We start from the raw sequence: 576,716 nt of genomic DNA, 5'->3' as shown, positions 1-576,716 counted from the left end.
GCATAGATTTCCACTGGTCTAATGTCCATTCCTTGTGTTCTTTAGCCCAAACAAGTCTCTTCTGCTTGTTGCCTGTCCTTAGCAGTGGTTTCCTAGCAGCTATTTTACCATGAAGGCCTGCTGCACAAAGTCTTCTCTTAACAGTTGTTGTAGAGATGTGTCTGCTGCTAGAACTCTGTGTGGCATTGACCTGGTCTCTAATTTGAGCTGCTGTTAAACTGCGATTTCTGAGGCTGGTGACTCGGATAAACTTATCCTCAGAAGCAGAGGTGACTCTTGGTCTTCCTTTCCTGGGGCGGTCCTCATGTGAGCCAGTTTCTTTGTAGCGCTTGATAGTTTTTGCAACTGCATTTGGGGACACTTTCAAAGTTTGCCCAATTTTTCGGACTGACTGACCTTCATTTCTTAAAGTAATGACGGCCACTCATTTTTCTTTACTTAGCTGCTTTTTTCTTGCCATAATACAAATTCTAACAGTCTATTCAGTAGGACTCTCAGCTGTGTATCCACCTGACTTCTGCACAACACAACTGATGGTCTCAACCCCATTTATAAGGCAAGAAATCCCACTTATTAAACCTGACAGGGCACACCTGTGAAGTGAAAACCATTTCCGGTGACTACCTCTTGATGCTCATCAAGAGAATGCCAAGAGTGTGCAAAGCAGTCATCAAAGCAATGGTGGCTACTTTGAAGAATCTAGAATATAAGACATATTTCAATTGTTTCCCACTTTTTTGTTAAGTATATAATTCCACATTGTTAATTCATAGTTTTGATGCCTTCAGTGTGAATGTACAATTTTCATAGTCATGAAAATACAGAAAAATCTTTAAATGAGAAGGTGTGTCCAAACTTTTGGTCTGTACTGTAAGTATTGTGCCAGGGCCTTGAGCAAGTGGGGGGGCGCTGGCACTGGCATCGCACCAGTCACGGGTCCCATAGCACGCCGGGGTGCCCCACGTTGAGTGGGCCCCCCCACCTGCTCAGGACCCTGGCACTTGCCCGGGTGCCCCGGGTGCTGACGCGAGCCCTCCTGCCACACACAGGCAATCCCCGCATGGTATTTTTGGATTCTAACAGCAGCGAAACATGCGGGGTGGGCACTTAAGTATGTCAGTTGAACACCCGCAATACTCGGTGCATACCCGATGCAAACTAGTGAGCATTTGCGCTCAACACTAGGCGCCATATTGTCATAATTTTTTTTTACTTTTCTTTTAAAAAAACAATCCTAATCCCAACCCTAACCCCAAACGTAAACCTAACACAACCTTAACGTCAGTCGTAACCCAAACACAACCCTAACCCCAAACGGAACCCTAACACAACCCTAACCCCAAACGGAACCCTAACACAACCCTAACCACAAACGGAACCCTAACACAACCATAACCCCAACCTTAACACAACCTTAACACCAACCATAACCCTACCTCCAACCCAAACACAACCTTAACCCTCACACATTCATAACACAATCATAACCCTAACACAACCCTAACCCTAACCCAATCCTAACCCCAACCCTAACTTCAAAGAATGAAAACAATTTTTTTTTTTATAGAATTTTTATTTGACTATTGGGGTAACAAAGGGGGGGTTGACTAACCAATCATTGACTTTTGATTACTGTGATATCACAAATCACTGTGATATCAAAGTGATCAGCAGGAACCAATAGAAAAAATGATCTGCTGTAGCTGGGTACCGGCCAGCAGATCTCGGCGGGTGCACTGCGCATGCACCTGTTATTTTTTTTTACAGGAAGATGACGCAAGGGCCGGGGGATGGAGAAGGAGTAACCGGGTGGGTTCGGGGGCATCATTTCTCTCTCCTCTGGAATGTATATCATGTCAGAAGAGAGAGAAATGATTGTAACAGCAGTTATTCATTGAATAGCGGCGATCACGTGATCAGGGACCGGAAAAATCAGCCTGATCATGTTCTCCAGGGTCTCAGCTACCCCCGGTAGCTGAGACCACGGAGAATTTCCAACACTGAGGGGTGCTATAGCTTTATTCCTCAGCTACGTGAGGAATGCAGATGGTGGGGGCTGGTGATTTTGCAATATTTATAACAGCAGCTTGTCAGGAGGTAAGAGGGAGAGGGAGGTGAGCAGCTAACTGCTGTATAGAACTCAATGGGCTGCATGTCAAGGTGAGTCGACTTTTAAGCCACAATGCTCCTTTGGGAAATATGAAAATTGCCTATTCAGAGAGGAAGAGGACTAGAACTCTAGTGCCAACTATAGGAAGTAGCAATCCTAAAAGTCAATATCGACTCTCTAACAAGCCTTGTCACATGACTTAGGATAAAAACCAGAACCAGAAAGTCAATTTTCAGACACTGTCTATCTGTGTTTCGGGGTACTGCCTCTCGTCAGTGCAAAGTGTGAGATCTGGTTTGGCTGAGTGAGAGGCGGCTCACCGGGATCCAAGGGGTAATGTTTCTCCTTGCGGAGAGTGACATGTTAAGCATGTCAAGGTGAGGAGACTTTTACGCCACAATGCTCCTCTGGGAAATATGAAAATTTGTCTTTTCAGAGAGGTAGAGGACTAGAACTCTAGTGCCACCTATAGGAAGTAGTAATCTTAAAAGTCAATAATAACTTTCTAACAAGCCTTGTCACAAAGTGAACTTAATCAGAGGCAGTCTAGTGGTCATCACAAAGGAGCATGCACTGTGGTTTGAGGGGCTGCTGACACTCAGGCCAGGGCTTCAGCTGGAAGAGTAAAGAATCTTGTAGTAAGTCTGTCAATGATTCTCAATTTTGCTGATATAACGTCGCTTAACAATAACACTCTTCTCTCAATTTCTGACGAACCTCGTTAAAACTTATTCGTTATTTACAGATGATAACAGAACAGTCCTGGCATTGAAGTAAACTTTTTTCTGTGCTGCACTAAAAATTACATCCAAGAATGTACATAGAAATCATGATGCCCCATAGCAAATGTCCCAAATGGGCCCCCCTCTCAACTCCATCTTCTTATCTTCTTTCCCCAAAACTTTTTTGGGGCAAGGTAACAGTGAATAGGCACAGTCATAGAAAGACATACCTCACAAATTTTAAAGACGGGGGGGGGGGGGGGCGGGACACATATTGCTGCATGAACTCAGTAATTGTTCTCCTACGGAATTCTCTTAGTGTTCTCATCCACTACAATTCCCCTTCCATGGCTCCCAAAGAGTATGATGCCCACCCAAAATGCCCCCCTCCCAAGCATAGTATGATAACCCCACAATGAATTCCCACACATTATCCTCCACACACACAGTATGATGACCCCACAGTGCCCCCAACCTAGTATAATGCTGTCACAATTCCCCCTACACAGTATTATGCTCCCACAGTTCCCATCATAACTATGATGCAGCAACAGTGCCCCCAACACGTTATGATGTCTCCACAGTGACCAACAGCATAATATAATGCCATCCACGGCCTCCAAATGTAGTTTAATACCCACCAAAACTCTCAATACAGTATGATACCATTAAAGTGCCCCCACACAGTATGATGTCCATATAGTCCCTCCACACAGTATGATTCCCCTTCTGCATTGAAATTCAGAAGTATAGGCTGAATGGGTGGAACATGGAGTTAACAGCTTCCAGTTCCACAACTGAATTAAACTGTATTTGTATTCTGAGGGTGCATATATCGCTGAAATTGAGACGTCAGGTGTGGGACAATGGCACCCAAGACCCCCAACTCAGGCTCCATATCTGCCACTATTAGTAGTATGCCACTGATTTCATTTTTGTTTCTATAGTGTAACAGGCAGGCCAGAAGGCCTGTATAGGATGTACACAACCAGAAGGCCAAACTTATTGTTCACAGATACTGAGGTCTCTGATATAGAGAGTCATACTAAGAAACAACGTGTGAGACAGAGAAGTCGGGGAGGGGGTAAAGGAAGGACCAGTGATAAGCAAATGACACTTGGAGGACGTTTTTTTACAGCAGACTTATTCACTAAGGAACCACTCTATCCTCTTAATACCCACAATTCCACCGACCCACACAGGTCATAAATCTCTCTTCTAAGGTTGGAAGTGAAACAGAGATGTGCGTTCTTGGTAAAGACCCTTTTTTTGTTCCACAGTGTGAGTGATGTGAGGATTCACAAGTCTGCAGTCACATTGAAAGACTGCAGGCTTGCAGCCAGGGGCATAATAAACAGGCCTGAAGATGTAGGTGACTAGCCCAGGGGATGGGGATGACTCGGTACCCGGGCCTTGAGCCTGGCCTTTAGGGATGTCACGGTGGTCGGCTCCCGGGCCCGTACTCTGGGGTCGCTCCTTAAAAGGGTAGATATTTTTTTTTTTTAAGTTTATGAAAGAGTTCGTGACGCCACCTGTGGCTTCTGGTGAGAATCACCAGCGCTGCGTAGTCCACTAAGGTCTCAGGGCAGTATATGAAGGGGGATGCAGGACAGGCGAGACCCAGCCGGGTAAGAGCAAGAACAGGGACAGACACGATAGTCACTTCAGTACCTTTTACTGGTGGAAATTCAGGCACGTTCCGGAGCACTGTAGGGTGAAGGGTGCATATCAGGATCCTCCCCAATGAGCGGGTTTTGGGCCTCCTGTTTCTTGCCTCTGCGTAGTAAGTTTCTGACCTGCCTGGAGCTAGGCCTAACTTTGTCTCTGTCCTGCGCTGGCTGACCTTGTGGTAGGGCCTTTTCTTGGAGTACACGCACCTTAGCTGCGGGCCTATGTGTCTCCTGGCTCTGTTACGTATCAGCACTTTAGCGAACCTGGGATTTGTAGTTCTCGAGGGATTCCGGTTATACCTTACTGGGTCATAGAGATCCCGGTAAGCTTCGGACCCGGTGTCCGGTAACCGATTTGGGGTGAGTTAGTTAAGCTCCTCTGTCCCCTATGTACTAACTCTCCACTCGCCTTCGGCCTACTCGGGCCCTCACTAGGCTACTCACACTAACGGCAGCTTGCCGCGCTTCACCGATCTTATGGCGCCGGCACACCTAAAGCTCACCTCTCTGAGCTACATGGAGTCTTGGTCTGGATAAGCTCCACTGCAGGATAGCAATTGCAGGAGCTGGAACAGGCTTTTGTCCTCTGAGGTAACTCCTCTCAGGCTGTACTGGACTCACTGCTAAACCAGAATAGACTAACTGCTGCCTGGCTCCACCTCCCCTATTTATCTATCCCTAACGGGCTCCCTCTGGTGGTCTGAGGTGGAAGGTGGAGATGTGTGAATGGTTATGGGGGCCTCTCATGGAGGAATCCTTCAATACACCCTTCTAGGAACTGTGATACCAAGCGCAGCTGGGCGTCACATTCCCCCCTAGTTAAACTCAGCACTCCCGGGCTGAAGTACATTTTATATAACAATATGAAACATAAGCAATACAAGAACAATCTTCCCTTTATGGGATGCACAAATCTTAAACGTTACATAACAAAACATAAACAGATACAAAGTGTCCTCAGAATCCAAGTCTCCTTTGGTGAGGTTCCCAGCAAGGATGTCCATCTCACAAGGTAGAGTACTTTGGTTGTTTTGAGGGACCTGTCCTAAACCCTCTACGTAGGCCCTGGAGTGGCTGCAGGGCATGAAGATCCCGAGTTGGACCTCTAATAGAGCCACTCCCGACAGGTTTTTCTTCTGATGTCACCTAAAAGGGGCACTCCAGGGAGTGAAATTATATACAAAAGCAGTTTTTGGGCTGCACATAGTCCTCAGCCATGCAGTTCTTTATGTAAATAATAGAATTAATGAGGTGAAGCACAAATTGATGAAAACATGCATGAAAATACACAATTAATTCAATACATTTCAATTTAATATAACGTACCCCAGGGGTAACTATCTACATGTTCAGAAATTTTTACCATCTACTGCGTGTACCTAGCAGGGGGTTTACCTCTCGTGCTACGTATTGATCTGCGTATTACGATGGTTGGTGGGGTGTCAGTGTCTGTATTCTCAGTTACTCTACCAGTTCTACGTGTAACCATGTTGTAAAACTGCCTTAACCTCTCTCTTGGGCTGGCAAGTCTACCATTGGCTGGGCCCCCGTGCTCTGCTCCTACCGGGGATCCTTCATCCGGGGATACTTCTTGAGCTGGCTCTTCTGCAGCACTTACAGGTTCAACTTGCTGTGGAGGGTTTTCTGGCTGTTCATAGAATTGGAGTACTGGAATAATTACTGCACCTCCTATTTGAGGCCAATCCGCTGGGAAGTCTCCTAGGTCAGTGTGAATCACTGTTTCTTTAGGTTCTTCCAGGGCTGTGAGAGGCACTTTTTCTTGGGGTTTCAGTAAGTCTGGACACAATTTTAGGTGATCCCTGGACACTGTTGTAGATGTTTTCCCTCCATCTCAACTGATTATGCAGGTCTTCTTATTGTCAAACCTTGACGGTAACACAGTGTATGGTTCTTTTTCCCACTGATCGTCGAGTTTGTGGTTGCGTCTTTTCCTTTTTAATACTGTTTCACCAGGTGTGAAAGGTTCTGCGGGTGCGTTTTTGTTGTATTGAGCTTCCTGCTTTTCTCTCACCCGTGTAAGACTGTCCTTGACACAAGCTTGTACTCTTCTGTACTGCTCTTGTCTTGTGGTGTCCCAGTCCTCAGTGGTGATATCAGCTTCAGGCTCAACAACACCAAGTTCCAAATCCATGGGCAGCTTTCCTGGCCTTGCCTGCATGAGATATGCCGGAGTGCAATTGGTGGAACTCACTGGTATATGATTGTACAGATCCACTAGGTCAGGTAGTAGGTCTGGCCACTGGTTTCTCTCCTCAAGTGGTATAGTCTTCAGCAGGTCGATGATGATGTTATTCATCTTTTCGCAGAGACCATTGGTTTGTGGGTGGTACGGTGTAGTTCTGATCTTTTTACACCCGTAGAGATGGCAGAACTCCTTGAACAACTCAGCCTCAAAGGCCAGGCCTTGGTCCGTCAGCACCTGCTCAGGGTAACCATGGGGTCTACAGAAATACGCTTGGAACGTCTTTGCTGCTGTCTCTGCCGTCAGGTCTTTAACGGGGGCGACCACCAGGAAACGTGAGTAGTGATTCACCATGGTCAGAGCATAGGAGTACCCTGACCTGCTGGGGGACAGCTTGACATGGTCCAGGGCCACGATCTCCAGGGGCCGAGTCGTCATGATAGGTTGCAGGGGTGCCTTCTGGCTGCTGAAGTCTTTTCTTCTTAGGGCACAGGGTCCACAGTCCCGGCACCACCTCTCAATGGAGCTGCGCATTCCTACCCAGTAGAATCGACATTTCAGCAGGGTCTCTAGCTTTTTCCAGCCAAAGTGCCCCGCCTGATCGTGGTAAGCTTCTAATACCATCTGGATGTCTGTCTTAGGGACCACTATCTGCCATACCATCTCATGGGTTTTTGGATTGGCGTACCTCCGGCACAGCTTCTCACGGTAGATAAACAGCCGGCTTCTCTCGTTCCACAGCTGCTTCGCTTGGAGAGACGCTTCTTTCTCCAGGGAGGCACCTTCTAGGGTTATCAGCTGTTTGAGGCGGCTGACAACCGGGTCACTGTCATGGGTCTCTTTCCAGCTGTGGTGAGGCAGGGGGTTTAACGTCTTTCTACGCTGCCTCCTTGAGACTCGTTGCTCGTGGATCATCCCCTTCCAGGGTGAAAGGCAGGTAGCTCTATCTTTTCCAGGTCATCCACTTCCTCTTCTGTGTCTGACTGGTGAGGCATCCTAGACAGGGCATCGGCGTTGGCTTTCTTGCGGCCCGCCCGGTATTTGATTGTAAATTGGTAGTTTGACAGCCGAGCCATCCATCGTTGTTCCAGTGCCCCCAACTTAGCTGTTCCAAGATGGGTCAAGGGGTTGTTATCAGTAAAGGCAGTGAACTTGCTGGAGGCCAGATAGTGCTTGAACCTTTCCGTGATGGCCCAGACCAAGGCCAGGAACTCCAACTTAAAACTGCTATAGTTCTCTGGGTTCCTCTCAGTCGGGTGGAGCTTCCTGCTTGCGTATGCGATCACTTTCTCTTGCCCATTCTGCTTCTGACTTAAGACAGCGCCCAGCCCTTCGTAGCTGGCATCTGTATACAGCAGGAAAGGTTGGCTGTAGTCAGGGTAGGCTAGGATCTCATCACTTGTCAGGATCTCCTTCATCTCCTGAAACGACTCTGCTTGCTCCTTACCCCAATGGAATGAGGCGTTCTTGCCTTTGGGGGACTGCCCTACCAGGAGGTCTTGCAGAGGAGCTGCTTTCTTGGTGTAGTCTTTCACAAACCTCCGGTAGTATCCTACTAGTCCCAAGAACTGACGCACCTCCTTGAAGTTTTTCAGCTGCGGCCACTTCTGGATGGCTGTGACTTTCTCCGGGTCTGGTGCTACCCCTTCCGGACTGACAATGTGCCCCAGGTACTGTACCTTTCTCTTGAACAGGTGGCACTTTGAGGGCTTCAACTTCATCCCGTACCGGGACAGTGACTCAAATACCTCTGCCAGGTGTTTCAAGTGGTCCTCGTACGTTCTGGAGTACACTATTACATCGTCCAGGTAAAGTTACACAGTCTCGAAGTTGCGGTGTCCCAGGCAGCACTCCATCAATCTCTGGAACGTTCCGGGGGCATTGCAGAGTCCAAACGGCATACTGTTGAACTCGCAGAGTCCCATCGGGGTGGTGAAGGCCGTCTTCTTCCGATCCTCCTCAGCCACAGCTACTTGCCAGTACCCACTAGTGAGGTCAAGGGTGGAAAAGTAATTTGCAGACTTTAAGGCAGCTAGGGACTCCTCTATGCGTGGCAAAGGGTATGCATCTTTATGTGTAATGCGATTTACTTGACGGTAATCTACACACATCCTCATGCTCCCATCCTTCTTCCTCACTAGCACTAGGGGAGCTGCCCAGGGACTACAACTATCCCTTATTACTCCCGCCTTCCTCATGTCATGCAGCATTTCTTTTGCCTTCTGGTAGTGTGCTGGTGGTATAGGCCTATAACGTTCTTTGATTGGGGAATGGTTGCCTGTGGGGATATGATGTTGAACCCCCTTAACCCTCCAGGGGACATCCTCAGGGATATCGGCTAGCAGGATCTTCCCTCCTTCCTCGGGCTCCGTCCGCAGCTGCAGAGCACTCAGCACGGTGGTCAGGGTTCTGCTCAACTGACGCACCTCAGAGCGCAGACTGTCCAGTTCTTTAGGGGACGTTGCTGGAACCTTAGCTTCAGCAGCCACTGGGGAAAAGGTGGGTGTAGCAGGCACTGGGGTAGCCCCACCCTGGTAACATTGGATGGTATTTGTTACCAGGGGCTGCAGTCCTTTTATAGCCATGTCCTTAAGATTATCAAAGGTGGCATCTGGATGATCCAGGGACCACCAACGCACAGTCCTGCTCTCCTCTGGAGACCTCAGTCCCCAGACAAACTGTTCCTTCAGCATCTTGTTCTCATTCTCAATGCTGGTTGGACTAACCTGGTTCAGAGCCTGCAGGGCCCCTTGAAGACGCCAGGCGTAGTCCCGAACATTGTCCTCCGGTTGTTGGGAGCAGCTGTAGAACCTCATCCGGAGGTCTGCCTCAGTAAGGTCCTCAAAGACAGTCTGTAGTTTTTGAAATATTGCGGACACTGACTCCTGGTCTGCGGCCGACCAAGTTTCCACTTCCCGTTCCGCAGCACCGGTCAGTTGTCCTAATACAACAGCGGCTCTTTGTTTACCGGTCATAGAGTACATGTCCAAGATACCACATATCTTCCGTTTGAATCCAGACAGGGTATCTGGTTTGCCGCTGTACTGGGGGAGCCACTTTGCTCCAGGAATGTACGGTAAAGTCATAGGAATGACAGGTGTTACAGGCGCTGCTGGTGGAGAGGCGGCCTCGGCCTGCTCATCCTCAGGCGCGGGTTGAACTTCAGGGACGTTGGCCGGCATGTTGGCGTTCTGCTGTTGCTCGTCGGACATCTTGGCGCCCCCTTAGTTAACCGTGGCTACCTTCTGGTTTTACTTCCGGTATGCCGCAGCTCCGCAGGTGACGGTCGTCTTCAGGACCTTGCGTCGCTTGCGTCCTACGTCAGCGCGTTCAGCGACGCTCCTTACAGGACCTGGTGCTTGTTGGTTTGATGTCGAGGCGTGGGGCGTGTCCGAGGCTTCGCGCTCTTTTGCAGGTACGCCCCTAATTTTCCCGCGGTTACGCCCTTCTTCTCGCTCAACGGCCCAACAATGGCGGCAACCTTCACCACAACTTTAGGTACACAGTTTAGAATAAAGGCACACAGGGCCCGGTGGCAACGGACACAACACTCCGTCGTTGCAGCGGGCACGTGGTCCTGTTCGTGACGCTAAATTGGAGATGACTAGCCCAGGGGATGGGGATGAATCGGTACCCGGGCCTTGAGCCTGGCCTTTAGGGATGTTGCGGTGGTCGGCTCCTGGGCCCGTATTTTGGGGTCGCTCCTTAAAAGGGTAGATATTTGGCTTTTTTAAGTTTATGAAAGAGTTCGTGACGCCACCTGTGGCTTCTGGTGAGAATCACCAGCGCTGCGTAGTCCATTGAGGCCGGTGATAAGGCAGCTGGGTGGTATAGCTCCCCACAGGTGGAGCTAGGCCTCAGGGCAGTGTATGAAGGGGGATGCAGGACAGGCGAGACCCAGCCGGGTAAGAGCAAGAACAGGGACAGACACGATAGTCACTTCAGTACCTTTTACTGGTGGAAATTCAGGCATGTCCCGGAGCACTGTAGGGTGAAGGGTGCATATCAGGATCCTCCCCAATGAGCGGGTTTTGGGCCTCCTGTTTCTTGCCTCTGCGTAGTAAGTTTCTGACCTGCCTGGAGCTAGGCCTAACTTTGTCTCTGTCCTGCGCTGGCTGACCTTGTGGTAGGGCCTTTTCTTGGAGTACACGCACCTTAGCTGCGGGCCTATGTGTCTCCTGGCTCTGTTACGTATCAGCACTTTAGCGATCCTGGGACTTGTAGTTCTCCAGGGATTCCGGTTATACCTTACTGGGTCATAGAGATCCTGGTAAGCTTTGGACCCGGTGTCCGGTAACCGATTCGGGGTGAGCTAGTTAAGCTCCTCTGTTCCCTATGTACTAACTCTCCACTCGCCTTCGGCCTATTCGGGCCCTCACTAGGCTACTCACACTAACGGCAGCTTGCCGCACTTCACCGATCTTATGGCGCCGTCACACCTAAAGCTCACCTCTCTGAGCTACACGGAGTCTTGGTCTGGATAAGCTCCACTGCAGGATAGCAATTGCAGGAGCTGGAACAGGCTTTCGTCCTCTGAGGTAACTCCTCTCAGGCTGTACTGGACTCACTGCTAAACCAGAATAGACTAACTGCTGGATGGCTCCACCTTCCCTATTTATCTATCCCTAACGGGCTCCCTCTGGTGGTCTGAGGTGGAAGGTGGAGATGTGTGAATGGTTATGGGGGCCTCTTGTGGAGGAATCCTTCAATACACCCTTCTAGGATCTGTGATACCAAGCGCAGCTGGGCGTCACATTGGTGCGCCCGCTGACGCCAGCATATATTTCAGCTGGATGTACGTCTGAGAACTATAGTGTTTCATTTCCTTCAAATGTCAGCGGATAGTTCACACTGACACTGATGCACCCTAAGCCTACAGCTTGAATTTCTTTGGAACTTCATTGGGGCTGCTTATCCACCATCTGGACTATCCTGCGTTGCAACGTTTCATCAATTTTTCTCTGCCGTCCACGTCCAGGGAGATTAGTTACAGTGCCATGGATGGTAAACTTCTTGATTATGTTGCGCACTGAGGACAAAGGTATATCAAGATCTCTGGAGATGGACTTGTAGCCTTGAGATTGTTAATATTTTTCAACAATTTTGGTTCTCATGACCTCAGACAGTTCTCTTCTCTTTCTGTTCTCCATGCTTAGTGCGGCACACACAATGCAGAGATTGAGTCAATTTCCCCTTTTTATCTGGTTTCAGGTGTGATTTTCATAATGCCCACACCTGTTACTTGCCACAGGATAGTTTGAACGAGTTTCAAATGCTTGAAACAAAATTGTTTACCCACAATTTTGTAAAGGTGTCAACAATTTTGTCCGGTTTTTTGAGGTTTTGTGTGAAAGTCTAATTTGCCTTTTTTTCTCTGTTTTTTTTTTTATTGTTCCAATACACACAAAGCAACTAAACATATGTATAACAAAACATGTGTAATTGCAATCATTTTCTGGGAGAAATACTTCATTTTCTGAAACAATTTCAAGAGTGCCAACACTTTTGGCCATGACTGTAGGTCAAAAATCAAAGGCAGGTCGTACTTGTTCTTAATAGTGATTTTGTTAAGACCTCGATAGTCTATACAGGGGCGTAAGGAACCATCCTTCTTATTCACAAAGAAGAAGCTGGCACCGACAGGAGAAGAGGACTTACAGATGAATCCATGGCCGGCTCGTTAACGGGAAGCATAATATGGTGCAAAGCATAATAAGCTAGGTGCTAGCAAGCTAGGAACCATCGTTTGGGCAAGGAGTGGTGTGAGGAACTGCCTAATATAAAACCTGCTGGCACGAGATAGGCCAGGGGACCTAATCTCTGCAAGACAAAGCAGGGTTAAATTACTGCAGAGACCAGCCATGCCCCCTAAGGCCAAATGGAAGCAACATGGGGCGTAACTAGGGACGTCACCAAATCCGAACTCAGATGAATGGTGGCTAGACAACTCCGTGATCCATGGAGGGACCAGGAAGGTAGACCAGGTGATACTCCGGGACTGACCTCGGGTGGATGGCAGCTGACCCCTAAGGGAAAGGGGGCATATTGGCATGGCTGTTAGACATGCAGGTGGGCATGGCTGGTAGACAGGCAGGCGGGCACGGCTGGTAGACAGGCAGGCGGGCACGGCTGATACACAGGCTGGTGGGCACGGCTGATAGACAGGCTGGTAAATGGCGATATGTGCACTGGGAGCTGAGAAGTGACAAGAGTGTTTAGACAACAAACTTCCAACATTGCACAGGTTGGAGGTGCCTTAAGTAGCTAATGTCCTCCGGCCATTGGCTGGGGGCACTTTAAGAGGCAGGGAGCGCGTGCGTGCCCTAAGCACAGTGCCCGGGGATCTGCGCGCAGTGTGTGTACCTCAGTCAGAGTTGGTGTGGAGGGAGGACGGAGGAGTGGGACACCCTGGCCAGGGCTCACAGCAGTTAGGGAGTTGGTGTCTCTGCTGGGGAAGAGGGGCAGGAGGCAGAGACATGCTACACAGACGAGTGCAGCAAGAGGTAAAACCCAGCGGACCAATCTGACGCAAGGAGAAGCTGCGTGGTAACCAAGGTGAGTTGGGCAGCGCTGAGGAGGCATGTGAGTTGTCGCCGTGACACTCATTATCCCGTTCAACAAAGATTTACTGAAGTTCTTTAATATTTATTGTACATTTATTGTACATTTGATTTTCTTGTATATCTTTGTCACATAAGAACTCATAAATCATAGAGACTGATATAGTGGATATAAAATATTTATACAACTCTGTTAAAATGCCAGGCATTTGTCATGTAAAACATCATACCACGAAAAATCATTTTAGAACCATTTCCACTCTTATGTGACCTATAATCTGTACAATTCAATTGAAAAACAAACAAATCTTTTTCGGTGGAAAAGGAAAAGTAGGGAACTAAAATAATGTGGTTGCATAAACATGTACAATATAACACCGTTAAACTAATACTTTGCTGAAGTTCCCTTTGAACATTCAGTCGTTTTGGGTAGGATTCTATTAGCATGGCACATCTAGAATTTGCAATATTTGCCCACTCTTCCTTGCAAGCCCTCTAAATCTGTCAGATTGCAAAGGCATATCCTGAGAACAGCCCTCTTCAGGTCACCCACAAATTCTTAATTGGATTCATTCAGGTCTGGGCTTTGGATGGGCCATTCCAAAACTTTGATCTTCCACTGGCGAAGCCATTCTTTTGCTGATTTGAAGGTATGCTTAAGGTTGCTGTTGTGTTGAAAGGTGAAATTTCTCTTCATTTTTAGCTTTTTAGTAGAGACCTGAAGGTTTTAATGCAAAATTGACTAATGTTTAGAACTGGTAATAATTCCATAATAATAATTGGTCTCATCAGTCCATAACACATTTTCCCACATGTTTTTGGCAGGCTTAATGTAGGTTTTAGCAAAACACAGCCGGGCTTGGATCTTTTTCTTTGAATAAAGAAGAATTTGGATGCTTTTCTTTGAAGAAAAGGCTTAAGTCATGCACTCTACCCTAAGGGCCAGACATATGAAGAATACAGGAGATTGTTGATGCATGAAGTAAACAAACGATACTTGCCAGGAATTTCTGCAGCTCCTTTAATGTTGCTATACACCAATTAGCAGCCTTCCAGACCAATTTTCTTCTTGTCTTTTTATCAATTTTTGGAAGGACGTCTAGTTCTACTTATTGTTACTGTTGTATCAAATTTAAGTTGACTGTTTGATGACTGTCTTCACAGTGTTCCATGGTATAACTAATGCCTTGGAAAAAATTTTATTCACCTGACCAGTGATGAGCGAGTGACGTGCCCCCTGGGGCTGTGGAGTACTCGGCGCCGAGCCGGTCGGTTCTATTAGGATAGTCACAGTGGCGTGACCTGGTCTGTGGCCCCGGACGGTTAATAACAGAAGGTAATAAAGTTTTGGGGATAAAGTTTCGTGATGCCACCCGTGGTATGCGGCTATAGGTGGCCGCCGCTGCTGTTCAGATCCACTGGGGCCGTTGGTGACACAGCAGAGATTGTTCAGCTCTCCACGGGTAGAGCAAGGCCCCAGGGCAGTTAAAGAGGTAGTTGTGTTGTTGGTGTAGTGCAAGGCAGGTGACGCAGCAATTAAGTCAAGGACACAGCGAGGTGCAGTCTTCAAGTTTTTACTCACAGTTCTTATGATGTTCCAGGTTACAACTGCCAGCAGGTTATTACAGCCCACCGAGTCCTGTGTCCTCCGGGGAAGTGATCCAGCCAATTCTCAGATAACTTGGGTGCACTTGATCAGGACCCCCTTCTTGTGTACCTTTCCCAGGTTGTCTCTCTCTGCGCTGGCTCTCGCCCTCCTGCCCTGCGCCTCACACACAGTGTCCCGAGCCAGTGGCCGCGGGCCTTGTTAGGCGACGTCCTCTCGGTCCCCTTGGTTCTATATGGCCACCTTTTCAGTGAATGTGTGTGGTTTTGGCTACGTCACTTATAGATAACGCAGCCTCCGGTTTGCTATCTGAGTCTTGCAGTCCTCCACTAGCCTGGGGCTGGTCCTCCACTGCGACCTGATCCCTTCTCCCGACTACGGTCGGCGTGAATTCAGGCACACGGGTGGACTCCGCACTTCCCGTGCCCCTAAGATCGCTTCTCTGTCTCTGGAGCCCTTCTCTGACTCCCTCGCTCCTCTCGTTCTCTCTCCTACTGGGCCCCTCTGACTGGACCCTCACTCTGTCTGAACCCTACTCCTCAACAGTCCTCACTCAATGGGCCCTCACTCTGTCTGGACCCTACTCCTCAAGGGTCCTCACTTACTGGGCCCCTCTAGATGTTTCTACCTGTCTTTTTATACTGTCTGTCATGTGACCCACGTCACTAACTGTCACTCTACGTGGTCCCCTCTACCTTCAGTCCTTCCTTGTTGTGTCGGCCCCTAAACTACTTCCTCCACCCACCTCCTCTACCTAGTTCCCTCCTCCAGACAGGGACAGGGACTGTACTCTCCCTCAGAAGCAATCTTGCCCTTCCCTACTGGAGTGATGTGGTGTTGGATGTGGGTGTGTGGGTCCCGGGTAGTGCTCCCTCCTTACCCGAGAGTGGGGTACCACACCTCTGGCTGAGATGCAGTACCTCTGTGGCGACTGGACCCGCAGGGGCGCCACATGAGCACTAACATGCTAGGGGTGCTCGTTGCTCGAATTGAGAACGTCGGATTGCTTGGGCGCTCGACTCGAGTAACAAGTATAATAGAAATCAATTGGAAACGCAAGCATTTTTCCGGAAGACCCTCCCAGGAGGTATGGAGGAGAGTAAAATCGCTGAAATAGATGGAAAAAGTGCTTAAATGGAATGGGAACAGTATGAGGAAGATGCCTGGATGCATTTCTAACTCCCAGGTCACTGCTGGGAACAATGTTGTCAGAGTATTACGCCACTTTTATGGACTGTCAATAAAACATACCATACAGAAGATAAAATGGATTTTACAGGAAAAAATGTTAGGAAACATTCTTTCCAGTATAATGACTTGTATATAAGGCAAATTAAAAAAGAGAGGAAAAAAAGCATCCTCCAGCCCTTAGACTATGTTCACAAATAGTGTTTTCAATGGTGGAAACCGCTGCAAAACCGCTGAAAGAATTGACATGCTCCTTCTTTCAAAAATGCAGCAGTTTTCCATTTAAGTGAGGAAAAAATGGAATCATGTGCATGAGATTTCTGAAATTCTTCCCATTTGTAAGGAGTGGGACTCCTAGACTGGGAAGCCTATGCACTAAGTGCAATGCCTATAAAAAATTGAGAGGAGGGATTGCAATACACCCTGGAATACACGTAGAGGATGGCCTCATAAAACATTTTTTCCCCATTTGGATGGAGTGGGACTCCTAGACTGGTAGCATATGCACTACAAGCAAGGGCTTCCAAGTATTAGAAGGAGGAACTCTAATACACCCTGGAACACAGGTAGAGCAGTGTCTCAGAAAACATTTACATTTAGAAGGAGTGGGACTTCTGTGGTCAACAACAAGGAGTCCTAGTTTTAAGGACACTTCTCAGGATACAACTGGCATAACAAGGACTTTCAGGCATCCGACTCCGATTTTGCTCCAGCTAAGGTGGGCGTTTGCTCCGACTGTGACGGCTCAAGACATCAGGCAGCCCTGAGGCTTCAAATAAATTGAAACAGGGTTTTCAAAACATTTTTTTAATCTCCTTAGAGGCCTATGTCATGAATCATGTGGGGAAACTCCAATCCAACCTGGGGAAAGAACATCGCAAGTCCTTTGTCCATTTATTCATACAAGGGGTGCATTTGGGCCTTTCTCCCATTGTATGAATGCGTCTTTATTTTTATTTTACACGGAGTTGAGGCAAATCTGAGGCTCACAGGCCACAGTCACTGCTCCCTCCATGCTTAAGTTGATTCCGTGGGTTTTCAGTGCATAATAACTGATAGGCGCATCCGCCTGTCAACTGAAAACGCTAACAGGCTGACTCTTATCAAAATGAACAAGGCCTGGATTGGTCCAGACCTCTCAACCCCTTGGGATGACAGAAGCGGTACATAAAGCCAATTTAAATATTCCTTTTTTTCATGTGTATTCCTATGCACCCCTTCACACCCCAAAAATGGTATATGGTTCATGGTTTATTATTTTTATTGTCCTCCTCCTCCCACACCTTATCACAGGGTTATCATGCGACCATTGCTCCAAATGTTTTGAGGGCCCTCAGTCATAAATGTTGGAGGGCCATACTGCGGCCCTCAGTCATACATTTTGGAAGGATATCAGGTGGCACTCACTTATAATTTTAGTCGACACAGACTTGAGCCAAATCAGAGTCTCACAGGCCGTATTCACTGCTCCCTCCATGCTTAAGTTGATTCCATGGATTTTTAGTGCCACCAGGGGCACTAAATAATTGATACTAATAATAATTGATAGGAGCATTGATAAAATTGATAAAATTGATAGGAGAATTGATAAAAATAATAATTGATAGGAGCATCTGCCTGTCAACTGAAAATGATGACAGGCTGACTGTTCTCAAAATGAACAAGGCCTGGATTGGCCCAGACTTCTCAACCCCAGTGGAAGACAGCAGCAAAACATAAAGCAAAAAGAGTATACTGTTTATGGTTTATTATTTTCTTTGTCCCCCTCCTCCTCCTACATCATATCAACAGGGTCAATATGTGGCCCTCACTCCAAATTTTTGAGGGCCATCAGGTGACCATCAGTCATAAATTTTAGAGGGCCATCAGGCAGCCCTCACTCATAATTTTTTGAAGGCCGGCAGGTGGCCCTCACGCAAAAATTTTGGAGGATCATCAGGCGGCCCTCATGCTAAATTCATTTTCAGGGCTACAAATATAATTTTCAAAAATAATACCATACAGTATGCAGGTGGGAGTACAACAAACATGGAGAGACCTAGCTTCCTGTCCCACTTTGCGTAGGGGTGCGGGACACCACTCTTGAAGCCAGAACATTGCGAAGAGGTGGTCGGTTGGATGGCAGATAATGCTTCCAGTCTGTTTCCCAGCACCACCCAGTCTTCCACACGGCTCAGTTTCAATAGCCAAGAGTCTGGACCACATAATCCTCACCCTGATCCTCTTTCCTTCCACCATGGCGAGTCTGAGGAGACATTCCCATTTATTGAATCTGAAGGCTGAACTGTTATAGCCACAACATACTGACTCATTCAGATCATTCCGTAATACTAGCCACAAAAGGCAAGCGGCAAGAGCAGCTTTGGGTGGATCCTATCCTATATCGGAGAAGCCTCACCTGCCATGATCGGGACTCACATTCCCTGCCCGCAGGGCCTGCGGTGACGCACAGTCAGCTCCCGACCATGTGACCGGAATGCGGAAGCTCCAGTGACAGGTGGAGGCGAGCAGTGTACTGAGTGAGAACCAGCCTCTCCACACTTAGGCGCACACTGGGGTTACATAGTTACATAGTTTATAAGGCCGAAAAAAGACAAGTGTCCATCCAGTTCAGCCTATTTCTTGTGCACTGCAGCTATACCGCAGCGTTGATCCAGGGGAAGGCAAAAAAAAAACATGCGGTATAGGCCAATTTACATCATTGAGAAAAAATTCACTTCCCGACTCCAATCTGGCAGTCAGATTAAATCCCTGGATTAATTAACTATCACTAAGCATAAGATGTAATTTTATTGTTCTCAAGAAAGGCGTCCAGGCCTCTCTTGAACTCATTAAGTGAGTTGGACATCACCACTTCCTCTCCCAGAGAGTTCCAGAGTCTCACGGCTCTGACCGTAAAGAATCTCCTTCTATACTGGTGCAGGAACCTCCTTTCCTCCAGACGCATAGTGTGCCCCCTCGTTTTTGTCACCATCCTTGGTATAAACAGGTCATGGGAGAGATCTCTGTACTGCCCCCTGATGTATTTATACATGTTTATGAGGTCTCTCCTAAGCCTTCTCTTTTCCAACGTAAATAGGCCTAATTTTGACAACCTCTCTGGGTATTCTAGTCCCTCCATTCCCTTTATTACCTTAGTCGCCCTCCTTTGTACCCTCTCTAGCTCCAATATGTCTTTCCTGAGCACCGAAGCCCAGAACTGTGCACAATATTGTAAGTGCGGCCTTACCAGCGCTTTATACAGAGGAAGAACAGTGTTCTCATCATATGCCCCTATTCCTCTTCTGATGCATGCCATGACTCTATTTGCCTTCGCAGCTGCTGCCTGACACTGAGCACTCCAATTTAATTTGCTGTTAACCAAGACGCCCAGGTCCTTCTCCATGTCAGATTTCCCCAACGGTTTCCCATTTAATATGTATGGGTGACTGCTGTTTTTCTTTCCCATGTGCATGACCTTACATTTATCGGCATTGGACCCCATGCACAGGGGTGCACAACCGCATTGGGTGAGTAGCCAATTGGCCCAAGTTTTTTTAAAATTCATTTTTCACATAGTGCGCTCTTGTTCTTTTTGTTTTACATTTATTGAATCTAGCCTCTTGCCCTGCATGTTTCATGAGGGACATGAGGAGATTGTGTGTAGAGATGCCCAAATATTTGAGCAACCACGGTCAGAAGAAGGTATCGGTGGGGAACGGCAATTAGTGTCTCAAGAGATAGATAATGATGAGACACAGTTGCCACCAAGTGATGTTGTTAGGTCAACAAGTTAGGAGGACCAGAGTGGGGATGTGGAAGACTAGGTGGTGAAAGATGAAGTCACTGACCCAACCTGGGAAGATGCCATTCAGAGTAAGCACAGCAGCACAGAGTGGGAGGAATCTGCAGCACTGCAATAGGCAGGAAGAGACAGGGGGGGTGGCCAGAAGGAGAAGGCAGGCAACTGTTCCCCAGAGCACTCACATGCAGCAAGTTCCCAAGCCAAGGGTTAGGTGTTCTTTAGTCTGGCGATTTTTTAAAGACGATAAACGATGGATTATTTGCAATCTGTGCAGTACTAGGATCAGCAGGAGCTTGACCACTACCAGCCTGGCCAATACCAGCATGCTCAGGCACATGTCATCAAAACACCCATCTAGGTGGGCCAAACGTCTGGGTCTACAATCAGTGTCTGCGGGTTACACCACTGCCTCTTCCTCTGTGCTATGTGCTAGCCAATCCCCTGTCCAGGACACTGGTGCAGATGCCTCCCGCCATGCAACTGTTGTTGCACATTCGAAAGCACCATCAGCAACCACATCCAATTCCTTGTCCCTGCACAGCGATCAGCTGTTCCTACCCCAGGCCTTGGAATGCAAAAGAAAATATCCAGCCACCCATCCACTGCCCAAACACTAAATGGGCACATTGTCAGACTGCTTGCCCTGGAAATGTTGCTATTTAGGCTTGTGGAAACTGAGGCTTTCCGCATACTCATGGAGGCGGCCTTCCTCCAGTACTCGGTCCCCAGCTGCCAATTTTTTCCTAGTGTGCCATTCGCACCTTGCACCAGCACGTGTCCCATAACATCATCCAGTTTGAAGTTATCTCTCATGCATACTACTAGTTGTTTTTTTAACAAGTATCTTTGGCTACCAAATCTGGAGTTATAGTTACTAGTGATGAGCGAGCACTAAAATGCTCGGGTACTCGTTGGTCGGGTTGAGCAAATTGAAATGCTTGAGTGCTCGATCCGAGCAATGAGCCCAATGTAAGTCTATGGGAAACTCGAGCATTTTTCTGGCGGCACCCCCCGGCGGTCTTCAGAGGGCCTAAAAATTGCCCAAATCGATGGGAACAGTGCTCAAATGACATGGGAACAGCATGGGGAAGACCCCTGGAAGCATCTCTGACTCCCTGGTCAATGCTGTCAACAATGTTCTCAGAGTATTACGCCACTTTTACGGACTCACAATAAAACATACAAAAACTAAACCAAAATAGATTTTCCTGGGAAAAATGTTAAGGAATATCCTTTCCAGGGTAATGACTTGAATATAAGGCAAAATAAATAACCAAAAACAAAAATGCTTCTCCACATCTTGGGCTATATTCACACGTAGCATTTTTGCATTTATGCATTGCTTTCAACAGTGAAAAATACATTCACCAGTAAATGTCATTTTAACATTTTACAACATTATCTGGCCATGTGGTGTGTGAGATATGATCAGACACATCCTGTTTCATTTATGAAGGAGGGACTCTGAAAGTCACAAACACTATTTTTACTGTTCTTAAAGGGCCAGCAGTCGGCTCTCACTATTGTTAGAGGGATATCAGCCGGCTATTCTTTGTTGTTCTCATTATTAACGAGTGGGTCTCCTATACTGTTATTGCATAAGCAGTGACTGCAAAGGCTGTCAAAAATGTGGACGCACCCCAACACCCCTTTGAAGAGACATAGAGGAGGGCCTCAGTAAAAAATAATGTTCCCATTATAAAGGAGTGGGTCTCCTATTGTGGTAATGCCCATGCAGTGACTGCAAGCGCTGTCAAAATTTAGGAAAAACCCCAATACCAATTTAAAGACACATAGAGCTTGGCCATAGTAACGACATGCTTCCATTTGAAAGGAGAGGGTCTGCTATTCAGTTATAGGGTATGCAGTGAGTACAACGGCTGCCAAAATTTAGGAAAAACTCGACTAACAATTTAAAGACACATAGAGTTGGGCCACAGTAACGACATGTTCCCATTAGAAAGGAGAGGGTCTGCTATAAAGTTATAGGGTATGCAGTGAGTCCAACGGTTGCCGACATTTAGGAAAAACTCTACTAACAATTTGAAGACACATAGAGCTGGGCCACAGTAATGACATGTTCCTCTTAGAAAGGAGAGAGTCTGCTATACAGTTATAGGGTATGCAGTGTGTCCAATGGCTGCCAACATTTAGGAAAAACTCTACTAACAATTTAAAGACACATAGAGCTGGGCCACAGTAACGACATGTTCCTCTCAGAAAGGAGAGGGTCTGCTATACAGTTATAGGGTATGCAGTGAGTCCAACGGCTGCCAAAATTTAGGAAAAACCCCACTAACAATTTAAAGACACATAGAGCTGGGCCACAGTAACGACATGTTCCCATTAGAAAGGAGAGGGTCTGCTATTCAGTTATAGGGTATGCAGTGAGTCCAACAGCTGCCAAAATTTAGGAAAAACCCCACTAACAATTTAAAGGCACATAGAGCTGGGCCACAGTAACGACATGTTCCCATTAGAAAGGAGAGGGTCTGCTATTCAGTTATAGGGTATGCAGTGAGTACAACGGCTGCCAAAATTTAGGAAAAACTCCACTAACAATTTAAAGACACATAGACTTGGGCCACAGTAAAGACATGTTCCCATTAGAAAGGAGAGGATCTGCTATACAGTTATAGGGTATGCAGTGAATCCAACGGCTGCCAACATTTAGGAAAAACTCTACTAACAATTTAAAGACACATAGAGCTGGGCCACAGTAACGACATGTTCCTCTTAGAAAGGAGAGGGTCTGCTATACAGTTATAGGGTATGCAGTGTGTCCAATGGCTGCCAAAATTTAGGAAAATCCCTACTAGCAATTTAAAGACACATAGAGCTGGGCCACAGTAACAACATGTTTCCATTAGAAAGGAGAGGGTCTGCTATACAGTTATAGGGTATGCAGTGTATGGAACCGCTGCCAAAAATTTGGAGAAACTCCAATGACCATTGCAAGAGACGTAGAGGTCGGAGGGCCTCTTGAAAAAATGTTCCTATTATTAGGAAGTGGGTCACCCATACTCTTTTCCTCTGCAGTGAATGCAACAGCTGCCAAAAATTTGGAGGCATTCCAATGTCCCTTGCAGGAGACTTAGAGGTCGGAGGGCCTCCTGAAAACAATGTTCTCATTATTAGGAAGTGAGTGTCCCATACTGTTTGCCTATGCACTGAATGCAACGTCTGTCAAAAATTTGGAGGCATGCCAATGTCCCTTGCAAGAGACGTAGATATGGTGATAGGGTAGATATGGTGGTGATATGGTGGTGGAGGATGAGGATGAGGAGAAGGAGGAGGACAAGATCAAATAGACAAAATCAGGAAGCGTATACCCATGTCTGGGTGTGAAGACAGAGGTGCATGGAAATAGAGTTAGACCTCCCAAAAAAGACACTGTATTTGAGTTTATGTTACACTGCTATCATTCGGTGGTGTTGAGAAGTCTGGCCCCATTCAGCCCTTGTTCATTTTTATAAGAGTCAGCCTGTCAGCATTTTCAGTTGACAGGTGGATGCGCCTATTGGTTATAATTCCACCAGTGGCACTAAAAACCAGCTTTGACAAAACGCTAACGGCAGGGCAGGCCAGGACCTCCAAGGCGTAGAGAGCCAGTTCATGCCACGTGTCCAGCTTGGATACCCAATAATTATAAGGCTCAGAGGAATCACGGAGGACGTTGGTACGGTCGGCAAGGTACTCCCTCATCATGTTCCGAAACTTTGCACTCCTTGTGAGAGTACCTCAGGGTTTGTGCGATGGGAGGGTCTGAGAAAACTCTCCCAGAACTTTGACAGTGTTCCCCTGCCTCTGCTGGATTGCATTTGTGGCTCTCTTGCCTGTACTCCTTGTTTGTCCAACGAACTGTGACCTCTGCCACCAGCGTTTTCAGATAATTCCGCAACAAGGGCCTTCTCGTACTACCCCATTTTATTAGTCCTGTCCTGCGCAGGAATAAGAGACAGAAAGTTCTCCTTGTAGCATGGATCTAGAAGTGTCACCAACCAGTAATGACTGTGTAACATCCCTGGCGGTGTGCTTGCATAGCACCACCTCCCACTATGCAAGACCGCAATCTTACCCATCAGTCCAGCCTACAAACCTTGCTCCAGTTCATGCTGTGTGCATGTCTCTTGCCTGATTGTTTAGGGTGGCGGCCCGGTTACTTCCTGATTCTTATAGCTGCTGTGGGTGCGCTCCTAATGCGTCCCCAGCCTATTGCTGTGAGTCACTGGATATTTAAACCCCCTCCACCCAGAAGGAGGGGCCTGAGCATCACCTTCACTCAGTTAGTCTTTGCTACTGAATTGCCAGGTCCTGTCCTGTTTCTAGTCTGTTTCCGCCTCTCTGGGGGCTATATACCCAGGCCTGTTACCTGTGACTTCTAGTCTGTTTCCACCACTCTGGGGGCTGCATACCCAGGCTCGTTCTTGTATCTCATTGCAGTAGAAGTTCCTGTCTGAGCTGTATCCTAGCCTGTTACCTGTTTGTCTCTATGTACGTACCTTCCCTTTTCCTGCAGCATCTGAACCTGCACCTAACTCCAACTCGTTGTCTCTGTACTTCTGTTTGTGAGTTTTGTGTCCACTCGCTACTTCATTGGAAGTACATTGTGTGTATCTGGTTCTGCTTGTCCCTTTTCCCTTCCTCCGTATCTTCCTCCTGTGTTCTAGCCATCTTCCTGTATTTTTCAGTCTGTTCCATGTGAACAGAGCCCTGTCCTCTCTGCCTGCGGTTTCGCTCCGCTCTGACTTGCCCACCGCTCCGGCGGCTTCCCTCTGCTCTGCCTTACCCACCGCTCTGGCGGTTTCTCTCTGCTCTGACTTTCCCACCACTCCGACGGCTTCCCTCTGCTCTGCCTTACCCACCGCTCAAGCGGTTTCTCTCTGCTCTGACTTGCCCACCACTCCGGCGGCTTTCCTCTGCTCTGCCTTACCCACCGCTCCGGCGGCTTCTCTCTGCTCTGACTTGCCCACCACTCCGGCGGCTTCTCTCTGCTCTGCCTTGCTCACCACACCAGCGGTTTCTCTCTGCTCTGACTTTCCCACCGCTCCGGCGGCTTCTCTCTGCTCTGCCTTGCCCACCGCTCCGGTGGCTTCTCTCTGCTCTGCCTTGTCCACCGCTCCGGTGGCTTCTCTTTGCTCTGCCTTGCCCACCGCTCCGGCGGTTCCCCTCTGCTCTGCCTTGTCCACTGCACCTACGGTTTCTCTCTGCTCTGCCTTGTCCACCGCTCCGACGCTTCCGCTCTGCTCTGCCTTGCCCACCGCACCTGCGGTTTTTCGCTCCGCTCTGCTTGCTCACAGAACCAGCAGTTCCTCTCTGCTTGTCTACCGCATCTGCGGCTCTGTACCTGTCTCCCAGTCTGTACTGGACCCTATCCAGCCTGTGCTCCAACCTGCTAGTACCTCCCTGTCTGCACTCCAGCCGTGCTTGCCAGTATCTCCCTGTCTGCATACCAGCCGGGCTTGCCAGTGCCCACCTGTCTGCATACCAGCCGTGCTTGCCAGTGCCCACCTGTCTGCATACCAGCCGTACTTGCCAGTACCCACCTGTCTGCATACCAGCCGTACTTGCCAATACCCACCTGCCTGTATGCCAGTCTAACCTGCCTGTTCCTGCATTCCCTGGTGTGCAAAAAAGAAGCAAGACAAAAATATATCTCATACCCTACCATAATTATATATAAATGTAAAGCAAAATTGCATATGAAATATAGGGTACTTAGTGAACTATTTTTGATCAAAAAAAGTATACAAGCCGTCCCACCAGCGGCAAGGTGACCCTAAATTGGGACGGTACCTATACTGCCTATGACCTCAGTTCACATTGTCTGGTTTTTTGACTTGTTTGCATTCTGTGCAATTTAAGGGTGTGGCATGCCCTTTGTTGAGCTGATTGGTATATATGTAGCTTACCACGGGCCTAGGTGGTCTGGAGTTGGGACCCGGTCCTATTTGTCTACCCTTTTATATGCATTACTTCAACTTTGATATACAGTAAGGTTTTTAATATAGGCAGTATAGGTACCGTCCCAATTTAGGGTCACCTTGCCGCTGGTGGGACGGCTTGTATACTTTTTTTGATCAAAAATAGTTCACTAAGTACCCTATATTTATTATGCAATTTTGCTTTACATTTATATATAATTATGGTAGGGTATGAGATATATTTTTGTCTTGCTTCTTTTTTGCTAGTGTGAACATGCCTCTGTTTCTTGTATGTCTGCCATCTTAGACCTCAGTTCACATTGTCTGGTTTTTTGACTTGTTTGCATTCTGTGCAATTTAAGGGTGTGGCATGCCCTTTGTTGAGCTGATTGGTATATATGTAGCTTACCACGGGCCTAGGTGGTCTGGAGTTGGGACCCGGTCCTATTTGTCTACCCTTTTATATGCATTACTTCAACTTTGATATACAGTAAGGTTTTTAATATAGGCAGTATAGGTACCGTCCCAATTTAGGGTCACCTTGCCGCTGGTGGGACGGCTTGTATACTTTTTTTGATCAAAAATAGTTCACTAAGTACCCTATATTTATTATGCAATTTTGCTTTACATTTATATATAATTATGGTAGGGTATGAGATATATTTTTGTCTTGCTTCTTTTTTGCTAGTGTGAACATGCCTCTGTTTCTTGTATGTCTGCCATCTTAGACCTCAGTTCACATTGTCTGATTCCCTGGTGTGGGTCAACAACTGTGACCGGGGTCTGACCTGGAGTCGCACCTGGTCCCTCTGCTCGTCCTCCCTGGTCCACGGAGTCGACTGGCCGCCGTGCGACCTTGGTCGGATCGGGTTGATACTTAGTTACGCCCCTCCAGGCACTCCTCGGTTCATGGTACAGTGGGATCACTAATCACGCTCACTCCAGTCAGTCCGGGTGTGAGCGTAACAGACTGTCACTCAAAATTTGGACAACGCGAGGGTCATTGGAAAGGTAGCGTAACAGAAACTCAGCTATGTGTGCCAGACTGCTAACAGGCAAGACTTCTGTGTCCTCACCAAGAGGACGACTGACCATGCTCTCCTCATCATCCTCCTCCCTGTCCTCAGCCCTTCCACACTGAACAGACGGTATGACAGTTGTGCAAGTAGTACCATCTATAGTGCATGAAACTAGCTCCTGTTCTTCCTCCTCCTCTTCCCAATTCCCAATCGCATATTGGGATGAGATGAGGCTGGGCTGTGTGGAATCACCCTGCATGGTTCCTTGCTCCATCTCATCGTGCTCCGCCTGCAATGCATCCTTTTTAATTGTGAGCAAAGAGCGTTTCAGAAGACAGAGAAGCGGGATGGTGACGCTAATTATGGCATCATCGCCGCTCACCATCTTGGTGGAGTCCTCAAAGTTTTGGAGGATGGTACAGATGTCTGACATCCATGTCCACTCCTGAGGTCTTATGTGTGGAGTATAAATGAAAAAATCACCGCACAGCTGTTGATGAGTGGTGCTCGAGTAGGGGCCGAACCCGTAACATATAAGAATAACCTCGGCACTCAATGGATATGCAAAGAAGGTAATTTTATTATGCAGTCCACACAAAAAAATAAACGTTTCGGTCACAATTGACCTTCATCAGTATTGCTGCAAAATAAGTAGATGCAGTCAGAAAATAATAAAATGAAAACAAAATAATACATTCAAGGATTATAACATAAAGTATAAATGCAACTCAATGGGATCTGGGAAGGAAAGTGGAATAAGGGTGGAGGAGGATGTAGGGTAGAGGAGGATGTAGTTAATAGAGGCGGAAGAAAACATACCAAGAGGAAGGAGAAGGTGTATGTGGCTGGATGGTCCAGAAGAAAGGTTTCTGGAGTTACCTGTGTAAAAGTATATGCAGAGGTAAGGCGCCAGGTATAATGGAGACACACAGTCTAAAAGACATAGTAAAAATACCTGAGTAGTAGTAGAAGTAGTAGTGAATGAGGAGAACTGTATAACGCGGTATCCCCCGTTCGTATGATATGGACAAAAGGTAACAAGGCTTCCTGGAAGCGTATAAATTTAAAGAGGTGAGACGCTTGCTGAAGAGCAGTGTATGTCCAGGGAGAGACAGTACTATACCTGGGTGAAGAGGGCAGAGCTACGCGGTATCCCCCGCTAGTAGAAGGCACAGGTAAGAGGTGTGGAGGGTCCCTATTTATATATGTAGTGAGAGGAACGAGGCGCTGCAGAGCGCGCTAGAGCGGAAGAGGAAGTGACGTCACCGGTTGTGACGCGTGCGGTCCAGAGGCTTGCGTTCCACCAACAGGAAGTGACCGGCCGAGAGAATCAGGAGATCTGGGCAAGCGCAGTAGTCAAGGAGGCATGGATTTCACCAGGATAACTCGCTCGCAGACCCAACGCCCCTGGTGGTAAATATATCATCTAAAACCTTGAACGGTGCCCAAACCTCCCTATTACAGAAAGGACTTTCCTTTTGCCCCTCTTATCGCCCGAATACCTTCAAACTGGAGATGGAACTTCAACGGTTCTATCGCTCACTTAGATTGAAGGTTCATTTTGCCCAAACAACCGGTCCTGTAGCCACTGATCACGTGTCAGTATCTTCCTCAGAACCCCAGGTAGCCATTACTTCCAAAAGCCTAGGCCTCTATACTCGCAGCCCATATAGACCACCTCAAGGCTCACATGCCCTCGAAACATTCATTGGTTTCGTTGACAGTGCATTTCAGGACCTTCGGTCCAAAGCTGACAGAGGCAAGTTACACTACGAATCCAATTTATCATCTCTTGACCAACAGGCCCTTAACAGCCTGAGACAGGACAAAAACATCATTATCAAACCCGCTGATAAAGGGGGTGCCATAGTGGTGATGGACAGTACACAATACATCGCTGAAATCGAACGACAACTTAACGACTCCACCACGTATCGCCGTCTATCTCATGACCCCACCTTTCAATTCAGCAAATTGATCAAGACTGTTACTGACCGATTTGCTGGAGCCGGTGTTATTGACACTAAAACATGCGAATTCCTCACTAAAACACACCCTGTGACACCGGTCTTCTACATACTACCGAAAATTCACAAAAGCTTAATAAATCCTCCGGGCCGACCGATCGTAGCCTCCACGGACTCTCTTCTCTCTCCTCTGGCCATTTTCCTGGAGAAAATCTTGACTCCTCTTACTCAGAGAAGTCCGGCTTTTCTACTGGATACAGGAGCCTTCCTGACGACACTGGGTAATTTGGGACAAGTGCCCCCAGAAGCTTTATTAGTCACATTTGACGTCCGAAATTTATATACATCTATACCTCACGACACCGGTATAGCCACAGTCAAGACTCTCATGACCGAGTCTTCTATAGATCCTTCCATCATAGACCTCTCCATCGAGTTACTCACACTCGTCCTCACCAAGAACTATTTCTTATTTCAGGACACCTACTACCTTCAGATTAAGGGCACTGCTATGGGCTCCAATGTGGCCCCCCCATATGCGAACTGCTACATGGCCAACTTTGAGAATTGCATGGTGTACACAAACCAATTATTCCAGTCATACTCCATCGTATGGAAAAGATTCATTGATGACATTTTTTGCATCTGGGCCGGTCCATTGGAGTCCCTTGAGTTATTTCACAATTTCCTGAACAGTGCATGGCCTGATTTGGGCTTCACCATGACACATGACAAATTTCAGATTAGCTTTTTAGACACCTTGGTACTTAAGGACACTGAGGGGCGCCTTAGCACAGATCTTTTTCGCAAATCGACGGACCGGAATGGTCTACTACATTTTACTAGCAATCATCCCAAACCTATGAAAACATCTATCCCCAGATCCCAGTTTAAAAGGGTCGAACGTATTGTCTCAGATCCAGACACAAGAAATCTTCGACTACAAGAGATGCAATCCAAATTTAGAGAACGGGGTTACCCCTCTTCCACTCTCCAACTCGGAACAGGGAATTCCAGCAACAATACGGCTTCGGGCTCCAAGGAACGCATCCCTTTTGTTCATACATTTCATCCTTATGCCTATCTGATTCACAAAACCATAAAAAAACATTGGCACTTACTACAAGAAGCACACCCTACCATATTGTCATTTAAACAACCTTTTATGCCCTGTTTCAAAAGAGCTCCCAACATCAAAGATGCACTGGTACATGCTGATATTGGCAGCAACAAAACAGGCCAGACACAACGCTTTCTCTGCAATCCTAAATCAGGCACATTCCCATGCCTTCATTGCCATCAATGCAATAATGTGCTTAAAGGCAGTTCCGTTTTTCATCCCCAGTCAGGCAAGAGATACACTATCAAAAATTACTTCACATGTGACAGTTCGTTTGTGGTTTACCTCATTAAATGTCCGTGTGGCATGATTTACATTGGAGAAACCACACAACCTATAAAAGATCGTATTTCTAAACACAAATCGACAATCAGATGTAGAAATATGTTACTACCGATCCCGCACCATTTCATTACAGTAGGACATAATATATCACAACTTAGATTCCAAATCCTGGAACAGGTACCACCATTACGCAGAGGTGGTAATCGGATCTTACGTCTCAAACAAAGGGAAGCATTCTGGATCCACGAGTTGGATTCCAGGACCCCCAAAGGTCTGAACAGGGAATATGACTTATCTGCTTTCATCTAATAGGATACATAGTACCCTGCTCTATATCGTGATTTTATGCTCAGCCACGCTGTTTTCTGTAATGTAACTAGTTACTCTGATTTATATTGTCATTCAATGTATCTCTTTAACATGACTATATTTCTATAGTATATGATGCACAATGCTCGGTTTACATGTACTCATTCGTTGTTTCTTTTCTCCCTAGAAAGCCCTGCCTTCCATTCCTGCTCTCCCCTCCAGTCCCCTCCTCCGTTTCCTTGACTACTGCGCTTGCCCAGATCTCCTGATTCTCTCGGCCGGTCACTTCCTGTTGGTGGAACGCAAGCCTCTGGACCGCACGCGTCACATCCGGTGACGTCACTTCCTCTTCCGCTCTAGCGCGCTCTGCAGCGCCTCGTTCCTCTCACTACATATATAAATAGGGACCCTCCACACCTCTTACCTGTGCCTTCTACTAGCGGGGGATACCGCGTAGCTCTGCCCTCTTCACCCAGGTATAGTACTGTCTCTCCCTGGACATACACTGCTCTTCAGCAAGCGTCTCACCTCTTTAAATTTATACGCTTCCAGGAAGCCTTGTTACCTTTTGTCCATATCATACGAACGGGGGATACCGCGTTATACAGTTCTCCTCATTCACTACTACTTCTACTACTACTCAGGTATTTTTACTATGTCTTTTAGACAGTGTGTCTCCATTATACCTGGCGCCTTACCTCTGCATATACTTTTACACAGGTAACTCCAGAAACCTTTCTTCTGGACCATCCAGCCACATACACCTTCTCCTTCCTCTTGGTATGTTTTCTTCCGCCTCTATTAACTACATCCTCCTCTACCCTACATCCTCCTCCACCCTTATTCCACTTTCCTTCCCAGATCCCATTGAGTTGCATTTATACTTTATGTTATAATCCTTGAATGTATTATTTTGTTTTCATTTTATTATTTTCTGACTGCATCTACTTATTTTGCAGCAATACTGATGAAGGTCAATTGTGACCGAAACGTTTATTTTTTTGTGTGGACTGCATAATAAAATTACCTTCTTTGCATATCCATTGAGTGCCGAGGTTATTCTTATATTTATGTGTGGAGTATGACCTGAATACTGATGGCCTTGTTGATGGTGGTAGTCAACATCTTCCCTCTTCTGCTCACAAATCCTTCCCAACATCTGCAATGTAGAGTTCCAACGAGTGGGGACATCGCACACCAGTCGGTGAGCTGGAAGCTGAAAATGCTGCTGAAGCACGGCAAAAGGTGGAAGTGTAGCTGACTTTCTAAAATGGGCACACACATGGTGTACTTTGACAAGCAGATCCGGCAGATCCGGGTAGGTTTTGAGAAACCGCTGAACCACGAGGTTAAGCACATGGGCCAGGCATGGTACGTGTGTGTGCTCACCTTGCTTCAGAGCCGCAACCAGGTTCCGGCCATTGTCACACACGATCATGCCTGGCTGTAGGGTCAGCAGTGTCAACCACAGATCTGCCTGCTCTTTCAGATCTGTCCACAACTCTACAGAGTTGTGTGGTTTGTCACCTAAGCCTATTAGCTTCAGCACAGCCTGTTGCCGCTTGGCTGAGGTAGTGCTGCAGTGCTTCCAGCTTGTGACTGATGTGGTCATTTCGATGATGGAGGCTGAAGAGGAGGAGGTGCAGGAGCAGTAGAATGTGGGGGCAACACTGATTGACCGAGGGCCCGCAATCCTCGGAGTCAGGAAGACATGTTTCGTCCCAAGGTCTGACTGGGTCCCGGCTTCCACTACATTAACCCAGTGTGCCATCAGTGAGATGTATCATCCCTGCCCACAAGCACTTGTCCACGTGTCCGTGGTTAGGTTGACTTTCCCAGTAACTGCATTGTTGAGGGCACGGCTAATGTTGTGGGACACTTGCTCGTGTAATGCGAGTACCGAGGGATGGCCGCCGCCATCAGGTTGTGAAAAGCTTCCGTCTCCACAAGCCTAAAAGGCAACATTTCAAGCGCAAGCATTCGCGAAATGTGTGAATTTAGTAGTATGGCCTGTGGGGCGTTGGCTGTGTATTTGCACTTGCGTTCCAAGGACTGGGGTAGGGACAATTGAACGCTGCACTCGAACAAGGACGTAGACGTGCTTGCTGATGGTGCTAGTTGAGAGTGTGCAACGACAGGTGCAGGGCGGGGGGAATCTTCGCATGCGCCATGGACAGGGGATTGGCGTGCACGCACAACAGCAGAAGAAGCAGTGGTGTCACCTGCAGACACTGTTTCTGGACCCTGGGCTTCGGCCCACTTAGTCGGGTGCTTTACTGCCATGTGCCTGATCATGTTGGTGGTAGTCAGGTTGCTAGTTTTGCTACCCCTGCTGATACTGGCCTGGCAGGTGGTGCAAATGGCCTTTTTGGGATTATCTCCAGAGTCTTTAAAAATCAACCAGACTCAGGAAGACCTAACAGTTGTACTGGCAACTTCCGTCGTGTTAGCGTTACTGGGAACACTTTTTTGTATCTGTGGCCACAACACTGCTTCTTCCTGCCTGTTGTGGTGCTACGCCTCCCTCCCCCTGTGTGCTGCTGTCCTCGCTCTGCATGTCCCCCTGCCAGGTTGGGTCAGTTACTATATCATCCACCACCTCGTCTTCCACTTCCGCACCCTGGTCCTCCTCCTGACTTTCTGGCAATTGTGTCTCATCATCATCATCCACCTCTTGCGACAGTAATTGCACTTTCCCATCGTCGCCTTCATGTGACCTTGGCTGCTCAAATATTTGGGCATCGCTAAACGCGTTCTCCTCTTGACTCGATTGAAGCTGGCCTGGCGAGAGGCCTGAATCTACAAATGGAAAAGTGAACAGCTCTTCTGAGTGTCCGAGTGTGGTATCAGTTGTCTCCGGGCACTCAGCATGGTGGGAGGAAGGAGTATCAGGGTTAGGAATATGTGGTCTAGACTCATGGCTACTGAGACTTGACCATGTGGAAGACAGGGTGGTGTTGGTGGTGGCAAGCTGACTGGAAGCATTATCTGCTATCCAACTAACAACCTATTGACAGTGCTCTGGGTTCAATAGTGCTGTGCTGCGGTCCCATAGTAATTGGGACAGGAAGGTCGAGCGACAAGGTGTGGGTGTTTGTTGTGGCACAATTTCAGCTTGCCCACGGCCACGTCCTCGGCCTCTGCATGCACCATCACGTCCACTTCCACGTCCCTTGCCATGCACCTTGCCTATTTTAAATAGAGGACAATATTTTCCACGTTCACGAGAAATGGCTGCTTTTGGAACGCAGTTATATGTGATATGTCTGACAGAGAACCACAGTTTTAAATAGCAGGCCTGTAGTTTACTAATACTATTTTTAACAGAGACCTAGTGTGAATAGCTTGACCGACACACTGCAATGAAATAGAAGGCAGAAATGGCTAATTTTGGAACGCTGTTATATGTGATACACCAGACAGACAATCATGGTTTTAAATAGCAGGGTTGTAATTTACTAATACTATTCTTCATAGAGACCTAGTATGAATTGCTTGACCCACACACTGCAAGGAAGTGGAAGGCAGAAATGGCTGATCTTGGAACATTGTTATATGTGATACGTCTGACAGACAACCACAGTTTTAAATAGCAGGCCTGTAGTTTACTAATACTATTCTTCACAGAGATCTAGTGTGAATAGCTTGACCGAGAGGAGCATTGCGGCTTTAAAAGTCTCCACACCTGACGTGCTTAACACGTCACTCTCCACAAGGAGAAATATTACCCCTAGATACCGGTCTGACACCTCTCATCCGGCCAAACCAGAACTCACACTTTGTAGTGACAAGGGCCAGTACCCCGAAACAGTGTCTGCAAATTGAGTTTCTGGTATTGGCTTTTATCCTAAGTCATGTGATAAGGCTCGTTAAAGGGTCACTATTGACTTTAGGATTGCTACTTCCTGTAGGTGGCACTAGAGTTCTAGTCCTCTTCCTCTCTGAAGAGACAATTTGCAAATTTCCCAGGGGAGCATTGCGGCTTTAAAAGTCTCCTCACCTGACGTGCTTAACATATCACTCTCCACAAGGAGAAATATTACCCCTAGATACCGGTCTGACGCCTTTCATCCAGCCAAACCAGAACTCACACTTTGCACTGACGCGGAGCAAGTACCCTGAAACACAGTGTCTGCAAATTGAGTTTTTGGTATTAGCTTTTATCCTAAGTCATGTGATAAGGCTCGTTAAAGGGTCACTATTGACTTTAGGATTGCTACTTCCTGTAGGTGGCACTAGAGTTCTAGTCCTCTTCCTTTCTGAAGAGACAATTTGCATAGCTTGACCTACACACTGCAACAAAATGGAAGGCAGAAATGGCTGATTTTGGAACGCTGTTTTATGTGATACGTCTGACAGAAAACCATGGTTTTAAATAGCAGGCCTGTAGTTTACTAATATTATTCTTCACAGAGACCTAGTGTGAATAGCTTGACCGACACACTGCAATGAAATGGAAAAGGTGGCCAATATTTTCCACGTTCAGTTCAAATTTCTGGATTTTTATCGCTGTAATATGGAAAAGATCTGGCTGTATTCTGATGCTAACAAGCAAATAGAGCAGAAAAATGTTGTACTCTGGATTGCTTTTTAAGCAAATAATCAGGATTAAGATAAAAAAAAAATTGCCCTGGCCCTTGATATCTGGGGCTGTGTCTACAAATATTTGCCACAGCAGGATCACTCAGAAATTGAACATGCAATGGACCCTCTTGTGCTGTATCATACACTGCAGTCTGTCACATACCCTGCCTGCCTTGGTTTTTAAGCAAATAACCAGGATTAAGATAAAAAAAAATTGCCCTGGCCCCTGATATATGGGGCTATGTCTACAAATATCTGTAAGAACAGCAGCAGCAGGAATGTGCTATGGACCCTCTTGCACTATATGCACTGCAGTTTGCCACATACACTGCCTGCCTGCCTAACTCCTGCTATCACCACTGAATATATGCAGCTGGATTAGTCCTCACAAGGACTGTTAGTTCAAATGGATATATAGATATGCTGTGGAATACTTTTACTAACTATAAACAAGCAAATCTCTCCTTGACTCAGCAGCAGCTCTCCCTATTCTAGACTGTGACAAACATAGCGGCGCCAGATCTTGTATAGACCTGATAACACTGTGCGGCCAGCCAATCACTGTAATGCCCACAACCAACATGGCTATGGCATTACTTTGCGTGACAAGCAATCCCTGCATGTTCATTGGCTCTCTAAAGAGCGTCAAAATGCAGGGAGGGGACTCGATTTCCCGCCCAAGCAACCCGGAAATACTCGCCGAGCGCCTAGCTTGTCGAGCACCGTGATGCTCGGGCGAGTACCGAGCAGTGGCGAGCATGTTCGCTCATCACTAATAGTTACATCTGCATTTGTTGACTCAGGTTCCGCCTTAGATCTCATTGACAGTGAGTTTGCTATTGAGTATGGGTATACAGCAGGGGTCTCAAACACGCGGCCCGCGGGCCGCATGCGGCCCCTGAGGCTGCTTTATGCGGCCCGCAGGCACAGACCCCTTGACGATCCCGACCTGGTCCAGGAGGAGCCGCCGACAGCAGCGCTGAATTGCCGCACAGAGACTGTTTCCCAGCACTGCATTTCCAATGCCAGCCGCCGGCCAATCAGAGGCCAGCAGCTGATATCTGCGTGTCGGCGCAGCGAGTATGACGTCATTGCCATATGCAGATGTCAGCTGCTGGCCTCTGATTGGCCGGCGGCTGACATTGAAAATGCTGTGCTGGGAGACAGTCTCTGTGCGGCAATGCAGCGCTGCTGTCGGCGGCTCCTCCTGGACCAGGTCGGGATCGTCAAGGGGTCGGACTCTGTGGTGCCTGCGGGCCACATCTGCAGGAAGGCCGCCGAGGGAACGGAGGACAGGTGAGAATCATCTTTTTTTTTTTCTATTTTATGTGTGTGAAGAACAGCACAGGGGGCACAGAGCCACAACATGGGGACCGGGATGGGGCACATAGCCACAACATGGGGACCGGGATGGGGCACATAGCCACAGGATGGGGACCTGGATGGGGCACATTAGTACAAGATGGGGACTTGGATGGGGAACATTACTACAAGATGTTTTCCATTATTACTATATGATGCTAATTGTAAGACAATATTACTGTATGTGGCCATTTGGGGGAAATAAAATTGTAAAAAAAATAAAAAATAAAATAAAGCATGAAAAAATATTGGGCACTAAAAATGCTGTTTTATATGTAAACTAAAGTAAACACAAAAAAGTGCACGTTTATTATCACCACATCCATAACGACCCAAGCCATAAAAAAATAAACACTGCAAAAATGTTCAAAAGGTGTATACAAAAAAAATGGTATCACTAAAAATGTCACATTGAACAAAGAATGCGGCCCCCCAAATTCAAATTTTTTCCATGTGCGGCCCATATACCCAGCCGAGTTTGAGACCCCTGGTATACAGTGTCAACTCTCGGTCATCCTATTCAAGTGTCCACAATTGATAATTCTCCCCTTCAGTCATGTTACTTCTAAGGTTGAGAATGTGTGCATGACAGTGGGAGTGCTATACAAAGAATCTATGTCTTTCATGGTCTTTCCTTCATTACCAGCTAAAGTTGTGTTTAGTATGCCCTGGTTACTGAAACACAAACCTTCCATCAATTGGGAGAGTTGCGAGGTTAAGTCTTGGGGGAATTTTTGTTTTTCCAATTGTTTGTCTAAATCCCTGGCATCCATAATAATAATAATAATAATTTTTATTTTTATAGCGCCAACATATTCCGCAGCACCTTAAAATTTTAGGGGGGACTTATACAAACAATACAGAATAAGCATTTCTCAAATCAAAAGGAGTGAGGGCCCTGCTCGCAAGCTTACAGTCTATGAGGAAATGGGGGAGACACAAAAGGTAAAGTGTACATATATTGTATAATGCAGCCTTGATATACTAAATAGGATAAATAATAATACATGGACTGGTTGCCAGCCAGTATGTGTACAGTCCAGACCGAGGCTATTAAGTACATGGATGGTATGAACCCGAAATTGAAGAAGATTTTAATATGGGGGAAAACTGGGACAGACAGATAGTGTGTTTAGGCGATACGCCAGTCTAAAGGAATGGGTTTTTAGGGTCCGCTTGAAACTGTGGGTATTGGGAATTAATCAAACTGTCCTGGGTAATGCAGTCCAAAGAATTGGCGCAGCACCCGAGAAATCTTGGAGACGGGAGTGGGAAGTTCGGATTATGGAGGATTTTAGTTTTAAGTCATTGGCAGAACGGAGGGCACGTGTAGGGTGGTAGACTGAGACAAGGGAGGAGATGTAGGGGGGTACGGAAGCATGGAGCGCTTTGTGGGTAAGCATGATAAGTTTAAATTGAACTCTATATTGGATGGGTAACCAATGCAATGACTGGCACAGGGAAGAGGCATCGGTGTAGCGGTTGGCGAGGAATATGATCCTTGCTGCTGCGTTAAGGACGGATTGAAGAGGGGAGAGTTTAGTAAGAGGGAGACCGATTAGTAGAGAGGTGCAATAGCCGAGACGAGAATGAGATCTATGAGATCTCTTCTTCCAGATTTTATTCAAGATTTTGAGGATGCTTTTTCTGAGACTGAAAGTGAAGTTCTTCCCCCGCATAGGTCATATGATTGTGTTATTGAATTTATCCCAGGGACCTAATTGCCGGAGAGAGATGCCTTGAAAGAGTACATTCAAAAGAGTCTCTGAAAGGTTCATATAAGGCCTTCCACCTCACCAGTCGCTGTGGGTTTTTTCTTTGTTAAGAAAAAAGATGGAAGTTTGCGTCCTTGTTTGGATTTTAGAGAGATTAATAAGATTACAGTACGCAAACTATACCCATTACCTCTTATTCCTGATCTGTTTAATCAACTAGGGGGGTCAAGTGGTTTTCTAAACTGGATCTGACAGGGGCATATAACCTTACAAGTGTTCGCCAAGGTGATGAGGGGAAAACTGACTTACCATCCTTGCTGGAAGCCCTTATACACCTAGCACTAGAATAGATCTCTGCATCCATGAGCGAGCTCAGGAACAAGCTTCAGCTTCCTCTTGTGCAGATGACCACCCAGACTGGCTCCAAACTTCCAGTTCCCTTTGCTACTGCAACTCACACCACTAGTCTCTGAGTCAATGCAGGTTGAGTGGCCGACACTTTCTGTACAGGAATGACAGCAGAGGTACAGTGAGTACATTTGTATGTGACGCGCCCCTGGGCCTGTGTCGTGCTGCGTTGCGCACGCGGGAGCTTACCCGGAGCCGGATCTTTTGAGGGTTGTAGTCTCGTGGCGGTGATCCGGTCCGTGCCCAGGGAGTCAGACTAAGTGGCGCTGTATCAGCGGTAGATGTTGGACGACTACGCCACCCGTTGAGTACAGCTAAGGAGCTGCTGCTGCAGGGCAGACCGCTGAGGCCGGTGGTAGGATTGTGCAGCGTGATAGTACAACCCCCAACGGGAGGGGTATGGCCTCAGGGCAGCCGACGTGGATGATGGGGGTAGCAGGAATCACTCAGAGACGATGCGGTGTGATTCAGGGTCTTTACTGGTGACAAAGGTAGACCCTCCCGGAGTACTGGCTAGCGATTGGGGCCTGGTCAGTCCTTGAGCAGATGGGATCTCCCCTGGCCAGGCGGAGTTGTAGGCCTCCCAAACTGACTGTACTCTTCTGGCTACCTTGCTAGAGGCGGGTATAAGTAGCCCACGTCCCTGAGTGTACCGTGTGGTGCTCACCCGTATGGCCGGTGACTCGGGGCCTTCTAGTAGCTTCCGCTCCATGATGGCGGTGCTGGTCCCATGCGTGTGACCGTGCCTTCGGGTTTCTTGGCCAGAGGACCTGAAATCCCCTGCTTGACGGATTCTGCTGCTGGGTAGGAGTTAGTCCCCACAGCCTCGGACTCCGGGTCCGGTAAGAAATCTTCTCAGTCAGGGCGAGCTCTGCAGCTGCCAGCCCCTGACTCCTTGTAACACTGCTCCCACAGAGCTCCTGTTGTTTCTTCCTATGCTGCTTCTCTTCTCTACTTCTGGCATGGCTCAGGAGCTGGGCCCAGCCGGAGCCACAGCTCCCTGTCAGCCCTCCTGGCTGCACTCTCCCTCTGAACTCTCTAACCCTGTCTCAGCCCCAGGTTTATATAGGGGAAGTTCTTCCCCTCCCAGGACTGGGCAGGAGGTGTGGCATGCATAGGATTCCTGACCAAGAGACCTCCCACCTGCTCTCAGACATAACATTGCTGTTACCGTGGAAACCAGACCCCTGGGGTGCCACATATGTACTTTGGAGGCAAGGGACATTTTGTTCTCCAGTGCCCTGTGAGACCGGGAAACTCCAGCACCTATGGTTGGCTGGAGGGACGTCCCTAGGTGAGAGTAATTGCTCTCCAAAGCTATTATTTGGGGCAGGGCCATAACTACTGCAGTCGCAGAGATCGAGACCGCGACCGGGCTTGTGCGGGTGAGTGGCCCACCGACCCCAGCGCAAACTTCAACTGTATTTGGGTCCTCGGATGCACATTCAGCTGAAGTGTATTGCAGCACAGAGACCCGCGGGGTCTGTGGGCTGTAATACAAGCTGCCGGCCAATCAGAGGCCAGCAGCTGACATCGGCGTGCATGTGACTGGGGGCGCATGGCTGTGACGTCAGGCGCTCCCGTCGCTTTCACACTGAAGCAGCTGCCAGCTTCAGAAGAGGACGCCATGTGGCGAGGGAGCAGAGGGTAGGTGAGTAGGATCATCTTTTTTTCTATGCATTAAAGAACAGCGGCAGAATTGGGTACATATATACCAGGATGGGAGACATATACTGTATACCAGTATAAGGGACATATGTACCAGGATGGGGCACTTGATAAGGGACATATATACCAGGATTGGGGATATATATACCAGGATGGGGCCAGGATAAGGGAGATATATACCATGATGGGGGACATATATACTAGGATGGGCTCATGATGGGGGACGTATATACCAGGAAGGAGTCCAAGATGGAGGACATTACTACATAATGGGGGAAGGGGTGCAACTCTTATGTCATAGTTTGTAAAGCCGAATAAAGTTCGACCTGTTAGTTCTGTAATTGCTAAAGTTGATCCAGAGGAGGGCAAAAACCCCAAATGATTTGGCCAATCTTCACCTGAGGAAAAATTCCCTCCCGACTCTGAAACCAGCAGTCAGAATAAATCCCTGTATCAACCTACTATTTTATTTTATTTTTAAGTATATGCTGAAATCTGCCTGGTATCTAGAAATGCATCCAGTCCCCGCTTGAACTGGTGTAGTGAATCCGACATTACCGTCTCCTCACTCAGTGAATTCCATATTCTCACTGCTCTTACCGTAAAGAACCCCTTCCTATGCTGGTGCTGAAACCTTTTCTCTTCCAGTCTTAGTGAGTGTCCTCTTGTTACCGTAATATCCCTCCTTTTGAACAAATCCCGGGCAAGATCTCTATACTGTCCCCTAACATATTTGTACACATTTATTATGTCCCCCCTCAACCTTCTCTTTTCCAGGCTGAATAGTTCTAGTTTTGCCAACCTCTCTGGGTATTGCAGTCCCTCCATTCCCTTTATTAATTTTGTTGCCCTCCTTTGTACCTTTTCAAGCTCATTTATATCCTTTCTATATATTGGGGCCCATAACTGAGCACAGTATTCCAAGTGTGGTCTGACCAGTGCTTTGTACAGTGGAAGAACAATGTTCTCATCTTTTGCAGCTATACCTCTTCTGATACATCCCATTACCCTGTTTGCCCTTACAGCAGCGGCCTGACTTTGGGCACTCCAATTTAGTTTGCTATCAATCAAGATGCCCAAGTCCTTCTCCATCTCAGAATTCCCCAATGATTTCCCATTCAGTGAGTACTGGTGACTTCCATTTTTCCTTCCCATATGTATGACCTTACATTTCTCCTCGTTAAACCTCATTTGCCATTTAATGCTCCACCTACCCAGCTTATCCAAATCCCTCTGTAGGTCTGCACTGTCCTCTTTTGTATTAATTGTTTTACATAACTTTGTGTCATCTGCAAATATTGATATTTTACTATTTATCCCGTTCACTTTTCGCTCCCTTTTTGAATATTGGCACTACATTCGCCTGTCGCCAATCAAGTGGTACAGACCCAGTCTCAACAGAGTCCTTAAATATAAGATATAACGGTCTGTCTATCACATGACTTAGTTCCCTTAGTACCCGTGGGTGTATGCCATCAGGTCCTGGTGATTTGTTTATTTTAATGTTACTGAGGCGTTTCTGTACCCCAGCTTGGGTTAGATTTGTCATACTTAGTGGAGGATTAAGTTTGTCACTTCTCATTTCTCCTGTTAGTTCGATTTCCTTTGTGAAAGTTGTCGAAAAAAAATTATTTAATAGATTAGCTTTATCCTCATCTTTCTCTATGATTTTGCCTTCCTCACTTTTTATCGGTCCAATATTATCCGATTTAATCCTTTTACTATTTATATACGTAAAGAACAGTTTGGGATTTGATCTACTTTCCCTAGCAATACGTCTCTCTGTTTCCTCCTTCACTATTTTTATTTGTTTTTTACAGGTTCTCGTTTTTTCCTTGTAACACATTAGTGCCTCCTTACTGTTTTCCTGTTTTAATCTCTTGAATGCCTCTTTTTTGCTATTTAACGCCCCTTTTACGTTCTTGTTCAACCATATTGGTTTCCTCTTATTTCTAGCCCTTTTATTCCCATACGGTATATACCTCTCGCACTGAGTATTCAGAATTCTTTTGAAGGTTTCCCATTTACTATTCGTATTCCTTTGATTAAGAACTTTGTCCCAGTCAATAAGTTGAAGGCTTTCTTTCAGCTGATCAAACTTCGCCCTCCTAAAGTTTAATGTTTTTGTTGTTCCCTCATTGATAACCCTACTGAAGGGCATTTTGAAGTCGATAATATTATGGTCGCTATTACCTAGGTGCCACCCTATCTGTACCTCAGTTATTCTATCAGGCCTATTAGTCAATATTAAGTCCAACACGGCCTTCCCTCTCGTTGGTTCCTGCACTAGTTGGGAGAGATAATTATCCTTAATATTTGTCAAGAACCTTTTTCCTTTCTGAGATCTACAGGTTTCTGTTTCCCAGTCAATATCCGGGTAGTTGAAATCCCCCATTACAATCACTTCATTATGTTTTGCTACTTTGTCTATTTGTCCTAATAGCAGATTCTCATTCTCCTCTGTTATATTTGGTGGCTTATAGCAGACCCCCAGTAATATTTTATTATTATTTTTAGTTCCCTCTATCTCTACCCACATGGACTCGTCGACCCCCTCTTTTCCCTCTCCCTCTCCCTCTCCCTCTCCTATATCTTCCCTTAGTCTGGGTTTTAGACATGACTTTACATATAAGCAGACTCCTCCGCCTTTCCCCTGTTTCCGGTCCCTTCTAAATAAACTATAATCTAATAAATTTACCGCCCAGTCGTAGCTATCGTCTAGCCAAGTCTCTGTTATACCTACGATGTCATACCTCTCCTCCGATATAAGCACCTGCAGCTCATCCGCCTTATTGGTCAGGCTTCTTGCGTTGGTCAGCATGCAAGATAAAACTTTGGGGTTATTTAGCATCCTATTCTTCTCTAACGATCTAACTGTACTATCCCCACCCCCCTCTCCACCCTCATTATATTCACTTCTCCCCTTCCCCCTTGCTTGCCTCACATCCCACCTATTTCCTTGGTTTCCCCCCCCCCCCCCGTCTCTAGTTTAAAAACTCCTCCAAGTCCTTATAGGATTTGGAATGCTACAAGGGCCAATACATCTGACCAACATGCAGAGGGTGGGGATGGGGGCCCAGGTCCAAATTATGCACAGGGGCCTATTGCACTCATTACGCCACTGGTTTGAGGTTACTTTGACTTGACAAGAGAGGTCCCTTTCCGCTGCTGCCAATTTGGATTCTGGCTTCGCTGGCAGCTTCATTCATCTGGATCTTTTCTGTCAACTTCAGCTCCCTACACAACAGCTGGATCATCCACTAACTGTTGCCTTCATTGACGGACAACTCCTAGCAAAACCTCTTTGATTCATCACGCTGCAAGTCACGATGTGGATTAGAGTTCTGCATACTGAGAGAATTTCCTTCTGCATGCTACCCACATCTGTGAATTCTGTTCTCCTGGGTCTTCCATGGCTGTGTCTACACGCGTCAGTTATTGGCTAGTCCTCCTATCAGGTACTTCATTGGAGACTGCACTGTGCTTCGAACAGCCTATTCAAGGTCTTGTCCAAGACTCCGCCTCCTGTGCCTTCGAACCTTGCTTTGCTGCCCATTCATTATCGTGCCTTTGCAGACGTCTTGTGTGAAATGAAGGCTGAGGTTCTGCCTTCCCACAGACCTTATGACTGTCTTGTCGATCTTCTTCCTGTCACTTCCCCACCCCGAAGGGGGTGTATCTCCTATCTCTACCTGAGGCTCGAGCCATGCCTGAATAAATTCTAAAGAATTTAGCCAAGGGATTCATCCTTAAGCCAGCTTCTTCGTGACTAAGAAGGATAGTTTCCTACGTCCCCGTATAGACTATCAAGGTCTTAACAAAATCACTATAAAGAACAAGTACCCCCTTCCTTTGATTTCTGAGGTATTTGACAGAATCCGTGGAGCGAAGATCTTCTCTAAATTGGATCTCCGAAGGGCTTACAATTTGATTCATATCCGTGAGGGCAATAAATGGAAAATGGCCTTTAATACCTGTGATGTTCAGTACTAGTTTCTCATTATGCCCTTCGGGCTGTGTAATGCACCCGCTGTGTTTCAGGAGTTTGTTAATGACATCTTACGGGATCTCCTCTATGTTTCCATGGTTGTGTATATGGACGATATCCTGATTTTCTCCCCTGATCTTCCTTCACAGAGAAAACATGTCCGTTAAGTTCTACAATGTCTCCGGGAGAACAATTGAACAAATGTGTCTTTGAAAAAACCTCCTTGCCTTTCCTTGGCTACATTGTCTCAATCCAAGGTCTCAAAATGGATCCAGAGAAGGTTCCTGCCTTTCTATCCTGGTAACATCCTTAAGATTTGCAAGCCATCCAGCACTTCTTGGGTTTCACCAACTTCTACAGGCAATTTATCCCCAACTTCGCATCCCTTATGGCACCTATCTCTGCCTTACCCAGGAAGGGGGCCAATGCCAGAGACTGGCCTGAGTCGGCAGTGTCGGCCTTCCAGCATTTGAAAGAGACCATTGAAAATGCTCCGGTGCTGCATCAACCCAATCCCAATAAGCAGTTTCTCCTGGAGCTAGATGCTTCCTCCATCGGTGCTAGGGCAGTACTCCTGCAAAGAACTTCTTCTGGGAAGTTTATTTCTTATGTTTTTTTCTCCAAACTATTTTCGCAAAATTATACTATTGGGGATTATGAGTAGTGTTGAGCCACCCCCGTAGTGTTCGAGTTCGGTTCGGTTCGTCGAACACCCGTGTGTTCGCCGAACTGTTCGTCAAACTGTTCGTCGAACACCTTCGAACACCGTTAAAACCAATGGCAGGCAAACAAAAACACATAGAAACACATAGAAAACACCTTCAAAGGTGTCCAAAAGCTGACAAACTGCTCAGAAGACATAACTAACACATGGAAAAGTGACAAGTACATATAGTCATGCGAAAATAAAAGAGGTGGAGGAGTAAAAGGAGGGGGAGACACAGATATAGGCATGTCATGCCCTTCTAAAATCCAAAAAGTGAGAAGCCGACACGGCCAGTCCGCTCCTGCCCGTGCCACCTCCGTGTCGCCGGGTTTGTGCCAAAGCCGCGGTGAACCCTGACGGCCAGCCCCCCTCTCCCAATACTGGTGCCTGTCCGCTCGTGGGTCGAGCGAGCCCCCCTGTGGTGGAGGCAGCTCTAAGCTTTTTAATTTAAATTGTCTCTCTAATTTGAATGAATACACTTTAAATCCATTTACAAGGATCTATTGGAGGGCAAGTCTCATGCCAGCAGCCACGGTAATTCCAGCTCCAGTAGCGTCCGCTAAAGCTGCTGCAGTTAAAAAGCTTTTATAAGGATCGAGCTCGGCTGTCCACCGCAAGGCATCCTACTGCCAGTCCCAGCCCCTATGCCTTGGGGTGCCTCCTGATGCTCTTCACTAAGTATCCCATGGTCCCGAAGCATTTCCTTTGAAAAAATTAAGTGTCTAAACTACAGGTGGTGTAGCTTGCTTAACAGCCGGGATAATCCGCTGACTAGCAGACACTGCTACTAGGCACAAAGTATTTCCTGGGCTAGATGCAGTTAAAAATGTGTAATTAGATACTCTCGTTGGATGCTGAGAAAGCATTCCATAGAGTCTCCTGGCACGCCATATATGATTCTCTTAAAAAGCTTGGGGTAGGGGTCTAGGGGACCCTTTTATAGCCAAAATCACGGCCCTGTATCGCAATACGTCACCTAGGCTGAAGATAAATGGAACTGTAGCACCCTGAGGGCTCGGTTGCTACAGACGTATTGCACCTCACCCAGAGGTGTGATATCTCACTCTCAGGTAAGGATGGAGTGTGGATCAGGACCCGACACCTGCATGCATTACACCACATTGCCGTGGGGCAGGGCGACCAATATGCCCCTGAGATGGGCACGACAGTCCCTGTCCCTGGCTGGAGTGGGGGGAGGGAACACTGAGGAAGGGGAACCCTGTAGTGCAGGAGCAGGGAGGAAGCAGTTCCTGGGTGCATTGAGAAGGGAGTATAAAAGGTGGGCACCATCTTAGTTCAGTGCAGAGAAGTCTGAGCAGAAGTGGCAGGGAGCAGGGGCTCTGCATGAGCTCTGCTCCGGAGGCGGGCCTAGTAACAGAGGCCCAGGCCTGGAAGAGGGAGAAGGAAGGAAGAGGAGCGGAGAAGGCTCCAGGAACGAGGAATGAAGGGATCCCAGGGGTGCGGACGGGCGAGTCGCCACCGCACGCCCGAATCCACCTGCGTGGAGGGGTCAGGCCAAAGGGGGAGACCGGTCCCCGAACTAGTGGAGGCAGGAAACGACCCTCAGCTAGAAACCGGAGGCTCTGACATTTTATGTGGCGCAGCCCCTCGCTACACCCGCTAGGAAGGCACCACATAGGGTCAGGGAAACTGGCGCCAAGTTTACCAAGAGGAGGCCCGAGGCAGCCGGACAGAAGTGTTGGTAAGAAAGGCCAGACAAAGGACACACAAAGGGGGTCCTGTGAAGTGCTCCAAAGTTATCTGGGAGTTGTCTGAGCCCCTCACCTGGTGAGCACAGTACGACGTGGGCAGCCGTTACCTGCAGACGTGGTCTGGATAATAAGAACTGTGAGTAAAGGCCCTGGACTGCATCACTGACTCCGTGTTGTTACTGCTGCTGCCCTGCACCATCACCCCCATCCTCCGCATACACTGCCCTGAGGCTATACTCCTCCCGTGGGGAGTTATGCTACGCTCTGCTGCACCCACAACACCAGCCTCAGCGGTCTGCCCTGTAGCGGCGGTTCACTCTGACCGCAATCCACGGGTGGCGTAGTCGGACATTTAAACATCAAAACCACATAAATAGTTCCGCCACTGGTTTGACCGCCCTGAGCCACGGAACCGGGTCGCCGCCACGAAGACTACAACCACCAGCATCCACCAAAAAGGGTCCGGCTCCGGGTGTCCCAAGGCCCAGGGGGTGCGTCAGAACATTTTCATCACCTTTCACAATCACCAATGGGACAAGGCAGGGATGTCCTCTGTCCCCTCTCTTATACATCCTAGTGACGGAGCACCTGCTCTCATCAATTCGCCATAACCCCAATATTAGGTGGATTGAGGTGGGAGGCACCGAGTACAAGTGCTCTCTATTTGCTGATGATGTCCTAGTATATATCACTCAATCACATATATCCATCCCTGCTGTTATGGCTGAAATAGATCACTTTGTTACATGGTAAAATTTTAAAATCAATGCAGCGAAGTCTGAGGCCCTCGATGTCTCCCTCCCCAAATCCATATAGGATTCCATCCAGTCCAACTTTCCCTTTGCCTGGCCCTCACAGGGTATCAAATACTTAGGAATTCCTATTCATAGAGACCTCTCCCATCTATGTTATCTTAATTTTGGGGCCTTTATTGAACAATTCCATACAGACCACGGTTGGCAAGTTAGAACTGTAAGATTCACTACGTGAACCACTGGTGTTTTGTGGAAAAGCACATGTACACTGCGTTCCAAATTATTATGCAAAAAGTGTTTAGGAGTGATAAGGGAAGAATTTGTTTGTTTGTCAGTTAAACTCATTGATGGTGATGTGTGTCAGGGCTCTTTATATCACTGTAAGCAATTGCAGACACCTGTGCTAATTAGTTTGGCAGGTGTGTCCAATGAAAGGCAAGACTACTTAAGAAGGCTCTCTCACATTATTAAGCAGCCTACATTTTCTGCCAAAATGGGAAAGAAAAAGGATGTGTCGGCTGCTGAGAAGCAACAAATTGTGGAGTGTTTAGGTCAAGGCATGACTACAATCAACATTGTGCGATGATCAGGATGAAGTGTCTTGGCAATCAAGAAGTATGTAGCTGATTCACAGTACACACGTGTGCGTGCTGATAAGGGCAAATTGAGGACTCTTTCCTACAGGCAATTACGTCAGGTTGAAAGAGCAGCGGCAAAAAAGCCTTGTCATAGCAGCAGACAAGTTTTTGAAGCTGCTTGTGCCTCCAACGTCCCCCGAACAACAAAATGCAGGGTCCTTCAGAGGTTTGCAGCTGTGCATACGCCATCCTGTCGACCTCCTCTATCCACTTCACACAAGCAGAAACGGCTCCAGTGGGCCAAACATTACATGAAGACTGATTTCAAAACTGTTTTGTTCACGGATGAGTGCCGTGCAGCGCTCGATGGTCCAGATGGATGGAGTGGAGGATGGCTGGTTGATGGACACCCCACGCAAACACGGCTACAGCGCCAACAAGGAGGAGGTGGAGTAATGTTTTGGGCTGGAATCATGGGGAGAGAGATTGTCGGCCCCTTTAGGATCCCTGAAGGCGCTAAAGATGAACTCCATAATGTATGTGGATTTTCTCAAACAGCACTTCCTGCCATGGTTCAAGAAGAAGAACCGTGTATTTCACAGCAAGATCATTTTTCTGCATGATAATGCACCATCTCATGCTGCACATAAAACATCTGCATCTCTGGCTGATATGGGCATAAAAGGGGACAAACTTATGGTGTGACCCCCATGCTCCCCTGACCTCTACCCCATTCAGAACCTTTGGAGCATCATTAAAAGGAGTGTCTATGATGGCGGGAGGCAGTTCACATCTAATCAACAGCTCTGGGAGGGTATTCTGTCCTCATGCAAAACAATTGAAGCAGAAACCATCCAAAACCTGACAAATTCAATGGACGAGAGAGTTCAGAAGCTCCTTTCGAACAAGGGGTCCTATGTGAAAATGTAACATCACCTAGAATAAAGTTTTGAGTTGAAAACTGTTTGATTTCAGTTTCTAACAACCTGCTAATGCTTATAATTTCAAAAATGACCATTTTTTTGGTCTTTATTAAAATGAAAAGGTTGATCGAAAAGTTTGGGGGATCTAAGAGTGTGGCAACCCAGTAGTCATGATTACTTCGAATTCTAACAATATGAGGGTCATGCTGCAGGTAGTGCAGCAAGAAGGCACTTATGTGTCTTGCGCATCTCGGAGCCCCAAAATTATTTTCCGGGCTAGATGCAGCTAAAAATTATTTTTAATTTTAAATCTGGTGGAGCTTATTATAGATGGCCTAATAGGATCAGTGCTGCACACTGCTACAAAGCCCAAATTATTTTCCAGTCAAGATACAGATAAACATGATTAGTAATTTGAAAGCTTAAAACGGTTGGTAGGGTGATTTTAACCAATCATCAAGCTTTTACTCTCCCCAGGATGACACAGGGGTAGAAAAGTCGTTTCGGATCCATGATTTGTTCATCTTTATGAACGTGAGTCTGTCTACATTATCAGTGGAGAGCCGCGTGCGCTTATCTGTCAGCACACCACCAGCAGCGCTGAACACACGTTCAGACAGAACGCTGGCTGCGGGGCATGACAAGATCTCCAAGGCGTAAGTGGCTAGCTCCGGCCATTTATCCAGATTGGAAGCCCAAAAAGAGCAAGGGTCCAGTGACACAGTCGTGGCTTCAATGTTTACTTGGAGATACTCCTGTACCATCGTCTCTAGGCGTTGACTATGTGTCAGACTTCTTGTCTCCTGTGGCCTTGCAAAGGATGGGCTAAAAAAGTGGTGAAATGATTCCGCAAAATTGATGTTACCAGCAGATACTGTGGTTCTGTTACGGTTTGAGTGCTGAACACTTGACGGTCCCACGGTTGGCAAGTTGGAACTGTGAGATTCACTACGTGCACCACTGGTGTTTTGTGGAAAAGCACATGTAAGATTCTGCAACAGTCTCTGCTGATACTCCTGCATGCGTGCATCCCTTTCTATGGCAGGAATAATTTCGGCAAATTTACTTTTGTACCGGGGATCTAACAGTGTGGCAACCCAGTAGTCAGGATTATTTCTAATTCTCACAATTTGAGGGTCATGTTGCAGGTAGTGCAGCAAGAAGGCACTCATGTGTGTTGCGCATCCAGGAGCACCAAGTCCCTGTTGTGTTGGTGGCGAGGTAACAATCATGCTTCCTTCCTCTGTCCTCTCCCCCCAACCTCGCACAACAGAAATGTGATCAAGGTCTCCCTCATCTGATGAGTCTTCCATCAGTTCGTCCTCCACTTCTTCCTGGGCTCCTGCACCTTCCTCACTAGTTTGGCTGCTACCATGCGCCCTGGTAAAACCATCTCCCCCACCCTCACATGCCTGCCGCCTTGGTGCTGCCGACCGTCTGGACCTTGCAGATGTTAGCCCTTCCGCATACAACTCCTCCTCCTCTACTTCCTCCACCTCCTCTTGTGCCACCACCTGACTCCGAATTCTGTTTAACATGTGCTCCAGCATGTAAATCACCGGAATAGTCATGCTGATAATGGCATCATCAGCACTAAACATCTTCGTCGCCATTTCAAAACTGTGCAGAAGGGTGCATAGGTCCCTGATCTGAGACCACTCCTCCAGCGTGATTTGCCCCACCTCTGGATCTCGTTGGCCCAGGCTATACGTCAGAACGTATTGCACCAGGGCTTGTCGGTGCTGCCACAGTCGCTGCAACATGTGCAGAGTTGAATTCCACCGGGTAGGCACATCGCATTTTAGCCGGTGAAGTGGCAGGCCCAACGACTTCTGTAGAGATGTAAGTCGCTGAGCTGCGGGATGCGAACGGCGGAAGTGAGCACACAGCGACCGTGCCCTCTGCAGAAGGCCATCTAGTCTGGGATAGTGGGCTAAAAATTGCTGGACAACCAGGTTCAACACGTGAGCCATACAAGGCACGTGTGTGACATTGCCCCGGCGAAGGGCCGCACCCAGGTTTGCAGCATTGTCGCACACGGCCTTCCCTGGTTTCAGGTCCAGTGGAGACAGCCATTCATGAAATTGGTTCTCCAGAGCTGACCACAACTCCTCAGCTGTGTGACTCACATTTCCCAGACATTTCAAAGTAAAAACCGCCTGATGACGTTGAGCCCTACTGCCAGCATAGTAAGGAGGTGTGCAGGATCCCTTCTGCGCAGTTAGAAAGCTTGTGGCATGACCAGACAGGCTTTGGGTGCAGGTGGAAGACCGAGAGGAGGTTGAGGAGGCAGAAGCAGTGGAGGAACTTTGACATAAAGAGGATTGACGCACAACTCGTGGGGACGGCAAGACTTGGACAGCAGCCCCTTGTCCTGCTGTCACCATAGTTACCCAGTGCCCAGTCAGCGACATGTAACGCCCCTGTCCATGCCTACTCGTCCAAGTGTCTGTGGTGAAATGCACCCTGTCACACACAGAGTTTCTCAAAGAAGCGGTGATGTTGTGTGCGACATGCTGGTGGAGCGCAGGCACACCTTTCTTTGAGAAGTAGTGCCGACTGGGCATCTGGTACTGGGGCACTGCGACGGACATAAGGTCTCGAAAATCCTCTGTGTCCACCAGGCGGAAAGGCAGCATTTCTGTAGCCAAGAGCTTGCAGATGGTGAAATTCAACCTCTTAGCTTTCTCATGGCTAGGAGGAAATGGTCTTTTACTTGTCCACATCTGAGGGACCGAGGGCTGGCTATTGTGCTTAGACGGGGTTGATAAGGGTGTCCCCGGCAAACTGCCGGTCTGTGAGGAAGATGCAGGCGGACATGTTAGGTTGCCTTGATCCAAAGGTGGTGCTATCGATGTCGGACAGCGCTCAACACCAGCTGGTGTTACCACCTCCAAAGAAAATGATGACCTGCCAATCACGCTGGCTGTTGCGGGTAAAGAGGTGGCAGGTCTGCGCCCCAAAACAGGTGTGACTGCTGTCCCCCCAGTCACAGAGGATGAAGAGGCCGCGGATGCACAAGATATGGCAGACGGTGGTTGGCCCGGCCGGCTAGGCCGCATTGTAGCACACTGAGCTTCCCACTGCAACTTATGCTTCATGTCCATGTGCCGGTTCATGCATGAAGTACTCAAACTATGTATTTTTTGGCCTCTACTTAGCTTTTGCTGACAAATGTTACAGATAACACGAGTTGGGTCATCTTTATCGATCTGAAAAAATGCCCAGGCTATGCAAGGCTTAGCACCCATGCGACCTGAAGAGCCACCACGACTTGTGGTGAGAGGCAGAGTTGTGTTTGAGGATGCAGTTGTTGACGTGCTTCCAGTACTACGTCTCTGTCCAGGAAGGCGCAACCTGACCTCGTCGTCACTAGCATCTTCCTCCACCTCCTCTGCTGACCTCATCTCTTGGCTGACTGTGGGTTGACAGTAAGTGGGATCTCCAACCTCATCATCATCACCCTGTGTGTTATCACACCCGTCGTCCTCAGAGCCAACCTGTTCCTGCCCTGACAAAAAACTAAAGTTGTCGCTCCAATCAGGTATTTGAGTCTTATCATCGTCTTCCTCATTGTCTCCACCAACAGGAGTTACAGTTTGGGAATGAGGGTCTACATTATGGTCAGAACCTTCTGCGTCTGGTCCTGGATCCGACTCATAAAGATTCTGGGCATCAGTGCAGATCATTTCCTCGTCTGGATTCACAGAAGCGCTGGAGTCGACCTCTGATTCCCAGGCTATAGTATGAGTAAACAGCTCTGCAGACTCAACCATCTGTTCTACCTCATACTCAGATGGGCAGCTGGAGATTTGGGAGCTGTGAGGAAGCAAGTGCGATTTGGGTGACACCTTTGAGGACTGGAGTATTTGTGATGTTGAAGTTGATGTGGAGGAGAGCCCACTTAAAGGAGCACTTGATATCCGTTGAAGCACCTGCTGTTTTTGTGCCTCATCTGGAATTTGTAGCGATTGGCGTGGCCGTAAGAAAGGGATCTTATCACATTGTCCGCTAAAAGAAGTAGACATTTTAGTTTGGCTGGAAGATGGTCTTTCTTCTGCAGATGTTACTGTTGCTTTAACACCTACCCCACGGACACAACCTTTTTTCCCCTTCCCAACACGCCTATTCCCCTTTCCACCAGCAGCAGGCCTTTTTCCACTCATTTTGGTGGTTAACTAATTCACAACTCTGGAGTTGTTTGCACAAAAAAACAATGGATGGTAACCGAGCAGAGCTGAGTGGCCAAACTGTGGTATTAGGCCAAAACTATTGGCTGGGTTAGATGCAGAAAAAAATTATATTCAATTTGCAACCTGATGGAGGTCAGTATAGATGGACTAATACAACAAGTCCCACACACAGCTAGAAGCCCAATATTTTTTCAGAGGTAGATGCGGAAAAAAATATATTCAGTTTGCAACCTGATGGAGGTCAGTATAGATGGACTAATACAACAAGTCCCACACACAGCTAGAAGCCCAATATTTTTTCAGAGGTAGATGCAGAAAAAAATATATTCAGTTTGCAACCTGATGGAGGTCTGTATAGATGGATTAATAGAACAAGTCCCACACACAGCTAGAAGCCCAATATTTTTTCAGAGGTAGATGCAGAAAAAAATATATTCAGTTTGCAACCTGATGGAGGTCAGTATAGATGGACTAATACAACAAGTCCCACACACAGCTAGAAGCCCAATATTTTTTCAGAGGTAGATGCAGAAAAAAATTATATTCAGTTTGCAACCTGATGGAGGTCTGTATAGATGGATTAATAGAACAAGACCCACACACAGCTAGAAGCCCAATATTTTTTCAGAGGTAGATGCAGAAAAAAAATATATTCAGTTTGCAACCTGATGGAGGTCAGTATAGATGGACTAATACAACAAGTCCCACACACAGCTAGAAGCCCAAATATTTTTTCAGAGGTACTGTAGATGCAGATAAAAATTATTTTTGATTTGCAACCTGATGGAGGTCAGTATAGATGGACTAATAGAGAAAGTCCGACACACTACTAGAAGGCCAAATATTTTTTCAGAGCTAGATGCAGAAAAAAATTATATTCAGTTTGCAACCTGATGGAGGTCAGTATAGATGGATTAATAGAACAAGACCCACACACAGCTAGAAGCCCAATATTTTTTCAGAGGTAGATGCACAAAAAAATATATTCAATTTGCAACCTGATGGAGGTCAGTATAGATGGACTAACAGAGAAAGTCCCACACACTACTAGAAGGCCAAATATTTTTTCAGAGCTAGATGCAGAAAAAAATTATATTCAGTTTGCAACCTGATGGAGGTCTGTATAGATGGATTAATAGAACAAGACCCACACACAGCTAGAAGCCCAATATTTTTTCAGAGGTAGATGCAGAAAAAAATATATTCAGTTTGCAACCTGATGGAGGTCAGTATAGATGGACTAATACAACAAGTCCCACACACAGCTAGAAGCCCAATATTTTTTCAGAGGTAGATGCAGAAAAAAATATATTCAGTTTGCAACCTGATGGAGGTCAGTATAGGTGGACTAATAGAACAAGTCCCACACACTGCTAGAAGGCCAAATATTTTTTCAGAGCTAGATGCAGAAAAAAATTAGATTCAGTTTGCAACCTGATGGAGGTCAGTATAGATGGACTAATAGAATGATGCTATGCCCAAAAGATTTTACTTCACTAGGTGCAGTAAAAAAATTGGTATTCTATACACATGTGGTATATCTTGCAACACAGATAGGCTACTCCACTGACTAACACACTCTGCAATAGGCCAAAAAGGATTAGCTTTGCTAGATTCAGCCAAATGCTGTGAAAAAAACTTGCACAGCACTGGCACAGACCTGCCTGGCAAAAACTGATAGGAACTGATGTAACCTAGTCCTGAAAAGGACTCCAATTACAATTAGTCTTTACTCCCACAACCTATCTATTTAAGAGCACAGACCTGCCTGATAAAAGTCGTAGGAAATGCTGTAACCTAGTCCTTAAAAGGACTGCAATCACAACTATTCCCTACTCCCAAGCTATCTGTATATTTGTGCGAAAATTGGCTTGAAATTAACAAGGTATAGCGCACACAGCAACAGTGTTGCCGTCTAACACGCAGCTGCAGCAGTGAGAAAATGGTGGCGACGGGGAAAATGGCTTGGTCTTATAGGGCAAGGACATGTGACATACGCTGCCAATGACACATGCCCTTGCTTGTGTGAAAAAAAGCACTTCGCTCCGTGTGTGCGCTGCTGATAGGCTGACAGATTGCACCTCCCCACTGTAAATGCGGGAAAGAGAAAAAAAAATGGAGATCTTCATTGTTCCTGCAGAGATCCATCCCCTGCCCCTCCCCCCACCCCGCTGTACACTCAAACTGCGTATTAACATTAATTTTCATCATTACTGAGAAAAAATCCAGTTATGATTTTGGTGCACGAACAGTTATCGAACATAACCTCGAACAGCCGAATTTTTCTCAAATTGTTCGTGTTCGCCGAACGGCTCGAACACCGCCCAAAACAGCTCGAATTTGAGATTGGCGAACAGTTCGAGTAGAACAACGCTCATCTCTAATTATGAGCTTCTGGCTATCAAGATAGCGCTTGAGGAATGGAGACATCTACTGGAGGGTACCAGCTCTCCAGTAATAGTATACAGGGACCATAAAAGTCTGACCTTCCTGCAGTCCACCCAGCAGTTGAATCCTCATCAAGCCGGTTGAGCACTCTTCTTCACTCGTTTTAACTTCGAATTACACTTCCATCTGGCAGAGAAGAATGTCAAAGCAGATGCTCTGTCTCAATTCTTTGATATGACCACTTCCCTGGAAGAGTTTCAGCATATCAGTGACCCAGCTAGGATTATTGAAGCAGCCTCTGTCTATTTTAAAGACATTCCTCTGGGCAAAACCTTTGTTCCCACTGCTAGAAGGAGGAGATTTCTGTTCTGGTCATATCAGCAAATGTAAGTCCTCTGAGCAGATTACTCTCTGCTTCTGGTGGCCCTCGCTGGTCAAGGATGTCAAGGACATGGAACCGCTTGTTCACAGTGCGCGAGAAACAAGTCTTCCAAGGATAAGCCTGGTAGTTTCCTCCAGCGTCTGCCGGTTCCTTCTACTTCCTGGCAACATATTGCTATGGACTTCATCATGAACCTGCCTCTCTCTGAAGGTTACGACACCATCTGGTGGATCAGTTCTCTAAGATGGCTCTCTTCATACAACTAGCCGTTTTTCCTTTTGCTCCTAAGCTCGCCACGTATTTCTTGCAGCATGTATTTCGTCTCCACGGTCTTCCTCTCCACAGAAGCACAAGTGTAGAGATGAAGGGCGGCACTCCATATCTGAATGAAATGTTATTTATATAGTAAAACATTACAACATGCATGCGGGGGGAGCGGGTAACCTACAGGACAACAACCGTTTCGCGTATAAACGATGCTTCAACGGGTCCAGGACCTATTCCTGAGGGTCCCTCAGACATCTTTGAGGTTAAGGACATCCTGGATACAAAAAAAGGTTTGGGTAAGGACCTACCATGATGTGTAGAGGAAGGGTTTTGGACCTGAGGAGAAATCCTGGGAACCTGCAGAGAATATCTGTGCCCCTTTCATAGTGGAGAGGTTTCTCTGTCAGACTGACCAAGAAAAGGGGGCATAAGGGAGGGGGTAGTGTCATGGCAGTAACTCGCATGCATCCTCAGCGTTGCCCTACTCACCATGCAGCTTCTCCTCGTGTCAGGCCGTCCCGCTGAGTTTCCTTCTTGCAGCACTCCTCAGCACTGCAGCATCTGCATGTGGTTTCCATTTAGGTTTTGGGAGGCGTCACTGGTCTCTGCAGGAATTTAACCCTGCTTTGTCCTGCAGAGATTAGGGTCTATATTAGGCAGCTCCTCCCACCACTACTTGCCTTAAAGTTGGTCTCTAGCCTGCTAGCACCCGTTTATGCATATCTCCGTTTTCTGTCTCTATCGACCCGGCCTGTTTACATGCTCAGTTTGACTTTTTCATCCATGACTCCGGCTTTGTATTGTGAACCCATGCTGCCTGCCCGACCTCGGACCGTCTGACTACGCTTCTGTCTTACCGAACTGAACCTCGTACCCGCTACTTATACCCTCTGGTCAGCAGCTGCAGTCCCAGGAACTGCATGCAGTGGTATTTGGTGTCTACCGGCAGCCCAGTCGATCCTTACCATCAGAGGCCATAGTGAAGACCCGATAGACACTTAGTCATGCCCCCACTGTGTAAGCCAATCTCGTGGCGCAGTGGGTCTACTCCACACCCAACAGTGTTACATGCACATAATACATGACACAGTACACATTAAACATGACACATATTACACATATATAATACATTACGCGTTATAAATGACACATATATTACACATAAATAATACATGACACTATATATATATTACACATAATAAATTAGCCATATATTATACAAATATTATACTTGACACACTATACACAGCATATATGTATTACACACAATACATGACACAGATATGTACCACACATTGTACATAACACAGATATATCACACATAACTGGACAAATATATATATTACACATGCACATATATTACACTTACCTGTGTAGCAGTCTTTCATGTATGGTGCTTCAGGGGAGCAGTAAGTAGAGAGGCTGAGTATTACATGGCAGCCTATTAAGGTTAGCAGTCCTGTGCATGTGCCCCTCATATCACGCCCCCTCTGCAGCATGACAGCCAGCCAGTGTTCGACTGGGGTGCAAAGGGCCAACCAGTAACCAACTCCAGGGCCCATGTTATAAGTAGTGACTGGGATCTAAGGGGTAATGTTTCTCCTTGTGAAGAGTGACAAGCCAGGCCTGGATGTTAGAGTGAGTGACTAGTGCGCAAGTGAACAAGTAGTGACTAGGACACTAGCAAAATACAAAATTAGATAAGAATCAGTCACGATTAGCTAAAGATGACACATTTCCTTTTTATTTTAGGCAAAAAAATGTATATTTTCATCTTTTACATTTTAAAAATTACAAAAAGGAAAATGGGCCGATGCAAAAGTTGGGACATCCGGCATGGTTAGTACCTAAAACCAAAAGAAATGAACTGGAGTCAAGTTGGTATGCATTCAAAATAGAAGCATGTTCAGACTGGCTGAGAAACAGACAAAAACCAAAACAGAAACAAAATGAACGAAAGAAATACCCTGCTGTAAATAAATAAGAAAAAGCAACAGTGTATATAAATAACATTGGGTACTTAGTAAACACCGTTTTGATCAAAAAAAGAAGCCGTCCCACCAACGTCAAGGTGTACTCACCTCGGTCTCTTAACCTCTAATATTAAAACCTTACCCTGCGTCATAGTGACATCCTGTGTGTTACACGCACGCCGCCTAAGTTCAGATAGGGGCGAGACCGGTTATATGAATTCATTGGAATCCTGGGGGAACCGTTACTCAGAGTGACCATAGGCTGCATCTTCTCGCAGGTACACAATAGATTCAGTTGCTGACCAGACACATCTGACAAGAGTCTTCATAATCTGTAGAACAGTAACATTTAATGACGCACGGCCAGTGAAGTGCAAATGTCTCTTGAGCAACAGGCTCCAGTAATAACAGTACAGTCTTCTTTGCAGCACAGCAGTACACAGTCTATTATCCGGTAGCACAGTACAGCACAGTTTTAATGCATACACAACCACAGGCTTTTCCTTCACAAGGACTCAACTCAATAGTACACAGCATTCTTTATCCTGCATGGAGATGAAGGGGAAGAGGGTTTGATGAGGGAGATGATCCCTATGACAGGATTCATTCCAGTCCTTATCTTCCTGACTGACAATACTCCACGCTGTTAGCTCTGGGAGTCTAACTGACCTTTGTTTAGCTTCCCTCCTGACCTGAATTCTGTTCCCTTGCCTTCTGTGATATACAGATCATAAGCCACCTTTCTCTTCGGCTCCAGCCAGACAGTAAGCAACTTCCCCACAATCCCCCTGGGGCTCTGCTAAAACACTCCCCTTCTCCTGTGACTGTGTTAACCTCTCAAGTTGCTGGATGCTTCTGGAGCACAACACTTCCTGTCTCCTGTGCTTGTGTTTTAAAGCAACAGCACTACTTCTGCGTGTCACACTCTGCAACAGCACTACTTCTGCATGTCACACTCTTCCCTCCTTTTTGAATGTCGTCCTCGACATTCGTCTTAATTGGTCAATCTGACCAATTCTGAGACAGTGGTGAAAGTTGGATAACTTTATATACAAATTGGCATTGTGAAATTGGTATAACGTTCATAAGCACTGATAACAACATAATCTTATGACCTTTTTCTTGTAGGATGCCTGTAAGAAATAAACAATTAACACAATTAAAACAATCAGCATTTCTTCAGCTGGAGCTGTTCGTACGTCTTCAACCAGCTCTCTCTCTCTATGCTTTAACAGTTCTTTGTTTCTACAAAGTCTTTTAAGGAAAATCAAAGCATGAAAACAAGTCTTTCCACCAGGTAACATCTTCCATACTGCCTCTCGGTGGTGAATACCACTCAAGTGGGCTTACCTGGTCCGCAAGCAGAGATACCTGTTTCCAGTCGACAGTCCTTGGCACTTGACTCGGTTCACCAAGTGTCTCATAAGTTAGTATCACGGGCCTCCTCACTTCTCAAGTCGACAACCTCCTGGTGGGTTGTTAATCAGAGACCACGGGTTCTTCAGTCACAGAAGTTTCTTCTGCCGCACTCATTTCCCGTGCTTCCACAGATGCTCTTGAAGCTGCCTCTGTAAGTTCCTGTACTTATCCTGAGTCACTTGTTTCCACACGGTCTGGTAATTCCGCTCCTCCTGAGTGTCGATCGGTCTCTTCAGGGACCGGTGCTCGATCATCAGATCTGAATTGGACTTCATCTGTACTCCTTGGTACGAGCTCTGGAGCCTCAGGACTTAGTTCACTTTCCTGAGGATGGTACATCCCTCTCCTTGCCGGTCCAAGAAATACAACGGTGTGTTCTTCTCCATCGGAACTTTCAAGGTCACTACCAACCTCCCGAGCTTCAGTCTGTGGTGGTCCCTTAGTCGATCTCGTACGATGTCGGTCTACTTCTGGGAAGTCTTGTTGTGGGGGGAGATAATCAAGGGTAGTAGTAAATTCCCATGGACTATTCTAGTTTTCTGGTTTTCTTGTCTTCCGTTTCCAATCTGATTTCATACACTGGGCTATCATCAGCTTTCCTTCTTATAACCACATACACCTTGTCTTCCCAGTACGAACGAAGTTTTCCTGGACCACCTTTCTCACGTACGTTCTTGACCAGCACCCGGCTTCCCAGTGCCAATTATGCTCCATAACATTTTCGATCATAGTACTCCTTACTCTTGATCTGTCCTTGCGTAACCACTTTGGACGCTATGTTGTATGCCTCTGCCATCCGTTCCTTCCATTTCCGAACGTACTCTGGATACGTTCTGTAAGTCTCTGACACCGGAGTATCCAACATGATGTCAATTGGCAGTCTTGTCGATCGTCCATACAATAGTGAGTAACCCATTGCATCGCTCTTTGTACAGTTATAGGCATGTACCACTTTTGACAGAGAACTCTTCCAGTCTTTCTTCTCATCAGCTGTTAAAGTGCACAACATCGACAATAATGTCCGGTTAAAACGTTCCACTTGTCCATTACCCTCTGGGTGATAGGGCGCTGTGTGGGATCTCTGAATTCTACAATACTTTCCTAGCTTGGCAAAGAGCTGGTTTTCAAATTCTCTTCCTTGGTCATGGTGTAACCTTGTAGGGAACCAAAACCTCAAAGCAAAATCATTGAAGATCTTCTCTGCCGCTGTTTGACCCGATTTATTGGTGGTGGCATGTGCTTGAGCAAATCGAGTGAAATGGTCCATCACCACCAAGATGTATTCATAAACACCATTGCACATCTCGCGATGTAGAAAGTCTATTGAGACCATCTCAAACGGATACGTAGTTTGGATGTTAACCATGGGTGCCCGGGTTGATGTGTTGGGACGTTTATCTTTCAGACACCACACTCCCTTGTCACGTGCCTCTCAATATCTCCCTGCATGTACGGCCAGAATAAGCAATCATGGATCAAGTTTGTTGTTCTTTCCACTCCCAGGTGGTGTCCCATGTTTTCATGGAGTTCTTTGAAGACCAACTTACGGAATACTCTGGGTAGTACCAACTGCCGGTTTTGTCCTCCTTTACGATACAGGATACCGTCTTCACTGAGGTAGAGCTTCGTCCATTCTTTAATTAAAACAGATACTGCTGGTGACTCATTGTCTGTCTCCCGTTTACTTGGAAACCGATTTTGGTCCACATAATGTAGTGTTCTATTAATTAGCTGATCTTCCCATTGTGCTCTATGGATTTTCCATTTTGGTAGTTGTTGAATAAACAGGGGATGATCTTGTTCTCTCGCTTTTATGGTGATTTCCACCGTCAACGGACACCACAATGGTGTGTCTTCCTCCTGATAAGCTTGTACTGCTTGGGTAGTGCTCTCAATTGCTTCCAGACTGACTTACTCTGAGCATTCTTGCATGAACTCCTCAGGCTCTAGTGGCATTCTTGACAATCTGTCAGCATCCGCATTGCATTTTCCTGGCCTGTACTTGATGCTGAAATTGAAGTCAGCTAGTTCAGCGACCCATCTCTGACCCATTGCATTCAATTTGGATGTAGTAAGGACATAGGTCAAAGGGTTGTTGTCAGTGTATACCTCAAACTCTTTGCTGTAGTAGAGATAATCTCTAAATCGTTCACAGATAGCCAATTTCAATGCCAGGAACTCTAATTTTCTGGAATGTAGATGGTAATTCTTCTCGGCAACTCTCAACATTCTAGAACCGTAACCAATGACTCTCATTTTTCCATCTTGATGCTGATACAGGGCAGCTCCCAGTAAAACTTGAGAAGCGTCACAATGAAGAACAAATGGTAAATTGAAATCAGGATATCCCAAGATGGGTGGTTTTACCACATAGTCTACTAGTTCTTCCAATACCTCCTGGTGGTCTGCTGTCCAGAGAATGGGCTGTTGGGACGAAACAGCGTTGTTTCTTTTAAGCCTGGTCCTATCCGTGTTATTTTTTTTCTTCTTGGGTGTTGTTGTCTCTGTCGTCCCCCCCAAGAGGAGGTATAGTGTGGTGGCAATCCTGGAGAAGTTCCGAACGTAAGTACGATAGTAGGAAAAGAATCCTAATATCTGCCTCAACTCCCCAACGGTAGAGGGCCGCTTGTCTTTTAAGGCCAGTACCGGAGCGATTTCTGCTGGGTCCATGGTATATCCTTCTCCGGACACAATTTTCTCTAGAAATCAGACTTTTCTTTTGAACAGTTCACACTTCTTTGGGGGCAACATAACTCCATGTTGTTGATACCGTTGTAATACGGTCTCACGTGTTCAACATGCTTCCGGAAGGTTTTGCTGTGTACCACATTGTCATCCAAGTACGGCTGGCAGATATCGTCCTTCAATCCTTCTAAAAATGTCTCCATGCTCCTCTGGAATTCTGCTGGAGCTTAACTGAGCCCAAACGGTATGCGGATCCGCTCATATAATCCCCACAGCGTGATGAATGCTGTCAAGGGTCTACTGGACCCTTCGACAAATCCTTGGTGGTATGCCTTACCTTGATCGAGGACAGAGAACCAGGTACTTCCTGATAGGCTATCCAGCATATCTTGGAACTTTGGTATCGGGTGTCGATCAGGTACTGACTTTCAGTTTAGTTCCCGGTAATCACAAGAGAGTCTTAAGGTACCGTTCTTCTTCCTAACACAGACAAAAGGAGAGGAATAAGACGACTTCGACTTTTGGACCCAACCTCTGTTGATGAGATCTTGTAAATATTTTTTCACTTCACGGTGTAATGGTTTCGGCACAGACATTGTAACTTCTGGTTACTGGGGTCGTGTCTTTCAAATTGATTTTCAATTGCAACGACAGGATACAGCCTATATCAGAGTCATCTTTAGAAAATGCATGACACTCTTCTCTAAGCATCTGTTTTGCTATCGCTATATCTTCGGCACACAAGTGTTTCAGGGATACTGGGGGATCCCAGGACCCTGAAGTGGGTCATGCAATTTCCTCCCCTGGGCAACTCCTGTTCCTTGGTGGGGAGACTGAATTCACGGTAGACCCCTGGGCGGGTCTCACATTGACTGGATATGACGCGCCCCCTGGGCCGTGGGGTACTCGGTGCCGGGCTGGTCGTTGCTAGGGGAGATGTCACAGTGGCGGTGACCCGGTTCGTGACTCAATCAAAAGGGGTTTATATTTACAGGGGGATTTATAGTTCTTTATATAAAGTTCGTGACGCCACCTGTGGTATGCGGCTATGTGGAGCCGCCGCTGCAGTGCAGATCCTCTGAAGCTGTTGTTGACTCAGCAGAGTTGGTTTAGCTCTCCACAGGTAGAGCTTAGCTCCAGGGCAGTGTAGATGTTGTAAATGTTGCTGGGCGTTGTAGTGCAGTGTAGTGCAGGGGGTGATGGCGCAGCAGTAATTCACATTGGGGTGCAGTCTTCCGAGTTTACTCACAGTTGTTAAGTTCCTCAGGTTGCACTGTACAGGTTACAGCCTCCCACGTCGTGCTGCGTTCACCAGGCAGAGGTTCAGCAATCCCTCAGGTAATTCTAGTGCACTTAACGGCACCCCTTTCTGTGTGCCTTCCTCAGTCGTCTTCCTGCGCTGGCTCTCACTCTCCTGCCCTGTGCCTCACAATCAGTGTCCCAATCCGGTAGCCTCAGGTCTTGTCGGGCGAACTGCAGTCCCCTGGACCCTCTGTGGCCACCTTTTCGGCGATGTAATTGTGGCTGTGGCCTCCGGTTTCTAGCTGAGCCTTGTATTTCGCCACTAGTTTAGGGGCCGGTCCCCTCTGCGGCTTGATCCTTCCACACCTGGTAGATTCGGGCATACGGGTGGCCCCCAGCACTGCCCGTACCCCTAGGATCCCCTCGTTCCTCTTGGAGCCTTCCTTCCTGCTCCTCTCTCTTCTCTCTCCCCTTCTCCTGGGCCTCTCACTAGGCCCGCCTCCTGAGCAGAGCTCCTGCAGAGCCTCTGCTCCACACACTCTCCTCCTCCGACTGGTTTGTCTTTCCAAGATGGTTCCCTCTTTTATACAACTCCTTCACAAGTGCTCCCTTTATCTACTTCCTCCACCCACACCCACTACATGGTTCAACCCTCACTTGGTTCCCCTCCACTCCAGCTAGGGACCAGGGACTGTGCTCTCCCTTAGGAGCAATCTCGCCCTGCCCTACTGAAGTGGATGTGTTGGATGCAGGTGTTAGGGTCCCGAACAGCACTCTATCCTTACCTGAGAGTGGGATACCACACCTCTGGGTGAGATGCAGTACCTCTGTGGCGACTGAACCCTCAGGGACACCACAGATATACCGTTTTAACGGTTTCAATGTGACCTAACACAGTCTTTGGATCCAGTCTAATTTCGTGTTTCGTAGTATTGATCACCGGTACTGTCACTCGAGCAAACCCATCAGTAAGAATCGTAAGCACAGTCTCACCTTGAACTAGGCCTTCTGGAAGTTCTGAGGAGTCTTTTGTCACGAACAGTCTTTTCTGGACTTTTCTTCCCGGTTCTACCCGGACTCCACAGCTTACCCCCACCATTTGGCTTGCAGGGATGATGGTTGGGCGCCAGCCTACCTTGACTTCTTTTAGGTCCATTGTATTCTGTGATTTCTTTACTCTATGAATCACATTTTCCGCCAAAGGCGTTGGGTATGGCAAGTGATGTGGAAATTGCATACACCACTAGCATCCCTGACTTGTGTTTCGTGATGACCTTACTGATTACATTATAATTCAGGATAGGATACTCTGCCATGTTCTGATCACTGGTCACGAGAAAAGGTACCAAAAGCTCAATGGTTTTGCTGTTCTTCGTGGCCATCAGTTAGAAAGTCACTTCCATCCAGCCTATGAAAGGGATTTCGGTCTGGTTGACAGCTTTGCCGTGGAGTTCCACTGGTCCTAAGAGTTCTTTTAGCGACCGAAGGCAGGTATGTGGCAGGTAGCGTCTTCTCCATTCTTCATTTAAAAGGCTCGCTTGGGCTCCTGTGTCCCACAGTGCTTTTACCAGGAGTCCATCTAGCTGGTACTGTACAAAGCACCTTTCACCAATTAGGCTGGTGAGGCTATCTTTACTGACTGAGGAATCCTTCTCCCAGGAGTTCATCATTTGACCTCCGCACTGGGCATTAAGTAACTGATGCCCCTGTCTCTCTGGCAGCTGTTGTAGATGGGAACACACTTGGGGATAGTACTAACGCAGTCGTTTTACCTCATGAGCCATTCTGGGGTTTGGTGAGATTTGGATTTGCTTCTTGGGCCTCCTCCATGTCATGGTTACCAGTCGCCCTGCACTGCCAACCTCCTGTCTTTTAACCCAAACAACCGTGACCATTGGCATAATGTCCTTCGTCACTACATCTTAGACATTGGACACATACCATACTCTGATACTTCACAAGCCGGGTATCTTCTGTTCTGGAACCCACTCCTGGGTCTGATGGATACAGGTTCTGGCCTGGAATGAATCAACTTTTTCACCTCAATCAACTCGGCTCGCAGTTCTCCTATTACTTCCTCCTAGTCAGCGCTGGCGGTCTTCTCTTTTATTGGTGATTTAAGGTTCCCTCTCGGAGGTGGCACTGGAGGGTCTCCATGATGATCTTCGGACTGGCCACCGGGGGTCTCCAACTTCAGCTGACTCATTTTATTGATTTTAGGAGCAGAGCCTTTCTTTAACTTCTGTTCACTCTCTGACTCCAAACTAGCGGCCTCATTCATTTTTTCAATTAGGACTTCGTCCAAAATGCCAGGATCTTCTAGGTACTGTTTCAGCTGCAACTTGATGTCTTTGCTGATTAACCCCGTTCCCAGTGATCTCAAGAATTTCTTCTGGACTAGTCCAGCATCAAACTTCTCTTCCGCTTCTACATCTCTGGATGCAAACAACAGTCTATCCTTCAGGTCAATTGCTCTGAACAAGAAACTTTGGGGTGATTCATTATTTTTCTGTGAGAGGTTAATGAGTCGGTGGAACAATTCTGAAGTACTCTTTTCTTTATAGTGCCCTTTTAAAATCATCTTCAGCTGTTGCAAGGTCAATTGACTCTTCATTTCTAGCAGAGGTTCAGTCCTAGGCTGATCGCTTTCACCACCACCTCAATGATCTCATCTGGCTGGTAGCCTTTCTGTAAGCCTGCATCGATCTGGTGCAACAAGTTCATATAAGACAGTTTCTCTTTCTGTTCACACTCTCCAATCTGACCCAGGATCTTGAATTTTTTCCTTATGGTGATTTGTGGTGCTAGAGAGCACTGTCTCCTTGATTTATCTAACCGGAGCAGGTTAAAGCTCCTGTCTGAGTCTATCACCCGTTCAGAGGTTTTGGTCGATTCCTGCAGGGCTGTTGTTAGGGCTTTGAATTGTTCTTTCAATTCCTGTATGTATGTCAATGTCTGCGGACGGAGATTCTCGCTTTTGGTAATTGGTGCCGCCCCTCCATCCTCCAACTTCAACCTGGTTAGAAATTGTGCTAGTTCCTGGAGGAATGTCTCCATGATGTCTTCAGCTTCTTTCTCCATCTATTTTTACATTAATGGCAGCTAACAGTTGCCTGCGGTTGTGTGCTTTGGAAATCTGTTCTTTTGACATCTTTATATGTTCTGCTACCGTTCTCAATTCTTCACAGGTAACTGAAGAAGCAGCTCATTAATTCTGTCCATTTGTATTTCCACATCCATTGCTGCTAGTGAGTTTTCTTTAGGGCTGGTCCCCTTTAACTGGTGTAGCAGAGTTGAATTGAGGTGCTGTGCTGCTGTGTTGTTCCAGACACTTTTCCTTTTCTCCCTCTACACTCTAATTCCCTCTCAGGATTCCCCGTACGGGCCACCAATGTTACACGCACGTCCTGGGGGAACCTTTACTCAGGGTGACCATAGGCTGCAGCTTCTCTCAGGCACACAATAGATTCAGTTGCTGACCAGACACATCTGACAAGAGTCTTCATAAACAGTAGAACAGTAACATTTAATGAGGCACGGCCAATGCAATGCAAATGTCTCTTTGAGCAACAGGCTCTAGTAATAACAGTACAGTCTCCTTTGCAGCACAACAGTACACAGTCTATTATCTGGTAGCACAGTACAGCACAGTTTTAATGCATACACAACCACAGGCTTTTCCTTCACAAGGACTCAATAGTACACAGCATTGTTTATCCTGCATGGAGATGGAGGGGTAGGGGGTTTGATGAGGGAGATGATCCTTATGACAGGATTCCTTCCAGTCCTTATCTTCCTGGCCGAAAAACCAAGCAATGTGAACTGAGGTCTAAGATGGTACACATGCAAGAAATAGGAGCATGTTCACACTAGCAAAAAGATGCAAAACCTACAAAAGACAAGAAATATATCTCATACCCTACCATAATTATATATAAATGTAAAGCAAAGTTGCATATGAAATATAGGGTACTTAGTGAACTATTTTTGATCAAAAAAAGTATGTGTACCATCTTAGACCTCAGTTCACATTGCTTGGTTTTTTGTCTTGTTTGCATTCTGTGCAAATTAGGGGTGTGGCATGCCCCTTGTTGAGCTGGTTAGTATATATGTAGCTTACCACGGGCTTAGGTGGTCTGATATTGGGACCCAGTTCTATTTGTCTACCATTTTACATGCATTACTTCAACTTTCATATACAGTAAGGTTTTTTATATAGACAGTGTAGGACCGTCCCAATTTAGGGTCACCTTGTCGCTGGTGGGACGGCTTGTATACTTTTTTTGATCAAAAATAGTTCACTAAGTACCCTATATTTCATATGCAACTTTGCTTTACATATATATATAATGATGGTAGGGTATGAGATATATTTTTTGTCTTTTGTAGGTTTCGCATCTTTTTGCTAGTGTGAACATGCTCCTATTTCTTGCATGTGTACCATCTTAGATCTCAGTTCACATTGCTTGGTTTTTTGTCTTGTTTGCATTCTGTGCAAATTAGGGGTGTGGCATGCCCCTTGTTGAGCTGGTTAGTATATATGTAGCTTACCACGGGCTTAGGTGGTCTGATATTGGGACCCGGTTCTATTTGTCTACCCTTTTATATGCATTACTTCAACTTTGATATACAGTAAGGTTTTTAATATAGACAGTGTAGGACCGTCCCAATTTAGGGTCAACTTGTCGCTGGTGGGACGGCTTGTATACTTTTTTTGATCAAAAATAGTTCACTAAGTACCCTATATTTCATATGCAACTTTGCTTTACATTTACAGTGCTGGCCAAAAGTATTGGCACCCCTGCAATTCTGTCAGATAATACTCAGTTTCTTCCTGAAAATGATTGCAATCACAAATTCTTTGGTCTTATTATCTTCATTTAATTTGCTTGCAAGGAAAAAACACAAAAGAGAATGAAGCAAAAATCAAATCATTGATCATTTCACACAAAACTCCAACAATGGGCCGGACAAAAGTATTGGCACCCTCAGCCTAATACTTGGTTGCACAACCTTTAGCCAAAATAACTGCCAACAACCGCTTCAGGTAACCATCAATGAGTTTCTTACAATGCTCTGCTGGAATTGTAGACCATTCTTCTTTGGCAAACTGCTCCAGGTCCCTGATATTTGAAGGGTGCCTTCTCCAAACTGCCATTTTGAAATCTCTCCACAGGTGTTCTATGGGATTTAGGTCTGGACTCATTGCTGGCCACCTTAGAAGTCTCCAGTGCTTTCTCTCAAACCATTTTATAGTGCTTTTGGAAGTGTGTTTTGGGTCATTGTCCTGCTGGAAGACCCATGACCTCTGAGGGAGACCCAGCTTTCTCACACTGGGCCCTACATTATGCTGCAAAATTTGTTGGTAGTCTTCAGACTTCATAATGCCATGCACACGGTCAAGCAGTCCAGTGCCAGAGGCAGCAAAGCAACCCCAAAACATCAGGGAACCTCCGCCATGTTTGACTGCAGGGACCGTGTTCTTTTCTTTGAATGCCTCTTTTTTTTTCCTGTACACTCTATGTTGATGCTTTTTCCCAAAAGCTCTACTTTTGTCTCATCTGACCAGAGAACATTCTTCCAAAACGTTTTAGGCTTTCTCAGGTAAGTTTTGGCAAACTCCATCCTGGCTTTTTTATGTCTCGAGGTAAGAAGTGGGGTCTTCCTGGGTATCCTACCATACAGTTCCTTTTCATTCAGACGTCGATGGATAGTACAGGTTGACACTGTTGTACCCTCGGACTGCAGGGCAGGTTGAACTTGTTTGGATGTTAGTCGAGGTTCTGTATCCACCATCCGCACAATCTTGCGTTGAAATCTCTCGTCAATTTTTCTTTTCCGTCCACATCTAGGGAGGTTAGCCACAGTGCCATGGGCTTTAAACTTCTTGATGACACTGCACACGGAAGACACAGGAACATTCAGGTCTTTGGAGATGGACTTGTAGCCTTGAGATTGCTCATGCTTCCTCACAATTTGGTTTCTCAAGTCCTCAGACAGTTCTTTGGTCTTCTTTCTTTTCTCCATGCTCAATGTGGTACACACAAGGACACAGGACAGAGGTTGAGTCAACTTTAATCCATGTTAACTGGCTGCAAGTGTGATTTAGTTATTGCCAACACCTGTTAGGTGCCACAGGTAAGTTACAGGTGCTGTTAATTACACGAATTAGAGAAGCATCACATGATTTTTCAAAGGGTGCCAATACTTTTGTCCACCCCCTTTTTTAGGTTTGGTGTGGAATTATATCCAATTTGGCTTTAGGACAATTCTTTTTGTGCTTTTTTAATTGAAGACAAATTAAATGAAGAGAATAATACCAAAGAATTTGTGATTGCAATCATTTTCAGGAAGAAACTGAGTATTATCTGACAGAATTGCAGGGGTGCCAATACTTTTGGCCAGCACTGTATATATAATAATGGTAGGGTATGAGATATATTTCTTGTCTTTTGTAGGTTTTGCATCTTCCTGGCCGACTATACTCCACACTGTTAGCTAAGGGAGTCTAACTGACCTTTGTTTAGCTTCCCTCCTGACCTGAATTCTGTTCCCTTAACTTCTGTGATATAAAGATCATAAGCCACCTTTCTCTTTGGCCCAGCCAGACAGTAAACAACTTCCCCACAATCCCCCTGGGGCTCTGCTAAAACACTCCCCTTCCCCTGTGACTGTGTTAACCCCTCTACTTACTGGATGCTTCTGGAGCACAAAACTTCCTGTCTCCTGTGCTTGTGTTACTTCTAATAGTAGCTGGATGCTTTTAAAGCAACAGTACTACTTCTGCATGTCACACTCTGCAACAGCACTACTTCTGCATGTCACATGTGGGAATAAGTTCTGAGAGGAGTTGGGTTCCAAACATGGACACACAGCTAGCGAGATGCTTTTAAGGCCGGCATCACACTACCGTATAACACGGCCGAGTGCTATGTGATAAAACATCGCATAAAACTCGGCTCAGTGTTATACAATGGGGCTGCTCAGATCAGCGATTATTTTCTCATGCCGATTCGCAAGAGAGAACAATCGCAGCAAGCTGCAATTTGCAGCAAGACTCGAAAAAACAGAAACAGACAAAAACCAAAACAGAAACAAAATAAATAAAATAAATAACCTGTTGTAAATAAATAAGTAAAAGCAATAGTGCATATAAATAACATTGGGTACTTAGTAGTTAGTAAACACCGTTTTACCACATCTTTTGTGGTAGTTGTGGATGAGGTTCTTTATTTTCTCAGATGGTAAAGCTGCCCATTCTTCTTGGCAAAAAGCCTCCAGTTCCTGTAAATTCCTTGGCTGTCTAGCATGAACTGCATGCTTGAGATCTCCCCAGAGTGGCTCAATGATATTGAGGTCAGGAGACTGAGATGGCCACTCCAGAACCTTCACTTTGTTCTGCTGTAGCCAATGACAGGTTGACTTGGTCTTGTGTTTTGGATCATTGTCATGTTGGAACGTCCAAGTACATCCCATGTGCAGCTTCTGGGCTGATGAGTGTAAATTTGCCTCCAGTATTTGCTGATAACGTGCTGCATTCATCTTTCCTTCTACTTTCACCAAGTTTCCTGTGCCTTTGTAGCTCACACATCCCCAAAACATCAGCGATCCCCATGCTTTACTATAGGAATGGTGTTCCTTTCATCATAGGCCTTGTTGACATCTCTCCAAATGTAATGTTTATGGTTGTGGAAAAAAAGTTAAATTTTGGTCTCATCACTCCAAATGACCTTGTTCCAGAAGTCTTGAGGCTTGTCTCTGTGCTGTTTGGCGTATTGTAGGCAAGATACTTTGTGGCATTTGCACACTAATGACTTTCTTCTGGCGACTTGACCATGCAGCCCATTTTTCTTTAAGTGCCTCCTTATTGTGCACCTTGAAACAGCCACACCTCGAGTTTTCACAGAGTCCTTAATTTCAGCAGATGTTATTTGTGGGATTTTCTTTGCATCCCGTACAATTTTCATGGCAGTTGTGGCCGAAATTTTTGTTGGTCTACCTGACCGTGGTTTGGTTTTTACAGTGCCCCTGATTTTCCATTTGTTAATCACAGTTTTAACGCTGCTGATTGGCATTATCAATTCCTTGGATATTTTTTTGTATCCCTTTCCTGTGTTATACAGTTCAACTACCTTTTCCCATAGATCATAGTAACATAGCTTTTACGGTTGAAGGAAGACTAAGTCCATCTAGTTCAACCCATAGCCTAACTTGTTGATCCAGAGGAAGGCAAAAAAAAATCCATGTGGCAAACACTAAGCTCCACATTGGGGAAAAAAACTCCTTCCTGACTCCACATGCGGCAATCAGACTAGTTCCCTTGATCAACGCTCTATCAAGGAATCTAGTATATATAACCTGTAATATTATACTTTTCAAGAAAGGCATCCATGCCCTTCTTAAATTTTAGTAGTGAATCACTCATTATAACTAGAGATGAGCGTTGTTCTACTCGAACTGTTCGCCAATCTCAAATTCGAGCTGTTTTGGGCGGTTGTCGAGCCGTTCGGCGAACACGAACAATTTGAGAAAAATTCGGCTGTTCGAGGTTATGTTCGATAACTAATCGTGCACCAAAATCATAACTGGATTTTTTCTCAGTAATGATGAAAATTAATGTTAATACGCAGTTTGAGTGTACAGCGGGGTGGGGGGAGGGGCAGGGGATGGATCTCTGCAGGAACAATGAAGATCTCCATTTTTTTTCCTCTTTCCCGCATTTACAGTGGGGAGGTGCAATCTGTCAGCCTATCAGCAGCGCACACACGGAGCGAAGTGCTTTTTTTCACACAAGCAAGGGCATGTGTCATTGGCAGTGTATGTCACATTTCCTTGCCCTATAAGACCAAGCCATTTTCCCCATCGCCACCATTTTCTCACTGCTGCAGCTGCGTGTTAGACGGCACCGCTGTTGCTGTGTGCGCTATACCTTGTTAATTTCAAGCCAATTTTCGCACAAATCTACAGATAGCTTGGGAGTAGGGAATAGTTGTGATTGCAGTCCTTTTAAGGACTAGGTTACAGCATTTCCTACGACTTTTATCAGGCAGGTCTGTGCTCTTAAATAGATAGATTGTGGGAGTAAAGACTAATTGTAATTGGAGTCCTTTTCAGGACTAGGTTACATTAGTTCCTATCAGTTTTTGCCAGGCAGGTCTGTGCCAGTGCTGTGCAAGTTTTTTTCACAGCATTTGGCTGAATCTAGCAAAGCTAATCCTTTTTGGCCTATTGCAGAGTGTGTTAGTCAGTGGAGTAGCCTATCTGTGTTGAAAGATATACCACCTGTGTATAGAATACCAATTTTTTTACTGCACCTAGTGAAGTAAAATCTTTTGGGCATAGCATCATTCTATTAGTCCATCTATACTGACCTCCATCAGGTTGCAAATTGAATATAATTTTTTTCTGCATCTAGCTCTGAAAAAATATTGGGCTTCTAGCTGTGTGTGGGACTTGTTGTATTAGTCCATCTATACTGACCTCCATCAGGTTGCAAACTGCATATATTTTTTTCTTCATCTACCTCTGAAAAAATATTGGGCTTCTAGCTGTGTGTGGGACTTGTTCTATTAATCCATCTATACAGACCTCCATCAGGTTGCAAACTGAATATATTTTTTTCTGCATCTACCTCTGAAAAAATATTGGGCTTCTAGCTGTGTGTGGGACTTGTTCTATTAATCCATCTATACAGACCTCCATCAGGTTGCAAACTGAATATATTTTTTTCTGCATCTACCTCTGAAAAAATATTGGGCTTCTAGCTGTGTGTGGGACTTGTTCTATTAATCCATCTATACAGACCTCCATCAGGTTGCAAACTGAATATATTTTTTTCTGCATCTACCTCTGAAAAAATATTGGGCTTCTAGCTGTGTGTGGGACTTGTTGTATTAGTCCATCTATACTGACCTCCATCAGGTTGCAAACTGAATATATTTTTTTCTGCATCTACCTCTGAAAAAATATTGGGCTTCTAGCTGTGTGTGGGACTTGTTCTATTAATCCATCTATACAGACCTCCATCAGGTTGCAAACTGAATATATTTTTTTCTGCATCTACCTCTGAAAAATATTGGGCTTCTAGCTGTGTGTGGGACTTGTTCTATTAATCCATCTATACAGACCTCCATCAGGTTGCAAACTGAATATATTTTTTTCTGCATCTACCTCTGAAAAAATATTGGGCTTCTAGCTGTGTGTGGGACTTGTTCTATTAATCCATCTATACAGACCTCCATCAGGTTGCAAACTGAATATATTTTTTTCTGCATCTACCTCTGAAAAAATATTGGGCTTCTAGCTGTGTGTGGGACTTGTTCTATTAATCCATCTATACAGACCTCCATCAGGTTGCAAACTGAATATATTTTTTTCTGCATCTACCTCTGAAAAAATATTGGGCTTCTAGCTGTGTGTGGGACTTGTTCTATTAATCCATCTATACAGACCTCCATCAGGTTGCAAACTGAATATATTTTTTTCTGCATCTACCTCTGAAAAAATATTGGGCTTCTAGCTGTGTGTGGGACTTGTTCTATTAATCCATCTATACAGACCTCCATCAGGTTGCAAACTGAATATATTTTTTTCTGCATCTACCTCTGAAAAAATATTGGGCTTCTAGCTGTGTGTGGGACTTGTTGTATTAGTCCATCTATACAGACCTCCATCAGGTTGCAAACTGAATATATTTTTTTCTGCATCTAGCTCTGAAAAAATATTTGGCCTTCTAGCAGTGTGTGGGACTTTCTCTATTAGTCCATCTATACTGACCTCCATCAGGTTGCAAATTGAATATAATTTTTTTCTGCATCTAACCCAGCCAATAGTTTTGGCCTAATACCACAGTTTGGCCACTCAGCTCTGCTCGGTTCCCATCCATTGTTTTTTTGTGCAAACAACTCCAGAGTTGTTAATTAGTTAACCACCAGAATGAGTGGAAAAAGGCCTGCTGCTGGTGGAAAGGGGAATAGGCGTGTTGGGAAGGGGAAAAAAGGTTGTGTCAGTGGGGTAGGTGTTAAAGCAACAGTAACATCTGCAGAAGAAAGACCATCTTCCAGCCAAACTAAAATGTCTACTTCTTTTAGCGGACAATGTGATAAGATCCCTTTCTTACGGCCACGCCAATCGCTACAAATTCCAGATGAGGCACAAAAACAGCAGGTGCTTCAACGGATATCAAGTGCTCCTTTAAGTGGGCTCTCCTCCACATCAACTTCAACATCACAAATACTCCAGTCCTCAAAGGTGTCACCCCAATCGCACTTGCTTCCTCACAGCTCCCAAATCTCCAGCTGCCCGTCTGAGTATGAGGTAGAACAGATGGTTGAGTCTGCAGAGCTGTTTACTCATACTATAGCCTGGGAATCAGAGGTCGACTCCAGCGCTTCTGTGAATCCAGACGAGGAAATGATCTGCACTGATGCCCAGAATCTTTATGAGTCGGATCCAGGACCAGACGCAGAAGGTTCTGACCATAATGTAGACCCTCATTCCCAAACTGTAACTCCTGTTGGTGGAGACAATGAGGAAGACGATGATAAGACTCAAATACCTGATTGGAGCGACAACTTTAGTTTTTTGTCAGGGCAGGAACAGGTTGGCTCTGAGGACGACGGGTGTGATAACGCACAGGGTGATGATGATGAGGTTGGAGATCCCACTTACTGTCAACCCACAGTCAGCCAAGAGATGAGGTCAGCAGAGGAGGTGGAGGAAGATGCTAGTGACGACGAGGTCAGGTTGCGCCTTCCTGGACAGAGATGTAGTACTAGAAGCACCTCAACAACTGCATCCTCAAACACAACTCTGCCTCTCACCACAAGTCATGGTGGCTCTTCAGGTCGCATGGGTGCTAAGCCTTGCATAGCCTGGGCATTTTTTCAGATCGATAAAGATGACCCAACTCGTGTTATCTGTAACATTTGTCAGCAAAAGCTAAGTAGAGGCCAAAAAATACATAGTTTGAGTACTTCATGCATGAACCGGCACATGGACATGAAGCATAAGTTGCAGTGGGAAGCTCAGTGTGCTACAATGCGGCCTAGCCGGCCGGGCCAACCACCGTCTGCCATATCTTGTGCATCCGCGGCCTCTTCATCCTCTGTGACTGGGGGGACAGCAGTCACACCTGTTTTGGGGCGCAGACCTGCCACCTCTTTACCCGCAACAGCCAGCGTGATTGGCAGGTCATCATTTTCTTTGGAGGTGGTAACACCAGCTGGTGTTGAGCGCTGTCCGACATCGATAGCACCACCTTTGGATCAAGGCAACCTAACATGTCCGCCTGCATCTTCCTCACAGACCGGCAGTTTGCCGGGGACACCCTTATCAACCCCGTCTAAGCACAATAGCCAGCCCTCGGTCCCTCAGATGTGGACAAGTAAAAGACCATTTCCTCCTAGCCATGAGAAAGCTAAGAGGTTGAATTTCACCATCTGCAAGCTCTTGGCTACAGAAATGCTGCCTTTCCGCCTGGTGGACACAGAGGATTTTCGAGACCTTATGTCCGTCGCAGTGCCCCAGTACCAGATGCCCAGTCGGCACTACTTCTCAAAGAAAGGTGTGCCTGCGCTCCACCAGCATGTCGCACACAACATCACCGCTTCTTTGAGAAACTCTGTGTGTGACAGGGTGCATTTCACCACAGACACTTGGACGAGTAGGCATGGACAGGGGCGTTACATGTCGCTGACTGGGCACTGGGTAACTATGGTGACAGCAGGACAAGGGGCTGCTGTCCAAGTCTTGCCGTCCCCACGAGTTGTGCGTCAATCCTCTTTATGTCAAAGTTCCTCCACTGCTTCTGCCTCCTCAACCTCCTCTCGGTCTTCCACCTGCACCCAAAGCCTGTCTGGTCATGCCCAAAGCTTTCTAACTGCACAGAAGGGATCCTGCACACCTCCTTACTATGCTGGCAGTAGGGCTCAACGTCATCAGGCGGTTTTTACATTGAAATGTCTGGGAAATGTGAGTCACACAGCTGAGGAGTTGTGGTCAGCTCTGGAGAACCAATTTCATGAATGGTTGTCTCCACTGGACCTGAAACCAGGGAAGGCCGTGTCCGACAATGCTGCAAACCTGGGTGCGGCCCTTCGCCGGGGCAATGTCACACACGTGCCTTGTATGGCTCACGTGTTGAACCTGGTTGTCCAGCAATTTTTAGCCCACTATCCCAGACGAGATGGCCTTCTGCAGAGGGCACGGTCGCTGTGTGCTCACTTTCGCCGCTCGCATCCCGCAGCTCAGCGACTTACATCTCTACAGAAGTCGTTGGGCCTGCCACTTCACCGGCTAAAATGCGATGTGCCTACCCGGTGGAATTCAACTCTGCACATGTTGCAGCGACTGTGGCAGCACCGACAAGCCCTGGTGCAATACGTTCTGACGTATAGCCTGGGCCAACGAGATCCAGAGGTGGGGCAAATCACGCTGGAGGAGTGGTCTCAGATCAGGGACCTATGCACCCTTCTGCACAGTTTTGAAATGGCGACGAAGATGTTTAGTGCTGACGATGCCATTATCAGCATGACTATTCCGGTGATTTACATGCTGGAGCACATGTTAAACAGAATTCGGAGTCAGGTGGTGGCACAAGAGGAGGTGGAGGAAGTAGAGGAGGAGGAGTTGTATGCGGAAGGGCTAACATCTACAAGGTCCAGACGGTCGGCAGCACCAAGGCGGCAGGCATGTGAGGGTGGGGGAGATGGTTTTACCAGGGCGCATGGTAGCAGCCAAACTAGTGAGGAAGGTGCAGGAGCCCAGGAAGAAGTGGAGGACGAACTGATGGAAGACTCATCAGATGAGGGAGACCTTGATCACATTTCTGTTGTGCGAGGTTGGGGGGAGAGGACAGAGGAAGGAAGCATGATTGTTACCTCGCCACCAACACAACAGGGACTTGGTGCTCCTGGATGCGCAACACACATGAGTGCCTTCTTGCTGCACTACCTGCAACATGACCCTCGAATTGTGAGAATTAGAAATAATCCTGACTACTGGGTTGCCACACTGTTAGATCCCCGGTACAAAAGTAAATTTGCAGAAATTATTCCTGCCACAGAAAGGGATGCACGCATGCAGGAGTATCAGCAGAGACTGTTGCAGAATCTTACATGTGCTTTTCCACAAAATACCAGTGGTGCACGTTGTGAATCTCACAGTTCCAACTTGCCAACCGTGGGACCGTCAAGTGTTCAGCACTCAAACCGTAACAGAACCACAGTATCTGCTGGTAACATCAATTTTGCGGAATCATTTCACCACTTTTTTAGCCCATCCTTTGCAAGGCCACAGGAGACAAGAAGTCTGACACATAGTCAACGCCTAGAGACGATGGTACAGGAGTATCTCCAAGTAAACATTGAAGCCACGACTGTGTCACTGGACCCTTGCTCTTTTTGGGCTTCCAATCTGGATAAATGGCCGGAGCTAGCCACTTACACCTTGGAGATCTTGTCATGCCCCGCAGCCAGCGTTCTGTCTGAACGTGTGTTCAGCGCTGCTGGTGGTGTGCTGACAGATAAGCGCACGCGGCTCTCCACTGATAATGTAGACAGACTCACGTTCATAAAGATGAACAAATCATGGATCCGAAACGACTTTTCTACCCCTGTGTCATCCTGGGGAGAGTAAAAGCTTGATGATTGGTTAAAATCACCCTACCAACCGTTTTAAGCTTTCAAATTACTAATCATGTTTATCTGTATCTTGGCTGGAAAATAATTTGGGCTTTGTAGCAGTGTGCAGCACTGATTCTATTAGGCCATCTATAATAAGCTCCACCAGATTTAAAATTACTAATCATGTTTATCTGTATCTTGACTGGAAAATAATTTGGGCTTTGTAGCAGTGTGCAGCATTGATCCTATTAGGCCATCTATACTAAAGTTTCACCAGATTTAAAATTAATAATAATTTTTAGCTGCATCTAGCCCGGAAAATAATTTTGGGGCTCCGAGATGCGCAAGACACATAAGTGCCTTCTTGCTGCACTACCTGCAGCATGACCCTCATATTGTCAGAATTCGAAGTAATCATGACTACTGGGTTGCCACACTCTTAGATCCCCCAAACTTTTCGATCAACCTTTTCATTTTAATAAAGACCAAAAAAATGGTCATTTTTGAAATTATAAGCATTAGCAGGTTGTTAGAAACTGAAATCAAACAGTTTTCAACTCAAAACTTTATTCTAGGTGATGTTACATTTTCACATAGGACCCCTTGTTCGAAAGGAGCTTCTGAACTCTCTCGTCCATTGAATTTGTCAGGTTTTGGATGGTTTCTGCTTCAATTGTTTTGCATGAGGACAGAATACCCTCCCAGAGCTGTTGCTTAGATGTGAACTGCCTCCCGCCATCATAGACACTCCTTTTAATGATGCTCCAAAGGTTCTGAATGGGGTAGAGGTCAGGGGAGCATGGGGGTCACACCATAAGTTTGTCCCCTTTTATGCCCATATCAGCCAGAGATGCAGATGTTTTATGTGCAGCATGAGATGGTGCATTATCATGCAGAAAAATGATCTTGCTGTGAAATACACGGTTCTTCTTCTTGAACCATGGCAGGAAGTGCTGTTTGAGAAAATCCACATACATTATGGAGTTCATCTTTAGCGCCTTCAGGGATCCTAAAGGGGCCGACAATCTCTCTCCCCATGATTCCAGCCCAAAACATTACTCCACCTCCTCCTTGTTGGCGCTGTAGCCGTGTTTGCGTGAGGTGTCCATCAACCAGCCATCCTCCACTCCATCCATCTGGACCATCGAGCGCTGCACGGCACTCATCCGTGAACAAAACAGTTTTGAAATCAGTCTTCATGTAATGTTTGGCCCACTGGAGCCGTTTCTGCTTGTGTGAAGTGGATAGAGGAGGTCAACAGGATGGCGTATGCACAGCTGCAAACCTCTGAAGGACCCGGCATCTTGTTGTTCGGGGGACGTTGGAGGCACAAGCAGCTTCAAAAACTTGTCTGCTGCTATGACAAGGCTTTTTTGCCGCTGCTCTTTCAACCTGACGTAATTGCCTGTAGGAAAGAGTCCTCAATTTGCCCTTATCAGCACGCACACGTGTGTACTGTGAATCAGCTACATTCTTCTTGATTGCCAAGACACTTCATCCTGATCATCGCACAATGTTGATTGTAGTCATGCCTTGACCTAAACACTCCACAATTTGTTGCTTCTCAGCAGCCGACACATCCTTTTTCTTTCCCATTTTGGCAGAAAATGTAGGCTGCTTAATAATGTGAGACAGCCTTCTTAAGTAGTCTTGCCTTTCATTGGACACACCTGCCAAACTAATTAGCACAGGTGTCTGCAATTGCTTACAGTGATATAAAGAGCCCTGACACACATCACCATCAATGAGTTTAACTGACAAACAAACAAATTCTTCCCTTATCACTCCTAAACACTTTTTGCATAATAATTTGGAACACAGTGTACATGTGCTTTTCCACAAAACACCAGTGGTTCACGTAGTGAATCTTACAGTTCTAACTTGCCAACCGTGGTCTGTATGGAGTTGTTCAATAAAGGGCCCAAAATTAAGATAACATAGATGGGAGAGGTCTCTATGAATAGGAATTCCTAAGTATTTGATACCCTGTGAGGGCCAGGCAAAGGGAAAGTTGGACTGGATGGAATCCTATATGGATTTGGGGAGGGAGACATCGAGGGCCTCAGACTTCGCTGCATTGATTTTAAAATTTGACCATGTAACAAAGTGATCTATTTCAGCCATAACAGCATGGATGGATATATGTGATTGAGTGATATATACTAGGACATCATCAGCAAATAGAGAGCACTTGTACTCGGTGCCTCCCACCTCAATCCACCTAATATTGGGGTTATGGCGAATTGATGAGAGCAGGTGCTCCGTCACTAGGATGTATAAGAGAGGGGACAGAGAACATCCCTGCCTTGTCCCATTGGTGATTGTGAAAGGTGATGAAAATGTTCTGACGCGCCCCCTGGGCCTTGGAACACCCGGAGCCGGACCCTTTTTGGTGGATGCTGGTGGTTGTAGTCTCCGTGGCGGCAACCCGGTTCCGTGGCTCAGGGCGGTCAAACCAGTGGCGGAACTATTTATGTGGTTTTGATGTTTAAATGTCCGACTACGCCACCCGTGGATTGCGGTCAGAGTGAACCGCCGCTCCAGGGCAGACCGCTGAGGCTGGTGTTGTGGGTGCAGCAGAGCGTAGCATAACTCCCCACGGGAGGAGTATAGCCTCAGGGCAGTGTATGCGGAGGATGGGGGTGATGGTGCAGGGCAGCAGCAGTAATGACACGGAGTCAGTGATGCAGTCCAGGGCCTTTACTCACAGTTCTTATTATCCAGACCACGTCTGCAGGTAACGGCTGCCCACGTCGTACTGTGCTCACCAGGTGAGGGGCTCAGACAACTCCCAGATAACTTTGGAGTGCTTCACAGGACCCCCTTTGTGTGTCCTTTGTCTGGCCTTTCTTACCAACCCTTCTGTCCGGCTGCCTCGGGCCTCCTCTTGGTAAACTTGGCGCCAGTTTCCCTGACCCTATGTGGTGCCTTCCTAGCGGGTGTAGTGAGGGGCTGCGCCACATAAAATGTCACAGCCTCCTGTTTCTAGCTGAGGGTCGTTTCCTGCCTCCACTAGTTTCGGGGACCAGTCTCCCCCTTTGGCCTGACCCCTCCATGCAGGTGGATTCGGGTGTGCGGTGGCGACTCGCACCCCTGAGATCCCTTCGTTCCTCGTTCCTGGAGCCTTCTCCGCTCCTCTTCCTTCCTTCTCCCTCTTCCAGGCCTGGGCCTCTGTTACTAGGCCCACCTCCGGAGCAGAGCTCATGCAGAGCCCCTGCTCCCTGCCACTTCTGCTCAGACTTCTCTGCACTGAACTAAGATGGTGCCCACCTTTTATACTCCCTTCTCAATGCACCCAGGAACTGCTTCCTCCCTGCTCCTGCACTACAGGGTTCCCGTTCCTCAGTGTTCCCTCCCCCCACTCCAGCCAGGGACAGGGACTGTCGTGCCCATCTCAGGGGCATATTGGTCGCCCTGCCCCACGGCAATGTGGTGTAATGCATGCAGGTGTCGGGTCCTGATCCACACTACATCCTTACCTGAGAGTGAGATATCACACCTCTGGGTGAGGTGCAATACCTCTGTAGCAACCGAGCCCTCAGGGTGCTACAGTTCCATTTATCTTCAGCCTAGGTGACGTATTGCGATACAGGGCCGTGATTTTGGCTATAAAAGGGTCCCCTAGACCCCTACCCCAAGCTTTTTAAGAAAATCATATATGGCGTGCCAGGAGACTCTATGGAATGCTTTCTCAGCATCCAACGAGAGTATCTAATTACAAATTTTTAACTGCATCTAGCCCAGGAAATACTTTGTGCCTAGTAGCAGTGTCTGCTAGTCAGCGGATTATCCTGTAGTTTGGACACTTCATTTTTTCAAAGGAAATGCTTCGGGACCACGGGATACTCAGTGAAGAGCATCAGGAGGCACCCCAAGGCATAGGGGCTCGGACTGGCAGTAGGATGCCTTGCGGTGGACAGCCGAGCTCGATCCTTATAAAAGCTTTTTAACTGCAGCAGCTTTAGTGGACGCTACTGGAGCTGGAATTACGCGGCTGTTGGCATGAGACTTGCCCTCCAATAGATCCTTGTAAATGGATTTAAAGTGTATTTATTCAAATTAGAGAGACAATTTAAATTAAAAAGCTTAGAGCTGCCTCCACCACAGGGGGGCTCGCTCGACCCACCAGCGGACAGGCACCAGTATTGGGAGAGGGGGGCTGGCCGTCAGGGTTCACCGCGGCTCTGGCACAAACCCGGCGACACGGAGGTGGCACGGGCAGGAGCGGACTGAACGTGTCGGCTTCTCACTTTTTGGATTTTAGAAGGGCATGACATGCCTATATCTGTGTCTCCCCCTCCTTTTACTCCTCCACCTCTTTTCTTTTCGCATGACTATATGTACTTGTCACTTTTCCATGTGTTAGTTGTGTCTTCTGAGCAGTTTGTCAGCTTTTGGACACCTTTGAAGGTGTTTTCTATGTGTTTCTATGTGTTTTTGTTTGCCTGCCATTGGTTTTAACGGTGTTCGAAGGTGTTCGACGAACAGTTCGACGAACAGTTCGGCGAACACACGGGTGTTCGACGAACCGAACCGAACTCGAACACTACGGGGGTGGCTCAACACTAATTACAACATCATGCGGCAGAGCGTTCCATAGTCTCACTGCTCTTACAGTAAAGAATCCCCGTCTGTGATTATGATTAAACCTTCTTTCCTCCAGAAGTAGAAGATGCCTCCTTGTCCCCGTCTCTGGCCTCAGAGTAAAAAGATCAGTAGAAAGGTCTTTGTACTGTCCCCTCATATACTTGTACATAGTAATAAGATCACCCCTAAGCCTTCTTTTTTCCACACTAAATAACCCCGAGTGTAATAACCTGTCTTGATATTGCAGACCCCCCAGTCCTCTAATAACCTTGGTCGCTCTTCTCTGCACCCTCTCTAGTTTAGCTATGTCTTTCTTATACACCGGAGACCAAAACTGTACACAGTATTCTAAGTGTGGTCGCACTAACGATTTGTATAGAGGTAAAATTATGCTCTCCTCATGAGTATCTATGCCTCTTTTAATGCATCCCATTATTTTATTTGCCTTTGCAGCAGCTGCCTGACACTGGCCACTAAACGAGAGCTTGTCGTCCACCAATACACCCAGGTCTTTTTCAGTTACAGTTTTGCCCAGTGTTTTACAATTAAGCATATAATTATACATTTTATTTCCTCTTCCCAAGTGCATTACCTTACATTTATCCCCATTAAAGCTCATTTGCCATTTATCAGCCCAAGCTTCTAGTTTACATAGATCCTCCTGTAATATAAAATTGTCCTCCTCTGTATTGATTACCCTGCAGAGTTTAGTGTCATCTGCAAATATTGAAATATTACTCTGTATGCCCCCTACAAGGTCATTAATAAATATGTTAAAAAGAAGGGGGCCCAATACTGACCCCTGTGGTACCCCACTGTTAACTGAGACCCAGTCTGAGTGTTTTCCATTAATAACCACCCTTTGTTTCCTATCACTGAGCCAATTCTTAACCCACATACATATATTTTCCCCTATCCCCATTGTTCTCATTTTATGTATCAACCTTTTGTGTGGAACCGTATCAAAAGCTTTTGAATAGTCCATATACACAACATCCACTGCATTTCCTTGGTCCAGTCCAGAACTTGCCTCCTCATAAAAACTGATCAGATTAGTTTGACAGGAACGGTCCCTCGTAAACCCATGTTGATATTGGGTCATGAGGTTATTCTTCTTCAGATACTCTATTATAGCATCTCTTAGGAAACCCTCCAGGATTTTACCCACAGTAGAGGTTAAGCTTACTGGCTTATAATTTCCAAGTTCAGTTTTTGTCCCCTTTTTGAATATTGGCACCACATTTGCTATACGCCAGTCGTGTGGTACAGACCCTGTTATTATGGAATCTTTAAAGATTAAAAATAATGGTCTATCTATGATGTAACTTAATTGCTGCAGTACTCGCGGGTGTATCCCATCCGGGCCCGGGGATTTGTCAACTTTAGTGGTTTTTAGACGCCGCCGTACTTCCTGCTGGGTTAAGCAAGTGACATTGCCCGTTAACAATTCTTTGGATTTCCCCATGACTCACAATCCAGAAACGCCAGTGGCTGGATTAAAGATGCAAGAGTCTGTCTGGATCCCAGAAACTCACGCAGCTTTTATGCATACACACTGATTACAACAAACAGGTCACAGGTGAGGATGTTACATTTAGTAGCCATTCAAACCCATTTGTGTCAAATTCTGTGCATGTTATCAGGCCAATATCTCCAGGGTATGTGAACTTTTGATCAGGACACAATAGTTTGACAATAAATGGCTTCAACCAACCAATAACCATGAGTGGAGAAAAAGTTTTCTTGCTATCATTCATATTCTCTGAAACAAGGCCAAGAAAGGAAAAATTCTGCCGGGGTATGTAAACTTTTGAGCACAACTGTATTTAAGTGACCGATTGAGTAATAAAACTCAGATCTGCCCCGATGCTCAATATATCAGATGTGGTTCTTTCGTACAGGTATTTGAATTTTATAATTTATTTTGGAACAGGCACAACGTCTCAGAACGTCTCACATTATGTTGCGTTGACAAAACCTGGCGCAACAAACAGGCACCCGCTAATGCAAAAGACTGCTGACCCAACCAATTTGCTGGACCCCAGACAGTCAGATAACTCGGGACATCAGCAACAATTAGTAAGAAGCTTTATTCTTCTCATGTACAGCACCATTGGTGCTATATAAATAAATAATAATAATAATTATTCTTACACTACCTGAATTTATTCCTCTGTTTTGGTGGTTCCAATGTGCGTTGGGTGAGTATTCGTAGATCATTTGATCTGTTCATGATGAGACCTTGTGTACTGGTTTTAACTTCTGTGTTGTATGTTGTATGGGGAGTGTGGATTTTATATTTCACTGGTTATCTGTACGTGGGGTTGGATTGTAGTGATTAGTTGATTGCATCTGGTGGAGCAGATGTTGGTGATTGCTGGCAGCAGTTTCTTGTATTGCTAAAGAAACCAATATGGTTTCAGCTCCTAGACGTAGGGGCTGATGGTTTTTTGTCTGATTATACATATATAAGTCAGGCAAGGAGTGACAGAGCAGAAAGCCAATGTGTGTGTGGTAAAAGTCCCCACTGGTTTGGCTCTCTAGTCCTGTATGTCTGTTTTTAAAGAAACAGAAGGTGGGTAGTAATCTGTTCAGTAAGGAACAGATTGAGCATGGTAGGACTGCTTTTGAATTTATAAAAGGAAAAAAGATTGTGCAGAAAATGTATAGGTTTGCTCAGTGTCTGGTTGTCCACTGTGTTATGGATCCGGGTGGTGGAACCTCTGTGCTGCGGTGCAAGGAGGGACCCAGAGGGGCGTAACTAAGTATCAACTCGGACCGACCTAGGTCGTACGGCGGCTATCGACTCCGTGACCAGGGAGGGACCGAGCAGAGGGACCAGGTGCTACTCTGGGGACGACCTTGTAAGAGAGCAGGTGACTCCCACGGGTCAGATGGCTGGGACTGACCGATACTGCAGATGAGCACAGCAGGCAGGCTGAAGAGAGATCCGGGTAGATGAACTGGCAGTGACAGCTGGCGACAGGCGGGAGCCTCTAGGTAGGCTGTCAGGTGGTCACGGCAAGTGACGGAAGGAGCCTCCAGGTAGACTGAAAGGTGGTCATGGCAAGTGACAGGCTGGAGCCTCTAGGTAGGCTGTCAGGTGGTCACAGCAAGTGACAGGCGGGAGCCTCTAGGTAGGCTGTCAGGTGCTCACCGCAAATGACGGTCAGGAGCCTCCAGGTAGGCAGACAGGTGGTCACGGCAAGTGACGGGCAGGAGCCTCCAGGTAGGCAGACAGGTGGTCACGGCAAGTGACGGGCAGGAGCCTCCAGGTAGGCTGACAGGTAACAGGCAGGTGTTTGCAGGTAAGCAGGTGGGCAAAGCCCATAGACAGACTGGCGGACTGAACGGAAGACAGACTGTCGGGCTGGAGAGTAGTCAGGCTGGCGGACTGGACTGATAGTAATAGGAGCACGGATAGAAAATGGGAAATTTTCAAAACAGTCCTACATAGTCACTGTAGAAGGTACATACCTTATGGGAATAAAAGGGCTAGGAATAGGAGGAAGCCAATGTGGCTAAATAAGGAAGTCAAGAGGGCAATGAAAAACAAAAAAAGGGCTTTCGGTAAACTTAAACAAGAAGGCAGCGAGGAAGCGCTAATAACTTATAGGGAAAAAAACAAAATCTGTAAGAAACAAATAAGAATAGCAAAAGAGGAGACAGAGAGACTAATTGCCAAAGAAAGTAAAACGAATCCCAAACTGTTCTTTAACTATATAAACAGTAAAAGGATTAAAACTGATGGAGTTGGCCCATTGAAAAATAACCTGGGTAAAATCATAGAGGGCAATGAGGGTAAAGCAAACCTACTCAATAGCTTCTTCTCCACTGTTTTCACAAAAGAAAACAATTTATCGGAGGAAATGCAAAGTGATAAAGTAAACCCTCCGCTAAATATCACCCACCTAACCCAGGAGGAAGTTCAGAAACGCCTAAATAATATCAAAATAGACAAGTCACCAGGCCCAGATGGCATACACCCCCGGGTACTAAAAGAATTAAGTAATGTGATAGACAGACCGCTGTATCTTATATTCAAGCACTCTTTATGGACAGGGACTGCCCCACTAGACTGGCGCCAAGCAAATGTGGTACCAATATTCAAAAAGGGGTCTAAAAGTGACCCTGGGAACTATAGACCAGTCAGCTTAACGTCTGTTGTGGGTAAATTGTTTGAAGGATTTCTTAGAGATGTTATTGTAGAATATCTTAATGATAATAACTGTCTAACTCCATATCAACATGGATTCATGAGAGATCGCTCCTGCCAAACAAACCTGATTGCCTTCTACGAGGAGGTGAGCTCACAGCTGGACCGGGGAGAGTCAGTGGATGTTGTATACCTTGACTTCTCCAAAGCGTTTGATACCGTGCCACACAAAAGGTTGGTATATAAAATGAGAATGCTTGGTCTGGGGGATAATGTGTGTAAGTGGGTAAACAGCTGGCTGAGTGATAGAAAGCAGAGGGTGGTTATCAATGGAGTAAGCTCAGGGTGTGTCAGGGTTACTAGCGGGGTGCCTCAAGGGTCTGTCTTGGGCCCTATATTATTTAATATATTTATTAATGATCTAGTGGAAGGGTTGCATAGTAAAATAGCAATATTTGCAGATGATACTAAACTTTGTAAAGTAGTTAACACAGATGAGGATAGGGCACAGCTACAGGAGGATTTAGATAAATTGGGGAGTTGGGCCAAAAAATGGCAAATGGGGTTCAATGCCGATAAATGTAAGGTCATGCACATGGGAAAGAAAAACAGCAGTCACCCATACATATTAAATGGGAAACCGTTGGGGAAATCTGACATGGAGAAGGACCTGGGCATCTTGGTTAATAGCAAATTAAATTGGAGTGCCCAGTGTCAGGCAGCAGCTGCGAAGGCAAATAGAGTCATGGCATGCATCAGAAGAGGAATAGGGGCATATGATGAGAACATTGTTCTTCCTCTGTATAAAGCGCTGGTAAGGCCGCACTTAGAATATTGTGCACAGTTCTGGGCTCCGGTGCTCAGGAAAGACATATTGGAGCTAGAGAGGGTACAAAGGAGGGCGACTAAGGTAATAAAGGGAATGGAGGGACTAGAATACCCAGAGAGGTTGTCAAAATTAGGCCTATTTACGTTGGAAAAGAGAAGGCTTAGGGGAGACCTCATAAACATGTATAAATACATCAGGGGGCAGTACAGAGATCTCTCCCATGACCTGTTTATACCAAGGATGGTGACAAAGACGAGGGGGCACACTATGCGTCTGGAGGAAAGGAGGTTCCTGCACCAGCATAGAAGGGGATTCTTTACAGTCAGAGCCGTGAGACTCTGGAACTCTCTGGGAGAGGAAGTGGTGATGTCCAACTCACTTAATGAGTTCAAGAGAGGCCTGGACGCCTTTCTTGAGAACAATAAAATTACATCTTATGCTTAGTGATAGTTAATTAATCCAGATTGGTGTCGGGAAGTGAATTTTTTCCTCAATGATGTCAATTGGCCTATACCGCATGTTTTTTTTTTGTTTGTTTTGTTTTGTTTTTTTTTGCGTTCCCCTGGATCAACGCTGCGGAATAGCTGCAGTGCACAAGAAATAGGCTGAACTGGATGGACGCTTGTCTTTTTTCGGCCTTATAAACTATGTAACTATATGTAATAGTCAGGCTGGCGGGCAGGACTAGTAGTCATGCTAGCAGCGGGACCTGAGGGCTGAAGCAGAGGAAAGTACACTGTGCATCAACTATTGCTCAGGCACCTCCATATTGGAGGAGGTGCTTTAAATATGGGAGGACCTCCGGCAATTGGCCGGGGACTCCTTAGGGGGGCGCGCGCGGCCCCTTTAAGAGGGAGGGAGCGCGTGCGTGCCCTAAGCACAGTGCCCGGGAAGCTGCGCGCACCGGCAGAAGCAGGAAGAGGAGCGCTGGAGGACGCTCGGCGGGGAGCGCGGCGGTGAGAGGGACTGCATCTCTGCCTGGCAGGGAGCAGAGACGCCGATGCTACACACTGGGTGGCAGATTTGATGAAGGTTTCTGGAAAGTATTGAAGGAACAATAAGGTTGTTTAGAAGATGCTGGCTTACTAGACCAAGCTGAGATATGGTGGAAAAAATCTGTAACTAGAGGCGAGTTGGAGGAAGAAAAACATGATGATAAGTTTTTGTATGTTAAAGTATGTAACAAACATGCCATTCATTCCCCTGCTGCTCCCAGTTTGACTCCACACCCGTACATTGTCCCTAAAGGATGGACATGTTGTGTATGTAGGAATCAGAATCCAGATTGGGTGGAGACCTGTTGTGTATGTGGTGTCCCCTGTTGGCACATAGGAGCCATTAAACCTCCTACTCCTAAAACAGGATTGTACCCTTTTTGTTAATTCCCCACAATCCTTTTGAATAGTGAGCCCCCCTTGGCCAATGCCCCAAGTGCTACACCCTCTTAAGTCTCGGCCAGGCCCCCAATGAATATTATACCTGCACTGGATGGGAATAATGTCCCTTCTGGCCCTGCCCTCCACCACCTCCCCTGACACAACCCAAATGGAAGCAGCAGTTATACGTCAGCCTTTTGCTGCCATGAAAGACTCACTCAGACAATTACTTAGTCAGGGTGTGCAGCTCACCCCACACTGCTGCTAGCCCACAGCCCTCACCCAGACTGCTATCACCAGACTATGTAGAGCCCCAGGAGGGTGTGTGGCGTCCCTGTGAAATGCTGGCCATGATGCGTAGAATGCCAGACCCTGAAATGTTTCCCATGCCATTTGTTAGAGAAAGTAGAGAAAATTAGAAAGGCTTTCTCCTGTTAGAAAAATATTATACCTGGCTCTTGCAAAGATGGCAGGACTTAGTATATGAGAACACGTCAAGTTCACACCCATTTACTGTCTAGTGCCTCTGTTGAAGATTTAAAATCCCGTGATTAAAGAGCCACTAATAGTGTCATGCCCGAAGTACCTGTCTATGTCCCCAGCCATGATACTCCAAGTAGCCAAGGGTGTGGAAGCAACAAATGCCCTGAATAACAAGGTACAAACCTGATAACCCACCTCCTTCCCTCTTCTCTAGCAAGGAGGGGGAGATTCAGTGTCTCACTAAGTCTGCTAACATTTCTTTAACTTTCTCTCTCACTGTTTACATCTCTCATGATGTTACTGCCATTCTTTCTCAGTACTGCTTGACATGTCAGACTTTAATGTGCCCTCCTCATGCCTGATAACATCACCATTCACATTGCACTACTCTGAATCCAGCCACGTTGTTACCTCTGGAGGGGGGAGAGGGGTGGTAGTGGTAATGTGGGTGATCTGCTAGTTAAGCCACAAGAGAAACATAACTGTGTACAAATAATGTCCCATGGGGGGTTTCAGTCATGTTACCGATGTCCCACTGGATAATCCAGACTATGAGCTCTTTGTGGATGGATCGTGGTATGGCGTGGATGGCCAGTTCTACACTGGATACTATAAAAGCAGAGCAGCTGCCCCCACACATGTCTACCCAGGAAGCTGAACTTCGTGCCCTAGAAGACACCTGCACACATGCTAAAGATCAGACTGCCACGATTTATACAGAAGGCCGCTATTCTTTAATGACTATGGGCCTATATAGAGAGCTGGATCTTTCCTCGAAACGGAAAGTAAGCATTTCAAGAATGATAAATCCATCCAACGCCTGATGGAGGACCTATCTTTACCCGAGAAAGTTGCCATGGTGAAAGTCAAAGGCCATGCAAAGGATGACTCCACTACAGTTAAAGGCAACCACCTGCCCGACCATACTGCAAACTCTGCAGCTTACCAACAAAGAGACAACCCTGTTGGGGTGGCAGCTGCACAGGTGGCCTCAGCCGCAGACCCACCGGTGACCTACGACCTTCTCCAGAAGCTACAACAGCAAGCTAGTGTTGAAGAATTCGCCAGATGACAAGAGAAGGGAGATGACAAGAGAAGGACTGTGGCACATGGGGGTCAAAGGTTGCCTTCCCCAAGTTCAGTATTCCATGTATGACTATTAATAACCTATAACTGGCCATCATTTACCGCCCCCCAGGACCAGCCACCACCTTCTTTGACCACTTCACCACCTGGCTGCTTCATTTCCTTTCCGCTGACATCCCCACTATCATCATGGGTGACTTCAACATCCCCATTGACACTTCCCACTCACCTGTCTCCAAGCTTCTATCCCTCACTTCCTCCTTCAGCCTTGCTCAATGGTCTTCTGCCCCCACTCACAAAGATGGCCACACACTGGACCTCATCTTCACCCACCTCTGTTCCCTATCTAACCTCTCTAGCTCACCTCTCCCTCTTTCTGACCACAACCTACTCACATTCTCTTCCCTCTCCTCTCCAGGTGCACAAGCACCACTCCACAAACTTGCACACCCTCGCAGAAATCTCAAACACCTTGACCTACACTCACTCTCTGAATCCCTTCTCCCTTTCACAGGCATAAGTTCATTACATGATGCAGATGCTGCTGCCACTTTATATAACACCACAACAACTGCAGCTCTCAATTCGGTCGCCCCCCTCACACATACCACAGCTCGCCCACTCAACAGACAACGGAAATAGAAAAGGTCCCACTCCAATGAGCATTTCATCGCATTCAAAAAGTCCCTCACTACTTTCAAGTCCACACTTACTGCAGCAAACCAAGCATACTTTTCATCTCTCATATCCTCCCTGTCTCACAGCCCTAAACAGCTATTCAACACTTTCAATTCTCTCCTCAGTCCCCCTGTGACTCCTCCCTCTTCTCTGATCTCAGCCGAAGACTTTGCCTCATTCTTCAAGCAGAAGATTGACACCATCAGACAAAGCTTTTGCCTAAAGTCCCCACAGCCCCTCCTCACATCTACTCAACCCTCCTCCTCCAAAATCAGTTTCTCCACCATTACGGACGATCAACTTTCCTCTTTACTCTCCAAATCACACCTCACGACCTGGGAACTTGACCCAATCCCGTCCTACTTCATCCCTAACCCCACCACAGTCTTCATCCCAACCCTAACCCACCTTTTCAACCTGTCACTAACAACTGGTGTCTTCCCCTCATGCATCAAACATGCCTTGATCACACCCATCCTCAAAAAGCCATCAATTGACCCATCCTCTTTGTCTAGCTATCGCCCCATATCACTTCTCCCTTACGCCTCAAAACTACTGGAACAACACGTCCATTCTGAACTGTCCTCCCACCTCTCCTCCTGCTCCCTCTTTGACCGCTTATAATCTGGCTTCCGACCGCACCACTCCACTGAAACTGCCCTGACTAAAGTCACCAACGACCTACTAACTGCCAAATCCAAGCGACACTACTCTGTCCTCCTCCTCCTGGACCTGTTATCTCCCTTTGACACAGTGGACCATTCCCTTTTACTACAGACTCTCTCATCTCTTGGCATCAAAGACTTGGCCCTATCTTGCATCTTTTCATATTTAACAGACAGGACATTCAGTGTCTCCAACTCACACATCACCTCATCATCTCGCCCCCTATCTGTCGGTGTCCCCCAAGGTTCAGTCCAAGGACCCCTGCTCTTCTTCATCTACACCTTTGGTCTGGGACAGCTCATAGAGTCCCATGGATTTCAGTATGACCTCTATGCTGATGACACACAGATCTACCTCTCTGGACCCGATATCTCCTCCCTACTAACCAGAATCCAACAATGTCTGTCTGCTATTTCATCCTTATTCTCTGACAGATTTCTAAAACTTAACATGGATAAAACTGAATTCATCATCTTTCCACCGTCTCACTCAACCACCCCAACAGACCTATCCTTCAAAGTCAATGGCTGCCCACTCTCCCCAGTCCCGCAAGCTTGCAGCCTCGGGGTAACCCTGGACTCTAATCTCTCCTTCAAACCACATATCCAAGTCCTTTCCAATTCCTGCCAACTCCAACTGAAAAATATTTCCCGGATCCGCACATTCCTCAACCACGAATCTGCAACAACACTAGTGCACGCCCTCATCATCTCTCGCCTTGACTACGGTAACCTCCTGCTCTGTGGCCTCCCTTCTAACACTCTCACACCCCTCCAATCTATCCTAAACTCTGCTGCCCTACTAATCCACCTGTCCCCCCGCTATTCCCCGGCCTCTCCTCTCTGTTAATCCCTTCACTGGCTCCTCATTGCCCAGAGACTCCAGTGCAAAACCCTAACCATGGCATACAAAGCCATCCACAACCTGTCTCCTCCATATATCTGTGACCCAGTCTCCCGATACTTACGCAACCTCCGATCCTCACAAGATCTCCTTCTCTACTACCCTCTTATCTCCTCTTCCCACAATCGTATACAAGATTTCTCTCGCGCATCCCCCCTACTCTCGAACTCTCTACCCCAACACATCAGACTCTCGTCTACCGTGGAAACCTTCAAAAGGAACCTGAAGACCCACCTCTTCCGACAAGCCTACAACCTGCAGTAACCCTCGCTCCACCATACCACTGCACGACCAGCACTACCCACACCTACTGTATCCTCGCCCATCCCCTGTAGATTGTGAGCCCTCGCAGGCAGGGTTCTCACTCCTCCTGTACCAGTCGCCGACTTGTATTGTTCAAAATTTATTGTAATTGTTTGTGCTATGTATATCCCTTTCGCATGTAAAGTGGCATGGAATAAATGGTGCTATAATAATAAATAATAATAATAATATAAGTGACCGATTGTATAATAAAACTCAAATCTGCATTAATGCTCAATGTATCAGACGTGGTTTTTCCGTGCACGTATTTGAACAGGCACAACGTCTCAGAACGTCTCACATTATGTGGCAACGACACCTCCACTGTTCCTGTTAACTGCCATTTCTTAATGACATTTCGAACTGAGGAGAGGGCAACTAGGAACCGCTTTGCTGTCTTCTTATAGCCTTCTCCTGCTTTGTGGGCCACCACAATTTTCATTTTCAGAGTCCTAGGCAGCTGCTTAGAAGAATCCATGGCTGCTGTTTTTTAGCACAATGTCAGAGGAGGCTGGGTTTTTATATAGCTGTGAAATCTGCATCATCTGGCCTTTCCTAACGGTAATAGTTAACAAGCCATAACCTTAACAGGCTAATTAAGGTCTGAAATCTAGGTCAAAGTTATATGAGCACACAAATCTTCAAGGGTGCCAACACTTTTGCATTGGCCCATTTTACTTTTTGTAATTTTTAAAATGTAAAAAATGACAATATTTTTTTTTGCCTAAAATGCATAGGAAATGTGTCATCTTTAACTTTAGCTCTTTTAGAGATCATTTCATCTTCAACTTTCTTAACTTAACAGTAAGTTTGACCAGGGGTGCCCAAACTTTTACATGCCCCTGTAGATAGATAGATAGATAGATAGATAGATAGACAGAAAGAAAGATATCTGCCCCCTAGGGCAGCATGAAATAGTGACAGGTGATCTCATTGTAGTCAACTGAGTTTTGCTTTGAAATGCTGTACAAACACAATGTGAGGCGACTTTCACATGGCAGTTTTAAGGTCATTATTTTGTATTAGTATTTTTAAACCAAAACCAAGAATGGAACATAAAATGGAAAGATTTGTACCTCTGTGTTTGGGACCCACTCCAGAGGGGAGAGCCCAACAAATACTGATTCTTTTAGCCAGGTCTTTCTTAAACAGTCTTGTCTCTGAGATGCTGCAGCATTTGACAGTAACACATAGCTCACTGCAGTGAGGTATCGTGTCCTATTTCAGTCTGCTGATGGTTAGAGAAGCTGGGAACTTCTGACAGGTTCCTTTTAAAGAGTTTAGAAAGCCCATTTTTAAATAACACATTAGGACATTCTGAATTAATAAGATAGTGGTTTCCCGTTCAGGACGTCTTCTATCTACCATGGCAGAGAGCAAATATCAGACTTTTTTGCTTTGGAGGTCCCAGAACATCCATACATTACATGGACAGCACATTGATTTCAATGTGAAGTGTGTTATGCTTTATTCCCTACAAATTACAGGTGATCAATGGGAGTCCGAGCAGTGGGAAATCCTGCAATCAATTTAGTGTCAGGGTACCCTTGTAACAAAAAGGGATTTCCAAAGAAGATATTATCTTTAACCACTTAAGGACAGAGACATTTTTTACCTTAAAATTTCTTGTATTTGCATTCATGCCACCAAATTTTTGAGGCTTTAAAGTTTATTAAGTTTTTGTTTTCCTTGGGATTAATCATATTTTAGGCAATATTTCTGAAAAAAAATCCATTTAAGAAAAGTATAAAGTTTGGCCATAGTTTTTTCCTTTTTTTCATGCTGTTGAACACTAAAAATAATAGAGGAATTAGAGGACATAACTTTATTCTACAAGTCAAAACAAGCATGGTGGTTTATAGTTAGTATTCGTTTTTCATAACTTTCATGGAAATAAATTGATTTAATTAAAAAAAGTATTTTTTTCTTTTTGCCTTATGGTATTATTTTATGTAAAGTTTTTAGTCAACTTAGAGGGACTTTACTTCTATTTGTTTTTAAACACAGTGAACAGTTGGATGTCTTTATGATGGTACATGAATACCTGTGCATGTAGCAGACTTTCTGACTAGACAGCCCTGGGGGCCGTTATTAGGCCAAGGGCTATCCTGATTGTCCACTGAACCCTGGTTGCTGGGGATTACAGGTACAAAGGGAGCCCTGTCTGCACCACAGTCAGCACGGATTCCAGTGTGGAGGGGGTTAAAGCCAGGGCTGAAATGTTCTCCCATCCTGGCTATTAATGCAGTAGTGTGGCTGTCAATCACAGTGACAGTCCTTCTCCTTATGTATGGGTACTGCTGTTGCCATTTTAACAAAAAGGATTTAGGCTGTGTGCCCACTATGCATTTTTTAAGCGTTTTTGCAATGGCAATTCCGCTGCAGAAATGCTTAAAAAACGCTTGGTAGAAAGTCTGCCATGTTCCCCAATGATAATCCGCATGTGCTGTGCACATGCTGCGGAAATTTCCGCTGCGGATTATCATTGCAGAAAAATATGCAGCACTACCAATTATTTTGCGGAAGCGCTGCGTTTTCACTGCCATTGACTTGCATTGGAACGCATGTAATCCGCATCACTGCATCTGTACATGCGGAATCCATGCGTTTCAATGTGTGGATGGTACCCGGGTTTGAAGAAGACGAGACTCTCCTCCGGACCCGGGTACCATAGAACCTGTAAAAAAAAGAATAAAATAAAAAATAAATATTATACTTACCTTCTGATGGCCCCCGGTGTGCTTGTCTCTGCTTGCCGGCAGCTCGCGGTAGACTAAAGGACCTGCGCTGACGTCATTTAGTCATGTGACGGGTCACGAGACCGCTGACACCAGCAGGTCCTTAAATCTACCGTGAGCTGCCGGCAAGCAGAGATAAAGACTCTGGGGGCCATCAGAAGGTAAGTATACATTTATTTTTTATTTTTTACCATTCTTTCGGTCACACTATACAGGGTGGTCCAAAAGTAGGAGGACAGAAAGTGTAATAAGGTTATGAAGGGGGAGATTTATCAAACACTAAATTGAGGCTGCCTGTCTGGATCATCCTCCAATAAACCATGAATTAGACGTGGAGGATAAGCTTTCCACCCAATAGATTTCAGGATTCGCATGATAGAAGCTCGTGAAATTCCCAATTCCAAAGAGGTTCTTCTGGTGGACTTTTTTGGACTCTGAACAAATGTTTCAGGAATAAGTTGTTTATTATCTTCTGTACAGACTGTTTTGGGTCGACCAGTTTTTGGAGCATTAAGGATTGAGCCAGTGGAATTGAATTTGTCACGAATGCGGTAAATGGTTTGTCTCTTTGGGGCTTGAGTACCAAATGTTTCAACCCAATTTGCTCTAACGGTTTCAGCATTTTGAGATTTCCAATACTCTGTTAAAATCCATTTTCTTTGATCTGTATTTAAATTATTTGCCATTATGTGTTATCTGAATTATCTGAAAATAAAACAGATTTGGGGGAGATCTATCTGTGAAAACTAGATCTGTGAAACTGGCTCAGTTGCCCTTAGCAACCAATCAGATTCCACCTTTAATTTTCGAAAGAGTCTGTGAGGAATGAAAAGTGGAATCTGATTGGTTGCTAAGGGCAACTGAGACAGTTTCACTTTACACCATGTTTGATAAATCTCCCCTTTCATAACCTTATTACACTTTCTGTCCACCTACTTTTGGACCACCCTGTATAAATCCATGACGATTGCATGGATTTATATAGTGTGACCAAGTTGTCAAGCACTTTCCAAGTGATGCTAAAATCGCTTGTCAACCCGCATGCGGAAATGCATGTGAAGAACGCTTCACTTCCGCTTGTCCCTGGCAGGAAAAACGCATGTACAATCCGCATGTGTTTTTTCTGCCAGGGAGATGCAGAAACGCTCTGCATCGTGGGCACATAGCCTTAAATTGAAATTTTTAATGGACAACTGACAATGACATAAAATTAATTAAAATAATATAAAAACAAGGGCACACACTCAGGGAATATATTGATATCTAGAAGGGAGTAATTTAATCAGACCAGTTGATTGAGTCTGTGTGCTGAGCTAGAATGGACTATGCACACTTATGCAAGACCCATATACGATAGGTTAGTGTATGAGACTAGAGGGTATAAGATGCAAATGCAAGGGTAATAACCTCATAATAGGCCAGAATATATATAGTGCTAGTGCGTATACGTGTAGAATCTAATGCATAGCAGATTTGCATAATAGGATATACTGACAGTACTATCAAGCATATGTGGCGCCCCTGAGGGTTCGACCGCCACAGGGATGCTGCACTTCTCTAATGGAGTGTAGTGTTCCTCCTCTGAGGTAAGAACAGTGTGATGGTCAGGACCCCAACTCCACATCCAACACCACACTTCTCCCACCAGAGGGGGCTAGAAGGCACCAGGTGCTGCCCCTACTGGAATCGGGAGACTGGGGAACCAAGAGATAGGGGAACCAATTAGTGGGTGAGGGTGGAGGATTCACATTTTAGTGACACCTTAAATTTTATATTTAATCCACAGCCATTTTGGTTTTTGGTCTTTGATCGTTATTTCATCGTGACCTCCCTCTCTGAGCGTGGATCCTGTGTGGACCTGCAGAGGATGGAGGCACGGCCCTCGGACCCTGGCCTTGGGTCGAGAGGCAGGTTGCAGATAAGGAATGTCTCAACCCGGTCAAGGGCCATGACCAAGAAGGCCCGGAGCTTAGGAGTGTAGTCCACCGCAAATGGATCCTGGGGAGGATGCAGACGGAGCGGTACATGCCACCTGTCCTCGCCTATCTGATCTATTCAGAGGGATTACGGCTGCAAGAGGGGTACCGGCCCCCGACACCTGACCTTGCTACTCTATGTACTGGTCAGGGAAGCCCCGTAGGCCCTGAGGATCCCACCGGGTAACGGAAGGAGCGGAGCTGCCATCCGTACCCTTTTTCTGAGAGAAGTTCAGAGGGAGACCCGGCCTATCTACACACACACAGACAGGAAAGGACTCGGTCTGAAGTCTAAGAACACTCTGGTGCGGGGTCCTGATTGAACGCTGGACTTGCTCGGAGGTTGTCGGACTCCCCTCGTCTCTGGTGACCGCAGAACTCCGCGAGGAGCAGGGAGACGCCTTCCTACTGCCATCTCCATCGTGAGTAAACATCCTGGAAGTTAACCCCTATGGCCTCCGGACTCTTTATTCTGCATTACACCGCACTACGCAGCACCAGACATCCTATACTACAACCCCTCCATCCTGTCCCTCTGCCCTGAGGCCCTGCTCCGCCTGTGGGGAGTAGTAACAACGACGGCTGCAATAACACCATGCCTCAGCGGACTGCAGCAGCGCTGGTGGCCTTCACCAGGTGCCACAGGTGGCGTAGTCGAGATCAGCCACTCAACCAGGATAAGCCCGTACCATCCTTTTTAATGTGACGGCCCTGGGCACGGAGCAGGTCAGGGCCACGGCTGCACCCCATCTACAACACTAGGACCCGGCTCCGAGTCCCCATCTCCCAGGGTAGGGCTTCGAGGCGTCACACATATACAGTTGAAACCAGAAGTTTACATACACAATACAAAAAGATACATATGCAAGTTTTTCTCAATATCTGACATGAAATCAGAATGAACCTTTCCCCTTTTAGGTCAGTTAGGATTAACATAATTTTTAATATTTGCCAAATGCCAGAGAGAGATATAAAATGTTTTAAGGCATTTTTATTACTTACTGCAAAGTCAAAAGTTTACATACATTTCATTAGTATTTGGTACCATTGCCCTTAAACTGAATGACTTGGGTGAAATGTTTGGGATATTCTTCCACAAGCTTATCACAATAGTTGGTCGGAATTTGGGCCCATTCCTCCTGACAAAACTGGTGTAATTGATCCAGGTTTGTAGGTCGCCTTGTTCGCACCTGCCTTTTCAGCTTTGCCCAGAAATTTTTAATAGGATTGAGATCAGGGCTTTGTGATGGCCACTCCAAAACATTGACTTTGCTATCCTTCAGCCACATTGTTACCATTTTGGCAGTATGCTTCCGGTCATTGTCCATTTGGAAGACTCATTTCCACCCAAGCTTTAACTTCCTGGCTGATGTCTTGAGATGTTGCTTCAGTATTGCCACATAATCTTTTTTTCTCATGATGCCATCTATTTTTTGAAGTGCACCAGTCCCTCCTGCAGCGAAACAACCCCACAACATGATGCTGCCACCCCCCGTGTTTCACAGTTGGGATGGTGTTCTTAGGCTTCCAAGCTTCTCCCTTTTTCCTCCAAACGTAATGATGGTCATTATGCCCAAAAAGTAAAATTTTAGTTTCATCAGACCACAGGACATGTCTTCAAAAATTAAGGTCTTTGTTCCTGTGTGCATTTCCAAACATTAATCTGGCTTTTTTATGTTTCTTTTGGAGTAATGGCTTCTTCCTGGCAGAGAGGCCTTTCTGCCCATGTTGATACAGTAGTCGTTTCATTGTGGATATTGAGACAATCTTATCAGCTTCTATCATCATCTTCACAGGGTCTTTTGCTTTTGTCCTTGGGTTGATATGCACATGTCGGACCAAAGCACGTTCATCTCTGGTACACAGAACCCGTCTCCTTTCTGAGCGGTATGATGGCTGGACATTCCCATCTTGTTTGTACTTGTGTATAATTGTTTGTACAGATGAACGAGGCATCTTCATGTATCTTGAAATTGTACCCAAGGATGAGCCAGACTTGTGCAAGTCCACAATTCTCTTCCTGATATTGTGGCTGATTTGTTTAGACTTTCCCATGATGCTACACAAAGAAGCAGTGTGTTTCAGGTGTGCATTAAAATACATCCACAGGTGTGTCTCTAATTAACTCAGAAGTTGCCAAAAAACCTATCAGAAGCTTCCAAACACATGACATCATCATATGGGCAGTCCAGAATTGTTTAAAGGCATAGTAATCGTAGTGTGTGTAAACTTTTGAGAAACTCCTCATGACCACCAAACAGAAATCAATAGACAATCCAAAGGTGCGATTTATTTCCACCTTTAACTGTCAATGGAATTTGATGAAAAATACTCTGGCTAAGCATTGGCCTATTTTACTTACTGACCCGGCCCTGAGGAAGGAGATCCCGGAGGTTCCACTGATGACGGCGAGACGCAGTAAGAACCTCCGGGATCATCTAATTAAAAGCCACTATGTGGCCAAAGCCAAAAACTATTTTGGGACTAACAAGCAGAGATGGGGATGCTTTCCCTGTGGTGACTGCCTTGCCTGTACAAAGGGTAATATAAGTAGAGCTACCACTTTTGATACAGCAGATGGGACTCGGACCTTCGCGATCACCAGCTACATATCCTGTAGCACATCCTATGTGATTTACTATGGGATATGCCCATGTGAGAAAATTTACGTAGGACTTACATCCAGGGAGCTACGTATTCGGACCCGTGAGCATGTTAGGGATATTGTTCCGGCAAGGGAGGTGGAGGACTTAATGACTATGAAGACCATTCCAAACACTTTAAAATTTACCACAACTCTGACCCTCATGGTTTTAAAATAAGGGGGATTGATCAAATCCACTGTGGAATTAGGGGCGGTGACATTAAAAAAGCACTAGCCCAACTTGAACTCAAGTGGATTGTTAATTTGGGAACTATGTCACCATCCGGTCTAAATGAGAAACTTAGCTTCTCACCTTTCCTGTAATCTCTACGGTTTTTAATTTCATCTTTGTTTTTATGTGTTTGGTTTGTTGTGTTTTTAATTTTTCCTTCTCATGCCTCTAAATTCCAGTAAGAACGACCTGTCATTATTATTTGAAATTATTGACATACTGGAAGCATATATAAATCCAACCAGCGCTGGACTTATCACTACTTGGGACACCCATGCATTTAATAGCCTTAATAAGGAATAACAGAGAATGGAAGCGTTGCTGTGACATCAATGGACATTCTTTTTTGGAGATGCATTTACCCACATGTATGATGTTATACTGCTATGTTATGTGTTATTGTAAATCTACTAATGTATGTCCATCTATCATTGGGGTTGTGTAATACACTTTAATGAGAATGCTTCCTTATTCTCTGTTCCTTTCCCCCTTTTTCACTTATGATTTATTATTTGGGGTTCTATTTACCCTTCTTCTTTTACACACATATGCAGGGGATTATATTTACGACCGTCTGTCTTGTGGGTCTAGGAGTGACTAGGTATTCCATTCCTTCCTGTCCGCGCTTGTGGATATAAATGGGGCTCCGAAAAAATGGCGCCGGCACGCGCATGCGCTCTGCGACAGTCTGTCCAGTGTCGGGTTAAGGCCTCCGTCATTTCCGGCACGTCACAAATGACGTCAAACTGGGATTTCCCTAGTGCGTGCCGGAAAGGAGCACCGGACCCCACACTTCCGGACTTTCTGTGCAGCGCTGACATGCGGCGCAATTATTGGCGTGTACCGGATGGGGCCGCATATAAATATGATGAGTCATTTATCTTCACATTACACACTCCCCTTGAGAAAGCACAGGGTGTGCGAAACGCGCGTCGGGGCGTTATCGGTGGCACAAGACAGAACCTATCCATACTCTTGATGAGTAAGCATAATGATTTAGGTTAGCTGCTTGCAACTATGCTAGCACTTTTCTGTTACTCTCTTCATACTAGTCTGAATTATTTGTGATCCATGGACACTTGTGGACACTATTCTAGTTACAAATTGCACCATATGGCTTGCTCCACTATTTAGTATGGGAGATTTTACTGTTACCATCTACTGTTATTCAGAATATTGATGCTCATTCTGTCTCTGTGCGCCTGATAATCTTTTTGTCTCATCCTTTCCCTCATGACAATATTTTTAAAAAAAATTCTATGTGATTATCTGTTTATGATCTTTTAATCACTATTTGTTGTTAATAAAATTGGTATTTTTTATTCGCAAGTGGTATTTGGAAAATTTCTTTTCCAAGCATAGGTGTTATGATAGGTGATCCACTGCATTTTGTTGTCCATTTTGACTAAGATGGGGAGATATGATATATTCTTTCTCTAGCCAGTATGCATTACTTATGCTTTTGGAGTAGCGTTTTGTATTTAAACTTTTGACTGTGCAGTAAGTAATAAAAATGCGTTAAAACATTCTCTATCTCTCATTATTCTTGCATTTGGGAAATATTAAAAATTATGGTAATCCTAATTGACCTAAAACGGGAAACGTTTATTATGATTTCATGTCAGATATTGAGAAAAACATGCATATGTGTCTTTTTATATAGTGTATGTAAACTATTGGTTTCAACTGTATATATTCAGGTGCATCTCACTAAATTAGAATATCATCAAAAAGTTAATTTATTTCAGTTCTTCAATGCAAAAAGTGAAACTCATATATTATATAGAATTATTACAAACAGAGTGATCTATTTCAAGTGTTTATTTCTGTTAATGTTGATGATTATGGCTTACAGCCAATGAAAACACAAAAGTCATTATCTCAGTAAATTAGAATACTTTATAACACCAGCTTGAAAAATGTTTTTAAAATCCGAAATGTTGGCCTACTGAAATGTATGTTCAGTAAATGCACTCAATACTTGGTCGGGACTCCTTTGGCATCAATTACTGCATCAATGCTACGTGGCATGGAGGTGATCAGCCTGTGGCACTGCTGAGGTGTTATGGAAGCCCAGGTTGCTTTAATAGCAGCCTTCAGCTTGTCTGCATTGTTGGTTCTGGTGTCTCTCATCTTCCTCTTGACAATATCCCATAGATTCTCTATGGAGTTAAGGTCAGGCGAGTTTGCTAGCAAATCAAGCACAGTGATACTGTTGTTTTTAAACCAGGTATTGGTACTTTTGGCAGTGTGGACAGGTGCCAAGTCCTGCTGGAGAATGAAATTTCCATCTCCAGAAAGCTTGTCGGCAGAGGGAAGCATGAAGTGCTCTAAAATTTCCTGGTAGACGGCTACTCTGACTTTAGTCTTGATAAAACACAGTGGACCTATACCAGCAGATGACATGGCTCCCCAAACATCACCGATTGTGGAAACTTCACACTAGACCTCAAGCAGCTTGGATTGTGTGCCTCTCCACTCTTCCTCCAGACTCTGGGATCTTGATTTCCAAATGAAATGCAAAATTTACTTTGCATTTACTCAGTGTCAGTGACTGCCTTCTGGACATCTGTCAAGTCAGCAATCTTCCCCATGATTGTGGAGCCTACTGAAACAGACTAAGGGACCTTTTTAAATGCATAGGAAACCTTTGCAGGTGTTTTTTGTTACTTATTCTAATTTACTGATTTAATGACTTTCGTGTTTTCACTGGCTGTAAGCCAAAATCATCAACATTAACAGAAATAAACACTTGAAATAAATCACTTTGTTTGTAATGACTTTATATAATATATGAGTTTCACTTTTTGTATTGAAGAACTGAAATAAATTAACTTTTTGATGATATTCTAATTTAGTGAGATGCACCTATATATATATATATATATATATATATATATAGATAGATATATATATAGATATATACAGTATATATATGTATATATACAGCCCCAATTCCAAAATAATTGGGACGCGGTGTAAAATGTGAAGATAACAAGAATGCAATGATTTGGAAATCTCTTATAGCAATATTTTATTCACAAAAGAACATGAGATCAGAAGTTCAAATTAACTAATTTTAAAATTGTTGGTTGCAACACATCTCAAAAAATTGTGCCCAGGCCATGTCTACACTTGTGTAGCATCCCCTCTTTTTTTCACAACAGTCCGTAAATGTCCTGGAAGTGAGGAGACATTTGCTGGAGTTTTGGGAGAGGAATGTTGTTCCATTCCTGTCTCATGTAGGATTCTAGATGCTCAGCAATCCTCGGTCTTTGCTGGATTTTTTTTTTTTATAATGCGCCAAATGTTTTCTATTAGTGAAAAGTATGGATTATAGGTGGCCAGTTCATCCCCCAAACTCTTCTTCTGTGAAGCCATGCTATTATGATGGATACAGTATGTGGTTTTATTTTTATTTTGATGAAATATGAAAGGTCTTCACTGAAATAGACATTGTCTGGATGGGAGCATATGTTGTTCTAAATTCTCTATATAATTCTCAGCATTGACAGTGCCTTTCAAGATGAGTAAACTGCCCATGCGATAGGCAATAATGCAACCACATACCATCAGAGATACAGGCTTTTGAACTGATAACAAGCTGGATGGTCCCTTTTCTCTTGGGTCCACAGGACACAGCGTCTGTGATTTCCATACAGAATTTTACATTTTGATTCATCTGACCAGAGGACAGTTTTTAATTTTGCCTTAAAGAAATCGACAGCTTTTCTGGATTGTGTTGATATATGGTTTCTTCTTTGCATAATAGAGCTTCCATTTGTGGATTGCATGGCAAATTTGTTCACAGACAATGATTTCTGGATGTATTCCTGAGCCCATGCAGTGATTTGCATGACTGAATCATGCCTGTTTTTAATGGAGTGCCACCTGATGGCCTACAGATCATGAGAATCAAAAATTAATCGCTGGCCTTCTCCCTTATGCACATGAATTTCTACAGAATCTCAGAATTTTTTGACAATTTTATGCCCTGTATATCGTAGGATATTCAAAGTGTTTGCAATTTTACGCTGAGGAACATTTTTCTGTCATTGTTCTACAATTATTAGACACAGTTCACAGATTGGTGAACCTCTGACCATCTTTGCTTCTGAGAGACTCTGCCTTTCTAACATGTTCTGTTTATACAGTCATGTGACCAAGTTGAAAATGTTTTCATTAGTACCCCTTCGTTTCCAGCCTTTTGTAAACTTAGTCCCAACTTTTTGAGATGTGTTGCTGCCATCAATTTCTAAATGGGTTCATTTTTCTAATGAAACTGAAAAATGTCTAACTTTCAGCTTTTGTTTTATGTTCTGTTGCTTGTATATTGATGAATGTGGTATATATTTATTTATGTGCATTATTAATTTCTGCAATATTTTTTATAAAGTTTATTCATTGATTGTATATACATGGGTGTGCTGTTTAGTTGCTGGTAATATAGACTCCTTAACATTGAAATTGCAACACCAAGAAGGAAAAGTCATGGATATACATTGGAGATCAAAGGATAGACGTGCTAATGACATGCAAATGATGAAAAAAAAGAAAACAAAATGTTAAAAACATATTGATTTATTAAATATTAAGTTTGAGTGCAATGTGCAGAAATACACACACTTGCATGCCTTGGCATGCTGTCACCAAAATTATTAATGTTCTGCCACGCTGAACATTTGGGCATGCAAGTCATCAAGATCCGCTGCTGGCAGCTCTCTTGTAATTGTTGATTAAGACATCCCAGATGTGCTCGATGGGAGACAAGTTTGGAGTCGCTGTGGGTCAGGCTGATCACAGTAGCAAGAGCCACATGTATTGAAATACGGCTCCTGACATACTTCGGAGAAATGGCCGTACCACTGGTTCCATGATTGATTTATTCTGTACTGAAAGTGAAATTTGCCGACAAATACAAAGCCTAAGGCGTCAAACAGTGTCTACACAAACCATCAGAAAGTGTTTGCATGACATTGGGCTATGAGTGAGACATCCAGCTCCAAGTGTTCCATTCAATTCCACTCACAACAGATATCACTGTGCAGAGCAAGGTGGCAATGGAAGTCAAAATGGAGGTCTATCCTCTTAAGTGATGAGTACTGCTTTTGTATTGGATGCAATGACAGCCAGAGATTGGTCTGGAGACCACATGGGCAACGCCATGAAGTGGCATTCACAAGGGAATGTCTAGCCAGTCCAACTCCAGGGATTATGGGGTGGCATAATGTACAGCAGCTGGACCCCTCTAGTCCTCATTCCAGATACATTAACAGCTCAACATTAAATTGATTTGGTTGTGGAACCAGTGGTAGAGCCATTTCTCCAGTGTCCCAGGAGCGTTTTTACAACACGACAAAGCCAGGTTGCATGTTTCTCAAGAAGCTAGTGTGGTCTAAAAGTTCTACCATGGCTTGCAGCTTCTCCAGACTTGTCTCCTATCGAGCACATTTGAGATGTCATTGGTTAGCAATTGTGATAGGAGTTGCCAGTATCGGATCTTGATGATTTGTGTGCTCAAGTGCATTCAGTGTGGCAGAACATTCCTTACTGATAACATGCCAAGGCATTTAAATGTGTGTATTTCTCCGTTTGGCGCTCATACTTGATACTGAATAAATCAAGATGTTTTGAAAATTTACATTTCTTCATCATTTGCATAACATTACCCTGTCTATCGATCCTGTGATCTCCATAATTCAATGACTTTTTATTTTTGGTGTTGCAATTTCAATGTTGAGGAATGATATTAAAGTGTATATTAAAGCTAGAGGAGGACACTTTGAGATTTTATTATTGAGTGGAGTTTTTGAGTCAGTTTGAACAAAGAAATTTTAAGGTCATGAATAATTTAAACCATAACCTGTGACTCCCTCCACAATGATGGCACCCCTCAATAGCTACCTGGTGTCCCCACCACTTGGTCTCCTGCTTAGGGGTTGTCTATTAGCTAGTTCAGCCTCCTAACCTTCCACAGGCAATAAATATACAGAAAAGGTGGGTGACTTAGCTATGGAAATCAGCAGTCAGACACCCCTCTTCACACACAGCACTGATAATGGAAACACTGTCTAGTATTGAGCACAAGTCAATGTGGATTTCATAGGACCAGAGAGCATATTGGAAGATCAGCACATCTTAATTGAAGGATATCAGTTGAATAACTTATAATTTAAACACATTTAAGGACAAGTCTCTTGAACTGGACAAGGTAATTTAAGGATTGTCCTTACTGGGTTTTAAAATGGGTACATCCTGAAGTCCAACCTGATCTTCTAAAGGTTTATTCATTTGTTTGATGCAATGACCTAAATGGCAAACCAGAATTGTCTACTCTACCAGTAATGGGAACTGTAGCTTAGGATAGTCCTATCCATTAATTCCATAGGATGTATGAATCTTTGCAGTACTCTCTCACTCCACAAGTACCACAATATCAGAAAAAAAGGAGGAGGAGAAAAATTTAGCTAATTCCAATCTGTCCTACTAAAGATGTTTAGGGACAAACAAGCCAAACAAGTGCCCGATGCCCCAGCAATGTGCAGAAATCATGGAATAAATAAGGAGAGCATGAGATCATAAAAGAGAAAAACTCAAATATTTGACTAATGAGGTGCTCTGTGTATGTATCAGTTGGGCTTGTATGATGAATGTGTTTCCATGATAAGGTATATATATATATATATATATATATATATATATATATATATATGTACAGTGTGTCCATGTTTACAGGAGAACAATAGTAAAATGAATCCTCTGCATCGCGCTTCCAATATCTCCATGTGGAATTCAAGACACAAAGAAATCTCTCATCAATGGCAAATTGTAGATAAGACGGTGGCTGTGTGCAGCTCCTCTGCCCTGTACAGTGTGTGTTGTGTCATGTCATAGGCACAGGACTATGCAGCACACTGCAGCTCCCAGCATGGCTAGGGGTTCACCTAGGTCAGCACTGCCTGTGACCGTGATGGCTAGATTTTGTGGTGTATAGTAAATGAGGACTGGTAGTAACAGCACTTCACTGAGGTGGGGGATGCCAGGCAGGGGGCATTGTAGTGAGGGCTGTAGTTCTATACAGGGGTGGCTGGGCATTGTAGTTATCTCCATCTAGCCCCTTGTTCTTCTATGTGCACTTTCTATCCCTCCTTCTTCCCACCTCATTCCCTCTCCCCTTCCTTCCAGTTCTGTCTTCCCCTTCTCCCTCCATCCTCAGTTCCCCCTCCTTGTCATTTCTTTCATTCCGGATTCCTTCTTCCCTCTCTCCTGTTGCCTATCTCCTTCCCTGCAGTCTCCCAGGCTCCTGATCACACTCTCTTTCCTGCTCTCCTGCCACAGTCCTTCTCTTCTCTTTTTCACTGTCTAAATTCTCCTCTTCCATCTGTCTCATCTCCCCTTTTCTCCATCTTCATCAGTCACTGCACAGTGCAGAGGTCTCTCATTATTCCTTGCTGTCTACCTGAGTTCTACCGCATGCCGTCTCTTCATGAGTCTCTCTGTCATCTCTTCCTCTGACAGCTCTCCATTCAACTCTCTCGTAATAGAGCATTACCTAGCTGTCTCTGACTGATATTCTCTCTCTGCTGTCTCCTCATGTGACATCCCCTCATTCTGCTGTCTCTTCATGTGACATGCTGTCACTCTGCCGGCTGTCTCTCCATAAGACATCCCCTCATTCTGTTGCCTGACATTCGTTCAGTACGTGGCAGACCCTCTCAATGTGACAGCCACTGTGTGCCCGCATGCAGCTCACCTGTGACACTCGGCCAGTGACAGTGCCTGCACTGTGTGTTGGTGATCATCCACTGGTGACATTCTCTCGGTGACAGTCACTCCGTATGCTGCCCCTTCGAGTCGTGTCTGCCCCCGGGTGTCCCCTCGCCCGCAGAGATGCCTTTTCACCCGGTAACGGCGGCGTTAATGTACAGGGGGGTCTACACTATCCCCGAATTACTGCGAGAGCACTCACCCACTCAGCTCCCCGAAGACGAGATAGAGGGTAAGTACTGCGGACTGCGGGGGGCGATGAGTAGTTGGGGGCAGCGATCCTCTGTGCAGGTGAATTGACCCAAAAGGGAGGGGGAGGCTTCAACAGGTGAGGTGGGGTGTGATACTGGGGGGAGTCACCTAAAGGTGAAGAGGACACATGTGTATAAGAGTGAAGCCTGGACTAGGGACTAGGAATTGTGCTCATGTATATAGTCACTAACTGTATTTATATATATATATATATACTGTGCTCATGTATATAGTCACTAACTGTATTTATATATATATATATATATATATATATATACTGTGCTCATGTATATAGTCACTAACTGTATTTATATATATATATATATATATATACTGTGCTCATGTATATAGTCACTTGCTGTATATATATATATATATATATATATACTGTGCTCACGTATATAGTCACTAACTGTATTTATATATATATATAAATATATACACTGTGCTCATGTATATAGTCACTTACTGTATGTATATGTATATATACTGTGCTCATGTATATAGTCACTTACTATATGTATATATACTGTGCTCACGTATATAGTCACTAACTGTATTTATATATATATAAATATATATATATATACACTGTGCTCATGTATATAGTCACTTACTAAATGTATATATATAAATATATATATACACTGTGCTCATGTATTTAGTCGCTTACTGTATGTATATATACTGTGCTCATGTATGTAGTCACATACTATATGTGTGTGTATATATATACTGTGCTCATGTATTTAGTCACTTACTATATGTATATATATGCTGTGCTCATGCATTTAGCCACTTACTATATGTATACTCTATATCTATACTGTGCTCATGTATGTAGTCACATACTATATATATACTGTGCTCATGTATGTAGTCATTTACTATATGTATGTTATGTATATACTGTGCTCAGGTATGTAGCTACTTACTGTGTGTATATATACATACTGTGCTTATGTATATAGTCACTTACTATATGTGTGTGTGTATATATATATATATATATATATATATACAGTGTATGTAGTCACTTACTATATGTGTGTATATATCCTGTGCGTATGTAGTCACTTACTGTATGTATATACATATATATTTATATCCCGTGCTCATGTATATAGTCACTTACTGTATGTATATATAATGTGCTTGTGTATGTAGTCACTTACTATATGTGTATATATATACTGTGCGTATGTAGTCACGTAATATATGTATATATATACACTGTGCTCATGTACGTAGTCACTTACTATATATATATACTGTGGTCATGTATATAGTCACTTACTATATATATATATATATATATATATATATATATACATATATAATGTGCTCATGTATGTATCCGTATACGTGTATGTATATATACATATAATGTGCTTATGTATATATACATATAATGTGCTTATGTATATAGTCACTTACTATATGTATATAAATACTGTGCCCATGACAGTAGTCACTTACTGTATGTGGATATATATATATATATATATATATATGTAGTGCTCATGTATGTAGTCACTTACTATTTAGTTACAGTATATATGTTTATGTCTTACATATATATACATATATAAGACTCTGTTTGAAAAAGGCTTGTGCTTAAGCCGAAACGCGTAACATGATTGTTTTCTGAAGAGCATAGAATAAAAATCTACAAATTCTGCAAACTTACAAGTGAGTGCAGGTCATCTTATATGTTATTTGAAACAGGATGCCAACCCTAGACACGAGCACCGCAGACTTTGAGTGCCAACTGAAATTGATGCTTATTATATACATACATATACATATATATTCCATAAACTGTACATGTTCCTATGAGCACATGGATTGCAGAGATTAATCTTCCCCCCTTGTTCACTAGGTGATCCCTGGGATGTCAACATCAGGAGTATGCCAATATCAGTGGGGTTGGGGTTTCCTCAGTCTGTAAAATTGATGATGGTTGTAATAAGGCAGACAGAATATCTGGAATGCATAGAGGCAGTTTCCTTCTGTCTTTCCTGGATTTCATTCATTGACTTGTCCAGTGAGGGTGATGATGTATTGAGTGAATGGTAATTGGAGTAAATCAGGTGTCATAGTGTGCTGTTAGCAGGGCCGGTTGCCAGTACGGTCTGTGAGCATGCCATAAAAGAAGACTGGCCGCAGATAGGAATAGCTATGTCTATACTGAGTATGTGAGGGGTACAATCACCAACTCACTGTGCTCTTTAGTTTATACTGTTTTCTGGTGCCATTTGGGGCTTGCAGTTTTTTATTTACTACAACCTGCTTAATTAATTACTTAAAAAAAGTATTCTCTCAACCTTCCCATTTCCTAAAGATAATGGTTACACTCAGTTTCTCTGAATATGTACTTTTAGATTTTATTATGGTCTGCAAAAGGACATATCAAAAGACTGGCACAGATTATTGGCATCTTATTCACTGAAAAGTAGCTTACTGGGGTACTGTGATAAGGTCATCTATGAGTCCCTGACATTTACAGTCTGTACGCCTCCATTTTCATTTATTAATTGATTTCACTTTTTATTTTCATTAACAATTTCATGTTATTAGTAGTCAAATTATATGTAAGTTGAGCTTTTGAAATTGATTAATCAGAAGAGTCCATATTTGTCCCTTCTTCATTTGACCTTTCCCTATGCAGCAAATGAATGTGTGCACACATGAGCCTTTTCCATCAATTGCACATCACCATATTGACATTGTAACTAAAGATGTGAGCACAGGAAAAGCTGAACAATCCTATACAGGTTCGATCTAAGGGCCTAATAGGTTTGTAGATGGTATAATTGTCTTGTATACCTGGCAATTGGAGAAATACTAGCAAAATCTGCAATGGTAACTGGCAGCTGAAGGTCTCACCCCCTGTGTAAAAAAAATTAATTAAAAAAGCCTATGTATCTTTTAATCTCTGAAACCATATTTGTCACCTTGGCAAAAAAAACTATTAAGAATTGCAGAATATGTTCTCCTTTTGAAAGGATATGAGTTTGTATATATTCAACATATTGATCTTTTTTATGTATTTATTATGCATCCAGTGTGCAGTGAACATATTCCATTGTTATTGACTGTCAATATTGGATTGATAAAATGAAGTCTAGGAGCCACACAGTAAATTCTGCACTATTTACATTCTGTTTAGAAGAAACTCTGGTAACTTTCATGGCCCTTCTGACATTGTATTTAGATCTTGATGATGGGGTTGGGTTGATGGATTTATGACACTTGAGTGCAAGAGGTTCTTATCTGAAATGCACCAAGGAGCATTGGAGACAGGGAAAATCATTGAGATGACTCATAATTTAAGTGCTAAAAGATGCATTGCCACAATTTCTAAAGTTTCTCTTTTCTAATTTGGATTTATGACACTTTACAATGTTACTTGCTTTAATATTTAGATCATGCGCTATTCAGACAGCATCTCATTTATTTGTGTCCTTCCGATACAATGTCTGAGTGCAACGTGAGTATTACTGCAGTAGTGGATCCTCAGAGTATAGTCGGGGATGGCAGGAAGAATTTCTTTGGTTGACTTCTACTAATCTTTAGTTTGTCATGTGCACTGAAAATATTCCGGTGCCAGTTCAGTCACTATGATGAATTGTAGATGAAGATGGCTGTGTTGTGTGGATAAATAATTTATATAACATGTATTCCTTCAAAATATTGTTTAGCACTTCATAATGATAACATATATTTCAAAATTGGAATTAAAAGCGTAAAGGTCCTCTTTGTCCTATGACTTCAGAGAGAGCGAAGAACTTATAAATCTTCAGATGTAGACCTTCAAAACCCTCTTGATATTTACATCTGTTTTAGCATGAAAAAGCTGAATGACAACATGGCTGAAAATATCATTTACCACAGAATCCAAATCACAGTCTGTAATGAATATTAAAAAAATAAGTGATGTTCTTTCCTCTCTACTGAATTGGAACAGGCACTGTATCTGGGTCACAGCAGTATATCCCCGAATATGATTTTGAGGCAAAGGTAATAAATTGTATCATGACCACTAGGTAACAAACTTATCACAGAGTAAACAGGTCAGGGGCGGACATATCATTGGTGCAACCGCACAGGGGCCCAAGAGGTAAGGGGGCCCACTTCCATCTCCAAAGTAGGTGGAATTGTGCTTTATGATTAACTATTGAACTGCCAAGATCCCATGTACTGTTCTTGTACAGGAGTCCTCTTCTGTCTGTGTTCACCAGTGAACAAAGCACTTAGCTAAAGTCATGACCAAAAGTGATGGCACCGTTGATATTGTTCCAGAAAAGGAAGTATTTCTCCCAGAAAATTATTGTAATTGCACATGTTTTGCTATACACATGTTCATTTCCTTTGTGTGTATTGGAGCAACACAAAAAAAATTTAAAAAAGCAAACTGGACATCATTTCACACAAAACCTCAAAAATGGGCCAGACAAAATTGTTGGCAACTTTCCAAAATTGTTGGTAAACAACTTTGTTTCAAGCATGTGATGCACGTTCAAACTCACTTGTGGCAAATAACTGGTGTGGGCAATATGGAAATCACACCTGAAACCAGATAAAAAGGGGAGAAGTTGACTCAATCGTTGCATTGTGTGTCTGTATGGTACACTAAATATGGAGAACAGAAAGAGGAGAAGGGATTTGTCTGAGGACTTGAGAACCAAAATTGATGAAAAATATCAACAATCTCAACATCTCCAGATATCTTGATGTTCCTTTGTCCTCGGTGCACAACATAATCAAGAAGTTTACAACCCATGGCACTGTAGTTAATCTCCCAGGATGTGGACGGCAGAGAAAAATTGATGAAAGGTTGCAATGCAGAATAGTCTGATTGGTGGATAAGCAGCCACAATCAAGTTCCAAAGAGATTCAAGCTGTCCTGCAGACTCGGTGTGCATCAGTGTCAGAGCAAACTATCTGTTGACATTTGAATGAAATGAAAAGCTATGGCAGGAGACCCAGGAGGACCCCACTGTTGACATACAGACATAAAAAAGGTAGACTGCAGTTTGCCAAAATGTACGTGAGTAAGCCAAAATCCTTCTGGGAAAGCTTATTGTGGACCAAGATAGACTTTTTTGGTAAAGCACATTTTTCTAATGTTTACTGAAAATGGAATTGTCACAACTCTGCAGTCAGATATCCCGAGACCAGGGACTCCTTCGCTGTTCTTAACGCTAAGGGCGCCCTAGCTGGCCCTGTTCCCTGGATTACTTCTGAAGGTGAAGACGCCGGGGCCACGTACCTTGTCTGAGCTCCTCAATCCACCCTCAGTCTGTTCCCTCCACCCACCCAGCGAAGAGGTGAGTAGTAGTGTATCGTAATACACAAAGCAGACTAACAAGTTAATACAAACAGGAATAAAGGAAAATACCAATCATACAAATATATGCACACAAACAACAGAGAATAACACAGGGGAGTGGAGGATGGTGAAAAACCAAAGTAGGAGAAGGAGAGGAATAACACACAACTAAAACCATGCAACTGTCTTAGCTAAATCCACCAAACTCCTTCTCAAACAACAGCAAACCACCAAACTCCTAACCATGCAGCACTGAAGCTAGCTCTGGCAATGACTGCTAGCCAGAGTCCAGTATATATAGGAGAGGGGAGTGGCTAACAATGAACAGCTATGAGTGTTAAGGCAGGTAAGCTTCTAGGAGCTCACAGTTAAATAGATTAACCCCTTCACTGTTGAAAGAAACCTGCACCGTTTAACATGAAGGTAAAGTGCAGGAGTAGGAGGAATCAGATGCTGCGGTCATCTGGCTTCTTTCTGTCGCGGTAAACCCGTGACAGGAATGAGACACCGAAAGAAAAGAACCCAGTACCTACAGTCAATTATGGTGGAGGTTCAAATATGTTTTGGGGTTGTTTTGCTGCCTCTGCCACTTGGTGCCTTGACTGTGTGCATGGCATCATGAAATCTGAAGATTACCAAAGGATTTTGGGTCGCAATGTAGTGACCAGTGTCAGAAAGCTGGGTTTGCATCCTAGGTCATGGGCCTTCCAAACAGGACAATAACCCCAAACATACTTCAAGTCAAGAAGCACCCAGAAATGGATGGAAGCAAAGTGCTCAAAGTGAAGGGGCCAGCAATGAGTCCAGATCTAAATCCCACAGATCACCTGTGGAAAGATCTTAAAATTGCTGTTGAGAGAAGGCATCCTTCAAATATGAGAGACCTGGAGCAGTTTGCAAAAGGAGAGTGGTCCAAAATTCCAGTTGAGTGTTGTAAGAAGCTTATTGATGGTTTTAGGAAGCGATTGATTGCAGTTATTTATTCCAAATTGTGTGCAACCAAATATTAAATTGAGGGTGCCAACAATTTTGTCTGGCCCGTTTTTGGGGTTTTTGTGTGAAATTATGTCCAATTTGCCTTTTTTTCTCAGTTTTTTTTGTGTTGTTCCAATACACCCAAAGGAAATAAACATCTCTATAACAAAATATGTGTAACTGCAATAACTTTCTGTGATAAATAGGTAATTTTCTAGAACAATTTCAAGGGTGCCAACACTTTCGGCCATGACTGTATATAAGGTCCTATAGTAAAAACTCAAATTTAGCACTTTTACTTTTGTTTTACTTTAGCCCCCTCTGTACTGAAATAGGATCGTTTGACTTTTTTCTGACCCTCAATATCTTAGAAAGTGAAGGGAAGTTACACCCTCATTTTTTTTACCAGCTTCATAGTACTGTGGATTAGGGGAATAAGTGTAACCCACGCCGATCCCACTGTCAGTGGCCTGATGGCAAGTATATGGTCATGCTACATAGTATGCACATCTTTCCTAGAACCATACCCCAAGATGACTGTTAAAGGGGTTATCCATGATTTATTTTTCTATACTTTGTATCTAAAAGCTAACAGACAGGTAGTTGCTGTTGTACCCAGTGACAGCTCAGGGCGGTCACCTTCAGCTCTTGCTGGCGATTTCTCTGCTCCATTGTCTACAGAGCAGCTCTTCTTCTTATGGGCTGCTCTGTCAATGGGACATGTCTGCGGACATTATGCTGATTGGCAGCTGGTTTCCTGCAGTGAGGCAGCGGGGAGCCGGCTGTTAATCAGCATGACAGCAGTCAAGCCCCATCAACAGAGCAGAGCGGAAAAGAAGCCGCTGCTCTGTAGACATGTCGTAAGTGGAAGCATCTGAATCGCCGGCAGGAGCGCTCTGTGACCTCTCTGTGCCGGCAGAGATTAGTGCCGGGCACAACAGGCAGGTAACCTGCCTGTTAGTTCTTAGGCACATTGTAAAGAAAAAAAAGTCCCAGATAACTTTTTTTAAATATGACTATACCAGTTTCTGTCTCCATTATGGCAAACATAAGGAGAACATGCAAACTATATGTTGCACCAGTGAGCCACAATGATGCCCAGTGCATTGGGTAGCCAAAGTTGAAAAGAAATAGCTACAGTTTAGTAACCAGTTTCACTAGTCTGGGGCATGAGAACAATCCTTTGTCCAAGCACATTCATCTAATCAAAATGTAGTAGATTTTAATATCAAATTAACACTTAAGCTGCATTATTCAGCTTTCATGTTCTACAATATCAGACCAGTTGCTTAATATCGCCAGTATTAGTGTGACCTACTTTAGCCTAGCTCAGTCTTCATAGGCTATAGATAACACAACCAACCAATTAGTGATAATGCAGCCACCTACTGTTTGCAACACAGCAAAAAGTGAGAAATCATTTAGACTACGCAGAAGCATTTATGCCAACAATAAAAAAAAATGTATACTATGGCTTTCATATAGATATAAACCACAGGTCATTTTGATCCTAACAAAAAAAAAAAGTTTATTAAATATTAGAATCAAAATATAAAGAAATTCTAAAGTACCAGATGTGTTGGAAGTACATTTCAGCTGGCAGCACATATACCCATATATGACTGGGACCTGCTACTTATACAGTGCTAGACTCCTTGGTTGAAATTCACATCTACAAATCTGAGCTGGGAGCCATCTGCATGCAGCATCTATTGATCACAGTGCGGATGAAATACACAATATTGTGGCAACAACTGTAAATGACTTGTCAATTACTGGCCCTTTGTATAAGCCGCCTATAATAGACTTCAGCTGTAACTAGGTTTAATGTCCCATTGCAAATATAATTGAAATCCTTAAAAATAACAATTGGTATCAAATTAACTAAAATATGCATGTTCTCAGTACAGTGGTTACACATTATAAAAATGATCTGACAAAATGTAATTTGGGAGTATGAAGCCAAGAATAATAGTAATGGAGTAATCTGCATTCTACACCAATGGTGTCCTCATTGTTAGCGACACAATGACCACTCAAACACTCTACTGTCTACTCTATAAGTAGTAAATAAAAGAGGCAGATTACGCTTTGTGTGCGATGTGCAGGCGAACCTTACAAGCCAACAGGACTGTATTGTGAACTTTTCACAGAGAATAAAATTGGGATAAAGTGACAGGACTAAATGCTGCCTAGTGAAGATTAGTGACATACAGCAAAAGCACATGAGCAAACTGATCTACTCCACTACAGTAAATTGCCGCATGGTTAGTGTAGCACCCTGAGGATTCGGCTGCTACAGGGGTATTGCACCTCAACCCAGAGGTGTGATATTCCACTCCCGGGTAAGGAAGGAGTGTGGAACTGAGCTCAGATAGACTGCATGCACTACATACATCCCATTCCAGAGGAGCAGGCCGACGGCACTCCCACTTAGAAATGTGCAGGTGCGACCGAGCCTGTTCCTGGCTGGAGTGGGAGGGGGGAGGAACATCCCATGTAGTGTAGGGGCAGATAGGGGGAGCAGTCTGGGTAGTGGTAGGAGCTCATTGGGTGCTGGTCACCTGAGCTCACACATAGAGGGATATATAAGGAGGGCACCAACTAGGATCAGGGTCAGACGCAGAGAGTAAGTCAGATGCAGAGGACAAGCCTGCAGAAAGAAACAACAGCCCTGGAGAGAGAGTGGAGTAAAGAAGGAGACCCAGAGGGGGACAAAGAAGGGACCCAAGAACCCAAATAAGAACACCGGGTGAGGAGTCAGCAGAAGGGTACCGGAACCCAAGCTGGTGGGGGTAAAGACATTCCCCAGCCAGAGACCGGAGACCGTGGGCAGAGTCTGTCACGGTCACCCACTACATTCACCCTGAAGGCACACCACATGGAGGGTCAGGGAACCTGAGGCCAAAGGTTGCCCAACAGAAGGCCCGAGGGAGCTGGATTTAGGTGAATCACTGGTGGGGACGGCTGAAGGAAGGACAGAGGGAGAGCTCAGGGCCACGCTCCGGACTTGTTTGGGGGTTGGCCGGATCCAGGACCTGGTGGACGCAGCACGGCTCGGGAGGTCACTTGGAGCTAGAGTGACCAGGAACATCTGCAGTAAGTAAAGACCCTTAACTGCACTACCCGAGTCTGTCATCATTACCGGCTGCACCGCACCACCACAACCCCCATCCTCTGCGCCTGTCCCCTCTGAGGCTATACCCCTCCCGTTGGGGGTTATCCCACCAAGCTGCGCATCCACCATCAGCCTCAGCGGACCCTGCTGCAGCGGCGGCCACAGTGACCGCATCACAACGGGTGGCGTAGTCGACACAACGAACTTTAATAACATCAGTAAAGACTGCCACATAACCCTGAGCTTGACGCCCTGGGCACGGGACCGGGTCACAGCCGCTCGGAGACTACAACCCCCCCATCTGATCCGGTGCCGGGTATTCCCCTCAAAACGGAATATGTCCCAGGGGGCGCGTCAACTTTGGCGTAGTCGGCAGGATTACGTGCCCGCAACACCCGGGTACTGCGTGCCTGAAGAAAAGTGCAAGTTTACCTCAGAAAGAAGACTCCTGCCGGTTCCGGAGGGTCCACGCCATCGGACTCCATCACCAGTCGTTTCCCGCCGATTGTCCGCCATTTCCAGCTTGTTCCCGCCATCTGCAGAGTTTCCCGCCACTGGGCGACGCTTCCCGCCAAAACCGCAGATTTCCCGCCTTGGAAGAGCAGCGGACGCCATTATGGGCGTGCCAAAGGAGGGCGAGAGGCCACCTCCCATCGTGGGCCGGGACAGAAAATGGCGCCAAAAGTGGAAACCGCCCCCACCAACAGAGACTGTGATGCTGGAGGTGTCTGTCAGCGTGAAAGAACTACCCCTGGAGCTGACAGTCACCGAGTTGCCCCGGGACCGCCCTCGAAGTGGGAGGAGACGAAAGAAAAGAGCAAAGATGGGTGTCGCTTGGAGCAGTCTAGAACGAGCGCACCCGGAGGCGAGGTGTCCAGAGCAAGAGCACCCGGAGTCGAGGAGAGGAAGAGTAGACCCGGGAATGGAGCGGCAGCAGAGCAGCACCGGCCCGCTGGCCAGGAGCCTGCAGAAGGAAGAAGGAGGAGAGCAGAGCAGCACCGGCCCGCTGGCCAGGAGCCTGCCGGAAGCAGAGCAGAGCAGCACCGACCCGATGGTCAGGAGCCTGCTAGAGTCAACAACCCCGCTAGGCTTAGCGGAGATCCTGGCGCAGCTTCCCCGAGATCGGGAGTGCGCGCGGAGTGCCCTGGAGGGCCTCGCGGGAAGGATGGCCCGAGTGCAGAGGGAGATCCTGGCGGAGTGGGGCCGGGAGATGGCCCAGCAAGCTGGAATCCGTCCACGGAACCCGCTCCCTTGGAAGAAGACACCGACTACCTCTGCGGATGACGCGGGAGGACCCAAGGCCGGAGACGGCGCAGAAGAGGGAGCGAGACGCATGGCAGCAGGTAAGGGGGATGCCTATACCCCATACCGGAAGACCACCCACCTGCCCCAGCTCCCCGTCGCAGAGCCCGAAAGTCCCCCTGCCGTACCCGAGACCGCCATGACACCGCCACCGACTAGGCCCCGACCGGAAGCCGCCGTCGCGACCCCAGTGACGTCACGCGTCGTGACCCGGAGCGTGGCGCAGGAAGAAGAGCCTCCGGCCTGGTCACAGGGCCTAGCGTTTCCGGGCGCCGCATCCAAAGCAGAGCCATCTACCTCCGCGGAGCCTCCGGCCTGGTCGCAAGGCCAGGTAACCCAGGGCGCCGCCGTCCTAACGGTGCCCTTCACCTTCCAGGTGCCCCAGGCCTGGCCGCAAGGCCTGGGCAACCCGGGCGCCATCACCACCGCGCCCGCGCCCGCAATACCAAGGGTGCCACACCTGGGGGAGGACCTCTTCGGCCAGCTCACATGGCCGGACGGGCGGCCCTTCATCTGGCCCGAAGGGTACCCTGAGCTAGAGCGGCAGCAAAGACTAGGGCCCTTGTGTGAGCCCCTGATCCCGGCTCCAAAGCCCGTGACTCGGGTCTCGCCTCCACTCGAGGAAGCCCAGTTCGTGTGGGACCCCACGGGAGAAGATTTGATGGGGTTCACCGGAGAGACTCGGGCAGCTGCAGCAGAGCGTACCGAGTGTTGCCGTCAACAGCTGGCAGAGTTCAAGAGAGAGCGGGAGGAGAGGCGGGCCAGAGAGCAATGGGCCCGGACCCGCAGCGCGGAGCAAAAGAGCCGGACCAGAAGGGACCCCCGTGCAGCAGATCGTCCCCGTACCATCGGGACGGTAATAAAGTTTAATGCGCAGCATGGGTGGGGCTTCATAAAGGACCAGAACACCATGGGTGACGTCTTCGTTACCCGACGGGATGTCGAGTCTCACCTGCCAGAGGGTCACAAAGGCCGTGACCTCTACGTCGGTGACGAGGTAACGTTCACCCGGCACAAGTGTGCCAAGGGACCTTACGCCCTCCACGTGCATCGCCTGACAGAGGAGGAGTTGCGGTGTAGGGAGGAAGAGCCAGAAGACCCGGACGGGTTCAAGGCTAGGAGGTACTACGATTAAGAACAGTAGTAAAGAAAAACTGTATATAGTTACCCGTCGGGGTACACAAGAAACCGTGGCTGCTTTAACGTTTAGTCCCCGTTGGGACCAGTGAACAGTTTAACCCGTGTGTCCCTTACCCAAACCAGGCTGAGGACTGTGAGCAGCCATCCCTTTCCCTTACCTGGCCGGGGACTGAGAACGGCCAAAACTTCCCTGTACATAGTTGCGCTTCCTAAGGCGCCCCCTACTGGTTTTATAAGGAACTGCTTTTCAAAAGACTGTCGCACTTTACCTGGTCACGAGTTGCACGGTGACCAGAGGAGGAAGAAAGAAAGGGACGACGAGAATGTTATGATGATGTTTATATGAAAAAGTTTATATATATATAATATTTTATATGTTTTATATGTTTATAAAAATTTGTATGTTTGGTGTTTTTGTCTTTGCAGCCCGAGGACGTGCTGTGATTTACCAGGGGGGAATGTAGCACCCTGAGGATTCGGCTGCTACAGGGGTATTGCACCTCAACCCAGAGGTGTGATATTCCACTCCCGGGTAAGGAAGGAGTGTGGAACTGAGCTCAGATAGACTGCATGCACTACATACATCCCATTCCAGAGGAGCAGGCCGACGGCACTCCCACTTAGAAATGTGCAGGTGCGACCGAGCCTGTTCCTGGCTGGAGTGGGAGGGGGGAGGAACATCCCATGTAGTGTAGGGGCAGATAGGGGGAGCAGTCTGGGTAGTGGTAGGAGCTCATTGGGTGCTGGTCACCTGAGCTCACACATAGAGGGATATATAAGGAGGGCACCAACTAGGATCAGGGTCAGACGCAGAGAGTAAGTCAGATGCAGAGGACAAGCCTGCAGAAAGAAACAACAGCCCTGGAGAGAGAGTGGAGTAAAGAAGGAGACCCAGAGGGGGACAAAGAAGGGACCCAAGAACCCAAATAAGAACACCGGGTGAGGAGTCAGCAGAAGGGTACCGGAACCCAAGCTGGTGGGGGTAAAGACATTCCCCAGCCAGAGACCGGAGACCGTGGGCAGAGTCTGTCACGGTCACCCACTACATTCACCCTGAAGGCACACCACATGGAGGGTCAGGGAACCTGAGGCCAAAGGTTGCCCAACAGAAGGCCCGAGGGAGCTGGATTTAGGTGAATCACTGGTGGGGACGGCTGAAGGAAGGACAGAGGGAGAGCTCAGGGCCACGCTCCGGACTTGTTTGGGGGTTGGCCGGATCCAGGACCTGGTGGACGCAGCACGGCTCGGGAGGTCACTTGGAGCTAGAGTGACCAGGAACATCTGCAGTAAGTAAAGACCCTTAACTGCACTACCCGAGTCTGTCATCATTACCGGCTGCACCGCACCACCACAACCCCCATCCTCTGCGCCTGTCCCCTCTGAGGCTATACCCCTCCCGTTGGGGGTTATCCCACCAAGCTGCGCATCCACCATCAGCCTCAGCGGACCCTGCTGCAGCGGCGGCCACAGTGACCGCATCACAACGGGTGGCGTAGTCGACACAACGAACTTTAATAACATCAGTAAAGACTGCCACATAACCCTGAGCTTGACGCCCTGGGCACGGGACCGGGTCACAGCCGCTCGGAGACTACAACCCCCCCATCTGATCCGGTGCCGGGTATTCCCCTCAAAACGGAATATGTCCCAGGGGGCGCGTCAGTTAGACTAAGTTGGGGTCTTCAAGGTCCTAAATTTCAGAATGTGAATACCTACTTAACAAACATCGTGACACATTGTTTTTAGTTTACTGACTCATCCACCAAAATTCCCTTCTCTGCTGCAAGCATTTGAGGAGTACAAACAATCCCAGAGATCTCATTGCATATTATGGCTATTTTCTGAAATCGAATGATTCCCATAGCCATGTTTAGATGAAGATTTAATTCCTAGTTTCTGGTGGCCGGGAGTACAGATGACCATTAGCATTTTATTTTCAGTGGAACATGCACTATGTGGACAAAATGATTATGACACACCTCTTAAAGGGAATCTGTAACAAGGTTTTTGCTATATAATCTAAGAAGACCATGAGGTAGGGCCTGAGACACTGATTTAGTGATATGTCACTTATTAGGCTAGTTGCTGCAGTTTCAATACTATCAGTGCTTTATCAGCAGGAGATTATCACTGCCGGACTAGCTGCCCTTATGCCTCCTGGTCCATCCACACCCCCAGCACTGATTAGCAGCTGACTGTCAATATACAATTTACATAGAAAGCTGATAATCAGCAGTGCAGGCTGGGTTAGCTTTCTGAGCACTACTACATCTACAGCAGGGAAAACTCTGATTGTATCACAACTGCTGCATCCAGTAAACTAAGTGATACATCCCTGGAATCAGGGCCTCTTTCTTTACGTTATGCTGCTCTCAGATGAGGTAGCAAAAAACTGGTGGCAGATTCCCTTTAATCATTGCATTTAGGATTTTAATTAAGTCCCATTGGCAAAAATTCAGCAGTCTTCCTTTACAAACATTTGTGAAACAATGGGTTGTCCTAAAGATATCATTGAATTAAAGTGTGGTCCTGTAATAGGAGCCACCATTGTAACATGAAGTCTCTTAAATATTTTTCTCTCCTAAATATTGTTTGATGAACTGTTAGTGGGGATATTAAAAATGGAAGCGTTTAGGAACCGCAGCAACTTGGCTACAAAGTGGCGACCATGTAAAGATACAGAGCAAGGTCACCGAGTGCTGACTTTCATAGTGCATAAAAGTTGCCAACGATCCGCTGACTCAATAAGTACAGTGTTACAAAATTCCTATGGCATTAACATCAACCTGAGCTTCATAGCATGGATCTCCATGGCCGAACATCTGCATGCAAGCCTTACATCACCATGCACAATGCTAAGTGTCTGATGGAGTGGTGTAAAGGATGCTGTTGCTGGACTCTGGAGCAATGGAAACATGTTCTGGATGAGCCTTGGTTTGGTGGATATTACTTTTTTTCAGGGATTGTTTAGGGCCCAAAGTTCCAATGAGGGGAAATCTTAATGTTTCAGTATACCAAGATATTTTGGACAAATACATGCCAACATACAGTAGAGCCTTGACCTCAAATCCATCGAATCTGTATGTTATAAGCTAGAACTGAGATTGTAAGTCAGGACCTTTCATTTGACATCAGTGTTCACCTCCTAAACGCTCTTTTGGATGAATAGGCAAAAAAAAAAACACAGAAACACGCCAAAATCTTGTACAAAACCTAGAGAAGAGAGGAAGCTATTTTAGCTGCAAAGAGGGGACAAACTCCATATTAATACAAATGGATTAAAAATAGGATGTCATAAAAACTCCTGTAGGTATAATGTGCACCTGTCCCAATGCTTTTGTCCATATCGTGCATATTATCCCAAATTAGCTTACTTTATTGAATATTATCTTCCCAATCTTAAGTTGTTTTCTGATATGCTCTGTGTTCCACATAGTGCCATTCCAACTTAATTTTGCTGAAAGCGGCCGCACTTTAGATTAATCTGTTTTGCTGACGGAACCATACATGTGTCAGTTCATGCTGACTATTACATGAAAGAAAGATCTTTACTCCACAGAAATATCTTTCACGAAATAATCGCTTGTGTATCAGATAAAAATTTCATACATACCTGGCGGTTTTTCAAATACTTAATGTCTGCCATTGATCATCTAAAATGATTATTATTTAGTAAACTTCACCCAACAGCGTTTGTTTTAGTTGAGATTGTCGATTTTCATCCAACCTTTTTTTTCCTCATACAGTCATGGCCGAAAGTGTTGGCACCGTTGATATTGTTCCCTAAAATGAAGTATTTCTCCCAGAATATTATTGCAATTACACATATTTTGTTATACACATGTTTATTTCTTTTGTGTGTATTGGAACAACACAAAAAAACTGAAAAAAGGCAAAAAACACAAAAATGGGCCAGACAAAATTGTTGCCACTTTTCCAAAATTGTGGGTAAACAACTTTGTATGAAGCATGTGATACTCATTCAAACTCACCTGTGGCAAGTAACTTGTATGGGCAATATGAAAATCACACCTGAAACCAGATAAAAGCTGGAGACGTTTACTCAATCGTTGCATTGTGTGTCTGTGTGCCACACTAAATATGGAAAACAGAAAAAGGAGAAGAGAACTGTCTGATGACTTGAGATTCAAAATTGTTGAACAATATCAACAATCTTAAGGTTACAAGTCCATCTCCAGAGATCTTGATGTTCCTTTGTCCTCAGTGCACAACATAATCAAGAAGTTTAAAAAAAGCTAGACTGCAGTTTGCCAAAATGTACTTGTGAAGACCCGAGGTCTTCCGTGGGCATAACAGTACTCAGACAACACAGAGCGAGGGTAAAACAGTGTGGCAATACTTTATTGAACCACAAAGCTGACAATAAACACATAGAACAGTCCCAGCAAATACCCAAGATGGTACAACATTACACAGTCTCACCCTTCCGCTCCGCCTGCCTGAGATAGAACAGCTGTGACTTTGGGACTTCCAGGGCCAACTACCTCAGCCAGTTGCCCCCCCCCCCCCCCGCTTCTGGCAGGCCCCCACAGAGAGAAGGTAGGAAGCTTAGGAAGCTAGCAGTCCATTGAGGTACAAGGCCAGGAGACCCGATGGTCCCACCCTGGCCTCTCCAAGAGTTTCCATGGGGCCAGATGACCGGCTGGTCCCAATCTGGCTTCTCTGAATGTCTCCATGAGTTCCAGGCGACCGGTGGATCCCCTGGCAACCCCAAACAACATATCCATGGGGCCAGATGACTTCATTGACCCAACCTGGTCTCCTCAAATGTATCCATGGTCTCTCTAGACTAGAATCATGCAGAATCCAAATCTGTGTCTCTTTGGGTAAAGCCATTATACCAAGCTGATGGTGTGAAGAGAATATGATCTTGCTTCTCCACGTAAAGTCTCTTTCAATCTCTGTCCCAAGTCTGACTACTACAGAAGCATATCTCCTTTTTAACTGCACATCCACAGGTCAAGGGGGGAAAGGGCAGCCTCCTGTCTCATTGTTTGAGCATCTAATGAATTAGCTTAGTTTGTCTTCCTCTCTTGTGAGTCAATAAACCATAGGGTCCACAAACGTTAATCAACATAATTAGCAAACATTCATTGTTCCAGAATCAAAAAGGATACAACAATCAGGGTTATACAAATACTGGTCTGTTTTATTGACCAGGCACATAAATATACAAAGATAGTGTACTTCTCTTGGATTATCAAATCTAAATGTCTGGCTTATTAAGATTATAGGCTGTATCGTCACATTGCTCCCCGAATTTTAATTAGCCATTCATGATAGGATCCCAATCATCTTTCTCCACTTATTGGAGACAGTCCATCAGTATGTCTTTAAGCACAGACACAAATGTAAGCGGTCTCACCTTCATGAGTTCAAAACTTTGCATCATCCAGTTTCTTCAGAGTGTATTCCATGTCTTCCTTGCGAATAAACTCAACATGTAATTGAAGAAAACAGACTGGTTTCCATTGTATCCACACACGCTGTCCTCTGCATCCTGTGGTTCCTGAATTAAATCCGATAGAGTGTCAGTGGCCTGGTATTCAATCCGTTGAAGCTGGCACAGCTCCCGTAGTTGCTGTCTCTTGTTACTGCTGTATATCCTCTCCGGGCATCCTCCCAAGGCCAAGCTGGTGGGGTTGGACATGGTAGCATCCGAAACCCGCTGTGTATGCCTTACCTATGGAACGCTGGGTCTGTCTTCATGCCTCCCTGGTTGTGGAGCCCTTTGGATGGTGTGTGCTAACACCAGTCCCCTTGCAGCTCCCCAAGATCCTGTGGGCTGAGTAGTATCCCACTGTTGCCACCAAAATGTGAAGACCTGCGGACTTCCGTAGGCGTAACGCTTCTCAGACAACACAGGATGAGGGTAAAACAGCATGGCAATTCTTTATTCAATCAATAAAGGATTGGCAAACATTCATTGTTCCAGAATCAAAGAGGAGACAACAATCAGGGTTGTACAAATACTGGTCTGTATTGACCAAGCACATAAATACACAAAGATAATAGGGTATTTCTCTTGGATTGACAAATCTAAATGTTTGGCTTATTAAGATTATAGGCTGTATCGTCACAGTACTTGATTAAGCCAAAATACTTCTGGGAAAGCATCTTGTAGATAGATGAGACCAAGACAGAGCTTTTTGGTAAAGCACATCATTCTATTGTTTACCGAAAATGGAATGAGGCCTAAAAATAAAAGAACAAAATACATACAGTCAAATATGGTGGAGGTTCAAATTTGTTTTGGCGTTGTTTTGCTGCCTCTGGCATTGGGTGCCTTGACTGAGTACAAGTCATCATGAAATTTGAACATTACCAAAGGATTTTGGGTTGCAATGTAGAGCCCAGTGTCAGAAAACTGGGTTTGCATCCTAGGTCATGGGTCTTCCAGCAGGACAAACAAAGCACTGGAGAGTTCTGAAGTGGCCAGCAATGAGTCTGGATCTAAATCCCATTGAACACCTATGGAGAGATGTTAAAATTGCTTTTGGGAAAAGGCACCCTTCAAATATTAGAGACCTGGAGCAGTTTGCAAAAGGAAAGTGGTCCAAAATTCCAGTTGAGAGTTGTAAGAAGCTTGTTGGGGTTTTGTGTGAAATGATGTTCAATTTACTTTTTTTCCTCTGTTTTTTTGTGTTGTTCCAATACACAGAAAGGAAATAAACGTGTATAACAAAACGTGTAATTTCATTCATTTTCTGGGAGAAATACTTCATTTTCTGGAACAATTTCAAGGGTGCCAACACTTTCGGCCATGACTTTATGTGGAAAACGGTCTGTGCTTTTTTCAATGTGGTGAACCTATTCATAGTCCTTGTATCAGTTTTTATATTCTTTGCTGCATCTTCATTAAAAAATATCTTAGCTTTTCCTACCGAATAAAATACGGACAGCAAATAGATGACATCCATGGGATATTGGTTTTTATTTTTCATCAGGCCATTGGCATTGCCTTGGCGAGATTGATCTGTTTCATGGATCAGATCAAAGTAGGATGTGACTCTGTTTTTTTCAAGGACAGTAGGCAAAAAATAAATAAAAATAAAATATGTGAAAAAGCACATTAAATGTAGTGGATCCATAATCGGTAAAAATAACGGATATTGCAAGTCCCAAGAAAAGTGATATTTGAAACCACCCTTAGTCTAATGTGTACGGGTCACATTTAGTTTTGCTTCCTCTTTTGATGTTCGTACTCTGTGACCCAGCAGGAAGACTGAGATATTACGTACTAAGATGTAGAACTAAGAACGTCAGCGATCTGCAGGTATAAAATAACGCACACTTTTACTGAGTGAAATGTCCTAAAATTGAAGCGTACATAGGGCAAATATTGGTTTTATTACAGATACTATTTGAAGAGATAAATTCCTTTTCAGACTTGCTTGTCTTCAAATAATACATTAAGTACATCGTGCTCTCAGGCGTTTGTTAGCTTCTACCATTCCTTGAAAATTCTGCATCAGTTTCTTTTTTTACAAAAATTATTTAAGTAGTATTTTTGTAGGTTATATGAATAGTATGTGAAATGAGAAATGTTTAATACAGCCCTCTGGGTCATGCTGTGTAAAGTACAGGCGGATGGGTGATATAAATGAGATGTCTTATTCAGCTTTCTTCCTGTTTCTTACTATGTAATATTCTCTTAGTGAGTTATGATTTGCCCTTTAGCCATAATCCTGCCTCTGATTCCAGTTATGCACTGTATTTAATGTGCACCATTAGGTATTTTAATACATGTTTCTTCCTTGTCCTCTTTTAAATTAACTTTGCTTTCCTTGACTTGCACAATGTCATTTCCAATAATAGTATAATGTTATTAATCTATCTTCATCATTGTCTACAATTTATATATAATGGGCTAGGTTATCCCATGGTCTAATGCTGCTAGAGTTAAGTGTTAAGTATTTTATAAAATATCATCTGGTATCGTTAGAATTAATGGTTTAATACATTCTTGTGAAAGTACTGGATCATATCATGTATATAACTTTTAAGTGTTTGTTGCACCATATTTTGGTTAGAGCAATATGGTGCTAACAAGACTGAGAGGTTTTGCCTGTTCCTGAACTAGCCTATAGGGTGTAGACCTGTTTAGAGAAGACTTACACCAATTCCGTACTCTGTTGATATTGTATATTGAGATATTTCTGCTGTCATCGTGTAAAATTAATATGACAAGATCAAAAATAACAATTCAATAATTCAATTCACGGCCATTTATTACCTAGAAGATTCCATAGAAGCCAGTAATGTGGCCTAACAGAGATATAACATAGGACATTTTTGGTGTTCCATCTTATCTCAACCTCACACCCATCTAGGTATGAAATATATCTTCACAAGGTGAGACGTAACCCCTTAGACCTCTATCAGAGGCCTCTCATTCAGTGAAATCAGACCTCTTGATTTGCACTGAGGGAGGGCAAACACCCCAAAACAAGTATCTGCCAATAGATTGTTTAATATGGCTTATATCCTAAATCATGTGGCAAGGCTTGTTAATTGATCGATATTGACTTTTAGGTTTGATTCTTTCAATAGGTGGCACTAGGGCAAAAGTTTGCTTTTTCTTTGAAGAGTCAATTTGCATATACAGTACAGACCAAAAGTTTGGACACACCTTCTCATTTAAAGATTTTTCTGTATTTTCATGACTATGAAAATTATACATTCACACTGAAGGCATCAAAACTATGAATTAACACATGTGGAACTATATACTTAACAAAAAAGTGTGAAACAACTGAAAATATGTCTTATATTCTAGGTTCTTCAAAGTAGCCACCTTTTGCTTTGATGACTGCTTTGCACACTCTTGGCATTCTCTTGATGAGCTTCAAGAGGTAGTCACCGGAAACTGTCTTCCAACAATCTTGAAGGAGTTCCCAGAGATGCTTAGCACTTGTTGGCCCTTTTGCCTTCACTCTGTGGTCCAGCTCACCCCAAACCATCTCAATTGGGTTCAGGTCTGGTGACTGTGGAGGCCAGGTCATCTGGCGTAGCACCCCATCACTCTCCTTCTTGGTCAAATAACCCTTACACAGCCTGGAGCTGTGTTTGGGGTCATTGTCCTGTTGAAAAATAAATGATGGTCCAACTAAATGCAAACCGGATGGAATAGCATGCTGCTGCAAGATGCTGTGGTAGCCGTGCTGGTTCAGTATGCCTTCAATTTTGAATAAATCCCCAACAGTGTCACCAGCAAAGCACCCCCACACCATCACACCTCCTCCTCCATGCTTCACGGTGGGAACCAGGCATGTAGAGTCCATCCGTTCACCTTTTCTGCGTCGCACAAAGACACGGTGGTTGGAACCAAAGATCTCACATTTGGACTCATCAGACCAAAGCACATATTTCCACGCATCTAATGTCCATTCCTTGTGTTCTTTAGCCCAAACAAGTCTCTTCTGCTTGTTTCCTGTCCTTAGCAGTGGTTTCCTAGCAGCTATTTTACCATGAAGGCCTGCTGCACAAAGTCTCCTCTCAACCGTTGTTGTAGAGATGTGTCTGCTGCTAGAACTCTGTCATTGACCTGGTCTCTAATCTGAGCTGCTGTTAACCTGCGATTTCTGAGGCTGGTGACTCGGATAAATTTATCCTCAGAAGCAGAGGTGACTCTTGGTCTTCCTTTCCTGGGGCGGTCCTCATGTGAGCTAGTTTCTTTGTAGCGCTTGATGGTTTTTGCAATTGCACTTGGGGACACTTTCAAAGTTTGCCCAATTTTTCGGACTGACTGACCTTCATTTCTTAAAGTAATGATGGCCACTTGTTTTTCCTTACTTCAGGTTGCTTTTTTCTTGCCATAATACAAATTCTAACAGTATATTCAGTTGGACTATCAGCTGTGTATCCACCTGACTTCTGCACAACACAACTGATGGTCCCAACCCCATTTATAAGGCAAGAAATCCCACTTATTAAACCTGACAGGGCACACCTGTGAAGTGAAAACCATTTCCGGTGACTACCTCTTGAAGCTCATCGAGAGAATGCCAAGAGTGTGCAAAGCAGTCATCAAACATTACATGCACCATTTATCCTTTTCATCATTCACTCCCAATTTAGTCAATATGGACCAACATATTTTCCACCAGTCTTAACATCTGTTCATACATATTGACATTCTGAAATTCCCTTATTATACATGCACAAAAAATAATGGCTTCTGATCTGCCGGAATATGCAGCAGATGCATGGATCACCGATCCCTGTAATAGCTGGCTTTATCTTCATGTTATAACATTACACTGTGGTCCACCTCTGCTACGGAGGTTAGTATGTTTGGGGAAAGTAATTTTAGTACATCTTAAATAGAAAACTGGAGTCAAATGTCTACCATTTAAAATAAACAGCAGAGTTTATTGAAATATATCAAAAGTAGCATGAAACATACATTGATAGTATTAAAATCAAACGTCAAGACTCAGGTGATAAAGGGGGTTATAAAGGGGCGAGGTATGCACACATAATATAAGGATGGCCAGTATTAGTAAAAGTTAACAATAATGCATATGCTGGTTATAAAAATAAGACATATAGAGATTCCACCAAGACTTGCCAGATCACAATGGGGTCTAAATGTATGAGCCACTCTTACAATGTAAGGCTAAGTGCCCACAATGCAGAAATGCTCCGGATTTTTCCTGAGCGTTTCTGCATCTTCCTGGCAGAAAAAAACGCATGCGGATTTTACATGCGTTTTTCCTGCCAGGAACAAGCGGAAGTGAAGCGTTTTGATCATGCGATTTCGTATGCAGGTTGTCAAGCGCTTTCCAAGCAATTTTAGCATCACTTGGAAAGTGCTTGACAACTTGGTCACGCTATATAAATCCATTCAACTGGCATGGATTTATATAGTGTGACCAAGTTATAGTAAAAGAATGGTAAAAAATAAAAAATAAATATTATACTCACCTTCCAATGGCCCCCGGTCTCCTCCAGTGCGTCCGGTGTGTTGGGCCGCTCGCGGTGGTCTAAAAGGACCTTCCATGACGTCATTTAGTCATGTGACAGGTCACGCGACCGCCGACGTCAGCGGTCGCGTGACCCGTCACAACTCACATTACTAAATGACGTCATGGCAGGTCCTTTTAGATCATCACGAGCTGCCGGGGAGCCAGGACGCACCATACAGGAGACCAGGGGACATCCGAAGGTAAGTGTAATGTATATTTTTTATTTTAATTCTTTTTTTTTACAGGTACTATGGTACACGGGTCTGGAGGAGAGTCTCCTCTTCTCCAGACCCGGGTAACATAGTAACATAGTAACATAGTAACATAGTAACATTTTTTTACAGGTACTATGGTACACGGGTCTGGAGGAGAGTCTCCTCTTCTCCAGACCCGGGTACCATCTTCACATTGAATCGCTTAATATCCGCATGTGCACATGTAGTCATGCAGATATTAAGCAATACAATGCAAGTCAATGGCGGCGAAAACGCCGCGATTACGCAAAATAATTGGTAGTGCTGTGGATTTTTCCGCAATGATAATCCGCAGCGGAAATTTCCGCAGCATGTGCACAGCACATGCGGATTATCATTGGGGAACATTGCAGACCTTCTACAAAGCATTTTTTTAAGTGTTTCTGTGGCGGAATTGCCGCTGCGGAATCGCTTAAAAAACGCATAGTGGGCACACAGCCTAAGCCTATGGAACCTCTTTCTGACACTCATCTTACTTACATTGTAAGCAGTAGTGTAGCTACCGGGAGAACAGAGGGGGCGGTGGCCCCAGGCCCCGCGCTCTCAGGGGCCCACCCTGAGCTATGCTAGTGTAATTGTATCGGCGTGCTGCGCAGTTACACTCTGAGGCAGAGCAGGGAGACTGGATGTCCCTGCGCTGCCCAGAGGCCACTATGGGGCCCTTGAGCAGGAGGGTGGGGGGCCCCCGGTGCCAGCATCAGGCCCTCCGCCCCTCACTGCAAGTTCAGTGATGAGAGAGGGAGCGCGACGTCAGTCCCCTCTGTGTCTGACGTCACTGACGTTATCACTTGGCGCCCTCTGTTCTGCAATGTGCGGGTGCACGGAGCAGCGGGGGAACGAGGAGGAGAGGTGAGTATTGTGAATTTGTGTTTATATATATTTTTTCCTATGGGGGATTATGCTACAGACTCTGCCTATGGGGGGGGGGTTATGCTGCAGACTCAGCATATGGGGGGTGATAATGCTACAGACTCTGTCTATGGGGGGATTATGCTACATACTCTGCCTATGGGGGGGATTATACTACAGACTCTGCGTATTGGGGGGATTATACTACAGACTCTGCCTATGGGGGGGATTATGCTTCAGACTCTGCCTATGGGGGTGATTATACTACACACTCTGCCTATAGGGGTGATTATACTACAGACTATGCCTATGGGGGTGATTATACTACAGACTCTGACTATGGGGGAGATTATATTACAGACTCTGCCTATGGGGGAGATTATATTACAGACTCTGCCTATGGGGGTGATTATACTACAAGCTCTGCGTATTGGGGGGATTATACTACAGACTCTGCCTATGGGGGGGATTATGCTTCAGACTCTGCCTATGGGGGTGATTATACTACACACTCTGCCTATAGGGGTGATTATACTACAGACTATGCCTATGGGGGTGATTATACTACAGACTCTGACTATGGGGGAGATTATATTACAGACTCTGCCTATGGGGGAGATTATATTACAGACTCTGCCTATGGGGGTGATTATACTACAAGCTCTGCCTATGGGGGGATTATGCTACAGACTCTGCCTATTGGGGGGATTATACTACAGACTCTGCCTATGGGGGGATTATACTACAGACTCTGCCTATTGGGAGGGATTATACTACAGACTCTGCCTATGGGGGAGATTATATTACAGACTCTGCCTATGAGGGTGATTATACTACAAGCTCTGCCTATGGGGGGATTATGCTACAGACTCTGCCTATTGGGGGGATTATACTACAGACTCTGCCTATGGGGGGGATTATACTACAGACTCTGCCTATGGGGGGATTATGCTTCAGACTTTGCCTATGGGGGAGATTATACTACAGACTCTGTCTATAGGGGGTGATTATACTACAGACTCTGCCTATGGGAGGATTATACTACAGACTCTGCCTATTGGGGGGATTATACTACAGACTCTGCCTATGGGGGTGCAGTGTACTATATGTATTATATACTCTGCCTATGGGGGTGCATTATAATATATACTCTGCCTATGGGGGTGCATTATATTATATACTCTGCCTATGGGGGTGCATTATACTATATTGAGGACTATCTGGTGCATTATACTATATGTAGGTTATTTATACAGTGTGGGGGCCATCATACAGTGTGGGAGATAATGTGGGGTCTTTGTATAGTTTGGGGGCCATCATACAGTGTGGGAGATAATGTGGGGTCTTTGCACAGTGTGAGGCCATCATACTGTGTGGGAGATAATGTGGGGTCTTTGTATAGTGTGGGGGCCATCATACAGTGCTGGAGCCATCAGTTTAGAGGCTACTAAGGGGTCAGTATACTGTGTGGGGAATACTATACAGTGAGGGGGTATTATACTATGTATAATGACGCGCCCCTGGGCCTGAGTCGCGCAGCGTTGCGCACGCGGGAGCCTACCCGGAGCCGGATCAGATGGGGGTAGTAGTCTCGTGGCGGTGACCCGGTCCGTGCCCAGACTAAGTGGCAGTCTATTAGCAGTAGATGGTGGATGACTACGCCACCCGTTGAATGCAGCTATGGAGCTGCCGCTGCAGGGCAGACCGCTGAGGCCGGTGGAAGGATGGTGCAGCGTGGATGGTATAACCCCCAACGGGAGGGGTATGGCCTCAGGGCAGCCGACGTGGATGATGGGGGTAGCAGGAACCACTCAGAGACGATGCGGTGTAGTTCAGGGTCTTTACTAGTGACAAAGATAGACCCTCCCGGAGTACTTGCTAGCAATCGGGGCCTGGTCAGTCCTTGAGCAGATGGGATCTCCCCTGGCCAGGCGGAGTTGTAGGCCTTCCCAACTAACTGTACTCTTCTGGCTACCTTGCTAGAGGCGGGTAAAAGTAGCCCACGTCCCTGAGTGTACCGTGTGGTGCTCACCCGTATGGCCGGTGACTCGGGGCCTTCTAATGGCTTCCGCTCCACGATGGCGGTGCTGGTCCCACGCGTGTGACCGTGCCTTCGGGTTTCTTGGCCAGAGGACCTGGAATCCCCTGCCTGACGGATTCTGCTGCTGGGTAGGAGTTAGTCCCCACAGCCTCGGACTCCGGGTCCGGTAAGAAATCTTCTCAGTCAGGGCGAGCTCTGCAGCTGCCAGCCCCTGACTCCTTGTAACACTGCTCCCACAGAGCTCCTGATGTTCTGTTCCTATATTTGCTTCTTTTCTCTGTCTCTACTTCTTCTCTACTCACTAACCCTGCCTCAGCCCTAGGTTTATATAGGGGAAGTTCTTCCCCTCCCAGGACTGGGCAGGAGGTGTGGCATGCATAGGATCCCTGACCAAGAGACCTCCCACCTGCTCTCAGACGTAATATCTCTATCACTGTGGCAACCAGACACCTGGGGTGTCACATTCCCCCCTAGTGAAATTTAGTACTCCGGGACTAAACATTTTTTTTTTTTTGAAAAACATAACAAGATATAACAATAACAATACAATAAAGAAACACATAAAGGTGGTCACGGCATGTCCGTAACCGGGTGCAGTCTTTGAAGAAAGCAAGGTGTCCATTTCACCAAAACAGGGAGACGTAACCAGGTAGGGGTCTGTCCTGCCCCGAGTCCTTAACAGTCTTTAGTCCATCCTGTGTTACGCTCCAACTATGTACAAAGGATTCCCGGTAAATCCACCAAAGACTCCTATAAACAACTAGAAACACATAATTATACACAAGCAACAAGAAAAACAGGTAACCACAAATAAAACAATTTATACATTTCAAATCCTCCAACGTGCGGGTAACTGGCCTCTAGTGGCCCTAGTGGACCTACGGAGCTGACTGTCTAGCCCTGAACTACAGGGTGTAGGAGCTGTCAAGGGTAAACTGGGCAGCTGTCTACCGGCTCTTTGGCTCACTAGGGGTACGGCAGGCTCACTATAAGCAGAGGGTTGATCCTCCTGTTCTGCTTGTGTGGAGTCTTCTGCCTCCTGGACCGGCTGCTCTTCCAGCTCTACCTGTCGCTCCGTAGGTGCTTGGGATGCTGGTTGGAGGAAGGTGAGTACGGGTACCACAACTGCGCCATTGACTTGAGTCCAAGACCGAGGGAAGTCTCCGAGCACAGTACTAACCATGTCTTCCCTTTCCTCTACGGGTCGAGGGTCTTCTTGTTCCTCTTCAGGGTTCCGTAGCTGTTCGGGACACTTCTTCAGGTGATCCCGGGATACAATGGTTGTGGTTTCCCCTCCGTCTTTACTGATGGTACAGACCTTTGGGTTGTCGTGGCTTGAGGGCAGTACGGTGTACGGGTCCTTCTCCCACTGGTCGTCCAACTTGTGGAGCCGTCTTTTTCTCTTCAAGACCTGCTCTCCGGGTACCAGGGGAACAGCGGGAGCATACTGGTTGTAAGTTTTCTCTTGTCTTTCCCTAGCCTGACAGAGACTTCGCTCCACGCTCTCCTGTACTCTCCGGTACTGCTGCTGCCTCTCTGTGTCCCAGTCTGCTTCTGGTGAAGTGTCCTCGGGTGTCAGGACTCCCATTTCCAGGTCAACAGGTAACTTACCAGGTCTCGCCCTCATTAGGTAAGCCGGGGTACAGTTGGTGGAACCTACCGGGATGTGGTTGTATAGGTCCACCAGATCGGGCAGCTTCTCAGGCCACAGACTGCGTTCTTCCAAGGGCAACGTTTTCAGAAGATCCATTACCACCTGGTTCATTTTCTCACAAAGTCCATTAGTTTGCGGATGATAGGGTGTTGTCCTTATCTTCCGGCAGCCATACAGAGTGCAGAATTCTTGGAAGACCTCCGCTTCAAAGGCAGGTCCCTGGTCTGTCAACACTTGGTCCGGGTACCCGTGTGGATGGCAGAAATGCTGCTGGAAGGCTCTAGCTGCTGTTCGAGCTGTTAAGTCCTTGACGGGGACGACAACCAAGAACCGGGAGTAGTGATCCACGATGGTTAGTGCGTAGACGTAGCCACTTCTGCTTGGGGTCAGTTTTACATGATCCAAGGCTACCAGTTCCAACGGCTGCCGGGTGACGATGGACTGCAGGGGAGTCTTCTGGCTGGCACGGTCCTTCCTTCTTAGGTTGCACGGGCCACAGTCTCTGCACCACCTCTCGATGGTTCCCCTCATGCCTACCCAGTGGAACCGCTCGCGCAGCAGGAACTCCAGCTTCTTCCATCCGAAGTGTCCAGCCCCGTCGTGGTATGCCTCCATCACCATGGCTGCGTCTCTTCGTGGCACCACTACTTGCCAGATTAGTTCATGCGTCCGGGAGTTAACCATTCTGCGGCACAACGTCCCCTTGTAAAGGAACAGTCGACTCTTCTCAGCCCACAGTTGCTTGGCTTCCTCCGGAGCGTCTGGGTCAAGGCGAGCCTCTGGCCGAGTCAGCATCTCCTTCACCAGTCGGACGGCAGGGTCACTGTCTTGCGTTTCCTCCCAGTTGTAGTGAGGCAAGGGGTTAAACGTAGCGGCTTGCTTACTCCTTACCCGGTGGGAATACTGGAGAGTCCCATGCCGGTGGAACGCGGGGAGTTCGACTTCTTCCAGTCCCTCTGGATCTTCTCCTACGTCCGGTAGGTTTGGCATCTGGACAGGGCGTCCGCGTTGGTATTGGAGCGTCCTGCCCGGTATTTGATTGTGAACTCGTAGTTGGACAGACGGGCCATCCATCTCTGCTCTAGGGCACCGAGTCTTGCCGTGTCCAGGTGTGTCAACGGGTTGTTATCCGTGTACACGATGAACCGGGAAGAAGCGAGGTAGTGCTTAAAGCGTTCGGTGACTGCCCACACCACTGCCAGGAACTCTAGCTTAAATGAGCTGTAATTCTCAGGGTTTCTCTCGGTGGGTCGCAGTTTTCGGCTAGCGTAAGCGATTACTCGTTCTTTCCCCTGCTGGATCTGGGACAGCACGGCTCCTAGCCCGATGTTACTTGCGTCGGTGTAGAGGATAAAGGGCTGGCTGTAATCCGGGTACGCCAGGATTTCATCCCCCGTGAGGGCCATCTTCAGCTGGCGGAAGGACTCTTCTTCCAACTTCTCCCATCTGAAGGGCAGCTTCTGGTTCTTGGCCTTCCGGGACTGGCCTATCAGGAGGTCCTGCATAGGAGCTGCCTTTTTGGTGAAACCGGGGATGAACCTGCGGTAGTAGCCTACCAACCCGAGGAACTGCCGCACTTCCTTTACACTGGAGGGACTTGGCCATTCCTTAATTGCGGTGATCTTATCAGGGTCGGGAGCCACTCCGTCAGCGCTCACCACGTGTCCCAGGTACTGCACCTTTGGTTTCAGGAGGTGACACTTGGAGGGTTTCACCTTTAGGCCGTAGCTTGCCCAAGCTTCGAACACTTCCGCCAGGTGTTTCAGGTGGTCCTCATAAGTCTTAGAATATACGATGACATCGTCCAGGTACAACAGGACCGTCTCGAAGTTTCTGTGGCCCAGACAGCACTCCATTAATCGTTGGAAGGTTCCTGGTGCGTTGCAGAGTCCGAACGGCATACAGGTAAACTCGCTAAGTCCCATCGGGGTGGTGAATGCGGTCTTCTCCCGGTCCGCCTCTGCTACAGGAACCTGCCAGTACCCACTAGTGAGATCCAAGGTAGAGAAGAAGTTAGCAGATCTTAAAGCAGCCAAAGACTCCTCTATCCTTGGTAAGGGGTACGCATCCTTGTGTGTGATACGGTTGATTTTCCGGTAATCTACACACATCCTCATGGTGTTGTCTTTCTTTTTGACTAAGACTAGTGGAGCTGCCCAGGGGCTACAGCTATCCCTGATCACCCCAGCCTCCTTCATGTCTCTAAGCATCCCCTTGGCGTGTTGGTAGTGTGCAGGGGGTACGGGTCGATACCTCTCTTTTATGGGAGGATGGTCTCCCGTGGGGATGTGGTGTTCTACCCCCTTGACTCGCCCGAAGTCTAACGGGTGTTTACTAAACACTCTCTCGTACTCTTGAACCACCCGATAGACTCCCTGTTTCTGGTGTGAGGGAGTGGAGTCAGTACCCAAATGTAGTTGCTGACACCAGTCCTCCATTGTTTTCTTAGAGCCGTTACCTTCCTCCGGGTGAGATGGAGGCAAGGGTTCCACAGATTGTATAGCATTTTGGTTAATGGTATATAATTTGGCTAGCGTGGCATACCGGGGCAGGTACACTTCCCTCTTCCCGATATTGATTATGCGAACGGGCACCCTCCCATGGCGTACATTAACCACCCCCCGTGCTGTCAAGATGGTGGGCCTACTGTCTGAGTAAACTGGTTCTACCATTGCCTGGTAATCTCTACCTCTCAGACCAATAGCTGCCCGGCACCAAATCATCATTTCACTTTTTGGGGGCATGGCAATAGGGAAAGGGTCACACATTCTCACGCTACCAATCTCACCGCCGGAGAGTTCCACCTGTTGCCGTCGCATCAGTGCCCGGATCTCTTTTTGGAGCACTCGCTGCTCGCCGGAGCTGGCGTTCTTGGCAACCTGCTGTAAAAGGAAAATCACCTCTGCAAGACAATTTTCAATTACATTAGTTCCTAGAGTTATCTTTGGGTGACTCTCGTGTTTGTCAATGTCTACAATGATCAGTCCCTGTGCTGCCAGTTCAACTCTACCAATTTTAATGGTCACCTCTTTAAATCCGATCTGTGGCACGGGCTGACCATTGCTGGCGATGATACTCAAGTCGTCGTCAGGGTAGCGGGTGATATCCGAGTCATTCCAGTACTGCTTGAAGAGCACGTACGGGATGGTGGTGACCTGTGACCCGGTGTCCAGCAGGGCACTCATAGGAATGCCATCCAGTACCACGGGTAAGACTGGACGTCCTCCCACATATTTGTCGCGCCAGTTCGATGGGCCTGGTGATCTTTTTCCTAGGGGTTGGCCCTCTACCCTAGGTTGTGCCAGTTTAAAGGACAGTACCTTGCCATATGTCCGGGTTGATTGCAGCGGCGGCAGATGGGTCGTCCGTCCTCGTTGTATCGGTCGCTGGGTCTTCCTCTGGCCGGTGGGGTCCTCCTTGGTCGACGCCACGGGATGTCCTCCGGTCCGGATGCCAGCTGGATCTTCCCTGGAGTAGAAACCTGTAAAGACTGCACAGTTCGGATTAGCGCAGCAACGCTTTTAGCTAGCTCTTGGACCTGATGGTGCAGGTCTGGAGCCGGGTCATTGCTCAAAGCCTGCGCATCAGCTCCCACAGGCCCTGCCGACAAGGGCGCCACCTCCTGGTGGTAAGTGGTAGTGGGGCGTCTGTGGGTCACAACGCCACCTGGTGCCGGTTCTCGGAGCACCCGGATGGCTCTGTCCTTGAACTGTGCAAATCCCAGATGAGGGTCCTGTAAGGCCATTGCCCGCAACTGGGTTTGGTGGGCATTGCAATATAAACCCTCTATAAATTGTTCAGTTAACAGCCTGTCCTCGTCTCCCACGCCGTCAGGGTCGGTCTGCTTAATGGCTCTCAGGGCCTCTTGTAGGTTCAGGGCATAGTCCCTTATACTCTCATGTGCCCGCTGTTTGCACCCGTAGAATCTAAGCTTGATCTCGGCTGAGGTGCGGGTATCAAAGGTGTCCCTCAGCCGGGTTAGTATCCCTGCGACAGTCCTCCCCCCAGGTGGCCAGGACTTTACCTCCCTTTGGGCTGCCCCGGTTAATTGGGCCACCAGGATGCTTACTTTTTGCTCTTCTGTGAGGGGGTACACCTGGAAGAGGCTATCCAGTTTTTCTCTAAAGTCCTGCAGGGTATGTGACTCCCCTGAGTACTGGGGTAGCCAGGCTGCCCCCGGGATATAGGGCATGGTGAAAGGCATGACCGCAACAGCGGTGGCGCTGGCGGGGGTTGGAGCGGTGAAGCTCTCCTCCGTATCCGACATCCTTCTCCCCCCCAGTGGACCGTGGCCTACCTTGCGATGATCCTCTTCCGTAGGCCGCGGCTCCGCAGTGGATCGTCAGGGTTGAGGACCTTCCGTCGCGCTCCTGTGACGTCGGCGTCTGCTGGGCTCCTTCCAGGACCTTACGCAACGTCCGGACGTGAGGCGGGGCTTCAGTTCTCGCGCGTTTTCGGAGTCCACGCCCCTCTTCTTCCCGCGCGGCGTCCTCAAGATGGCGTCCAAGGGCGGGAAAACTCCACGGATGGCGGGAAGAAGGCCGAAGATGGTGCCGGATGGCGGGAAAACTCCACCGATGGCGGGAAGAAAGCGGAAGATGGCGCCGGATGGCGGGAATCTTCACCACGGGTAAGTTTTCACAGTCTTTTTCAGGCACGCAGTACCCGGTGGTAGCGGGCACGATATCCTGCCGACTACGCCAAAAGTTGACGCGCCCCTGGGCCTGAGTCGCGCAGCGTTGCGCACGCGGGAGCCTACCCGGAGCCGGATCAGATGGGGGTAGTAGTCTCGTGGCGGTGACCCGGTCCGTGCCCAGGGAGTCAGACTAAGTGGCAGTCTATTAGCAGTAGATGGTGGATGACTACGCCACCCGTTGAATGCAGCTATGGAGCTGCCGCTGCAGGGCAGACCGCTGAGGCCGGTGGAAGGATGGTGCAGCGTGGATGGTATAACCCCCAACGGGAGGGGTATGGCCTCAGGGCAGCCGACGTGGATGATGGGGGTAGCAGGAACCACTCAGAGACGATGCGGTGTAGTTCAGGGTCTTTACTGGTGACAAAGATAGACCCTCCCGGAGTACTTGCTAGCAATCGGGGCCTGGTCAGTCCTTGAGCAGATGGGATCTCCCCTGGCCAGGCGGAGTTGTAGGCCTTCCCAACTAACTGTACTCTTCTGGCTACCTTGCTAGAGGCGGGTAAAAGTAGCCCACGTCCCTGAGTGTACCGTGTGGTGCTCACCCGTATGGCCGGTGACTCGGGGCCTTCTAATGGCTTCCGCTCCACGATGGCGGTGCTGGTCCCACGCGTGTGACCGTGCCTTCGGGTTTCTTGGCCAGAGGACCTGGAATCCCCTGCCTGACGGATTCTGCTGCTGGGTAGGAGTTAGTCCCCACAGCCTCGGACTCCGGGTCCGGTAAGAAATCTTCTCAGTCAGGGCGAGCTCTGCAGCTGCCAGCCCCTGACTCCTTGTAACACTGCTCCCACAGAGCTCCTGATGTTCTGTTCCTATATTTGCTTCTTTTCTCTGTCTCTACTTCTTCTCTACTCACTAACCCTGCCTCAGCCCTAGGTTTATATAGGGGAAGTTCTTCCCCTCCCAGGACTGGGCAGGAGGTGTGGCATGCATAGGATCCCTGACCAAGAGACCTCCCACCTGCTCTCAGACGTAATATCTCTATCACTGTGGCAACCAGACCCCTGGGGTGTCACATATAGGAGAGCATCATACTCTGTAGAGGGTAGTTGTACATGGGGGGAGATTCAGGACATTATTAAATGTTAAGTGGGCACTTATCAATATGGGGATTATTACTTTCTAGGGGGCAAAATGTGGACACTGTTTTCTAGGACACTTACACATGGCATTACTATATTCTAGGAGGTTTGTTTTACCATCTAGAGAGCGCACAGCAGGCGCATTAATACGGACACGGCAGCCGCGGCTCAGTATTGGGGTATCAGCAGGATGAGGTGTTTGTGCAGGTTGGGAATAGACGGGGACGATGCCTGAAATATAAGGAGTCAAATATGTCTTTGTTGTGATCTCTGCAGACTTGAGACTCTGAGTCCTGGATGGAGACATTGCCGTGTCGGTCTGGGCCAGATGGAAAAGACGGGAAACGTGAACAACGTCAGCTGTAAGTTATATAACTGTGCTGTGATCTCTTATATGTTCTGCAGGACTGGCATCTATCAATATATGGTCACCATATGGCGGTAATATCGCTGGTCTTTGTATAGAGATTCATTTCAGTAAAAGCACGGTCATCTGCTGAGGTTCTCCTACATCCACTATCTGGGTGCCCCTCCATAGCTGTAATCAGGGTTACCTGGTTAGGGGCCCTCTCAGAAGTTTCGTTCCCCCCTTAACAAAAACCCTAGCTACGCCTTTGATTGTAAGGCCACATTCACACGTTCAGTATTTGGTCAGTATTTTACATCAGTATTTGTAAGCCAAAACCAGGAGTGGGTGAAAAATACAGAAGTGGTGCCCGTGTTTCTATTATACCTTTCCTCTAATTGTTCAACTCCTAATTTCAGCTTACAAATACTGATGTAAAATACTGACCACATACTGAACATGTGAACGTGGCCTAAAAGTGACTTACGGCTCATACATAGACCTCAGTATGATCCGACAAGTCGGAATTTCTGTCACCTGACCCAGAAAAGCCCCGGAGCAGCACTGGAAACTGGCGAAGATGGCAACTGGTGAGTAAATTACTGCACTTAGACTGTACCACATTAAATAGGTTTAGGCAATAAAAAAATAAGTGGAAGTGCTTCTTTAAGCTTCGGCAGCTGCCAGATATGGACAGGGAAAAAAAGAGCCTATTTTAATATTGATGTTTGTTTGAAATAGGGGATGTTTTACCCAACTGTACCATCAGTTTTATTATTATTATTATTATTATTATTATTATTATTATTGATTTTCTATGTTTGCCTATAAGAATTTAAACATTTACTTTTTTTTTCAAGTTATTCATGACCTTTGACCTATGATCTCATATCCGTTTCATTTTATCTGTGTAAATACATCGCTGCCACCAGTTGTCAAGGATAACAGCCAGGGGGGTCGCAACTCTGCTGCCTCCAATCGTCAGGACAATTACGCAATTGGCTGATGAGTGATGAACGAGGGCGTGGCTGCTTGCACTACTAGGCCAGTTATTGGGAAACTCACAGTGAGCGTATGGTATATACACCTCCGATTCCAACCCATGGAATATATATACCCCGTAGGTCACTGACAGCTCCACAATTACAAAAAAAGAACCACTACTAGCTACCACCACCAATCATTTATACAGGCCGATTGGACACCCGTTGCAGGTAGCATATGGGTTCAGGGATGCAGTTTACAGAGCAAGAGGAACAGAGCTATTAAATTTTATATATTTAATCGAGAAAGGTAGACAAAGATGTTTACAAAATGGGAGCAAAACAATATGATATATACAATTACATAAGATAAAAAGGAATAACGAAAGAGAATGACTAAACCTGATGTCACGAAAATGTCTCAGAGCTTAGCGGAGGAAAGCACTCAGATTGGGAAAATGGAACACTCTCATAGTGAACTTATGTCTTCCAGAATGAACAAAGACAGAGACCCAAACTTTAATTTTTATTAACTCAATGCTATGCCCATATATTCCCCCTTGATGCGCTCACATGGGGGCTGGTTGTGGGATGTGCTAGGTTCTTCAGAATTCCATGAGATCCCCAACTTACAGGATATCTTCACCCCTGGAGGTCCTAGATGGTAGATATCATTGTCATGTTTCTTATCATGATTATATCTTTTTATAAAGATGAAACATGACATGTATAGCAGCACCCATTGGACTAATATTAAGTTGTAGGGGTTCTAATGGTCCTACGGTTATGTGAGAGAACTTAATATGTTTCTCCCTTTGCTACAATGCCGAAAATATATCTCCCATAAATATCAGATCAATTGAGAACCCCAATATTCATATCTGGACACTGGAGACAAAAAGTCTCAGAACAGTTCTTTGATCAAGGGAAGGTCTTTCCTGGGGAAGTGTATTTTCCCGCCTCCGCGTAAACGAACCTGAGTCTGAATGTGTTTTTCTCAAAGCATTTCTCTGCCGCAGTTACCTGGACACTGCAGGAGGTCCCTACTCCAATTGAGGTGAAAATGTCAACTCTCTCTCTCTACTTCCTCAGTTATAATTAGTTTCTCCCCTAGATATTAGCTTCTCTTCCCAGCTATAATTAATCCCATATGTTCAATGGGTAGAGGCCGCTATTGCGTACTGCAGCTCAGGCCCTATTCACTTAAAGAGGACCAGAGCTGCATGACATGCTCCTGGATTCGATCCCTTGAGTGTGTGCTCTGTGGTCAGCTTCTCTTTCTGCCAAGCCACAGCAGACTCACCTTTTTTCAGGGTGTTTGAGTTCTGCTTTTCTGGCTGCAGTCTGCTTAGCTTAACACAGGTGTTTTCATTTGTGTGCCTATAACCTTTTGGGGGCAGCTTTATATTCTGTCCCCCTGCAGGCGTTTCCTGTTGGTTATAGGTTCTTTTGGATGTTCTGACATTCTATTGATGTTTGCAGACAGTCTGTGAGATTCCATCTAAGGGTCTTCGCTTTGTCTTTTCTTTACTATACTTTGCACCTATCTTCTGTTTATCATTAGAAAGTAGGCAGTATATTTGCTAACATTACTTGCTTTATTCTTTGTTTGGTATTTTGTTTTTTTATTTACTCACTCTGGGATTTTTCCTTTGTTCAGCACACTTCTCTTGTAGGTAATTCACACTCTGCTCTGCCCTCTGGTTCTTTAGGAGGAAGTTGAAGTAACTCCTCGGCCTTTTGGGCAGTTTAGGCCGGAGTTGCCATCTCCTAGTCTGTGGTTAGGTCTATCTCTGCACCCGCAGTTACCACTATGGACTGCAGAGTCAGGATATTTAGTCTGTACAGGAACCAGCAGGGTCAGTTCAAATTTTTAGTGAATAACCTTTCTTCCCGAGTTAGTTTCTACACAGGCATAGCTATACTAGGTGCTGTTAGGAGCATTTAGGGTGAGCAGCCTTCGAGTGGGAGTGCCATTGCATTATCTTAGGGTGCGACTGACACGCCCCCTGGGCCGCGTGTGTGTGGGGATACCCGGAACCGGACCCGTTGCAGATGCTGGGGGTTGTAGTCCTCGTGTGGTGGGGACCCGGTCCCGTGGCTCAGGGTGGTCAACCCAAATGGCAGACAGTCTATTTATGTGGTTTTTATGATATTAAATGTCCGACTATGCCACCCGTGGATTGTGGTCAGAGTGAACCGCCGCTGCAGGGCAGACCGCTGAGGCTGATGTTGTGTGTGCAGCAGGAAATAGTATAACTCCCCACGGGAGGAGTATAGCCTCAGGGCAGCAAGTGTGGATGTTGGGGGTGATGGTGCGCGGGAGCAGCAGTAACGACACAGAGTCTCTTTAATGCAGTCCAGAGTATTTACTCACGGTTCTTTATCCACGTTACTACAGCTGGTCATAACGTCCCACGTCGCACTGTGTTCACCAGGTGAGGGGCTCGGCCAACTCCCAGATAACTTTAGAGCGCTTCACAGGACCCCCCTTTGTGTGTCCTTCCTCTGGCCGTTCATACCCCACCAGTGACCACACTTCTGTCCAGCTGCCTCGGGCCTTGGCGGGCAAACGTTGGCCTCCGTTTCCCTGACCCTATGTGGTGCCTTCCTAGCGGGTGTAGCAAGGGCCTGCGCCACTTGAAATGTCACAGCCTCCGGTTTCTAGCTGAGGCTTGTTTCCCGCCTCCACTAGTTTCGGGGACCGGTCTCCCCCTTTGGCCTGACCACTCCACTCAGGTAGATTCGGGCGTGCGGTGGCGACTCGCCGGTCTGCACCCCTGGGGCCCCTTCGTTCCTTGTTCCTGGAGCTCCTCCGCTCCTCTTCCTTCCTTCTCCTTCCTCCAGACTCAGGCCTCCTGACAGGGCCTGCCTGTGGAACAGAGCCATGCTGCAGCTCTGCTCCCTGTCTCCTCCTCTCACTCTCTCTGTCCTGGCAGGGCCTCACAGGCTAGGCCCGCCTCCAGAGCAGAGCTCCACAGAGGCCCTGCTCTGTCACTTCCTCCCTCTGACTGACTGCCTGAACTAAGATGGTGCCCACCTCTTATACCTCCCTCTAGGTGCACCCAGGAACTGCCCTCTCCCTCCTATGCACTACAGGGTTCCCCCTTCCTCGGTGTTCCCTCCCCCCACTCCAGCCAGGGACAGGGACTGTCGTGCTCTACTTGGAGCATATCGGTCGCCCTGCCCCCCGGAAATGTACTGTAATGCATGCAGGTGTCGGGGTCCTGATCCACACTCCATCCTTACCTGAGAGTGAGATATCACACCTCTGGGTGAGGTGCAATACCTCTGTAGTAACCGAGCCCTCGGGGTGCTACACGACCCTCTGCAGTCATGTAGGAACAAATCAGGGTCAGAATGGGGCTTCTACCAGTGAACAGGGATCTGTCAGGTTCAGATATTTGTCCACCTGTTTTTTTACGCCACCTGTGTGCATGTGCAGTCATAACACTGCAGCATCTGAGAATGCCCACTACTACGTGAATAGAACTGAGCTGTTTGGCCCCAATCACAGTTTACATCTGGAGATCGCTTGAATTAAAAAAAAGCTGATCTGTGGGGGTACCAGATATCAAAGCTAAGGATAAGTAATCAATATAGTAAGCCTGGAAAGATCTTTAAAGAGAACCCATCAGCACAATTTTGCAAGTTAAAGTGAAGACATGGTTATAATGGGGCTGATATACAGATTACATTGATACCTTTGGTGAAAAAATCTGCTTTGTTCTTCATTAATTTGAGGTTTTCTGATATTGAAATTTTGGTGCGCAGGGGCTAGATTGTACACTAGGTCTTCTCCTCCTTCTCTGGCCCCTCGGCCTTCCTCCAGTGTATGAATGATGGGTCACTGCTTTTTCAGTGACCCGCCTCTTTTTTGAAATTTTGAGAAGCCGCTGTCATTGCCACAGGCGGCACGAACGTAGATTAATTTCCCGGCTGCAATAAAATAGTGCCAGGGGATTGCACATGCACAGATTGAGATCTTGGCTCAATGACATTTCTTAAAAAGTCATTGAGCCGAATTCTCAATTTGTACATGCGCCACTCCACGACCAGTCGAGAAATCAACTTGGGCACTCTCCGTGGCAATGATGGCACTGGCGCAAAATTTCAAACAAGAGGAAGGTCGCTGAAAAAGTAATGGCCTGTCATTCACAAACTGGAGGCAGGTAGTGCAGTCGGAAAAGGAAGAGAAGATCCAATGCATAGTCCCGCCCCTGTGCACTGAAATCTCAATACCAAAAAACTTCAAACGGTGATTAAAGGGCGGATTTCTTCACCAAAGGTATCAATGTAATCTGTATATCAGCCCCATTATAACCATGTCTTCACTTTAACTTGCAAAATGGTGCTGACAGGTTCTCTTTAAGTTGAGTTGCATTCTGTCCCAGATTCTGTACTGGTCTATCTCATGCTTCAAACAAATAGCAACCTTGCCACATCCAGTACATTCATCTATCTTTCCACATTCTTTTCCATAATAACCTTGTGACTGATTATTTTCATAACTAACTGATACACTAAAAGCTGAATATAAGTTAAATAGAACTATTGATATTTCTTCCCACAAAGCACTACTCATTACAAACAACTAAATGTTACCATCAAGCCTACCTTTTCTGTGGGTTATCTTACCCTGTTCTGTAAGGCATTCATTACAAAGTCCTCATGCATCCATCTTCAAAAGCTTTTTAAATTATTCTGATTTCTCAGACATGAAGCTATTAAGATCATAATCCATTTCTTTTCCTTCTACCATACTTTGACTCCCTGCTAATTGGTCTGCTTCTCTACGACTCTTGCCCTCACACTTAACGTGGGAGTTTGAATTTTATCAAGACTCGCCTCACACTGTGGAACAACTAATCACATCTGGCCTTCTTTTATGCTGAAAGTCTAAAATCCCATCACAAATCTGCAAAAACCTTCAGTTATCTCCTTCTAATGACTTTTCTAATAACTCTTTCCATCTACTGCATCATTTGTTTTCTATTTCATTTGCTAAAACATATATGGGTTTTGAAGGTCTTAAATACTATTTTTAACTGCTGTTATTAATAAAGGGTACAGAAAATAAAAGAAAGGGGAAGCTAAAAGCATCCTATCTTATCATCAATATATTCGTTATTTATAGTAGTAATACATTGTATTTCAAGTATCTCAGTAAATTACTATTACACAAATCCATGGATTGTGTTTTGGAGACCGAGTCTATGTATAAACAGATATATGTGTTAGAAGTTTAGTCTGGAGACAAAATAATGGAAAGAGAAACTCTCATAGCTGTGTTGTTAAAACCCAGCATTTGTCATCTGATATTAATTAGCTCATTATGTTATTTTGATACTTTCCGTTATACATACCTGTTAAGGGGACGGTTGCAAACAACTTTATTAAATAATGGAAAGCAACCGAACCTGGGGTCCGCGATGCAGCCTGGAGGACTGCGGCCGAACACCTTCCGGGTAAGAAGGTAAAACAACCAACTGAAATAACAATCCCCTCCGTGTTAGTGCACACCGGAACGGGAATAGGGATTAGCACTATCTCCGTTAACTGATGTGCGATAAATAAAGTATCTGTAGCCCTGTTTACAGCACAGGGACTACACAGCAGGCGCTAGGATGTGTGTGTGATACACGCCGGCGAGCTACCGGACTGAGGAGTATCTCTCCATGTGGCTTACAGGCGGTGCCCGGAATACGGCGTCTGCAGCCTGCTCGGGGTGTATGGCGACCTCTTTGTCGGAGCCAGACTGTCAGACGAAGCTACCTGCCTCCCTCCATCTAATGCAGCCTATCCCCCGCTAAACCTGCCTGACAGAAGCTAAAGCACACGTGGAGCCCAAACAACCAAGCGTCCACACAACAACACGATCACAGCTCAATGATGAGAGCGCGCCACCATGTTTGTGGGCGGGCTATTTAAAGATTAAGCCCTGCCCACCGTCGCACTATTGGTGACGTCACCCGCGACCAATCAGGCGGTGCCAGGTCACCGGATCAGCTGACTCCCAAACCACCAATCACGGTCCGCCATGTCACGGGCATGCTCAGTGCAGTGAATCCTGGACTTCGGCTGGACCAGCCCTGTTTCCCTCCGCAACCTACGCTTCATGTTGCTAGGAACAAAGACCCAAGAGACAACTTGCACATCTCGTGCACCAGCTAGGCGTTGTGACTGATGATGATGCTGAGCAGCATCAGCCCTGGCTGGACTGGAATGGGAGGCCACAGAATACACTGATGGTTCTGAACCCATTTCAAATCCAGCAAACACCCAATGCCTAACACATACCTATGAGTATACACATGTTGGTCATTGTTATAATGGAATAAAAAGAACCTTTTTAGTTCAATTTGTGTTGTCATTGTATTAAAGATCCAATCCAAGATCGCATGTCTTTTCAGCTAACCGGTAATTATATTCTGTATGTAAATTTTTACATCTCTTACAAGGAGAATGTCCCAGGTTGAGAAAAGGATTTTAATCCATGTCATGGTTAATCCCATTAAGATACAAGTAAAGTGGTATTACTTGTAATTTGTTCAAGGTACCTAGTCGTTTGACCAAAACATTGCTTTAGTTTGGTTCCAATTTGTTCTGGAACTACAAATGTATTCCAAATCCCTTAAAAGTATTTAACTCTTCTTTCCTTTAAGAAAGAGCATTCAATCCAGTCCATTGGAAAAATAAATTACAGTTTTTCGAGGAACAGTTTTCTTGTGGGCAGGGAATTCGTTACTATCCAACAATGTAATATTGATTTACGTGCCACTGCAGAGATATAAAACAATAATGTATTTTCATGTTTTTGTCTATCTTTCATCCCATGTAAGAAAATTCCAAATAGGGTGCAAATGTATTGTGTTTGGGCAATTTTGTGTTAAGCTTATATTTACAAAGGTGCCAATCTGTATCCAAAACATCCCTATTGAAGGGCGTAACCACATTTAATGCAGAAGGTGTGCATGACGTGCCTGGCGTTTTGGACATCTATGGTATTACATATAATAATCTCTATTTCATGATATATAAACTCTATTCTCTAAGTTATATTGCATTTCCTAGTACATGGCTAACAGTAATTATTTGGCCACTATTTGTAGGGATTGAAGTTCATCAACCTTTCTGCAGGTTCTCTAGTGTATGTCCATTACATGATAGTTACTTTGGACTTGCAATAGTCTAAAAAGTCTGTAACAACATATTACAGACTATTAAGGTTTATGTTGTCATCTGTTTTGTTAGAAGTTGGCGTGATGGTGTTAACAATAAAAAATATCTCAATATTTATCTTTTATTCTCCCAAACTTTTTAACTGATCACCCTGTATGAGAGTTGAACATGGATCCTCCATCTTCTTGCTAAAATGAAGGACTTGTGACACCTGAAGCCCTTTGTTATTTTCTGAACTGTTATATCATTTGACGCGCCCGCTGGGCCATGCGGTACCCGGAGCCGGGCCTGTAGATGCTGGGGGTTGTAGTCACCGTGGCGGTGACCCGGTCCATGACCCAGGTGGTCAATCTAAGGGTAGCTTATGTATATCTGTTATGTATAGTCCGACTACGCCACCTGTGGAATGCGGTTATTGGGAACCGCCACTGTGGAGCAGTCCTCTGAAGCTGGTGGTATAGCAGCCAAGGTAGTGTAACTCCCCACAGGAAGAGTGTAGCTCCAGGGCAGCGTGTATAGATGATGGTGGTGGTAGTGCAAGGTATCAGTAATGACAACACGGAGTCTTTGCAGTGCAGTCCCAGGGTCTTTACTGTTGGCAATTATATGGGCCCCAACGGGAGTACCGGCTAGTGATGAGGGCCTGATCAGTCTGGGAACAATCCTAGAGTCCCCCTGGCCAGGTGAAGTTGTAGGCCTGCCATTCTGACTATATTCTTTGGCTATCCCGCTTATAGTCGTGTTGTAGCCCACGTCCCTGAGTGTAACGTGCGGCACTCACCCGTATGGCTGGCGACTCGGACCTTGTGTATTCCTCGCTCCTCTGTGGCGGTACGGGTCCTTTCGTGTGGCTGAGCCTCCGGGCTTCTGTTGGGCCAGGAGACCTGCAATCTCCTGCCCTGCTGTATCTGCTGCTGGGTATGCAATCCCCACAGCCTCGGACTCCGGCGTCCGGTCCTCTGTGGATACTATCCAGGACGAGCTAACTCCAGCTCCAGTCCCTGGCTCTTTACTCCTTCGTGTCCTACTTGGCTCCACACACTGAGCTCTAGACTCCGACTTAGACTCAGACTTAGACTAACCCCGCCTCCAGATCCAGTTATATAGGGCACGATCCTCCCCTTTCTGGTCTGGGGCAGGAGGTGTTGCATGTAATGTGTTCCTGACCAGGAAACTCCTGTTTTGCTCCCAGACATGGTATTACTACCACTGTGGCAACCAGACCCTCTGGTGTGCCACACATTTATTGGCTGATATGTGTTACCATTGACCTTGCTATCATAGAGATACAACCTGGTTAACTTGCTTTTATATTATGCAAATGCCCATTTTATGTTATTGTGTACCAGGTTATATGTGATAATATGCTATGATGTTATACAGTATCTGCTGCATCCAGCCAGCAATGTGTTTTGCTAGGTAGTATTACACCTATATCTGTAAGATACGCATTGTAATAGCTATGCAATATACACTTATGCCATTGTGGGTACTATGACTATGTTAGGACAGATGTGCAACAAATTTGAGGAACGTCACATGAGTCATACCACTGGAAGCGATGAGGATATCTGAGGAACACACATTAAGAGCAAGCATTGCACTAAGTTGCTGATATAAACAGCCGAGTTAAATGGTATTATGGGATTTGAGACATAAATGCAGCCATGTCCACTTGTAAGGATTGCAAAGAGCATTAGAAGTTCATGTTTCCCACCAGTAGCATGCAGACACACACAGGGGGTGCTGTTAGGCAGAAGAAGAGATCTACACTGCTTGCATCATAGTTAGCTATCAAGTGGGGGTGATTATCATTTGCTATACAAGGTGTGATAGCCCAGAGCTTTAGATAGGGCCACAGAGGAGCATGAAATGAATACCAGCCTGTATTACAGTCATTTTAGTTGGCCTAGGAGGGATGACCAGCCCACCGGTACGAGAGTAGAGTATCACCATAGCTGAGAGAGGGAAGGATTGCCACCACAGATGGGAGCAAAGTAGCTTAGTCCTGTGAGTGAGGAGTGCATCCACTAGAAAAGCAAAGTTTAGCCACAGCAGAGGGTTTATGTACAGTCATGGCCAAAAGTTTTGAGAATGACACCAAAATTATATTTTCACATGATCTGCTGGCCTCTGGTTTTTATTAGTGTTTGTCTGATGTTTATATCACATACAGAAATATAATTGCAATCATATTATGAGTACCAATAGGTTATATTGACAGTTAGAATGAGTTAATGCAGCAAGTCAATATTTGCAGTGTTGCCCCTTCTTCTTCAAGACCTCTGTAATTCTCCCTGGCATGCTCTCAATCAACTTTTGGACCAAATCCTGACTGATAGCAGTCCATTCTTGCATAATCAATGCTTGCATTTTGCCAGAATTTGTTGGTTTTTGTTTGTCCACTCGTCTCTTGATGATTGACCACAAGTTCTCAATGGGATTAAGATCTGGGGAGTTTCCAGGCCATGGACCCAAAATCTCTATGTTTTGTTCCATGAGCCATTTAGTTATCACCTTTGCTTTATGGCAAGGTGCTCCATCATGCTGGAAAAGGCATTGTTGGGCGCCAAACTGCTCTTGAACGGTTGGGAGAAGTTGCTCTTGGAGGACATTCTGGTACCATTCTTTATTCATGGCTGTGTTTTTAGGCAAGACTGTGAGTGAGCCGATTCCCTTGGCTGAGAAGCAACCCAACACATGAATGGTTTCAGGATGCTTTACAGTTGGCATGTGACAAGACTGGTGGTAGCGCTCACCTCTTCTTCTCCGATTAAGCTGTTTTCCAGATGTCCCAAACAATCGAAAAGGGGATTCATCAGAGAAAATGACTTTGCCCCAGTCCTCAGCAGTCCACTCCCTGTACCTTTTGCAGAATATCAGTCGGTCCCTGATGTTTTTTCTGGAGAGAAGTGTCTTCTTTGCTGCCCTCCTTGAAACCAGCCCTTGCTCAAAGAGTCTCCGCCTCACAGTGCGTGCAGAAGCACTCACATCAGCCTGCTGCCATTCCTGAGCAAGCTCGGCACTGCTGGTAGTCCGATCCCGCAGCTGAAACAGTTTTAAGATACGGTCCTGGCGCTTGCTGGTCTTTCTTGGGCGCCCTGGAGACTTTTTGACAACAATGGAAGCTCTCTCCTTGAAGTTCTTGATGATGCGATAGATTGTTGACTGAGGTGCAATCTTTGTAGCTGCGATACTCTTCCCTGTTAGGCCATTTTTGTGCAGTGCAATGATGGCTGCACATGTTTCTTTAGAGATAACCATGGTTAACTGAAGAGAAACAATGATACCAAGAACCAGCCTCCTTTTAAAGTGTCCAGTGATGTCATTCTTACTTAATCATGACTGATTGATCGCCAGCCCTGTCCTCATCAACACCCACACCTGTGTTAATGGATCAATCACTAAAACGATGTTAGCTGCTCCTTTTAAGGCAGGACTGCAATGATGTTGAAATGTGTTTTGGGGGTTAAAGTTCATTTTCTGGGCAAATATTGACTTTGCAAGTACAGTAATTGCTGTTAAGCTGATCACTCTTTGACATTCAGGAGTATATGCAAATTGCCATTACAAAAAATGAAGCAGAAAACTTTGGAAAAATTACTATTTGTCTCATTCGCAATACTTTTGGCCATGACTGTAGACTGATGTCTGTGTGTGAAGAAGGATACCACGAAAAAATAGGTGCCTGTAAGGGACTAACATGGAGTAACTGTGAGGAGTAGATTGGAGGAGAGCATAAGAATGCAAAACACACTGAAGCAGTGCATTGGTTCCAGGGGAGAGGTGAGAGGGGCTGTGACAAGCACTGTGTGCGCTGTGGTGCATTGAAGGTGACACAGAATCTGTGCCAGAGCAAATAAAGAGCTGCTAAAGAGATTTCTAGAATTGTTGTTATATATACCAGCTGTTTACCTCTGTTTATATCAATCCATTGCCTTTTGTAAGAGTTGAAAATATGAACTTGTTGCCTGTTCTAAGATTCCGTACCCACCAAGTTTGTTTCCTCTTTAAGGCTGTGTGCCCACGATGCGTATTTCATGCGTTTTTCGTGCGGAAATTTCCGCAGCGTAAACGCATGATAAACGCATGGTAAGCCTTCTGCCATGGTCCCCTATGCAATTCCGCACTTTCAATGCCCATGCTGCGGATTTTTCCGCAGCGTTTATGCTGCGCTCAAAAATCCGCAGCATGTCCATTTGACTAGTCCAGAGGAATGGGGATAACTCGGTACCCAGGCCTTTAGCCTTAAGGAGGTCGCGGTGGTCGGCTCCCGGGCCCGTACTCTGGGGTCTCTCTTTAAAAAGGCGTTGATAGATATCAAGTTTATAAAAGTTCGTGACGCCACCTATGGTTTCTGATGATATTCACCAGCGCTGCACAGTCCACTGAGGCTTGGTGATAAGGCAGCTAGATGGTATGGCTCCCCACAGGTGGAGCTAGGCCTCAGGGCAGGGTACGGACGGGGTATGCAGGACGGAGAGACTCAGCCGGGCCAGAGCAAGAACAGGGACGGACACAATAGTCACTTCAGTACCTTTTACTGATGGAAATTCAGGCACTCCCCGGAGCACTGTAGGGTGAAGGGTGTATGTCCGGATCCTCCCCAATGAGCGAGTTTTGGGCCTCCTGTTTCTTGCCTCTGCGTAGTAAGTTTCTGACCTGCCTGGAGCTAGGCCTAACTTTGTCTCTGTCCTGCGCTGGCTGACCTTGTGGTATGGCCTTCTGTTGGATTACACGCTCCCGACTTACGGGGCCTATGTGTCTCCTGGCTCTGGTACGTATCAGCACTTTAGCGATCCTGGGACTTGTAGTTCTCCAGGGACTCCGGTTTATCTTACTGGGTCATGGAGATCCCGGTAAGCTTCGGACCCGGTGTCCGGTAACTACTTCTTCTTCGGGGTGAGCTAGTTAAGCTCCTCTGCCCCCTATGAACTAACTCTCTACTCTTCGCCTTCGGCCTACTCGGGCCCTCAATAGGCTACTCACACTAACGGCAGCGTGCCGCTCTTCACCGATCTTATGGCGCCGTCACACCTAAAGCTCACCTCTCTGAGCTACAACTGGGTCTAGAACACGCTCCACTGCAGACTGACTTCTCTCAGGCTTCTACTGCAGGAACTCTCTCAACAGGTTTGCTCTCTGTCAGTTCCAGTCTAGACTAACTGCTGCCTGGCTCCACCTTCCCTTATATATCTCCTTAACGGGCTCCCTCTGGTGGTCTGAGGTGGAAGGTGGAGATGTGTGAATGGTTATGGGGGCCTCTTGTGGAGGAATCCTTCAATACACCCTTCTAGGATCTGTGATACCAAGCACAGCTAGGCTTCACATTCCCCCCTAGTTAAACTCACCACTCCCGGGCTGAAGTACATTTTATAAAAACAGTAACAATAGGAACATAAGCAATACTAAAACAATCTTCCCTTTATGGGAGGCACAAATCTTAAACGTTGCATAACAAAACAATTACAGAGTGTCCTCAGAATCCAAGTCTCTGGTGGTGAGGTTCCCAAAAAGGATGTCCATCTCACAAAGTAGAGTACTTGGTGTTTTTGAGGGACCTGTCCTAAACCCTCTACGTAGGCCCTGGGTTGGCTACAGGGCATGAAGATCCCGAATTGGACCTCCAAGAGAGCCACTCCAGACAGGTTTTCCTTCTGAGGTCACCTAAAGGGCACTCCAAGGAGCGCAATTATATACATTAAAAGTTTTTGGGCTGCACACAGTCCTCAGCCACGAAGTTCATTGTGTAGGCATAAAGAATTAATAGGAAAAAGCACAAATTGATAAGCATGCATGAAATTATACAACTATGCAGTACATCACAATTAAATATACAATTCAATTTAATACCCCAGGGGTAACTATCTACACTTTCAGCAATTTGATTACTTACTGAGTGTACCTAGCAGGAGGTTTACCTCTCGTGCTGCATACTGATCTGCGTAGTGCTGTGGTTGGTGGAGTGTCAGTGTCTGTATCCTCAGTTACTCTATCAGTTCTACATGCAAGCATGTTGTAAAACTGCCTTAACCTCTCTCTTGGACTGGCAAGTCTACCATTGGCTGGGCCCTCTTGCTCCGCTTCTGCCGGGGATCCTTCATCCGGGGATGCTTCTTGAGCTGGCTCTGCTGCAGCACTTACAGGTTCAACTTGCTGTGGAGGGTTTTCTGGCTGTGCATAGAATTGGAGTACTGGAATGATTACTGCACCTCCTACTTGGGGCCAATCCGCTGGGAAGTCTCCAAGGTCAGTGTGTATCATCGCTTCTTTAGGTTCTTCCTGGGTTGTGAGAGACAATTCTTCCTGAGTTCTTAGTAGATGTGGACACAATTTTAGATGGTCCCTGGACACTGTAGCAGATGTTCTTCCTCCAACACGACTAATTACGCAGGTCTTTTTGTTGTCAAACCTTGACGGTAACACAGTGTAGGGGTCTTTTTCCCACTGGTCGTCGAGTTTGTGGTTGCGTCTTTTCCTTTTTAGTACTGTTTCACCAGGTGTGAAAGGTTCTGCGGGTGCATTTTTGTTGTATTGAATTTCCTGTTTTTCTCTCACCCGAGTAAGACTGTCCTTGACACAAGCTTGTACCCTTCTGTACTGCTCTTGTCTGGTCTTGTCCCAGTCCTCAGTGGTCATATCAGCTTCAGGTTCAACAACACCAAGCTCCAGATCCATGGGCAGCTTCCCTGGCCTTGCCCGCATGAGATATGCAATTGGTGGAACTGACTGGTATATGATTGTACAGATCCACTAGGTCTGGTCACTGGTTTCTATCCTCAAGTGGTATGGTCTTTAGCAGGTCGATGATGATGTTGTTCATCTTTTCGCAGAGACCGTTGGTTTGTGGGTGGTAAGGTGTAGTTCTTATCTTTTTACACCCGTAGAGATGGCAGAACTCCTTGAACAACTCAGCCTCAAAGGCCGGGCCTTTGTCCGTCAGCACCTGCTCAGGGTATCCATGGGGTCTGCAGAAGTACGCTTGGAACGTCTTCGCTGCTGTCTCTGCTGTCAGGTCTTTGACAGGGGTGGCCACCAGGAACCTGGAGTAGTGATCCACCATGGTCAGGGCATAGGAGTATCCTGACCGACTGGGTGACAACTTGACATGGACCAGGGCCACGATCTCCAGGGGTCGAGTCGTCTTGATGGGCTGCAGGGGTGCTTTCTGGCTGCTGAAGTCTTTCCTTCATAGGCCGCAGGGTCCACAGTCCCGGCACCACCTTTCAATGGAGCTGCGCATTCCTACCCAGTAGAATCGACACTTCAGCAGGGTCTCTAGCTTTTTCCAGCCAAAGTGCCCCGCTTGATCGTGGTAAGCTTCCAATACCATCTGGATGTCTGTCTTCGGGACCACTATCTGCCATACCATCTCGTGGGTTCTTGGATTAACGTACCTCCGGCACAGCTTCTCACGGTAGATAAACAGCCGGCTTCTCTCGTTCCACAGCTGCTTTGCTTGCAGAGACGCATCTTTCTCCAGGGAGGCACCTACTTGGGTTATCAGCTGTTTGATGCGGATGACAACCGGGTCGCTGTCCTGGGTCTCTTTCCAGCTGTGGTGAGGAAGGGGGTTTAAAGTCTTTTCACGCGGCTTCCTGGAGGCTCGTTTCTCATGGATCATCCCACTCTGGTGAAAGGCAGGTAGCTCTATCTCTTCCAGGTCATCCACTTCTTCTTCTGTGTCTGACTGGTGAGGCATCCTAGACAGGGCATCGGCATTGGCGTTCTTGCGGCACGCCCGGTATTTAATTGTAAATTGGTAGTTTGACAGCCAAGCCATCCATCGTTGTTCCAGAGCCCCCAACTTAGCAGTTTCAAGATGGGTCAAGGGGTTGTTATCAGTAAAGGCAGTGAACTTGTTGGAAGCCAGATAGTGCTTGAATCTTTCAGTGATGGCCCAGACTAAGGCCAGGAACTCCAACTTGAAACTGCTATAGTTCTTTGGGTTCCTCTCAGTCGGACGGAGCTTCCTGCTTGCGTATGCGATGACTTTCTCTTGCCCATTCTGCTTCTGACTTAAGACAGCGCCCAGGCCTTCGTTGCTGGCATCCGTATACAGAAGGAACGGTTGGCTGTAGTCAGGGTAGGCTAGGATCTCATCACCTGTCAGGATCTCCTTCATCTCCTGAAACGACTCTGCTTGCTCCTTACCCCAGTGGAATGGAGGGTTTTTGCCTTTGGGGGACTGCCCTACCAGGAGGTCTTGCAGAGGAGCAGCTTTCTTTGTGTAGTCCTTTACGAACCTTCGGTAGTATCCTACTAGTCCCAAGAACTGACGCACCTCCTTGAGGTTCTTCGGCTCCGGCCACTTCTGGATAGCTGTGACTTTCTCCGGGTCTGGTGCTACGCCTTCCGGACTGACAATGTGTCCCAGGTACTGTACCTTCCTCTTGAGCAGGTGGCACTTTGAGGGCTTCAACTTCATCTCGTACCGGGACAGTGACTCAAATACCTCTGCCAGGTGTTTCAAGTGGTCCTCGTACGTTCTGGAGTACACAATTACGTCATCCAGGTAAAGTAACACAGTCTCGAAGTTGCGGTGTCCCAGGCAGCACTCCATCAATCTCTGGAACGTTCCGGGGGCATTGCAGAGTCCAAACGGCATGCTGTTGAACTCGCAGAGTCCCATCGGGGTGGTGAAGGCCGTCTTTTCCCGATCCTCCTCAGCCACAGCTACTTGCCAGTATCCACTAGTGAGGTCAAGGGTGGAAAAGTAATTTGCAGACTTCAAGGCAGCTAGGGACTCCTCTATGCGTGGTAAAGGGTATGCATCTTTATGTGTAATGCGATTTACTTGACGGTAATCTACACACATTCTCATGCTCCCGTCCTTTTTCCTAACCAGCACTAGGGGAGCCGCCCAGGGACTACAACTATCCCTTATTACTCCCGCCTTCCTCATGTCATGCAGCATTTCTTTTGCCTTCTGGTAGTGAGCTGGGGGTATAGGCCTATAACGTTCTTTGATTGGGGAATGGTTGCCTGTGGGGATATGATGTTGAACCCCCTTAACACTCCCGAAGTCAAGTGGATGTTTACTCTACACCTGCGAGTATTCTTGAACCACCCAGTGTATACCCTGTTTTTGATGGGCAGGAGTGGTGTCTGTCCCAACATGGAGCTGTTGACACCAATCCTCCACCTGGGTTGCAGGGTCATTATCCTCTACTTCATCTGGTGAGGTTAAGGACTCCGCCTCATGGATGCAGTTATTATTGACAGCATGTAATTTGGCAACTGTAGCATAACGTGGCAGTTTGACCTCATCTTCCCCTAGGTTAAGAAGGCGGACAGGCACCCTCCCATTACGTACATCTACCACTCCCCTGGCGGTTAAGAGCGTGGGTCTGTGCTCGGAGCAAAGGGGTTCTACTACCGCCTGGTAGCTCTGTCCTCTAAGACCTATGGCAGCTCTACACCAGATGAGCATTTCACTCATTGGGGGGATGACAATGGGTAGAGGGTCTGTTACCCTCACGTTACCGATTTCACCATCTGTCAACCTTACTTGCTGTTGATACATCAGGACGCGGATCTCTCTCTGCAGTGCCCTCCTTTGTCTCGGTCTGGCAGTGTCAGCGATCTGTTGGAGTAAGAACACAACCTCTCCCAAACAGTTACCAACAACATTAGTGCCTAGTACCATATATGGGTTGCTGTCATCAGGGTTAGTCTCCACTACAATTAGTCCCTGGTCCTTCAGCTCCACTCTCCCCACCTTTACAGTCACATTCTTAACCCCGAGTAGGTTAAGGGGGAGTACATTTGAGGCATATACAGACAAATTTGGAACTGGCGGATGTAGATCGTCCATGGACCAGAACCTCTTGTAGAGGACTTCAGGCATGATGGTTACCTGAGATCCTGTGTCCAGCAGGGCATGCGTCAGGATCCCGTCCAATACAATGGACAGGAAAGGTCTTCCTCCGACGAACCTGTTGTACCAGTCTGATGGGCCTGGTGAGTCTACTCCTGGGTGTCGGCCCTCGGACCCAGGGTTTTCTCGTTTAAAGGACACTTCTGGGCGAGGTGTCCGGTCTTACGGCATCGGTAGCAGGTTGGTTCCCTCGGTGGGCGGCGCAGGTCACTGGTCCTTGGCGAGGGTGGTGTTGGCCTCCTCCTCCTCCGCATCCAGGGGATATCCTCAGGGCTGTCGGCTAGCAGGATCTTCCCTCCTTCCTCAGGCTCCGTCCGCAGCTGCAGGGCACTCAGCACGGTGGTCAGGGTTTTGCTCAACTGACGCACCTCAGAGCGCAGACTGTCCAGTTCTTTAGGGGACGTTGCTGGAACCTTAGCTTCAGCAGCCACTGGGGAAAAGGTGGGTGTAGTAGGCTCTGGGGCTACCCCACCCTGGTAACGTTGGATGACATTAGTTTCCAGGGGCTGCAGTCCTTTTATAGCCATGTCCTTAAGATTGTCAAAGGTGGCATCAGGATGATCCAGGGACCACCAACGCACAGTCCTGCTCTCCTCTGGAGACTTCAGTCCCCAGACAAACTGTTCCTTCAGCATTTTGTTCTCATTCTCAACGCTGGTTGGACTAACCTGGTTCAGAGCCCGCAGGGCCCCTTGGAGACGCCAGGCGTAGTCCCGAACATTGTCCTCTGGTTGTTGGGAGCAGCTGTAGAACCTCATACGGAGGTCCGCCTCAGTAAGGTCCTCAAATACAGTCTGTAGTTTTTGGAATATTGCGGACACTGACTCCTGGTCTGCGGCTGACCATGTTTCCACTTCCCGCTCCGCAGCACGGTCAGTTGTCCTAATACAACGGCAGCTCTTTGTTTGCCGGTCATAGAGTACATGTCCAGGATACCACATATCTTCCGTTTGAATCCAGACAGGGTATCTGGTTTGCCGTTGTACTGGGGGAGCCACTTTGCTCCAGGAATGTACGGTAAAGTCATAGGAATCACAGGTGTTACAGGCGCTGCCGGTGGAGCGGCGGCTTCGGCCTGCTCATCATCCGGCGCGGGCTGAACTTCAGGGACGTTGACCGGCAGGTCGGCGTTCTGCTGTTCGACAGACATCTTAGCGCCCCCCTAGTTAACCGTGGCCTACCTTCTGGTTTTTCTTCCGGTAGGCCGCAGCTCCGCAGGTGACGGTTATCTTCAGGACCTTGCGTCGCTTGCGTCCTACGTCAAAGCATTCAGCGACGCTCCGTACAGGACCTGGCGCTTCCTGCTTTGACGTCGAGGCGTGGGGCGTGTCCGGGAGTTCACGCTCTTTTGCAGGTACGCCCCTTATTTTCCCGCGGTCACGCCCTTCCTCTCGCTTAACGGCCCAACAATGGCGGCTATCTTCACCACAACTTTACGTACACAGTTCAGAATAAAGACGCACAGTACCCGGTGGCAACGGGCACAACACTCTGCCGTTGCAGCGGGCACGCAATCCTGTTCGTGACGCCAGAAGAGATGACTATCCCAGAGGAATGGGGATAACTCGGTACCCGGGCCTTTAGCCTTAAGGAGGTCGCGGTGGTCAGCTCCCGGGCCCGTACTCTGGGGTCTCTCTTTAAAAAGGCGTTGATAGATATCAAGTTTATAAAAGTTTGTGACGCCACCTATGGTTTCTGATGATATTCACCAGCGCTGCGCAGTCCACTGAGGCCGGTGATAAGGCAGCTAGATGGTATGGCTCCCCACAGGGGAGCTAGGCCTCAGGGCAGGGTACGGACGGGGTATGCAGGACGGAGAGACTCAGCCGGGCCAGAGCAAGAACAGGGACGGACACAATAGTCACTTCAGTACCTTTTACTGATGGAAATTCAAGCACTCCCCGGAGCACTGTAGGGTGAAGGGTGTATGTCTGGATCCTCCCCAATGAGCGGGTTTTGGGCCTCCTGTTTCTTGCCTCTGCGTAGTAAGGTTCTGACCTGCCTGGAGCTAGGCCTAACTTTGTCTCTGTCCTGCGCTGGCTGACCTTGTGGTAGGGCCTTCTGTTGGATTACACGCTCCCGACTTACGGGGCCTATGTGTCTCCTGGCTCTGGTACGTATGAGCACTTTAGCGATCCTGGGACTTGTAGTTCTCCAGGGATTCCGGTTTATCTTACTGGGTCATGGAGATCCCGGTAAGCTTCGGACCCGGTGTCCGGTAACTACTTCTTCTTCAGGGTGAGCTAGTTAAGCTCCTCTGCCCCCTATGAACTAACTCTCTACTCTTCGCCTTCGGCCTACTCGGGCCCTCAATAGGCTACTCACACTAACGGCAGCGTGCCGCTCTTCACCAATCTTATGGCGCCGGCACACCTAAAGCTCACCTCTCTGAGCTACAACTGGGTCTAGAACATGCTCCACTACAGACTGACTTCTCTCAGGCTTCTACTGCAGGAACTCTCTCAACAGGTTTGCTCTCTGTCAGTTCCAGTCTAGACTAACGGCTGCCTGGCTCCACCTTCCCTTATATATCTCCCTAACAGGCTCCCTCTGGTGGTCTGAGGTGGAAGGTGGAGATGTGTGAATGGTTATGGGGGCCTCTTGTGGAGGAATCCTTCAATACACCCTTCTGGATCAGTGATACCAAGCACAGCTGGGCTTCACACATTAATTTTGCGGAAGTGCAGCGTTTTTGCCGCCATTGACTTGCATTAGAATGCGCCAATTCCGCAAGACTGCATCTGTACTTGCGTAATTGGCGCGTTCTAATGTGCGGATGGTACCCAGGTGTAGAGGAGAGGAGAGTCTCCTCCACACCCAGGTACCATTAAAAAATCTGTAAAAGAAGAATAAAATAAAAAATAAATGTATATTTACCTTCCGGTGGCCCGCGCTGCGCTCCTCCTTGCTTTCCGCACTTCACAGTGGATTGAAGAACCTGCGCTGACGACAGAGTCATGTGGCTGGTCTCGCGACGTTGACGTCGGCAGGTCTTTCAATTCACCACTGCCGGCAGCCGGGACCGAGCGAAACAAGCCAGCGCGGGCCATTGGAGGGTAAGTATATTTTTATTTTTTTATTTTTAACCACTCTCTCGGTCATACTATATAAATCCATGCCGTTTGCATGGATTTATATAGTGTGACCTAGTTGTCACAAGCACTTTCCAAGTGATGCTAATCGCTTGGAAAGCGCTTGTCAATCCGCATGCGGAAATGTCAGTGAATAACGCTCCATTTCCGCATGTCCCTGGCAGGAAAACGCATGTACAATCCGCATGTGTTTTTTTCTGCCAGGGAGATGCAGAAACGCTCAGGAAAAAATCCTGAGCATTTCTGCATCGTGGGCACATAGCCTTAAGGCTCTGTTGCCACCAATCTGGTTGCCTCTTTGTGATTAAACTGTTCTTGAATGGTCTCCTTTGCACTTGTGCATTCCTTCCAACATTTGTGAATGGGGAACCATTCTGCCACCATATTCCAATATATTGTATGTATTAAAATGGGCAAAGTAACACCCCACCAACTCTTATCTTACTGTTAATTGAACTGACAATATGCAGTAGGGCAATAAACATATATTCTGAGAATCTCAATGACTGAGCATATAGGCATTGCATGGAATCTTGCTGGACTTTTACGGTCATTTATTTAATTTTTTATTTATTTATTTTTCTCACAAATATAGCGCTGTTAATTCCACAGCTCTTTACAGACAACATCATCCCTGTCCCCATTGGGGCTCACAATCTAGATTCCCTATCAGTAGGTCTTTGGAGTGTGGGAGGAAACCAGAGAACCCTGAGGAAACCCACACAAACACGGGGAGAACATACAAACTCCTTGCAGATGTTGTCCTTGGTGAGATTTGAACCCAGGACCCCAGCGCAGCAAAGCTGCAGTGCTGACCACTGAGCCACCGTGCTGCCCTTCATTCTCTCAAACTTCTGTCTTGCCAAACATGATGCAAGGGTTATATAATCTACTCTTAAGTGTTAAAAGTTCAATTAGCATATGCATTGGTTAAAGACATTACAGTATTTCCCAAAGTGTTGCGTGGGGCAGCAGGTTCTATTCTATTTATTGCTTTTTCTCACCCGTCATGATAGCAAGATGTAGCATCATGACAAGACCCAACCTGAATTTATCTGCCCTAATAATTAAAATTAAATTACAACTCATTTCTGTAAGGATCATTTGCAAATCTGCAAACACGTGCCCAAAGTGTAAATGTTCTTTGTTTCTTTTTCGAATTCTTCTAATTATATTTGTGTAATGATGTGTGTTCTCGTGGGTTCAGATTTAGTAAATGGAACTAGGTGTTCTAGTATTTGAGCATTTCAAGGACCATGTCAAGTTTACCAATCTAAAGAAAATTTTCTAGAAGGTCAGAATGAGTTGAGCAGATTGATATAGTTTCTTGGGAAAAGATTAAGTACAATATGCATTTTATTTATTTAAATCTCTGTAAATTGTATGCCTGTAAATCCAGTAGATGCTTCTACTCAATCACTGACCCCAGTGCTGACTGATAGCATGTTCAACATAACAGACTCCCTTTACCATTTAATAACCTCCAATACACCTTTATATGGTAGCTGTTTAGGGACCCTAATCCACAGAACCATGTTTTTACAGCACTGTGGGATCAGTCATGCATAGACGACATGCCATCCAGGATGACTGGCAAGCCTCCCCTGTAATCACATCAGCATTCAGATGACATAACCATGGGGTTACCATTGATTTCCATGGCAGTGGGGCCTGACAAAGAACCCCAGGTGTGCAATGACTTAAACATATTAGGCTCTTTCTGAGGCAATGCCTTATTACCTGGGGGTTACTACAAGGCTAGGTTCACACAACATTCTAAAAAATCTTTCAGAGTTGCATCCAGAAAAGTGGGACAATTTTTTCTCACTTGTCATCCGTGTGCAGTCTGTTAGCAATCCAGTTTTTTTATTCAGTAGCTACTAAAGAGGTTGTCCACTTCCGCACGTCACAGCCCAGCATCCATCGCCAGCTTTCCCTCTCCAGTATTCATTGGGAAAGCGCGCGGTGGATGCTGGGCTGTGACGCGCGGTGAAACCTCGTCCACAGCCCATCACTCAGCGGGGAGCGCGTCACTGAGTCACGCCTGACTTGACGTGACATCAGCGGATGCCAGAGCCGGCTGCAGCCGGGGGTCACGTGATGCCTGTGAGCGGTCAGCGATAGCGCTGCTCACAGACACTAAAGAACAAGCAAGGTATTGACAAAAAAACTTTTCTCACAGTTTAAATACATTGGGGGCATTTTATATAGTAGTGGAGAACCTCTTTTATCATTTACAAGCCCATTAACAGTTTCCTATGTTACAGAATTGTAATGTATCTGTAAAAAACGGAGGCTATACTGTGGCTCCCTATGGCATTCAATTTTTTTTCTCACACCCATAGACTTTACTGGGTGAGTCTTATCCAATTTTTGGAGGAAAATCGTGCATGCTGCAATTTTTTTCACATAATAAATCAAAAAGGGGGGTCAATGGATTGTCACTTCCCAAAATTCAACATCAACCAACAACTCAGGCCAAATCAGCTCAGTTTTAAGGAAGATATAAATACAATTATTTAAAATTAATCCATTTTTATTTCCAATAATTTGTTAAAATTAATTTTCATTAAATTTAAAAAACAGGTACTTTCAAAATCATAAAGTCCGATCCCAGTCACAAACTTCTATTAACATAGTACATTGTCTCTTTAAATAAATCAATCCAAAAATTCATATAAAAAATGCTTCTACGCCATTTCTATTGCACTGATCCCCTAATAACGTGCTGAGGAAATATATATTCCTTTGGTATGAATTAAATCACCCTACTCAAAAATATATAAGGTGCAAATACAAGAAAGTTTTTTTCTTTTTTCTATAATGAAAATTTATCTAAATATAGTTGTATTGGATACACAAATATATGAATATTGATATTTTCAATCAAGGTGATGTCAGAAAAAGGAAATAAAACTAACAGCAAGTACGTCATTTCATGATTAAAGTATTTTCCAGACAAAGTAATGTCCAAAACTAGCCTGGGGAAATAGAACTAGCAGTAGTTGATCATCTCATGATGAAATGCTGTGCTTATGGAGATAGAATCAGTAAGAGTTCACATATAAGAGGCATAGTGATTTAAATGAGAGTACTTACATAACTCAATGTCTGACTCCTGCGGATGAGACTGTGATCTACCCCGACGATGCCGTTTCGCCTTGGGCTTCTTCAATAGGGGGCGTTAGTAGATGTTTATGATGTACCGTTTATATACTATTCTCACCATCTGTATATAATCTGTTCAATCAATCAGAGCGGTTGCGGCACATGCGTTAGTTACTTAGATGCCCAATGAGCAAAAGGGACTTCAGGAATCACTGCGCCTGACACGCATGCGGTGATAAAATGGTGAATGTGTGTGAATGTATTTGCATAATATAGTGAATGAATGTGAAAAACCGCCAAAATAAAAAATGAACATAACAAAATTATATGTGTGGTGTGTCATGTGATGATAGTGATGTGCTGTGTAAAAATATGTGTAAAAAAATATATGTGTAATGGGGTATAGGATGCATCTTATACAAACCATGTGTCTTATAGGAGGGGTACACCCCACATCCCAAAACAAATGGATTATACATTGTGGGATGCATTTCATGTACCCTAAAGGGATACTTTTCCTTTTATATCGATATACCCCACATCCCAAAGGAGGTAGGCTATAAATTGAGAATCAGAAAGAGCATTATATGCCCTATACTAAAGCATCTCTAGTGAAGGGTGTAATATTTAATAAATAAAATGAATTGGTAGACGTGAAAATATAAAGACATGATGTGAAATAAATATAAAAAACCATAAAAGACATATACCATTATGTACAGAACTTATATAGAATGAAAAAAGGATTATCATTATATCATTAGAGGAGAGAAGAGAGGACTCGACAATACCAGTATAGTAACCTGGACCAAAAGAAGTCCAGGAAGTCCATATTTGTCAATCTTCCTATCTCTTTTTCTCCCTTTATCCCTTTTCCTTTTATTGTTGAAGATCCTCAATAGATGTAATTCAGACTTCATGACTGTCATTTCATGAGGTCTCTCTCCAGTGCGCACATCCCTCCAAATTCAAAACAACCGCCCAGGTATCCAGCAGGTGCCAATGGGTGAGAACTAGGTATGATAAAATAATAATTAAAATCACAAAAATAAAAAACGGATTTAAAAGAGGTGCATCACAGGATGTAAGGAAATAGGTGATAAATATTCACCAAAATGATGTGCTTTTTTTTATTATTTTTTTAATTTTTAAAACAGGGAAGAAATTTCAGTAGATGATGTGGCCACTTTGAGAACCCTACCTAGGCGCTTTAAACTTCACCACAAAAGTGATCCTATGGGGCTGAAAATAAAGGTGATGGATCAAATAGATATGGGCATCAGGGGTGGTGATTTGAGTTTAGCATTAGCGCAATTAGAATTGGTAAGTGGATATTCAGGCTTGGCACATTGTCCCCACAAGGATTGAATGAACATTTTGGATTTGGTGCTTTCTTATAAAATCTTGGGATTAGTCTGTTGAAGGTTTTCTATACACCCCTTGATACTTTTGACTACTCTCTGGGCTGCATCATCCTTCCTTTTGCTAACAACTTCTTCCTCTTTCATTGGAACCTTTTCCCTAGGTGAATAAAACACCTACTATTGGTGAAATTTCTTCCCTATTTTAAAAATTAAAAAAATAATAAAAAAAGCACATCATTTTGGTGAATATTTATCACCTATTTCCTTACATCATGTGATGCACCTCTTTTAAATCTATTTTTTATTTTTGTGATTTTAATTATTATTTTATCATACCTAGTTCTCACCCATTGGCACCTGCTGGATACCTGGGCGGTTGTTTTAAATTTGGAGGGATGTGCGCACTGGAGAGAGACCTCAAGAAATGACAGTCATGAAGTCTGAATTACATCTATTGAGGATCTTCAACAATAAAAGGAAAAGGGATAAAGGGAGAAAAAGAGATAGGAAGATTGACAAATATGGACTTCCTGGACTTCTTTTGGTGAAGGTTACTATACTGGTATTGTCGAGTCCTCTCTTCTCCTCTCCTCTAATGATATAATGATAATCCTTTTTTCATTCTATATAAGTTCTGTACATAATGGTATATGTCTTTTATGGTTTTTCATATTTATTTCACATCATGTCTTTATATTTTCATGTCTACCAATTCATTTTATTTATTAAGTATTACACCCTTCACTAGAGATGCTTTAGTATAGGGCATATAATGCTGTTTCTGATTCTCAATTTATAGCCTACCTCCTTTGGGATGTGGGGTATATCGATATAAAAGGAAAAGTATCCCTTTAGGGTACATGAACATGAAATGCATCCCACAATTTATAATCCATTTGTTTTGGGATGTGTGGTGTACCCTCCTATAAGACACATGGTTTGTATAAGATGCATCCTATACCCCATTACACATATATTTTTTACACATATTTTTACACAGCACATCACTATCATCACATGACACGCCACACATATAATTTTGTTATGTTAATTTTTTATTTTGGCGGTTTTTCACATTCATTCACTATATTATGCAAATACATTCACACACATTCGCCATTTTATCATAGTGTATTGTTCACATTCATTCACACATATTGTATTCACATCATTTTTCACTCATAATTAAAAGCTTACAGCAATCAATCATAGATGTTCCTCAACTAATATGATTTCAGATACATATATCATGTAATTGTGGAGAATATTCATGAGCTTAGATTCTCTTATTTAACTCCGGTGCATTGGCACGCCACCTTTAAACTCCGCCACCATTATATGGGGATTTCCAACAGAGAGTGCGCATGCGCGCGTGAACGGGCCCGTGTGACTACCGGTCCTGCGCAATAGACACTGCATGCGTTCCACCGCATGCGTATCAGGCGCAGTGATTCCGGAAGTCCCTTTTGCTCATTGGGCATCTAAGTAACTAACGCATGCGCCGCAACCGCTCTGATTGATTGAACAGATTATATACAGCTGGTGAGAATAGTATATAAACGGCACATCATAAAGATCTACTAACGCCCCCTATTGAAGAAGCCCAAGGCGAAACGGCGTCGTCGGGGTAGATCACAGTCTCATCCGCAGGAGTCAGACATTGAGTTATGTAAGTATTCTCATTTAAATCACCATGCCTCTTATATGTGAACTCTAACTGATTCTAACTTTACTTTTTACTTAATTAATCCACCTGACCTACTTATCTGATTCCCCCGTCCATACTTGATACTTAATTGATCCCCCGTCCATACTTTACTGATCCCCCACCGATATCTAATTGATACACTTGCACATCCCTAATTGATCCCCGTCCATACACCTATATATAAATAATTGTGTTTTGTACTTGTATATATATACTGACTGTATCCCCATATTTAGAATGACGTCTATTTTGGCCGGAGCCGTGCAGTGTACATCTTGCGCAATGTATGCATTCCGTGAGCAACCGCTCGAGGATCCATACTGCTGCGAGAGATGTGAGCATATCGTGCACTTGGAAGCCCAAATTCTGGATCTAAGTGCTCAGATAGCGGTACTGAGGAGCATCGACAACATGGAACGGAGTTTGCTGCTCACCAAGCAGACACTCAATGGGTCAATACTGGGGGTGGAGCATAGAGGGGAAGTGCAGGCTGAACAGGCAGGGAGCTGGATAACAGTTAGGAGGGATAGAGGGAAGAAGTATAGGAAGGCTGGTTCAGAACCGGCATTATTGGAGCACGACAGATCCTCTGACCGCCGGGGGAGTGTATGCTCCAGTAATGAGGGGGAGGGGGGAAGTGTAGGGCAGGCAAGACAGGTTCTGGTAGTGGGTGACTCTATTATTAGGGGGACAGACAGGGCAATCTGTCACAAAGACCGGGATCGCCGAACGGTGTGCTGCCTCCCTGGCGCTCGAGTCCGGCACATCGCGGATCGGGTTGACAGGTTACTGGGTGGGGCTGGCGAAGACCCAGCGGTCATGGTCCACATCGGCACCAATGACAAAGTGAGTGGTAGATGGAGGGTCCTTAAAAATGATTTCAGGGACCTAGGTAGGAAGCTTAGGGCAAGGACCTCCAAGGTAGTTTTCTCAGAAATACTACCAATCCCGCGAGCCACCCAGGAGCGCCAACGGGAAGTTAGGGAGGTGAATAAGTGGCTAAAGAGTTGGTGCAAGGCAGAAGGGTTTGGGTTCATGGAGAACTGGGCCGACTTCGCGGTCGGCTACAGGCTCTACCGTAGGGACGGGCTGCACCTCAATGGGGAGGGTGCAGCGGTGCTGGGGAAGAAGATGGCTAATAGGTTGGAGGAGTTTTTAAACTAGAGACGGGGGGGGGAAACCAAGGAAATAGGTGGGATGTGAGGCAAGCAAGGGGGAAGGGGAGAGGTGAATATAATGAGGGTGGAGAGGGGGGTGGGGATAGTACAGTTAGATCGTTAGAGAAGAATAGGATGCTAAATAACCCCAAAGTTTTATCTTGCATGCTGACCAACGCAAGAAGCCTGACCAATAAGGCGGATGAGCTGCAGGCGCTTATATCGGAGGAGAGGTATGACATCGTAGGTATAACAGAGACTTGGCTAGACGATAGCTACGACTGGGCGGTAAATTTATTAGATTATAGTTTATTTAGAAGGGACCGGAAACAGGGGAAAGGCGGAGGAGTCTGCTTATATGTAAAGTCATGTCTAAAACCCAGACTAAGGGAAGATATAGGAGAGGGAGAAGAGGGGGTCGAGTCCATGTGGGTAGAGATAGAGGGAACTAAAAATAATAATAAAATATTACTGGGGGTCTGCTATAAGCCACCCAATATAACAGAGGAGAATGAGAATCTGCTATTAGGACAAATAGAAAAAGTAGCAAAACATAATGAAGTGATTGTAATGGGGGATTTCAACTACCCGGATATTGACTGGGAAACAGAAACATGTAGATCTCAGAAAGGAAAAAGGTTCTTGACAAATATTAAGGATAATTATCTCTCCCAACTAGTGCAGGAACCAACGAGAGGGAAGGCCGTGTTGGACTTAATATTGACTAATAGGCCTGATAGAATAACTGAGGTACAGATAGGGGGGCACCTAGGTAATAGCGACCATAATATTATCGACTTCAAAATGCCCTTCAGTAGGGTTATCAATAAGGGAACAACAAAAACATTAAACTTTAGGAGGGCGAAGTTTGATCAGCTGAAAGAAAACCTTCAACTTATTGACTGGGACAAAGTTCTTAATCAAAGGAATACGAATAGTAAATGGGAAACCTTCAAAAGAATTCTGAATACTCAGTGCGAGAGATATATACCATATGGGAATAAAAGGGCCCGAAATAAGAGGAAACCAATATGGTTGAACAAGAATGTAAAAGGGGCGTTAAATAGCAAAAAAGAGGCATTCAAGAGATTAAAACAGGAAAACAGTAAGGAGGCACTAATGTGTTACAAGGAAAAAACGAGAACCTGTAAAAAACAAATAAAAATAGCGAAGGAGGAAACAGAGAGACGTATTGCTAGGGAAAGTAGATCAAATCCCAAACTGTTCTTTACGTATATAAATAGTAAAAGGATTAAATCGGATAATATTGGACCGATAAAAAGTGAGGAAGGCAAAATCATAGAGAAAGATGAGGATAAAGCTAATCTATTAAATAATTTTTTTTCGACAACTTTCACAAAGGAAATCGAACTAACAGGAGAAATGAGAAGTGACAAACTTAATCCTCCACTAAGTATGACAAATCTAACCCAAGCTGGGGTACAGAAACGCCTCAGTAACATTAAAATAAACAAATCACCAGGACCTGATGGCATACACCCACGGGTACTAAGGGAACTAAGTAATGTGATAGACAGACCGTTATATCTTATATTTAAGGACTCTGTTGAGACTGGGTCTGTGCCACTTGATTGGCGACAGGCGAATGTAGTGCCAATATTCAAAAAGGGAGCGAAAAGTGACGCCGGAAACTATCGGCCGGTGAGTCTGACGTCCGTTGTGGGCAAAATTTTTGAAAGCTTCATTAAAGAGGCAATTACGGAGCATCTTGATGCTAATAATCCTTTAATCCCGAACCAACATGGATTCATGAGGAATCGCTCCTGCCAAACAAACCTGATTGACTTCTACGAGGAGGTTAGCTCTCGAGTAGATCAGGGGGAACCAGTGGATGTCGTGTATCTCGACTTCTCAAAAGCGTTCGATAGCGTGCCACATAATAGGTTGGTATACAAAATGAGAATGATGGGGCTGGGGGAAAATGTCTGCAAGTGGGTAGGTAACTGGCTAAGGGATAGAAGGCAGAGGGTGGTTATAAATGGAATATACTCAGAATGGGTAAGCGTCACTAGTGGGGTACCACAGGGGTCTGTACTAGGCCCAATGTTATTTAATATCTTTATTAACGACATAGTCAAAGGGATAAATAGTAAAATATCAATATTTGCAGATGACACAAAGTTATGTAAAACAATTAATACAAAAGAGGACAGTGCAGACCTACAGAGGGATTTGGATAAGCTGGGTAGGTGGAGCATTAAATGGCAAATGAGGTTTAACGAGGAGAAATGTAAGGTCATACATATGGGAAGGAAAAATGGAAGTCACCAGTACTCACTGAATGGGAAATCATTGGGGAATTCAGAGATGGAGAAGGACTTGGGCATCTTGATTGATAGCAAACTAAATTGGAGTGCCCAAAGTCAGGCCGCTGCTGTAAGGGCAAACAGGGTAATGGGATGTATCAGAAGAGGTATAGCTGCAAAGGATGAGAACATTGTTCTTCCACTGTACAAAGCACTGGTCAGACCACACTTGGAATACTGTGCTCAGTTATGGGCCCCAATATATAGAAAGGATATAAATGAGCTTGAAAAGGTACAAAGGAGGGCAACAAAATTAATAAAGGGAATGGGGGGACTGCAATACCCAGAGAGGTTGGCAAAACTAGGACTATTCAGCTTGGAAAAGAGAAGGTTGAGGGGGGACATAATAAATGTGTACAAATATGTTAGGGGACAGTATAGAGATCTAGCCCGGGATTTGTTCAAAAGGAGGGATATTACGGTAACAAGAGGGCATTCACTAAGACTGGAAGAGAAAAGGTTTCAGCACCAGCATAGGAAGGGGTTCTTTACGGTAAGAGCAGTGAGAATATGGAATTCACTGAGTGAGGAGACGGTAATGTCGGATTCACTACACCAGTTCAAGCGGGGACTGGATGCATTTCTAGATACCAGGCAGATTTCAGCATATACTTAAAAATAAAATAGTAGGTTGATACAGGGATTTATTCTGACTGCTGGTTTCAGAGTCGGGAGGGAATTTTTCCTCAGGTGAAGATTGGCCAAATCATTTGGGGTTTTTGCCCTCCTCTGGATCAACTTTAGCAATTACAGAACTAACAGGTCGAACTTGATGGACGCAAGTCTTTATTCGGCTTTACAAACTATGTTACTATGTTACTATCTCCATAAGCACAGCATTTCATCATGAGATGATCAACTACTGCTAGTTCTATGTCCCCATGCTAGTTTTGGACATTACTTTGTCTGGAAAATACTTTAATCATGAAATTACTTACTTGCTGTTAGTTTTATTTCCTTTTTCTGACATCACCTTGTTTGAAAATATCAATATTCATATATTTGTGTATCCAATATGTAGCGTCGGCGTCCCTGCCTCCTGCTAGGCAGGGACACCGTTCCCCTCACCTCTCCGCTCCGTGCCCGGCGTCCTCCTCCCGCTCTGCTGGCAGCGCACGCTGCTTCCCGGTCACCGTGCTTAGGGCGCGCGCTCCCTCTCTCTTAAAGGGGCCACGCTCGCCGTCCTAAGGAGTCCCCGGCCAATGGCCGGAGGATCTCACCATATATAAGGTACCTCCTCCAAAATGGAGGTGCCCGAGCATGTTGTTGCAAAGCCTTTCAACTCTGCTTAAGCCCTCAGGTCCCGTTGCCAGCTTGTTTTCCAGTGCTGTCTACCTGCTTGCAATCCTGCGGTCCGACAGTCTGCCTACCAGCATCTGCCAGTCTGTCTATGGATCAGTCCGCCTGCGGACCAGGAAGTACCTGCCAGATACCTGCCTGATACCTGCCTGATACCTGTCTACCTGCTTGCAATCCTGCGGTACAACAGTCTGCCTACCAGCATCTGCCAGTCTGTCTATGGATCAGTCCGCCCGCAGACCAGGAAGCACCTGCCAGATACCTGCCTGATACCTGCCTGCCTGCCAGCCTGTCCAGAGACACTTACCCGCTCACCTGGGAGCACTCACCTGCTACCCGCCTGCTAGTCTACCTGGAGGCTTAGCCGTCACTTGCTGTGACCACCTGCCTGTCCAGAGACTCTTACCCTGCTGTCACTTGCTGTGACCACCTGCCTGTCCAGAGACTCTTATCCTGCTGTCACTTGCCGTGACCACCTGCCTGTCGAGAGACTCTTACCCTGCTGTCACTTGCCATGACCACCTGCCTGTCTAGAGACTCTTATCCTGCTGTCACTTGCCGTGACCCCCCGCCTGTCAAGAGACTGTCCCCGTCACTTGCCGTGACCTCCTGCCCTTCTACCCAGAGACTGTCCCTGTCACTTGACGTGACTGCCTGCCTACTTTCCCTGGGAGCCACTCGCTTCCTTACAAGGACTGCCCCTTTGTATAGTAGCTCAGAGGTTCCACCCCCCAGACCTGGTTTTTGTATTTACATACACTATTCCTCCCCACTTCCCTGGGTGGGGGAGGGGACAGATAAGGGCTGATTCAGGAGTACAACAAGGTACGTGGCCCCAGCATCTTCACCATAAGAAGTAACCTGGGGAGAAGGGAAAGCTAGGACGGCCCTAACATTAGGGACAGGGTCGGAGCCCCTGATCCTGGGTTATCAAACAACAGCATCGTGACAGTAACATTAGCCCATACTATTTTTTGATCCATCGTGGATCTTATTACTGCTCTGGCTGGGCAACTGCAGCAGCTCAGTCTAGAGGTGGCAGATCTTTGCTCTATTGTTTTGCAGCAGCCGGGTTAGGGGACTGCGACTCCCAAACAACCACTGATGGAGCCCAAGGTCGCTTTGCTTGACAGGTTCTCTGCCGGCGTGATAATCTTGTTGTCTTCAGGGAAGCCTGTAAACTATACTTTAAGTTGCAGCCTCACTCCTCTGGTACTGAGGCGCAATGGATGGGGATCGTAATTTTGCTCCTCCTGGGTGACCCCCAAGCCTGGGCATTTTCTCTTCAGGGTAACTCGCAGACGGTTAAGGAATTTTTTCAGGCATTAGATCACATATACAATGACCCCGACCCCGTCTCCCTGGCCGAGTCCACACTACATCAGCTTCAGCAGGGAGACCAGCCAGTAGAGGAGTATTGCCCCGAGTTTCGGAGGGGGTCCACCGATACTAAGTAGAATGACCCCACACTCCGTAGCCAGTTAATTCAAGAGTTATCGGTAAGGGTAAAGGATGCCTTTGGCCTGCATAAGTCTCTGGTCTCCCTGGCGGCCATGTCTCTGGCCCTCCGGGTGGACCACTACCTTTGTCGGAGACATAAGGGGACACTCCTATTTGCAGGGGGGCCGTAGTCAAGGGAACCTGGGTCTGAGTCTACCATGGAACCCATGCAGTTGGGTGGGGCAGCACATTCTGTGGGTGCAATAGTAGTTTGTGGTAAAGGGGGAGTGTGCTTTTTCAGTGGTGGAAATGGTCATTTTGTGGGTACATGTCCTTCCATATCCTCCCTTAAACAGCCGCCGGAAAACTAAGGAGCCCGGATTGCGGGGAGGATGGCAATCCTGGAGATAATAGTGAACCGGTACTGTACCTATACTGCAGAATGTGAACATCATGATTCGATCTTAGCCGGACACCCTGGAAGTAAAGTCACCACAGATATTCTTACCCAGCGTTTTTGGTGGTCTGGGGTACATCAGGATGTTCGTGAGTGTGTCGCTGCCTGTAGTGTTTGTGCATGTTCTAAGACCCCTTATACTCGTTCGTCTGGGTCTCTTCAACCATTGGAAATTCCCAGTAGACCTTGGATTCATTTATCAGTAGATTTCATTACTGATTTACCAGTATCTGTAGGTAATACAGTTATTTTGGTAGTGAGGGACAGGTTCAGCAAGATGTCTCATTTTATAGCACTATCCGCCTTACCCAACGCCAAGACCTTGGTGCAAATTTTCATCAAAGAAATCATAAGATTACATGGAAATCCTACCGATATTGTTTCTAACTGAGAGGTTGCAATTTATTTCCAAATTTTGGAAAGCATTTTACACTCAGTTGGGGATCCATCTGTCATTTTCCTCAGCTTTTCATCCTCAGTCTAATGGGCAAACTGAACATGTTAAGCAGAATCTTGAGACTTATCTTAGGTGTTTCGTGTCTGAGAATCAGGAGGATTCGGTTACTTATTTACCTCTAGCTGAATTTGTCTTGAGTCTACTGGTAAGGCTGCGTGCCCACGTAGCGTTTTTCAAGCATTTATGCTGCGGAATTTCCGCAGCGTAAACGCTTGTTAAACGCTAGGTAATCCGCCCCCCATGGTCCCCAAGGGGATTCCGCATGTTCTATGCACATGCTGCGGATTTTTACGCAGCGTTTATGCTGTGTACAAAAATCCGCAGCATGTCATTTAATTTTGCGGAAGCGCAGCGGAACTCCCGCCATTGACTTGCATTGAAATGCATGGAAACCGCGACTGTACATTTCTACAAGCGGCTTCTATGCGTTTCTATGTGCGGATGGTACCCAGTTCTGGAGGAGAGGAGACTCTCCTCCAGACCTGGGTACCATTGTACCTGTAAAAAAAGAATAAAATAACAAATAAAGTTATATTCACCTGTCCGGCGTCTTCTCTCTGAATGCTGGCATCGCTTGAGGACCTGCGGTGACGTCACAGTCATGTGACCGCAGGCCCTTCACCGCTCTGTCTCGCGATATGCCGGCAGCCGGGAACCAGACGGGAACGAGCGCTGCTGCACACACCGGGGCCTCGGGGGTGAGTATAGCTTTATTTGTTTTAATTTTTACGGTTCACACTGTATAAATCCATGCTGTTTGCATGGATTTATATAGTGTGACCTACTTGTCAAGCACTTTCCAAGTGATGCTATCGCCTGGAAAGCGCTTGTCAATCTGCATGCGGAAACGCACGTGAATCCGCATATGGATCCGCATGTATTCTGCAGGAAAAACGCATGCACAATCTGCATGCGTTTTTTCTGCCAGAGAGATGCAGAAATTTTCTGCTTCATTTCTGCATCGTGGGCACATAGCCTAAGTCCCAATTCTTCGGGGCCTATGGTTTTCATCCTCAACTCAGCTCATTTAATAGGAATCATTCCTCAGGAATACCTGAAGAGGAACGATTTTCATCATCTATTACGTCTGTGTGGCAAGGAGTTCTTAATAATTTGAAGAAGATGGGGTCCAAATATAAGAGTGTGGCTGATCGGAGACGTGTGGTGGGTCCGGATGTGTGTGTTGGTGACTTGGTGTGGTTGTCTTCAAGGAACATTAAGTTGAAAGTTCCCTCTTGGAAACTGGGTCCCAGGTTCATCGGTCCTTACAAGATTGTGGCCATTGTCAATCCTGCAGCATTTTGCCTTGCTTGGCCACCTACTTTTAGGATTCATAATGTGTTTCACCAATCTTTGCTCAAAAAATATGTCATATCCTCTGAACCATCACCAATACCTCCATCTCCAGTTTTGGTTGATGGGAATTTGGCGTTTCAGATAGCTAAGAGCATGGATTCACGCTTGGTTCATCGGTCTCTACAGTATCTGGTACACTGGAAGGGTTATGGTCCTGAAGAGAGGATGTGGGTACCATCATCTGACGTCCATGCAGTTAGGTTGGTCAGGTCTTTTCATACGGCACATCCTGATAAACCAGGCCCTGAGGTTCCGGAGGTCCTTCTTAGAAAGAAGGGTACTGTCACGGGTTTACCGCGACAGAGAGGAGCCAAAAGACCGCAGCCTCTGAGTTCATGTACTCTTACATAGAAAAGAAGCACTTCCCCCTCTTATTAAATGGTGCTGGTTTCTTTCAGCAGTGCAGGAGTTAAACTGCTCAGCTTTGAGTCTCTGTAGCTTCCTTCTTGGAGGTTCTCGGCTGTGCAGTATCAGCCACTCCCCTCTCCTATATAGTCTCTGCTCTGGCAAACTGGATTACTAGTGTTAAGTCTTGTACTGCCTTGTGAGGTGTGGAGGATTCTGTGTTTGGCAGAGGCGTTTAAGGAGAGTTGCTCTGTGTTGTTACCTTCCTAATCCCTTCGTGTTTCCCTCTGTTGTCTGTGAGTGCATATTTTGTGTTTTGGTATTTTCAGTTATCCCTGTACGTCATTCATTGTTTGTCTGGTATTCCTCTCCACTTCCCTGGGTGGGGGAGGGGACAGATAAGGGCTGATTCAGGAGTACAGCAAGGTACGTGGCCCCAGCATCTTCACCATCACCTGGGAAGCAAGGATAGCTAGGGCGCCCTTGGAATTGGGGACAGGGTAGAAGCCCCTGGTCCCGGGTTATCAAGCAACAGCATCGTGACAAATGCCCCACTGAATGATGGTCTGCATGTGATCCATTTTTTTAATGGATAGCACTCAGATGGAATATACAGGTTTGTGCACGAGCCCTAAAACGGACAAGCAAAATACACTGCACTAGAAAAGTAGTGCAGCGTATTATGTAAGCAGTCAAACAAAGAAACTAACAAAAAGAAACAGAAAGAAAATCTACTCTTAAGGATTGATGCATACCATGCTGATGCCCTGAAACATGCTGTAACAGTGTATGTCCAATATGGTGGGGAAAAAACGTTTGACCAGCACTTGAATTAAAGAAGCACTCCCATCAAAGAAGTACTTACAATTGCTCATTTTGCCTTTCTACCCAGCTTATTCTTCTCTTTCTCAGCTCTATGTAGAAAAAGGACATCTCTATTCCTTACATTTATCATTCCCTTCTTGAACTCTTGACTTAGCTGCTCCCTTCTCCGCCCTGCCATAGACTTTTGCAGTGACTCATGACTTGTGCAGACAAAATTGACCTCCTGTTTCTACATAGAGCTTAGAAGGATTCAGCTAGTCAGTTTTTAATGATGTGATGTCATAGATCGAATGGAAAACAGAAGAATTAGCTGGGTAGAAGGGCAAAATGAGAAATTGTAAGTACGCAGTGCTATATAATATGATGATTTCAATATATTAAGAGGATGAAACATTTTAAAAGAGTTCTTATTTAAAAGTAATTTCCAGCATTATTGCCATCATGTTAAAATCCATATCCAGACATTACATGTAAAAAGACACCTCTTATGCATTTTGAATGCAATGTACACTATTAGTCAAAGCAAATATTTTGCATCGAAATGCATAAGCAGTGCCCTTTTATCTACCATCTGATGCCTCGATATGGATTTTAACATGTATCAACAAAGCTAGAAATCACTTTTAATCCAAATGCGGGACAAAATTAATATTAATGAGAAAAAAATGAACTTTTTAGAATTTACCAAATGGCTACAATGAAACAAAGAGTGAAAAATTTAAAGGGGTCGGAATACTTTCTATACCCACTGTATGTTAAGGTAATCACATGATGAACATTGTAAAAACAAAAGGACGGACTCCTTGCCAGAGACGGACTACACCTCAACAAACCCGGGAAACACACATTCGCCAGGAGACTCGCAACACTCATCAGGAGGGCGTTAAACTAGAAGAAGAGGGGATGGGAAGAAAAACGCCGGACACGAACATGCAACCAGAGAACATACTAATGAAATATATGAAGTGCGACAAAGAAGGTCCAAGACAAGATACTTGGAAGGGAGGTAAGAAAATTTCTAATACAATCCACAGGGAGAAGATTGGAACAAAACAAAATCGTGTAAACTGCGTGCTAGCAAATGCCAGGAGCCTGACAAACAAGATGGATGAACTGGAAGCAGAAATATCTACAGGTAACTATGACATAGTGGGAAAAACCGAGACATGGTTAGATGAAAGCTATGACTGGGCAGTTAACTTACAGGGTTACAGTCTGTTTAGAAGGGATCGAATAAGTCGGAAAGGGGGTGGAGTCTGTCTATATGTAAAGACGTGTCTAAAGCCTACAATACGGGAGGATGTATGGGAGGGAAATGAGGAGGTCGAGTCCTTATGGGTGGAGATACATGGGGCAAAAAACAATAATAAAATTATCATAGGAGTCTGTTATAAACCACCAAATATAGCAGAAGCCACGGAAAGTCTATTAATGAGACAAATAGACGAAGTAGCAAAAAATAATGAGGTGCTTATTATGGGGGACTTCAACTACCCCGATATAGACTGGGAAACCGAAAGCTGTAGATCTCAGAAAGGAAACAGGTTTCTGTCAATTATCAAAGACAATTATTTGTCACAACTTGTGCAGGAACCAACTAGAGGGACGGCCCTTTTAGACTTAATATTAACTAACAGGCCAGACAGAATAACTGAGGTGAAGGTCGGGGGGCACCTGGGAAATAGTGACCACAACATTATACAATTCCACATGTGCTTCAGTAGGGTGCCCAGCAAGGGAGTCACAAAAACACTGAACTTTAGGAGGGCAAAGTTTGATCAGCTAAGAGATGCCCTTCACCTTATAGACTGGGATAGTATCTTTAGTAATAGGAGCACGGATAGAAAATGGGACATTTTCAAAACAGTCCTACATAGTCACTGTAGAAGGTACATACCTTATGGGAATAAAAGGGCTAGGAATAGGAGGAAGCCAATGTGGCTAAATAAGGAAGTCAAGAGGGCAATGAAAAACAAAAAAAGGGCTTTCGGTAAACTTAAACAAGAAGGCAGCGAGGAAGCGCTAATATCTTATAGGGAAAAAAACAAAATCTGTAAGAAACAAATAAGAATAGCAAAAGAGGAGACCGAGAGACTAATTGCCAAGGAAAGTGACGCGCCCCCTGGGCCAGTGCTGTTTGGGGATTACCCGGAGCCGGATCAGATGGGGGTTGTAGTCTCCGAGTGGCGTCGACCCGGTCCGTGCCCAGGGTGTCAAACTCAGTGTGTGGCAGTCTTGATAGATGTTATTGGTGTTCTTTAGTGTCGACTACGCCACCCGTTGATTTGCGGTCAATACGGCCGCCGCTGCAGCAGGGTCCGCTGAGGCTGGTGGTGTGTGTGCAGCTTCTGGTAGTATAACCCCCAACGGGAGGGGTATTAGCCTCAGGGGGTCAGGTGTAGAGGATGGTGGTTGTGAAGGTGCAGGATGAATCAGCAAGAAGACTCAGAGTCGGGCTGTGCAGTTCAGGGGTTTTTACTTACGGGTGTTCTTATGGTCACTCTGGCCTGAAGCGACCACCCGAGCCGTGCTGCGTCCACCAGGTCCTGGACTCGGCCAACCCCCAAGTAATTCTGGAGCGTGGTCCTGAGCTCCTGTCTGACTTTCCCTCTCTTCTGGCCGTTCTCACCAGGGATCCACCTATGTCCGGCTCCCTCGGGTCTCTTGGTGGGTACACCCCTTCTGGATTCCCTGACCCTATACCTGGTATGCCTTCCTAGTGGATTTAGTGAGGGTCATGGCAGATCCTGCCCACGACCTCCGGTCTCTGGCTAAGGTGTGCTTTTCTCTCTGCCAGCTTGGGATCCGGTACCCTGGGTGCCAACCCTTCACCCTGTTGTTTGTATTCTGGGGTCTTGGGGTTCCTTCTTCTTCTCTCTGGGTCCTTCTGACTCCTCTCTCTCTCTCAGACTTGGCCTTGGAGCTTGGCCCAGCCGGAACCACAACTCCCTGTCAGCCCTTCTGGCTGAGCTTCTCTGCTCTGCTCCTCTGACTAAACTCTGACAGACTGACCCTGTCCTAAGATGGTGCCCACCTTATATACTCCCTCTATGTGTGAGCTCAGGTGACCAGCACCCAATGAGCTCCTAGCATTACCCAGACTGCTCCCCCTATCTGCCCCTACACTACTGGGATGTTCCAACCCCCTCCCACTCCAGCCAGGGACAGACACTATCGTACCTGCACATAAACTGGTGGGAGTACCGTTGATCTGTCCCCCGGAAATGGGATGTATGTAGTGTATGCAGCTATCTGAGCTCAGTTCCACACTCCATCCTTACCCGGGAGTGGAATACCACACCTCTGGCTTGAGGTGTAATACCCCTGTAGCAGCCGAGTCCTCAGGGTGCTACAAAAGTAAAACGAATCCCATACTGTTCTTTAACTATATAAACGGTAAAAGGATTAAAACTGATGGAGTTGGCCCATTGAAAAATAACCTGGGTAAAATCATAGAGGGTGATGCGGGTAAAGCAAACCTACTCAATAGCTTCTTCTCCACTGTTTTCACAAAAGAAAACAATTTATCGGAGGAAATGCAGAGTGATAAAGTAAATCCTCCGCTAAATATCACCCACCTAACCCAGGGGGAAGTTCAGAAACGCCTAAATAATATCAAAATAGACAAGTCACCAGGCCCAGATGACATACACCCCCGGGTACTAAAAGAATTAAGTAATGTGATAGACAGGCCGCTGTATCTTATATTCAAGCACTCTTTATGGACAGGGACTGTCCCACTAGACTGGCGCCAAGCAAATGTGGTACCAATATTCAAAAAGGGGTCTAAAAGTGACCCTGGGAACTATAGACCAGTCAGCTTAACGTCTGTTGTGGGTAAATTGTTTGAAAGATTTCTTAGAGATGCTATTGTAGAATATCTTAATGATAATAACTGTCTAACTCCATATCAACATGGATTCATGAGGGATCGCTCCTGCCAAACAAACCTGATCGCCTTCTACGAGGAGGTGAGCTCACAGCTGGACCGGGGAGAGTCAGTGGATGTTGTATACCTTGACTTCTCCAAAGCGTTTGATACCGTGCCACACAAAAGGTTGGTATATAAAATGAGAATGCTTGGTCTGGGGGATAATGTGTGCAAGTGGGTAAATAGCTGCCTGAGTGATAGAAAGCAGAGGGTGGTTATCAATGGAGTAAGCTCAGGGTGTGTCAGGGTTACTAGCGGGGTGCCTCAAGGGTCTGTCTTGGGCCCTATATTATTTAATATATTTATTAATGATCTAGTGGAAGGGTTGCATAGTAAAATAGCAATATTTGCAGATGATACTAAACTTTGTAAAGTAGTTAATACAGATGAGGACAGGGCACAGCTACAGGAGGATTTAGATAAATTGGGGAGTTGGGCCAAAAAATGGCAAATGGTGTTCAATGCCGATAAATGTAAGGTCATGCACATGGGAAAGAAAAACAGCAGTCACCCATACATATTAAATGGGAAACCGTTGGGGAAATCTGACATGGAGAAGGACCTGGGCGTCTTGGTTAATAGCAAATTAAATTGGAGTGCCCAGTGTCAGGCAGCAGCTGCGAAGGCAAATAGAGTCATGGCATGCATCAGAAGAGGAATAGGGGCATATGATGAGAACATTGTTCTTCCTCTGTATAAAGCGCTGGTAAGGCCGCACTTAGAATATTGTGCACAGTTCTGGGCTCCGGTGCTCAGGAAAGACATATTGGAGCTAGAGAGGGTACAAAGGAGGGCGACTAAGGTAATAAAGGGAATGGAGGGACTAGAATACCCAGAGAGGTTGTCAAAATTAGGCCTATTTACATTGGAAAAGAGAAGGCTTAGGGGAGACCTCATAAACATGTATAAATACATCAGGGGGCAGTACAGAGATCTCTCCCATGACCTGTTTATACCAAGGATGGTGACAAAGACAAAGACGAGGGGGCACACTATGCGTCTGGAGGAAAGGAGGTTCCTGCACCAGCATAGAAGGGGATACTTTACGGTCAGAGCCGTGAGACTCTGGAACTCTCTGGGAGAGGAAGTGGTGATGTCCAACTCACTTAAAGAGTTCAAGAGAGGCCTGGACGCCTTTCTTGAGAACAATAAAATTACATCTTATGCTTAGTTAATTAATCCAGGGATTTAATCTTACTGCCAGATTGGTGTCGGGAAGTGAATTTTTCCTCAATTATGTAAATTGGCCTATACCGCATGGTATAGGAATAGCGGAATAGCTGCAGTGCACAAGAAATAGGCTGAACTGGATGGACGCTTGTCTTTTTTCGGCCTTATAAACTATGTAACTATGTAACTATGTAACTATGTAAAACCAACACACAATTTAGAATTTCTTTTTTGCCATTACACCTAAAAATAACAAAAGTAATACAATATATTATCGTCTGATTTATAGTTGTTTTTGTGTCTATTTTTGGAGCGAAAGTGTAGTTTCTAGTGCTTTGTATTTTTCTGCAAAAATCTTTATGAATTTGGCACCATTTTTACACAATTTTTTTCAGTTTCCCTAATTTTATGGCTTTACAATGTGAGTGTAGTTTTTATTAACCAGATGTTTACAACTAATTAATCATTGGAGGCTTTTCAAACTGTTACAACATTTTTGTGCAATTGTACAGTTGTGTCTCTTGGTCATTAAAGTAGTTTTCCAGGACCTTAAAGGGGTTGTCCGGTCTAAAGCTACAAGTCTGTAGTCAAGTCACTATGCAGACTTGTGAATCCTTACACTGCGTGCACCATGCACTGCGAGGATTCTCCGATGCTGGCAGAGGAGGTAGCGTGACCGCAAGCATGTAATTTGCATACATGCGGTCACATGCCAATTACACTGTATCTGGCCTCGCTCAAAATGTGTCCGGAAGTATGCAAATTGCAGACTTGTGGTCACATGACCGCTCGCTGCTGGTCCAGGAGAATCCTTGCAGCAACCCATCAGCACCCCATGACTGAATAGTTCAGAGGCCGATAAGTTCATGGAACAGCGTGCTGTGAATGTTGCTATCAGTGGTTGACAGCAGCATTCAAGTGGTTAACAACAGTGGGCTGAGCTGTTAGAGGCAGAAGAGGGGTGTACCATACAGTCAATTGTCTGTACGTCATTTGTCAGTATGGAGTTAAGGCCCAAAACAGGCTAGTCTTTACAGAAAGCATGATAACATAGTACTGTTACGTAAACTTACTATACAAGTACAAAAGTTAATAATCTAAAATAATGGTGCGTATACCAAGAGGCAGGTGTGGCTACTAAGTGGAAGCCCATGAAGATTGGAAAGGAAGGACTCCCTAAGCTAGTCTACTTTCTTGAATGTCAGGCTTCTATCATTTTTCTTGGCTATAGAGGGTTGTGTCAATCTAGCAGAGAGTTTTAGATAGTTCAGGTAAACTTTTGCCTTATAAGGCCACATATCTCAAATTTCCTGCTCTAACGAATGAGGTGCTTAAGATTATGCAACTTTGGAACTCATGTGGTAAGTTTAATGGATGTCGAAACTAGAGAACACTGTAATGCACACGCCCGGGCTGAGTGGCGTGTGCGTGTGTATGTAGTGATTCCACTGTGCCATGAACAGGAGAGTGCCTGGAGGGGCGTAACTAAGTATCTGCCCGATCCGACCAAGGTCGCACGACGGCATACGACGCCAGTTCACCAGGGAGGAACCGAGAAGAGGGACCAGGGTCTACTCCAGGTCAGACTCCGGACACGGCTGTTGACCCACACCGGGGAATACAGGAACAGGCAGACTAGAGCGCAGGCTGGGTAGGGTCCAGTACAGACTGGGAGACAAATTCGAAACCGCAGACGCGGTGGACAAGGCAGGGCAAAGCGAAACCGCAGACGCGGTGGACAGGGCTGAGCAAAGCGAAACCGCAGACGCGGTGGACAGAGCTGATCAAAGCGAAACCGCAGACGCGGTGGACAGAGCTGAGCAAAGCGAAACCGTAGACGCGGTGGACAGAGCTGAGCAAAGCGAAACCGCAGACGCGGTGGACAGGGCTGAGCAAAGCGAAACCGCAGACGCGGTGGACAGGGCTGAGCAAAGCGAAACCGCAGACGCGGTGGACAGGGCAGAGCAAAGTGAAACCACAGACGCGGTGGACAGGGCAGAGCAAAGCGAAACCGCAGACGCTGTGGACAGGGCAGAGCAAAGCGAAACCGCAGACGCGGTGGACAGGGCTGAGCAAAGCGAAACCGCAGACGCGGTGGACAGAGCTGAGCAAAGCGAAACCGCAGACACGGTGGACAGAGCTGAGCAAAGCGAAACCGCAGATGCGGTGGACAGGGCTGAGCAAGGCGAAACCGCAGACTCGGTGGACAGGGCAGAGCAAAGCGAAACCGCAGACGCGGTGGACAGGGCTGAGCAAAGCGAAACCGCAGACGCGGTGGACAGAGCTGAGCAAAGCGAAACCGCAAATGCGGTGGACAGGGCTGAGCAAAGCGAAACCGCAGACGCGGTGGACAGGGCTGAGCAAAGCGAAACCGCAGACGCGGTGGACAGAGCTGAGCAAAGCGAAACCGCAGATGCGGTGGACAGGGCTGAGCAAAGCGAAACCACAGACGCGGTGGACAGGGCTGAGCAAGGCGAAACCGCAGACGCGGTGGACAGAGCTGAGCAAAGCGAAACCGCAGATGCGGTGGACAGGGCTGAGCAAAGCGAAACCGCAGACGAGGTGGACAGGGCTGAGCAAAGCGAAACCGCAGACGCGGAGGGGACAGGGCTCTGTTCACACGGAACAGACTGGAAGGGAAAGGCAGAACCAGATACACACAGGATACTTGCAATGAAGTAGAGAGTGGACTCCAAACTCACAAACGGGAGTACAAAGACAACGAGTAGGAGATAGGTACGGGATCAGATTCTGCAAGAAAAGGGAAGGTACGGACATAGAGAAAAACAGATAACAGGCTAGAAGAGTATATAAACAAGAGCAGGCAAGATACAGGAACGGGTCTAGGTATGCGGCCCCTAGAAGGCGGAAAGAACAGGCTAGGAGCGTGTTCACACTGGCCTGGAAATACAGCCTCCAGGATAGGCAGAAGACAACAGGCTAGAGAGCGTGTACAGACTGCAGGTTAGAGTACACAGGTAGGACACAGTACAGACACGAGAATAAATACTGCAAGACAGGTAACATACACAGGACCTGGCATGTCAGAGACAAAAAGCCAACTGACAGGGCAAGGTGCTCAGGCATGGGTTAATTGGAGCAGCTGGTTTAAATACCAGGTGACAGACAGCAATAGGCTGAGGACGCACAAGGGGTGTGTCCGCAGCAGGTACAAAAAGCAGGAAGTGATCGGGCGCCGCCCTTAAGCAGCAGAAACAGAGACAAACAAACAGCATGGAGGGAAGCCAGAGAGACATTCTGAATTGGAGATCAAGTGCCCTCTATTGCACAGTGGGAGATGGACCACTATGCAAGGACGCCGCCAGGTATGTTACAGTACACCCCCCCTTACGCCCCCTCTTCTTCAGGCCTGCCAGAATCTTCCGCAGAGAATTCTAGGGCCAATCCTTCACTTCAAGAAGATCACTTCCACTGTCCACAGGAAAAACTGGTCTCATCTGGGTAGCTAGGATACTACCTCCTATCCAGCCATCCTCAGCAACAGACGAAACAGGTGGAGTACCAGGAACAGCACACAAGGAAGTCTCTCTCCACATATTTTCAGGTGGCACCCCAGAGGGTACAGAAGACAACTGGAAGTCCTCCGTCGGGATGGAGGGGGGCAGAGACTCGGGGGTAACCTCCGCTTCGGAGTACACTTGTTCAGACTCAATGGATGAAGCAGGCGAGGTATCAGGTACCGAGTATAGGAGAGTCTCAGTCCATTCGCTACCAGGTAGCACCCCGAAGGGCTCAGGAGACAACTGGAGGTCCTCCGCCAGGTCGGAGGGGTGAAGAGACTCATGGGTAACCTCTGCTTCGGAGTACACTAGGTCGGACTAACTGGATGAAGCAGCCGAGGTATCAGGTACCGAGTATAGGAGAGTCTCAGTCCATTTGCTATCAAGTAGCACCCCGAAGGGTTCAGGAGACACCTCGAGGTCCTCTTCCGGGTCAGAGGAGTGCAGAGACTCGGGGGTAAACTCTGCTTCAGAGAACACTAGGTCGGACTCACTGGACGAAGCAGGCGAGGTATCGGGTGCCGAGTATAGGAAAGTCTCTGTCCATTCACCACCAAGTGGCACCCCGAAGGGTTCTGGAGACAATTGGAGGTCCTCAGCCTGGTCGGAGGGGTGTAGAAACTCGGGAATAACCTCTGCTTCGGAGTACACTAGGTTGGACTCACTGGACGAAGTGAGCGAGGTATCAGGTACAGAGTATAGGAGAGTCTCTGTCCTTTCGCTACCAGGTAGCACCCCGAAGGGCTCAGGAGACAACTGGAGGTCCTCCGCCAGGTCGGAGAGGTGAAGAGACTCATGGGTAACCTCTGCTTCGGAGTACACTAGGTCGGACTCATTGGATGAAGCGGGCGAGGTATCAGGTGCAGAGTATAGGGAAGGCTCTGTCCATTCGCTACCAGGTAGCACCCCGAAGGGTTCTGGAGACAACTGGAGGTCCTCCGCCTGGTCGGAGGGGAGTAGAGACTCGGGGTTAACTACCGCTTTGAGGTACCCATTGTCAGGCTCACAGGACGGAGCAGACGAAGTATCGGATACCGGGTGTAGGGAAGTCTCTCTCCATTTGTCATCAGGTGGTATCCCGGAGGATTCAGGAGGCAACAGGGGGTCCTCTGCCAGGTAGTAGAGATGCACCGACTCGGAGGTAATCACTGCTTCAGAGTACCCTTGGACAGGCTCACCGGTTAAAGTGGGTGAAGCATCAGATACCGGGTGCAGGAAGTCCTCCAGTGTGGATTCTGGGTAGGCAGTAGTCTCTTCGGGCAGGAGAACTGGTGCGCTACCCACGCACATTACCCGTCGAGGCTGCTCCGGGATAGTGTTGAGCCACCCCCGTAGTGTTCGAGTTCGGTTCGGTTCATCGAACACCCGTGTGTTCGCCGAACTGTTCGTCGAACTGTTCGTCGAACACCTTCGAACACCGTTAAAACCAATGGCAGGCAAACAAAAACACATAGAAACACATAGAAAACACCTTCAAAGGTGTCCAAAAGCTGACAAACTGCTCAGAAGACACAACTAACACATGGAAAAGTGACAAGTACATATAGTCATGAGAAAAGAAAAGAGGTGGAGGAGTAAAAGGAGGGGGAGACACAGATATAGGCATGTCATGCCCTTCTAAAATCCAAAAAGTGAGAAGCCGACACGTTCAGTCCGCTCCTGCCTGTGCCACCTCCGTGTCGCCGGGTTTGTGCCAGAGCCGCGGTGAACCCTGACGGCCAGCCCCCCTCTCCCAATACTGGTGCCTGTCCGCTGGTGGGTCGAGCGAGCCCCCCTGTGGTGGAGGCAGCTCTAAGCTTTTTAATTTAAATTGTCTCTCTAATTTGAATGAATACACTTTAAATCCATTTACAAGGATCTATTGGAGGGCAAGTCTCATGTCAGCAGCCGCGTAATTCCAGCTCCAGTAGCGTCCACTAAAGCTGCTGCAGTTAAAAAGCTTTTATAAGGATCGAGCTCGGCTGTCCACCGCAAGGCATCCTACTGCCAGTCCCAGCCCCTATGCCTTGGGGTGCCTCCTGATGCTCTTCACTGAGTATCCCGTGGTCCCGAAGCATTTTCTTTGAAAAAATTAAGTGTCCAAACTACAGGTAGTGTAGCTTGCTTAACAGCCGGGATAATCCGCTGACTAGCAGACACTGCTACTAGGCACAAAGTATTTCCTGGGCTAGATGCAGTTAAAAATTTGTAATTAGAAACTCTCGTTGGATGCTGAGAAAGCATTCCATAGAGTCTCCTGGCACGCCATATATGATTCTCTTAAAAAGCTTGGGGTAGGGGTCTAGGGGACCCTTTTATAGCCAAAATCACGGCCCTGTATCGCAATACGTCACCTAGGCTGAAGATAAATGGAACTGTAGCACCCTGAGGGCTCGGTTGCTACAGAGGTATTGCACCTCACCCAGAGGTGTGATATCTCACTCTCAGGTAAGGATGGAGTGTGGATCAGGACCCGACACCTGCATGCATTACACCACATTGCCGTGGGGCAGGGCGACCAATATGCCCCTGAGATGGGCACGACAGTCCCTGTCCCTGGCTGGAGTAGGGGGAGGGAACACTGAGGAAGGGGAACCCTGTAGTGCAGGAGCAGGGAGGAAGCAGTTCCTGGGTGCATTGAGAAGGGAGTATAAAAGGTGGGCACCATCTTAGTTCAGTGCAGAGAAGTCTGAGCAGAAGTGGCAGGGAGCAGGGGCTCTGCATGAGCTCTGCTCCGGAGGCGGGCCTAGTAACAGAGGCCCAGGCCTGGAAGAGGGAGAAGGAAGGAAGAGGAGCGGAGAAGGCTCCAGGAATGAGGAACGAAGGGATCCCAGGGGTGCGGACGGGCGAGTCGCCACCGCACGCCCGAATCCACCTGCATGGAGGGGTCAGGCCAAAGGGGGAGACCGGTCCCCGAAACTAGTGGAGGCAGGAAACGACCCTCAGCTAGAAACCGGAGGCTGTGACATTTTATGTGGCGCAGCCCCTCGCTACACCCGCTAGGAGGGCAGCACATAGGGTCAGGGAAACTGGCGCCAAGTTTACCAAGAGGAGGCCCGAGGCAGCCGGACAGAAGGGTTGGTAAGAAAGGCCAGACAAAGGACACACAAAGGGGGTCCTGTGAAGCGCTCCAAAGTTATCTGGGAGTTGTCTGAGACCCTCACCTGGTGAGCACAGTACGACGTGGGCAGCCGTTACCTGCAGACGTGGTCTGGATAATAAGAACTGTGAGTAAAGGCCCTGGACTGCATCACTGACTCCGTGTCGTTACTGCTGCTGCCCTGCACCATCACCCCCATCCTCCGCATACACTGCCCTGAGGCTATACTACTCCCGTGGGGAGTTATGCTACGCTCTGCTGCACCCACAACACCAGCCTCAGCGGTCTGCCCTGCAGCGGCGGTTCACTCTGACCGCAATCCACGGGTGGCGTAGTCGGACATTTAAACATCAAAACCACATAAATAGTTCCGCCACTGGTTTGACCACCCTGAGCCACGGAACCGGGTCGCCGCCACGAAGACTACAACCACCAGCATCCACCAAAAAGGGTCCGGCTCCGGGTGTCCCAAGGCCCAGGGGGTGCATCAGAACATTTTCATCACCTTTCACAATCACCAATGGGACAAGGCAGGGATGTTCTCTGTCCCCTCTCTTATACATCCTAGTGACGGAGCACCTGCTCTCATCAATTCGCCATAACCCCAATATTAGGTGGATTGAGGTGGGAGGCACCGAGTACAAGTGCTCTCTATTTGCTGATGATGTCCTAGTATATATCACTCAATCACATATATCCATCCATGCTGTTATGGCTGAAATAGATCACTTTGTTACATGGTCAAATTTTAAAATTAATGCAGCGAAGTCTGAGGCCCTCAATGTCTCCCTCCCCAAATCCATATAGGATTCCATCCAGTCCAACTTTCCCTTTGCCTGGCCCTCACAGGGTATCAAATACTTAGGAATTACTATTCATAGAGACCTCTCCCATCTATGTTATCTTAATTTTGGGCCCTTTATTGAACAACTCCATACAGACCACGGTTGGCAAGTTAGAACTGTAAGATTCACTACGTGAACCACTGGTGTTTTGTGGAAAAGCACATGTACACTGTGTTCCAAATTATTATGCAAAAAGTGTTTAGGAGTGATAAGGGAAGAATTTGTTTGTTTGTCAGTTAAACTCATTGATGGTGATGTGTGTCAGGGCTCTTTATATCGCTGTAAGCAATTGCAGACACCTGTGCTAATTAGTTTGGCAGGTGTGTCCAATGAAAGGCAAGACTACTTAAGAAGGCTGTCTCACATTATTAAGCAGCCTACATTTTCTGCCAAAATGGGAAAGAAAAAGGATGTGTCGGCTGCTGAGAAGCAACAAATTGTGGAGTGTTTAGGTCAAGGCATGACTACAATCAACATTGTGCGATGATCAGGATGAAGTGTCTTGGCAATCAAGAAGTATGTAGCTGATTCACAGTACACACATGTGCGTGCTGATAAGGGCAAATTGAGGACTCTTTCCTACAGGCAATTACGTCAGGTTAAAAGAGCAGCGGCAAAAAAGCCTTGTCATAGCAGCAGACAAGTTTTTGAAGCTGCTGGTGCCTCCAACGTCCCCCGAACAACAAGATGCAGGGTCCTTCAGAGGTTTGCAGCTGTGCATATGCCATCCTGTCGACCTCCTCTATCCACTTCACACAAGCAGAAACGGCTCCAGTGGGCCAAACATTACATGAAGACTGATTTCAAAACTGTTTTGTTCACGGATGAGTGCCGTGCAGCGCTCGATGGTCCAGATGGATGGAGTGGAGGATGGCTGGTTGATGGACACCCCACGCAAACACGGCTACAGCGCCAACAAGGAGGAGGTGGAGTAATGTTTTGGGCTGGAATCATGGGGAGAGAGATTGTCGGCCCCTTTAGGATCCCTGAAGGCGCTAAAGATGAACTCCATAATGTATGTGGATTTTCTCAAACAGCACTTCCTGCCATGGTTCAAGAAGAAGAACCATGTATTTCACAGCAAGATCATTTTTTTGCATGATAATGCACCATCTCATGCTGCACATAAAACATCTGCATCTCTGGCTGATATGGGCATAAAAGGGGACAAACTTATGGTGTGACCCCCATGCTCCCCTGACCTCTACCCCATTCAGAACCTCTGGAGCATCATCAAAAGGAGTGTCTATGATGGCGGGAGGCAGTTCACAACTAAGCAACAGCTCTGGGAGGGTATTCTGTCCTCATGCAAAACAATTGAAGCAGAAACCATCCAAAACCTGACAAATTCAATGGACGAGAGAGTTCAGAAGCTCCTTTCGAACAAGGGGTCCTATGTGAAAATGTAACATCACCTAGAATAAAGTTTTGAGTTGAAAACTGTTTGATTTCAGTTTCTAATAACCTGCTAATGCTTATAATTTCAAAAATTACCATTTTTTTGGTCTTTATTAAAATGAAAAGGTTGATCGAAAAGTTTGGGGGATCTAAGAGTGTGGCAACCCAGTAGTCATGATTACTTCGAATTCTGACAATATGAGGGTCATGTTGCAGGTAGTGTAGCAAGAAGGCACTTATGTGTCTTGCGCATCTCGGAGCCCCAAAATTATTTTCCGGGCTAGATGCAGCTACAAATTATTATTAATTTTAAATCTGGTGGAGCTTAGTATAGATGGGCTAATAGGATCAGTGCTGCACACTGCTACAAAGCCCAAATTATTTTCCAGTCAAGATACAGATAAACATGATTAGTAATTTGAAAGCTTAAAACGGTTGGTAGGGTGATTTTAACCAATCATCAAGCTTTTACTCTCCTCAGGATGACACAGGGGTAGAAAAGTCGTTTCGGATCCATGATTTGTTCATCTTTATGAACGTGAGTCTGTCTACATTATCAGTGGAGAGCCGCGTGCGCTTATCTGTCAGCACACCACCAGCAGCGCTGAACACACGTTCAGACAGAACGCTGGCTGCGGGGCATGACAAGATCTCCAAGGCGTAAGTGGCTAGCTCCGGCCATTTATCCAGATTGGAAGCCCAAAAAGAGCAAGGGTCCAGTGACACAGTCATGGCTTCAATGTTTACTTGGAGATACTCCTGTACCATCGTCTCTAGGCGTTGACTATGTGTCAGACTTCTTGTCTCCTGTGGCCTTGCAAAGGATGGGCTAAAAAAGTGGTGAAATGATTCCGCAAAATTGATGTTACCAGCAGATACTGTGGTTCTGTTACGGTTTGAGTGCTGAACACTTGACGGTCCCACGGTTGGCAAGTTGGAACTGTGAGATTCACTACGTGCACCACTGGTGTTTTGTGGAAAAGCACATGTAAGATTCTGCAACAGTCTCTGCTGATACTCCTGCATGCGTGCATCCCTTTCTATGGCAGGAATAATTTCTGCAAATTTACTTTTGTACCGGGGATCTAACAGTGTGGCAACCCAGTAGTCAGGATTATTTCTAATTCTCACAATTCGAGGGTCATGTTGCAGGTAGTGCAGCAAGAAGGCACTCATGTGTGTTGCGCATCCAGGAGCACCAAGTCCCTGTTGTGTTGGTGGCGAGGTAACAATCATGCTTCCTTCCTCTGTCCTCTCCCCCCAACCTCGCACAACAGAAATGTGATCAAGGTCTCCCTCATCTGATGAGTCTTCCATCAGTTCGTCCTCCACTTCTTCCTGGGCTCCTGCACCTTCCTCACTAGTTTGGCTGCTACCATGCGCCCTGGTAAAACCATCTCCCCCACCCTCACATGCCTGCCGCCTTGGTGCTGCCGACCGTCTGGACCTTGCAGATGTTAGCCCTTCCGCATACAACTCCTCCTCCTCTACTTCCTCCACCTCCTCTTGTGCCACCACCTGACTCCGAATTCTGTTTAACATGTGCTCCAGCATGTAAATCACCGGAATAGTCATGCTGATAATGGCATCGTCAGCACTAAACATCTTCGTCGCCATTTCAAAACTGTGCAGAAAGGTGCATAGGTCCCTGATCTGAGACCACTCCTCCAGCGTGATTTGCCCCACCTCCGGATCTCGTTGGCCCAGGCTATACGTCAGAACGTATTGCACCAGGGCTTGTCGGTGCTGCCACAGTCGCTGCAACATGTGCAGAGTTGAATTCCACCGGGTAGCACATCGCATTTTAGCCGGTGAAGTGGCAGGCCCAACGACTTCTGTAGAGATGTAAGTCGCTGAGCTGCGGGATGCGAACGGCGGAAGTGAGCACACAGCGACCGTGCCCTCTGCAGAAGGCCATCTAGTCTGGGATAGTGGGCTAAAAATTGCTGGACAACCAGGTTCAACACGTGAGCCATACAAGGCACGTGTGTGACATTGCCCCGGCGAAGGGCCGCACCCATGTTTGCAGCATTGTCGCACACGGCCTTCCCTGGTTTCAGGTCCAGTGGAGACAACCATTCATGAAATTGGTTCTCCAGAGCTGACCACAACTCCTCAGCTGTGTGACTCACATTTCCCAGACATTTCAAAGTAAAAACCGCCTGATGACGTTGAGCCCTACTGCCAGCATAGTAACGAGTTGTGCAGGATCCCTTCTGCGCAGTTAGAAAGCTTGTGGCATGACCAGACAGGCTTTGGGTGCAGGTGGAAGACCGAGAGGAGGTTGAGGAGGCAGAAGCAGTGGAGGAACTTTGACATAAAGAGGATTGACGCACAACTCGTGGGGACGGCAAGACTTGGACAGCAGCCCCTTGTCCTGCTGTCACCATAGTTACCCAGTGCCCAGTCAGCGACATGTAACGCCCCTGTCCATGCCTACTCGTCCAAGTGTCTGTGGTGAAATGCACCCTGTCACACACAGAGTTTCTCAAAGAAGCGGTGATGTTGTGTGCGACATGCTGGTGGAGCGCAGGCACACCTTTCTTTGAGAAGTAGTGCCGACTGGGCATCTGGTACTGGGGCACTGCGACGGACATAAGGTCTCGAAAATCCTCTGTGTCCACCAGGCGGAAAGGCAGCATTTCTGTAGCCAAGAGCTTGCAGATGGTGAAATTCAACCTCTTAGCTTTCTCATGGCTAGGAGGGAATGGTCTTTTACTTGTCCACATCTGAGGGACCGAGGGCTGGCTATTGTGCTTAGACGGGGTTGATAAGGGTGTCCCCGGCAAACTGCCGGTCTGTGAGGAAGATGCAGGCGGACATGTTAGGTTGCCTTGATCCAAAGGTGGTGCTATCGATGTCGGACAGCGCTCAACACCAGCTGGTGTTACCACCTCCAAAGAAAATGATGACCTGCCAATCACGCTGGCTGTTGCGGGTAAAGAGATGGCAGGTCTGCGCCCCAAAACAGGTGTGACTGCTGTCCCCCCGAGTCACAGAGGATGAAGAGGCCGCGGATGCACAAGATATGGCAGACGGTGGTTGGCCCGGCCGGCTAGGCCGCATTGTAGCACACTGAGCTTCCCACTGCAACTTATGCTTCATGTCCATGTGCCGGTTCATGCATGAAGTACTCAAACTATGTATTTTTTGGCCTCTACTTAGCTTTTGCTGACAAATGTTACAGATAACACGAGTTGGGTCATCTTTATCGATCTGAAAAAATGCCCAGGCTATGCAAGGCTTAGCACCCATGCGACCTGAAGAGCCACCACGACTTGTGGTGAGAGGCAGAGTTGCGTTTGAGGATGCAGTTGTTGACGTGCTTCCAGTACTACGTCTCTGTCCAGGAAGGCGCAACCTGACCTCGTCGTCACTAGCATCTTCCTCCACCTCCTCTGCTGACCTCATCTCTTGGCTGACTGTGGGTTGACAGTAAGTGGGATCTCCAACCTCATCATCATCACCCTGTGCGTTATCACACCCGTCGTCCTCAGAGCCAACCTGTTCCTGCCCTGACAAAAAACTAAAGTTGTCGCTCCAATCAGGTATTTGAGTCTCATCATCGTCTTCCTCATTGTCTCCACCAACAGGAGTTACAGTTTGGGAATGAGGGTCTACATTATGGTCAGAACCTTCTGCGTCTGGTCCTGGATCCGATTCATAAAGATTCTGGGCATCAGTGCAGATCATTTCCTCGTCTGGATTCACAGAAGCGCTGGAGTCGACCTCTGATTCCCAGGCTATAGTATGAGTAAACAGCTCTGCAGACTCAACCATCTGTTCTACCTCATACTCAGACGGGCAGCTGGAGATTTGGGAGCTGTGAGGAAGCAAGTGCGATTGGGGTGACACCTTTGAGGACTGGAGTATTTGTGATGTTGAAGTTGATGTGGAGGAGAGCCCACTTAAAGGAGCACTTGATATCCGTTGAAGCACCTGCTGTTTTTGTGCCTCATCTGGAATTTGTAGCGATTGGCGTGGCCGTAAGAAAGGGATCTTATCACATTGTCCGCTAAAAGAAGTAGACATTTTAGTTTGGCTGGAAGATGGTCTTTCTTCTGCAGATGTTACTGTTGCTTTAACACCTACCCCACGGACACAACCTTTTTTCCCCTTCCCAACACGCCTATTCCCCTTTCCACCAGCAGCAGGCCTTTTTCCACTCATTTTGGTGGTTAACTAATTCACAACTCTGGAGTTGTTTGCACAAAAAAACAATGGATGGGAACCGAGCAGAGCTGAGTGGCCAAACTGTGGTATTAGGCCAAAACTATTGGCTGGGTTAGATGCAGAAAAAAATTATATTCAATTTGCAACCTGATGGAGGTCAGTATAGATGGACTAATAGAGAAAGTCCCACACACAGCTAGAAGCCCAAATATTTTTTCAGAGGTAGATGCAGAAAAAAAATATATTCAGTTTGCAACCTGATGGAGGTCAGTATAGATGGACTAATAGAGAAAGTCCCACACACTGCTAGAAGCCCAAATATTTTTTCAGAGGTAGATGCAGAAAAAAATTATATTCAGTTTGCAACCTGATGGAGGTCAGTATAGATGGACTAATAGAACAAGTCCCACACACAGCTAGAAGCCCAAATATTTTTTCAGAGGTAGATGCAGATAAAAATTATTTTTAATTTGCAACCTGATGGAGGTCAGTATAGATGGACTAATAGAGAAAGTCCCACACACTGCTAGAAGGCCAAATATTTTTTCAGAGCTGGATGCAGATAAAAATTATTTTTAATTTGCAACCTGATGGAGGTCAGTATAGATGGACTAATAGAGAAAGTCCCACACACTGCTAGAAGGCCAAATATTTTTTCAGAGCTAGATGCAGAAAAAAATTATATTCAGTTTGCAACCTGATGGAGGTCAGTATAGATAGACTAATAGAACAAGTCCCACACACAGCTAGAAGCCCAAATATTTTTTCAGAGGTAGATGCAGATAAAAATTATTTTTAATTTGCAACCTGATGGAGGTCAGTATAGATGGACTAATAGAGAAAGTCCCACACACTGCTAGAAGGCCAAATATTTTTTCAGAGCTAGATGCAGACAAAAAATTATTTTCAGTTTGCAACTTGATGGAGGTCAGTATAGATGGACTAATAGAACAAGTCCCACACACAGCTAGAAGCCCAAATAGTTTTTCAGAGGTAGATGCAGAAAAAAATTATATTCAGTTTGCAACCTGATGGAGGTCTGTATAGATGGATTAATAGAACAAGTCCCACACACAGCTAGAAGCCCAATATTTTTTCAGAGGTAGATGCAGAAAAAAAATATATTCAGTTTGCAACCTGATGGAGGTCAGTATAGATGGACTAATAGAGAAAGTCCCACACACTGCTAGAAGGCAAAATATTTTTTCAGAGCTAGATGCAGACAAAAAATTATTTTTAATTTGCAACCTGATGGAGGTCAGTATAGATGGACTAATAGAGAAAGTCCCACACACAGCTAGAAGCCCAAATATTTTTTCAGAGCTAGATGCAGAAAAAAATTATATTCAGTTTGCAACCTGATGGAGGTCAGTATAGATGGACTAATAGAACAAGTCCCACACACAGCTAGAAGCCCAAATATTTTTTCAGAGGTAGATGCAGAAAAAAATTATATTCAGTTTGCAACCTGATGGAGGTCTGTATAGATGGATTAATAGAACAAGTCCCACACACAGCTAGAAGCCCAATATTTTTTCAGAGGTAGATGCAGAAAAAAAATATATTCAGTTTGCAACCTGATGGAGGTCAGTATAGATGGACTAATAGAGAAAGTCCCACACACTGCTAGAAGGCCAAATATTTTTTCAGAGCTAGATGCAGACAAAAAATTATTTTTAATTTGCAACCTGATGGAGGTCAGTATAGATGGACTAATAGAGAAAGTCCCACACACTGCTAGAAGGCCAAATATTTTTTCAGAGCTGGATGCAGATAAAAATTATTTTTAATTTGCAACCTGATGGAGGTCAGTATAGATGGACTAATAGAGAAAGTCCCACACACTGCTAGAAGGCCAAATATTTTTTCAGAGCTAGATGCAGAAAAAAAATATATTCAGTTTGCAACCTGATGGAGGTCAGTATAGATGGACTAATAGAACAAGTCCCACACACAGCTAGAAGCCCAAATATTTTTTCAGAGGTAGATGCAGATAAAAATTATTTTTAATTTGCAACCTGATGGAGGTCAGTATAGATGGACTAATAGAGAAAGTCCCACACACTGCTAGAAGGCCAAATATTTTTTCAGAGCTAGATGCAGACAAAAAATTATTTTCAGTTTACAAGCTGATGGAGGTCAGTATAGATGGACTAATAGAACAAGTCCCACACACAGCTAGAAGACCAAATATTTTTTCAGAGGTAGATGCAGAAAAAAATTATATTCAGTTTGCAACCTGATGGAGGTCTGTATAGATGGATTAATAGAACAAGTCCCACACACAGCTAGAAGCCCAATATTTTTTCAGAGGTATATGCAGAAAAAAAATATATTCAGTTTGCAACCTGATGGAGGTCAGTATAGATGGACTAATAGAGAAAGTCCCACACACTGCTAGAAGGCAAAATATTTTTTCAGAGCTAGATGCAGACAAAAAATTATTTTTAATTTGCAACCTGATGGAGGTCAGTATAGATGGACTAATAGAGAAAGTCCCACACACAGCTAGAAGCCCAAATATTTTTTCAGAGCTAGATGCAGAAAAAAATTATATTCAGTTTGCAACCTGATGGAGGTCAGTATAGATGGACTAATAGAACAAGTCCCACACACAGCTAGAAGCCCAAATATTTTTTCAGAGGTAGATGCAGAAAAAAATTATATTCAGTTTGCAACCTGATGGAGGTCTGTATAGATGGATTAATAGAACAAGTCCCACACACAGCTAGAAGCCCAATATTTTTTCAGAGGTAGATGCAGAAAAAAAATATATTCAGTTTGCAACCTGATGGAGGTCAGTATAGATGGACTAATAGAGAAAGTCCCACACACTGCTAGAAGGCCAAATATTTTTTCAGAGCTAGATGCAGACAAAAAATTATTTTTAATTTGCAACCTGATGGAGGTCAGTATAGATGGACTAATAGAGAAAGTCCCACACACTGCTAGAAGGCCAAATATTTTTTCAGAGCTGGATGCAGATAAAAATTATTTTTAATTTGCAACCTGATGGAGGTCAGTATAGATGGACTAATAGAGAAAGTCCCACACACTGCTAGAAGGCCAAATATTTTTTCAGAGCTAGATGCAGAAAAAAATATATTCAGTTTGCAACCTGATGGAGGTCAGTATAGATGGACTAATAGAACAAGTCCCACACACAGCTAGAAGCCCAAATATTTTTTCAGAGGTAGATGCAGATAAAAATTATTTTTAATTTGCAACCTGATGGAGGTCAGTATAGATGGACTAATAGAGAAAGTCCCACACACTGCTAGAAGGCCAAATATTTTTTCAGAGCTAGATGCAGACAAAAAATTATTTTCAGTTTACAAGCTGATGGAGGTCAGTATAGATGGACTAATAGAACAAGTCCCACACACAGCTAGAAGACCAAATATTTTTTCAGAGGTAGATGCAGAAAAAAATTATATTCAGTTTGCAACCTGATGGAGGTCTGTATAGATGGATTAATAGAACAAGTCCCACACACAGCTAGAAGCCCAATATTTTTTCAGAGGTATATGCAGAAAAAAAATATATTCAGTTTGCAACCTGATGGAGGTCAGTATAGATGGACTAATAGAGAAAGTCCCACACACTGCTAGAAGGTCAAATATTTTTTCAGAGCTAGATGCAGACAAAAAATTATTTTTAATTTGCAACCTGATGGAGGTCAGTATAGATGGACTAATAGAGAAAGTCCCACACACAGCTAGAAGCCCAAATATTTTTTTCAGAGCTAGATGCAGAAAAAAATTATATTCAGTTTGCAACCTGATGGAGGTCAATATAGATGGACTAATAGAACAAGTCCCACACACAGCTAGAAGCCCAAATATTTTTTCAGAGGTAGATGCAGAAAAAAATTATATTCAGTTTGCAACCTGATGGAGGTCTGTATAGATGGATTAATAGAACAAGTCCCACACACAGCTAGAAGCCCAATATTTTTTCAGAGGTAGATGCAGAAAAAAAATATATTCAGTTTGCAACCTGATGGAGGTCAGTATAGATGGACTAATAGAGAAAGTCCCACACACTGCTAGAAGGCCAAATATTTTTTCAGAGCTAGATGCAGACAAAAAATTATTTTTAATTTGCAACCTGATGGAGGTCAGTATAGATGGACTAATAGAGAAAGTCCCACACACTGCTAGAAGGCCAAATATTTTTTCAGAGCTGGATGCAGATAAAAATTATTTTTAATTTGCAACCTGATGGAGGTCAGTATAGATGGACTAATAGAGAAAGTCCCACACACTGCTAGAAGGCCAAATATTTTTTCAGAGCTAGATGCAGAAAAAAATTATATTCAGTTTGCAACCTGATGGAGGTCAGTATAGATGGACTAATAGAACAAGTCCCACACACAGCTAGAAGCCCAAATATTTTTTCAGAGGTAGATGCAGATAAAAATTATTTTTAATTTGCAACCTGATGGAGGTCAGTATAGATGGACTAATAGAACAAGTCCCACACACAGCTAGAAGCCCAAATATTTTTTCAGAGGTAGATGCAGAAAAAAATTATATTCAGTTTGCAACCTGATGGAGGTCTGTATAGATAGATTAATAGAACAAGTCCCACACACAGCTAGAAGCCCAATATTTTTTCAGAGGTAGATGCAGAAAAAAAATATATTCAGTTTGCAACCTGATGGAGGTCAGTATAGATGGACTAATAGAGAAAGTCCCACACACTGCTAGAAGGCCAAATATTTTTTCAGAGCTAGATGCAGAAAAAAATTATATTCAGTTTGCAACCTGATGGAGGTCAGTATAGATGGACTAATAGAACAAGTCCCACAAACTGCTAGAAGCCCAAATATTTTTTCAGAGCTAGATGCAGAAAAAAATTATATTCAATTTGCAACCTGATGGAGGTCAGTATAGATGGACTAATAGAATGATGCTATGCCCAAAAGATTTTACTTCACTAGGTGCAGTAAAAAAATTGGTATTCTATACACAGGTGGTATATCTTGCAACACAGATAGGCTACTCCACTGACTAACACACTCTGCAATAGGCCAAAAAGGATTAGCTTTGCTAGATTCAGCCAAATGCTGTGAAAAAAACTTGCACAGCACTGGCACAGACCTGCCTGGCAAAAACTGATAGGAACTGATGTAACCTAGTCCTGAAAAGGACTGCAATTACAATTAGTCTTTACTCCCACAATCTATCTATTTAAGAGCACAGACCTGCCTGATAAAAGTCGTAGGAAATGCTGTAACCTAGTCCTTAAAAGGACTGCAATCACAACTATTCCCTACTCCCAAGCTATCTGTAGATTTGTGCGAAAATTGGCTTGAAATTAACAAGGTATAGCGCACACAGCAATAGCGGTGCCGTCTAACACGCAGCTGCAGCAGTGAGAAAATGGTGGCGACGGGGAAAATGGCTTGGTCTTATAGGGCAAGGACATGTGACATACACTGCCAATGACACATGCCCTTGCTTGTGTGAAAAAAGCACTTCGCTCCGTGTGTGCGCTGCTGATAGGCTGACAGATTGCGCCTCCCCACTGTAAATGCGGGAAAGAGAAAAAAAAATGGAGATCTTCATTATTCCTGCAGAGATCCATCCCCTGCCCCTCCCCCCACTTCGCTGTACACTCAAACTGCGTATTAACATTAATTTTCATCATTACTGAGAAAAAATCCAGTTATGATTTTGGTGCACGAACAGTTATCGAACATAACCTCGAACAGCCGAATTTTTCTCAAATCGTTCGTGTTCGCCGAACGGCTCGAACACCGCCCAAAACAGCTCGAATTTGAGATTGGCGAACAGTTCGAGTAGAACAACGCTCATCTCTACTCCGGGATACCGGGAAATGAAGCTTCAGCAGGAACCTCAAGGTTGGAATCAGGAGGTCTTTGGGAGAACAGACCTTGGCGTGACGGCTTGCCTCTACGCCTAGCACGTCTGGACTGCCTCTTGAGGTCGTGAGAAGTATTCCGGAGAGCGTAGTCATCCTGTGTGGATTCTGGGTGGGCAGTAGTCTCTTCGGGCAGGAGGACTAGTGCGCTACCCACACACATTACCGGTCGGGGCTGCTCCGGGATATTGGGAAGTGAAGCTTCAGCAGGGGCTTCAGGGTTAGGGTCCTCAAAGACCATAAGAAAGGCCACCAGGAAGGCCTGCAGGTCAAGGACGACAGGATCCCATGCTTCCCATAGGGGGGTGACCCATTTCAAGGCATCACCCGCTAGGTAGTCAATCATAAAGGCCACTTTAGCCCAATCGGAAGGAAAATAGAGAGGGTAGGCCTTAAAGTGTAGCATGCATTGCTCCACAAATGCACGACTCTGTCTTGGATCCCCATAGTACCGTGGCGGATCCGCAGGAACGAGTGCAGAAAGATCCATCTGGACGGGTGCGTAATTCGCCTGGAACTCAGCTAAAGAAAAAAATAAATAAATAAATAAAAAATAAAAAAATAAATAAATATATATTTTTTTTTATTTATTTTTAATGCACGTATTCGCTGGAAAACGTCTCAGAGAGCGAAGGCCGTGGGGCTCAACGGGAACCATGGCCTGAGCATGCTGTAATGCACACGCCCGGGCTGAGTGGCGTGTGCGTGTGTATGTAGTGATTCCACTGTGCCATGAACCGGAGAGTGCCTGGAGGGGCGTAACTAAGTATCTGCCCGATCCGACCAAGGTCGCACGACGGCATACGACGCCAGTGCACCAGGGAGGAACCGAGCAGAGGGACCAGGGTCTACTCCAGGTCAGACTCCGGACACGGCTGTTGACCCACACCGGGGAATACAGGAACAGGAAGACTAGAGCGCAGGCTGGGTAGGGTCCAGTACAGACTGGGAGACAAATTCGAAACCGCAGATGCGGTGGACAAGGCAGAGCAAAGCGAAACCGCAGAAGCGGTGGACAGGGCAGAGCAAAGCGAAACCGCAGACGCGGTAGACAGGGCAGAGCAAAGCGAAACCGCAGACGCGGTGGACAGAGCTGAGCAAAGCAAAACCGCAGACGCGGTTGACAGGGCTGAGCAAAGCGAAACCGCAGACGCAGTGGACAGAGCTGAGCAAAGCGAAACCGCAGACGCGGTAGACAGGGCTGAGCAAAGCGAAACCGCAGATGCGGTGGACAGGGCAGAGCAAAGCGAAACTGCAGACGCGGTGGACAGGGCAGAGCAAAGCGAAACCGCAGACGCGGTGGACAGGGCAGAGCAAAGTGAAGCCGCAGACGCGGTGGACAGGGCTGAGCAAAGCGAAACCGCAGACGCGGTGGACAGGGCTGAGCAAAGCGAAACCGCAGACATGGTGGACAGAGCTGAGCAAAGCGAAACCGCAGACGCGGTGGACAGAGCTGAGCAAAGCGAAATCGCAGACGCAGTGGACAGGGCTGAGCAAAGCGAAACCGCAGATGCGGTGGACAGGGCTGAGCAAAGCGAAACCGCAGACGCGGTGGACAGGGCAGAGCAAAGCGAAACTGCAGACGCGGTGGACAGGGCAGAGCAAAGCGAAACCGCAGACGCGGTGGACAGGGCAGAGCAAAGTGAAGCCGCAGACGCGGTGGACAGGGCTGAGCAAAGCGAAACCGCAGACGCGGTGGACAGGGCTGAGCAAAGCGAAACCGCAGACATGGTGGACAGAGCTGAGCAAAGCGAAACCGCAGACGCGGTGGACAGAGCTGAGCAAAGCGAAATCGCAGACGCAGTGGACAGGGCTGAGCAAAGCGAAACCGCAGATGCGGTGGACAGGGCTGAGCAAAGCGAAACCGCAGACGCGGTGGACAGAGCTGAGCAAAGCGAAACCGCAGACGCGGTGGACAGGGCTGAGCAAAGCGAAACCGCAGACGCGGTGGACAGAACTGAGCAAAGCGAAACCGCAGACGCGGTGGACAGGGCTGAGCAAAGCGAAACCGCAGACGCGGTGGACAGGGCTGAGCAAAGCGAAACCGCAGACGCGGAGGGGACAGGGCTCTGTTCACACGGAACAGACTGGAAGGGAAAGGCAGAACCAGATACACACAGGATACTTGCAATGAAGTAGAGAATGGACTCCAAACTCACAAACGGGAGTACAAAGACAACGAGTAGGAGATAGGTACGGGATCAGATTCTGCAAGAAAAGGGAAGGTACGGACATAGAGAAAAACAGATAACAGGCTAGAAGAGTATATAAACAAGAGCAGGCAAGATACAGGAACGGGTCTAGGTATGCGGCCCCTAGAAGGCGGAAAGAACAGGCTAGGAGCGTGTTCACACTGGCCTGGAAATACAGCCTCCAGGATAGGCAGAAGACAACAGGCTAGAGAGCGTGTACAGACTGCAGGTTAGAGTACACAGGTAGGACACAGTACAGACACGAGAATAAATACTGCAAGACAGGTAACATACACAGGACCTGGCATGTCAGAGACAAAAAGCCAACTGACAGGGCAAGGTGCTCAGGCATGGGTTAATTGGAGCAGCTGGTTTAAATACCAGGTGACAGACAGCAATAGGCTGAGGACGCACAAGGGGTATGCCCGCAGCAGGTACAAAAAGCAGGAAGTGATCGGGCGCTGCCCTTAAGCAGCAGAAACAGAGACAAACAAACAGCATGGAGGGAAGCCAGAGAGACATTCTGAATTGGAGATCAAGTGCGCTCTCTTGCACAGTGGGAGATGGACCACTATGCAAGGACGCCGCCAGGTATGTTACAAACACCCTTTAAATTTAATCTGCAATTAAGCAAAAAGATAAGGACTGCTTTCAATTATCTTTATCTATTAGCTTAAAGGGGTATTCCCATCTCCAAGATCCTATCCCAATATGTAGTAGGTGTAATAATAGTAATATTAGCAAATATCTCCAATTAGATATGTAGTATAGTATTTTTGATTCACTATCTCTTTCCTCATGTGCAAGCATTGCAGGACCTTAGGTATCCATCGTTACGACCACTAGCAACTAGCTAACTAACTGTTACTATATCAGTGGACGTAACCATGGATACCTAAGGTCCTGCGATGCCTGCACATGAGGAAAGAGACCTAGCGAATCATAAAAACTATATTACATTTCTAATTGGAGGTATTAGCTAATAATATTATTCTTACACCTACTACATATTGGGATAGGATCTTGGAGATGGGAATACCCCTTTAATGGGAATCTGTCACAAGGTTTTTGCTATGCAATCTGAGACAAGAATGATGTAATTGCATAGACACGGATTCCAGCAAAATGTCACTTACTGGTCTGCTTTTTGCAGGTTTAATAAAATCACTGTTGTTGCTACTGCAGGTTTAGCAGCTCTTTGAATGCTGAGCTCTTTATAACTCCACCCACACCCATGTGGAAGCTGCTAATCACTAGGGGGGTGGGTTTACACTGAACAGGAGGATTAAATGGCACAAGACAAGTATTGAAACTGCAACACACAGCCTAGTAACTGACACATTGCTGGAAGCAGGGTCTCTGCCCCTACATCATGTTGTTCTCAGATTATGTAACAAAAACCTGCTGGTAGATTTCCTTTAATAAACCTATGGTAAACTAGTGTAATTCTTCTACAAGACCAAACAAATTGATGAGCCAGATACTAAAGGTAGAAATTAAAAATATCTTAAAGTTCGTATTAAAAATAAAAACTAGTTTAAATGGGTCGTCCAGGTTTGTGATGAAAGTCTGCAGCCACTCTATGTGACTACAGACTTTTGAATACCCAAACCGCACACCATCAGGATTCTCTGATGCAGGAAGCAAGAACAAGCAGTCACGTGACGCAGGTATACAATTTGCATACCTGCTGTCACAAGCCAACTAGATGTTCGCTGTCTCATTAAATTCATTTGCATAGAGCGAAGTCTAGTTGGAATGTGGTCGGAAGTCTGCAAATCGCATTCTTTTGGCCACATGACCACCCACTCTCGCCACCAGCATTGCAGAATCCTGACAGCATGCGGTGCTCACACTGTGAGGATACGCTGTGAGGATTCAAAAGATTGCAGTAAAATAGAATGAATTCATACTTTCACAAGCATGGAAAAGTATGCTTCATATGTTCTTCAACATATGATGCATACTTGTTCTTAATGATCCTACATAGGTCCTATATTTCTCCCCTAATTCAATCCAAAATGTCACACTCAGTTGACTACACGTTCTCGTTGTCAACATCCCAAAGCAGACATTTTTCATTATCTATGAGATTGCCTCCTGATTCTAAAAGTATTGAAGGAACTGAGCCAATATTTTAAAAGCTCCTTTAATATTTCAATTGAAACCACTACCCTGAGTATATATACAAGTATATATATAAATATTTAATATTTTGAATATAGAACAATCTCCCTCTTATAAAACCAATGAAAAAAGAACAAATACCGTATATACTAGACTATATTTGGGGTGCAGCCGCTGCTGGGCCTTACCAATGCAGCCAATCGTATGTTTAAAGCAGAATTTTTATCCCATATGGACTGGATGGAAACTATTGAAAATAAATAAAAATTAACACACAAGTATTTTTTGACCTGGAAATTTTTTTGTGAAAACAACCAATTCCAATTAAACAAGCATTGAAAGAACCATTTCAATTAACATCTTAGTATATGAAAGAACATTGAGCAAAGATGAACTTATATACATCTAGGCCCCGATTCATATAAGCTTTTAAAAGGCTTGTCCACTACTTTAGATTACCCCCAATGTATCCCCCTGGGGCCTCTAAGCCTTTTTGTAAATACCTTATGTTGCAGATACTGCCTGTGAGCAGAGCTATTACTGGCCGCTCACAGGCATCACGTGACCCCCGGCTGCAGCCGGCTCTGACATCCGCTGATGTCACGACAAGTGCTGGCAGCAGCCGGGGGTCTTTTTCTTCCTGGTTCAAGGTGGACGCCAGGCTGTGGGCAGGGTTTTCCCCCCCGTGTCATACCCAGCATCCACCGCATGCTCTGCCTCTCCCCATTCATTGGGAAAGTGCGCGGTGGATGCTGAGTGTGACGTGGGGTTAACCTGCCCATAACCCAGCAGCCACTGTGAAGTCAGAGCGGAGTCACGTGATCGATAGCGCCGCTCACAGGCATTATCTGCAAGGGAAGGTATTTACAAAAAGGCTTAGGGGCGCTGGGAGGATATATTGGGGCATTAACCTAAAGTAGTGCACAACTTCTTTAAGCCAGAAAACTGGCGTAAAATGCTTTGAAAAGTCACAAAAAATTTTTGCAACATGGAGTGGCAGAAAAATATTCTGACTTTTGGCATATTTACACCAATTTGAAGGAGCTCCATCAAAATGGACAGTGCTGGGAAGGAGCCGGGCGTTACTTAGGCGTGGTTACACCTGCTTGTCAAATGGCAAGGCTTATGCCACTGAGCAGATGCGCTAAATTCATTAAGTGGTGTGTGCCTTTTAATGAATTTGGTGCTTCATATTCCAGTGAGCCCATCATTTAGACTGGTGTGCACAATACCAGTATTCATGAATTAAACCCATTGGTTGAGACTAAGCTCACTTGCGTGTAAAAACAATCGTCCGATTATCATGCAGAAAAAACAGATGATATTTCATCTGTTTTGTCACCCTCTTCTCTGTTCTTTACATATATAGTATCCATATTGCATTTTTTCATACATCAGCATTAAATAAAATTTATAAGACCCAATACAGTTTCGTGTGTTAATAACGGCAATATATCTGTAAAAATCTAATACTATGCAGTTGATCCTTATGGATCTGATTTAATTTTGTGCACCCATGGACTTCATTAGCAAAAACATCCAATTAGAAATGTAGTATAGTTCTTTTGATTCACTATGTCTCTTACCCCATGTGCAGGGCATTGCAGTAGCATAGGTATTCATGGTTACAACCACCAACAACTAACTGTCACTATATGAGTGGTCGTAACCATGGATGCTAAGCTACTGCAATTGGACTGGGTTTAACAAGATACTGATTTTATTGAACCATTTGTCACTGTTTTTACAAAAAGTTGATTTTTTGAAATATTCATTTATCTGTTCCTCTATATAGTATGAACATGTACTAAAGGTGATTTATAAAAAAAAGAAAGGAAGAACTCCATCTCATCTTGATTTTGGCTATGAGCGCTTCCCACTATCAAAACTTAAATTGCTGTGTGCAGTAATATTCTTCTAATAAAAAACAATGGATTCTTGACCAAAACCGGACAGATCCCATTAAAATTAAAGGCATCCATTAGAAAATTCTTGGAATACGGTCGTATACAAATCCAACACAATACATTACTCTAGTACAGTACAAATAGAAGTAAAAGTCTAATGTCAAAATAATTATAAATTAGTTTTTTTTCTGCTTTTTTAAACAGATTTGAAAATTAAAGCACAGTCATGATTGATTGCTTTGAGACACTGCTCCATTCTTTATATCACTCACTAGTCTTCATAACACTGCTACTCACACAGTCACTATATGATTTGATTCACTAAACTATACATTTTGTATTATTATTTTAGGAGTAAGGAACAAAATTGTAAGTTATTAGGAGTTGCTTTAGACCAGTGTTCTCTAACCTGTGATTCTCCACCTGAAACTACCACTGCCATCTTGTCCTGACAGCATTTGTCTGATAGGTGTTGTGCTCAGCAAACAACATATCTATGGCACTCACCAGGATCAGCATAAGGCTCATATTCCTCTGCGTTTAAATTGGACAAGTGCTATCCGATAAAAAAATCGATTTGCACTCTGGCTAATGTTATTGAAGATGTGTTCATCTGCAATTTTTTTTTCAACTCGGATCGGACTGAGGAAAAAATCGCAGCATGCTGCGAGTGGCCTCGTTTATTGGACGAGACTTGCCAATTCAAGTCAATGGGTGCGAGAAAAAAATCGCACGGGACACAGACCATGCATGTGCCATGTGATTTTTACGCACCCATCTCATAGGAAACCTGACATTTCATCAGTCGAGTACAGTAAATTCACAGAGTGAACCATCAGAATATAATATATAGAATGAATATGTAGATAGAATACTGTAGATAGAAATATATCATTGAGATATATAATTAGTTCAGTGCGTGTGTAGCTTACTGTACATGTATTTAGCTGATAATTAAATAAATAAAAGGAAAAAATGGCATGCCCCCCCCCCCCTTATTTTTATTAACTAGCTGAGGAAAGCAGATAGTGGAGAGCTGGTGTTAATAGTCTTAGAAGGGGGCAATAAACTTGGAGCTTCCCAGGCTATTAATATCAGCTCACAGCTACCTACGTAGCCTTTAGTGGTCATTAAAAAGAGGGGGACCCCCCCAAAAAAATGACTTTGGTTCTCCTCTATTTTTAATAACCAGCAAATGCTAAGCAAACAGCTGTGGGCTGAAATTAATAGGCTGGGAAGGGGCCATGGATATTGGCCCCCTCCCAGACTAATAGCACCAGCCCTCAGCCGCCCCAGAAATGGTGCATCCATTCCCAGCCTATTAATATCATCTGTTTAGCCTTTGCTGGTTATTAAAACTAGGGGGACCCCACGTCATTTTTTGGGAGGTCTCTCCTTTTTTATAACAAAAAAAGCTATGCAGACAGCTGTGAGCTGTTATTAATAAGCTGGGAAGATCCATGGATAGTGACCCCTTCCCAGAATAATAACACCAGCCCCAGCTGTCTGGGGGAAAATCCCACACCATTTTTTTTCAAGATAATTATTTATTTTATAGGTTTAAAAAGGCTACACACCCTTTAGTGCACATGAAAGGCAATAAAAGGTGCTTATTTATGATATATAGGAGACTTGTGACATTAAATATCTACAGGACATCTATCCTATTTAATCTATCTATATCTATATATAAGATTGCTTTATTAGTTAGAAAACTAGCTTGAAATGACATAGAGAGTTACAGTATGTAAAAGCTGATGTTAAAAACGGATTGCATACACATGTCATCTGGAGGTCATACGGATGCTACGTGATAAAAATTGCAATGTACTCACATGACACTCGCATGACACTCGTCCTACTTTTCAGCAATAACATTGGAGCGATTTTATTTACGCTGATGAGTGCGAGCCCTAAAGTTCACTTTTTAATGCTTCAGTAAATCACATACAAACAGATGGGAGAGCACCATGCAGCTAGCCTGCGGCCATTTCATGCCCATGTGACGTTTTCTCAAGATATGATGACAATTGTAATTTTGCAACATCTGGCGATCCACAGGTTGGGGGATATTGATTAAGACAATCAATTCAATATATATAACATCAATATAGCTGAAATAATCAGTTTAATATAATAAAATACACATAATAATCAGACAAAATACTGGATCCTGAATATTGTTGTTTATGCAAAAAGCATATGGATTTATGCAAACCCCTTTAAGTTGACAAGTTGACAACTAATATGTGTCATGGGAATAAACTCAAAAAGTGACTCCAGAAATGTGTTAATGTTTGTCTTACTATAATGGACAATGTAATTTTTTAACCTCTGACTTACATATGCACTGTGGAAAATTAATAGACATTGTAGTATATTTTCGATGTGTGGAAGTAAAACAGATAGTGTGTAGTCACTGGAACAAATGTGGAGAAATCAAGTCTGTAGATATTGCTCCGGTCATACGCAGATTCAAGGCTCAAGTATGGAAAGTATTTTGTCCCTATAAAGCTATTGTTCACTACTTCAACTATCCCTTCTTAAATGCTGTAAAATAAAAAAAACACATAAGCTCCCCATACAGGCGTAATTCCAGCCATGTCATTGCCAGATCTCCAGGATTTTATGTTATATTGTTATGTCACTTGAGCGCCGCAGCCTACCAGTAGTGGCTGCTGATGTAGGGTTAATCTGTAGGTTAAAAGCAATGCAATGTTGTTCGGCCATCTTACTAAAAGTGCGGCTTCTGGGAGAAAAATAACTTTATTCATAGAGGCGTACTGGAGCAGCTTCAGTGAGCCATGGCTGTAAACATGCCCCAGCACTTTGACAGCTCGCTGTGCACAGATACCCTGCAGAGGGAGCAGTTAATAAATTGTGACAGGGCAACCTCACAGCCACAGCTCACTGTGTACTGAGCAGTGACTCAGACCACTCTGGCATGCCTCAATGGCTAAAAGCTGACCACTTCCAGGAGGAAAAATGTTAATTTGCTCTAAGTAGCTGTGCTTTCAATAAGGGGGCCCTACAAAATTGGAATGCTATTAACCTGCAGATTAACCCTATAACTGCAGATTCATAGTATTTGAGGACATGACGGATTCCCTTTGAAAAGGACCTGTCACAAGGTCAAAAGTGGTCAGTTAAAAATTAGCACTAATTTGGAAACATATGTTGTATTTAAAAAAACAAAAGCAAGCAAAAATGGCATACTCTGGGGAGAGAGCTGTGGGGATGATATAAGAACAAATGCTGGCCTCTTTAAAGCTCTGTGTATTAGGCTGAGCCAAGGGCAACCATCAGGGCATTATTGCCCTTACTGGCATATGGGGCCCGGACCGGGCCCCCCTCTTTTGCTTCTGCTCACCAGTCCCTAGCGGCAAGATTCGGCCGGCTCAGTAATTGAATGTGCGTCCTCGGATACACACTCAGTTCAAATCTATTGCCGTCCAGGAAGTCACCGGCAACAGTTAACAGCCGTCAGCCAATCAGAGGCTGGCAGCTGACGTCAGTGCGCACATCGCCAGTGTATGATGTCACTGTTATATGTCCGTGCCTCAAATGGATGAGGAAGAGGACGCTGCTGGACCACAGCCATGTAAAAAGAAACTTTTTTTTTTTACTTTATTGTACTGAAAGCAGACATATGGGGGCAGGATGAAGACACATGGGGCAGAGTACAGACACTTGGGGCAGGATTTAGAGGTATGGGGCAGGGTGCAGACACAGGGAGGATGTCAGATCATATGGGGCACGATGGAGACACCTGGGGCAGGATAGGAGACACCTGGGGCAGGATGAGAGCCACCTGGGGCAGGATGGATGACACCTGGCGCAGAATGAATGACACCTAGGGCAGGATGGGAGACCATATGGGGCAGGATGGATTACACATGGGACAGGATGATGACACATGGGGCAGGATGGATGACACATGAGGCAGGATGGATGACACATGAGGCAGGATGGGAGACACCTGGGGCAGGATGGGAGACACCTGGGGCAGGATGGGAGACTGTTATGCTCATGCCCGGACTGTTTGGTGTGAGCGTGGTTAGTGGTCCCACTAGGCCACGAACCGAGGAGTGCCTGGAGGGGCATGACTAGGGACCTCGCCAGATCCGACCACGGACGCACAGCGGCCTAATCGACTCCATGGTCTGAGGAGGGACGTGGGAGGTGGCCCAGGTGCTACTCCAGGTCAGACCCCAGTCACAGCTGTTGACCCACATCGGGGAATGCAGGAACGGGCAGGTTTGTCTGGTATGCAGACAGGTGGGTACTGGCAGGCACGGCTGGTATGCGGACAGGTGGGTACTGGCAGGCACGGCTGCTATGCAGACAGGCGGGTACTGGCAGGTAGGTAAACAGGCTGGATAGGGACCAGTACAGACTGGGATACAGGAACAGAGTCACAGGTGCGGAGGGCGAGCTGAGCAGGGCAGAGCAGAACAGAGCCACAAGTGCGGAGGGCAAGCGGAGAAGGGCAGAGCAGAGCAGAGCCGCAGGTGTGGAGGGCAAACGGAACAGGGCACAGCAGAGCAAAGGGCAAGCGGAGCAGGGCAGAGCAGAGCCACTGGTGCGGAGGGCAAGCGGAGCAGGGCAGAGCAGAGCCGCAGGTGCGGAGGGCAAGCGGAGCAGGGCAGAGCAGAGCCACAGGTGCAGAGGGCAAGCAGAGCAGGGCAGAGCAGAGCTGCTGGTGCAGAGGGCAAGCGGAGCAGGGCAGAGCAGAGCAGAGCCGCAGGTGCGGAGGGCAAGTGGAGCAGGGCAGAGCAGAGCCGCAGGTGCGGAAGGCAAGTGGAGCAGGGCAGAGCAGAGCCGCAGGTGCGGAGGGCAAGCGGAGCAGGGCAGAGCAGAGCCGCAGGTGGGGAGGGCGAGCAGGGCAGAGCAGAGCTGCAGGTGCAGAGGGCAAGTGGAGCAGGGCAGAGCAGAGCCGCAGGTGCGGAGGGCAAGTGGAGCAGGGCAGAGCCGCAGGTGCGGAGGGCAAGCAGAGCAGGGCAGATCAGAGTAGAGCCGTAGGTGCGGAGGGGAAGCGGAGCAGAGCCGCAGATGCAGAGGGGAAGCTGAGCAGAGCAGTACCGCACAAGAGCGGACAGACAGGACAGGGCTCTGTTCACATGGAACAGACAGGGACAGGGAAACACAGGAAGATAGCTAAAACACAGGAGGTAGATACAGAGGCAGGGAAACGGGACAAGCAGAACCAGATACGCTCAAGGTACTTGCTATGAAGTAGCGAGTGGACACAAAACTCACAAACAGAACTACAGAGACAACGAGTAGGAGTTAGGTACTGGTTCAGACACTGCAGGAAAAGGGAAGGATCGGACATGGAGACAAACAGGTAATGGGTTAGGACACAGTTCAGTCAGGAACTGACACAGGAACGAGCCTGGACATTCAGCCCCCAGGGTGGCGGAAATAGACTAGGACAGGACCTGGCAACTTACAGTTAGACAGGACCTGGCAACACACAATTGCACAGAACACACTGTAAGAAAGTGATGCTCAGGCACCTCCCGCTGGGTGGAGGAGGTTTAAGTATCCAGTGACTCACAGCAATAGGCTGGAGACGCATTAGGACTGCGCACACTGTAACTTTCAGAATCAGGAAGTACCAGCGTTGCCATCCTAAGCCTGCAGACAAGAGACATGCACACAGCAACTAGAGGAGTATAGTGCACAGCCTGGACTGGTAGGTAAGTTGGCGGTCTTGCATGGTGGGAGATGGTAAGCCATGCCAGCACGTTGCCAGGGATGTTACAGAGACACATGGGGCAGGATGAATGACACATGGGGCAGGATGGATAACACATGGGACAGGATGCATGACACATGGGGCAGGATGAATGACACATGGGGCAGGATGGATGACACATGGGGCAGGATGGATAACACATGGGGGCAGGATAGATAACATATGGGGGCAGGATGGATAATACATGGGGGTAGGGTGGATAACACTTGGGGGCAGGATGGATAACACATGGGGCAGGATGCATTACACATGGGGCACGATGGATGACACATGGGGCAGGATGAGTGACACATGGAGCAGGATAGGAAACACCTGGGGCAGGATGGGAGACACATGGTGCAGGATGTGGTAAATTATTACTGTAGGGGCTAATTAAGGGATATTACTACTGCTGTGATGTATTTTATTTTTGAGGATACTTTTTTCAGTGGGGGGGGGGTCCTGCTCCTGTTACTGTGCAAGATGACACTATGTCGCTTTTTTTCTTCATCTGGCACAGGGTAGAAGTTGGGGAAAAATTGGAGAATATGCTCTACATAACTGTGTGTTATTTTCTGCAGAGACGAGTGATGGCTGTCTGCGCTGGATGAAGAAGAAAAGCGAAGATGAATATCTTCAACTAGAGACATCACTGGTGAGTCAGTGTATTACCTGTTCACTTACACTATACACTGACACTATATAAAGAGCTCCAGTGTATAATGTCACTAGTGATTTCTGTATTACCTGTACACTATATACTATATACAGAACTGCTGTGTATGACGTCACCAGTGATCACTGTATTACTGTACACTGACACTATATACAGACCTCCTGTGTATAATGTTACTGGTGAGTCACTGTATTACCTGTACTCTGATACTGTACACTATACACAGAGATCCTGTGCATAATGGCACTCATGGTAATATTAGTATTGTGTTTTTTTTTTATTAATGATCAGTATTGTAGTATTCAGTCACTGTGTGGTGGTAACATGGGGTCTGGTTACGGTGTTGGGGTATTTGTCCTTGTATGTGGTATTATTCGGTCACTATGTGGTGGTAATATGTGATCTGGTCATGGTGTGGTGGTATTTATCCCTTATACATGGTATTATTTAGTCACCATGTGGTGGTTGTAATATGTGGTATTATTGGTCATTTTACAAAATGTATGTGACACATTTCCTTAAAGAAAAAATAAATAAAAATATACCTAAAAAAGTATTGAATATTTTAATAAATGTTTAATAGGTTAGAGTAGAGTAGGGCCTTACTAAAAGAGCTTACCTTGTCGTGGTGGTGGCTTAAAATCTTTTGGCCAAAACAAAAGCTGCTGGCCAGTTATGTGATATGGTGTTCGATGGGAACTGTTAATGTATGATTGTTGAGGACGTCGTACAGAAGTGAAGTTTTTCCAAGAGTGGCAGTGGGACTGTGGAAGATTTGAGGGGTGGATGCGAAGCTGGGGTGGAGCCGGGAGGAGTCTCAAGGAGGGTTCGAAAATTTTTCCAGTGCGAGGCCTTGAAATTCCTGGTGGCAGCCCTGACTGATCCTGTTTATTAGCCTGGAATGTCTCTCTCCAGTCAATGGCTAACAGTCATTGTGTCTATGTGTACTGGAAAAAGACGAATTGATCCAGCTCCCAGGACGCCATGTAATGGTAAAAAAGAGTGGTTTCTTTATGTAAACTTCATATTAAAAATCCAGACAAGATCTTGGTACATGTGTGTAGATATGTCAAACTATAGTGCAACTGGAGAAGCGGGGGAACAAGGGAATATGCAATCGCTACTACCAGATGCGTTTCGAACGTCAAGCACGTTCTTAGACTTGGTATGAATATGGGTTGAGCAGAAAGGAGGATGCCTTAAATGCTGACACCAATTAGTAGCACACGCTGCAGGTGAGAGATTACGTTTCCAAGGTATAATCCTATAGTATCCAAGAGAGGCAAAGAAAAACTAGGATAAAATCAATAACAAATATTTAAAAAAATAATAACACCAAGTTAATAGTGTAGCATGAATTCTCTCCTCAAATTCAAACCTAAAGGGACCCTAGTATCAGGAACAAAGATCCAATAGGCTTCCCTGTTATGGAGTGTTTTTTGGCTATTACCGCTGCGCATATGTCTGGGTATACAGTACAGACCAAAAGTTTGGATACACCTTCTCATTTAAAGATTTTTCTGTATTTTTTTGACTATCAAAATTGCACATTCACACTGAAGGCATTAAAACTATGAATTAACACATGTGGAATTATATACTTAACAAAAAAGTGTGAAACAACTGAAAATATGTCTTATATTCTAGGTTCTTCAAAGTAGCCACCTTTTGCTTTGATGACTGCTTTGCACACTCTTGGCATTCTCTTGATGAGCTTCAAGAGGTAGTCACTAGTGTTGAGCCGAGTATGTTCTGTCCGAGTATGCTCGGGCCGAGCTCCGAGTATTTATAGCTGCTCGGTGATATGGTTGAATCGCTCCCGTGTGCATGATTTGCGACTGTTTGACAGTTTTATTACGTGAGGAAAGTCTATTTCTTACACATTCCTCACATGAAATAAAGCAGCTGTAAATACTCGGAGCTCGGCCCGAGCATACTAGCCGAAAGGGTTAATAGAACATACTCGCTCAACACTAGTAGTCACCGGAAATGGTCTTCCAACAATCTTGAAGGAGTTCCCAGAGATGCTTAGCACTTGTTGGCCCTTTTGCCTTCACTCTGTGGTCCAGCTCACCCCAAACCATCTCGATTGGGTTCAGGTCTGGTGACTGTGGAGGCCAGGTCATCTGGCATGGCACCCCATCACTCTCCATCTTGGTCAAATAGCCCTTACACAGCCTGGAGGTGTGTTTGGGGTCATTGTCCTGTTGAAAAATAAATGATGGTCCAACTAAACGCAAACCGGATGGAATAGCATGCTGCTGCAAGATGCTGTGGTAGCCATGCTGGTTCAGTATGCCTTCAATTTTGAATAAATCCCCAACAGTGTCACCAGCAAAGCACCCCCACACCATCACACCTCCTCCTCCATGCTTCACGGTGGGAACCAGGCATGTAGAGTCCATTCGTTCACCTTTTCTGCGTCGCACAAAGACACGGTGATTGGAACCAAAGATCTCAAATTTGGACTCATCAGACCAAAGCACAGATTTCCACTGGTCTAATGTCCATTCCTTGTGTTCTTTAGCCCAAACAAGTCTCTTCTGCTTGTTGCCTGTCCTTAGCAGTGGTTTCCTAGCAGCTATTTTACCATGAAGGCCTGCTGCACAAAGTCTCCTCTTAACAGTTGCTGAAGAGATGTGTCTGCTGCAAGAACTCTGTGTGGCATTGACCTGGTCTCTAATCTGAGCTGCTGTTAACCTGCGATTTCTGAGGCTGGTGACTCGGATAAACTTATCCTCAGAAGCAGAGGTGACTCTTGGTCTTCCTTTCCTGGGGCGGTCCTCATGTGAGCCAGTTTCTTTGTAGCGTTTGATGGTTTTTCCAACTGCACTTGGGGACACTTTCAAAGTTTGCCCAATTTTTCGTACTGACTGACCTTCATTTCTTAAAGTAATGATGGCCACTCGTTTTTTTTTACTTAGCTGCTTTTTTCTTGCCATAATACAAATTCTAACAGTCTATTCAGTAGGACTATCAGCTGTGTATCCACCAGACTTCTGCACAACACAACTGATGGTCCCAACCCCATTTATAAGGCAAGAAATCCCACTTATTAAACCTGACAGGGCACACCTGTGAAGTGAAAACCATTTCCGGTGACTACCTCTTGAAGCTCATCAAGAGAATACCAAGAGTGTGCAAAGCAGTCATCAAAGCAAAAGGTGGCTACTTTGAAGAACCTAGAATATAAGACATATTTTCAGTTGTTTCACACTTTTTTGTTACGTATATAATTCCACATGTGTTAATTCATAGTTTTGATGCCTTCAGTGTGAATGTACAATTTTCATAGTCATGAAAATACAGAAAAATCTTTAAATGAGAAGGTGTGTCCAAACTTTTGGTCTGTACTGTATGTTCAGTTGCATATGTTGAGAGGCTATCTGTTCATCTATTGTGACAATTAATAAAATGTCTAGAAGCATTAGAAATACTACAATATGATGGATGAACTATATCGTCTAAAGGTTCCCTTAAGCTTATTTTGAATTTCCTAGTAGTGGAACCAATATATTTTAAATCGCAAGTAGTACATTCAATTATATAGACCACATGGCCTGAATTGCAGTTTAAAAAGCCTTTAATGGGATACGTCTTAGAATTATTATTATTAGAAAAGGTATTTTTTTGGAAACAAATGTGCAGGTTTTGCAAGTGGAGAATCCACATTTGTTAAACCCGCTAACAGATAAACCACGTACCAGTGGTAGTGGTGGAATGTGTCTATGTGTGCAGAGCCTCACCTGTTCTTTTGCTATATTGAGATTATGTAAATTGTCATCCACTTTAGCATTAGTTATCACATACTTTCTATCCATAATAGAACATTTGTTCCTTTGGAATTTTATGGAGAGTCCCTTAGCTGTTGTATACTTTATGGATATGGATACAGTCCTCCTTTCAAACTGGAAACATATAACACCTCTGTTATAAAATCACCTAGTGAGGTGTATTTCTAAGTAATAAGTCAGGGTGAGCAGCTCGGACCAGAGGTAATAGTGCAGCAGAGCAAGTCTTGATAGACGACACATAGATGAGCAAGGACCAAGACAGCAGGGTATCCTGGATGTCAGGCAAATCAGAGGAGCAAGAATTACTAGATGAAGCAGAGCCAGGTGTGAGGATACATAAGATCAGTAGATGTAACTTCCAGCAGGGATATGGTATATAAGGCGTATGCAATCTGGAATTTGTTACGTGGACATGTTCAGTCTCAGGATAGCAATGAAGTAGTCACAAATTAGTAACTTGCTTGCAGAAATGCCATGGACACACACATAAATGGCTGAAATGTATTGACAAACTGGTCGGCAAACAATTGTAAGAAGTTGGGTAATCTGGGATCTTAAGCCAGGAGTAGCAGAGGAGATAACTAGATACCTGGCTGGAGCTGAGTCAAGTGGAAGGCGAAACAAACTCCTAACAAACACTGCTTTCTAAATACTCAGGAACACACGGCTGCCTGAGCCAGCCTTAAAAGGCTTTGGTTGATGATCATGTGCTTGACAGGTTAAGGGAGTAACCCGCTACTGGTTAGCACTGAGGAGAAGGGAGGATGGTCTGGCACTGGAGCCAGATGAGTACCAATGTATATTAGTAGTATGGCTACATTCTGTTAATTTTTACTGTACTTTCTGCATTTATTTTGCTTCCATCAGCAAGATCGATTGCTTCTTAGTTATTTTTGTCAAGTTCTGTGAAAAAGCTTCTCTTCGTTGTCATGTGACTTGTTGCTCCAGAGTTGATGCACCAATCTTGTAATTTCTGATTGTCACTTTAAAGATGCCTTTCCAATTATTTGCACATGGATCTGAGTTTTCAGCTTCGATATGTTGTTTAGTTCATTTTGAAAATTGTTTCTGTTGTTCTGGTTTGCATGTTGTACAGACTTTCTTTACATGTCTCTGTTGAATCTGAAACATGCTCTAGTTTCCTTCATGTGTGACCTTGTATCTGTTGCTTTAAGGGCTCATGCACACAGCCAATTTTCTTGGACGAATGCTATCCGTGGTTTTCACGGATAGCACTCGTACCTATGATATTCTATTGGGCTGTGCACATGATCGATATTTTCCCCGGACCGAGACATGTCCAATTTTGATCCATGTGTCAGATCAAAATCGGAAATGCAAGTCTGTGGGTCTGTGAAAAAGATGAGACTGCTCTCGGATGACATCCAAGTGCGGTCCAATTTTCACGGACTGTCAGAATGGAGAAGGTGGAGAATTTTTTTGGGTTCTCTCCATGTCCAAGAAATGCTGATGCTACTCGGATCAAATTCTGATCAAAGTCTGATCAGAATAATCAGATAATTTTTATCAGAAGTGGAGAAATCGGTTGTGTGAACCTACCCTAAGAGAGTACCCTGTAGAGTCCTGCACAGGTTCCTTTCTTCTCTGGCGTTCATCTACAAGCCTGGTCTTTAAAAATTCTATTGTCAGGTGTATCTTATGACTTGTGTATATTGCATTAATCAGTGCACTGTATGTGTCAGGTAAACTTTATAGCAATTTGGCTGCAACATGTACAATCACTTCCAAATTTGTACCTATTTTCTCATGCATAACATTTTCTAAATTAAGTTTCATTTTGTACACTTTGCTTAAGAGTACAGGCAGTCACTGGTTACAAACAAAATGCATTCTGTAGGTTTGTTCGTAACCCAGATACGTTTGTAAGTTGGTGCAACACTGAGGAAAAAAAACCAACTTATACTCACATCACCACTGACTGCTTTGACCACCCTGCTGCATGCCACCCACAATCCAGGCTTCTTCTTTCCACCGTGGAGCCCCGCATCTCTGGGCTCTACACTTTACATCAGGTCTTCTGGCCATGTTCAGGCCACAGAGGTTACTGTGCTTCATAAGGTCGCGGACGTGAGCGCGCCTGGAAGTCTTGGAGATGGGGTGCGTGACAGTGGAAAGAAGAGAACAGGATGGCGAGTAGCAGGGTGGCCAGAGAAGCTTTTTTTTTTTAGAAACCAATACTCACCTCTCCGGCTGACCCTCTGCTCACCATCTGGTTTTCTATTTTCTGTCGTCAGGTGCACCGCTTCTCTGGCCTCTTCACTGTAGGCCAGGACTTACAGCCGGGTCCAGGCCAGAGCCCTCTGTACATCATAGGGTTGCGATAACGAGGTCCTGGTCTATAGTGAAGAGGCTGGAGATGCAGCACGCCACGGTGGAAAGAAGAGGACCGGTCGCTGGCCAGAGACTTCAGCGGTGAGGTGAGTATTAGGATGTTTTTTTTTTAATATCCGACATCTGTAACTAAGGGTCATATGCAAGTTGGTGTATAAGTCAAGGACTGACTGTATAATTCTTTGCTGTTTAGACTGGATCTCTCATGTAGCTTTTGCAGTGCATTCCTGATGGCTTTAGTGGTGTTTTAATGTCTTATGTGGATCAGCTGGTCATTCTTCACTTATAAGCGAATGATGGCTCTTGCCTGTGTGCTTTTCTCATATCATTCCTGATTATTAATTTGAAGTCTCTCAGTAGTAATAATTTCCCACAAGTCATCTCTGGACAATAATATTTTCAGTTCACTTTAAACTTCCATGGCTGATGATAATCACTATTCATTTTGGCCACTGTAAGTTTAAGCACTGAGCTACTGACCATTTTCCTTGTGGAACCTGAGGAATATTCCTTTTATGAGTCTGTTCATTAAAGAAGCACTCCCATCACATTTTTATCCTCTCAGTATATTGCAGTCATCATATTATACAGCACTGCTTAATTAAAATTGCTCCTTTTGCCCTTCTACCCAGTTAATTCTTCGCTTTTCCATTAGGTCTATGACATCACATGATTTAACAGAGACTAGCTGAATCCTTCTAAGCTCTATGTAGAAACAGGAAGTCTCTTTTCCCTGCATGAGTCATCCCCCTCTTCAACTCCTGACCTGCTGCTCCGCTACTCCCCCCCTGCCAAGGACTTTTGCTGTTATGATATATAGGGAAAAGAGACTTCCTGTTTCTACATAGAGCTTAGAAGGATTCAGCTAGTCTGCTTTTAATCATGGGATTTCATAGACCTAATGGAAAAGCAAAGAATTAACTGAGCAGAAAGGCAAAATGAGCAATTGTAAGTGCACAGTGCTACTGAATATGACTGCAATATACAGTGAGGAAAATAAGTATTTGATACACTGCTGATTTTGCAAGTTTTCCCACCTACAAGGATGAAGAGGTCTGGAATTTTTATTTATTTTTATCGTAGTTACACACACTTTAACTGTGAGAGACAGAATATTAAAACAATATCCTGAAAATCACATTGTATGATTTTTACATAATTTGCATTTCTATTGCATAAAATATGTATTTGATATAATAGAAAAACAGAACTTGATATTTGGTACAGAAACCTTTGTTTGCAATTACAGAGGTCAGACTTTTCCTGCATTTCTTGACCAAGTTTACACACATTGCAGCAGGGATTTTGTCCGACTCTTCCATACAGATCTGTCACTGGGCAACACTGAGTTTCAGATCCCTCCAAAGATTTTCTATTGGGATCAGGTCTGGAGACTGGCTAGGCCACTCCAGGACCTTGCAATGCTTCTTACGGAGCCACTCCTTAGTTGACCTGGATGTGTGTTTCGGGTCATTGTCATGCTGGAAGGTCCAGCCATGACCCATCTTCAATGCTCTTACTGAGGAAAGGAGGTTGTTAGCCAAAATCTCGCAATACATGACCCCATCCTTCCTATCTTAATACGGTGTAGTCGTCCTGTCCCCTTTGCAGAAAAGCACTCCCAAACTATGATGTTTCTCCAACTATGCTTCACGGTTGGGATGGTATTCTTGAGGTTGTACTTATCCTTCATCTTCCTCCAAACACGGCGAGTGGAGTTGATTCCAAAAAGTTATATTTTGGTCTCATCTGACCACATGATCTTTTCTAATGCCTCCTCTGGATTATCCAGATGGTGACTGGTGAACTTCAAACGGGCCGGGACATGTGCTAGTTGGGATGGTATTCTTGAGGTTGTACTCATACTTCTTCTTCCTCCAAATACGGCGAGTGGAGTTGATTCCAAAAAGTTATATTTTGGTCTCATCTGACCACATGATCTTCTCCAATGCCTCCTCTGGATCATCCAGATGGTCATTGGTGAACTTCAAATGGGTCTGAACATGTGCTGACGTAAGCAGGGGGACCTTGCGTGCCCTGCAGGATTTTAATCCATGACGTCGTAGTGGGTTCCTAATGGTAATGTTTGAGACTGTGGTTCCAGCTCTCTTCCGGACATTGTTCAGGTCCTCCCATGTAGTTCTGGGCTAATTCCTGTGCTTTCTCAGAATCATCCTTACCCCATGAGGTGAGATTTTGCATGGAGCACCAGACAGAGGAAGATTGACAGTCAGTTTATATTTCTTCCATTTTTTAATAATTGTGCCAACAGTTGTTGCCTTCTAACCAAGCTGCTTGCCTATTGTCCTGTAGCCCATGCCAGCCTTGTGCAGGTCTACAATTTGGTCCCTGGTGTCCTTAGACAACTCTTAGGTCTTGCCCATGGTGGAGAGGTTGGAGTGTGATTGATTGAGTGTGTGGACAGATGTATTTTATACAGGTAATGAGTTCAAATAGGTACAATTAATACAGGTAATGAGTGCAGAGTAGGAGGGCTTCTTAAAGAAAAACTAACAGGTCTGTGAGAGACAGAATTCTTGCTGGTTGGTAGCTGATCATATACTTATTTCATGCAATAAAATGCAATTTAATTATTTAAAAATTATACAATTCGATTTTCTGGATTTTTTTTTAAGATTCTGTCTCACAGTTTAAGTGTACCTACAATAAAAATTACAGACCTCTCCATTCTTTGTAGGTGGGAAAACTTGCAAAATGGACAGTATATCAAATACCTACAGTATTTTTCCCAGTGTATTAAGAGGATAAAAATGTTGATGGTAGTGCTTCTTTAAGCTGTGCTGTGTTGTGCTCTTTCTATGTTTGTCTGGGCCTATAACCTGTTGAAGATTTAAACTTTCAGCAGAATCATTCACCACTTAGACATTGTAGGAGAATGAAGTGTTTTACTTGGGACATACAGCAACCATTATTCTCCATCATTGAAACATGGCAGATTACAGAAAAGAAGTGACAAAATAAACCAAAGAGGTCACATAACACATTAATAACGCACTCTAAAACAAAAAAGCTGCTCTGTTGTCTTTTGACTCAGCAAAAGCTGCAGCTATTAAATATATACAGTTGAAACCAGAAGTTTACATACACTATATAAAAAGACACATAGTTTTTCTCAATATCTGACATGAAATCAGAATAAACCTTTCCCGTTTTAGGTCAATTAGGATTACCATAATTTTTAATATTTGCCAAATGCCAGAATAATGAGAGAGAGAATGTTTTAAGGCATTTTTATTACTTACGGCAAAGTCAAAAGTTTACATACACTAAGATTACTATGCCTTAAACAATGTGTTTGGAAGCTTCTGATAGTTTGTTTGGCAACATCTGAGTTAATTAGAGACACACCCGTGGAAGAAGCAAGCAGGCGAAATGCGCTTCGGGGTCAAGGGGGACAGCGTCCTGCTCTGGGCCCTACATTTTTCCTACGTTGGCTCTTTTTCTGGCACCATCTCAGGAATACAGCTTTTTCTCCAATACTTTTCTTTTATTATTTCTAATTGTCACTATGGCTTCTATTAGTGTGTAGGCATTATTTATTTGGATCTGAACATAGGGTTAATTTTTAGCCCATTATAAGATTTTATATTGCACTTCCTATACTATAGATATCCACTAATCATACATATGATGTTGACAGCCATTTAACCATACATACTATGTTGATAAATATGCTATAAGGGAGTTTTCTATAAATGTTGATAGACTATATTAGGATATTTACATATATTTTTGAGCCTTCAGTACAATTGGATTCTTGGTCAGGAGCTAGTCCCTCTAACTGGGCACTCTGTTTTTTAGCCCTTATATAATTTTTAACATTGTGTGTCTCATTGTTTGATTGATGTAATAAAATTGATTATTTTAGACTTATGGATCTCTTCATTTTCTCTGCACTAGTAATATAGGGCAGGATTGGTGGATTATGAATTTGTGTGAAGTGCCATTTTTTGTACATTTATATCCAGTTTTGATGCTAGACACTTCTTTGTATAACATCATGGGAAAGTCTAAAGAAATCAGCCTAGATATCAGGAAGAGAATTGTGGACTTTAACAAGTCTGGCTCATCCTTGGGTACAATTTCAAGATATATGAAGGTGCCTCGTTCATCTGTAAAAACAATTATATGCAAGTACAAACAAGATGGGAATGTCCAGCCATCATACCGCTCAGGATGGAGACGGGTTCTGTGTCCCAGAGATGAACATGCTTTGGTCCGACATGTGTATATCAACAAAAGCAAAAGACCTTGTGAAAATGATGGTGGAAGCTGGTAAGATTGTGTCAATATCCACAGTGAAACGAGTACTGTATCAACATGGGCTGAAAGGCCACTCTGCCAGGAAGAAGCCATTACTCCAAAAGAAACATAAAAAAGCCAGATTAATGTTTGCAAATGCAAACAGAAAATTAGACCTTAATTTTTGCAGACATGTCCTGTGGTCTGATGAAACTAAAATTGAACTCTTTGGGCATAATGACCATCGTTACGTTTGGAGGAAAAAGGGAGAAGCTTGGAAGCCTAAGAACACCATCCCAACTGTGAAACACAGGGGTTGGCAGCATCATGTTGTGGGGTTGTTTTGCTGCGTCACGAGAAAAGAAGATTATGTGGCAATACTGAAGCAACATCTCAAGACATCAGCCAGGAAGTTAAAACTTGGGCGGAAATGGGTCTTCCAAATGGACAATGACCCGAAGCATACTGCCAAAATTATAACAAAGTGGCTTAAGGATAACTAAGTCAATGTTTTGGAGTGGCCATTACAAAGCCCTGATGTCAATCCTATTGAAAATTTATGGGCAAAGCTGAAAAGGCAGGTGCGAGCAAGGCGACCAACAAACCTGGATCAGTTACACCAGTTTTGTCAGGAGGAATGGGCCCAAATTCCGACCAACTATTGTGAGAAGCTTGTGGAAGGATATCTCAAATGTTTGACTCAAGTCATTCAGTTTAAGGGCAATGGTACCTAATACTAATGAAATGTATGTAAACTTCTGACTTTGCAGTAAGTAATAAAAATGCCTTAAACATTCTCTCTCTCTCATTATTCTGGCATTTGGCAAATACTAAAAATTATAGTAATCTTAATTGACCTAAAACGGGAAAGGTTTATTTTGATTTCATGTCAGATATTCAGAAAAACATATGTGTCTTTTTATATAGTGTATGTAAACTTCTGGTTTCAACTGTATATATTCCAATATGTTGTACTCTGTCATAATAATAATAAAACTATCAGACATCAGTGACTGTGGTAGAAGATCATTGGTCAAACACCAGGGTCATTGGCAAACTGGATGGAAGAAGTCTTGATTTTGCCTGCCATGTGCACATATTGAGTATTTGTTCAGTATTTTACCTCAGTATTTATAAGCCAAAACCAGGAGTGGGACAATCAGAGGAAAAGTATAATAGAAACACGTCACCACTTCTGTATTTAACACCCACTCCTGGTTTTGGCTTACAAATACTGAGGTAAACAACTCACCAAATACTCAACATGTGCACGTGGCCTTAAAGAGCTTGCCATTTTCAGGGTGATTTCATACACAACAGGAAAAATGTTGGGTTTTTAGAAAATGTTGTCTGTTTGTTTCTTTTTTCTAAAAAAAAAATACTGTTACCAGATATTACAGAAAATCTATAGCAAAATATAAAACCCACTTCAAACAGGTTTGTTTATGGCGTTTTTCTGCTCTTTTGGTGCATGTTATGAATATGGCTTTTTTCCCGTGTATTTATAAGATAGGAAAACCAAATATTACAAATGTAACGAATAGAAAAAAAAAACGGATTGAAATTCATGACATCGCAGAAAAAATGTGTATAGGAGCCCGTACACACTGTCTTTATATGGATTACTTAAGTCCCTGTTTGTGTGGATGGTTCTGAATGTAAAGGATGAATATATTACTGATGCTATAGGTGTACATCACTGGTCGGTGTATTTAGTGCTGAGCAGATGTGAATTTGGTAGGTGCCGGTGTGTACATATGGGGTCTCATTGTCTCTCTCCCATTAAAATTCCTCTCAGGTTTCTGTGAGGAATTCAATTTGTTCAAACAGGAGGCACAAAGGAGTGAGCTAAGGAGACCTGGGGACTGCGGTGTATGTGTGTGCATGCATTGCCGGTGTAAAAATGTGTGGACGTAGTGGGTTTCTTTCTGGATATATGTATATTTCACACCGTATAAACAGCGCCTGCAGAGCTTTCAATGAGAGCAACACACGAGGAGAAGCGGTGTAATAGCGGTGGGAATGAAGGCAGCGAGTGGCTCGGTGGAGAGGATAAATCCACATGGAGCCTGTGTATGTGTCTGAGTATTAGATATTGTGATTTTTCCCGTGTGAGGAGTCAGCTTTTGTATGTTTAGTGTGGATGTGTTTATAGGACATCGAGCATGCTCTGCCTGCACAGGGGGACGTTTACATTGAGTGGCTGTGTTCTGCGTATGTATACCATGCCGCCTATGATTTACGGAACAGCTTATTTATGTAGCTGTATATGTGTGCGACATTCCACATCTTAAAAACTTTGATGAGATGAGTGTGCGACTACATGATGTGTACAGTAATGTGCGCTGCCGCTCATCATGTGACTGCAGTGAATAGATTTCATCTCCAGGTGCTTCACTTTGTTTCTTCACATACAGCATAGATGGTGTTTTCTAATATGATTTTGCAACACTGCAGTATATTTGTACATGTTGGAAGCGCAGTGCGAATAATGAAGGGTTATAATCATGACCCCATGGTTTATCACATCCCCCACTACTCTTTTCCTCCTCCTCCTCTCTCTCTTCTCCTTCCTTTAGACTTTCCTGATTTTTTTTTTCAACATTTTGTTACATAATTCAGGCAGCATTTCTGTCGCTTCCCTTCTCAGTTCTTTATTTTAATGCCAGAGAAGACCGTATGGTACGGGTACAAATAATGATCATGGTTTCCTAGATGTAACCTCTGCAGATATCCATATCTTTATTGATTATTTTACATATTTATTTTCTGCGTTCTCCTTTTGTGTAAAATTCATTTTGTAGGTTACCAAGTAAATACAGTTATCCGCAGTGCAAAAATTTGCGGATAATCACCCTTATATGTAATTCTATGTGCTATATTCATTTACACCTATCTTATAAGCTTAGAAAATTCCCTCATGAATCATATTAAACTCTAAAGGCCAAACGTACTCGGTAAAACGTAGGTGTCTCCTTTGATGTTTGTACTTGTAAATCAATATATATCTACATGTGTATATCCTTATCAATGGATAAGGGCAGCCAGGGGAAAAAGGGTCAAGCTGAATATAAGATGAGGAATGGATCCTAGAAAAGAAAGAGATATCTGTGGTATGTATTGGAAGTTCGATACATATTTCAACTGAAGTCACATCCTTTGTCCTTGACACAATTGTCAGAAGAGATGTGCCATTGTGGTTCATTCATGTTCATCTTGATAATTTTACAGCCTTTTGATCCTCATGTTGCAGGCAGGTACTGACTGGCCATTAGATTACATTGCTTGCCAGAATCACTCATTTGTTTTACCTTTCACTAATATGTAAATGGTTATTCTCATGAATAATGCAATGTCCTGGAGATTCATCATTATATCAAAGGTATATTTTGCAGTAAAGTTTGAACTAATTGCATAATTCACCTTTACAAGATATATAGAACATATGATGACTCAATTACTCAAACTTTTTAATATTAGGCTTTTTGTCATAGTGAAAAAGGGCTTATTAACAAACGTTGCATTTTTTCCATGTTTATGCAGCATTTTACGGTACCAATTAGTATATTTGCAGTGTGTAAGAGCACATTCACACTGTGGCGATTTCACAGACAAAATCCAAGAAAAAAAAACAAAATGAGCATATAACCCATAGTAAGTAAATAAATATTAATTGTGCATATATATAACATATGGTACTTAGTTACCACTATTTTGATCAAAAAAGAGTAAAAGCCATCCCACCACAAGTTATACCCAATTGGGATGATCCGATCCTTTCTCCAGTATTAAAACCTTACATTGTGTCAGCCGACCTCAATGTGAATAAGGCAGAGCAGGACAGGGGTCTGGCTCTTCAGACCCCCGCCTATGGAAGCTATATAGATGAAATGCCAAGCTCAGAAAGGGGAAATCACGACTCTGTTTAAACAAAGTACAAGAAACTACAGCAAAACCAAAGAAATGAGCCGGAGCATAAGTTCGTAAACGTGTAGTGTGTAAGGGCACGTTCACACTGTGGCCAATTCACAGACAAGACCCAAGAAAAGAAAAGAAATGAACATATACTATATATGAGCAAATGAGCATATACTATATATGTAGTAAGTAAATAAGTACATAGTAATAGTACATGTAAATAATATGGGGTGCTCAGTAACCACTATTTTGATCAAAAAAGTGTAAAAGCCATTCCACCGCGATAAGGTGTACCCAATCAGGACCAGCAAAGTGAGTGAGATTTCTGAAATCTCATGCACACGCTGCTTTTTTTTTTTCTTGTAGTTTTGAATCTTCAAAGTGTTTATTTCAATTCTGCAGCATGTAAATTCCTTCAGTGCTTTTGCAGTGTTGTACACCCATTCAAATAAGTGTGTGTGGGGGGGGAAGTGAAAGCATATCAACAACCTATGCAAAAACAGGGCACATTTTATGCTGTGTTTTTCCTGCCTACATTTTGTTTTCATTGCAGATAAATCTACTGCAAATAGAAAATACTTAATGTGTGCAAATACCCAAAGACAGTAACCAAGGATTACCTTTAAAGCAACCTGTAAGGGCTCATTCAGACATCCCTGTCTCACATATGTGTTCTAGCCATGATTTTCACAGATAGAACATGTACCCATTATGGGGCTGTTCACATATCCGTGTGCCCGTGCAAAAATCACAGATACATATCCATTATTTCCAGCATCACGGATAAAATGTACCAATACAAGTCTATGGATCCGTGAAAATCATGGACAACACAAGTATGGCATTCGTGTGCTGTCCATGTTTAACATTCTAATGTATAGTAGAAGCTTTGTAATTTATTTATTTTCTATATGTGAAAATCACTGTTGAAAGTCTGATGGTAAAAATTGACACACTGACCAAACACTGATGAAACCTGGATCCAAAACATTAATGACACTTGGACCGTTTTTTTTTGCATGCGCGAACAATTCCCAAAGTGTAGTTTCAATGCTTTTTAAATAGCTTACTATGTTTTACCTTATGTTTCTAGGACTATTTCTTGGAAAAATCCTAGATGAAGATTGAAGCAATATGACAACGTATATTGTGGGTTTCTATTTAGATCTGTAGATTCACACATGGTGGAATTTATTACATAAATTTCTACAACTGAAAATCATTACCATTCTTCTGAATGAAGATTGCCCGGCAGCAGGTACATGGATTCTGGCACTCCCCAGTCTGATGAATAGGCCAGTCACAGACACTACTTTATTACATATGCTGCTTGTGACTGTACCCTAAAATAAAATGTATCAGAGTCTGTCCTACATGCTGACCCATAAGCCAAGTTATCCTGTCTTGTGCCCGATGATTTTGTGATTGTAGAACCCAAACTCCCACCGATCAAGAGTGCTTTTGAAGGGTTAAAACATATCAAAAGATTTTTAAAAGTTTAATTATCCTCTAACATACATATGCAAGGTAGACAAATCAATAGACTTTGCAATATATTTTAGGCATGTGGAAGGAAACTTGACTGCACACAAGCTCAGAATGAAAATACTGAGAAATCTTAGATATTGGTCTCATCATATTCATGCCCCAGACGCAAGTATTCTAAGCATTTTGTCCCATTAAGACCACTGAATAAAGGGTAGCAAAAATCTGCTGGGGAAAAATCCACTGCATGTGAATGAGGTTTTACATAACTCCAGTTACTAGCCTTGTACAGTAAATATGTTGCAGGTTTTTAATAAAAAATCAAAATCCACTAAAAAACATCCTGTCAGAATGTGGCTTTACGCATATACAGTGGGTACGGAAAGTATTCAGACCCCTTTAAATTTTTCATTCTTTGTTTCATTGCAGCCATTTGGAAATTCTAAAAAGTTCTTTTTTTTTCTCATTAAAGTACACTCTGCACCCCATCTTGACTGAAAAAAAAACAGAAATGTGGAATTTTTTGCAAATTTCTTAACAAAGAAAAACTGAAATATCGCATGGTCATAAGTATTCAGACCCTTTGCTCAGTATTGAGTAGAAGCACCCTTTTGAGCTAGTACAACCATGAGTCTTCTTAGGAATGATGCAACAAGTTTTTCACACCTGGATTTGGGGATCCTCTGCCATTCTTCCTTGGGGTCCTCTCCAGTTCCGTCAGGTTGGATGGTGAACATTGGTGGACAGCCATTTTTAGGTCTCTCCAGGGATGCTCAATTGGGTTTAGGTCAGGGCTCTGGCTGGGTCAGTCAAGAATGGTCACAGAGTTGTTCTGTAGCCACTCCTTTGTTATTTGAGCTGCGTGCTTAGGGTCATTGTCTTGTTGGAAGGTGAACCTTCAGCCAAGTCTGAGGTCCAGAGCACTCTGGAAGAGGTTTTCATCCAGGATATCTCTGTACTTGGCAGCATTCATGTTTCCTTCAATTGCAACCAGTCATCCTGTCCCTGCAGCTGAAAAACACCCCCATAGCATGATATTGCCACCACCATGTTTCACTGTATGGATTGTATTGGGCAGGTGATGAGCAGTGCCTGGTTTTCTCCACACATACCGCTTAGAATTATCATAAAAAAATGTTTTATATTCATCTCATCAGACCAGAGAATCTTATTTCTCATAGTCTGTGAGTCCTCCATGTGTTTTTGAGCAAACTCTATGCGAGCTTTCATATGTCTTGCACTGAGGAGAGGCTTCCGTCGGGCCACTCTGCCATAAAGGCCCGACTGGTGGAGGGCTGCAGTGATAGTTGACTTTGTGGAACTTTCTCCCATTTCCCTACTGCATCTCTGGAGCTCAGCCACAGTGATCTTGGGGTTCTTCTTTACCTCTTTCACCAAGGCTCTTCTCCCACGATTGCTCAGTTTGGCTGGACCGCCAGGTCTAGGAAGACTTCTGGTGGTCCCAAACTTCTTCCATTTAAGGATTATGGAGGCCACTGTGCTCTTAGGAACCTTGAGTAATGCAGAAATTCTTTTATAACCTTGGCCATATCTGTGCCTTGCCACAATTCTGTCTCTGAGCTCCTTGGGCAGTTCCTTTGAGCTCATGATTCTCATTTGGGCTGACATGCACTGTGAGCTGTGAGGTCTTATATAGACAGGTGTGTGTCTTTCCAAATCAAGTCCTATCAGTTTAATTAAACACAGCTGGACTCCAATGAAGGAGTAGAACCATCTCAAGGAGGATCACAAGGAAATGGACAGCATGTGACTTAAATATGAGTGTCTGAACAAAGGGTCTGAATACTTATGACCATGTGATATTTCAGTTTTTCTTTTTTAATAAATGTGCAAAAAATTCTACATTTCTGTTTTTTTTTCAGTCAAGATGGGGTGCAGAGTGTACTGTAACCCCTTAACATTAGATTCATAAAAATGAAAAAGTGTTTTTTTTTTTCACTTTTTCATTTTTACGAATCAATTTGTGAAGCACCTGGGGGTTCCAAGTGCTCACTATGCATCTAGATAGGTGCCTTGGGGGGTCTAGTTCCCAAAATGGGGTCACTTGTGGGGGAGCTCCAATGTTTGGGCACACAGGGGCTCTCCAAACGCGACATGGTGTCCGCTAACAATTTGAGCCGATTTTCCATTCAATTTGTTAGCGGACACCATGTTGCATTTGGAGAGTTCCTGTGTGCCCAAACATTGGAGCTCCCCCACAAGTGACCCCATTTTGGAAACTAGACCACCCAAGGCACCTATCTAGATGCATAGTGAGCACTTGGAACCCCCAGGTGCTTCACAAATTGATTCATAAAAATGAAAAAGTGTTTTTTTTTCACTTTTTCATTTTTACAAATCAATTTGTGAAGCACCTGGGTGTTCCAAGTGCTCATTATGCATCTAGATAGATGCCTTGGGGGGTCTAGTTTCCAAAATGGGGTCACTTGTGGGGGAGCTCCAATGTTTGGGCACACAGGGACTCTCCAAATGCAACATGGTGTCCGCTAACAAATTGAATGGAAAATCGGCTCAAATTGTTAGCGGACACCATGTTGCGTTTGGAGAGCCCCTGTGTGCCCAAACATTGGAGCTCCCCCACAAGTGACCCCATTTTGGAAACTAGACCCCCCAAGGCACCTATCTAGATGCATAGTGAGCACTTGGAACCCCCAGGTGCTTCACAAATTGATTCGTAAAAATGAAAAAGTGTTTTTTTTTTCACTTTTTCATTTTTACGAATCAATTTGTGAAGCACCTGGGGGTTCCAAGTGCTCACTATGCATCTAGATAGGTGCCTTGGGGATCTAGTTTCCAAAATGGGGTCACTTGTGGGGGAGCTCCAATGTTTAGGCACATCAGGGGCTCTCCAAACGCAACATGGCGTCCGCTAATTATTCAAGCAAATTTTACAATCAAAAAGTCAAATGGCGCTCCTTCCCTTCCGAGCCCTGCCGTGCACCCAAACAGTGTTTTTTCCCCACATATGGGGTATATGCGTGCCCAGGGGAAATTGCACAACAAATTTTGGGGTCCATTTTTTCTTGTTACCCCTGAGAAAATAAAAAAATTGGGTCTAAAGTAACATTTTTGTGAAAAAAAGTTAAATGTTCATTTTTTTCTTCCACATTCCAAAAATTCCTGTGAAGCACCTGAAGGGTTAATAAAGTTCTTGCATGTGGTTTTGAGCTCCTTGAGGGGTGCAGTTTTTAGAATGGTGTCACTTTTGGGTATTTTCTGTCATAAAGACCTCCCAAAGTGACTTCAAATGTGATGTGGTCCCTAAAAATATGGTTTTGTAAATTTTGTTGGAAAAATGAGAAATCGCTGGTCAACTTTTAACCCTTATAGCTCCATAACAAAAAAAAATTTGGTTCCAAAATTGTGCTGATGTAAAGTAGACATGTGGGAAATGTTATTTATTAAGTATTTTGTGTGACATATCTCTCTGATTTAAGGGCATAAAAATTAAAATTTTGAAAATTGCAAAATTTTCAAAATTTTCGCCAAATTTCCGTTTTTTTCACAAATAAACGCAAGTGATATCGAAGAAATTTTACCAAAATCATGAAGTACAATATGTCACGAAAAAACAATCTCAGAATCAGGGGGATCCGTTGAAGCGTTCCAGAGTAATTACCTCATAAAGTGACAGTGGTCAGAATTGTAAAAATTGGCCTGGTCAATAACGTGCAAACCACCCTCGGGGGTTAAAGGGTTAATGAGAAAAAAAAATGAACTTTTTAGAATTTACCAAATGGCTGCAATGAAACAAAGAGTGAAAAATTTAAAGGGGTCTGAATACTTTCCGTACCCACTGTATACACAAGGTAGATATGTGAAGAAAGTACCATAGTGACCATGGAGGCAGAAGTGTTTTTAGACTTTCCGATAATCCCAAAAAGCACGCTATAGGCTCTCCTCTCCTTACAAGGAAACAAGCTGCATTCTTCTACAGTGTAGATAAGATAAGGTTTACATTTAAGAGACTTTTAATGTGTAAGTTCTTAATTTGCAATTTCATTAGGCCATTATTTTGTACATCTGCCATGAATATCTAAGTAGTGTAATGTAATATATTCTAGGTGTCTAATGGGATGGAAACAGTTAACCTTTTTTGCCTGTCTACATAGAGATTCGAGAAGCCTTCAAGGTGTTTGATCGAGACGGAAATGGATTCATCTCCAAGCAGGAACTGGGCACAGCAATGAGGTCTCTGGGGTACATGCCCAATGAAGTGGAACTGGAGGTCATTATACAGAGGCTGGATATGGATGGTAAGGCCAGGGAGCAGTCTCCGTACTTCATCTTTATACTTCACAATGGAGCTAAATACTTCTTTTATACTTTCCTCCAGCATAGGGCACTGTCTCCATATCCTGAGCGCAGTGGATAGCAATCTGACAGTAGTTCCAGTGAATAATCACCTTGTGTGTTTATTAGAATCCTCACTGTATGTTTTATATCTTGGGCTCTGCTCACACTGCTTTTGCAGTGTATGTCAGGGATATATGTCTGGAAATGCACTTGACATACTTCTGATGTATGTCACTGTATGGGCATACATCAATATACTTTGCTCATTTACTTCTATTTTAAAAAAATAAGTATACTGAATTTTATACCTCTTTCCAGATGTCTCTGTGGGAAAAAGCATAGTAGACATTGTTACAACAGGGGAGGAGATACCATTTGAGTAGTCTCTGCAGCCGCACAGGAGCTCAAGGGTTAAAATGGGCCCATTTACACCTCCAAAGCAGGTGGAATTGTGCATTATGATGAGCTATTGGACTGCAAATGGCACATTGTTTTTTCACAGGGGCCATCTTCTGTCTGTGTCCACTCCTGAGTTACAAGGAAGGTATTTTGACACAAACCTTCCAGATGTATGCTGAAAAGACACTCCTTTGGAATATGTTTTGTAAAGGAGGTTCTATAATTAAGTTTGGCATACACAACAATGCATGAACTAAGCATACCCTGAAAACGTAGTGTGAACATTTCCTAATCTTCATGACGGCTGCTTTATTCTATGTTTAAACAAAATGTTATGAACTGCCCTTATCAACATTAGATATACAATACTTAAAATGATGTATAATTGTTGGACAAAGAATGAAATATGGCTTTTACGTCAAAGAGGTTTTCCAAGATTTAAAGAAAAAATGGTCAAGGGAGCTCCATACCACTCCGATTCTCAAGGACAATTTTTTCTTCTACTTGGTTGCAGCGTTGATATGCGTATACAACACGTGACCACTGCTGGCAAAACACTGGGCCAGAATATGGTGCATCATCGCTGCAACCAAATACACAAAGATCATCAATGAGCACCAAAGTGGAAGCACTGGAACGGTTGGAGATTTAACAAGTAAGTACTAGTGATGAGCGAGCACTAAAATGCTCGGGTGCTCGAAGCTCGGGTCGAGCACATTGGAATACTCGGGTGCTCGACCCGAGCAACGAGCCCAATGTAAGTCTATGGGAAACTCAAGCATTTTTCTGGTGGTCCCCCCTGGCGGTCTGCAGAAGGTCAAAAATTGCCCAAATCGATGGGAACGGTGCTCAATTAAACGTCAGGCAGTCAGAATATATAGGCAGACAGGCAGGCAGGGTATATAGGAGGGTGCATGAAAAACATAGCAGGGCACTTGGAACACACTAGTGCCCTCCGATTTTCATGCACCCGTCTCTTTAAAAAAGCCGGCCGGCAATTCATCAGCGTCATACACCGGTACCCGACAATTTAGAACAGAAAGAATAGAGCATCACACATAGATTAGATAGATAGAAACATGTCAGTCACATATATAATAAGTACAGTGACAGTGTTGGTTACTGTACTTGTTATTTAGTGTTAAAATAAAGGATTTATTAAAAAATAATAATAGTGTTTTTGTCTCTTTAAAAAAGCCGTCCATTCATCAGCAGCATACACCGGTACCAGACAATTTAGAACAGAAAGAATAGAGCATCACACATAGATTAGATAGATAGAAACATGTCAGTCACATATATAAGTACAGTGATAGTGTTGATTACTGTACTTGTCATTTAGTGTTAAAATAAAGGATTTATTAAAAAAAAAATTGGCGTGGGGTTCCCCGTAATTTTAGTCTCTAGCGGAGGTTAAGCAGACGGATGGGGCAGATGTTTGAAGCCTGGGAAGGGGGTAATACCCACGGAGCTTCCCAGGCTACTAATATCAGCCCCCAGCTGAATACCTAGCCTTTACTAGCTATTAAAATGGGGGACCCCCCAAAAAATGACGTGGGGTCTCCCCTATTTTAATAGCTAGCAAAGGCTAGGCAGACAGCTGGGGGCTGATATTAATAGCCCAGGAAGGGTGCCATGAATATTGGCCCCCTCCCAGGCTAGAAACACCAGCCGTCAGCCGCATGAGAAATGGCGCATCCATAGGATGCGCCAATTCTGGCACTTAGCCTCGCTCTTCCCACTGCCCTGTAGCGGTGGCAGTGGGGTAATAGGGCTGGGGTTGATGTCAGCTTATAATGCCAGCTGAGATCAAGCCCAGGTTAGTAATGGAGAGGCGTCTATAAGACACCCCCATTACTAACCCCATAGTCAAAGTTAAAAAAAAACACAAACACCCAGAATAAAGTCCTTTAATTGAAATAAACACACAATTCTTTAATGTTCTAAATTAAATCATACTTACCATCACGCCCATTCCAGCTGAAGCCAACGATCTCCTGCAATAAAAATAAAATAGTAAACCAACCTCATCCTTACCTTTCCATGGTTCCCAGGACAGCTTCAGCTCTGCTACATTCACATGACAGGCTGGATCGCAGTAGAACGCTGCCATCCAGCTTGCCATGCCGCAGACACTGAGAAGCGCAGGCATGCTTGCGCTCCTCAGTGTCTGGCTGTGACGGCATCCAGATGAGCCGAGTTCATGTGCAATGAACTCAGCTCACCTCATGCACGTCACTGACAGCGTGGGAGAATTCTCTTGTGCATGCGGTGAGCGTGAGAGGATTCTCCTGCGCTCATGGCAAGCGCAGGAGAATTCTCCCATGCTGTCAGTGACGTGCATGAGGTGAGCTGAGTTAATTGAACTGAGTTCCTTTTACCACGTTGCGCTGTTATTCCTGGCATCTTTTTTCCATAGCAATCTGAGTCTGATGATGGTCGTGGTTGAACGACCGAAACGTTACATGTTGTGGATTGCATTTTGCATGAATTTCTAAAGGAACTTCTATTTTTGATTAAAAATTATATTTCATACTACTGAACGAGTGCCGGATTCTATATTCAAGAGTGTTAAAAGGGAGGTCACAGAGCAGGAGGTTACAGTAGTCGAAGTGTGAGATGATGAGGGCATGCACTAGTGTTTTTGCAGATTCTTGATTAAGGAATGTATGGATCTGGGAAATAGTTTTGAGTTGGAGTAGGCAGGAGGTGGAAAGGGCTTGGATATGGGGTTTGAAGGAGAGAGCAGAGTCAAGGGTTACCCTGAGGCAGGGAGCTTGCGGGACTGGGGTGAGTGAGCAGCCATTGACTTTGATGGATAGGTCTGTTGGGGGGGTGATGAGTAAGATGGGGGAAAGATGATGAATTCTGTTTTGTCTATGATAAGTTTTAGAAATCAAGCAGAGAAGGATGGACTAGTGGACAGACATTGTGCGATTCTAGTTAGTAAAGAGGTAATATCAGGTCCAGAGAGGTAGATCTGTGTGTCATCAGCATAGAGATGATACTGAAAGCCATGGAACTCTATGAGCTCTCCCAGGCTGAAGGTGTAGATGGAGAAGAGCAGGGGTCCTAGAACTGAACTTTGGGGGACATTGACAGATAGAGGGAGAAATGAGGAGGTGGTGTGTGAATTGGAGATGCTGAATGTCCAGCCTGTTGGGTATGAAGAGATCCAAGATAGGGCCAAGTCTGTGATCCCAAGAGATGAAAGAATCTGTAGTAAGAGGGAATGGTCCACTGGGTCGAAGGCTGAAGACATGTCCAGCAGGAGGAGGACAGAGTATTGTTGCTTTGCTTTGGCAGTTCGTAGGTCATTGGTGCGCTTAGTTAGGGCAGTATCGGTTGAATGATGCGATCGGAAGCCAGATTGTAACCAGTCAAAGAGGGAACTGGAGGAGAGGTGGGAGGACAGTTCAAGATGGATATGCTGTTCCAGTAGTTTTGAAGCATAGAGGAAAAGTGATATGGGGAGATAGCTAGACACAAAAGATGGGTCAAGGGAGGGCTTTTTGAGTATGGGTGTGATCGAGGCATGTTTAAAGTATAAGGGGAAGACACCAGTTGTTAGTGATAGGTTGAAGAGATGGGTTAGGGTTGGGATGAAGACTGTGGTGAGGCTTGGGATGAGATGGGGCAGTATCGGGTCAAGTCTGGACATGAAATTGGTGAGGGACTGTTAAGGAGACGGTTGCAAACAACTTTATTAAATAATGGAAAGCAACCGAACCCGGGGTCCGCGATGCAGCCTGGTGGACTGCGGCCGAACACCTTCCGGGTGAGAAGGTAAAACAACCAACTTAAATAACAATCCCTTCCGTGTTACTGCACAGGGACTACACAGCAGGCGCTAGGATGCGTGTGTGATACACGCCGGCGTATAAGTGCTCCCAACCGGCGTGCTACCGGACTGAGGAGTATCTCTCCACGTGGCTTACAGGCGGTGCCAGGAATACGGCGTCTGCAGACTGCTCGGGGTGTATGGCGACCCCTTTGTCGTGCCAGACTGTCAGACGAAGCTACCTGCCTCCCTCCATCTAAGGCTGCCTATCCCCCGCTAAACCTGCCTGAATCAAGCTAAAGCACACGTGGAGCCCAAACGACCAAGCGTCCACACAACACCATCACTGCTCAATGATCAGAGCACGCCGCCATGTTTGTGGGCGGGCTATTTAAAGATTAAGCCCTGCCCACCATCGCACTATTGGTGACGTCACCCGCGACCAATCAGGCGGTGCCAGGTCACCGGATCAGCTGACTCCCAAACCACCAATCACGGTCCGCCATGTCACGGGCATGCTCAGTGCCGTGAATCCTGGACTTAGGCTGTAGCAGCCCTGTTTCCCTCTGCAAGCTACGCTTCATGTTGCTAGGAATAAAGACCCCCAAGAGACAGCTTGTACATCTCCTGCACCAGCTAGGCATTGGGACTGATGATGATGCTGAGCAGCATCAGCACTGGCTGGACCAGAATGAGAGACCATAGAATCCAATGGTGGTTCTGAACCCATTTTGAATCCAGCAAACACCCAACACCTGACAGGGACTGTATGTGATGAAGTACTTGTTGGAATGGGATCTCTTACATCTCCACTCAGCAATCTTGGAAGACTGCCTCAATTCTTTAGTCAGGCTGGTGTGCCAGGGTTCCCTGTTGTTTGTCCGAGTTTTGGTTTGTGTGAGGGGGCGACATATTCAAGAGCTGCAGCTATTGTGGAGTTATATAAAGCGGCAGCAACATTTGCATCATGTAGTGAACTTTTTCATAGCTATCAAGGTTTATTCTTATTAATCTGTGCTCTGTGGCAAACCTAGACCAGTTGAAAAAAAAAATAAGAAGAAATTGGAATCAGTTTTCATCATTTTGTCATAATTTTTTAAATCAGCATGAGCTCCAACAGCCTCCGTATATACAACCTGAGCCCCAACGCAGTCTCCTTATATGCAGCATAAGCCCAAACAGCCTCCTAAATACAGCATGAGCCCCACACAGCCTCCTAAATACACCATGAGCCAGCACATAGTCTCCTAAATACAGTGTGAGCCCCCAAATAGCCCCCTAGATACAGTGCGAGCCCCCATATAGTCCACTATATACAGTATGAGCCCCCATCTACCCTCCTATATACAGCATGAGCCCCTACACAGCCCCCTATGTTCAGCATGAGCCCCCACATAGCCTCCTATATACAGTATGAGCCCCCTACATAACCTACTATATACAGCATGAGCTCCCACATAGCCTCCATATATACAGCCTGAGCCCCCACACAGCCTCCCTATATACAGCCTGAGTCCCCACACAGCCTCCTATATACAGCATGAGCCCCCACACAGCCTACCTACATACAGCATGAGCTCCACGCAGTCTCCCTATATACAACATGAGCCCCACACAGCCTCCTAAATACAGCGTGAGCCACCATAGTCTCCTATATACAGTGTGAGCCCCCACATAGCCCCTATATACAATGTGAGCCACCACATAGTCTCCTATATACAATATGAGCCCCCACATAGCCTCCTATATACTGCATGAGCCCCTACACAGCCCCTATGTTCAGTATGAGCCCTTACATAGCCTCCTATATACAGTATGAGCCCCTACATAGCCTCCCATATACAGTATTAGCCCCCACATAGCCTCCTAAATACAGCATGAGCCCCCACATAGCCCCTTATATACAGTATGAGCCCCCACATAGTCTCCAATATACAGTATGAACCCTCACATAGCCTCCTATATACATGTAACATTCCAAACACATATAAAAGAAAGAAAAAAAAACACATACTCACCTCCTGTTCCCCAGCACTCTGCTCCTGTCTCCTGTACGCTGACTCTCGGTGAAGCGATGAAGTGACGTTAACGCATTTGCTGTCAGCGGAGCGGAAGTCTCAGTGACTCACCTTCGCTTGTGCAATACAAGGCTGCGGCGCGGTACGCAGCCAAACGGGCCGAAGGAAAACAAAGTGCGCTCTATGGGAGCGGCGCTTTCCTCATGCGCGGGAGGGGAGGCAAAGCAGGGCACGTCACAGGGCCTGTCACAGGGCCCTGTGACGTGCAGGGGAGGGGGGAATATGGTAATTTAGCACAGAGGCGGCGATTTAGGGGAATAGTAAGCAGATAGGAGGGGTTTGCCTGGCGTCCCCCGGACGCCAAGCCTCTGGAAAACAGACTTTATAAAACCAGATTTCTCTGCAATCAGACCTCTGCTATGGGCCATATCGGTATGTATAGATTTACTTTGCTATCACCTGTATGGCCATAGTAGAGGTCTGATATCGTCCAGGGGGTTGACACATTCCCTTTAAGATCCTGTCGTCTCCAAGATGGATTTTTCTTTTGAGATGAAAAGGATCACTCTCGCATGAACTGTTCAAAACTCAAGGCCAAACAGGGAAGATTTAGACCATAGGATACGCAAAACAGGACCGATCATCTTGGGGTTAACACTATCCTCCATTAAAGGTGAGCTCAGAGTACCTACATTAATTATTTTTAATTCATCTGAGTTCATGGGACAAGCCTTTTTTGATTACAGAGCTGTCAAGAATTTTTGTTGACCTCTCTTTAGCCAGAAGGCTGTATATTCCCTTAGAGTGCTCTCTGTCGATGCCATTAAAACTTTTCTCAGTTCCATAATTCCAGGTTGTATCCATAGTTTCGGACTGAGAAGTTGACTCTGCTATTTAGACCACTTCATGTAGACGACTTTTTTTTTTTTTTTCAACTTTTCCACTTTCTGATGTGCCAGTGCTTTTGGGACTTCTGTGGCTACAGTTACTCACTCAAGTTATTGATTGATCGTCCAACTAGATTGCCCAGTGGGGATCATCATGTTTTCAAAACTTGCCTCATCCACCTTCTTTGGTATCCTACTCTCCCTCCCTTTCCGCCAAATTGCGCCACAGCTCCCCTTCCAGGTACTGAACCACCAAGATGGAGCGTTTATCCTCTATCTCTCACTGATGCTGAGGTGATGTCTGCTTACATTAACCTCTTTCCGACATTGGACGTACTGGTAAGTCCAATGTAGGGTTCCTGTCTTTAAGGGTGACTCAGGTGTGTTATTCTGCTATCATCTTCCTCTAACAGCAGCAAGGATAGCTGAGCTCTGTATGCTGCTGTTAACTCCTTAAATGTCATTGACAAGCTCTGATAATGGCATTTATAGCACGCGGCCCACAAAGGCATGCCATTCCACTTGCTCATTGAACAACCCCCATGACCAGATTGCAGGGTGATGATGGGTTGCTATGGCAGTTAGGGGTCTGCTGAAGATCCCCATGCCTACCATGACAGTGTTTTGTTGAAATCCAGCCTGTGAGATCGTGAGTTTTGCTATACTGTACTGTGGTATTGCAGTATATAGTATATACATTCAGTTGATTGCTGGTTCAAGTCCCCTAATTGAACAAAAAAAACTTGTGAAAAGCAAAATTTGTGTTAGTCTCAAAACTTTTGGCCACAACTGTACATCTCTGCTAATCTTGTGGTTAACCATTTCCCAGCTGCAAATGTTTGATTACATATACATCTCTGGAAATCCATTGGTTAGTAATTTCCCTGCTGCAAGTTCCTGATTGTATATACTGTACTGTGCATCTCCTCTTCTGTTAGTATTGCTCTCTCAACTCTGCTGAATCTGGCTACCAGGTAAAACTCCTTTTTGCTATCAAGGTATCTGATTGCATACATGTTGCACCCCAGGGGTCCGGTTGCCACAGTGGCATTGCCTCCCTCACAAGAGGTGATGCCATGCCTAGAAGCAAGGAGGGGTCCCCTAATCAGGTATACCAGCATACAACACTTTCCTGGCTCCAGACCAGGAAGGGGAGTTCCTCCCCTTGACAACTGGAATCTGGAGGCGGGGTTAGTGAGAGTGAGTGGAGAGGAGTTGAAGACAGGACAGCGACGAGGAAAGACCTGGGGAAGGGAGCTATGTACAAGCTCTCCCCAGAGGAGAGAAGTGCAGAAGAACCGGACACCGGCCGAGATTGTGGGACACTGAAGGCCCAGCAGCAGAAACCGGAGGGCAGGAGACTGCCAGTCTCCTGGCTCCATCAGACGCCCGGCAACACAGCAACACCATAGGGCCCAGCACCGCCACGTGGGAGCGACACTTAAGGAAGGCCCGAGCTGCCTGCCATACGGGTGAGGAAAAAGACGTTTTTACTCAGGGACGAGGGCCGCAGCATAGCTTCAAGCTGCAGGGACAAAGAGATTAGCGCAGAAGGAAGGACAATAACTTCACCTGGTGAGGTGGATCCCCAAATTGCTCCCAGGCCGCCCTGACCTCTACTACCAGCTAGTACCCGTGCCCCGGTCTGCTTAACAAACCGCAAGTAAAGATAAGAGCCATTAAGCTGTGGACTGGTCATTATCTGCGCCATCACCTGCACTACACTCCACAGCAACATCTACCCCATCAAATCATCACTACACTGCCCTGGAGCTTATCTCTGCCTGTGGAGAGCTGAACCAACTCTGCTGCGTCATCATCAGCTCCAGAGGATCTGCACCGCAGCGGCGGTTCCATATAGCCGCATACCACAGGTGGCGTCACGAACATTATCTCTATAAAAACTTTATTCCCCTTTTATCTTTTCCTTTAATTGACTGCCTTGGGTCACGGACCGGGTCACTGCCACCGTGACATCCCCCAGCATCGACGGGCCTGGCTACCGAGTACCCCACGGCCCAGGAAGCGCGTCATACTTGGAGTCACGAACAGGATCCGAAGCCCGGTATAACCGGGTACTGTGTGCCATAGACTTTACTGAACTGTGTCATCACGTCATTTGCCGTCAGCCGAGGGGAAGCAGGAGGCCCCGATCCGAAACCGCCGGGTAAGCAATCCCTCTCGCCGGCAGAGCAGCATACTGGTACGTCAGCAGAAACCCAGCACCTGGCTGAGGTTCACTAGGGGGGAGGAAGATGCCCAACCTGGGAGAGGACGCAGCCGCGGCCGCGACCACCGCCACAGTAATGCCGTTATCAATGCCATATATACCAGGGGCGGCGTGGTTGCCCCAGTACTCAGGGGAGTCGCACACCCTGAGCGACTTTGGGGAGAGACTGCGCAGTTTGTTCCAAGTGTACCCCCTGTCTGAGGAGCAGAAAGTCAGCATCCTCATAGGCCAGTTAATCGGTGCAGCCCAGAGAGAGGTGAAGTCCTGGCCGGACAGGGACAAAAGCACTGTTAAGGAAATACTGGCCCGGTTGAAGGATACCTTTGACACCCGCACCGCAGCAGAGATTAAAATGAAGTTCTACGGGTGCAGACAAAGAAATATGCTCTAAACCTGCAGGAGGTGCTGCAGGCCGTTAAACAGGTAGACCCCGACAGTGTGCGAGACCAGGACAGATTGCAAACTAAACAGTTTATTGAGGGGCTCCTGTCTAGCGCTCACCGGACACAGCTGCGCATTATGGCTCTGCAAAACCCTGACTTGGACTTTGCGCAATTTAAAGACAGGGCCATCAGGGTGCTGCGAGAATCAACCCCAAGTGGCACTGCACCCCTCAGGCGCCCAGCTATCACATACCACCAGGAGGTTGCGTCCTTTTCCCCGGCACCTGTGGAGGCTGAGGCGCAGGCCCTAGATAATGACACCGTCTGCAGACCTATGCCTTCAGGTCCAGGAGCTGACCAAAAGTGTGGCTACACTAACCAAAACCGTGCAGGCCATACAAGTGTCTCCAAAGGAAAGAATTCAGCTGGCTTCCAGTCCAGATGACGTCCCGTGGCGATGACAGAGAAGAATTCCACCGAACAGAGGGAGAAACAGCGATTGCTACAACCAGAATGGATAACCCATCTGCCACCGCTGTCAGAAGGCGGGGCACCTCGCAAGATTCTGTTAAACGAGAAACCCCTGGGGCAGAGGGCCAACCCCCAGGAGTAAGACGACCAGGCCCACAAAGTTGGCAAGACAAGTACGTGGGAGGATGACCGGTCCTACCTGTCATGCTTGATGGCATCCCGATGAACGCGTTACTGGACACTGGTTCCCAGGTGACAACGATGCCATATATCCTTTTCAAACAATACTGGACTGATTCAGACATTACCCGTAGTCCAGATGAACATATTAACATCTTTGCCAGCAATGGTCAGCCCTTGCCTCTGGTGGGGTATAAAGAGGTGACCATAAAGGTTGGCCAAGTAGAATTGCTATCACAAGGGATGATTATTGTTGATATTGATCGCCGAGAAAGTCATCCTATGATAACTATAGGCACCAATGTGATAGACAATTGTCTTGGGGAAATTATTGTTTTGTTGCAACAGGTCGCAGAGACTGCCAGCTCTGGTCAGCAGCGAGTTCTGCAGAAGGAGATCAAAGCCCTGATGCAGAGACAACAGGTAGAGCTGTCTGGAGGAGGAGTCGGCAGTGTCAAAATGAGTGATCCATTCCCCATTGCAATGCCCCCTAGGAGTGAAATGTTAATATGGTGTCGGGCAGCAATGGGTCTCAGGGGTCAAGATTATCAGGCCCTGGTAGAACCCGTGTACTCTGATAGTAGGCCCACCATCTTGACAGCCAGGGGTGTAGTTGATGTCCGCAAGGGGAGAGTACTGATACGCATCCTGAATTGTAGGGAGAAAGAGGTCCATTTACCCCAGTATGCCACCCTTGCTAAGCAGTTCACTGTCAGTAACAACGCAATAAAGGCAGTGGAATCCTTGCCTCCATCCAAACAGGCGGAGGATAATGGCTCCAAGGGGCAGATGGAGGATTGGTGTCAGAAGCTACAAGTGGGCACTGACTCCACCCCTTTGCACCAAAAGCATGGAGTATACCGGGTTGTCCAAGAATATGAGCGAGTCTTTAGCAAATACCCACTAGACTTTGGGCAGGTAAAAGAGGTCCAACATCATATCCCCACAGGAGATCATCCGCCCATTAAAGAGAGGTACCGGCCTGTACCCCCAGCTCACTATCAATGTGCCAAAGGAATGTTACGGGAGATGAAGGAGGCTGGGGTGATCAGAGATAGTTGTAGCCCCTGGGCAGCTCCATTAGTCCTCGTTAGAAAGATGGTACAATGAGGATGTGTGTTGATTACAGGCAGATTAACCGCATTACACATAAGAACGCTTACCCATTACTCAGAATTGAGGAATCATTGGCTGCACTAAGATCCGCTAATTCATTCTCCACTTTGGATCTCACCAGTGGGTATTGGCAGGTTCCCTTGGCAGAGGCGGACAGAGAAAAGACCGCGTTTACAACACCAATGAGCCTCAGTGAGTTCAACTGCATGCCATTCGGGCTCTGCAACGCCCCGGGAACTTTCCAACGGTTAATGGAGTGTTGCCTAGGACACAAAAACTTTGAAACCGTTCTGCTGTACCTAGACGACGTAATTGTCTACTCAAAGACATACGAAGACCACCTGGAGCACCTGGCCGAGGTGTTCGAAGCCCTATCTGGTTATGGCCTGAAAGTAAAGCCGTCCAAGTGTCACCTGAAGGCCAAGGTGCAGTACCTAGGTCATGTGGGAAGCGCCAAAGGTGTAGCACCAGACCCTGAAAAAGTCACCGCGATCAAGGACTGGCCAAGACCCTCCACTCTCAAGGAAGTGCGGCAGTTCCTCGGGCTGGTAGGTTACTACAGGAGATTCATCAAGGGTTTCACCAAGATAGCGGCACCCATGCAGGACCTCTTAGTGGGCCAGTCCAAGAAGGCCAAGAACCCGAATCCTCCGTTCAAATGGGGTAAACCAGAAGACGAATCCTTCACTCGTCTGAAAGTGGCTCTTACTGGAGACGAAGTCCTGGCCTACCCCGACTATGGCCAACCCTTTATACTACATACAGATGCCAGCAACGTGGGATTGGGAGCACGTCATACTCATCTCTGCTAATCATGTGGTTAAGCATTCCCCTGCTGTAAGTGCCTGATTACATATAGGTCTCTGCTAATCCTTTGGAAAATCATTTCCCTGCTGCAAGTGCCTGATTGCATATACATCTCTGCTAATTCTCTGATTAACCAAATCCTTATTGTGAGTTCCTAATAGTATATACTTCTCAGCTGTTCCTGTATGTGACTGCCCTCCTACCTCCATCTGCATCTACTGTTTCCAGCTTTACTTGTCCATCTGCCATCCTGCATGTCCTGCTGCCCTGGTCCTCACTGACATACAGATATATGAAAAAGTTTGGGCACCCCTATTAATCTTAAGCTTAATGTTTTATAAAAATTGGTGTTTTTGCAACAGCTATTTCAGTTTGATATATGTAATAACTGTTGGACACAGTAATGTTTCTGCCTTGAAATGAGGTTTATTGTACTAACAGAAAATGTGCAATCTGCATTCAAACAAAATTTGACAGGTGCATAAGTATGGGCACCTCACCAGAAAAGTGACATTAATATTTAGTAGATCCTCCTTTTGCAAAAATAACAGCCTCTAGTCGCTTCCTGTAGCTTTTAATGAGTTCCTGGATCCTGGATGAAGGTATTTTTGACCATTCCTCTTTACAAAACAATTCCAGTTCAGTTAAGTTTGATGGTCGCCGAGCATGGACAGCCCTCTTCAAATGATCCCACAGATGTTCAATGATATTCAGGTGTGGGGACTGGGATGGCCATTCCAGAACATTGTAATTGTTCCTCTGCATGAATGCCTGAGTAGATTTGGAGCGGTGCTTTGGATCATTGTCTTGCTGAAAGATCCATCCCCTGCGTAACTTCAACTTTATCACTGATTCTTGAACATTATTGTCAAGAATCTGCTGATACTGAGTGGAATCCATGCGTCCCTCAACTTTAAAAAGATTCCCGGTGCCGGCATTGGCCACACAGCCCCAAAGCATGATGGAACCTCCACCAAATTTTACTGTGGGTAGCAAGTGTTTTTCTTGGAATGCTGTGTTTTTTTGCCGCTATGCATAACACCTTTTTGTATGACCAAACAACTCAATCTTGGTTTCATCAGTCCACAGGACCTTCTTCCAAAAAGAAATTGGCTTCTCCAAATGTGCTTTTGCATACCTCAGCCGACTCTGTTTGTGGCGTGCTTGCAGAAACGGCTTCTTTCGCATCACTCTCCCATACAGCTTCTCCTTGTGCAAAGTGCGTTGTATAGTTGACCGATGCACAGTGACACCATCTGCAGCAAGTTGATGCTGCAGCTCTCTGGAGGTGGTCTGAGGATTGTCCTTGACTGATCTCACCATTCTTCTTCTCTGCCTTTCTGATGTTTTTCTTGACCTGCCACTTCTGGCCTTAACAAGAACTGTCCCTGTGTTCTTCCATTTCCTTACTATGTTCCTCACAGTGGAAACTGACAGGTTAAATCTCTGAGACCGCTTTTTGTATCCTTCCCCTGAACAACTATGTTGAATAATCTTTGTTTTCAGATCATTTGACAGTTGTTTTGAGGAGCCCATGATGCCACTCTTCAGAGGAGATTCAAACAGGAGAACAACTTGCAATTGGCCACTTTAAGTAGCTTTTCTCATGATTGCATACACCTGGCTATGAAGTTCAAAGCTCAATGAGGTTACAAAACAAAAAAAAGTGCTTTAGTAAGTCAGTAAAAAGTAGGTAGGAGTATTTAAAACAAGAAAATGATAAGGGTGCCCATACTTATGCACCTGTCAAATTTTGTTTGAATGCAGATTGCACATTTTCTGTTAGTACAATAAACCTCATTTCAAGGCAGAAACATTACTGTGTCCAACAGTTATTACATATATCAAACTGAAATAGCTGTTGCAAAAACACCAATTTTAAGAAAACATTAAGCTTAAGATTAATAGGGGTGCCCAAACTATTTCATATAACTGTAAGTACTTTCCATTTATAGTTTCATAGTTTTAAGGTTAAAAGAAGACACAATTCCATAAAGTTCAACCTATAAACTAAAACGTTGACCTAAAGGAAGGCAGAAACCAATGAGGCAGATGCTAACTGACCTATATAAGGGGGGAAATTATTTCCCGAGTCCACATACGGCAACCAGACTAGTTCATTATCACCTCTGGTCTATGCTGTGTAACATCCGTGGTAGTGGAATCACTGTACCGTGGACCGATTGGAGCCTGGAGGGGCAAAACTAGGTGAACACCTGACTCTTCGCTAGAGCCCCAGATGGTGGGTTTAGAGATGGACGCCAGGAGCTACTCCAGGACAGACCTCGGACACACTGCAGCTGACTCCCAAAGGGACAGGGTGCTGAAATGGCAGGTGCAGGCAGGAACCGCTGGCATACAGGCAGGCACAGGAGGTGCAGGCAGGAAAGGCTGGTACACAAGTTTGCTAGAGATCACCTGGATAATTCAGAAAAACATTGGAACAATGTTTTGTGAACAAATGAAACTAAAATAAATCACTTTAGATTTACCCCCTAGTGACGGAACCATTTTTATCTTAATGACCAAGACCCATTTTTCCAATTTTGATGTGTCACTTTCTATATTAATAATTCTACAATGCTTCAACATATCCCAGTGATTCTCAGATTCTTTTTTTGTGACACATTTTACCTTTTATGCTATTGCTAAGAATAAGCGATTTTTTAATGAAAATATCTGAAACCGGGGAGAAGAAAGCCGTTTGAGGTGTACCATATTAACCAGCTCAAACCTTGGTGAGACAGGGAGCTGGTGGAAGCTACGTGCCTGGGGACCCATCCTGAAGCCCGAATCGAGTATGTCATAGTGGCAGAGACACTGTCACCGGCCCAGAAGCAACAGTGCCAAGAGCTGCTTCAGCAGAACTGGGACCTGTTTTTGGAGCTGCCAGGTTGTATGCAGGTGTTCGAGCACAAAATCCTGACGGAACCGCATGTGAGGGTGAACCAAAAGCCGTATCTGATTCCCGAAGCCCGCCGCGAGGTGATCTTCAAGGAGGTGAGGAGAATGTTGAGCCTGGACGTCATTGAGGAGTCAAAGAGTGGCTGGTCCAGCCTCATTGTCCTGGTGCCGAAGCTGGATGGAGTGGGGCGTTTCTGTAATGACTACAGGAAGCTAAATGAGGAGTCCAAGTGTGACGCATATCCGATGACCCGAGTCGCTTATTGAGAGGCTAGGGTCAGCCAGATATATCACCACCCTGGACCTAATGAAAGGGTACTGGCAAATTCTCCTGTCCCCAAGGGCCAAGGAGAAGATGGCCTTCTCTACACCTGACAGGTGCTTCCAGTATACCCGGATGCCGTTTGTTCTGCAGGGAGCCCCAGCTACCTTCCAGAGGGCCATTGACCGAATCCTAGCCTCTCACAAAAAGTATGCTGCAGATTATCTGGACGACATCATGATCTTCAGTCCGGATTGGGGAAGTCACCTGCAGAAGGTCCAGGCATTACTGGATGCACTGAGAAAAGCAGGGTTTACCATAAACCCAAAGAAGTGCGCCATGGGAAAAGAGGAGGCAAAATATTTTGGCTACATCATCGGCAGTAGCGAACTAAAGCCGCAAGTAAATAAGGTGGAGGCAATACAAAATTGGCCGCAACAGGTCTCCAAGAAGCATGTTTGGGCATTTCTGGGAATTTTGGGATACTATCGGTGATTTATTCCGAATTTCACCATGATAGCCGCCCCCGATTGATCTTCTTAAGGGCATGAAGATGTCGTCGATGGCCAAATGGTCCTCTGAAATGGAGATGGCATTCCAGTAGTTGAAGCTTGCCCTATGTAAACAGCCGGTCTTGGTCGCACCTGACTTCACTAAGGAGTTTGTGGTTTAGACGGACGCCTCCAAGGTCAGTTTGGGAACTGTGTTGTCCCAGGAAATAGATAGCGACGAACATCCAATCCTATTCCTGAGTAGGAAACCCTCTTCCTGTGAAAACAACTATACCATCGTAGAGAAAGAGTGCTTGGCCATCAAATGGGCAATTGACACGCTGAGGTACTACCTGTTAGGCCGGAAGTTCAGGCTAGTGTCAGATCATGCGCCCCTGAGATGGATGAGGGAAAGGGAGGGGAAGGATGCCTGGGTGACTAGGTAGTTTCTAGCACTCCAGGTATTTAGTTTTCATGTAGAGTAGAGGCCCGGGAAGCTACATGGTAATGCGGATGCCCTGTCCTGAGCTCCCTGTTTAGCTAGTGAAGGTGCCAAAACCCCCATCTTTGGGCAGAGGGGGGGGGGGGTATGTGACAAAGACATTGGCAAAGTGCTGGAGGGGAGGTATGTTTCGCGGAGGCTATCAGCTTCAGTGATTTGAAACCCAGAAGTTTTGCTCCAGCACACCTTAAGTGTCTAGGGGTTAAGCAGACATTTGAGGGTGTGGGTTTTTGAGAACAACCATAGAGAGGGCGGGAGGCTCTCCATATCTCCACCCCAGAGTGTCGTCTGGGGTTTAAATAGACGGACTGCTGAGGCATTAGTTGTTCAGTATTTCTGGAGAAGCTAACTCCAGAGAGGTGCTGGGGAGTTTGTGCTGCAACTGAACCAGTGTTTGTTTGCTAAACCCCCAGCGGGCAGATCGGTGCTACCACAAGGACTGGGCTTTGTGTTGCCACCTTGTTTTGTCTTCCTGTTTTGCCCAAAGGGCTGTGTTTACTTTCATGGACTCTATGTTGGTTTGTGCCGCATTCTAATAAACTAACAAGAAATTTAAAGAGACAGCGTACCTGTGTCTACCTTCGTGTGCAGTCGAGTGAGCCGCGCTACCACAATATTAATATGAGAAATCCAAAAACAAACAGCTTATTTGTTGCTGCACTTCCAAAATACACAAAAATCCAAGGAATAACCAGGAAGCTATTGCAGCTCTGAGGTAAAATATTATTTTTATTAAATATATCATTAAAATCAATAAAACATACAATTGATGGGAAAAGGAAGTGACAGAGACGCCACCCATGCAGGTAATACTAATGAGGTACTAGATAGTATAATGACATGTATATATGTCAGCCATGTACGATACCATATACAGTATGTTAGGAAATTTGTCAATGATAACTTACAATAAGAATAATTATCCAGGAAGTCAAATGAGACACCATATATAATGCCGCATAGAGTTATATCATGTAAAGCTGGCAATCACCAAGTGGCAGATAGTATAAATAAGTATAATTCCTAAATGGTATGGTATGCTAGGCTGACAAATTAACTGGTAACACCAGCTTATCTATTTAAATAGGCATATCTAACAAATGCCAATATATTACAACAAACGTGTAATAATGGATATAAATGCAGACAGCAAATTCATGTATATAAGCAGGGATGAAGCCCTAGTAATAATACATTGCTGTGTCAATCCATTAAAGAAATATAAACAAAGAACCTACAATACAGAGTACCACATGTAAAGCAAAATGTTTAGGCATAAATAAGATCTGTACAACCTGGATGGAGCGGGGGCAGGTATCCAACGCGCGTTTCACGTTAATAATAATTAACTAATTTAGCAATGATCAGTAATGTCCAGAATATTATATAAAAAATATAATTAATAAAAATAATAATAAACTGCTGGTTAAAGATAATATAGTGCAGTATAAAGTGACCAGTGCCGCAAAGATGGCAAATTCTAAAGTTAAACCAAAAAGAAAAAATAATTGGAATGAAAATCATTAATACACAGGATAATCAATTCATACTAACACAGGTGCATGGTATGGTCTGCTCCCCTCTCCACCACTCTAACGCACATTTTGCGCACCCAACTCCTGGGCCCTATAATAAAAAAAACAACCTTATGCTCACCTAATCCTCGTTCCCTGTCCACAGCATCCATCTCATCTTCCCGCTTGTCTAGCAGTGGGCCGGCACAATGGGCAGTGATATCATGAGTTTACATCTTATGTACAAATGGGGTAGATTGTAAGCTTGCGAGCAGGGCCCTCACTCTTTTGATATGAGTTATGCTTATTATGTTACGTCTGTATTGTCTATATAAGTCCCCGCTAAAATTATAAAGTGCTGCGGAATATGTTGGCGCTATAAAAATAAAAATTATTATTATTATTATTATTATTATTATTATTAAATGGGGTCAAATAACTGATTGTTTCTTATCTATTTATGGTGTGTGGTGTAAACACAGTCTTACAGACAAGTGTAAGAAAATACTGACATCCCCAGCTTTTATTTTGTGGTACCCATTGTTTTGGTGAGCAGTCCACTGCATCATCTAAACAGTGTGGAACAAAACAACAATGCAGCATTACTAGTAAGGACTTCAATAAACAACACTTTTTAGATTCCTATAAAAATTAAGAAAGGGTTTGGGTACTGTGTTAGCCACTGAGAGCAAACAATCTTACATAGATTCCTATAAAAAAAAATTAAGATTTGAGAGTTTTCAGTGGTTGATACCTTTTTAATGGCTAACCGAAAAGATGGTAACAAATTGCAAGCTTTCGAGCCTACCCAAGTCTCTTCATCAGGCATAGAATAACACAAAATCTGAAGCGTGTAGCACCGGCGTCTCTGCCGCCTGCCAGGCAGAGATGCCGTCCCTCTCACCTCCCCGCTCCCCGCGCTGCGTCCTCCAGCGCTCCTCTTCCTGCAGCTGCCGGCACACGCTCCTTCCCGGGCACTGTGCTTAGGGCACGCGCGCGCGCGCTCCCTCTCTCTTAAAGGGGCCGCGCGCGTCGTCCTAAGGAGTCCCCGGCCAATTGCCGGAGGACCTCCCATATATAAGGCACCTCCTCCAAAATGGAGGTGCCCGAGCAAAAGTTGTTGCACAAGTATACTTACCTCTGCTTCAGCCCTCAGGTCCCTTTGCCAGCCTGACTACCAGTCCTGTCTGCCAGCTTGTCTTCTCTCCAGCCCGACAGTCTGTCTCCGGTCATCCGCCAGTCTGTCTCTGGGCAAGTCCACCAGCTTACCAGGAAGCACCTGCCAGTTACCTGCCTGCTACCTGCCGTGCCTGCTAACCCGCTCACCTGGGAGCGCTCGCCTGTTACCCCGTCTGTTACCTGCTAGCCTACCTGTAGGCTCTGCCGTCACTTGCCGTGACCACCTGCCTGCTAGCCTAGAGACTTCAGCCTGCTTGGCCGTCGCTTGCCGTGACCACCTGATAGCCTACCTGTAGGCTCCTGCTGTCACTTGCTGTGACCACCTGCCTGGTAAACCTAGAGACTGCTACCTGCTCTGCTGTCACATACCGTGACCACCTGTCAGCTAACCAGAGACTTCAGCCTGCTTGCTGTGTCCATCCGTCATACCGGTCAGTCCCAGCCATCTGACCCGTGGGAGCCACCTGCTCTCTTACAAGGTCGTCCCCAGAGTAGCACCTGGTTCCTCTGCCCGGATCCTCCCTGGTCATGGAGTCGTTAGCCGCCGTCCGACCAGGGTCGGTTCGGGTTGATACTTAGTTACGCCCCTCTGGGTCCCTCCTTGCACCGCGGCACAGAGGTTCCACCACCCGGACCCGTAACAGTTTGCTCGGGCCATGGAACCCGGTGGCCCCCAGATCTCCGATCTGCACCAGGAAGTCTTACGTCAGAGAACTCAGCAGGAAGTGGTCCTGTCCTACCTACGGTCCGTTAACTCTCGTCTAGGCGCAATGTTTGACTCGTCTGTGTTTATCTCTGGCCCAGCCACGCCTGTTCCTGCGGCACCGCAATCCAGTCCCATTATGGCACCCGGCTATGGACCTCGGCTCCTGGCACCTCCACGCTTTGCTGGCGACCCCGCTCTAGCTCGGGGTTTCATAAACCAGTGCACCCTACACTTTGAACTCTTGGAATACCAGTTCATCTCCGACCGGGCTAAGGTGGCCTTCATCATGTCCCATATTACTGGGGAGGCACTGGCATGGCTAAATCCCCTGTGGGAGTGAGGGGACCCCCTGGTGTCCGACCTGTCGTCTTTCCTCGCAGCTTTCCGGAAAGTCTTCGATGAACCGGGACGGAAAACCTCTTCTGCCTCCTCTCTGCTACGTCTCCGCCAAGAGAGTCTCACCGCGGGCCAATATGCCATACGGTTCCGTACCCTCGCTTCTGAGCTTGCATGGGAAAACGAGGCTCTGGTGTCCGTCTTCTGGGAGGGTCTTTCCGGTCGGATTAAGGACGAGTTAGCTGGTTGGGACATTCCTACCACCCTGGATGACCTGGTGTCATTAGCTACCCGGATTGACATCCGGTTCCAAGAACGTGCCAGAGAGACTACCCGGGAGAGAAAGTTTTCCCGCCTTGCTCCTAATTTCCAGAGACCAGCCTCTCAACCAGTCACTCCTCGAGCGCACTCGCCTGAACCTATGCAGATCGACCAGACCAAAAAGGTCAAATCTCGCCAAGAGTTACGCCGAGCCGAGGGGAGCTGTTTCTATTGTGGCAGTAAGGAGCACTTCATCCGTTCTTGCCTGGAGAAGCCGGGAAACGCCAGTGTCTAGGACCGCTCGGAGAGGTCGTCCTAGGCAAAAGTAAGTCCTCTCCATCCCTGACTTTGTCTGTCTCTATCTCCTGGGGAGAGAACCGTTACTTTGAAATTGCTCATCTGGATTCCGGAGCTGCTGGAAACCTCACTTCCCAGTCCTTGGTAGAGAGATACCGTATTCCCACCAAACCTCTGGCTGAACCTTTGTCTGTCGCCACCGTGGATGGAAGTCTCCTTCCGGCGACCATTCTGCTCGTCACTGAACCCATAACCCTGCAGGTGGGAATGCTGCACTCCGAGAAAATCTCCTTCCATGTGCTATCCGGACTCTCTCACCCCCTATTGCTAGGTCTACCCTGGCTCCAGACACATGAACCCGTGCTGAACTGGTAATTCGGTGAAGTACTCCGGTGGGGACCGGACTGCCGTAGGACCTGCCTGGTTCCGGTTCGCCCGGTTCGTCCACCACCTACCCCAGATAATTTACCCGGTCTTCCGGCTCCTTACTGGCCCTATGCAGACGTCTTCGGTAAAAAGGAAGCAGAGACTTTGCCACCTCATAGGCCATATGATTGCCCGATCAACCTGGTACCTGGCACCACTCCACCCCGTGGGCGTATTTACCCATTGTCGGCGGCCGAAACCCGGGCCATGTCTGAGTACATTGAAGAGAATCTGGCTAGGGGATTCATCCGGAAGTCTACTTCCCCGGCTGAAGCCGGATTCTTCTTTGTCAAAAAGAAAGATGGCTCGCTACGCCCCTGCATTGACTATAGAGGACTCAATCAGATCACGGTAAAAAAAAAATACCCCCTGTCTCTCATCTCCGAGTTGTTTGACTGCCTTAAAGGCGCCAGGATCTTTTCCAAGCTGGATCTACGTGGAGCATATAACCTGGTCCGTATCCGTCAAGGAGACGAGTGGAAGACAGCATTCAATACCTGGGACGGTCACTATGAGTACCGTGTGATGCCCTTTGGTCTCTGTAATGCTCCCGCCGTCTTGAAAGAACTGGTCAACGACATCTTCCGTGATCTTCTTTCCTCCTGCGTGGTGGTATACCTGGACGATATCTTGGTCTTCTCTCCGGATCATCCCACACACCGGAGGGATGTTCGTTAGGTCCTGCTTAGGCTCAGGCAGAACCACCTCTATGCTAAATACGAGAAGTGCCTCTTCGAGCAGACCTCTTCCATTCTTGGGCTATGTTATCTCTCAGACAGGCTTGCGAATGGATCCCGAGAAACTCTCTGCTGTCCTAAAGTGGCCCCGTCCGGAGGGGTTGAAGGCGATTCAGCGATTCCTGGGCTTCGCCAATTACTATCGTCTCTTCATTCCACAATTCTCGTCCCGGACTTCTCCCATATCTGCGCTCACCCGTAAGGGGGCAAATCCCAAAGTATGGTCGCCCGAAGCCGAGGAGGCCTTCCTTTCCTTAAAACAAGCCTTCTCCTCTGCCCCAGTACTGCACCGACCGGACTGCAATAAACAATTCTACCTGGAGGTTGATGCTTCCTCCTCCGGAGCCGGTGCGGTGCTCACCCAAAAATCTTCTTCCGGGAGAATAGTAACCTGCGGCTTCTTTTCCAAAATCTTCTCCTCATCTGAGCGCAACTACTCCATAGGAGACCGAGAATTGCTAGCCGTCAAATTGGCGCTGGAGGAGTGGCGCTACCTGCTTGAAGGGGCTCTATACCCAGTGATCATCTATACTGATCACAAAAATCTGGCATATCTCCAGAATGCCCAGAGACTCAATCCGCGTTAGGTCCGGTGGTCTTTGTTCTTTGCCCGCTTCGACTTCATCCTACATTTCCGCCCGGCGGACAAGAATGTCAAAGCCGATGCCTTGTCCCGATCCTTCCTGTCCTCTGATCAAGAGGCGGAGCCTACGCACATCATCGACCCCTCCAAGGTGATGAATGTGGCCCCCTTGGATTTGACTCGTCTTCCACCCGGTAAGACGTTCGTTGCGGTTCCTGACCGTGAGAAGGTTCTTCGCTGGGGTCATTCTTCTAAACTAGCTGGCCATGCTGGCCAAAAGAAGACCTTCCTGCTCATCACCCGGCATTACTGGTGGCCTACCCTGCGTAAGGATGTGGTAGACTTCGTCTCAGCCTGTTCATCTTGTGCCCGCAACAAAGTTCCCAGACATTTACCAGCCGGTCATCTCCTGCCTCTTCCCGTACCTGATGCCCCGTGGCAACACATTGCTATGGACTTAGTTACCGATCTCCCTGTTTCTGCCGGTTGTACAGTCATTTGGGTGGTAGCCGACCGCTTTTCTAAAATGGCCCACTTCATTCCTCTGCCTGGTCTCCCGTCTGCATCAGAGCTAGCTAAGGACTTCTTTCACCATATCTTTCGTCTCCATGGCCTTCCCCTCCACATCGTGTCAGATCGAGGGGTTCAGTTTACCACACGCTTCTGGAGAGCTACGTGTAAGCTACTGGATGTCATCCTGGATTTCTCCTCCGCTTACCACCCACAGTCCAATGGTCAAGTAGAGCGGATCAGCCAGATCCTTACCAGCTACCTCCGGCACTTTGTCAATGCCCACCATTCTGATTGGGTGGACCTCCTACCATGGGCTGAATTCTCTTATAATAACCATGAGAGCGAATCCACTTCCAAATCCACGTTCTTTATAGTCTATGGCCAACATCCCCGGATTCCGTTTCCCATCTCCGCTTCTGTGGACAACCCTGCTGCGGAATCCCTGGTCAGTGAATTTTCCACCATTTGGGAGAATACTAGGTCCGCACTTCTTCTGTCCTCCGAGCGGATGAAAAGATTTGCTGACAAAAGACGTCTGGATCCGCCTTAATTCCGTCCGGGAGACAAGGTTTGGCTCTCCTCCAAACATGTGTGGCTCAAAATACCCTCCTACAAGCTGGGTCCTCGGTTCATCGGTCCATTTGAGGTCCTTCAGCAGATCAATCCAGTGGCCTACAAGTTGAAGCTCCCACCTACCTTACGCATTCCCAACTCCTTCCACGTATCTCTCCTCAAACCTGCTGTCTTTAACTCTTACTGCAACAATTCAGGTACGCCTCCTGCTCCAGTTTCTGCTGAGGACGTTTTTGAGGTAGCGAATATTCAGGCCACCAAAAGGGTAAGAGGGAAGACCTTTTTTCTGGTGGATTGGAAGGGGTTTGGCCCAGAGGAGAGAACTTGGGAACCCAGGGAGAACATCCATGCCCCGCTTCTCCTTGAAAACTTTCTTTCCAGCCTAAAAAAGAGGGGGCGTAAAGGGGGGGGGTACTGTAGCACCGGCGTCTCTGCCGCCTGCCAGACAGAGACGCCGTCCCTCTCACCTGCCAGACAGAGACGCCGTCCCTCTCACCTCCCCGCTCCCCGTGTGGCGTCCTCCAGCGCTCCTCTTCCTGCAGCTGCCAGCGCACGCTCCTTCCCGGGCACTGTGCTTAGGGCGCGCGCGCGCTCCCTCTCTCTTAAAGGGGCCGCGCGCATCGTCCTAAGGAGTCCCCGGCCAATTGCCGGAGGACCTCCCATATATAAGGCACCTCCTCCAAAATGGAGGTGCCCGAGCAAAAGTTGTTGCACAAGTATACTTACCTCTGCTTCAGCCCTCAGGTCCCTTTGCCAGCCTGACTACCAGTCCTGTCTGCCAGCTTGTCTACTCTCCAGCCCGCCAGTCTGTCTCCGGTCATCCGCCAGTCTGTCTATGGGCAAGTCCACCTGCTTACCAGGAAGCACCTGCCAGTTACCTGCCTGCTACCTGCCGTGCCTGCTAACCCGCTCACCTGGGAGCGCTCGCCTGTTACCCGTCTGTTACCTGCTAGCCTACCTGGAGGCTCTGCCGTCACTTGCCGTGACCACCTGCCTGCTAGCCTAGAGACTTCAGCCTGCTTAGCCGTCACTTGCCGTGACCACCTGATAGCCTACCTGTAGGCTCCTGCTGTCACTTGCTGTGACCACCTGCCTGGTAAACCTAGAGACTGCTACCTGCTCTGCTGTCACGTACTGTGACCACCTGTCAGCTAACCAGAGACTTCAGCCTGCTTGCTGTGTCTATCCGTCATACCGGTCAGTCCCAGCCATCTGACCCGTGGGAGCCACCTGCTCTCTTACAAGGTCGTCACCAGAGTAGCACCTGGTTCCTCTGCCCGGATCCTCTCTGGTCACGGAGTCGTTAGCTGCCGTCCGACCAGGGTCGGTTCGGGTTGATACTTAGTTACGCCCCTCTGGGTCCCTCCTTGCTCCGCGGCACAGAGGTTCCACCACCCGGACCCGTAACAAAGAGTCACATATTTATGCACAACAGGACACAGGAATAATGCAATAGATAAGACAAGTGACGTGAAGCAGAACTATCAGTATTGGAATCGGAGAAACAGCTGTGGCCATAAATATTGGAACAGTTCATAGATAAGGAGTGTGAAAGTTTTATTGTCCTGTGATTGAGGTCTGGTCCATGCTTGTGATGCCTCCAAATGGTCTGAGGAGCACATTCCTTAGTTGATGTATTATTATGTACAATAAAATATTATATTGTGGTACCTTGTTAGCCAGAAAAATCAATGTAAATACTTTTAATGCCCAAAGATGACAAAAGTATTCTCGGAGTGATACCTTTATTGGCTAACCAGAACAAGATATATATTTGCAATCCTTCAGAGCACAAAGGCTCCTTCTTCAGGCAGGTTTACAAATTAATAAGATAAGAGCACAACATTTAAGAGATAGTGCAACACTACATTTGTTCATGAGGTGGAAGAGGTGAAGCCAAGGAAATCAAATTAAAAATAAGCCAAGGAAATCAAATTTGGAATTTTGTTACAATTGGAGAGGCAGAGGGAATGTTCTCTTAGTTATCTAGAGTCCGTCTGATGGAGGTGAGAATTGTATCCATGTATTGAGTCAAAAAATCCAGTTGTTAAATTGAGTCCTATTGTAAAAGAATTGAACATCCTTATTAGTTTGAATTCCCAAATTCTTCTCTCTCTGTTGTCCTTACAATGACCTTTTAGGCTAAGTGCCCACGATGCAGAAATTCTCCGGATTTTTCCTGAGCGTTTCTGCAGATCCCTGGCAGAAAAAATGCATGCTTATTTTACATGCATTTTTTCAGCCAGGGACAAGCGTTTTTCACGCGTTTTGCACATGCGATTTCGAATGCGGATTGTCAAGCGCTTTCCAAAGGATTTTAGCATCTCTTGGAAAAGTGCTTGACAACCTGGTCACACTATATAAATCCATGCAACCGGCATGGATTTTATATAGTGTGACCAAGTTAGTTAAAAAAATGAATAAAAATGGTAAAAAATAAAACATTATACTCACCTTCTGATGGCCCCCGGTCTCCTTCTCCGATGCATCCGGTCTTCCCGGTGTCTCACAGTAATGTAAAAGGACCTTCCAAGATGTGATTTAGTCATGTGACAGGTCACGCGACCGCTGACAGCGGTCGCGTGACCTGTCACATGACTGAATGACGTCATGGAAGGTCCTTTTACTCCATCGCGAGCCACCGGGGAGCCAAGACGTACTGGATAGAAGACCGGGGGACATCAGAAGGTGAGTATAATATGTTTTTTTATTTTAAATTCTTTTTTTTTTACAGGTACTATGGTACCTGGGTCTGGAGGAGAGTCTCCTCTTCTCCAGACCCGGGTACCATCCGCACATTAAATCGCTTAATATCCGCATGTGCACATGTAGTCATGCGGATATTAAGCGATTCAATGCAAGTCAATGGCGGCAAAAACGCCGCAATTACGCAAAATAATTGGTAGTGCTGCAGATTTTTCCGCAATGATAATCTGCAGCGGAAATTTCCGCAACATGTGCACGGCACATGCGAATTATCATTGGGGAACATAGCAGACCTACTAACAAGCCTTTTTTAAGCGTTTCTGCGGTGGAACTGCAGCAGCGGAAACGCTTAAAAAACGCATAGTGGGCACACAGCCATAGTATTAAGACTTTTAATTCTGACATACAGTGTCCAGGTCCAGAGAAAAAGACATAAATCCATGCGACATATTCATTCCTGCACTGAATGTGTCAAAGGTTGTCATAAGTTTGTACTACCAAATTTTTCTGTCTCTCTGAGATTTGAAGTTACCAACTAGTAATTTCATGTCCATGATGCTGTGATTGATCAGGGATACAAAAATGTTTTGCCACAGGTAGATCTATTCTTTTTTATTTTATTGTGTGGTGATGAGAATTCATCCTTGTTCTAAGTTTTTCCCCTGTCTCCCCTACTTATAGACCCACAGTTGGACATTTGGTACATATAATTAAGTAAACTACATTAGATGTGATGAAGCTGAAAGTCCCTGGGATTTTGTAGTCCTGATGTGAGTTGGAGATCTTTATCTTGTCTGTGGTCATTATAAATAGACAGGTTTTACATTTTTTCTGGTTGCAGGGAAATGTTCCTGTACCTGTTGGAGGGGACAAGGAGCTTCTAACAATGATGCTTCTTAGATTTGGGGGCTGCCTAAAACACAGATGTGGGGGGTCTGGAAATATGGATTGTAATCGGGCATCTTTTTGTAGTGAAGGGGGGTACAGGGCTTGGTGCTGTGGGCCGGAACTGAGTTCTCTTTGCCCTGCCCTGTGTGTGTTGTGCTGTGGGATTTGTTCTGTACTCACTTATCGTTCGGGAGTCCTTGTTACCTCCCCATCCTTGGGACCGGATACCGCTGCACACATAACAGGAGACTTTAGGTCCGGTTTAACAGGTTCAGCTTTACTGTGCAATTCGGATACATGTGGTTGTGGCATACAGAATGAGACAGAGTCCTCCCCCCTAAGTTTGCCCAATGCACTATCAGTCCTTGCCTCCGTTCTGCCCACCTCATCAGCTCCTGTTGGTACCAGGGAATTTCTATTACAGCTTTCCTGAGGCCAACCATCTTTCCCTCTCGCTGTGACCTGACTGGCCTCTTCCTCTCAGCAAAGACATAGCCATGGAATCCGATGCCTCTTCTGGGCCCTAGGCCCAAGACCACCCCAGGATCTGTGCAAAACTTTGGATGTGTCCTCATACTGTTTTGGAGACTTGGAAATGACAGGAGGCTGCATTCACTGACCTTGAACCTGTCACTCACTGTCACTGCCTGAGACTTCCTAACTTCACTCTTAAAGCAGGAAGTGCTTCCCCTTTTTATCTGATTTAACCACTCCCAATATGTGAACTATTCCCAAAGTCTCAACTATATCTTACCCTGACTGCTGCTAATTGTATCCCTATGCCTTCCACTGGTTCCACCATGGACAGCCCTCCCCAATCCTCAGGACGGCCTTGAAGTAAAACCTCCAGGAAAATCAAGACACTAACCAGCCATAAGGATAAAAATGCAGATTTATATAAAACATATAACAATAAAATCTTACTATACATTACTATAAAATTGAACTCCTTCTTGACTCTGTGTCTTCTTCTCACCCCCTTACAGTAGTAAAGGTTGTAGTTTCCGTGCAGCTCCCCTTAGCACCTCCAGATTTGGATTGTAGGTGACTACTAGAGGCACCTGGTTGCTTTCTTGTTTAGTTTTGCAATGTAGGAGATGAATCCTTGATTCTCTGGTGGATCTTGCAATCTGGTTTTCAATTGTTCTTGGAGAGTAGCCTTAGACTGCGTGCCCACTATGCGTTTTTTAAGCATTTCCGCAGCGGCAATTCCACTGCAGAAATGCTTAAAAAACGCATGGTAGAAGGTCTGCAATGTTCCCCAATGATAATCCGCATGTGCTGTGCACATGCTGCGGAAATTTCCGCTGCGGATTATCATTGTGGAAAAATCCGCAGCACTACCAATTATTTTGCGTAAACGCAGCGTTTTTGCCGCCATTGACTTGCATTGAATAGCTTAATATCCGCGTGACTACATGTGCACATGCGAATATTAAGTCATTCAATGTGCGGATGGTACCCGGGTCTGGAGAAGAGGAGACTCTCCTCCAGACCCGGGTACCATAGTACCTGTAAAAAAAAAAGAACTTAAAATAAAAAATAAACATTATACTCACCTTCTGATGGCCCCCGGTCTCCTTAGCGATGCGTCATTTAGTCATGTGACTGGTCACGCGACATAGCCTTATAGATTCCTATAAGGATGACATGGAGGTGCAATGAGATTATGGATAACGGCAGATGTAGGATTTTGTTTGTATACTGTGGTAGATTGGCTCTCTCAGCTGCACTCAGAGGTAGACACAGGAATGCTATTTCTTTAAAATTCTCAGTGGTTTATTTAAAGCATGGTATAAACCACTGTAAAATCCATCAAAACAAACAGGCCTTTCTTGGCATAACGGGTAAAGAAAAGAAAAATGGATAGCACAGTCCTTACGTCTGCGAGGGTCCACACCCTGGGGTTGAGACATGGAAAACAACCTCCCAGCCGCTCTATGGTTGTTCGCAAAAACCCTGCCCTTCAAATGGCTGCTTGACCCCTAGACACGTAGTGTGCTGGAGCAAAACTTCTGGGTTTCAAATCAATGAAGCGAATATTCTCAGTGAAACATACCTCCCCTCCAGCACTTTGCCAGTGACTTTGTCACAATACTTTAAGTCTGTGCAGTAAAGATCCCTGACAAAATATTCAAGGTTACCTTACCTTCAAATTCATTGTTGGAAAGTAATCAATTATTTATCATATTATATAACATAACAGGTCATCTTTGAAAAGGACTAACTATGGGCAAGCAAAATTAGGGATGGATATCAGAGATAAGACACTCTAATACACAGTCAAATGACTTATTCACATTACAATATCTGATTAGTATTTTTTTTTTTTTTTAAATAATCTGTTTACTTGCTTTTGTTTTTTATTTAATTGATATAATTTTAGGGTACATGTGATGTTTTGAAATTTTTAGGGGCACGGCAGCAACTAAAAATGGAAATTCTGGTCATTTTTTTTTCCTTTTTCCTTTTGCCTTTCATCATATGTTTTAAATGATATTATATTTTTATAGAGTTGATCTTTTTTAACTGGGAATAGTAAAGTGAATAAACTTTTATATTTTCTTATTTTTAAAAATATTTTTTAACCTCTTCACAACATATGATGAACATTTACGTCATATGTCATGTCCCTGACTTTGATGTGGACTCGCACGCTTGTATCTTTCTTGTCTGATGATCGCTGAATTATTCAGCCATCATCTGCCTCTAACAGCCACAGGTGGAGCAAAGCTCCACCTTCAGCTGTTAAACTGTCAAATGCTGGTGTCAATCTTTGACAGCAGTACGTAACACGCATCGGCAGGGAGTTGCGTCGCGCTCATGATGTGATCGCGGGGTTTCGGTGGGTTGCCATGACAGCTCGTCATGATGATTCACCTGTGAAAGACAGCGTTTAGCTAGTGTTCAAAGGAGATCTTGATTTTTGCTATACATAGCAGTGCTCATGCACTGCTATGTATAGTAGAAGCGATCAGATGATCACAGGGTCAAGTCCTCTAAGGGGACTAATAAATACAGTTAAAAGTTAAAAAAAAAGTTTTTAAAAATATGAAAAAATTTAAAAATACAAAAGTTTAAATCACGCTTTTTTGCCCCATTAAAAATAAAACAATTAAAAAAAATAAAAATATATGCTATTGCTGCATTCGTAAAAGCTCGAAACACCAGAATTAAGTTTTTTTGGACTGTGCAACATTGCAATAAAATGCAATAAGAGGCGATCAAAACGCTGTATCTAACCCAAAATTATATCAGGAAAACATCAGCTCAGGGCACAAAAAATAAGTCCTACACAGTCACATATCCCAAAAATTTAAAATTTTACCGGTCTCAGAAAATGGCAAATAAAGCTAACAAAATTTCCATTTTTTTTTCACTACCTAATAAAAAAAAAACTATACATGTTTGGTATCTGAGTAATTGTACTGACCAGGAAAATCATATTGCCTGGATGGAAAAATAAAAGAAGTTATGGCTCCTGGAAGAAGCGGAGGAAAAAATGGACACGAAAATAAAAGAAATTGGCTGTGACGTGAAGGGGTTAAAACATTTTTCTTTTATTTTTCTCTTTTTTTTTATTGATCCAATGAAGCCAAACCAATCACAATGTGGGGGGAGGCGATAGGAGCCAGTGCACACACGCACGGGCAACCAAACCATTTAACCCCTTAGTGTTGCAGCTAGTATTGGAATTCATTTTTCACGTCTGATGAGTCACTTTTTGTGGTGATAACTATAGAATACTTCTATGTATCCTAGTGATTCTGAAATTATTGTTGTTGTTTTTTGACACATTGGGGCCGATTCATTTTAGACTGGCATTTTACACGCCAATCTTAATGAAGGATTCATTGGAGAACGATGCGCCAAATTCTTTAAGAGGTGCGCACCACTTAAGGAATTTGACTCATGTTTTCAGTGGTGTGTGCCTCTCCAGATATTTTAGTCTAGTCAAGTAATGGAGAAAATTTCTGGTGTGAGAAACACCGTCAGTTTTGCTGGCTCCTCCCCAGCTCAGTAATTTTTATATTATAATACAACTGTTCTGAGGAAAAAACGTGGCTAACATGTAACCTCAGAATAAAAAACCTTTAATCAGAAAAATCTCTTTAAAAAGCGGACCAACATATATATTATTGTGAAAAAAACACACTAGAGGTACTGGACTCTATTGGTTTATCCCACAGAGCCCTATTGGCAAAAATAAGGGGGTATCTCACACAGCTAGTATACCATTTATCATAATCAAGTAATCCCTTCCTTTATACATGTAGAAAGGATTAAATAGAATCATATAGCGAGTCTTTCAGTACCTCACAAGGATAAGTGCAACCCAGTGAACAAAGTGATTGTAATGCATAATTAAAACAAACAAGTAGGATCACTCTGCCATAGACCTCTACACTGAATAAACCACTGACCAGGCCCTAAATTATTACCTATATGCTGATTCCTGCCTATCTGCGGAGGTTGGCACCCTAATTAAAATTGGCGATTTTGGCGCCCCAGCTCCACGCCGGCTATCCCTAAATATCCTGGCTCGCCCTAGAATTAATTCCTAATTTGAACCACAATCCGATGCAATCTAAGGCATATATTGTAAACACAGCGAAAAAACTATGAGAGTAATGTAAATAGATTACTTGTCTTGCTAATAAGGAGATGGTCCAGGATGTATAACGAAGGTTTCAGCCTTTTATCAGTGTCGCAGTGTCTCCAATGGAGGACTTATCATGACCAGTGGTAGAAAGTGGTCCCAGATAGCCGAAAGAAGCCTAAAGCCTCAAAATCATGTCCTCATGTCTTCGGTCTCTGATTAGTGTCCCAGTGCCTCAACGCGTTTCCCCAAATGTACGGTTCCTCAGGAGGCTGATACAGAAGGAATGTGCAGGGTATAGATATATAATATATAGATGCATGCTGATGATCAGTCCATTTTAATAGTCAGAACTAGGGTAGGTAACTCAAGCCTTCCACTAGTCCTGTTTAAATACATCCTCCCCCCTGATTCCATTGGTCCCAAAAAGTCCTAATAATAGATACCAGGTGTGCAACCTGTAAGAAAATAGGCCCCATACTCCATGTGTTTGCGCTCCATAGTCTCCATTGCTAGTCTAATCCAGCACTCTTAGACCTGGCAGGTCGGCTTGCGCTCCACATCGTTTTCCGCCGACGTCACTTCCGGTGCTCGGCAATATGGTGTTTGTGCGTTCCAGCCCTTGGAGCGCAAGGCTAAAGGTTTAATGCGTCACATCCGGCGCTCCCCGGAAAAGCACTTGCGTTCCACTTCTTGGAACGCATAGTGCTAACAACTACGCAGCAGCGCAAAGGATCAACCACGGTTGATGCGCCCCACAGCTAGAGACATCAGAAGGGGGGTAACCCCGCCACAAGGCCGCAAAATATGTGCGCATAGATGCGCAATCAGCAGGCAGGCCAGCGGATATAGACACTTTACCTGTCACTTATAAAGGATGTAAAAATGGCACTCTATAAACTACAATACTAAAGGGAGGGGCCTACAAAGAGTACAGATTTGATAAAAATGTTTTTTTTATAATTTATAAACCCCTAAACAATATGGCTTGATAGCCCTGCAGAAGGAGTTCAGCTTAGAGTGGGGGGTTATTTTATCCATATACAAATATGATGTACATAAAGGTAAACCTAATGGACCGGGAAGGAGAATTTACATGATGTAAAGATAAATCAAGAAGCGGGTGTCCAAAGCATAGGACAACCCATAGAGCATGGCAGGTCAACAATCAATTTTAAGTCCAAAACTGGGCCTGAGTGATGTAACAGAAGATCCCTCAGAAAAAAACAACAAACCATAAAAAAGAACCTATAAGAAAGGAGCATATGACAGCTGTTCATTAATGCCTTTCGGTGTGATACTATTTAGTCTAAATATCCATTCACACTCCTTCTGGTGTACTCGTTTATCATGATCTCCCTTTCTAGCATTACGTCTTACTTTTTCCAAGATGTTAAATGAAACATCTTTTATATTGCCATGATGAACCCCATTCATGTGTCTCACCAGTGGTGCATCTCTCTCATGGCGTATGTCCCCTAGGTGTTCATCCACTCTACGTCTAAATTCTCTACATGTCTTCCCAACATAATGAAGCGGACAAGAGCAGGTGGCTTTGTAGATGACACTATCCGTTTTACAATTACAGAAGTCCCTTATAAAAAACCTCTTACCAGTTGAAGCACTAACCAATGACTTTCCTGGACTCATCTGTTCACACATCTTGCAATCATTGCATCGAAAAAACCCACAGATCTTTCTCTTAAGCCAAGTCCCCATCCAAGGTGGTTTTTGGTAAAAACTATGGACCAGTTGATCCTTCAAGGATCGTCCCTTTCTAAATGTCACACTCGGCGATGTAGAAATAGCACCCTTTAAGTCCGGGTCCGATATCAGAATATCCCAATGTCACCTGAGAATCGCAAAGACCTTGTTCATTCTTATTATCAAAGGTTCCTATTAATCTTGATATATCACTCCCTGCTCTCGGATGACCCTCAAGAAGGGAATCTCTCTTACATTTCATTGCATGATCACACGCTTGATTCGAGATGTGTTTTGGATAGCCCCTCTCCTTAAATCTATATTTCAAGTCAGAGGATTGCCTACGATAGTCACCTACAGTACAAACCAAAAGTTTGGACACACCTTCTCATTTAAAAATTTTTCTGTATTTTCATGACTATGAAAATTGTACATTCACACTGAAGGCATTAAAACTATGAATTAACACATGTGGAATTATATACTTAACAAAAAAGTGCGAAACAACTGAAAATATGTCTTATATTCTAGGTTCTTCAAAGTAGCCACCTTTTGCTTTGATGACTGCTTTGCACACTCTTGGCATTCTCTTGATGAGCTTCAAGAGGTAGTCACCGGAAATGGTCTTCCAACAATCTTGAAGGAGTTCCCAGAGATTCTTAGCACTTGTTGGCCCTTTTCCCTTCACTCTGCGGTCCATCTCACCCCAAACCATCTCGATTGGTCTGGTAACTGCAGAGGCCAGGTCATCTGGCGTAGCACCCCATCACTCTCCTTCTTGGTCAAATAGCCCTTACACAGCCTGGAGGTGTGTTTGGGGTCATTGTCCTGTTGAAAAATAAATGATGGTCCAACTAAACGCAAACCGGATGGAATAGCATGCCACTGCAAGATGCTGTGGTAGCCATGCTGGTTCAGTATGCCTTCAATTTTGAATAAATCCCCAACAGTGTCACCAGCAAAGCACCCCCACACATCACACCTCCTCCTCCATGTTTCACGGTGGGAACCAGGCATGTAGAGTCCATCCGTTCACGTTTTCTGCGTCACACAAAGACACGGTGGTTGGAACCAGAGATCTCAAATTTGGACTCATCATACCAAAGTACAGATTTCCACTGGTCTAATGTCCATTCCTTGTGTTCTTTAGCCCAAACAAGTCTCTTCTGTTTGTTGCCTGTCCTTAGCAGTGGTTTCCTATCCTTAGCAGTGGTTTCCTAGCAGATATTTTACCATGAAGGCCTGCCGCACAAAGTCTCCTCTTAACAGTCGTTGTAGAGATGTGTCTGCTGCTAGAACTCTGTGTGGCATTGACCTGGTCTCTAATCTGAGCTGCTGTTAACCTGCGATTTCTGAGGCTGGTGACTCGGATAAACTTATCCTCAGAAGCAGAGGTGACTCTTGGTCTTCCTTTCCTGGGGCGGTCCTCATGTGAGCCAATTTCTTTGTAGCGCTTGATGGTTTTTGCAACTGCACTTGGGGACACTTTCAAAGTTTGCCCAATTTTTCGGACTGACTGACCTTCATTTCTTAAAGTAATGATGGCCACTCGTTTTTCTTTACTTAGCTGCTTTTTTCTTGCCATAATACAAATTCTAACAGTCTATTCAGTAGGACTATCAACTGTGTACCCACCTGACTTCTGCACAACACAACTGATGGTCCCAACCCCATTTATAAGGCAAGAAATTCCACTTATTAAACCTGACAGGCCACACCTGTGAAGTGAAAACCATTTCCAGTGACTACCTCTTGAAGCTCATCAAGAGAATGCCAAGAGTGTGCAAAGCAGTCATCAAAGCAAAAGGTGGCTACTTTGAAGAACCTAGAATATAAGACATATTTTTAGTTGTTTCATACTTTTTTGTTAAGTATATAATTCCACATGTGTTAATTCATAGTTTTGATGCCTTCAGTGTGAATGTACAATTTTCATAGTCATGAAAATACAGAAAAATCTTTAAATGTGAAGGTGTGTCCAAACTTTTGGTCTGTACTGTACATCAGAACAATTTCTCCTAACCCGAAGGAATTGGCCCTTTGGTATCCCTCTTCTCAGTGCCAAAGGGTGGTGGCTGTCCCACCGTAGAAGACTGTTAGTCGCTGTTGGCTTACGGTGTGTGATCGTTTGTAGATGTCCCCGTTCGTCTTTAATAATTATCAGATCCAGAAAAGATAATCGTGTGTGATTAGATTCCGAAGTAAATTTTAATCCCACTTCATTAATATTAATTAATCTTACAAATTCTGTGAAGTCAGCTGATGACCCTGTCCACAAGATAAAAATATCATCTATCTATCTGACCCACAACGTGACCTTATGTTGCCACCACCCCTCTTCCCCAAATATATGGGTTTCCTCCCACCAGCCCAGGAAGTTGTTAGCATACGAGGGGGCACAGGGGCTCACCATCACAGTACCCCTGAGCTGAGGAAGTAGTTGTGGGTCAGTACATATTCAAGGAGGTTCAACAGAAAATTATTGTGTTTCTCACACTCCACTCCTCTGGATCTGCGATAATATTTAACAGCTTGTAGGCCCGCCCCATGTGGTATATTGCTATACAGTGCTTCCACATCTATTGACGCCAAGATGGTATTTGCATCAACATGAATCCCCTCAAGTTTATTAAGAAGATCAGTTGTATCTCTAATATATGATGGTAGCATTGTTACATAGGGGCGTAAAGTACGATCAAGATAAATCCCACTGTTTTGTGTCTAGCTGTCAACACCAGAGAAGGCATTAGGCTTCTATCGTCTATCTTGGACCACTTTCTATCTCTGGTCATGATAAGTCCTCCATTGGAGACACTGGGACACTGATAAAAGGCTGAAACCTTCGTTATACATCCTGGACCATCTCCTTATGGGCAAGATAAGTCATCTATTTACATTACTCTCATAGTTTTTTTGCTGTGTTTACAATATATGCCTTAGATTGCATCGGATTGTGGTTCAAATTAGGAATTAATTCTAGGGCGAGCCGAGATATTTAGGGATAGCCAGCGTGGAGCGGGGGCGCCAAAATCGCCAACTTTAATTAGGGTGCCCACCTCCGCAGATAGGCAGGAATCAGCAAATAGGTAATAATTTAGGGCCTGGTCAGTGGTTTATTCAGTGTAGAGGTCTATGGAAGAGTGATCCTACTTGTTTGTTTTAATTATGCACTACAATCACTTTGTTCACTGGGTTGCACTTATCCTTGTCAGGTACTGAAAGACTCGCTATTAGTGTTGAGCGATACCTTCCGATATCAGGAAATATCGGATCGGATTGGATCGGGCCGATACCCAAAAAGTATACCGGAAACCAATGCAAGTCAATGGGACACAAATATCGGAATGAGAATAAACCCTTTCTTTCCTTGTAGGTTAATTCTACATGAAGGAAAACAACTAACAATAATGTAGAATGTATTGGGGGAGGTGGTTGCCCAAATCGATGGGAACAGTGCTCACAGTGAAACATGAAAAGCCGGCAATTCAGCAGCGGCATATACCGGTACCTGACAATTTAGAACAGAAAGAATAGAGCTTCACACATAGATTAGATAGATAGAAGCATGTCAGTCACATATATAATAAGTACAGTGACAGTGTTGGTTACTGTACTTGTCATTTAGTGTTAAAGGATTTATTTAAAAAAAATAATAGTGTTTTCATGCACCGTCTCTTTAAAAAAGCCGGCCGGCAATTCAGCAGTGGTACCCGACAATTTAGAACAAAAAGATAGAGCATCACACATAGATTAGATAGATAGAAACATGTCAGTCACATGTATAATAAGTACAGTGACAGTGTTGGTTACTGTACTTGTCATTTAGTGTTAAAATAAATGATTTATTAAAAAAAAAATTGGCGTGGGGTTCCCCGTAATTTTAGTCTCTAGCAGAGGTTAAGCAGACGGCTGGGGCAGATGTTTGAAGCCTGGGAAGGGGGTAATACCCACGGAGCTTCCCAGGCTACTAATATCAGCCCCCAGCTGAATACCTAGCCTTTACTAGCTATTAAAATGGGGGACCCCAAAAAAAAGACGTGGGGTCCCCGCTATTTTAATAGCTAGCAAAGGCTAGGCAGACAGCTGGGGGCTGATATTAATAGCCCAGGAAGGGTGCCATGAATATTGGCCCCCTCCAAGGCTAGAAACACCAGCCGTCAGCCGCACCAGAAATTGCGCATCCATAGGATGCGCCAATTCTGGCGCTTAGCCTCGCTCTTCCCACTGCCCTGTAGCGGTGGCAGTGGGGTAATAGGGCTGGGGTTGATGTCAGCTTATAATGCCAGCTGACATCAAGCCCAGGTTAGTAATGGAGAGGCGTCTATAAGACACCCCCATTACTAACCCCATAGTGAAAGTTAAAAAAAACACAAACACCCTGAATAAAGTCCTTTAATTGAAATAAACACACAATTCTTTATTGCGCTTCTCAGTGTCTGCAGGATGACAGGCTGGATGGCAGCTTTCTGCTGCGATCCAGCCTGTCATCTCGATGTAGCAGAGCTGGAGCTGTCCTGGGAACCATGGAAAGGTAAGGATGATGTTGGTTTATTATTTTTCTTTTATTGCAGGAGATCGTTGGCTTCAGTTGGAATGGGCGTGATGGTAAGTATGGTTTAATTTAGAACAATAAAGAATTGTGTGTTTATTTCAATTAAAGGACTTTATTCTGGGTGTTGTGTTTTTTTTAAATACTTTACTAGAAATTCATGGCGGTCATGTCTAATATTGGCGTGACCCCATGAATTTCGGGCTTAGGGCCAGCTGATAATACCAAGCTGGCCCTAACCCCTTTATTACCCAGTGAGCCACCGCACCAGGGCCCTGGATGAGTTGGGTACAGCGCCAGAATTTGCAGCGGGGGGGGGGGGCAGAAAGCTTGGACACAAATATAGTGCGAAGCTCCACGTCAATTTTTTTTTAATTATTTCATGAAATTCATGAAATAATTTAAAACAAAAAGGGCTTCCCTATATTGTTGTGTCCGGCCAGGTACAAATAGGCAGCTGGTGGTTGGGGGCACCCCGCTCCTGCCTGCTGTACCTGGCTGGACACAAATATAGGGCGAAGCCCCACATCAATTTTTTTTTTAATTATTTCATGAATTTCCTGACATAATTTTTAAAAAATTGACGTGGGGCTTCACACTATATTTGTGTCCAGCCAGGTACAGCATGCAGGAACGTGCTGCACCCTACCACCAGCTGCCTATTTGTACCTGGTTGGACACAACAATATAGGGAAGCCCTTTTTTTCTTAATTATTTCATGAATTTCATGAAATAATTAAAAAAAAAATACGTGGGGCTTCACCTTATTTTTGTGTCCAGCCAGGTACAACTAGGCAGTTGGGGGCTGGAATCTGCAGCGCAGGGAGGCCCAAGCTTTCTGCCCCCCCCCCCGCTGCAAATTGCAGTCCACAGCCACCCCGGAAAATGGCGCGTTCATAGAAGCGCCATCTTCTGGCGCTGTACCCAACTCATCCAGGGCCCTGGTGCGGTGGCTCACTGGGTAATAAAGGGGTTAGGGCCAGCTTGGTATTATCAGCTGGCCCTCAGCCCGAAATTCATGGGGTCACGACAATATTAGACATGACCGCCATGAATTTCTAGTAAAGTATTTAAAAAAAACACCCAGAATAAAGTCCTTTAATTGAAATAAACACACAATTCTTTATTGTTCTAAATTAAACCATACTTACCATCAAGCCCATTCCAGCAGAAGCCAATGATCTCCTGCAATAAAAGAAAAATAATAAACCAACATCATCCTTACCTTTCGATGGTTCCCAGGACAGCTCCAGCTCTGCTACATCGAGATGACAGGCTGGATCGCAGCAGAAAGCTGCCATCCAGCCTGTCATGCTGCAGGCAGACACTGAGAAGCGCAGGCATGCCTGCGCTCCTCAGTGTCAGGCTGTGACGGCATCCAGATGAGCCGAGTCTCTCACGCTCACCGCATGCGCAGGAGAATTCTCCCACGCTGTCAGTGACGTGCATGAGGTGAGCTGAGTTCATTGTCGGCTCATCTGGATGCCTTCACAGCCTGACTCTGAGGAGCGCAAGCATGCCTGCGCTTCTCAGTGTCTGCCTGCGGCATGACAGGCTGGATGGCAGCTTTCTGCTGCGATCCAGCCTGTCATCTCGATGTAGCAGAGCTGGAGCTGTCCTGGGAACCATCGAAAGGTAAGGATGATGTTGGTTTATTATTTTTCTTTTATTGCAGGAGATCGTTGGCTTCAGCTGGAATGGGCGTGATGGTAAGTATGGTTTAATTTAGAACAATAAAGAATTGTGTGTTTATTTCAATTAAAGGACTTTATTCTGGGTGTTTGTGTTTTTTTTTAACTTTGACTATGGGGTTAGTAATGGGGGTGTCTTATAGACGCCTCTCCATTACTAACTTGGGCTTGATGTCAGCTGGCATTATAAGCTGACATCAACCCCAGCCCTATTACCCCACTGCCACCGCTACAGGGCAGTGGGAAGAGCGAGGCTAAGCGCCAGAATTGGCGCATCCTATGGATGCGCCATTTCTGGTGTGGCTGACGGCTGGTGTTTCTAGCCTGGGAGGGGGCCAATATTCATGGCACCCTTCCTGGGCTATTAATATCAGCCCCCAGCTGTCTGCCTAGCCTTTGCTAGCTATTAAAATAGGGGGGACCCCACTTCACTTTTTTGAGGGTCCCCCATTTTAATAGCTAGTAAAGGCTAGGTATTCAGCTGGGGGCTGATATTAGTAGCCTGGGAAGCTCCGTGGGTATTACCCCCTGCCCAGGCTTCAAACATCTGCCCCAGCCGTCTGCTTAACCTCTGCTAGAGACTAAAATTAAGGGGAACCCCACGCCAATTTTTTTTTAAATAAATCCTTTATTTTAACACTAAATGACAAGTACAGTAACCAACACTGTCACTGTACTTATTATATATGTGACTGACGTGTTTCTATCTATCTAATCTATGTGTGATGCTCTATCTTTCTGTTCTAAATTGTCGGGTACCGATGCTGAATTGCCCGCCGGCTTTTTTAAAGAGACGGTGCATGAAAACACTATTATTTTTTTAAATAAATCCTTTAACACTAAATGACAAGTACAGTAACCAACACTGTCACTGTACTTCTTATATATGTGACTGACATGTTTCTATCTATCTAATCTATGTGTGAAGCTCTATTCTTTCTATTCTAAATTGTCGGGCACCGGTATATGCCGCTGATGAATTGCCGGCTTTTCATGTTTCACTGTGAGCACCGTTCCCATCGATTTGGGCAACCACTGTAATGCCACAACCACCATGGCTGTGGCATTAACGTCTTAAAAAAATATTAATTCCTGCTATTCCCTTTAATTGTAATGTAAGGGAGATAATGTAATGTCAGCGCTTGAGCAGGAGAATTCTCCCACGCTGGGATGGCATTCTGATGACAGGCTGGATCGCAGCTGAGCGCTGCCATCCAGCTTGTCATCCTTCAGAGACACTGCAGAGCGCAGTGAACTTCCGATTCCGGTATTCGATATTGTAAAAGTATCGGAACTCAGTATCGGAACTCCGATACAGCGAATATCGGTCGATACCCGATATTTCAGTATCAGAATGCTCAACACTACTCACTATATGATTCTATTTAATCCTTTCTACATGTATAAAGGAAGGGATTACTTGATTATGATAAATGGTATAGTAGCTGTGTGAGATACCCCCTTATTTTTGCCAATAGGGCTCTGTGGGATAAACCAATAGAGTCCAGTACCTCTAGTGTGGTTTTTCCCCAATAATATGTATGTTGGTCCGCTTTTTAAAGAGACTCCTCCCCAGCTCCCCTCATTTTGGCTGAGCTGCTTCAAAGTGGCATTATAATGTCAAAAGTTGCAAAATTTTTATGCAACTTCACATTGTGCAAACATTTTGCAACTTTTCAAATCATAAAAGGTTTGATGAATCAGGGTCATTGACTTTGTATTAAGGAGGTAAATTTAGGGCAGTATGTTTGTGTTTCTGAAATTTTATGAACATTTTGAAAAATTAGCAATTTTAAATTTTAGAATTTTTTATACCGTCAACTCAGGAAGTCAAACCACACAAAATAGTTAATAAATACAATTTACCTTTTACCATGTCTATTTTATGTCAGTACCATTTTTTCTATGTGCCTTTATTTTGTTAGGCTGGTAGAATTAAACGTTTTTCAGGAATGTTTTTTTAAAAGGAATTTTCCAAACCCATTTTTAGGGATCTTTTCAGTTTTAAATTCACTTTGAGAGCCTAAATTAGAAAACCTGCAAAGTTGATACCAATTTAAAAATTGCACCCCTCAAAGTATTCAACACTGCTGATATGAAGTTTGGTAACACTCCAAATGTTTTACAGGAATTAAGGCAAAGTAGAATGAAAAATGTAAAAATCATGTACATTTTTTCTATAAAAAATGTGCTTAAGCACCAAATTTTTTTGTTATCTCAAGAGGTAATTGGAGAAAATCGACCCCACAATTTGTTGCGCAATTTCTCCAAAATGTGACTATATGCTCCATTTGAACTCAAATACTCCTGTCAGGGCTCTTGGAGTTTTGGACCGTAAGTTTAACTGTAATAAATTTTGTATTTGCATATTTGCAGAGCGCGTGAGGTGCCAAAACAGAAGAAAATCCTCAAAAGTGACCCCATTTTGGAAATTACACCCCTCAGTTAATTCATCTACAGGCATAGTTACTATTTTGGCCCCATATATGTTTTCCAGAAATAATTATGCATCTTGTGTTTCAGAGTAAAAATTACAAATATGCCATTTTAGTGCCCCATACATTGTGCCCAGTTTGTGCTTTTGGAGACACATACCCGCCAAATTGTTAAGTGGGTTCTTTCCGCTATAGTAATGCCAAACATGTGAACACTATCTGCAGTTTGGGCACATTGGAGAGTTCAGAAGGGTGAGGAGGACATGTGCATGAAATTAGCTGGATTTTTTGTGGGGAGAATGTCACTTTTCCAGACCCTTTGTACTATCAGTAACATAGAAACCTCATATTTTTCCATTGACAGATAAAGGACCTGAATTTGAGATTTTTTTGGGCAAGATGTGTTAACTTTTTAATGGTAGCATTTTGGTAGCATCATGTGCTCTGTACAATTATGTTGGGGTTACTTTCTAAATCAGTGAAAAATGTGATTAACCCCTTCACTACCCAGCAATTTTCCATTTTTTTTTCGTTTTCGTTTTTTCCTCCCTTTCTTCCAAGAGCCATAACTTTTTTATTTTTCTGGCCATATAGCCATATATGAGGGCTGTTTTTTTCGGGACCAGTTGTAGTTTTCAACAACACCATTTACTTTACCATAAAGTGTACTGGAAAACGGGGAAGAAATTTCAAGTGTATTGAAATTGCAAAAAAAGTGTAATTCCACAATTGTTTTTTGGGGATTTTAATTTACCATGTTCACTATATGGTAAAAATGACCTGGCAATATGATTCCCCAAGTCAGTGTGAGCTTGCAGATACAAAAATGTTCAGTTTTTTTTAATTTAGGTTGTGAAAAAAAAATCGGAAATTTGTAAAAAAAAACTATAATAATTATTTTGTTTTTGTCGCCATTTTTCCGAGACATATAACATTTTCATTTTTCATGAACTGGGGCAGTGTGAGGGCTTATTTTTTGCACCATGACCTGATGTATTTATCGATACCATTTGGGGGTAGATGCGAAGTTTTGAACGCCTCATTGCATTTTATTGCAATGTTGCAGCCGCCAAAAAAACTTAATTCTGGAGTTTTCATTTTTCTCTTGTTATGCAGTTTACCGATTGGATTACCGTATTTTTCGGACCATAAGACGCACTTTTTTCCTCCAAAATTTTGGAGGAAAATGGAGGGTGCGTCTTATGGTCCGAATGTTGGGGGGGGTGTATATTTATGTGTGGTGTGGGGGGAGCGGTATCGGTGGAGGAGCGGGGCACAGGAGGCAGCAGCTGCCCGCTGCAGCCTACACTGTCCCCGCTGCTAAAGAAAATGAATATTCACTGCTCCCCACGCCCTTGGGGCGTGGGGAGCACTGAATATTCATGCTCCTTAATAGCGGTATACAGTGTAGCCATGCTGTGGCTGCTGCTGCTGCCGGCTGTCTCCTGTGCCCTCTGTTAAAGGCATGAATATTCAACCTCTCTCCACGCCCATAGGCATGGGGAGGGGGTGAATATTCATGCCCTTTAATGAGCGGGCACAGGAGATAGCCAGCAGCAGCAGCCGCAGCAGCGGCTCCGCTGTGTGCCGGCTATGAAGGTGAGTGAAGTCACTGCTCCCCGCGCACACAGTCCCGGCATGGGGAGCAGTGACTTCCGGCAGCGGATCTCTCCATGTGAGCCGCGCATGGCAGTGACGTCATGCGCGGCTCACAGGGAGAGATCAGTGCAGGCAGACCGTACGCAGCGCTGGAGGAGAGAGAAGAAAGGTGAGTATGAGTGTTTATTTTTTTTTTAATGTGCAGCCTGATGGGGATTAGGGGTGTCATCATACCAGGACAGGGATTAGGGGTGCCATGCATACCGGGACAGGGATTAGGGGTGCCATGCATACCAGGACAGGGATTAGGGGTGCCATGCATACCAGGACAGGGATTAGGGGTGCCATGCATACCAGGACAGGGATTAGGGGTGCCAAGCATACCAGGACAGGGATGAGGGGTGCCATGCATACCAGGATAGGGATGATGGGTGCCATGCATACCAGGATAGGGATTAGGGGTGCCTGCATACCAGGACAGGGATGAGGGGTGCCATGCATACCAGGACAGGGATTAGGGGTGCCATGCATATCAGGATAGGTATGAGGGGTGCCATGCATACCAGGAGAAGGATGAGGGGTGCCATGCATACCAGGACAGGGATGAGGGGTGCCTTGCATACCAGGACAGGGATGAGGGGTGCCATACATACCAGGACAGGGATGAGGGGTGCCATGCATACCAGGACAGGGATTAGGGGTGCCATGCATACCAGGACAGGGATGAGGGGTGCCATGCATACCAGGACAGGGATTAGGGGTGCCATGCATACCAGGACAGGGATGAGGGGTGCCATGCATACCAGGTCAGGGATTAGGGGTGCCATGCATACCAGGACAGGGATTAGGGGTGCCATGCATATCAGGATAGGTATGAGGGGTGCCATGCATACCAGGATAAGGATGAGGGGTGCCATGCATACCAGGATAAGGATGAGGGGTGCCATGCATACCAGGACAGGAATGATGGGTGCCATGCATAGCAGGATAGGTATGAGGGGTGCCATGCATACCAGGATAAGGATGAGGGGTGCCATGCATACCAGGATGGAGGGATGCCAGGCATACCAGGATGGGGATGGGGACCACATATAAAAGGAAGGGGGGCGGCATATATACCAGGATGGGGGATATTGTCAGAATTGGGGGACATTACCCTATACCAGTGTCAGCAGAAGACCCCCTCCCCCTTAAAGTGTATCATGACCACATTTTTTGCTTAAATTTTTATTTTTTTATTTTCCTCCTCTAAAACCTAGGTGCGTCTTATGGTCCGGTGCGTCTTATAGTCCGAAAAATACGGTAATTTATTTTATATTCTGATAGATCCGATATTTCTGAATGCGGTACCAAATATGTGTAATTAATTCAAGTGCAGGGAAAGATGTAGGCTCTGCATGTGAGCCCACATCAAAGGCAGGGACACGACCTATGATGTACATGTACGTCAAAGGTAGTGAAGGGGTTAACCCCTTTACAGCCTGGGACGTATTAGTACGCACCAGGCTGTCACCTCCTGTTCAGAGCAGGCCCCGGCGCTGAGCCCGCACTGAACCGAGCACATGTCAGCTGATTCTTACAGCCGACATGTGCCCGTAACAGCCGCGGGTGGAATCGCGATAGCACATGCTGATCACCTCTATGTAGCAGAGGCGATCAGACAAGTGCTGCTTCTAGTTTCCTATGGAGACTATAGAAGCAAGCAAAAAGTGAAAAAAAATGGTTTTAAAAATATTATTAAAAAAATATAAAAGTTTAAATCACCCCCCTTTCGCCCCATTCAAAATAAAATAATTTTAAAAAAACCCACATACATATATTTGGTATCGCCGCGTTTAGAATCGCCCGATCTATCAATATAAAAAATAAATAAATCCGATCGGTAAACGGCGTAACGAGAAACAAATTCTAAACGCCAGAATTACGTTTATTTGGTCGCCGCAACATTGCAATAAAATGCAATAACGGGTGATCAAAACATCGGATCTACCCCAAAATGGTAGCAATAAAAACTTTAGCTCGGTGCGCATAAAATAAGCCCTCACACGGCCCCAGATCCTGAAAAATGGAGACGCTGCGGGTCTCGGAAAATTGCGCCATTTTTTTTTTTTTTAGCAAACTTTGGAATTTTTTTTCACCACTTAAATATGAACTCGTAATGACCTGGAGAATAATAATGGCAGGTCAGTTTTAGCATTCAGTGAACGTGGTAAAAAATTTTTTAAAAAAACATCTGTGGTATTGCACTTTTTTTGCAATTTCACCGCACTTGGAATGTTTTTTCCTGTTTTCCCGTACACGATATGGTAAAACCAGTAATGTCGTTCAAAAGTACAACTCGTCCCGCAAAAAATAAGCCCTCACACGGCCATATTGACCACAAAATAAAAACACTATGGCTCTGGGAACAAGGGGAGCAAAAAGCGAAAATGCAAAAACGGAAAATCCCAGGGTTGCGAAGGGGTTAAAGTTGAACCGCCGCTTGAAGCAGTCACCAAAATGAGGCAGATGAAATCATTTTGGACTTTGTATGGTCGATCACCTATTTGTGCACCCCTAAAAAGACAGATACCTCATTATTCAGATTTGGGGAAAGCATAATGACCAAATAAAGTTAAAGAATTGTTTTTATATTTTTCTACACTGTTCACTTTGCAGTATAAGTGATCAACTTTATTTTTCAGGAAAGTACGATAACAGTGGTACCAGTTTTCTATAGTGTTTTTTTATGTTTTGCTACAGTAAAAAAAATTTTTACAAAGAAAAAGAAATAAATAGTTTTTTTTGTCACCCTATTCTTGAGCGGTAAGTTTTAATTTTTTTTATGACATTGTTTTATGAGGGCTTGTTTATTGTGGGATGAGTTGTAGTTTTTATTGATTGCATTATGGGGCACATAATATTTTTTCATCGCTTCTTATTACAATTTTTTATGTTAAGGCTGTGTGCCCACGATGCGTTTTTCAAGCATTTTTGCTGTGGAATTTGCGCAGCGTAAACGCTTGTAAAACGCTTGGTAATCCCTCCCCCATAGTCCCCAATGACAATCCGCACTTTCAATGCCCATGCTGCGGAATTCTCCGCAGCGTTTTTGATGTGCGGAAAAATCTGCAGCATGTCCATTATTTGTGCGTTTACGCATGCGGAATTGCCTTCTCAATGCATTAAAAAACGCAAGGCAATTCCGCATGTCCAAAACGCTTAAAAAACGCGCGAAAAACGCATGTCAAATTCCGCAAGCTTTTTTCGGGCAAGGACATGCAGAAATGAAGTGGAAATTTTCTGCTTCGTTTCTGCATCGTGGGCACATAGCCTAAGAATTAACAGAAAACAGCAATTGAGTATTTTCTCACGTCGTTCTTTGGGTGGTTAAAAAGTAAGAAAACTTTATTCTTTGAGTCTGTATGTTTACATCGATACCTTTTTCTACAGGTGTGTTATGTTTTGCTGTTTACAAAAACACAATAAAAACAATTCATTTACAAAAACTAATTTGGCTTTGTAACATTATGTTCTGAGAGCTATAATTTTTTTAATTTTTCATCTTTAGAGCTATATGAAGGTTATTTTTGCATGATGAGTTAATGTTGTCAGTGATACCAATTTTTCTTGCATACGACTTTTTGATCACTTTTTATTGCATTTTTATGTGTCAGTATGATTAAATAACTAAATTGTTGCCATGTTTATTAATTATTAATTATTTTTTTCCAGTTTACAGTGTTCACCATACTGTTACATAATGTAACAATTTCATAGGTCAAATGGTTCAAGACATGGAAGTTTCAATTATGTATACAGTTTTTGTTTATTTTTGTTTTTACGTAAACCTGCGATTTTTAATGGTGAAACGTTTTTCTGTGATCTTTATATGCTTATTTACTTACATTCTTACAATTTTTTGGAATTTTTTTTTTTTACTTTTTTACGTAGTCCCTTCATGTGGCTAGAACATTTTACACTTTGATCATTTGACCTATGCCACTGCAATAACTATGTATTGAAGTACATTAAACCTGTCAGTTTAAGGCTACATTCCACTGACCAATACATCAAGGTTTCTGTTGGAATTCCTGAAAAACAGGATTCCGACAGAATCATCGATAGAGTCCTGACAGAGCCACTCACCATGATAAGGTCATCAATCTGGAGTACTCCCTTTCCCACTCATTAGCTTGTTATTCCATGGCACCCTACCTCCTATCTTGTCATTATGCTTCCCTCTCTCCCACCCCCCCCCGCAATGTCCCCCTCCTTTTTTATTCTGCATCCCCCTCCTTCTTTGCATTTGAGCCCCTCCTCCCCTTTGCACTCATCATTTTGAGGTACCAACATTCTAACTACCCCACCTATCCCATTTGTCATCTCAGCGATCCATTCCACCGATCCGCTCGTGAATCCACAGCTCATCATTCTGCTGCACTCCCCCAGTGACCCTCAGTTCAGAGTGCAGAGGCTTCAGTGCTGGAAGGGCTACCTGGCTGCAGCCATAGCAACACTCCTTCCTCACTGAAATGAGCCTGCTGACTCTGTGCAGGCCCTTCAACTCCTCCTGACCCCATCGCTCCCCTTGCAACGGCGATCGTTATACCCATGTTTATTCTAACAATATTCATAAAGCACATATTACGTATCCAGGTTGGGAACACGAGTACAAGGTCCCCCCTATTTAAATGTCAGAAATTGTATGCTGCTAATTAATTGGTCTTTTCTTTACATCGGAAGCAAGCCTCTCACAATTGGCGTTTCTAGATGTAACCATATGGAAGAACTCTACTGGTGAAGTTATGATGGACATCTGTAGAAAGCCAACTTCCACAAACTCTCTACTCCGGTGGGAGAGCAACCACCCGTATCCCCTAAAATGAGGTATCCCGAAGGGGCAATACCTAAGGGTGTAGCGGTGTCCAAAGAACACCGCAAGGCAGGATTCAAGTACGGCACAGCAGACGAGAAGGCTGAAACAAAACTCCGGCTTTATTATGTACAAAGGAATTATATGCTGGGAGATGAGAATTACAGTATTTACAATGACAATATCAATAACATGAATACAGGAAGGAATAGCTGAAGTAAGTCACAAAACTATGCTCCAGCTATGGCAATGAAAGCTCAATACAATAGTACACATCAAGTTTCAGAAACTACTCTGGGCTAATCCCCTATCTGGCTTTCCACTAATCGGGCCACGCTGCTACAGCGTCCTAACTAAAGAAAACTACACTAACCCTAGCACAGTTCACCACCGGTGCATCACTCACTGTTGCGCAGATCAGACTCAGATGACGGCCACCGCTTGTTGTGGTGTAAACCGAGCAGTATCATGTCACTCAAGACCTTTCCTTTGTATATTGGATCTCTTTCTTCTGCAGGCAGGCAAACCTTGCTTCACTTTCACTGAGGTAAAATGGCTGGTACTCTGTACTGTGTTTTACCTTAGGTCAGCAGCCTTGAGGGAAAACGTTCTTCAAAAAGGGATGGATTTCTCTACTCTTGACACAGCCCTGGGAACAAATCTTGATAAAGTCCGCACTCTTATCTTTCCAGAGATTTACTTTACAGTTTCTTTTTATAGTCTCTATTTATCAGGAACAGCCAGGAGGCTCTCTGCGCCCTCAGAAACACACACGAGGCCCCTCTACTTCCTGGTTCATTTCCCTCTCTCAGCACAGACCAACAAGCAGGGGCGACTAGACCACAAGAAAACCCAGGGTAGAGCATGGTTTCTTAAAGCCACAGTGTATTCAATGCCTGGTAAGGGCTGATCCCCTACATGCCTCCCCACTTAAAGATGGCCGTCCTCGGCCTCGCTGTTTAGCTCTGAAAGGAATAAAGGCTTTATGCAGCGGTATACATCACAGGACCACTTTCATCACAATACATATGAGTGGACTAAATAAACTGATCAGCATTGTACCTGTCTGGTGGAACCTCCGCATCAGACCTACTGGATCTCCAGAGCTCCTGACTGTCCTCCATTGGCATAGCGGCCATAGGACTGTCCTCTTCAGCTGATGGTTCGCCTGGAGCCTTGGGTTCCTCCCCTCCGTGAGCCGGCAACCGATCCATGTCGGGAATGTCATCTCCCTCGGACTTGGGACCTTCCGCGGACTCAGGAACGGTCCAACAGTCTTCAACACAGGCACTGTCCAGGAAAACTGGTCCTGGTGAAGGAACAGGAGGAGCAACTCTTGGGAAAGATGTACGATCCTCAGAGTGGCATGGCCGTAACATATTCCTATGTAGAGTTCTCGTAGTATCCGGTCTACAGATCCCATGCCGCCTACTCGGTCTGCCTCTTTCTTTTGTACCTCTGCAAGTACTTCTTGTAATGCTGTGGCATATTGAGAGACTCCCTCCCCTTCTCGCTGCAACCGATAGAAGAATATTGCCCGGAGAAGCCCAGCACTAGCCGTTTCGCCATATATCTCTTCCAGAAATTTCACCATCTCTTCTAAGATGCTACGTGTGGCTTCCATTTGCAAGAAAACATTTCTGCGTGTCTCACCCTGCAGGGCAGCCAGAGCGATTTCAACTTGTAGTTCTGGGCTGACATTATAAATCTTGGCAGCGCTCTGCAATCTGGTGACCCAGTCTGTCAATGGTATATTTTGGTCATCAAATTTGGGCAGAACAATAAACAACTTGCTCATAGGGAGGGCCCTTGCAGGGCTTCCACCATTACCTGTGGTGCTCACATTAGCCACATTGTTGTCGGCCAACTTCATCTCTGTAACCGTACCCTGCTCGCAGCGCCACTTGTAGCGGTGTCCAAAGAACACCGCAAGTCAAGATTCAAGTATAGCACAGCAGACGAGAAGGCTGAAACAAAACTCCGGCTTTATTATGTACAAAGGAATTATATGCCGGGAGATGAGAATAACAGTATTTACAATGACAATATCAATAACATGAACACAGGAAGAAATAGCTGAAGAGAGTCACAAAACTATGCTCCAGGTATGGCAATGAAAGCTCAATACAACAGTACACATCAAGTTTCACAAACTACTCTGGGCGAATCCCCTATCTGGCTTTCCGCTAATTGGGCCCCGCTGCTACAGCATCCTATCTAAAGAAAACTACAATAAACCCTAGCACAGTTCACCACCGGTGTGTCACTCACTGTTGCGCAGATTTTACGCAGTTGGCGGCCGCCGCTTGTTCGTGGTGTAAACTGAGCAGTATCATGTCACTCGAGACCTTTCCTTTGTATATTGGATCTCTTTCTTCTGCAGGCAGGCAAATCTTGCTCCACTTTCACTGAGGTAAAATGGCTGGTACTCTGTGTCGTGTGGTGATCCCAAACTTCTTCCATTTAAGGATTATAGAGGCCACTGTGCTCTTAGGAACCTTGAGTAGTGCAGAAATTCTTTTGTAACCTTGGCCAGATCTGCCTTGCCACAATTCTGTCTCTGAGCTCCTTGGGCAGTTCCTTTGAGCTAATGATTCTCATTTGGTCTGACATGCACTGTGAGCTGTGAGGTCTTATATAGACAGGTGTGTGCCTTTCCAAATCAAGTCCTATCAGTTTACTTAAACACAGCTGGATGCCATAATTAGCGTCACCATCCCGCTTCTCTGTCTACTGAAATGCTCACTGCTCACAATTAAAGAGGAGGCATTGCAGGCGGAGCAAGGAACTATACAGGGTGATGTTAGTCAGCCCAGCGACAGTGGCATACCGCCAATGGCGGCAGGCCACGCCACTGCTATGGGGCCCGTGAGCCGGGGGGGCACGTGAGCGGGGGGACACATGAGCCAGAGGGGGCCCCAAAGCAGTGGGGGAACGAGAATAGTTGAGTATTGGAGGCTAGGTAGGTTGCGGCGGAGGAGCGGTGCACTCACAGTAGCCGCTGCTGCAGCTACCACGTGTGCCCGCTGCTAAAGGGACATGAATATTCCCTGTTCTCCACTCCCATGGACGTGGAGAATAAGGAATATTCATTCTTTTTAGTAGCGGGCATGGAGGAGTGCTGAGCCGCGGCTCCTGCTAACAGTGCCCGCTACTAAAGGGAATGCATATTCTTTCTTCTCCATGCCCATAGTCCCGACGTGGAGAGGAGTGAATATGCCGGCAGGAGCAGCTCACCTCAGCATCTGAGAGTGCGCGCTGCTCAGATGCCAACATGAGCTGCTGGCAGACAGGGCACAGTAGTGCTGGAGCAGAGGTGAGGAAGGTGAGTATAAGTGTTTATTTTTTTGTGTGTGCAGTGATGGGGCCGCACATACCAGGATTTCTGGATGAGGAGGCCAAACATACCAGGATTGGGGGGTGAGGAGGCCACACATACCAGGATTGGGAGATGAGGGGGCCACACCAGGATTGGAGGATGAGGGGGCCACACATACCAGGATTGGGGGATGAGGAGGCCACACATACCAGGATTGGTGGATGAGGGGGGCCATGCATACCAGGATTGGGGGATGAGGGGGCCACACATACCAGGATTGGGGGATGAGGGGGCCACACATACTAGGATTGGGGGATGAGGGGGCCACACATACCAGGATTGGGGGATTAGGAGGCCACACATACCAGGATTGGGGGATGAGGGCACCACACATACCAGGATTGGGCGATGAGGGGGCCATACATACCAGGATTAGGGGATGAGGAGTCCATCCATACCAGGATTGGGGGATTAGGGGGTCATGCATACCAAGATTGGGGGATGAGGAGGCCATGCATACCAGGATTGGGGGATGAGGAGGCCATACATACCTGGATTGGGGGATGAGGGGGCTATGCATACCAGGATTGGGGGATGAGGGGTGCCACGCATATCGGGATTGGGGGATGAGGGGGCCATGCATTCCAGGATTGGGGGATGAGGGGGGCCACGCATACCAGGATTGGGGGATGAGGGGGACCACGCATACCAGGATTGGGGGATGAGGGGGGCCACACATACCAGGATTGGGGGATGAGGGGGGCCACACATACCAGGATTATATCCGAGTCAATATGTTTTTTGTGGTAAAATTAGGGGCCTCGGCTTATACTCGAGTCGGCTTATTTAAAATAAACCGTATTTTAAAATCAGTGAGTACGTGGTGCCCATAATACTGCAGGACTGTGGGGTGCATTATACTATATGGGGGCTGCATTTTACCCTATGGGGTGTGTAATTTACTGTATGGAGGACTATGGGGAGTGCATTATATTCTATGGAGGACCATGGGAAGTTCATTATACTATATGGAGGATTATGGGGGGTGCATTATACTATATGGAGGATTATGGGTGGCGTATTATACTATATGGAAGGCTATGTGGGGCCATTACAATATTTTGAGGGCTATGTGGGGGGCCATTATACTGTATGGAAGCAATTATACTGTGTGAAGGTTTGTGTGGGGTCCATCATACTGTTTGGAGGGCTGTGGTGGGGCCATTATACTGTTTGGACGGCTGTGTGGGAGTCACAGTTGGGGGATTATACTGTGTTAGGGTCACCATACTTTGCCTTGGGAGTTGAAGTGGGGTACAATAGGGTCATTATACTGTGCATGTGGAGGCTAATGTGGAGGAATGCACCATGGGGGTATCATACTGTGTTTGGGGGGCACTTTTATTGGTATCATACTTTATGGGGGCAATGAAAGAGGAATCTAGGACTTCAGCAGGAGGAAAATTACCAAGTAAAGGCTGGAAAGTTGCGAGATCTGCTCTTCTGTGACACAAACAAATATTTATTTATCTATTTTGGGGGGCCCAATTAGAGCTTCTGCTATGGGGCCCCATGATTTCTCTGTTCGTCTACTGCCTAGCCTCATCCCATCTTAACGCGGTTTGGATGATAATGAGGAGGAGGAGGAAGAGAACATGGACAGTCGTCCTCTTGGTGAGAAGAGGGAAGTCTTGACTGTTGGCAGTCTGACACACATGACCGACTTTATGTTCCGCTGCCTTTACCGTGACCATTGCATTGTACACATTTTGGGCATTACAGAAAACTGGCACGGCACGAGAGAATTCTTGGATACGGAGGTGTGAGGTACTGATTAAGGAGGATGTCAGTCTTAGATCAGTTGCAGAACGGAGGGCACGGGAGGGGTGATACACAGAAATGAGGGATGAGATATAGGGCGGTGCAGAACTGTGGAGAGCTTGGTGGGTGAGAGAGTTGACTTTGTATTGTACTGTATAGTGAATTTTTAACCTAACCAGTGCAATGACTGGCACAGGGTAGAAGCGTCGGTGAAGCGGCTTGATAGAATATGACCCTGGCTGCTGCATTCCGAAGGGATTGGAGAGGAGACAGTTTGTTTAGAGGGAGACCGATTAGAAGAGAGTTGCAGTAATGAATAAGAGCGACAGTAAGAGTTTTTGCAGTATCAAAAGGTGAGAAAAGGTCGAATTCTGGAGATGTTTTTAAGGTGCAGGTGACATGAGCGAGTGAGTCATTTTCCACGTTGATTAAAGGAAAGTTGTGTGTTAAATATGACTCCAAGACAACAGTCGTGCCGAGTGAGAGTTATGGTGGCACCACCTAAAGGAAATTGAAAAGTCAGGTATAGGTAGGTTAGTAGAGGGAGGAAACTGAAGGAGTTCATTTTTGAAGATATTAAGTTCAGGCTCTTGTTGAATAATTATAAGAAAAAAAAATTCCCATCTGACAACGCTGGCGACGGAGGCCACAGACAAGTTCATTGGACAACCAAGGAGTACAAGCGAGGGAGACACAAACCTGATGAGACAGAGGCAGGGGTCTGGGATAGTTTTCTCAGACCCTCCCAGCACCCAGGCCCTGATACATGGGGTACTCTGACAAGGAGGGAAATGTTTTGGAAGATGATGAAGGACTACCTTGGCGACTGTACCAGCGTCCTCCATGATTCCTCTCTGTGCCTTACAACGGTTGGGTATCCAAGCTGGACACGTGGCAAGAACTGTCTCTCTACGCCTTGGAGGTCCTGGCCGTTAGTGTTTTGTCAGAGATGGTTTTTAGTGCCGCCGGGGGCATTATAACTGATATAACTGATAGACGCATCCGCCTGTCAACTGAAAATGCTGACAGGCTGACTTACCAAAATGAACAAGGGCTGGATTGAGCCAGAATTCTCAACACCACCAGATGATAGCATCGAAAATAAACTCAAATCCAGTGGTTATTTTTTTGGGGGTCTATTCCCATGCACCCCTTCTTCACACCCAGACATGGGTATACGCTTCAGGAATTGTTCTATTTTATGTCGCCCTCCTCCTTCTCCTCATTATCCACCACCATATCACGAAGGTGACCATCATGCCATGCCCACTGTCACGGGTGTGTTGCCACGAAGATCATCACGAGTACACAGCCTGACTTCTCGCAGCTGACTTGTTGGTGCTTTGTGTTTCTCGGCAGTGAGGGAGTTAATTCTCTCTCTCTCTCTGGGCTAGATGAGGTCCAGCCTCGCCCAGCTGCAATCAATACTTCTGTAGTGAGACTCCTTCATATACCTGCTGGTCTGTCTGGGAGGTGTCGGTGAAAGCATTTCATTCAGACTGACAGAGCGGATCGTGGTGTTTGGAGTTGCTGAGATAAGTGTACTTGGAAGTGTTTTTTCCCTTTCCTCGCTTTATCATTTATCTCCTTTCCCTTTGGTTTTCCCTCTGTTGTAGTTGAGAAGTTGTTTGTATGCAAGGTGGTTTTGGTTTTTCCCTTGTACTGTCTCGTTCGTCTAAATACTGTGTTTGGGCATATTATTTCTTGTTCCCTTTGGTTGTGATCGGGGTCCTTCTCAGGACTAGATTACTGAGGTGCAGGGATCTTCAGGAGGTAGGGGTTACGCTGGCGGCCTGGACCTCTGTACCTTTAACAGTACCTCCAGGTTGAGGGATTAGTCAGGGCCCCAGCTTAGGGTCAGCTTAGGCCCCCTACCTCCAGTATACAGAGACAGCGTGACACCCACATAATCTTTTTAAGGGTGTTTCTGATTAGAATTTTAAATATTCGTTTCGGATTACGATTGCTGTTTTTGCAATATTGGCCAATGTAATTGTCGAATATATGTCGAACATTGCTGAACGCCATTGGATTCAATGGGTGCCAAAACCAAACACATGCACAACACCTTCAAACGGGACCAAAATCTGACACCAGGAAAGTACCATCAATTGACCCAGAGTACAAGTAGTATAATTATTATTATAGAGCCATTTATTCCATGGCGCTTTACATGTGAAAAGAGGTCACCAACTGGTACAAGAGGAGATAGGACCCTGTCCGTGAGGGCGCACTAACTGTCTATAAGGGATGGGTGAGGATACAGTAGGTGAGGGTACAGCTGGTCGTGCAGCGGTATGGTGGAGCGACGGTTACTGCAGGTTGTAGGCTGTTCGGAAGAGGTGGGTCTTCAGCTTCCTTTTAAAGGTTTCAACAGTAGGCAAGAGTCTGATATGTTAGGGTACAAAGTTCAAGAGTAGGGGGGATGCACGGGAGAAATCTTGTATGCGATTGTGGGAAGAGGAGATAAGACGGGAGTAGAAAAGGAGATATTGTGAGGATCAGAGGTTGCGTGCAGGTATGTACCAGGAGACTAGGTCGCAGATATATGAAGGTGACAGGTTGTGGATGGCTTTGCATGTCATGGTTAGGGTTTTGAACTGGAGTCTCTGGGCAATGGGGAGCCAGTGAAGGGATCTTATAGATTGCAATCTTATAGATTGCTGGAGCCAGTCCACAGTAAAAAAAAGCAGCCATAGAGTGTCCGGGAACCTTCCCACAGACTTTTCTTTGAGAAGGCTGCTTCTCGGCAGGGTTGGATGGGCCCACCAGGGAACCGTAGACTCCTCCAGTGGGCTCTGGCTTCTCCTTCAGAAGACTTCATAGTGCAAACCTTGCAGGTCGTGATGATAGAGGCCACCATCTCCTTAGCTTGCTGCTGGTACTTTTCTGTGGGAATCAGCTTGCTCCAACCAGCCTGGAATATTTCCAGTGAACTATGGCATGACGCCATGGTATTAGCAGTGCCCTCAGTACCAGTAGCGAAGCCATCCACAATTTCCTTCTCAGAAATTTTATTTTGTAGACTGAGTGGCTGCCCAAATACATTAGTTCCTCACAAAGGAACTGAAGATACTGAGTGGCAGTAGGCGCAAGTTTCTCCAGCATGTTAGACATCAGAGGGAGAACAGAGAGGGCAGCACAGAGTGTCCAGTAACCTTCACACAGACTTTTCTTAGCCAAGGCTGTTTCTCGGCAGGGTTGGACGGGCCCACCAGAGAATCCTCCGGTGGGTCCTGGCTTCTCCATCAGGAGAGTTCATCATAGTGCAAATTTTGCAGCTGCTATGGGGCTCTTGAGCGGAGGAGAAAGGTGGGCCCTCAGAATCAAATCCTCTGGTGGGCCCAATGTTCTTCAGTCTGACACTGCTTCTCGATGAGAGTTATATTTCACTACAGCCATATTCTTTAGCTTGGTGAAAGGACTGGCATAGAGGGAGACTGTATTTATTCCGGCAGTCATTTCTCCGCCACCAGGTTCCGGCCATTGTCACACACGACCATGCCTGGCTGTATGTCCAGCGGTGAGAGCCACAGATCTGCCTGCTGTGTTACAGCTTTCAACAACTCTGCAGCGGTGTGCACTTTGTCACCTAAGCATTAACCTAAGCATTAACCATATTATCTTCAGCACAGCCTGTTGCCGCTTGGCCAAGGCAGTGCTGCAGTGCTTTCAGCTTGTGATTGATGTGGTAATTTTGGATTTGGAGGCCGAACAGGAGGAGGAGGAGGAAGTGCAGGAGCTGAACAATGTGATTACATTGAGGTTACATTGGTGAGTCTGGTTTTTATACTAAAGAAAATCCTACTGTGTTTTTATTTAGTTATTTATTTATTTATTTTATGTCGCTTCAAATGTGTATTGAAGTGCGTCCTAATTTTTTGCAGCTCTTGAAATTACTGCATATGCAATAACAGTATAGGAGACCCACTCCTTAATAATGTGAAGGACAATTCAAATAGATTCTGTATTCTAGAATATTAACTGTCTTATCTGAAATTTGTTTATGAGTGAGGTATCGCAGTATGGATAGCGTATTACACCAATCCAGCCAGGTATTATTGCCTTATACTGCGTGCTGCTGGTGCTGCCCAAATTTTTTTTAAATCTATTCTATTTCCTATCGATAACGCTGTTAGATGCATTTACAATAGAGACAGATGCTGCTAGGTGGTATCATCAGCTCCAGATGACTTCATTCTGGTCGCATAAACGTCTTCCACAGTTCATAACTTTTTGGGGGGATTTCTTTGGCTTTATATACAAGTCATTACCCTGGAAAGAATGTTTCTTAAAATTTTTTCCATTTTAGCTTGCTTTTTGTATGTTTTTTATCTGTCATTCCATAAAAGTGGCGTAATACTCTGACAACATTGTTCACAGATATGCTATTTGTCAGTGACCAACTGTGAATAGGTTTGAACCCACAACTGCAATACTTTAAATGGAGTGTAATATTTGACACTCTCAAAAAAATTGCTGGATTATTAGGGCCATATGGGATAACGTCTGATGGCCACGGTTTCAGGCATTTGTCAGCGCCCAAGTGTCAATTGGTTCAACAAAACACAGCTGGCTGACTTTAAATGGAGTGGAATATTTGGCGCTCTCCACAAAATTGCTTTATTATTACAGGAGTCATATGGGATCACGTCTGATCATTGAAAAAAGTTTCTCTGCTTCCACAATACGGTAATGTGAATAAAATAAAAAAAATCTGGCTGTATTCTGAAAACAAACAAATGGAGCAGTAAAATGGTGTACACTGACACACTGCTACAAACTGTAAATGGAGGACAATATTTTCCACATTCAATATTTTCCACATTCACTACAAATGGCTAGATTTGTACCACAGTTATATGTGATACGTCTGATGGACACCCACAGTTTTAAATAGCGGCCCTGTAGTTTACTATTCTTCACAGTGACCACGTGTGAATAGCTTCACTGACATACTGCTACAAACTCTAAATGGAGGACATAAATGGCTGGATTTGTACTGTAGTTACAGTACAGACCAAAAGTTTGGACACACCTTCTCATTTAAAGATTTTTCTGTATTTTCATGACTTTGAAAATTGTACATTCACACAGAAGGCATCAAAACTATGTATGAACACATGTGGAATTATATACTTAACAAAAAAGTGTGAAACAACTGAACATATTTTGTATATTCTAGGTTCTTCAAAGTAGCCACCTTTTGCTTTGATGACTGCTTTGCACACTCTTGGCATTCTCTTGATGAGCTTCAAGAGCTAGTCACCGGAAATGATTTCCACTTCACAGGTGTGCTCTGTCAGGTTTAACAAGTGGGATTCATTGCCTTAAAAATGGGTTTGGGACCATCAGTTGTGTTGTGCAGAAGTCTGGTGGATACACAGCTGATAGTCCTACTGAATAGACTGTTAGAATTTGTATTATGGCAAGAAAAAAGCAGCCAAGTAAAGAAAAACGAGTGGCCATCAATACTTTAAGAAATGAAGGTCAGTCAGTGCGAAAAATTGGGCAGACTTTGAAAGTGTCCCCAAGTGCAGTTGCAAAAACCATCAAGCACTACAAAGAAACTGGCTCACATGAGGACCGCCCCAGGAAAGGAAGACCAAGAGTCACATCTGCTTCTGAGGATAAGTTTATCCGAGTCACCAGCCTCAGAAATTGCAGGTTAACAGCAGCTCAGATTAGAGACCAGGTCAATGCCACACAGAGTTCTAGCAGCAGACACATCTCTACAACAACTGTTAAGAGGAGACTTTGTGCAGCAGGCCTTCATGGTAAAATAGCTGCTAGGAAACCACTGCTAAGGACAGCCAACAAGCAGAAGAGACTTGTTTGGGCTAAAGAACACAAGGAATGGACATTAGACCAGTGGAAATCTGTGCTTTGGTCTGACGAGTCCAAATTTGAGATCTTTGGTTCCAACCACCGTGTCTTTGTGCGACGCAGAAAAGGTGAACGGATGGACTCTACATGCCTGGTTTGCACCGTGAAGCATGGAGGAGGAGGTGTGATGGTGTGGGGGTGCTTTTCTGGTGACACTGTTGGGGATTTATTCAAAATTGAAGACATACTGAACCAGCATGGCTACCACAGCATCTTGCAGCGGCATGCTATTCCATCCGGTTTGCATTTAGTTGGACCATCATTTATTTTTCAACAGGACAATGACCTAAAACACACCTCCAGGCGGTGTAAGGGCTCTTTGACTAAGAAGGAGAGTGATGGGGTGCTACGTCAGATGACCTGGCCTCCACATCGAGATGGTTTGGGGTGAGCTGGACCGCAGAGTGAAGGCAAATGGGCCAACAAGTGCTAAGCATCTCTGGGAACTCCTTCACAATTGTTGGAAGAATATTTACGGTAACTACCTCTTGAAGCTCATCAAGAGAATGCCAAGAGTGTGCAAAGCAGTCATCAAAGCAAAAGGTGGCTACTTTGAAGAACCTAGAATATAAGACATATTTTCAGCTATTTCACACTTTTTTGTTAAGTATATAATTCCACATGTGTTAATTCATAGTTTTGATGCCTTCAGTGTGAATGTACAATTTTCATAGTCATGAAAATACAGAAAAATCTTTAAATGAGAAGGTGTGTCCAAACTTTTGGTCTGTACTGTATATGTTATACGTTAGACGGACACTTAAGGTTTTATATAGCGGCCGTGTAGTTTCCTATTTGTCACAGCGACCACGTGTGAATAGCTTCACTGACACACTGCTACCAACTCTACACTGTGTTCCAAATTATTATGCAAATAATATTTTCTCAGATTTTCCCAAATTACCTATACGAATTGCAGTTATTGTAATTTTCCAGTCAAATAACTATTAGAGTACAATTGAAAGGTTTTTGTACAAACTGCCTATGATAACAGTATATTTTTAAAAAAATAAAAAACTCAAACTGCACTCAAAATGCATGTTCCAAATTATTATGCACAGCAGAGTTTTCAACCTTTTCATTTTAATAAAGAACAAAAAAATGGTCATTTTTGAAATTATAAGCATTAGCAGGTTATTACAAACTGAAATCAAACAGTTTTCAACTCAAAACTTTATTCTAGGTGATGTTACATTTGCACATAGGACCCCTTGTTCGAAAGGAGCTTCTGAACTCTCTCGTCCATTGAATTTGTCAGGTTTTGGATGGTTTCTGCTTCCAATTGTTTTGCATGAGGACAGAATACCCTCCCAGAGCTGTTGCTTAGATGTGAACTGCCTCCCGCCATCATAGACACTCCTTTTGATGATGCTCCAGAGGTTCTCAATGGGGTTGAGGTCAGGGGAGCATGGGTGCCACACCATAAGTTTGTCCCCTTTTATGCCCATAGCAGCCAGAGATGCAGATGTGTTATGTGCAGCATGAGACGGGGCATTATCATGCATGAAAATGATCTTGCTGCGGAATACACGGTTCTTCTTCTTGAACCATGGAAGGAAGTGCTGTTTGAGAAACTCAACATACATTATGGAGTTCATCTTTACCCCTTCAGGGATCCTAAAAGGGCCAACAATCTCTCTCCCCATGATTCCAGCCCAAAACATTACTCCACCTCCTCCTTGTTAGCGCCGTAACCGTGTTTGCATGGGGTGTCCATCAACCAGCCATCCTTCACTCCATCCATCTGGAACATCGAGATCATTTCATGCATGATAATGCCCCGTCTCATGCTGCACATAACACATCTGCATCTCTGGCTGCTATGGGCATAAAAGGGGACAAATTTATGGTGTGGCACCCATGCTCCCCTGACCTCAACCCCATTGAGAACCTCTGGAGCATCATCAAAAGGAGTGTCTATGATGGCGGGAGGCAGTTCACATCTAAGCAACAGCTCTGGGAGGGTATTCTGTCCTCATGCAAAACAATTAAAGCAGAAACCATCCAAAACCTGACAAATTCAATGGACGAGAGAGTTCAGAAGCTCCTTTCGAACAAGGGGTCCTATGTGCAAATGTAACATCACCTAGAATAAAGTTTTGAGTTGAAAACTGTTTGATTTCAGTTTGTAATAACCTGCTAATGCTTATAATTTCAAAAATGACCATTTTTTTGTTCTTTATTAAAATGAAAAGGTTGAAAATTCTGCTGTGCATAATAATTTGGAACATGCATTTTGAGTGCAGTTTGAGTGTTTTATTTTTTTAAAAATATACTGTTATCATAGGCAGTTTGTACAAAAACCTTTCAATTGTACTCTAATAGTTATTTGACTGGAAAATTACAATGACTGCAATTCATATAGGTAATTTGGGAAAATCTGAGAAAATATTATGTGCATAATAATTTGCAACACAGTGTAAATGGAGGACAGAAATGGCTGGATTTGTACCGTAGTTATATGTGATACGTCTGACGGACACCCACAGTTTTAAATAGTGGCCCTGTAGTTTCCTATTTGTCACAGCGACCACGTGTGAATAGCTTCACTGACACACTGATACAAAACTTTAAATGGAGGACAATATTTTCCACATTCACTACAAATTTGTGGATTTTTATGGCTGTAATAAGGGATCACATCTGATGATGGAAAAGATCTGGCTGTATTCTGCAGTGCTAACAAGCAAATGGAGCACTAAAATGTTGTACCATGCATTGCTTTTTAAGCAAATAATCAGGATTAAGATAAAAAAAAATAGCTCTGGCCACTGATATCTGGGGCTATGTCTACGGATATCTGTAACAGCATCAGCAGACAGAACGTGCAATGGACCCTCTGGTGCTGTATACACTGCCACAAACCCTGCCTGCCTAACTCCTGCTATCACCTTCACCACTGAATATGTGCAGCTGGATTAGTCCTCAGAAGGACTGTTAGTTCAGATAGATATATATCTTGCTGTAGAATACCTATATCTAACTATTACACAGCCAATTCTGTCCCTAGCTCAGCAGCATCTCTCCCTACTCTGCCTGTTTCCGGGTTAGACTGTGACGAGCATAGCGGCACCAGGTCTTATATAGACCTAATGACTCTGTGCAGCCAGCCAATCACTGTAATGCCACAGTTCAGGGTGAGGGAAGTACTACTGGCACCACACTGTTCATCACTCTCACTCTCAGCAGACACCTGTATTAGTCGCAGTTCATGTGCTCAGAGATTCGTCTGGTGGTGCAGATAGCCAAGTTTCTGTCCAATAGTAGAGAAAAAGAGGTAAAGGCAGCACTCACCGAATCTTCACTCACCGAGTCTTTGGACCCGTAGAAGCACCAGAAGGTTGCGAAACGGTTGTAGTCCTCTGCTCCCCTCTCCCCCGCACCTCCCTCCAGGGAGCCTGCCACATGCCGACCGCCACCATGTTTTGCAGTTGAAAATAAAGGATTTTTCCATGAAGATTCGGTGAGTGTTGCCTTTACCTCTTTTTCTTTACTACTGTAATGCCACAACCAACATGGCTACGGCATTACAGTGCATGGCAAGCAATCCCTGCATGTTCATTGGCTCTCTAAAGAGCACCAAACATGCAGGGCAGGGATCCGAGCTCCCGCCCGAGCAACCCGGAAATACTCGCCGAGTGCCGAGCATGTCGAGCACAGTGATGCTCAGGTGAGTACCGAGCAGTGGCGAGCAGGCTCATTCATCACTACTGTAAACCTTTTAATAGGGGTGACTTAAATCTGCTAGTAGCTATTACCCCACTTTTTTGTCTGTGTTGGTTATTCATACTTTAATAAGTGGAATAATAAAAATTGATTTGAATTCTCACATATTTGCTATAGTATATGAGTACAAGGTCCCCCGTATTAAAATGTCAGAAATTGTATGTTGCTAATGGCGAAGTACTCCTTTAAATTGTGAACACAAAAAAGACCAACTGATGGAGTAGCCACAAATAACCAATAAAGTATAAAAATAAGTTTAATTAAAAATACTAAAAATAATAACCATTATATACATACAGATTTAGAAAGGAGGAAATAGTGGGAAATCATCAATATCCAAAAATGTACACAAACACAAGCATAGACCACATGAATGGTTCTTGTCAACAATCATTATAATATAGCATCAAATTGCCCATTACCTAGAGTAAAACTGGAAACGGTATATGCTGTTTAGTATGAGATATATTGCTTACCCAAGGTAAGGGAGGATTGATGAGCCCACAACGCTGCCCCAACGCGCATTTTGCATAATTGCTTTCTCAAGAGGAAGTGTCAAAAATGTACACAAAGACCTTCACTTTATATGTCTTTGTATTCACCATGTGTCACATATATGGTTAGGTATTGTCAGGTCTTAGCATTCTAGTGCTTTATTTCTTAGTACTTCTTATAATTTGCATCCAGGCATTTATTTAGTTTATTACACCATTTTTTCTGACCTACAGTATATGCTATATGTGCTTTGTTTGCATACATTATGGTATTATTGTGCATGACCATGGTTATTAGTATTTACTTTGCGAATGTAGCCACACTGGCACACTTGTATGATTGAACGCTCCCGGGAAGAGAAAAGTTCATTTTCTCCCAGGTGCCATATTAGTGATGTTGTCACTGATCGCAATTTTCGGCCCAGGTTGCCATGATCACTTCTTTCAATAACTCGTCCTTGCAAAATGTAACACAAAGATATCTATGGCTTATCACTTTTCCAGGGCCCTCCTCACATTCCTTACCTCTATACTGACCATTCAATACTATGATTAGTGCCCTAGACACTAAAAATGCCCCCCCGCCATGCCCTACACAGTAATAGTACACTCCTTTTGTGCCCCATAGAGTAAAAATGCCTTCTATTTGCTCCTCCACAGCAACAATGTTCCCTTGTTCCCTCTGTCCAACATAGTAATAGTGTCCCCTATCTACTTCCTCTTAGTAATAATGCTCTCTTGTGCAGCCTTATAGTTACATAGCACCCAATAGTAATTGTGTCACCCAAGTGCCTCCTTATAATAATGCCCCCCATTCCTCGTTATAATAATATCACTCCCTGTGCTTTCTCATAATAACTCGTTTTGAGTCTCATAGACTTACAATGAGAAAGTGACATACGGTCCACACAGAAGATGATTTGTGACCCGGCAGGTCAGAAATGCAGTCATATGATGCCAGAGAAGCTTAGGAAATGGCTGGCGAGGCAACCGGTAAGCATTCCAATACATTCTCTCTACACACACTAATGATTGCTAACAAAGGGGAACAATAAAAAAATCCTCTAAATCCTTTAAACTCTTTAAAGGAGCCATGCGAGAACATACCCTGCAAGTCACAAATAGATCTTAAAGAGTACCTGTTTGCACGATTTTGTAATGTAAAGTAAAGACATGGCTGTAATGGTGATGTAGTACTCATTACATTGATACATTTGGTGAAGAAATCCACTTTGTTTGTTCATCTAAAAAGATATTAGGATGGACCTGCGCATTTTTGTGTTAAGGCTTACCTCTGAAACGTGTAGGTCCATCCCAATAACTATTTTATCTTGTTGACCAGCTAGTTACTGTTCCTGGATGTTTTTAATGGAGAAATAAAAGTCAGGTTTTAGGCTACGTGCCCACGATGCAGAAATGCTGCATATTTTTTCCGCTTCTCCCTGGCAGGAAAAACGCATGTGGTTTTTACATGCGTTTTTCCCGCCAGGTAGAAGCGTTTGTCAAACGTTTTTGCATGCATTTCTGCATGCAGTTTATCAAGCGCTTTCCAAGCGATTTTAGCATCACTTGGAAAAGTGCTTGACAACTTGTTCACACTATATAAATCCATGCAACCGGAATGGATTTATAGTAGTGTGACCAAGTTAGTTAAAAAAAAAGAATAAGAATGGTAAAAAATAAAAAAAAAGATTATACTTACCTTCCGCTGCGTCGGTGTCTTGGACGGCTCGCGGTGGTGAGCCGCCCAAGTCAGGTCACATGACTCAATGACGTCATGGCAGGTCCTTCACAACACCGGGACCCATACAACAGACCAGACGGAGGGGAGAAAACACCGGGAGGACATCAGAAGGTAAGTATAATCTTTTTTTATTATTTTAAATTCTTTTTTTAACAGGTTCTATGGTACCCGGGTCCGGAGGAGAGTCTCCTCTCCTCCAGACCTGGGTACCATCCGCACATTGAACCGTGTGATATCCGCATGTACAGATGTAGTCATGCGGATGTCGCGCGGTCCAATGCAAGTCAATGGCGGTAATTACGTTGCGTGTCCGCAAAATTAATGGACATGCTGCGTATTTTTCCGCAATGATAATCCGCAGCGGAAATTTCCGCAGCATGTGCACAGCACATGCAGATTATCATTGTGGGCCATGGGGCACGTATTACCAAGCGTTTTTTAAGCGTTTTCGCTGCGGAAATTCCGCAGCAAAAACGCTTGAAAAACACATAGTGGGCACGCAGCCTTAGACATTAACCTGAAATGATGTCTCACCGCAGGATCTCCTTTCCCTCGCTTACCGTGTATGTTGTTGCCAGGGCCGGCGTCAGCACCCGGCGTACCCGGGCAAGTGCCGGGGCCCTGGAAAATCAGAGGGGCCCAGCCGCCCACTCACTGTCGGGGCCCGGGCCCACACACCCACCCGCCCACTCACTGTCGGGGCCGGGCCCACACACCCACCCGCCCACTCACTGTCGGGGCCGGGCCCACACACCCACCCGCCCACTCACTGTCGGGGCCGGGCCCACACACCCACCCGCCCACTCACTGTCGGGGCCGGGCCCACACACCCACCCGCCCACTCACTGTCGGGGCCGGGCCCACACACCCACCCGCCCACTCACTGTCGGGGCCCTGGCCGCTTCCTTGGCACCTGTTCAGGGACGCAGGCGCTGCTTGATTGCCGGCACTTCCCCCAGACATGGCCGCGCGCTGTCCGGCTGTGTCTGCTAGTAATGACTCGGCAGGGTCGACGGCACTGCACCTTTAATTGTGCTTGTGTGTCGCTCCTGCCGCGTCATTACTAGCAGACACAGCCGCACAGCGCGCGGCCATGTCTGGGGGAGTGCCGGCAATCAAACACCGTCGGAGCGGAGGTCCTGCACAGATGGGCGGGAGGGGCCCGGACCCGACCGCAAGTGGGCCCCTCTGATGTTCCAGGACCATGAAGTCTGTGACACGCCGGGGGCCCTGCACTGCCCCATACCCGAGGAGCTGCTGGACAGGACACTGGACCGGAGACAGGTGAGTGAGGCTTCCCCAATCCCCATATTAAAAATATTAGTAATGGGTCTGTGTGAGTGCATGTATGTGAATGTCAGTGTATATGACTGTGTATATATATTTGTCTGTTTTATCTATGTGTATGTCTGTATGTGTACATATGTCTGCGTACCGTGTGTGCGCACGCATATGTCTGCGTACCGTGTGTGCGCACGCATATGTCTGCGTACCGTGTGTGTGCGTGCATATGTCTGCGTACCGTGTGCGCGCGCATGTCTGCGTACCGTGTGTGCGCGCGCATGTCTGCGTACCGTGTGTGCGCACGCATATGTCTGCGTACCGTGTGTGCGTGCATATGTCTGCGTACCGTGTGTGCGTGTGCATATGTCTGCGTACCGTGTGTGCGCGCGCATATGTCTGCGTATGTGAAGGATGAGGGGGCAGGCTGGGCCATGTGTAATAAATAAATAAATATATATATATTTATATATTTATTTCTCCGCCGTATCTGTGCATCATGAATCGTGTATGTGTTAAAAGGGCCCACTGAGACTCTTTCGCCCGGGGCCCAGAAAAACCTGGAGCCGGCCCTGGTTGTTGCTGCTCTGACACTATCCGTGTGGGTCCAGACAGTGCTGGGACATTTCTCAGAGTTGTGAGCTGACCAGCTTCTTCTATTCCAACAAGAGTCACTATCTTACATTTAAAGGGATAAGCCATCCAAGCATACCTCTAACTGGTGGTAAATGTGAACAACATCTAGTAGCTGATCTGAGCTTGGAAATAATGCTGATGTAGTTTGCAAGTAAGGAGTAGCAGATAACTTGATAGATATTTGGCTGGAGATGAGTCAAATGAAGTAGCAAACTTGACAAACTTGAGACAATTGTAAATATTGCTACTTAAAGGGTTTCTTCCATGGGATATCCAGGACTTTAAAAAAAAAAGTGCCTAAGCACTAACAGGCAGGTAGTTGCTATGTACCTGCCTTGTTGTGCCCGGTGTTGTTCTCCACCAGCACAGAGCGGTCACAGACTTCTGCTGATGTCAGGTCAACATAGCAGCAGTTTCTTTTCCTTTTGACAGGGTGGGACTACTGGCTTCATGCTAATTGACAGCCTAATAGGGGAAGCTGGCTGTCAATCAGCAGGACGCTAGTAGTCCCGCCCTGTCAACAGGAAAAGAAACTGCTGCTCTGTTTACAGGGAGCAGCTGAATCTCTGGCAGGAGCGGTCAATGACTGGTGCTCGGTACAACAGGCAGGTAGTGCTTAGGCACATTTAAAAAAAAAAAAAAGTCCTGAATAACCCCTTTAATAGATCTTGGAATAATAATAAGTTCCACAATTGGATGTGTTTAAAAAGATGTTCCTGTGCTGAGATAATCTTATAAATGGGCCCCTGCTGTGTACTGTGTAATGGCTGTGTCTCACTCTGCAGGAACATGGTCTGATCATACCACAAAAATAGCAAAACATCAAGGCTCGCACGGCCTAGTGGGTATGTGCTAAGAAGGACAAGTCCAATATATATATAAGAAAACCTTCAGCATCAATAATGTCAAAAATATTTTGTTGCTAAAAATAAGTTTATTCTTAAAGGAAACGACCATGGAACTGTAATAACGTAACGTTTCGGCTAGACACCTTTATCAAGGTTATCTGTATCAAAGAGAATGACAAAACATTTCATTTGAAGAAAGAAAAAAAGAAGAAAAAATGGTCGTTAGAATAATTCACCAATAATTATACCATACGTGAAAACAATATACATAAGGCTCATATGTAAAGTCGTCAATTGAAGAATCACTTTCGTATCATATTCAAGTGAAGTTATGCCTGTAATATATAGAAAAAAATCACTATAATAATACCAAAAGAGTTTGACGGCCATAGAGCAAAAAGTTTTTCATCTATATGAACAAGTTAGAAATGGGTCCCTCAAAATAAAAAGTTTGGGAAATAGAGCAAAGAAGGGAAAAACAAAAGAAAAAGAAGAGGAGAGGGGCAAAAGAAAGGAAACATACAGGGAGAGCAGTGGCAGAATACATATATGTATAAAGACTTACAGATTATGGTCCATGGAATTCGATATGTGCCGTCATGCTGTATGGCAAAAAAACATGCGCTGGTGTGTGGGTATTGAATGATTGTCCCACATTAAATACGTCAGGAGAAAGGAGGGGAAACAGAAGGAGGTGGTAACATCAGAGGAGAAAGATATGCATCGATTGGGGCATTGCTATGGCCGAAGTGACGTCAGGTGTGTAAGTGAGGTTTGCGCTCCCCCGCCGACCGGAAATGATGCGTCCCCACGCTGGCTGGAGGTGACACATCTGCCGCTACTTGGAAGTAAAGTGTCTGTATTGACAAACCGAGGTGAGTGCGGTGCGTTCCACTGTGCCGCCTGCGCAATGACAAAGATGTGTTACAATGCTAGGAATTATGAGTTAGGAAGAACCACACACATTTTAAACCAAGGAGCGGTGGAAATAGAAACATGGAAGAATAGGTATAGGGAAAAAAATAACAATAAGGAAAAAAAAAGGGGGAAAAATACAGAGAACAAAAGGGAAAAAAATAGAAAAATTTAAAAAAAAAGGAGAAAAAAATAGGGAATCATACCACAGCTCCTGGGCAGGGGAGGGAGGGAAAGAGCTTACGGATATTACAACAGGGGATCACAGCTGATTCTTTCTGTGAGGTAAAACATTTCCCTGCTTGTTTTTAAACAATGTTTTACCTCAAAGAAAGAATCATTTGTGATCCCATGCTGTCCTTTCTGCATATTCGTTTTCTTCTTTCCCTGCCCAGGAGATGCGGTATGATCAGATCATATTCCTGCACGGTCAGACACAGCCATTACACAGCACACAGCAGGGGCACATTTATAAGATTATCTCAGCACAGGAACATTTTATTTAAACCCATACAATTGTGGTTCTTCTTATTATTCAAAGATCTATTGGTTAAAATTAACTTTGTTTGTGGGAAAACTCCTTTAAGTCCCCGATATCTTGTGTCTGCCTGAACCGGCCTTAAAAAGTCCAGGGTGATGATGTTAAAGGAGTATGCTGGGTTACTTGAAAAACCCGGCATGGATTACTGTAAAGGGAGGTGACCAATAAAGACTAAGGCACGGTGCTGGAGTCGGGACAGGAATGTAACAGCTAGAAGACTGGGGATTTAGTCAGCACGATCTGCGTCATCTCTTGCAAGTCTGAGTGGGATGGGAATGGGAAAATGTGGCTGCCAGTGGGGAAGAGCACTATAGGGAAGAATGAATTGAATGATTTTGCCAGACGTGGAAAGATGGAACAATGTAGTTGTCATTAGGAGAAGAAATAGCTTTAGAGAAAAATTGCTGCTGTCTAAGGAAATGGGTGGAAAAGGGGACAATGTGGAAGGAGTGGAAAAGAGGATGATGTCGATGGATGGCGCTGCTGGAGATATATTTTGTTATGCACTGTGGCATTTCTTTGGCACTGCTAGGGAGGTATTTAATGCTGCAAACTGGTATTTGGCGCCGCTGGGGAGATATTTAGTTCTGCACTGTAGTATTTATTTGCCATTACTGGGGAGGAATTTTGTTCTGCACTGTGGTATTTGAAGCTTCTGTCAAGGAATATTGTGCTGCATTGTGGTATTTGTTTATTGCTACTGAGGAAACATTTTGGGCTTCATTTTGTTTTTTACTTTGCTACTTGTAAGGTATTTTGTACTGCACTTCTGTATTTGGGCCTGCTGGGAAGGTCTTTTTCTGCTGCTTTTGTTGATCTCACTTTGCACTGCTGGGGACATACTGTATTTAGTGATACACTATGGCATTTATTTGGTGCAGGTATGAAGGAATTATGTGTTGTACTTTTTGTAATATTTCTTTGGGACTGCTGCCTTTAAATAGCTCAACATGTTTAATATACGGTAAGTGGTTTTCTCCTAATTCAACACAACATGACACTTTTAATGACAACTGCAGTCTCAGAATTATTCACCCTCATTATGACAAGTGTCTGTAGTGCTTAGTAGAGCAACCTTTGACTGTTATGACTTGATACAAGCATTATGTATAGCCACATAATGGCTTGTGGAACGTTGCTGAAGAATCTTGATCCATTCCTAAAGTATTATAGCCCCCACAATCACCAATACAGTATAATTTCCCCCACAGTCCCTATATAGTATGATGTCTCCACTGCCTCCTATATAGTATGATGTCTCCAGATGTCTCCACAGCTCTCAGTATAATATCCCCAAAGCCCCCTGCACAGTATGATGTCAACCACAGTCCCTAAACAATATGGTCACCACAGCCCCCTATACAGTACGAGGTTTTCCACAGCCCCCTATACAGCATGATGCCCTCCACAGCCCCCTATACATTGTGATGTCTCCAAAGCCCACAGTATAATGTGCCCCACAACCCCCTATACATTATGATGCTCACCACAGCCCCCTATATAATATGATATCATTACAGCCCAGGTATAATGTCCCAAACAGCCCCTCTTGTAATGGCCCCCAGAGCTCCTTTTGTAATGTCCCCCACAGGCCAGCTCTTTTTGTAACGTCCCCCACAGCTCTTTTTGTGATGTCCCCCACAGGCCAGCTCATTTTGTGATGTCCCCCATTAAGTGGCAAAATAATATAAGAAAAAAAAGTTTATTCAGGCTCCCTGTCCAGCGCAGCTGCCATCTCCTCTTCTGTCTGATACAGCAGTGGGCACTGGGCGGTGTGATGCAGTGACGTCATCAGCCCATCCAATGTCCTCTGCATGTGCCATCTGGAAGTGACTTGTGTTCTGAATAGAGCTCCCACCGGAGCAGGGAGCTGATTACAGCTCCTATGTTCCTGTCCTGGCGGAGCCACATTAATTGTATTCACGTCAGAGAGAGGGAGCAACGGCTGAGTGCCTGCGCCATGGCCGTCAGTGTGCTGAATGCTTGCAGCTGGAGGAAGCTGCTGAGCAGTCGCAGGCACTCAGCAAAGTAATTTTTTTTTTCAAAGTGCACCCCCTTGGGGAGGCAGGGAGTAGTGCCCTAGGCGGGTGCGCACCCTGCCAGCACCTTGTCCCGGCCCTGCTATGGAGTCAACCTTATTAGCAAGATTGCCCACTTGATCTTTCATTTTTTTCTGGCCAGTTTCTGAAAAAATTACAGACTGACAACATTTTTTACAGACACATTAGAAAATCATAATGTATAATTAACATTTTAAGTGATATATATCAATAACCCATAATTCTTATATGAAGACAGTAGCTGCATTCACTGTGAACTGTAAAATGATAATTACAGCCATAATGATCTGTACTAGTTTCTCCAGCTTAAAAAAATCACAGATGTATCAAATTTGTTTTCTAGGCAGGAAAAAAATTGCTCCTTTTTACAGACTTTCCAGGAATTTCTTCACGGCTAGCAATGCTGCGTGTATAACTGTTTCTGAAATTGTAGAAATATAGTTGCATTATGGGAGGAGTTAGGTAACTAATATTTTTCATATTTCATTATGAAGAAGAGCTAAGAGGGAATCAAGCAAAAATTAAAAACCCACTCATTGTTCATATGATATTATTAGTGGCGAAGAAAATGATCCTGAGACATTGCATTTCATACTTTTCCCCATCAATGATGGCGGTAGTAATATTCTGTTCCCATGGCCTGTGGCTGTAAATATGGCTCTGTGAGACGGGGTCTCTTCACCTGTACTTACAATGGCGATGGTCGCGGATAGCTTAACTCGGCTGCAAGCAGGCACGTTGTGAAGAATTCAGAAGAGACTTTGTTTTCTTTAAGAACTCTTGTTAAACGCATGCAAGAGCAGGTAAAAAAGAACTTTATCTGAGACAGGCTATAAGCACATGAGCTGCGGGAGGGGACAAGAAGGGAGGGGTTTGCTAACATTACAGTCACATGAGAGGGAGACAGGGAGAGAGAAGGGACAAACTTAAGGAAGGTAAACATTATTGCATAGCAACAACCAGCAATATATGAAAACTGAAAGACATGCAATACAGCATGTAGCCTGTAAAGTTTCATATTCATAGAACATAACAAGAAAAAAATTTAGGGATATTATACAAAATATTGACAGATTATAGCAGTTCTAACAATACTCATGCTCTCTTCCTATCAAAATGGAGCCCTTTTATAGTCAAGTTAATGTTAGAAGAAGACGTGAATATTCTGTTAGGCTATGTGCACATTGAGATTTTAGAATAGTTTTTTTTATAAGAGTATTCCTTACAGCCTAAGGCTAAGTACACACCTGTATTTTTCGGGCAGACTCAACAGCAGGAACCTCCTGAAAAATCTATCAAAAACTTTTAAAATAATGAACATAAGTAATTCTATGTAAAAACAACGACTTGTGCTTGCTGTGCAGATGTTCAGATGTTTTTTGAACGTCTTTTAACCACTTCACATTTCTAAAAACACCAAGCGGTTAAAAGAATTGACATGTGTTTTCCCCTCACGTTTTCCGCTTGCAAGACACTCCATACTGTACAATACACGTCAATTGGAAAGCTCCAAAGACGCTTGGAAGACCACAAACGTTTTCTGAAACATTTTGCCATAATTGTTTTTAAAAAATCCCTCTAGATTACCAGAAAACAACAGTAAAAATTGCCTTACAAAAATCATGGGAAAGTACTGGCTGAAAATAAGTCTGAAAAACACTCAGTTAATGACCAAGAAAACAACTAAAAATATACATTAGAAAAAATAACACTAGAGTTTCCTGAAGTGTCTTCTTCTTGAAAAGCTTGGCTGGTTAGCCTCACTTTAGACTTCGAGTACACATAGCCTTTGGATTGGACAGTGCCTGGTTTGGAGGTAGTTCCTTCAGGATTCTTGTAAAAAATTTAAAGTACTTTCTTTTCCACCAGTCATTTTTCAATACCTTTTCAGAAAAAAAAATCTTAAAAAATCCTTATATGAATAGCAAAATGAAGTTCCCATAGAAATGAATTGGAAGAATTTTTCAAGAGTTTTTGAAGCATTTTTTTTTTCAGATGAGTTTTGTAAGGATCTGTTCCATAAAACTCTTCAAAAAAACTCAGTGTGAACATTGCCAAAGAGGACTTTGAACATAGACCTTATTGGCTTATGTCACAACAATGATTAATACTCTGTGAGTGCCACTATCATGCTCTTGGGTACGATGGGACAAGGTAGAAAGGGTAAGTAGATTTTGTTTTTATATTATTATATACAGTATGTCAATTATATAATTCCCCCCACCTACTGTCTCCTTCCCCATTCCTGTAGAATGTAGGCCCGCAAGGGCAGGGTCCTCTTCCCTCTGTACCAGTCTATCACTGTTAGTTTGTTTACTGTACGTGATATCGGTATTTTGTATGTAACCCCTTATGTACAGCACCATAGAATCAATGGTGCTATATAAATAAATAATAATAATAATTACATTTTTCAAATAAAAAAACATAGTTATAAATTTGGTGCATTTTAAAAATGTCTAGTCTAAATTTACACTGTTTAAAAATTAGACAGCTTTAGTAGATTTGTTCCATTGGAGCAGATTTACTAATGATGCTTAATTTTTAGACCGTGGAAACTTAAGCACCACGCAACACAGTGATTTTTAGTGTCTTTTAAGACAGTCTAGTCTAAAAAAATTTGTGCATCTTTGAAGAAAAGCTATCATCAGAAAATGATCTATTGTTTGAATCAGTTTTTGGTGTTACAGTGTATTTTTTTTTTCATTTTGCCGATTTTAACCTTGCAATTTTCACTCTGGCCACTGGGGCTTTTTTAGACTCTTACTTTCGCCGAACATGCTCGGGCGAGCACCGAGTAGTTACAGCTGCTCGGTGTTATGTTTAAATCACTCCCGCCCGTGCATGATTTGCGACAGTTTGACAGCTTTATTACATGTGAGGAATGATTGTTTCTTTTGCATTCCTCACATGTAATAAAGCTGTCAAACAGTCGCAAATCATGCACACGGGAGCGATTCAACCATATCACCGAGCAGCTGTAAATACTCGGAGCTCGGCCCGAGCATACTCGGCGAAAGGGTTAACAGAACTTACTCGCTCAACACTATATCCTGTCCTTTCAGGTGAAGTTTACAAGAGTATTTTTTGTTCACTTGGTAGTGGTAGGACTACAGTGATAGGTAACACCTCTATATGCAGCTGATAATACAGGATCCACCATTCACAATAGGCGATGTCACAGCTGACCCTGCTCCCATTCCTTTTTGTTTGACACTTCAATACAAAGGATAATATCAGGATCTGACCATTCTGGCTATGTACATATGTTATTTCCTGAAACAAATAGAGGTATGAGTTTATAAAAACCTCAGCTGTGAAAATGGCAGAATTTCTATCTTTCATTTTTAATACAGATTGCATATCTCATGGCTCGATTTCGGGACTCGATCCTGTGACCTCTTGCTGCATGGTTGGTTTCCCTAATGTATACATGTGGGATTTCATGTCACCTAGTAGTGTATTTATGCACCGTCACTTTAAATTTAGGCCTTACAACACACTGTTGCCATAGATAGGTTTTCGCTGACTACTTGTATATTTTGTTTAAAATAGACACTATCACTTTAAATTAACACAAATGTTACAAATAGTTAGTGCATTTCACTTCAACAGTAAATATAATACCATAACTCTAGTTTAGAAGCAAATCAGAGAAACAGAAGAAAAATATGCATAGAAATAAAACATCAAGCATTGCTAAAATCCATAAAAACACATGTAAACATAGCAGGGAAGGGAAACCGTTAACCTGTCCACATGTAGACGAGCCTGGTTCTATTTGAAAATAAGCTATGATTCAAGATAGTCGCAAGTTATACCATGCAAATTCATAACCCCACAGATAAAGTGCATTGTGCTGGAGAAAAATTACCCAATATATCAGGATTTTGCATGATAAAATCTATTAGCATGAGACAGTCAACATGAGTCAAACAAAACACCAATTATAAGTAATAGCCCATTGTAAAGTGCACAGTGCAATGCTTGTAGGCTTTAAATCCTGGTGGTTCTGATTTGTAAAAAGATGTTACTCAGAACTTACTGTTAGTAGGCAGATCTACATATGAATGGACCCCAATGTATATTCAACATGCTGACATCCCTCCCCTGACACCCGAGGCAGTGCAACGAAACAAGCGTCAGGGTAGAGGAACATTGGACCTGCTCTGCATGTATATAACACCAGGCACCTTATCTGTAAGGTAATTATACTTTTTACACTGCTTTTTGTTCTGTGTTTGTTCAGTATCATGCAGTTTATTTAATTAACTTTGATATGTGCTACAAATGCTGCTGTTGAATTGTTTCTAGGCATGGTGACCAGCCATATAGTTTATTTTAGCACTTTATTGGGATTCGTACTTGGATGTATATAATGATAATATGCATGTAGTGATGCCTTATGCAGAAAGCAGTAGGTCTATTTTAATGTCTGTCACAGTGTAAGGCATCTTTTAAACCCTTGCTGTTTATTTATTTTGTTTTAAAAAAAATTTTTTCAAGAAAGTATTATTATTTTTTATGATTCTACGCTGTGATTGCCTGGTCATGGTTACATTATTGAGCTGGGCCCTTTGATTTTCATATCGTTTATACAAAGACACCAAAGAAGTGTTGTTTATTACTTATGTGCATTTCTTTGATCTATATTTGGTTGGTTTCCCTCTCTGCTGAGCCACAGCCTGCATGGTCTCTGTCCAACTACTGATAGTTCTCCTGTCTTGTCCTTCCTTTCCTTGGTCTGCTTCTATTCAGGTGTTTCTCACTTCACCATTTTGTTCTGTCATATCACATCTTGGGAGGGGCTATTTATACTCACCATGCACCTGTCTTCTTTGCTGGCTATACTTCAAGGCTGATCGGTGTTTGGAGCTTCCAGCTCCTTAGCTAGAGATTATTTTCTTTTAGTAATCTCAGTTGCTTTCCTGTGGTCTGTTTGTGAGTTATCCTCCCCAGCACCCTTTCTTTTCTTCCATGTTTTGGGTCTGCAAAGGTTTTCACTTAGTTCGTTTATTTTTTGTTCTCTGCATTTTCACATGTCCATTCTGTGTGAACGTGTTTTTAGTTTCTTACCCTGGGTCCTGGTGTCTCCCTGCACATCTTCTTTCCCTTTGTAAGATTTGTGTACGGCCTCACCTCTGGTTCCTCAGGAGTTGCCTTTTAGGGAGCCAGGTCCAAGGTTGTGTTTTTTAGTTATGCGGCTAGGGACTTTTCTCGTCTGTACAGGGACCACTTGGGTGTAGGTGCAGCATATTCCTTTATTACCTCTTCCTCCGTTATTTTGTGTGAGTGTGCGAGCAAATTCATAACAGTGTAGCTCCCTACCATCCTAGATTCGCTGTCCTGGCATGTCAGGGCTTTGTCCCCACTTCTAATACTTACTTCTCTCCAATAACCTACAAAGCAGATCACCAGATGTGAAATGCAGTCTCCAAATAGCGATAAAACCTAACCAAAAAGCCTAACAGGTATGGAAAAGATAGTTGTATGAGTAATCAACATATCAAAAAAAAAAACAGACACAAAGGAGATAAGAGAAACACACTATAATTTTATTAGTACAAAATATATGAATAAAGATATGATATATGACATAATGGGTGTTGGGAGAGAAACAGCTAAAACCATAGTGGGATAAGATAGACAAAATCCCAACAGGTGACAGGAAGGAGCGCACTGATCGTCCCAGGATAATATAAATGCCCCATGAACTATAAGACTAGGTGCCCACGATGCAGAAATGCTGCAGATTTTTCCTGAGCGTTTCTGCATCTCCCTGGCAGAAAAAACGCATGCGGATTTTACATGCGTTTTTTCTGCCAGGTAGAAGCGTTTGTGAAGCGTTTTTAACATGGTATTTCGCATGCGAATTGTCAAGCGCTTTTCCAAGCGATTTTAGCATCACTTGGAAAAGTGCTTGACAACTTGGTCGCACTATATAAATCCGTGCAACCGGCATGGATTTATGTTGTGTGGCCAAGTTACGATGTTGCAAATGCAGAATCAATAGTAAAAAAAAGAATAAAATTGTTGAAAAATAAAAAAAAACATTATATTCACCTTCCGATGGCCCCCGGTCTCCTGTACGGTGCGTATGGTGTCTTCGGTGGCTCGCGGTGCTCTAAAAAGGACCTTCCATGACGTCATTTAGTCATGTGACAGGTCACGCGAACGTCGACGTCAACGGTCGCGTGACCTGTCACATGACTAAATGACGTCATGGAAGGTTCTTTTACACCACCGCGAGCAGCCGAAGAGCCAGCAGCACCGCCGGGAGCAGACAGGGGGCCATCAGAAGGTTAGTATATGTTGTTTTTTTTTTTAATTCTTTTTTAACTACAGGTACTATGGTAATCGGGTCTGGAGGAGAGTCTCCTCTTCTCCAGACCCGGGTACCATCCGCGCATTGAATCGCATAATATCTGCATGTGTACGTGTAGTCATGCGGTTGTTATACGGTCCAATGCAAGTTAATGGTGGCGATTTCACCGCGATTCCACAAAATTAAAGGTTATGCTGCCGATTTTTCCGCAATGATAATCCGCAGCGGAAATTTCCACAGCATGTGCACAGCATTATCATTGGGAAACATGGCAGACAACTTAACAAGCGTTTTTAATGCGTTTTTGCGTCGGAAATGGCGCAGCGGAAATGCATTAAGTCCGCATCGTGGGCACGCAGCCTAAATGGACAAATAAAACACAGCTGATATAGCAAATGCCCAGCAGCTATAAGTATATATAAAGTTATAAGTGAATGAATGTCACATAACAGCTATAGATAGAGTTACAGATGAATAAGTGTCACATGGCAGCTGAAAATAGTGTATGTCCAGCGTGTACAAGCCTGGATACAAGGAATATATGGACCATCACACACAAGCTAAGGTAAATACACAGCTGCGAGTAGCAAACCACATAATCATCTAATAGTGGTAGCACAATTTGCTGAACAATGAAACAGATACCAGCTATGCACAAATACCTTGAGACGTGGTGGGGAACCTGGGACTAGGCAGAGTGATTAACCAAGCGTTCTCCATTGTCGTCATTGCTCTGTGACTCTTCCTCCTTGTGGGGCAGGGCTGCTTCACTCTGGCCTGACATAAATGAAAAAAAACTATTTCTTTCTGTTGTGATCTGGTCTCTCCAAACTCACGTTCGCAGGCAGCAGATCTAGCAATGAGCCACAGCCCACAATGATAAACATAGAATAATTTGGTAATCTTGAGCTGTATTGCAGGCAGCAACCCCAGAAGCAGATTATACAGGTGCAAAGAGATACATTGTATATAGCAGTGTATCTCTATGTCCCTGGATTCTAGGAGGTGAAGAAAAAGTCAGATTTTTTTGTTCCTATAAAACTACTAAAAATAATTTAAAAAATTAAAAAAGTCCCTGGATTCTAGGAGGTGAAGAAAAAGTCAGATTTTTTTGTTCCTATAAAACTACTAAAAATAATTTAAAAAAGTAATTTTCTTGTGAGGCTTCCCAGGACTTGAACCAACAACCTGTATAATTGCAGACAACAGCTAATGGTTTGAGCAATAGGCTCCAATGATGTTACTAGGAGAATTATGTATACTTAATCTGCATTACAGCCACTAACCCCACCAGCAGATGATACTGGTACCTAGAGATACATGTGTACATAGCAGTGTATTTCAATGTCCCTTTATTCTAGAGGGAAAATAAAATTATTTTCCTTCCTATAAAATTACTAAAAAATAATAAAAAACAATTACAATAATTTAATTTTTAATGCGCTTTAAAAAAAAAACGTCACAAATCAGCAAATATTTGAACTTATTTGGTGTCCCTGTAATCGTAACGACCTGCACAATGCAACGATCAGATTATTTACATCAGGATCAGTAAATTGCGTAAAAAAAATGGCGTCATTGATACTTTTTATGTGTTTAATAGAGAAAAAAATAATAAGAATGTAATGCAGAGGCTGTGTTCACATGTAGCGTAAATTCTGTGTTTTTTCTGTTGCTTTTTTTCTACATGTTTAATCAAAAGCTGTGGTGGAGACACCAGAAGGTAAGAGATCCACAGACTCCCGTCCAGCCACCAGGTACCACTGGATTCCCATGAATCGATCTGCTGATCTCTGCCACTCACTGCCACTGCTCCTCTGACATCTCTTTCTGCCAGGGTAGAAAGAAATGGTAAATGGGTGTGCATTGGGGTGTGGCTAGGGGCGTTGGCAAAATTCACCCCAGCGTGTAGCATAATTTGTACCTCTTTCTGTTCTTCAAAAGTTGGGAGTAATGAAGATTGTGCTATGTAAAAAAAAAATTGCCCGAATGTTTTAAAAATTACATTTAACACAAAAAAACCCATTTAATCAATAGGTCATTAATAACTTCACTTTAAGTTACTCCACCTATTAGCTTACTTTGCGCTAGAAACTTGCATCAAAAGTTTGGTTGCGCAGCTTAAATTCATCCCTTTGTATATAAATTTAAGTTGCTGAGCTTGTCAAACAAGACATAATAAGTGTCTAAAACATGCAATAAATGTGGTGGAAGGCATTTATGACTGTTTTGGCCATCTTTACTTAGAAAATCTCCCCACCTCCGTTTTGACACCCACATTGTCCATGAGTCAATATCATCACTAAAAAATGTAACATTACTTCATTCTATCAATTCATTCAAAAAATTAAATGAACTTTCCTACATATGTATTTTTATCCATTTTAATAAAACTGTTAGCGGGTGTACCTATGTCCACATAGATCAGAGAAATGAACTACTCAAAGCACTGCAGCCAATAATGATAAATCTAATTCCAGACCTTACTTATTAGGAAATTGCCACCGCAGACATCTACAAGGATGTAAACATGAATACAAATGAATATGTATATTCTGTCCTTGTAGATTGCTATGAATAAGCTCAGCTACTGTTGTCCAGACATGTTTATGACAAGTGTCACATTTATGCTGTAAATGTACATTTACTGAACGAGTGCCATTTCAGTATGCTATGAAAAAAATAATCATGACTTTAAAAGGGATATCACTTAGAAAACTTTATTCCTACATTTAAATGTCCTGGGAAATATTGTTAAGGTGCAGTCAAACTGGTAAATTGCAATGCCTTTTTCAAAGATAATCCATGTACTCACAAGAAGAAATATTTTACCACCATGTTCAATGTCTATTTTGTACTGCATTCTTTAAAGCAAGGGTGGGGAACCCCTTTTCTGCGGTGTTCACTACTAAACACTGCGTGCGCATGCATTGAACGATTACATTCTCACGCTGGCACTACATTATCATGCTGGCTAGTGCCAGCGTGAGGACGTACTTTGAGGGGGGAGTTAGCGCGCAATGCGCTCCCGTCCCACAGATGAAGAGAGAAGCGGCAGCCCCACCATCCCCAGTGATGTCTTGGCCCCAGCCCTCCTCAATGATGTCTATGACCCCAGCCCTCCCCAGTGATGTACCGTATATGACCCCCAGCCCTCCCTAGTGATGTATATGACCCCCAGCCCTCTCCAGTTATGTATATGACCCACAGCCCTCCCCAGTGATGTCTATGCCCCCCAGCCTACCCCAGTGATGTCCATGCCCCCAGTCCACCCCAGTGATCTCTATGCCTCCCAGACCTCCTCAGTGATGTCTATGCCCCCCAGCCCACCTCAGTGATGTCTATGCCCCCAGCCCTCCTCAGTGATGTCTATGCCCCACAGCCCACCCCAGTGATTTCTATGCCCCCAGCCCCACCAGTGATGCACTGCATATGTTCCCCGGCCCTCCCCAGTGATGTTTATGCTACCAGCCCTCCCCAGTTATGTAAGTTGTGTATATGTCTCCAGCCCTCCTCAGTGATGTATATGCCACCAACCCTCCCTCAGTGATGTATATGACCCCAGTGTCTCCTGTGATGTATATGCCCCCAGCATCGCCTGTGTTGTATATACTACAGTTCCAGTGTCTCCTGTAATGTATATGCCCCCAGTGTCTCTGTGATTTATATACAGCAGTCCCAGCATCTCCTATGTGATATATAAAGCAGTCACAGTGTCTCCTTTGTGATGTATATACAGCAGTCCCAGCATCTGCTATATGATGTCTTTGCCCCCCAGCCCTCCCAGTGATGTCTATGCCACCTAGCCCTCCCCATTGATGTATATTCCCACAGCCCTCCCCAGTGATGTCTATGCCCCTCAGCCCTCAGTGATGTATATGATCCAAGCATCTCTTGTGATGTACTGTATATGCACCCAGAATCTCCTGTGATATACTTACTGCAGTCCCAGTGTTTCCTGTGATGTATATGTCCCAGCGTCTCCTGTGATGTATGCACAGCAGTCCCAGCGTCTCCTATGTGATGTATATACAGCAGTCCCAGCGTCTCCTATGTAATGTATGTGCTTTACAAAACTTATTTTCACAAAGAGTTGATGCGCTCCAGACCGACGCAAACCTGGAAAACCAGTTGCGAGAAGCAACATGCTCAATATCACCAAACATTAAAGCCGCATCAAAGAGAAGCATCTCCAGCCGTCACATTAGGGGTGAGTTAATTAATTGTTAGACTAAATATAGTAGGGTAATTTTCAAGTTGATAATCTTATGCGGCCCTCAAATGATGGTAGAAATTTCCGAATGGCCCTTGGCAGAAAGAAGATTCCCCACCCCTGCTTTAACCCCTCCACGACCTTAGATGTATTCATACGTCCAGGTTAGAAAATACTTCCCGACCTTGGACATATGGATACGTACAGGCGATTTTGTGCACACAGGGGTTGTGCGCGCGCGATCGCCGCTGGGTGTTCAGCCGACATGACAGCTGACACCCGGCACTCACTGCTAGGAGCAGTGCCCGCACCGCTCCTGGCAGTTTAACCCTCTGATTGATATCGATATTGATCGCAGCATTTAGAAGGCAGAGGGAGGGAGCTCCCTCTGCCCTCCGATCGGCGCCCCCCCGCGATGTCATCACAAGGGGCCGATCGTTGCCATGGTGAACCGATGTCATCATGACAACATCCGAGTCACCAGGGCTAGCAAGTTAGTTAGATCATGCGCAGTGCATGATCTAACCAACTTGTATCAGTGCAGCACTGACAGTTATAAAGTATAGCATAGCTCCTGCATTGCTGTGCTTTATAACTGCAACCAGAGTTATTAAAGTCAAAGTCATATAGTGGCACAAAGTTAAAAAAATGTTTCAAAAAATTGCAAAAATATTTTTTTAAAAATCACAAAATAATAGTAATAAAATATATATATATATATATATATATATATATATTACCAACAAATAAATATTTTTATGAAAAAAGTACACATATTTGGCAACAACCCGGCCTATAAAACTGTCCCACTAGCTAGCCCCTTCAATGAGCACCGTAAAAAATAAAAAACAAAGCAAAAAGCTATGCTTTTTCATCATACCACCAAATAAAAAGTGGACTAAAATGCAACCAAAAAGACGAATGTAAGTAAAAATGATATCACTGAAAACTACATTTTTTTCCCGCAGAAAACAAGCAGCCATACAGCTACATCAGAGGAAAAATAAAAAAGTTATAGCTCTCAGAATAAAGCGATGCAAAAATAATTATTTTTTCCATAAAAGTTTTTATTGTGTAAAAGCACCAAAACATAAAAAACAATATAAATGTGGTATCACTGTAATCGTACTGATCCGAAAAATAAGCTGCCAATTATACCACATGCGGAACAGCATAAAAAAAAACAAAAACAATTCCTGAATTACGGGTCTTTGTTCATTCTGCCTCCCAAAAATCGGAATAGAAAGTGATCAAAAAATGTCATATTCCCGAAAATGGTACCAATAAAAACGTCAACTTGTCCTGCAAAAAACAAGCCCTCACATGACTCTGTTGGCAGAAATGTGGAAAAATTATAGCTGTCAAAATATGGAGTGCAAAAACTTGTTTTTGCTAAAAAAAAAAGCATCTTTTACTGTGTGACAGCAGCCCAAAAAAAAAACAATATAAATCTGATATCGCTGTAATCAAACTGGCCAGAAGAATAAAGTCATCTAATCACTCATACCACACGAGGAACGGCGTAAAAAATAAATAAAAACAATTATTCACCTGCTGTTGATTTTTTCATTCTGTCTCCCAAGGATCACATTTATCCTGCGCTTACACCGGGATTTTCGTGTAAATCTCTGAAGTACATGAGTCAGACGGAACCCCTGGCAGAAGATTCCCTATAATGAGGCTGATGGAGGCACTGTGAATGCTGCTTTTAATCCGGTGGTGTCCATCTTTTTAGGCGTGCATAAAAGCGCGGTCCACCACAGTTTTGTGCACCTCTGAAAAGAAGGTCACTGCTGAACAGAGGCCAGACGGAGTCCAGAGTAACTCTGCTGCCTCATTATAGTGAATGGATCCCTCGGGGGTTTCATCTGAATCACTTTACTTGGAGATTTAGATGGAAACCCCGATATAAGGGCTTAGCGCAGAGTGCCGGATAAATGTGATCCCAAACATTATGTAAAATGTTCCCAATAAAAGCTTCAACTCAATCCACAAAAAAAAGAAAGTCCCCACTCTGGTCCGTCATCTGTTAACGGAAATATAGGGGGCTTTCATGTTACTGGTAGCACAGAGGCTCTGGAAAAGCACTATGGCTCCTCGCCCCCCAAAAGAAATCCAACAAACTCTGCACTCCCAAATCCAAATGCCCCCCTCCCTTCTGAGCCCTACAGTGTGTCTAAACCACATTTAGCATCCACATGTTTGTTATTTCTGTAGCGATGGATGTCCTCCAAAATTATGGGTGCATGTCTATGTGACACCCCAGGGGTCTGGTTGCCACAGTGATAGAGATATTACGTCTGAGAGCAGGTGGGAGGTCCTTTGGTCAGGGATCCTGTGCATGCCACACCTCCTGCCCAGTCTTGGGAGGGGAAGGACTTCCCCTATATAAACCCGGGGCTGAGGCAGAGTGAGTGAGAAAGAAGACAGAACAAGAGTAGAGAAGAGAAGCAGCATAGCAAGAAACATCAGGAGCTCTGTGGGGAGCAGTGTTACAACAAGTCAGGGGCTGGCAGCTACAGAGCTCGCCCTGACTGAGAAGATTTCTTACCGGACCCGGAGTCCGAGGCTGTGGGGACTAACTCCTACCCAGCAGCAGAAACCGTCCGGCAGAGGATTTCAGGTCCTCTGGCCCAGAAGCCCGAAGGCACGGTCACACGCGTGGGACCAGCACCGCCATCGTGGAGCGGAAGCCATTAGAAGGCCCCGAGTCACCGGCCATACGGGTGAGCACCACACGGTACACTCAGGGACGTGGGCTACTTATTCCCGCCTCAAGCAAGGTAGCCAGAAGAGTACAGTTAGTTGGGAAGGCCTACAACTCCGCCTGGCCAGGGGAGATCCCATCTGCTCAAGGACTGACCAGGCCCCTATCACTAGCAAGTACTCCGGGAGGGTCTATCTTTGTCACCAGTAAAGACCCTGAACTACACCGCACCGTCTCTGAGTGGTTCCTGCTACCCCCATCATCCACGTCGGCTGCCCTGAGGCCATACCCCTCCCGTTGGGGGTTATACCATCCACGCTGCACCATCCTTCCACCGGCCTCAGCGGTCTGCCCTGCAGCGGCAGCTCCATAGCTGCATTCAACGGGTGGCGTAGTCACCAACCATCTACTGCTAGTACATCGCCGCTCAGTTTGACTCCCTGGGCACGGACCGGGTCGCCGCCACGAGACTACAACCCTCAAGAGATCCGGCTCCGGGTAAGCTCCCGCGTGCGCAACGCAGCGCGACACAGGCCCAGGGGCGCGTCAACTTTGGCGTAGTCGGCAGGATTTCGTGCCCGCAACCACCGGGTACTGCGTGCCTGAAAAGCAAAGACTGTTCAAACTTACCAGTGGTGAAGATTCCCGCCATCTGGCGCCATCTTCGACCTTCTTCCCGCCATCCGTGGAGTTTTCCCGCCATTGGACGCCATCTTGAGGACGCCGCGCGGGAAGAAGAGGGGCGTGGACTCCGAAAGCGCGCGAGAGCTGAAGCCCCGCCTCACGTCCGGACGTTGCGTAAGGTCCTGGAAGGAGCCCAGCAGACGCCGACGTCACCGGAGCGCGACGGAAGGTCCTCAACCCTGACGATCCACTGCGGAGCCGCGGCCTACGGAACAGGATCATCGCAAGGTAGGCCACGGTCCACTAGGGGGGAGGAAGATGTCGGATACGGAGGAGAGCTTCACTGCCTCAACCCCCGCCAGCGCCACCGCTGCTGCAGTTATGCCCTTCACCATGCCCTATATCCCGGGAGCAGCTTGGCTACCCCAGTACTCAGGGGAGTCACATACCCTGCATGACTTTAGAGAAAAGCTGGATAGCCTCTTCCAGGTGTACCCCCTCACAGAAGAGCAAAAAGTGAGCATCCTGGTGGCCCAACTAACTGGGGCAGCCAAAAGGGAAGTAAAATCCTGGCCACCTGGGAGGAAGACTGTTGCAGGGATACTAACCCGGCTGAAGGACACCTTTGATACCCGCACCTCAGCCGAGATTAAGCTTAGATTCTACGGGTGCAAGCAGCGAGCGCATGAGAGTATAAGGGACTATGCACTAAACCTACAAGAGGCCCTGAGGGCCATAAAGCAGACCGACCCTGATGGGGTGGGAAACGAGGACAGGCTGTTGACTGAACAATTTATAGAGGGTTTATATTGCAATGCCCACCGAACCCAGTTGCGGGCAATGGCCTTACAGGATCCCCATCTGGACTTTGCACAGTTCAAGGACAGAGCCATCCGGGTGCTCCGAGAACCGGCACCGGGTGGCATTGTGACCCACAGGCGCCCAGCTATCACTTACCACCAGGAGGCGGCGCCCTTGTCCGCAGGGCCTGTGGGAGCTGATGCGCAGGCTTTGGACAATGACCCGGCTCCAGACCTACGCCATCAGGTCCAAGAGCTAGCTAAGAGCGTTGCTGCGCTAACCCGAACTGTGCAGTCTTTACAGGTTTCCACCCCAGGGAAGATCCAGCTGGCATCCGGACCGGAGGACATCCCGTGGCGTCGACCAAGGAGGACCCCACCGGCCAGAGGAAGACCCAGTGACCGATACAGCGAGGACGGACGACCCATCTGCCGCCGCTGCAATCAACCCGGACATATGGAAAGGTACTGTTCTTTAAACGGGCACAACCTGGGGTAGAGGGCCAACCCCCAGGAAAAAGATCACCAGGCCCATCGAACTGGCGCGACAGATATGTGGGAGGACGTCCAGTCTTGCCTGTGGTACTGGATGGCATTCCCATGAGTGCCCTACTGGACACCGGGTCACAGGTCACCACTATCCCGTACGTGCTCTTTAAGCAGTACTGGAATGACTCGGATATTACCCGCTACCCTGACGACGACTTGAGTATCATCGCCAGCAATGGCCAGCCCGTGCCACAGATCGGATTTAAAGAGGTGACCATCAAAATCGGTAGAGTCGAACTGGCAGCACAGGGACTGATCATTGTAGACATTGACAAACATGAGAGCCACCCAAAAATAACTCTAGGAACTAATGTAATTGAGAATTGTCTTGCAGAGGTGATTTTCCTTCTACAGCAGGTTGCCAAGAACGCCAGCTCCGGCGAGCAGCGAGTTCTCCAGAAAGAGATCCGGGCACTGATGCGACGGCAACAGGTGGAACTCTCCGGCGGTGAGATTGGTAGCGTAAGAATGTGTGACCCTTTCCCTATTGCCATGCCCCCAAAAAGCGAAATGATGATTTGGTGCCGGGCAGCTATTGGTCTGAGAGGTAGAGATTACCAGGCAATGGTAGGACCAGTTTACTCAGACAGTAGGCCCACCATTTTGACAGCACGGGGGGTGGTCAATGTACGCCATGGGAGGGTGCCCGTCCGCATAATCAATATCGGGGAGAGGGAAGTGTACCTGCCCCGGTATGCCACGCTAGCAAAATTATATACCATCAACCAAAACTCTATACAGTCTGTGGAACCCTTGCCTCCATCTCACCCGGAGGAAGCTAACGGCTCTAAGAAAGTAATGGAGGATTGGTGTCAGCAACTACACTTGGGAACTGACTCCACTCCCTCCCACCAGAAACAGGGAGTCTACCGGGTGGTTCAAGAGTATGAGAGAGTGTTTAGTAAACACCCGTTAGACTTCGGGCGAGTCAAGGGGGTAGAACACCGCATCCCCACGGGAGATCATCCTCCCATAAAAGAGAGGTATCGACCCGTACCCCCTGCACATTACCAACACGCCAAGGGGATGCTTAGAGACATGAAGGAGGCTGGGGTAATCCGGGATAGCTGTAGCCCCTGGGCAGCCCCGCTAGTTTTAGTCAAAAAGAAAGACAACACCATGAGGATGTGTGTAGATTACCGGAAAATCAACCGTATCACACACAAGGATGCGTACCCCTTACCAAGGATAGAGGAGTCATTGGCTGCTTTAAGATCTGCTAACTTCTTCTCTACCTTGGATCTCACTAGCGGGTACTGGCAGGTTCCTGTAGCAGAGGCGGACCGGGAGAAGACCGCATTCACCACCCCGATGGGACTTAGCGAGTTTACCTGTATGCCGTTCGGACTCTGCAACGCCCCAGGAACCTTCCAACGATTAATGGAGTGCTGTCTGGGCCACAGAAACTTCGAGACGGTCCTGTTGTACCTGGACGATGTCATCGTATACTCCAAAACTTATGAGGACCACCTGAAACACCTGGCGGAGGTGTTCGAAGCTCTGGCGAGTTACGGCCTAAAGGTGAAACCCTCCAAGTGTCACCTCCTGAAACCAAAGGTGCAGTACCTGGGACACGTGGTGAGCGCTGACGGAGTGGCTCCCGACCCCGATAAGATCACCGCAATTAAGGGATGGCCAAGCCCCTCCAGCGTAAAAGAAGTGCGGCAGTTCCTCGGGTTGGTAGGCTACTACCGAAGGTTTATTCCCGGTTTCACCAAAAAGGCAGCGCCTATGCAGGACCTCCTGATAGGCCAGTCCCGGAAAGCCAAGAACCAGAAGCCGCCCTTCAAATGGGAAGAGCTAGAAGAAGAGTCCTTCCGCCAGCTGAAGATGGCCCTCACGGGGGATGAAATCTTGGCGTACCCGGATTATAGCCAGCCCTTCATCCTCTACACCGACGCCAGTAACATCGGGCTAGGAGCCGTACTGTCCCAGATCCAGCAGGGGAAAGAACGAGTAATCGCCTACGCCAGCCGAAAACTGCGACCCACCGAAAGGAACCCCGAGAATTATAGCTCATTTAAGCTAGAGTTCCTGGCCGTGGTATGGGCAGTCACTGAGCGCTTTAAGCATTACCTTGCTTCTTCCCGGTTCACCGTGTACACGGATAACAACCCGTTGACACACCTGGACACGGCAAGACTCGGTGCCCTGGAGCAGAGGTGGATGGCCCGTCTGTCCAACTACGAGTTCATAATCAAATACCGGGCAGGGCGCTCCAATACTAACGCGGACGCCCTGTCCAGGATGCCCAACCTGCCGGACGAAGGAGAAGATCCGGAGGGACTGGAAGAAATTGAACTCCCTGCGTTCCACCGTCATGGGACTATCCAGTATTCCCACCGGGTAAGGAGTAAGCAGGCTGCTACGTTGAACCCCTTACCTCACTACAACTGGGCGGAAACGCAAGACAGCGACCCTGCCGTCCGACTGGTGAAGGAGATGCTGACTCGGCCGGAGGCTCGCCTTGAACCAGACGCTCCGGAGGAAGCCAAACAACTATGGGCAGAGAAGAGTCGACTGTTCCTCTACAAAGGGAAGTTGTGCCGCAGAATGGTTAACTCCCGGACGCATGAATTACTCTGGCAAGTAGTGGTGCCACGAAGAGACGCAGCCATGGTGATGGAGGCATACCACGACGGAGCTGGACACTTCGGGTGGAAGAAGCTGGAGTTCCTGCTGCGCGAGCGATTCCACTGGGTAGGCATGAGGGGAACCATTGAGAAGTGGTGCAGAGACTGTGGCCCGTGCAACCTGAGAAGGAAGGACCGCGCCAGCCAGAAGACTCCCCTGCAGTCCATCGTCACCCGGCAACCGTTGGAACTGGTAGCCTTGGATCATGTAAAACTGACCCCAAGCAGAAGTGGCTACGTCTACGCGTTAACCATCGTGGATCATTACTCCCGGTTTCTGGTTGTCGTCCCCGTCAAGGACTTAACGGCTCAAACAGCAGCTAGAGCCTTCCAGCAGCACTTTTGCCGTCCACACGGGTACCCGGACCAAGTGCTGACGGACCAGGGACCTGCCTTTGAAGCGGAGGTCTTCCAGGAATTCTGCAATCTGTATGGCTGCCGGAAGATAAGGACGACACCCTACCATCCGCAAACTAATGGACTTTGTGAGAAAATGAACCAGGTGGTAATGGATCTTCTAAAAACGTTGCCCCTGGAAGAACGCAGTCTGTGGCCTGAGAAGTTGCCCGATCTGGTGGACCTATACAACCACATCCCGGTAGGTTCCACCAACTGTACCCCGGCTTACCTAATGAGGGCAAGACCTGGTAAGTTACCTGTTGACCTGGAAATGGGAGTCCTGACACCCGAGGACACTTCACCAGAAACAGACTGGGACACAGAGAGGCAGCAGCAGTACCGGAGAGTACAGGAGAGCGTGGAGCGAAGTCTCTGTCAGGCTAGGGAAAGACGAGAGAAAACTTACAACCAGTATGCTCCCGCTGTTCCCCTGGTACCCGGAGAGCAGGTCTTGAAGAGGAAGAGACGGCTCCACAAGTTGGACGACCAATGGGAGAAGGACCCGTACACCGTACTGCCCTCAAGCCACGAAAACCCGAAGGTCTGTACCATCAGTAAAGACGGAGGGGAAACCACAGCCATTGTATCCCGGGACCACCTGAAGAAGTGTCCCGAACAACTGAGGAACCCTGAAGAGGAACAAGAAGACCATCGACCCGTAGAGGAAAGGGAAGATATGGTTAGTACCGTGCTCGGGGACTTCCCTCGGTCTTGGACTCAAGTCAATGGTGCAGTTGTGGTACCCGTACTCACCTTCCTCCAACCATCCTCCCAAGAACCTACGGAGCAACCGGTAGAGCTGGAAGAACAGCCGGTCCAGGAGGCAGAAGACTCTACACAAGCAGACCCAGAAAATCAACCCTCTGCTTATAGTGAGCCTGCCATACCCCTAGTGAGCCAGAGGGCCCATAGACAGCTGCCCAGTTTACCCTTGACAGCTCTTACACCCTGTAGTTCAGGGCCAGACAGTCAGCTCCGTAGGTCCACTAGGGCCACTAGAGGCCAGCTACCCGCACGTTGGAGGATCTAAATGTTTAAGCTATCTTATAATGTTTACTTGTTTATAGTTGCTTGTGTATAATTTTGTGTTTCTAGTTCTTTTTAGGAGTCCTTGGTGGATTTACCGGGAATCCTTGTACATAGTTGGAGCGTAACCCAGGATGGACTAAAGACTGTTAAGGACTCGGGGCAGGACAGGCCCCTACCTGGTTACGTCTCCCTGTTTTGGTGAAATGGACACCTTGCTTTTCAAAACTGCACCCGGTTGCGGACACGCCGTAACCATCTTATGTGTTTTTCTTATTGTATTGTTATTGCTATACCTTGTTATGTTTTTCTAAAAAATATGTTTAGTCCCGGAGTACTAAATTTCACTAGGGGGGAATGTGACACCCCAGGGGTCTGGTTGCCACAGTGATAGAGATATTACGTCTGAGAGCAGGTGGGAGGTCCTTTGGTCAGGGATCCTGTGCATGCCACACCTCCTGCCCAGTCTTGGGAGGGGAAGGACTTCCCCTATATAAACCCGGGGCTGAGGCAGAGTGAGTGAGAAAGAAGACAGAACAAGAGTAGAGAAGAGAAGCAGCATAGCAAGAAACATCAGGAGCTCTGTGGGGAGCAGTGTTACAACAAGTCAGGGGCTGGCAGCTACAGAGCTCGCCCTGACTGAGAAGATTTCTTACCGGACCCGGAGTCCGAGGCTGTGGGGACTAACTCCTACCCAGCAGCAGAAACCGTCCGGCAGAGGATTTCAGGTCCTCTGGCCCAGAAGCCCGAAGGCACGGTCACACGCGTGGGACCAGCACCGCCATCGTGGAGCGGAAGCCATTAGAAGGCCCCGAGTCACCGGCCATACGGGTGAGCACCACACGGTACACTCAGGGACGTGGGCTACTTATTCCCGCCTCAAGCAAGGTAGCCAGAAGAGTACAGTTAGTTGGGAAGGCCTACAACTCCGCCTGGCCAGGGGAGATCCCATCTGCTCAAGGACTGACCAGGCCCCTATCACTAGCAAGTACTCCGGGAGGGTCTATCTTTGTCACCAGTAAAGACCCTGAACTACACCGCACCGTCTCTGAGTGGTTCCTGCTACCCCCATCATCCACGTCGGCTGCCCTGAGGCCATACCCCTCCCGTTGGGGGTTATACCATCCACGCTGCACCATCCTTCCACCGGCCTCAGCGGTCTGCCCTGCAGCGGCAGCTCCATAGCTGCATTCAACGGGTGGCGTAGTCACCAACCATCTACTGCTAGTACATCGCCGCTCAGTTTGACTCCCTGGGCACGGACCGGGTCGCCGCCACGAGACTACAACCCTCAAGAGATCCGGCTCCGGGTAAGCTCCCGCGTGCGCAACGCAGCGCGACACAGGCCCAGGGGCGCGTCATCTACAGAAGCATGAGATGGGCATAAAGTACTGGGCACTACAACGTACTGGACACTACAATGTACGAGCACTACAATAGCAGATTTGCAATTTTCACTCAGCAACATCCACTACTGCTTGTTTCTGGAAAACACCCATGGAGTCAAAATCATCACTACACTTGTAGATAAATTCCCAAAGGGGTATAATTTCCTAAATGCTGTCACTTGAGGGGGGCATTCTGCTCTTCTAGCACTTAAAGGCTCTGTATTTGGAGTCTGCAAACTATTCTAGGAAAATCTGCACTCCAGGAGGCAAATAGCTCTCCAGGAGGGAAATAGCGCCCCGTCCCTCCCGAGTTTGGTCATGTGGCTAAGCAGTACTGTACAGTCATATATGAGGTATTTCCATGTTCAACAGAAATTATGTGACAAGTTTTGGGGCCATTTTTACCCATTTCCCGTGTGAAAATGTAAAATCTGGGGCTAAAAGAAAATTTTTGCGGTAAACATTTTCTTCACTGTCCAATGGTATAAAATTCATTGAGACATGTAATTTGTAAAATGGGGTCACTGATGGCGGGTTCTGCTGTTCTGGCACCTCAAGGGCTTTCCCAGTGGGTCATGGCACCCGCAAACCATAACAGTAAAATCTGCACTAAATTATGGTGCTCCTTCCCTTCTGAGTTTTGCAGTGTACTTCAAAAGTAGCTCCTGATTACATGTAGGGTATTGGCGTATTCAGGAGGAATTGCACAACAAATTGTACAGTGCATTTTCTTCTTTTACGCTTGTAAAAATGCAAAATTTGGGGCTAAAAGAACATTTTTGTGGGAAAAATGTGATTTTTTTTATTTTCACAGCTCAATGTTATAAACTTCTGTGAAGCACCTGGGGTGTTTTCACTGTTTAGACACATCAAGAGCTCTCCAAACACAATATGGCGATCACTGATGATTCCAGACAATTTTGCATTCAAAAAGTCAAATGGTGCTCCTTCCCTTCCAAGCCCTGCCGCACGCCCAAACAGTAGTTTTCTCTCACATATGGGGTATTGGAGTGCTCAGGAGAATTTGCACAACAAATTTTGGGGTCCATTTTCTCCAGTTACTCTTGTAAAAATAAAAAAAATTGGGTCTAAAGTAAGATTTTTGTAAAAAAAAGTTAAATGTTCATTTTTTCTCTGTCAATCTCTTCACTGGCTCCCCATTGCTCAGAGACTCCAGTTCAAAACCCTAACCATGACATACAAAGCCATTCACAACCTATCTCCTCCATATATCTCTGACCTAGTCTCCCGTTACATACCCGCACGCAACCTCCGATCCTCACAAGATCTCCTTCTCTACTCCCCTCTTATCTCCTCCTCCCACAATCGCATACAAGATTTCTCCCGCGCATCCCCCTTATTCTGGAACTCTCTATCCCAACACATCAGACTCTCATCGACCGTGGAAACTTTCAAAAGGAGCCTGAAGACTCACCTCTTCCGACAAGCCTACAACCTGCAGTAACCACCGCTGCACGACCAGCTCTACCCTCACCTACTGTATCCTCACCCATCCCTTGTAGATTGTGAGCCCTCGCGGGCAGGGTCCTCGCTCCTCCTGTACTAGTCGCTGTCACATTGTGTCCAAGATTATTGAATTGTTCTTGTATGTATACCCCTTTTTCACATGTAAAGTGCCATGGAATAAATGGCGCTATAATAATAAATAATAATAATAATTTTTTCCTTCCTTATTCCATTAATTCCTGTGAAGCACCTGAAAGGTTAAAAAACTTTTTGAATATGGTTCTGAGGACTTTAAGGGGTGCAGTTTTTAGAATGTTGTCACTTTTGTGTATTTTCTGTCATGTAGACCCCTCAAAGTCACTTCAAATATGTTGTGGGTTCTAAAAAGAAATGGTTTTGTAAATTTTGTTGGAAAAATGAAAAATCGCTAATCAACTTTTAACCTTTCTAACTTCCTAGCAAAAAAAAAATATGTTTGAATAATTGAGCTGATGTAAAGTAAACATGTGGGAAATTATATTTATTAACTATTTTGTTTGACATAACCCTCTCGTTTAAGAGCATAAAAATAAAATTTTGAAAATTGCAATTTTTTTGCCAAAGTTCCGATTTTTTCACAAATAAACACAAGTCATATCGAACAAATTTTAACCATCTCAGAATCAGTGGTATCCGTTGAAGCGTTCCAGAGTTATTACCACATGAAGTGACGCTGGTCAGAATTGTAAAATTTGACCTGGTCATGAAGTTGAAAACAGGCTTGGGGATTGAAGGGGTTAAAGGTACATATTAACTACCAGTTGCCCTTTAGAAATTGAATCATATCAGCAAAGCAGGTTCATACCATGATATGTAAGCAGACACACTCTAGTGAAGTTTTTCTGTCCCATAATGCAGATAGATTGACTTTAGTTCTTTTGTGCAGCCAAAGCATCAGGCTAATGTGCAATGTGGGCCTGACACACTGGAAAACAGGTTAGAAGGAATTCCTGTATTAAATTTACGCTGGCGGTTTACATATCTGCCCGGCAAGCCCTTTGACATTACACACACTTGGAGAGACACCATAGGGAAAACTGTGTGACAGGTGGCCAGTAGAGGTCTAGGTAAAAAAAATCCCACAAGTATTAATGTGAGAAAATACATGTGGTTTAAAAGCCCATATATCTCTTTATTGAAGAGCTGTTAAAATTATTTCACCACTTAAAAATGCATTATTTCTTCAAAAAAGGAGGCAAAAGTGATTTATTTTGGCATTTGTCTGGCCTGTATGTTTGTTTAACTGTATTGGAAAGTGCAGCAGACTGTTCTTTCCTAAACAAGGGTTACTAAAATAAACATTAACTCATGGTATACGTTTCTTTGCAGTGGATCCCTATAGTGGACAGATACCTTGGCATCCATCCTGACTGTAGCCTCTGTTGGGTTCATAGTTGTTGAGCATATCTGCCCAATAGTGGGCACAGACGCAGTCTGGACCAAGCCTAAGTTTTTAAGAATGTGTTTGAAAATCAATCATTGCTTTTGAATTGTGGATCAACAGACATATTTAAACAAAAATAATAATGAAAATAACCTAAACAAAAGTCATGGTACCCTTAGAAAAGATTGCAAATAATTTGACCATAGAGACATGCTAAACTAAGATATGTCTTATAAGTAGCACAGGTGTCTACATACTTGTAATCAGTCAGTCTGCCTATTTGAAGGGTGAAAAGTAGTCACTGCTGTTTGGTATCATGATGTGTACCACACTGAACATGGACCAAGGAAAGCTAAGAAGAAAATTGTTTCAGGAGATTAAAAAGAAAATTTTAGTCGAACATGTGAGAGTTAAAGACTATAAGAACATCTCCAAACAGCTTGATGTTCCTGTTACTACAGTTATACATATTATTCATAAGTTTAAGGTCAGTGGACTGTAGCCAACCTCCCTCAAAGTGGCCGAAAGAGTCAGATAATAGGAATGGTAACCAAAGAGCCTAACTTCCAAAAACGTTAGATATTAACTTCAAAGTCAAGGTACATCAGTGTCAAATTGCACCATCAATCACTGTCTTGGCCAAAGTGGATTTCATGGAAGAAGACTGAGAAGGAACCATTGTTGAAAATAAATCCTAAAAAAGCGAGACTGAAGTTTGACAAGATGCATATCGACAAGTCAGAAAGCTTATGGAAGAATGTTCTTTGAACATATGGGACAAAACTGGAGCTTTTTGGCAAGTCCCATCAGCTCTATGTTGACAGATGCAAAAACGAAGCATTCAAAGAAAATAACATTGTATCTATTATGAAACATGGTGGAGATTCGGTTATGTTTTGGGGCTGCTATGCTGCATCTAGCACAGGGTGTCTTGAATCTGCAGGATACAAGGAAATCTCAAGAATATCAAGGCATTCTGGAGCGAAATGTACTACCCAGTGTCAGAAAGCTTGGTTTGAATCGCATGTCATGGTTCCTCCAACAGGATAATGACCCACAACACACAGCTAAAAACATTGAAGAATGGCTAAGAGTAAAGCATTGGACAATTCTGAGGTGGCCTTCTACAGTATGAATCCGGCATATAAATCGTATTAAACATCTGTGAAAGGAGTTAAACATGCTATCCAGAGAAGGCACCCCTCACACCTGTGACTGCTGGAGCAGTTTACTAATGAGGAGTTGCAGAAATTGTTTGTTTCAATGTTTGCCTCAAAAAGGTTGTGCAATAAAACATTTACTTAAGGATACCATCATTTTTGTCCAGGCTAGTTTCATTAGTTTGTTTATTAAAATTTTTCCATTGAACCACAATTCAAAAGCAATGACTGATTTTCATTAGTTGATATTCAGTCAATTTAAATTGCAAATTTCCTTCGTCAGTTTCAAAAAAAACATTGTGGGGTTTTGTTACTTTAACAGAAGGGTACCAGATTTGTCCACGACGGTATATGTAGCATGATATATTAATTGTTTTGGATTTTCTGTTCTTTTTTTTAGGCGATGGCCAGGTCGACTTTGAAGAGTTTGTGACATTACTGGGACCAAAAATTACAACTTCTGGGATCCCGGACAAGTTTCATGGTGCTGACTTTGACACTGTGTTTTGGAAGGTATTTAACAAGTGATTTCACAAATCTATGGTTCTGGACCTAAAGTATGGAAGGTATTCAGAATGCAAATTGATACACTGAAATAAATGATTACAAATTAAATACTGAAGGAGGAATGCATTATTACCATTCTTATTTGAAACTGATATAATGACCTTGGCAATGCAATAGTGCATAGGCATAGTACAGATTTTTGTATTGTTTTTCATGGTCTTATAACCAGGGTGCTAAATGAGCAATCTGCACCCTTCTTATACAGACCATCTCATTACATATTGATGAGTTTTTGATTTTCACCCTAATATCTGTGAATGGTGGACATGGTCTGTGCTGAGGCCTCCACACTATTTAATGATGAATATGCCACATACTGGTACATGCTCCTTTTTAAATAAAAATCATATAAAATGGATGGTTATAGATATGCATTATTCTGACACCGCCCAAATTCCCTTATGCCCACATTGGTGTCTGTTTAAAAGTGGTTTAGCCTTCTAAAATAACATATGTAAGGTAGAAACACATAAATGTTGTCTATTGAGCACATCAATTACCGGGTAACAAATAAAAAAATGTATTTTGTCTCTATGTCAGTAAATTATTTTTGCCAGTGATTCATAGCTAAGGAACTTGCTAGATTATGCAGAATTATAAAGCAAGTTTTAAAGGAGCATATAGATGTAGCCAAATGTAACTTGACAAATAATCTTTTGTGACAAGTTTTAAGAAAACTAAGATAATATAACATTGCACAACCTATTGACCAATGTCAATTTATGTGTTAAATTATACTTTTTTTGTGCTGTAAATGCTACATTGAGGTAAACTGTGCTACATGTGTACATCTTCACATGGGATCACTGATGTCATTAGCCCCAGCTTCTTGAATGGAGAAATAGACATGCACTGAATCAAATCTATGAACAAATTTTACTGAACAACTTAAGATCAGACCACTTAGGACATACTCCCCTCTACTGTGGCAAATTCATGCTCTTACGATGACTAATCTTCACTTTGTCAGTGGACTTTTCACTCACAGAAATAAGCCTCTATATTCCACCCGGTGGTGGCAATTCTTGTCCTTCCTCAGTAATGGCAGCACTCCACTTGGCAAAAATTATACACACAAGCAGCTCAGGCTGTAACTCTTTCCATGATCCTCTGTGGCCAACTCTAAAGCAGCGCACTTTATATAAAAAGTGCTACTCCTTCCCACTGGCTAGCTAGCTAACACACAAGCTTTTTTACTGAGTACCACAGCTTCTTTCACCTTTTTTCTATTAGGCCTGATTCATATGTTTATTTTTCACGATCTTGTTCTAGCCATGTTTTTCTCAGATTGAACACGTAACCATTAATGTCTATGGTGCTATTCACATGTCCAGATTTTTTTGAGGACTGTGTTTCCACCAAAAAAATCATGGAGACTTGTCAATTTTTGATCATAGTCATGTATCAAAATTATCCATACAATTCTATTGATCTGTGAAAATCAAACACTGATGAAAATCTGATCCAAAGCACTGATGAAACTCGTTTTTTTGTGTGCATGAAAAATCATAAGGTCTTAACAAGTATCTCTATTGGTAGGAAACAGGAGCTTTTAATTCTCTCTGTATACTTTCAGTGAGGCATGGGCATGCATGCTAAAGCTGACTCCATGCTGACCCATGTCACCAGCAACTCAATGTCCTGACTCTTTAAGGGACACAGTACAACATTTATCCTAACGAGTAGTAATTCAGACTTCACCGCTTCTACTCTGTGGCATCCTACCTAGGCACTAACATCCCTGGAGAGTTTCTCCCATGTTTTGTATTGACCTTGAATTTATCAATAATTTTACTACTCATCCAGTGTATCACTAGATCTGTCACACATTCATTACACCATACCAAAAGGACAATAGTAGTGATAATAATTAACCCCTTAAGGATGGAGCCAATTATGTCCTTAATGACTAAGCCAAATCTAAAAATTCTGACCACTGTCACTTTATGAGGTAATAACTCTGGAACGCTTCAACGGATTCCACTGATCCTGAGACTGTTTTTTCGTGAGATATTGTTCTTCATTTTTTTGTGTTAGGAAGTTATAAGCGTTAAAAGTTGACCAGCAATTTCTAATTTTTCCAACGAAATTTACAAAAACATTTTTTTAGGGACCACACCACATTTGAAGTGACTTTGAGAGGTCTACATGACAGAAAATCCCCAAAAGTGACACCATTCTGAAAACTGCACCCCTAAAGGTGCTCAAAACCACATTCAAGAAGTTTATTAACCCTTCACGTGCTTTGCAGGAGCTGAAGCAACGTGGAAGGAAAACATGAACATTTAACTTTTTTCACACAAATTTTACTTCAGGCTCCAAATTTTTTATTTTCAAAGTGGGTAACAAGAAAAAATGGGCCCCAAAATTTGTTGTGCAATTTCCCCCGAGCACGCTGATACCCCATATGTGGAGGAAAACCACTGTTTGGGCGCATAGCAGGGCTCGGAAGGGAAGAAGCGCCATTTGACTTTTAGAATGTAAAATTTGCTTGAATAATTAGTGGACGCCATGTCGCTTTTGGAGAGCCCCTGATATGCCTAAACAGTGGAAACCCCCCACAAGTGACACCATTTTGGAAACTAAACCCCTCAGGGATCTTATCTAGATGTGTAGTGGGCACCTTGAACCCCCAGGCGCTACACAAAAGTTTATAACATTGAGCCGTAAAAATAAAATTTTCACATTTTTCCCACAGAAATGTTTTTCAGACCTCAATTTTGCATTTTCATAAGGGTAACAGGAGAAATTGCACCATACCATTTGTTGTGCAATTTCTCCTGAGTAAGCCGATACTCCATATGTGGGGGAAAACCACTGTTTGGGCGCACTACAGGGTTCAGCAGGGAAGGAGCACTGTGTGACTTTTTGAATGCAAAATTGGCTGGAATCGAGAGCGAACGCAACGTCGCCCGTGATGCGCCTAAACAGTTGAAACCCCCCACAAGTGACCCCATTTTGTAAACTACTCCCCTCAACGATTTTATCAAGGGGTATAATGAACATTTTGAACCCAGATGTACGACACAGAATTTGATAACATTAGGTTATCATATTGAATATGTTGTCATTAGTCTTGAGTGCAACCCTAACGCTAATCCTAACCCTAATCCTAACCCTAACCCCAATCCTAACCCTAACACAACCCTAACCCTAACACAACCCTAACCTTAACACAACACTAATACTAACCCTAACACAACCCTAACCCTAACACAACCCTAATCCTAACACAACACTAACCCGAACACAACCCTAACCCTAATCCTAACCCTAAAACAACCCTAACCCTAACACAACCCTAATCCTAACTCAACCCTAATAAAACCCTAACCCTAAGGTTATGTGCACACTGACTGGAGCTGCCTGCGGTCCCGGCACTGCGGGATAGCCGTCGGCAGCTTCCGCTCAATATGCAAATGAGCGGTGCCATTTATTTATTTATTTCACCTGCGGACTTTCCTCATAGAGGTTAGGTCTATGGGGAAAGCCCGCATGCGGACCTGCAAGAGAAATTGACATGCTGCCGTCTGGAAAGACAGGCTGCATGTCAGTTTCCATAGGTGAGCCGCAGGTGCACGGAGATGCATAGTAGAAATGGGATTTCTTAAAATTCCATCCACTATGCTGTAACAGCTAGCCGCTGCGGGTTTGACGCTGCATAAGCATGCAGCGTTAAACCCGCAGCGGCTCCGGATTGTGTGCACATACCCTTACCCAACCCTAACCCTAATACAACCCTAACCCTAGCACAACCCTAACCCTAACACAACCCTAACCCTAACTGCAAAGAATGGAAAAAAATATTTATTTTATTTTAGCATTTTTATCTAGTTATGGGGGGACAAAGGGGGCTTTGATTTTTTTTTTTTTTTTCTTTTGATCACTGTGATAGGGTCTATCACAGTGATCAAAAGGAACCAATAGGGAAAATGGGTTTTGTCCATATAGCTAACATTGAATAACCTCTCTTTTAACTTTGCCATTGAATACAACCACTGGTGAGGTCTATGCATCACTTTGTTCTGGCTGGTGAGTCCCAGTGTAAAATATTTATAATGCCTCTAAAGACACTGAATATACCACTGTCTACCAGCTACTGCAAACTGGTTGCTGCACTTACTATTGTGGCAAAATGTCAAATTCTGGACATGGCTCCAGATACTTGATTAAAGGGGTAGACACAGTAGACGCTTTTGAAGTCACTCTGTGACTGCAGATTGCCAAATTGTGACTGTATACAATGTGCACACTATTGTGATTCTTGTATATCTCCAGCATAAGTAGGCGGTCACGTGACTGCAAGTATGTAATTCACACAGTTGCGGTTAAGTGCTTAACGCTAGAGATAAAGCGGACGAGAATTTAGTCAGTAACTATGCAAATCGCATACTTGTAGTCACATGCCAGCCCATTCGCACTGGAGATAGTGTGCGCATTGTACACTGTTATGATTTGGAAGATGCAGACATTTCTGCTAAGCCTGGAAAACCATATTAATCTGTGGCCAACAATGATGAAATACTGATTACAAATCATTAGTTAATATAAATAGCAAATAAAACTCCAGTGAGGCATGATGTCACATTTTTTGGCCCAGAGACTTGGAGCACCATGTTTGAATGACCTTTGACTTGAAATGGGCTTGGGAAAGAAAAATAAACATGGCTTCTCCTAGCACAATGACTACAAGATGGGTTTGTATCCCCAGGCTAGTACCAACCCCCTTGCAGAGCTGCTTATATTAGGGGGGTGTGCAGCGAGCAGGCACAACACTGGGAATCAGTGCATGGTAAAGGTCTGAGTGCACATGGAACAAACTGCCGCAGTCACTCCGGAGCACTTGTGATATCTGGGCATCCATGCAAATGCTAAACAGAAAGTCTGCATAGAAATACTGAGCCTTGTCGCGTCTGGGTGAGGAAGACTAGTTGAAATACAAAGTAGATCTGTCACGATTCTACCTAATGGTGTGGACGCAGTGAGTGACAGTTCATCCGTCCAATTTAGGGTTGGGGCGTCCTGAGCTTCAATATGGTGATGGACAGCTCAGCCGTCCAATCGGAGGCTGGGGTGTGCTAAGCTGTCAGTGTTTTGAGTGACAGTTCAGCCACCCAATCATGGCTTGCAGGATTTCCTCTATGGCTCTCCGCCACTGATTACTGCCAGTTGTAATTTAGCTCAAGTGGCGTGTGTTTGCTTTGTGACATGAGTTCTTTTATTCTGATCTTTGTTGCCAGACCTCGGATTTACCTTTAACCAACCATTTGCCTAGGCCCTTTGTCTTGATCCGCTGACTTGCTGCCATTCTGACCTCAGACTATGACCTGACTACGCCTCTGTCTTTTCCCTTAGTTTACGTCAAGTTCTCTTAGTATCTGACCCCGGACCTCTTGGCTACCCTGCCCCACGGCTTGTGCATGAGTAGTGACTAGCATCATAAGATCCAGCGGATTGTGAACTAAATGAGTATTTTATTGTTAAAAAAATTATTCAAAGGTATAAAAATCAACAAACAGGCATAAAGTTAGAGGCAAAAAGTTGCCTTGGATTTTATATACTGTATTTAACTTTGCTTTTGTTTTTTATAACTTTGAGTAAATTTAAAACAATAAAATACTCACTTACTATACATCCCGCTGGATTTACTTTGTATTCCATCTGGACTTCCCCAAACAAAAGCACCCAAGGCTCAGTATTTTTCTCCAAACTTCTTGTTTCCTATTACTTAAGATATGCATAGGTTTTTAAGTTATTTCCAGTTCCAAGAAGTCTCCACAGTTTTCATTGTTAAAATCGTTATCAAAAAAATATAATCATTGCATATGTGACACCATCTGTCCGACTTTACTCACAAGAAAATGTACAAACCATGGCAAGCATAGCTGCTGTTTGAAGCCACTGCTAAATAATCTGCTATATTGCATCACATAAATTAGCAGATGAAATGCATTTACAAACTATATATTTTCATGATTATGGAATTAGAGTAGCAATTATAATGTCTGTTGATCTATGTTAAAAGATGTATAATCAAAGATGACTTTGATGACTTCCATCTGCATGAGCACATATGTTTGTCTACTTTTATTTTCTTCCTAATTGGATAAACAATTTTGAATAACTTGAGAAAATATGGTTAGTTTGTCCTTGTGTTTTGCTTCCTGCCTCAACTAGATGAGCCTTTTGTCATTTCTTACATTTGTGTCATATGTATGAGAACATCCAATACTGCATTATTATAGACATTTTAATTGTCTAAACCTGGGCTTTCCGATAATTAAACAGTAAGAACCGTATTACATTGACACACTTTTCGTTGCCAACAAAGCTGTTGAGTTTAGGTCACAAGACGAGCAGTCAGTCTAGACATTGAAGTCAATATTCAGACTTCGTTGGACATGTGATACTTTCCTTAGCAGTACGTAACTTAGGGTCCACAGGCCCCAATGCCACATCTCCAACATGGTCCACAATTATCATGGGTCTTTAATAGTGTTGGTTTTCTCATATGAGCCGAAGCTCCAGAGCCGGGTGCTCCTGCATGCACCATAGTTACACCCTAGTCACTTAGTTACTCTATGTATTCATTTATTTCTATTGTAGCATTATTCCACCCCAATTCTAAATTCATACTATACAATATATGCAGAAGAGAATTGATATGGTATTCCCATGTTGTTCATCATATATTTCAGAATTGGGCCCCAATGCATGCCACTGGCAGAGTCCAGTTGGCTGTCCATTCGTGGCTCTCTTTATTTTAGGTGGGGAACCTCAGGCTCACGTTACGGTCTTCAATTACCTTTTCTCCAGCCCTCGGGCAGATTCCCAGGGACCGCAGTGCTTGGGCTGTGTTTTGACGGTGGCCTATCCTTAAATTTTTTCTTGCTCTGTGAGCACAAGCACGCTGTGTTCACCACTGAACGCTGAGGCGCATGCAGTGAAAGATTACATCCTGACACCAGTGCCAGCGTCAGAACGTACTTTGTGGGCGGAAAGACTATATAAATATCCAAATGGCCCTTGGTAGAAAAAAGGTTCCCCACACCTGATTTACATCAACGGGACCTCCGAACATTGATGAGAAAGTGAACTTGGCAATTTTGTTTTACATTGAAATGAATGTAGAGAGAGGCCAACAATTGTGAGTGATGACAATCTTTGTACAGCACTGTGGAAAATTTTAGTGCTACAGTATATAAGCAACAGGTAATAATTTGGAGTCAATGAAGTAAGCACGGACATAAATTTTGGTAGTAATGACTGGGTCTTCCACAGCAACTCACTGGATCTCTGGAGCATTCACTGAACCTTTACTGAACCCTCATTGTCAAAAAGATATCACCCTATAGTAGATGTAACCGTCAATTACATGTATGGGGTAATCATACTACTTTTTGGAAACACCTTATATATAAAACATGCACTAAAAATGACTACATTGTCAACTTTAAGAACTGTATTCAAAATTGAAATGAAAGAAAACAGCAGCAAAGACACAAAAAATGGTTCTACATGTATAGTACAGACCAAAAGTTTGGACACACCTTCTCATTTAAAGATTTTTATGTATTTTCATGACTATGAAAATTGTACATTCACACTGAAGGCATCAAAACTATGAATTAACACATGTGGAATTATATACTTAACTAAAATGTGTGAAACAACTGAAAATATGTCTTATATTCTAGGTTCTTCAAAGTAGCCACCTTTTGCTTTGATGACTGCTTTGCACACTCTTGGCATTGTCTTGATGAGCTTCAAGAGGTAGTCACCGGAAATGGTTTTCACTTCACAGGTGTGCCCTGTCAGGTTTAAAAAGTGGGATTTCTTGCCTTAAAAATGGGGTTGGGAACATCAGTTGTGTTGTGCAGTAGTCAGGTGGATACACAGCTGATAGTCCTACTGAATAGACTGTTAGAATTTGTATTATGGCAAGAAAAAAGCAGCTAAGTAAAGAAAAACGAGTGGCCATCATTACATTAAGAAATGAAGGTCAGTCAGTCTGAAAAATTGGGAAAACTTTGAAAGCGTCCCCAAGTGCAGTTGCAAACACCATCAAGCGCTACAAAGAAACTGGCTCACATGAGGACCGCCCCAGGAAAGGAAGACCAAGAGTCACCTCTGCTTCTGAGGATAAGTTTATCTGAGTCACCAGCCTCAGAAATCGCAGGTTAACAGCAGCTAAGATTAGAGACCAGGTCAATGCCACACAGAGTTTTAGCAGCAGACACATCTCTTCAACAACTGTTAAGAGGAGACTTTGTGCAGCAGGCCTTCATGGTAAAATAGCTGCTAGAAAACCACTCCTAAGGACAGACAACAAGCAGAAGAGACTTGTTTGGGCTAAAGAACACAAGAAATGGACATTAGACCAGTGGAAATCTGTGCTTTGGTCTGATGAGTCCAAATTTGAGATCTTTGGTTCCAACCAAAGTGTCTTTGTGCGACGCAGAAAAGGTGAACGGATGGACTCTACATGCCTGGTTCCCATCGTGAAGCATGGAGGAGGAGGTGTGATGGTGTGGGGGTGCTTTACTGGTGACACTGTTGGGGATTTATTCATAATTGACGGCATACTGAACCAGCATGGCTACCACAGCATCTTGCAGCGGCATGCTATTCCATCCGGTTTGCGTTTAGTTGGACCATCATTTATTTTTCAACAGGACAATGACCCCAAACACACCTCCAGGCTGTGTAAGGGCTATTTGACCAAGAAGGAGAGTGATGGGGTGCTACACCAGATGACCTGGCCTCCACAGTCACCAGACCTGAACCCAATCGAGATGGTTTGGGGTGAGCTGGACCGCAGAGTGAAGGCAAAAGGGCCAACAAGTGCTAAGCATCTCTGGGAACTCCTTCAAGATTGTTGGAAGACCATTTCCGGTGACTACCTCTTGAAGCTCATCTAGAGAATGCCAAGAGTGTGCAAAGCAGTCATCAAAGCAAAAGGTGGCTACTTTGAAGAACCTAGAATATAAGACATATTTTCAGTTGTTTCACACTTTTTTGTTAAGTATATAATTCCACATGTGTTAATTCATAGTTTTGATGCCTTCAGTGTGAATGTACAATTTTCATAGTCATGAAAATACAGAAAAATCTTTAAATGAGAAGGTGTGTCCAAACTTTTGGTCTGTACTGTATATCTTCGTTGTGATGTACATTTCGGTGGACAATTATTTTTACTGAAGGTTACCTGGCAATAAGCTAACCGTAGGGATATAAACTGCAGGAAGTTCCAGTGACCACAGGGGTCAGTATTCGGCCCCCTTCTTTTTAACATATTTATTAATGACCTTGTAGGGGGCATACAGAGTAGTATTTCAATATTTGCAGATGACACTAAACTCTGCAGGGTAATCAATACAGAGGAGGACAATTTTATATTACAGGAGGATCTATGTAAACTAGATGCTTGGGCTGATAAATGGCAAATGAGCTTTAATGGGGATAAATGTTAGGTAATGCACTTGGGCGGAGGAAATAAAATGTATAATTATATGCTTAATTGTAAAACACTGGGCAAAACTGTCACTGAAAAAGACCTGGGTGTATTGGTGGATGACAAGCTCACGTTTGGTGGCCAGTGTCAGGCAGCTGCTGCAAAGGCAAATAAAATAATGGGATGCATTAAAAGAGGCATAGATGCTCAAGAGGAGAACATAATTTTACCTCTATACAAGTCATTAGTGCGACCACACTTAGAATACTGTGTACAGTTCTGGTCTCCGGTGTATAAGAAAGACATAGCTGAACTAGAGAGGGTGCAGAGAAGAATGACCAAGGTTATTAGAGGACTGGGGGTCTGCAATACCAAGACAGGTTATTACACTTGGGGTTATTTACTGTGGAAAAACGAAGGCTTAGGGGTGATCTTATTACTATCTACAAATATATGAGGGGACAGTACAAAGACCTTTCTAATGATCTTTTTACTCTGAGGCCTGAGACGGGGACAAGGGGGCATCTTCTACGTCTGGAGGAAAGAAGGTTTAATCATAATCACAGATGCAGATTCTTTACTGTAAGAGCAGTGAGACTATGGAACTCTCTGCCGCATGATGTTGTAATGAGTGATTCACTACTAAAATTTAAGAAGGGCTTGGAAGCCTTTCTTGAAAAGTATAATATTACAGGTTATATATACTAGATTCTTTGATAGGGCGTTGATCCAGGGAACTAGTCTGATTGCCGCATGTGGAGTCAGGAAGGATTTTTTTCCCCCAATGTGGAGCTTAGTGTTTGCTACATGGGTTTTTTTTTTGCCTTCCTCTGGATCAACATGTTAGGCTATGGGTTGAACTAGATGGAATTAGTCTTCCTTCAACTTTAAAAACTATGTTACTATGTTACTACGTTACTTGTTTGAAAACGAACATTACATGGTGCCCATAAAATTCAATAAAAGTCCATTGATTTCCTTTGATCCCAGTTGTACTCCAGAGCCAAGCTGATGGCAAAGCAGAAAAAAACGCTATACTAAACCATTAACGGAACACCACTGGTGATGGGGATGCTAGTGGGTTGCGGCTGAGGTATGTGTGGCCAGGGGGAATCTATTCCAGCGTGTGTCCCAAGTGCTGGGTTCAGGTAGGTGCCAAGGAACCTCTTTGGTTTGCTGGGCTTAAATACCATGGAAAATGCAAACATCTGTGATAGGGGTGTAAGTAGGATATTAAGGAGTATCCTAATTTGGAATATGTACATTCACTTCACAGAACACACTTGACCTAGAAAGTAGAAATATACATAACCCTGGTCTCTGATACGTCAGCTATGTATTCAGTATCTGATATTTGCCATTTATCAAAATATTTTGACAGTGTATTATTCTTATTGTGCAGTAACATAATCAACACAATAGATATTCAGGACTTGGCGGTGTTTAGGACCTTTAGAGGCCGGATCCCTCATGGTCTAGACATTATCTAATCTGTGGTGTCCTTGGTGACAATGCTTTTTATAAATTTCTATGGTAGGTAATGTTCTGGCACATGAAAAAGACATAACTAGACCTAAGAAACCTTCTTCAGAAAACGACTCATTTGTTTCTGTGGGAGAATGCTGTGGGCATGCCCCGTGGCACGTACAAGGAATAAGATCTCACCTCTTGTCAGTCGTTGCTGTGTTATCTGCCTCCAGCTTTATAATAGAGATGTTACCTGCCTTTCTAATACTGTCTCTGATGGCACTGAGATGACTGCTGAGAAGTGATCTCTGTAGAGCACAATAGATAGTCTTTATGTAGCTTAAAGGCAAGCATTAATATGACCGATTCTCTATTTGTTAATGACAATTATGTCTTCAAGTGGTGGTAGCTGGAAACCAACGCAACTGTGATGGATATAATGTAAAATATATGTGAAAAAGAGTTTCGTGTACAGCCTCGAGACTGTCACTAATGAGTGAATAAAGGCAGCCCACCAGAGAAAAATCATTCTTGGGGCCCACCATGCAGTTATGTAAAAATACCACGCAGGATAGATCCTACATACTACACCACACAAGAGAGATGAGATGACAGATCCTCTATATACTACACCACACCATATGCCCCTTATCCAGGTCTCCATCCTGGTAATATATTCCTTTCCCAGGGGCCCCATGCCAGATTATGTCGCCCCTTCTGCTGCTATTCTTTAATGCATAGAAAAAAAATAAACCATTATACTCACCTTCCCTCTGCTCCCCCGCCACACGGTGTCCTCTTATGAAGCTGACTTCAGCGTGCAAGTGACGGGAGCGCACAACGTCACTGCCATTCAGACCCAGTCACGTGCACGCCGGCGTTAGCTGCTGGCCTATGATTGTCTGCCAGCGTGTATTGGCGCGCATGGACCCGACGAGTCTGTGCACCGTAATACACTTCAACTGGATGTGTTACCGAGGACGCACATGCAGTTCTGCTGGCGTCGGCGCACTGCTCACCTGCATGGCTGCGTTCGTGACCTCTGCGACCGCGGTCATTACACCCCTGCCGCTCACACCCTTGATTGCCATTTATGTGAGACCTAGTTAGGCAGTGATAATCTCCTGCTGATAAAACACTGATTGTATTAAAACTACAAGACACAGCCCAGTAAGTAAGACATCCCTGAAATCAGGCTCTCTTGTTCTACATTACGCTGCTCTCAGATCAAATAGCAAAAATTTGCTGACAGATTCCCTTTAATATCTTCCGCACTTGACTATTTAAGCAGCAGTGACCAACCATCTAATGTGTGTGAGGGTGCCCTGATTTTCTCATGATAGCAGATGTCTGGGGAAAGAATGAACTGGCTGTCAGACTTAAACATACCCTATTCTTATGGCATATACATTGCTGCCAAAGGTGTATGACAGCAGTTTCTTCCTCTAACATAAAAAAATGCATACTTTGCCAAGCCAACAGTCAATGTGTCTGGAAGGGTTGGAAGGATAGCGGTCAGATGAACGAGCACTCGGGAATCAACTATTTAAAGTGTATGGACACCTTCAATCTTATAATAAGATTTGAAACAAGTATGGAGATGCATTAAACAGCAAATAACTGATATTAACCATTTGCACTTGTAAGCCATGTGAAAGTTGAAGGCACGACAGACCAAAGAAGTTCTTCTTCATCAAACTTTGGCAAAAAGATGGCCAGACAATTTTATGATGTATTTGTTACTTGTATGCTGTAGCATTAAAGAGTCCTTTGATAATGATGACCTATACTATCCTGATCCAGTATCAATTTGGGGGGTCTTAAGGGTAGATCATCAATATCAATATCATCAATATCAAAGTATGGACCGCCCTTTTAAAGTTTCCCTTCTTATAAGCTAAATTCCATATATATTATGTTCTAGCTAGCAATGAATGTGATTTAAATTTTTAAGTTCTCCAATAGGAGCAAGTTTTAATCTACTGTTGGTCATTTATAGTATAGCATTCATAGTGAACATAGGTGCTTGTGAGGGTCAAATCTCTAATAACTGTACTTTTCAGTGAAACCCCATATCCTATATATTTCTTTGCAGTGTGACATGCAGTCATTGTCTGTCGAGGAACTGAAGAGATTATTATATGACACTTTTTGTGAGCACCTGTCCATGCGTGACATTGAGAACATTATCTTGACTGAAGAGGCTGGAAACCTCGGAACAAGAGGGGATTGTCCTGTAGATATGGAGAGTAAGTATTATTCCTGTGTGGTGGTTCATCAACTGTGGCCATAGTTATGGAAGCTCGCAAACACAAAAAATGATAATACCAATTTATTGTAACAATCTTATCTATTAGCTCCAGAGTAAACCTTCAACTAAATCCTTAGACCAGCTATTGAACAATGGAGACCAAGGGCAGTTTTCTATCAAATCTCAGTCTTCTCAAACATGTTTAAATGAATTTGTCCCCAGGTTTTTGTTACACTATCTGAGAGCAGCATTATATAGGAGCTGAGACCCTGATTCCAGCAATGTATCACTTACTAGATTACATGTTGTAATTTTAATAAAATTCCTGTTTTATCTGCTGCAGTTCTACCAGTTCTCTGAATGCTGAGCTCTGTATAACCCCGCCCACTCCTGTGATTGACAGCTTTCTGTGTACTTCTACTACTCGGACTACATGGCAGCAGGTTTACTAGTCTTCTAGGGATGATCTCCTGCTTATATAACCGTGATTTTATCAAAACTACACGAAGTAGCCCAGTAAGAGACTCATCTTTGGAATCAGGGTCTCTGTCTCTACACCATGCTGGTCTTAGATCATGTGGAAAATTCCCGGTGACATTCCCTTTAATACACAATAGTTGGGATATGATGGCTATACTAATTTATACAATACCATACACTTTTCTTTTTTTGTTTCAGCTTCCCCAAATCAACAAATCCGCCAGACCTGTGTCCGTAAAAGTCTGATCTGCGCCTTCGCCATCGCTTTCATCATTAGTGTAATGCTAATAGCTGCAAATCAGGTCCTGCGCAGCGGCATGAAGTGATGATGGGGATATCAAGCCATGAACTTAGATGTACTTTCAGGAGTTTCTCCTGCCCATTCCCCACTTATAAATGGACAGCAATGTACAGAGGAGGAACCCCTAAGACCTTGAAAAATAAGGGACTTACCCTCCAGTGTCTGAATGTGCATGGGAGGATTTGCATGGAAAATGCATGGGCATTTAAATTGTCAGGTGACCATCTGTGCTTTTAAAATCTGTGACACGAAGGGACTTTCTATATATAATAGGTGTATATATGTATACGGATATATAACTCTATATTTATGAGCAATAACAATTTTGGTCGCTAAAGGGTTAACTCTTTGGTTGCTGGGCACAGGGTCTGTAGGGTTAATGAGCTCGGCTAATGTGTAATGTTTTCTACACGGCGGCATGGAGAAAGGCAGCAGAAGGTTAATTTGTCTTCCCTTCCCCCAATATCATTCGCCTTAGCCCCTAAATTGCTGAATGGGTTGATGTTAAGTGTAGCGCTCCCTATTTTCCTTCCATATGTCTATGTTGAAGTATCTGCTTGAAGTATAATTGGCCCATACCCCGTTTAGACGTTTTCTCTTGTGACACAGGGGGATTGCTATGAAGCCCTGATTCCCTTTGCTGCAAACGCAATGGAAACCCAATAAGCTTCTGGCTGCTTCAAGAGCAAAAAAAAATTGCTATTGTTATTTTTCAAAGCAGGAATGTCCGTCCTCATGATAAAGTATCCCTGTATAGAGAATATTACCATTCTATTGTTTGCTGAGGATTTTCATCCTATCCATTTAGTTACTATTATCACACCTCCTTTACATTTGTCCCTTTTTGCCTTCCATATTTTTTATAAATGCAGATGCCCTGCAGATGTATCTCAGCTTTGGTCGATGTTCACATTCTCTGTTCTTTTTCATTCATGCATTTCAGCATCTGTCGCTTCATTCACAGTGTAATGAAATTTTTTTGATATACATTTTGTCATCTTCTATGTTCTAACAATAGGGATTAAATCTGTTTCATCCAGGAACCTGAATTACAAGTAGAAAAGCAAGGTTCCCTGCAATTTTCCATACAATCACTTTACATTGAATTACATAAACATGTAGTCTAGTTTTCAACATAATCGTCTTCTCTGTTGTTACACTTGTCTAAGCAGTAGACCAAAGCAACAAATCCTTGTAAAAAGATTTCTCCTGCTCTCAGCCATTTTCAGATTTCTACTTTAAAGCTATAATCAGAAGTGCTACAGTCAGGGCTATAGACAGGATACGTCAAAACTTTCCAAGATGTTCACAATGTTTAGAGCATTGTGTAGCCAACAATTCATTGCAAAAGCTGCACATATGTATATAATTGTTTGGGCTTTTTTGCTGTAAAAAAAAAAGAAAACTTCTCCAGTTTCAGGTTTTTCAGGACTAAGTTTCCCTTCAAATTATTCTCATCACAGCTGTACCCTGCTCCCTGTTACAGAATTTACAAAAACAGCCTATTTCCATGCTCCCAATTGTGTGTGTCTCCAAAAATCTCCAAATATCCTGCAGCAGCAGCCCTTGAAATAAAGCTCCTGCTATGGGCACTGATTGGCTGCAGTGGACATGTGATTTAAAGTGAAGGCTGGTAGCATCATGGGAGCTTCTACACAGGACGGTCAAGAGTTACTGGTTAGTAGAGTATTTGTCTGCTGCACTCATAACTTCTGCTTTTTTGCCATTCGTTCGAGAGAAGCAAGAACGTAGAAGCCCTATAGTGCCTATTGATCGGCTTTAGGGCTTACATAGCATAACAATGTAACATGCAGATCCGATGCCGACATCACTGGAAAGACTCTGGTGCTGGGAGGTGTAGAGTTTCTTTTTTATTTTACAAGGGTGATTACTTCATTGAAAAATGGATTGTCTAGGTAGTGGACAAGCCCTTTAATTTCTATGCAGGGTATTTGGAGCTTGTGTCAGAAGAGCAATGGTTGAAACTGCTGATAGGTAGGAGCAACAGGAGGCTCACAATTGTCAGTGTTGGAATTTGTAATGAATATGTATTGTAGAGATAACCAAAATTGTTTTGTTTAAATAGCCCTTTTTGACATGCAGTAATATTAGCCTAAAGAAATGAGGTTAATGTGCAGGTTCCTAGCATTCTAAAGCTGTGCGGCCGCGACACTGCCAGCCCAGCTCCCTAGAGGAAATTAACTTTGTTCCTCCCGCCAGCCTCTGGTTTTTAGTTATAGAGGCGCAGCTTCAGTCACCACTCAGTACATAGGGAGAGGCCACTGTAACCACGCTCTGGCACTGACTGACAGCCGGCTCGCCAGTGCAACAGTACAGAGCCGGATGTCATTCAGTGCCGAGGCGTGGTTACAGCCGACGCATCTCTGTGACAAAAAGCCAGAGGCTGCTGGGAGGAATAAAGTTAATTTCCTACCAGCAGCCAGGTTTTCAGTGCAGTGGCCGCACAGCTTGCGAACGCTTGTAATCTGCAGATTAACACCATATCTGCAGGTTAATATAGTTTGTTTTACATGACAAGTTCCCTTTAAATTTTAAGCTTAAGTTTATGGATTTTTACGTTCTGTAAAAAAGTTAGTTAATCTGTCAGTACGATCAATCCAAGCATTACTGGATGTGTAACTGCACTGATATTACGAGGATTAAATTCCATAAGATTTATAAATGATAAATCAAAACTCAGCTGCCATCAATCTACCTTGTGCTTAAAGGGAACCAGGCAGCATGCATCAGGCACTGGCTGGATGAGTTTAGGTATTTGTTTGCCTCTGAAATGTTGCTGCATTTCAGAGAAAAACATAATTTAAAAGATTGCCAGGGACTAAGCCACATTAGTGATTTATTAACTCCTTAAGGACCCTGGGATTTTCCGTTTTTGCATTTTCGTTTTTTGCTCCCCTTGTTCCCAGAGCCATAGCGTTTTTATTTTTTGGTCAATATGGCCGTTTGAGGGCTTATTTTTTGCGGGACGAGTTGTACTTTTGTACGACATTACTGGTTGTACCATATCGTGTACGGTAAAACAGGAAAAAAATTCCAAGTGCGGTGAAATTGCAAAAAAAAGTGCAATACCACAGAAGTTTCTTTTTTATTTTTTTTACCAAGTTCACTGAATGCTAAAACTGACCTGCCATTCTTATTCTCCAGGTCATTACGAGTTCGTAGATACCAAACATGTATAGGTTCTTTTTTATTTAAGTGGTGAAAGTTTTTATTGATACCATTTTGGGGTAGATCCGATGTTTTGATCGCCCGTTATTGCATTTTATTGCAATATTGCGACGACCAAAAAACGTAATTCTTGCGTTTAGAACTTTTTTCTCGTTACGCCATTTACCGTTCGGATTAATTCTTTTTTTATATTGATAGATCGGGCGATTCTGAACACGGCGATACCAAATATGTGTATGTGGGTTTTTTTTTTTTATTATTTTATTTTGAATGGGGGGGTGATTTGAACTTTTCCATTTTTTTTTATATTTTTAAAAACATTTTTTTTACACTTTTTGCTTGCTTCTATAGTCTCCATAGGAGACTATAGAAGCAGCAACTGTCCGATCGCCTCTGCTACATAGAGGTGATGAGCAGATCACATCTATGTAGCAGAAATGGTCCTGTGCTATGAGCGCCGACCACTAGGTGGCGATCATAGAAATCAGTACATTACAAACACTGGGGTCTGCTGCAGACCCAGGGTTGTCATGTCCACCCATCAGTGACCCGCGATCACGTGACGGGGTCACCGATGGGCGGGGTAAGTGACTCGCTTCCGGCGCGGCGCTGTTAAATGCCGCTGTCAGAGATTGACAGCGGCATTTAACTAGTTAACAGTCGCAGGTGGATTGCTTTTCCACCCACGGCTGTTGCGGGGACATGTTAGCTGTATAAATCAGCTGACATGTGCCCGGTTCAGTTCGGGCTCAGCGCAAGGGGTTAAGAAAGGCCGTTCCCTTGTGAGTTCCCCCTTTGAGTGACAAGTCTCTCCCTGCGTGCATGTGTAAGGATAGACTTGTCAGTCATTGGGACCGGCTTTTTGGAAGAGCTAGCAGGGCGGCTTGGTCCCCGGTATCTTTTAAAGTATGCTCTTCACTGAAACACCGCAGTTTTTCAGAGTTGGCTGAAATCATTCAGCCAATATTTCATACATGCTGCCCGTGGTTCAGGCAGCATTTGTCAGCTGTCAGGTTCCCTTTAAGTTTGATAAACATAAGAGAACATGGCTCCTTTGTGTCCTATTCATAAATAAATTTGCAACATGACTTCCAAATATGTTGCACTATCACAACCTCAGGACAATAAATCCTCCACGTTTGCAATAAATTTAATAAATAATTGCAGGCAACCCTTCTATTTAGTCATCATTGTTAAACTGGCTGTAGCGGCAACAAATCATTTCAGAGATGTTTCCGCCATCTAATGGCACAATATTAATCAGTTATAATTAGCTACAGGCACCTTATGCTGAAGAATAAAATAAGGAACCTTGTCTTATAACTTCCCATCGAATATGTGAGTCACCTTCACAATTGATGGATGTGTGAGTGATGAGCTTCCTCCTACTGACTTTTCCAGTAGACAAGGCCTTTGTATAGCACTGCTAAAAATATGTTGAGTTGGGTATGAAGTAATAATGTTAAAAATGTTTGTCACATGAACTGTTATTCCCACACTAAAGACAGGTTGATGAGTATTTCTAGAACAGGAGGTGAGCGAGGTAGGTGATGCCACTCCTACTAATACTATTCCATCGCGCCTGCGTCTTGGTACGTATTGGTAAACGTGACACTAGGGTATTAAATGGTATTTTCAAGTTTGAAATGATCCCCTAGCAGTGGGATTGGGAACAACTTCCAGATTGCTGGGGGTCTCATCGGTGGCACCCCCACCGATCCCGACAACTGTGAACGAAGCAGTGATCGATCATCCGCACTGCTGCTCCATTCATTGTTGTGGGCATGCCGATGAGTCCAAGTACAGCGCTCAGCTATCTCTGGCAGTCCCATTAAAAATAAATGTAGCGACAATGCGCATGATCGACCACCACTCCATTCACAAGGTTCTCAAGATGGGTGGGGGTCATAGCAGTCAGACCCCCAGCAATCGGGAACTTATTCTCTACCCTTTGAGAATACCCCTTTACCCATGCTTTAGGTTGGAGCTAGATGTAGAAATTTAAAATCCCAGCTCAAAAGTCATCTCTTATTCACTTTCCATTTTTCTAGCCTTCCTTATACAACTATTCCTACATTAGATCCCTTCAACCTGCAACTGCCGCATCATCTTTGCTATAGCCTTTTTTATCCTTCCATGGAAAAATATTTAGATTGGAGAGTCCTCAGTGGTTGATACCTTTTAATGGCTACCTGAAAAGATGGTAACAGGTTGCAAGCTTTAGAGACTACTCAGGCCTCTTCATCAGGCTAGAAGTCTTGAAGAGACCTGAGTAGTCTCGAAAGCTTGCAACCTGTTACCATCTTTTCAGTTAGCCATTAAAAGGTATCAACCACTGAGGACTCTCAAATCTAAATATTTTTCTATCTACTGGCTAACACGGTACAAACATATATATATAATATATATAAATATATATATATATATGTATATATTTTATTTTTTTCCCTTTATCTTTCCATGTAATTTTATGTTTATGTTAAATCTTTGTGTTCTTGTTTGCGCTAAATGTGTTCCCATATGTGGTTACCTTTATTTTACTCTTCCCCTATATTATCGGATTTCTGTTTCCTTCTTGCCAATTATTTTGTATAGAATTATACCTTTTCAATCTCTCTGCAGAGAGCAGCCTTCTTACTTTATTCCTAGGTTCTTCCACCAATTCTCTGTTTCCACGCCATGCATCATTTGTGAATTTCTCATTTTCTAATCCTACCATTTGTCTTAATTCTTCTATCCATGTAGTAAAAGGGTGTGGAGTGGAATAGGGTAGAAGATTTCAAATCTCAAGCCCAAATTGCAGCCTGAGATCACACCACAGGAGATGACAGCTTGACAAGCAGTCTGTTACACGAAAGGACTGCAATTTGTCCTTTTTTTGTGCGAGGCACTTCAGTGGTTATGCCTCACATCAGGAGTTATGTATCTACGTTTCCTTGAATGATATGTGACATTGCAGATTGGCCAGCCTCTCCAGCAGCTATGTGCCATTCTGATTCCCTGCACATAAGACTAATCTGCTCCCTTCACGCTCTCTTCCTGGCGGAAGTTATTGTATCATCACAATGAGAGACGGGATAATGAGCTCTCAGAGTGACAGCCTGCAATAATCAGCTAATGCTGCATTCATTCCTCAGCCCGGGCTCACCTCTGCTCTCACCACCTGTCTCTTTCTCTACTTCATTCTCCTTCCTCGGTTTGTCCTTCTCACTCCTCTTTTTTTTTCTTAAATATTTTGATAACAAAGTCACAGGATGATATAAATCTCATTTTCATATCTGTCATAAGATACATCTTGAAGAAAAGATAATAAACAGTAACACCTCATCTCATCATGTCTGGCACACCTTCTACTCTGTCACATTTGATGGTCAAACCTTTCATATTGGACCTTTTTTTTCTCTTCTACTGTTTAGTGGTTTCCCCTTCTTCAGTAATCTAGTTGTTGTTTTTTTTCGCTTAGACACCTTCATTGTTATGTATAAGCTTCTAAAGCCATACATGATGATTTACATTATACCAAAGTAATGTGTTACGCTAGGAAGAATATTCTGCAACACAGTGCTGGGATTGCATATTGCCCTTGTTTAAAATGTCACCAACTGCTTCGGTACATTGGATGGTACGTGGTGTACTACAGATTTGCATAACTGTGTTTGGAGAATGTCGGAGACATAAATGCTCAGGTTTGTCATTGGTCCTATCATCGTTGTGCCGCTTGCTAACATATCGTTATTATATTTATTTTTTTCTCATATGTCTTGGTCAATGACAACGTTATCCTCTTTACCTGGCACATATTTATGTATGGATGTCATTTTTATCTGTAGGCCGTTAATAATAGGACTTACATAATCTTTTACCAATTTGCTGGTGAATGTCAGAAATGGCATACCACTATACATTAAATAGAGTATATCAAAATATACTCTAATGTGACACCGGCGTGTTATATCAGATAATCTGGAATCCCAACGTCGATTTCATGCTTAAAGGGAATCTGTCAACAGGTTTTTGCTATGTAATTTGAGAGAAGCATGATGTAGGGACAGAGACCCTGATTCCAGCAATGTGTCATTTACTAGGCTGTTTGCTGTCATTTTGATAAAATGCCTGTTTTCTCTGCTGCAGATCAAGCAGTTCTCTGAATGTTGAGCTCTGTATAACCCCGTCCACACCCTTGATTGGCAGATTTCTGTATACACTATTCATTGGCCGAAAGCTGCTAATCAGTGGTGGGGGGACTACATGGCATGAGACAACTAGTTCTTTAGTGATAATCTCCTGCTGAATATATGACAAGCAGCCTAGTAAGTAACACATGACTAGAATCAGGGTCTCTGCCCACATATCATGCTGATGTCAGATTAGATAGCAGTAACCTGCTGACAGATTCCCTTAAAGGGCCTTTTACATAGGTTCATAGAGCAGCTTGTTCCTGATCATTGCTCCATATAAATATGCCCATCAATCAGCCAACAAATTAGTGTTTGGAGACCGATTTCACCTTTTACACAAGCATAGATAAATATCATTGCACACCACCTACACACATCTAATGCAAGAGTGGGGTTACACAATAACCATTGTGTTATCATTTAGGAAACAAAATATGATTGCTTTGGAACTATCTCTGATCAGACATTAAATCAAAAAATGAAATTATACCATTTTTTTCTGCCTTCTGCCACCACTACAGGAATCTGAGAAGTTTACTGTATACTGTCTATGCGTTGAATGCAATAATAATACTCTATATAGTTAGGTCCGGAGCAACCTGTAGTGGTTGCCGCAGGCAGAATTTTAGCATTTTACTATGTTTGCCCACGAACATTTGACTTAAGAAAAAGGTATTGGGAAATTGATTGCCGCAGAATCTATTTAGATAAGAAAATTAAAATGGTGTTTAAGGGTAGATATTTACTTTATCCTAAAAATAACAATTATACGCTAATAGGGCTACGTGCTGTTGTTATGCATTCTGATATGATGCTCTAACCTCAGTCCTTCCGATTCCAGTCTTTCACAAGTCTGGACATTGGGTATGGAGATCCACTAATGTGCGCTGTGGTGGTCAAATAATGCGGCAGCCATACAATGCCAAGAGAGTATCATCCGCTGGTCCTAAATAAAAAGTTATGCCAGCAGGCAGCACATAGATAAACAATCAAACAAATTGTTTCCTTTTCAGCTTTTAAAATTGACATTATGTATGTCTAAATTACCTTGTGCGGCAAATTTAAATTTATATTAATATTGAAGGGGTTTTCCGAGATCAGAAATACTTTAGCCAAGGTGTAGAGGGATGCAATAAAATAATAAGAGAACCTATAAACTTGATAATCCCACTGCTATTCTAACGCCGCAGCTCTGGTGCTCCCCAGCACTCTTTGTCCCCGAGTTTTCATGTGAATGCTACCAATGGCATTAGCGGTACACTTCAGAGGCTAGTGACTGACTGCAGTGGCCAAATACCAGCTCTAACGATACATAGGGTGATGGAGCTGTAAAGAGAGGTGAGTTTAAGTAAATATAGTTGTTTTCTCTAAATCTGACATTTCATGTTGGCCTAATTTTTTCTGCTTTCGAAACCCCTTTATGCTAAGTGTTATTAAAATAGCTCTCTTGCAGAGTAAAAGAATCTGTCTGGCAAAATACCATCGAAGAGCAGTGGCAACCCTATAAGTCAATGTCTGACCGGTTAATAACCTTGCAATATGACCAAGGATAAGTCCCCAGGCGAAAAATCATCTACAGCCAGCCTGTTTTGGGGCGTTTGCACCTTTATCAGTATACTGCAGAGTCTGTGCCTGTACACAAGCAATGCTCCATAGGGAAAAAAGTCTGCAAGTTAGGCCTCTTGTCGATCAAAAGTGACTATCTTGCAAATTACCATCTACACTGAATAGGGGCAAACAACCCAAACAGTGTGTCTGTAGATGACTTTCTGGCTTGCCATTTATCCCTGGTCATGCAGTAAGGCTCATTAAAGGGTCAGACATTGCCTTACTATGTAGGTGGCACTTGCGATATAGTCTCGTAGCTAATATCATAATCTTTCTCCCGTGGAGCATTATCTGTAAAACTCAACCAACTCTTTAAGGAGAATCAGTAATTCTCCATCCTCCCCTCTCGGCCCCTTCTACATTCTCTTATAAAGGCATAAGCTGGTTCCCAATGATCCTTGTATCTTTGAACGTTTAAGTACGTTTGAGTACTACGTAGGAGATTCAAGTAAATGATTCTCACTTTCACTACAGAAATGCCCAATAATAAAAGCCATATACATAACAGGATATAACATTTACAGTATAGCTGATTTTTCTCAGCAGAGGTATGTAGGATATTATTAAATGGCAACAATTGCAATTGCTCAATTAAAGGGGTTTTCCCACCAAAAAAGTACATTTTAGTCAATAGATTTTGGAATAATAGTAACTTCCACAATTAGATATGTTAAAAAAATGTTCCTGTGCTGAGATAATCTTATAAATGTTCCCCTGCTGTGTACTGTGTAATGGCTGTGTCTGGCCACGCAGGAACATGGTCTGATCATACCACATCTCCTGGGCAGAGGAGGAAGCAAAAGAGTATACAGACATTACAGCAGGAGATCACAGATGATTTTTTTTGTGAGGTAAAACATTCCACTGCCTATTTTTAAGCAATGTTTTACCTAAAAGAAAGAAGAATCCGCTGTGATCCCCTGCTGTAATGTCTGTATACTCTTTTGCTTCCTCCTCTGCCCAGGAGCTGTGGTATGATCAGACCTGTATGGTCAGACACAGCCATTACACAGTACACAGCAGGGGCACATTTATAAGATTATCTCAGCACAGGAACATTTTTTTTAACAGATCCAATTGTGGAACTTATTATTATTTCAAGATGTATTGATTAAAATGTTGATTAAAATTAACTTTGTTAGTTGGAAAACCCCTTTAATATTCCTTTTTATGAAAACTAAATGAAAGGTATATTAATGACCAAAGAAGAAACACATGCAGCAATGGATATATAATAATATACGGTATACATTTTGTAAACAGGAAATGGGGTATTTTTTTCAGTTTCTAGGTTGAAATGTACAGTTTTCTGTGGATCAGCGATTACCCAATTCTCTCTGCATTCACACTTGAGAATTCTGGTAGGCATGGCCTATTATATAATAAGTAGGTCGCAATGCTCAAATGCAATACAGTAAGCAAACTGTTTAACTGAAAGCTATTTTTGCCAAAAATTCTCAGCCTTGCCTACCAGTAAAATATTCTAGAAATGTAAAATATTACATAACACTTTAAAATACAAATGAATACTTTGTTTAATGTCGCATTTCCCATGTTTCTTTTCATCCTGCTATAGGTTCCCATTTAAAGCTTGGGGACTCAATATAATATAGAAACTTTAGTGTCCCGATTGACCCCAAGTGGTTACGGAGAGCCAGGTTGAAATATGCAGTGCAGCAAGGGGAAAAAAAATGTAAAAAATGTCCATTGTGGAAAACCAGTCTCAGCAAATTCATTGGTTGCTCTTGCAGCTATTATGAGTGTTTATGCATTAGATTGCACTGTCTTCCTATGCTATTGAGTTTTATTATGTGCATCACCATATACTTTTGCAGTAAAAATTAGTGCAGCACAACTAAAGGGAATATGTAAATGCCGGTGAAGGAAATCTATCCAAAAAAATAGCTACCAATCAGAATATAGCTGATTTGTTGCTAAGATGGGTTAGAACTAGTGATGAGCGAGTATGTTCTGTTAACCCTTTCGGCTAGCATGCTCGGTGCTCGCCGAGTATCTTCAGCGTGCTCGGGGCTCATGATTTGCGACTGTTTGACAGCTTTAATACATGTAAGGAAAGCCTAAGAAGCAAGCATTCCTCACATGTATTAAAGCTGTCAAACAGTCGCAAATCATGAGCACGGAGTGACTAAAACATAACACCCGAGCATGTTGAAGATACTCGGAAAACACCCGAGTATGCTCGTAAATCTCGAGTAACGAGCATGCTCGCTCATCACTAGTTAGAACATGAAAGCTGTCAACTAAATGCTTATTTAGGCCTCATTCACATGTCCGTGTTTAAACATGTACATGAAAAAATGGTATTAGTGTCATCAGTGTTTTGGATCAGTGTTGGGTCCGTGAGCCCATTTTTACCATCAGTGTGTCATCAGTGTTTTCCATGGATGGATAAATAAATGACAAAGCTTCTCCTATAATTTGCAGTGTTAAATAGGGTCGGCACAAGGATGCCCTCCGTGTGCTGTACGTGTTTTCAAGGACCCATAGACTATTAGCTCTTTTCATCCGTGCTACCAGAAAAAAAACGGATGAGTTTTACATGCTCACAACTTATGAAAAAACACAGACATGTGAAGAGCTCCATAGATTATAATGGGTATGTGTTCTATCCGTGAAAAAAACAGATACAATGCTCACGTGCAACATGGACGTCTGAATGAGGCCTCAGGAAAACCTTCAATTTTTTCATTTTATTTCTTGGTTTAATAAATTCCCAGTAGTTAAGGATTTTTTCCTAGAATGTTAATTACAGTCAAACCAATAATTGCCCCTTAAATATTTCTGTTTTGTAATATTTAGTTTTCTTTTTGCTTAAAAATGTGGATGCAATTTATTCGCCTACAGAAAATGTATTATCTATGCAAAACAGCAAGGTCAAAGTTTGTGGTTTTACTTTATATATTGTGGTTATTTTTTTAATCTTTCCTCTATTTTTTACCCTTAATGGAAACATACTGATAATATCATACTAATACTGTAGAAGTTGCACTTGTGTAAATGTATATTATGTTAAAAGTCAGTGAATATGTAAAAATTTCCATATGTCAACCAAACTGATTATGATGTTTCCTTGACAAATATTTATTTGACATAGCATAGATAATAGTAAGTTTATTTATACGAGTTTACTCATTATATATACATACTGGTTACAGGGATTTTTTGGGCTGAACCAATATTGAAAAATATGACGGGAGCTCAATAGGATCCAGTGTTTTATGAATATTTGGTCATGAAGTGCCTCAGTAATAACACTATATCCTAATGAATCTTTTAAGGCTCGCTCACCTTTTGGATTTTATTTTTCTAAGTGAATGGCTGTATTTTTGGTTACAAAGCATTCTATCAATAGGTTTTGATTAAAAATAGCTGGCTGTAGAATGAGTTAACAGTGCAGTCTCCTATGACCAACTTTCATTTGGTCGTAAATCATCTTAGAAGATGTTTCCGGAGAAGAGAGATAAGAGTTACAGAGCATGTGTCAGAAAGAGTACACTAATGGAGTCAACTGTTGTACTGTGACATATAAAGGCTATAGGAACCCAAACTGTGCAAAATTTATGAAAAAAACAATATTGCAAAAATGCTTTTTAGTCAAAAATGCAAGCATTTAAGAAAAAGTAATTCTCCATGGTGACCATAGCCTAAGAACAATTCTTCAACATTTCAGTCCACAAAATGGACATGCTCATCTTCAGTAAGAATCAGGGATACTTTACAGAAAGAATGAAATGTTGGTCATTTGAAAGGTTCCCTTTGTGTCTTCTATTGCTCTCCACTAAACATGCTATAATGTAATATGAATTGGAAAGATGCCGTGTTAAATAAAGCGTAATAAAACAAATATTTGCACAAATATAAAGTTAAATTAAAATCGATTCAATTAAGCGGTCATCACTTACAAGACACCATTGCTTTGCTGGTACTAAAATTAATTTGCCAACAACTGCTAAATCTGACCTTAGATCTTTGTGACAAGCTCTAGATTGTGTTCTAAGGTTTGGTTACCGATTACAGGTGAGGTTACAAACTAGTCCAACAATATTCAGCCTGTTGAAAAGATGTAATTAGATTCCTGTAATAGTTACATAAAACTGTATGTTTTTACCTTCTGACTTCACTAAAAGAATTAATGAGCTCCCAAATGGATCTGGTTGATCATGCAAGCTTCAAAGATTATCATCTTACCAAGTTTGATAATTGACCAGAGGATCATATTGCTGTAGCAGAATGTCATAATATTACTATGAATCTGGCATTTAGAAACAATGGAAAATATTCATTGTCACCAATACTTTTTTGTTATGTTAGTCTCCTGCTTGTCAATTTTTTTTAAATGCTTGTCATCTTGAAGATGGTGTCTTGATTAAAGTATTCAGAAGCCTGTTGAAAAATCAATATATTTCCCACGGCTTAACATATCTGTCAGCGGATGTTACTACTTGTGTCATTGCTAATATAAGTCATCATTTACAATTATGAGCAGGATTAGTTCTCTTTTTTTTCCACAGCTTTAGATCTTTTAGGTCAGTACAATTTCAGCAAACAGTAGCCTAGTGCCCCCTAGTTGTTCGTAAGACATCTAAGGAGGAATTTTCACAAAAATAATCAGAAGCTGCATAGTCCTTTCTCTGGTTGACAAATGTCTATTGAAGAGTGGGTTTTCTTGCCATCATAAATGGTCTCAGGCATTGACAATCAAGTAGACAGTTTGAAGCATTCCAGCGCCAGAGAAAAATAAATTAAAAATTTATTAATGTATTCCAATCCATTAAAAACATTATAGTGTATGCCTATATGATAGCATCGCTTAGCATTTCAAGCCTACTATAAACCTTTAAAGGGGTGGTCCGGCACCTAAAATGTCCATAAATATCTATTTTTACAACGTAACCACTTTTGTAATTAGCTTTATTCTAAAATGCCCTTCACGTCTCCCTATCAAGCCAATCCCTAAATGTGTTGTTTTTTTACTTCACTTCCTGAGACTTTTCATTTGAGAGGAGTCTCACACAGGACATAACAGGAGTCTGAGGCTACATTCACTTCCCTGCAGCACTTATCAGAGGACAGATCTGCAGTTACTTCCTACAACTTCTTGCATCGCTGCCCTCTGAAAATGTCCTGGATCCATGGCGATAGAATCCGTGGGAGATGTGAGTGCAGCGCCGGCACTCCGCTTCTATCTCTGTCGTTAGAGGGCAGTTATAGAAGCAGTGAGTGACACCAGCGCCAACCCACAACTGCTAGCGCTACCCTCAAATAAATGGTTATCAGAGGGCCGTGATATTAGCAGTGAGTGACACTAGCCCTATCCCACAGCTTGTAGCACCGCCCTCAAATGAATCGTCATCAGGTGGCGGCGCTGGTGTTGCTCACTGCTTCTATTACCACCCCTAATGATGATGAATCATTTGAGGGTAGTGCTACAAGCTGTGGGATAGGGCTGGTGTCACTCACTGCTTCTATCACCACTCCATGATGACAATTTATTTGAGGGTGGTACTAGCAGCTGTGGGGCAGCACTGGTGCCATTCACTGCTTCTATCTCTGACCCCTGAAGACATCTTGTTTCACAGTTAGAAGATGCGGCGGCAGAGACAGAAGCAGAGTGCCAGTGCTGCACTCACATCTCCCTCTATCACCATGGATCCAGGATATCTTCAGAGGGCAGTGATGCAAGAAACTGTAGAAAGTAACTTCAAAGTCACCCTATGATGATGTCCTGTTCCAGGAAGGGTGCTAAACGCTGCAGGGATGGGAGTGCAGCGCCAGCCACCTGTGACATCGTATATGAGACTCCACTCAAACAAAGCATCACAGGAAGTGCAGTAAAGAAATAACACATTTAGGGATCAGCTAGATACGGAGAAGTGTAGGGCATTTTATAGTAAAGCCAATAACAAAAGTGGTTAGGGTGTACGGATAGATATTTAGAAAGGATACTTTAGGTGCCGGACCACCCCTTTAACCTCTTTGCGCACCCTGATGTAACTGTTTGTCACAGTCAGCTGTGCATGTATGGATTGGGCTCAAGAGCTGTGCCTGTTCCATACAGGGCAGATGCCGGCTTTAATACAACTGTGGCCAAAAGTTTTGAGACATATAAAAATTTTGTTTTATGCTGCTTGAGATTTTAGAATGCAAGTTTACATTCACTCTAGATTGTTGTAAAGAGTGATCAGATGAATTGCAAAAAAGTCATTCCTAGCCATGAAAATTAACTTAAATCACAAAATCCCATTTCCACTGAATTTCAGCTTTGCCACAAAATGATATGCTCACATTTCAGCATATCTCCCAACCATTCTGGATTTAGTGGGACTGTCCCATTTTGAGGGCTCAGTTCCGCCGTACCGACACGTCATGGCTTTGTCCTGGACTTATAATACTCACCTCTCTCTGACGTAGTCATCGCTCCATTGCTCCTCCTCCTCGGGGGGCGGGGACGCATCTCTCTACACTGACATAAATTAAATTATAATATTCACTTCTTCTCTTTACACATAGGAGAATTTGGTAATCTTGAGCTGTATTGCAGGCAGTGTACCCAGAAGCAGATTACACATGTACATAGAGATACATTGTATATTCAGAGATACAGTGTATTTCCATGTTCCCTGTTTACTAGAGGTGAAGAAAAAGTCAGATTTTTTTTTCTATAAAACTACTAAAAAAAATAAAAAGCAATTCTAAAAATTTCATTTTCTTTTTTTTTTGCGAATCTCCCCAGTATTGGAACCCACAATCTTCAACATTACAGGCAGGAGCTAAAGCAATTAACCCAGGCTCTGGTGATGTCAATGATGGAATTTTGTGTACTTGATTTGTATTGCAGGCAGTGATCCCACAGGCAGATTATACTGATACATTGTACATAGCAGTGCATTTCTATGTCCCTGGATTATAGAGGGAAAATAAAAGACATATTTTTCTTCCTATAAAATTTCAAAGAAATAATGAAAAACATTTACAATAATTTCATTTTTAATGCATTTTAAAAAAAAAATAATAAACATTACAAGTCAGCAAATAACATGGATATATTTGGTGTCCTTGTAGTCATAACGACCCGCACAAAACAGCGATCAGATTTATGGGAATCAGTAGATGGCGTAAAAAAAATGAATTATTTATTTTTTTTCTCTATTAAACCTATAAAAAATGGAATAAAAATGTAATGCTGAAGTCGTGTTCACTCGTAGCGTAAATGCTGTGCTTTTTCTATTGCTTTTTTTCTGCACATTTTCTGCAATAACAATCTTGTTGGATTATTGAGTGTTTGCTGCATTTCTTTAATACGTTTTCTCCCATATTTCATGAGTTTTGGTGCAGATGTAAAGCCGCGTTTTTAACACTTTTTTAACAATACAGAAGAGTTTTGATCCTGCGCTTAAGAATGCAACAGCATTTTTTTTCCTTGCGTTTTTTTCCAAGCTTCGCATAGAAGCCTATAGAGAAAAAAAGCACCAAAACTGCACAGTTTACGCACCAAGGGTGGAGATTTCATGAAATCACATCCACTTTGCTTAGACATTTAGGCTGTGTTCACATGTAGCGTAAATGCTGTTTTTTTGCACAAAAATTCTGCTATGTTTAACTGTTCAAACAAATCGGATATGATTTCATGAAAACTACGCTCACTGTGCGTCTAAAGACGCAGCTGAACTGTGTGGTTTTGGTGCTGTTTTTTCTCTAGAGGCTTCTAGGTGGAGCCTAAAAAATGCATGGAAAAAACTGCAGTTACTTTTTTTAAGTGCAGAATCAAAGCTTTTCTATACTATAAAAAAGCACATTAAAAATGCTGCTTCACATCTGCACCAAAAACACATCAAATAAGGGGTAAAAGGCCTACAAAAATGCAGCAAAGATGCAATAATCACAGAAGATTGTTATTGTGTAGTTTGGTGCAACCACCTGCAGAAAACAAAAAACACAATATTTCTGCAATGTGTGAACATGGCCTTACAGACACAAAAAAGCCAAATGTCATATACTGAAGCTACATAAAGATGAGAAAGTTCTAGCTGCTACGACTGTGAATGAATCCGCAAAAAATAAATCCATAATTCTAAAATAGAGATAAGCAGGACGCACAGATGTCATCGCACCAGCTCTGGCTAATCAAAAGCCGCACCAGGAATATTAGAAGGTAAGAGATTCACGGCTTCCCATCCAGCCGCCAGGTACCACTGACTTGCACGCTGGACCGGAGTCCTGTGAATCGACCCACTCATTTCTAGTCCCAACTGTCCTGGATACATTGGATAGTCCTGCATTTGGGTCTATACCCTGCAGTCTTGGGCGTCTGCTGAATTTCTCTCACTGCCACCTCTTCTCTGACATCTCCTCCTGCCAGGGTAGAAAAAAATGGAAAATGGGCGTGGATTGGGATGTGGCCAGGGGCATGGCCAAAATTTGCCATGGTGTGCTATTCGCAATACATACCTTGTCCCTTTTTGTGTTTTTCAAAAGTTGGGAGTTCCAGTTTCAGTGGTCTGTTGGTTAGCTAGTGTTAATTTCACACAAAACCCCAAAAATGGGCTGGACAAAATTGTTAGCACCTTTCTAAAATTGTGGGTAAACAACTTTGTTTCAAACATGTCATGCTCATTCAAACTCACCGGTGGCAAGTTACAGGTCTGGACGATATCAAAATCACACCTAAAACCAGATAAAAAGGAGAGAAGTTGACTCAATATTTGCATTGTGTGTCTGTGTGTGCCACACTAAGTATAAGGAACAGAAAGATGAGAAGAAAACTGAGGACTTGAGAACCAAAATTGTTGAAAAATATCAACAATCTGAAGGTTACAAGTCCATCTCCAAAGAACTTGATGTTCCTTTGTCCACGATGCACAACATAATCAAGAAGTTTACAACCCATGGCACTGTAGCTAATCTCCCTGGACGTGCACGGCAGTGAAAAATTGATGAAAGGCTACAACGCAAAATATTCTAGATGGTGGATAAGCAGCCTCAATCAAGTTCCAAAGAAATTCAAGCTGTCCTGCAGGCTCAGGGTGCATCAGTGTCAGCGCGAACTATGTGTCGACATTTGAATTAAATGAAGAGCTATGGCATGAGACCCAGGGGGACCCCAATTCTGACACAGAGACATTAAAAAGCCAAACTGCAATTTGCCAAAATGTACGTAAGTAAGTCAAAATTCTTCTGGGAAAGCATCTTGTGCACCGATAAGACCAAGATATAGCTTTTTGATACAGCACATCATTCTGCTGTTTACCGAAAACGGAATGAGGCCTACAAAGAAAGGAACACAGTACCTACAGTCAAATATGGTGGAGGTTCAAAGATGTTTTGGGATTTTTGTGCTGCCTCTGGCACTGCGTGCCTTGACTGTGTGCAAGGCATCATGAATCTGAAGATTACAAATGGTGGGTTTGCATCCTAGGTCATGGGTCTTCAGCAGCACAATGACCGCAAACATACTTCAAGAAGCAGCTAGAAATGGATGGAAACAAAGTGCTGGAGAGTTATGAAGAGGCCAGCAATGAGTCCGGATGTAAATCCCATTGAACACTTGTGGAGAGATTTTAAAATTGCTGCTGGGAGAAGGTGTCCTTCAAATATGAGCGACCTGGAGCAGTTTGCAAAAGAAGAGCGGTCAAAAATTTAGTTGAGAGGTGTAAGAAGCTTGTTGATGGTTATAGGAAGCGATTGATTACAGTATATTCCAAAGGGTGTGCAACCAAATATTAAGTTGAGGGTGCCAACAATTTTATCCAGCCCATTTTTGGGGTTTTGCGTGAAATTATGTCCAATTTGCCTTTTTTTCCCTTTGTTTTTTTTGTGTTGTTCCAATACATACAAAGGAAATAAACATGTGTATAACAAATCATGTGTAATTGCAATAATTTTCTGGGAGAAATACTTCATTTTCTAGAACAATTTCAAGGGTGCCAAGACTTTCGGACATGACTGTATGTATGTGTGTGCACTTGTGTGTATCGGTACACATGTGGTCAAAATTGTTGGTACCCCTCGTTTAATGAAAGAAAAACCCACAATGGTCACAGAAATAACTTGAATCTGACAAAAGTAATAATAAATTAAAAATCTATGAAAATGAACAAATGAAAGTCAGACATTGCTTTTCAACCCTGCTTCCACAGAATTTTTACAAAAATTAAACTCATGAAATAGGCCTGGACAGAAATGATGGTACCCTTAACTTAATATTTTGTTGAACAACCTTTTGAGGCAATCACTGCAATCAAACGATTCCTGTAACTGTCAATGAGACTTCTGCACCTCTCGACAGGTATTTTGGCCCACTCCTCAAGAGCAAACTGCTCCAGTTGTCTCGTGTTTGAAGGTTGCCTTTTCCAGACAGCATGTTTCAGCTCTTTCCAAAGATGCTCAATAGGATTTAGGTCCGGGCTCATAGAAGGCCACTTCAGAATAGTCCAATGTTTTCCTCTTAGCCATTCTTGGGTGTTTTTAGCTGTGTGTTTTGGGTCATTATCCTGTTGCAAGACCCATGACCTGCGACTGAGACCAAGTTTTCTGACACTGGGCAGCACATTTCTCTCTAGAATCTCTTGATAGTCTTGAGATTTCATTGTACCCTGCACAGATTCAAGACACCCTGTGCCAGATGCAGCAAAGCAGCCCCAGAACATAACAGAGCCTCCTCCATGTTTCACAGTAGGGACAGTGTTCTTTTCTTGATATGCTTCATTTTTCCATCTGTGAACATAGAGCTGATGTGCCTTGCCAAAAACTTCCATTTTTGTCTCATCTGTCCATAGGACATTCTCCCAGAAGCTTTGTGGCTTGTCAACATGTAGTTTGGCAAATTCCAGTCTGGCTTTTTTATGATTTTTTTTCAACAATGGTGTTCTCCTTGGTCTTCTCCCATGAAGTCCACTTTGGATCAAACAACAACGGATGGTGCGATCTGACACTGATGTTCCTTGAGCTTGAAGTTCACCTTAACTCTCTTTAGGAAGTCTTCCTGGGCTCTTTTGTTACCATTCATATTATCCGTCTCTTTGATTTGTCATCAATTTTCCTCCTGCGGCCACGTCCAGGGAGGTTGGTTACAGTCCCATGGATCTTAAATTTCTGAATAATATGTGCAACTGTAGTCACAGGAACATCAAAATGCTTGGAGATGGTCTTATAACCTTTACCTTTAACATGCTTGTCTTTAATTTTCTTTCTAATCTCCTGAGACAACTCTTTCCTTTGCTTCCTCTGCTCCATGTTGAGTGTGGTACACACCATGTCACCAAACAGCACAGTGAGTATCTGTAGCCCTATATACAGGCCCACTGACTGATTACAAGATTGTAGACACCTGTGATGCTAATTAGTGGACACAACTTGATTTAACATGTCCCTTTTGTCACATTATTTTCAGGGGTACCATCATTTCTGTCCAGGCCTATTTCATGAGTTTAATTTTTTTTTAAATTCTGTGGAAGCAGGGTTGAAAAGCAATGTCTGACTTTCATTTGTTCATTTTCATAGATTTTTAATTTATTATTACTTTTGTCAGATTGAAGTTATTTCTGTGACCATTGTGCGTTTTTCTTTCATTAAACGAGGAGTACCAACAATTTTGACCATGTGTGTATGCCTATGTATGTGTATATATGTGTGTTTGTATATGTGTGCCTGTCTATTTAAAAATACAAGAAAAATGTGTGTATATGTACAGTAGGTGGAGAATTATGCCTACGTGTTTATAAGGCGTGTGTGTGTGATGTAAGAGTACATTGTGGTGGGTGTATGTGTGTAGGTAGAAACGGATAAGTGGAATTAATGTACATAACTAATATACATGGAATCAAAGAGGCCCCATTGATTTATATGGGGTCCCTTTGATTTCTGTTTGATTTTTAGAATGGAAAGAAATATTTTGCCACCCGGACTTTTTTTCTACATTCTAAAAATAAGCAAGAAACATAAACGAGATGACCTCATATAAATCAATGGGTTCCAACTTCCTACTGCTTCTGTTTAACATAGTTTTTATTCAAAAATGCACAGGGAAAGTTCCCCTCACTATGTCAAAGTTAAAGTATAAATACAAATAATAAAAGGAAGCAAATAATTGGGGACAATATAATGGTTAAACCATAGACAAAACACCACATCAAAGAAAGAGGAAGAAGAGGTTTAAAACTGTGGGTCTGCAGAAAAAATGGAGACATATTACGGTAGGATAGGGCAAGATTATTGAAGTATTGATATAGGCCATACAACAAAATCATAAACCAGTAATACAAACTGTAATAAATATAAATAATTACAGAAATAGAGAAACTAAGAGAATATTATTTTACCCATAATATACTTGTCCTATCCCGCTGGAACTAAGCCAGCCTTGACACACGTTTCAGTATTCATCCCAGTGAATGACAATATCCAACTAGCACACATTGTGCTTACCGGTAAACAGCTGTGAATAATGGTGATGCATGTGCCATCTTACACAACTCCCAAAGACCCTCCACCACCCGTGTCAGGACCACATGACTGGACTTGGTCATTTGATCCAGAGGTGGACTACAGCATAAAGATACAGGTGCTGGCAAGTGATGGAGAAGCAAAGGAACGCATGTGAACTGCACAGTTTTGGAAGAATAAAACAAAGGTCCATATATTTAATCAACAAACATTAAGTAGTGCGCCTGAAATGGGGAAACTTATAATAACTCATGAGTTAATTAACATATCCAAAATCTCTACAGTCAATTATCATACAATAAAATGAATTATCTCCATCATTAAATCCTTATAATTTATATCAGAAGTAATAAATAGGAATCATATCTGAAGAATACCAAATATAATAAAAGTGTAATCAATAAATAATATAATATGCTGTGTGCTTGATAATGGAGTATATACGATAATAATTGATAAGAAAAAGTGGGAACATGATAAGAATAGATAATAAACTACAATTATGGTAGAAATGCATGATTAAAGTGATGAATTAGAAAAAAGAAACAATTATGTGAATGGCGATGGTGAATAAATAATGTAATAAACTAATAAAATACAAAACATATCATTCATAATGCAAGACATTCATTATAGTAAAGAGAGTGAATAAATAAAGAAGTGCAATGGGTGAAAAAGCAAATGTCAATGATCATGTAAAAACAGTAATCAATAATAAATATATAACATAAAAATATACTATTGAATTTAATAATAACTTAATTAATAATTTGGTGGTTGCGAATAAATAAGACATAATGTAGATGTGAGTAAATAGTGAGGTGTGAGTGAAAATGAAAAGTGAGTGTGTATGATAAGTGCAGAAAAGTAATACGACTGGTGAGTTATAAATGTGAAATATGAATAAAAAGTGTACTGTAAACAACAAACAAAAAGACCAATCCAATATACTGTATGTAGGAAGCTCGGTTCTATTCCACTATCTATGAAGTAAGAGACTGTTCTGTTCTCGCACCTATGTAGTAAGCTTAATTCTTTTACCATATCTATGTAGTGAGCTTGGCGCTGTCCCTATGTTTATGTAGCAAGCTTGGTTCTGGTGCAGTATCAATGTAGTAAACTTGGTTCTGCTCTCATATCTATGTAGTAATCTTGGTTCATTTCCCATATCTAGGCAGTAAACTTTGTTCTGGCACCTTATCTGTGCAGTAAGCTTAGTTCTGCTCAAATCCCATATCTATGTAGTAAACAGGGTTCTGTTTCTGTATCTGTGTACTAAGCTGGATTCTGCTCGATAGTTATTTAGTAAGCTTGATTCTGCTCCCCTAACTATGTAATAATCATGGTTCTGGTGCAGTATGTATGTAGTAAGCTTGGCTCTGTTCCCATATGTGTTATAAACATGGTTCTATTCCCATATATGTGCAGTAAGCTGGGATTTGTGCCAGTATTTATGTAGCAAGCTTGGTTCTGTGCCCAAATCTATGTGGTAAGCTTGGTTGCACTCTCGTATTTATGTAGCAAGCTTGGTTCTGTCCCCGTATCTGTGTAATAAGCTTGGTTCTGCTACAATGTTTGCTTAGTAAGCTTGGTTCTCTTATCTATGCAGTTAACTTGGTTGTGCTCCTGTATCTATGTAGCGTCAAGTCTTTGGTGAAGATGTTTCTATGTAGAGTCTAATGTATCGAATCCTCTCCATAGGGAATTTGGTACACTAGACTACTAGATTTGCATTTGAGTTGCTGATGTACTATAACTTATTACAATGTTTTTATGGTTTTATATCTGTGAACTATGCTGCACCACCTACAACTAATGCAAAAAAAATAAAACTAATTCTTGATAAAACTAATTATTTTTGGCCCCTCTAAACCAGAGGTGCACAACATTTTTTGGTCCAAGGGCCACATTGTCATACTAAACTAATCCAAAGGGCCGCAAAAAAAATTAAAAGGGTATTTACATGAACACATCAGCAGAACCAAGTTTTCTGCTGAACATGGCAATACCCCATATGTGGCACAGTACTGCTTAGCCACACGGCAAGACTCAGGAGGAACGGAGCGCTATTTGACTCTTGGAGAACAAATTATTGTAGAATAGTCTGAGGACTCCATAAACAGTGCTCCTAAGTGCAAGAAGAGCAGAATCCTCCCTCAAGTTACACAATTTTGGAAATTACACCCCTCTGTGAATTTATCTACGGGTATAGTGACGATTTTGACTCCATGGGTGTTTTCCAGAAAAAAAGCAGCAGTGGATGTTGCTGAGTGAAAATTGCAAATCTTCCGTTGTAGTACCCAGTACATTGTAGTTCCCAGTACATTGTAGGGCCCATACATTATGCCCAGCTTGTGCTTCTGGAGACATGCACCTGTAAATTAGGCAGGCTCTCATCACTACAAAAATGAAAAACATGTGGATGCTGAATGTGGTTTAGCCACACTGTGGGGATCAGAGGGGAAGGGGCATTTGGATTTAGGATCACAGAATTTGTTGGATTTCTTTTTGAGGGCGAGGAGCCCTAGCATTTTTCCAGAGCCTTTGTGCTACCAGAAACATGTAAGCCCCCTATATTTCCATTAACAGATGGTGGACCTGAGTTGGAACTCGCTTTTTTGTGGATTGAGTTGAAGCTTTTGTTGGGAACATTTTACATTACATTTTGGATCACATTTATCAGGCGCTCTACGCTGAGCACTTACATCGGGGTTTCCATCTAAATCTCCAAGTCAGGTGATTCAGATGAAACCTCCAAGGGATCCATTTACTATAATGAGTCAACAAAGTCACTCTGCACTCCATCTGGCCTCTGTTCAGCGGTGTCCTTCTTTTCAGAAGTACACAAAACCATGGTGGACTGCGCTTTTATGCACACCTAAAAAGACGCACACCGCCAGATCACAGGCCAGATGGCATCCACAGTGTCTCCATCTGCCTCATTATAGGGGATATTCTGCCGGGGATTCCATCTGGATCACGTATTTCAGAGATTTACACGGAAACCCCGGTGTAAACGCTCAGCGCAGAGCGCAGGATGAATGTTCGCCAAGCCTTACTGCAATCTTTGGGAGGCAGAATGAACAAATCAACAGCAGGCCAAGAATTAGTTTTATTTATTTTTTACGCTGTTCCTCGTGCGGTATAAGTGATTAGACGACTTTATTCTTCGGGTCGGTGCGATTACAGCAATACCAGATTTATATCGGATATTTATGTTTGGCTGTTGTCACACACTAAAAGACACTTTTTATACAAAAAAAAAAAGTTTTTCCATCTCCATATTTTGAGAGCTATAATTTTTCCATATTTCGTGTGACAGCTTGTTATTTCCAGGACAAGTTGACGTTTTTATTGGTACCATTTTCAGGCACATGACATTTTTTGATCGCTTTCTATTCTGATTTTTGGGAGGCAGAATGTACAAAAACCAGCATTTCAGGATTTGTTTTTTGAGGTTTTTTTTAATACCCTTCACCATGTGGTAAAATTGATAAGGCAGCTTTATTCATCGGGACAGTACGATTACAGCGATACCACATTTATATAATTTTTTTTATGTTTTGCTGCTTTTACAGAATAAAAACAAATTTTTTGAAGAAATAATTGTTTTTGCATCGATTTATTCTGAGAGCTATAACATTTTTATTTTTCTGCTGATGGAGCTGTATGGTGGCTTGTTTTTTTGCGGGACAAGATGATGATTTCAGTGGTACTATTTTTCTTTACATTTGTCTTCTGTTTGATTGTGTTTTATTCCACTTTTTTTATGAAAAAAAGGCAGATTTGTTTGCCACATTTTTTTTTATGGTGTGCATTGAATGGGTTAACTAGTGTGACAGTTTCATAGATCAGGTCATTCCAGATGCAGTGATACCAAGTATGTATATTTTTTTTGCTTTTACATAAATATACATATTTATTGGTGTAATATTTTTTATTTTTTTTTCTTTATTTTTTTTTTTAAATAGTTTTAAAAACATTTTTTACTTTATTTTTACTTTTTTTACTTAGTCCCTGTATGGGACTTCAATTTTTATATGTCTGATTACTGGACTCATGCATTGCAATACATATTGTAAGGTGGCTAATGGTTGCGTAGTCGATGAGAGGTATGTGTCACAGAGATGGCTGGTCTCTGTGATGTAACCTGGACTGTTTTCTCTAGTGCACTTAAGCACTAAGAAGATCATTTGGTGCACCTGGGAGCCAGGTTACAGGTAGTTTAGAGAGTTGGGCGGGTCTAGCCACCCACATATCTCACCTCTGGGTGTGGTTAACAGCCTATAAAATGGAGTCTGTTGTTTGCCACATGGTCTGTGTGTCTGGAGGGAGAAGGCCTCCTGTGTGTTGTTGTCTCCAGACTCGGCCGTGTACTGGATGTCAACCAGCCTGTGTGACCACAGCGCTGGCTAACCAGAGACATTGATAAAAGGACTGTTTTCTTTGTTTTTGCCTGCACATAAGGCTGTTTGTTTGCATTTTGCTTTTGACCGGTTTATGAAGAAAATAAACTGTTCTGGACATTTAAAGGAACATGCCTCCTGTTTGCCTCCCACTGCACCTAAGTGAGTACAATCCCTACAATATGTACTGCAATGCATGAGAACTGTCAGATTTACTGGCAGATCGCCTGTTAGACTCAGCTTGAGGGTGAGTCTAACAGGCCACTGTGACCTCCGGCTGGTATGACAATGCTTGGATCCCCCTTGTGAGTGATCATGGGGGCGCCGGACAGGTAAGAGATGGTACTGTCTCCCTCTCACTATCTTCTAAATGTCACGATCGTGGAATCTAGAAGACAGCTAAGGGTTAACATCATGGGGACCTGATCCAATCAGGTCCCGATAATGTCACCTTTCAGAGCTATCGCTCTGCATCGCAATCGCAGCGCTTGCAGGACCCTGGGGGTACTGAGCACTGTGAGACCACCAACCGTAGAGAAATGTCGGCGCTGCACAGAGCCCAGAAAGCACCGACGTTTATTTACAGTGGGCGTTCTGGAAGCGGTTAAAAGACCGATCTATCAAAACTTTTCAGTACATGATACAGTAAAATGGTTTCATTTAAAACTACAGCTCACACTTCAAAAACAAGCTGTCATATGACTGTACCGATGGAAAAATCTCTCTTGAAATAAGGGGAGGAAAAAATAAAACTACAAAAAACGAAAAATCGCCCAGTCTTGAAGGTATTAATCATAGCATAACAACAATCTTTTCAACATACATAAATAGCAGAGATGGTGCAAGTGTATTCTCAAATCCCATCACATTAGACAGAACAGTGGTTTGTGGTTGCTGGAATGGGAGAGGGAGTAGCGCCTCTTACCTAACGCCTCTTCTTTTGATTAACCAGCCTGATGCAATATCGTTGTTGTGGCGTGGCGCACATGTGACTTTGTGTCAGGCTGGCTAATCAAAAGAAGGCTGCGGACGCCGTCAGGTAAAAAGCGGTACTCACTCTCCCATTCTACTTACCACAGACCACTGTCATGGTTAATGGAATGAGATATGCAAATCGATTCGCACCAAGTCCTATAAGTAGCTGACTAAGTGGGAGGAGCCAGTAGCTCCGCCCCTCTTCACAGCTTATAGAAGTTACATTAGCTATATTGTAATAAACTTACAATAACATTACTACAAAAGAAGTACAGTACAGACCAAAAGTTTGGACACACCTTCTCATTTAAAGATTTTTCTGTATTTTCTTGGCTATGAAAATTGTACATTCACACAGAAGGCATCAAAACTATGAATTAACACATGTGGAATTATATACTTAACAAAAAAGTGTGAAAGAACTGAAAATATGTCTTATATTCTAGGTTCTTCAAAGTAGCCACCTTTTGCTTTGATGACTGCTTTGCACACTCTTGGCATTCTCTTGATGAGCTTCAAGAGGTAGTCACCGGAAATGGTCTTCCAATAATCTTGAAGGAGTTCCCAGAGATGCTTAGCACTTGTCGGCCCTTTTGCCTTCACTCTACGGTCCAGCTCACCCCAAACCATCTCGATTGGGTTCAGGTCTGGTGACTGTGGAGGACAGGTCATCTGGCGTAGCACCCCATCACTCTCCTTCTTGGTCAAATAGCCCTTACACAGCCTGGAGGTGTGTTTGGGGTCATTGTCCCGTTGAAAAATAAATGATGGCCCATCTAAACGCAAACCAGATGGAATAGCATGCTGCTGCAAGATGCTGTGGTAGCCATGCTGGTTCAGTATGCCTTCAATTTTGAATAAATCCCCAACAGTGTCACCAACAAAGCACCCCCACACCATCACACCTCCTCCTCCATGCTTCACGGTGGGAACCAGGCATGTAGAGTCCATCCGTTCACATTTTCTGCGTCGCACAAAGACACGGTGGTTGGAAACAAAGATCTCAAATTTGCACTCATCAGACAAAAGCACAGATTTCCACTGGTCTAATGTCCATTCCTTGTGTTCTTTAGCCCAAACAAGTCTCTTCTGCTTGTTACCTGTCCTTAGCAGCGGTTTCCTAGCAGATATTTTACCATGAAGGCCTGCTGCACAAAGTCTCCTCTTAACAGTTGTTGAAGAGATGTGTCTGCTGCTAGAACTCTGTGTGGCATTGACCTGGTCTCTAATCTGAGCTGCTGTTAACCTGCGATTTCTGAGGCTGGTGACTCGGATAAACTTATCCTCAGAAGCAGAGATGACTCTTGGTCTTCCTTTCCTGTGGCGGTCCTCATGTGAACCAGTTTCTTTGTAGCACTTGATGGTTTTTGCAACTGCACTTGGGGACACTTTCAAAGTTTTCCCAATTTTTTGCACTGACTGACCTTCATTTCTTAAAGTAATGATGGCCACTCGTTTTTCTTTACTTAGCTGCTTTTTTCTTGCCATAATACAAATTCTAACAGCCTATTCAGTAGGACTATCAGCTGTGTATCCATCAGACTTCTGCACAACACAACTGATGGTCCCAACCCAATTTATAAGGCAAGAAATCCCACTTATTAAACCTGACAGGGCACACCTGTGAAGTGAAAACCATTTCCGGTAACTACCTCTTGAAGCTCATCAAGAGAATGCCAAGTGAGGGCAAAGCAGTCATCAAAGCAAAAGGTGGCTACTTTAAAGAACCTAGAATATAAGACATATTTTCAGTTGTTTCACACTTTTTTGTTAAGTATATAATTCCACATGTGTTAATTCACAGTTTTGATGCCTTCAGTGTGAATGTACAATTTTCAAAGTCATGAAAATACAGAAAAATCTTTAAATGAGAAGGTGTGTCCAAACTTTTGGTCTGTACTGTATATTAGTATATATACAACATTATAGATGAGATCTGTAATTTAATCATTTGTTTGCTTTTGCTTCCATATTTAAGATCCAAAAAGCCTCTTTCATTAAAAGTATCTTTAGCCAATCATCATCCTTAGCTAGCATATTAACCTTCTACCAGGAACAGAGAGACAGAAGGATCCTGTGCTAGAACAGTATGTAGGTGTTTTACAGTCCAATAGTTTATCATAATGTTCACTCTTAGGCTATGTGCCCACGATGCAGAAATGCTGCAGATTTTTTCCGCTTCTCCCTGGCAGGAAAAACGCATGCGGATTTTACATGCGAATTTTACATGTGTTTTTCCCGCCAGGTAGAAGCGTTTGTCAAGCGTTCTTCACATGCATTTCTGCATGCGGGTTATCAAGCACTTTCCAAGCGATTTTAGCATCACTTGGAAAGTGCTTGACAACTTGGTCACACTATATAAATCCATGCAAACAGCATGGATTTATATAGTGTGACCAAGAAATAGTTAAAAAAAAGAATAAGAATGGTAAAAAATAAAGATTATACTTACCTTCCGATGGCCCCCGGTCTCCTTCTCCGCTCCGTCCGGTGTGTTGGGCGGCTCGCGGTTGTATAAAAGGACCTGCCATGACGTCATTGAGTCATGTGACAGGTCACGCGACGTCATGACGTCATGTGAGGTCCTCACACCACCGTGAGCCGCCCAACACACCGGACGGAGCGGAGAAGGAGACCAGGGGCCATCGGAAGGTAAGTATAATCTTTATTTTTTATTTTAAATTCTATTTTTTACAGGTACTTATGGTACCCAGGTCTGGAGGAGAGTCTCATCTTCTCCAGACCTGGGTACCATCCGCACATTGAATCGCTTCATATCCGCATGTGCACATGTAGTGATGCGGATATCAAGCGTTTCAATGCAAGTCAATGGCGGCAATTACGCTGCGTGTCCGCAAAATTAATGGACATGCTGCGTTTTTTCCCGCAATGATAATCCGCAGCGGAAATTTCCGCAGCATGTGCACAGCACATGCGGATTATCATTGGGGACCATGGGGCACGTATTACCAAGCGTTTTTTAAGCGTTTTCGCTGCGTAAATTCCGCGGTAAAAACGCTTGAAAAACGCATAGTGGGCACGCAGCCTTATGTGCTACTTTGGAGGGGAAAGTGGGCCCCCTTACCAATTGGGCTCCGGTGTGGCTGCACAGATTGTATTAATGGTATATTTGCCTTTGCCCTCTACAGGTTCAGATATTTATGTATCTTGTAAAAGATTGTTATGCTATGATTAAGAACCTAAAATAGGCTTGAAACACGTAAGAGAGGCTATAATATATATGCACATTAATGTTTTTAATAGTTTGGAATACATTTTTTAATTTTTAACTAATTTTTTTATGTGCTGGAATACTATAAACTATCTACTGTAGATATTTCAATTGGAACTGGCCAGGGCTTTCATCTTCTGGTGTACCTGACCAACTAGCAATCCTCTAAAGCAGCTACAGGACACATCAAGAGCAGTGATCTGATAAAACAGATTTTTTTTGTGTGTGTTTGTGTGTTATTTTTCCTTACATAATAGATTTATCATGCTCAAGTGACTTAGGTATGCCTTTAATGATTTATTCAAGAATTGAAAAACTATGCACATATACTAATTCTGAGTACGGAGGACTTGTCTTTCTCTCTCTCTGTATACATATTATATACACTGCTCAAAAAAATAAAGGTAACACTTAAATAACACAATGTAACTCCAAGTCAATAACACTTCTGTAAAATCAACCTGTCCAGTTATGAAGCAACACTGATTGTGAATCAATTTCTCCTGCTGTTGTGCAAATGGAACAGACAACTGGTAGAAATGATAGGCAATTAGCAAGATACCCCCTATAAAGGAGTGGTTCTGCAGGTGGTGACCACAGACGATTTCTCTGTTCTCATCCCTTTTGGCTGTAGTTTTGGGCAGTTTTGAATTTTGTCATAGCTCTCACCCTTAGAGCTACAGTAGCATGAGGCAGTGTCTACAGTACAACCCACAGAAGTTGGTGTGGTAGTGCAGCTCATCCAGGATGGCACATCAGTGCGAGCTGTGGCAAGAAGGGCAGCTGTGTCTGTCAGCACAGTGTCCAGAGCATGGAGAAGATACCAGGAGACAGACCAGTACACCAGGAGACGTGGATGGGGCCGTATGAGGGCAACAACCCAGCAGCATGACCGCTACCGCCTTCTTTGTGCAAGGAGGAACAGGAGGAGCAGTGCCAGAGTCCTGCAAAATGACCTCCAGCAAGCCACTAACATCCATGTGTCTGCTCAAACTGTCAGAAACAGACTCCATGAGGGTGGTATGAGGGCCCGAGGTCCACAAGTGGGTGTTGGGCTTACAGTCCAACTCCGTGCAGGGCAATTGGCATTTGCCAGAGAGCACTAAGATTGGCAGAATCAATATTGGGCCCTGTGCTCTTCACGGATGTGAGCAGGTTCACACTGAGCACATGTGACAGAAGTGACAGAGTTTGGAAATGCGGTGGAGAACGTTCTGCTGCCTGCAACAACCTCTAGCATAACTGGTTTGGCAGTGGGTCAGTAATGGTGTGAGGAGGCATTTCTTTAGAGGGCTGCACAGCCCTCCATGTGCTAGCCAGAGGTACCCTGACTGCCATTAGGTATCAGGATAAGATCCTCAGACACATTGTGAGACCATATGCAGGTGCAGTGGGCCCTTCTGTTGCATGACAATGCTAGGCCTCGTGGATGAAGTGTGTCAGCAGTTCCTGCATGATGAATGCATTGATGCTATGGACTGGCCTGCCCGTTCCCCAGACCTGAATCCAATCGAGCACATCTGGGACATCCTGCCACGTTGCACCACAGACTGTCCAAGAGTGGACTGGTGCTTTAGTCCAGGTCTGGGAGGAGAACCCTCAAGAGAATATTCGCCCCCTCATCAAGGAGCATGCCCAGGCGTTGTAGGGAGGTCATACAGGCATGTGGAGGCCACACACAATACTGAGCCTCATTTCCTTGTCTTGAGGCATTTCCACTGAAGTTGGATCAGCCTGTAATTTGATTTTCCACTTTGATTTTTAGTATCATTCCAAATCCACACCTCCATGTTATATGAATTTTTATTTACATTGATCATTTTTATGTTTCATTGTTCTCAACGCATTCCACTATGTAATGAATAATAAACATTTGCAACTGGAATATTTCATTCAGTGATATCTGGGATGTGGTATTTTAGTGTTCCCTTTATTTTTTTTGAGCTGTGTATATAAACACATACACACACACACACACACACACACACGTACAAATATATATTTTGTAAATAATGAGATAGACAGTTGGCCATGTCCACACCATGCAATTAAAAAGATGCACTTTCATACACGTTATTTATAGATATAACCAAAATGTTAAATAAGGTGGCTATATTACTGTATTTTCTACCAACATAAGCCCTGACAATGAATCTAACTTTGGTCTGAAAAAAGCTTTTACAGGTGTGGTGGGATATTACTACAGTATTTAGACAGAGCTATGATTCCACGTGGACTTTGACTAAAAAGATTCCAACCATTGTATATGATGAAAATTTCATGAATACATGGAATGATTTATTGTCAGATTGCTCCATGAAACTTCATTAAATATGAACATGACAAACTCTGGAGTATTGAAGTACTCTTCATTCTTCAGTACATCACAAGAATTTATGAACCAACATAATTATAAATAAGAATTTTATTTATATACGTATTCTGCAGAACTTTACAAATAAAGAAGCACTCCTCCCATCAAAGTCTTTATCCTCTTAATATATTGCAGTCATCATATTATATAGCACTGTGTACTTACAATTGCTCAATTTGCCTTTCTACCCAGCTAATTCTTCTATTTTCCATTAGGTCTATGACATCATGTGATAAAAAAACTGACTAGCTGAATCCTTCTAAGTTCTATGTAGAAATAGGAGGTCAATTTTCCCTGCATGAGTCATAAGTCACTGCAAAAGTGCCTGCAGGGGGGGGGGGGAGGGAACAGCTGAGTCAGAAATTGAAGAGCAGAATGATAAATGCAGGGAAAAGAGACTTCTTGTTTCTACATAGAACACAGAAAAGAGAAGAATTATCTGGGTAGCAAGGCAAAATGAGCAATTGTAAGTACACAGTGCTATATAATATGGTGAATGCAATATATTAAAAGGATAAAAACTTTGATGGGAGGGCTTCTTTAAGTGGGAACATGTAGAAATAATAAAGACATTGCAAAGTAACACATAGTTCAACAGTTCAGGCAAGGATTAAATAGGGACCTGTAGTGACAGTTAGATGCCTGTACAGAGTGCAGAATGCTGAACCACCTACAAAAGAGAAATTGGGGAGGAACACAATGTGCCTGTGTTGAGTGTTTAAGTAGTGTCAAACAATGGTTTCTTGCCCAGCTGGGCGTCTTACCTCATTCCGGGGATGGGCCAAAGCACCTGTCCTCCTGTGTGTTCAATTCACTGCTATAGTGGCATCTCCATGGCAATCGAGGTGCCATTGACATAACATCCGGGGGTGGGGTGTCTCCCTGATTTTAGACATGATGTTACTGGCATGATTATGATATGCAGCATGTAGCCATCTCCTTAGTGACAAAGACGCAGCTGAGTTCATTTCTGGAGGTGGGGTGATAGTGCCAGCTCCGAACTAATACAGGCCCACATTACTACGGCGCAAATTAATAGTAAGATGAACACTGTGAGCATCATATCAAGGGTGGAGGTGCCCTACATCGGTATATCCCTGATTGGTCCTTAAAAATAGTCATGGCTGAAAGTGTTGGCACCCTTGAAATTGTTCCAGAAAATGAAGCATTTCTCACAGAAAATTATTGCAATTACACATGATTTGTTATACACGTTTGTTTCCTTTGTGTGTATTGGAACAACATAAAAAAACTGAGCAAAAAAGGCAAATTGGACATAATTCCACACAAACCCCCAAAAATAGGCCGGACAAAATTATTGGGACCCTCATCTTAATATTTGGTTGCACACCCTTTGGAATAAATAACTGCAATCAATCACTCCCTATAACCATCAATAAACTTCTTACATCTCTCAACTGGAATTTTTTGGTAGAATATTTTGTTTATCCTGTGTTTCAAGTATTTGCAAAAATGCTAAAAATACATTGTCACCAACATTTCGTTCAACAATGGAAGGTATCGGGTTTATCACTGAAAACTTATCCTCCTGGCTAGATGATTCACTGCAGCCATTTGTGAAAAGAACTTCAGCATACCTAAAATGAGTGAGCATGCTTGCCACTGCTCAATACTCGATTGAGTATTGGGGTGCTCGGGTACGCTTGTTACTTAATCGAGTATCGTGGGTGCTTGAGCACCATGCTCAAGTCCCCACCCTGCATGTTTCGTAGCTGTTAGACAGCCAATAAACATGCGGGGATTTCCTGCCATACTTGATAATACCGTAGCCATGTTAACTACTGGCATTACTGTGACTGGCAGGCTGCATCGCGTCATCGGGTCATATATAAGACCCGGTGACGTGATGCTCGGCACACTCTCCTCTGGAAGTGGTTCTAAGATGGAGAGCTTAGATTAAAGCAGGCATATAGGCAGTGTTTAATTGCTATTGTAGTATTTGTATACTGCTACTGCACCATTAAAACAAAAGTCCTTTTCAGGGCTATATCCTTCACCATATCAACAGGGTCATCATGTGGCCCTAGCTCCAAACTTTTAGAGGGTCATCATGCGGTCCTTGCTCATAATTTTTAGAGGATCATCAGGCGTACCTCACTCATAATTTTTAGAGGGTCATCAAGCAGCCCTCACTCATAATTTTTAGAGGGTTATCATGTGGCCCTCTATGGCATTGAGACCGCTCATGTAATCAATCTAGTTGTACAAGCAGCACATGTCAAAGGACACCAGGAGCACACCATTAGGAACATAGAGTCTCTTCATTTGTAAATTTTCTTGATTATCAAGAACAAATTATCTAATCTCAACCACCTATTATGTAGAATGTGATCAAGAAAAATCGACAAGGGGCTGAAGATCAACTGTGTACCAGCCACAATTGACCAGCCAGATGGGTTCTCCAGTCCCTTGTGGATTTTTGGGAACACAAAGAACGGGAGTCAACAGACTGTCCTAAATCAAAATAGTACTAATGTCTTTATGACTAAAACCATTAGTTATTGCTTCATTTATAATATATAAAATCTCAATCTGAGTATCAGTTTTTGGATCTCTATTTACAGGGACATAGACCTTCTTGTTTGATAGATGTCATGTATTTCATCAACAAATGATTGTCTATCATGCACAACCAGTGCCCCACCCTTATCCGCTGGTCTACATATGACTGACATATCAGCCTTTAAATCATTTGAAGCTTTTCTTTCATTCCTCATCAAATTTTGCCTTACCAGTTAACGTTTCCCCTATCCATAACCATTCGAAAGGGAATAGCCACACCCTGTTCCTATTCAGGTAAAGCATCATTTGAATTACCATCAACCTCTGCTCTATTAAAAAAGTATTTCCAACGTAAAGATATAAAGAATTAGGTAATGTCAATTTCAATGTTACAGTCATCAGTATCAACTACTGGATCGAATAACATTCCCATGCAATTCCCATGTGATAATTCATCTTCAGTCAGTCTCCCTTTTTCCAATGATACGTCGGATAGGTGTGACTGACCAGCAGTCTCTTTCCAGTTATGAGCAGTATGCATCATTTATTGATGCTGTAGCTTAGGTGGAATATGAATGAGACACACTTGGTGCACCTGTGAGTTGAATATGAATTATGTAAGTGGGACAGTGAAACCTACATGACTTGGGGGAGGAGGGCGTTCAAAAATTCGAATGCATTTATTTATTTTTTTTTCAAAAAGTGAAGTATTCTGATGTCTTGGATTTTTCAAAATATAAAATTAAATTAATCACAAATTGCAGAAACACCAATTATGTATACCACTCTGAGGTCTTCAAGAACTGTATCCAATGCCTTTCAACTCCATTAATGCAAATGCTTCTGCAGTAATGTTATAGTGACCTCACCATAAAAACGGATGGTATTCACGTAGTAACCAACAACCCACTTAAAAATACAGCTCATTGACAGACTTTTCATGTTTTATAAAAATGGTCTAAAAATTATCCCTCTTTGTCATTTGGAATCAGGCAGGGCATTCTGAGCACAACACTGATTCAAACTGAGGGTGTCCCTGTCAGAGGTAACATATTCCTGCTGTAACTAAGATGAGTGATGTGCCATATATTCCGTAATGCCATCCGCTTCCTCCTCACAAATACACTTGCCGGAGGCAAAATGTGACCTTCATTTGGTAGTAATAATGCCCAGACAGCTGTTGCAAGTAGGTATGCAAAATGACGCCGGCGCATGTGCAGATAGACCTCCAGCGGTCTTCAGGAAATGGAGGGAGGCAACGCATGTGCAGAATGAGATCTCAGCTCAATGAAGGTCGATCTGCGCATGCACTGGCACCATTTTCATGAAGACAGGGAGCTGAGGGTTAAAAGTTGGCCAGGGAGTTCTCATTTTTCCAACAAAATTTACAAAAACATTTTTTTAGGGACCACATCACCCCATATGTGTGGGAAATCTACTGTTTGGATGCACGGCAGGGCTTGGAAGGGAAGGAGCGCCATTTGAATTTTTGAACGCAAAATTGTCTGAAATCATTAGCGGACGCCATGTCGCGTTTGCAGAGCCCCTGATGTGCTTAAACAGTGGAGACCCCCCGCAAGTGACCCCATTTTGGAAACTAGACCGCTCAAGGAAAGTCTGGAGAGCACATTGAACCCCCAGGTGCTTCACAGAAGTTAAAAATGTTGAGCTGTGAAAAAAAAATCTAATTTTTCCCACAAAAAATATTATTTTAGCCACAAATTTTTTATTTTCACAAGGGTAACGAGAAAAAATGGAACCAAAAATTTGTTGTGCAATTTCTCCTGAGTATTCACATACTCCATATGTGGGGAAAAATTACTGTTTGGACGCATGGCAGGGCTCCGAAAGGAAGGAGTGACGTTTTGGAACACAGACTTTGATGGAATGGTCTTCGGGTGTCATGTTGCGTTTGGAGAACCCATGATGTGCCTAAACAGTGGAAACCCTCCAATTCCATTTTGGAAACTAGACCCCCACATGTATTTATCTAGACATGTGGTGAGCACCTTGAACCCCCAGGTGCTTCACAGAATTTTACAACGTTGAACTGTGAAAATGATAAAAAATATTTTTCCCGCAAAAATGTAGTTTTAGCCCCAATTTTTTTAATTTTCACAAGGATAGCAGGAGAAAGTGGACCCCAAAATTTGTTGTGCAAATACCCCATATACACAAAACCAATACCCCATATGTGGTCGAAAACTACTTTTGAGACACAGAGCAAAGCTCAGAAGAGAAGAAGGGCCATATTGGAGTTCAGATTTTTTTCTGGAATGGTTTGAGGGTGTCATGTCACATTAGCAGAGCCCCTGAGGTGCCAGAACAGCAGAAACCCCCCATATATGACCTCATTTTACAAACTACACCCCCAATGAATTCATCTAGGAGTGTGATCATATTGACACCACATGTGCCTCACAGAGTTTTACACCATTGGGCGGTGAAGAAAGAATAATTACATTTTGATGACTAAAATGTTGTTTTAGCCTCAAGTTTTTTATTTTTCTAAATGTTAATAGAAATTTTTTTAGCTCAGTTTGTTGTAAAAATGTCTCCTGAGTGAGCCAATACCCTACATGTAATTGGGAAATACTTTTTATGCATAGTGCAAAGCTCAGAAGGGAAGGAGCGCCATATTATAATGCCGATTTTACTGTTATGGTTTGCGGGTGCCATGACCCACTGGGAGAGCCCCTGAGGTGCCAGAACGGCAGAACCCTTCATAAGTGACCCCATTTTACAAACTACACCTCTCAATAAATTCATCTAGCGGTGCAGTGATCACATTGACACCACAGGTGTGTCACAGAATTACAGTGGGGAATAAAAGTATTTAGTCAGCCAACAATTGTGCAAGTTCTCCCACTTAAAAAGATGAGAGAGGCCTGTAATTGACATCATAGGTAGACCTCAGCTATGAGAGACAAAATGAGAAAACAAATCCTGAAAATCACATTGTCTGATTTGGAAAGACATTTTTTTCACATTTTGGTGGAAAATAAGTATTTGGTCAATTACAAAAGTTCATCTCAATACTTTGTTATATATCCTTTGTTGGCAATGACAGAGGTCAAAGTTTTCTGTATGTCTTCACAAGGTTGGCACACACTGTTGCTGGTATGTTGGCCCATTCCTCCATGCAGATCTCCTCTAGAGCAGTGATGTTTTGGGACTGTCGCTGGGCAACACGGACTTTCAACTCACTCCAAAGGTTTTTTATAGGGTTTAGATCTGGAGACTGGCTAGGCCACTCCAGGACCTTGAAATGCTTCTTATGAAGCCACTCCTTCATTGCCCTGGTGGTGTGCTTGGGAAAAAAAATTACATTTTTACCACCAAAATTTTGTCTTAGCCCCAGATTTTACATTTTCACACGGGGAAATGGGTAAAAATGGCTCCAAAATTTGTCCCACAATTTCTGCTGAATGTGGCAATACCCTATATGTGGCTGTACAGTATTGCTTAGCCATACGGCGAGATTCGGGAGGGACGCAGCGCTATTTTCCTCCTAGAGCACAGATTTTCCTAGAATAGTTTGCAGACTCCATATACAGAGCCCCTAAGTGCTAGAAAAGCAGAATCCCCCTCAAGTGACCCCATTTTGGAAATTATACGCCTTTGGGAATTTATCTACAGGTGTAGTGATGATTTTGATTCCATGGGTGTTTTCCAGAAACAAGCAGCAGTGGATGTTGCTCAGTGAAGATAGCAAACTGCCGTTGTAGTGCCCAGTACGTTGTAGTCCCCAGTATGTTTTAGTCCCCAGTACGTTGTAGTGCCCAGCTCATGCTTCTGGAGACATGCACCCATAAATTAGGCGGGCTCTCATCACTACAGAAATACCAAACATGTAGACGCTAAATGTGGTTAGGCACACTGTGGGACTCAGAATGGAGGGGGGTATTTTGGAATTGGGAGTGCATAATTCATTGGATTTCTTTTGGCGTGTGAGGAACCATAGCACTTTTCCAGAGCCCTTGTACTACCAGTAACGTGGAAGCCCCCTATATTTCCGTTACCAGATGACAGACCTGAGTGGAAACTTGCTTTTGTTAGGAACATTTTACATAACATTTTGGATCACGTTTATCCAGCACTCTACGCTTAGCACTTACATCGGGGTTTCCATCTAAATCTCCAAATTTCGTGATTCAGATGAAAGCCCTGAAGGATCCATTCACTATAATGAGGCAGCAGAGTTACTCTGGACTCCGTCTGGGCTCTGTTCAGCGTTGTCCTTTTTTTCAGAGGTGCACAAATCTGTGGCCGGCTGCACTTTTATGCACACTGTGGTAGATCGGCTCACTTGGCTGCACACGGAGGTAGATGTGGAACACTGTCTCTTTAAGTTTCTGATTGGTTTATTAAAAATGGCATAAACCAATATAGAGTTCATAAAATAAACACGGCCCTTCCAGCATAACAGCAAAGCAAAATAAAAATATACAGACAGTCCTTACATTTGTCGGGGTCCTGCCACTCAGGGTTAACAACGCAAACGGTTCAGGTTTGAACAAAAACTCAAGCTCCTCTCTCTGGAGCTAGCCTCTCCAAAAACTAAACACCACATGACTCAACAGGCTGGCTATTTACATCCCAGACTGCACCCTGGGGTGAAGATACCACATTTGTATCGTTTTTTTTATGTTTTGGCGTTCTTACACAAATACTATATTATAGAAAGAATTATTTTTGCATCGCTTCGCTTTATTCTGAGAGCTATAGCTTTTTTATATTTCCACTGATGGAGCTCTATGGCGGCTTGTTTTTTGCAGGACAAGATGACGTTTTCTGCAATACTTTTATTTACATTCGTCATATTGATTGCGTTTTAGTCCACTTTTTATTCGGCGGTATGATGATAAAGCTTAGTTTTTTGACTTGTGTTTTTTTTTTTTTTTACGGTGTTCACTGAAGGGGTTAACTAGTGTGATATTTTTATAGGGCAAGTCATTCTGGACATGGCAATATCAAATATGTGTACTTTTTTATTTATTTATGTATGTATATATACAGTTGTGCTCAAAAGTTTACATACCCCGGTAGAATTTTTGCTTTCTTGGCCTTGTTTCAGAAAATATAAATGATAACAAAAAAACTTTTTCTCCACTCATGGTTATTGGTTGGGTGAAGCCATTTATTGTCAAACTACTGTGTTTTCTCTTTTTAAATTTTAATGACAACCAAAAACATCCAAATGACCCTCATCAAAAGTTCACATACCCCAGTTCTTAAGTGTATTGCGCCCTTTAACATCAATGACAGCTTAAAGTCTTTTATGGTAGTTGTGGATGAGGTTCTTTCTTTTCTCAAATGGTAAAGCTGCCCATTCTTCTAGGCAAAAAGCCTTCAGTTCCTGTAAATTACTGGGCTGTCTAGCATGAACTGCGCGCTTGAGATCTCCCCAGAGTGGCTCAATGATATTGAGGTCAGGAGACTGAGATGGCCACTCCAGAACCTTCACTTTGTTCTGCTGTAGCCAATGACTGGTCGACTTGGCCTTGTGTTTTGGATCGTTGTCATGTTGGAACGTCCAAGTACATCCCATGCGCAGCTTCCGGACTGATGAGTGCAAATTTGCCTCCAGTATTTGCTGATAACGTGCTGCATTCATCTTTCCTTCAACTTTTACCAAGTTTCCTGTGCCTTTGTAGCTCACACATCCCCAAAACATCAGTGATCCACCTCCGTGCTTTAAAGCAGGAATGGTGTTCCTTTCATCATTGGCCTTTTTGACTGGATCCCAGAAACTCACTCAGCTTTTATAAGTAAACAGGTCACAGGTGAGGATGTTACCTTTAGTAGCCATTCAAACCCATTTGTGTCAAATTCTGAGCACGTTATCAGGCCAAAATCACTAGGGTGTGTGAACTTTTGATCAGGGTCATTTGGATGTTTTTGGTTGTCATTAGGATCTAAAAAGAGAAAACACAATAGTTTGACAATAAATGGCTTCACCCAACCAATAACCATGAGTGGAGAAAGTTTTTTTGTTATCATTCATATTTTCTGAAACGAGGACAAGAAAGCAAAAATTCTACCGGGGTATGTAAACGTTTGAGCACAACTGTATGTATGTATATATATATATATATATATATATATATATATATATATATATATATATATATATATATATATATATATATATATATATATATATATATAAGAATGTCCTTTTATTTCTTGTGTATTGCTATAGAAATGCAGATTTATTAGTAACTCTTCCATCAGCGATATCTTGATGAACTCATTTATATATCTGTTTTTAAAAATTGTATTTATGTAGTGTCTCTATGGCTATGGAGGTTGGAAAAGTAGGAGGATCTAAGGGGAGTGGTCCACAACTGACACTATAAATACTACCTGTTCTGCGTTATGTGGATAGGTATACCTGTTGGTTAGCTTGACAAAGGCCCTGCGTGGCCAAAACATTGCACGTCAGTGTTTTTTTTGTGTGTAGCCGGTGAAGACCCGATAACAGGAAGCAGCATGGAGTTGCTGGAGCTGAGGCTGCTGGAGTGGACAGGATTGAGAAGAGGAGAGGACTGAGCTCTGCACCATGGAGCCGTGTGAAGTTGGCAGTGAGGACACAGGACACAGTGTGAGTGCTGTGAGGATGTATTTTGGGGGCAAAGAAGTGTGGATGATGGCACTATATGGGGGCTGCATGGTGGAGGTTGTACAGGGAAATGGTTGCTGCAACATGTATGGGGCTGCTTATGGAGAGGCTTTCACAGGAAAAGGGTTTATGTTACTTGAGTAGGGCTGCATGGGGAAGGTGATAATGATGAGGGGCATTGTGGAGAATGGGAATGATGAGCGGCATTGTGGAGAAGGGAGATGTTGAGGGGCATTGTGGAGAAGGGGGATGATGATGAGGGGCATTGTGGAGAAGGGGGATGATGATGAGGGGCATTGTGGGGAAGGGGATGATGATGAGGGGCATTGTGGAGAAGGAGGATGATGAAGAGCATTGTGGAGAAGGGGGATTATGATGAGGGGCATTGTGGAGAAGAGGATGATGATGAGGGGCATTGTGAAGGGGATGATGATGAGGGGCATTGTGGAGAAGGGGATGATTATAAGGGGCATTGTGGAGAAGGGGATGATGATGAGGGGCATTGTGGAAAAGGGGGATGATGATGAGGGGCATTGTGGAAAAGAGGGATGATGATGAGGGGCATTGTGGAGTAGGGGGATGATGATGAGGGGCATTGTTGAGAAGGGGGATGATGATGAGGGGCATTGTGGAGAAGGGGGTGATGATGAGGGGCATTGTGGAGAAGGGGGATGATGATGAGGGGCATTGTGGAGAAGGGGGGATGATGATGAGGGGCATTGTGGAGAAGGGGGATGATGATGAGGGGTATTGTGGAGAAGGGGGATGATGATGAGGGGCATTGTGGAGAAGGGGGATGATGATGAGGGGTATTGTGGAGAAGGGGGATGATGATGATGGGCATTGTGGAGAAGGGGATGATGATGAGGGACATTGTATAAAAGGGGATGATTATAAGGGGCATTGTGGAGAAGGGGATGATAAATGAAGGGCCTTGTGGAGAAGGGGGATTATGATGAGGGGCATTGTGGAGAAGGGGATAATTATGAAGGGCATTGTGGAGAAGGGGATGATTATAAGGGGCACTGTGGAGAAGGGGATGATGATGAGGGGCATTGCGGAGAAGGGGGATGATGAAGGGTATTGTGGAGAAGGGGGATTATGATGAGGGGCATTGTGGAGAAGGGGATGATGCTGAGGGGCATTGTGGAGAAGGGGATGATTATAAGGGGCATTGTGGAGAAGGGGATGATGATGAGGGGCATTGTGGAGAAGGGGGATGATGAGGGGCATTGTAGAGAAGAGGATGATGATGAAGGGCATTGTGGAGAAGGGGGGTGATGATGAGGGGCATTTTGGAGAAGGGGGATAATGATGAGGGGCATTGTGGAGAAGGGGGGTGATCATGAGGGGCATTGTGGAGAAGGGGGGTGATGACGAGGGGCATTGTGGAGAAGGGAGATGATGAGGGGCATTGTGGAGAAGGGGATGATGATGAGGGGCATTGTGGAGAAGGGGATCATGATGAAAGGGATTGTGGAGAAGGGGGATGATGATGAGGGGCATTGTGGAGAAGGGGATGATGAAGAGCATTGTGGAGAAGGGGGATTATGATGAGGGGCATTGTGGAGAAGTGGGTGATGATGAGGGGCATTGTGGAGAAGGGGTTGATGATGAGGGGTATTGTGGAGAAGGGGATGATAAGGGGCATTGTGGAGAAGGGGATGATGATGAGGGTCATTGTGGAGAAGGGGGGTGATGATGAGGGGCATTGTGGAGAAGGGGATGATGATGGGCATTTTGGAGAAGTGGAATGATGATGAGGGGCATTGTTGAGAAGGGGGATGATGATGAGAGGCATTGTGGAGAAGGGGGATGATGATGAGGGGCATTGTGGAGAAGGGGGATGATGATGAGGGGCATTGTGGAGAAGGGGGATGATGATGAGGGGCATTGTGGAGAAGGGGGATGATGATGAGGGGCATTGTGGAGAAGGGGGATGATGATGATGAGGGGCATTGTGGAGAAGGGGGATGATGATGAGAGGCATTGTGGAGAAGGGGGATTATGATGAGGGGCATTGTGGAGAAGGGGATGATGATGATGGGCATTGTGGAGAAGGGGATGATTATAAGGGGCATTGTGGAGAAGGGGATGATGATGAGGGGCATTGTGGAGAAAGGGGATGATAAAGGGCATTGTGGAGAAGGAGGATTATGATGGGGGGCATTGTGAAGAAGGGAATGATTATGAGGGGCATTGTTGAGAAGGCGGGTGATGATGAGGGGCATTGTGGAGAAGGGGATGATGATGAGGGGCATTGTGGAGAAGGGGGATGATGATGAGGGGCATTGTGGAGAAGGGGGATGATGATGAGGGGCATTGTGGAGAAGGTGGATGATGATGAGGGGCATTGTGGAGAAGGGGGATGATGGTGAAGGGCATTGTGAAGAAGGGGATTATGATGAGGGGCATTGTGGAAAAGGGGGATGATGATGAATGGCATCGTGGAGAAGGGGGATGATGAAGGGCATTGTGGAGAAGGGGGATTATGATGAGGGGCATTGTGGAGAAGGGGATGATTATGAGGGGCATTGTGGAGAAGGGGATGATTATGAGGGGCATTGTGGAGAAGGGGATGATTATGAGGGGCATTGTGGAGAAGGGGATGATTATGAGGGGCATTGTGGAGAAGGGGATGATTATGAGGGGCATTGTGGAGAAGGGGATGATTATAAGGGGCATTGTGGAGAAGGGGATGATTATAAGGGGCATTGTGGAGAAGGGGATGATGATGAGGGGCATTGTGGAGAAGGGGGATGATGAAGGGCATTGTGGAGAAGGGGGATTATGATGAAGGGCATTGTGGAGAAGGGGATGATGCTGAGGGGCATTGTGGAGAAGGGGATGATTATAAGGGGCATTGTGGAGAAGGGGATGATGATGAGGGGCATTGTGGAGAAGGGGGATGATGAGGGGCATTGTAGAGAAGAGGATGATGATGAAGGGCATTGTGGAGAAGGGGGGGTGATGATGAGGGGCATTGTGGAGAAGGGGGATAATGATGAGGGGCATTGTGGAGAAGGGGGGTGATCATGAGGGGCATTGTGGAGAAGGGGGGTGATGACGAGGGGCATTGTGGAGAAGGGGGATGATGAGGGGCATTGTGGAGAAGGGGATGATGATGAGGGGCATTGTGGAGAAGGGGATCATGATGAAAGGGATTGTGGAGAAGGGGGATGATGATGAGGGGCATTGTGGAGAAGGGGATGATGAAGAGCATTGTGGAGAAGGGGGATTATGATGAGGGGCATTGTGGAGAAGTGGATGATGATGAGGGGCATTGTGAAGGGGTTGATGATGAGGGGTATTGTGGAGAAGGGGATGATAAGGGGCATTGTGGAGAAGGGGATGATGATGAGGGTCATTGTGGAGAAGGGGGATGATGATGAGGGGCATTGTGGAGAAGGGGATGATGATGGGCATTTTGGAGAAGTGGAATGATGATGAGGGGCATTGTTGAGAAGGGGGATGATGATGAGAGGCATTGTGGAGAAGGGGGATGATGATGAGGGGCATTGTGGAGAAGGGGGATGATGATGAGGGGCATTGTGGAGAAGGGGGATGATGATGAGGGGCATTGTGGAGAAGGGGGATGATGATGAGGGGCATTGTGGAGAAGGGGGATGATGATGAGGGGCATTGTGGAGAAGGGGGATGATGATGAGGGGCATTGTGGAGAAGGGGGATTATGATGAGGGGCATTGTGGAGAAGGGGATGATGATGATGGGCATTGTGGAGAAGGGGATGATTATAAGGGGCATTGTGGAGAAGGGGATGATGATGAGGGGCATTGTGGAGAAGGGGGATGATAAAGGGCATTGTGGAGAAGGAGGATTATGATGGGGGGCATTGTGAAGAAGGGAATGATTATGAGGGGCATTGTTGAGAAGGCGGGTGATGATGAGGGGCATTGTGGAGAAGGGGATGATGATGAGGGGCATTGTGGAGAAGAGGGATGATGATGAGGGGCATTGTGGAGAAGGGGGATGATGATGAGGGGCATTGTGGAGAAGGTGGATGATGATGAGGGGCATTGTGGAGAAGGGGGATGATGGTGAAGGGCATTGTGAAGAAGGGGATTATGATGAGGGGCATTGTGGAAAAGGGGGATGATGATGAATGGCATCGTGGAGAAGGGGGATGATGATGAATGGCATCGTGGAGAAGGGGGATGATGAAGGGCATTGTGGAGAAGGGGGATTATGATGAGGGGCATTGTGGAGAAGGGGATGATTATGAGGGGCATTGTGGAGAAGGGGATGATTATGAGGGGCATTGTGGAGAAGGGGATGATTATGAGGGGCATTGTGGAGAAGGGGATGATTATAAGAGGCATTGTGGAGAAGGGGATGATTATAAGGGGCATTGTGGAGAAGGGGATGATTATAAGGGGCATTGTGGAGAAGGGGATGATGATGAGGGGCATTGTGGAGAAGGGGGATGATGAAGGGCATTGTGGAGAAGGGGGATTATGATGAGGGGCATTGTGGAGAAAGGGATGATGATGGGGGCATTGTGGAGAAGGGGGATGATTATAAGGGACATTGTGGAGAAGGGGATGATGATGAGGGGCATTGTGGAGAAGGGTGATGATGAAGGGCATTGTGGAGAAGGGGGATTATGATGAGGGGCATTGTGGAGAAAGGGATGATGATGGGGGCATTGTGGAGAAGGGGGATGATGATGAGGGGCATTGTGGAGAAGTCGATGATGAAGAGCATTGTGGAGAAAGGGGATTATGATGAGGGGCATTGTGGAGAAGAGGATGATGATGAGGGGCATTGTGGAAAAGGGGTTGATGATGAGGGATATTGTGTAGAAGGGGATGATTATAAGGAGCATTTTGGAGAAGGGGATGATGATGAGGGGCATTGTGGAGAAGGGGGGTGGTGATGAAGGGCATTGTGGAGAAAGGGATGATGATGAGGGGCATTGTAGAGAAGGGGGATGATGATGAGGGGCATTGTGGAGAAGTGGAATGATGATGAGGGGCATTGTTGAGAAGGGGGATGATGATGAGGGGCATTGTGGAGAAGGGGGATGATGATGAGGGGCATTGTGGAGAAGGGGGATGATGATGAGGGGCATTGTGGAGAAGGGGGATGATGATGAGGGGCATTGTGGAGAAGGGGATGATGATGAGGGGCCTTGTGGAGAAGGGGATGATTATAAGGGGCATTGTGGAGAAGGGGATGATGATGAGGGGCATTGTGGAGAAGGGGGATGATAAAGGGCATTGTGGAGAAGGAGGATTATGATGGGGGGCATTGTGGAGAAGGGAATGATTATGAGGAGCATTGTTGAGAAGGGGGGTGATGATGAGGGGCCATTGTGGAGAAGGGGATGATGATGAGGGGCATTGTGGAGAAGGGGGATGATGATGAGGGGCATTGTGGAGAAGGGGGATGATGATGAGGGGCATTGTGGAGAAGGAGGATGATGGTGAAGGGCATTGTGAAGAAAGGGATTATGATGAGGGGCATTGTGGAGAAGGGGGGATAATGAAGGGCATTGTGGAGAAGGGGGATGATGATGAGGGGCATTGTGGAGAAGGGGGATAATGATGAGGGGCATTGTGGAGAAGGAGGATGATGGTGAAGGGCATTGTGAAGAATGGGATTATGATGAGGGGCATTGTGGAGAAGGGGGGGATGATGAAGGGCATTGTGGAGAAGGGGGATTATGATGAGGGGCATTGTGGAGAAGGGGATGTTTATGAGGGGCATTGTGGAGAAGGGGATGATGATGAGGGGCATTGTGGAGAAGGGGATGATTATAAGGGGAATTGTGGAGAAGGGGATGATGATGAGGGGCATTTTGGAGAAGGGGGATGATGAAGGGCATTGTGGAGAAGGAGGATTATGATGAGGGGCATTGTGGAGAAGGGGATGATGATGAGTGGCATTATGGAGAAGGGGATGATTATAAGGGGCACTGTGGAGAAGGGGATGATGATGGGGGCATTGTGGAGAAGGGGGATGATGATGAGGGGCATTGTGGAGAAGGGGGATGATGATGAGGGGCATTGTGGAGAAGGGGGATGATGATGAGGGGCATTGTGGAGAAGGGGGATTATGATGAGGGGCATTGTGGAGAAGGGGATGATGATGAGGGGCCTTGTGGAGAAGGGGATGATGATGAGGGGCATTGTGGAGAAGGGGATGATGATGAGGGGCCTTGTGGAGAAGGGGATGATGATGAGGGGCATTGTGGAGAAGGGGATGATGATGAGGGGCCTTGTGGAGAAGGGGATGATTATAAGGGGCATTGTGGAGAAGGGGATGATGATGAGGGGCATTGTGGAGTAGGGGGATGGTAAAGGGCATTGTGGAGAAGGGGAGGATGATGAGGGGCATTGTGAAGAAGGGGGATGATGATGAGGGGCATTGTGGAGAAGGGGGATGATGATGAGGGGCATTGTGGAGAAGGGGGATGATGATGAGGGGCATTGTGGAGAAGGGGGATGATGATGAGGGGCATTGTGGAGAAGGGGGGTGATGATGAGGCGCATTGTGGAGAAGGGGGGTGATGATGAGGCGCATTGTGGAGAAGAGGATGATGATGAGGGGCATTGTGGAGAAGGGGGGTGATGATGAGGGGCATTGTGGAGAAGAGGATGATGATGAGGGGCATTGTGGAGAAGGGCTTGATGATGAGGGGTATTGTGGAGAAGGGGATGATTATAAGGGTCATTGTGGAGAAGGGGATGATGATGAGGGGCATTGTGGAGAAGGGGGATGATGATGAAGGGCATTGTGGAGAAGGGGATGATTATGAGGGCCATTGTGGAGAAGGGAATGATGAGGGGCATTGTGGAGAACGGGATGATTATAAGGGCATTGTGGAGAAGAGGATGATGAAGAGGGGCATTGTGGAGAAGGGGATGATGATGAGGGGCATTGTGGAGAAGTGGATGATGATGAGGGGCATTGTGGAGAAGGGGATGATGATGAGGGGCATTGTAGAGAAGGGGGATGATGATGATGGACATTGTGGAGAAGGGGGATGATGATGATGGGCATTGTGGAGAAGGGGGATGATGATGAGGGGCATTGTGGAGAAGGGGGATGATGATGAGGGGCATTGTGGAGAAGGGGATTATGATGAGGGGCATTGTGAAGAAGGGGGATGTGCGGGGAAGGGTGGTTGATGCTGTATGGCTGCAAGGGGAAATGGGTAATGTCACTCTGGTGAGGCTGCATGCAAGGTGGCTGGATGTGTTGTGAAGGAAGTGATGCTACTTGTCCTTTGGAAGTGCATTGAGCTGTAGGTTGGTTTGCTGCTAAAGGGGAAAAAAACAAAACAAAACTCTTTAAATCTTCTTCCTTAGCGAGTGTGAACCGGAGCGTAAGTGCAAACGGAAGTAAGTGTGTGACTTGTGATTCAATGAATAGGTAATTGGGAATCCTGCAGAAAATACCTGTGTGAATTGCTGTCAGTTGCTGAATTGTGAACTGCTGAGTGCTTTTCTACCTGTTTAATTTTATTGGGATTTTTAAAACCTATTTTCTCTCTACAGTTTTACAGTGTCTTATTTTACTACCTGTGTGTTTAAGGGTTAACCACATTGCACTTAAATCCTGAGGTGTAGCTATACTCACAAGGGGTTAATTAAGGGTGAGGGGTCATAATTAAGGGTTTATAAGGGGCACCTGATTGGGGCATCCAGTCCTTTGTAAGTGCATTGAGCTGTAGGTTGTATTGCTGCTAAAGGGGAAAAAAAAAAAACCTCATTTAATCTTCTTCCTTAGCGAGTGTGAACAAGCTGAGTGTGAACAGAGCGTAAGTGCAAACGGAAGTAAGCGTGTGACTTGTGATTCAGTGACTTTGGATTCAGGGAGTTTGGAAGGGAGGAATTTGGACTGAATTGCTGTCTGTATTTTATTAATTCTTTACATTTCTTTTTACTTAACATTTCTGTCTAGTACAATCCCCATTAGGAAATGAGCTCCATTATTGACAATGCTATCCAGTGTACATCTTGCCACATGTATGCAATCCTTGAACAGCCGGTCGTGGGTGCATACTGCTGTGCGAGATGTGTGCACGTTGTGCGTCTGGAAGCCCAGGTACTGGATCTAAATGAGCAGCTGGCAACACTGAGATCCATTGACAGTATGGAAAGGAGTCTGCTGCTCACTGAGCAGCTGCTCACTGGGGTAGATGTAGGGGAGGGTAGTAGTAGGGAGCTGCAGGACGGTGAGGCCGCTAGATGGGTAACAGTTAGAAGGGGGGGTAGAGGGAAGAGTGCCAGGGAGGCTAGTCCTCATCTGGCACACCCCAATAAGTTTGCAAAGTTGGCAGATGAGGGGGGTGTCAGTACAGGGGTAGCACTGCTGCAGCAAGGCATGTCCTCTGAAAGCCAGAGGAGTGTCGGCTCCAGTAAGGGGGAAAATAGGAGAGCAGGGCAGGCCAGGTAGGTGCTGGTAGTGGGGGACTCAATTATTAGGGGAACAGATAGGGCAATCTGTCACAAAGACAGGGATCGTTGAACAGTGTGCTGCCTACCTGGCGCTTGAGTCCTGCACATCGCTGATCGGGTTGACAGATTACTGGGAGGGGCTGGTGAGGACCCAGCGGTCATGGTGCACATTGACACAAATGATAAAGTTAGAGGTAGGTGGAAGGTCCTTAAAGATGATTTCAGGGAATTAGGCTACAAGCTTAAAGCAAGGTGGTATTCTCTGAAATACTGCCTGTACCACGTGCCACGCCAGAGAGGTAACGGGAGATTAGGGATATAAATAAGTGGCTCAGGAATTGGTGTAGGAAAGTGTCACACTGTCACAGAATACTGGAGGTAGGGGGCCTAAGCTGACCCTAAGCTGGGGCCCTGACTAATCCCTCATCCTGGAGGTACTGTTAAAGGTACAGAGGTCCAGGCCGCCAGCGTAACCCCTACCTCCTGAGGATCCCTGCACCACAGTAATCTAGTCCTGAGAAGGACCCCGATCACAACAATTGGGAACCAGCGATAATATGCCCACACACAGTATTTAGACGAACGAGACAGTACAAGGGAAAAACCAAAACCACCTTGCATACAACTTCAACAAAACTACAACAGAGGGAACACCAACGGGAAAGGAGATAAATGATAAAGCGAGGAAAGGGAAATAACACTTTCAAATACACTTATCTCAGCAACTCCAAACACCACGATCCGCTCTGTAAGTCTGAATGAAAAGCTTTCACCGACACCTCACAAACAGACCTGCAGGAATATAAAGGAGTCTCACTAACGAAGCATTGATTGCAGCTGGGCGAGGCTGGACCTCAGCTAGCCCAGAGAGAGAGAGAATTAACTCCTTCACTGCCGAGAAAACACAAAGCACCAACAAGTCAGCTGCGAGAAGTCAGGCTGTGTACTCGTGACGATCTTCGTGGCAACACACCCGTGACAGTACCCCCCCTTCTACGAGGGGCCTCCGGACCCTCAGGGCCAGGTTTATCCGGGTGAGTCGTGTGGAAGGCCCGAACTAATCGGTCTGCGTTAATATCCGATGCAGGAACCCACATCCTCTCCTCAGGACCATACCCCTTCCAATGAACCAAGTACTGAAGGGACCGGCGATTAAAGCGTGAATCAATGACCCTCGATACCTGGAACTCCAAGTTACCATTGACAACCACAGGAGGGGGAGGTAAAGGTGACGGTACCACCGGCGCCACATACCTCTTAAGCAATGATCTGTGAAACACGTTGTGAATTTTAAACGTAGGGGGGAGGTCAAGACGGAATGCCACCGGATTAATAACAGAACTGATTCTGTACGGCCCGATGAACCTGGGACCCAGTTTCCAGGAGGGAACCTTAAGTTTAATATTCCTGGTAGACAACCATACCTGATCGTTCACACTTAGGTCCGGACCAGACACTCTCCTCCTATCAGCCATACGTTTGTATCGGTTCCCCATAGTATTCAGATTCTTCAGCACCCCTCTCCATACTGAAGCGAGAGATGAGGAAAATCGTTCCTCCTCCGGAACCCCCGAAGAGCCCCCCCTACTGAAAGTACAAAACTGGGGGTGAAAACCATATGCCCCAAAAAACGGGGACTTACCAGTGGACTCGCTTCGCCTATTATTGAGAGCAAACTCTGCCAGAGGTAGGAAAGAAGACCAGTCCTCCTGGTTCTCTGACACAAAACACCGAAGATATGTCTCCAAGCTCTGGTTCATACGTTCCGTCTGACCATTGGTCTGAGGATGAAAAGCCGACGAGAATGACAAATGCATCCCCCGCCGTGCACAAAACGCCTTCCAGAACTTGGACACAAACTGAGACCCCCGATCAGACACCACCTCGGAGGGTACCCCGTGAAGCCTCACAATCTCCCCAATGAACACCTGCGCAAGAGTTTTAGCATTAGGGAGAGCCGGAAGAGCGATAAAATGTGCCATCTTGCTGAACCTGTCCACTACAACGAGTATGACCGTTTTACCCGAAGACGGAGGGAGGTCCGTAATAAAGTCCATAGACAGATGAGTCCAAGGACGCTCCGGGATCTTCAAAGGTAAGAGGGCCCCAGACGGACGGGTATGTGAGGTCTTAGAGCGCGCACAAACCCCACAGGACGCGACAAAAGTTACCACCTCTTTATGTAAGTTAGGCCACCAAAACCGACGCGAGAGGAGATCCACAGTTGCTTTACTCCCCGGGTGTCCTGCAAAAACTGAGTTATGGTGTGCCTCGATCACCTTTTGTCGCAACTGATCTGGAACGAACAGTCTCCCCGGAGGTCCAACAGGGGCGTCCCCCTGAGCCTCCAATATCTCCTCCTCCAGCTCAGAGCATACTGCCGAAACCACCACCCCCTCCTGAAGAACAGGAATCGGGTCGTCCGTATTCCCGGCCCCAGGGAAACTACGAGATAAGGCATCCGCCTTTACATTTTTAGACCCAGGACGATATGTAACGACGAAATTAAACCTGGTAAAAAACAATGACCACCTAGCTTGTCTGGGATTCAGACGTTTAGCGGACTCCAGATATAGCAGGTTCTTGTGATCGGTGATGACGGTGACCGGATGAACTGCCCCCTCCAAAAAATGGCGCCACTCCTCAAAAGCTAACTTAATGGCCAGGAGTTCCCTATTGCCGACATCGTAATTCCTCTCAGCGGACGACAATTTTTTAGAGAAAAAGGCGCACGGATGCCACTTACCAGGGGACGAACCCTGTGACAATACTGCTCCCACCCCTACCTCGGAAGCGTCTACCTCTACAAAGAATGGCTGAGACGCATCAGGTTGAATGAGTATGGGTGCCGAGGCAAAACATTTTTTCAAGGAGGAGAATGCTTGACAAGCCTTGTCAGACCACCTAGAAAAATCCGTCCCCTTTTTAGTCATGTCTGTGAGAGGCTTAACCACGGACGAGAAATTACGAATGAACTTCCGGTAATAGTTAGCAAACCCCAGGAAACGTTGTAGTGCCTTAAGATTCTCCGGCCGATCCCACTCAAGAACTGCCCGCACTTTCCCAGGGTCCATACGAAAACCGGACGCAGAAACCAGGAAGCCTAAAAACTGGAGTTCCTGTACGGCGAACACACACTTTTCCCACTTGGCATACAGTTTATTATCCCGCAAGATCTGTAACACCTGTCTAACATGCTCCTGATGAGACACCAGATCCGGCGAGTAAATTAAGATATCATCCAGATATATGACAACAAACTGTCCCACCAGGTGGCGAAAAATATCATTAACAAAGTGTTGAAACACCGCCGGGGCATTAGTCAGACCGAATGGCATGACAAGGTTCTCATAATGCCCCTCCGGAGTGTTAAAAGCCGTCTTCCACTCATCCCCCTCCTTCATCCTAATCAAATTGTACGCCCCCCTGAGATCCAACTTAGAGAACCATTTGGCGCCCACGATCTGATTAAAGAGATCGGGAATAAGTGGGAGCGGATACGGATCTCGGACCGTAATCCGATTAAGTTCACGGAAATCCAGGCAAGGGCGTAGGCCTCCATCTTTCTTCTTAACAAAGAAGAACCCCGCGGCCACCGGTGAAGATGAAGGTCTAATATGCCCCTTAGCCAGACTTTCAGAAATATAATCCTTCATGGCCTGCCTCTCAGGACCAGAAAGGTTATACAACCTAGCTTTAGGTAACTTGGCCTCAGGGAGCAGTTTTACAGAACAGTCATACTCGCGATGAGGAGGTAGTTCCTGACACCCATTCTCCGAGAATACATCCTCAAAGTCCGCCAGAAATGGAGGTAAGACCCAAGGAGTAACCGCACCGATGACCGTGTTCATGCAGTTTTTATTACAGAATTTACTCCATTGGCTTATCTCTCTGGTTTGCCAATTAATAACAGGGTTATGCTTAGCTAACCAAGGAAGGCCCAACACTATAGGAGTGGGAAGACCCTCCAACACGTAGCAAGACAACAGTTCTTTATGTATTGCCCCCACTTGAAGTTTTACGCCATGCACAGCTTGCAAAAAACTTCCCTGACCGAGAGGCCTGGCATCGATCGAGAATATGGGGATGGGTTTAGCCAACTCACTCAATCGCATACCTTGAACCCGGGCAAACCGAGCATCAACCAGATTAGCCCCGGCCCCACTATCCAGAAGAACAGATATCCTCTCAGTTCTCGTACCCACCACCACCTCCGCCGGTACGAGAAACTGAGACGAACCTAGGGACGAAATACCTACTCCCAGATTGCCGTCCACCACACAACCTGGGATCAACAGTTTTTTCGACGACTCTTTACTCAGCAAGGGGCGGGATGGACACCCCCCAATAAAATGTCCCTTTTTCCCGCAGAGGAAACACCTTCCTGTCTTATGGCGCACCACCGGTCCCCTTCCCCGAAATGATGTCCCTCCTAATTGCATAGGCTCCTCCGGACTGACCAGGGGAACCACCATATGAGGGGACCTTGTAAGAGGTGGAGACATTACAGGGGGTAGAGTTATCCCGCACCTCTCCCGAAGCCGTCTGTCAACGCGAATAGCAAGGGCCATAGCGGCTTCCAGTGACGCGGGAGAGTCATACTGTGCCAACACATCCTGTAATTTGTCGGATAAACCATGACAAAACTGGCTCCTAAGAGCCGGGTCATTCCACTGGGTGTCCGTGGCCCACCTACGGAACTCCGAACAGAATTCCTCCGCCGGACGATCTCCCTGCTGAATCCTACGTAACTTAGACTCAGCAAGGGAGATCCGATCTGGGTCATCATATACGAGTCCCAAAGCAGCGAAAAACCTATCCACTGACTGGAGAACTGGGGAGCTAGGGGGAAGAGAGAACGCCCAAGATTGTGGGTCCCCTTGTAGGAGCGAGATGACAATTCCCACCCTTTGTTCTTCACTGCCCGATGACCGAGGCCGCAGCCGAAAGTACAATTTGCATGCCTCCCGGAAAACAAAAAACTTGTCCCGCCCCCCAGTGAACCTGTCAGGGAGAGCTACTTTAGGTTCTGGTCCGGCTTGCTCCAGAGGATGCAAAACCTTGGACCTAACGTCCGCCAGCCCCATGGACAAACTCTGCAACTGCTGAGCTAGACCGGCTACTGGATCCATGGTAGCTGGAGAAAAACTAAGTTGGTCGGTGAAAATGTCACACTGTCACAGAATACTGGAGGTAGGGGGCCTAAGCTGACCCTAAGCTGGGGCCCTGACTAATCCCTCATCCTGGAGGTACTGTTAAAGGTACAGAGGTCCAGGCCGCCAGCGTAACCCCTACCTCCTGAGGATCCCTGCACCACAGTAATCTAGTCCTGAGAAGGACCCCGATCACAACAATTGGGAACCAGCGATAATATGCCCACACACAGTATTTAGACGAACGAGACAGTACAAGGGAAAAACCAAAACCACCTTGCATACAACTTCAACAAAACTACAACAGAGGGAACACCAACGGGAAAGGAGATAAATGATAAAGCGAGGAAAGGGAAATAACACTTTCAAATACACTTATCTCAGCAACTCCAAACACCACGATCCGCTCTGTAAGTCTGAATGAAAAGCTTTCACCGACACCTCACAAACAGACCTGCAGGAATATAAAGGAGTCTCACTAACGAAGCATTGATTGCAGCTGGGCGAGGCTGGACCTCAGCTAGCCCAGAGAGAGAGAGAATTAACTCCTTCACTGCCGAGAAAACACAAAGCACCAACAAGTCAGCTGCGAGAAGTCAGGCTGTGTACTCGTGACGATCTTCGTGGCAACACACCCGTGACAGAAAGAGGGGTTTAGGTTCCTGGAGAACTGGGCTGACTTCTCAGTTGGCTACAGGTTCTACACTAGGGACAGGCTGCACCTCAATGGGGAGGGTGCAGCTGAGCTGGGGGAGAAAATGGCTAGAAGGTTGAAGGCGTGTTTAAACTAGGGATTGGGGGGGAGGGTATTCATTTTATAGGTGGGGAAGATAGTGCAGATAGTGACCTGGGCACAATTAAAGAAATTGGGGGTGGGGTTAGAACAGTCAACATAGTAAGAAGGAATAGAGGTACAGAGAGATACATAAAATGCACTAATGTCAGAAGCCTCACCAACAAAATGGAGGAATTAGAATTAATTTTGTTGGAAAATAATTATGACATGGTGGGGATATCTGATACATGGCTGGAAGAGAGCCATGACTGGGCAGTTAATTTACAGGGCTATAGTCTGTTCAGAAATGACCATACAAACAAGCGAGGGGGGGGGGTGTTTATATGTAAAATCATCCTTAAAACCCATCTTGCGTGAGAATATATGTGAATCTAATGAAAATGTAGAGTCCCTGTGGGTGGAGATAAGGAGAAGGGGACAAATAATAAATTACTGATAGGGGTTTGTTATAAGTCTCCAAAAATAATGGAAGCAGCGGGGAATATCATCATAAAGCAAATAGATGAAGCAGCGACTCAAGTAGAAGTCATTATTATGGGGGACTTCAACTACCCTGAAATACATTGGGTATCAGAAACCTGTCGTTCAAGCAAAGGTAATAGGTTTTTGACAACTATGAGAGACAATTACCTTTCACAACTGGTTCAGGACCCAACAAGAATGGGGGCACTGCCAGACCTAATATGAACAAACAGGCCAGAAAGCATATCAAATATATGAGTTGGGGTCACTTGGGTAATAGTGATCACAAAATAATACGTTTTAATGTATCCTTTAATAAGATGTGTAGTAGAGGGGTTACAACTAGGACACTAAGCTTCAGGAAGGCAAATTTCCAACGGTTGAGAGATGATCTTAGTGCAATAAACTGGGATGATATCCTGAGGCATAAAACTACACAAAGCAAACGGGAGACATTTATTAGCATCCTGAATAGGACCTGTGCACAATATATACCCTGTGGGAATTAACATGCTAGAAATAGGAGGAAACCATTATGGCTAAATAGAGCTGTAAGGGGCGCAATAAGTGCCAAAAAGAAAGCATTTAGAGAACTAACGCAAGTAGGTAGTGATGAGGCATTAAATAAATGCAGAAAATTAAATAAATTCTGTTAAAACCAAATCAAGGCAGCAAAGATTGAGACAGAGAGACTCATTGCCAGAGAAAGTAAAAATAATCCCAAAATATTCTTTAACTACATAAAGAGTAAGAAACTAAAAAATGATAGTGTTGGCCCCCTTAAAAATAGTCTGTGTGAAATGGTGGATGAGGATGAGGAAAAAGCCAATATGCTAAATGATTTTTTTTCAACAGCATTTACACAAGAAAATCGCATGACAGAAAACATGATCAGTGATAATAAAAATTCTCCATTAAATGTCATTTGCTTAACCCAGCAGGAAGTACGGCGGGGTCTAAAAATCAAAAAAGTTGACAAATCCCCGGACCCGGATAGGATACACCCGCGAGTACTGCAGGAATTAAGTAAAGTCATAGATAGACCATTATTTTTAATCTTTAAAGATTCCATAATAACAGGGTCTGTACCACAGGACTGGCGTATAGCAAATGTGGTGCCAATATTCAAAAAGGGGACAAAAACCGAACTTGGAAATTATAGGCTAGTAAGCTTAACATCTACTGTGGGTAAAATCCTGGAGGGTTTCCTAAGAGATGCTATACTAGAGTATCTGAAGAAGAATAACCTCATGACCCAATATCAACATGGGTTTACGAGGGACTGTTCCTGTCAAACTAATCTGATCAGCTTTCAGGAAGAGGTAAGTCCCGGACTGGAGGAAATGAAGTGGATTTTGTGTATATTGACTTTTCAAAAGCTTTTGATACGGTTCCACACAAAAGTTGGATACATAAAATGAGAACAATGGGGATAGGGGAAAATATATGTAAGTGGGTTAAGAATTGGCTCAGTGATAGGAAACAAAGGGTGGTTATTAATGGAAAACACTCAGACTGGGTCACAGTTAACAGTGGGGTACCACAGGGGTCAGTATTGGGCCCGCTACTTTTTAATATATTTATTAATGACCTTGTAGGGGGCATGAAGAGTAGTATTTCAATATTTGCAGATGACACTAAACTCTGCAGGGTAATCAATACAGAGGAGGACAATTTTATTTTACAGGAGGATCTATGTAAACTAGAAGCTTGGGCTGATAAATGGCAAATGAGCTTTAATGGGGATAAATGTAAGGTAATGCACTTGGGCAAAGGAAATAAAATGTATAATTATATACTTAATTGTAAAACACTGGGCAAAACTGTCACTGAAAAAGACCTGGGTGTATTGGTGGACGACAAGCTCACGTTTAGTGGCCAGTGTCAGGCAGCTGCTGCAAAGGCAAATAAAATAATGGGATGCATTAAAAGAGGCATAGATGCTCATGAGGAGAACATAATTTTACCTCTATACAAGTCATTAGTGCGACCACACTTAGAATACTGTGTACAGTTCTTGTCTCCGGTGTATAAGAAAGACATAGCTGAACTAGAGAGGGTGCAGAGAAGAATGACCAAGGTTATTAGAGGACTGGGGGGTCTGCAATACCAAGACAGTTTATTACACTTGGGGTTATTGAGTTTGGAAAAACGAAGGCTTAGGGGTGATCTTATTACTATGTACAAGTATATGAGGGGACAGTACAAAGACCTTTCTACTGATCTTTTTACTCTGAGGCCAGAGACGGGGACAAGGGGGCATCTTCTACGTCTGGAGGAAAGAAGGTTTAATCATAATCACAGACGCGGATTCTTTACTGTAAGAGCAGTGAGACTATGGAACTCTCTGCCGCATCATATTGTAATGAGTGATTCACTACTAAAATTTAAGAAGGGCATGGATGCCTTTCTTGAAAACTATAATATTACAGGTTATATATACTAGATTCCTTGATAGGGTGTTGATCCAGGGTACTAGTCTGATTGTCGTATGGAGTCGGGAAGGAATTTCTTTCCCCAATGTGGAGCTTAGTGTTGCCACGTGTTTTTTTTTTGCCTTCCTCTGGATCAACATGTTAGGCTTGAACTAGATGGACTTAGTCTTCCTTCAATCTTAAAAACTATGTTACTATGTTACATGGGGCTGCATAGTGAAGGGGGTAATGTCACTCATGTACGGCTGCATGCTGAGTGCCTGTGTGGAGAAGGGGGTGATGTGACTCGTGTGGGGATGTATCCTGGGTGGCTGTGCAGGGAGCTATGTGGGGCTTATACTGTGTATAGGTAGTTATGAGTTCTCATACTGAATCTTTGTGGAGGCTTAAACAGTATGTATGGGGCTGTGTGGGGGCTCATACTGTATGTAGGGGCTATATACCTCACGTTTCTGTGAGGTATATGGATGTTTTGTGATTTAATTACACTGCCACTTAACTGGCCATTTATGATATGAAGGGTTACTAGTATCTATATTTTATAAATGGTTATTAAATATTATCTGATCACCTATAGAGGATGCCTTATCAGTTAGAGTAGTGGTAGGGCTACATAGGGGCAGTCGACAAGGAGAGGGGGCGTCATACCATGTAAACTTATGTTGCCAACCTCCGCTGTCAGGAAGGGAATTGTGAAGGGCAAAACTAGTCCCCAACTCCCCGCATTACTTTTTTTATATCACTGTTTTTCTGTGCTTTGTGAGTGTATTTATGTCTGTATGTTTTGGGGGGTTTAAACTAAATAAAAGGAATTTTTCAAAGTTTTTTTTTTGTTATGGTTTACATGTATAAGGGCCCCACAGGTTGATCACTTTGGTTGTTGATTGATGGGGCTATGTGGGGGCTCATATTGTATACAGGGGCATGTCAGCATACTTAATTCTGCTCAATATTAAGTCATACAATTATTCATAATAATAATGGTAATATTGAGCAGAATTAATTTCAGCCTATTGGTTCGGCCTCCACAACAGTCACGGTCTCTCACCACTGCTCTATTATGTGTAGCTCTGTTATGTATGGCGCTGTACATAAGAGGAAAATTTGCGCACAGCGCTGAGCTCTGTCGTTTTTAGTGTATGGATGTGCACCAAAGCACCTGTGTGTTACTAACATGATCTATCAACTGGGATCATGTGACATGTCACGTGATACATCTGGGGGGGCCCACACTTTCTAAACTGCCCGGGGCCCTGGCTACTCAATCCAACCCTGACCATTGATTCCATGGTGCAGTACATAAGAAGGGGTTACATACAAAATACAGATGTCACTTACAGTAGACAACCTAACAATGATAGACTGGTACAGAGGGAAGAGGACCCTGCCCTTGCGGGCTTACATTCTACAGGAGTGGGGAAGGAGACAGTAGGTTGGGGGGTTGCAGTAGCTCCGGTGTTGATGAGGTGGCAGCAGGCAAGGTCATGGCAGGCTGTAAGCTTGTTTGAAGAGATGGGTTTTCAGGTTCCGTCTGAAGGATCCAAGTGTCGCAAATAATCGGATGTGTTGAGGCACAGAATTCCATAGGATGGAGGATATTCGGGAGAAATCTTGGAGGCGATTGGGCGAGGAACGTATAAGTGTGGAGGAGAGAAGGAGGTCTTGGGAGGACTGGAGATTACCTAAGGGAATGTATTGGGAGATTAGTTCAGAGATGTATGGAGGAGAGGTTATGAATGGCTTTGTAGATCAGTGTTAGTAGTTTGAACTGGATACGCTGGGCAATTGGGAGCCAGTGAAAGGATTTGCAAAGGGGGATAGCAGAGGAGTAGCGAGACGAGAGATGAATTAGTCGCGCAGCAGAGTTAAGCATGGACTGGAGGGGTACGAGAGTGTTAGCAGGAAGGCCACAGAGGAGGATGTTGCAGTAGTCAAGGCGGGAGATGATGAGGGCATGCACAAGCAGTTTAGTAGATTGAGGGTTGAGGAAAGCACGGATTCTCGAAATATTTTTGAGCAGGAGGCAACAGGAGGTGGCGAGAGCTTGGATGTGGGGTTTGAAGGACAGGGCAGAGTCAACAGTTACTCCGAGGCAGCGGATTGCCGGTACAGGGGAAAGTGTGATGTCATTTATTGATTGTGATAGAAAGGTCAGGTGGGGAAGATATGCGAGATGGGGGAAAGATGATGAGTTCAGTTTTGTCCACATTGACCTTGAGGAAGAGGGAGGAGAAGAAGGAGGATATGGCTGCTAGACATGCTGGGACTCTGGACAGCAGAGAATTGACATCTGGGCCAGAGAGGTAGATCTGGGTGTCATCAGCGTACAGATGGTACTGGAAGCCATAGGATTTTATGAGCTGTCCCAGGCCAAGGGTATAGATTGAGAAGAGTAGGGTTCCTAGGACAGAGCTTGAGGGACTCCAACAGAGAGGGGGCGGGGTGAGGAGGTAGTGGGGCAGTGGGAGACGCTAAATGTGCGGTTGGAAAGGCATGAGGAGATCCAGGATAGGGCAAGGTTTTTGACGCCAAAGGAAGAGAGGATCTGTAGTAGGAGGCAGTGGTCAACTGTGTCGAAAGCAGAGTACAGGTCAAGAAGGAGGAGTACAGAGAATTGTCTGTTAGCTTTGGCTGTAAGTAAGTCATTAGTGATTTTGGTAAAGGCAGTTTCAGTGGAATGGTGGAGGCGGAAGCCGGATTGTCGAAGAGAGAGTTAGATGAGAAGTGAGAGGAAAGTTCAGCGTGAACGTGTTGCTCAAGGAGTTTGGAGGCAAATGGGAGAAGCGACATGGGGCGGTAGCTGGACAAGGAAGTTGGGTCAAAGGATGGCTTTTTGAGGATGGGCGTGATTGTGGCATGTTTGAAGGCAGCAGGGAAGGTACCAGAAGTTAGTGATAGGTTGAAGAGATGGGTTAGGGATGGGATGAGTGTGGGGGTGAGATTGGGGAGGAGGTGGGATGGGGTCGAGTGCACAAGTGGTGAGGTGTGATTTGGAGAGGAGACGAGTAAGGTCTCCTTCCGTGATGTTATGAAGGGAGGTTATGGGGGAAGGGCAATGGTCTGGAAAACAAAGGGGTTGTGGTGGTTGGGCAGTAAAGACTTGCCTTGTTTGGTCAATCTTGTTTTTTAAGTATCTGGCAAACTCCTCAGCAGAGATGTCGGAGGGGGCAGTGGAGAGGTTTAAAATGTTGAATAGCTGTTTGGGGTTGTAGGATAAGGAAGATATGAGGGTTGTGAAGTAGACCTGTTTAGCAGAGATGAGGGCTGATTTGCGAGTGTTGCTTGTATGAATGTAGTGAAGTCATCTTGAAAATGTGTTTTCTTCCAACGCCGCTCCGCAACCCTGGACGCTTGTCGAAGCTGTTGTGCCAGGGTTGCCTATTGACTCGTCATACTCTGCCATGCATAAGAGGGGCGACCGAGTCAATAGCTGATGCAAGAGTAGCATTGTAGAAAGCAGTGGCTCTGCCTGTGTCGTGGAGTGAAGATATGGATGTCAGTGGTAGAATAGAGTCAGAGTGTGGGAGTGTCTAGATGTGCAAGGTTTCTGCGTGGGTGTGATAGTTGCTTTTGAATGATATACGCTATGGCAGGAGACCCAGGAGGACCCCACTGCTGACAGAGACATAAAGAAGCTTGACTGCAGTTTGCCAAGATGTATGTGAGTAAGCCATAATCCTTCTGGGAAAGCATCTTGTGGACAGAGGAGACCAAGATAGAGCTTTTTGGTAAAGCATATCATTCTATTGTTTACCGAAAAAAGCGAATGAGGCCTACAAAGAAAAGAGCACAGTACCTACAGTCAAATATGGTGGAGGTTCAAAGATATGTTTTGGTACCTTGATTGTATGCAAGCCATCATGAAATCTGAAGATTACCAACAGATTTTGGGTCGCAATGTATTGCCCAGTGTCAGAAAGCTGGTTTTGCCTCCTAGGTCATGGGTTTTTCAGCAGGACAATGACCCCAAACATACTTCAAGAAGCACCCAGAAATGGATGGAAACAAAGCACAGGAGAGGCCAGCAAGATGTCCAGATCTAAATCCAATTGAATACCTGTGCAGAGATCTTAAAACTGCTGTTGGGAGAAGGTGTCCTTCAAATATGAAAGACCTGGAGCAGTTTGCAAAAGAAGAGTGGTCCAAAATTCCAATTGAGAGGTGTAAAAAGCTTGTTGATGCTTATAGGAAGCGACTGATTGCATTTATTTATTACAAAGGGTGTGCAACCAAATATCAAGTTGAGGGTGCTAACAATTTTGTCAGGCCCATTTTGGGGGTTTTGTGTGAAATTATGTCCAACTTGCCTTTTTTTCTATGTTTTTTTGTGTTGTTCCAATGCCCACAGGAAATAAACATCTCTATAACAAAACATATGTAATTGCAATAATTTTCTGGAACAGTTTCAAGGGTGTCAGTTTTGGCCATGACTGTATATTCACTGTGTTTATATTTATTAGGGAAGTGAGTATTTTGACCATATAATTTTTATGCATATTTTGAAACTCCCAAGCTGTATAAACTTGGAATACTTATTGGATGAAGTATATCAGGTAATGTGTATTTGTGTATCGAGGGAGGGTGCGGCCTAAGGAAATTAACACCCTTTATCAAACATCAAATGTATAACTTTTTGGCTCAATTCTACCCGGAAGACCACTTCTGGCCAAAACATCTATGATTGCTGCTATGCTGCTGGTTCTGAGATGATGACACTGATGTGTATGTTCCAATGTTGAATGAAAGTAAACATAATGTATCTCTCATCTGTTGCACAAAGTTTCCTTGGCTGACAACTGCAGCTACGTTCCTCAACATTGCCCGTTTCTTGGAGCTTCTTTAAAAAAGCTTGAACACCACATCTTAAAAACTCCAGTCTGCTTTGAAATCTATGCCTGGGAGAGATTTTCCTGAAGCAGTATAACTACCTTCTGTTTTGTTGCTCAGTCTTGCCATGGAATATGAACTGGGACATGAAACGGTCTTCCACGGCCTCAAATTTATGGCAGCGTTTAGCTCTTACTCATCCAGTTTTAAGCCTTCTTCACAGCCATTTCTGGGAATGACTGTTTCAAAGGATGATCATTACCTGTTTGATATAATTGGTTACTTGTACACCTAACTATAATCCTACAAAAGCCCTGACTTTATGCAAGTGTATGTTCAATAATTGATGAGGTTTTAATGGCACAAAAAGTAATGCTGTTTTGATGGTACCAAATATTGACTTTATATAAGATTTTGCTTTTGTTCATTCAGTTTGCATTTTTTAATTGATAAAAATAAAAGAAAACTATTACTGCTTCTCTATTTCAAAGCATTTTCCCACACCAGCCTAAAACTTTGCGCAGTACTGTATATAATCACACAGAATTACCAAGTCCAATATGGTTCTCCTATGTGCTGTGTATTGTTCCCGATTGTATCGGGCAACTAGATTATTATGGAAGTCCTCTGATATGATGATAGGTTGGAAAAGTTGGGTTTGTTCAGCTTAGCAAAAAGACGTCTCAGAGGAGATCTCATTTACATATATAAATATATGTGCGGTCAGTACAAAGGACTAGCCCATGACTTATTCCTTCCAAAGACCATACTAACGACCAGGGGTGGAAGAAAGAGGATTCTGGCTGCTAAATAGGAAAGGGTTCTTTACAGTCAGAGCGGTCAGACTGTGGAATGGCGACCACAAGAGGTAGTAATGGCCGACACTATAACAGCTTTCAAAAAAGGGCTGGATGATTTCTTCGATACACATAACATTGTGGGTTAGTTAATTTAGTGACAAAATGTACAATTGGTTGAGGAAGGTTGAACCTGATTGAACTAGGTCTTTTTTCAACCTATGGAACTATGAATCACTGACTTCACTCCGAGGATTCTTATTCTTCTGTAGTTTGTGGAATAAATTTTGTGAAATCTCATTCACAAAGCTAATTTTGTTTAAAAGCAGTGGGATTTCTGCATGCAAACTTTGGAAAATCTGTAGTGTACCCTTGGGAGCATACCATTAACATTGTGATATTTTCTACTGGTGTCAAACGCACATCTTGTATGTCTCATATCCAAAACACTCAATTTAATTAAAGGAAGAACCCAAAACTTAAAAAAAAGTGTCCACAAACGCATGATCATGTAATGAAGACTGAAAATGGCAGAATTGTAAATTGTTTTGATCATGTTTGATCAATATATTAGAGAGTGCGGGAACAAACTTTAGTATGAAAATGTGTAAGGTTTTATTCTTTGCCAGCAACAACAGTAAAGAATACACAATTTCTGAATTGAAGAAAATATATTCATAGATAACAGATAGGTATTCAATGTGACATAATTGACAGCAATAACTTTCATTCAAACAACTCCACTATATGGGACAAAAAAAGTAATTAGCCACAGCATCCTCATATCAATGCCCCAAGTTCCATTCACAGAACTGATGTGTGCAGATTCTGCATATTGCACTTTAGAAGATAGACTGGACTAGAACTGTACAGGGGGTGTATCAGTGCAAGTGGAAGAAGCTGTCCAAATGCAATGACGCGCCCTAAGTGCACTATCAGCCCAATTTACATATGAAGGCTATGCTAGATTTCTCATGACTGGCACATCAGATCTGTACCAAAAAAAGGTATTTTTTATTAGGAGACAGACACCTACATAGTCATATCAGTACTTCCATATAAAAATATGCTGACAGGTTCCCTTTCCGGATCTTCTGAATTAGCCCCATTCAAGGACCTCTGAGTGATCCCTGTCTGCAGCTGTTGGGGGATGGAGTGATGGAGGCAATTCACAGAGTGGAGGCCAACCTGGTGGTAAATGGTAAACAGGACACTCTGATACAGAGGCGCTGTAAAGAGAAAGGTGTAAAATTGTGATTCAATCTAGATTCAATAATTACAAAAATAATATGTACAGTTCTAAATTATTTGCTTTAAACAAAGTGACCCAATAGAAAAATCTGTATCATAATGCTGTGGGAGAAATGACTACAAGAACCAAGTTCCTATCATATGATTTGCTGCCATAACATAAATGGACACTTGATAGACTTCCCATCTCATCTATTTAGTGCTACAGTAAATTATTCAATGATTTAATTGGCTGTTTTGAACCTTTTAACTTAAGATCCATTGGGGATGATCAGATGCAAAATGGTACAGGGATTTCAGTCCAGTGAACCTTTAAATGTATTCTTATTCTATGTTAAAGCATTTTAGAATAGCAGAGCTAAAGTAATCTTGTTGTAAACATGTTTCTCCATCGCTTCCCTGGGGGACACAGGAGGCCATGGGCATACTCTGCTGCCTCCAGGAGGCTGACGCCAAGTATTACAACTAAGGAAAAAGTTGGTTCCTCCCCAGCAGGCTACACCTGCCTACTGACAACCAAGATATTCAGTTTAGCTTAGTGTCACTAGGAAGCAAACACGGGTCTGAAGCTCCAGACCAGTTTTTGCCAAAAATGTATTTTTTATTCTTTTCATTCTTTGTTTTTAATTTTTGATCAATCTTCTTCTCCTCTGGTTTCCACAGTAAAGATAAGAGAGCGGGTTGGGCTACTCGGATTTCCCAACCAGATGACAGAGAGAACAGTCTGCCAGGGGTCAGTCTGTATCCTCTCTTGTCCGGGATGGTAGGATCATTATTTCTACTAATGCAATCGGCGTTAAGTACGGAAGCGAATGGTAAGAACGGTCCTTTGCCTTTCTTCTACTGCCTGCCTTGCCCTCCCAGAGCAGGCGTGCGCATGGAGTGAATACCGAGCCGAAGATAAAGCCGAAAACTAGGATCATCCGGAGACTATACAAGCTGAAGATCATCCAGTAGAAGAATCCAGCTTCGATTCTTCAGGACAGGCAAGTGATCTCCCCCCATCCTTTCCAGCAATGTTTTTCCACCAGTCTTACGATTTTTCAATCTCTTCTTCAAAACTGATGTATCGCAATCATTACATTTTACTTTTCTTTTTTTTATATTTTAAAATTGAATTTCAATGAAGAAACATTAAAATTTCACTTATTTATAGAGAAACTAGCACAGAAAATCATGCTGAGCTGAAAAAAAAATTGTGCAACTGCAATCCTGTCCTGTGACTTCAAAAATATTCTGTTTTACACTCAAAGCATTGATATCAGCTGAAAACTGGGAGCAGACGCTTTATATATCCATGGATTACATATGCATGTTAAGCCTACAGCTCTTTACCCAGCGTGTCAAATACCTGCATTTGTGACTCAATGAATCAATCACACAACTGCACTTTACAGTGCTGCTGTCAAAGAAAATCATAGGGGAAGACAGATATGTGACAACAGCACGGACATGTTTCAATCTGTGTGAATCTTAGACTGGCCATGGGCCACAGAACAGTCAATGAGCACTTTAGAGTCCGGATTTCTGGGGAGAACGGCACCTGCTTACCAATGCACTGTTAGAAGAAGCAGGAAATGGTTTTACTTCCCAAAGAGGAAATCCTGGAATTTGCAGATAAATTACTACTCAAAATTATTTGGGGGCATTTTTGCTGAATGCTTCCATTTAGCCTGATTGATAGAAATCTAGCTAGATGACTAAGAATAATAGGAGCCAGTGTTCTATTTTTGTGTCTTCAGTCAAGTTGTACCATGCATGCCATCTAGACTGGAACCAATTGCTCTTCAACTGTTATTCATTTAACAATCATAAGTCTGAAAACTCCTGGAGTCGAAAATTGACATTCTCAAGCCGTGTCAACTGGAAACCTGTGAAACAGTCTCCTGAGCAAATCCAATATAAAAAGCACAGCTACTGAAAGCAAGGCCAGCAAGCACCAATAAGTGAATTATATTGACTAGAAGACCAATCAATAGAATAAATACATCAATAATACAACCTAGTAAAAAAAAAACAAAAAACATTTGTTTTGTACAACATAAACCACACACACACACATCTCTCTATAATATGATCGGCCAAGTGTCCCTCTGTCTGAAGCCTTTATAGACTGCGCATGAACGACGCGCAGTCTGGCTCCAGAGAGAAGAACGCATGGAGCCGTTACAGGTAAGAGGAGTGTATGGCGCCGGAGATCACGGTATGCGTAGGCACTGAACGCATACCGCGATCTCCGGCGCCATTCTTACATACTTGCCTGGCTGGGAGGAGCGTTGCCACGGCGCCTCTGTTCTGGCCGGAGACCGGGGGCGGAGTGAAGGCGTCAGAATCGGCGCATGCGTATAGTGCTATCCGGCGCCATTTTACTGAAGACACATTTGCAGTGTGTCTTCAGCAAAATGGCGCTAGACAGCGGGGTGCTCTGGCGCCGCACTCCTCCCCCGGCCTCCGGCAGAACAGGACGCAGCAGCGTTGGGCCACGCCTACCAGGACTGGGGGATTGAGGAGGCCACGCATACCAGGACTGGGGGATTGAGGAGGCCACGCATACCAGGACTGGGGGATTGAGGAGGCCACGCATACCAGGACTGGGGGATTGAGGAGGCCACGCATACCAGGTTAGAAGAACTGATGTACCTGGTGAGCGGTCCTGGAACTGAATGCGGAGGGACGAAGGACCACGTGTCCGAAACGCGCGTCGGGGTGTGCTCCGCATTCTGTTCCAGGACCGCTCACCAGGTACATCAGTTCTTCTAACCTTATTCTTGTCAAGAATCGTTACAACAAACATGATGCCTTGCCTTCCCTCACATGAGGGGGCCCCATAACAGATGTTTCTTATTTTCTTTCTTTCTATTCATTGTCTGTTTGGTCTGTGCACCCTTTGGTATAACTTTACTAGTATTTATTATTATCATACATTACCACAACAGACAGCTTAGTGTGACCAGTGGTTTTCACACACCATTCAGCTTGCATCTGTCAATGGTACTCTGCCTTTTCATTTACATATGGTATCAATATAGGCTAGAACGTTCTGTATGTGTTGGCGGTCTTTTATATATTTATTGTCTGGATTTTGCAATTGATGCATTAATTTTTTTGATTTTTGTGATTTAACTGAATATGGGCACTCTCGTGCTTTGTATGTTTCTGTAACCAATATCTCAATAAAGGTTTTTTATACATCTATATATATATCATGTTGATAATTGGACCCTACATTCGGTGATTCTCTTGGTTGCTGTGCTCTTAAGATGCAGAGAATATCTGAAAGTGGTCTGTTAATAAGTGTAGTGGTTGAAGTCAGCATGTAGAATACAATGGATGAAGTCTAGCTCCCCCTGCTGTGCTTACCTGTCACTGCGTGTGCTTACTCTCTTGGCTCTCTCTTCCAACCAAGACTCCACACTACAAGGAGGAATCTGCTTACTTAATTCTTCTCTCATTCTTCTCTCTGCTATAGAAAGGATATAACAAGTGACTATAAAACTCAGTCTATTTTCTATCATTAATTGGGGATCCACAGAGCCAGAGGTTGTCCATCTTGTGGAGGACCACGAGTTGTACATTGTATAGTCGCAGAATTTCGGAATAGGTCAGCAGCAATCACGCAATGTGCAGCAATGAAATAAATATATTACCAAGTGCCACCTTTGATATGTGACTGATAAATCTTTAGACGCGTTCCATTTTTCATAAACAGATGTAATTATCACCCCAAGCACAATATCCGCTGGAAGAAAAAAAAAAAAGCTCTCTGCTCCCCTTACATCATAATTAAAAAAAACATGAGGCTAATAAATCATGAATACTGGAGCGTTCGCTCTAATTTATACATGAGTACTTCCTAGATTTTGCATAATATTTACAAATGCGGCTAATGACAGGAATATAACTGGAAACTGTTTGAAAAGAGGAAACGACAAATGTCAACTACTTTCAATAGCACCAGCCAAGTTAGACATTTAACCCCCTTCCTCCTGTGGCCATTTTTCATTTTTATGATTTTTTCTTTCATTCCCGTTTTCCAAGAGCCATAAGTTTTACATTTTTCTATTGCGATAGCCGTATGAGGGCTTGTTTTTTTTCGGTCTTTTTGTGAGATGAGCTGTAATTTTGATTTCCACCATTTAATTTAGTACTGAATGAATGGAAAAATATGCGCAATTCTGCCAATATTGCTTGTGTTTCCATTTTTAATGCTCAATCATCAGTGAAAATGACGAGGTAACTGTAGGGCAGTACGAATGCGCTAATATCACATTTAGATAGTCTTATGCTTTGCCAATTTAAAAAAAAGAAACTTCTCTAAAAAGCAGTAGTAGTTTTAACTGGTATGATGTTGGGAGGACATAAAAGTTTTTAGATAACTTTTTATTCATTATTTCGGAGAGGCGAGTTAAAAGCATTTTTCTATACAGGATAAATAATGTTCTGACTTTTGCATAGGGCAAAAAAATTACCTATGTGAATCGCTGGCATTTTTCACATTGCATCTATTTAAAACGATTGATCACACTGCAGCAGTATTACCACTCACTTCTGAGTCATGATGTATGTGTATAGCTGCAGTGGTCCAGGGCTGGCCACATAATCAAATACTGGAGGGAGGACTCATGTAGTCAAGGCTTTAAAGGGAATCGGTCAGCAGGTTTTTGCCATGTAAACTGACAGCAGCATGATGTAGGGACAGAGACCCTGATTCCAGCGATGTATCACATAGTTTACTGGGTGCAGCGGTTATGATGAGCCCCGTGTAACTCCACCCATACAACTGATTAGCAGCTTTCTGTCAACATACAGAAAGGAAAGGTTGGACCAGGAGGCACGAGACATCTAGTCTTCTAATGATTATTTCCTGAGGATAAAACACTGATTTTATTGAAACAAAAAAACAGTCTAGTAAGTGACAATTCGCTGGGAATCAGGCTCTCAGCCCCTACATCATGGTGGTCTCCGATAACATAGCAAATAATTGCTGACAGATTCCCATAAAACACTAGCTGCAGCCAGGATTTTATGGCTATAGCTTAGTTTTGAATCTTAGCATTCAAATGATACAAGGCTCAATAACCTATATTTAGGGGTAATCACTCATTTACAGTCAGGAAGCAACAAGAAAAGTTTAACATCCTGGTGTTGTGTCTCTAAATGGTAGAGGAAAAGCTGCAAGTGACATCAGAAAATAAAAAGTTATCACTTTTTCCTGCATAGCCTCCACTGACACCCAAGTGAGTAAAACAGGAACTTTTCTTCATGTTATCACCCTCCTTAATGATATGTGCACACTTATTTTTAAATAAGGGGTGGGGGGCTACTAAAGGGATTGGAAGTTAAGCAAATTGCATGAAGTTAGCTATAATTGTAAAGTTCCTTTACAAAAAATTATGAGTATGGAGATATAATGTGATTTTTAGCATACTGAGTGTTTTCTATACACTTCATAAATCTTATTTGCAGCATGAAACAGAAGCAGAAAACAAGAACAAGCATTCATTTTTTAAACCAATTTACTTTCTCCTGTATAATGACTAGGATTTACCATAACTTGTTGATTGGCGGGAATGTGACTACTGGAACCACCACCCATCCTCAAAATTAGGGACCAAAGTGCTGTCTTTAATTCCCTCAAGATTTCCCCATGCACATCAGCATGAAGAACAATTGCACAACAGTTTCCTGCAAAGAGGATGGATGTGTGACGCTAACTATAAGGCTATGTGCCCACGATGCAGAATTGAAGCAGGAAATTGCTGCAGCGTTTCTGCATGTCCTTGCCAGTAAAAACGCATGCGGATTTTACAAGCGGTTTTACATGCAGATTTGACTTGCGTTTTTCAAATGCATTGTGCACTCAAATCCGCATGCAGAAACGCACAAATAATGGACATGCTGCGGATTTTTCCTCAAGGAAAATCCGCAGCGAAAATTTCTATAATAGAGACTATTGAAGCAAGCAAAAAAGTAAAAAAAAAAATGGTATCAATAAAAACGTCAGCTCGGCACGTAAAAAATAAGCCCTAACCCGGCCCCAGATCCCGAAAAAATGAAACGCTATGGGTCTTGGAAAGTGGCGCCATTTTCTTTTAAAAAAAATTTAGCAAACTTTTTTCACCACTTAAATAAAAAAAAGAACCTATACATGTTTGGCATCTACAAACTCGTAATGATCTGGAGAATAATAATGGCAAGTCAGTTTTAGCATTCAGTGAACGTGGTAAAAAAACAATTGTGGAATTGCACTTCTTTTTGCAATTTCACCGCACTTTAATTTTTTTCCCCCTTTTTCCAGTACATGATATGGTAAAAGCAATGGTGTTGTTCAAAAGTACTACTCGTCCCGCAAAAAAATAAGCCCTCACATGGCCATATTGACAGAAAAATAAAAAAGTTACGGCTCTGGGAAAAAGGAGAGCAAAAAAACAAAAACGAAAAATGATCCGGTCATGAAGGGGTTAATAGCTACTGTACTTTTCCTTACCATTATATTTCAAAAATATATTCCTTTTTGGCAAACAAGGAAATGGCAACTAAAAAACAGCAGTAATTGTGGTAGCAAAACGCAGTATGTAGTGGGCAAATTCATAGCAAGTAAAAATGCCTTCCTGCCACGGAGGGAAAGAAGGGTTGGGTTTGTTACTTAACAGAGGTCTACCCATAAAAAAACCCCAAAACATTCATGGTGAGACAAATGAAAATGTTTATTGGGGGACTAAGGAGGATCAGCTGTTTGACCAACAGGTGTGTAGCCAGCTTTAGACTTCAGGAAATTAAATGGTACTGACGGATACTTTTCCTTACCTTCAGCATGAGATTTTAGCTCATCCAGGTCTTGTGCCGTCATATGTGAAAAATGGCAGGAAGGACCAAAGTCACATAAACCTGAAAAAGAAGAGGAGCTAAAGTGTTTAAAAGGACACTAACAATAGAGGATGTACACGAATAAAGAAATAAAGAAATGCAAGCAATTACTTTAATAACCTCCAACTGAAAAAAAAAACCTGTAAAAAATATTTTTTTCCTTTAAAAGTCGAAAAGAACTCTGCCTCCTTTGGGCGTTGGGTGGTGGTCTTGTCACAATCAATTGTCTTACAATGCTTTAGTTTTTTAACCCTTTCGCACCAAAGCCCCGTTTTGTCCTTAACCCCTTTACCCCCGAGGGTGGTTTGCACATTAATGACCGGGCCAATTTTTACAATTCTGACCACTGTCACTTTACGAGGTAATTACTCTGTAACGCTTCAACGGATCCCCCTGATTCTGAGACTGTTTTTTCGTTACATATTGTACTTCATGATAGTGGTAAAATTTCTTCGATATCACTTGCGTTTATTTGTGAAAAAACCGGAAATTTGGTGAAAATTTTGAAAATTTCAAAATTTGATTTTTTTGCCCTTAAATCAGAGGGATATGTCACACAAAATACTTAATAAATAACATTTCCCACATGTCTACTTTATATCAGCACAATTTTGGAACCAATTTTTTTTTTTATTATTAGGGAGCTATAAGGGTTAAAAGAGGACCAGCGATTTCTCATTTTTACAAAAAAAAAAAAAAAAAAAAAAAATGGTTTTGTAAATTAAGGACCACATCACATTTGAAGTGACTTTGAGGGGTCTTTATGATAGAAAATACCCCAAAGGGACACCATTCTAAAAACTGCACCCCTCAAAGTGCTCAAAAACACATTCAAGAAATTTATTAACCCTTCAGGTGGTTCACAGGAATTTTTGGAATGTGGAAGAAAAAAAATAATATTTAACCTTTTTCACAAAAATGTTACTTTAGACCCAATTTTTTTTTTTTTTTCCGCAGGGGTAACAGGAAAAAATGAACCCCAAAATTTGTTGTGCAATTTCCCCTGAGCACGCAGATACCCCATATGTGGGGGAAAACCACTGTTTGGGCACACGGCAGGGTTCGGAAGGGAAGGAGCTCCATTTGACTTTTTGAATGTAAAATTTGCTTGAATAATTAGCGGACGCCATGCTGCGTTTGGGGAGCCCCTGATGTGCCTAAACAGTGGAAACCCCCACAAGTGACACCATTTTGGAAACTAGACCCCTCAGGGAACTTATCTAGATGTGTGGTGAGCACCTTGAACCCCCAGGTGCTTCACAGAAGTTTAGAACATTGAGCCGTAAAAATACAATTTTCACATTTTTGCAACAAAAATGTTTTTCAGCCTCCAATTTTTCATTTTCATAAGGGTAACAGGAGAAATTGCACCATACAGTTTGTTGTGCAATTTCTCCTGAGTAAGCAGATACCCCATATGTGGGGGAAAACCACTGTATGGGCGCACGGCAGGGTTTGGTAGGGAAGGAGCGCCATTTGACTTTTTGAATGTAAAATTTGCTTGAATAATTAGCGGACGCCATGCTGCGTTTGGGGAGCCCCTGATGTGCCTAAACAGTGGAAACCCCCACAAGTGACACCATTTTGGAAACTAGACCCCTCAGGGAACTTATCTAGATGTGTGGTGAGCACCTTGAACCCCCAGGTGCTTCACAGAAGTTTAGAACATTGAGCCGTAAAAATACAATTTTCACATTTTTGCAACAAAAATGTTTTTCAGCCTCCAATTTTTCATTTTCATAAGGGTAACAGGAGAAATTGCACCATACAGTTTGTTGTGCAATTTCTCCTGAGTAAGCAGATACCCCATATGTGGGGGAAAACCACTGTATGGGCGCACGGCAGGGTTTGGTAGGGAAGGAGCGCCATTTGACTTTTTGAATGTAAAATTTACTTGAATACTTAGCGGATGTGCAAACTCAAGTAGCGAGCACTTGCGCTCAACACTGGTCGCCATATCGTCATCTTTTTTTTTTTACTTTTGAAAAAAATCCCAACCTCATCACAACCCTAACCCTAGAGTTTATTTTTTATGCCGTTCCTCATGCGGTATAAGTGATTAGACGACTTTATTCTTTGGGTCGGTGCGATTACAGCAATACCAGAATCATATGGGGTTTTTATGACTGACAGCTGTCACACACTAAAAGACGCATTTTTTGTAAAATCTAGTTTTTGCATCGCCATATTTTGAGAGCTATAATTTTTCCATATTTTGTCCGACAGAGTCATGTGACGGCTTGTTTTTTGCGGGATGAGTTGACGTTTGTATTGGTGCTATTTTCAGGCACTTGACATTTTTTGATCGCTTTCTATTCCGATTTTTGGGAGGCAGAATAAACAAAAACCAGCAATTCCAGAATTTTTTTTTATTCTACTCCGCGCGTGGTACAATTGATAATGCAGCGTTATTTTTCGGGTCAGTACGTATACAGCGGTACCACATTTATATTGTTTTTCTATGTTTTGGCGCTTTTACACAATAAAAGCCATTTTATAGAAAAAAATTTTTTTTTGCATCGCTTTATTCTGAGAGCTATAACTTTTTTCTCTTTCGGCTGATGGGGCCGTATGGCAGCTTGTTTTTTGCGGGACAAGATGACGTTTTCAGCGGTACCATTTTTATTTATATTCGTCTTTTTGATCGAGTGTTATTTCATTTTTTGTTTGGCGGTATGACGATAAAGCATTGTTTTTTGATTCGTTTTTTATTTTTATTTTTTACCGTGTTCACTAAAGGGGTTAACTAGCGGGACAGTTTTATAGGTCAAGTCGTTCCGGACGCGGCGATACCAAATATGTGTACTTTTATTGTATTTTTTTTTTTTTTCATAATATTTATTGATGTGTACATTATATTTTGATTTTTAGCTGATTATTTTTTTTTTATTTATTTTTACAATTTTTTTTTCTATTTTTTTCCCATTTTTAACACTTTTTGGACTTTTTCTTCGGTGTCCCACTCTGGGACTTTCACTTTTTTTTATTCTGATCGCCTGTATAGCACAGGAATGCAGCACCATCCCTCTGCTATACAGGCTGTCAGTGCTGCACATGGAGAAGATAGTTTGGTCATGCGCAGTGCATGACCAAAGAATCTTCCTGCTGTCTGGTGACCCGGATGTTGTCATGACGACATCAGGTCGTCATGGCAACATCCGGGAAGTCGAGGCAGACAGCGCTGGAGGCCGGAAGAGGAGGTGAGTATCCCGATCACCTCCCCTTGCCACCGCAATGCTGCGATCGACTTCGATCGCAGCATTGAGGGGGTTAATGTGCCGGAAGCGGTGCGGGGCCGCTCCCTGCACATTGTCACAGCTGACACCCGGCGGCGATCGCCCCATACCGCTTGTGTGCGGGCGCGGTTGCCATATGACCTAATTGTACATCATTGGTCCAATCGGCCCAGGTCACCAAGACGTACTATTAGGTCATACGTCAGAAAGGGGTTAATGACTAGGCTAATTTTTTCAATTCTGACTACTGTCACTTTATGAGGTAATAACTCTGGAACGCTTCAACGGATCCCCCTGATTCGGAGATATTTTTTTGTGCGACATTGTACTTCATGTTAGTGGTAAAATTTGTTCAATACAGACTTGCGTTTATTTCTGAAAATATCAGAAATTTGGCGAAAATTTCGCAATTTTCAAACTTTTAATTTTTATACCCGGAAATCAGAGCATTGTGTCACACAAAATAATTAAAAAAATAACATTTCACACATGTCTACTTTACATCAGCACAATTTCTGAAACAATTTTTTTGTTGTTAGTAAGTTAGAAGGGTTAAAAGTTGACCAGTGATTTCTCATTTTGCTCACAAAATTTACAAAACCATTTTTTTTTAGGGACCACATCACATTTGAAGTAACTTGGAGGGGTCTATATGACAGAAAATACCCCAAAGTGACACCATTCTAAAAACTGCACCCCTCAAGGTGCTCAAAACCACATTCAAGAAGTTTATTAATACTTCAGGTGCTTCACAGGAATTTTTGGGAATGTGGAAGGAAATAATAAACATTTAACTTTTTTCACAAAAATTGTACTTTAGCCCCAATTTTTTATTTTTACAAGGGTAGCAAGAAAAAAAATAGACCCCAAAATTTGTTGTGCAATTTTTCCTGAGTACACCAATACCCCATATGTGGTGGAAAACTACTGTCTGGGAGCACAGCAGGGCTCTGAAGGGAAGGAACATCATTTGACTTTTGGAAAGCAAAATTGGCTGGCATCGATAGCGGACGTCATGTCGCACTTGGAGAACCCCTGATGTGCCTAAACAGTGGAAACCCCCCACAAGTGACCCCATTTTGGAAACTACACCCCTTTACGTATCCATCTGCTGGTGTGATGACCATCTTGATACCGTGTTTCCCCGAAAGTAAGGCCCTGTCTTACATTAATTTTACCCCCAAAAGTCCCACCCTGCCTTACTTTCGGGGGAGGCCTTACATTGGGAAAAAAAACAGGCTGAACAGTATGCAGCCTCCCCATACAGTGGTTCTGCCCCCCACTCTGCCACCACACACACACACACACACAGCCCCATACGGCACCCATACACATACCATACACATATCGTATACACACACACACACAGCCCCATACGGCACCCATACACATACCGTACACATATCGTATACACACACACACACAGCCCCATACGGCACCCATACACATACCGTACACATATCGTATACACACACACACACACACACACACACAGAGAGAGTTTCGGAACTTACCGTTACTTTCCTTCTGTTTCGATCTCCTCTGCGGTGCCGGGCTGACGATTCGGATGCCGGGGAAGCTGGACCAATCGGAGCGAGCCTGCAGGCGGTGACGTCGCAGCTGATTCGGCCAATCAGCTGCGAGCCGGCTGACTGGCCAATCACACTCGAGCTGATGGCCAGCAGGGACTAGGGAGCCTGTGACGAACAGGCTGATCGGCCAATCAGCTGCGAGCCGGCTAGGGAGCCTGTGACAAACAGGCTGATCGGCCAATCAGCTGCGAGCCGGCTAGGGAGCCTGTGACAAACAGGCTGATCGGCCAATCAGCTGCGAGCCGGCTAGGGAGCCTGTGACAAACAGGCTGATCGGCCAATCAGCTGCGAGCCGGCTAGGGAGCCTGTGACGAACAGGCTGATCGGCCAATCAGCTGCGAGCCGGCTAGGGAGCCTGTGACGAATCAGCCTTACATTCCCCGGCCCCCCCCCCGCTACCCTGCCTTACAATCGGGGGGTGCCCTACATTGGCGGACCCCCCCGAAACCCCACACCCTGCCTTACTTTCGGGGGGGTCTTACTTTCGGGGAAACACGGTACCACATGTGCTACACAGAATTTTAAAATATTGAGACGTGAAAATTAAATATTACGTTTTTTTCATGAAAAAGTTGATTTAGCCTCAAATTTCTAATTTTCACAAGGGTAAAAGGAGAAAATGGACCCCACAGTCGACTGCAATTTATCCTGAGTACGTCAATACTTCATATGTGGTCGGAGACTACATTTTAGCCACAGTGCAAAGCTCAGAAGGGAAGGAGCGCCATACTGGAGAGCAGATTTTGCTGGAATGGTTTGTGAGTGACATGTCACATTTTCAGAGCCCCTGAGGTGCCAGAACAGCAGAACCCCCCAAAAGTGACCGCTTTTTTCAACCTACTCCTCTAAATGAATTAATCTAATGGTTCAGTGAGCATACTGACACCACAGGAGTTCTATAGAAATTTATACCATTGGGCGGTAAAGAAAAAATAATTACCACTTTACCACTAAAATGTTGTTTTAACCTCAGATTTTACATGGGAAAATAGGCAGATGGGTAAATGGTCATTACACCCATAGATGAATTCCCAGAGGGGTGTCATTTCCAAAATGGGGGGGATTCTGCTGTTCTGGCACTTTTCAGAGCCGCTGAGTGCCAGAACAGCAGAATCCTCCCTGAAGTGACCCCATTTTGGAAAGGACACCCCTCTGGGAATTCATCTATGGATTTAGTGCCCATTTTAACTCCATGGATGATTTCCAGAAACAAGCACGCAATGGAAGGTTTAGATTCTCAAGAACCTCCCCTCCCACCCCTGGAAATTGTTAAGTGAGCTCTACTCGAAAGTGTCATTCACTAAATAAACCAAATGCTTGAATAACAAAATGGGATACATTTTTACAGTTTAAAAACGTGGTTCTGTGTGGAAAATTTTAAAGCAGTCAGTGAGGCATAAGGCAGTCAGTGAGGAGCTGTCCTCAAACAGTTTTCTTCTCCTCTTTCAGTTCTCCCCGCTTAGTGTGGCACACAGACACACAATGCAAAGATTGTGTCAATTTCTCCCGTTTGATTTTGATCTGATTTCAGGTGTGATTTTCATATTGCCCATACCTGTTACTTGCCACAGGTGAGTTTGAACTAGCATCACAAGCTTGAAACAAAGTTTTTCATACACATTTTTGGAAAGGTGCCAACAATTTTGTCCTGCCCATTTTTTTGGGTTGTGTGAATTTTTTTTTTTGTGGTTTTTTTTTGTGTTGTTCCAATACACACAAAGGGAATAAACATGTGTTTTCCCATAGGCTCCTATTCACCAAACAGGTCAAAAAGTTGACATTTTGGAACCTCATAGGTAAGCATCCGAATACTGTATAGGAGAGTGCGGCACATTGTATTTTCCAATAGAGAGCCGCCGCAAAAAAAAAAAAAAAAAGAGAAGGAAAGTCTACCGTGCGGTATCCATTTTTCAAAAAATTGGTTCCTATGAATGAAGGATGCCTAGGCATCCATCCTGACTGTGCCCACTGTTAGCCATATACCAGTGACCCTATACACGGTGTCGCCAGCCTAATGAATAAAGCTTGTATTGTGAAGTCTGGTGACAGATCTGTTTTAGGTTTATTAAGTGTTACACGGTATGCCGCTGCTGTCATCCCACTGTTTGGATTACATCTTCACGTTTAAAAATTTAGCATCATTCTTCTACCTTTACACCAAGAGTTTTATAATCAATACCCACCTGTCTGAAGGAAGCGTCTGCACAGTTTCTTTGTTTCCTCTTCTGCAAGGATCTGAGAAGCATCTAATATAGAGAATAATTCCAAAGGGTAAGAATGGTCTACAAATAACAGCAATAATAAAAAAAAAAAAAAGCAGTATAATTATAATAAATGTACCGTACTTACTGTAAATTAGCAGTCATTATACATTTGCAAGAAATAGAAAGTGAACCCATTGAAATTACCTACATTTCTGCATCATTTCCTAATAAAATGTGGTCTAGTTATTATAGTCCGAGCTGCAATCATAGAGGAACACAATCTAACTGAACAAACAAAACACTAAATAGTTGCTTCGTTTAAGTACGGGTGCTTTCACACAGCGTTCAGGCACCCGTTCAGTGGCTCCGTCGGGGCTTAAGTCCGAACCCCCTGCAAAACAGGATTCGGGTGTATGTGCCGATGGGACCCTAGACTATAATAGTGCCGACAGAGCAAACGTGCATTTTGTCGTGCATCATTTTCGGCCATATACGCCTACTGGAGGCGAACACTCAGACGTAGTAGACTGTATATGGCTGGCTGTCTCCAGTAGGCGTACACACCCGAAAATGAAGCATGACAGAGAACACGTTTGCTCTGTTGGCACCATTATAGTCTAAGGCCCTATCGGCACATATGCCCGAATCCTGTTTTGGGAGGGGGGGGTTCGGACGTAAGCCCCAACGGAGCCACTGAACGGGTGCCTGAACGTAGTGTGAAAGTACCCTTATATTGAGGACAATGAGTAACCATTCACGGGGCAGGCAGAAACTATAATAACTTGTCAATTCCTTTTAGCAGCAATCTCCAAACAGTCTATTGTAAATGTAAAGATTTGCACAGTGTTGAAGGGCTTGTCCACTACTTGGACAACTCCTTCTCATACCCCGCGCTTGGCCCCGATAAAATAAAAAAGCTTATACTCCCCTCCCGGCCGGCACCGTTCCCGCGGTGTAGACACTCGCTTTCCCCGGGGCTCTCGTGTGGTTGTTGTGACACGTGAGCCAGGAGCACAATCAGTGCTGAAGTCACTGGCCTCGCCTTTTTACAAATTGAACAAGAAGTCCGGGCTGCAGCTGATCTGACTTCCTTTCATATTCAATTCGACAGGAGGTGACGACCGTGACACAAGCGCTGATTGGACACCAGGCTCATGTGTGACAACATCAGCACGACCCGGGGAGAGCGAGTGCAGACACTGCTGGAATGGCGCCAGCATGGGAGGTCAGTATAGGCTTTTTTTTATTTTATCGGGGCCAAGCGTGGGGTATGAGAAGGAGTTGCTCTAGTAGTGGAGTGTTATTATACAGAGCTCGGCATTCAGAGACTGGTAGATCTGCAGAAGATAAGTGATTTTATCAAAACTGCAGCAACCAGTAAGTTATACATCGCTGGAATCAGGGTCTCTGCCCATAGATCATGCTGCTCTCAGATAAGGTAGCAAAAACCTGGTGACCGTTGCCCTTTTAAATAGATTCAAAACTGCAAGCGTACACGCTTATTTGTGAAAATACTATATTACATCTACAAACCAAACCATTATTATTTACATTCCCTCCTCCTTCTGGTCCAACATCCAACGCAAATTTAGCCAATTTGTTTTGTCAAAAGGTCGACCGAGGGTAAGTAGTAGTGTTCTGGTACTTTCAAAGGATAACGGGGGCATAGGCCTACCCGATAACCGCAAATTCTATCTTGCGTCCGCTCATGCAAGGATTCTACATTGCAGAGATTCCAAACCGGGTGCTTATGGCCCATGAGATGTGTCCTGTGTCATGCCTTGGACATGGAATGCTCTGGCTAGGAATAACTTGTCAAATCCATATAGTCTAAGACAAATGCTCAAAACTATTCATATTCCCAGTATAAAGGGAATCCTAATTGATTGGAACGGGCCATTGACTCCAATAACAGACAACCCAAGTTTTATACCAGGGACATCCACAACCTTTTTTTAAGGTAGTTCCAAAAAAAACAAAAACCTTATGTTTTTGTCAGGTGGCCCCGGGAGGCGTATTACTTCCCCTCTTGGATATTTTAGGTGATTGTCTGCCAAAGACACCATACAAATTTGAATATGTACAACTCAGACACTTTCTCTACTCTTGCCAATCACTCAGATTTGGTTCACCCCCTTTCAACCTTTTGAAATAACATGTGTAGCTTCCACTAACCCTGCACACGCCATCTCAGATATATACAAGCTTCTAGTAAGAGACTGATTTGGATTTTCTTGGATTCTTCTTTACTTTTTGTAAGGGATGGGAGAAAGAGCTCCATCAGACATTCCCAAAAGAGCAATGGAATAAATGTTTCCATCTCTCCCAGAAATCTACTATGGCCACTAAAGTTCAGTAAAAGTGCTACAAAGTAATATCTAGATGGTATTGTGTACCCTCGATCTTACATAAATGGTTCCCGAGGGTGTCCAATCTATGCTGGCACACATTTGCTGGTAGTGTCCAGCCTTAGGGGCCTTTGGGAAGGTGTTCTTAAAGCGATTCAGGAGATGACGGGTGTATCAATCCCAAAGAGGCCGGAAGCAATTTTACTTTTTGTGTTTTCTATGCCTAAAAACCATCTTCAAAAAAATCTTCTCCAAGCAGCTAAAGTAGTAATTCTGCGCCATTAAGACTATCCATCACTAGAAGAATGGTTTGTCGAAATAGATAGAGTTCACCAGATAGAATCTTTGATAGCCCAAACACAGGAAAAAGTTATTAAAACGGCTACTAAATGCTATCATTGTGAATCCTTTTTATCTTTTTCAATGTTTGAGATTAGCTGACATGATTCCTATATTATTCAGATTTGTATCATCTCCCTGAAGGAGTTTCGCCTCCCATAATTTTCACATACTGTCTGACTTTCAGACACATCCCCGTGGTCCCTATACATTGCCTTTCCTCTCTCTTTCATTCTTTTTTGCCTCTTATTCTAGTTAATAAACTACAAGTTGTTTATTTGAGATGAAAAATGGAACCAATCGATGTTGTATATTTCTTGAAATCAAGTTTTTAGGATTCCTACTTCCTGTTGGTGGCACTAGAGTTCTGGTCCTCTTCCTCTCTGAAGAGACAATTTGCATATTTCATAGAGGAGCATTGTAGCTTTAAAGGTCTCCTCACCGTGGCATGCTTAACATGTCGCACTCCGCAAGGAAGAGATGTTACCTCTTAGATACCGGTCAGACGCTTCTAACCCAGCCAAACCAGAACTCACACTTTGCACTGATGAGGGGCAGTATCCCGAAACACAGTGTCTGCAAATTGAGTTTCTGGTTCTGGGTTATATCATAAGTCATGTGGCAAGGATCGTTAAAGGGTCACTATTGACTTTTTGGATTCCTACTTCCAGTAGGTAGCACTAGAGTTATGGTCCTCTTCCTCTGTGAAGAGACAATTTGAAACCAAGTTGAAAGGATTGAATAACGCATAATATGTTTTGCAGAAACTTGTTGCCCATTTCTTTTTTGTTTCTGTTGTAAAATTTAAAAAGTAATAAATAATTTTGAATTGGGAAAAAAAGAAAAAGTACAATATAATACAGTATAAAAACTAAACAAAAGGGACACAAGACAACCCAGAAAGGAAAGAGTGATCAGAGGCAGCTTAGTCATGGGAAGGTAAATCACATGTAATGAGCAGAAACGGTACAATGTTTTGCATTGTTGTTTTGGGAACCAGTGTGTTAGCTGACCGCAACCGCCTGTATTTTCAGGATGTGTTATTTTTCTCCATTCTTGTTGCATTGAGTCTGGTTAAATCCATCTACTACCAAATGCCATAATGGACAGTTTTAACATGGGCATGTTTGGAACACTGATCCCTGCTGCATATGACAATGCTGATGGTTTAGTGGCCCCAAACCTACCGGTAGTTACAAACTTTAACCCCTTTCTGATGCAAGCCGTAATGGTAATCACGTTCCGATACATTGTCCAGACTAAAGTGGTGAGCCTGCACTATACCCAACACATCACCAGATATGCTGCCTTGGGCCTGCATCATACCACACTGTTACACAGCTGGCATCTGCATGTAATCGCAGCAACCAGAGCTTGCTCCAATCGCCACTGTTTAACCATTTAGCCTGTTGAAGACCCTAATTGCTGCCATCTTAGTCCTCCTGTGAAGCCTCTACAGTAGTATTGCAGAATATAGTATAAGTGACCAAACGATCACAGGTTAGTCTCCTAAGGAGACACAAAAAAAAAAAAGTAAAACAGAAAACTTAATGCACCACTCCAGTTACTTTTGGTTACTGCGGGAGTGGTGTCCCTGCCCCCGGTCATACACTCACTCTCCGACATCTTCACAGTTTTACAGCGCCGGTCCAGTCCCACTACTCAATCTTCTGAGCGCAGCTTCTGAGTGGCAGCAACATCACAAGCTCTCAATGCAAGTCTATGAGAACCAGAACAAGGCTCTCAGAGTTACATTAATTAGTGACCTCCGGCCCCGCTCTATGAAACACTGGAGCAGCCAGCAGGTCACAAACTGCAGGAGACAGACCGGAGCCAGCCTCCTTTAATGGGACTGCAGTGGTGACCGGTAACCTAAGCAACGAGCAGGAAACTATTAAACTAAAAATCCCTCTGTTCTTGAGGACAAAGAGGATTTTTAATTAGAATTCAATTGCAGAGCTGCTTTTTTACAAGCACCTTTACCCATTTACAAAGAAGAGATAATGCCTTTCAACACAAAAAAAACACAAAACAGTATGTTTGGTATCGCCGTAATCATAGTGACCTGGAAAACCATGCTGCCAGCTCATTTTTTCCATGCATTGAATTGCAAATTAACTCCAGCTATGGTGGAATTGAGATTTTTCAATCACAGTTTCACAGCACTTGGAATGTGCCTTCTAGTTTCCAGTACATTGTAGGGTAACATGAATGGGGTCATTCAAAACTCGGGCCACAAGAAACAGGCCCTCATACAGCTATGTTGACAGAAAAATAATAAAAAAAAAGTTATGGATCTTATAAGCAGGGGAGGAAAAAAAGAGAAGCGAAAAAACAAAAATTGGCTACATCAGAAAGGGGTTAAAGAGGTTTTCTGGCAATAACAAAAGATCTTTAGATGTGGTCAAAATCTCATTCTATACAACTTACTCATGTACTTCCAGAACCAGTCTCCACAACTTCACTACCATGTTTAGTGCAACACAGTCTAGTCTCCCATCCCACCACTGGCAGATGATCAGTGAGGGGAGTATAAAGGGGTGGCTGACTGTTTTAGCTAAATAGCTAAGGTCCTTATATTGTCTATGCATGGGTCATGACAGACAAGGCACCTGACTTAGCTCTAAAAAATGAGGCAGAGGCCATCAAAAGAAGCTCTCTTCTGCAGAAAACAATGAGCAAATGGTATTTCCAGGACCAGTGCTGACAGTGGGATAGAAAATTTTATTACAAAGTTGTGTATATTTCAGTTTTACACAAATATGAAGATTTTTTTTAGCTGGAGAACCCCTATAAATATCACTTGATCATGGCTAGATATCTCACACTTTACTCCTGGTTCTGCAATCTCTTATATATTATAGGCAACAATGCCATCACCTCCAGGTTCTGCGACACCAATATGGCCACCTCTCCCTTTTATAGAAGGAGAGACTTTTAATATAATTTGGGGGAACTATATCCCATATGTATAACTCATAATAGGTGAGACCGATCAATATATTATCAGCAAGGGGTGTCCTAAGGTAGCATGCTATACATTGCTGTGCATATGAGTATAACAAAATAAAAAGGGTTTAGTTTATAGAATAATAATGATCTTCTAGCCAACCATCCACAGCAATATTAAAAATTATAAAATATTTTATTTGTAAAATCAATACTAAAATAACAAGACAGGACAGTGATAAAAAAAAAAGAGCCTCACATGGTGAGGGACTCCATTAATTTGTAAGGGATAAGTATTTCCTCACAAAGATCTCAAAGCGAGATATGCTTAACAGACTGGTAACACAAACCTAATTGTAAGCAAACAAAAAGCAGACACTGAAACTAGCAGCTGTCTAATAACCCTTGGGAGTAGTCACTGTAATGCAATCAAAAAAGAGCTAATTTCCAATACAAAGTACAGAGTGCTTGAGCATGTGCTGAAAAGGAAAATAGCAGATAGCTGTATATATTAGCATAGAGACACTACCTGCGATTTAGCAGCCAGGAGGCAAGTGCATGCAGAGCCTGATGCCCCTCAACCCCAACGCACGTTTCGTGTTTAACTTCCTCAGGGCGAACAATATAGGACACAATTAAACAAGAGCTCTGCGTTGCAAGTGTGCTGATTTAGGCAATACTGTACCAATGACATGACATTTCCCAATCTGGAAATCTGTATTCCCCTAATCTGTAGCCCCTAAAAATGCAAAATTGCACCTGCTTTGGAGGTAAAAAATGAGCACCCTCACCTCTTAGGCCCCTGTGTGGAGGCACAGGTTGCACCACTGATATGTCCACCCCTGATCTGCATTAGTTCTGGCCCCAACTAGATATAAACAGCAGCGCTGGTCAATGGCTGCTGCTGAGAACTGCGACTCAACCCCTGAACTGGTCGTCATAAGCCTGGAGAACGCCTTTAGGGCGTCCATGCCCCCATGTGCTATCTGCCATATGTGGGGGCTACCGCTGCACCCTGTATACAACAGAGCTCAATGGGGACCACCTAGCACAACCTTTCCCAAGTTACCCCCTGTGCTTTCCCAGGGCGGCCATTGTATCCCATGGACATAAGATCAGGGCTAGAATGGGAATGCAGCCGTTATCACCTCCATTGCTCAGCAGCGTGTGACAGCACCCCATACCTGCCCTGCGGATGGAGGCAGCATATTCCACTGACTGGTACAATGGCAATATGGCTGAGGCACGTAGTGATGGCGCCCTCACCTCTGAACACATCGTACCAGGCCTTCTTGCTCCTCTGGTGCTGCACGCCATTCAGGTGCTTCTTGCGGTTGTGAAGATTGTCCTGAAAGGAGCGGTCACAGTAGTCACAGAAGTAGCGGCGGCCCATGGCGAGGATCCCGGGCTGCCCGGTACAGCCGCTGCCCTCTCAGCACCGGCACTGCTCCGGCTACTTCCCAAGCTTGTACTGTTTACATCAAAGTACTTCGCAACGGCACAGCACGAGTTAACGCAAGATCAGCGTCTGGTCATGTGACCGGATGTTGTCGCCTTTTAAGCACGTCACTGCGGGCGGCTCTTTCTGTCGGAAGACTATCACGTGACCGCCTTGTAACAGCGCCATTCGAGCATCTGCTCCGCCACCATGTCTCTGCTCAACACCGTGTACCGCTCCGTCTTCCGCCGCACCTCCACCTTCACCCTCAGCATCGTGCTCGGGGTGGTGCTGTTTGAGCGGGCTTTTGACCAAGGAGCCGACGCTTTGTTCGAGCACCTCAACCGAGGGGTAAGGACACAGGGGTGACGGTCCAAGGGCACCGAGGGGTCAGCTGTAGAGCGGGTACCGGGCACCTGTGTGGGGGCAGGATACTGATACTAGGGGAACCGACCAATGAGAGGTCAAGGACAAATGGCCGAGCACTGGTAGGAGGGCACGCAGTGTGCGGATAGCGCCGCCTCTGGCACCGAGAAGTCACTGCACCTGTCCCATCGTGGTTTAGGTGCTATGTAGCTCTGTATACTACCACCCCCTACCAGTGATCTGTCCCAGGCTACATGGCAGCACTGAGCATGAGCACAAGGCCCAGTTTCATCATCTGTGTGGAGTTTTCAGGTCCCGTTTCATTTTTGTCTTTTATGCAATGTTTTTTGTTCCAAATTCATCACACTGGCGCCTGCGGTTCATTAATTTTCTGTGAAAAAAAAAACAACTTTTGGTCTTAAACTTGTTTTCTGAACTTATTGCATGAAGTCCCTTGTTCTGCTAAGATGTCGCAAACCCTGCGGCATAAATGAGATCACTCCAGGGGAGGACTGGAGAAGATTTGCACTAAATGTTGCAACTTTTCTAAAGAATCAATAGCAGAGAAGATCCAGCCTCAGAAATCCATTAAAATCAGCATTAGTTATTCCTAAAAATTGTATGAATCATAGCATATAGGTCACACCCCAGGAGGGATAGGGGCGATGTTGAGGCAGACGTGTTTCAGACTACAAGGTCTTTAGTCATTGTAATCTGAGATTGCAATGACTAAGGGCCTTGTGACCTGTGTGTAGCAGAATTGCTCACTTGCTATGAGCGCTGACCGCTGGGTGGTCTCCTGCAGACCCTGGGTTGTCATGCCAACCCATCGGCAACCCGTGATCATGTGGGTTGCCATCGGGCGGCGCCAGTGACACGCTTCCGGGAAGCGCGAGTTGAATGCTGCTGTCAGAAATTGACAGCGGCATTTAACTAGTTAACAGTAACGGGTGGGTCGCAATTCCATCCGCAGCTGTTAGGAGCACATGTTAGCTGTATAGATCAGCTGTCATGTGCCCGGAAAGCTGCGGGCTCAGCACCGGAGCACGCACCATACGGGGATATGATGTGTCGTACAATTACAGCAGTAAATAACAATAAACAGGCTCAAATGCAATAATGAATCTGGCCCCAAGTGAACACCTATGATCTAATCACATGGCTGCATTTGCCTCTTAAAGTTGATCACAGGCTCCATGGTGTTGGAGTAGGTCACAGTATTTAGTGATACTCATTTTATCAAACTTCTTTTGCTACCTATTCAAATGTCCGTACTAGTTAGAAAGGGTTGCACTACACATTGACCAGTCCATCCGTACCATGCCCAGTGAGACGTGACTGATCCCTGAGCCGTCCTTATGGTTCTTCTTGGAACTTTGAATCCTGCGACTGCTTGTAAATATGGTGACTTTGGCCATACACAAGGGGTTGTGGTATTCAAAGCTTCAGGAGGAGAATATAAGGGACGGCTCAGAGTAGTCACACCTCACTGTGCATGCTGTCTACGAACTGCGCACAACTGACTTGTATGGACACTTGAATATGCAGCAAAAGAAGTTAAATAAAGGGAGTATCACTATATGTTGTAAGCTTGTCCCACACAATGTAGTTGTCTGTTATCAACTGTAAATGACAAATGCAGTGCCAATTCTGCTGTCAGGTTATTTTTAATGAAAACTTCCTTTCTGTGATGAAATAATTTTTATAGCAAATCTCTCAACAAATTTACAATACCAACATAATAAATCATTGTACAAGTCTTATGATTTGATCCACTTACTTTATACAGCCATTCTGATACGGATTTTAATCAATTTTAGAGGTTTATCTGCTTAACAGTATTGTTTACTTTCAGGTAAGATGACCCTAAACGCTGCAAAGTTCCTAAAATAATGAACAGGTACATGCCTACTGTAGCTGCTCCTGTGTTTTACCTGCAACGGTGATGTCACGTTTACAGTGCACCTCCCTGCTATAACCAATCACTAAGCGCTGTAGCCAATAACTAAGCGTAGCTACTCTTGACATTTACTTCAACACAGCCCCTGATCTCGGTGATGAGATATAAAGGTTATGCAGCACTGTCTGTGTGATGTCACTGCTGCAGCAAAGACAGATGGGAGCTGGCCCCAGGGAGGGCTGGCTATGTTTCTTACTTTAGGTATGTTATAGCATTTGAGGTCACTTTCCTTAAGTGGACAACCCCTTTTTAAATAAATATTTAATCTGTCCAGCTAGAACTGAATTGAAATACTCTTTAATTCAGGATTATGTGGCCATTCTGATGTGAATTTTCAAAAATAAATACACTAGTCTCATCAGGTCTAAGATCTATGTAAAAATGTATACATTTGTATTGTAACATCTGGTTTAATATGCCAGCTTTATTCTACATCAATTAATTTAAAATCCTTCTTGGTATTTCTAGAAAATGTGGAAACACATCAAGCACCAGTATGAACAAAATGAAGAGTAAAAGTTCAAGAGGTCCAGAACACCTGCCCAAATCTTACACAGTGGATCTTTCACAGGATTAGATTGTACGGGACAAGTCTTGCCTGCTTTCTGTGACTTCTTAGATGCACCTTTTTGTTAAAATATACGACGTCATCTTTGCCTTGCTGCTATGGATTGATTGAATTGGAAATGGCATAAAACTCACCAACTACTCGTTGTAAATCCTGTAATAAACAGTTGTTTAATATTAAGCAGTTGCCTTTCTTACGTTATTAGGTGGTATTCACACGTGCTGTTTTCACTTTGTTTGAAGAGTACATTAAAATTTTGTCTTAAATTACAGTGAAATGCCTAAAACATTGACACTCAGCTTTGTATTGTTGACACAGTACAATTAGTCAAAAATGACTCCATGAAGACTAAATAGTTGATAAACATGTTGGAAATGTTTTTAGCACACTAACTGCATTGGGGATTTTCTCTATTTTACACTAGATGAAGTAAATTTGTTTAATTTTTCAAAAAAAGAAAAGTCACAGTATTCCCCCTCCCCTACTCTGGTCTCTGTCTTTTTACTACAGCGTGAACCATTGCTGCAGCCAATCAATCACTGATGTCAGTGGCTCTGCTGATTTAGACAGTGTGCACCTGAGTGGTGGCTGCATTGGTGATGAGAGAGGTCATTGCTGCTGCCAAAACAGATTTGAGCAGGGTAAGGGGACTATCTGGCTTTAATTTTTACATTACAGTAAACCTTTGGGGGCCTCTTTTCTAGACATGAAAAACCCCTTTCAGACTTTGCATGGGGAAAAACATACCTTCATACAAAATTTTGCACTTTTATTGAATAATTATATATTGTAAAACAGTATTTTGTTGCAGGGCTGTGGAGTTGGAATCTGAGTTGGTATAAAATGGACCGACTCCAACTCCTAAAATATATAATAAATTGGGTACAGTAGTTCAATGCAGTTTGTGGGGAATATTTTTTTCATAAGAATTTGGGAAAGTTATGAAATGTCCTATTCCTGATCTAAGGGTCTAGACTTCTAGCTGAGATGAATCTGTGCTACAGTAAACTTATCACTTAAACATGAGCCGTGTATGAGGGAGTCGGCGTCGTGGAGTCTTTGAAATTGAGGAGTCAAAGTTAGTCGGAGGCTTGGCTTACCGATTCCACAGCCTTGTTTTGTTGGCCTACTTAAACAGAACCTTTGATCATTAAAATGCAGCCCAATCTGCAGGCACCATGTTATAGAGCTGAGCAGATTGAGCTAAAGTTTGGTGACAAAAGATACAGTATAACCTGTGTTTTCATCACTTAAAACTCTGCTCTTTCTGGGATTTTGGTCCAGTGGGCGGTACTATCAGTGATTGAAAGATAAAAATCTGGTATCACTGTAATCTCAATGCCCCGAAGAAAAAAAGCAGTTTAATCACTTATGCTGCACGAGGAACAGCACAAAAAATAAGTAGCGCAAATTTTTGACATGCTGTTGATTTGTTCATTCTGCCTCTGCAAGATCGCAGTGAGGCTCAGCTCACATTTATCCTGCAAACTGTGTGGAGCGCTTACACCGGGGTTTCCATGTAAATCTCTGAAATAAGTGTTTCAGATGAAACCTCCAGTGGAAGACTCCCTATAGTGAGGAAGATGGACACTGGATGCTGTCTGGCTTATGATCCAGCGACGTCCGTATTTTTAAGCATGCATAAAAGTGGAGTTGGCCACAGTTTTGTGCACCGCTGAACAGAGGCCAGATGGAGTCCAGAGTAACTGCTGCCTCAATATAGTGAATGGATCCATTGGGAGTTTCATCTGAATGTCATTCGGAGGTTTAGATGGAAGCCACGATGTAAGTGCTCAGCGTAGAGCGCAGGATAAATGCGATCCAAAATGTTTTGTAACATGGTCCTAGTCCTCTCCCATCAAAAGAAAACCAGCAAATTCTGCTCTCCCAAATCCAAATGCCCACCTTCCCTTCTGAGCCCCACAGTGTGCCCACACCACATTTTAGAGTTCAAGTGTTTGGCATTTTTTTAAGCAATGAGAGCCTGCTTAATTTATGTGGTCCCTGTTTCCAGTAGCACGAGATGGGCACTACAACGTACTGGTCACTGCAATGGCAGATTTGCAATTTTCACTCTGCAACATCCACTGCTGCTTGTTTCTGGAAAACAACCAGGGAGTCAAAATAGTCACTACACCTGTAGATAAATTCCCAAAGGGGTATAATTTCCAAAATGGTGGCACTTGAGGGGCTCTGTATATGGAGTCTGCAAACTATTCTACAAAATTTGTTCTTCAAAAGTCAAATAGCGCTCCGTCTCTCCAGATTCTTGCCATGTGGCTAAGCAGTACTGTACAGCCACATGAGATATTTCCATGTTCAGCAGAAATAGTGTGAACAACTTTGGTTCCATTTTTATCCATTTTCCCATGTGAAAATGTAAAATCTGGGGCGAAAACATTTATGGTAAAAATGTAGTTTTTCTCTTCAGCACCCAATGGTATCAAATTCTATAACACACATTGTGTCAATTTGATCACTGCACCCTTAGATTAGTCATTGAGAGGTGTAGTTTGTTAAATGGGGTCACTTGCGATGAGGGGGTGGTTCTGCTGTTCTGCTACCTCAGGGGCTCTTCTAGTGGTTAATGGCACCTGCAAACCGTAACAAAATCTACTATAATATTGTGCTCATTCCTGTCTGAGCTTTGCACTGTGCCTGAAACGTATTACCAGATTACATATAGGGTATTGGTGCACTCAGGAGAAATTGCACAACAAACTGAGGTCCTGTTTTTCCTATTAGCCCCTTGTTTGGGGCTAAAACATTTTAGTGATAAAAATTTAATTGTTTTCTTCAGCACCCAATGGTATAAAATTCTGTGAGGCACATGTGTCAATATGATCACTGCACTCCTAGATGAATTCACTAGGAGGTGTAGTTTGTAAAATGGGGTCTCTTATGAAGGGGGTCTGGCACCTCAGAGGCTCTGCCAATGTGACATGGCATCCTCAAACTATTCCAGCAAAATATGAACTCCAATATGGCGCTCCTTTCCCTCTGAGCTTTGTACTGTGCCTCAAAAGTAGTTTTTGACCACATATGGGGTATTGGCGTACTCAGGTGAAATTATGTAATAAATTGTAACGTTCGGTGTCTTTTACACCTTCTGAAAATGAAAAACTTGGTGCCAAAACAACATTGTAGTGGAATAAAAAAAATGGAAATTTTCCATTTACTCTGGCCAATATTATACAATTCTGTGAATCACCTGAGGTTTAAAAATGTCTACTACACCACTAGATTAATTGTTCAAGAGGTGTAGTTTCCAAAATGGGGTCACTTGTGTGGGTTTTTACTATTTTGGCACATTAGGTACTCTTCAAATGTGATATGGTGTCCGCAATCTACACTGTGTGCAGAATTATTAGGCAAATGAGTATTTTGATCACTTTGATACTTTTTATACATGTTGTCCTACTCCAAGCTGCATAGGCTTGAGAGCCAACTACCAATTAAGTAAATCTGGTGATGTGCATCTCTGTAATGAGGAGGGGTGTTGACTAATGACATCAACACCCTATATAAGGTGTGCTTAATTATTAGGCAACTTCCTTTCCTTTGGCAAAATGGGTCAGAAGAGAGATTTGACGGGATCTGAAAAGTCCAAAATTGTGAGATGTCTTGCAGAGGGATGCAGCAGTCTTGAAATTTTCAAACTTTTGAAGCGTGATCACCGAACAATCAAGCGTTTCATCGCAAATAGCCAAAAGGGTCGCAAAAAGCGTGTTGGCCAAAAAAGGCGCAAAATAACTGCCCATGAATTGAGGAAAATCAAGCGTGAAGCTGCCAAGATGCCATTCGCCACTAGTTTTGCCATATTTCAGAGCTGCAACGTTACTGGAGTATCAAAAAGCACAAGGTGTGCGATACTCAGGGACATGGCCAAGGTGAGGAAGGCTGAAAAACAACCACCTTTGAACAAGAAACAGAAGATAAAATGTCAAGAATGGGCCAAGAAATATCTTAAGACTGATTTTTCATAGGTTTTATGGACTGATGAAATGAGAGTGACTCTTGATGGGCCAGAGGCTAGATCAGTAAAGGGCAGAGAGCTCCACTCCGCCTCAGACGCCAGCAAGGTGGAGGTGGGGTACTGGTATGGGCTGGTATCATCAAAGATGAACTTGTGCGACCTTTTTGGGTTGAGGATGGAGTGAAGCTGAACCCCCAGACCTACTGCCAGTTTCTGGAAGACAACTTCTTCAAGCAGTGGTACAGGAAGAAGTCGGTATTGTTCAAGAAAAACATGATTTTCATGCAGGACAATGCTCCATCACATGCATCCAACTACTCCACAGCATGGCTGGCCAGTAAAGGTCTAAAAGAAGAAAAAAATAATGACATGGCCCCCTTGTTCACCTGATCTGAACCCCATAGAGAACCTGTGGTCCATCATAAAATGTGAGATCTACAGGGAGGGAAAACAGTACACCTCTCGGAACAGTGTCTGGGAGGCTGTGGTGGCTGCTGCACACAATGTTGATCGAAAACAGATCAAGCAACTGACAGAATCTATGGATGGAAGGCTGTTGAGTGTCATCATAAAGAAAGGTGGCTATATTAATCGCTAATTTTTTTTGTTTTTGTATGTCAGAAATGTTTATTTCTAAATTTTGTGCACAGATATTGGTTTACCTGGTGAAAATAAAATAGTGAGATGGGATTATATTTGGTTTTTATTAAGTTGCCTAATAATTCTGCACAGTAATAGTTACCTGCACAAACAGATATCCTCCTAAGATAGCCAAATCTAAAAAAATAACCACTCCAACTTCCAAAAATATTAAGCTTGGATATTTGAGTCTTTTGGGTTGATTGAGAACATAGTTGTTGATCAATAATAAAAATAATCCTCTAAAATACAACTTGCCTAATAATTCTGCACAGTGTATTCCAGCCAAAATGGCGTTACAAAATGTAAATGGCGCTCCTTCCCTTCAGAGCCCTGCCGTACACTTAAACAGTAGTTTTACATTATATATGGGGTATCAGTGTATTCAGGACAAACGTCACAACAAATTGTACTGTCCATTTTCTCCTGTTACCGTTGTGAAAAATTTGGGGCTAAAAGCACTTTGTGTGAAAAATGTATTTTTTCATTTTCATGACTCCGTTATAAACCTCTGTGAAGCACCTGTAGGTGCAAAGTGCTCACCACACATCTAGATACATTCCTTGAGGGGTCTAGTTTACAAAATGGGGTCACTTGTGAGGGGGTCTCCACTGTTTAGACACAGCAAGAGCTCTGCAAACATGACATTGTGTCAAATGGCACTCCTTCCCTTCCGAGCCCTGCCGTGCGCCCAAACAGCAGTTTTCCACCAAATACGGGGTATCTGTGTACTCAGGAGATATTGCACAACAAATTGTACTGTTTATTTTCTCTTGTTAACCTTGTGAAAATCCAAACTTTGATGCCAAATTGTGGGAAAAAGCAACATTTTCAAATTGCTTTAATTCCTGTGAAGCACCTGAAGGGTTAATAAACTTCTTGAATGTGGTTTTGAGAACCTTGAGGGGTGCAGTTTTTAGAATGGTGTCACGTTTGGGTATTTTCTGTCACATACAAAAAACTGCTGATCAACTTTTAAGCCTTCTAACAAAGTAGACGTGTGGTAAAGGTTATTTATTAACTATTTTGTGTGAAATGATTTGGTTTAAGGGCATAAAAATTAACAGTTTAAAAATTGCGACATTTTTGCCAAAATTTCGATATTTTCACAAATAAGCGCAAACAATATCAACCTAAATTTACCACTACAAAGTACAATATGTCATGAAAAAAAAATCTCAGAATCACTGGGATAAGTGGAAGCGTTCCAGAGTTATCACACAACGTGACACTAGTCAGAATTGTAAAATTTGGCCTGGTCAGGAAGGTGAAAAGAGGCTGTGTGGTAAAGGAGTTAATGCCTTTAAAGTACAACTGTTCTTTCCGGTGAACTTGTAGCAGAATGTCTGTATCTGCCTTTAAGCCTGGAGTCACATTACCGTATAACATGGCCAAGTGCTATGCAATTAAACATCACATAGCACTCGGCCCAGTGTTATTCTATGGGGCAGCTCAGATATGCGATTATTTTTTCATGCCGATTCGGTATGCATCATGCTACAATTGGCAGACTCGGCTCCACATGTCACACAAGGTGTGGGAAAGACTAAGTGCAACACAAAGGGAAGAGGGGGAGGAAGCCCAAACACTAGGGAAAGGGGGAGTGGAGACCTCTAGGCAGATCTAATATCACTCAGCCTACCCTGCCGTCCCTATATAGGTTCCACACGTATTGCCGAGCAGGACCCTAAACCCTGTATATTTCCAGAGCTTAGCCCCAGATAGGGAGGGGGATGGGTGAGCACTGGTCAGGCCTCGCTTCAAACTAAAGACAACAAGGTAGACAAACAAAGGGGGTTAACTTAGCTTGAGTAGACACCAGAGGGGAAATGCCAACGGTCCTCCAAGGGCACCAGAGAAGAAGTCAGCCGACAGCTAGTGCTCCAAGCCTGTACATACAAGTATCACAGGCATTTGCCTGGAGCAAACATAGTTTTTAACTCCCATGCAAGGGTGTGTCAAACAGCAGCAAGAAGGAGGTCGCCGCTGGGTCTTAAAGTAAGAAGGATTAAGAAGGTGTCTGCAATGCCAAGCGCAGTGACCTTCTACAGCCAGTTCCAGAGCGACAGTCTATTATGCCTGACACACCCACCCATACAAGTCTATGGGTGCATGTGAAACATCGGACTGCACTTGGATGTCATACAAGTGCAGTACAATATACGCAGAGTCAGGCAATGGAGGATACGGAGAAATTATTTTCTCAGTCTCCGCCGCAGCTGTGATTCTCTGATGCGAGAGGATCAGAGTACAAAGCACTGACATTCAGCTCAGATTCGCAGCAGAGGTGGAGCCGGGGGTCATTAGCATGTTACATCCGATGCCATACGCTAGTCTGTTTCTAGCCCAAGGGTAAATTCAGAATACAGCTTCATATATGCCTATGAGGCTGACAAGTTCCAGTCAAGAGACCCGCAGCCAGTCCGTGCATTATGGTCCATACATACAGTGTTTTGCTGATGTCTGAATTTGACCTAACTCCTAAGGCCGGGTTCACACGTTTATGCCGCACATCCGTGACTCTGTCTGGGTTCCCATCTGAAGCCCTGAATGATGGGATTTAGGTGCATCAACCAGCGGACTTATCTATCTATATAATTGTCTTATCCCGTCCGTCTGTCTGTCCTGGAAATCCTGGGTCGCGGATTGGTCCGGCCGCGGCCAATCAGCGACGCGGCATTTCAGAAAAACATGGGGGCCATTAGCGGCTCATGTGTGGCACCGAGGTCAGCGGCGATGCAGCCGGGAGATGCAGCCGGCTGCTCGCAGCATAAGTCCCCCGACCGCAGGCGCCGCTGACCTACATGCGGCTATCGTCAGAAGATCAGCGGCTACGGCCGCTTATCTCCCGAGGACAAGTGTGACGCCCCTCCCCTCCCCTCCTCTCCTTTCCCCTCTTCTCTCCTCCTCTCCCTGCTCGATCAGGACCCCGGCACCCGGCGTCATACTTACCCCTCCCCGTGCCTGCGCAGCAGCTCCTGTGTCTTCTCAGGTCAGAGGGCGCGGTGACGTCTTTACACCGCGCTCTCCCCTGACCGGTCACAGCGCACAGCGTGAAGATCCCGGCTACGCTGGAGTCCAGAGAAGCAGTGAGGTGAGAATTGGATTTTTTTTTTTTGTATGGGGCCATAGGGGACCTGCATGGGGCACTATGGGGGGATGGGACATCCTGCATGGGGTATTATATAGGAGGGATGTGACAGCCTGCATGGGGCATTATATGGGGGGAGAGGTGACATCCTGCATGGGCCATTACATGGGGGGAGAGGTGACATCCTACATGGGGCATTATATGGGGGAGAGGTGACATCCTGCATGGGGTATTATATAGGGGGGAATGTGACATCCTACATGGGGCATTATATGGGGGAGAGGTGACATCCTGCATGGGGTATTATATAGGGGGGATGTGACATCCTGCATGGGGCACTATAGTGGGATGTGACTTCCTGCATGGGGCATTATATAGGGGGGGATGTGACATCCTGCATGGGGTATTATATGAATGGGGTATTATATACGGGGGATGTGACTTCCTGCATGGGGCATTATAAAGGAGGGTCGGGAGACATATGCTAGAATACCCGATGCATTAGAATCGGGCCACCATCTAGTTGACTATAATGAAGTAAAAATCACTTATGTTGTGACTTCTTCTTCAACAATGTCGTCCATAGCGAAAACTACCACAAATACGTGTTTGATTTCATGATGTCAACCTGGCCTAATCCATATTTCCTCAACAAAGATTTACCCATGAATTGAGAGTGAATGATCAGTCCAGGAGGAAAAAAAAAAGCAGATTTCTCAACCATGTAATGTTTCCAAGGATTGCTGGGCACATTTTGGCGTCTAGCGGTTAAATAACATCGGCCATTATTCCACAGCTAATGTTTTATCTACATTTTTATTGGGTCTTAGTATAAACCTAGAAAAAGGCAAGGAAACATACCCCATAATAACATCGTAGAGAAAGTATGTGCAAAATATAAAATGATTTATTGCTCAAAAGGCAAAAATAGTCTGCAGTCACTAAGAAGCAGTCCTTATAAAAGGCAACATTAGGAGGGTATCATGCCTTTATTCCTCTTCCGATCTGCCATGGCCCTGCGGTTGTGATTTGCTCGGGCTCCTTTGTTGCTTTCTTTCTTTCTGCGCTCTTGTACAGTTTCCCGGCTCTGTCCCTGGCCCCGGGCCGTGCCTGTAACCGCTGTACTGTGATCATGTCGGATGCTATAAAGAAAAAAAAACAAAAAAAAACATTTTTTGTAATTTGAAATATAATGTGTGAAGAAATGGCAGCAGGGAGACCCCACAGAATCACACCACTGTTACCACCACTTATGGATCCACACACCGCCTGACGTCACAATTACATCAGACAAAGCACGTGGTATGGATCTGCCCTTTGCACCAATATCATGTTCCACACCCCCGAGTGACGCGTAAGGTCAGATTGGTACAGTTGTTCACAGACACCCCCTGTCCTCATGGATACAGGAAGGCACCAGGGAGTGAGGAGAGGAGGCCCACTCAGTCACTGACGTGGCACCACACGCGCCCACAACCCTGACAGTCTGAGAGGCTCCGTTCACTAGTTCCAGTGAAGCAGAGCCTGGTCGGCCTGGGAGAGCAGCCACCAGTTTCTATTTGATATAACAGACTTATATCGGGCTAGAAACCAGCCCAGTAGCGTGTTCGTTGGACCGAACAACAGGCACAAGGTTCGTGGATCGAGATAAAAGAACAGCGCAGGGTTAAATTATATATTTAATCGCTGTAAGGGCGCACTAGACATTACACTATATACATAAGGGTTATACATACACAATGGTCAGAGTTGCAAACACAATAGCATGGGTACAAAAGGTATAAAGCAGTTATTTCGAGTCAATTGCCGGTTAGATGGATGATCTGGCTTTCGGGGGAAGGGCTGCCACATGGGAGGTTTGTGGGCCTTCTTTGTTGTTGCAGGACTTTCCCCACACGACTGGACATCACGACCCCCCCCAGGAAAAAAAGACAATGGAGCCAGGTTTGCTGGAACTGTTAAACTCTGGATCCCGCCCACTCCTGACTCCTGTCTGGACTCAAATCTCCTCCCCCTGGTCTCTCTCAGCTACAAACTCTAAAAACTAAAATGGGCTATACTTCCTTACTGGACGATCCTAGGGAGCTGGTTCTGGTGTCATCGGATCCAGCCGGGCCCCTGCTACGCATGGATACTGAACACCGGGGTCATAGGGGCCCCTGCAAGGCTGTGCATCTCCCCATCCGGGCACGCAGGACTGTGTTTAAAGCTAGGGCAACGTTCCCCATTCCCTCAGATCCCCAAAAATCTAGTTAATATATCGCTGAGACGTATCGTCTTCCCACAACTCGCTGTTGAATCATCGTATTTTACACAAAGAACACATGGTTGGGGGGGGGGGGGGGCTGCCTGCAGCAGCAGCTTCACGGCTGCTGCCGGTGGGGGCTTTTGTCACTCACCGTGTATCTCAGCCCCCTCCCGTCTGCTTGAGCTGCAGTGATGTTGAATTTGCATATGTAGAGTTCTGTAAAACCCACCTAGCAGTGCACAGTGATCGACAGGGGATTACCTTGAATATCTTCACAATATGTACCATATGTATTGGCCTCTTATAAAGGCTCAACGCAACAGCCCCATTTCATAATGGAGCCATCCCAATGGTTAGCTGAGCACCCCCACAATTCAGGCCGCTGAAGGTGAAACAGTCTTATGTGCCGCCAGTCACGAGGAAGGTTTTTCATATTATGTATTAAATAAAAAAAAGTTGCTATCCTGGCTAATAGTGATTACAAGTAAAGGTTTCCCTTTTATTGCACCCACATGTCTTAATATGACATATAAACCACCCTTTAACCCATTTCTGCTGTGGCCAATTTCCATTTTTTTTGTTTCCAGTTTTTCCTCCCCTTCTTCCAAGAGCCATAATTTTTTTTTATTGTTCTGTCCACACATCATTTTACTAACGGTAAAAAAAAAAAATCCAAATGCTGTGAATTTGCGCAAAAAAAAAAAAAAAAAGCAATTCTGACTTTTTTTGTGGATTTTTTTTATACCGTACATTGCGTGGTACAAATGATCTGGCAATGTGATTTTCCTTATCACTATACTTATTAGTCCCCTTAGGAGACTTGAACCTGTGATGGTCTGATCACTTGTACAATATACAGCAATATCAAAGTAAGAATCACGCTTTCCTTTGAAGTCCAGCTCCGTAATGACAGGCATGGAGGTTTTCAACAGACCCCAGTCTGTCATAGCAACCCATCGGTGCCCTGTGATCGAGTCAGGGAGAGCGGAAAGGTGCATAGTATGACGCGGCCCCCATGCTAACGCTTCGCTAATGATGTTGTCAGAGTTTGACAGTGGCATTTGGCAGAGCCATTACCTGACTGGTATGGGGCGAGTTCACCCCGTGAGCTCGCTCGATATACTCACTACCCACATTCGCTGTCCATGTATGGTTGATGTCGTTAAGGGGTTAACAGGATACTCCACAATGACAATATATTTGCCTATTAATTTAATATAAAGTACAAGCCCAATAAACTTTCTTGTGCCCATGTCTTTTTTACCCCCCTTCTGCCCCTCTGTGCATACAGCTCCATAGAGCTGAATGGGCAGTCCTACTCTTATCTACGAGAACTACATTTCCCAGCAGCACACTGTTCCTTCGCAGTGCTGCAGGCCCCTCCCTCTTCTCTCCTGGGTGCTTCTTGATAGATCGGAATATGGGAATTTTTTATTTATATGGCAGAGGTGATCCATTGCTAGTTTTGAATGTAGTGACTGCGACCCACTATTTGGCCACTATTCATTACAAATTGCACATTTCAATGGTGGTCAGAGCAAGATCGTGCTCGCACCTGCATGCATAACATAGCTGAGCATAGAATAGATGAGCTGTGCTACAACAAAGCTTTCAGGGCAACGAGGATGCCATTAAAGCGTCTGGCAGATTTTTTATTAGACAGGATCATAAATGCATCTGTTTTCCATTAATTAGATAAGGTCATTAGGTGCAAATGCAGCTGGTATCAGTGGGATCTACATCATAGCTGAGCTGATGGTACAAGTCAGCTGTCAGATGTTTTATTAGAAAGGGTCATTAGGTGCATCTGATCATATTCAACCAACAGCATTAGAACTACCGCAGGACAGATCCAGTGGCAATGCACGGTAAAGAAAGCCATTGGGATCATCAATAGGAAAGTGATAACTGAAAATCATTGCCATTTTAATAAATCAAAAAGGTTATTGTGAACATGATTAATTCTGTATGTACAGAAAACTTGGACCACATTACGATTATAGGATTGATCCTTTAAATATTTAGATGTAAATGTAATGCATGATCCTCAGACATGCGGCTGTATCACACAGCAGCACAAGCTTCAAAGCTTACCCTCGCTTTGCCAAGTAACTTGCTCTTCTTGCCTCAGCCCGTTCTCTCAGTACTGCGGGGTCCTGCACAAAATGATCAGGCTGTGGGAAAATAGGGTGCTGGTTACATAGTCAGAAAATGAAAAACACAGATAAAATTAAAGTCCTCTATAGCACAGTTCAAATATGGATCCACAATACAAGACACATTATACACTGCTCAAAAAAATAAAGGGAACACTTAAACAACAGAATATAACTCCAAGCAAATCAAACTTCTGTGAAATCAAACTGTCCACTTAGGAAGCAACACTGATTGACAATCAATTTCACATGCTGTTGTGCAAATGGAATAGACAATAGATGGAAATTATTGGCAATTATCAAGACACCCTCAATAAAGGAGTGGTTCTGCAGGTGGGGACCACAGACCACATCTCAGTACCAATGCTTTCTGGCTGATGTTTTGGTCACTTTTGAATGTTGGTTGTGCTTTCACACTCGTGGAAGCATGAGATGGACTCTACAACCCACAGAAGTTGCTCAGGTAGTGCAGCTCATCCAGGATGGCACATCAATGCGAGCTGTGGCAAGAAGGTTTTCTGTGTCTGTAAGCGTAGTGTCCAGAGGCTGGAGGCGCTACCAGGAGACAGGCCAGTACACCAGGAGACGTGGAGGGGGCCATAGGAGGGCAACAACCCAGCAGCAGGACCGCTACCTTCGCCTTTGTGCAAGGAGGAACAGGAACCCTGCAAAATGACCTCCAGCAGGCCAGAAATGTGCATGTGTCTGCACAAACGGTTAGAAACTGACTCCATGAGGGTGGTATGAGGGCCCGACGTCCACAGATGGGGGTTGTGCTTACAGCCCAACACCGTGCAGGACGCTTTGCATTTTCCACAGAACACCAGGATTGGCAAAGTCGCCACTGGTGCCCTGTGCTCTTCACAGATGAAAGCAGGTTCACACTGAGCACATGTGACAGACGTGACAGAGTCTGGAGACGCCGTGGAGAGTGATCTGCTGCCTGAAACATCCTTCAGCATGACCGGTTTGGCAGTGGGTCAGTAATGGTGTGGGGTGGCATTTCTTTGGAGGGCCGCACAGCCCTCCATGTGCTCGTCACAGGTAGCCTGACTGCCATTAGGTACCGAGATGAGATCTTCAGACCCCTTGTGAGACCATATGCTGGTGCGGTTGGCCCTGGGGTCCTCCTAATGCAGGTCAATACCAGACCTCATGTGGCTGGAGTGTGTCAGCAGTTCCTGCAAGATGAAGGCATTGAAGCTATGGACTGGCCTGCCCATTCCCCAGACCTGAATCCGATTGAGCACATCTGGGACATCATGTCTCGCTCCATCCACCAACGTCACGTTGCACCACAGACTGTCCAGGAGTTGGCGGATGCTTGTGTCCAGGTCTGGGAGGAGATCCCACAGGAGACCATCCGCAACCTCATCAGGAGCATGCCCAGGCGTTGTAGGGAGGTCATACAGGCACGTGGAGGCCACACACAATACGGAGCCTCATTTTGACTTGTTTTAAGGATATTACATCAAAGTTGGATCAGCCTGTAGTATGTTTTTCCACTTTAATTTTGGGGGTGACTCAAAATCCAGGTCTCCATTGGTTAATAAATTTGATTTCCATTGATGATTTTTGTGTGATTTTGTTGTCAGCACATTCAACTTTGTACAGAACAAAGTATTCAATGAGAATATTTCATTCATTCAGATCTCGGATGTGTTATTAGAGTGTTCCCTTTAATTTTTTGTGCAGTATACATTGCAGATATGCTATTATGTAATCTGCTACTGTTATGCATATAATAAAAGTCATCCACTTAAAGTTACCCTAACAGTTTCCTCTTCAGTTTCTTCCTCTTCAAATTCCTCTTCTCGATTATTTTTCTCTCGAGACATGAGCACTCGAGGAATAGTAAAAGGCCTAAGGTATAATATATGCAGAAAAGTATGAATACAATGCTGTTATGCAAGGAGGCAGAGTATGTAGCACAGTACAGGTGTACAAAAAGTGGTGGCTAACAGAAAACATGGAATGGGACATATATATAGGAGACAGAACTGACCTGCGGCTAATGAGCTCATCATCAGAGTCTGCATCATTCGCTCCAACCTGGTTACCATCATAAGTGTCATCATACTCATCATCATAGTCAGCATCCACAGTGTGTTCTTCAGAGACCATGTTATAGCTGGCATAGCGCTCTTTCTGTGCAAGTATTACACTCTTATCTGATAATATTTGAGCTGATGTTTCTTGTTTCCTGCACAAGAACAAAGACATTTTAGTGCAATAATGTTATTTAGTTTTGGAGCTGTAAAGTTTATGATGGACAATAAACTCTATACTGTTGTGATACACACCGGCACAGGGTTTTTGTATAAAAACAGCATAAAGTTTATTGTCCATCATAAACTTTACAGCTCCAAAACTAAACAGCTTCCCTGCAGTACAAATGAATAACATAAATAGTAATTTCTTTAGGCATAATGAAACAAGGTACATGTGGCAACCTCACCAATCTCGGTATTCCAGGCAGTATCAGCGCAAGCAGTTTTAAATGCATTCACCAAACAAAAACACACCTCTGTTCAGCTCCAGCTCAAACTGTACATCTCAATTCTGCTGAGTTAACCCAGCTACTGTTATTAGGCATGTAAGATCCGGGCTGGAGTATGTGAACGGGATTTCCCACCCAGGATCTTTTGGTCGCTCCTAAATCCTGGACCCAAAATCCTGAAACTAAAACGCTCTCAGAAACCTAGTGTTACTGGCACAGACTTTACATTACCGAGGCCAACCAGCAAACCCTCTTTAGGTAGCAATTCTTAAAGTTCCAAATTTACATGTGGGTCATTAGAAGAGGGCACTCAGTAAAACAAATTTTCTCTACATACACAAACATTTTTTTTTTTTTTTTTTTTTTACAGCACCATAGACATTTATGATGCTGGTAGTTAGGGTGACAAAGCAAATGTCTGAGCTGTGTTGCAGAGAAGAAAATATGATAATTATACAATCATGTGAATTAGCCCTAAATATTGCAAAAAAAAATAAATTCTCTACCTTCTTCCTTTCCAGATCCTTGAAGTGTCCACAACATCTCGATTGAAAACATCAAATTCGTCATCCGCAAAAACATTTGACCGCGAGGTGACAAGGGGACAAGGATTCACCTGCTCCTGTCTAAAAAGTTAAAGATAAAGTATCTGGAGCTTATAATGCAACAGAAATGACTTAAAGGGTTATTTCAAAAATAGTAAATTATCCTCTATGTATCAGATGAGGGATAATTACGGTAACTGATCTCTGGGATTTCCAGAGGTCAAACCCCCAGCGATCTCAAGAATATGGTTCTGCAGAGTCCTTTCTGAAATGGAGCAGAGGTGGTGCGCATGCTTGACCTCTGCCGAATTCATGGTCTATTGGACTGCCGGAAATAATTGAGCAATTGAGTACTTTCTGTCTCCAGTAGTCTCATGGACAGCAAATTAAGTGGTGGTCGAGCATCTGCACAACTGGAATCCAAAGCCCTGTCCTTCACATCACTGGGGGTCTAACTCTGGTGATCATCAAGTTATCCTCTTTACTATGCAGTGGGGAGAATTTACTTTCTCGTGCATTACTCTTTTTGATCATTTTGTTAATCTGGCACGATTGAATTGGAAGTGACCAACTGTCCCAACAGTCAGGCCACCCATTTTGGCCAGGTGTGAGCAGATAGGTTTAATATTCCTTGTGTATTTAATGAATAAAACAAAAGAATGACCGTTCTGTTGGATTTCAACTAAATTTAGTACCTGGGCATGGAGCGATCTAATTCCTGCAGACGAGGTGACAAGTTTTCCTCCAGCAAGTGGTTGATGACAATTTCAGGATTGTGTCCATATTCTTCAAGACATCGTAAGATAAAGCCTTCACCCAATTCAGGAAGCAAATCCTTCACCTGTGACACTAAAGAATCCAGCTCAACAGCGCTAAGAAATGGAGCAGCTGTAGCACCTGCACACTGAGTGAAAAAAGTTTAGCAATTAATTTAAAGAGAATCCTTCACCCTTAATATTTGTAATAATTAAAATTAGATAGTCATATTTAGTTTTACTTCATCCTTTTTTGGATTCTGACGGAAGAATTTTCATTCTTTTTTCAGTATATGAGTATGGAGGCAGTCATCCTGCCTATTTCCCACAAACAAAGTTCATTTTAATCAATAGATCTTGGAATAATAATAAGTTCCACAATTGGATGTGTTTCAATAAAATGTTCCTGTGCTGAGATAATCTTATAAATGTGTCCCTGCTGTGTACTGTGTAATGGCTGTGTCTGACCGTGCAGGAACATGGTCTGATCATACCACATCTCCTGGGTAGTGGAGGAAGCAGAAGAGTATACAGACATTACAGCAGGGGATCACAGCTGATTCTTTTTGTGAGGTAAAACATTTCATCACCTGTTTTTAAACAGTTTTACCTCACAGAAAGAATCAGCTGTGATCCCCTGCTGTAATGTCTGTATACTCTTTTGCATCCTCCCCCGCCCAGGAGCTGTGGTATGATCAGACTATGTCCCTGTACGGTCAGACACAGCCATTACACAGTACACAGCAGGGGCACATATATAAGATTATCTCACCACAGGAACATTTTATTGAAACACATCCAATTGTGGAAGTTATTATTATTCCAAGATCTGTTGATTAAAATCAACTATAAAATTAACTTTGTTCTTGGGATAATCCCTTTAATCATGTGCTTTAAAACAGCTACATGGACCATAGACTGTAATAGTCTGGAGAAGACCATTCTACAAAACAAGAAGTGTCAAGACTATTAGGTTTAAAATTATTTCTGGAGATTTTTTTCTTATATAGATGGCGATATAGAAAATGTAAAAAAATGACCAAAGATATGTTTTACAAAAAATCTTGATTTAAACAATGTATAATATACTATAAATATATACATAATAATGCATGCTCACTTCAGGTTCTCCTGGGTTGTAGGGGTTTTGCTCGCTGCGTGCACATGCCGCTTCTATGCTTCTGTCAGAGGTAGACTGAGCTGGTGGTACAGAACTCGGCCTGGATCTCCGAGCGTCTGCCCATGTGCTCTGGACACCATGTAACAAATAACTGGTGCGGGTTTCATCACTGATAATGAGTTAAGGGCAACTCGGAAAGGCACCGCATGCAAACTTTTCTACCACTGTGAGAATGCATAAAGGATACAGAGAAGGGGAGACTTGTTGCAGCAAGTGGATGTCATCTGCTACTGGAAACAGCTCATCGTAGTCACACAAAAACCTGCATATTAGGCACAATATACATTAGATATGAACCGTTAACAGGAAATTAATAGGTATAACTGCATAATAAAGTATGAAAATTAAAGAAATGTAACATGGAGAATATTCCACGTATCCAGTTTATTCTTTATTTTTTCCCCACAAACTCTGCCATCCGTAAATTATCCATCAGCACTTTTTTGACATTCTTTGCCGCCGTCCTTCATACAATGCACTAGTTGGATCACAAAGGAGCTGATCATGTGTCAGCCTTCCACGCACTCTCTATGGTCCACAATATAGGACAGGACTAGTGTTGAGCGAGTATGTTCTATTAACCCTTTGGCCGAGTATGCTCGGGCCGAGCTCCGAGTATTTACAGCTGCTCGGTGATATGATTGAATCGCTCCCATGTGCATGATTTGCGACTGTTTGACAGTTTTATTACATGTGAGGAATGTGTAAGAAATAGACATTCCTCACATGTAATAAAGCTGTCAAACAGTCGCAAATCATGCACACGGGAGCGATTTAACCTTATCACCGAGCAGCTGTAACTACTCGGTGCTCGGCCCGAGCATACTCGGACAGAACATACTCGCTCAACCCTAGACAGGACCCATTTACTAGCTCTGCATCAGGCCTGGAAGTGTCACTGTGCAGGAAACAACCAGTATACATATATACAATTCATGGTAGAAGCTGAACCTGAGCCATCTACAATTGGTGTCAGCAGTAACTTACATAGGTCTGAACCAAGGTCTGAACAAACCCCTTGAAGTCATGGTCAATAGCATCTAAGTGCTTAGACAGAGGAAGGAGGCTCCCTCTGAAACCCCCATCCAGGGATTAACAACTGCCATTGTTCTACACACACAAACAAACAAAAAAAATAAGGGGCTAAAATATCTTTTACCCCACTTCCTAAAAATGTAATAAAAAGCCATCAAAGTCCTATATAACCTCCAAAAACATACATATGGAAACAACTCATGGTGCACAAAACGCAAAATATTGCAGAATTGTCTTTTTCTTTAGTTCCCCTCCACACCAAAAAAATAAATAAATAAATAATTGTGATACGAGTGTGTGTTTGTATATTTTATTTATACACAGTTTTTGTTTTTGCTTTTTTTTCATAAAAGTAGGCGACTCTTGTGTTTTCTTCACATTATGAATGTCATGTTCTGAGAGTTTGAAATACAAAAAAAATCCTTATACTGACTGAGCCGTGAGGAGTTGTTTTCACTGGTACTTTTTTTGGGAGGGTTTGGGTGGGTGAATAAGTTTCCAGAATCCCATTAAGGTGCCATTAAAACAAAAAATAAGTAGATTTTTGGTACTCACAGAACCATGGGATAGTCTGCTGCCACCTGGAGGCTGACACTATTATTGCATTTAAATAAAATTGGTTCCTCCCCAGTAGACTATACCCAGCCTGCTGGAGTCAGGTTTCCTCAGTTTTGTGGGAAAGCAGTAGGAGGAGAAAAGAATTAAGGCAAGCGGAAACAGAACTGCACACCCAACTGGGGAACCAAGGGAAGGAACAGTGTCCCCCAATGAAGACTACGAGAAACAGATTTTACGGCGAGTACCAAAAATCTACTTTTCTCGTTCGTCTCATCGGGGACAGGGAACCATGGGACGTCCTAAAGCAGTCCCTAGGATGGGAAAGAATTAAATATCATACTGTTACCACCTAGTCTTCTGCCATAACTCAAACGGAAGTCTGGGCTACTGCCGCCTGCAGAATCTTCCTACCAAGGTTTGCATCTGCCAAGGCAAAAGTGTGGACCCTGTAAAACTTAGACTATGCATGCACCGATGCCCACGTAGTTGCAAAGCCGATGCCTGATAAAAAAACAGCCCAGGAAGCTCCCACAGCCCCCGTAGAGTGTGCCCTAATCCTAAATGGGGCCACCCTGGCCTCAGCTCTATAGGCCTGAATAGCAGTCTTGATCCAGTAGGCAATGGTTGCTTTAGAAGCAGCCTGACTCCTACGAGGGCCCTCTGGTATAATAAACAAGGAATCAGGACAATTGAATCAGGCAGTGGCGGATAAATAATACTTTACAGCTCTAACAATGTCCAACCTGTGCAGAGCCTTCTCAATACGATGAGATGGTGCCGGACAAAAGGAAGGTAAAATAATCTCTTCGTTAAGGAGCTTACAGGAAGTAGCAACCCTAAAAGTCAACAGTGACCCTTTAACAAACCTTATCACATGACTTTGCTTTTTATCCTAAGACCAGAAACTCAATTTGCAGACACTGTGTTTCGGGGTACTGCCCCTCGTCAGTGCAAAGTGTGAGTTCTGGTTTGGCCGGATGAGAGGCATCAGACCGGTATCTAGGGGTAATATTTCTCCCTGCGGAGAGTGACGTGTTAAGCACGTCAGGTGAGGAGACTTTTAAAGCCACAATGCTCCTCTGGTAAATATGCAAATTGTCTCTTCAGAGAGGAAGAGGACTAGAACTCTAATTGCTACTTCCTGTAGGTGGCACATTTCCCAGAGGAGCATTGTGGCTTTAAAAGTCTCCTCACCTGACGTGCTTAACACGTCACTCTCCGCAGGGAGAAATATTACCCCTAGATATTCGTTAAGGTGAAAACTCGAGACCACCTTCGGGAGAAAAGACGGAACTGGCCTCAATACTACCTTATCCTGATGAAGAACAAGGTATGGAGCCCAACAAGACAAAGCCGAAAGCTCCAAGACCCTCCTAATAGAAGTGATGGCTATAAAAAAAAAGCTACCTTATAAAGAAAGAAAAAGTGTAGACATCTCTCTGATAGGCTCAAAAGACGGAGACTGAAGAGCCTCCAAAACAAGATTCAGATTCCAAGAATCCAGGTGAGTCTGATAGGGTGGCCTAACGTGTGCCACCCCCTGGAGAAAAGTCTTAACCTGAGGCTTACATGCCAAATCCCTCTGAAACAAAATAGCCAAGGCCGACACCTGACCCTTGAGGGAGTTAAAGGCGTTGTCCGGTCCAAATCGATAAGTCTGCAGTCTCCCCAGCTCACACACTGTGCGCTGCGAGGATTTGTTGGTTTCTGAGCCGGGACCAGAGGGTATGCATGAGTTATACATACTCCCGGCCAGAACTGGTCCAGTGGGCACAGCCTCGCTCCATACACTTGTATGGAGTGAGACCACGCTCTTTAGTCAGAGCACGACCTTGCTCTATATAAGTGTATGGAGCGAGGCCATACCCACTAGGGAGTATGCATAATGCATATGTACCCGCCGGTCCCGGCTCAGAAACCGGTGAATCCTCGCAGCACACAGTGCATGCGCTGGGTGGAATCATAAGTCTGCAGTCACACAGAGTGACTGCAGACTTATCAATTTAGACTGGACAACCCCTTTAAGCGCTAGCCCGGCCTCCAATCCAGACTGTAAAAAGGAGAGCAGCACTGGCAAGGAAAAATACATTGGCGAAGTACTGGCAGACTCACACCAATGAAAGTAAGCCCTCCAAGTGCGATGGTAGACTCGCAACGAGGATGGCTTCTGGGCTCTAATCAAAGTCTGGATGACTGTTTCAGACAAACCTGCTGCCCTTAAAAATCGCAGCTTCATAAGCCACGCTGTTAAATTGAGCGACCGTAAATTCGGATGGAAGAATGGACCCCGAGACCGAAGGTCCGGGCGGTCCGGAAGAGCCCATGGGACATCTGCCAGGAGATTTAGAACAATCTAATACCAGGCCCTATGAGGCCAGTCTGGAGAAAAGAGAATGACTGGAACACCCTCTGCCCTGATCATCTTGAGAAGTCTGGGTAGAAGTGGTAGAGGTGGAAAGAGGTGAGGCAGAGAGAACTGGGACCAAGAGATTACCAGGGCATCGATTGCGATCGCCTGAGGGTCCCGGCACCTTATGGTTTAGTTTAGATGCCAATGTATCGACATCCGGTGTACTCCACTGCCGACAAATCTGTCTGAACACCTCTGGGTGAAGAGTCCACTCTCCTGCGGGTAGCTGCTGGCGACTTAAAAAGTCTGTCTTCCAGTTGTCTACCCCTGGTATATGAACTGCCGAGATTAGAGGAACCTTGTCCTCTGCCCACTCCAAAATCCCTTCGTCCTCTGGCATGGCTGATGAGCTTTCTGTGACCCTCTGGCGATTGATATAGGCCGCAGCAGTAGCATTGTCTGATTGAACCCTGATCAGCAACCCTCAAACTAAGTGCTGCCAAAGTGAAAGAGCCAGATGGACAACTCTGAGCTCCAGCACATTGATTATGAAAAGTCTCTCCTTACTGCTTCAGGCTCCCTGAACTGTCAAGTGACGGAAGTTTGCTCCCCAGCCAGAAAGGCTGACACCTGTGTCGAGTACCTGTTACTGAATGGGACAAAAAGAGCATCCCTGAGTTAACAGGGGTGACGTTAACCACCACCTGACGGACTAGAGAAGGCGGAGACGAATTGACAATTCAGGGACTGTATTGACCTGTCCCAAGAGGCTAGAAGTGTGTTCTGTAGAGGCCTTGACCGAAAAGGAGTAAACGGCACTGCCTTGAACGTTGCCACCATCTTTCCTAGGACTTTCATGCAAAATAGAAGGGAATGCCTGCCTGTACGCTTCAAAGTTCTGATGGAAGACTGAAGAGAATCTCTTCTCCTCTGGAAGAAATACTGAGGTCTGAACGGTGTCAAAAAACATTCCCAGAAACCATAGCTGCTGTGTCAGATCCAAAATAGACTTTTTCCGGTTCACAGTCCAACCAGAATACATCCTGAAGCGGCAAAGCCAAACCCATTTGTTCAGGCGCCTTAAATCTAAAATAGGCCGCACCAAGCCATCTTTTTTGGGGATGATGAATAGGTTTGAATAAAACCCCCTGAAGCGTTCTGAAAAGGGAACACCTACAATCACCCCTGCCAGAAGCAGGGAAGCTATTGTCTGGCCAAAATAGACTCTGGGAGACCTGGGAGGGCGAGAGCAAAAGAAACGATCCTGAGGTAGAATGGTCAACTCTATTCTGTAACCAGAAGAGATGACCTCCCTGACCCAAATATCGCTGATTACCCCAAGCCATGCCTCCTGAAAAGGGAGGCGGCTGCCACCCACCTGGGAAGAATCCCCGAGTGGGGGCCACCCGTCAAGCACTGACCTTCATGTTGCCTCTGGACCCGGATGGCCTAGCTCCTGATCCAGTAAGGTGTCCTAGTGGTGTTGGTCTAAAGGTAGCTCTCCTGGGAGACCTTCTGCCTAACCTACCAACCAGACTCGTCCAGTGCTGGAAACTGATGAAAAGGGCAGACATGCAAGGCCTCAAGCCTCCAAAAAGTACGTCTGGCCCTGGACTGAGGAAGCAGGGTGCCTCTGCCACTTGTAGCTTCCGAAATCATCTTATCTAGCCTTGTTCCAAATAAGCGAGATCCCTGGAATGGTAGTCCTGTCAGCGATCTTTTTGAAGCTAGGTCCACTCTCCACACCTTGAGCCACAGCCTGCAGCGAATCGCCATGCAATTACTTACCGCCTGGGCAGAGCACGCTGCTGCATCTAAGGATTTTGAACAAAGATACTTCCCTGCCTGCGCAATCTGATCCGTGATCTTGGCTACTTCCAAATCCTGGGAACCAGCCAAGAAACTGTCGCAAATGCTTAGCCCACGCCGTCAAAGTGTTGGAGACCCAATTGGCAGAAAAAGCTGGGCAAAGGGCAAAACCTGGCGCTTCAAAAGCAGATCTCGCCAGATTCTTTGCGTCTATCTGTGGAGTCCTTAAGTGCCGCAACCTCCACAAGAGTAGAGTGGTCATCTTAGATAAGCGAGATACCGGAATGTCTACCATCGGTGGAGTAGACCAAGAGGCAACAAGCTCTGCTGGGAAGGGATAGAACACCTCCACACGACTATGCTTCTGAAAGCATCTGTCTGGGTGTTCCCATGCTCTCTGTAAAACCTCTATAAATTCCTCATGGTTAAAAAAGGATCTAGCCACGCGCTTATCCCTCCTAAAAAACAAACAAAAAAAAAAACAAAACACTGTTTCGGTAAAGGGAGGGGGTGGCGCAGCAGTCACTCCCACAGAGGCATCAACAGCCAACACTAAACTCTCCACCATCTTACTCAGCTTTCCCACCTGATATGGATCTAGAACGGACTCCGAACTTGAACTGGATTCTGAGCGCTGAGGGGAGAGAATACCTTGAGGAGAGGAAAAGGAATCTGGGCGCTTCCCCTGTGAAAGCAAATGGGACGAATAGGTTACCCGAGCCTGTTTGGTGCTAGGTGGCTGGAGGATCCGATTCACGCTCAGCAGCGATCGGAGCTCCTGGGGCGGTAGTAGTCACGGGCAATCGTTCTACAACTGTAACCAATGTCCTGGACACCCCTTGCTAGTTCAGCTACAGACTAAGCTAAATCACAAGCCTAGCCTAGGAGGGGCCATATTTTCCTCACATGTCATAGAAGTCCCGGCTACCAGCAAAGAAGCAGGAGGGGTACAGGCTGACCAGTGGAAAACTTACTATTACAAGTTACACAAGCATAGAAAGTGACCGGCTGCGCTAATGGACATGCACGGTCCTCTCTAGACTCAGATATGAGTGATAGAGGCAAAAAGAAACTAAAAGTCCATTAAACAGTGACACAAAACTGTTAGAGTGCTCAGTATCAGCCCCCAGTAGCCTACAACTCTACGTTGTAGGAATCTGTTCCCCCTGTGAGGTGCTATCCCATGGGGATGAAGATGCTGAGCTGCTTCTGTGCCGCGCCGTAAGGAGGAAGAGAACCCGGCGTTGAGAGAGAGAAAGAGAGAGAGAAAGAGAGAGAGAGAGAGAGAGAGAGAGAGAGAGAAAGAGAAAGAGAAAGAGAGAGAGAAAGAGAAAGAGAGAAAGAGAAAGAGAAAGAGAAAGAGAAAAAAGATCCGGATACCTTTAACTTCTGCTCCACGCACGCTATGTGGGGCGGTAGGCAAGAGCTTGTTGCTTTACGGACGTCCGTCCCAGTACCTGACTACCGACAGTGTCAAAGTACATTGGTCAGGCCACATCGACGAGAGAGGATACGGACTGAACTATTACAGCCTGTACTCTGTCACTACGTGGGTGAAACAATTACACCCAGTAACATCAATCTGAGAAACACAAAATAAAAATGGTTAGCGCATAAGACAGGTCTGAGACAGAGGAAGCCTGACTCCAGAAGGCAAGGTATAGTCTGCTGGGGAGGAACCAATTTTATTTAAATGCAATAATAGTGTCAACCTCCAGGTGGCATCAGACTATCCCATGATTCTGTGTCCCGTGGTTCTGTGTTCACTAATGAAGGCTAAAAGAAACAGATTTTAGGCTATGTGCGCACGTTCAGGATTTGAAGCAGAAATTTCCTGAGCGTTTCTGCATCTCCTTGGCAGGAAAAACGTGCGATTTTGAAGCGTTTTTTGATACGGTTTTTGTACATCAATGAATGCTTTTTGGAGCTAAATAAAGTTATTTGGTGGGACATTGCTTAAACCCTTGGATTACAGTCAGAACTTGGGTGAGTATATTGATTAATTTAAATGATTAAAGAATGTGTCTGTATATTTCAAATAAAGTGTGTCTGTGTGTTTATTTAACTCTTTACTTTATTTTAATTAGGTTGGGTGATGAAGGGGTCTAATTGACACCTTATGATCACCAAACAAAACAGCTAGGCATCAGCTAATCCCATTCACCCAATCTCATTAGCATTTCCATTCATGTAATTTCTGGGGCAGCTGTGAGATACTATTTTTAGCCTAGGAAGGTGCCATTAGGCAAACATGGTCCCTGGCTCACAGCTGTTTCATAGCGTCTACGCCCCCCCGATCAGCACTTAGCAGCGCTTTGGACACAGAGTATTTTTGCTGCGTCCAAAACGCAGTGTTCTGATGCCGCACTTTTGTTGTTGGTACAAGTGAATCCACCGCATATAATGACACTTCAATCGGTCAAAATCTGTAGTGGAGACTAGCGTGTAAACTACAGAAATTAACATGCTGCGGGTGAGTTTGGGTACGTGGACACGGTCAAGAGCCACTGCAGGGTTGACGCTGCGTGCCTATGCAGCGTCAAACCCGCAGCATCCAGATGTTACAGCATAGTGGATGGGATTTCTAAAATCCCATGTCCACTATGCGTGCATCAGAGGCTGCGAATCACCCATGGACACTGACATGCGGCGCGTCTTTCAGGACCGCAGCATGTCAAATTCTCTTGCGGAGTCGCTATTCTTCGCAACAGAAATTTGACCACTAGAATGTATTGAATGCGGTAAATATGCATGGTTCAGTAAACACATGTGGATTTACCTGCGTTCAATAGAATGCAACGTTTTGGACGCAGCAAAAAATATGCGTCCAAAGCGCTGCTACGTCCGGATCGTGGACACAGAGCCCAAATTAAAAAAAAAAAAAAAAAATGGCGTGGGCTCCCGCTTCATTTTTATAACCAGCAGAGGGAAAGCCAACCGCTGGGGGCTGATATTAGTAGCCAGGGAAGGGGCCATTAGCCAACAATGTTCCCTGGCTATTAATATCAGCCAACAGCTTTTTATTTAGCCTTACTGCATAGATTACAGGGGGACCCCAGAAAAAAATTGACGTGGGGTCCCCCTATAAAATCTAGAAAAGGCTAAACAGACAGCTGCGTGCTGATATTAATAGCCAGGGAAGGGGCCATGAATACTAGCCACCTCCGCGGCTCTTAATATCACCCCTCAGCAGTCCCAGAAATGGCGCATCCATGAGATGCACTAAATCTGGCGCTGCCTTGTAGTGGTGGCGAGTGGGGTAATGGGGTTGCGGTTCACGTCAGCTTTGTATTGGTGGCTGACGCTAAGCCCAGGTTAGTAATGGAGGACGTCTATAAGACGCCCGCTCGCCATTACTAACTGCGTAGTAAAGTTATCGCCGCATTTTCAATAAATACATGGCCAGAATAAAGTATTTTATTTAAATAAAATTTTTTTTATTGCGCTGTCAGTCCCCAAAGCCTTCAATCTTCTGGAAAAAAAGTAAAAAAAACAAACAAAAAAAACAACCATATCCCTCACCTGTCCGCCGTCACGACGCAGTCCACGATTACTGCCAACGATTGTTCCTCGGCGATCCGGGTCACTTCTACAGCAGTGACATCAGCAATCACTGATGTCACTGCTGTAGAAGACAGCAATGTATACTGACAGGAGTGTAAAATCACTCCTGTCAGTGTACATGCTGCTGGAGCTGCTGGGGTTCATCAGCTAAAGATCAGCTGATCTGGTGGTGAGCTTACGTGACCGCGATCAGCTTATCGTTCAAGTAACCGCAGGTCCTGGCAGCGCAGTACACTGCTGGGAACGAGTGCTCTCCCTGCAGTGTACCACCGGCCGCCGGGAGTAGAGCATCGCCGGGGACCGAGGATCAGGAGGACACAAAGGGGCGCTGGACAGGTGAGTATAGTTTTTTTTTTTTTAACCGCGGGCATGCCGGCTCGGCTGAAGAGACTACTGCTCCCCCCGGCCGCGCTGCTCTCGCTGTTATCAGCTGGAGCGGCGGTCAAATAAGAATGGACATGCTGCGTTTTTTTCCGCAATGGTAATCCTGAGGGGAAATTTCCGCTTAATGTGCACAGCACATCAGGATTACCATTGCAATACCTGGCAGACCGATTGGCAAGAGCTTTGCGCAGCGTTTCCGCGGTGGAAAAACCGCCACGGAAACGCAGCAAAAACGATTCGTGTGAGTATCAAAAATCTACTTACTTTTTGTTTTAATGGCACCGTAATGGGATTATGGAAACTTGCACCCCCACCCAACCCCCCCAAAAAAGTACCAGTGAAAACAACTCCTCACAGCTCAGTCAGTGTATGCATGGTTCTCTGTCCCCAATGAGACAAATGAAAAAAATGAGATTACATTGATAGGGATAAAAAATATATATATATTGCCAAAACATCAGAGACTGCCAACCAAGCTAATATTGCTAGGCTATTTTAACATTTTGGGTAACCCTTTAATATTGTTATCTGTGTCTCAGAGAGCCTAATTGTGGTATACAGATATACAGTACATATTTGTGCATTGTAGTAGCAATGTGTTTTTACTCTGAATATGCCATTACCTCCTCTCAGGAAGTAGATTTGTTAATATTTGTAGAAATTCCTCCACAAAGGGTTGATTATTTTCTGCTCTAAAAAAAATAAATAAAAAGATACTCAGATTGATAATGGGGCACTGTCAAGGAATGACGGGAGGAGAAAGGCACAAATATACTCCATGTACCTGTGCTCCAGGATGGGCTGCAAACACGTATTGCTGATGATGATATGGGAGATTTCTAATAACTTCTTCCGGGAGTGACACAGTCTCCTCCAGAGGTCGAGCTGAACGCTAGCAACCCAAAAGAGAAATCCACAATGAAATGCTAATATATTATGTACCAAACTAATAGATAAGTTTATGTTTACAGTATCACCAATGTCTAAGTGATTGCCCATTTCTGCTTCTAAAACCCCAGACAAGTAATTATTTACGTCGTACATTAATGTTACTTAATTCATGGGGCCAGAACACGACCATTTGTAACTTAGCCTAGATTCTGGCTGAGCATTCATTCTCACACCCGACCATTAGATCATGCCAGGCGGTATAATTACATTAGGTCAAGGATATTATACGGTTCCCAAAGATTTTTATGAATTTCTAGAATGCATTTGTAACACTAAAGCCGGCACCCCTGCATCGTTCCCCTGCCCCCTCCATGCAGGGACGCTGACATATTCACCACCCCGGCTGCGCGGTGAGCTCCAAGTCTCCTGCTTCCTCCTCCCTGTGCACACAGCACAAGCTTCCCAGCGGCATGCATAGTGTGCACGCCCCCCTGTTCTTAAAGAGGCAGTGTGCGCACTGTGAAAATGCCCCTAGCCAATGGCTGAGAGGCATTTAGTATAACAGGCACCATCCCCAGTCGGGAGGTGCCTGAGCAACGTTCTCTCATTAGTCAGTGTTTGTGCAACTAGTGAGTTGCCAAGTCTCAGTCCCTGAACCGGAACCCCTGGTCCTTGTGAGGCCAGGGCCTGAACCCCGAACCGGTGGTCCTTGTGAGGCCAGGGCCTGAACCCCGAACCGGTGGTCCTTGTGAGGCCAAGGCCTGAACCCCGAACCCCTGGTCCTTGTGAGGCCAAGGCCTGAACCCCGAACCCCTGGTCCTTGTGAGGCCAGGGCCTGAACCCCGAACCCCTGGTCCTTGTGAGGCCAGGGCCTGAACCCCGAACCCCTGGTGCTTGTGAGGATAGGGCCTGAACCCCGAACCCCTGGTCCTTGTGAGGCCAGGGCCTGAACCCCGAACCCCTGGTCCTTGTGTGGCCAGGGCCTGAACCCCGAACCCCTGGTCCTTGTGTGGCCAGGGCCTGAACCCTGAAGCTGCACCTGAACCCTGAAGCCGCAGCGGCGGCACCTGAACCCTGAAGCCGCACCGGCGGCACTAGAACTTGCACCTATGTCAGTCCTGGTTAGAGTTTCAGAGTCCGTACTGTCGCATCCTGTTACAGTATCTGAATCCAGCTCTGTCTGTTAGTGTCAGTATCCATTCTGCCTAAGGATCCAGAACCTGTGTAGTCTGAACGGAGTCCAAATCCTGTTCTACCAGTGACTCAAGAGTCCAATCCGTGTCAGCGAACCTCAACAGCTGCAGCACCGGGGACTGCCTATAAGAGGAACCTGGCGGAAACCTGCAGCTCAAGCCTGACTCCACCATCAGGATCTTCAGTGAGCTCCAGGTAGCTGCTTAGTTACGCCCCTCCTAGGTAAGCCTGGCCCCATGGCATAGTGGGTCCACAAACCACATGCACCACCTGCGAGCGTGACAACATTTATGGAAAAAGAAACTAGAATTAAAAGGTTTCCTTTCCCATCTCAGCTATTCAGGAATAACTGTGATTTTACAGCAGTCACAGGAGGGTTGGCCTACCAAAAAGCCATGAATGTATGAAATAGGAATAACCCCTTAAAGAGGATCTTACAAGCTCTACGAGCTTGGCAGCATTTAAATAAGGTCAGGCTGTTGGTCACTGACATAACTAGGGCTTTACAATGAGGTAGCTGGGGGCGGTAGTTGGTTGCGGGAAGAGTCATTGGGGCATGTTTAATATTAATATAATACTTTTCTAGTCTATTTTGCTCATTTCCATGCCAGAGGGTTTCAGTTAATTATACATACCTCTTATCCTGAAATTTCCGTTTTATTATTGCCGATTCAAGCTCTGAGCAGCACACTTCATAAAAAGAGCACAAACTGAAAAGAATAAAATAAATACAATTAATATCCAAAATTACTGAATAAATGCAATATCTCAACCTCATATTGATAGAACACATTTTTTTTTACATCACTGTCAAGCTAAAGTGCGTGTTCCTATAACATTAAGTGATAGCACTATTGCTACTATTTTTAACCAATGGAGACCAACTACTGAGACCCCTGCCGATCCTTCAGTGATCTTTTCGGCACTGTGACACTTCCACACACTCCATGTGTTGAAAGGGAACTCTGTCATTTTGTTCTCTACAGCATCAGGGGTCCAAGAGATCAAATTTTTACTTATCATAATGTTATGATATAGGGTAGAACAGCTAGAATATATGATGGAAATACCTCTTTAATTGGAAGATAGCTGGTAACACTCCTTGGATTGCTACCTTGCCCCTCCTTATCTGTTTAATCTTATTAATTTTTAGTTTTATGCCCATTTATCTAGGTAAAAAAAAATCTATTTACCTCACTGCATAGGCCAGGACAATTTAGACATGCCAATAATCGGAAACGAGCTTCCTTAGGAGCTAGATTCTTCATTGTAGCCCTGACTATACAGAACCATAGGCTTGCAGCTGATCGGCTGTTTAATGGCTGAGATAAGCCATTTAAAGTGAAGGAGTCATCCCAAAAAAATTTTCAGCAATTGAAAAAATGTAAAGTATTAACCTTTTTTTTACAAAAATATTACTATTTTTAATGGTATAAAATATGAAAAATAACTTAAAGAAGTTGTCCAGTACTTTTTACAATGGCCTCAATGTATTTAGCCTGTGCAGATAAGCGTTTTCGTAAATACTTTTAGTTGTCTTTATTGCCTGTGAGCGGCGCTATCGCTGGCCGCTGACAGGCATCACGTGACCCCCGGCTGCAGCCGGCTCTTCCTTCCACTGCCCTGCCGCTCACAGGCAATAAAGACAACTAAAAGTATTTACGAAAACGCTTATCTGCACAGGCTAAATACACTGCTCAAAAAAATAAAGGGAACACTCAAATAACACATCCTAGATCTGAATGAATGAAATATTCTCAATGAATACTTTGTTCTGGACATAGTTGAATGTGCCGACAACAAAATCACACACAAATCATCAATGGAAATCAAATTTATTAACCAATGGAGGCCTGGATTTGGAGTCACCCCCAAAATTAAAGTGGAAAAACACACTACAGGCTGATCCAACTTTGATGTAATGTCCTTAAAACAAGTCAAAATGAGGCTCAGTATTGTGTGTGGCCTCCACTTGCCTGTATGACCTCCCTACAACGCCTGGGCATGCTCCTGATGAGGTTGCGGATGGTCTCCTGTGGGATCTCCTCCCAGACCTGGACTAAAGCATCCGCCAACTCCTGGCCAGTCTGTGGTGCAACGTGACGTTGGTGGATGGAGCGAGACATGATGTCCCAGATGTGCTCAATCGGATTCAGGTCTGGGGAGTGGGAGGGCCAGTCCATAGCTTCAATGCCTTCATCTTGCAGGAACTGCTGACACACTCCAGCCACATGAGGTCTGGCATTGTCCTGCATTAGGAGGAACCCAGGGCCAACCGCACCAGCATATGGTCTCACAAGGGGTCTGAGGATCTCATCTCTGTACCTAATGGCAGTCAGGCTACCTCTGACGAGCACATGGAGGGCTGTGCGGCCCTCCAAAGAAATGCCACCCCACACCATTACTGACCCACTGCCAAACCGGTCATGCTGAAGGATGTTGCAGGCAGCAGATCGCTCTCCACGGCGTCTCCAGACTCTGCCACGTCTGTCACATGTACTCGGTGTGAACCTGCTTTCATCTGTGAAGAGCACAGGGTGCCAGTGGCGACTTTACCAATCCTGGTGTTCTGTGGCAAATGAAAGCACAACCCCCATCTGTGGACGTCGGGCCCTCATACCACCCTTATGGAGTCGGTTTCTAACTGTTTGTGCAGACACATGCACATTTGTGGCCTGCTGGGGGACATTTTGCAGGGCTCTGGCAGTGCTCCTCCTGTTCCTCCTTGCACAAAGGTGGAGGTAGCGGTCCTGCTACTGGCTTGTTGCCCTCCTGCGGCCCCCTGCACGTCTCCTGGTGTACTGGCCTGTCTCCTGGTAGTGCCTTCAGCCTCTGGACACTACGCTGACAGACACAGCAAACCTTCTTGCCACAGCTCGCATTGATGTGCCATCCTGGATGAGCTGCACTACCTGAGCAACTTCTGTGGGTTGTAAAGTCCGTCTCATGCTACCACGAGTGTGAAAGCACAACCAACATTCAAAAGTGACCAAAACATCAGCCAGAAAGCATTGGTACTGAGATGTGGTCTGTGGTCCCCACCTGCAGAACCACTCCTTTATTGAGTGTGTCTTGATAATTGCCAATAATTTCCATCTATTGTCTATTCCATTTGCACAACAGCATGTGAAATTGATTGTCAATCAGTGTTGCTTCCTAAGTGGACAGTTTGATTTCACAGAAGTTTGATTTACTTGGAGTTATATTCTGTTGTTTAAGTGTTCCCTTTATTTTTTTGAGCAGTGTATATTGGGGGACATTGGGGCCATTGTAAAAAGTACTGGACAACTCCTTTAACAATCTTTGATATTTTCCACTTTTAAACACTATGGGGAGCGGCTGCTGAAATCTGCCATGAAAACCTAGTGTACTCCCAAGCTCACATTACGACTGCAGTAAATGTGGGCGGGATCTGCTCATATGTGTCTGATGTCGCTCCTCTCCTACCCTTCTGGGTGTTTGTAACAGGATAAGAGAGGATGAAGTCAAGGATCACTGTGCAGAGACAGTATGTTGGTGACTGCAAAGTGATATTAAGATGTGGACAGTGTCCCCGGGGACAGTTGGCAGCGCCGCTTCTGTTTGTTGGTGCTGCTAGCTGTATCACGCGCTGGGATTAGATTCATGGCTCAGCAGAGTTTATCACACAGGATGAGATTAGATACAGAGTGTATCACAGAAGATAGGATTGATATAAGGAGTGTATCACACAAATTGGGATTAGATGTATGACTCAGCTGAGTATCACACATGATGGGATTAGATACAGGGCTAAGTGGAGTATCACGCATGATGGGATTAGATACATGGCTCTGCTACGTCTGCAGTGCATGGACGTCTGAATGAGACTTCTGACGCACTTTGCAGACGCAGCAGTAAAGTCTCATTTAGACGTCTCTGCAATACAGAAATCTGAAGGAGGCATACACTGACATAGAAGAGCTGAGTCAGTGCTCAGAGCACAGCAACATGATGATTTCTCTGCTGTGCTCTGGACACTGCAGCGCTAACAGTGGCAGAGAGAACAGGTCAGGCAGCCTGGTATTGTAATACTTGGCTACCATCCGTACGCTGGAAGAAATCTCCTTCGCAGCACTGCTCTCACCACTCAGCGCAGGGCCGCAGCGGTAACTTCTTCAAGTGGTGAGAACAGCTCGGTAGCCAGATTGCCGACCTGCGCTTACCGTTTGCCGCCCTGATGCAGGTGGAAACTGTAGCTCAGAGTACAGCTCTGGACTACAGCAAAATAGCGTCTGGCTCCTCCCACAGCTGTGAACTGGACTGCCCATGGGGCGTACTCAGGTCAAAGTTGAGGCAGCCACAGTGTAGGAGATGTGGTTGGATACTAACTATGGTCTCCTATGGCCAGGGTCTGCAGTATTTGCAGTGTGTAAGTGTCGTGCTCAAACACTTACACACCAGCAAATAAAAATGGCAGCCCCCATCGGCTGCAGAAAGAAATAATTGATAAATGTTAAAACACGATATATAATTTTGTATTAAAAATAATTGATTATATAATCAAATTATTAATACAAAAAAAAATCATGATACATTCTCTTGAAATGGACCGTAACTTTAGGCAATTTTAGTTTTGTTAACCGGACTTATAACTTATCATACATCTACTATATTTATATAAGGCCTTGTGTGTTATGTTCAGTTTTGTCTAAACTACAAAAAAGTCTAGAGAGTTTCTTTTGTCCAAATGTTCTCTTAAAGGGAACCGGTCACATAAAAAAATGCAATTAATCTGCAGATATGGAGTTAATCTGTGGTTTAATCGCGTTCGTAACCTGCCTGGTGCCGGCACTTGGACTCCCGCTGCTGGGAGGAAATTAACTTTATTCCTCCCGGTAACGTTCGCACTTCCGTCACGAGGTGGACGGCGCCGGCACGGTTTCAATCAACGCTCTGTGTCTATAGAGTGGGGGCTGTAACTGTGCCCCCGACAGTGACTGACAGCAGCTCAGCAATAGGGCCGGCTGTCAGTCAGTGCTGGCTGCAGGTTAATAGCGTTTTTTTTTCATATGACATGTTCCTTTTAACTTTTATTAGCCATATAGAGATTCCAATACTCCCAAATACTTCTATACCTGCTGAGGAAGTTATGTTTCTGGAGGGTGTCAGAAGCCACTGGAAATATTTCAAGAAAAGCCCAAATTGTGGTAGAAGTGTCACAAAGATAAATCACGGCATCCTGGAGCTCCTGTGAATGGGAAATGTATAGAAGCTGTAATGTAGATATACAGCATGTGTCCATACAGAACAGTGTAGAAAGCTGTCCTCACCAGCTCAGGCATATCCAGGGGTGTAGTCAGCTTCTGTTCTTCCAGCCTCAGGGGTTCTTTACAGTCCTTCGGCTGAAGTCCACAAACCTTCATAATGGAACTGAAAATCTCAAGAAGAAAAATTAAAAAGTAGATCTCAGCTTAAGTAAAAAAAACATAGCTATGATTCATCACTGACTACAAATAATCAGGTTCTTGCCCACAGCCCTATAAATCCCCAAAACTGACCAACAAACAGGGCAATAGCTGTGGAGGGTGTAGTAGTCGCAGCCATATAGGAGCTCTGGTGCCCGAGGGGCCCAAAGGCTCCACTGCCAATTTATAAGTCACCAGTATAACTGCACATGGGAGGTGGTGGCCCAGAGGATTCAACATACCCTTCTGCTACAAATCTGAGAAATCAGGTATAATTAAATTACCAATATATCAAACACATTCCTTAAAGGGGGGTTGTCCTACAATCAGCACACACAAAAACTGAAATTAAATCAATAAAACAAAGATGGTTCAATGTGTGGATATTGCGGCTTTTTAAGTGTTATGGGGTTTACGATTGTTCCTGTGAATGTCCTTTTATTGTGTTCAGTGTCCGTGAGAATATAACTGTTTTTGGTTGGTCACCTCACCATGTTCGAGAGGCTCCAGGCAGCTGGACTGAGCACTGGCCATCAGCACTGAACACATTAGGTCAGGGGTGGAGAACCTCAGGCCCGCGGGATGACCTTTTTGCCAGCCCCCGGGCAGATTCCTGGGGACCGCACTGCTTCGACATTGATGGCCGCTGGCCTTTTAATTTCTTCTTCCTCTGTGAGCACGCTCACACAGTGCTCACTACTGAACGCTGGGGCACGGGCAATGAAAAATTACATCCTGACACCAGTGCCAGCGTCAGGACGTACTTTCTGGATGGAGTTTGTGCAGAATTTGGACGGCCCCAGAAGGATGGTATAAATATCCAAATGGCCCTTGGTAGAAAAAAAAGATTCCCCACCCATGCATTAGGTGAATGTTCTCATGGGGAAATCAAAAGAACACTAGAGGGCGCCATAACAGGTCTATAACAGCAATATCCGAACACAGGATCTAACAAAGATTAAAAGGGAACCTGTGATGTAATTCATGCTGCCCAAAACTACAGGCAACATATATCGCAGCCTGGCTGCACAAATGCAGCAGGGTATTTTATTCTCCGAAATGCTCTGTTGTTTCATAGAAAAAATACTTTAAAGATTGAGCCGGGGATCTGATTGATGAATTTGTCCGGTTCTCTGGTCTAACTGGCAGAAATCTATGTTGTTACCTCTAAGCATTATGGGATGGAAAGTTGGGAATGAATTCTGCAGCCTACGAATAGTTTGCCACTTTAAATATCTAGGTATACAAATAGCAAGAAGTGACACACAGCTCCATAATTTAAATATATCCCCTACTGTCGTTCCTGCAGGAGAAAATTAGAATATGGGGAAACCTCCCTCTGTCAGTAGCTGGGAGAATGGCATTAAAATTAGAGCCCTGCCTAAATTCCTATATGATCTGGAACATTCAGCCTCATAGTCCCATAAAAGGTCTTTGCCATAATCAGCTCCCATTTAGCATCCTTCATCGGCAACTAAGACATGCCCTAAATGCCCAGTTCTCAGACATTGGAAATTCTCTCCTCTCATCATCATACCCCTGGATAGGGATTCTAAGGAGCTAGGGACCCAAGGGGTGATCTCCTTTTTATACTTTGGATACAGACCCATAGAAGCGTTTCCATTCGCGAAACGGCCATCGTCTGACCAGCCGGACCTGCTCTCTCTCTGACTGCATGTTTTAAAGGACTCTAATAAAATGTATGGTTTTACATGGAGAGTGACGCTTTTTTTTTCCTTTGGATTCACTAATTTGGTTTTCCCTGCGGTGGGAACGTTTTCAGCAGAGCAGCACTGGATTTCACCGGCTTATTTTTAACATGCTATATGTGCATTTGCTGACCGCTCCATTTAAATGTCATTCATAGTGCCAAGGTGTTTCCTTTACTCTCCTTGGATTGAGAAATGCTGTTTGTTCATCTGTTCTATGATGTAACTTATGTTGGATAATCTTCAATAAAACGAGTTTCAAAAAAAATAAATACATAAAAAATCCAGTTGGGGACCATAGCTGTAGATGAAAATAGACCAGTAAATCACTTGTAACAGCGCTGGGAAGAGCCGGATAAGGGTGGAGTCGGACTAGTCTGGTCTCTGGCAATGATACAAGCTGCATCTTTAAAGTATATGCAAGATGCCAGAGCATTTCAAAGAATAACATACCTGGCTGCACTTCATGCTGGCTAGGGTTTGGGCAGCATGAATCACCTAACAGGTTCCCGTTAAATATTTCAAGGTTGGACAAACCCTTTAATGAATGTAGTTGACAAATTGGTCATTTGGCTGAACCTGGCTATTCTTGTGGCACATTTGTTGTTAATTTCCTCTTCCTCACAATATGTGTAAAGCCAGCTTTAAAGGGAACCTGTCACACTGATAATGGTATCAGATCTGCAGGCAGGATATTACAGAACAGGAGGAGCTGATCAGAATGATATATATTTTGTGGGAAAAGTTTCAGTAAATATTGCATTTCATTCATTGAATGTATAGGAGTCCAGTGGGCTGTGCTACTCAGTGACTGACAGTTTTCCCTGTATGACTGTGCATGCAGAGATGGCTGTCAGTCACTAGTAGGACCGCCCACTGGACTCCTTTGTGTACAAATGACAGGGATTTCAATTAATAAAATGCAGGTTTTCCTGAAACTTTTCCAAAAAACCTATACATAATTCTGCTCAGCTGCCCTATAGCTGCTGTACACAGTTCACTCTTGGAAGTACAATATGAAAGGTTGCCTTTAAAACACAAATGAGCAGGGAAAATATTGTAGTATTTCTTACTTGTAGTAATGTAGGCACACTGTCATCCAGATCCTGGTAGTAGCTGGGTTGTTGCTGGAAAATATTCCCTGTTATTGAGAAGAAAAAAAGAAATAAAATGTAAATATATATATTATATTATACATACATATAATATACACTGCTCAAAAAAATAAAGGGAACACTCAAATAACACATCCTAGATCTGAATGAATGAAATATTCTCATTGAATACTTTGCTCTGTACAAAGATGAATGTGCTGACAACAAAATCACACAAAAATCATCAATGGAAATCAAATTTATTAACCAATGGAGGCCTGGATTTGGAGTCACCCCCAAAATTGAAGTGGAAAAACACACTACAGGCTGATCCAACTTTGATGTAATGTCCTTAAAACAAGTCAAAATGAGGCTCAGTATTGTGTGTGGCCTCCACGTGGCTGTATGACCTCCCTACAACGCCTGGGCATGCTCCAGATGAGGTTGCGGATGGTCTCCTGTGGGATCTCCTCCAGGATGGCACATCAATGCGAGCTGTGGCAAGAAGGTTTGCTGTGTCTGTCAGCGTAGTGTCCAGAGGCTGGAGGCGCTACCAGGAGACAGGCCAATACACCAGGAGACGTGGAGGGGGCCGTAGAGGGCAACAACCCAGCATCAGGACCGCTACCTCCGCCTTTGTGCAAGGAGGAACAGGAGGAGCACTGCCAGAGCCCTGCAAAATGACCTCCAGCAGGCCACAAATGTGCATATGTCTGCACAAACGGTTAGAAACCGACTCTATGAGGGTGGTATGAGGGCCCGACGTCCACAGATGGGGGTTGTGCTCACAGTCCAAAACCGTGCAGGACCCTTGGCATTTGCCACAGAACACCGGGTTTGCCAAAGTTGCCACTGGCGCCCTGTGCTCTTCACCGATGAAAGCAGGTTCACACTGAGCACATGTGACAGACGTGACAGAGTCTGGAGACGCCGTGGAGAGCAATCTGCTGCCTACAACATCCTTCAGCATGACCGGTTTGGCAGTGGGTCAGTAATGGTGTGGGGTGGCATTTCTTTGGAGGGCCGCACAGCCCTCCATGTGCTCGCCAGAGGTAGCCTGACTGCCATTAGGTACCGAGATGAGATCCTCAGACCCCTTGTGAGACCATATGGTTGTGCAGTTGGCCCTGGGTTCCTCCTAATGCAGGACAATGCCAGACCTCATGTGGCTGGAGTGTGTCAGCAGTTCCTGCAAGATGAAGGCATTGAAACTATGGACTGGCCCGCCCGTTCCCCAGACCTGAATCCGATTGAACACATCTGGGACATCATGTCTCGCTCCATCCACCAACGTCACGTTGCACCACAGACTGTCCAGGAGTTGGCGGATGCTTTAGTCCAGGTCTGGGAGGAGATCCCACAGGAGACCATCCGCAACCTCATCAGGAGCATGCCCAGGCGTTGTAGGGAGGTCATACAGGCACGTGGAGGCCACACACAATACGGAGTCTCATTTTGACTTGTTTTAAGGACATTACATCAAAGTTGGATCAGCCTGATTAGAAAAATAGCCCAAATGTCAAAAGAGAGGTGTAAGTGGGGGAAAAGCATCCCCCCGAACACCCTCCTATACCGACTCAAAAACAACAATAGTTAAAGAGAGAACAACAGAGTCATCATGGCTTAGAAAAAAGTATACATATTTTATTGGAACATTCATTTAAAAATATATAACTCAAACAAAACACAAAAAGCAAGGTAGACAATGAAATATCCGATCCAGCCAGAACAAAACCTGCCCTGATATTAAATATTTGATCAAATTTGCATAGATTTACAGATAGAAAAAAGTTAGGGCATCGAACCAAAAAAAATGCAAATATATGGGAAAACACATGGGAAAACATGAGAAAGCACTATACCAAAAAATTCCTGACCAAAATTGTAGAAAATTTTTGTATAATTATAATTTAATCAGGTACATAATAATGTCAGGATTAAATGGGTTATACTTAGACTGACCATATGGTGGCGCACTTCATAGTGCATTGCTGACAGGCAGTCAGACCAAATCAATCAAATAAGGTGCAGTGTGCATGTTTCCAGTGCTAACAGATTTTAGCAAATAGGACATTTTAAACAGGGTTCCCCAAGGGCAAAAATGAGGTTGACCCTGAAAAAACTGGTGTTCTTACCAAAAATAGCAGGCTGAAATGCCCATTTTCTATCCTTGTCCGACCACTTCAGCCTGCTATTTTTGGTAAGAACACCAGTTTTTTCAGGGTCAACCTCATTTTTGCCCTTGGGGAACCCTGTTTAAAATGTCCTATTTGCTAAAATCTGTTAGCACTGGAAACATGCACACTGCACCTTATTTGATTGATTTGGTCTGACTGCCTGTCAGCAATGCACTATGAAGTGCGCCACCATATGGTCAGTCTAAGTATAACCCATTTAATCCTGACATTATTATGTACCTGATTAAATTATAATTATACAAAAATTTTCTACAATTTTGGTCAGGAATTTTTTGGTATAGTGCTTTCTCATGTTTTCCCATGTGTTTTCCCATATATTTGCATTTTTTTTGGTTCGATGCCCTAACTTTTTTCTATCTGTAAATCTATGCAAATTTGATCAAATATTTAATATCAGGGCAGGTTTTGTTCTGGCTGGATCGGATATTTCATTGTCTACCTTGCTTTTTGTGTTTTGTTTGAGTTATATATTTTTAAATGAATGTTCCAATAAAATATGTATACTTTTTTCTAAGCCATGATGACTCTGTTGTTCTCTCTTTAACTAAAGTTGGATCAGCCTGTAGTGTGTTTTTCCACTTTAATTTTGGGGGTGAATCCAAATCCAGGCCTCCATTGGTTAATAAATTTGATTTCCATTGTGTGAAACAACTGAAAATATGTCTTATATTCTATTCTAGGTTCTTCAAAGTAGCCACCTTTTGCTTTGATGACTGCTTTGCACACTCTTGGCATTCTCTTGATGAGCTTCAAGAGGTAGTCACCGGAAATGGTCTTCCAACAATCTTGAAGGAGTTTCCAGAGATGCTTAGCACTTGTTGCCCCTTTTGCCTTCACTCTGCGGTCCAGCTCACCCCAAACCATCTAGATTGGATTCAGGTCTGGTGACTGTGGAGGCCAGGTCATCTGGCGTAGCACCCCATCACTCTCCTTCTTGGTCAAATAGCCCTTACACAGCCTGGAGGTGTGTTTGGGGTCATTGTCCTGTTGAAAAATAAATGATGGTCCAACTAAACGCAAATAGGATGGAATAGCATGCCGCTGCAAGATGCTGTGGTAGCCATGCTGGTTCAGTATGCCTTCAATTTTGAATAAATCCCCAACAGTGTCACCAGCAAAGCACCCCCCACACCATCACACCTCCTCCTCCATGCTTCACGGTGGGAACCAGGCATGTAGAGTCCATCCGTTCACCTTTTCGGCATCACACAAAGACATGGTGGTTGGAACCAAAGAACTCAAATTTGGACTCATCAGACCAAAGCACAGATTTCCAATTCTCTTCTGCTTGTTGCCTGTCCTTAGCAGTGGTTTCCTAGCAGCTATTTTACCATGAAGGCCTGCTGCACAAAGTCTCCTCTTAACAGTTGTTGAAGAGATGTGTCTGCTGCTAGAACTCTGTGTGGCATTGACCTGGTCTCTAATCTGAGCTGCTGTTAACCTGCGATTTCTGAGGCTGGTGACTCGGATAAACTTATCCTCAGAAGCAGAGGTGACTCTTGATCTTCCTTTTCTGGGGCGGTCCTCATGTGAGCCAGTTTCTTTGTAGCGCTTGATGGTTTTTTCAACTGCACTTGGGGACACTTTCAAAGTGTTCCCAATTTTTCGCGCTGACTGACCTTCCTTTCTTAAAGTAATGATGGCCACTCGTTTTTCTTTACTTAGCTGCTTTTTTCTTGCCATAATACAAATTCTAGCAGTCTATTCAGTAGGACTATCAGCTGTGTATCCACCAGACTTCTGCACAACACAACTGATGGTCCCAACCCCATTTATAAGGCAAGAAATCCCACTTATTAAACCTGACAGGGCACACCTGTGAAGTGAAAACCATTTCCGGTGACTACCTCTTGAAGCTCATCAAGAGAATGCCAAGAGTGTGCAAAGCAGTCATCAAAGCAAAAGGTGGCTACTTTGAAGAACCTAGAATATAAGACATATTTTCAGTTGTTTCACACTTTTTTGTTAAGTATATAATTCCACATGTGATAATTCATAGTTTTGATGCCTTCAGTGTGAATGTACAATTTTCATAGTCATGAAAATACAGAAAAATCTTTAAATGAGAAGGTGTGTCCAAACTTTTGGTCTGTACTGTATACATTATATTATATACACTAGCGTTCAAAAGTTTGGGGTCACCCAGACAATTTTGTGTTTTCCATGAAAACTCATTTTTATTTATCAAATGAGTTGCAAAATGAATAGAAAATATAGTCCAGACATTGACAAGGTTAGAAATAATGATTTTTATTAGAAAGAATAATTTTCTCTTTCAAACTTTGCTTTCGTCAAAGAATGCTCCCTTTGCAGCAATTACAGCATTGCTGACCTTTGCCATTCTATATGTTAATTTGCTGAGGTAATCTTGAGAAATTTCCCCCCATGCTTCCTGAAGCCCCTCGCACAAGTTGGATTGGCTTGATGGCCACTTTTTGCGTACCATACGGTCAAGCTGCTCCCACAACAGCTCAATGGGGTTGCGATCTGGTGACTGTGCTGACCACTCCATTACAGATAGAATACAAGCTGCCTGCTTCTTCCCCAAATAGTTCATGCATAATTTGGAGGTGTGCTTTGGGTCATTGTCCTGTTGTAGGATGAAATTGGCTGAAATTGGCTCCAATCAAGTGCTGTCCACAGGGTATGGCATGGTGTTGCAAAGGGTGTTGCAAAATGGAGTGATAGCCTTTCTTATTCAAAATCCCATTTACCTTGCACAAATATCCCACTTTACCAGCACCAAAGCAACCCCAGACCATCACATTACCTCCACCATGCTTGACAGATGGCGTCAGGCACTCTTCCAGCATCTTTTCAGTTGTTCTGCGTCTCACAAATGTTCTTCTGTGTGATCTAAACACCTCAAACTTTGATTCGTCCTTCCATAAAACTTTTTTCCAATCTTCCTCTGTCCAATGTCTGTGTTCTTTTGACCATATTAATCTTTTCCTTTTATTAGCCAGTCTCAGATATGGCTTTTTCTTTGCCACTTTGCCCTGAAGGCCAGCATCCCGGAGTCGCCTCTTCACTGTAGACGTTGACACTGGCGTTTTGCATGTACTATTTAATGAAGCTGCCAGTTGAGGAGCTGTGAGGCGTCGATTTCTCAGACTAGAGACTCTAATGTACTTGTCTTGTTGCTCAGTTGTGCAGCGGGGCCTCCCACTTCTCTTTCTACTCTGGTTAGAGTCTGTTTGTGCTCTCCTCTGAAGGGAGTAGTACACACTGTTGTAGGAAATCTTCAGTTTCTTGGCAACTTCTCGCATGGAATAGCATTCATTTCTAAGAACAAGAATAGACTGGCGAGTTTCACATGAAAGTTCTTTTTCTGGCCATTTTGAGAGTTTCATAGAACAAACAAAAGTAATGCTCCAGATTCTCAACTAGCTCAAAGGAAGGTCAATTTTATAGCTTCTCAAATCAGCCGAACCGTTTTCAGCTGGGCTAATATACTTGTGCAAGGGTTTTCTAAACATCCATTAGCCTTCTTACACAGTTAGCAAACACAATGTACCATTAAAACACTGGAGTGAGTGAATGTGTGAGAGTGGGAGAGAGAGAGAGGGAGAGAGAGAGTGGGAGAGAGAGAGTGGGAGAGGGAGAGTGAGAGTATATATATTTGCTTTGGAAAACGAATAATGCGAAGATGAGCAATAAGACGCAATAATACATGAAGGTGAACGCAGAACATTGATTTGGCATAGCTAAACCCATAATTTCAGTAAATATTCACTTGCTCACCAATCATCTTCTGCAAGAGAGAAGAATTTCCTTTGCCAAAGAGGACACATATATCCAGAAGTTTAGGAATGTCAAAAAGAAAATTGTCGTACAAAATTTCCCCAAACAGCGATGGAGTAATGTGATGATCCTGAAGAAAAAAAAAAAACATGGGAAGTACAAATTTTAAAGTATTGTTCCAATTTTGTAAAGTTATGACACACTGGTTGGATACTCTCCCTTTGGTGAGAGACGACTATTGGGACCGCCACCAATCCTGAGACCGATGGGATGCAGCGCTGATTTAGTCCCTTCCCTAGTTTTCAAGAGTGGCTGCAGTTTTCGTGCACGGCCAGATGCACCAATATGCAGGGGAAACTTAGAAGGGCTTGCAGAATTAAACCAGCACTATGGATTTTCAGGAACAGTGGAGGTCCCAGAGGTTGTACCCCTATAGATCAAAAAGTGATGCTATATTTTAGAGATAGGCCATCACTTTAAAGGATAGGAACACCCCTCTAATACTGATGTTAATTAAGAAAAGTGTCATTTACAATGGTTGTGTCGCCTTCACTCTCACTTTTTATGGTATTTTTTATTACTGCTTCTAAAGATTATAGCATGAACGTCCTGCGTTTTTTCACGAGCTTTATTTTTTTAGTGGACACTTTTGAAATGCATTTTTTTCAGCATTTTATTTAGCTATACAGACATTTATAGAATAATTAAAGTATACAGAGTTTAAGAAAACAAAACAAAAAAAAACAATGTTTGCATTGCATTTCGTAACTCCCCATGGACTGCCTGCTAATGTTAAGCTGCTACCCATATTTGCAAAAAATGCAACTAGAGAGCAATGCAGCGTAAAGAGTAACCGCCGTTTAATTTTTTTTCCATAAATCAATAGTACATGTGAAAATTAGAAACTTTGTAATATATCTCATCAGAGAAGTCTGATCCTTTCTCCTCCTGGACTGACTGTTAAGTCTCAAAATTCTTAATTAATTCACGGGCAAAATCTGTCTTCAGTAAATACAGATTTTTCCATCACTGAGATAAGAGATAGCAATTGGTGCTCATAAAGTTCTAAGGAAAAATTTAACAAACGTTTCAGGAGAACTTGCAGCAGAATTTCTGTCTGCCTCTAGCTGCTCCATAGACATTTAAAAGGCACCAACTGTCATCTCTCTAAGTAAAACATAAAACAAGCCGACGACTCTCCTTTTCCCACCTGCTCTCCCTCTCTCTGCTTCTCCTGACTGCTGGCGACATATCTCCAAATCCTGGACCCCCACAGCTGATACCTCCCATTTATTCCCCATCCCATCACTCCCAACCAAATATAAACCTCACCAAACCTCTCCTACGCAAAACCCGTGCCCTTGACGCCAACCCCCCTGCTCCCTCTCTCTGGAGCACTCTGAAACGCCCGCTCTGTCTGCAATAAGCTCCATGTGATTCATGACTTTACCTCTCGCAATTTCTCCTTCCTGGGCCTCTCCGAAACATGGCTGACACCCTCTTCCACTGCTTCCACTGCTGCGCTGTGTTACGGCGGCTTCCACTTCACCCACACTCCTCGCCCTGGTAATAGACATGGTGGAGGAGTGGGTCTTCTCCTTTCTACCAACTGCACCTTTAACCCAATCCCACTTATACCCTCCCTTATTCTCCCTTCTTTTGAAGTCCACTCTGTCCGCATCTACTCTCCCTCCAACCTCCAAGTGGCTGTCATATACCGACCTCCAGGCCCGGTCACTGCCTTTATTGAGCAATTCTCCACCTGGCTTCTTCACTTTCTCACTGCACACATTCCCACCATCATAATGGGTGACTTCAACATCCTCACTGACACCCACCAGTCAGCAGCCTCCAAACTCCTGTCACTTACTTCTTCTTTTGGACTTACTCAGTGGTCCTCGTCAGCCACCCACACAGACGGACACACACTAGACCTTATTTTCACCCGTCTCTGCTCCCTATCTAACTTCACAACCTACTCTCTCCCCCTATCTGACCACCATCTACTCACTTTCTCATCCCTGTCACCCATGTCCAGCAACTAGCACATCTAGACACCCACACATTCTGACTCTATTCTACCAATTCCATCCATATCTTCACTCCATGACAGACAGCGCCACTGCCTTGTACAATGCCACTCTCACATCAGCTATTCATGGGGGTCGCCCCTCTCGTTTATGGCAGAGTCCGACAAATCAATAGACAACCCTGGCACAACAACCTCACTAAAAGGCTTCGGCAAGTGTCCAGGGTTACGGAGCGGCATTGGAAGAAAACACATTTGCAAGATGACTTCACTGCATTCAAACAAGCAACACTCACTTACAAATCAGCCCTCACCTCTGCTAAACAGGCCTATTTCACAACCCTTGTACAGTACAGACCAAAAGTTTGGACACACCTTCTCATTTAAAGATTTTTCTGTATTTTCATGACTATGAAAATTGTACATTCACACTGAAGGCATCAAAACTATGAATTAACACATGTGGAATTATATACTTAACAAAAAAGTGTGAAACAACTGAAAATATGTCTTATATTCTAGGTTCTTCAAAGTAGCCACCTTTTGCTTTGATGACTGCTTTGCACACTCTTGGCATTCTCTTGATGAGCTTCAAGAGGTAGTCACCGGAAATGGTTTTCACTTCACAGGTGTGCCCTGTCAGATTCATTAAGTGGGATTTCTTGCCTTATAAATGGGGTTGGGACCATCAGTTGTGTTGTGCAGAAGTCCGGTGGATACACAGCTGATAGTCCTTCTGAATAGACTGTTAGAATTTGTATTATGGCAAGAAAAAAAGCAGCTAAGTAAAGAAAAACGAGTGGCCATCATTACTTTAAGAAAGGAAGGTCAGTCAGTCTGAAAAATTGGGAACACTTTGAAAGTGTCCCCAAGTGCAGTTGCAAAAACCATCAAGCGCTACAAAGAAACTGGCTCACATGAGGACCGCCCCAGAAAAGGAAGACCAAGAGTCACCTCTGCTTCTGAGGATAAGTTTATCCGAGTCACCAGCCTCAGAAATCACAGGTTAACAGCAGCTCAGATTAGAGACCAGGTCAATGCCACACAGAGTTCTAGCAGCAGACACATCTCTTCAACAACTGTTAAGAGGAGACTTTGTGCAGCAGGCCTTCATGGTAAAATAGCTGCTAGGAAACCACTGCTAAGGACAGGCAACAAGCAGAAGAGACTTGTTTGGGCTAAAGAACACAAGGAATGGACATTAGACCAGTGGAAATCTGTGCTTTGGTCTGATGAGTCCAAATTTGAGATCTTTGGTTCCAACCACCGTGTCTTTGTGCGACGCAGAAAAGGTGAACGGATGGACTCTACATGCCTGGTTCCCACCGTGAAGCATGGAGGAGGAGGTGTGATGGTGTGGGGGTGCTTTGCTGGTGACACTGTTGGGGATTTATTCAAAATTGAAGGCATACTGAACCAGCATGGCTACCACAGCATCTTGCAGCGGCATGCTATTCCATCCGGTTTACGTTTAGTTGGACCATCATTTATTTTTCAACAGGACAATGACCCCAAACACACCTCCAGGCTGTGTAAGGGCTATTTGACCAAGAACGAGAGTGATGGGATGCTACGCCAGATGACCTGGCCTCCACAGTCACCAGACCTGAACCCAATCAAGGTGGTTTGGGGTGAGCTGGACCGCAGAGTGAAGGCAAAAGGGCCAACAAGTGCTAAGCATCTCTGGGAACTCCTTCAAGATTGTTGGAAGACCATTTCCGGTGACTACCTCTTGAAGCTCATCAAGAGAATGCCAAGAGTGTGCAAAGCAGTCATCAAAGCAAAAGGTGGCTACTTTGAAGAACCTAGAATATAAGACATATTTTCAGTTGTTTCACACTTTTTGTTAACTGTATAATTCCACATGTGTTAATTCATAGTTTTGATGCCTTCAGTGTGAATGTACAATTTTCATAGCCATGAAAATACAGAAAAATCTTTAAATGAGAACGTGTGTCCAAACTTTTGGTCTGTACTGTATCTTCCTTATCCTACAACCCAAAACAGTTATTCAACACTTTTAACTCCCTCCTCTGCCCCCTCCAACCTCCATCATCTCTGCTGAGGACTTTGCCACACACTTCAAAAACAAGATCGACCAAACAAGGCAAGTTTTTACTGTCCGACCACCACAACCCCTTTGTACACCAGACCAATGCCTTTCCCCCATAATCTCCCTCTCCAACATCACTGAAGGAGAGCTTACTCATCTCCTCTCCAAATCAAACCTCACCACTTGTGCACTTAACCCCATACCATCCCACCTCCTCCCCAACCTCACTACCACACTTATCCCAGACCTAACCCATTTCAACCTATCACAACCACTGGTACCTTCCCTTCTTCTTTCAGACATGCCACAATCACGCCCATCCTCAAAAAGCCATCCCTCAACCCAACCGCTATGTTAAGCTATAACCCCATATCGCTGCTCCCATTTGCTTCCAAACTCCTTGAGCAGCATGTCCACGCTAAACTTTCCTCCCATCTCTCATCTGATTTGCTCTTCGACAACCTACAATCTGGTTTCCGTCCCCATCATTCAACTGAAACTGCCCTAACCAAAATTACTAATGACCTACTTACAGCCAAAGCTAACAGACAATTCTCTATACTCCTCCTTCTACACCTGTCCTCTGCCTTTGAGACAGTTGACCACTGCCTCCTACTACAGATCCACTCTTCCTTTGGCGTTAAAGACCTTGCCCTATCCTGGATCTCCTCATACCTTTCCAACCGCACATTTAGCGTCTCCCACTCCCATGCTACCTCCTCATCCCGCCCTCTCTCTGTTGGGAGTCCCTCAAGGCTCTGTCCTAGGACCCCTACTCTTCTCGATCTATACCCTTGGCCCTGGACAACTCAAAGTCCCATGGCTTCCAGTATCACCTATACGCTGATGACACTCATATCTACCTCTCTGGCCCAGACGTCAATTCTCTGCTCTCCAGAATCCCAGAGTGTCTATCAGCCATATCCTCCTTCTTCTCCTTTCGCTTCCTCAAGCTCAATGTTGACAAAACTGAATTGATCATCTTTCCTACCTGATCTATCTATCACAATAAATGACATTAAGCTTTCCCCTGTACCGGAAATCCGCTGCCTCAGAGTAACCCTTGACTCTGCCCTGTCCTTCAAACCCCACATCCAAGCTCTTTCCACCTCCTGTCGCCTCCAGCTCAAAAATATTTACAGAATCCGTCCTTTCCTCAATCCTCAATCTACTAAAATGCTTGTGCATGCCCTCATCATCTCCCGCCTGGACTACTGCAACATCATCCTCTGTGGTCTACTTAACACTCTCGCACCTCTCCAGTCCGTTCTTAACTCTGCTGCCCAACTAATTCATCTCTCTCCTCGCTACTCCTCCGCTTCTCCCCTCTGCAAATCTCTTCACTGGCTCCCATATCCCCAGCGTACCCAGTTCAAACTACTAAGCGATCCATAACCTGTCTCATCTGTATAGCTCTGAACTAATCTTCCGATATTTTCCCTCACATAATCTCCGGTCCTCCCAAGACCTCCTTCTCTCCTCCACACTTATTCATTCCTCACCCAATCGCCTCCAAGACTTTTCCTGATTATGCCCCATCCTCTGGAATTCTGTGCCCCAACACGTCAGACTATCCACCACATTTGGATCCATCACACAGAATCTGAAAACCCATCTCTTCAAGAACGTTTACAACCTGTAATGATCATGCTGCCTCCTCAACAACACCGGAGCTGCTGCTTGATTTAACATGTCCCTTTTGTCACATTATTTTCAGGGGTAACATCATTTCTGCCCAGGCCTATTTCATGAGTTTAATTTTTTTTTAAATTCTGTGGAAGCAGGGTTGAAAAGCAATGTCTGACTTTCATTTGTTCATTTTCATAGATTTTTAATTTATCATTACTTTTGTCAGATTCAAGTTATTTCTGTGACCATCGTGGGTTCTTCTTTCATTAAACGAGGGGTACCAACAATTTTGACCACGTGTGTAAATAATAATAATTGGAAAATCTGTCATCAGTGAATACAGATATTTCCAAATTTATCAATCCAGGAGAAGAAAGAAGCGGATTTCTGTGATATATATATATATATATATATATATACACACAGTGCCTACAAGTAGTATTCAACCCCCTGCAGACTTAGCTGGTTTGATAAGATGCAAATAAGTTAGAGCCTTCAAACTGCAAACGAGAGTAGGATTTATGAACAGAAGCATAAATCTTACAAACCAAAAAGTTATGTTGCTCAGTTGAATTTTATTAAATTTTAAACATAAAAGTGTGGGTCAATTATTATACAACCCCTATGTTTAATATTTTGTGGAATAACCCTTGTTTGCAATTACAGCTAATAATCGTCTTTTATAAGACCTGATCAGGCCGGCACAGGTCTGTGGAGTTATCTTGGCCCACTCCTCCATGCAGATCTTCTCCAAGTTATCTAGGTTCTTTGGGTGTCTCATGTGGACTTTATTCTTGAGCTCCTTCCACAAGTTTTCAATTGGGTTAAGGTCAGGAGACTGACTAGGCCACTCCAACACCTTGACTTTTTCCCTCTTGAACCAGGCCTTGGTTTTCTTGGCTGTGTGCTTTGGGTCGTTGTCTTGTTGGAAGATGAAATTACGACCCATCTTAAGATCCTTGATGGAGGAGCGGAGGTTCTTGGCCAAAATCTCCAGGTAGGCCGTGCTATCCATCTTCCCATGGATGCGGACCAGATGGCCAGGCCCCTTGACTGAGAAACAGCCCCACAGCATGATGCTGCCACCACCATGCTTGACTGTAGGGATGGTATTCTTGGGGTCGTATGCAGTGCCATCCAGTCTCCAAACGTCACGTGTGTGGTTGGCACAAAAGATCTCGATCTTGGTCTCATCAGACCATAGAACCTTGAACCAGTCTGTCTCAGAGTCCTCCAAGTGATCATGAGCAAACTGTAGACGAGCCTTGACATGACGCTTTGAAAGTAAAGGTACCATACAGGCTCGTCTGGAACGGAGACCATTGCGGTGGAGTACGTTACTTATGGTATTGACTGAAAACAATGTCCCCACTGCCATGAGATCTTCCCGGAGCTCCTTCCTTGTTGTCCTTGGGTTAGCCTTGACTCTTCGGACAAGCCTGGCCTCGGCACGGGAGGACACTTTCAAAGGCTGTCCAGGCCGTGGAAGGCTAACAGTAGTTCCATAAGCCTTCCACTTACGGATGATGCTCCCAACAGTGGAGACAGGTAGGCCCAACTCCTTGGAAAGGGTTTTGTACCCCTTGCCAGCCTTGTGACCCTCCACGATCTTGTCTCTGATGGCCTTGGAATGCTCCTTTGTCTTTCCCATGTTGACCATGTCTGAGTGCTGTTCACAAGTTTGGGGAGGGTCTTAAATAGTCAGAAAAGGCTGGCAAAAGAGATCTTTAATCCACACATGTGAAGCTCATTATTCTTGGTGCCTGAACTACTTCTTAATACTTTAGGGGGACCAAACAGAATTCTTGTGGTTTGAGGGGTTGAATAATAAATGACACTCTGAATTAACTTTTAACGTTTTAAAAAAAGAAAAAAAAAATTTGCTGCAGTGCATTTCCCACTTCCAGGCTGATCTACAGTACAAATGTCACAATGCCAAGTTAATTCCGCATGTGTCAACCAGCTAAATCTGCAGGGGGTTGAATACTACTTGTAGGCACTGTATATGTATATATAATATTATTTATTGTTTTTTTTTTATAAAATTTGCAGGTGAAGCCCAGATGATGCATGCTGCTGCCTCAGTGTTTGTCTGAGCACAGGCCTTTGTAGATATAGACATATTGGTACATACAGATGATGCACACATTGAATTGCTATTTTTACTCCATAATTCACAAATGTGACATTTTATGCATTTTTTTCCCAAAATATATATATTTTTACAAAATTCGATTGTAGAATTGTAAGTAATCTAATAGTATAGAAATGTTACCACTTTCAAGGTGTCTGCTTACAGGAGACATACAAAATGTGGACGTTAACTCTTTTTTCAAGGCCGTTTTGTGTTAATTTTTCTGCTTTTAATGATTTTGTGTGCATGTAGACACGGGCATAAAGGGAATGATACACACTTCTAAAAATCAATCTTATAAGCTTGGGGCAGATACCTTGGACTCTTTGTGTGTAGACATCCTCAAGAAGGTGAGAAAAACATGGCGATGGAGTTCATCATGTACCTGCAGCACCGCAGGCGGGAGAGGGACGTGGCGATCAAATCTTCGGGGTGCGCAGCTCAGAAAGGAACCCAAGCATTTCTGCAGTGACTCATCGTATATTACCTGGAGACACAAGCCAAGGAATAGGTACAGGATAAAGTACTGAAGACAACACCACTACAGTAATAAAACATAGCACCTCCTCACCTGACACCAGAAAAGATCATGAGGCAGGGCCAACAGCCACTTTAGGTCCTTCAGAATGAAGTCTGCCCTTTCCAAAAACTCCTCTAAGAGCGCAGGGGCACAGGACCCCGGCGGAGGAGTATACACTATAAAATGTCTGGCTGTAATGCGGCTTTGATGCTGAAGGGTTGAAGAGAAATAAAATGATTATTAAGCTGAAATTATTAAAATGGCCCCGTTTTAAAAAGTGATGCCTTTTTAACCCCTTAGAGGGAGCCTGTCAGCTGCTTCATTCTGCCCAAACCACGGGCAGCAATTATCAGAGCCTGACAGCATGAACGCAGCCAGGAATATACAGTACAGACCAAAAGTTTGGACACACCTTCTCATTTAAAGATTTTTCTGTATTTTCATGACTATGAAAATTGTACATTGACACTGAAGGCATCAAAACTATGAATTAACACATGTGGAATTATATACTTAACAAAAAAGTGTGAAACAACTGAAAATATGTCTTATATTCCAGGTTCTTCAAAGTAGCCACCTTTTGCTTTGATGACTGCTTTGCACACTCTTGGCATTCTCTTGATGAGCTTCAAGAAGTAGTCACCGGAAATGGTTTTCACTTCACAGGTGTGCCCTGTCAGGTTTAATAAGTGGGATTTCTTGCCTTATAAATGGGATTGGGACCATCAGTTGTGTTGTGCAGAAGTCTGGTGGATACACAGCTGATAGTCCTACTGAATAGACTGCTAGAATTTGTATTATGGCAAGAAAAAAGCAGCTAAGTAAAGAAAAACGAGTGGCCATCATTACTTTAAGAAAGGAAGGTCAGTCAGTGCGAAAAATTGGGAAAACTTTGAAAGTGTCCCCAAGTGCAGTTGCAAAAACCATCAAGTGCTACAAAGAAACTGCCTCACATGAGGACCTCCCCAGGAAAGGAAGACCAAGAGTCACCTCTGCTTCTGAGGGTAAGTTTATCCGAGTCACCAGCCTCAGAAATCACAGGTTAACAGCAGCTCAGATTAGAGACCAGGTCAATGCCACACAGAGTTCTAGCAGCAGACACATCTCTTCAACAACTGTTAAGAGGAGACTTTGTGCAGCAGGCCTTCATGGTAAAATAGCTGCTAGGAAACCACTGCTAAGGACAGGCAACAAGCAGAAGAGACTTGTTTAGGCTAAAGAACACAAGGAATGGACATTAGACCAGTGGAAATCTGTGCTTTGGTCTGATGGGTCCAAATTTGAGATCTTTGGTTCCAACCACCGTGTCTTTGTGCGACGCAGAAAAGGTGAACGGATGGACTCTACATGCCTGGTTCCCACCGTGAAGCATGGAGGAGGAGGTGTGATGGTGTGGGGGTGCTTTGATGGTGACACTGTTTGGGATTTATTCAAAATTGAAGGCATACTGAACCAGCATGGCTACCACAGCATCTTGCAGCAGCATGCTATTCCATCCGGTTTGCGTTTAGTTGGACCATCATTTATTTTTCAACAGGACAATGATCCCAAACACACCTCCAGGCTGTGTAAGGGCTATTTGACCAAGAAGGAGAGTGATGGGGTGCTACGCCAGATGACCTGGCCTCCACAGTCACCAGATCTGAACCCAATCGAGATGGTTTGGGGTGAGCTGGACCGCAGAGTGAAGGCAAAAGGGCCAACAAGTGCTAAGCATCTCTGGGAACTCCTTCAAGATTGTTGGAAGACCATTTCCGGTGACTACCTTTTGAAGCTCATCAACAGAATGCCAAGAGCGTGCAAAGCAGTCATCAAAGCAAAAGGTGGCTACTTTGAAGAGCCTAAAATATAAGACATATTTTCAGTTGTTTCACACTTTTTTGTTAAGTATATAATTCCACATGTGTTAATTCATAGTTTTGATGCCTTCAGTGTGAATGTACAATTTTCATAGTCATGAAAATACAGAAAGATCTTTAAATGAGAAGGTGTGTCCAAACTTTTGGTCTGTACTGTGTATCTGTGTTGCTGTCAGAGAAAACATAGTTAGAAGATTTAGTAGGAGATGAGAAAAGTCTGGGGCCCCCTTCCCGTCGGGCAGCTTCTCTCTGCACCACTCCAGGTGATTGTCAGGTCTCTTGCTATGGGAGAGACTGTCACTCATTTCTAGCAGTGCTGGGAGTGGTGCCAGACTGCTGCCCTCGCCGCCAGACTGCTCCTCTCGCCGCCACACTGATCTTCTACTGAAAAATATTCCTGGCTGCAATAATGCAGTATTTGCAAGCCAAAACCAGGAGAAGAACAGTCAGAGGAAAAGTATAATAAACACGTCACCACTTCTGTATTTATCACCCACTCCTGGTTTTGGCTTACAAATACTGAGGTAAAAAAACTCACTAAATACTGAATGTGTGAATGTTGCCTAACAGAGTTAAACATGATACTGCCCTTTTTCTGATCTTATGGATATTGAAGGCTGCAGCCAATCAGGGGGTGACTTACTGGTTGCAGTGATCACCTGACATTTAGTTCAGGAGACTGATGGGGGACACAGGGCTGAAGCAGAAGAGCTGCTCCAATCCAGGATAGAATTACAGATATTTTTCAGCCTTTTGGGATCATTAATAAGGGGTCATCAATGGTGTTAATGTGAAAATATCAAATACATATTTTTAGAAAATTAATCTGCTGAATATTCTCTGGCCCAAATAAAACTGAGCATCCCCAACCATGCAAAATACAAATACAAGATGCAGATGTCTTACTAGAGCTGGTAGTGTACGTAACCTCCCAGTCACCGGATCCTTCAGGGTCACTTGTAGCTCGTCCAGTGGTAGGCTTGGCATCCTGGGATGAAAGCACACTGGTAACCATCCACAAGTACACAACCGAATGATTGGTACCGTAATAATCATTAGATACCATGATGTGCGATGGGCAGCATGCTAATAAAATATCAGAAATACGCCACCTACGCTTGTCAGGTCATTCTGATTTAATTAGTAGAATTAGTGTGTGTACGCGGGTGAGCACCCTGAGAGATGGCGAGCTTATATTCTATAGACTTCTACCAGACAAATGTATTGTTATTCTGCGTGTCTGGAATATGGATCCATACTACAGATGTATAGCAGGATGCATCAGTATTTGGTCGGTTTTTGAATCTGTATTTAGAATAGAAAATAATAGCAGCGAATGCAAAAACTGATAGAATACTGATGCATCTGTATTTTAAAAAGGTACCTATAACTATAGAGTGACTGCAGATTTATAAAAAAAGACCAGACAATCCCTTTAAGCACTCTCATAGACTTCAAATGCGATATTCTATCAGTAAATTTAATGTACTGTAGATAGCACATGCTTTTAGAAAAAGACATGAAAAGACCATACAAATACCCCTATTGGCTTACATTAGCAAAATTGGATGAAATACAGATTACAAATACGCCTGTTTGAAAGACGAATTAGGGAGATAAGGGCTTATGCTGAGCAACACAAAGGTGATACGGCAGTATTAAGGCTCGGGCTACACTGGGACACGGGTCACATTTAATGGATTTTATGGGTTGGATTGCAATCTAATGTGATTGCAACACAGAGCTGCATGTGTCTCCAAATGTGCGGGAATTCCTGTCTCTGGTTGCAAGTCGTATGTGTCTCCCTTGCCATACACCTCAATATGTCGCTTGGGAATTATCTGCAATTTAGCTAATTTTTTTTTTTTTTTTTTTTACAACAATATTACAGCTCTGAAATAGTTGCGTCATGTAGCCCCATCCTTAAAGGGGATCTGTTACCAGGATTTTGCTATCCTATCTGACAGCAGCAAAAAACCCGATTCCAGCGGTGTGTCACTTACTGGGATACTTGCTGTAGTTGTGATAAAAAGTTATCTGCTGCAGATCTAGCAGTTCTCTGAATGCTGAGCTCTGTATAACCCTAACCACACCACTGATTGGCAGCTTTCTGCTTATGCACAGTGTACACATAAAGCTGCCAATCAGTAGTAGTTATATAGAGCTCCTAAATATGCAGAACAATATGGCAGTAGGTTTACTAATCCTCTAGTGAATCTCCGGCTAGTAAAACAGTCATTTTATCAAATCTACTGCAAGTAGTGCAGTAAGTGACACATCACTGGAATCGGGGTCTCTGTCCCTACATTATTCCGCTCTCACATTAGATGGTAAAAACCTGCTGACAGATTCCCTTTAATCTTGGGAGCACAACAGAAACCTTATACAGCCAAAGTGCCCCACTAATACCACTCCTGTCTGCCAAATAGTGGCACACTTGTTAATGGCATCACTGCTGCTTCCAGCCTTGCTAACAGCTAGGTGCACCCATGTCTCTGTCTATCCAACCTGACCCAGAGGATCTGATCACATTATACTGTGAGTACATGTGAGTGATCTACACTCCAGCCCTATACTGCCCCCTATGCTTCCTAGCTGGGAGTACCACCACTTGTAATTATTTCCCAGTGATAAAATAGACAAGCCTCACCAGTCTGGATCCCCAGGAATTATAGCCTTTGGGGGGCTTGGAAATAAACACCCCCTTTTAATTAGGTCTAAACATAGATGAATAATGTGATAGTTATGTGGTGTGGCCATCAGGAAGTGTCCTCAGTGCTGACAACTGAGGAGCCTTATGGAAACTCCATGTAATGATCAGTGGAGGCAGAAGTGATCGGCAGGGTCTGTCACCTGTAACTTGCGGATTCCCAAGCAGAAGAAGTAATGTCCGCAGTCAGCTGTCTCCTGGAGCCTGCCAACTGCCGCACCGCAAGCCGGACCAGAAGTGATGTGTGACCGGGATGTCCCTCTGGTCACTAGAGGGCGCACTGTATCCAGCTCTCTGTCTGCACAGACGCCATCTTATCGTAGTCCTTTCCATGGGTCTCTGACACGATGGCTGCCAACCATGTCTCAGCAATGGAGACACAGACTAATCTATAAAGTTCCCATTACAGCATCCTAAAATGAGATGCTTGTGTTCTAGCTGTGGTACCCTGCCCCCACCTTTCTCTCAGGAATCTTGCCCTACCCCTCCCTGTTGGCTTTACATGTCTGCCGATATGATTCTTTATATTAGATCCCTTTGTGATGTGCTTTTCTGTACTATCCTGTCAGTCATATTCATGTTATTGTAATGTGGTGTAAAAATTAATAATAAAAGTGGAAAGTAAAGACAATTCCTGCCTAAAAAATAATAAAAAGTCAGTAAACCCCTTCATCTATTACATACAGCGCTTTTCTGTCGGGGAGAGGTGGACCCCAATCAATACAAGCATTGCAGCTCCCCCAGACTCCTTCATCACACATCTTCCTAGTGAGACAATGCTACGTGATAATGATGTGTACCCCTCAAGGACACAGATAATTGTTTTTGTGCTTCTTTTCCCTCCTCTTCTTGCAAGAGACACTTTTTTTTTACTTTTCTGTCCAGGCAGCCGTATGAGGGGTTGCTTTTCCGCAGGATGAGGTGTACTTCTTAATACCTCCATTCATTTTACAATATAACGTACTGAAAAATGGGGGGACAAAATCCAATGGAGGTGAAATGGTGGAAAAACTCAATAATTGTGTTTTTGGTTTTACAATGCTTTTTGTGCATTAAAACTGAATTTTTTAAATCCATGAAGATAATTTAAAAAAAATACTTAAAGGGAACCTGTCAGGTCAGATAAAGCAGTAAAAATGACCTGTCTGTACAATTACAGTGATTCTTAAAGGGAGCCGGTCAGGTCGGGTAATGCTATTAACCTGCAGATATAGGGTTAATATGCACATTAATACCGTTAGGAAAGTGCCTGGCCGCAATACTGAAACTGTGGCACCCAAGAGAAAATTAGCTTTATTCCTCACAGGAGCCGCCAGCTTTCAGTTATACAGGCGTGGCGGCGCAGCTACAGTCATTACTCAGTACACAGTGAGCAGCGGCTGTGCGCACACCCCGGCACTTTGACTGACAGCGGACTCCATAGTGCATCAGTGCGGAGCCGGCTGTCAGTCAGTACCAGTGCATGTCTACAGCCGCCGCTCATAGTGCTTTGAGCGATGACTGTAGCTGCGCCGTCACGCCTGTATGACTGAAAGCTGGTGGCTCACAGGAGGAATAAGGTTCATCTTCTCCTGGGTGCTGCATTTTCAGTACAGATGCTGGGCACCTTCATAACGCTTTTAACTTCCAGATTAACCGCATATCGGCAGGATTATAGTGTTATCTAATGTGCCAGGTTCCCTTTAAGTTTGGTACCACTGTAATTGCACTGACAGGTTATTTTTACTGCACAATAGCGTTATCCGATCTGACAGGTGTTTTCTGTTTTTTTTAATTATGGTGGATTTAAAAATTTCTTCAGGTATAGCCTGACACCTATAGGCCTCATTCTGGTGTCGGTTCTCCTTGGATAGAATATGTACCCAATACAGTCTATGGATCTGTTCACTTGTCCGTTCTGTGATTTTTGGTGGAGCGAATGTCCACAGAAAAGAACCCAAAAACATGTCTGTTCTTGATTTGTCACAGATCAAAATCACCCACACAAGTCCAAGGAGCCCTGGAGTCACTCCTTGAAAAAGCAGAGGGCGAAACGTACATCGTAGTCCTGGGGACATGATTCATGTGCTATTCTTCTCTCTTTATGATATGTTTCTTAATTCATATGTGCAGTTCATCTATCTTATAATTATTTACTTACCTACAATCATTTATTCACTTTTTAGATATATGTCTGCTACATCTCACTTTATAAATTAATATTCCACTGAGAACACAACTTTCCAATTCTTGTGTGTTTTACTCCCCACAATTTTAATATATTTTTTTAACTTCATGTATCAATAAAATTTATATTTTTATGATATTCATGTTTAGGATATATTTATGTTCCTATTGTGGGTATTTACTCTTTGTTGTAGCAGCTTATTGTTTTGATTAAAAAAAAAAAGTGAAAGGTATCCCACCACAACAAGGTGTACCCCAATAGGGACGGTACCTAACTCCTGTAGTTGCCCTCACTGTGTCAGCAGAGGCAGACATAGATAAGGGCAGAGTAGGACCTTGACTAAGTACCTAATGTTATTTACATGTACTATTACTATTTATTTACTTACTACAGGGTATTTGCTCATTTTGTTTTCATCTTAGGTCCTGCACTTCCAGGATGCAGCAGCCCCCCTTGATAAAAGGTGGAGGCAACAAAGGTGCAAAATATTGGTGAAACAACCACTCACACACCTACCTATTCATGAAGGGGTGATTGCCTAGTATTAAGCCATGTTCACACGTTCAGTATTTGGTCAGTATTTTAAATTAGTATTTGTAAACCAAAACCACGAGTCGGTGATAAATACAGAAGTGGTGACGGGTTTCTATTATACTTTTCCTCTGATTGTCCCACTCCTGGTTTTGGCTTACAAATACTGATGTAAAATACTGAGCGTGTGAATGTGGCCAAATATTGATGTAAAAAACTGAACTTGTGAACGTGTCCTTAGAGGTGCACACAGCTAAAGCTTCTATAGGGCGCCAGTCACACAGATGTAATGCACAGTGATGGATTACAGCCTATTAGTGATGCCAATACTATTAGGTTAGGTGGGCTGCCCAGCACTATTTAAGTGAACCCTACAGGGACAGACACACTAGTTTACAAGACAAACATTGATGGGTTTGGCTGCATCCTGCATAAAAATGAAAAATGTACAGTAAAATGTATATAATATGTACAAAGTATTGGTCAATATTTTGGCCAAAATACACAAGCTCGCAACCCATGTCAAGGGTCCTAACTGTGTTCTGAGACCCTACACTAAAAATCAAAAGCACAGCAAAAGGACACAAACTTTTCATTTGCAATTCTAATATTAGGTGACTACCCCCTCCAAGAATGGGAGGTGTGTGAGTGGTTTCATCAGTATTTTGCACCTGTGCTGCCTCTACCTTTATAAAGGGCCTGAATCTTGTAGTGCATTACTTTTCTGACCTGTGTTGGTAAGTAGCTGCCTGTTTGTGATAGGGATTTAGGGGCCCAGTTTTTGCTTTTATCTTATGCTTCCTTGAGTTTTTTTTTTTTATTATAAATCTGCCAAAGAATTCAGAGATATGGGACATTTTATTTCATGACAATTATGTTTGTTAGTGTTCCCAAGGTGGGGTGATGCTCACAGGGTAATAAGACAGAGCAGTCTCATTAGCACTAAAATGAGAAGGCCCTTATTTATAGAAATGTATGGTGGATTTAAACCCTAATATCTCTTCCCACCCCCACACACTGAATTTCTCAGGGGAATACAGGAATATAATGCCTAAACTAGTCACTTTTGATCTGGTGACCATGACAAGTGTTCTTTAAAGACCCTTGTTTTAAATGTGTGTGTGTGTGTATAAGATACTCCCTGCTGCTCTCTCCAGTGTCCAGCACCGTTCTTTTGCTATTCTTGGTTATGTCACCTCAAATGAGACCTGCCAGATCACTCTACACTGTGAGCTGAGAGTCGCTGTTACAATGAAGGCTTATGGAGCCCTGTTCTGCTGCTCCATAGACTTGCATTATAAAAGGCACTTCTGGGTTGTGCAGTGTGATCCAGTGCTGGACAGAGCAGCATTAGGTGACTATATTAATACTCCATACACACAATATTAAAAAAAAAAAAAAGTTGCTATTCCATTTCTGGCAGTGAACCTTTCCTGCCAGTTGGAAAGTGTCTAAATCTCATGATAAATGTGGAACACAGCCTGTATGACAGATCTTGCTACAATCTTAGCCAGAAGTCTCATACTTTTTGCAACTGCACTGCTGAGGAGACTAGATCATAGTTGCTGGAGTGAGGGCCTCAAAAAATCACCTGTGATCTAGATGCAGTGACTGAACGCGGTGCTGCCCATGACTGAATGAGAAGGTAGGACAAAGTGTATATAATGTTATAAAATAACTATACTCCCACCAATTTTAATGAAAGAGGCTTGATAGTGATGCGCATTGAATCCCTAACAAAGCTATGGGGGCAGTGTACATGGCAACTAGGATGTGACCGGTTCCCTTTAAACTCTAGCACTAACTATTGGAAGTACCAATCCTAATAGTCAATATTGACCCTTTAACAAGTCTTGCCTCAAGACTTGGGACAAAAGCCAAACCAGAATCTTAATTTGCAGATGTGTTTTGGGCTATTGGCCCACCTTAGTGCAAAGCCTAAGATCTGATTTGGCTGTATGAGAGGTCACTTATTCGTACAACTTGCCTACTTCCAATAGGTGGCACTAAATTTCCCAGTGGAGCATTGTATGGCCTATAAGTCTCTTTACACAGGCATGTCATTCACCACAAGGGGAAATATTACCCCCTTGGACACCAGTCAGAGGCTTCTCGTATAGCCAATTCAGATTTCATGCTTTTTGCTAAGGAGGGGAAACTGTCAGCAAATGGAGTTGTGTTTTTTTTTTTTTTTTTTTTTTTTTAACAGTTTGGCGAAAATCCACAAGGAATGTAATGAGATCTAGAAGTGATGTTCCTTCACTTTAAATTCTACCTGACTACAAGGGGGGGAAAAAACAATTTAACTGGATTGGGACTTTGTCAGCACAGGATGACAGTTCAAACACAGTCCCGCCAATCGCTGAACACATCCCACCTGCTTGTGTTCCTTCTATTCCGCCCCTCTCATTTCATTGACTGCTCTGGCTTCATAGAGCGAGAAGGGAGGAGCTGGAGGGAAAACAAGCAGGTGGGAAGATGTATGTAAATGCCTGGCTGCGCCATGATGCACTGAGTGCCTGTACCTGGTTTCAACAATCATTCTGTACCGACAGTCCCTTTTTAAAGGTGTCTGTTAACATGCAGATATGGGGTTAATTTCCGCCCGACAGCGGGGGTCTGAGTGCATGTGACAGGTTCCATATAAAGGGCTTGTCGCCTTTCAACAAACTGCCATGCTGATACTGAGACGTAGATCGTCAGTGCACTGTCCCTTTAAGCAGTTTGTTTGGGGCTGAGACACGCGCCCAGTGCATCATCTAGCCCCGCCCACAAACCAGACAGATGACGGTCACAGGTAAAAGTCCCGACACGTTAGGCTCCGCCCACCATGGTCACACCCACACCAGAGTCTTCTGCCTTTGGCTGAGGATCTGCACAGTTGCGTCTATACGAGAAGGGGCGTGTCTGCGCGTTCACGCTTGTCATATCAGTGGGTGTGTCTCTGTGCGTGAGCGTTCCCGTGACGTTCCCTACTCCCGGCTATAGGCCTTCCCGACGTGCTCGCGCTTCCGCCATGTTGTTGTGGTTGTGAAGAGGAAGGAAGAGCTCGGACTGACAGCAACCGTCAACGGGGAGGGGGGGCGAGACAACTTACAACGGACAACTTACAACGGACACCGGGGACTTCATCCTGCAGAGCCGCACGGTAATGAGACAGGCCGCTGGTGGCGTTTCGTGGCCGTCTGTACATGTGATACACTGCACAGGTAGCAGGGCTATGGATACACTGTGTGTGGTGTGCAGCCCCGTCACCGGGGGCAGAGGGCGAGCACACGGGCGTTTTAATTCATTTTCCCGTGAGCCGGTTGGTCTGTTTGACTCCAGTATTGGGGTGGGCATTGCCCCCAGCAGGCCCTGTGTGTGGTGAGGACGTATAGGCGGTATCATCACTTGTCTCCACTCACTGATTGTCCTCCTAGTTTGCTCCTTCTGTGTTCTTAGTCTGGTTCATGCATTGTCCCCCAGCAGGCCTGGTGTGTGGAGACTGGACCTGCAGATGTATAGAACACCTCATCACTTGTCTCCACTCACTGAGTGTTCTCCTACTTTGCTCCTTCTGTGTTCTTATAGCAGGGTGTATGCATTGCCATAGTGCTATGTCTGTTCCTGGGCTCTGTGTTGTGTTTGATCAGTGGCACAAATACACAAGGTATAATAACATGAGCAAATAGAGCTGTGAGGTTAACCCCTGCCTGGCTTCTCCTTGCTAATCAGCGTTGGTGGCCATTACTTTTGTTCTTTATGTTCCTGTATTTGGAGGTCGTTTGCTTACATTATAATGTTGGTGATAGGTGGGCTTGGAACCCTCAGACTTGTCACCAGGACCCACTGGGTCATGTCCTCGCATTGACATTGTGTGTAACAGAATATTTACCATTCTCACATGGTGGGAGAAATCTGTGCTGGGCAGATGTTGGTTTTGCTGCGTGTTCATGACTTCTCCAAATTCTGTAGAGAAAATACTGGAGCCCAGCTGGGAGAATCTGTGGATCTGCAGCCAGTGCTCGGGAGAAGTTGTCGCTTCTGACTTCTATTCTGACTTGTGTGAAAATTCCTCAGTGCATTTGTCTACATAAAATGCATCTGATTCCTGATCTGGGAGAAGCCATTATTGCTCCTGCTTTGTAAGCGGACAGGTCTGCAGACTTGTAATGAAATCCCAGCTGTGGTTTCTGGCTACCTATGGTGAGGCACATGGCTGTATTTTGTCCCCCAGCTGTAGGTGTAGATCTGGGACCAGATCTTGTCCTGTCTGGTCGGTAAAGTTGTTCCTAGAGGAGGAGCCCAGTGTGGTCTTGGGCGCTCAGTACACAGCCATGCATGTGTGGATACATTGACCCCATGTGATGTCTTTACAGCCTTGGAGAATTGTAAGTAATGGCCAGATCTAATAACAGAATGCTAGGAAATGTCCCTGTTTCCTCCATTGGAGTCTGCGCTTTCCTCCAAGTGCTGCAGAGCAGGTGGTGAGTTCCCTAATACATTATACGAATACAGCAGCATCGTTATCACACTCCTGGACTTCTACCAGCACTACATAAACACTGCTGAAATCTTCCTGGATCTGGTTTTGTGTAGGTCCCTTTAATTCCAGATGCTCTTAGTTCAGTAAGTAGTCATGTGACAGAGGTGAGATGCAAAATCCGAATTCCAGCGTGGTGAACCATGCACTCTCTGGCACATCTCCTTACTGTGTCATACTCTGTCAGGAATGCGTTCACTCTGCCATTCAGGAATTTTCCCTACACCTGCATAGCCCCATTGTTCTGGTCCTGGAGAAGTCACTAATGACAGCGTCTACTAGAAATGGATCAGGAGATTAGGCAGAACGCTGCTCTCTTGTATTGGTGACTGATTGGAAGGCTGATTTCTAAGTGCTGCAGGGCATGTACACTATGATGAATGGTCTTATTGGCCTAGGGCAGATATAGATGGGAAAGCTCCACTATATATACAGCCACCCATAAATCTCAGGAGACCTGTCTGGCAGTCTCTGGACTCATTGCTTTGTATCCACCCACTTATACATCCTTGCTCTTTGTACTTTATAATATAACAACCAGCCAGTGATCTTCTGACAGCTAACTAATATAAGCTAACATTGCAGCCTGTTAGTGGGTTGTATGTCTAGCACTAGGCCAATATGGCTGACAATAGTAGATGTTTGCTTCTGTGTTCTAGAAACACTTTTTTTTTTTTTTTTTTTCTTTTTTTGTATGCCAAAACCAGGAGTGTTTCCAACACACAACAGGTCAGTCTTTCAATTGTATTTTCTTTTTTTTTTTTTCTCTTCCATTCCTGACTTTGTAATATGAACACTGTGTGAATGAGGCTTTACAGGGACTTGGAGTGTAGTCTATAACATGCTTCTTCTAGCAAGAATGAGGGCTAAACACGTGATGCGCACCAATACATGCCACTATCAGTTACTGGCATGGTGACTACAATGTGAGCTCTGCAGATTACTTGCTTACCTGTAATTGTTCTCCATAGGATTCTACACATCACTGGACATGCAACACAATAATCCGTTCATAATAAAAGCTAAGTTCACATGACCGTATAAAAAATCTTCAGCTTATGTTACCAATAAGTAAACGTAGTTATAAAAGGTCATCAATAGGCTACCTAATACAGGCGGCTAAGAATGTCATTCCACGACACTGGGAAAGCAGAGACCCACCCACTGTGGAGGAATGGTTTGCGGAGATCTCCCTCCTTAATAGGATGGAGCATCTGATTGCCATCTCACCGGCTGATGTTGATAGATACTGTGTGACTTGGAGAGATTGGATGGATTTCTAAAACTCTGACGCCTACCATCTAGCCCCCAACTAAAGTTATCCGGGATGTCGTCACAACAAAGATCATAATCACACTCTATTGATTGGTGGTCTGCCGTGGTCCGCTCCCTCTCTCTATCTTTCATATGGAAAAATGCATGCTTGATCTGGATATTGATGGAAAACCCTCCCTGTACCCCCCAATGTACTGTAGTTATGCATAGATTTATAGTTACAATATACATAGTAAAAGGGGTAACGTATTTTCTTGTACTTTTTCAACACAAAAAATAAAAAAACTTGAATTTGAAAAAAAAAAAATCTTCAGCTTTTCATGCAGGAATTCATGCCAAATTTTTCTTTCTCTCCCATTTGTCATCCGTTTGCTACCTGCATTTATACAGCAGCAGTTAACCTTTACTAGACTAAAAACTGTTAACTATTGATGTCTGTTAGAATCTGATGCTATACTAGAAATCCGTGTGGTTTTTTTTTTAAATATTTTTGGCACATGCTGCGACTTCTCACAGGCATCTGGTCATGTGTATTGTGAACTGTCCAATTACAGGACACTGGTCTGATTGCTGACTATCTAAGTACAGAACACTGACTGAACAGTTATGTGAATGTACCCTAAGGAGGCCCCTAGCAAGGACCAGATTACCTCATTTTGGAGCTGACTTTTTATCCTATCGCCTGACACTAAGGCTGCGTTCACACATTGCGTATTTACTGCTGTTTTTACCTGCGTTTTTTTACGCAGGTAAAAAAAGCACCTCCACTCGCACGCTGCGTAAAAAAACGCAGCAAAAAACGCATGTGTTTTTTGCTGCAATGTACACTACAAAGACAAAGTTTGTTGAAAAAAAAGTGTCATTGATGTTGTTTCCTGTCTTTCCTTCCCTTTTTTATTTCATGAAATTAATTTAAAATAAAATTGACGTGGGGCTTCGCCCTATTTTTGTGTCCAGCTGGGGGCTGGAATCCACAGCGCAGGGAGACCCAAGCTTTCTGGACCCCCCCCCCCCCCTGCTTCAAATTGCAGTCCGCAGCCACCCCAGAAAATGGCACGTTCATAGAAGCGCCATCTTCTGGCACTGTATCCAACTAAGCCAGGGCCCTGGTGCGGTGGCTCACTGGGTAATAAAGCGGGCTAGGGCCAGCTTGGTATTATCAGCTGGCCCTAAGCCCGAAATTCATGGGGTCACGCCAATATTGGACATGACCGCCATGAATTTCTTGTAAAGTATTTAAAAAAACACCACACCCAGAATAAAGTCCTTTTAATTGAAATAAACAGACAATTTTTTAATGTTCTAAATTAAACCATACTTACAATCACGCCCGTTCCAACTGAAGCCAACGATCTCCTGCAATAAAAGTAAAATAATAACGCAAACTCATACTTGCCTTTCCATGGTTCCCAGGACAGCTTCAGCTCTACTACATTCACATGACTGGCTGGATCGCAGCTGAAAGCTGCCATCCAGCTTGCCATGCAGCAGACACTGAAGCGCAGGCATGCTTGCGCTCCTCAGTGTCTGGCTGTGACGGCATAAAGATGAGCCGAGATCATGTCCAATGAACTCGGCTCACCTAATGCACGTTGCTGACAGCGTGGGAAAATTCTCCTGTGCTTGAGCAGGAGAATTATCCCACGCTGGGATGGCAGCTGAGCACTGCCATCCAGCTTTTCATCCTTCAACCCAGACACCTCTCCCATCCATCAGATAGGTGAGTATCCATAGCTTTTTCTTAAGTTAAGCAGTGTATGTACTGCAGCCAGAAGCTGTCTGTACATACACTGCTAGGGGGACACTCACACTCGACACATAGACACAGACAGGACACACAGACACATGCATATACTTACCGCCTCAATGAGGACACTGACATTGCTGGATGTCACACGTGAGCAGCATCGGGGAACCAGGAACAAAGAATCCCAAAATGGTGGGATTTCCTGTTTTCCCTAGGGCTGCCCCCCGTGTGACGTCACATTCTTAACTTCTCCTGCACCTCCATAAAAAAGCACTGGAATTAGTGTGCAAACACCGCTTCGTAATTCCATCGCTTATAATGGGCACAATATAGGAGAAAGCGCAGGCCACGGTGCGTAAAGAATTGACATGTCAATTCTTTACGCAGCTGTGCTTTCCCGCTGCGTAAAATTAAAGTGTCTGAACGGCAAAGTGAATTTCCCATTCACTTTGCCGGCAGACACAAGGCACATTGCGTATTTTGAAAGCTCGTGCAAAAAATACGCAGTGTGAACGTAGCCTAAGGCCTGTTTTTTGTTTCTTCACAAATAACCTGTGCAGTACATGCTCTGTATAGATGGCGTCCTCATGATCATATATACTGGATAATGGCGCAGGGTAAGACTGGGCAAGAAACCTGCATTGTTTCACTTCTGAGACCATTCTACATTTTGATCATAGATGTATGAAAGCTGTGCAAATATCTGTACATAAGATCTCTTCATTCACCCTGACTCCATCATAAACCTGCCCTTGACCAAGCTCAAATATTTTTTCAGTTAGGAGAAAGGTATAAGAAGCCAGACATCTCAGAAAGTAGCTTGTCCTGTAGGGTTATAGGATGGGGAAGAGTTTGACACCCCCCCCCACATATACTCCAGATCAGTGTTTCCCAAATTCCTGTCCCCAACATGTCATGAATTTCTTCATTTCTTTTTTTTGCCGTGCGTCCCCCCCCCCCCCCCCCATTACATGTGATACTAAGAATTCTCACCTGTTGTCATCTTTGTTAAAGGCAAATAAAACAAACCTCATTTTCTTTATGCATATTCACAATCTCCCAGTGGTAAATTGCTGCTCCTCGTCCTTGAGACTGTCTGGGTTATGTAGCTAGACCCAGCTATTTGGTGCTTTGATTAATATTTACTCCATGTCTGACTGCTCAGATAGTAGAGGTTTCCTGACTTGGCTGTCTGTTAGATTACCTGTCAGCTCTCATGACTAACTTCCATACTTGTATTAATTGTAATATAACAATTCTGTAATGTCTAACTATCATTTTTTTCGGGTATTACTGTCCTTTAAAAGTATGGCTTATGTAAATTTTGACCCATGTTAAACGAAAAAAACAAGTCCAAATCGTGAGGGCTGTTTGGGTCACCAAAAATGCAGTGGAAAAACGATCGAATTGGAATCTATAAAACCATAAATTCTACCAAAAAACAATCCTTTAGCTCAATCTCCACAAAAATAAAACCCTTACGGGACACTGATAACGATGACGAGACCAATTCATTTTTTTTTTTTTTTTTTTTTTACTACGAACTCCTGAAATTGTTTTCTTCACTGTAAAAATCTAAAACTGGACACGTTTAGTATCACTGTAAGCGTACTTGCTGGAGGATTGTTGCCAGGTCATCTTTCGGAAGTGCAAAACCAAACCCCCCTTCCTGCCCAAGAAACAATTTAATTTTTTTTGTTCACCATTTCATACCACCTGGAGTTTTTTCCTGGCTTTTAGTATATTGTATGGTAAAATGAATGGTGACACTCCAAAACCACTTTGTATTGTAAAAAAAAACCACTCATATGGCTGTCAATAGATTTTTTTTTTTTCTTAAATGATGGCTAAATTGTAGTACATGATATTGAATCCTATGTATTTCTTGGCACCCATGCACATAGGGCTGTGTACACAGCCCTGTAGGTGAGGAGGAGCGTGGATTGCACTAAGAAATCCATAGTTCTCTGTGAACCCCCCCCCCCCCAATACTTGGAGGCTGTGATAGTGGGGCAGAAGGCTTCTATAATACTGCATGTGATAGAGTGCAAAAAGGTATAACATCAAGTACACCATGGGCTGTTACATTTCAAGAGGTTCTCCACTACTAGGACATGCCCTTCTTAAAAACAATATTCCTCAGTGTCAAAAATAAGATGATGCCCTGATTGGTGCCGGTGTTCTTGTACACTGCCATAACCAATGGTCTGCCCTCTCACTTCCTTCAGATGACTGGTTCATCTGAAGGAAGTGTGAGCGACGTAGATGACTAGCGACTACAAACTAAATGCAGTTCTCAGATGGCATAAGTGTCAAAGTGAGCCCTAGAAGACCTGCTGCTGACATCTCTAGAACAGCAAGAGTTTGAAGGGTATCAGTTAGTTATTCTTTTACTCTGGGCAATATAGTATTTGAGAACAGGTTGTCTGAGTAATGGACAACCCCTTTAAGCACCATATTTGAAATCCACATGGCACTGCTCCTTAATACACTTGTGTGCACAAGCCCTTATTGGAGTGCCATTAATCACTGCAAGTCTAATGGTGCTGTGGGATTTCCAGCATCTCGTGCATCAGGTGAGACTGACCTACTGTATGTGACATTTGCCAGGTCTCTTGGATGCTCAGGACATGGCAACCTCTTTATGCCTGGCACAGGGCAAGTGCACAGCACCGGGCCAGTCCTTGCAAGATGCCGAGGTATGTCGTGAGAATGACTGACTCCTTTTCTGTCATGATGCAGAAGTAAGAGGAGGTGGATAACCCCTTTGGAGAATAATTTTAGCTCTTCATTAATGACAAATATTTATGGGATGTGATGATGTAAATGACTTCCTCATGTTAGAAGCCTAGTTGTCATGAAGGGACGCTTCCTCCTACAAGATGAGTGATAACTGGCACAGGTTCCTATAGGAGCACCAGCATGTGTAGCTGTACAGTGAGGAAGACTGGGTGATGTATAGATGTGCTCTCGAGTCTATCACAAGCCCCCTTACCTCTGCCTGACTGTGCCCCTGAATTCCTTTGCAGAACTGGCAAATATATTTAATGGAGGTGGGGGTAGTCTTGGTTAAAGATGTTCTGTTCTTTCAACCTTGAGTCTACAGGGTGGACACTTCTGCACTTGTTCCTCTGTGAGAAGTCTTGTGATTTCAGATTGTTACACATATTCTGCATGGCAGTGTAACAATGATATCTTCTGAAGGGAATAGCGGGCATACCTCTGCCAGGGTAATGGCCTTGCTGGTTTGTTTTGCTGATATGGGCCATGGGTTTTGTTTAGTGGGATTAGACTGCATATTGTTCTCGCCCATGGCCCTGCTGTTCTTTTATGTGCATAGTCTGTAAATGTCATACATCAGCATGTTAAAAGACTCCAGTGTTTTTTTTTTCTTTTTTTTTTTTTTTCCTATAGATTTAATGGCTGCATCTAATTAAACTAGGTCCACGCAAATAGGATTTTCTGTGGTAATTTCCACTGCAAACCCCAAGATTTCACAGAATCTTGCTGTGCAAATTTGCATCAAACTGCTTGGATTTGTTGTGGATTCCAAAAGCTCCTCTGGGGTGGGGAAAAAACCCTCTGCTGCCTCGCCCGAATCTAGACTATGGCAACCAAATCGAAAAAATATATATTTTATTAAGCCAATCTCATCGACACAATGGATATTGACTAGAGGTGCAAATTTTTTAAATTCACAGCTTGTCAATTTCTGATGCTGGAAGATCAGATTTGTTGCATGTTTTCCTTCATGTATATGGGAACTCTAATGTTGCAGACTTTTGTGACTCTGCCTTATGTTAATTTGGCCCCTTCTGCTGATCAGACTGCAATAGTTACATGCCAAGGGGTCATCACAGGATCCGGTGTGACCTTCTGGCGTATATTTGGCACACTGCAGCGGCTGGTGCTGTGACCTCCTGCATCACTTATCTCTGGGCTGGTGGAAGATGAAGAGAACTTTAGCACTATATCTCTGTAGTACACTGGTCCTTGACCTTTAGCACAAAGCAACCACTGTACATCTTCCCCCTTCCTGACAATCATTGGGGTAATTGTTTATTATGGGTAGTGATAAAACAAGATCTGGTCCATTTTGTTTTTAAACTGTATTTACCCCCCCTCCCCCATATAGTACAGGTTTTTCATTTTTAGTCACTTGTAAAAGCTGTAATTGTGCATATACTCATTTATTGGAAAATCCTCACAGCTTTTATTTGCCATAGCAGATATCACACAGGACAGATGTATAAAAATACAAGCAAATCTGAGAATTTATTTTATTCATAGTGCCATTAATTCCACAGCGCTTTACAGACACTATCAGCACTGTCCCCATTGGGGCTCACAATCTAGATTCTCTATCAGTATGTCTTTGGAGTGTGGGAGGAAACTGGAGAACCCAGAGTAAACCCACACAAACACAGGGAGAACATACAAACTCCTTGTAGGGTTATGACCACAGCGCTGCAGTGCTAACCACTGAGCCACCATGCTTCCCATGTTAAAACTGTGTGCAAACCCTAAGGGACACAATAGCCCCCCCCTCCCCACCGAATGTCCCATCTATAAGTACTATATAGCTGCAGTAATTACACAGAATTCTTGGTGTTCAGCATACACCCTCAACATTTTATTACTACCATAAGACGCCACTGCCTATACAGAGGTGGAAAAACATGAAGTTGCCCTAAGTGTGGCTGCGGACTACATGGCATTCCTGGGGGCTGTATAGCTGAGCCAGCTCTGACTCTACAGAGGTATACAGTATTGGCATTACATCAGACTACAGCATTTGCCAAAGTGAAGCAAGATGTTTAGGCCTCATTGGAGCCTGAGCCAGTGATGGCTTATTCCATGACTGCAGAGGAGACTGGTCCTACCCACTGACTCGTTACTGCTAACTTCATGCTCTACAGCCCAAGAAAGCTGTCACTATTCTGTGTAACACTATAGCAGCTGTTTTAGTGGCTATATATTTGTCCATTTTCCATCAAAGAAAAGAGTAAATGTGGAGTAACGGCCATATTGGCACTATATCCCTGTCCTGTGATAACAGTGCATGCATGTACAACCCTCTGCTGTGATGGATGATCTGCGGCCTGGCAGACACATGGCCTGTCTGTTGTTGCACACTAATTCTAGTGTGGTCTGTGTGTGGGTGATAACCTGACTGCATGCAGTGATGGTGATGTGTACGGTTATCAGTCAGCCCCAGCTGTCAGCACCCCTGACATGGAGGAGCTTCTGGTCGTCTAGACTTGGGTAATAGTCTGAATGCCTGCACAGAATAGGAGCTCTGCAGTGCAGCCTATGCTTCTCACCTGAGCAGTCCTTTTTAAGTATATAATAACACTTCTCTTTGATTAAAAGGCCAAACCTCCTTCCCTTTTCTCACGTTTCAAGATCTGTCCTAGTCAGCACATTATCTTCTGGGCTCTTGTGACCAGGATCCCTCAAAGTCCTATGTTAAACTGCTCCCAACCTGTTATCTTCACACCACAACCATGGAAAAGACTGGCCACTGTTAACTGGTGTAAAAGACTACAATATGAGGCTAAGAAACGGATCCATCAGCAATGCCTTATCAAGGCATTGGCCAAAAGATCGGACGAATCTTCACTCTTCCAGATCTCCTGTACACATTAGTGCTTGGCCAAACGAGTTCTCCTGTATTAGAAAACCACCACAAGATGCATCTAGCAACAGTTTCTCTGGGAGAGCACTTCATTTGGCAGACTGGACAGGTCTGATGCACAACTCCCCTGACAATCAGTTGGTTGGTGCCCCTTTATGCATTAGTTTAATTTTGTATGGGTGCCTATAGCTGGACAAAAGTTGTTCAGAAACAACTGTTTTGGGCCTGTCTTAAAAGATGAAACTTGTCATCATACAGAAGTCTATGGAGAAAATCCATTTTCTTCTGTTTTGAAATGGAACCTATCTTCTGCTCACAGGATGCATTTCAAACAGATTGCTGTACTGTGAACATGGTCTTAGTTTGGGTCTACAGCACACACTTCTCGGACACCCACCATAGCATTGGTGGATCTGCCCCGTGTGTCCTGCTGCACTTTATATCTGGGCTCTCGCTAATATTTTCTACCCTGGCACAGTTGATATAAACCTTTCCAGCTTCAGCTAGTAGAATGCCACAACCAGGCTACATCCGCCTCCTGGCATGTTAAATGATTAATTCTCCTGCCATCTGATGAATACCTGACATTGTTTAGTGCCTGCCCTGTCTTTCGGTGTTGCGTCACTCCAGGTGTGACAGTCACCTGCTCCAGTGAGTACCTCTTTTTACTGGCTGACTGTGATCATCCTGAAACAATACTAATGTTATATTGTCTATAAACTGACTAACTGCGCTATAAAATGATTACATTTGGCATAATGAAATATAATCGTCTTATAACCAACAAAACAGGTTTCCTGGTAAAGATGTCAGACTTTATGCCCTGTAGAGTAAATCGGTGATTATGTTGGCTTATTTAAAAGGCAAAAAAAAAAATGCAAGCTTCTTGGTCCATTACAACTAACAGACAGCCTAGCAACTCGGGCACATGTGGGGTTGTGATGGATTTCAGGCCACGAGCCTCACTACCCCAGTAGCCACTGGCAATCATGGCAGGTCCTGCTGCCAAAGCAATACCAGACACCGTGAAGTTGGCTCCCTGCTCTCATAAAGAAGTCACACTCCTGTGAGGCTCTATTTGAATGCAATCTCCATATACTCAATGACTACTTATCGTGGACACAGTAGGCAAAAAGATCTGCAGTGTTCAGGGTAAGTTTGCTACTGTTATACTGGTAAATGTGCTACTAGTATACTGCAAATTACTAAAATCTACAATAACATGAGTGTTGGGCCCATCTATACGAGTTGGCTACATGTAATCCAATTATCAGTGGTTTTAATGGATCTGTTTTTTTTTGCCTCCTAATCTGAACTGCATAATGTAGACACAATGTAGCACTTGCTGGGCTGCTGTGTGTATATATTATAAAAAAAAAAAGTATATATCAGCAGAAAAGTGCTAGTAAACTTGCTGCCATGGAGTCCTCCATATTCATAGTACCTCACCCTTGCTACTGGTGGTGGCTTTCTGCCTATGCACAGTGTAAACAGAAGGCTGCCAATCGGTGGTGTGGGCAGGATTATACTTGGCTCAATATTCAGAGAGCTGGTAGCTCTGCCACAGAAATGATTGTCTCAAAACTGCAGCCCAGTAATCGCTGCAGATTGAATGCAGCAGCCAGATGTTACAGCATAATGGATGGGGTTTCAAGAAATCCCATGCTGACTATGCGTCTGTGCATCTGCAGATCACCCGCGGAAACTGACATGCGGCATGTCTTCAGACCACAGCATGTCAATTTTTCTTAGTGTCGCCAGTCTCCATAAGAGAAATTTCAATCAATACAATGTATAGGATGCGGTGAATCTGCATGGTTCAATGAACAGATGCAATGCTTTGGATGCTGCTTAAAGCGCTGCAAATGCTGACCATGTGCACATACCCTAATTGACACACTGATGGAATCGGGGTGTTTTTCCTCTACATCATACTGCTGAGCTGTAGGGGCAGCAAAAACCTGGTGAAGTTTCCCTCTAGAGGCCTTTTCAGACAGGCTGACACATACTATGATGGCTGTGTCCCTAAAATATAATCAGCAGCAAGTACTCTTTTCACAGGACAATGTGCTGCCGAGAACAATGGTTTTATTGCGGACACGACTAATCTGTGCCTGGATGAACAAGCCTTTTAGGGAGTAGGCAATTTTTATACCCAAGGGAGAACTTTTATTCCCATTACAAAATGGAGCAACAGGTTGGGTGCCTGATCACCAGTATTTTATTCTCTATAGGGCTGCTGAAAAGTTGAGCTCGCTGTTAAACAGCCCTATAGGGAATGAATGGAGCAGCAGTCACAGGTGCTAAATTCTAATGGGGATAAAAAATTTGCCAATCTGTGCATGTCTCAGCAGTCCGTCTTTCACCAATTACCCATCCTATGGATAAGTGATGGCTTGTTTTCTTAACTCAATCCACTTAAAAGGGACTGTCAGCACAGAATGACTGTTCAAACCTCAAGTACAGGCACTTGGCACTTCATAGAGGGGCCAATCCTTTATATACACCTTCACACCTGCTTTCTTTCCCTGTTTCCATCCTTCTCTGGCTGTATGAAGCCAGAGCTGTCTAAGTAGGGATGGTGGGAAAGGACTTGTTTAAATAGTGCTTCACAGGGCTAATCAGCAGGACTTAGTTTGAACAGTCCCATTAAGAGGCTAGGAGATGTATTTGACAGTCCATGAAGTTCCTGCTTTCCATTGACTACACATGGAAGCATTGGCCAAATTCAGATGTCCATGTATCATGGACTGAGTACGGACTGGCCACAGATCCTTTGACCTGAACTCTATAGCCTTATAGGCATATATGAGGTGATTTGTGTTAGGAGACCCACAGCCAGCCCAAGCGACTTAGACAGTGATACGTGGACACCTGAATTCTGCCTTGGCCAAGTAAACGTGTGACTTGCAGTTGGGAGGAATGACTATTAAGCTTTTAAGGTGTCTGGCCATTTATCATATGGTCTGAAGAACTGCTTCATTGTCCTGTTTTGCATATAGTAGCTTTAGTTTAAATCAAACAAAGGATGTGTCAACACTTTGGACTTGTCAGTTTGTTGCATTAGGAATATCTTTCATCTTGTTCCTTCTTGGTGTTATCCTAGTTACCAGTCCACTTGTCAATTGTGTTCCTACATAGTCTGGCACTGACTATGAAATGTGCAGGGATACCCCTTAATAACTCATGGTTACCATTTCTCCTTGTCATCCAGGGGTTTCATAACTTTCCAGGAGGCATAACCTAGAAACCACACTAATAAAATGTTGTAGAACTGCAATTTTATTTTGGGTCTAAGGGTTTACTGATCGTCACATGCAGATGTTGGGAGCATGTGTATGAAGCCGAACCTGCACCTGCTTTATGTAAAGCAATTGCAGCTGAGCTATAAATCTATTACCCACCTCTAACTGCAGTGGTCCAGCCTAGGTCAACTGTACACATTAAATCTGTGTGGTTATACTGGAGAGGGGTATCTCTGCTCCTATAATGCCTTGCCTTAAAGGGATTGTCAGCAGGTTTTTGCTATATAATCTGAGGGCCGCAAGAAGTAGTGTGAAGCACTCCCACCGAACTTCTGCATCCAGCTTCAAAACACAACCCATGAAAAAAGAAAATGAGCATATACCCTGTAGTAAGTAAATGGTATTGGTGCATTTAAATAACATGTGGTACTTGGTTTAATAACACTAGCTTGATCAAGAGAAGCCTAAAAGCAATCCTGTCGTGATAAGGTGTATCCAATCGGGATGGTCCTATCCTCTCTAGTATGAACTTTAAAAGAGAAGCCATAGCTCACCAGTATACTTCCATAGGCATCCCACTCATGCACAGTGCAAGGAACCTGCCTACTCGCAGGTGAAACTAGAAAGGAGGAGGAAGCATCCAGGTTCCTGGGGAAACTCCAGCAAAGTTGAAACCTATGCGCTCTGAACAATATACCCTAGTTCTTAATTGCTGCTGGATAATATGCATTTAAAACTATTTGAAACCTGTAGGCTTCAACTCTGCTGACTGCCACTGTAGTGGATTTTTTTTTGTCCCACTTTAGTACAATAAATTTATATTGTTAGTCAGAAAAATCTATGTAAATAATAATGACAAAGCTATTCTAGGATTGATCCTTCTGTTGGCTAGCCAGTAAAGGGATCACCACTAGAATACTTGAGTAATTGCTAATTAGTCATTTTTAAGTATTTGCATTAACTAATATGCTGGATTGTTTTGTGGTTTATAGTCAGACAACCGCAGATCTAAAACTAATAACTTATCCCAAGGACAGCACACAGATTAGTGGTAGAGCCTTTTAAGGAACTCCATTCTATCATTTTGCTGATCAGAACATTTGCTGGGGCAGAGGCATGCCAGTATTTTGGTGCCCCATACCTAAAATATAGCAAGTGTTCGTGTCCTTTCTGGCAATTGCTGTTTCCTCATTATATTCCCTGGCAGAGCTCCTGACACTGCTATAGGAGGAGGTTCCAGGGAATCTGGTCTCATGAATGACACTGCTAAGTAATTGACCCTTTGCAGCTCAGGACTATTTAGATTCTCATTGGTTGGGCAAAGGGCTCAGTATTTCCACAGGATCCTATTGGTCACTTCGGACTCCACCAAGTGTTTATTTTCTTGCTTGTATAGTGAAAGTATGAAACTAAGCTGTAATGAAATCTGACAGTTCTGCTTTCTGGACAGAACAGGCATTTACTGCATACAAAGCTTGCCTTGTCTCTTGAGAGCTCACCCAGTCTCCCATAATATAACTCAGGTTTGGCCATGTTTTGCTAAATATTGTATCATTTGTAAAGCATTAACCATTATCAAGAAATGTTTAAAGGGGAAACTACATTTTAAAGTCTGTAATCTCCAAAATCCCTATCATGGTAAGCAGTCCTTGCACAAATGCTCCTTCTGATGTCAGTGAATTTTGCAGAATGTAATGAGTGCCCTCATCCAACACGAACTTATTCATAGATTTGTCAGTGTCTCTTCATGGCAGATCCATGCAAAAGTGACTTCTGAATGTACCTATAGAGTACACGGATGGGCCGAAGAACCATAGCTTTTAAAAATTTGTCTTTTGTCAATCCTAGAAATGAGGTGTTCAAAGCACTGTAGACAGAGCATATTTGGTTTGGGTTCAAGTGAAGCTAGTGCTGTCTCTAAGGTCATGTACCTGTGTCGTTTGTCTGGGAGCATGCGCAGAGGGGTGATAAAAATAACTGGCTAAAACCTCAGTGGAAGGGTGGCTGCTCAGACCATGGAATTGGCTTTTGGTGCTCCAGGCCTCATTTGCATGTGGGCAGAGTTTTCTCAAACTAGCCATTAGAATTTAAGTGTTGGTGCAAGGTCCTCTACAATGACAAGGGTTTGATTTTGGAAATGACAGGTTGCCTGTTAAGACCTTTTTGATATAGACCCAGTTTGTACTGGTTACTAGGGGTCCATGCACTACTACCAGAGGAAGCGAAACCTGGCAAGCTGGCTTTAAATTTACAAATAGTTCTTTGGACTCATTTGCATATTAAATTTTAAATATTGGTGACTTAGAAACTGGCCATGTAATGGTATTGCCTGACTTGTCTTTGGCAAAGCTACATGCACATAGAATAGTGCCAAACCTCCGACTCCACAGCACTGCCCCACCACAAAGTGCAGCATAGATTCATCTCTACTAACAGCCAGTATCCTTAGATCAGGAACCGAACAGACGCTTCAGAACTCTCCCAAATTCTTAAGAGAATTTACAGCACATTCTGCATTGTACTACTGAGCCCAATTTATTATATTTACTGTGAGTTGGTCCATCTTATTCCGACTCCACCAAAATGGACTGTAGTAACCAGGGCTGTGGAGTCCATCTATATTCTACAAGGTGAGCAGGTACACTAGCAGTTTAGACAAAATGCTGACTATAGCGGTAGACAAATCCACATTACTGAGACGTGGTGAAATAATGTATTTGGCTACAATCTGGCAATAACTTGCCAGTCTGTTAAGTTCAATCAAGTAAATATTTCTCCTCTCCAGTCTTGGCTAACCAGTTTTTATGTCAAACATATAAGATTCTTAAATACTGTTGATCCTTGGGAAAGAAATGGCTGAGGGTTGGGGTATTTATAGAGGATATAAGACTTGTTCCATTGGGGTCTGATTTATAGGACATGGCAACATAGTTTTTAAGGTTGAAGGAAGACTAAGTCCATCTAGTTAAACCCATAGTCTAACATGTTGATCCAGAGGAAGGCAAAATAAAACCACGTGGCAACACTAAGCTCCACATTGTGGAGTCAGGAAGGATTTTTTTTTTTCCCCCATATGGCAATCAGATTAGTTCCCTGGATCAATGCCCTATCAAGGAATTGTGTGTGTGTGTGTGTATATATATATATATATATATATATATCTCTATCTATCCTGTAATATTATACTTTTCAAGAAAGGCATCCATGCCCTTCTTAAATTTTAGTAGTGAATCACTCATTACAACATCATGCGGCAGAGAGTTCCATAGTCTCACTGCTCTTACAGTAAAGAATCCCCGTCTGTGATTACGATTAAACCTTCTTTCCTCCAGACGTAGAATATGCCCCCTTGTCCCCATCTCAGAGTAAAAAGATCAGTAGAAAGGTCTTTGCACTGTCCCCTTATACTTGTACATGGTAATACTTTATTTGCTTGGCGTGATGCATATATGTACACTTCATGCAACTCAAGACCTTTACAGAACAAATGATTGCACAATCACATAAAATGGAAACCTAAGTACATAGAACTGAGCAGTCTGGAAACTCTTTACTGTAAGTCTCCTCTGTGCTAACTACCATTTAGCTTTTCTCCTGTCGTCACTTAAGGGACCACTCAAGTTTAGGAATGTGAAACTAAAGCAGAAATACAAGGCTTTCTTCCAAGAACAGTAGCATACCTGTCCATAGGTAGTGTGAGGCACTGCAAATAAGCCATTAAAGCCGAACTGCAATACTACACATAATCCATGGGCCCTTGTGGACGATTTAAATGGAACCTGTCGTGTAAAAAGATGCTGTGAAGCTGCCCTGCATCTGCATGGAGAGCTCTGCTGTTGGGAGGAAAATTACTTTATACCTCTGGCTTAAAGGGGTTTTCCCAGGAACAAACTTAATTGTCTGACCGTGTACTGAACAGGTAAAATATTATTTAAAAACAGACAGTGAAATATTTTACATCACAAAATGAATCCCCTGCTGTAATGTCTGTCTGGTCTTTTGCTTCCTCCCCTGCCCAGGAGCTGTGGTATGTTCTGTACACTAGCAGACAGACAATTAAAAGGAGTTCTCCCACAAAAAGTTCATTTAAGTTACCACTCAGCACATGGTAAGCGGCAGCTGTAACTGTACCCTGGCACTGACAGCCATCACTAATGCTCCCCATACTAATGCATGCCCAACTCCTAAAAAAAGCGTGGGTTTTTTGAATACAATATTTTCTTCCCTCAACATTTATTGAGGGAGAAATGGGAAGTCCCCATGCAGATTGGATGGTCAGCCAGTCCTACCAACATTGATAGAATCTAACTATTTTAAAGCAAATCTTTGCCTATAGAGCCTTATTATACATTAGTTCTGTTGTGCTTCTCATTTTGGGTTCACAATACTACTGTAGACTTGGGCTATGTTCACACATGATTTATTTTTTTTTTTTAATGTCGCAAAACTAATCTCTGGCAGGAAATCGGCTGCGTCAAAAATACAGGTTTTGCTGCGTTTCAATTTTTTTTTTTTTTTTTTTCCCCTTCACAGTCCTTCTGTACAAATTTATGCATGTACATAAAGTTCTGTGAAATAAAAACCCCATTATATTTTGCGATCAAGCGCTAAAAACACTGATGCAAAGTTTGCTGTATTTATTTTCACCACCCATTACTTCCTATGGGTGAAACACTGAAAGTGATGTGCTCTTTCCCGAAAACGCCAACCAAGGCACAAAATATGCAACAAAGTGTGAACAGAGAACTCTGGTTTCTCATAGACTTTGCTGGTACTGCAAAATGCTGCTGAAAATTTGCATAAAAATCTGCAGCAAAAAAAGCTGAAAATGCCATGTGAACATGGTCTCATGGTGTCAACTTACAAGAGCTGTTCTGGAGCAGACTAGAAATGGAACTTGAAAGCCATTGCCTGTGCATCACCCTAAGCCACCCTTTTTCCAAAAATGTAAATTATGTATAACCTTGGTACTGCAGTATAAACACTGCTCCATTAGTTTCCTGTCTGAGGCTAAGTGCCCACAATGCCAAAATACTGCAGATTTTTTTTTTTTTTCTGCGTCTCCCTAGCAGGAAAACTCACTCGGCTTTTACATGCGTTTTTCCTGCCAGGTAGAAGCGTTTGTCAAGCGTTCTTCACTTGCATTTCTGCATGCGGGTTATAAAACGCTTTTCCAAGCTATTTTAGCATCACTTGGAAAGTGTGTGACCAAGTTAATAGTGTAAAAAAAAAAAACGATAAAATTTATACTCTCCTTCTGATGGCCCCCGGTCTTCTCTCCGTTGCATACAGTCTCTTGTACGGTTCCCGATGGTGTAAAAGGACCTTCCATGACATCCTTTAGTCATGTGACCGCTGACATCAGCGGTCGCATGACCTGTCCCATGACTAAATGACATGGAAGGTCCTTATACACCATCAGGAGCCAGGACGCACCATAGGAGACCGGGGGACATCGTAGTGTGTGTGTAAAAAAAAAAAAAAAAAAAAAAAAAAAAAAAAAAAAAAAAAAAAATTCGGGTAGTATGGTACCCGGGTCTGGATGAGTCATCTTCTCCAAACCCAGGTACCATCCGCACATTGAATTGCATAATATCTGCATGTGCATATGTAGTCATGCGGATATTAAGCGATTCAATGGCAGCAATTGCGCTGTGTCTGCAAAATTAATGGACATGCTGCGTATTTTTCCGCAGTGATCCGCAGCATGTGCACAGCACATGCGGATTATCATTGGGGACCTTGGGGCACGTATTGCCAAGCTTTAAACAGAAATTCTGCGGCAAAAACACTTGAAAAACACATAGTGGGCACGTACCCTGTAAAGGGCTAAATTCGTCTGTCCCTTTCAAATAAGGCCACATAGTTCATGAAACAGAACTTGTCTCGGGTCATCCCTATAAAAGCTATTGCCTCCATGTTCTGCAGCCTTTTAGTAGATTCCCCAGGCAGTGCTTCGTTCTAATATGGACATCTCCAGACCATGCTTGCCTTGTAACGTCACCTTTCCACCTAGGATTGATGTGTACAGCCTGCTCAGGTGTTGGGCTTTGCCAGCTGGGTGGATGAAGTAGAAGATTCCATCCACATTCATGGGTGTAGAGGAGGTGCCAAGCACAACTTCCTGGGGGGGAAAAAACAACAAACTTAATGAACGGACACGTCCCTTCTGTGTCTGTTCTGAGTACTTTTCATACAAACTGGAACTCTATATTTTGTCTGTCTTCAGAATAAGTTGTGTATGCATGAGTAAGACCATTGCTTGCGGCTTATGACTTGTATCTTGCTGTTTTTAAGTGACTGAGCTAATAGGTGGAGTCTTGCTGATATGTCTCCCTTATACTAAATGCAAAAGGATTCCACTTTTTCTTTCAGCAGAGGCATGGAAGAAACTATATGGCCATACTGAGGCTATTCTAGAGCTGGATTCATAGCTATAGCTAACTGGATTCATCCCCCTCCTTGATGGACTTCAATAGGCTGCATAACCTGACCACTCGCTGGCAGATGGTTTTTCAGCAAGACTGTTTTGAGCTTTCCCAACCCCTCCCCAGAGTAAATGTGTTCAGGGGAGGAGACAAAAGTGGCTCATAAGTGGATACATTTTAGCATATTTTTCTGCTAAGATATTAGTTTTTTTTTGTAATCATACGACTGATCTATGCCAAGGTTGCTAACACAATGGTGATCATTTTTCACATTAAGATTTGTTGCGAAAAGTTCTCTTCTGTATCCAGTTTTCCCATATAACTTCTTTCAGCTGTGCTGACAAGTGTTATAGTGGCTGCTTCCTCTATTATCCTGCATCTGTTTGCTACAGTGTTTAATGTGTTAGTGAAGTAGTAACACTAATGCTGTAATGTTTGTTCACAGGTCCTGTGGTAAAATGTATTAAAGGAAATTGTTTCTGTACAGACGGCGGCTTTTGCAGGTAAGTGGGCTTCATTATAGATTTGAGAATTGCCTGTCGTAAAGTGGAACTAAAAAAATCTCACTTTCTACCGATCAATGGAGATCAGTGCAAAACCATCAGCAGGAGTAGAATAACTGCTTGGAGGTGGTATAACTTGAAACTACAGACCCAATGCAAAATCTATAACCGGGACGCTAAATATCAGTCTTTGTATTGGTTTTCTCATGGAGGAAATTCATGCGACTCATTTAATGTATCTGAAGGGGTCTTAACAGGCTTCTGGACCAATCTTCCTCTTGTCTTCAGTGTTTGAGGGAGTCCTGTTCTAGGTAATGTCATTGTGCCAAATTTAAGCCACCTCTGACTCTTCAGGTGTGTGCTGCTCTTGACTGGTAACTTTCAGCAATGAGTCCTTTCCTGTGCTGTAAGCTGTTTAAGGACCATGGCTTATATGGGGTTAATCAAAATCACTTGGTATACAGCTGCCATCATTTTAACTATTTTTTTTTTTTTTTTTTTTTTTTTTAAAAGGGGATTGGTCGTGTTCATTGGGCCACATCCCCAATTTATAAGTGGGGTGTTCACATTCATGCAGCCACATTGATGTCACCCATAAAAACTGAAATTGTCGTCCCCCCCCACCCCCTTACCCTGGCATTTTAACAGTTGTAAATCTTCTCGGATCTTCATCATTGTGGCTGCACAAAAAAATGTTAAATACTGTCCAAAAGGGAGGGAAATTAGATTCTTAAAGGGGTCTAGTTTGTGGTAAGGAAGTGGAGTTTACTTGGGTACTGCATGCACGTATCACTTGTGAATGCACATGGCACTGCATTACTGATGTCATGAAACAGCTTTGTAGTGTACTTAAAGGAATCTATCACCAGTTTTTTTCTTTTTTTGCAGTTTAACTTGAGAGCAGCATAATGTAGTTGCAGAAGGGCAGATTCCAGGGATTTTTACTTACTAGGCTGTGTGCTGTAGTTCAAATACAATCTGTTTTATCAACAAGATAAGTCTGACTTGGTCTACATAACCCCACCACTGATTGGCAGCTGGCAATCGGGTGTGAGCAGGGTAATGCACAGCTCAGCATTTTGACCACTATCTACAACAAAGACTTGGGATTCTATCCTAGCTACACAAAGCAGTCCAGTAAGTGATGCATTGCTGGAATCAGTGTCTCGGCTACTACATCATGCTGCTGTCAGATTCCATAGCAAAACGCTGCTGACCCATTCACTTAAGGGTTTGTCTAATAAAATGTAACACCACTCCAAGGATGGGTGATAAATGTGTCCTCACTGTCAGTTTAACAGCTAGGACCTCCAACAATCACAACAGGGGTCTTGCCTGTGAGAATGAGGCAACATTGAGAATAATTTGCCTTTTGCTCCAATAGCTGTCTGAGTCCTAGTTGCAAATGATTGCTACAACTTCATTCACACGTGACTGAGCCCCTCATTGTCATAATCGGTGGGGAGATCTCAGCAGCCAGACAGTTGGCGATTGTACAGCTATCAAACCATCCACAAAGATAAATGTGGTTTATGGGATGTCATCTTTAAGCCTTGCTTTGTAGGATGTTGCTGTTCTGCCTTTACATGGATTACTACTTATATTTTCTGTTTCTTAGGATAGTTCTGTTTGGTGGAGAAGCCTCAGGGAAGAGCAGTCATCCACAATCACCCCCCATATCTGTTTCTGATAAAAAATGGTAAGATGTGCCATGTTTGTCCTCTCTAATATGAATAGATAGCTGTACATATAAGAGAGTCACATTCGGTACCTCCTTAGGACGAAGAAAGTCAGAGCAGTCTAGAGTGTATCCAAGCATATCAGATTTTTCCTCGCAAGCAGCTGATTCGGGAAGATGAAAATCTTCAGGTAAGGATGCCCTAAATGGTCACATCTAATGGTGGTAATCTAGAAATATTAGGTTAGACTGCAAAGTGCTTGTGGGGAAAAAAGCAACTCTGCAATTTACTTGTTGAAAATACTTAAGTGATTTTTAATTGTTTGCCTTGTTGCGTAGGTTATGCTAAGCTTACAAAGTGCAGTCTTTACAAGCTCTTTCCAATAGAGCACATCTCTAAAGCTGGCTGGCGTGCACCCTTAGTTCCATGTTCAGCCAGCTTTAGTGCATCCGTGCTTCTCTGATGCTACTTGTATCATCAGAGCTCCCAGTTCGGCCAGTCACAACTATGGTGGAGCATCCAAGTATGAGTGCAATGTTCCCCCATCAAACTGGAAGCCAGTCTCAAAGCTATGAACTTCTGCAGAAAATGTAAACTATTGAACCAATCTGTCACAAGGCTTCTGCTTCCCTATCTGAGAGCAGTATGATGGAGGGGCAGAGACCTCGATTCCAGCAACATATCACTTGCTTTGCTGTTTGCAGTTTTTATCAGCTGCAGATCTAGCTATTATCTGAATGCGGAGCTCTGTATAGACCCCCCCCCCCCCCCCCCCCCCCCCAATTGATGGCCTTCTGTGAACAGTGCATGGGCAGAAAGCTTCCAATAATGATGGGGGCAGGACTATACAAAGCTCTTGGATATGGAGGTCTACATGGCAGCTGATTTACTAATCTCCTGATTATGGCTATGTGCCCACATTGCATTTATGAAGCAGAAAATTTCTGCTTAATTTCTGCAAGTCCTCTCCCGGAAAAACGTATGCGGAATTCCGCACTCGTTTTCCACATGCGGAATTGCCTTGCGTTTTTTATGCATTGGACAAAGGCAATTCTGCTTGCGGAAACGCAAAATTAAATGACATGCTGCGGATTTTTGAACGCAGCATAAACGCTGCGGAAAAATCCGCAGCATGTGCATAGAACTTGCGGAATCCCATTGGGGACCATGGGGTGCAGGTTACCAAGCGTTTTACAAGCGTTTCCGCTGCGGAAATTCCGCATCAAAAACGCTTGAAAAACGCTACGTGGGCACACAGCCTAAACAAAAAATAAACTACAGCAAGGAGCCCAGTAAGTGACACGTTGCTGTAATTGGGGTCTCTGCCCCTAAATCATGCTGCCCAGATTAAGTAGCAAAAACCTGGTGACAGATTCCCTTCTTTGTCTCTACTTTCTGTATACAGACCCCTGGGATTTGTTTGTAATGTAATGTCTCTGCTCAGGTTCCTTTCCAGGAGTTGCATGGAGAGAGCACAGAATTTGTGGGTCGTGCAGAAGATGCCATAATTTCACTTTCGAATTATCGTCTGAACATCAAATTTAAGGAGTCCTCTATCAATGTAAGTATTTCATCGCACATTATTAGGATCACACAGAAGGATTTTAGAAAATAGAACATGGTTCCTCATTCCCTGGGCAATAAAAAAACAAAAATGGCTACAGCTTAAAGGGGTATTCTCATCTCTGCAATCCTATCCCAATATGTAGTATGTGTAATGATATTAGCAAATACCTCCAATTAGAAATGTAGTATAGTTTCTGATTCGCTATGTCTTTTTCCTCATGTGCCGGCATTGCAGGATCTCAGGTATCCATGGTTATGGCCACTGATATAGTGACAGATAATTAGTTGCTAGTGGTCATAACCATGGATACCTAAGGTCATGCAGGCATTGCAGGACCTTGGGTATCCATGGTTATGACCACTAGCAACTAATTATCTCACTATATCAGTGGCCGTAACCATGGATACCTGAGATCCTGCAATGCCGGCACATGAGGAAAAAGACATAGCGAATCAGAAACTATACTACATTTCTAATTGGAGGTATTTGCTAATATTACACCTACTACATATTGGGATAGGATCTTGGAGATGGAAATAATTTAAAGGTTACGCTTGAGGGTTTCGGTGTTACATTATGTACACTGCTCAAAAAAAATAAAGGGAACACTCAAATAACACATCTTAACTCTGAGTGAAATATTCTTGAATGTGCTGACCACAAAATCACGCAAATCAATGGAAATTAAATTTATTACCCAATGGAGGCCTGGATTTGGAGTCGCCCACAAAATGAAAGTGGAGACAAACTACAGGCTGATCAAACTTTGATGTAAGGTCCTTAAAACAAGTCAAAATGAGGCTCAGTATTGTGTGTGGCCTCCACGTGCCTGTATGACCTCCCTACAACGCCTGGGCATGCTCCTGATGAGGTTGCAGATGGTCTTCTGTGGGATCTCCTCCCAGACCTGGACTAAAGCATCCGCCAACTCCTGGACAGTCTGTGGTGCAACGTGATGTTGGTGGATGTGCTCAGTCGGATTCAGGTCTGGGGAACAGGCGGGCCAGTCCATAGCTTCAATGCCTTCATCTTGCAGGAACTGCTGACACACTCCAGCCACATGAGGTCTGGCATTGTCCTGCATTAGGAGGAACCCAGGGCCAACCGCAGGAGCATATGGTCTCACAAGGGGTCTGAGGATCTCATCTCCGTACCTAATGTCAGTCAGGCTACCTCTGACGAGCACATGGAGGGCTGTGCGGCCCTCCAAAGAAATGCCACCCCACACCATTACTGACCCACTGCCAAATCGGTCATGCTGAAGGATGTTGCAGGCCGTAGATCGCTCTTCACGGCGTCTCCAGACTGTCATGTCTGTCACATGTACTCAGTGTGAACCTGCTTTCATCTGTGAAGAGCACAGGGCGCCAGTGGCAACTTTGCCAATTCTGGTGTTCTGTGGCAAATGCCAAGCGTTCTGCATGGTGTTGGGCTGTGAGCACAACCCCCATCTGTGGACTTCGTGCCCTCATACCACCCTCATGGAGTTGGTCTCTACCTGTTTGTGCAGACACATGCACATTTGTGGCCTGCTGGAGGTCATTTTGCAGGGCTCTGGCAGTGCTCCTCCTGTTCCTCCTTGCACAAAGGCGGAGGTAGCAGTCCTGCTGCTGGCTTGTTGCCCCCTCGACATCTCCTGGTGTACTGGCTTGTCTCCTGGTAGCACCTCCAGCCTCTGGAAGCTACACTGACACAGCTAACCTTCTTGCCACAGCTCGCATTGATGTGCCATCCTGGATGAGCTGCACTACCTGAGCAACTTCTGTGGGTGGTAGAGTCCATCTCGTGCTACCACGAGTGTGAAAGCACAACCAACATTCAAAAGTGACCAAAACATCAGCCAGAAAGCATTGGTACTGAGATGTGGTCTGTGGTCCCCACCTGCTGAACCACTCCTTTATTGAGGGTGTCTTGATTGCCAATAATTTCCATCTATTGTCTATTCCATTTGCACAACAGCATGTGAAATTGATTGTCAATCAGTGTTGCTTCCTAAGTGGACAGGTTGATTTCACAGAAGTTTGACTTGGAGTTGCATTCTGTTTAAGTGTTCCTCTGACTTGTGTATTATCTACATAAATGTTGAGCACCCTTGTAAATGCACTGCATCACATGCCTTGTCCTAAATCTGAGTTGCCACTTGTAGTAAGCGCTTCATTCACAGCAATATATATTCCAAACTCTCCATTAGCCTTGCTGTTTCCTTGTAATGTAAAGACAGGATGTTGCATACTGCATTAATTTAATGTAGGGAACACTACGTGTCACTGGGTTGTAGGAGCCTGGTGTTATATTGCTATGGATGTTTTGGTTAGCAAGCTTAGGCCAATATCTTCTGGAATAACTGAATTCAGCCATGGAGGGTAATGCTCTAAATCCACACTATAAATGCATTTCATTAGTACAAAAGTAAAGTTATATAAAATTGTGTCAAACATGAACCTACCCTTTTTTTTTTTTTTTTTTTTTTTTTTTTTTTTTTTTTTTGTGTAAACCATGGCATGAAGTATGCACATAAATCAGCCATCTTCCTGTAGAAATCTCATCTCCTAGCATCCTAATAAACCAGTTCTTAACATGCACAGGATGTGTAGACTCAGGATGCAGGAATTCTAATATCAGGAATTTCAGCTCAGATTCTACACTAAGTTGGGAAAATGCCATGCTAACAATGCTTATATATGGTGGTCTTGGTGGAGCTGTGCTATCAGTCTAGGGCTCCACAATGATCAGCTTATATCTTTGTAAGCGCGCTGATCTTGTGCCATACAATGTGGTAAGTGAGGTTTGATTTATTGTAGGTTCCGCTGCAGCTGATAGAATCTGTAGAATGCCGTGATCCCTTCCAGCTTCATTTGACATGCAAGGACTGCAAAGTAATTAGGTAAGACAGCAGAAAAAAAAAGTTTTATCAGGTTTTTGTTATATGGACATCTAACGATCTTTCTTTAATCTCAGGTGCCAGTTTTTCAACTCTGAACAGGTTCAGGAGTGGCAGAAACGTCTCACTGCTGCCTTGCGTCCACCTAGTCGTATAGAAGATCTGTTCTCCTTTGCTTACCATGCTTGGTGCATGGAGGTTTATGCCAGTGAAAAAGAACAACATGGAGACCTATGCCGACCAGGTGGGCATAAATTTTAGTCTTGGTCATAAATTTTCACTGATTGCTCCCCTGACAACCCCTCTCCTGCTCTTTAGCGTGGCCAAAGGGGCAACTCATTCCTAAAAGGGGCACATTAATACCTTCCCAACTGGTCAATTTTCTGTACTTGTGCTTTTGTTTTTCTTCTTATTCAAAGAGCCATAACTTTTTCAGACGACATGGATGTTTTTCCTAGACTCGAAGACTTGTTTTTTTTTTTTTTTGTTTGTTTTTGCACTGACATTTGTTTTGGGTTTGACCTAGTCTTGATCACCCCTTACTGCATTTTTTTTTTTTTTTTTTTTTTTTTTGTAGTTCAGGTTGCTCCTCACCTATCAAGTTAAAGGGAATCCCAGCAGCAGGTCATATTACAGCTGACATGTGCCCGGTTCAGTGCGGGCTCGGCGCTGGAGCTCGCGCTGAACAGGGGGTGACAGCCTGGTGCGTACTAATACGGCACAGACTGTAAAGGGGTTAAAGCCTTTTTTAAATTCTTTTGTAGTTCCCCCCCCCCCCCCAATAAGTGGACTTGAACCTGTAATCGTCTTGGTTTGTACTGTAAACAGCAATACTGTTGCTGTTAATCAAAAATCTTTCCTATGAACTCCAGACACGGGTTGGCTATTGTAGAAGTGCCATCATGACAGGCATTGGGGTCTGCTGCAGACCGCTGGCCATGTCAAACCATTGGCACCCATGACTGCATCAGTGGGGGGGGGGGGGCAACAATTGGTGGTTAAAACAGTGCATTCCTGGCCACATGTTGTAAATCCCACTGACAGATTGAGAGCACAAGTCTCTGGGAGTCACTCATCTATCATCTCAACTGCAGGGTGTGTGTATATAATGCTATACAAAGCTTATTTATCTTCAATCTCCAATTAATCTTTTTTTTTTTTTTAATTTTTTTTTTTTAAGGTGATCATGTCATCTCACGCTTTAAGTATGAAGTGGAACGGATGGGGTTTGACATGGATAATGCATGGAGAATTTCTAACATCAATGAAAAATTCAGGTACAGAAGATTTATAAGAACACAAGTAGATGGTTGGCTTAGCATCAGTAGTAAAAATTTAATGTAATTTGTATACTTTATTGTTGTCATAGTACTGGTTTTATAATGGTATTTAATAGCTGTATTTCTTCTTGAATATGGCAACTGATACTTTAAAAAACAGTTTTGTCAGAATACGCTGTTACTGGAGTGAGACAAGTATTCAAATAACATGATTCCTTGACACATTCGCTGCATTTGTTTAACTTAATGGCCTTGTAAATGGGATTACTCAGTTATTTACTTCTGAAAGAATAGCCCTTTAATGCATGTTAAACCATAAATGCAGTTCTGCTGAGATGTGACTAAAGCTTGACACTACAATATTGATAGAATTAAACAACAAACATTAAAAATGAACTGTCTGTGCCCCCTCCACCCTTGAGTATTGCCATAGTGTGGATGTGAATCAGTGCCTACAGTATCAGATATGGTACAGGTGCATCTCACTAAATTAGATCATCAAAAAGTTAGTGTTTCAGTTCGTCACTACAAACAGTGATCTATTTCAAGTGTTTGATATTTCTGTTAATGTGTTTTCATTGGCTGTAAGCCATAATCAACAATTCATTATCTCGGTAAAGTAAAATAATTACCAAAAAATACCTGCAAAGGCTTCCTAAGCACTTACAAAGGTCCCTTGGTCTGTTTCAGTAGGCTCCACAATCATGGGAAAGACTGCTGCCTTGGCAGCTGTCCAGAAGGCAGTCATTGACACTCCACAAGGTCCCAGAGTTCCAATTTTCATTTGGAAATCAAGGTCCCAGAGTCTGGAGGAAGAGTGGAGAGGCCACAATCCAAGCTGCTTGAGGTCTAGTGTGAAGTTTCCACAATCAGTGATGGTTTGGGGAGCCATGTCATCTGCTGGTGTAGGTCCACTGTGTTTTATCAAGACCATAGACGGCTGCGCTGACTACCAGGAAATTTTAGAGCACTTCATGCTTCCCTCTGCTGACAAGCTTTTTGGAGATGGTAATTTCTTTCTCCAGCAGGACTAGGCACCTGTCCACACTGCCAAAAGTACCAATACCTGGTTTAAAAACAGCATCGTTGTGCTTGATTGGCCAGCAAACTTGCCTGACCTTAACCCCATAGAGAACCATAGAGAATCTATGGGGTATTGTCAAGAGGAAGATGAGACCCCAGACCCAACAATGCAGACGAGCTGAAGGCTGCTATCAAAGCAACCTGGGCTTCCATAACACCTCAGCAGTGCCACAGGCTGATCACCTCCATGCCACGCTGCATTGATGCAGTAATTGATGCAAAAGGAGCCCGACCAAGTATTGAGTGCATTTACTGAACATACATTTCAGTAGGCTAACACTTTGAATTTTAAAAACCTTTTTCAAGCTGTTATAAAGTATTCTAATTTACTGAGATAATGACTTTTGTGTTTTCATTGGCTGTAAGCCATAATCATCAACATTAACAGAAATAAACACTTGGAATACATCACTCTGTTTGTAATGACTCTATATAATGAGTTTCACTCTTTGTATTGAACTGAAAAATAACTTTTCAATCTAATTTAGTAAGGGGGGCCTCTAATGTATTTGGGTCTGTGAATCCTCAGTGCGGCATGACACCAATACCTGACAATCAGACTGTCTTCATAAGAACATCTCCATAATTGCTGTATCTTTGTGTCTAATATACTAAAATACAATGGGCCCTTGTTTCAATAGGCTTTCACAATGGTAATCATTCTAATAACTGAGTAATCTTTTTTTGTAACTTTCTTTAGGTAAGTTTGGAGATGGTGACTAAAAGCAGTCCATTGTTGGCTTTGATTTTGTAAGCTGCATTAAAATTAATAACCTTTTCAGTCCAGGGTCATTTTGGGGATTGCCAGAGTTTCTATTGATGTATAAATTGTCACATAGACAGTGGTCTGCTCTTGGTGTATAATCCCATAGTGACATTTTTCTAATAACAATATCTCTACCTCCTAAGGCTCTGTTCTAGCTATCCCCAAGAACTGATTGTCCCAGCATGGATAACGGACCCTGACTTGGAGAGTGTTGCCAGTTTTCGTTCATTGAAACGTATTCCTGCTGTGGTGTACAGGTAATCCAATAGTACTGTCCACTAACACTCCTGGTTATTTGGCAATCTAATGTTTAAATAAAATCTCACCAGGTTTTTGGCATCTAATCTAACAGCAGCAGAATGTAGACAGTCCCTGATTCCAGCATTGTCACTTACTGGGCTACTTCCTGTAGTCTTGAGAATCACCGTTTAATCAGCAGGAAATTAATCACTAGAAGGCTAGTAAACCTGTAGTCCTCCCATTCATGAGCTTTGTATAGCCCAACCCCACCACTGGCAGCTTTCTGTGTAGACTGTGCTTGAGTGGAAAGCCACTAATCAGTGATGTGAACAGGGTTATAAAAGGCTGCAATCGGTGTGCTGCTTGCTGTAGTTTTGATAAAATGTAGATCTGCAGCAGATAACACAAGATCTAAGTAGTTGTTGGAATCTGCTCCTCTGCAACTAAATCGTGCTGCTCCTCGATTTAGTCAAAACACTGACTACTCACACTAAATACAACATGCATTTATATATGCTCCAGATGTCACATACAGCAATCTGCTGATTGCCTTGAAATCTTTTTTTTTTTTCTTTTTTTTTTATTGTTGGGCTTGTCTGAGACACCATGCAAATATCTAAAGAGTAACTTGTGTCCAGACACCAAAAAAAAAAAAAAAAATTGAAACTGCCCAGTAGTGAAGGGATCAAGGAAATTTTTCTTTGTGCTAATGTTTCTGCACCAAATTGATCAGTTTTGCAACTTTTTTTAATAGTGGATTTCATTAATCTGACTAAAACATCTGGAAAAACCACATTGATGCAAAGATAAGAAAATTAAGTCACACAAACATGGAAAGGGCGTAAATCAAGTCAGTGATTTGAGGTAGTCACTCCAAAGCAAAGGCTGAAATGATGAATCCGGGTCCTTAGTGTTTACCACCTGCCCTAAAATCTGCAGTGATTATTACATAGTTGGCTTTCTATTGCTTTCTCTCATACAGGCACCAGAATAATGGAGCAGTTATTGCACGCTGTGGGCAGCCTGAGGTTAGTTGGTGGGGATGGAGGAATGCGGACGATGAGAACCTTGTACAATCTATAGCCAAGGCATGTGCTATTGACAGCAGTAGAAGCAGTTCATCCATGATGGCCAACGGCTCATGTTCTCGTAACAATATTAATGGAGGCGTGCTTACAGATATTGATTTTGGTAAGTAATAGTTGGGAGAATTGCCAATGCAAACTTCCCTTCCATATTAGTAATGTGCTTTAATGTGCCCTCAGATTCTTCCTTGTCTAATGTACCCCCATCTCCTGAGAACCAGCCACAAAAGCTGTTGATTCTTGATGCTCGCTCTTATGCTGCAGCGGTTGCTAACCGCGCCAAAGGTGGAGGCTGTGAATGTCCTGGTGAGTCTTGTAATATCACTTTGATATCCAGTACACCCTTTATCTTATCTTCTTTCCAATGTGACCAGCTCTAAAATTTTAAATGTAGATCACTACAGATGTGGGTGGGAGTGTATAGATAACTTAGAAATGTATAGTCTCCAGAAATCCTGTGCCGTGCTTCCTGAAATGCCCACTACTAATCTTTAAGGAAATCGGAGCCACTTAGAACTTTTTACAGGGAATCAATCAGCAGGTATTTGCTTTGTGATTTGAGATCAACATGTTGTAAGGGCCTGAGACCCTGATTCCAGCAATGTTATAGGGCTGTGTTAGAGTTTCAATAAAACCTGGAGATTATCAATATAGGACTAAGTATCTTGTGCCAAGTAGTCCTCCTACTGTGTAACCCCCACCACTATCTGCTTTCTGTGTACTGTATATTGACAGCAAGCTGCCAATCAGGGATGTGGGTGGGGTTATATAGGGCTCAGCATTCTGAGCACTGCTAGATCTGCAGCAGAGAACAGTGATCATATGAAAATGACAGCATGCAGATCAGAAATCACTGGAATTTGGATCACAGGTGCTACTTGAACCAGAATGCTGCAGAGAATGAGCTTTTAAGCTAAGTGCAGGCGGTTTAATGTAGTAATGCTATGAACCTGGAGATTAACCCATTAGCTCTGCAGGTTAATGGCTTTTTTGATAGGCTACCAACTTTTTTTTTTTTTTTCTAGAATTGGCTTGTACCTGTGATTCTTATTTGTGCTCTTAAAACTGGGTAGATCAACCACTAGTTTTATAAATGGATGGTCATTGGTTTTGAACACTCTACACCTGTCTGCACTTGATTGGGTAATAAGGAGAGCTGCTGAAACCTTCCTCTTCATGGTTGTAATTCCCACACTGATGGCAAATGCCTAGTGGCAGGTTCCTTTATCTGCTTTGTGCTGGACTCTGCACAGAATATCCTCTCCATGACAGGTGTAGTATCAAAGGAGAACTTCTGCAACCACATACTCAGCAGAAGTTAGGGGTTGGGACATGTTTTTTGTGCAGAAGACCTGGGACACTGCACATCAAGAAACTATGGGAATGTTTGCTGCTCTACCACGGTGGCTCAGTGGTTAGCACTGCAGCTTTGCAACACTGGGGTCCTGGGTTCAAATCCCACCAAGGGCAACTTCTGCAAAGAGTTTGTATGTTCTCCCCTTTGTGGGTTTCCTCCCACACTCCAAAGACCTACTGATTGGGGCTCACAATCTACATTCCCTATGCAGACAGTGCTGATAATGTCATATAGCGCCATTAATTCCACAGCGCTTTACAAAGTGAGTAAAATAAAATACCAGTCATCTTGCAGTTTAGAAGTATTAACTGCTGACAATTTCCTTTAACTGCAGACACTAATAAATTACAAGGTTTAGTTAATAAATTGCAGTCAGTTTGCTGCTTTTTGATTCCTTAAAAAAAAAAAAAAAAAAAAAATTTAAATAAAGCTGCAGGCAATTATGTGACGTTCTTTACAGACTGAACGTATGTTGTATCCCTGCCAGGCATCTGGCATTATCTATGCAGAGATGGCTGACATCTACCGGAAACATCTTTAATACAAACATAAAGCCAACGGCAGCTGCAAGTGAAGTGGTATGAAGTCTGCTCATCGCACTATTGCATTCATTTATGGAGAGTCATTAGACATGACCTCTGCAATTGAAAGATTTTTAGCTGATAAAGGTTTCAGTTTTTAGGTTGTGCATATATTTATTTTTTTTTTTTGCTAAGGGTTTGGAGCAGAAACTACAATTCTTTAAAACAGTGTGCAAATATCCTTGTAACTAAAACTTGTGCAAGGTCCTAAAATAGGCTCTTCTTTCTTTAGAGTATTACCCCAACTGTGAAGTAGTGTTTATGGGAATGGCTAATATACACTCCATTCGCAAGAGTTTCCAGTCTCTACGACTGCTATGCACTCAGATGCCAGACCCGGCTAAGTAAGTGATTTTTCGCCAGTCTTCAGATTTGGGCCTGTTTCTCTTCCTAACTTTCTCCATGCAGATGATCGGACTACTAGTTAACAGCCAGAATGTAAAAGCTGGTCTTTCTCTTCCACCTCAGTTGGCTGTCTGCCCTGGAGGGAACAAAGTGGCTGCAGCACCTCTCTATGTTGCTGAAGTCCTCTTCTCTGGTGGTGCACGCTTTGGATCGTGATCAGCGACCGGTTCTGGTGCACTGTTCGGATGGATGGGACCGCACTCCACAGATCGTTGCTCTCTCAAAGCTCCTTTTGGACCCTTATTACAGGAGCATTGAGGTAGCCTTGTCACTGACCCTAATGTTTACTGCGCAGTATTGCTAAGCACGCGCCCCCAACAGGCCTAAGGTTGCCTTTTATGTCCTGGTATATAGAATTACGTATATTCTATTCCCAGACCGCCAGATCACATACATAGTATTGATGTCACTAATAAGTGACTTGAATGTAATTGTCAATCATTTTTGGATACTATATATTATGTATATGTAAGATTACAATGTGTAACATATCATGCCATATCTTACCCTTGCCACAACCTTTAGGGTTTCCAAGTGTTGGTGGAGACTGAGTGGTTGGACTTTGGGCATAAGTTTGCTGATCGCTGTGGCCATGGAGAAAATTCTGAAGATCTGAATGAGCGCTGCCCAGTCTTCTTGCAGTGGCTAGACTGCGTTCACCAGTTACAGAGACAGTTCCCTTGTTCGTTTGAGTTCAATGAAGCTTTTCTGGTAAGGATCTACTGCAGCAGGTGATTAAGTAGATCTACTGTAATGGCTTCCTGTTGTATCTAGTCTGTTCTGTTAGTCCTACATGTGATGTAGTGAATCTGCCACTAAGTAGCTGTTAAAGACTCCTTTTAAACAGGTTAGACACTATCTTTTATAAATGTGTTGCTGCAATGATTTTATGGCACTTGCTAAAATTACCGGTTCTCCTCCTGTAATTTTTAGTATTGACCACATCAAACTAGTGCTCCTATTCTTTAGTTGATGGTGGGATGTGATCAGACTTGTCCATTAGCATCCTTCAATTGAAAAAACTCGTGTGAAGTGGGTTGATGGACAGGTCTGGTAACATGCTCCTACATCAGCTGCCGTTGTTGTTGGCTATTGCAGTTTGTAAGGAAAGCTGTTCCTACAAATGCAGGAGGAGAACCTGTAAAACCAGCAGTATTTTGGTAAGTAAATATTACATCCTTGCCAAATTTGTTAAACCCACTAAGCCATGGGTTTCCTCCCCTTTTTGGTGCAGGGTCCAGTGTTGAGACTGCACCTTTTCTGCCACATGACAGCTGATTTCATCAGCTGACATGTGCCCCTAACAGCTGGGGGTGCTATTGCAATCCACCCGCGGCTGTTAACATGTTAAATGCCGCTGTCATTCTTTGACATCTGCGTTTAACATGATCATGTTGGAATCTCATCATTGGCTCTGCCCACCAGCACCTGTGTCACATAATTGCAGGGCACCGATGGGTTGGCAGGAGACCCCTGAGGTTGTCATTGCTGAACTGCTGTGAGCACCGCCCAGTGGCCTGTGCTCATAGCTGATGAGTGTTTTGTTACACTTCAGCCCTTCTATGTGTAAAACAAGCTATCAGATTGCAGCTTAAAGTCTCCTATAGAAACTATTGTAGAATGTAAAGTGTTCAAATTGCCCAGTTCAAAATAAACTCCAAGAAATCAAATACACATTTGGTATCGCCGCATCTATCAAAATATAAAGAGAATTAATCCGATCGGTAAACAGCGTAATGAGAGAAAAAAATCAAAATTACCAGTATTTATCCCAATATGGTATCAATCAAAACATCGGCTTGACATGCAAAAAAAATAAGCCCTCACTCAGCCCCAGGTCCCAAAAAGCTATGGGTCTTGGAAAATGGCTTTTTAAAAAAAGAAAAAAAAAAAACTTCTTGGATTTTCTTTCACCACATAAATGCCAAACTTTTATAGGTTCTTTATTTATGGACTCGTAATGACCTGGAGAATCACATTGGCAGGTCAGTTTTTAGCATTTAGTGAACATTGCAAAAAAGCAATTCCACAGTTGTTTCACAGCACTTGGAATTTTCTTTCTGGTTTCTCCATACATTGAATGGTAAAATCAATGATGTAATTCAAAAGTACAACTCCTGCAAAAAAAAAAGCCCTCATATGGCCAAATTGACAGAAAAATAAGCTATGACTCTGGAAGGAGTTAAGAAAATGCCTTTAAATCCCATTGGTAGGTGGAGTAGTAACTTACACTCTCAGCTCATCAGGCTGAAGAACATATTATATTTGTGTTGAGTAATGGCACTCATGGAGTTGGAAAGGGGTTAATGAAACGTCTAAGGAATAACTGGTGATGGTGACCGTTGTTTTGATTTTAACTTGGCCAAATTGTTAAGATTACTGATTTTCAGTTGTCACTTAACTTCCAAAGCATATACGTATATTTTTTTCTTTTTTTTTTTTTATTTATAGGTGAAATTGGTGCAGCACACTTACTCGTGTCTGTTCGGTACTTTTCTTTGCAATAATGCAAAGGAAAGAAGTGAAAAACATATTCAAGAGCAGACATGCTCAGTTTGGTCACTTTTAAGGGCTGGAAACCGTTCCTTTAAGAACTTGCTGTATTCCTCTCAATCAGAAACTGTAAGTAACCTATTAGAAATACCAATTCCTATATCCTATCCTGTGGACACTTTGTGCATTTATATATTGCCAAGTGTATTCGCTGTACTGCTATTATGCTCCTGTATGTTACAGGTGCTGTATCCCGTGTGCCACGTTCGCAATCTAATGTTGTGGAGTGCAGTCTACCTCCCTGGCTCGTCCCCATCAACACCTAGTGAAGAATCCTGTACCCCATACCCAACGCCTGGGCCTGCTGCAGAGGAACCACCCCTATGCAGGTGAGAAAATGAAATGTATGTAGATTTGATTCCACATTGATCTCTTCAGAGGGACCAAAGCAAAGTTTACATGATTTAAATCTACATTTTCTACAGTTATCTTGCAGTGTAAAATTGCTGCCAATTACTTGAACTCTTTTTGCACAAAAATGTCAAAAATCCTCATTCTCGGCAGTACATCATCCCATATAATTGACTCGTGCTGCCGAGTCTATGCAGTGCACAATTTACTTTGGTCTGTGTAAACAGGTATTTGACTACTTCACCCCCGGGTGATGTTGCATTTTCGTTTTTTGCTCCCTTCCCAGAGCCATAACTTTTTTTTCTTTTTTTTTGACTCCATTAATTTTACCATAGTATACTGAAAACAATTCTAATGGCTATGCTAGAGTTTTTATTTGCCATGGTCACAAAATGCTAAAACTGACCTGCCATTATGGTCCTTCAGGTCATTAAGAGTATGCAGATGTCAAACATGTATAGGTTCTTTATTTGTTTTTTTTGTAAAAAAATTTGGACTTTTCTTTGATCTGGGACTGGGTGAGGGTTTTGTTTGCACTCAGCTGATTTTATTTTTTTAACACCACTTTGGGGTAGATGCGAGGTTTAGATTGCAATGTTGCAGCGGGCAAAAAAAGTAATTCTGACTTCTCCCCCCAGAGAATTGAAGTTGCGATTGTCCAATTGCTTGTACTACACATGGCAGGGCTTCAGCATGTGTAGCATAAATCCTGATCTCCTATGAATACCACCCATGGGCTGGATTTCGTGGGAGGTTCACAATGACTGGTACAATTGTCTTCTGCAGACTACCGGCTGTCATGCCAACCAATCAGGGCTCCATGATCATGTGACGGGGGCATCAGTGGGTGTGTCTTGTGACACGCTTCCAGTTGGCATGAGTTAAATGCTGCTATCAGATTGACAGCAGCATTTAGCATGTTAACATCTGCAGGTGGATCATGATTCCACCCACAGCGGTTAGATGCACATGACACCTGATAAAATCAGCTGTCATGTGCAGAGAAAGATGCAGGCTCAGTGCCGGAGCCCACATCAAAGGCAGGGACACTACTATCTATACTTCATTAGTTGCAAAGAGGTTCAAGGACCGCTTATCAGTGAAGGTTTACCCATCAGCAGTCATTGTGCCACCGGACAGTCTGTATTAACAAACCACTAATATGAAGGAATTTGTGGTAATCAAAATGCAGCTTTTGCATTTCTGAATAATGCATAGGAAATATCAGATTCTGTAGTCGTTGGGGAAGAAACTAGTCAAGGAAAATATCAAAGCCATCAATGTGACAATTATAAACGAGAATATATTACATGTATGCATCAATTGCAAGCTATATGAGGGTTTTTTTTTTCCCTAGGTTACACAAGACCCGATCATATGATGACCTCCCGACTACCTGTGACATTAGTGTCCCCTGTGTAAACAGGCGCAGCAGTGACCCCAGTATAAATGAGAAGTGGCAGGAGCACCGGCGTTCTTTGGAATTGAATGGCATAGCAAATTCTGCAGAGGAGTGCCAAGAGGCAGAGAGACTACTGCTGGGGGCACAGCTTTCCATGGCTGCTGGTGTTGGGGAAGGACAAATGGAAAATATACTACAAGAAGCCAGCATTGAGGAGGGGGGAGGAGAGGAACCAAATGGGAACCTTGTGAATAGAGAGGAAGGACCTGAGGTTGAACAAACTGAGAAATTGCCAGACCCTGAAAAAACAGTAGCAGAGGATGAGTCCTCTTCTAGTAATAGTGCATCAAAGACTAAGGACAACACAGGAAAGGGCGTAGGGGAGAACACAAACCTTATTGGTGGACAATGCACAGATTTTGACCAACTGCCTTGCGAAACTAGTATTCCTAACCAGTCTGAAGTGGAGAAGGTTGCTCTGTGTGAGGGAGAAGTCAGTCAGGTTGTTGGAGAGCATTCTTTTGATCCAGAGGAAAGTGAAAACAAAGATTCTTATTTATTGAAGGAAGAAAATCAATGCTGCCCAAGTTCTGATCTCTCTCCGAATTTGCCATTGCCCCCTGTCCTTGAAAGCTCCACAGAAACTCTGGTAGATGACCTTTCAACTTCATGGCCATGCAAGCTAGACCACGTGACAGCAGCAACTGAACTTTCACTGAAATCTGAACTAGTGCCTGATGAAGGCATGATTATGCTGGGCTTGAAGGGGTTGCAAAACAGCAAAAGAACTCCTTCTCATCCCTGTATTCATAGTGCCTTGCCTCCCACTGAATGCAACATGCAAAATGTGTGTAATAAGGACCAATCTTCCCGTTCTGTTGATGGACTATGTCTTAGTGTGGACAATCACCGGGGGAAGCTCTCAAGGCAGAACTCTAGTTCAAACAACCCCCAGGTCCACCTCAGAAACTTCCCACACAAGTGCCCCTTGCTTAGTTGTGGGAGACACCGGATTGGGAGTACTCCAGAGCAACCAACCCGCAATCACCTGGATGATGATGGGATGCCTTTATATGTAGATGCAATCCAGCAAAGATTGAGGCAGATGGAAAGTGGCCACCAGCAGGAGGTGGAAACTCTAAAGAAACAAGTGCAAGAGCTACGTTGTCGGCTTGAAAGCCATTTACATATTGACTCATTGCGTTTCAATGGAGACTTTACAGATGAGATGGTAAGTTCCTATAAGCATAAACTAATAGACTCTGCCTTGGTTTATGGAAGTATGGGGCACTGATACTGATATTATGGTCCTGCTGGGTACCACTTTTTCTCTGAATGCCCTGCCAAATGTCTTATGGTTAAGTTGTCAGTTTGATTATGGCCCTGACATCTCTGGTGCCTAGCATGTACAGCTGTCAATGGCAAAGGAGGCCAAAAAATGCATGTTGCTCAATTTGGCCACTGCCTTATTGTGAAATGGCTTTCAAGCTTTGTTACTGGAAGAATAAACTTCAAGAATTCAGTTTATTTGAATGGTGAAGTGGTTTTCTGCACTGAAATTGGTGACTGTCAATTGACTGCTCTTAACATTTATATACAATATAACTGTTACTCTTTACAGACCTCAATTCCTGACTCTGAAAGCAACATAGATCCTAGCTGTTTGTCAGGCTGCAGTACAGAGCTCTTCTCTGAAGCTAGCTGGGAGCAGGTGGACAAACGGGACACAGAGGTACAGCGTCATGGATGGTCACCAGTGGTAAACGCTGACAAGTGACATCGCCAGCATTACCCCACACTAACTTACTATGTGCTACTGTCTGACATGAGTGCAGCAGAGTCTTAAACTACAGCTCCCAGCTATATTGCTACTAGAGAAGTGGCAACTGGAAAATCTTGGCAACTATTAGGATATTGGTACAGGGTCATTGGTGTAATCCTAGTGTGAGGGCTCAGCTACCAATCTAGCCCTTACACTATCTAGAAATCTATTGTCCTGCTGGAAAGTCTGTATACAGCCCTTGTGCATAGGAGTACCACTTTCCACATGACTGTGAATAAAAACCTGGACATACAGGAGGGATAAAAGTTCCCTTTTACAGAGTTGGGCTACCTGCCATTGAAAACCTAGCAGACTGTTAATATCTATTTTGTAGTTGATTGAAAAAACTGTACCTGAGACAAACTAAATGTATGCTGCCATCCTCAGCCAATGTGAACCCCCCCCCCCCCCCCCATGGATACCTGCAGCCTACCATGCAGTCCTAGACTAGATGAGCTATCCAAGCACAGGCTAAGTCAGAATTTCTTTAAGGGGAATTGGTTTGCCCCCCACCCACCCCCAGGCAATATCAGACCTCTACTATGGGCATACAGGGTATAGAAGAGTAAATCTATACTTGCCTGTATGACCCATGGTAGAGGTCTGATTGCAGAGAAATGTAGTTTTATCTTTGTGGTTCTTAATAGGCTTGTCAGGTGGGCATTGCTCAGCGTCCCCAATCAGCCTAGTTACCATTTTCCCTCTCACATGTCACAGCGCCCTGTTATGTGCGGGGGAAGGAAAATGGTAACTAGGCTGATTGGGGACGCTGAGCAATCAGCCTAGTTACCATTTTCCTTCCCCCGCACATAACAGGGCGCTGTGACATGTGAGAGGGAAAATAGTAACTTGGGAAAACAACTACCTCGGCTCTGGCTTTATACAGCCAAAAAAGGGCTGTCAGAGGGTGCAGAGATGGAGGGAAAACTAGCATGTGGGAAGGTGTACTTTAAATGTTTGTCCATGGCAAGGGTGCACCGAGCGCCTGTACTTGGTTTGAATAGTCATTGTATGCTGACAGAGTACCAGTGTTCTTGCTAGACAGCCAATACAGGGAACTACAAAAAAGTTAAACTGCTGTGCAGTCATGCAGGGAATGAAGCTATGAATGCAGAGGCTTGATAAGTGCTTTAACACACCCAGAGCACTTAAGTCTCATTGGCATATGAATTAAAGACTTGTAAGCTGAGGAGCAACAGATTACATTAGTAAATTTATGGATGATTGTTTATATGGCTGCATTGCTCTATGCAGTTTGGGGGTGGATTGTTCCTACAGATTCTTTAATTCAATTTTGTATTAATATTCAAGATCTGTCATTCTGATGCAAAATTGTAGTGTACATATTTAACAAACTTCCAATTTTTAAGCAATAATCCAGTCTTGTTGTTTTCATGGTTATTGCAGGTGACCAGATGGCTTCCAGACCATTTAGCAGCTAACTGTTATAACTGTGACGGCAAGTTTTGGTTGGCGAGCCGGAAACACCATTGTAGGTAAGTGCTACCAAGCGTTCCAAAGACCTTAATCCTTTTATTCACCATCTGTTCATTCATATTTTAAATGTTGCTCAGTTACCATTCACCAGCATACAAATAAGCAACAACACCAATGAAACCTTCCTCCATCTCAGCCATGTTTCCTTGCAGGGATGCAGAAGCCGGGGCTGAAACGTGGTGAGCTTTTGTTGAGGTTGGTTAGACTGTTCTTTTGCAATCACCAGAACTAACAGCATCTACACCTTTCCAGTGTGTGTATAACATGTCCTGTGAAAAGAAGCAGAGACCATTGTGCCGTGTGAAATATTCACCCAAGAATAAAGAGCTGTGGGGGTTTTGATTTTGTGGGCGCACAGTTTGTAAGGCAATCTTCATATCCATGGGATACGGATTGTTATAAGCCTATACATGGATTTCAGCAAGGAAATTGCTTCTGGATCCTTGTCATACATATGAATTTTTTCCAATCTGCCAGTGTACAGTATGTTCCAATGAGGATCTGGGTGATTTTTCTATAGACTGGGTTAACACCATAGTGGACAAGTTGTGGTTATTTTGCACTGCAAGTGGTTTCCCCCCCTCCCCTATTTTTTTTTTTTTTTTTTTAATGTAATGTTTAAAAATCACATGCATTTTTAAAGGTGCAATAATTGAGCTTCTGCTTTTTGCTACTTCATTTTTAGCATTTTTATCTTCAGGATGCAATTTTTCAAATGTTTGTGATATACATATTGACAGGGCAAGATGGAGATAAATCAGGATATCCTATAGTCAGAATTCAGACACTAAAAAAAACCCACTGCAGTGTTATTGAGAACCTATCCTCGCCTTTTTGCATATACTTGCTCTCCTTATAGCTGAGGTCAACAGTAGTTTGAAATGCAAGCAACCTGTTTAAACAGTTGCTACAGTTTTTTTGTGTATCTGATATTTTTTTGGCTAGTAGTAGTAAATATAAAATCATCTGAAAATTTTTAAAATTAATGTCCAATAATGCATACCAAAAGATGTAAAAATGTACTTCACTTTCTTGAACTTAAAGGGAATGGGGTGTCCAAATGACTGACGTACTTGCTATTATAGAAGTATGAAAGGTTCTCTTCCTGTACTTAGTACAGCACTCCTGTTTGTGCAATGGCTGCTAATGGACAGGTCTGGACATGTGCTCCGCCAACTGAAACCGTGCCATGGGAAAGCTGCGTTTTGATTGGCGGAGACTGGACAGGTCATGTGTTCCTCCATTAACTACCACTTTGAGAACAGTAGTTCTGTGTAAAGCTCATACACCAATACGTATTATAGGTTCTCCTCCTTTGAATGGCTGCTGTAAAGTGTAAGTCATATCCCCCATAAATAAAGCAAAAATGGACAACTCCTTTTAATAATGCAAAAGATTTATTCCAACTGGTACAGTATCCAAGAGGTGCTCCTTTTTCTTCAGTAGGGTACCCACTAAATTGTAGAATGATAGACCTGGAAAATACTAGGTCTGACCAATGTGTGCATTTTTTTTTTCTTATGTTCTGAAAAGTATATTAAAAATCCCACTTGTACAAAAGTTATTAATGTGTACACAGTTGCATGGCTGTGACTGCTGCTCTGGACTGCACACTACTCTAAAATGTAAGAATGCACATTGTCCCTTTTGACTCTTAAAATTTGGGGAAAAGTGTGTAACGCATGCTGGCTGCTACCCTATAAAGCATTGCTACGCTAGGGATTTGGGCTAAGGGCTCCCTTGTGTATAGCATTTCACCGCATGTGCTCGGCCTCCTGCTTGCATGTTCTCATGGTGCATGTTTACTTGAGGTTGAATATTTGGTGTAATCCATGTTTGTATACCAATTGGCAGTAATGCCCTCAATGCCTCCTAAACTTTTTTTTATTTTTTTGTTTATTTTTTTTTTATCTCCAGTTTAAAATGCTGTATAATCGGCCTAGAAACGGCTAGACCCTCTGTCTAGAAATTGTATGGTTGTTTTTTGTGTGGTTGGGTTTTTTTTTTTCTTTCATAGACCTAAGCTTTCAGGGAGATATAAAAAAATAAAATAAATTAAATATCCGTCCCTCTGCCTAGGTATCCATGCTCCAGCACAAAATACCCCTTATGGCTCACTAGAGTCTTTTAAAGTGGACCTCTCACCAGGTTGTGCATGTTAAACATGGCTGCAGAGTTAGATTATATCTTTATATTTTCTCTTGTGGATATATTGGGCTTGTCAAATTATAACTTGGCTTGTAAATTTCAGGGTGTTACCAGAGTTAACATTGTGCAGGGGAAAAGTGCACACCCTCAATCATGAGCTGGCAGCGACACGAGAAGAACACCCCCACAATGTCTCCCTTAGAAGCTTGCTCTAAGCCAAGTAATGAGTCTGCTTGCCTCACTAATCTTACTGCTCAGCTCCCCACAACTTGTAATCAAATTTAGGTCTGCAGAGCTGTGACTACAAACACTTCTACAATATTCAATGGTAATCTCACAGCAGCCATTCTAGGTGGAGAGCTTACTACACTGAGGAGCGCTCAGCTCTGCTGTACTAAACCTTACCCTACCCCTACACCTCCCCATACTGTCTGCTGTGATATGTAAGGAGTGTAATGACACACTGCAGTGAGATGGTTATTACATACTGCTGTACTTCCCCCCCCCCCCCCCCCCCCCCCTCCCCCATACTGGCTGCTTGAGATGAAGGCTAGAGTGTTTATAATCCCTCTTGACTCTGCTTTACTCCGGTCACTCTGTAATTGCACACAGCACTGCAGTGAGATCAGGTAAGAGCAGAAGTGATCCTTACAGGTCTCATTAGGGGAGCTGCTTTGAGCTATTGTGCTGGCATTTTCTTTACCCTTGTGTTGCTGCCTGTTATTGATTGGTCAGCTTCATGCAGGAGAAGTAGTACACGCCCCAGAGACAAATCTTAGCGCTCAGTTGAACTAGAACATGGTTTGTAATGTTTAGATTTTTTTTTAACTACTCTGCATTGTGGAGATCTTAATTTATGCCCTAAACTACAGTTTACTCAAACAGGCCACATGGAATAGTGGCTGCAGAGCTGACATGTTCAGAGTGCAGTATTGATAAATGTTGCTCTGACATGTCAAACGTTTCACAATAGCATGGATATTTTGGCAGTGCTAATTTTATGATCTGAACATGTCTGGGTCACTACTCGGTAATGCACACGTGATTGTCACTTGCATTGGGAATCTAGTAAAATAAAAATACAAGCAAATGGTAATTGGTAAAATGCATCTAATTGGGGCATGTAGCATACTAGGGTGGTTAATTGTTTCATTCCTGTACTTAGTAAATTTCCAGGTTGGGAATCCATAGTGTGTAGAGCACATTTTTTGAAGGGCCAAAGCAACTAAAATGAATGTGTATATGATAGGATGTAATATGACTCTGCAGCAGTGGCTCCCTTACTTATTGGAGGACACTTCTGCAGTATTTTATTTTGTTATTTTAGGTGTATTTTAGTGGCCCAGGCCCTCTTATATTTAAAAAAAAAAAAAAAAAAAAAAAAAAAAAAAACATACTAGGTCCATTTTTTTTTTAATTATGAAATTTCTTATGAATAACTATCCACTCATTTGCATAAAACACCAGAGACTGAGTCAAACTGCAAAGAAAGAATGGAGATCTTTATTTGTGTGTTGGCTTGCAAGTATTGATACACAATATTGAACAAAATACTTCTGTGAAAGTGGCCTTGCACTGCTACTAAATAAATTTTTTATCTTTATTTTTTTTTTTTTCTCTTAAAGGAATTGTGGAAATGTTTTTTGTTCAACCTGTTGTAACCAGAAGGTCCCTGTTCCAAGCCAGCAACTGTTTGAGCCCAGCCGCGTATGCAAGTCATGTTACAGCAATCTTCACTCCAGCTTGGAACTGGAAAATCCAATTGCAGCTTCTTCAAACTAGGCAATCATCCTTGGAGATGGGCAGAGCAAGCCAGCCTTGGCCACATCCTCCATTAACGGCCCTCTTCCTACATTTAAACAGAAAATAAAGCTTGTTGAATGCAGAAAAGTTAATGTTTGGGCTTGGTGGAGAGCAACATGATGGAACCTGAGCTTTCACATTTGCATTGGAAGCCTCAGGAGTTTAATCTCTTCTGAACGGACAGCGGAGGCCTCTTTTAACACCATGAGTCAGACTTGTGTAACACCATGTAATGTCACACGAAGATGCTAAGGTGCCCAAATCATTTAGATGTATTCCTACTTAGCCAGCTAGTTTTAGGTAAGGAAGAGCCTGGAAATGCATCTGTCAAGGTGTTCTCCATCTCAGTAGAATTGTAGCCTAACCCCAGTCTGATGTCTAGTTCAGGCCTCTGTTTTTCAGATTCGGAGAAGCGGTGCTAGGCTCATCTCTAACTCTATGTACTGTAGACATTGTATGACAAATACAATTGACCAAGGTTGTTTGTTTTTATTTTTTTTATAAAGCATATTCACTGATTGGCACATGTGGATAAAAAGTGTGGGTTCTCATTCTGCCCATGTGTTTACATTATATATACCAGATTGGAGAAAGATTTATTCTGGCCTCAGAGGTATAGTTTTAGTACTTGATGGAATAATTCTACTTTGAACAAGGATGTTTGGATTGTTTCTGCCAGGAAAGCATGCTGCACAAGTGAAACTTAATAAAAATCTTAATTTTTTTTTCCCCCCTCCTCCTTTCAGTAACTGATCTATGCTGTGGGGGTCACCCACAATGTTGTGCTACAGGTTTTTTTTATAAGACAATTCCCAGTGATATTTTGTTCAGAAACCTCCCTTTCCTGTAGCCACAGGAACACATTGGGGCATAATTATAATAAATGCACTGAAATTCTGGTGTGATTTGCACCAAAAACTGTTTTCATGACTCGCCCCATTTAAAAGCTCTAAGGCACCAAAATCGGCTTATGTGGGAAAAAATATATCTTATTCCATTCTGTAAAATGGCATGGCAACACAAAAGGCCAAATAGTTGCATTGTCTTTAAGTCAGAAAGTGAAACTTATAGCTATGGGTAGCATTCCAGATATACAGGTGCATCTCACTAAATTAGAATATCATCCAAGTTAATTTATTTCAGTTTTTCAATACAAAAAGTGAAACTCCTATATTAGAGTCATTACAAACAGTGATCTATTTCAAGTGTTTATTTCTGTTAAATGTTGATTATGGATTACAGCCAATGAAAACACAAATCATTATCTTAGTAAATTAAAATACTTTATAACAGCTTGAAAAATGACTTTAAAATCCAACATGTTGGCCTACTGAAATGTATGTTCAGCAAATGCACTCAATACTTGGTCGGGGCTCCTTTTTGCATCAGTATGGCGGCGATCAGCCTGTGGTACTGCTGAGGTGTTATGGAAGCCCAGGTTGCTTTGATAGCCATTTCCTCTTGACAATACCCCATAGATTCTCTATGGGGTTAAGGTCAGGTGAGTTTGCTGGCCAATCAAGCACAGTGATACTGTTTTTAAACCAGGTATTGGTACTTTTGGCAGTGTGCACGGGTGCCAAGTCCTGCTGGAGAATGAAATTTCCATCTCCTAAAAGCTTCTTGGCAGAGGGAAGCATGAAGTGCTCTTAAACTTCCTGGTAGACGGCTGCACTGACTTTGGTCTTGATAAAACACAGTGGACCTACACCAGCAGATGACATGGCTCCCCAAACCATCACTGATTGTGGAAACTTCACACTAGACCTCAAGCAGCTTGGATTGTGGCCTCTCCACTCTTCCTCCAGACTCTGGGACCTTGATTTCCAAATGAAAATTGGAACTCTGGGACCTTGTGGAGTGTCAATGACTGCCTTCTGGACAGCTGCCGAGTCAGCAGTCTTCCCCATGATTGTGGAGCCTACTGAAACGGGACCTTTTTAATCGCTTGGGAAGCCTTTGCAGGTGTTTTTGTTCTAATATACTGAGATAATGACTTTTGATGATTATGGCTTATTGCCAATGAAAACACTAACAGAAATAAACACTTTGAAATCACTGTTTGTAATGACTGAGTTTCACACTTTGTATTGAACTGAATAACTTTGATCTAATTTTGTGAGATGCATCTGTATATTTAACCTTTTATTGTTGGTATACGATTTGGGATTGAATAAATGTTTCGTACAAGTTGTTTGGTTCCTAGCTTCCTCAAACTTTTGATGGTTTCTGGACCTGGTGGGAGATGATGCACAATCTACCAATGGGACAGGAGATTGGCTCACTGGACCAAGTGTGTTTTAGACCCTTCTTACAGTTTGACTGGCTTATGGCTGCATTGGAGGGAGGATTGCCCAAGAAGGGGGCATAGCTTGATGTGCAACAAAATGCACCAATTTTGATTCACAAAGTAAGCCAACTAATGGTTGTGGTGTAATGGTACACTAGACAGTCTGACTATAAACCAGTATGATAAACCTGGTGCATTTTAAACTTAAATGTCTAATTCTTAGAGCAAACGTAAAACCTAGTTTTGATAAATATGCCCCATTGTGTTACATTTGGCTGAAATGTCTTGACTCAGTTTTGGACATCTATAATGCTGATGACTGACTTGGATCATCAAAGGCATTGTGTGATGATCCAAGTTCTGTTCCATTTTTAAACCCAGAACTCTATGGTTTTATTGGAGCAGTTAGTTCAGGCCAGTTTTAGACTGCCATATGTAAATGCTGGAGAAACAAACCTAACGAAAGTGTTGCAGGGCTTTAGAGTTTTTAGTTTTTTTTTTTTTTTTAATATAAATTTATTCAATTACCCTTAACCCCCAGTCTTGCCCCTCAACTTGAGTCTGCTTTACATGCACTTATTCCCTCTGAGGCAGCTTGAGGGAACTGGAGGGCTAATGAATAATAAAGTGGGGCAATGAACATGTTTTCTCTACTGCAGTGCAGCAGAACCCATATAAAGAAACAAAAAATGGTATCAAAACAAGGACTGTTGTGGGTAGTTGACAAATTTTGGTGACGGGTGGTTTTAGAAGTGAGAGCTGGGACTTTCTATCTTCCATGGCTTGTAGGACCTTGTCAGTTTAGTGGTCCTTGGAGAAATATATATTTTTGTGGAGTGACTCTGCTTTGCAAACTGCTAGCTTAGGTATAAAGATTTGGTAGGAAGAAGCTGTACACAAATACAATTTTTATTGCTCCAATGCATGTGGAATGTACAATAAATGGTCTTGGTTTAAAAAAAAAAAAAAAAAAAAGTTACCATGTAGCATAAGGCTACATGTAAGCTGTACAGACTACAAATAAGCCCTATCTCATCTTTGTACTCATATTCCCTTACCCAGCTTAAAGGGGTTGTGCCATGAACTAAAGTAATTTTTAATCAACAGAACTTGGAATAAAAATTAAATTCCACAATTGGATGTGTTTTTATAAAAACACAATCAGCACAGGAACATTATCTTTAATATGCCCCTGCTGTGTCTGACCGTGCAGGAACATGGTCTGATCATACCACATCTCCTGGGCAGGGGAGGGAGCAAAAGAGTATACAGACATTACAGCACAGGATCACAGCTGATTCTTTTGTTTAAAAAAACAGGCATTGAAAGGTTTTACTCACACAGAATAATTTATGATCACATGCTGTCCTGTCTATACTTTGTTTCCTCCTACCCTGGAGCTGTGGTATGATCAGACCATGTTCCTGCACAGTCACATAGCCATTACACAGTACACAGCAGGGGCACATTTATAAGATTATCTCAGCACAGGAACATTTTATTTAAACACAACCAATTGTGGAGTTATTTTTTTTTATTCCAAGATCTGATTTTAAAATACTTTTTGTGGCACAACCACTTTCAGACATACAGCGGATGAGGGGGGAGGTTACATATGGCTAGAAGTCTACTTTCAAACATTAAACTACAAAACTAACAGGGGAGAATTCTTTCCTGCCTCCACAATCGGACCAGTATCCTGGATCAATGTTGTATTGCACAATCTAGTACCCATAAAATGTGATGTTTCAAGAAAAGCATCCAGGCTGTTTCTCCTGCCCCTATACCATGGTTAGGTTGTCTGTTATGGAAACATTGGTTTGCATAGGAGGCCTTAAACATTAGCATCTTCTGTGATTTGCTAAGGTTCTTTGACTTTAGATGCTTTGGAATAATATACAGATTGCTTCTAAAGGATGGCATGCAGTCCCAATTAAAAGTGTTTATTGCCGTCTAATCAGGTTAGGCTTTGTTAGTGTCCAGCAATCAGAACCGATCCTGCAGCAATCTGACAAGTTGTACAGCTTTTATTTACTTTTTTTTTTACATTTGATCTGTTTTCCATAAACTTCATTCTCACACTTAAAGGATCAGTTTCTAGCAGATGTGAACTTTCAGTAATGTCCAGTAGTATATTTTTCTACCTCCACTAAATAAAAAAAAAAAAACGGATGGCTATTTAACGGATCAGTTTTCCATAGACTTCAATGTTAAGAAAAAAAGCCAATTGAAATACACACTTCCCCCTGCACTTCATGCAGATAAAAGTTGTGACTGGACAAGGCTTGCTGCTGGATCTGTTCTAAAGGATCATTACTGGACATGTGAATTTGGCCTTAACTGTCTACACAGCAAAGAGAAGCAGGCTAAGCTCATACTAGCCTTATCACTGTTTAGATGTCAACCATAATACAATTTGGGATAACCGCTTTTAAAAACAAAGGGTGGACTACAGCCGCTATGTAATATACAAACATTCATTGTAGCATTGGCATCAGCGAACTGGAGCTGCTGTTATGTGAAGATGACTCCAGGCAGCAGCTTCTGGGTGATAAAGCACTTTTCTCCCCTTATTGTCTTTTTTTCTTCTGTATGGGAGCTAATTTACTACTTTGTGTATATATCTATACATAAATATATAAAACTTTCTTGCCCTGCTAATGAAGCAGATAAAGCGTCTATATTTTTCTTTAGTGTCAAAGCAAGAGGTAAATAATTTAGCATTGTTAACTATATATAAATAAAGTTAAATAAAGTTCTGAGTTCACACTACTGTCTCTAGTGAAATTAGAGGGTGTTTTTTTTATATATATTTATATTGCTTGCTTTTCATTACTGTCTATGGCAACTTTTATGGGGTTATGCATCTGTCAAAATATAAGTAACCACTAGATGGTGGTATATTTATATCTTGTTCTATCAAAATCGCCATTAGTTTACATATGAATGGCGGCCTGGAGTTATATTATATTGAAATGCTGCAATCCCAACTCCATTATATAGTAACTTGTGTGTGTATAATAAGTGTATATATGATGCACACACAACTAACATCAACAGGTGTTTTCTAAAACACATGGCCATGTGTTCATTATTTCTGATTAAAATTAGTGATCAATTAAAATGAGTCTATTGTCCCCTAAAGTATTGCTTATGTGGGAAACTTGTCTTGTAAGAGCATACACACCTTGAAACCATATCAAAGCTGGTTTAGAATAACAAATATTAGTGAGGCGCAAACGTGCTCGGCTAAGTTATCGGAGCATGCTCAGGTGCTAACAGTGTCTTTGGCGTGCTTGAAAAATTACATACATGTCGCTGCGGCTGCCTGTTTCATGGCTGTTGGACAGCTGCACCACATGCGGGGATTGCCTAATGCAGCCGCTGCGACACGTACATATTTTTTCAGCACGCCGCAGATGCACTGTTAGCATCTGCGCTTGCGGATAACCCAACTCATCCGAGCATGTTCGCTCATCACTAGAAAATATATCTGTGCCTGCTTGCCAGGTAATGAAAGTGGTGGTCATTGCCTAGCTGTGCTCACCATTGAACAATAGATTTTGGTTTATGGACAATATAAACAATTTTTTTTTTTTTTTTTGGCATAGAACAGACATAGGTTATCCAAAAGGCAGCAACACTATGTATGACTAAACTCGTTCTATAACCAATGGAAGAGTGCAATACTGAAATCCTAATAAATACAGACCATGTTCTGGACTATAGTATAGAAAATGTACTTCAAATTATAGATATTAGCATAGTATAGTCCACACTTTGCTCTGACGTTCTAAAACATCAATGCAGAGAAAGCTGATTGTGCAGGAGCGAGCTGTCGGATACAGCTGAACTCCTCATATGGAAGGGAGACGTGGGTTATTACTATCTCTGCCTCTTTGATAGTTGAACAGACAGTGCTGTGCATATAGTAAAGTAAGCATTGACAGCTCTGTGACGATCGCTGGGTATAGGGAAAGCAAGAACTGCTAGGTCTTGAGACTCTGTCATCTCTATGTAGGCAAGAGGCTGAATTTCCTAAGTAACTAGTGCTAATTTATGAGCCTAATTTACCGCTGAACTCGGCAATAAAAAATAAGTTAAAACACTGAGCCCAGAGGTATTTTAAGATTTTATCAGGGGCATAGTGATAGTGTGTGAATTGAAGGAAAAAAAAAAAAAAAAGACTGCTAGTCTCAATTGCTTGGATACTTTGATCAGGGTGCAATACCTCCCTTTAGTATGGGAGTGCACCAGTTGGCGGATTCAAGCTCACTGGTATTTGCTTCTCTGTGCTCAATGGGGGCTATAAGTTAGAGCAGAACAGTGTAATGTGTTTAGAAGTCGGCCCCACTTGGTTTTGTCACCCAGTGTGTCTAGTACTGGAGTGTTCACATTCACGTGTCTGGCTCCATCAGTCCTGTGCCTTTCAGGGTGTAATCCTTGAAGGCAACGGTGTGAAATTCAAATTGGAGCCAGGAGAAACTGTTTAACTGAGGAGTGGACTCATTATCTTCAAGCCCAGGATATAAGGTAGGAGATGGTTACGAGCTGAGGCTGATGTCTAGTGTGGAAGCCTTAGATCACTCATTACCTCGCTCTGAATCTGTAGAGCAATCTGCCTTTCCCAGCCCGTTAAGTATCTGCCCCATGGCTGCATTTGATTTGGGGGCACTTGCTACCTGGTTACTATTGATTAGAGTAGTGCAGCCATGGTTTAGTGTTGTATGTTAGTGCACAGGGCGAAGGTTTCTCTGCAGAAATCAAACCCTAAAGTTTAAAAAAAAAAAAAACATTTGACAAGACCCTTTGTAGAACCTGTACAATAAAGTGGGACAGTACGAGCAACAGTCTATCTCTAACAAACTTATAGCAGTTATCAAATTACAGTTGTCCAAATCTGGGCTCTTGTCCTTATTCCTAAAGGTCCAGAACCCAGGAAATTTCAGACTTTGACTCAGAATCTGTCTTTTCATTTAAACCTACCTCTGAGGAGGAAAAAGATTGTTAACATGCTAGTGGGAGAGGAAAAAAAAAAAAAGACTTCAGAAGATCTTGAGATGCTGTGTGGTACTTTCTGCAATACTATGAAGAGGAAAAGATGAAACCTCAAACCATTCAGGACAAAATGTTTGGTGGGCTTAGATCACATAAAAGAAAGGTCTTCACTAGTGTTGAGCGAGCACTAAAATGCTCGGGTGCTCGAAGCTCGGGCCGAGCAACAAGCCCAATGTTAGTCTATTTTTGTTTAGCATTTTTGCGGCGGCACCCCCGGCAGACTGTATAAAGCTTAAAAAGTGCCCAAAACGATAGTGACAGTGCTCAAATTACATGGGAATTGCCTCAGGAAGCATTTCTGACCCCCCAGGTCACTGCTGTCAACAACGTGGTCAGAGGTATTAAGCCACTTTTACGGGCTCACAATAAAACGTTCAAAAACGAAAGTGAAACTGTTTTCCTGTGAAATATGTTAAGGAACTTCCTTTCCAGGGTAAAGACTTGTGTATAAGGTAAAATAAATAACCAAAAACAAAAATACTCCTCCACACCTTGGCCTATGTTCACAAGTAGCATTTTTTATGCGTTTTTGCACTTTTGTATTGCTTTCAACCGTGACAAATGCATTCACCGGGAAATGTCATTTTAACATTTTACAACCTTATGTGGCTATGTGCTGTGTGACACATGCATACAGTGCTGAAAAGACATGAGAACAGCATGGGGAAGACCCCTTGAAGCATCTCTGACACCCAGGTCACTGCCTAAAAGTGTGCCCATCAGAAGTGATCCTTGCCGCATCAGAAGATGCAGACTTGCAACTATCCCCGTGCAAGTCCTTGTCCCAGGGCAGTGTTCAATTGTACCTCCACCATTCCTTGCAATGCAAGCGCAAATATGCAGCCTGCCACCCACCCACCCCCAGGCTGCAATACCATACTGCTTGCTTGCTTGCACTTGAAATTGGGCCTTTTAGGCATGTGGAGGCGGAATCTGGCCACCACGTCATGGCTGCGTCGGGGGCCTGGTATCCATACTCCGTCCCCAGCCGCCTGGGTGTCCACACTCGGTCCCCAGCCGCCAGGGGACGGCTGGGTGTCCATACTCGGTCCCCAGCTGCCCCGCGGCCCGGTGCCCACACACGGTCCCCAGCCGCCTGGGGGCGGCCGGGTGTCCATAAACGGTCCCCAGCCGCCCCTACTTGTCCAGGTGCGCCTTATACACAAGCGCGCATACCAAAACATTACCTGTGCCCTCCCCAGTGCATTTAGTGGGAAGGACAGCCTAACCACAAACACGTGGACAAGTGAATGTGGCCAGGGATGGTCCATCTCACTGACTCCTTCACACTGGGTTAATATTGTGGAAGCCGGGACACAGTTGGACACTGGGATGCAACACGTCCTCCAGACATAGAGGATTGCGGGTCCTGGGTCAATGATGCTTCAACACAAAGTTCAGAAGGTAGACAGCAGCATTGGTCGGCCTCCTACGCAAAGAGTAAATTATTCATGATCATGAGGCCATCCATCTCCTTAGCTTTCTGTTCCTTGGAATGCAAGCGCATGTATGTAGTAGTGGCTAGGCCTGAGGTGGTCAACGTTTTGGCGCATATCCTACCTCCGAGGATTGCTGGATGTTTCCCTGCTACTTTCCCAGTTCTATGACTCCTGTTAAAACAAATCTACAGGTGATAAATGATGGATGAGGTGGTGGCAAAGGAGAAAGAGCAGGAGGAACAGGGACCATTCACATCAATATCAGGCCAGTCAACCACACGTCTTGTAGGATATGTTTCTGTACCAAAAGGAGCGGTTCGGCTACACCGTTATAGGGCATACAGTGAGTGCAATGCCTGCCAAAAATATCGAAGCACTCCAATGCCCCTTGGAAGTGACATGGAGGTCAGAGGGCCTTAACTAGACTGTTTTTTTCCCATTTATAGCAAATGGGTCTCCTGTACACTGTTGGCCTAAGCAGTGAATGGAAGGCTTTCCAAAAATTATGAGGAACTGCAATGCCCCTTGAAACAGACATGGCTTACAGCATGCTAAAAACCTTCTACCCATTATTGAGGAGTGGGTCTCCCTTAGTGTTCGCCTATGCATTGAAAAGAAAAAGCTGACTAAAATTAGGAGGAAATGCAATGCCCATTGGAAGAGTCGTGGAGGTTAGAGGTAATTAAAAACAACATTTCAATGCCCCTTGGAAGAGACGTGGAGGTCACAGTAGCTTAACAAGACGGTTTTAATGCCCCTTGGAAGAGACGTGGAGTTCAGAGTGGTTTAACAAGACAGTTTTAATGCCGATTGGAAGAGGCGTGGAGGTCCCAGTGGAATAAAAAGACAATATCAATGCCCCTTGGAAGAGTGGTGGAGGTCGCAGTGGAATAAAAAGAGAATATCAATGCCCCTTGGAAGAGTGGTGGAGGTCGCAGTGGAATAAAAAGAATATCAATGCCCCTTGGAAGAGTGGTGGAGGTCCCAGTGGAATAAAAAGACAATATCAATGCCCCTTGGAAGAGACGTGGAGGTCCCAGTGGAATAAAAAGATAATATCAATGCCCCTTGGAAGAGTGGTGGAGGTCGCAGTGGAATAAAAAGATAATATCAATGCCCCTTGGAAGAGTGGTGGAGGTCGCAGTGGAATAAAAAGACAATATCAATGCCCCTTGGAAGAGTGGTGGAGGTCGCAGTGGAATAAAAAGACAATATCAATGCCCCTTGGAAGAGTGGTGGAGGTCGCAGTGGAATAAAAAGACAATATCAATGCCCCTTGGAAGAGTGGTGGAGGTCGCAGTGGAATAAAAAGACAATATCAATGCCCCTTGGAAGAATGGTGGAGGTCGCAGTGGAATAAAAAGACAATATCAATGCCCCTTGGAAGAGTGGTGGAGATCGCAGTGGAATAAAAAGACAATATCAATGCCCCTTGGAAGAGTGGTGGAGATCGCAGTGGAATAAAAAGACAATATCAATGCCCCTTGGAAGAGTGGTGGAGGTCCCAGTGGAATAAAAAGACAATATCAGTGCCCCTTGGAAGAGTGGTGGAGGTCGCAGTGGAATAAAAAGACAATATCAATGCCCCTTGGAAGAGTGGTGGAGGTCGCAGTGGAATAAAAAGACAATATCAGTGCCCCGTGGAAGAGACGTGGAGGTCACAGTAGCTTAACAAGACCGTTTTAATGCCCCTTGGAAGAGACGTGGAGGTCCCAGTGGAATAAAAAGATATCAATGCCCCTTGGAAGAGTGGTGGAAGTCGCAGTGGAATAAAAAGACAATATCAATGCCCCGTGGAAGAGACGTGGAGGTCACAGTAGCTTAACAAGATGGTTTTAATGCCCCTAAGAAGAGACGTGGAGGTCCAAGTGGAATAAAAAGATAATATCAATGCCCCTTGGAAAAGTGGTGGAGGTCGCAGTGGAATAAAAAGACAATATCAATGCCCCTTGGAAGAGTGGTGGAGGTCGCAGTGGAATAAAAAGACAATATCAATGCCCCTTGGAAGAGTGGTGGAGGTCGCAGTGGAATAAAAAGACAATATCAATGCCCGTTGGAAGAGTGGTGGAGGTCGCAGTGGAATAAAAAGACAATATCAATGCCCCTTGGAAGAGTGGTGGAGGTCGCAGTGGAATAAAAAGACAATATGAGTGCCCCTTGGAAGAGTGGTGGAGGTCGCAGTGGAATAAAAAGACAATATCAATGCCCCTTGGAAGAGTGGTGGAGGTCGCAGTGGAATAAAAAGACAATATCAGTGCCCCGTGGAAGAGACGTGGAGGTCACAGTAGCTTAACAAGACCGTTTTAATGCCCCTTGGAAGAGATGTGGAGGTCCCAGTGGAATAAAAAGATATCAATGCCCCTTGGAAGAGTGGTGGAAGTCGCAGTGGAATAAAAAGACAATATCAATGCCCCGTGGAAGAGACGTGGAGGTCACAGTAGCTTAACAAGATGGTTTTAATGCCCCTAAGAAGAGACGTGGAGGTCCAAGTGGAATAAAAAGATAATATCAATGCCCCTTGGAAGAGTGGTGGAGGTTGCAGTGGAATAAAAAGACAATATCAATGCCCCTTGGAAGAGTGGTGGAGGTCGCAGTGGAATAAAAAGACAATATCAATGCCCCTTGGAAGAGTGGTGGAGGTCGCAGTGGAATAAAAAGACAATATCAATGCCCCTTGGAAGAGTGGTGGAGGTCGCAGTGGAATAAAAATGCAATATCAATGCCCCTTGGAAGAGACGTGGAGGTCACAGTAGCTTAACAAGACTATTTTAATGCCCCTTACAAGAGCCATGCAGTACAGCATATTAAAAACATTATTTCCATTATTGGGGAGTGGGTCTCCCATAGTCTTTGCCTAGGCCTTCCAAGCAAAAGCTGCCAAAAATTATGACGGAGGAACTTGAAATGCTGGCAATGCGGACCACGGTCACCCTGGTGGTATAGTGGTGGTGGAGGATGAGGATAAGGAGAAGAGCAAAAAAACAGCTGAAATGAGGAACCGTATACCAATGTGTGCATGTGAAGTGGTGCATGGGAATACACCTCCCGAAACAACACAGTGGATTTGACTTTGTTACTCTGCTGTCATTTGGTGGTGATGAGAAGTCTGGCCCAATCCAGCTCTTGTTCATTTTGATAAGGGTCAGCTTGTCAGCATTGTCAGTTGACAGGCGAGTGCGCTTATCAGTTATAATTAGCCCAGCGGCACAAAAAACACGCTCCGATAACACGCTAGCGGCAGGGCAGGCCAGCACCTCCAAGGCGTACAGAGCGAGTTCATTCCAAGTGTCCAGCTTGGATACCCAATAATTAAAAGGCACAGAGGAATATCGGAGGACGCTGGTACGGTCGGCAAGGTACTCCCTCACCATCTTTTGAAACTTTCCACTTCTTGTGAGAGTACCCCGCGCCTCAGGGCCTGTAAGCTGGGCAGCTCTCAGAAAACTGTCCCAGAACATTGACAGTGTTCCCCTGTCTCTGCTGGATTGGAGTTGCGTCTCTCTCGTCTGTACGCCTTGATTGGTCAATGAACTGTGACCTCTGCCGCTAGCGTGTTCAGATGGGAATTTTTTTTTAACAGTTCCGCAGCAAGGGCTTTCTGGTACTGCCCCATTTTTGTAGACCTATCCACCTCAGGAATAAGAGAGTGAAAGTTCTCCTTGTAGCGGGGGTCTAAAAGTGTCACCAACCAGTAATGACTGTCACCCAACATTTTGACAACGCAAGGGTCACGGTTAAGGCAGCGTAACAAAGTCAGCCATGCGTGCCAGACTGGTAACGGGCAAGACTTCCGTGTCCTCACCAAGATGACGACTGACCATGCTCCCGCCGCCTCCTCTTCCCCCCTGTCCTCAGGCCACCCAGGCTGAACCGACGGTATGACAGTTGTACAGGTACTACCGTCTACAGCGCATGATACCAGCTCCTGTTCTTCCTCCTCCTCATTGTCCCCCAATGCACGTTGGGATGAGATGCGGCTGGGCTGTGTGTAATCGCCCGCTACGGCTTCTTGATCCATCTCATCATACTCTGGCTGCAATGCCTCCTCTTTCATTCTCTGCAGAGAGCATTGCAAAGGACAGACCAGTGGGATGCTGACGCTAATGTCGGCGTCATCGCCACTCACCATCTTGGTGGACTCCTCAAAGTTTGTCAGGATGGTACATATGTCAGACATCCAGGTCCACTCCTGAGGTCTTATGTGTGGAGTCTGACCAGAATATCGACGGCCTTGTTGCAGCTGGTACTCCACAACTGCTCTCTTCTGCTCACAAATCCTTTGCAACATGTGGAGGGTAGAGTTCCAACGTGTGGGGACATCACACACCAGTCGGTGTGCCGGAAGCTGCAAACGCTGCTGCAACACAGCAAGGGCGGCGGAAGCTGTAGCCGACTTCCGAAAATGAGCTGACAGGCGGCGTACTTTGATGAGCAGATCTGGCAACTTGGGGTACGATTTAAGAAACTGCTGAACCACGAGGTTAAGCACATGAGCCAGGCATGGTACGTGTGTGATCTCGCCTCACCTCAGAGCCGCCACCAGGTTACGGCCATTGTCACACAAGACCATGCCGGGATGTAGGTTCAGCGGTCTCAGCCACAGATCTGCCTGCTCTTTCACAGCTGTCCACAACTCACAAACATTATCACCTAAGCTTATGAGTTTCAGCACAGCTTGTTGCCGCTTGGCTGAGGCAGTACTGCAGTGCTTCCAGCTTGTAACTGATGTGGTGATATCTGAGATGGAGGCTGAACATGAGGAGGAGGAGGAGGATGATGCGCAGGAGCTGTACACTGTGGGGGCAATTCTGACTGACATAGGGCCCGCAATCCTCGGTGTGGGGAGGATGTCTTCCGTCCCAAGGTCAGGCTGGGTCCCGGCTTCCACTATGTTTACCCAGTGTGCCGTCAGGGAGATGTACCGTCCCTGGCCACAAGCACTTGTCCACGTGTCCATGGTCAGGTGGACTCTCCCAGTAACTGCGTTGTTGAGGGCACGGCAGATGTTTTGGGACACGTGCTTGTGTAGTGCGGGGATGGCACACGGGGCAAAATAGTGTCAGCTGGGGACCGAGTACCGAGGGATCGCCTCCGCCATTAGGTTGCGGAAGGATTCCGTCTCCACCAGCCTAAAAGGCAGCATTTCCAACGCAAGCAGTCGTGAAATGTGCGAATTTACGACTGTTGCCTGTGGGGCGTTGGCTGCGAATTTGCGCTTTCGTTCAAAGGTCTGGGATATGGACAATTGAACGCTGCAGTGGGACGTGGACGTGGATGCTGTTTCTTGAGAAACTGCCATAACAAGTGAAGACTGAGAGGAGGGGGCATCTTTGCATGCAGTTTGGATAGGGGATTGCCTTGCACGCACAACAGGGGGTTCTCTTACACGCACAACAGCGGAAGAAGCAGTGGTGACACCCGCTGACACTTGTCATGGACCCTAGGGTTCGCCCCACAAAGTCGGGTGCTTTGCTGACATGTGCCTGATCATCAGGTGGTGGTCAGGCTGGTAGTTTTGTCACCCCTGTTGATGCTGGCCGCCATGGCAGGTGGTATAAATGGTCTTTTTGGGGTTATCAGCAGAGTCTTTAAAAAAATTGCAGACTCTGGAAGACCTACCGGTTGTACTGGCAACGTCCCTCGTGTTGGTGTTACGGGGAACGGTTGCCCGCCTTCTGTCTGCTGCCACCACACTGCTTCTTCCTGCCTGTTGGGGTACTCTGCCTCCCTCCCCCTGTGTGCTGCTGGCCTCGCTCTGCGTGTCCTCCTGCCACGTTGGGTCAGTTACTAGATCATCCACCTCCTCTTCCACTTCCGCACCACGGTCCTCCTCCTCACTTCGTGGCAATTGTGTCTCGTCATCGTCCACCTCTTGTGACAAATTGCCAGCGTCGCCTTCCTGTGGCCGTGGCTGTTCAAATATTTGGCCATAGCTACATGGGATCTCCTCTTCCACCACTTCAAGTGGAGCAGGCGTGGGGCCCAAATATGGAAATGGACTAGTGAACAGCTCTTCAGAGTGTCCAACTGTGGGATCAGTTGCTGTCTGACGACACTCGGCATGATGGGAGGAAGGAGCATCAAGGTGAGGAGGAGTATGCGGTCGAGACTCACGGCTACTAACACTTGACCGTGTGGAAGACAGACCGGAGGTGGTGGTGCTGAGGTGACTGGAAGTATTATCTGCTAACCAATTAATAACCTGTTCACACTGATCAGTTTGCAATAGTGGTCTTGTTGTTGTGTGCTTCCCTAGTAATTCGGTCAAGAACTGGGAGCGAGAAGATGTGGCTGTTGGTTGTAGCACATTTTCACCTTGGCCACGGCCCCGTCCTCTGCACGCACCAGTTCCATGTCCCTTGCCACGCACCTTGGCCATTGTAAATGAAGTAAAATAGCTTACACTCGCACTATCAATGGCAAAAGGGTAATAAAAAGGAGATTAGAACCGTGGAAGAGGAAAAACACAGTTCTATTTCTCTGGCCTACACCAGACTCTTTTAAACAGATATATTGGTGTCTGAACAGTCAGCGAGACACTGAAAATGTTTTTTTTTTATGGAAAAAAGACAAAAAATGGATAATACAGAGATTTGAACCGTGGAACTGCAAAACCACAGTTATAACTTTCTGGTGTATACCAGACTTGTTAAAATAGATATATTTGTGTCTGAACAGTCAGCGACACACTCAAATTTTTTTATTTTTTTGGGGGGGGATACCAAAAGGTTAATAAGACAAGTATTTGTACAGTCTGACTGAGGAAAAAAAACAAAACAGGATTTAGATGAAAAAAAAAAAGGATTTTTCCTGGCCCCTGAAACCTGGGGATAAGTCTAGCAATTTGACCAGCAGGAGCTGCACACAGGACTGTAATGCAGTGTTTGTTGGTATAACCGCTGCGTCTCCTATACAGCCTGCCTGCCTGATATCTGGGATGGATATTAGTCCTGAGAAGGACTGTTGGTTTGATTTGGCAGGCTTTAGTGACCCTACACTAACTATTTCACAGTATAAATCTCTCTCTAGCTCTGCAGCACTGACCCTACACTGTCTGATCCGGAGAGACTGTGTTCAAGATGGCGGCGCCCGGTTTTAAATACTCGAGGTGACGCTGTGCGGCCAGCCAATCACTGTAATGCCCACAAACAACATGGCTGCGGCATTACAGTGACTGGCTGGCAATCCCTGCATGTTCATTGGCTCTGTAAAGAGTGCCAAACGTGCAAGGCGGAGACCCGAGCTCCCGCCCGAGTAACCCGGAAATGCTCGGTGCTCGCCAAACATCCCGAGTAGTGAGATGCTCGGGCGAGTACCGAGCAGTGTCAAGCATGCTCGCTCAACACTAGTCTTCACCATACACAACAATTGAGGAGTGAAAACTACTTGTTCCAAGGAAAGTAGAAAGAACAACTTCCTTTTAATGAAGAAGGCACAGCTCTCTGGGATGAAATGCCCAAGATTGATTTCCAAGTGAAAAGTGGTTAGAAAGACTTTTCTGTTTGAGGGCATCTCCCACTTTAAATACAGATATACGAAAAAGTTTGGGCACCCCTATTAATCTTAAGCTTAATGTTTTATAAAAATTGGTGTTTTTGCAACAGCTATTTCAGTTTGATATATGTAATAACTGTTGGACACAGTAATGTTTCTGCCTTGAAATGAGGTTTATTGTACTAACAGAAAATGTGCAATCTGCATTCAAACAAAATTTGACAGGTGCATAAGTATGGGCACCCTTATCATTTCCTTGTTTTAAATACTCCTACCTACTTTTTACTGACTTACTAAAGCACTTTTTTCGGTTTTGTAACCTCATTGAGCTTTGAACTTCATAGCCAGGTGTATGCAATCATGAGAAAAGCTACTTAAAGTGGCCACTTGCAAGTTGTTCTCCTGTTTGAATCTCCTCTGAAGAGTGGCATCATGGGCTCCTCAAAACAACTGTCAAATGATCTGAAAACAAAGATTATTCAACATAGTTGTTCAGGGGAAGGATACAAAAAGCTGTCTCAGAGATTTAACCTGTCAGTTTCCACTGTGAGGAACATAGTAAGGAAATGGAAGAACACAGGGACAGTTCTTGTTAAGGCCAGAAGTGGCAGGCCAAGAAAAACATCAGAAAGGCAGAGAAGAAGAATGGTGAGATCAGTCAAGGACAATCCTCAGACCACCCCCAGAGAGCTGCAGCATCAACTTACTGCAGATGGTGTCACTGTGCATCGGTCAACTATACAACGCACTTTGCACAAGGAGAAGCTGTATGGGAGAGTGATGCGAAAGAAGCCGTTTCTGCAAGCACGCCACAAACAGAGTCGGCTGAGGTATGCAAAAGCACATTTGGAGAAGCCAATTTCTTTCTGGAAGAAGGTCCTGTGGACTGATCAAACCAAGATTGAGTTGTTTGGTCATACAAAAAGGTGTTATGCATGGCGGCAAAAAAAACACAGCATTCCAAGAAAAACACTTGCTACCCACAGTAAAATTTGGTGGAGGTTCCATCATGCTTTGGGGCTGTGTGGCCAATGTCGGCACCGGGAATCTTGTTAAAGTTGAGGGACACATGGATTCCACTCAGTATCAGCAGATTCTTGACAATAATGTTCGAGAATCAGTGATAAAGTTGAAGTTACGCAGGGGATGGATCTTTCAGCAAGACAATGATCCAAAACACCGCTCCAAATCTACTCAGGCATTCATGCAGAGGAACAATTACAATGTTCTGGAATGGCCATCCCAGTCCCCAGACCTGAATATCATTGAACATCTGTGGGATCATTTGAAGAGGGCTGTCCATGCTCGGCAATCATCAAACTTAACTGAACTGGAATGGTTTTGTAAAGAGGAATGGTCAAAAATACCTTCATCCAGGATCCAGGAACTCATTAAAAGCTACAGGAAGCGACTAGAGGATGTTATTTTTGCAAAAGGAGGATCTGCTAAATATTAATGTCACTTTTCTGGTGAGGTGCCCATACTTATGCACCTGTCAAATTTTGTTTGAATGCAGATTGCACATTTTCTGTTAGTACAATAAACCTCATTTCAAGGCAGAAACATTACTGTGTCCAACAGTTATTACATACACTGTGTTCCAAATTATTATGCAAATAATATTTTCTCAGATTTTCCCAAATTACCTATATGAATTGCAGTCATTGTAATTTTTCAGTCAAATAACTATTAGAGTACAATTGATAGGTTTTTGTACAAACTGCCTATGATAAGAGTATATTTTTTTAAAAAATAAAACACTCAAACTGCACTCAAAATGCATGTTCCAAATTATTATGCACAGCAGAGTTTTCAACATTTTCATTTTAATAAAGAACAAAAAATGGTAATTTTTGAAATTATAAGCATTAGCAGGTTATAACAAACTGAAATCAAACAGTTTTCAACTCAAAACTTTATTCCAGGTGATGTTACATTTGCACATAGGACCCCTTTTTCGAAAGGAGCTTCTGAACTCTCTCGTCCATTGAATTTGTCAGGTTTTGGATGGTTTCTGCTTTAATTGTTTTGCATGAGGACAGAATACCCTCCCAGAGCTGTTGCTTAGATGTGAACTGCCTCCCACCATCATAGACACTCCTTTTGATGATGCTCCAGAGGTTCTCAATGGGGTTGAGGTCAGGGGAGCATGGGTGCCACACCATAAGTTTGTCCCCTTTTATGCCCATAGCAGCCAGAGATGCAGATGTGTTATGTGCAGCATGAGACGGGGCATTATCATGCATGAAAATGATCTTGCTGCGGAATGCACGGTTCTTTTTCTTGAACCATGGAAGGAAGTGCTGTTTGAGAAACTCAACATACATTATGGAGTTCATCTTTACCCCTTCAGGAATCCTAAAAGGGCCGACAATCTCTCTCCCCATGATTCCAGCCCAAAACATTACTCCACCTCCTCCTTGTTAGCGCCGTAGCCGTGTTTGCATGGGGTGTCCATCAACCAGCCATCCTCCACTCCATCCATCTGGACCATCAAGATCATTTCATGCATGATAATGTCCCGTCTCATGCTGCACATAACACATCTGCATCTCTGGCTGCTATGGGCATAAAAGGGGACAAACTTATGGTGTGGCACCCAAGCTCCCCTGACCTCAACCCCATTGAGAACCTCTGGACCATCATCAAAAGTGTAACGGGTCTGGGAGGCAGAACCTCTGAGCTACTATACAAGGGGGCTGTCCTTGTAAGGGAGCGGGTGGCGACCAGGGAAGACGAGCAGGGAGTCACAGCAGGTGACCGGGACAGTCTCTGAGTGAACGGGCTGGAGGTCACGGCAAGTGACCGGGGCAGTCTCTGGATGAACGGGCAGATGGTCACGGCAAGTGACCGGGGCAGTCTCTGAATGAACGGGCAGATGGTCACGGCAAGTGACCGGGGCAGTCTCTGGATGAACGGGCAGATGGTCACGGCAAGTGACCGGGGCAGTCTCTGGGTAAAGGGTTGGTACGACCTGTGGCGGCTGATGATAGACGTGAGCTCCCAGGTGAGCAGGCGAGAGTCTCTGGATGAACGGGTGGTCACAGCATGTGACGGCGGAGCCTCCAGGAAGACCAACAGACAGGCGGCAGATGAGCGCTCCCAGGTGAGCAGGCAGAAGTCTCTGGACAGGCGGGTGGTCACAGCACGTGACGGCAGAGCCTCCAGGTAGGCTAGCAGACAGGCAGCAGATGAGCGCTCCCAGGTGAGCGGGCAGGAGTCACTGGACAGGCAGGTGGTCACAGCACGTGACGGCGGAGCCTCCAGGTAGGCTAGCAGGCAGGTAGCAGATGTGTGCTCCCAGGTGAGCAGGCAAGCTGGTCCATAGACAGACTGACAGGAGTTGGAAGGCAGACCGTCGGACCTCAGGCAAGCAGGAAGGTAGCAGATAATCAGGCAGGAATAAGACAGCAAGCTGGCAGGAATCTGGCAGGTAACTGGCAACGGGACCTGAGGGCTGAAGCAGAGTAGTGAACAGTGCAACAACATTGCTCGGGCACCTCCATTTTGGAGGAGGTGCCTTATATATGGTGAAGTCCTCCGGCCATTGGCCGGGGACTCCTTAGGACGGCGCGCGCGGCCCCTTTAAGAGGGAGGGAGAGCGCACGCGCGCGCCCTAAGCACAGTGGCCGGGAAGGAGCGCGCGCTGCCAGCAGAGCGGGAGGAGGACGCCGGGCACGGAGCAGAGAGGTGAGGGGAACAGCGTCCCTGCCTAGCAGAGGGCAGGGATGCCGGCGCTACAGTACCCCCCCCCCCCCTTTAGGCCCCCCCTTTTTTAGGCCAGACAGAAATTTAGCTAGGATAAGAGGGGCATGGATGTTCTCCCGGAGCTCCCACGTTCTCTCCTCAGGACCAAACCCCTTCCAATCTACTAGAAAAAAGGTCTTTCCTCTTACCCTTTTGGTGGCAAGAATGTTCTCTACCTCAAACTCGTCCTCAGCAGAAACCGGAGCAGGAGGCGTACCTGTAGACTTGGAAGAAGAGTTAAGTACCACAGGTTTGAGGAGAGATACATGGAAGGAGTTAGGGATCCGTAAGTTGGCCGGGAGTTTCAATTTATAGGCCACCGGGTTGATCTGACTGATGACCTCCAGAGGACCGATGAACCGAGGCCCTAACTTGTAAGAAGGTATCTTGAGTCGGACATATTTAGATGAGAGCCAGACTTTATCTCCAGGACGAAATTGTGGAGGATCCAGGCGGTTTTTGTCAGCGTGTCTTTTCATCCGTTCGGACGACTGAAGGAGTGCGGATCGGGTACTCTCCCAAATGGAGGAAAATTTGCTAACGAGAGATTCCGCAGCCGGGTTGTCCACAGAGGTGGAGACAGGAAAAGGAATCCGAGGATGCTGACCGAAGACTACAAAAAACGGGGATTTGGAGGAGGATTCGCTCTCGTGATTGTTATAAGAGAACTCGGCCCATGGTAGGAGATCCATCCAGTCTGAATGATGGGCATTAACGAAGTGCCGGAGGTAACTGGTCAGGTTCTGATTGATCCGCTCCACTTGACCATTGGACTGTGGGTGGTAAGCGGAAGAGAAGTCCAGGGTGACGTCTAGCAGTTTACAAGTGGCTCTCCAGAAACGTGAGGTGAACTGTACCCCATGATCCGACACGATGTGGAGGGGCAGGCCATGAAGACGGAAGATGTGGCGGATAAAGTCTTTAGCCAGCTCGGGTGCAGACGGGAGGGCTGGCAGGGGAATAAAGTGAGCCATCTTGGAAAAGCGATCCGCGACCACCCAAATGACCGTACAACCGGCGGAGACGGGGAGATCAGTTATGAAGTCCATAGCAATATGCTGCCAGGGGGCAGCAGGCACAGGAAGCGGAAGGAGGCGACCGGCTGGCAGGTGTCTCGGGACTTTGTTGCGGGCGCAGGACACACAGGCAGAAACAAAGTCTATTACGTCCTTGTGCAGGGTAGGCCACCAGTAGTGCCGGGCAATAAGCTGGAGGGTCTTTTTCTGACCGGCGTGGCCAGCTAGTTTAGACGAATGGCCCCAGTGTAGGATCTTCTTCCAATCAGGTACTGAAACAAACGTCTTACCGGGAGGGAGACGATTTAGACTCACGGGAGCCACCTGCATTACTCTGGCGGGATCGATGATATGTTTAGGTTCTTCCTCGAGATCGGACACCAGAAAGGATCGGGACAAGGCGTCTGCTTTGACGTTTTTGTCAGCCGGGCGAAAATGAAGAACAAAATCAAAGCGAGCAAAAAACAAGGACCACCGGGCTTGGCGCGGGTTAAGTCTCTGGGCATGCTGGAGGTAAGCCAAGTTCTTGTGGTCAGTGTAAATTATTACCGGGTGAAGAGCCCCCTCGAGTAGGTAACGCCACTCCTCCAACGCCAGCTTGATGGCCAATAACTCTCGGTCTCCTATGGAATAGTTGCGCTCAGAAGAGGAGAAGAGTTTGGAGAAGAAGCCACAAGTTACCATTCTCCCGGAAGATGATTTTTGAGTAAGTACCGCTCCGGCTCCAGAGGAGGAGGCGTCAACTTCCAGGAAGAACTGCTTGTTGCCGTCCGGGCGGTGCAGCACCGGGGCGGAAGAGAAGGCCTGTTTTAGGGAAAGAAAGGCCTCCTCTGCTTCGGGCGGCCACTCTTTGGGATTAGTACCCTTACGGGTGAGCGCGGAAATTGGGGCAGTCCGGGAAGAGAAGCGTGGTATGAAGAGGCGGTAGTAGTTAGCGAAGCCAAGGAATCGCTGAATGGCCTTCAACCCCTCCGGTCGAGGCCATTTCTCGATGGCAGACAGTTTCTCTGGATCCATTCGTAGGCCGGTCTGAGAAATAATGTAGCCCAAAAACGGAAGCGAGGTCTGCTCAAAGAGGCACTTCTCGTATTTAGCGAAGAGGTGATTCTGCCTGAGCCTGAGCAGGACCTGACGAACGTCCCTCCGGTGAGTCTGGAGATCCAGAGAGAAGACCAAGATGTCGTCCAGGTACACCACTACGCAGGAGTAGAGAAGGTCCCGGAAGATGTCATTGACCAACTCTTGAAAGACGGCAGGAGCGTTACAGAGACCAAAGGGCATTACCAGATATTCATAGTGGCCGTCCCGGGTGTTGAATGCCGTCTTCCATTCATCCCCCTGACGGATACGAACCAGGTTGTACGCCCCACGGAGGTCCAGTTTGGTGAAGATTCTAGCCCCCCTCAGACAATCAAATAACTCCGGAATGAGCGGAAGGGGGTACTTATTCTTCACCGTGATCTGGTTAAGGCCTCTATAGTCTATACAGGGACGGAGAGAGCCGTCCTTCTTTTTGACGAAAAAGAAGCCTGCTCCCGCCGGGGAGGTAGATTTCCGGATGAATCCCCTGGCCAAATTCTCCTCAATATATTCGGACATCGACCGGGTCTCAGCAGCGGATAATGGATAAATACGCCCACGGGGAGGAGTAGTACCAGGTAACAGGTCGATAGGGCAGTCGTATGGTCTATGAGGGGGTAGTGTCTCTGCTTCCTTTTTATTAAAGACATCAGCATAAGACCAATAAGGAATCGGAAGTCCAGGTAGATTAGCTGGGGTAGGAGAAGGACGGGCGGGATGAACAGGAACCAAACAAGTCTTATGACAGTCCTGTCCCCAGCGAAGGACTTCTCCGGTCTGCCAGTCAAGCACGGGTGCATGTCTCTGGAGCCAAGGTAGACCTAGTAAGAGGGCGTGAGAGAGTCCAGGCAGAACATGAAAAGAGATGCTCTCAGAATGCAGCATTCCCACCTGCAGAGTTACGGATTCGGTGATGAGTTGGATGGGACGTGGTAAGAGGCCCCCATCCACAGCAGCGACAGATAATGGTATAGCCAGAGGTTTGGTGGGAATGCGGTATTTTTCTACCAGGGCCTGTGAAATAAGATTCCCGGCCGCTCCAGAGTCAAGTTGGGCTAGTTCGAAATAACGATTCTCCCCGCAGATAATTGAGACTGACAGCAGCAGAGATGGAGAGGATTTATTCTTGTCTAGGTCGACCTCTCTGAGCGAACCTAGACACAGGCGTTTCCCGACCTCTCCGGACAGGTACGGATCCGGTGCTCCTTACTGCCACAGTAGAAGCAGCTCCCCTCGGCACGGCGTAAGTCCTGACGGGTTTTGACCATCTTGGTCTGGTCGACCTGCGTAGGCTCAGGAGAGTGTACCTGGGGAGAGACGGAGGGAGTGACGGGTTTCTGAAGAGTAGGAGCTAGACGTGGAAACCTCCTCTCACGGGTGACCTCTTTGGAACGCTCCTGGAACCGTAGGTCAATCCGGGTGGCAAGAGTTATTAGGTCATCGAGAGTGGTAGGAATGTCCCGACCGGCAAGTTCATCTTTAATACAGCCGGACAGACCCTCCCAGAAGACGGATACCAGAGCGTCGTTATCCCAGGCCAGCTCCGAGGCAAGGGTACGGAACTGTATGGCATATTGGCCCACGGTGAGATTTCCCTGACGGAGGCGCAGCAGAGATGATGCGGATGAGGTCTTCCGTCCGGGTTCGTCGAAGACTTTCCGGAAAGCCGTGAGAAAGGCAGGCAAGTCGGACACCAGGGGGTCTCCTCTCTCCCATAGAGGATTTAGCCAGGCCAGGGCCTCCCCGGTGAGATGGGACATGATGAAGGCAATTTTGGCCCGGTCGGAGTTAAACTGGTGGGACAATAGTTCAAAGTGCAGGGTGCACTGGTTTATGAAGCCCCTAGCTTGAGCGGGGTCGCCTCCGAAGCGTGGAGGTGTAGAAAGCCGGGGTCCGGGGCAGGATGCCATGGTATTGGTGGGCAGCGGCGCTGTCGGGCTGCGAGTCATGACACTAGCGGTGGTTGCTGGTGGAGCAGTCAGAGTGTCCAGGAAAGAGTTGACATTCCGCAGATGACTCAGGATGGACTCCTGTTGGGACCTCTGACGGGACAGTTCATGACGTAGGTCCGAAAGCGAGAGAGCTTGGGTGCCACCGGGTTCCATGGCCCGAGCAAACTGTAACGGGTCTGGGAGGCGGAACCTATACAAGGGGGCTGTCCTTGTAAGGGAGCGGGTGGCGACCAGGGAAGACGAGCAGGGAGTCACAGCAGGTGACCGGGACAGTCTCTGAGTGAACGGGCTGGAGGTCACGGCAAGTGACCGGGGCAGTCTCTGGATGAACGGGCAGATGGTCACGGCAAGTGACCGGGGCAGTCTCTGAATGAACGGGCAGATGGTCACGGCAAGTGACCGGGGCAGTCTCTGGATGAACGGGCAGATGGTCACGGCAAGTGACCGGGGCAGTCTCTGGGTAAAGGGTTGGTACGACCTGTGGCGGCTGATGATAGACGTGAGCTCCCAGGTGAGCAGGCGAGAGTCTCTGGATGAACGGGTGGTCACAGCATGTGACGGCGGAGACTCCAGGAAGACCAACAGACAGGCGGCAGATGAGCGCTCCCAGGTGAGCAGGCAGAAGTCTCTGGACAGGCGGGTGGTCACAGCACGTGACGGCAGAGCCTCCAGGTAGGCTAGCAGACAGGCAGCAGATGAGCGCTCCCAGGTGAGCGGGCAGGAGTCACTGGACAGGCAGGTGGTCACAGCACGTGACGGCGGAGCCTCCAGGTAGGCTAGCAGGCAGGTAGCAGATGTGTGCTCCCAGGTGAGCAGGCAAGCTGGTCCATAGACAGACTGACAGGAGTTGGAAGGCAGACCGTCGGACCTCAGGCAAGCAGGAAGGTAGCAGATAATCAGGCAGGAATAAGACAGCAAGCTGGCAGGAATCTGGCAGGTATCTGGCAGGTAACTGGCAACGGGACCTGAGGGCTGAAGCAGAGTAGTGAACAGTGCAACAACATTGCTCGGGCACCTCCATTTTGGAGGAGGTGCCTTATATATGGTGAAGTCCTCCGGCCATTGGCCGGGGACTCCTTAGGACGGCGCGCGCGGCCCCTTTAAGAGGGAGGGAGAGCGCGCGCACCCTAAGCACAGTGGCCGGGAAGGAGCGCGCGCTGCCAGCAGAGCGGGAGGAGGACGCCGGGCACGGAGCAGAGAGGTGAGGGGAACAGCGTCCCTGCCTAGCAGAGGGCAGGGACGCCGGCGCTACAAAAAGGAGTGTCTATGATGGCGGGAGGCAGTTCACATCTAAGCAACAGCTCTGGGAGGGTATTCTGTCCTCATGCAAAACAATTAAAGCAGAAACCATCCAAAACCTGACAAATTCAATGGACGAGAGAGTTCAGAAGCTCCTTTCGAACAAGGGGTCCTATGTGCAAATGTAACATCACCTAGAATAAAGTTTTGAGTTGAAAACTGTTTGATTTCAGTTTGTAATAACCTGCTAATGCTTATAATTTAAAAAATGACCATTTTTTTGTTCTTTATTAAAATGAAAAGGTTGAAAACTCTGCTGTGCATAATAATTTGGAACATGCATTTTGAGTGCAGTTTGAGTTTATTTTTTTAAAAATATACTGTTATCATAGGCAGTTTGTACAAAAACCTTTCAATTGTACTCTAATAGTTATTTGACTGGAAAATTACAATGACTGCAATTCATATAGGTAATTTGGGAAAATCTGAGAAAATATTATTTGCATAATAATTTGGAACACAGTGTATATCAAACTGAAATAGCTGTTGCAAAAACACCAATTTTTATAAAACAATAAGCTTAAGATTAATAGGGGTGCCCAAACTTTTTCATATAACTGTATTCCATGGACAGAAAGATTGACTGGTGTCTTCTCAGAACTTAGGAGACATTGGCTATCTTAAAATCAAATATTGTTATGACAGCCATAGCTAGATCCTTCTTTATTTGGCTGGAACAATTTGAATCACACCAACAGGGGACAACTTAAAGAGCCAGAATTCTTCAGTTTATCTCCATGCTGAAATTGGCCACGGGGTTTTTAACTGACACCTTGGCTTAGACTGCCTATACTGCTAGCCTCGTTTGATAAGATGGCAGAGCATGCAGAAGATCTCCATGACTCAGGGAAGGCTACAGAACCAAATATGCTTTAGTTGCTCCAGCACAATTTGAAATAACATCTAAATGTGTCTCTTCAAAAGAAAACTTGATGAAGACGTCTAGAATTTACTTCAGTTGGGGGACCACTGTTCTAGTATTCTCTTCGGAACAGGAAAAGGGCCACTATTCTCATCTTTTTCTGGTACAAAATGGAAACAGGAGGCCTTGAGGAAGAACGCTATGTTTCGTTCGAAATGCGTCACCATGTTGTGCCCTGCTTCAGTTTCATGGATTTTTACATGTTTGCATACATTTGAAAACATTTTTAATATCTACTACCATAAGCTGGAATATCCTTTTTCTGCTATTGCCTCACGTTTGTCAGAACGTCATTCTGTGCATGCTGGACTACAGGATATGGTGAGCTAGCAATTTTCCTTTTTTTAAAAAAAAAATGGAAACACAGCATTTCATACAATCATAAATCTCTAAGTAAAGCTAAGTAAATGGCACTTCATATGAACTATTCAAAACATACTCAGGCTAGCGGTGAAACAGCCCGAGAAAAGAAGAGAACCACAGTTAAAAGGTTAATCTTCATTAGAATACAAATATAAAAAGTAAAAATTTAATAAAACCTACAGTGCCTCGTATGAGGGAAGTCAATGTGTCCTGACCGATATAGCTGCTGCCTAAATCCAGAAATGTTATTCAAAAAATGAGGTTCTATACAGATCAAGTCAAGTGACTCATAATAATAATCCTAACCAGCTGTGCCCCAAAAAAAACTCTAGTATAATAATACAGTTTTGATGAACAATGGGAATAAAATTTTAGTAGTGCATACTGACGCCTAAGGCCAGTTAAGGTATAATAGAGGGCAGACCAATGTAACACAACTAGCTGTAACTTTCACTGGTAAAAAAGGGCACTATATATCAATGTGCAAGAGTACCAAGTAGTCACTTGTAGTATATCGCCATATATATTACAAATCTCAGTATAAATCAAGTGTAAATATCACCACATGAATGTAGATGGAAATTAAATAAATCCACTCAATAAGATAAAGGAGGGAAAGTCCAAAAAATACCAGTATGGTGGAAGGAGTAGAAAAAACACAAGGCAGGTGAGTTCAGGAAGGATCACTGTGGCGTCCTCACACCCCGACCCGCGTTTCGCTACAAGCTTCTTCTGAGGGTAGCCTAAAGGATAAGACATCCATGACAGTTCAGAAAAACTTAGATCAGAATTTTCTAGATTCAAGATTTAACATTGGTCTTTCCCACAGAAAGGTATTCCTAGGATTTTTTTCTGGATTCAAAACAATAGGCATCTTTTCTATAAAACAAAAAAAAGGAAAAATAGAAAATATGCTCCTCCTTCCAAAGGAAAAAAATTCTGTTTTAGCAGAGAAGCAATACCCATCCTGGGGATGAAGATGTCTTCTATTCCAGCAGTCCTAATTCCACTCCCATCCCCTTCAATCTCAAATAGTTAGGGTTTGAAATTGGGGCTCAAAGGACACTACATACAAGGATAAGGGTGTCTCCAGGGGTAGGGAAACGTCTAGACTGGTTGGTAAATCCTGTCAACTAGAAGCAAGGTTTGTGTGACCACAGATGCAAGTACTACCTGAAGTTGGGGAGCACAAGTAAAGGATGTGTGTCTTCAGAACTACTTGCTCCAGGAGTTAAAAAAGCTGCTTGGGAAACCCTGACAAGATCAGAGGACCAGTTAGCCGGGTCTCAGGTGAAAGTGTATTCGACAGTACAAAAGCAGTGGCCTTCATAAAGCACAAAGTTGTAAATAAGTTTAGAAGAGTTTATGGGCAGCACGGTGGCTCAGTGGTTAGCACTGGGGTTAGACGCTGGGGTCCTGGGTTTAAATCCCACCAAGGACAACATCTGCAAGGAGTTTGCTTGTTCTCCCCATGTTTGCGTAGGTTTCCTCCGGGTTCTCCAGTTTCCTCCCACACTCGAAAGACATACTGATAGGGAATCTAGATTGTGAGCCCCAATGGAGACCGCAATGATAATGTATGTAAAGCGCTGCGGAATATGTTGGGGCTATATAAAAATAAAGATTATTATTAAGTGTTTGAAAGACCGCATCTTCTGATGGGCCGAGCAAAATATTCTAACCTTTACTGTGGTTCACTTAGAAGGGAAAGAAAATACCGGCACGGACTTCTTAAAGGGAAGAGTCAATCTTTGCTGACAAACAGCCAGTGCACAAAGGTGTGGCCAATTATTTAAATACACATTACTACCTGCTTGTTTTCCATCTATCTCCACCCTTCTCTCGCACTAGAGCTGTCAATGAAAAGAAAGGGAAGGGGATTGAGGTAAAAAAAAGCAGCTGGGAATGTGTATTTCAATGATTAGCCACGTCATGATGCAGCACCTGCACTTGGTTTCAACAGTCATTCTGTGCTGACACAGCCCATTTAAGCTGAAAACACCTTGAGCCAGGGAAGTAGTCATTAAATCGGGAAGTTTTCTCTCACTGAAAATGTGGGGTTCTCCAGAAATAGACTTGTTTGCCTCAAGAAACAACAAAAGACAACAGACTTCTCTCTAAATCAAAAAAACAAACTGAAAGCTATAGACGCCCTAGTCCAAAGGTAAGTGTTCAACCTGGCCTAAGCCTTCCCTCCTTTTCCTTTGATCTTAGAATCTTTTGGAGAGCTCTTAAGAGAAAGCTGCCTAAAATTTTTAATGTACCCCACTGGCTCAAAAGAGGATGGTTTTGCCTGTTGAAAAGGCTAATGATCAAGGATACCTTTTTTCTTCTGCTGAGAAAGTATTTTCTACATCAAGGTCTCCTATACTACTTGGTACAACAAACCTTCCACCTAGCTGCCTGCCTACTGAGAAATCCATCCTAAAGAGGAAGGTGCTTTCAATAAAAGTCATCACTACTATTCAGTTCCGCTGTAAAGAGATGACTCTAGCAATCTATCAAAAAATCTTTGAACAAGTTTTCTAACTTGAGTTGTCAAGACTTGTCCTGTCCATCATCCTCGATACACCTAAAATGTTAGATTTTCTACAATCTGGGTTAGACAAAGGTCTCTCCTTACTCGTCTACCTTAAGTTACATTTTCAACTATCAACTTGTAAATCAATCCTGGAAAGGGGTTGTGTGATGAAATGGCAACAGGGAGACCCAGCAGAATCTCGGAGTTTCCTCCACTTGTGATGGATCCACACCCCGCCACCAGCCTGATGTCATAATTACGTCAGATGGAGCACGTGGTACGGATCTGCCCTCTGCACCTATGTGACGTTCCGCACCCCCCTCGAGGACGCGTAAGGTCAGATTGGTACCGTTCTGCACAGACACCCCCTGTCCACACGAGTACAGGAAGGCACCAGGGAGTGAGGAGGCCCACTCAGTCGCTGACGTTGCACCACACTCGCTCACAGCCCTCACAGGCTGAGAGGCTCTTTCACTAGCTCCAGTGAAGCACAGCCTGGTCTGCCTGGGAGAGCTGCCACCAGTTTCTATTTGATATAACGGACTTATATCGGGCTAGAAACCAGCCCGGTAGCGTGTTCGTTGGACCGAACAATGGACATAAGGTTCGTGGATCGAGGTAAAAGAACAGCCCAAGGTTAAAATATATATTTAATTGCCTTAAGGGCACACTAAACAATACGCTATATACATAAGGGTTATACATACACAGTGGTCAGAGTTTCAAACACAGAAGTATGGGTATAAAAGATATAAAGCAGCTATTAAAAGTCAGTTACTAGTTAGATGAACGATCTGGCTTTCGGGGGAAGGGCTGCCACATGGGAGGTTTGTGGGCCTTCTCTTTGTTGTTGCAGGACTTTTCCCACACGACTTGACATCATGACCTCCCCAAGAAAAAGACGCTGGGCTCTGGCAACAGGGACTGTTAAACTCTCTGGTTCACTCCCACTACCTCCCCCTGGTTGAGCACAAGTCTCGACCTCTGTTCTCTCCCAGCTACAGATTCCCAAAACTAAAAGAGGCTATGCCTCCTTACTGGATGCTCATAGGGAGCCGATTCTGGCATCAATGGACCCAGCCTGGCCCCTGCTACGTGTGGATACCAAGCACCAGGGTCCTAGGGGCTCCCGCAAGGCTGTGCTGGGTATCTCCCTTTCCATATGCTCTAGACTGCGTTGAAAGCTTGGGTGACATTCTCCCGGTTTGTGTGTTTCCAAAACTCTAGTTTGTTTATCACTGGGACGTATCATATTCCCATAACTCGGTGTTGAATTATAGTTTCTTACACAAAGGACCACATGGCCGGGCTGTAGCAGCTTCACAGCTGCTGGTGGGGGTTTTATCACTCACAGCCTGTCGGGCCCCCTCCTTTGCAAGCTGCAGTGTCAAATTACACTGTACATGGAGATCTCTATAAAACCTGCCAAACAGTGCACAGTGATTGACATGGGATTGTCTTGAATATTCTTCACAGGAGGTTCTTTAATACGGTCTCAAGACTGCAGCCAAACATTAAAAATGTGATTGGGTCCCGGCCAGGTTAACTATGACATCTTTTGAGCTTATTGAAAATGCATTAATCAGACTTCTAACTCAGTGTTTTTTTCTGATAGCAATCAGTATAGCCGGAAGAGTAGGAGAATTACAGGCCTTATCGATACAAGAACAGTATCTTATTATTTCTAATGAGATTCACCCTCAAACTAAACCCATCCTTCTTGCCCAAGGTGGTGTCAAATTTCTCTAGATCACAGCTTATGGTTGTTCCAAATTTCTGTGACAAGCTGAAATTGGAATTGGAAACAAAATTTCATACACTCGACGTAAGAAGAGAAATTCGAAATTGCCTTTCAGTAACCAAGTCTTGGAGAAAATCAGATGTCTGCAAGCTACCAAGGTCTGTCTTACTAGTTGGCATAAATTTTAAATCTGCAAATCATATAACCTACAAAATAAAGCGCCACCTAAATGATTAAAGGCATATTCCACCTGAGCTATGGCTGCATCCTGTGCTGAGAAGTCTTCAGCATTCATCGAGCAGATCTACAGAACATCGATGTGGTCAAACCCTACACCTTTCTCAATCACTATATGCTAGATATTGCAGCAGGCCACGACTTGGCCTTTTTGGCGTAGTGTCCTTAATGCTGTGTCCCTCCCTAAAAAATGTTTTTCTCGCATTTCTCGTGTCAATACTGTCATGGTGGTGCTATGTAATTTTACTTGCCGATGGTGACTAAAGAAAACCGAACTAAGACAGCACTATATTCATTCCATCCCTGTTCTGCCGTAAAGAATATTAAATCCTTCTTTGTTCAAGCACTCTGGTGTCTGATTTATTTAGAAAATAATGGGAGAAGAGAGGGGCTTTTAACCTCCCTATTTGTTTTCTGTTCCTGTTAAAACCCAGGAGCAATTTCATGTCTGTGCTGTAATTCTGGCTAAAGAAAACAGAATTATTGGTAAATATAATTCCAACTTTTTCTCTATATTTTCTGCTCAATATCAGCAAAAAAAATTATAAAAATTAAAACCCAAATATCACAAAAAAAGAAGCAAAGATTATTTGAATATCCGAATGAGAACAAATTTTAGAGCCTTTAAAAGTACATGTATGATAAAACTTTAGAGTATGCCGGTAAGGAATGGTGGAAAGTGGCTTGGTCTTGAAGTGGTTAATAAGGAATTCAGTTTCTTGAGGCTGAGGCTGCACAACCAAAATTTGTGGAATCCTATTACATATTGTAAGTCAATGGGATTACACTATCACTTGCAAATTGCAGCGACTACAGTGTACAGGTTGGAAATCTAAATTATACGGCTTTTCTATATATAATTTTCATTTTTCTACTCCTTAATGATATGGGGTTGCAGGTTAATGGAAAATAGCAATCACTATCTGAGTAATCAATCCAGAGGTGTATGTGGAATGAGAAGTGTCCAAAAAATTCTATTGATAGAAATAGGTTAGGTAATGATGAAATAACTTCCCAGGGTGCCAGTACTTCTTGTTACAGAGCACAAAGGGTTAAAGCTTTTTCAGGAAGCCATGACATAACGACATGTAAAAACTATTCACATTTCACTTGGTTTGAAAATTTATTGTAAAAACAACAAAAAAACACATGTGGAAATCTTATGGTGGTTGTTCATGGTAAGAAAAATTGGCAAAAGCTGTAGTATCTGGTTCCCCCTCACCATGACCATACCAACAGAGAAAATACCATAGAAAGTAGCCTAGGTTGGGACAAAAGATTAGAGAATCTTTCAAACAAAGGACAGAGCAGAATCATCAACCAAGTACAAGGGTCATTTGGTCATTAGAACAAAAATTAGCCTTCCTCCATTTATGAACTCTGCACCTGCACTTTCAGTTTATCAACCTCATCCTCTTGCTTCTCAGAGGAAGGATTTTCACACAATAAGCAGAAAACTATCTATGGTGGACTAGATGTGTTTATGGATAATCCTTTCATTCAACACCTGAAAGAGGAGGGATGAAGTATAGGAATGTAGTATACACGTCACCAACTTTCTTCACTTATATGATGGACATTGGGAATACAATCGTTACAGTAAGAAATTTGTCCGCGACTGATTTGGTATGTTTAGTTGGATCTTTGGTCTTACAGCGTATCTTGGGGAGTCTTCCGGATCTTTAGATGAGCTATCCTGCCTGTTGCTTTAATGAACCTAACTCTCTGGGGATGACTAGCAAAGCCACTGCTCAAAAAAGATAGAACAGAGTTTAAACAGTTTTCAGCTGTCCTCAACCACCTTTCCAAACTCTTTTGAAGAAAAGCTAAGAACAAGGATAAATGAAAGTGGTTGTCCAGGTTTTGGGTTCAAGACTAGTGAATCCTTACGTGCGCACTATCCGGTTTTTCCGGTGCCGATGCAGGGAATAGGTGGTCATGTAACCGCAAGTATTCGATCTGCATGCTTCCAGTCACAGTCTCACTAGATGTGTCTGGCCGCCTTCAATTCACTTGTACTAAGTGAGGCCGCACACGTCTAGTCGGCATGTAAATACATGAATGCAAATTGCATACTTGCGGTCACGCGCCG

At 44.4% G+C, this 576,716-nt stretch overlaps 5 protein-coding genes across 13 annotated transcripts; 3 read left to right on the top strand and 2 right to left on the bottom strand.

The window, feature by feature from the left end:
• The first annotated feature begins 107,884 nt into the window (after nucleotides 1-107,884).
• Nucleotides 107,885-349,478, top strand: CABP7 (calcium binding protein 7). The gene is made up of 5 exons (XM_073653833.1): nucleotides 107,885-108,695; nucleotides 236,069-236,212; nucleotides 333,221-333,333; nucleotides 346,404-346,557; nucleotides 347,238-349,478. The coding sequence occupies exons 1-5, from the start codon at nucleotides 108,587-108,589 to the stop codon at nucleotides 347,363-347,365; spliced, it is 648 nt and encodes a 215-aa protein (XP_073509934.1). The 5' UTR covers nucleotides 107,885-108,586; the 3' UTR covers nucleotides 347,366-349,478.
• A 62,921-nt stretch (nucleotides 349,479-412,399) lies between these two features.
• On the bottom strand, nucleotides 412,400-434,178 carry ZMAT5 (zinc finger matrin-type 5). Its single transcript, XM_073671640.1, has 5 exons — nucleotides 433,861-434,178; nucleotides 426,938-427,000; nucleotides 419,867-419,947; nucleotides 416,420-416,522; nucleotides 412,400-413,037 (listed from the first exon to the last, which is right to left on the bottom strand). Exons 1-5 carry the CDS (start codon nucleotides 433,985-433,987, stop codon nucleotides 412,908-412,910), a joined length of 504 nt encoding a protein of 167 aa, XP_073527741.1. The 5' UTR covers nucleotides 433,988-434,178; the 3' UTR covers nucleotides 412,400-412,907.
• UQCR10 (ubiquinol-cytochrome c reductase, complex III subunit X) lies at nucleotides 434,156-437,106 on the top strand. Its single transcript, XM_073671654.1, has 2 exons — nucleotides 434,156-434,383; nucleotides 436,827-437,106. The coding sequence occupies exons 1-2, from the start codon at nucleotides 434,243-434,245 to the stop codon at nucleotides 436,872-436,874; spliced, it is 189 nt and encodes a 62-aa protein (XP_073527755.1). The 5' UTR covers nucleotides 434,156-434,242; the 3' UTR covers nucleotides 436,875-437,106.
• Nucleotides 437,107-445,429: 8,323 nt separating this feature from the next.
• ASCC2 (activating signal cointegrator 1 complex subunit 2) lies at nucleotides 445,430-493,185 on the bottom strand. Its single transcript, XM_073671627.1, has 19 exons — nucleotides 493,050-493,185; nucleotides 491,103-491,184; nucleotides 488,389-488,547; nucleotides 488,134-488,304; nucleotides 479,973-480,102; nucleotides 474,010-474,077; nucleotides 471,093-471,200; nucleotides 470,898-471,010; nucleotides 466,437-466,511; nucleotides 464,501-464,608; nucleotides 464,340-464,408; nucleotides 454,204-454,278; nucleotides 453,957-454,125; nucleotides 452,777-452,985; nucleotides 452,043-452,162; nucleotides 451,042-451,239; nucleotides 450,806-450,899; nucleotides 448,975-449,054; nucleotides 445,430-445,774 (listed from the first exon to the last, which is right to left on the bottom strand). Exons 2-19 carry the CDS (start codon nucleotides 491,181-491,183, stop codon nucleotides 445,603-445,605), a joined length of 2,199 nt encoding a protein of 732 aa, XP_073527728.1. The 5' UTR covers nucleotide 491,184; nucleotides 493,050-493,185; the 3' UTR covers nucleotides 445,430-445,602.
• Nucleotides 493,186-498,538: 5,353 nt separating this feature from the next.
• On the top strand, nucleotides 498,539-547,896 carry MTMR3 (myotubularin related protein 3). 9 transcript variants are annotated; one of them, XM_073671544.1, is made up of 21 exons: nucleotides 498,539-498,752; nucleotides 518,908-518,965; nucleotides 520,584-520,664; nucleotides 520,745-520,834; nucleotides 522,089-522,205; nucleotides 525,013-525,095; nucleotides 525,170-525,336; nucleotides 526,273-526,369; nucleotides 528,365-528,478; nucleotides 529,444-529,652; nucleotides 529,727-529,852; nucleotides 531,717-531,828; nucleotides 531,953-532,148; nucleotides 532,415-532,600; nucleotides 534,341-534,511; nucleotides 534,626-534,771; nucleotides 536,151-537,426; nucleotides 537,817-537,927; nucleotides 539,425-539,513; nucleotides 539,667-539,693; nucleotides 543,288-547,896. In XM_073671544.1, the coding sequence occupies exons 3-21, from the start codon at nucleotides 520,662-520,664 to the stop codon at nucleotides 543,442-543,444; spliced, it is 3,477 nt and encodes a 1,158-aa protein (XP_073527645.1). In that variant the 5' UTR covers nucleotides 498,539-498,752; nucleotides 518,908-518,965; nucleotides 520,584-520,661; the 3' UTR covers nucleotides 543,445-547,896. The 9 variants fall into 9 exon arrangements, with proteins under 9 accessions (XP_073527645.1, XP_073527637.1, XP_073527697.1 ...); XM_073671536.1 differs by having other exon boundaries at nucleotides 529,703-529,852; XM_073671596.1 differs by having other exon boundaries at nucleotides 529,703-529,852; nucleotides 539,667-539,709; nucleotides 543,288-543,383.
• The last annotated feature ends 28,820 nt before the right edge of the window (nucleotides 547,897-576,716 follow it).

The sequence above is a fragment of the Phyllobates terribilis genome, unplaced genomic scaffold (assembly GCF_046119375.1).
Source record: "Phyllobates terribilis strain yellow unplaced genomic scaffold, ASM4611937v1 Scaffold_1__5_contigs__length_1240528914, whole genome shotgun sequence".
NCBI lineage: Eukaryota > Metazoa > Chordata > Amphibia > Anura > Dendrobatidae > Phyllobates > Phyllobates terribilis.
This window is presented reverse-complemented; position numbering and strand designations above follow the sequence as displayed.

Coding starts and splice junctions, on each gene's coding strand:
- CABP7 (XM_073653833.1), top strand. CDS start 108,587: ATGCCTTTTCACCCGGTAACGGCGGCGTTAATGTACAGGGGGGTCTAC. Junction 333,334..346,403: donor TTGACACTGTGTTTTGGAAG/GTATTTAACAAG, acceptor ATTTCTTTGCAG/TGTGACATGCAGTCATTGTC. Junction 346,558..347,237: donor TTGTCCTGTAGATATGGAGA/GTAAGTATTATT, acceptor TTTTTGTTTCAG/CTTCCCCAAATCAACAAATC.
- ZMAT5 (XM_073671640.1), bottom strand. CDS start 433,987: ATGGGCCGCCGCTACTTCTGTGACTACTGTGACCGCTCCTTTCAGGAC. Junction 419,948..426,937: donor CAGACGCTTCCTTCAGACAG/GTGGGTATTGAT, acceptor CTTCTTTTTCAG/GTTTATGTGACTTTGGTCCT. Junction 413,038..416,419: donor GTAAGCACACGCAGTGACAG/GTAAGCACAGCA, acceptor TTCTCTTTACAG/CGCCTCTGTATCAGAGTGTC.
- UQCR10 (XM_073671654.1), top strand. CDS start 434,243: ATGTCTCTGCTCAACACCGTGTACCGCTCCGTCTTCCGCCGCACCTCC. Junction 434,384..436,826: donor TCGAGCACCTCAACCGAGGG/GTAAGGACACAG, acceptor TGGTATTTCTAG/AAAATGTGGAAACACATCAA.
- ASCC2 (XM_073671627.1), bottom strand. CDS start 491,183: ATGCCAAGCCTACCACTGGACGAGCTACAAGTGACCCTGAAGGATCCG. Junction 474,078..479,972: donor TCTCTTGCAGAAGATGATTG/GTGAGCAAGTGA, acceptor TCTCAATAACAG/GGAATATTTTCCAGCAACAA. Junction 454,279..464,339: donor AATCTACTTCCTGAGAGGAG/GTAATGGCATAT, acceptor CCTAATATGCAG/GTTTTTGTGTGACTACGATG.
- MTMR3 (XM_073671536.1), top strand. Junction 529,653..529,702: donor GCTTACAGATATTGATTTTG/GTAAGTAATAGT, acceptor CTTCCATATTAG/TAATGTGCTTTAATGTGCCC. Junction 539,514..539,666: donor AGCCGGAAACACCATTGTAG/GTAAGTGCTACC, acceptor GTTTCCTTGCAG/GGATGCAGAAGCCGGGGCTG.